Source organism: Lasioglossum baleicum, chromosome 3 (genome assembly GCF_051020765.1).
Source record: "Lasioglossum baleicum chromosome 3, iyLasBale1, whole genome shotgun sequence".
Classification (NCBI taxonomy): domain Eukaryota; kingdom Metazoa; phylum Arthropoda; class Insecta; order Hymenoptera; family Halictidae; genus Lasioglossum; species Lasioglossum baleicum.
The window spans coordinates 3,199,052-3,723,287 of NC_134931.1; the positions used below are offsets into that span (position 1 = coordinate 3,199,052).

Genomic DNA, 524,236 nt, shown 5'->3' on the forward strand with positions numbered 1-524,236 from the left:
GCGAGAACAAAACCGGAAAGAAGCGCTAAGTGGAATTGAGAAAAGGAGGTTAAATCTCGGGTAAGAAAGCGTCACGAACGATCTCGTCGTGCGGCGAAACGCAGCACGTTCGTTGTTGGGTAACGAAAGTGCAACGGCGCGAACAGGAGTGAAGAGAAGCGAGGAGAAGACGAAAGCGAATAGAGGAGAGGGAGAAAGAGGGCGAGAAAGGGCGAAGGGGAGAAAAGTGCAGCGGTGCAGCTGTGCACGGCGCACACTCACGCACCGCGCGTCTGGGTCCCCCTACCTTCTAACCTTTACGGTGCTCCTCTACGATGTTCCGAGACGGAGTACCGGCTGGTATATATCGTGCCGTCTTTGTCGCCGGCCACCGCACACACTTTCGTATTTATTGGTCGAAGAAGGGGAGGGAAGGCCACGGACGTACCTCGCGGGCCAGTGCGTTCCGAGATTTCGAGGTGAGAGGACACCTAGCAGCCTTTTTCCACCTTCGAGGACCCTTGATCACTGTTCGCAACGAGTCCGTGTTCGATCCATCAGGGTAGTGCTTCCTCGTTCAAATCCGAAATCGTTTCTTTTTTTTTCTCTCTCTCTCTCTCTTTCCGAGGCTGTCGTAATTCGTGAATCAGCGATTCGTCGCGAGAAAGCAGCGGGACTCATCGCTCAGCGCCGCGCAACCAAGAGCCCTCGGCATGGCTTCGACGATCAAGGTGAGTGACGAACGTGCAACAGGTAGATGTAGATACACACGCACGCCCTGTACACGTGCGCCGGCTGATTTAAAGTTTCGGAGTATCCGGCGGGGAGGCACGCCTCGCCCCACGTTTCTGTGCCTGTCGGGAGCAATTCGACGATTCGCTGCGGAGCGGAGAGCGGGCTCTTACCTCCCCTTCTCTGGGGGATGAATACCGTGCAGCCCCTAGCTCTTCTGGTTTCGTTGGCTCCGTTGCCTCTGTACAGGACCGGCAAATTCGATATCGTGACCGATCGCGGCTCTCTCCTTCTACACTTTGAATATTTAGGAGGCAAGCCAGAGAATCGACGGTCCCTCGGGCACGTACCTGTAGCTTTTCTCCGGAACAGAATATACGCGCCACGAATCGCGATCGTCGCTCGTTCGTGCGTCCTCCGCCGCGCCGTCTCCTGATCTGCGCGGATCGTTCCCCGAGCGAAAATTAGCCCCTTGTCGCGCGGTCTCTTTCGCAGTCTCGATAGAGCTGCCTTCTCATTACCAGTTCCTGAAAAAACAATCCCTAAGAAACATCTGCGAAACTATTAACGAAATAAACGACGAAGCTGTCGTCTCCTCTGATTAGGAACCCACATTAATTAAAACTGTAGGTCCCGTTTAAATCGGCGTTACCGATATCGGAAGAGGGACAGTGAGCAAATGGATTTGTAACACTGAGGGGATCAAATATTATTTAAAAATCAAGTGAAACTTACAAAGAAGTGAAACTTCTTGCTTATTGGGTGTAGATAGAGATAAATGATTAGTATGCGTATTATTAGTGCAACGGTTCTTTCGTGATGAATGCGAAATTGTCATAAATAAATTATTATTAGTATGCATATTATATTAGTGCAAAGGTTCTTTCGTGATGAATGAGAAATTGTCATAAATAAATTATTATTAGTATGCATATTATTAGTGCAAAGGTTCTTTCGTGATGAATGAGAAATTGTCATAAATAAATTATTATTAGTATGCATATTATATTAGTGCAAAGGTTCTTTCGTGCTGAATGCGAAATTGTCATAAATAAAATTATTAACATGCATATTATTAGTGCAACGGTTCTTTCGTGGTGAATGCGAAATTGTCATAACAAAAAAAACCACGCGCGGCAAAAGTAAAACTTCTTGCAGTCTAGTAATGTTTAGAAGTAAATTAAGATTGGAAATGGTAAATAATCCTAATGAAGCGACGACAAGATCAGGAACAACTCTTGATGCAGTATTTGCAAGACATTTAGACAAAATTGAATCAAGAATATTTATATCATATTTTAGCTATCACAAGCCAATTGTTTCAATGATAGAATCATAGAAAATTATCGAACATAGAAAAAAATAATGAACGATCAAAATTTGCGACGCAAAGAAGGAGAGCGTATGGGAAATTCTATGAACTATGTCTTTTTCTTTCCCATACGCTCTCCTTCTTTGCGTCGCAAATTGATCCTTCATTATTTTTTTCTATGTTCTATAATTTTCTATGATTCTATCATTGAAACAATTAGCTTGTGATAGGCAAAATATGATATAAATATTCTTCATTCAACTTTGTCTAAATGTCTTGCACATACTGCATCAAGAGTTGTTCCTGATCTTGTTGGCGCTTCATTCGGATTATTTACCATTTCCAATCTTAATTTACTTCTAAACATTACTAGACTGCAAGAAGTTTTACTTTTGCCGCGCGTGGTTTTCCACGCGTATGTTTTTTTACTTACCTGACACCTGTCAACATTTTTCAGATTAGTTTGGAACAAGAGGTTGGATAATTGTTTATAAATCTTTCAGTCGGAACAAAATCTGACGAGAAAGTGCATGTGAAAGTAGCTGGAGGTTGATTCTATGTTATCCAATTGCAAATATTCACAAATTAACTCTGGTTAATTAGTTATTAACAATTGTTGCGCGGGCAGATTGTTTCGGAAGTTCCCATAATGCATAAAACAAGGAGGGTCGAACTGTGCGACAAGGACAGACATACGTAATGTACCACTTCTCCAAAATTTGTTAATAACTAACAATTTAAGCATCAAACCTGCATAAAACTGAAATGGGAATGTAGCCAAGGCTTCATTCTACATTCTGCAATCTTAAAAGTTCACCAATGAAGTCTTTAAAGTTAGTAAATTAATTATGAAAATGTTACTTGTCAAACTATTCGAGGTTATTCGCGAAATTTTGTCACTTCCGTAACGCTAGAAAATTGTAGCCACTCAGCAAAGAAGTTTCACTTCAAAAAACGTCTTAAATGAAAAATGTTCGCTATTATTCTAAGATCGTCGGTTGTCCAAGCGGTTAAGGAGTTGGACTACCAAGCGATAGACCGGGGTTCTCGAATCCTGTCGGGGTAAGAAAGTTAGTTTTTTCCTCCGTTAAAAATTTTCATCACACTCGACTTCCGTAACGCTAGAAAATTGTAGCCCCTTAGCAAAGAAGTTTCACTATAAAAAAAAGCAACGAAAGTGTCCATAGATTCTTTTCGTAGTCATCGAGACCTACTAGAACTTGTACAGTACTGTACGATCAGTTGGTTGCCGGCTGCATAAAGAATTGTTGAAACGAGTGAAAAAATTGCCACGCAAGACAAACGAATGTATTCGGAGTTGTCTCTCTGGTCTGCTTGTTCGTTCTTTAAAATTAGTCCCTTGTCACACGATCTCTTTTACAGTCTCAATAGAGCTGCGTTTCTCATTGCCAGTTCCCTAAAAGACATCTGCGAAATCATTAACGAAGTAAACGCTAGGCTTCGAAGGTGTCCACAGATTTTGTTCGAAGTCATCATTGCGAGACAGACTCAAAGATGTACGAGAATCGTTGAAACGAGCGAAAAACTAACCGCGCAAGAAAAAATAATGGATTGAAGTCGTCTCTCTGGTGTGCTTGTTCGTTCCGCGCGAAACTAGCCCCTCGTTGCACGATCTCTTATTACCACTACCCTAAAGAACATCTGCGAAGCCATTAACGAAATAAACGCTATCAGCGAAAGTGTCAGATTTCGTACAAAAGTACAAACTCATCGTCGCGAGGCAGACTCGAAGTTTACTCCTGCTGCGCGGTAGAATCGGTGAAACCAGCGAAAAACTTGCCGCGCAAGACAAACGAATGGATCCGGGATCGGGACGAAACAACTTTCGCTGGTACCGCGCAACTTCGTCTCGAGGCGACTACAGATAATTCTGTATCTTCGGGAGCAAGCAAGTTATTCAACTTCGGGCTATCCCAACGATAGGATAACTTGATAATCGAATCGCGTTCAGCGCACGAGAATATGGAAAGCGATACGGAATTTGGCGAACATTACGGCGCTAAACTAGCTGCACGCGAACTACTACACCGCGGAGATTCTCGCGCTCGACGTGGCACGCTCGAGCGCAAGACTTTAGAAGCTTTTTTTCCGAAGCTGTGCGGAGTTACGTTCGAATTCGATTGAACAGAGCTGCTCGTCCGAGAATCGTTTTCCTCCATAGAGTCGTAAAACATCGCCGGCGCCGTCTAGCTGCCGCTGTTGCCAATTCTAAAACACTTTCTCCACTCGTTTCGTCACAGCGCAGAAAATATTTCTATCGCGTGATCTCGGGTTCACGGAGAATTTTCCCGAACGTTCATCGAGAAATTCTAGAAACCTGTTATCGAAGGATTTATTGCAACATCGTGATTCACTTGTCTTCGATTTCTGAAGGACTGTCGAGCGACTATCGTTTATAATTAGCTGAGAACCGTGTAATTACGTCGACGGCACTTCGCAGGCACGGCGAACTGTTTCTTGCGAATCGTCTCGAGAGTGCAATAAAAACGGAATGTCGCGACGATAGGTTTGTAGACCGTGACGATTCACCGTTCGAATGGAGAGACGGAAAACAGGAGAGATGGGAAACGGGAGCGAGCAGTGTAAGCGCTCTCGACGAAGATCTTCGAGGCGCGGAGTTTCATAGGATCGTCGAGTTTCTTTTCGCGTTCGCCGCGATTCGTCGAGCTGGGCTCACCGGTTGAATTCTTCCAGGTATTAAGCCACCAATAAACGTCGAGAGGCAACGAATCTCGCAGTCGTTTCATTGCGACGAAGATATCGGCTCGCGGGATCGTCGACGCTCGAACGAGTATCGGATCTAGCTAGGTAGACGTCGCGCGTCAACGAAATTGCGTGCATTCGCGATGGATCGATCAATTCGCTGCCGCCCGCCGATTTTCTTGTCGGTCGACCGCGAGAACGAGTTATTAAATTCCGGCACGTAACTCGGGTTCCACTCGAACGATCGAGACAAAACCTTTATCGAGGGCGTCGCAACGTCATAACTCGTGCGTGCCGCGGCCGAGCGCTTACGTTACGACTGCTCCCGAGGAATAACAAACCGATTTCCTCGGCGTTCTCCCGCTTGTTTCCGATCAGACGGCCTTCGCGACGCGAAATCGACGCGACGTATCGAATACCATGACGGTTCTCGATGACCGGCAACCGGATTGCTCAACGTTTTACCAAAGACGAAGACCGGTAGCCTAATCAGATGAGGGGACCCAGCACGAATTGAGGGGAAAAAGTCACCCTATCCCAGTACCGGACACATGTACGTCAGAGGAATATATAACTCGTAACTTGTCCCAGATTTTAGAATTATTTATTTATTCTTTTATTTATTTATTACGAACGGACCGAGGTCCATTTATACACAAATGTTTACATAGAACAAAGACTTAACATAAATTACTAAGAAAGGACATGCATAAAAAAAAAACTTTTGGTATAAAGGTACTGATATTATACATATTTTCGAGTTTCAACAGTTCTGCTCTCAGATGAACAGACACGTACCTTTACGATAGAAACAAATCGGCGACGACAGTAATCGTTGTGTAAGGAAGCGATCGAATTGGAAATGAGGAGAAATAAAACCAGCTGAACCGGAACGTCCATTCAGACTGGACCGATGACCGCGGAGAGAGAGAGAGAGAGAGAGAGAGGGAGAGAGAGGGTGAACGGTTAATGCGAGTCGTCGGGGTGTCCGGTTAGCTCTGATCGCGAATAATTCGCGGCCGCGACGCGAAGCGAAGCGAACCGACGGGAGCCTCGTTAATACCGAGCGACGCGATGATCGTTGGTATTTGCGTTGGGTCTCTTCGCGCGTTAAATCGTAATCCATACGCCGCGCGTTGTCGATATCGACCGTGAATCACCGAGCTGTGTAATTATTGTCCATCGGTTGCGAGTCGATAACTAGACGATTGTAAATTAATTTAATAACTACGAACAACACGGCGCGGCGCGGCGCGGCCGGCCCGTTGCTCGGCCAGTACACGAACAATAAATTATTGTTTATCGAGCCGTTGTGTGCGTGTCCGTGTTCGTATCTGTTCTCTATGTAGTTAGCGCAAGCGCAAGCGAAAACGGAACGCGCGCGGCCGCTGCGGACAATAACTATAACGGAATATTATGGGTGGAAGCGGTGCGAGTTTTCCGTCTCTCGGTGTCCCGTTTAACCGGTGAATTATCATTCATAGACTGTGACGATAATCAACGGGACTGTAGGAAGGACTCGCTCACTCGTTGGCGAGAGCGGGTACGAACGGGAGCACACGGTCGACAGGAACCGTCAGCGTCTCGCTCGGACGTAATAACCCGGCGAACGTTACGGCTACAGTCGTTCGCAGTCAACGTGACGGCAATAAAATCTATATCATGGCCATTTGCCATTTAGACCGGCCAATAATTCTTATAATCCACGCCGGCTCGCGGAAGTAAGCGGTTTGCGTCCGCGTGAGCTCGAGCCCGAGCCCGGACCGAGCCCGCATCCCAATCCACAAATCATCCCGGCAACGCGAGCCTACAGGCCCTCGGTGATTTACCGAACCGTACCAATTATTAGCATCCCACGGGGCGAATCGAAACTCGTAGCCTCGCATCTGACGAGTCCGGGGACACGACATAGGGGTCGCGAATCTTCGTTTTCGAACAGATCTCATCGAATCTATCTGCTCCTCCGTTTGTTCTCGTGGAATTAATTGAAATCCCAGCAGTGGTCGATATATACAACACAATTTATACTTTTCAACGGGAGCCACACTTTTTGGAGTAATGTTTCGGATTTTGTTCAAATTTGAGTATGTTGTAGTCTTTAGTGACCTCTGTCGCCGATGTCTTCGGTTATAAATAAAGAATAATCATCAATTTTCAAATGTCCATAAAGGAGACATTGTCCAAAGAGGATTTTGTTCTTTATGGAGATGAGTTTGTAGGAGCTTATAGTGAAAACATAAGAGTATCCCCTGAAAATGTTGTCATTTGAAAAAAATGTTTTTTTCACCATTTATTTCGCACGCGTTTGAAACAAATGCAGCGTTTTCATAGCAGGGAACTTTTTAAAAAAATTTGAACAAAAATGAGGATATAATCCCAAATGTCCCTTTTACGGATCTGTTTTTAAAAAGATGGACATTTGAAGGTTGACGAAACTAAAATAATTTGATGAGAACGCTGCACCGTGATTGTATACAACCTCTGACGGTCGAGCACATACGGGATGAAATTTACACTAAAATTAAAAATAAAATTTATATTTGTTTACTTGTTACTTATTTAGTACTTTTCCAGATATAATTTAAATTACCGTTATCATTGCTTATAAATTTCTTTGTACTTCCTAACATCTATTCTTGATATTATGAATATATCATAACGTTATAAATTGAAATCCCGTACAGTGTCCGATTTCGCATGGAACGACCCATCCGTAACTTGGTGCGAAGGTTGTACTCGAATCGTTCGAAGCAATTGTAATAATTCGCTGAAAAACCACAGAGGCAGATGGTTTTAAATATGGATTGCAGATCGTCATTGGCATCGACGGAATTTCGTTTGGTCGCGACAAAGATTAGCCGACCCGCTTTTCGATATTCACGAGTTTTCCTAGCAATTTTGGCGCGCGGGGTTTGCTGGCCGAATGGCGAGGAAGAGGGAGGCAGTAGAGCGACGCGGGGGTTGACGGGAAAAATCGAAACAGCGCGCAGAGGAGCCGCGTGTCCTGGATCGCGACGCGAGTAATTTAAAAACGAGCACGATCGTTAGAGGCGGCACCCCCGGTGGAATCGAGAGGTGCGACGCGACCCGACGAAAATAAAATTGAACTTTACAGTATCGGTCACGGCGAGTCGTCGTGTCAAAGGAACGAGTAAAAAAAAGAAGAGTGGAGAGAGATGGCACCGTGTGCGCAAACGGCCCCCGGACGTTTCGCGAAAGTATGTTCATCCGTCAAGCGGCGTCGATTTAATTGGAACTATTTCCTGTGCAGCGACACCTTCCCTCGCCTCGCAGACGGGTTTCATACATTTTTTTACAGCGACGAAACTCGCAATTGCGCCGAACCAGTCAAGACCGAGAGAAAAAAAGCCTCGGGAACAAGCACCGACGCACTACGAACAGACTAATCCACCATCGGCTACGGGCTATGTAAACGCTGCTCTGCGATCCAGCTCCTCCGGCAACTCCAGCTTTCGGAAAGGCAGCTCCGTGAAACAATATTTCGTCTCTCCGATCCGTCGAATCCGTCGATCTAGTTTGCGTTGCGACGTAATCCTCGGGGATAGGGTCAAGTTCAATATGCACCTTCCGTATCAATTTCAATGGACCAGCCTCGTTCCACCGGTCTCCGGGCTCGTACGTTTTTCCATCGATTGGTCCCGCAGTAATTTGAACGCACGCGAAGACGCAGCGGGAAACACAAGTGAAAATGACGCGACAGAAATATGGATACGGATAGAAAGAATTATTCGTCGTGTCAGATGGAAAACGAAAGGTTTCGTGACTGGCGATAGAGAATGACGGCAGACGGACTGTTAAACTAGCGAACTTGTTCGAAGTACAGTAAAGTCGCGATCTAGCTCTTTGAGGACCTCCACGATCACTGTCCCTTCGCCTACCCCTTCCACTGGGGATATCTCCGCGAGGGACCAAGAAGTATTTACATGCTGTCCTTTTCTACGTTCGGCATCCTTTGTACTTTCGGCGCGGTCGACGCAGTCATAAAGAAATAGTTTCCCTGCACGATCTCTGTCCCTGCTCGGAACAGGCGATGGGAGCTAGATTGCAACTTTACTGTATGTAGTTCATTCGCTTCGCGTCGAGCCTCGAACATAATCGGTGAACACGTTCGAACCCAGCTGCAAAGTAGGTACATACTTGTATCGACCTCCAAGTAGTAAACGTAGTCCATTACCATGACAACAGAAAGGACCGCGAGCGGAACACGTTCTCTTCTCCGGTCTGTTTGATGTTTCTCCATGGTGCGGTACGGTGGTTTGTTTGCGGCTGCGGAGCCTACCGGAAACACCATGTGGCAGTTTTATTCGCGTTGATATTATTCGGAGGAACCGGTCCGGGAGTCGCGGCCCGAGTAATTTAAAAGACGACTCTCGTTAGTCGACGCGTGGCGGTTGGCGGATAGCGGATGGCGGCAGGAGGCAGGAGGCAGAAGGTAGGCGGAATGTGCGCGCGTAAACTGGTATGCGTACAACTGCAACGAAACACGGAAGCGTGTCGAAGCGGCACACCGGGCCAAGAGGGGCAAACAAACGGAGGTCGTAGGTACGCGCATACCGCCGTTACTCACCGTGGTTGTTGCTTGTTTAGCTATGTTAGCTTTGGCGTGCTTTGCTGGTGCCGCGTTTAGCCAGTATCTGCCGTCCGCTCGCTCGTTCACCGACGCTATTCGCTCTATCCGCTTTATCCGCTCTATTCGCTCTATATTCCCTAGCCAACCCACCGCGTCCCCTTTCATCGCGCGCGTCCTTCGATCTTAAACCATGGACGAGCTTCGATACGCCTCTTCCACGACAGTGGTCGTCAAACTTCAGAATCAGATATCAGTTTGTCGGCTGAAATTCCCGCGGAAAGATGTTTCTTTGTGTGGTAATTTTTTAATCGAGCTGCTGCTGTGTGGCCGCATCCATCTCTAGCTCTCTTAGACCCACAGTCGGTGTACAAAGTATTGGTACACCTTTTAGAAGCGAATAACCTCTTCAAGATTGGTCCCAACAGTTTGAGCTTCTTGAGATGTTAGAAGAAAATTGTTATCGGTGGCAATTGTGAAGGAGAAAGTAAAGATCACGATTTTTGAACTTTTTATGCATGTAAGTAGAATGTTTCGTCGAAATCGATCAAGGTAGTTATGAAGTACTGGATATGGGAATAAGTTTCCACCCCTTTTTGTTGAAAAGAAGAGTATAAACAATTCCCATAGCGTGAAAACGTTTTCCAACAGTAGATCGATCGACGTAGACATAGACCTTTCAAAAACATGTACTTACTACGTTCCATCAAATACGCGATCGGTACTCAAGTACAACGACATCTCCAAAAGGGCGGAAACTTATTTCCATACCCAATAATTGATTGAAATAGGAAGAATTGTAAGAATCTGCGATTTAAGTGAATCGCAAACCCTATAAATTCAAAGATTTTTACACCTTATAATGCCCATAGCTTTTTTATGCATCAACCGATTTCAATGAAACTTTGTACATGTGTAGATTTACAAAACACACGTTTTAAATTTTCATTATAGGCACAGATAAAAAGTTTAAGAATCTAAACTATATTTTGAATAATGGAATAGCAATTTGTAGTGGCGACTCTGAGTTACCACTCGAGTGCTAAGGGTTAACTTAACTTTCAATGCGTTTTTGACGATCTAAAACTCGCCCCAACGCAAATTCTTTTAATTTTAATTTTTTTTTGTGAAATCTAAATATTACCTCACTGGAAATCACTTTTATGAAATAAATACATTTTTTTCTAACAAATTTTGACCGCCAATCGCTAGGTTCGTTTGTCAGTTTCAGAACTGACCCGTATTAAACGAGTTAAGGCACATTGACGCGACCTTTTCCTCGAATCTTTTCGCGAACGTTGACTTTGCCTCAGGTTCAGCGAAAGCAGCACGGTTTGAAGACCACTGTTCTGCGACAACGTCCTCGAACCCTTCACCTGTCCCTTCGTTATATTCGAAACTTCGGACGGCGCGCGTGCACCGGTATCGATCAATACGCAAGGTAAACAGACGCGCGCGACCAATCTCCTTTGTAAGACGCGACGTGATTTTGATCGGACCGGTTCTGGAAATTCTGATGCAGGCAGTCGTGGTTGTTCGCCGAACGTATCCGAAACCGAGTGTCCTAGCGGCGGGAACCGAGCGACGTCGATAAATCCCGGGATTTCAATTTATAACGTTCCCCCGTGTACCGGATAAGCATTGTTGACTCTCGTTGACCCCACGAATTTGGTTAATTGCTTTATGCCCTGACTCTCGTTCTACGAAAGACTGTTTCGCGCTCTACCATCCTCGTAGCACAGGCGCGCGTCCTCCCACTGCTCCATTTACCGAAAGCAGATACATTTAGGTACTTAACTCCTCCCTGAACAATGTTTCAGTTGCTGTTTGTCACGTGCAGTCTCCTCGTCTGCATGGTCGCGGCAGATTCGGACGAAGGACAGACTGGGAGATCGCGGGTCTCCGACGAGCAGCTCAACATGGCTCTCAGCGACCAGCGTTATCTCAGGAGACAGCTGAAATGCGCCTTGGGAGAGGCGCCCTGCGATCCCGTTGGAAGACGACTCAAAAGTATGCGAGCCTCTCATCCGCGCCATTAACCTTTCTCTCTCTCTGTGTTTGGGGTGAAAATTCACCCCAGTCTGATGAGAACGAAGATTTGAAAATGAACTTTCGTTGGAACTGAACAAATTTCGTTGAAATAAAACCCTTGTGTAGCCAACCGGGTATCCGGGTATTACTGCATTTCCTTCAACAACCCCTAGTAGCACAAAATATTGTATAAACATTTTTTTCAGATATTAGAATAACATTTTTTAAGGCACACTTTTTAATATGAAAAAAATATTAGATGAGATATTATATACGGATACAGGAAACATGAAATAAATGTTAAAAAAAAATGCAAACTAAATATTCATCAAATATGAGAGAAATATTTAAATATGTAAAGTAAATATTCAGAAAATATACAATCAATATCTGAAATAATTAAATAATATTCTTATAATGTAAAATATCAAATAAGTGACACGCACAACATATATTTACAGTAAATTCAAAGTAAGTATTTTACGTTTAATATTCAATAAAGATTTATTCTGCATTTGAAACCAATATTATATTCATAATATGAAATGCGTATTAAATATTATGGAACAAATATTTTTTTTATGATAAGTATAGAATATTTCTTGAAAATTAGGGAAAAAATATTCTGTATATTAAATAAATATTCATTTTATATTGAGAAGGAAATATTTTTCTCATAATATAAAATAAATATTACCTGTACATTAGGAAAAAATATTCTATTCCCATTATTAAATAGACCTTCATTGTGTATTTGGAGAAAAATCTTTTTCTCGTAACATGAAATACATATTTACTGTATATTTGAAAAAAATATTTGTGTACTTAATGTAAAATAAATAGTGTACGTATATTTGAATATTAAAAACAGATTGGATCTCTTTTTAATACCACATAAATGTCTATACAATATTTTGTGCTACTAGGGACTTGTTAATGTTCCTCTAGAAATATTACAAAGTTTCTCTGAATGTCCATCCTTTGCTTCCTCCGAGGAGTGTCAAAATGATTTGTTCCTGATTTGTTCTTTTCGAAATACTAAAATTATAAATGTGTTCTCCTGAGAAATTTTTTAATGAACTTCGCTATTGAAGTATTTAAACAAAGCTGGTACGAAATCTAAATCAATGCTATATTGCCATTATTAACCCCTTGCCGTATTTTAACAAATATGAATGTTGTGTCTTTCCTTTTAGATGAAATAAAATTTGATGTACCATACAAAATATACAGGCTGTCTAAAAATTCCTTCATCATCCTGAAATCTGAGGTTCCTGAGATCATCTGAAGCAACATTTTCCTTTGCAAAAATGGCGTCCGCGGCTTTGTTAAGAAGTTATTAACGAAAAACACGGCGTCAGGTCCCGCTTAGCGCGGCGTCGCCGTTGACGCAGCCAGAATTAATCCGCTGTAGCCGTGCTCTGATTGGTCCATGTTTTTCGTTAATAACTCCTAAAGAAAGCTGCCGACGACATTTTTGCAAAGGAAAATGTCGATTCAAATGATCCCTCCCATTTCGGGATGTTGAAGGAATTTTGAGACACCCTGTATAAATTTTGTTTACTCTTCTACAGGATAAAGACGTTCTAATCACTGCAACTGTAAAGAAAATGGTACGGCAAGGGGTAAAAGGCAATGCGTGGCAATTGCGTTTAGTAAAAAGCAATAAAATTTCAGAAATACTTACGCAGACTTTCTTCTTTTATTTTGCTCGAAAAATGTATGGGGTCCAATTACCCTCCTGTACACGGTTAACATTAGAATAGCAGTACACAGAGAGAAGGTTAACTCGTCTGCGTCGCGTAACTCAGCGTAGTTTTCGTGAACGTTACCCTTGAATGGCATCCGTGATACCAGCGAACAGCAGACTTCTTATCGCGACGCGATCGACCAGCGATCTATGCGCCTGTCTCTTCTCTTCAAGGGTCGCATTTTGTTCAAATTTGAATATGTTGTAGTCTTTAGAGACTTATGAACAAATCCCAAAAGATTTCTCTATATCTTAAAAATTGTTGACAGACGTGTCGAAAAAAGTGTCATTCGTTTTTCATTTAACTATAAAACTAGGACTAACAAACCGATGGAAACGAGGTTTCACGAGCTTATAGTGAAAACACAGGAGTGTCAACAAAAAATATTGTCACCAGAAAAAACTGCTTTTTTACGATTTATTTTGCAATTTTTTTGAAAATTGTTAATTTCACGGACGTGTTAGAACCAACAAACCGATGAAAATGAATTTTTAGCATCTAACACTGAAAAAGTAAGGGTATCCACGGAAAATGTTGCCATTTGAAAAAAAAGCTTTTTTCACCATTTATTTTGCAATTTTTTTGAAAATTGTTAATTTCGCAGACGTGTTAGAACCAACAAACCGATGAAAATAAATTTTTAGCATCTCGCACTGAAAAATCAGTGTATCCACTAAAAACGTTGTCATTTGAGAAAAAGTTTTTTCACCATATATTTTGCAATTGTTTTAAACGAATGCAATGTTTCCATGGCAGGGAACTTTTAAAAAATTTGAGCAAAAATTAAGATATATCCCCAAGTGTCCCCAGCGTCGATCTATCACTGTGAGTCGCGCGGAGCATTTCAGCATAACGCGACTATCTAACAGAGACGAATCCGCGCAAAGCCGCGTTCCCGCCCACCGGTATCGATCGTCTTCTCGTTTCCATCCGAAGGGATATCCGATGGCAAAAATTTCGGGGAGGAAGCGCAATTACCTTGAAAACATAACGCCTGCTCCGGGAACACCGGGAAGAACCGACGCGCGACTGTAGGAATTGCTATTCTACCCGATTCGGAAGATAAACCGACCTTCGCCGGAGTTAACCCCATTTCGCGGGGGTAGAACTCCTCGCACCGGCGATCGTAACCGGCGAGTCATCGAATTGCTTAGATCGGATTTATATCCGTATTTCGAGGGCTCGCCGAAGAGAAGACTTTGTCGATAAATTTCTATAAAGTTACACCCACACCACCGAGCCGCGGCGCGGCGCACAGTGTGATATTTCGATCATTCAGGGGAATTGAATTCTTGATGATGTTTCTTTTTCTTATCATGTATTTTGTTCAAACTAATTTCTTTAACATGATTTTCACTGTATTGCCGGATATACGTATTTTAACTCTTGCATAAATGTCTTACATAAATATACAGGGTGAACCACATTTACAGAATGTGTTCGTATTTGTTCAGTGCATTTCTCTACATGTATTTTATATGTAGTATAAATAACAGTATCTACAATGTATTTCTATCACTTACCACCGTTAACCATCTTCACTCCATGGGCATTACTCAAAAACTTGGAACTTGGATGCCACTCTGTCGAGCAGATGTCGAAAATGAATTCTTCTGCCTCCTGGAACTTCCATTGATAAGCCTGAAAATTAGATAGGTTTGTAGAGTAAAAAAAAATATATAAAAAAAGACTTTAAAAATCACGCTTATATTAAAATTCATTAAAAAGGAGAAAATAATTTTTTTAGGCATTACTGACTATAAATAAAAGCGTGGAGCGCTAAACTATATTGACGTAATCTTCGTGGGCGCTCCACTCTTTTATTTGTAGTCACTAATGTCTAAAAAAATTATTTTATCCTTTTTAGTGCATTTTGATATAAACTTTTTAGCCTTTTTTAAATGGAACGCAAGATATAGTAATACTGTTATGAAATAGTAAGATATAGAAACGCAGATATGTGGAAATACGCGAGATAGAATGCGGGGATGACTCCGAGAGACGACGTCTCCTGATGGAGTCCGAAATTGTCCGATATGTGTAGTAGAGTAGGGAGCGCTGGCGCGCGGAGTGGGGATCGCTGAACGCGATCCGAATATTTTTTCTCCTAGACGCACAGTTTTTCTTTGAATTTGTTTTTTAATATTGCATTGTCATCCAGTTCTGAGCTATGTTTAAAGTTTCAAGTCTCTAGCTCATCGGGAATTGATTTAAAATTCGATAACAAGATTTGACACATACAACAACGACAACTTGGCAAGGTAATATGAGCGTGGTAAAAAAACTTGCGAATGCATACATATACATATATACTATACCTAACAAAACACAAAATTGCGGGAAAAAAATAAGATACAAAAAACGCGGGAATTTATTACACAACCTAATATCATGACATAAAAAATTGCAAATAGAACAAAATAAAAAAATCGCTTCTCTAAACTTTTTAACAAAAAATCTGCTATAATATAACAGAGTAAACTCTACGGATCATGATTCGTGGTTCACCCTGTATGTAAAGTTAATTAAAACGAAATACATGTAGAGAAATGCGCTGGACGAATACTAACATATTTTGAAAATGAAAGAGAACTCTCACGATTCCAATTACGCTGATGGAACTTTCTTTTCATTCTTTTCTAATTACATAAAATCACAACTTCGACATTCATTGAAGAATGTGATTCATACGTATAGTGAAATTTTACTAAATTTTATATACAGGAATTTGTAGATGTTTAAATCAACATTATGTGTTATCCAGGCTTGGCGCCGTTGGTACTGAGAGGCTCCTGCCCGCAGTGTAGCCCCGAGGAGACGCGACAGATCAAGAAAGTCCTATCGCACATCCAACGGACCTACCCGAAGGAATGGAACAAGATAGTGCAGCAGTACGCCGGAGTCTCCTAACGCGGGACCACGAGAACCGAGATGGCGGCCGATGGATATCTTTTCTATCCGGAGATCGACGATATAGCCTAATTGTTACGAGCGTGCCAAAGCTTTTCGCCGCGGGAACGCCGGTGACACTCGATGGAGGATTCACCGAATTTTTATTCAGCCCCTTGGTCTCGTAACCTTCTCTCTGTGTAGAGCTGTGTAGAGCAGAGTGAACGGAGAAAGTCTGCATCATAAGTATGAAATTTTATCGATTTTTGCTAAACGCAATTGGCACACATTGCTTTTTAATAATGACAAAATTCAATTTATTTAGATCTCGTACCAGCTTCTTTTAAATATGTACTTCGATAGCGAAGTTCACTAAAAAGATTTCTCGGAAAAACGTATTTACAATTTTAATATTTATGAAAGAACAAATCGGGAGAACAAGTCATTTTTACCCTTTCGGTAGTTCTGGTATTAAAAGATAAGTATAAAATACTTAAACAATTTGGAATATATATCAGATAGAGAGCATTCCTAGACAATTTTTCAAAATTTTCCATTCGTCGACCTTTTTATTGCATCCCATAAGCAGACAGAAGTATGTATGTACTTGAATGGAGAAGTTCACTAAAAGAATCTCTTGGAGAGACGTATTTATAATTTCTCGAAAAGAACAAATCAGGAACAAGTCATTTTGACTAATCCGGTAGTTCCAGTGTTAAAAAAACAAGTATAATACTTGAGAAATTTGAAACATATCACGGACAGCATAGCTAGAAAATTTTCAGAAATATTCCATTCATCAACGTTTTTACTTCTGTTTTCATCAGTCTGGGATACATCGGCACCCCATACACAGAGAGGAGGTTAAACTCAAAAAAATTCTCGTTATTCACTGACCAGTCCCAAACGACAATGGATTTCGTCGAGCAGACGATCGACGAACGAATGTAAATTTGATTCGGTGATATCGGAAACGTCGTCAGCCGATAGAGAATTAGCGAAATCTTGAAACAGCTCCATTCCATGCTCGTCGAATGATCGTTAGTCGAACAGTCCGATACGATAGTCCACTTACGGGACAAATCGACTGTGAATTCTCCGTAGAAGCGTAATTTCGATGGGTAGGTGCGATTTTGTCGATGAAAATTCGGTGCTCGAGAGCGTACCTACTCTCTCTCTCTCTCTGTATCGGTAAATCCGCCATCGATGACACCGACGCCGGACGCTCGAGCTCGGTGTTTGTTAACCGTAAACATAGTATTTCACACGTTGCTTCGCAGACACAATGATGTTATATTTACAATAAAGTATGTTTTCCTATAGAGAGAAGAGAGCAGCTTTACTCGGCGAACCGTGGAGCGGCTCGGTTGTTCGCTCGATTTAAGCCTTCCGTTATAGGCAGCGCGCGCGCGGGGGTGGTTCGCTCGCTCGGCGCGGAGGCGGCGGCGGCAGCGGCGGAGAGTATCGCGATTTTTATTCCCGGAACGAGAGGAGGCACGGAGCCGTGAGTCGTGCAGCCGTGAGCCGTGAGCCGTGGAGCCGTGAGCCATGAGCCGTGAGCGGTGTATAAAAATGAAAGGAAGCCGGGGAATAAGCAACGGGGAACGATCGTCTGCGACTCTCTGACGTCAGAAGCGGGGACAGTAATAATGGTGGATGCAAGTAGTGGGAAAGTAATAAGCCGGATTCGTATTTTATATTTTATTCCCCGCGACTCGACCGGCTTCAATTTCGCTGCATTACAATAGACAGAGCCTTATTCCTCGAAACTATACGGCGGAACTTTATATCGGCGTCGTTTTATAACGTCTCAACTCTCGAAACGCTCACCGTATCAACGATCATATTCATCGATACCTATCCAGGTGCAGTACAGAGTACAGAGTACATACCCAGCTACTTCGCTGCTGTTCTGCCGTGGCAGACCGACGCGAAGCGGCGACCGTTTAACGACGCGTACACAGTTTCGCTTTCTAGCTATTCCACCGGTTACGGGAACCGTTGCGCAACGATTGCACCATGCATCCTTCGATATCGCGCCGCGTGTACAGCATACGGCAGACGGTATTAGATTCATTCGAATGCTACCTTCTCACGCCGTTCCACGATCGATAACTTGCGAGACTCGAATGCTTCCACGAAAATTCTCTGACCCATTTCATCTCCCGCTTTCCCTAGGCCCGATCCGTCGCGGAGACTGCCGCATGCCGGGACACGTGCGAATCGAACCATAAGTCGCGCATTCGATATCTGTTTCGTTGAGAAACCTCCTTTGAAGAGCACTCACTTCCGACAATTGCGTGACGGATCGTAGACTCTGCTGAATCCGTTGGAACTGACACTAAATCTTTTTGTTTTCGTTTGCAAGATACGTTCTTAACTTTATTTTATGACCATTTTCGCATGACATGTTCCAAGTTACGTGTCCATCTGAAAGCAAAAATATCGCGAGTCGCTCTCGAGAGTCAAATTCGTCAGTGTACACGGTATTGAGAGTGTTAGCCGCACGAAAAACTCTCGCAGAACGAACAGCTAGTTGAAACTTGCAAATGAACGCGTTCAATTTTTCCCTCGGCGAGCAACTATCCTATACGCACTAGATCGGGTCGAAAAAACATTTTGTTTTTCAAAAGTTGTGGTGTGACGGCCTAATGACAAGATCAAAATCCTAAAGTTGTGCGATGACGCCTTCAGGTTGTGCATCGAGACCAAAATTTGTAAATTTAGGGAAAATATCGACACTTTTAATATTCGGTTACAGACTGCGTAAGGGCAACCAAAAACTATGATTAAACATATACAGGGTCATCCGTTTTTAAACGGCCAAACGTTAACCAGCTGTAGAGGACCCCAAATGGAACAACTTTTACCCCTATCACTTTTTTTGTTTCGGCCTTGATTTCCAGATAACTGCAAAAAAACCATCATTTTTTGAGTTTACATAAAATTAAATATCTCAGAACTCCAATGATGAATCTTGATGGTTTTTCCTCTGTTTAGTTTAAAATAAGTAGGGGCATCTTTTTTATTGAATAAACTTTTTTGTATGACCTTCGGATCATGGTTTTTTTGGCGTGGGGCACACCGCCACTTTCCAACTTATTTCCTTCAGGCTCCACGGTGTGCCCACGCCAAAAAAACAATGATCCGAAGGTCATACAAAAAAGTTTATTCAATAAAAAAGATGCCCCTACTTATTTTAAACTAAACAAAGGAAAAACCATCAAGATTCATCATTGGAGTTCTGAGATATTTAATTTAGACGAATTACTCAACAAAAATCCGACCCAGACGCAGGAAGAATTGGCAGAAAGATTGGGAGTCGCCAGACAAGATTTTATTACATTTTATGTACGTAAAATGTGAATTTGGAAAAGAAGGGGAAAGAACTTATTTGCGCACCTAATATAAGTTAACTCTCACAGATGGACACACGTACCTTGAACATATCTGCAACTTGTTTCGCCTAGAATCCTAGAATAATGAGACGGATAAGCGTCGTTATCGATCGGTTAAGCTTTCTTTATTCCAATTTGTCGGTCGTTACCTTTTGCGCTGGTTTTATTAGATAATAATTATTGCCGGCAGCGAGAAGACGCGTTCCGGGTTATTTATCGCGATGAAACGAGACGACGCGACGCGACGTTGCGCCGCGCCGGCGAACCGTAGCAGGAAATTCGTGTTTAAGAATGCAGCGGGGATGCGGTGGATTTTAAATTGTTAATATCTTGTAAAGTACGCGATATTACAGACTTGACGAGAACTAGAACCTGCCAAAGGCTCATTAAAAAGTCAGTGTAACACTCGGGGAAGAGCTCCACCCGTGAGAGACGCGTACACCGAACCGGTATGTTCGCGTTCTCCCAATTAAGCCAGCTACAAACTCCAACGATGCGCGAGTAGTAACGCTTTCCCACAGAGAATATTCCTAACGCTCGAGAGCCCCGGTTAGAATGAACCGTTAAAGGCCGAAGCTTACGATCGTCGAAGCGTATCCCCTGTTTATCGCATATATTTCACCACCTTTATCGAGAATGAACGACAATCAACAAGTTGCTAATTGTTTCGGGCATAATTAACGGTGTATCCGGGGGCCGGCCAATTTACACAAGCCCATACCAGCCGCCATAATATCGACGGCACGCCTCACCTCGTCTCGCCTCTCGCTTCGCATCCCGTCCCGTTTCCCGTAATGCAAATTCTTCCTCTGGCGTTTTCACCTTTATGCCGTCGGAGCGTATATTTAATTTCGTCCCGCTGTCGATATTCCGAATCGGAATCAATTACGCGCATTCCGACGAGATTGAATTTCCATAGAAAACACCGAACGGCGACGCAGCGTGGCGTCCCAATTTCTGTCGCGACACCCCGGGGGACTCGGTCGCGTTCTCGATCGTCACGGTGATCGAGCTTCGCATTTTTCCCTTTGGATTCTTACGGCTCGGTACAGACTATCGGCCCGGTCAAATATGTATAAATGATCGTGCATAGTGTAGCGGACATGGTGGAGAGAGGCAGTTTTCGGACGAGGAAATTCCATCTTTCGCGCTGCCTTACGACATTGTCAATTTTAGAAAACTTTTGGTGGCTCGTTAGTAAAAATAGAAATAAATGATAGAGGAAGAAATCATGTGTCATGATACGTTCTATATTCCTGTGACCTTACTTTTTATGTGGAGGCACCCATGCACCTGCCAGGTGGAATTGCACTTTATTCATTAATGTAACCCTTTTATTATCCTACGTATGAAGGTATTAACCCAAGACCATCGGAATGGTAATACTTCACGAAATGTTTAACATTTTGATACATATTATCCGACATTTGCACGAAATTTATGTAGTTTCAAAATTCCGGAAACGGAGCTTTGGCTAGTACCACATTCCCTGGCTACTTCTCGTGTGTACTGGTTTTGCGACTTCTCTATTCGGTTTCAAATAATTATTTAAATAAACAAGAATTTTTAATATACCACGTTTTTAAAACGGACTAAAAAGTATAAAATAATTTTTCCCAGCCCCATACAAATTCCTAACAGCATACAGATAGTCCTGAAAATTTGTGATTGTGAATTTTGAATAGCTATGAAAATACTTGTAAGATTTAAAACGAAAAACGTGGGGCGCAAGATAAAAGTAAGGAGTGTAGAAGAGAGTAGCTGCCGTTGAGAAAACTTGCACAACAGTTCATATCATTTGCAGTGCAATGAAATTGTTAGTGACTTAGGTGAACTATTCATGTATCAATTATCTATTGCATGCGCCCCACGTTTTTCGTTTTAAATCTTACACTAGTATTTTCATAGCTATTCAAAATTCATAATCACAAATTTTCAGGACTGTCTGTATGAGGTTAGGAATCTGTGCGCGGGGCTAGGAAAAATTATTTGATACTTTTCAGTCCGCCTTAAAAACGTGGTATATATTAAAAGTTTTTTAAAAACACTTTAACAGTGTCGAAATACTATTTCGACCACACCAAAATTATTAATGAGCAAAATAAATTTTTACTTAACTCCTGTAGATTACAATTGATGTATAAAAATGTTATTTTATTTTGCATAAAGATCCGCAGTCTAGTGGTGATATGCTTCATCTGCAGCAACTGCATTTGTATTACAATGCCCGTGTATCTCCTAGTGCAGGGGTCGGCAACCTGCGGCTCGCGAGCCACATGCGGCTCTTTGGATGTGAAGCGGCGGCTCTTTAGTTCCATACGCAAATATTATTTATTTTATAAAAAAAAACATTTAAAAATCGTTCTGAACTGATTAACGAGGATTAGGCACCGATTCTATCTCTCAGCCACTTGTACTCGCTTTTCACCGCACCCCTCCCGGGCCCTCCCCCGTGACACGCGTCGTCACTGTCGTCAGTCCGTTGGAAGCTCTCGAATGACGCCGTCGTCGGATGTTTCTATGTAGGTTTTAATTCGCTTTCGACGCAAGAGACAATTTGGCGTCTTCACCAGTGCTTTGGCTGTGACGTATAGTTTGTTGTTTCAAGTAAAAGAGTTAGAAGCGAATTATCTTCTCAAAGTTATGTATGTACATATACATACAATATACATATATATTATCTAATTTGTTGTGAAAAACACTACTTATATATGAATAAACAGATATTTTTTCTTATGAATAAATAGATTAGTTTTTTTTTTATCCAAAAAACATTATTTATGCGAGTACTATTTATTGTTGGCAAGAAAAAATTTTGTGGCTCTTTAAAAACTTTGAAATTTTGTAAATTGTAATTTTTTACTCTTCCGACTCAAAAGATTGCCGACCCCTGTCCTAGTGCATATCGTCGGTGTACATCGACAGTACCCAAATTAAAAGATGAGGGGGACGAAACTGTCTGGCCGATTCAACGAATCGTCAGGGATGCTCGCACCTTGCTGCACCGTGTTCGATGTCTTGGCTCGAGGCAACCGGTAGCTGAGCGAATGGAAGGTCCGCATGGTTCAGGATGAGCTGGCAACCCAGAAGAGCCCGAGGCAGGCACGCCGCGTCGCCTGGTACTCGTGGCCGTGTCCCGTTGGGCCGTTAGCGAAAATAAAGGAGCAAACTACTCCGACGAGCGGCCGAGTCGAATAAAGTGCACCGTATTATCGCGTTGCAATCGATCCGGCTACCTACTTTCTTGGCTAAATGGATTATGCGAGAACGCAACGACGACGCTTCTCGGCCGTTCGAGCTGTTGCGCGCTTTCGGCACAGCTCGACACGGCTCGGCGTGGCACGACATCAGGCGAGAAAGCGAGAAAACGAGAAAGCGAGTAAAACGAGAAAGCTAGAAACGGCCATGTGGCGTATCCATCATATTCGTACGTATCGTTGCGTAAAATTGCATTCGCTGCTCGGTCCCGCCCTCGGCGAACGGGGGTAGCGGTCTTATTCAGCGGCAGGCAAGTAAAGTCGACTGCGGAACGAACGACGGATTCGTCGAGCGACGTGTATACATAATAAAGTTCTCTGTGCATGCCGCTCGCAGAGCAAACATTGATCCACGAAACTCTTCGATGCGATTCAATATTTGCGTTTCTACGACGAAAGTGTATCATCGCGCGTCGATCAACGAGAACAAACGCTCCACGCCGGAGCGTTTGTGCAACAAGGAGACACGTCCGTCCGAAGCGGAGGCAGAACGATCTACAGCTTCATCGGCAACGAAGAATATCGCGCGATGACTCTGTGCGCGGGACACCCGTTTCTCTCTGGTCGAAGCGTTTCGGCCTCGCACCGCCCGGCCAGACCCACGCAAAGTGAAACGTCCCGTATCCCGTTGCGCGTCGAGCGTTGCCGACCCGCGATCGTCCAATTAAGAGATCACGCGTCAACTCGCCTTTCTCTCTCGTTCGACCTCGACGTCGACGCTTATGGAAATAACTTTCTACTTTCGTCGTGACGATTCTCCTGCTACGCTCGACACGCTGAAAAACTTAGGGAAAACGCTTCTTAACTCTAACTTAGGATATCGCAATTTCAACCAATCGACATATTAAAAAGATTTAAAGACATCAGCGCATTGGTTTCAGCTTAATCAGATAATTAAGGGGAGAAAGAGATTTTTATTTTGCTCCTGTGTCTTGCAATCGATCAGTTTTATTATTCTATATATAAAAGTACTAACCCAAGATTATCGACATGTCAGTACTTTACGAGATATTTGTGTGAGAAACGTATAGTAGGGTAAAGTGCCCAAATGTTCCTTTTTGATAAAAGATGTACTAAAGCTCTCGGCGCACTGGTTCGAACTAATTTTAGATCAAAGCAATTTGGCAAATTGAATTAAATTTTCGACGTTCCGATCTATGTTTCGATCATTTTCAAGAAGAAAAATAACTGCGTCTTTGAATTATTAAACAGAAAAACTAGTGTTATTACCGTCACTAAATTAAACATTGAATGTCAAAATTGTGTACTTTATTACTCACTTGCTTAATGAAATTATTTTAACTAATTTGAAACCACGGATCAACTAACAACGAATCAGATCATCAATCGCCACATAACCAATCGATATTTGGCGATTATTTCAAACCGTGAAAAGTCAAATCACAACTTTTAACTGCTTGTATACCAAGATGTCATGGTAATATTAAATTAACATCAATATTGACCAATTTGTGAAAAATCTTTGTTTGTTGCACACGATTACATTTAGGTGTTATTGTAAGTGGTAAAGCCACAGGATAATAAAGTTGTTTGGAAAAAATTCATCGTCAAACATTACTGGTTCAGTGATGTTGCGTAGTATTCATGTATCTTAGGTGTTTCATACCTAAGATTTACAATTTTGACATTCAATGTTTAATTTAGTGACGGTAGTAACACTAGTTTTTCTGTTGAATAATTCACAGACGCAGTTATTAGTTTTCTTGAAAATGATCTAAACATAGATCGAAACGTCGAAAATTTAATTTAATTTGCAAAATTGCTTTGATGTAAAATTAGATCGAACCAGTGCGCCGAGAGCATTAGTACAAAGTGCCCAAATATGGTATAGTCACCTATTATGACACTACCTTATATCTTGTAAATGAGAAGTCGAAATCCGAGTTGGGCATTAATCGATTAAAATTTTAATCATGATTGATTGATTAATGTATACGATTAAAAAAAGAAATCGTCGAACAATCGGCGATTGATTCAATCGATTGATGAATTTAATCGTCAATCGTTGATTAAATGAAGAAATCGTCGAAAAATCGGCGATTGATTTAATCGTCAATCGTTGATTAAAAAAAGGAATTGTCGAAAAAAAACATAAAAGCACGTAAACAGAATTTGTATTATGGACCAAATGACAATACACCTAAACTTAGTTTACATTTTTTTCAGTATTCATACAGTTCTGATTACGTATTTCATTTCGAAATTTCAGCAGTTAATCATTAATCAATTATCCGATTGACGATTAATAATCGTTAATCGCAATTAACGATTAATAAGTATTTAATCGTTAACCACAATTTTTTAACGACTAAACGAGGAGATTAATTGTTAATTGCGATTAACGATTGAAGTAGAAATTTAGTCGTCAATCGTTGATTAAATTTTTGCCCAACTCTGGTTGAAATCTAGTGAGAAAATCCTCAAACAATAGTTTACCATGTTTACTCAACAGTGTGCAGTGCAATCGCAGTATTCTATAGATTTTAGTATCGATCCTCCGCCAGTTGTGTCTCCACGTGATGAATATTTTTGTGGTTAGATTTTCGATGGTATCTTTTCCGAGAAAGGTAAGTGATTTTGAAATGTTTGAACATATCTGTAGTTTCAGTTTATTTATATTAACGTTTGCCAACTTCATTTTGTCTTTGTCAGTGGCTAGTATTATCAGTCCACGTGGAGTTTCCAATATGGCACTACCAAGGGTTCGCTAATATGGGTATAGCTATTGACATTCTTGATATGGGTACCGAATATGGCACTAGGTGTTATATTAGGAATTCAAGGTGTACCGTATTAGGACCCCCTTTCGCTAGAACCTGCAAAAAACACCACAAAAAAAAACATTTTTCCCAAGCTGTATTAATTTTGGAACAAACCTGACCCCAGAATCTTATAGAGAGGAAATGCATTTACAACTAGTAATTTTCTGATCGAAAAAGAGCATTCTAAAATAATCAAAAAATGACGTGAACAAAAAGTGGTTCATATTTGGGCACTTTACCCTATACTATTGGGTTGGAAAGAAAGTAATTTCGGTATTTTAAGGTGAAATAAAACCGAATTTCTTTATTCAGGCGATGAACTTTTGATCAATGAAATATTTTCTTATTTATTCTTTTTGGCAGAAGATCATCGAACAAAAGGGACAATATCGTATTCATAAAGTTCATTGTTTGAATTAAGAAATTAGGTTCTATTTCACCTTAAAGTACCGAAATTACTTTCTTGCCAATCATAATGCAATGTTAATTGTCCAACAAGCCAACAAAATATTCACATCGGAAACGGCATCATGGAAGTCTCGTCGTAGGATTGCGCGTTAAAAACGCGCGTGCATTAATTGAACGCGTACAGTAGCTAAAACGAGTACGATTATTTTCATCGAGGTATCGGGGGACGAGCGTGGATGGGCGTATAAATGAAAACGCGAGCGCCGGCATCGCGCGCCTGTGTTTCCATAATAAAGCGATGGAAGGTCGGCCAACGAGAGAATTTTACAAGTGCGTTTCAGGGCATTAGAGAATATTTGCACGCTGGTCGTAAGCGTTCGCATTTTCGGAATAACGATAAACCGAGGTCGGTACACACGCGGTATACGGGAGTCGGGGGGTAGCCGCGCGATCGTTGGATCGCGACCCTTCCCCGGTCCCACGGTTCGTTATAGTTATAGGATCGAGGTACAACGATCCCGATGTCCGCCTCTTCTCGTTCTCTCGAGCGGGATCCACCGCGGTACCGTTAAGGCTCCGTTCACAGTGGCTCCGATATCGGCCAATTCGGCCAACGTCCAACGTTGTGTCTCTTTTTCGCGCGCTCGAAAAGAGAGACAGATGCGCTTCGCGGATCTCATCAATTCTAACGACTAATAATGCAAAAATTAAATATCCACATAATCGGAAAATTTTTGTTTTACCTGCGTTCCAGGTAGCAGAGTTGGGCATTAACACTAGAACTACCAGACCAGTAAAAATGGCTGGTTATACAATTTCATTTTAAAATTCCAACTTCATGTTAGATTTTTTTCCTGTAATGATGTAATGACTTTTACAGCGATAACTGAAGGAGTAATATAATGAATTTGATTTTTGTTTAATTTATTCAGAATCAAAATAATTTTGTATCATGGCTACTTATGGTTGTCTGTACTTTACGTACTGGTGCTTCTCTTACAAGGGAAGAACCCCAAGTGTCCGACTTCGGTTTTGATAACACTGTCCAACAAGTTTCAACTTTTTTTTATGTTCCACAATTACTGTTGGGTGGTTCATATAGAGTTTTTTGCGCTGATTCCGAATCTGTCCTTGATTTTTCCCCTAGACGCACAGTTTTTGAGAAACTTGATTTTGAAAAAAAAACATATTTTTCAACTTTAAACAAATATTGTGGTGTTATTATAAAAGATATTGAATTGTTCTTTACAGCAAACAATTCTGTAGATTTTCCCGAATACAGTGATATCCAATATTAATACATTATGATTGTTTAAACATGTTCAAACAATCAATAAAGTCGGAGAGGACACCACTTTTGCATCAGTACGTAGTTCTTGAGACTTAATTTGACACATGAAAATGTGAAAACATGAAACATTTTGAACATGAAAATGATTTTTTTTCTAGCAAAAATATCTGTTAATGTCAAAATTGTTTCGCGGACCCCCGGCAAAGGCTACGCGGACCACAGTTTAGGAATCACTGGTCTAGAAGTAAATGAAGGATTAAACATCGTGGTATTTAAAAAGATGAACTGCTGGATCGGCTGCCCGGATAGTCGTGTCTCGTTTACGAAAGCATGGAAGCGATCCTTGAAACGTCGCACGCGAACATCGATACGACGTTGATCGGGGCCACGCTTAGAGGATCGAAGACAGGTTGGAATCGCGAGGCGTATTTAAATTCCGCGTCAGTAAACGTCGCGCGTCGCGCGTTGCGGTGCGATACGGCGCGATATCGAAGAATATTCATTGCTCGAGTATCGAGCGACCGACTATCGCGAGTCAAAGTAGTATTCATCTGGTAATCGGTGTCGGTGTCAGTCACGCAATGCATACGGAAACCTCTTATCGAGATTCCACCAAATCCCATTAGCAAAGAACGACCTCGACCGCGTCGCTAATGGAATCGGAATCGGAATCGGAATCGGGATAGGAAACGGAATCGCGCTTGGAAGCTCGATGGGAAACAACGGCACCGTATTGGCCGGCCGAGATCGAAAACGAGCCGACCGGTCCTAAAGGCAGTTACCCAGAAGCAAGTGTAAGTCGAAGCCTACTTTGACCACCGCAACGGTAAAACCTGTAAGACGCACAGTGATCCAGACCGACGCTATAACTGTTCATGAGCTAAAAAATCAAAATATTCATATCGAGTTTTAACAAATGGTTGGCATGTGTTGTCTTATAAAAATCGCATCATAGAATTTATACAGATTTTCTGTGATTTTTATTATAATATGTGCCTGGAGACAAAAATGTCTATAATCATTTCCAGTGAAAGCATCATTATAATTTAAATAATTGTGCCGTTTATTTTGAAAGGGCCTATAAGGCCATTTTACATAGCAGACTGAACATACATCAGTTTCAAGTCCAACTTTGCAAAAACTAGGACGGACTTACCCCAATCCACCTTAATAAAATCTTGAATTTGGAAAAAAAGGGGGAAGAACTTATTTGCACTTCTAATATCTATGTTGAGAACGCGCCGGGTATTAAACATTATGGTCCATAATTTACTAGAAAGAAAATACTTAGTGAATTAAAGAAAATGGACAAGGGATAAAGTTGAAAGTTGCGTGCTGTAATCAAGCCGCTGCCATTGTTACAATGCATTTTTGATTCCATAATGTCATAGCTGACGTTAAGACGAGTTCAACGACCTACTATATTACTATATTACGACCTTGAACTTCTAAATAACGCTAAAATAGTTTTAACCAACTTTTCGGTTGAAATATCCCACTGTGCGCCGATTAAAAGTACACGGTCCAACAAGGATCGGGGTTTCGGCAGAGACGAAATCGCGTCCGAGCAGCTCCGAGTCAAGACGAGAGGAAAAAGAGAAGTCCGGAGCGAAAACAGAGAACGGGATTAAAGGATACGACTAAAGGCTAACGAGGCTCGAATACACGAGGCATCTCGGCGCATTCAATACGCTTCCGGCAACTCTTGCCGCTCACAATGCTTGAATACAGGCGCACGACTCGCGAATGACCCGAGCTTATCCCCCGATACACACACGGCTACGCTCACGCCACTCGCCCCCGCATTTTGTCGCAGGTACGAACACGAACGAGCAACGTCACTCCTCTACAGGATGCCTAACAAAGACCGCCTCTCTTAAAAGTCTGCGGAGAGAGTCTTTAACTCCGACGAGGTACGAAGCGCGGCGAACCACGGGAAAAGAAAACAACGAGTACTCAACTATTTACCGGATAACATCTAGGCCCTCGCGTTCCAGCTCAATTTGCCAGCAGCCCAGCGCCCGCCCGTCGCTCCTGTAAACAGAAACTCCTCCCCAAAGACCTTTCGGTCGACTTTTAATTCGTTGAACGGGGCGAATTCATTAGAATTCGTAAACGGATGAAAAATACGCCGCGGGTCGGAAGAACTCTCTTTCTTCCCTTAATCGTTTTAATAAATAGGAAACGATATATCGATTTCGAATTTCGTTAACCCGTCGACTCAAAAAGCGACGGATTCCATCAAAAAGTCAACTTCGCTTTCGAGACATTGTCGTTTGAAAGACGCGTTTGAATTAAACATAGGACATCGGTTAAATTGCATTATTATTACCACGCTTATATTAGCTTGTCGTGTCGTTGTATGCGTCAAATATTGTAATCGAATTTTAAACCACTTCCCGATGAGCTAGAGACTTGAAACTTTAAACATAGCCCAGAACTGGGTGACAATGCAATATTAAAAAACAAATTTTTTAAAAAAACTATGCGTTTAGGAGATATAAACTATTAAAAGTTTAACCATTACACCTTCCCGCGCGACGCACGGTAGTCCCTCATCGCGGCCAGCGATCCCCACTCCACGCGCCAGCGCTTACCTACTCCACTATGTGTTCCCACTTCGACTCATCCCCACTCCACTGGCCCACTTCGCATCGTAGGACCTCAGTTTACTTACTGAGTTGGTTAGGATCAGATCGGGGTGGAGGGCGACAAGGACCGGCGATTCTGCTCGGCAAGCGGCTCGCGGTCGTCACTACAAACCAATATGGCGGCGCCCTTACCTGTCAAAAACACTGAAATAGCTCCTGAACTATTGATCCTACAGAATGGAAACTTCGATTTGCAGCCGCCATGACACAATATTTTTCCTTTTACAAAAGATGGTTGAAGTGGTAATTAAAATCGATTACAAGAGATGTGAAGACTAGAAAGTAGAAAATAAAAAAATATGTAAAAAACTTTTTAAAAACCACGCTTATATTAAAGTGCACTAAAAAGGAGAAAATAATTTTCTTAGACATTAGCGACAATAAATAAAAGCGTGAAGCGCTAAACTATATTGACGCAATCTTCGTGGGAACGAAGATTGTTCCAGAGAACTATCCACCAATAATTTTTTTTAGACATTAGCGACAATAAATAAAAGCGTGGAGCGCCCACGAAGATTGCGTCAATATAGTTTAGAGCTCCACGCTTTTATTTATTGTCGCTAATGTCTAAAAAAATTATTTTCTCCTTTTTAGTGCACTTTAATATAAGCGTGGTTTTTAAAAAGTTTTTTTTATATATTTTTTTTTTCTTGACCCTTCCGAATTTGTTTCACACTTTTTCTGAAAGGACCAGATCGCAAAATTTTTAGGCTCGGGTAGCAAAAAAAAAAGAAACAGGTTCCACATCTTTTTTTAGGAATCGATATTTTTACATAATCTTTTTTTATGTTACTTAATTTCATTTATTTTTAACCCTTTGCACTGAGAGCTATTTCAACTCGACAATTAAACATTTCTTCCGATCTAGAATTTTCGCATTCCCTATGATTTTTCAAATTGTATGGATACGAAATTAATATAATACCTCATACAATACCTAAATGTTTAGTAATTGAATAGATACTGACACATTTAAGAGTTAAAAATCTTTGAGCACCGTGCGAAGAAACAAGTGAAATTTTACGACATCTGACAATTGACGAAATCTATGGAGAAAGTGTTGCATTCAGGACAGTTTCTCCGCGAAGACGATTCTGTCTGTTCGTGGTTGGATCGTTCCACTGGATTCTCATCTCGGTTCGGAGAGCGTAGATCCATCTTTGAGTCGACCTGTATAACCAGCACTGTTTATGTGGCTCCTTACGACACGTGGCATCAAGATTTTAGCATTATTTGCAAGTTCAAGGGTATAACAATGTACACTCAGTAGAATAAGTCTCCGTACACCCCTTAAACCAGAATAACTTTTTTATAATTACAAGAAATGTGACCTGATGTTTTGTAAGCAATTGGAAGCATTGGTTTACTGAATAATGTGAAAGAAAATATTTTCTAAAAATTACAATTTACAAGGTTGCATGCAAAAATAATAAAAGGCACTCTTTGAAACATTTTTATTTGGACCCTTAATAAAAATTTAAAATATATGTATTGTAGATCTACAGTAGTTACACACCTGCTGAAAATTTCATCGAAATCGATTGACACATGCACGAGCTACAAGCGGTTAAAAATGGTGAAAATACGACTTTTGATCAGTTTCTGCTTAAAATCCACGCGCTTGACGTTCTTTCCTGCGTTAACCGATTTCGATGAAATTTTCAGCATGTGTATAACTAACATAGATCTACAAAACATATATTTTAAATTTTCATTAGGGACCCAAATAAAAAAGTTTCAAAAAATTCTTTTTTTTTTATTTCTGCTTGTAACCTGATCAATTATAAATTTGTGGAAAATCTTTTTTGCACATCATCTAGTAAACCAATGCTTCTAATTGCTTACAAATAATCAGATCGGTTGGTACAATTATAAAAAAGTTATTCTGGTTTAAAGGATGTACGGAGACTTATTTTACTGAGTGTAGAGGTCGTCGAACTCGTTTTGACATCAGCTACAATATCCTGAAGTCCCAATTATATTAATCTTTAAAAATTACAGGTAATCTTGATTTTTTATAGACTACATAATACATAAATCCTATACTGTAAAGTTGAATGAATGCATAAACTCAATTTTTTTGAAATCGTGACATGCAGCGTTTTTTCTTACACCTGATAATTGACAAAGTCTATGGAGAAAGTGTTGCATTTAGAACAATTTCTCCGTGAAGACGATTCTGTCTGTTCGTGGTTGGATCGTTCCACTGGATCCTTGTCTCGGTTCGGAGAGCGTCGATCCATCTTTGAGTCGACCTGTATAACCAGCACCGATCATGTGGCTCGTTTCGACACGTGGCGAGGGTACTGCGCGACAGAAGCAAAGGGAATTGCGAGCGGCAGAGGAACTGTGGTAGGTAGAGAGACGAAGAGGAAGAGGAAGAGAAAGAGAGAGAGAGAGAGAGTGAGGGAGAGAGCGGACGGAGGGGTCACAGAGAAAGGAAGACAGAGGCGGCACGGAACGAGGGCCCGGCTCGAAAAGGCTTAATGAAAGTTGCCTGTTGCTCGTACAAATCGTCGTGTCAACGGAGAAAATCTCCATTCCCAGCTCTTTGGCCCGACCCATAGCAAACGAGTGGCCTTTCACGCGATAGCCGCTCGTAACGTCCGATCAATTCCGTTCCGTACTACTCGGCTCTCCCTCTAGGCCGGTTCGATCCTAATTAAGGTAAAGCCTCCGGTAATCGACCTCGTAGCTGACCATTTCTCAGGGAAACGGAAAAATGATGCTTTTAGACTTAATAATCTTTCGAAAAAGGCGCGATAGATACATATAGTTCCTCATATTACTGAAGATATCAAGCAAACATAAATTAAATTTTATAATCTTGTAATCGAATTTTAAATCACTTCCGGATGAGCTAGAGACTTGAAACTTTAAACACAGCTCAGAATTGGATGACAATGCAATATTAAAAAACAAATTTAAAAAAAAACTGTGCGTCCAGGAGAAAAAGTAAATTAAGATTGGAAATGGTAAATAATCCTAATGAAGCGACGACAAGATCAGGAACAACTCTTGATGCAGTATTTGCAAGACATTTAGACAAAATTGAATCAAGAATATTTATATCATATTTTAGCTATCACAAGCCAATTGTTTCAATGATAGAATCATAGAAAATCATAAAACATAGAAAAAAATAATGAACGATCAATTTGCGACGCAAAGAAGGAGAGCATATGAGGATGAGACATAGTTCATAGCATTTGGACAATTAGAATGTTGCGAACGAACCTGATGTGTAATCAGGGAGTCGCTAGGATTGTTAGTGGGCTTCGTAACTAGTATAATTTAATTGATACAATCCAAGCGGTAAGATTGTATGTATCGTGTGGGAACGTTCAATTACTATATTATGATTTTGGAACAATAATAGTGGGTCAAGTGATAAGCACGAATTTACCAATAAACACAAATATATTCTGATAATAAGTGAATATGTTACAATTGTGTAATTGTCGCGATTGAATAAGATGGTATGCAAGAAAGTATTATTACCTATGTTTACGCACCGGCAATGCGGGGTCTCGGAGCAACTTTACGAATGCCGAATAGATTTTAAACCGAACTCGAGGAATCTATATAGTTGACTTTGATACGAAGGGGAACTTTAGCCCGATCTCACTAACAAGTTCACTCTACGAGAGGCAGCACGACGTGACACGATTCGTGTATACGAAAGTACTAGCCCCCGAGAGTAGAATCTAAGGGTTTATGTACCCCTACAATGAATGCTCTGTTCATAATCTAATCGCATTTAGGGCTTAGGGCCAGACTCTCGTTTTTTGTCACTTCCAATTAAATCGGGCCAGAGCTCGGTCTTCGTTAAAAGGTTCAACTATGATATGAAAGGTTATGTAGGACGCTTCCTGCCAGAGACGATTTTGAAGAGATTCCCGTGAGAAAGTCGAACTGAATCTGTGTCGATGGCATCGGCTGCGTTCGGAACGTAAAACGACGTAACTTCATTGTAAAAATTAGTATGCTATAGCAACGTATAGCAATTTTATTTTGGTACTACAATAAACTAGAGAATCTCTACTTTATAATAATGTAAAAATAATCGCGTGGGGCGACGTGGGGCATATACTAATTCATTGACGAAGAGGAGTAACATGGGCGTTTCTGTGGAAAAATAAGTACCGTTTTTGACACTTAATTTACAAAAATAGAGGTATGTTATCGATAATTTGGAATTACTAAAGTGAAAATACATGTTTTGAGATGCTATATATCCGCATCATATATAGGAAATTTAAATACTCCTTCGTACATTTTAACATATTTCTAGCGCGTATGACAATGTGCCCATTCATTTATAGGTTAGGCGGCCGCCTTTTAGGTGAAGTTTACACGCTCTGTAAACATACAACAAAAGAATTTTACGTTCTAATATTCAAGGGTTTTAATACATGGTTATTTTAGATAATATTGGCACAGTTAGTTGTTGTTTATTTGAAAGTTAATTTTGTCCAGCTACAAAGGCCATCCGGCACACTGTGCGTTGCGCCGAAAGCATTTAAAAATTTATTAACTTGAATCATACTGAGAAAATTTACCACACGGCCCTGGCGATGAATGCCCAACCGATTAAAGGGACAATAGCGAACACTCGTTCGAGTTTCTCCGGGTCGAATTTTTGCAAAATGGAGTCCCCAATCGAACCGCCGATATTCTTGGCTGGTTGATATTCGTTAATAGCGAGCTTCCGGGCTCGGGGAGACTTTGCGTTGCATTACCGGTAACGTGACTGCGCCTGCGGTGCAATCCGGAGCAATCCGGCGCAATCCGGTGCACCGGTCCTCCTCCAGGTCCCTGGCGAGCAAGTTTCCGCACGGAGACAGGACTTTGTGGACTTTCGGAGAACGGGAGTGTCCCTCCATAACGCGATAATTGTGTATCGCTTCTACTCTCGAGTCTGGTCCGCGCGGCCGACCATCGTTAATCCCCGACCATGGTAATCCGGGCTGCTTGACGAATCACTTTCGAGGGTCGCTCGACGCGAACCAGCGCGCATCCCGTCGATTTCGCGTGAAATCGAAAAAACGATATATTTCCGCCCTTTGTTTCTAGATTAATTCCCTTCGCGTCGGACCACTCGTTGTTCCATGCTCGTTCTTCTCTCTATATTTTTTGTTTTTGTTTGCCACGGTCCACGCGAAAAAGGAAGGAAACAGAGCGAAAGGTAAAATTTTATTTTATCGTAACAATTTGGTTCTGCATATTACTCCGTGTTTTTGCAGAGAGACACGATGCTCGAGGTTGCATTAAAGTGAACGTTAAACAATGCGAGATTTAAATACTGTACAATTACCTTTGATCATAAGGTTTTTTCGTTCTGGTGCTCCGAGCGACGGGACTTGTGTACGAGACGACCTAATATACCGTGCGTGTTACTCGACCGGAATCAACGTATGCATACGCACGCTCCAGAACCGCGTTCTAGAGAATAGGTTCTCGGTAGGCGGGGAGGGGGGGGGGGCGCCTGCGAAGCTGCTTTGAAACGGGAGAGGGAAACTGGTAATTTTTGGCGGAACGTCTGGGAATCGTAAACGATCGATTCGGTGGCGCGTGTAGTAGAGGATCGCGTCGGGGCAAACAGCTCGAATTATACCCCGAATCTCGAGATAGCGTCGGATACCCAGGAATTTGGCAGCGGTGCGGTGGATCGCGTATACATACGTGGGACGATTCAACAATGGGATTGTCGTGACGATTATTAGCTGTGAATACCGAGGACAGAGAAATTACACCGTAGGAGATCCCTCTTGTCGCGACGCTCGAAGACGCCTCGCGACGGGGCGATGGGGGGGGCGGGGGATGGTGGAGGCGTACGGGACGCCACGCTGTTCTACGCCGAGTAATATGATCCTTTCGACAGAAGCGAGGAAGGAACCTCCAACCTCCTCTGCTTCCTCCTATCTCTCGATCCTTGTAACCTCGTTACCCCCGAACTCTCGGAAGATGGGGGACGAATGTTCTCAGGCGCGACACGTCACGACTGATACGTGACGACGCGGGCGCCTCGTTCTTCCCGATAATTACACCTCAGTTAGTAATTCGCCCGAGGGCGGAAGAGGGGGTTAGTTGTACCGGCTCGATAATGTAATGTACTCGGAATAATGCACACGCGTTTCCCGAGACACCCGGTTGTGCTACCCGCTATACTCTCTACCCTCTACCCATCTCAGGTGTATTCGACCAGGCTTCCGCGTTATCTACGCCCGTTGTAATTACATTTTGACATTTCGGAGACTACGGTAATGGTATAATCTAATACGGTATAATGTTATCAGGCGGCAGACTCGACGCGACGCGCCGCGAGCAGCGAGCAGCGCGTGGCGCCAATCTTATCGAGGGAAAGCGACGACAACGGTGGTCGGTTTTTCACCTAGAGCTAGAAATTCTGCGGTGCTCGTCGACGAATTAAGAGCTTCGTCCGTTGTGACGCAACATCCGGCGCGGCGTGCGGTCAAACCAGTGCCGCCAGATCGAGGAAATCGAGGGGAATACGGTTTACCACCTCTCTGATGAACAGATTAATACGTGACCAATCTACGGTCTTACAATAGGGGATGTTGGAGTATGCTCATGGTGCTGGAATGGGATAGTGGAAGGGGAAACGGAGGAGAGGAAACATCGACCAGTTTTGGTCGATTCTGGCGGCACTGGGTCAAACGGACGTAAACTGGGTTCTTGTTAGAGTTCGACGAGACGCGACACACCGCGAGCACCGAGCACCAATCTTATCTCACTTATTTTTAATGAAATTTTACCAATATATTCGCGACATTTTTCTGATTCAAATGACATCAAACAAGATACAATTTGGCCCATGTTCACTGTACAGGGTGTATAAAAAGTAATGGTCATCCGTTCTAGGGGTGAATCTACGCCTCTGGGTCGGTGGACATTTGTAAGAGAAACTTCCACCAAAATTGCATATGACAAAGAAAATTATTGTTAACATTTTTTTTACATCAATCCATTCATCAATACCACTCATTCAGGAGAGAAAAAGTTTGAAAGAAGCCACGTGTCGCAAACAAAGAGTTATTGAGATATAAGTTGTTCAAGGTTTTGGCTTAGCAGACTAATGAACAGTGCAATGTTTCTTATCAGGATATTAAGTCCCTTCTTGATCAATTATTTCTTTTTAAACGCGACGCATAACATTACATAAGTAGTATATAGTTTTATATGCGGTTATATTATACATGTACAGGGTATCTCAGACCACCCGTACCACCCATTTATAATCTAGAAAATAGGTTATTGCTGCCGCTTGAACACGGTCAAACGAACGTGAACTGTGTTCCTGGACTTGGCCGCGCTAACGTACCCTTCGGTGTCCAGGAATCCCAGGACAGAGACCGAGGAATTCTTCGCGGAGAAGTTTCCTCTCGCCTCGTCTCGACTGAACGTACGGGACGAAACGGAACGATAGGACCAGTTTCCTATTTCTGGAGCCAGAACGAACCCAGACACAGTGTTCAAACTTTCAGCAGCCGATCGGAGGTGTAAGAACCTTGCAACTTTCAAACCGTGTTCAAGATATACACACGGTCTTCCTCGTGCACCGGATTCAGGGCCGTGTCGTGCCGTGATACAGAGAGGTGGCCGCATCAGGCGGCGCCGTAAATTACAATTCGAACCATTCAATAATTGAAAATGTTTACGCAACGCTTTTCTATATTGGCCTATATTATTCCGACGTTGATGTACACGATTTATCATTAATCTTATATTTTTATATCACCATCGAAGGTTATTTTAAAGGAAGAACATTTAAGGACGGCATTTCGAAGACTCGCATCGTACTGAGATAAACTAATTCTATTAAAAGTTGAACGACTTCGACGAGAGAGCGAAATTTGATCCTTGAGGAAAGGAAGTAGAAAATCCAAGTTCACTACTTTCCTTTGACGCAGCGCTAATAATCTTGGTGTACGGTAGTTTGTGGGCTGTTGAGCGGCTGGGAGAAACCTTGGTACATCCGAAAAGTTACAGCTGGCGAGGAGACAGTCCGCATATCGACCACGGGATCGGCATCTCGACGTTGCGAGATCGAAAATCGAGCTCCGGAAAATATCTGTCGGTAGATAGCGGGTGCCGGGGGACACCGAGAAAGACGTTCAGGGTCCGTTCGATGGAACGCGTAATGTATGCCGGATAATGCTCGCCCCTTTGCCGCTCCTTGGCGGTAGCGAATCGTGGTGAGGCGAGACGAGGCAGGGCAAGGAGTCTCATCTTGGTCACCCGCTCGCTCTCCTCTCCATCCATTGAGCCCTCTGCCAATCGGTCCTGCGTCCTCCGTCCTTCGGTCTCCGGCCACGGCACTCCGCCCTCTCGCTCCTGTTCGGGTGGTTCCCGGTCGGTCGGCAGTCGCGCATTAATGCGAGCCGAGGACATGCAACGAAGGCTCGACGTAGGCTACCCGAGGATGCTTCTTGCAAGAATAAGAGAACAGGATCGCTGGGGATGTCCCGGGATTCTGTCCTCTATCGATCTCTCGCGTACATAGACACTAACTTGTGCCCTCCGCAAGCCGTGCTATGTATCTGCTGTATACATATACCGATCTCTCCGTCTCTATTCGTTGGCTCGTCTTCCATCTCATTCGCGCCCCTCGTGCTCCCTGTCTCTTTCCCTCCCGGTATCTTTTCTCCTTTGCCTCTCCCGATCGTCCCTTCTCTTTCTTTTCACTTCCCCGTTCTGTTCGCGATTGTCCGTCGCTGTTTATCCTCCCTTCTCTCCCTCTCTCTCCGGAGCCCATGGCATCCCTGTCCGTCCGGCTGCCACCATATCTCCTTCTCTCTCTATCCTCTTCGCCACAGGTTCGATATCTCGCTCTCTCGCGAGAGCCGGATTCCTGGCGTGAATGCACACGTAAACGCGCCCACACATCGCGCGCACGCTCTCCTCCGCGCTCCGCGCTGCGCACCGATTCGGCTCCTCTCCTGTCTCTCTGTCCGTTTGTGCCCAAAGATCGAGAGGGATGACCCGGACCGAGCGCGTACAACCGCGCTCGCTATCAAAGAATGTATACAGACAAAAAGACAGCACATCGTCTATTTTTTCTCATTCGGTACAATAAAGTGATGAAAATGAATATTACCACGTTTTTATTAGCTCGCTTTCTTGTCTGTCTGTTTGTTTTAATAAGTGAATGTCTTTTGACATGCCTGTACTGTGCGGAACACGAGAGAAAACTAGCGGGAAGCGAGCGGGGGAAAAACCTGACCATTCAGATTGTCTTTGCGTTCCTCTTTCCCCGTTCCCCTTCCGCTAGTTCTCTCTCGTGCTCTGGACAGTATGTATAATGTACTTTGCCCTCTCGCAAGGTAAGGTCTAATAACATATAAATGGGGGGTAAGGTGGGGTCTCTTACAAGGGAAGGACCCCAAGTATCCGACTTCGATTTTGATAATTTTTTGTGAGACGATGGTATATGGATCCCTAATTATGTATGCAAAATATTAGGTGTTGTTACTCAATAGTTTTAAAGATATCAACGATTAAAGTTAATGGAACTTTTAAAACTACAGCTTGAATCATGGTATGTCAACAAGGTATGAAACTTTAATTGTTTATATCTTCAAAACTATTGAGTAACTACACCTAATATTTTGCATGCATAATTAGGGATCCGTATACCATCATCTCACAAAAAATTATCAAAATCGAAGTCGGACACTTTCCTTGTTAGACTCGACGAATGAATTTCATAAGTAGTCTCGTTTTGAATAAATTTCGGATAAAGAATAACACAGGATAAAAAGTAAACAAACAGATTTAATTTTATTCATATGAAAATTCTTTTCAGAAATCCGAAGCTGGGGTCTCTGAGACCCCACATTACCTTGCGAAGGTTGATATCATCGACAATATTTACTATAACAGAATTCTAGGAATTTATTATTCTAGGATTTATGCTTCTTAAGGGGCCCCTAGACAATCAATAATATTGTCAATACGCCTATCAATAATATTGACGAGGCGCATTGAAAGGGCATATTGACCGTTTAGGTTCAAACGCATTGTCAGTTAATTAATTCATTGTTAATTCGGAAGCTTCAATATTATTGCCAACCTACATTTTTTGACAACAGAGTTGGGCGAAAAAAGAAAGCGAGCTAATAAAAACGTGGTAATTTAATCAACGATTGACGACTAAATTTCTACTTCAATCGTTAATCGCAATCTCCTCGTTTAGTCGTTAAAAAATTGTGGTTAACGATTAAATACTTATTAATCGTTCATTGCGGTTAACGATTAAATTTCTACTTTAGTCGTTAATTGCGATTAACGATTATTAATCGCCAATCGGATAATTGATTAATGATTAACTGCTGAAATTTCGAAATGAAATACGTAATCAGAACTGTATGAATACTGAAATTAATATAATATATAAAACATGAACTCTGTTTACGTGCTTTTATGTTTGAAGTTATTATTCCTGGAAAGCTACGACCATGTTTTTGTTGAAATACATTATTATTTCTGTCAATTCTCCATCCGCTCTCTGTTCCCTCTCTTTGTCTCTCTCCCCCTCCTTACTACAATTTATTGATAGACCGTGAGGCGATTAACTTCAACAATTGATTAAATCATCCGATTTTTCGATGATTCCTTTTTTTAATCAACGATTCACGATTAAATCGATCGATTGAATCAATCGCCGATTTTTCGACGATTTCTTCATTTAATCAACGATTGACGATTAACTTCATCAATCCATTGAATCAATCGTCGATTTTTCGACGATTTCCTTTTTTTAATCGTACACATTAATCAATCAATCATGATTAAAATTTTAATCGATTAATGCCCAACTCTGTTGTCAACCTACATTGACAATATTATTGATCGTCTAGGGACCCCTTTAGTTGCGTAGAAGTTACTGGAGAGCAAACGTTCATTGCAGAACGTAATTGATGAAGTGGATAGTAGCTTCTTTCGTGCACTAAAGGACGTACATAAACGACATAGTACCGGCTGGAATGTCTCTGTGTTTACCGCGTCTATGGAGGAATACGACACACATCCTGGCGCGGCTTGCCGGTCCGTCTGCTTTCGAGGGACGGTCGTCGTTATCGAATAATCAACGGCCGCGAAAAACGACGTCCGCTAACGGTCGTGACGTTCCCGAGTTCCCACGCTTCCGTTCCCTTTACTTTCTCGCGAGCCGCGTGCCGCGAACGGCATGCGTTCGGCCAGTTTTTCGCGATCGAACGGCAAACTTGTCGAAGCAGCGTTATTTCGAATTTCGAACGGAAATATTCGGTAATTGGTGGCGAACGGCACGAGCTAATCCTTCCGTTGTGTTTCGTTTCGGGGGGGGGGGGGGGAGGAGGAGGTCCGCCAGCCCTCGGGGAAACGACGACCCCGTTCAACTTTTTATCGCGCTTCCGCGTAACTAAATTTCTCGCAAATTTATTTCACCGCTCGCTTCGCTTTTTCTCCCCCTCTCCCCTTCGGCACGAATCGGAAAAAGAGGACAAGCATCGCGCCCTGTGGGTATGGTTGTCCGACGCGAAGGGAATTAATCCCGGAACACGGGCTCTCGAAGCACACGTATTCGTTCCCGCCTTTAATTATACGTATTAGTTTCGTAAAAGTCTATAGATAATTCGCGACGGTAATCTAATTTCGACCAGCGCTCCAGTTGGACCCGATCGACGACTCATAGTCGATAACGCAGCAGGTACTTTCTTCTCGGAGAAACGCGGAGCGGCGTACAGTGGGACCTTTCGTCCAACTCGGAGACAAAATCAAAGAACTTTTGATAGAAATGAGGTAGAGCGATGAAATTTTTTAAAAATTAAAGCTGAAACTTGGCAGAATATGGGAAAAATAGGGGGATTATGGTACAAACGTTTTATAACCTTGAGAAAATTAGTTAAACACTCACAATTTCAAGAAAATTTCAGTTTTTTCAATACCACGTGCGGAAAATTTTTTTTTTAACATGTTACACCTCATTTCCTGTGGATTTTTTTCACGCTGATTTCAAATCTGGTCTTAAAATTTTTCTACGACCTCAGGATTTTGCAAAATCGATTTCTTGAATATCCTGTCAATATCACTAACGTGATATTAACGGTATTAACGACTAAAGTAGAAATATAATCGTTAAACGCAATTAACGATTAATAAGTGTTTAATTGTTAATTGCGATTAACGATTGAATTCTGAAATATAGTCGTCCATCGTTGATTAAATTTTTGCCGAACTCTGGTGTAAGGGCTAGGCCCTGGGTCAGAGTTGTACAGAATTACAATTGAATTACTCCACAATTATAATTACAAAGTAATTGAATTAAATTGTAATTCAATTATGTTGTAATTTATAATTGAGATCTCCAGTCAATTAAATTTCAATGTAATTCGTAATTGCAATGGAGTACAATTATAAAATATATTGTAATTCAATTATATTGCAATTTATAATTCAGATCTTCATTTAATTAAATTACAATGTAATTCGTAATTGCAATGGAGCACAATTATAAAATACATTGTAATTGAATTAAATAGTAATTCAATTATGTTGTAATTTATAATTGAGATCTCCAGTCAATTAAATTGCAATGTAATTCGTAATTGCAATGAAACCTATTTTCAAAATTTCATCAAATTCTGAGAATGGACGTAAACGGAAACACAGCCCATGAAATACTGTTCTCGAAATAATTGTGAATATTTCGAGATGAAATAATTGTTCTCGGCTCGGGTATATCGGTGTGAACACCACACATTGACTCGACAACCGCGTCTCTCTCTTTCCAATACGCTTTTCTTCGTTGCGTTCGAAACTTTCATCGTCGATTACACCACTAAATACAGTTGAAATTATATCGTGTTTGGTAACATTTTGCATTAGAAAAATGCCACGAACATGTTGGCGAAAGTTCCATAAAATAATAATGAAAATTAAAGAAGATTAAATATTGGTGTTACATTGTGAAAAAAAATGATGTCACTGCGGGAATACTGTCCGTGCAGAACACGGCTGTTCGACAGTAAACCCGCGGTTACTGTATATGAAAGAAAAATATAAAAATATATCGCAAGTTCTTCCGAGTTCTGGGCTATAATTTGGAGAGCTGTATTTTTATTATATTATATTTCAATTATATTATATTTCAATTATGTTGTATTTCAAGTATATTGTATTTCAATTACACATTGTATTTCAATTACATTGTGTTTCAATTATATTGTATTTCAATTATACTGTAATTCAATTATAAATTGCATTTCAATTATATTGTATTTCAATTACAAATTTGATTAAAATACTTAGTAATTGAATTACGTTGTATTTGAATTATATGTATAGTAATTCATTTACGACGTAATTGAATTACTATTAATTGAAATACAATGTAATTCAATTACGTAATTGAAGTACAGTGTAATTGAATTAGCACAACTCTGCCCTGGGTGGTGGGGTTTTGGCGGGTATGGGTAGGGATATAAGTCCCGTTCCTCCAATTTCCATGTAAGGGTAGCCGAGCCCCACACTACCCCTCGATCTTCATCTTAAGGGGGTGTGCGTAACAGCATTTCCCCACCGCCCTGTAACAAAAAAGAAAGGTACTCTCCTTCTAGGAGACACGCAGAGCGACGTTTCGAGTTGGCTGATGCTCCAAATCGAGCTACGCCCCCCCCCCCCGGTACGAATCAATAATTTCCGATATTCATTACAAAATGAACGGCAGATATTGATATCCAGATGTTTGTTCCACTCAGCAACAAACTCGTAACGGCCGGCAATTTTAGACCGTTGGGAACAACTCGCCGATGGTTCTAGACGTGCAAAAAAGCGGAACAAACCTTTCATTCGACCGGATAATACATAACAAAGTTCTCTTTCCAATTTTATACGCTCTCGAAGTTTCTTCCACGCGCGCGGGAAACAGAAAACAGAAAGCACAGAACGCGTAAAGCAGAAAGCAAACGAAATGTTAATATTGCTGTCCCCGATGGAGGCGGCGCGGCGGGTGGAGCGAAGGGGTGGAGCGAAAACGAATCGTCCTCGTCCGTCGGAGCTAATATAAGATGGTCGGAATTAAAAGTTGAAGAAATCGAGTAAAAGGTTAATAAACGGCGGGGCGTTGAAGGACAGCGGGTGGAGTAAATACGATGGCGGAGGGATGATAAAGGCACCACTTAATGATATTTGCTTTTGCGTTACAGTTTGTTACGGACTATTGCCGGGGCAGTCCGCTTAAATGCCGTTGAATGGTCGTCGGAAGAAAGTCGCGAGTCGTACGGCACGGCGGCCTTTGCAATTACCACCGCGAAGAAAAAGAAAACTGAAAGAGGCGAGCCAGTTAAGGCCTGCCGAGGGCAATCTCGGCCATTTACAAAATTGTTTGAGCGAGTCTCCGGGCCCCCTTTCGTCTCGGCTCGGCTCGACTCGACTCGAACGGAAGCGTAGATGTCGCGCGCGCTTGGGCCTCGCCGCGCGAACCTACGACAATTCGAGGGCCGTGAATTTCCATTTTGTCTGCTCGCTTGGTCGTTACGAGCCCGCCTCGCTCCACGGGCTCTCCGCGCCGGCACAATTACACCGATTGGAGCGCATAAAAATGCATGAAGTCACCGTGGAATTCCTTGAAATTTCGCGGCGCAACGACGTTTCGGAGGATTCCAGCTCGCAGGGAAACCCGCCGCGCCGCGCGCCGGTTCTAAGCAACTGCGAACGTACCGGGCATTTCGGGTAGTCGATGGAATGGTTCTTTCCCTCGGCCGAGAAGAGATTCGATCGCATCGGGGCGAAACGTTCCCCCCCGATCTATCGTTTGCCTTCTCGTATACGACCGTCGACCGTCTCGGGACCGTCTTACATATGGAACGGCCAGGCCTCGTTACAACGTTATCGCGACTCGGCCGTTTGATTCCCATACGCGCCAGAAATAATGTAGTTTTCCTCGTAACATGGATTCCCGTCTCGGGTTACGACGCCCGCCAAACATACTGTTTCAACTGCCGCTAAGATCGACGGGTATTTCCGCTCGGCTCCCGTAGGCGATGCAGCGTAAATTTATTTATTTATTCGTCGAATAAACTGGCAAAAACCTTCTGGAACGAAAGCGTCCCGCGGTGCTCCGGATCCCGGGACACACTGACATTTTTATGGAACCCTTACACCGTGAAGGATATTAGCATGAATCTTGCGTCGGTCTATTCGATTATTATAACACACTTTGTATCATTCGATTATACACTCTACAGCTTCCGGATTGAATGCCGCTGCTTTCTTCGCGCGTCGCGTCGCTTTAATCTTGCATCGGATATTTTAGGTATTTTAAAATCATTTCCGTTGGATGAATAATATTCGAATGTGCAGGGTGAACCCCGAATCGTGATCAGCAGAGACTACTCTGCTGTTTTCACCAGATATAACATGGTTTCACGAAAGCTTTCACGTGATTAGAGAAAATTTTTTGTCAAATCTTGTTTTTCATGATTCTCGAAAGTCACCTACTGTGTTTTGCAAATACATGTATAATTTTTCAGAGAATTTCAAGACGAATTTGGTAAGTATCATAAGTTATGATTCATAACATAGAAAAATTGCTTTTTTTATTTTTTCACAAACAGCTCTCTCGAAACCATGCTATATCCGATAAAAACATTTTCGAATGGACTACTAAATCGGATATAGCTTGGTTTCAGGTGACTTCTCACGTGATTATAGCACATTTTGTGTAAAAAAAATAAGGGACACTTTTTCTTTTTTCTTTATGTAATGATACTTACCGAATTCGTCTTGAAATCCTCTAACCAATCCTGTGTTTGCAAAAAATAAAATAAAAGAGATATTATGATAACATCGTTTTTTTTGAAAATGAGATGTCCCGTTCATTGTAGTGATAGGGTTAGGAACGTATCTTCAAAGTTTGGCGTTAATCGATTCAAATTTTAATCAAGATTGATTGATTAATGGTACGATTAAAAAAGTAATCATTGAAAAATGAACGATTGATTCAATCGATTAGAAAGAAAGTTAATCGCCAATCATTGATTAAAAGAAGAAATCATCGAAAAATCGGAGACTGATTTCATCAATTGTTGAAGTTAATCGCCACACGGTCTATCCATAAATTGTAATAAGGAGGGAGATAGACACAGAGAGCGGAGATGGAGAATTGCCAGAAATATATCTCAACAAAAACTCGGATTACATTTTTTTTCAGTATTCATACAGTTTTGATTCCTTATTTCATTTCGAAGTTTCAGCAGTCAATCATTAATCAATTATCCGATTTACGATTACAATTGAAAGGAATGTAATCAATGATGAATGTAATCATTAATCGCAATTAACGAGTAAAGTAGAAATTTAACCGTTAGTCCCAGTTAACGATTAATAAGTATTTAATCGTTAACCGCAGTTAACGACTAAACTATGAGATTAATTGTTAATTGCGATTAACGATTGAAGTAGAAATTTATTCGTCAATCGTTGATTAAATTTTTGCCCAACTCTGCGTATCTTTGGGCTCGCAACGAAAATGAAAAGATTTCGGATGATCGGGCCAGCAGGGTCGACGGTTCGTCACGCAACCGGCAACACGCAATGCGGCGCAACCACCGGAAGCGAGTGCTCTTTCGACGTGGACACTTTCGCGTTTCTCGACACGTAATAACAGAGTTATCGCGACTTAACGTCCGCCGGTGAATGGAGTTAACTGTATTAGTCTTTCAATAAGCAGCTTCGGTTTCTCGGGAAAGTTCCGACTCGCAATTGCCAGCCGGTAGGCAACTTTATCGCGTGTACCTCGGGTACCGGTGTACCGGTGTGTGGCAATCGTGCTCTTTCTCTCTCTCTCTCTCTCTCTCTCTCTCTCTCTCTCTCTCTCCGAGCACAATCTATGAAATTCACACGCGCCCGCCGAAAGCTCCGTAGATTAACATTGCCTTCAGTTGCGAACCGAGCGAACGGCTACGTCGACGCCAGCCCCGATGTCGTCGTAGTCGTAGCCGACAAGGTCGACGACGCCCCGTGCAATGACTTGGCAAGTATAACTCGGAAATGTCGCGGCAAAGGACTGGAGAGAATGTACGGGAATGTTGGAGGTGTCATCCGGGAATGGTCGTGTCACCGTAGGAAATGGGAAATCGGAACATTCAGACGACGACGTAACGTAATCCCGTCATCTTTTCGCGAAGCGATCGCGCCACGATTTTTTAATATAGTACCGTCGTCGAGTTTCATCGGCTGGCATTTCCGAACACTCACAACCGGGGATTAAAGGTTCCTACCTAGCTCGCGCTTTATTTCTACTTATTTTATACAGGATGAACTCCGAATCGTGATCAGTAGACTGCGCATCTTTATACACAAATAAAAAATGTTTGCATTGATTGCAAGACACAGGAGCCAAATAAAAAATGTTTATTTAGCTTAATATTATTGTTAAGCTGAAAATAACACACTGATGTCTTTAAATCTTTTTAATATATCCACTGCTTTAAATTGTACGTACTCATTTTTCTCATAAATGCATAAAATCCGCAGTCTAGTAATTAGTGATCGTGATTATTCTGTTATATGCAGTCCGATCGAAAATGTTTTTATCTTTTTTTTTTTGTCAACTCTCCTTTTCTCATGATTTTACAAGGTCACTTTGAATTTTTTCCAAATACACCTATGTATAATTATTTTACGCCTGTCTGTTAGAATTTTTAAGATGCAGCAGGGTTTGAATTAGGAATACAGTCAAACCTGTTTTTTTGCGGTAGATAGGCACTGCCGAAAACAACCGCACAAAAAATATTCACAAACTTCATAAATAGCTATAACAAATAATTTTTCACAACATATTGAATAAAATTTTTTTTATTCACTTAGAAAATTATTCACTTAGAGACTCACTTAGAAAAAATGTCATAGCTTTAAGAAATAGCGAGAAAATGTTTCTAAACAAAGTAAACAATTAAATCACACATGGAAACACTTTTAAAAATTTTCATTTCTCATTCTAAACATGGAGAAATTTTCAAAATGTACATACATACAGGGTGTCCTGCTGAAATGAGATCAGCAAGATATCTCGGAAGACGTTGTCGTTATCAAAAATGTGTTCCTACAAAAGTTGTTTGGTATGACGAGCTACATTACGTGGTATTAATTGTCTTCTTGTGGGAGGAGTGGTGGAGGACATTTCAAGGTCACCTTGATTTTCTTAAATGGAATGTCCTATTTTTTATACCATAGATAAACAGTTGGCTATTTATGGCTTGTGTTTACATTCTATCCCTAAAAAGTGTACCTGAACTGCAGACAGAGTGGGGCATTAATCTATTAAAATTTTAATCAAGAGTGATTGATCAATGTGTACGATTAAAAAAGGTAATCATTGAAAAATCGACGATTGATTCAATCAATTGACGAAGTTGTCATTGATTAAAAGAAGAAATCATCGAAAAATCGGAGACCGATTCAATCAATTGATGAAGTTAATCATCGAAAAAAAACATAAAAGCACGTAAACAGAGTTTCTACTATAGACCAAATGATAATACACCTAAATTTGTCAGTTCATATTTTTCTCTAGTATTCATATAGTTTTGATTCCGTATTTCATGTCGAAATTTCAGCAGTTAATCATTAATCGATTATCCGATTGACGATTACAATTGAAAGGAATGTAATCGTTAATCGCAATTAACGACTAAAGTAGACATTTAACCGTTCTTCCCAATCAACGATTATTAAGTATTTAATCGTTAACCGCAATTAACGACTAGGAGATTAATTGTTAATTGCGATTAACGATTGAAGTAGAAATTTGTTTGTCGATCGGTGATCAAATTTTTGCCCAACTCCGACTGCACGAAACATTGATTTCCTTTCCAATAGGTTCAGTCGACGATATTCTTTAAACAGTTCTGTTCCACTGGTTTAATCAATTTAAAGTCATGTTCACACCTGCCACTTCAGTCACGCATTCCACCACGTACAGAGATTAATATTTATAGCGCCGTGTTCGAGCGAAATAAATTTTATTAGGATTTCATGATAAATTAGGAATGATATTAAAATTAAGTTCGAAGCATGATACCGCAGTAATCGGTGCAGTTACCGTGCCTATCGCTCTCGTCTCGAATTTTGCCCAGCGGTGCGCCGCGCCGTTGCGTTGCACTGTGCGGAATGGATCGGGGCGCTCGGAGGGTGAGCGGGAAAGTCGGCTCGGGGGGGGGGGGGGAGAGAGCCGGGCGACTTTAATATATGTGATTGAAATTTTTAATTAACAACGCACGAGCATTGTTGAACGGCGAGGTGAAACCATCCGCCGCCGTTGCGAAGGATTTCTCGTCGCGATTGAGAGCGTCTCGCGCAGCGGGGAAACAAACGTTCGTGTCTCTCGTGCGTCGTGTCTCGGCGTCCCGCCGGACCTCGTCGAGGGAGTTCGCGGAAATATTTCTCTTTCCGTTGGTGGCTGTCGTATGCAAAGAAATTCGCGTGTACCAATAACCTTGATAGATATCGGGGAAAAAGCGGAATGGATGGCTGGCTGGTTCGTTGGCTCGTTCGCTGTCTGGTTTCCTGGCTGGCTGGTTGGCTGGCTGGTAGCTGTAGACTGCTAGCTGGCTGACTGGCTGACTGGCTGGCGAGCAGCTGCCGGCTGACTGGTGCTAAGAGCTCCTCGAAACAGACCGGGGGGTTATGGGTCTCCGAATATTAATCCAGTACCCGTTGGAATGCATTATTCTCTTTTTGCCGGCGATGCGGTGTTGTGCGTTATTTTTATTTTGATTTTTAATAAACATGACCGCCAGAGATTTGCTCGCGAGCTATGATGCGGAGAGACATTTTCTTGATTAAAACCATCGATCTCTCGCCGGGATTACGGACACGTACTTCCGGAAATGAACGCATGCCTACCAACATCGACACCGACGCCAACGGACGGAACTCGAGATTCCGCGCCAGGCGGAACGCTTTCGGGCTGTGCTCTACCGAACGCGCCTCTTACCGTTTACACGTATTTACATTAATTAGCAACGTCTATCGATTCGCCTATAACGGGAACGTCACGCGACGACGTTGCCTCGCCTTGATTCGCGTCGCGACGAATCTGGGAAACGGTTCCCAGACAGGACTTCCTCTTCTTCGAAAGCGAAGCAACGTGTTCGGCAACGAGCTTTCGCCGTTAATCTCGCCGGGAACACGTTCGAGAAGCACTTAATCGCGATACAAGACTGAGCGGAGGCGTTCCTGGTTGTATCGAATCAACGGGTACGAGAACACCGCGATAATTCGAACTACTAGATTCAAAGAATTTCAAAGGAAAAGACAACTCGGAAGAGCAGGACGCCGCACAGTGGGCCAGATCGCCGCGCTAGCTGTTCACGCCTATTTCACCATTATTTCAAAATATAAAGACCACATTAAATAGGTCGTTGGATTCGTCTTGGCGTCAGCTATAACATTATTGAATAAAAAATACATAGCTATAAATAAATATTGAAGGTGACCACAATTTTTTATTTAAAAAAAGAAATTATTCAAATTTTGTGTATTGAGATTTGTAGAAGACTGTGAGTACTGATTACTTTTTGTAGGAAACATTTTTTTGTCATACCACCGAAAATGTCTGAAAACTCGTGTGAGTAATGAATAATATTTGAAAACTGGCTGTTCACCATTATTTCAAAACATAAAGATCACATTAAATATATCGTTGGATTCGTCTTGGCGTCAGCTATAATATTATTGAATAAAAAATATATAGTTATAAATAAATAATCAAAGGTGAACACAATTTTTTATTAAAAAAAATTTTGTTTTGAAATTTTTTGTACTGAGATTTGTGAAAGACTGTGCACTGATTACTTTTTGTAGGAAACATTTGTTTGTCACACCACCGGAAATGTGTGAAAAATCGTGTGAATAATAAATAATAATTGGAAACTGGCTATTCAGGCATTCAAACAAGAGTAATCCATAATTTTTGAATGAATGGAGTTTATTACATTTAATGAAATAACAAAAATGTGTTATTACTGTCTTATATTTAAAGAATTACAAAAATTCAAACAAAATTAAGTATTATATTTTACAAAGTTACTGCCTATATTCAGTTGATCATACGGATTTTCCGTTTATAACTCTATTTATCTATGAATAAACAAAAATCTATACTATAATTCCTCTTAAAGGTAAAATACAGGTCTTCAATATGGAAAAACTGCTGTGATGCTATACTACGATGCTGTTACTATAGTCTCTGAAATACAAATGATTCAACTAAGCTAGCAAGAAGTTCGAATGTTTACCAATGGCCGTATAATAAAAAAAAATGCATAAGATAGGTCTGGGTTAGGTCTTTAGACTCCTAAGAGCCGCTGAGTGGTCGTCATTTTAATCGTGCATTTTAATATAAAAGCGTGGTTTTCAAAACGTTCTTTTTACATATTTTATTTTCTACTTTTATTGGCATCGGAAGTAAGTGTGTATACAAAATTTTATCTTGAATTAAAATTCGATTACAAGATTTTACGCATACAACACCAACACGTCAAGTTAATACAAGCGTGGTAAAAAAGGGATAAGATTTTTTGTTTGACGCTTCGTTTTCGAGAAAATCGAGCTTGAAAATGCAGTGAATACGCGTGCTATTGCATAGGAACCGTCTGACGCGTCTGACCATAATCAACCAATTCTACTTTGTGAAATATACTGAAGCACGCGAACCTGGCGGAACTTTAAACTCGAGTTTCTCGTAAACGAAGCGTGAAACAAAAAAATGTTATTCCTTTTGTTCGACTTATTTTTACATGTAGTATCACCCCCTGCTCGGTTGTACCCCCGGTCCGGCCACACCCTGTATATACATATACATTAGTAAACCTTTGGGCCTAGCAGACTAAGACTTTGAATTTTTGAACTTTGAATTTTTGAAAAGAATCTATTTTCTAGATTATAAATGGGTGGTAGGGGTGGTCTGAGACACCCTGTATATGTATAATATAACCGCATATAAAAATATATACTACTTATATATGTAATGTTATGCGTTGCGTTTAAAAAGAAATAATTGATCAAGAAGAGATTTAATATCCTGATAAGAAACACTGCACTGTACATTATACCATTATAATGACGTAATTTTATTTGTTTTTCAATATTTAACTATGTTCCACCAATCCGACCATCTTGAAACTTTTTCATACGTTAGATAAGCAACAGAACATTGTTCTTGAATTTTTTGGAAGTGGTCACTCGAAGGGTTGCTTGCAATTCTCACCCCTAAAAAATTAAATGATTTTTTTCTACCCTTAATAATTTGATCACGATGGTGAAAAAAATGTATGATATGAAGGAGGTAAGTTCGAGTATTTTCGTTTTTTTTATTATCCGAATATCTTAATTAACAACCGAGAAAAAAAATGATACAGTTAAGGGTATTTACCCTCATATCATCCTTATACGAAGGGTTAGCGACTTAAAATTTTAGGGGGTTATCTTTCAACCTAAAACCATTGTTTTCCACATAATATCAATAAAAATTGTGGGTGGGGTCGTTGGACCAATCTTAGTCTCCTAGGCCCTTTAGCGAAGTGCCGAATTTTGGTCATTTGTCCGCACTGTGCGCCGGTGAGGACAAATTGTGCGTGTCCGCTGGACTTCCGGGAACGTTGGCGACCATATCGCAATTAGACTGAACGATTGGACGATAGCGAGGAGGGCATTCTTCGGAATGAAGAGAACGTCGCGTCGAGACGAGACTGGCCATTACGAGCGGAATTAACGGGAGATTGTATCGCGAGACCGAATGAAAGAGTTTAATTGCTCGCATTACGCGCGGATCGTCCGGCTAGCTCGTAAGAAGCGGCGCGCCGTGCCGGGAACAAAGCTTGTGGGTCGCTAAGCTTGGAACGACCGAGCGAGACGTTCAAATGACAAAGGGTGTATCGTTTTCTTTGATATTTTTCAACGACTGCGGCCCGGGCCGAGTCGGACCGAATCGACTCGCCCGCGCTCAGCGGTTGAAACGCCCTCGCACACGGTGTCCGGTTTAATATTAATGCTGGCGAAATTGAAATACTAATTAGTATTCCGAAACGGCCGGCGCTCTCCGGCACGATACCGTGTCGGTGTCGTCGGTCTCTTAAAACGAGACGACGGGAAACGAAACCGGCGAGGATCGGTTTCGTGTCTGGAGAAACACCCGACTCCCGCGCTCGTGCTCGCGGGAAATTACTCGTAAAATGGCTGGTGGGAAACGCGAAGAAACGTCCCCGTACGTTTTACGGCTTTCCGCGATTCATCCGGCGACGTTCGTAAACGTAAACACGTTGGATCGGTCTTTTATCGGGCTCAGTTTAATCTCGGAGTCGATCGAGCGGATGCGTGCACAATTTCTATGCTTCTATCTGCCTGTCCCACAACAGCGTGCCGGCGATATTTCTGTAAATATTCATATATTTGTAAAAAAATTTGATACGAGTCGAATCTATGCATCAAATATTGACACGTTGCATGCGGCTATATTTCGCTGCGGACTATAACAATAAGTAACACGACAAACTAAACTTCTAGAAAGAAACAGTGCAGACCGTTGCCTAGCAACACAAACACCATACAGATTTACAATGTCCATCGTATTTATACGATACCAGCTCTCCAGCACAAATCAGAGTTGGTTATTAATCGATTCAAATTTTAATCAAGATTGATTGATTAATGTGTACGATTAAAAAGGTAATCATTGAAAAATAGACGATCGGTTCAATCATTTGTTGAAGTTAACCGTCAATCGTTGATTAAAAAAAAGAAATCATCGAAAAATCGGAGACTGATATTTAATCAATTAATGAAGTTAATCGCCACACGGTCTATCCATAAATTGTAATAATGAGGGAGACAGAGAGCGGAGATGGAGAATTGACAGAAATATTTATATCTCTACAAAAACTCAGTTTACATATTTTTCAGTATGCATACAGTTTTGATTCCGTATTTCATTTCGAAATTTCAGCAGTTAATCATTAATCAATCATCCGATTGACGATTACAATTGAAAAGAATGTAATCGTTAACCGCAATTAACGACTAAAGTAGGAGTTTAATTGTTAATTGCGATTAACGATTGAAGTAGAAATTTATTCGTCAATCGTTGATTAAATTTTTCCCCAACCCTGGCACAAATCTACTGAATACGTACTTTTACGTGACCCCCGCTCCAGTGGCAGACTGCAAAATACGTTAAAGTACGTTTCCCTCATGCAATGTGTTAATATGTATACACTCTTACTTTCGTTAGTAAGGGCTCCACCATTAGCACTTATAGATTGGCACTTGCCCTTCATTATGGACCACATATTTTCAATTGGATTTGCATCAGGGGATTGGGATGGCCAAGGTAATACGGTGATGGCGTTTTCCGCTTTTCATTTCGTACCAAATTGATGGTTTCGCGTACGCTGCACTCATTTCGGAAAGCTCTGTTCTTTTCACTGTCAGAAACGAAACTGACAAATATTCAGCCAAGGCGTATTAAAGATATCTGCGTTTGTTTACATTATCTTTATCTATTCCTCATTGGGTGACAGGTTTCGAAGATATTGCCAACACACTCTTGTAGGACAAACTGTACGTAGTTATTTCTACGCAGTCGCGTTATCCGATCTCGAGTCCCACCGACAATTTTTGTCAACGGTTTTCCATGTTTTACATTTACATGCCCGCTGCTTTCAACGCTTCGCTCCGCACCACGTTTTTGGCTGCACTAAATTCTTTCGCGCTGGATTCCTGCCGCCGCATGCTAATTTATTGCTTTCGCTGCGAGCGGTACCACGTTCGTTGGATTTTTCCTCGTAATCGTGTTACCGTCGGCATCGCTCGTCTCGCGACGTTGAATTCGTCGGAATCAAAGCTCTCGACGCAAGCATCACGTCTACGACGTCCCGTCATCGAGTGGTTTGTTTGGATAGCCCAGGGCTCGGCGAACTACGGCCCGCGGGCCAAATCCGCGGTCGCGAGGTTAGTCAACAGAGATTACGTAAAATACGAAAATTAATAAAATAGAAAACATCATGTAAAAATGTCACCTCTTAATGGGTCCCATGGAAATCACTGACACAAATTTCCCCGACAACATTTCACCGACTCCAGATTTTACCGACAATAGCTTTAGCCGACAACTCCTTTAACCGACAACGAATTTGATTGACAACGATTTTGACCGACAACGAGTTTGATCCACAACAACTTAAGACGACCACAGTATGTATTATCATACAGTATTATCATACAATATTATCATACTATGTCTCAAATCGTTGTGGATCAAATTCGTTGTCGGTCAAAATCGTTGTCGATTAAAATCGTTGTCGATCAAATTCGCTGTCGGTTAAAGGCATTGTCGGCCAAAGCTATTGTCGGTAAAATCTGGAGTCGTTGAAATGTTGTCGGGGAAATTTGTGTCAATGATTTCAAACCATGTTTCAAGTGCTACGGAGCAAGAAAAGACTGATTAACAAGCCCTGCTATAAAATGCTTCTTATTGCATTAAATTATATTGTTCAGTTTTATAGTTATCCATTTTTAAACAAACAAGTACTTTTATGCTGAAATATGAAAGGGGATACAGCGATATTAAAACAATGTTTAAAAATGCTTTCGAAATTCGAACCTTGTTTCAAGTGCTGCGGGGCAAGAAAAGAATGATTATGAAGCCTGCTACAAAATGCTTTTTATTGCATTAAATGTATTGTTAGTTTTATAGTTACCCATACGGTACGGAGTTACCCCAGCGTGATAGTACGCAACTGCCCCGTGTAGTAATATTTACGGGGCAAGATCATCTTACTTAGATCATTTAAACCTACATCAATATTTGTTGTACTTACCTAAAATAACAACACAGAATATATTAATAACTTGTAAACTATTGCACGTTCAGGGTAACCTCAAAGTTGCACGTGTAAATACCTCGCACGTGACTGTTTGGCATTGGTTGATTTAAGCGAGGAAAACACCTTTATTCTTGGTCGACATCTATGTCGAATAGTTTATACTAATTTCTACTACATTTTGTAACGCGACGATGAACGAGACAACCCCAGGGGCGCCAATCCGCCTCGGCACTACCCTGAGATTAAGAAAAAAATCGCGCCGCGACCGAATGTTCTAGAAGGCCGCATGTTCGAGAAACTTCTAAAATCCCTAACAACGCCCAAACAAGGGTTAGCAACGACTAGTATAAATACCGGTAGACGATCGCGGAGAAATCACTTTTGCTGCGCCTGTGGGAGAGGACGAGGTAAGACCACGGCCGCCCATAGGTTAGGGAGAGTACGAAGCAATGCTATCGGACGCCCGGCAGCTCAGGAGAGGACAGGGGTTGCACCTGGACGCCTCTCTGGATAAATGGGAGAGGACGGCCATGAAGGCCGGCCGCCCGCCGAGAGGAAAGAACAGGGCAGCTTCCTGGCCGCCTGAAAGTAGGTTCACCAGGTTACTCTGTACGTCTTGGAGAGGACGGCCATGAAGGCCGGCCGCCGAACTTATTGAGGACACCGGGTGAATCCGAGTCGTCGTCGTTTTCCCAATAGGAGAGTACGGTTGAAATAAACCGGACGCCTGTTTGGGAAAATCTTTTATTAGTAAAATTATTTTAATCTTTCGTTGCTAACCTTCTTCAAAGGTTGATTGTAAATTTTACGAAAACTTTCGATGTATGAAACTAATTGGAAAATATATTCTTTGTTCAGAGAGAAATCCCAATTCCTATTCCTTGCGATACGAGAGAGAGAACCTGTTCCTACCATTATGTCGGATCCTACAATTTTAATAAATACAAGCTAGAGAAATTTCGTTCATATTATAATAAAAATAACCAATAATTGCCGCGTATAGACGGACTTACCCACTCCACCTTACCTAAATGTTTAGTAACTGATTAGATACCGTCATATTTCATCATGTAAACAATATTTTGAATAATGGCTCAGCAATTTTTAGTGGCGCCTCAGTGTCGCCATTCGAGTGCTAAGGATTAATATAAAAGATATAACTGCACTTTTTATTAGGAGGAACAGCAAAAGCGGCTGACCGAGAGCTACTATAAACGACTCGACGGCGAGTCCTGTCCAGACGCATTGTCCTTCGTCAGCGTCGTCGATGCGCCCGCGGACAACTCGTAGACGTTCGAGTTCCAACGAGAGGAGACGAGTACTCGAGACAAGGACACTTTCCCTGCTCGACTTTCTCGGGAAGGAAACAACGATCCTGCGGCGCGGCAATTGACCTCGAGGTCACTCGAGACAGCGTCCTGTAAACAGTCTCCCGCGTACAATCAATCGTCCTCCGAAATGTCCAACCGATAAAAGTATTGGGTTGGCAAGAAAGTACATACATATGTATTAGGTCATTCCATGAGTTCGTGTCGTTTTTCAAACGGTTGCATATGTTAATTTTGTAAACATACCGTTAAGTTTGGTTTAGGTACTTTCAGAACATCTGACATCTCCTCAACTGATAAACTTCGTGATTTCTGTACAAAGTCTCGAAGTTGCAATACAACCCCTTTAAGGTGTACAATTTCAAATTTTGATAATTATTCCCTCGAGTGTTTGTTATGGTGGACCTATGTACCAAATTTCAAGCTTGTAGGTCAAGTACCCAAAAGGTTTTTGATTATCTGTCAGTCAGTCAGTCAGTGACAAATTTAGCGATTTTTGAGGTCCTATATCTCGGAACCTACTAATGTCGGAAGATTAATGTTTTGTCAATATTGAGACATGATAGCATTTAACAAGTGTACGAAATTACATCTCTCCATCTGCCTCCAGTGCCGAGTTACAAGCCTCTAAAAAACGGCTAAGTTGTTTCGTGTAAAAGTAGGTTTTGCAAGAACTTGGCTGGTGCACTGCCGTGCACCCAGATAAATATTACCTGTACGTTAGGAAAAAATATATTTGGAGAAAAATATTTTTCTCGTAACATGAAATACATATTTACAGTATATTTGAAAAAAAATGTTTGTTACTTAATGTAAAATAAATATTGTACGTATATTTGAATATTAAAAACAGATTGGATCTCTTTTTAATACCATATGAATGTCTGTACAATATTTTGTGCAACTAGGGATGGTTCTCCATCGGATTTGTACGCAGCGGGAACAGAACGATCACGCGTTCTAAACGCACCATTATGGAACTAAGTTTGCGTAGACAACGAACGTGCACGGAAATGCATACGAAACACGGGAGGCACGCAAACATTTTATGTTTGGATTAGACTGGTATAAAGGTCGAAACTTTTCTCCAAAGGTAATGCAATCTTCCGGAGAAGTTTCGGAGTACGTATCGAGAGAGATCGACGGGCGTAGTTCTCCTCACGAGGACGGGGACACGCTCGTTTAACGACCGCCCGATAAATGGAGACACGGGGGTGGTTCGCGGAACACGCTGCGGACCGACTTGTTCGCACAGTGGACAGCGTAACACGTGTGGTGGCAAAGATAAGCCGGCGAAAATACGCGGAGTCACGTATTTTATGAAATATACGCGAGCGTTTCCCTTGGTGCGAACCGGGGACAAGCGCTGCTCGATTCCGGCTCGATTCGGGCTCGACTCTGCTCGACTCGACTCGACTCGACACAACACGGTGCGCCGCGCACAGTGGGTGAGAAGTTTCAACGGCATTAGCGCGTCCGGCGGGCGATAAACGAATTTTCCAGAGAGATACACCGAAGGAACGGCTGAACGGTCCTTGACTCGAAAGGACGCGCCGCCGTGCAAGGGTCGGAACACCTGCGGCCCGTGCGATAACCTTCGCTTATTCAGGGACGCGAGGGCCGAGGGGCGCGTCTTCACATTTCGGAGCGACGCACAGTCATATTTAACCAGTTAACTCCTTGCCGCACCATTTTCTTTACAGTTACAGCGATTAAAACGTCTTTTTTTACGCCATACAAATAATATAAAATCTCCTCAATAAGAGAAGTTAAGGACTTGGGAATTCGTTTCTCCTCTACCTTGGACTTTTCCACAACCATGTTTATAACATTGTAAACTCCGCTTCATGATTACTTGGTTTCATACTTCGTTCTTCCACTGATTTTCATTCAATCCACACACTTAGATTACTATACATTACCCTTGTCCGTCCCCTGTTAGAATATGCTTCAATTATATGGTCTCCGAAAAGCTTTAATTACGAAATCATGCTTGAGAGAGTGTAGCATAAGGGAGTAGACTCGTTTCCAGAATTGCAAGGGTGCGGGATTCGCCTTCTCCTTTCTCGATAATAAACACGGGGTTTTCCAGTAGTAAAAAACACTAGATGAAAGATCGATCTAGGGCGTTATCTCCCACAAAAGTCCTATTTTTCCGTTTACGAGGCGTAATTTGCATTATTCGGAAACATACAGCTGCGCACGTAGCTATTTTTATAGCTGCATGCTGCCGAATAATGCAAATTACACCTCGCAAACGAAGAAATAAATTTTTAAAAAATACCACGTTTTTAAAACGCGCGCGGACTAAAAAGTAACAAATAATTTAAATAAAAATAAATTTTTTTAAAAATATAATGAGAAGACGAATCCCACACCCTTGCAATCCTGGAAAAAGGAGTCTACCTCTTAGAGTTTCTCAGGTTTTGTTCATACAAGATAAATAAACTTATATGTCAATCTTTGATCATGATTACTCTACAATATTAAACACAATCAACCTGAAAACATTGTCTGCTCGAAGAATAGTATCCGACCAGAGCTTTATTTTCAATTTGATTAATAATAATATTGATTGTTCCACTCTCCTTGTGCAAATCAATTTCTTTTTACCTGAACGTGTTTTGAAATCTAGAGCAGGATTTCAAACACTTAAATCCAAATCCACATATGGATTAATAAATCCTATAAATCGCATTATTCCAACTCTGACACACTATATAATAGTATTGATTTTTTTAATGGATCGTGACACACATTCAAAAGAAAATTACGCACGATTATTTTGTACATGTCCGCTCTTAGTTAAATTACGTTAATTCTTTTTGTTATTCTATTGGACACATTTGTGTAAAAGGACTTCGGTTCGTTTATAATAAATATAAATTTTCTTCTCTCCTCTACGATATTTTTGGGAATAACGATGTTTCGATCACTGTAACTGCACAGAAAATGGTACGGCAAGGGGCTTCACACTGCATTGCCGGAAAATACGTATTTTAACTCTTGCATATTACTATTTGAAAGGGTATTTTATTTAAAAGATATTAGAGGAAGTAGAAAAGACAGTCTTCCATAAATATTAGATGATTGCATAAGTTCGCGCCCGGTTTGAAAATAAAACTCAATGATCAAATTTTAAAGAATACAGCATCACTAATCATTATTAATTTTTTATTTTCTTACACTCCGCCGTGCAGTGCAGTTTGCGACATCTATGAAAATCGGCACGAACTTATGCAATCAACTGATATATTTAAAGTTTATCAAAATGAAATACATGTAGAGAAATTTATTGAACGAATACTAACACATTCTGACAACAAAAGAGAACTCTCACAATCTGAATCACATTGATGCAACTTTCTTTTCATTTCTGACTACATGAAAGCGCAACTTCGATATTCAATGAAGAATGAAATTCATACTCGCTCATACATATAGTGAAATTTTACTGTACATTGCTAAACAATGAAAAGTGTTCTTGTTACACCCTCAAACTTCCATACAATGCTAAAATCTTCATGAACTACTAGATCGGCCGTCCGGAGCACTGTGCGACGCGGACGAGGCGAGATATTACTTTGCGTAAATACCGATCCCAACAAAAACATCCTGCAAATAGGAGCCAAGTTCCTATGGCCGTAAAAAGTTGTGAGATCAAACAAAATACGGCCAAGTTCGGGATGTTTTTGTTGGGATTTCATCAATTTTTGTTGAAATTTCATCAATTATCAAGTAGGTGTTACTCTTATCCCTGATTCATTAAATCCTAAACATTTTTTATCTTTAAGGTGGACATTAAGTAAATTAATAAATGCATCTTCGTTTTACTACCTATTTATACCTTTTTCGTAATGTTTTTTTTTTCAATACAACCCCTTTAAGATGTAAAATTTCAAACTTTGATAATTATTCCTTTGAGTGTTTGCTATGGTGGAGCTATGTACCAACTTTCAAGCTTGTAGGTCAATGAGAAGTACCCAAAAGGTTTTGATTAACTGTCAGTCAGTCAGTCAGTGACAAATTTAGCGATTTTTGAGGTCCTATATCTCGGAACCTACTAATGTCGGAAGATTAATGTTTTGTCAATATTGAGACATGATAGCATTTAACAAGTGTACGAAATTACATCCCTCCATCTGCCTCCAGTGCCGAGTTACAAACCTCTAAAAAACGGCTAAGTTGTTTCGTGTAAAAGTAGGTTTTGCAAGAACTTGGCTGGTGCACTACCGTGCACCTAGATCAAGGTTGCTAGTCTCGCAGAGGGTTTCAGCGGAACGCGCCAGCGAACAGGCGCGTTACTGCTCGAACAATTAAGCTGTCGGGTTACGTTAGAGCGTGTTCCCCGGGAAACGCGTGCAACGGGAATCGTCTCCGAAGAACGGCTCTCGTTCTCCAGTCGGAGGTGCGCGAGATACCGGAGAGAAAAAACTTGCATCTTTATCGGACATTATTAGCTATTTTATAGTGGCGGGGGTAACGATGAAGTGGCACTAAACTTCGCAGAAATCCCGCGCGACGTAAAACGATATTTATTACACCACAAACAGCCCGCCGCGACTAAGTTTTTAACTAGCTCTATACTTTGCAGTATATACGCTATTACTTTATCGGCGGCGGTCGAACATTTCTATCGACCATTATTTCCCCGGCCTCGCGACTCCGATTCCGACTCCGCTACTCCGATATAATTCGAACTCGAATATAATGCAGCTTCCAATATATTGTCGACGATTAGGGTATTAAGCGCCGAGGCTTTTGTGACGGGTCAGCGATCCGGCTCGTTTGTACGACGTTCAGAATGAAAGTGGAACGAGAAGGAAAAAGCAGAGCTGAAAACGCGCGCGGCCAAGAAACGGATCGAGAGCTCATTGTCTCGGTCACGAAATCAAACGATCACCGACGAATGGCTCGCGGCTCCCGCGAATTCCGATTTACAAATCTCGCCGTGCAATCGCGGGAGCGACTCTTCGATGAAAATTGAGAAACTTACTTTCTTATCAATACTCGAAGACCTTGCAGACGCAATTACACCAACGCACAGTGGCCCGTTTGGCAGGAAAAGTCTGAAAAAATTGTTTCAGCGTTATTTATGGAATCAAGTCATAGTATATAGTAGATCGTTAAATTCGTAACATGCATTTGAATATTTAAAAAATCAAAATGGTCTTTACTTTCTGTTGAGAAAAAGTTTTCGCGAAATTTTATATATAAAAGTTTGTAAATGTTTCAGTACTGCTCAACTTTTGATGGAAACATTTTTCCTCGGATTATCGGAAACCATTGAAAAATCGTGATAATGGAGTGCTTTCACCGAAAAGCTGGAGAAAATTATTTTTGCATACAAACTGTGTTGAAATAATGTAATCAATTATTTTAATATTGAACATGTACATCTCATGAAAATTTTTAATAAGCAAATATTAATTTTCATCAGGAAACGCGCTTCATCGCGATGGTATCCGCGAAACTATGGATAAAAGTAGCAACTTCTTCTTTTTAACATTAAAGTTAGATAAATTCTCGACATCTTGCATAACAAAATTGTCTGGGACGCACCGTGAGCATAACTAAACTCTTCGAAATGTATGAAAGTTTATTATTTTTTCAAGGTAACAAGAAAGTTCACTATAACTGAAGTTTACCATAACTAAACTGAATAGCCAATTTTGAACTTAGCCTTTCGACATCGTTATTTCTCACTGATTCTACAAGAGCATATTCTTAGCTATAATTTACTGACAGATAATTATGAACTCTCGAGTTTTGTGCGTCGTTGATCGTTCTAATCTGTAAGCAGTACGAATCGAGCAAGAAACGCACTCGGCCAATAGCGTGCCTGAAACACAGCGCTTACTTTTTGCAAACATTCCCATCGACGATTCGTAAACGCGATACCGTGCCGCGGGCAACAACTGGCAGTTTTCGGCTGGGCTCTACTCGTGTCTAAAACGAATGGCGCGGGGGCGTTTGCGTAAATTCTCTGTGACGCATTGTGCCGAAACATAATTCGGTTTCACCGAAATCCAAAACGAGCGTTACATCTCCGAAATCCGAGTGCTGCCGATGGAACGCGCGTCATTCTGCTAATTGTGTAGCTATAACGGCAACGGTAAATTATTTAATTGTCGTGGAATCCCGTTTTACCAATTGCGTTTCGACCCGGCCGGGTTTCGGCGATTCCTATTTCATTTTTTCCTTTGTATGCGCGTATATCGCGCGAGTATCGTTGACCGGTCGAACCAGGACACACGAATCGCGTCGCTCGGACTGACTCGACCAACGAACCCATGGGGCACGAACCAACACCATAGACAATGCACTCCGGTATGGTATCCTCGTGCTCTTGTTTCCTCGTGTTCGGCCCTCGGCTCTCGACTATCCTCTGTGGCTATTTAACTTTTTTACGATACACCGAGAACGCTGGTCCCGACCACCGGCGACCATGCGAAACTTCCCAGCGATCGCCTATTGTTTATCATTATACGTCCACGCTTGTAAATAGGCCGTATTGGTAAATGCAAGGCTGCGCCCTCTCCCTCTCCCCCCCCCCCCTCTCTCTCTCTCACTCTCTCTCGCTCGGTTCTGCGAACGGAAACGGGAAAGCAAACCCCTCTTCTGATTAACCCGACGAGTATCCACGGAAAACGAGTTAACTCGTCGTTCCTACCCAAATTCCCCTAAATCTCATCTTACACCTCCTCTTCCAAATCGACAACTCTACTACGCAGATTGTCGGAGACATCCGCAACTCCGATACGTAATACGATGCCTCTTCCTCGACGCTATTGTCTCCGTTTAGCAGCTTTTCCGTGTCGAACGTGATAGTAATTGTGTATAACAGCTCGATTCGTTCGGTAGAATGCGGTAGAATTTTTATCGTAATGCGAGAGGGTCGAACATAAACATATTTTATGGAATAACACGTCGATTTGAAGGAAATTTATGCAGGATATACACTACGCACCAGCCAAAACTTCGGAATCACGGCGTAAATTCAGAGAAACAGGATGTTTAGAAGAAAAACTGAATGCTTTTAGAGCAACCAAGGAAGATTAATTTGCCAACAAAATTACGAGTAGTATGTTTTACATTTTGGATTTTTTATTTTTTTTTTTTTGCTATCAAGGAATGCGTACTTTTCTTGAAATTACTCTTTCATTACAAAACCGCCTTTCTTTTTATTGACAGCCTGACAAACTCGGGGCATAAAAAAGTTGTAAAACTTTATGTTGTCATTTATGAAACAAGTCCATACAGTTCTCGCCCCTATGCGGTCGGAAAATGTTACATATTTATCAATCATTGTTAAATGACAAAAACGAAATAAATAAAAAACACGTGTGTCCTATTTTAGTCCATAGATTACGTACATACAAAAAGTTACACAAAAGATGAATTTTTAAAACACAAATGAAAGAAAAATCATTATCGTAGACCCTCTACTTCCCGAGATATTAACAGAAATAGGGTTTTCATCCCCTTCAACAGGAATGTCGGCAGCTAAAAAATATGTGATGAATATTTTTTTTAACAAACTGTATAAATTGCATTAAAATCGGCGTGTTACACTTGGGTAATGTCCCTCGTAAATGTGATTAGTAGACAGCGGATTTCATGAGTTTATGACAAAAAATGAGTACGAGTGTAATTTAAACGCATTAAAAACATACAAAATACTTTTATATCCTTCCCAACCTATTGGACATATAACGAAAGAAGATAAATGTCTTTGTCACATCGGTTTGTTGCAGTTGTGGTGAAAAATGTTTATTTTGCATGTGTAATAATGAGAAAGAGATCACGTTACAATTCAGATGGAATATTTTTGCATAACGATCCGCTGTCTAACAATTAGGAGGAGATCATGTTGCAATTCAGGTGGAAAATTTTTATTTTGCATAAAGATCCGCCGTCTAATGATTATAAAGAGATCATGTTGCAATCCAAGTGGAAAATTTTTATTTTGCATAGAGATCCGCCGTCTGATGATTACAAAGAGATCATGGCGCGAATAATAACGGTATCGTGACAATTGTCACACGAACGTCGACCGTATCGAATCTCGTCGAAACGATTCCGGTTCTCCTCTTCCTCGAACAGCAAAGTTGCAACGAGGTAAAACCGCTTGTTCCTACAAACGGCGCAAACGTGGGCATAATTTCTCGCGATGCTTCGCTGCACGCGAGTTCTCATTTTCTTATCTATTTAATTGACCGCGAGTTTCACCGCGTTTCACCATCGCAATCGACGCGTCGCTTCGCGTCGTATCGCATCGGTGTAAACTGCAGCATGGTCGCGTAAACCGCGACAGAATCTTTCGGTCGGCGGGACTTTGTTCGACGCGACGAGCGCCCGCATAGGCGGCCGATCGAAAAATCATCCGGCCGACACAGATTAAAACACAATGTTCTCGATTCGATATTGCCGATTGGCCTGGCAACGATCGATCCCCCCGCGATACGTCGCGTCGCTGTGCTGCCAATTAAATGAAACTCGTTCGATTAGCCGGTTCCTATGGGTTTTCGCCGATCGTCCAGCGAGAAGACTCGAATCGCAGCCTGGATAATTTCAACGAGGAGTTACCGTATCCCATAGCGCGGAGCTCGTGACTCTAAATGCAATATGTTTCCTCGATAAACGGTGAAAGTTAACGTTGCTGGAACACCGGCGAAAAAGTTTCCTCGGCAGTGTTCCTAACGGTTATTCGCGCGTATTTTTTCATCGCTAACCCTCGGCCGCCATCGATCCCGTCGATTCGTCGTGGGAAATTCGAGAACGGCCGTTCCATGCGGTTAAACGAAAACCTTGCTCCGAGATGGAAAAACACGAGCGCAAATTAGCTGAGAATTTTCATTTTCCGAAATGTAACTCGGAAAATATTGGTCCGCCGACGGTGATGTTTCGCTCGCTTCGAACGTATTTAAATATTCAAGACACCGTTGCATTCTACAAAGTCTATAGAATCTACTACGGTCGACGAACGCGCGTTCAAACTTCAACATCGTGATCAGTGCTCGAAAATGAAATTTCTCGTAAACAGAGGAGAACGGTTTTCAAATTCGTGCTCTCGGCGCAGAGAGATTTAGGAAAATTAGCTGTTACGGGAACGTAAAGTAGACGCGGGCCGGAAGAAAGGTATCGCGACATAATCTGTGAAGCGGTTCCTACCACAAGCTCGACAACACCGAGGGAATTTTTCACGGCTGGAACGACGGGACGCGGACGAGAGGACCAGGACGAGGATGCGAGGGCGCGTCGGGGTTCCCGCGGCCACCGCGCCTTCTAAACCTTTTTCATTTATCTTCGCTCGGCGCAGCTTAAGCAGCAATTTTCCACCGCTCTTTGCATCTGCTTGTTTCAGCCGCTCCGAGCAATCCCCTTAATGTATATACTTTTTCTCACTGTCATAATTGAGGAGCCGTCCGAAGCTAGACCACTTCCAAGGAGTGTTCTTCCCTCATAAATTTTCGACTTAGGTTCCGCGAGCTACGTTTCTTCGCGCCTCGTTTCGCGGCAAATGCTCGTCAAGTGGCTGCCGCGAGGAACTCCCGAGGATCCGATCCGCCTCTCTGCTTTTGCTCCCCGATATACCCCAGTAGCATTTATGGTTGGCATTTTTTCTTTTTTTTTTTATTACAGATAAACTCATAAGAGATTTATTTTAACACATAATTGTCCGTCAAATCTGGAGTCGGTGAAATGTTGTCGGCGAAAACCGTGTCGGAGAAATCTGTGTCGGTGATTTCCATGGTACCCAATGCTACTAGGGTCGCTACAATATTTCTGGACGTATAGAAGATATCTCAAATATTCGCTAAATTAGTCGTATATAGATTTGTCCTTCGGATTCGTCTGTATTTGATCGGTAGCTGGCCACCCGGTAAATCGATCAACGTTTTCATAAAACTCGTCCCTCCTGGGAGTAAGCGGACAGTTTAATGCGAGAATGTTGGACGATAGAAATGTAATGCGATTACGAAGAGATAGTGCGAGCGAAAAGCTACCGATTGTCGAGCAACAGGAAACAATGTCGCCAATTTGTTCGAGGGGAGGAAAAGTTGGAAGAAAATATTCAAATATAGTAGACCCGAGAGGGATCGCGCCACCTCTCGAGCGATCCAAGGGTTAACGACGTTCCGAGTGGCTGGATGCGCAGCCCTGTCGATCCTCTTTGCCCCGATTCTCGCAGGCGAACATCGACTTCCGGTAGGAATCGTGGGGCGGGACCGAAAGCGAGCGTTCGCCCCCGATACATGGAAAAATGTCGATGGCCGTGATTGCGAGAACGTTGCTTTCCGCGCGATTCTCGAAACGCTCGGGTGTTTGCTTTCGCGTGAAACATTCGATGATTCGCAAATATGACGGAACAGTTTTCCGCATCGCGTATCGAAAACGTCGAGAACTTTGAAAACGTGCCGCCATCATTCCACTGGGCCGCGCCGATGCGTCACAATAAAAACGCTCGGTACCGATTATATTATTATTCCGTCGATGTTTGTTCAGCATTAACCGCCTATATAGAAAACAAATGTTATTCCACTACGACAACGAACGACCAAACGTAACGAGAAGTCGATTTCTGGCCGAGATGCGGTGCATCGTACAAATTTCCGTCGGAAAATTGCGCGGCTCGTCTCGAGAGCGGTATCATTCGTAACTGAGCTCGTTGCGTTCTTTCCAAAAGTGGTTTCAACTTTCCGGGAGGAACCGGAAGGGGACGCGACACGGGCGCGAACGATATCGTCGATCGTTTCGAACCAGAAACTTCATCTCCCATCGAATTCCATGGTTGGCTCGCGACGACTAGGACAACGTCGGATTCCTCGACCGTGTCGTCTCGATCGTAAACTGTCAATTTTACCATCACGTTTTCCATAATCCGTCAGTCTTCTCGAGGCAATCGCGTCACTTGCCAAGCCCGCAAAATTCCGCGTTTCGTTCAGCTACTCCTTCAATAGGAGATTTGCAATTTGTACCAGCAGCGCAACGTCCAAGTTGCATCCAGTTTACAAATAGGCAGATCTCCGGTTAAGGGGTTAGACTCTCGCGTTTCCAGGATTGCGAGGGTGCGGGATGCGCCTTTTCATTCCTCGATAAAGTATGCGATGGGGTATTTCAGTAGTCAAAAGCGCTAGATACAGTCACCCTAAAAAGTCCTATTTTTACGTTTACGAGACGTAATTTGCATTAATGGGCAGCGTGTAGCTGTCGCAGCTTTATGAAAATAGCTGCATGCGCAGCTGTATGCTTCCGAATAATGCAAATTACGCTGCCGAACAAATTACGGCTCGTAAACGTTAAAAATAGGACTTTTGGCTGCTCTTTACTTTACCAGACTCAAAATTTCTGCCTTTCTCCTGTAAATTATGATGTATTTGGTATGTAATCCAGTAGATTTGTACCCGGGGCGGCTGCAGGTCGAAGTTTCGATCCTGTAGGATCAATGGTTCAGGAGCTATGCTTCCTTAAAGTGGAGCAATCTTCAGTGTTTTTGCCAGGTAAGGGCGCCGCCATATTGCTAGTGACGGTCGCGCGCCGCTTACAGTTAGTGGGATTAGGTTGAGGGGGGTGGAGGAGGGCAAGGACCGGCGGTTCTGCTTGGTAAGCGGCTCGCGGTCGTCACTAGAAACCAATATGGCAGCGCCCTTCCTTGCCTGTCAAAAACACTGCAGATGGCTCAACTTTAAGCAAGCATAGCTCCTGAATCATTGATCCTACAGGATCGAAACTTCGATCTGCAGCGGCCCCGGGTACAAATCTACTGGATTACATACCAAATACATCATAATTTATAGGGGAAAGCCACAAATTTTGAGTCCGGTAAAGTAAGGTTTACCCGGTCTTTTATCTAGCAGTTTTGACTACTGAAGAACCCCATCTTTGCATCATCGAAAAATGAGAAGGCGCATCCCGCGATTGCAATCCTGGAAACGCGAGTCTACCTCCTTAAACCGGAGTCAAAAAGTAATTCACGATCGATTGACACCATTGATAACGCTGCAAGTATAATTGCAAACAGGCGATGCTACGCTTCTCTATTCGAAACGGTTCATTGTATTTGGTGATCTCGCCATCGAAACGGTGCATCTGCCCACTTAATTATTCGAAAAGAGCATACGGGAATACGTTTCGGAAGGAAGACATCTTGTACGAACATCGACGTCAGCTTTTTGATAAAAACAGCCCGTCCAGATCAGCATGGACTATATTACTGTTCTGGAACCCCTTGCATCGACGAATCATTATCACCACTTTCCTTCTTCCACGAATTGAATCCGTACTTCCGCGAACATAATTGTTTTCGCAGGCATCTGACCGGGCAGAGAAGCGTCTAAACAACCGGACCGAGAATCTCGATCAGTTCTGAACGAACGACAACGAGGAGCGAAGAAGCGTCACGGCGCCGCTACGATACCTCTCGAGGCTTTATTTTCTCGCGGATCATGGTCCTGGTGCACTCTCGCGTTCCGCTCGGCGCGGCGCGGCGCCCGGGCCTCGGCGACGATCCGCATGCATCAAAGCTACATAATAAATTGAATATTATATGCAGCGACGGGGTGTAGCGAGGGGGTTGGAGGGGACGCGAGGAAACGCGAAGGAACCGAGAAGGAGAAAGGGAAAGAGAAAGGGGGAGGTGAGCAAGGTGAAAGAGGAGAGAAAAGAGGAAAGAGGAGAGAGGAGAGAGGAAAGAAGAAGGGACACAGGAGGTCCTGGACCTGCGCCATGCGAGGCGAGCGTCCCGTCACGGAGCGTTCCGACGCTCGACTCGCTCGACGGCTAGCTCGACGCCGTCAGTACACGCGTCTCGACGCCCGGGGATGCGTCCGGTGCCGGAACTCTAGCGGGACGCTCGTCGTACCGATTTCGATCGCCGACTCGTTCAAGACCGAGAGTGTGCCGCGCCGGGAAAAGTCGGGAACCAAAACAGGACACAGTACCACGTATGACGCGCCGTGTGCATTCGCGACTATAATGCTACACTTTCCTCACGAGGTAATGTCCCCGCTCGATGGGATCGTGCGTAGGGGAGAACCGAACCGATCGATCCGCGATCGAACCGTGCGTCGATCCGTGGAATCGCGAGTTTCGCTGGTTTTCCAAAGGATTTCGCGGTGTTCGACCGCATTCTCTCTCTCTCTCTTTCTCTCTCATTCTCTCTCTCTCTCTCCCTAGCCATCCGATTTTACGGCGGGACGATATATCAACGCGATATTTTCCAGCGGAATTCCCTGCCGAATTCCAAGTGAATTATAAGGGTACCGGGTTCCGAAGGCTCGGAGCGCTCCGCAGGCTCCAAAGGCTCCCGGAGATTCAGCGATAACAGTCTGAAAATCCGACGGCCGATAATCCACGTTGGCCAATTGAATTTTCGATATTCGTGGAATTATTGCCGAAAGGGTGGCCCTCACCCTCGCGACAACGAATTCTCCCCGACCTCCTGGACACCCGTTGGTCCTGCTCTCGCCGCGATTCAACAGCGAACGGCGATCTCGCATTTTCTCGGTTCTTTCGGAACCAAGCAAAAAAGGGACAAGGGACACTGGAATACGAGGGACGGATCCGTTCGTATATGACGCGTTTTTACCGAGACGGCCGTGGCTAATGGCCTCGCCGGTGACTTTGATAAATCCATCCCTCGAAGGTGATTCATTATGCGAACCTGTTCCTCCGTGCGTATGAATTTTAATACCGGAACGCTGCGCTGCCCGATTCGGACCGTCGTCGGTGGCGTTCGCACGCGCGCTTCGCTTGGAAATGGAACGCAACGGCCCGAGCGATCAAGAATCGCGTTTAACGCTACGACTACACCAGTCCGGACGAAACAACTTGTATCTCGGATTATCTTCTGCCGTCTGTTTGTTGAGTTCGAAAGCAATGTTCGTGAGAAACGATGAAATTCAGTTATTCGGGGGATCGTTCGCGCAGGGAGTCGAGGGACGCGTCAGAACTCTTGGAATTTTGATAAGACGTTGCAAACTGTCGTAGCGACGGTGCCTCGGCGCTTGTACCGTTAAACATTAGCAGGCAACGTTGGCACCCTCCGCGAATAAGATTAATCGGTCCCGGGGCGGCGTTACCACGATCCGGAGGGAAAAAGAAGCGAAAACTTATCGTCCGGGAATATTCGAAAGTAGAAACCTTCCTCGAGATTCCCAGCGGCAGATAACTAATTCCCCTGCGAACCTCCGAAGACACTGTCGACGATTATCTTTGAAGTTAAAGAGGGCCAGCAATGTAATCCCCCCGGCGTAACGTTTGTAATCGTCCGGCTCTCGAGCCGGCAAAGTTGTTTCGCAAAAACGGACGCTGGCTTTCGAGCCGGCGTCGTAGATAATTAATCTGTTTCCCCGGAGGATGGCCGGGTTATTTGCATAGGTACGCGTATGCAAATGGTAACCGTCCGCCTTCGTTCCGACTCCCACTGAAAATTATTCTTCGGGTCCGGTGATCGCGTTCACCGAATCTTCCGATGGGACTTTCTACCCTTCCGGTTGGAAAGAGACGCCGCGGCCGGCTAGTTTGTAGCGTTTCAACGTGGTGCGGGGAAACTCGCGCACGCTTCGAAATTAATTTCGAACGTGGAACGAGCTTTTCGTCCGCGGAAAACCGAATATTTACCCCTGGTTACCAAAACCTGATGCAACGTTAATATCTCGCGTAATCACCGCCGTTTATCGCGGTCCATCGCGGTAGTACGTTTTGGTACGATTTGAATAACTTTTCGGAGAAACGATCTCCGATTTCCTACATTGCCGAGGAATTATAGAAAATTGGAAACACGCTATCGTTCCGTCCGGCGCGGCATGGGGCCATGGGTCATGGGATGGCAGTGTAATCGGTTGGGCGCAAGGGAAAACAAAAGGGAGAAATGGATCGCGATACACGGAAACGAGAAACAAATGTTTCGACCGGCCGAGAAATTTCGCGAGACTCGAACGGGATCGATCGGAATCGGGAAAGAGAAGCGAAACGATCGGGGGGAGGGGGCGACTGTTTTGTTCTCGATGATAACAGCCACTGGCTGTACCGCGAATGCTGCGAGTCTGCGAACGCCGCGATGCGAGATCCTGGTTGCTGCCAGTAATTAATGCCTGGCGCGCGGCGCGGTTCTCGGACCGGAGAACGTCCGGGGAGGTCCGGAAAAATTACGGGTTTGCATTTCCCTTGATTATCCGGAGGCTTCTCGGGAAACGGTATCAGTCGTTAAAATTCCCTGGCTCGCCGAGATTTAAGCCGCGCTTAACGCCGTCTCAGCGTAACGAGGGCAAAACGAGAAATTGCGAATTTTTTTTCGGGGATTAGTAAATCATCGGGCAAGGGACGAGGGACCGCTCGCGATCCACGAAAGTCCTCCACCGACTCAAGAATCGAGATCAACTTATTTCCAGTACAACGACGAACGACCGGCGCGACGGCGGCGCAACCAGCGAGTTCTCTCTCTACTCGCTCTCTATTCTCTTCCCCCTTCTCTCTTCTTCACCCTCGTCTTGTTACCGTCCGTAGACCAGGCTTTTAAATCGGTCATAACGTTTGCGCGATTCTTTCCCGAAGAGACAATGTTTGCGAGCAAACAGTTGATCGCGGCAAACACGCGGAAAAGGGTCGGAAATGGAATCTCGGTTCCCTCTCGGCCGGATCCTTCCATTACCAATCTGGCTCCCGTGGAACAGCCGAACGACGAGTACGAAAATCTGATTTCCTCGTGTCGATTCGCGGCCCGCAACCGACTAATCGACGAACCAGCATAAACATGCCGCACCGTACCATCCGCGGTGTGTAAATACGTGTACCACGCATATTCAAAGACCGGAGTCTTCGTTTACGCGCCCGAAAATCGCTATCTGTTCGCTCAGTTCACAACAATTTTTTGGGACACGAATACTGGTAGATAACAACTTTGGAAAAAATTAATCGACTTTTATAATGTAACCGTACAGAGACCATTTATTTTGACGACGAATCCGGCACGAGAATCAAAATTCATTATAAAAAGCTCTTAACATTCAATTACTCGCACTCCTCTTTCTACGTAACTGGCTACATGTGGAACTATACATCACTCCACGTATATACATTTTTATTCAATGTAATAACTATATTTTAACTCTTATGCCAATAACCAGGCACCCGGGTACACACTTCAAATTTCTGTTTGATACTATTTAACATTTGTGTTGACAAATAGCACAATCATTGTAGGCTTTCATGTTCTTGGACGGTCAGAGAATTAATTTACATTTGCAGCATGAACATCTATTTTTATTTGAACATTTTGGTTATGGACATATGAACTAATGCAAAATAAATATTTGCTAGTGTGGTCGACACCATTGTTCATGCTCGAAACTCTAAATTTCAAGTTTTGAGACTGTAACAACTGTAATGCGAGTAATTAAACGTTAAGCTGCATTTATGCGGAACGCTTTTCACTGCTTTCGTGAACTTTAAAACGTTTGTCGCTCGATCGATCTAATTCCTTTCAGCTTCGTATTCGTGTACGATAACACCCAAGTGCCACCCGAGTTTATTCGCAATTATAAGCGATCGAACGATCAAGCTTTACGAGATTGACCGACCCGATAGTAGACATCGTCACTCGTCCGGTGTGTCGCCATTCAATCGAGACACGTGGGTCCCGTCATACCGCAAAGGGTCGAGCTCGTTTCTCGCGTCATTACATTATCTTCCCGCTTCGTCGGTTGACGAAGCTACGTCGAAAGAATTTTAATCATCCCGTTTCGATTCCGATTTTCCGGGTCCACCGTCTCGCGTCGCAGTACTACGGATCCAGATATTTCTTCCCGTTCGATTTCGTTCCGGTGGCCGTCTTTCAGCGTTGAGAAAAGAGGATCCCTCGGCTCTGCTCTCGTTCGACGGTACCATCGATCACGCACCGCCGAGATAAGACAAGGAGCTTATAATCCGAGATCTCTCGCCGACGGAAATGAAAGAGATTTCACGGGTATGCGGGTGTTGATATGCGCGTGGACGCGTCAACCGATCGCGAGCAAACGGAAACAAGGAAGAGACGACCGATAATTTTGGTACCGGCAGTGGAAAATCGACGCTCGAACCGGATGTTCCAAAAATGATCCATTTCCTTGAATGCGGTGACTCTTGAGGACATTTCGAGTAACTTTTTCCTTTGCAAAAATGCTCTCCGCGGCTTTGTTAACATTAACCGTACCACGTTAGTCAAATGACCCGTTTCATATTTTTTATTTTCCAATTATTGACATTATAAAGATGTGTGTGTGTGTGTGTTTCCGTTAGAAATTATTACATCAATTTATTTATTCAAGCACACATTCTCATCAAAATTGTGAGAAATCGAAAGAAGTTTAGTCTTGTGATTTGTACAAAACAATTTTTGTACTCGGTACAGTTGGTGTTAAGGAGTTATTAACGAAATACACGGGCTAATCGGAGCGCGGCTACAATGGACGGATTCCAGCTTGGCCAATGCCAGCGCTACTCTCACAAGGGTAGGACCCCAAGTGCCAGACTTCGATTTTGATCATTTTTTGTGAGACGATGGTACATATATGGATCCCTAATGAAGTCTGCAAAATATTAGGTGTAGTTACTCAATAGTTTTAAAGATATAAACAATTAATACTCAAGTTTTCGAAGTTCCATTAGCCGTGTACGCAGGTTGCGTGAAAGTGCAATTGTTTATATCTCTAAAACTATTGAGTAACTCACCAAAGATTCTCACAAAAGATTATCAAAATTGAAGTCGGACAATTGGGGTCTTTCCCTTGTCAGCGGGATCTGTCACCGAACCAGAACTCGTCCGGTGTGGCTGCGCTCTAATAGGTCCGTGTTTTTAGCTAACAACTCCTTAACAAAGCCGTGGGGAACATTTCCGCAAAGAAAAAATTACTTCAAATGGGGTAGAACATGTATGGAACACCTGTATACGAAATTATTATATCGATTCGTTTATCGCGCGGGTCTTATCGAGTTTACGGGAAACCTGAAGGCCTAAAAGCCGGGGATATAATCTCGCTTAAACTCATCGTGTCGAGTGATTCATGAAACGAACGCACCTGCGGAGCTTCCGCGATCAGCGAGCACGTTAGCGATACTCGATCTTTCCATTATCTCTCCGGTGGAAGTGCGTTTCGAAGGAGCGACGCGGTTCGCGCGATTCTCGCGAGGAAGAGAAAGAGACGACGGGAGGACAAGGAGAAGGGACAAAGAGAGCCGAGGGACTTTCATTTGGTCCTGTCGTAAATAAGAAGGAACAGTTGGTGCGCGTTGCACGCGTGCGAGTGCGCGGCCTCGCGTCCGGCGCCGCTAAATTCCCTCTCCTGCGGAAATCTCTGCTGCTAAATGGCCGAGATAGTTATTTACGAGGGACGGCGTAAAGGATAATTGTCCCGCGTCTCCTTGGACAGCGTAGTTGTCGGAGCTGCGGCCGGTCTGAGAAGGGAACGAGGAGAGGAGGGGGTCGGTACGATAAGTCCCGATACCAGTTCCCCATTCTGGTAGCCCGTAGCCCCGATCTGGCAGCGTGGGCGGCGGGCACGTACATTACGCGAAATTGCGCGAACTTGGAGCCGGTCGGTTGACAAACGTATCGATTCAGAACGGGCAGGAACGGGACGAAAGAAATAATAAAAAAGACGAGCGACTGGTGCGGGGGAACGGGTGCAGAGAAGAAACAACCAGAAAAGAGAGTTCGGTGAACGAGAGGGGTAGGGGCGGGTGTATGGGTTCGGTTTAAACCAGCGGGAAGAGAGGATAGGAGGATGGGGGAGATGGCGTGTGCCGGAGGGAGAGGAACAGCCGGAGAAAGGGGGAGTCGTTATTATTGTTCAGTTATTTCTTTTTCTTCCACTTTCAGAATGAGGGTGGCACGGCTATTACTGTGCTACGTACTTCTCGAAGACTACAGTACCAATCTCGGCGGGGCTGCAATTACCAGCGACGCCGTGCGCCAGGACGCCTCTGCGACGAATCCCACGCTGAGAGGTACATATATCTACCATCTACGAGTCTATACACATATATGTATACATATCTATATATGTATATGTATATCTGTACGCCTATGCTTATGTTATGTCCGTGCCAACGTGGATATTCACCTATATGGTATATGTATATGTCCGCGAACACACGCGTACGTGTATCGCGAAACGCATTGTTCCCCTTCGAAAACGCGTGCAAGAGGAATGCAGCCGCGAGCTGAACGGTTTCAACGTTTTCAGCTCGCGACGTCTTGCGGACGTGCCACGTCGATCGCGGAACACGTTGCTAGTTGCTGGTTTGCCGCTCTCGGCAGACCGGGCTTCTCGAAACCCGTCGAATTCGAGCGGCGATTTTAAAGAGTCCTATTGTAATTCAAGCAGCAAGGAACGACGGTGAACTCGATATCACGTGGCAATATTAAAGGCTTTTATTTCGAGCACAGATACACTAATTGACGCAGTTACTCGGGCAACGATTCAGACCTCGCTGAACGGCTGAAAGCGCGACAGTCGGAGAAGAAACGTTAGACATGCGCGGATGTTTACCTGATCCGCGTAGTATCGTTGTGTGTTCACACGACAGGAAGGAGCGCGGACCATAATTTGCCTGTTTCAACAAGTTCCTTATTACTAGACAGCGGATCTTTATGCAAAATATAAATTTTCCTGCTGGTATGCAACAAACTGGAGTGAAATAGAAATTTATTTCCTGTCTTAATTAATAGATTGAAAATAACGTAACAGCTTTTACTGTTTTAAATTACACGTACTCATTTTTGTCATTAATGCATAAAATCCGCTGTCTAGTTATTACTCATTTTTAACCGACTTCGAAAAAGGAGGAGCTTACTCAATTCGATCTGTATATGCCTTTTTTTCGCTTTTTTTTCTATGTATATTCACCGACTACGCCGAGATGGATGGACCAATCGGAACGAAATGTTTTGCATCTTGTAGAGTATGTCCCCGGCGTGGTCCCGTGAAAACAAATTTTGCATTTTTTAATAAGACCGAAAAACCATGCTACGGTGTTCTAAAAATTCAGCTCGTTCCGCTAAAAAGTGTAAAATATAAAAATTTTATAAAGAAAATTAAACCGACTTTGAAGAAACGTACTAAAAAATGCACTAAAAAGTATGAAATAATTTCTATTCAATTGATGTGAATACACGCGATCTTAAATAGAATACAATCTTCTCGGAGGCGGCGCAAAATTGAAAATTTTCCAAATGACAGATGTTAACTTGGAAATCAGTAGGTGGGAAGAGAAGATACATTAAGTAGTAATTTCCAGTGTCGAAAATTTTCAACTTTGCGCTGCCACCGAAAAGATTGTATTATATTTACGTTCGTGTGTATTCACATAAATTAAATGGAAATTATTTCATACTTTTTAGTGCATTTTGTTAGTGCGTTTTTTCGAAGTCAGTTGAATTTTTTAAAATAAAATTTTACTTCTCACGGATGCGAGTGTGTCGTGTTGCACACACGCGAATTCGAAGCATATATTGCACCGAGGAGTGCAGAGAAGTATGTATACAGTGACGAACAAGAGCACGGCTAATCTATCGAGTATTTTACGCACAGTGCGTTACAGACGTAACAATTGGCTCGAAGGAGAGTATGTATCTCTAACTCAAACGGTAAATTGTTGTAACAGCTCGGTAGCGATAAGACGTTGAGCATGAAACGAGGATCGTTGATCGCGTTAACGGGGCATCATTGTGTCGCGTTCTCGGCTAAGATGTCGTCTAGATCCATTACGACTATGCCGTGTGTAATCGCGAACCGCTTGCGGTAGCCCGTTATCCGATCTCGGACTGTTGCATTCTCCGGCTAATGAGTAATCAACGGAACGTCGCGTTGCGCGGCTAAACGACGAGGAATGGCTGGCGGCAAGCAACGAGCAGCCTCACCGATTTTGCGCGGTTCGCCGCAATCGACGCCCAATGGATGTCGAACTCCACTCCTAGACTTTCTTGTCGCGCCGAATTCTCGAGGAACGACCGTCCAATGAATTTCGTTTTGTGTGCTAGGCTGTCGTACACGGAGAACACCTTTCCAACCCGGCGAAACTTTAGATTAAACCCGGTCACGTTGCGCGAGATCGCGCTCCCGCGTTCGAGATTCACGATCGAACCAGGACCGGCAATTACCGGCGAGTGCCGAGCGAATCGGTTCCCTGAGCAAATGAAGCGGCGTCGCGCGGTACAAGTGACTCCCATTAATATTAGGACGCTCTTAAAAAACCGATAACTTTTTTATTAGGTCGGCAACTAATTTCGCGACCTCCACATTTTCTCAAACAAAGTCATTTATGAATATTCCTTTATGTCGATCGTAGATAGTGCAATGAAACAATTTCGATCAAATTTCGAGAAAACTAATTAACACCATGCCGGTAGACGTGAACTGAAACCATGTGGCCGTTAAGGAAGAACCAAACGTCAGAACAAAGGAACGACGCATATCGAACGATAGCCAATCAGAACACAGAGATCGATGAGTTCTCAAATCAATATTTGGCGACAATTATGAATCATACCGGTCCACCAGAGCCACTTCACATGTGCTTATTATTATTATTATTATTTCTTATGCACGGACCGAGGTCCATTTACAATAGAATAAAGACTTACAATAGAATAAAGACTTAACATAAATTACTAAGAAAGGACATGCATAAAAGAAAAAAAAACTATTGGTATAAAGGTACTGATATTATGAGTTAATCCTGCGTAATTTTTTTTTTTTGAAGGTTTGTAACGACCCATTAAAATAGTCAATACTATTATATAGAGTGTTGGAATTCGCAATAATTCGATTTATAGGATTTGTTAATCCATATGTGGATTTGCATTTACGTGTTTGAAAACCTGCTTGAGATCTCAAAGCACGTTCAGGTGCGTAAAAATTGATTTGCATAAGGAGAGAGGTACAATCTATATGGTTATTAATTAAATTAAAAATAAAGCTCTGGTCTTATATACCATGTAGATGTTATGGTAAATTAATAATTGACATTCAAAATATTTGAACCAAAAATTACATACAATTACTCTTGTATGTGAGAACACTAGCTGCTTAATTCATGGGTGAAAAAAAATAATGCAACTTGTTATGTGGAATCCGTTAAAACATAAAATAGGCCTTATCAAAGGTCTAATTGATCGTGCCATCCTTCTTGCAAATCCAGAATTTAGATCTGATAATTTGTTGCTCATTAGAAATGTACTTCAACGCAATGGATACCCCGTTAATCTTATTTTGTAGTAATCTAGGTTTGTAGATCTGTGTGAATTATATGCATTGTGAAAGTTTCATCGAAATCGATTCATGCGGGAAAAAACGACCGACATTAAAAGGTGTAAGAATCCTTAGATTGATTGGAGTTAGAGGCCGAAAATCGTGAAAAACTGCAACTTTTTGCCATCTTTAAACTTTTGTAGCTCATTGCAACGTCGGCCAATTTTTATGCAATTTTCAGAATATCTTTAATTGATACGGATCTACGAAACGTGTTCTCTCACTTTTCCATATATCCCCACGTAAAAAAGTTGCGAAAACACAACTTTCAGTATTTTCTCTGCAAATTCTTTCACAACTTGCAATTTCTTTCAAAAATGTTTGTCATGTCGTGACAACAATATTTAAAAAAGTTATCGTCGTTTCTCATACTTTCACTTTCGAGATACTGCTGTTTAAAGTTTCGATGCGCATGAATTGAACATACGACGTCGATTCAACTCTGCATTATTTTTCTGAGCATTCGGAATTTGTTTGCACAACTTGTTCATGGTAAACACGTAAATCCTAAAAGCCCAATTAATGCATAAACAACAAACATGCATAATGAATAAACATTTTCCTTGCATCCACAGATGAATATCCGGTTGAAACGTATACGCGAGTGATTATTCCACATCACGAGTGATTATTCATTAAATAATTACCATTGCCATGTGCCTGCTTAGTACCTTAACAGTCTTCTGGAGCATTTTCTCCGACAGGACATAACGGGGAAACAAATCGACGCAGGTCTCGCAGTTCCCAGCAGAAGCGTCGAGAAAAAGCTGCGAAATAAGGAACCGGGACAAAGTGGTTACCGGAGTAACATTCTCTCTCTCTTTCTCTCGCGTTCTGTCTGGCTGTGTCCCGCGTCTCAACGGCCGTGAATCCGAAAGCCGTCTCTGAAATAGTGCTAAGGCGGAGCGTCTTTATCGGCGAACTTTTCCCGTGAACATTGTCGGGAGGAAGCCGCGTTTACACCGATCCTCGGGAATCTCGCAGAGATCGGAGTTCCCTGGAGCGAGACGGCGCGGCGCGTGGAGGAACAAATGTTCGATACGATGTATCAAGAAATAAAGGAACAACACCCCCGAGACAAATTGCTGCGACGGTGGCAGCAGCGCTTTCGCGTCGAATCCTAGTGAAAGCTTCTCTCTTTCTCTTTGTCTCTTTCCTTGTGGTGTTCTTTCGCTCTCTTTCTCTCCGGGAGGAATGTTTTCGGTCGATCGACTCTGGTTCTCGCGGACGATCGCGCGAGACGAGCCTGTTTATCGGCCGGATTATATTCATGGACGGTAACGTTTTTTTTTTCCGCGGTAAAAATCGCGGCATGCTCCGCGGGCTGAATAAACGACGGCATGCGAACGTACAGGTGGTCAGATAGGTAGGCATACAAGCAAGCAGAAGCATGCGGAGGCCGAGGAAAATGCGACGCGATGTAATCGATGCCGTCGCTGATGAAAACTACGATCGGGTTACTCGAGCGAGCAATGTCCGCGCGAAGTCGCCGCGGTAATTAAACTCTTTGTCAGGATCGGGCCGGTATGGCGCGGCGACACCAGTACGGGAAACCGATGCGGCAAATAAAAGAGGCGAACAAAATAGAAGGAAAATCTAGGCTAGCCGGCTGGTCAACGAAGCATGGTGCAAAAATGATCGCGAGCGCGCCCGCGCATCCTGCTACGCGGAATACGCTCTCTCCTATATTCTCCTCGCTGGTACGCGGGTCAACGGGTCCAACGGGTCGTGCGGGTCGAACGGGTCGTGACCAGCCGGGCAACAGAGTCCGTCGGATTTCGGCATTTAGCCGAGATTAGTTATCATCGACGCGCACGCGAGCCGAACCCGCGGCATCGTTTGCACGCGCGTTCATTGTCGTCGTCGTTCTCGCGGGCTGGTTTAAAATGCGATTCTATCCGGGCGTGATTATTTCCGTTGTTATTTTTTCGGAACATTCATCCATTTATTTATTACTCTCAACGTTATTGCTGAAAGAGCTAGCTTCAAATCCGTGAGTCGATTTCCTCAACACAGGTTTAGTACTCGATGTGAGGAAGACTTGTTGTCTCGTTGGAAGCTCGTGACTAACTCTTGACTTTTCAAAAAATCTCTCGGGAAAAGGTGTAGGCAGAAAAGCGAAAATCCCAAAGATGTGCGAAAGATATATATAAAGAATTTTTTAAAAACCACGCTTATATTAAAATGCACTGGAAAGGAGAAAATAATATTTTTCCTGGTTCTCCATTAGTTCAAAATTTCTTCCGTTACAAAATTAGTGGCGGAACAGATAGAAAAATTTAATGTTTTAAATAAAATCATGACATTAGTGACTATAAAAATGAAAGCGCTAAACTATATGTATATTGACGTAATCTTCGTGGGTGCTACACGCTTTTATTTTTATAGTCACTAATGTCATGATTTTATTTAAAGTCTAATTTATCTTTTCCGACACTAATTTTATAACAGAAGAAATTTTGAACTCAAAATTTTGGGGAAAAATATAATTTATTTAACTATCATAGGTTCGGTATTTTATGGAGAACCAGGAAAAAAATGATTTTCCCCTTTTCAGTGTATTTTAACACTTTACCTACCGAAAGCCTATTAATAGGATTTTTAATAATTGTGCTGTGCCGAAAGAAAACATATAGAAATTTTCTTTTACATTACAATCTTAAATGAAAGTATATTAGATAACGTTATTGAGGGTGACTTGTTAGTTCACAATGGAAATTGATGTCACTGTTGAAGGTTCCATTGAGAAGTATTTAGCCATGAACCATAGATTTTTCAAAATTATGCAATAATCACCGGTCGGTAATGTGTTAATATAAGCGTGGTTCTTAAAAAGTTTTTTAAATATATTCTTTATGCGTATGGCCAGTTTACGTACTTCAGAGGACAACGAGCGCAAAAGTTTAAATTCGATGCTGAGAAAAAAATTACTGAAAACCTCCCAGATGGTCGACCGTACCATAAAGTCATTCCAAGGGTGCTTGCCATAACACTTGGTATTACACCAGCTGGTAGACCATGTGAAAACGCTTAAACGTGTTCGGTTAAGATCAAAGACCTGTAACTCGAGTTATTATTTAACCGCCGTTTCTTCGACCCGTCGAAATGAAATCGAAACCGAAGCTGCTACTAATTAGATTTAATTAGCCGTGACGATTAAGCGGTCGAAACCGAGAGCCGGGCTGATTTGATATGCGCGGCGGCTACGATACAAATGGAAAGCAGAGCACGAGGCAAACTCGTCGGAACCTAGGGGTGGGTGAACTACAGCTTAACTCTTCGCGCAGCAGTTTTCTTTACCGTGTATATACTGTTCTAGAAGGAACAAAATTATTACATCTACTCTATTACAATAACTTCTGATCGACGTAAAGTGTTGTTCGATGGTTCCATGACTCGCGGTAGGTACAATACAAATGGAAAAGAGAGAATGAAGCAAACTCGTCAGAATCTGAGAGGTGGGTGGACCACGGCTTCATTCATTAGAATTTCTTTGCCGCGTAAACAGTATTCCAGAGGAAACAAAATTATTACATCTACTCTATTATAATAACTTCTGACCGACGTAAAGTGTTGTTCGATGGTTGCATGCCTTGCGACTCGTGGCAGCTAGCTGATCGCCGGACCCATTGACGCGCGAAACCTTTCGCGTCGAAAGTTTCGGAAAACTGAGGGCAAGTTTGTCTCAAAGAGAGAGAGTAGGTTGGGTAGGTCGAAGGGTGGCGAACGAATGGCAGAAAGGAGGGACCACTCGCGTCGAAGCTCGAGCGTCCCGGAAGTTGAAGTGGCTCCACTCCGGCTCCACTCGGCTCGCTCCGCCCCGGCTCGCGTCTTCGGCCGTCTTTCTGGGCCCGAGCCGGCTACTTCGCCAACTTTTTCCTTTGAGGATGGAAGATATTAATTAAACTGTCACAGACACGATATCGGGGGAACTTTATTTCGCCACTTGCAAGTTTACCACTCGAGCGCAGCGCGGTGCGCTCGTGCGCTTGCGGTTTTCTCGAAAACTCGATCGCCTCATCGGACCTCGCTTGCCACCGATCTTATCTCGTAAGCATACCGACGCGTCGTCGTCGTCGACGACGTCGACGTCGACTTGGTTATGAATGCGAAGCGACCCCAGGAGACCGGCGTGCGACGCGTGACTAACGCGTTCCTCGTTTCTCCGGATCGGACGTCCCCGCCCGACCGCTCCGGAATGAATCTTCTGAAAACTGAACCACTATATCAGGATCTCGAGCCCCCAGCGTCGAAAGTCCCTCTCCGAGAACGACCCTGGGAATCGGAAGTTTCGCGAGAATGTGGAAGAGTGGACGGCACTTGCAACTTTGCTTCTCCACCTCCGACAGCCTTTTTCATCGTCGACAAACTCGTGACGAATGATTCGTTCGTTAACGGTGGTGGCGAGCGGGCCCACAGACCGGATTCGCTTTTATCATATAAATTAACAATTGCGCGTTCCCAAGGATTTTAACCGACATCTGTCTTCGTCGAATAAACTCGCGCAACGGCGCAAAGTAATGGATCTCGTGTCAAAATCGAAGAACTTTTGATAGAAATGAGATAGAGCGATAATTTTTTCAGATTAAAGCTGGAATATTGCAGAATATGGAAAAAATAGAAAGATGTGGTAGTAGACAAATTTTACGATCGGATTTGACATCAGCGTGATAAAATCTACGGGAAATAATGTATGAGCATGTCAAGGAAAAAATCTAACCAAAACATAGTACATATTGGATAAATTACAATTCTCTTGCAGCAGATTTTCAAAGTTGAAAAACGTTTCTACCATAACCTCTATTTATTTTCCCAGATTCTGCAATATTCCAGCTTTAATTTAAATAAAAATCATAGCTCCATCTCATTTCTATCAAAAGTTCTGACTGATTTTGTAATATGATGCTCGGTTTAACACTTTATCTACCGGGAGCCAATTAATACGCTTCTCACTAATTGTGCTGTACCAAATGGAAGCTTAAAAATCTTCTTTGACACAATTATCTCAAACGAAATGATTAGATGACGTTATTCAGGGGAGTTGCTGGTTCATGATTGAAGTTTCTGTTGCCGTCGATGGTTCTATTAATAAATCCTCCGCCACGTGACTTCCAAAAGTCATGGAACGATCGCCTGTTGCTAATGTGTTAACAAGTTCGGTAGAACAGAAGAAAATCGCAAACAGCCGAAGCAACGTGACCCGCGCTGTTGGTTGATAATAGTACGATCAAGTCAGAAGCGTGAATGGGGTCTTCTCGAGCCTCCGGTGGTTCCAGAATGGAGTAGCAGCTTCGGCGAGTCATCGTGGCGGCATTTATTATCGGTATTGATAGAGGCGATACGCGCGAGCAAATTAAACCGGTTGTGACGTGTCTTAGGCTATCGAGCCTCGGATAAAAGAGGGCGAGTCCTCTCGCGAGGGCTTTCTCCGGTCTCCGGCTGGCAAACGGAAACGTGCCGCTCCGTGGAAAAGATAAATTGTCCGAGATTAACCGATTAAGGAAGCTCGCCGTTGATCCATCGAAACGGCGAGAAAACGGTGTCTCCGGCGATTTCACGGCTACGCGCGGCGACTATCATTTATAACGACTTCCCGGCTCTGCTGACTCGTCGCGGTTTTATTAACTCTTCCAGGCTCGACCGTTAACCGGAGCCAGATATTGCGCGTTCCCCGCTATCCCGACCTACGGTGGCACCGTTATTCCTTATTTTTCCCTTGGCCCGAGATCGATTATCCGTGAAAGTATCGCAACCACCTGTCCGTCTACCTGTCAACGTGTAGACTGGATCAAAAGGCCGCTTTACAAATCGCACGAGAAGCATCGACCTACCCAGCTCCGTCCACGTCGAGAGCTGCGAAGCCCGCTCCCGGCGCTTTATGTCGCGTCGAGAGATCGCGTTCGAGATTTTTAAATCGCCTTGCGTCGAATTACCGGATCGATGTCGTTTAACCCTTGTGTAGCCAATCGAAATGTGTAGATTATTTTAAACCTTTTGTATTTGACATATTTGCACACATTCTCATTATTACCACGCTTATATTAACTTGCCGTCTTGTTGTATGCGTCAAATCTTGTAATCGAAAATTTTAAACCTCTTCTCATACGCCAATCTTGCTGAAATTTTGTATACACACTTGATTCCGATGACAACAAAAGTAGAAAATAAAATATATGAAAATACTGTTTAAAAACCACGCTTATATTAAAATGCACTGAAAAGGAGAAAATAATTTTTTTCCTGGTTCGCCATAAAATACCGAGTCCAGTTAAATGATTAATAATATTTTGTCCCAAAAATTTTAAGCAATTAGTTCAAAATTTCTTCTGTTATAAAATTAGTGTCGGAATAGATAGAAAAATTCAATATTTTAAATAGAATCGTGACATTAGTGACTATAAAAATAAAATAGATAGAAAAATTCAATATTTCAAGCAGAATCGTGACATTAGTGACTATAAAAATAAAAGCGTGGAGCGCTAAACTATATTGACGTAAACTATGTGGGCGCTCCACGCTTTTATTTATAGGCATCAATGTCATGATTTTATTTAAATTTATATCACACTTTTCTATCTATTCCGACACTAATTTTATAACAGAAGAAATTTTGAACTAATTGCTTAAAATTTTGGGGAAAAATATAATTAATCATTTAACTGGGTTCAGTATGTTATGGAGAATCAGGGAAAAAATTATTTTCTCCTTTCTAGTGCATTTTAGTATAAGCGCGGTTTTTAAAAGGTTTTGTTTATATATTTCTTTAAGACTATAAATTAATATACAAGGTGAACCACGAATCGTGACCAGTAGAGAATAACTCTGTTATTAGTAGTCTGATTGAAAATGTTCTTATCACATTAGGATGGTTTGAAAAGTGCTTTCACGTGATTACAGCAAATTTTTTGTGAAAAGGATAAAAAAGCAATTTTTGCCTTGAAGTGGCCCTGAAATCCTCTAACAGATAGGTGTAAAAAAATTATAGGTGTATTTGCCAAAAATTGATGGTGACCTTAAAAAACAATGGAAAAAAAGAGTTGACAAAAGATTTGCTATAATCACTTGAAAGCTATCTTGAAACCATGCTACACCTGCTAAAAGCATTTTCGATCGGACTGCTAATAACACAGTAATCTCTGCTGGTCACGATTCGTGGTTCACCCTATACATTCCCGCGATTGTTGTGAGAACCTCGAGGGTATCGAGTCTCAGGAAACGAAATGGTACTACGTTTTCTTACTTGAGCCGAACAAAGATTTCTTGGGTAAGTTTTCCAAGTGTAAACGACGATCCTGGGTAAAGAACGGTGCTAAGCTGGAAATTGTTGTATTGTACTAATGCTATTCCATACCTGAGAATGATACGTCGAGTATCATAAAACTCCAATTTAACCCTCATCCGTCCCTCGTGTCAATTTGACACAGTTTTCCTGAAATAAGTTATACTGTTTCGTAGATAGATTTGTAGGTAAATTTGTCCGAAACTTGGTGACTTATTTTTTTAACACTCATCCGTCCCTCATTTCACGAACTGAATCTGTCCCTCGGTGTCAAATTGACACAATGATAAAAAAATCAATAGAATAACAAGCTAAACAGTTACTTTTCGATGTTTTTTTTTTATTCAACTTGATGGGTTAACATTTACATCTTAGGTTTTTCCGTATATAATGTTTCGCATTAAACACCCTAATACCTTAATTTCCTTGTAGCGCGATCGACCGCCCAAGGGGGAATCCCCTAATAATGGGGATAAAAAAGTCACATCACATCGGCATATCCGAAAGTCACATCAATCGCGGGAACACTGTATTTTTAGAGGGACATTAACAAATTGATGAAAGAAATGCAGTAAATGAGTACCCGGGTATCTGGTTGGTTACACAACGGTTAACACGAAATGAACACAAAAGTAGCTATTCAAAAATCATGGAATATCCAAGTGGATTTTACCAAATTTTTCAGGATAACCATGCTTGCACAGAGAGCGATGGATTTATTTTAATTTGTGAACTAATCACCCACGCGATTTGCTCGAGCAACGTGGGATTGGGTTGCGTTTGTTGCCAATGCCTGGTCCGAGGGAATTGCAAGGGCGGGATAGGAGCAGGTGGGCGTTACAAGGGAGTGGGTGAGAGAGGAGGAAGAGGAGGTTCGCGTTAATTAGCAGCGAGTAACGCAGACGTACGTAGAGGTACGTGACCACGCGTGTAAGGTATGCGGGCTGGAACGCGATATTTCCGATCCCGTGCTCACGTACCCGGTTGTAATCACCTTGCGCCTTAAGGACACGCGCCACTGCGGCCATACGTGCGCGGCAACGTATTAAAGGACGAAGGAGGCGCGTGAGCGGAATTATGCGACCCGCGATGCGTATACCGAGGACAGAGGTGTCAACGGTGTGTCAGCGCCTCTTGTCCTCGTCCTCGACCTCGCCCAAGAGGAAACTTTTAAATGGAATTTCGCGTTCGGGCTCTTGCGTTCTAGCGACTCCGGTGATCTTACATGGCCGCGCCGGATAAAATAGTTTCGGAAGTTCGTCCAACGGGGTTCGAGAGTCTCGACAGACGCGATACCCTTTGTTATGCCATAACTCGCGATCGGGATGTTCAAGGTCCTTTGTTCCTTGTTCGCGATATCCAAACGCGCCTTGACAACTTCACGTCAAAGAGCTGCTCGAGACGAGACGTTGTACGTTTGACGCTCGTCTGCCGACGCAAATAATTTCATATACATATAACGAGGGATGGGATGGGTAGACGCGGTTCGAGCTATCCGCGTTAGATAGCAATCAGGTGAACATCGCGGCAAAATCAAACCAATGTAATTTAAATGTCTAATATGCAGTCGCATTTTTTAATACACAGTCGAATCATTTATATTTAAACATTTGCGCTCGTTGTCTCTGAAGTACGTAAACTGGCCATACGGTTAAAATGTTTAATCATACTGTTTGGTTGCCCTTACGGAATTTACAAGGGTGTCTCAGCTGAAGGAGGCCACCTAAATATCTCCTTTATTTTTAATGGCACAAGAAAAATATTTATGGCATAATTTAAATTGCATCGAACGTGGAATATCGTAGAAGAACAATTTTTTGGTCCGGTTATTTTTTCGTAGTTTCTTCAAGGTCATCGTTATTTTTTATCGGGAAAACTTATATTTTTTTTATTCCATCTCTTGTTAATGACTTAAGCATATTCAAATGTATTTTCTCAGCCGCTATAAGATGGGATAAAAAAGAATAAGTTTCCCTACAAAAAAATATAACGATGACCTTGAGAAAACTATGAAAAAATAACCGGACAAAAGAAATTGTTCTTCTGTGATATTCCTCCTTCGATACCGTTTAAATTGTGCCATTAAAAATAAAGGAGATATTTAGGTGGCCTCCTTCGTACACTTCGATTTTGAAATTGTTAAAAATGGTGGTAGTTTCCCTAAATTTTCCAATTTTGGTGTCGATGCGCGATCTGAAGGCATCATCGCACAGCGCTGGGATTTGATTGATCCTGTCGTTAGGGCGACGAACCGCAACCGTTCCTGTGTGGGGCGTTTTCGATTTCGAAAGAAATGTTTTCTCGATGCGGTCTACTGTATCGGTGACCAGAGATTAGCACCGCTCTCCTCTACGCTACGCTCACCTCGCCGCTCCACTACATTCTCGTACTTAGATCGCGACAGCCTTTGCCAGTTCTCGAGCGCTCCCTCGATTCCCTTGATCCCCTCTAGTCGGCTAATTGCGGATTACAGCTCGACGGTGTTATTTTTCGAAACGGACGGGTCCTCGGAAAATTGAAAATTCAGTGTCGACTGGGCTCGGCTCGCCGTTGACTCGACGTTGGCGTGCCACGTGGAATATACAGATATTAGACTTTCGGATGAGCGCGCCCGACTACGCTTTCTACCGCTCCTGCTGCGCCCATCCGGCCGACACCGTTTTCGTTCTATTCGAAACGATTCAGCGGCTCGGAACGCGCTAATATTTCCCTGGCTCCGATCCCCGCTATAACTAATCCCGGATTTCAATCTGTTGAAGCCGCCTGCCACCTACCGCCTCTGCCGTCTGCCGTCTGCCGCGAGGACAACAGCCAGAGCGAACGCTCGATCTCGTTCTCCCTCTAGCTCTCGTTCTCGCGTCCTCCCAAAGAAAAGCATTTAGTTGCAAATTCCTGGAGCCGACTTTAATAAACTTTTTTCTTTTCCCCGTATAAAGAGAGACCCGCTAGCTACGCCGCGTCGTATCAAGGGACGAGGAAGCGTGAGGCGAATCGCGAGCGCATGCCGTGCACCTTCCTCCACTTTGCTCTCGTTCGCGCGCGTGAGCAGCTTTCCAGTATGCATACAGGGTGCTCTTGAAATATGCTAGCGGTCCTCTGCTCGTCGAAAGCAAAACTTTTGCGGCTTGGATCCGGCGTCGTATACACGACGCGGTCGATGCTACACGTTCCTTTCCTTTTTTTTTTTGTGCTTTCTTTTCCTTCCCGCGAAAACTCCTAAAAGAATCTCCTCGTCCTCTTTCTTCTTGTTCCACCAGCATCAAGAGCAATCGAATCTTGACCCCTTCCGTCCGTTAAACGATAACACGACGTCTCACGGGCACGCGTCTTTCGCGCGTAATCGAACTATCGGCGTACATACGTTCGTATACGTTCGAACGTACGCGGTCAAATGGGAAATCGCGTATAGAGAATCCCATCTCGAACCTTATTCGATACGGTCTCGGAAGAACCGATGGGGTTCGCTGTCGTTTTGATAGCACGGACCGTTTGGCATTCGGTCCACGTAACTATCGGTTGTCTCGCGAACGACGACTTCGCGCGTTCCAGAATGGATTTCTGTCGCGGATGGAGAACACACGCTTCGGGCACACCCTGTACGCGGCGTCACACAGTGTTCCGAAACGTCGAAAACCTCGCCAAGCATTAGAAATACTAGAAGAACACTAAAAACCTTTTTGCAAATACCGTGTACATACTACGTTTTTCGGGGTTGCCGATCACGCATTTAATGTTATATTAACATTTTAATCCGCCGTTCTGAAGAATATAAATGTTTTTCTATTTATGAGCTATTGTTTAAACATCAATGTTTCAAATAAATAGTCATACGTAAAGGAAAGTTTATAGTCTTGTGATAGTAAGGTGTACACAATAAAGAGGTGTTCAAATATAATATTATATGAATATCAACACAAATGATAAATACCTTCCTTAATACGTTTATTTGTATTGTGTTGGCAAGAAAGTAATTTCGGTATTTTAAGGTGCAATTAAACCCATCTTTTACCATCTTTCTGGTAGCTTCACAATTCTGCAATCATAAAACTTCTGTCCCTTATCGGCTAAGAACTGATCCAAGTGCGATTTCAGGTCATCATCATTAGTGACAGTTTATTGCTTGAATAAAAAAATTGGGTTTTAGGGTAAACTGTACAATGATTGACACCCTAAGCCAAAATCGTAATAAAAATCTTTCTAACTTTTTTTGGAATGTTTAAACGTGTTATTATAAGCTAATAGAGATCTTTCAGCAAAATCAGACAGTGTTACGAGTCATAAATCTTTTATTATAAAATATATTCAGTGAATAACAATCGTAAGACAAATGGCACTGTAAGAAGTAAACGTTAAACAGGCTATTTGTTTTATAATTAAACATATACGCACTGATTACATCTGTAATACAGTCCGACATTAAGTTATGAAGCGATAAAGTATACTTACTCGTAACGAAAATTTTAATAAAACACTATTTACACTGCACTGTGCTCATCCATCGGTGTTACCGCATGTACCAGCGTTGCTAACAGTCATATGTGGAACTCTGTTATGAAAACTTACAACGTTGCTTTGAAATATAAATAAGAAGCAATATAAAATGATTTTCTATACCAGGAATTCTTAATATTTGCCGTTTAAATCAAAAGTGCCAATAACTACTGCAGTGCCAACAATAGTACAGTTTACCCTATTTCATTTTAAAATACCGAAATTACTTTCTTGCCAGCCCAATATTATATTTCGTCCAGAAAATCAGAATTTTACCATTACTACATACATGATAAAACTTCAGATGGCATTCGTTCCTTAGATATTTTAGGATGAATATGACTCTGAGAAATACGCATCCGAATGTACACACCATCATCCTGTGAAATATGTCCTCATTCGTTTTATCCGTGAGCTCTTCCGACTGTAGTTTGTTCTATATTTTTTAAATAATTTGTGTGACGCTTCCAGCACTTCTTCTGAATTAGCACCAATCGGTAAAATGTAGTTTGAACTGCTGATGGTCCATGCATCAAAATCTTGGACTGATGGTCCATGCATCAAGTTGAACAATTGACGCGTTTCGAACGACTCGACGTTCAGTCACAAAGATTCATAGGTTGCATTGAATAAAATATAGCGGTGTTTTATTAAAACCATTAAAAACTTATATAAAATTGCATGAGATCCCTTATTTATTACGTTGAAGTTTCCTTTTCGATAGCAACATAGAATCCTCAATTGAAATATACTATTTTAATATTATTTGAGGGGGTAATATTATTTATAGAAATTTTATATATAATCCAATATTGTTTTAAAATAGTATTAAAAATTATTATGAAATTTTATATAATTAATATTATTTGAGGGGGTAATATTATTTATAGAAATTTTATATAGAATCCAATATTGTTTTAAAATAGCATTAAATTATTATGAAATTTTATATAATTAATATTATTTGCGGGGGTAATATTATTTATAGAAATTTTATATATAATCCAATATTGTTTTAAAATAGTATTAAAAATGATTATGAAATTTTATATAGTTAATATTATTTGGGGGGGTAGTATTATTTATAGACCTGCTATCATGCCATCACCGAATCGAGTGGCAGCTTCGAAGAAGTCGAATCTCGGCGAGTGATCGCGCGACATTTGCAACGACGACTTCGCGCGCGTTCCAGAATGGATTTGCGTCGTGAAGATCACAGTTTCTCCGGACACACCCTGTACGCGGCGTCATGTGCGTCGTTGTCGTCGCATGTCCTCGACGCGCCACGACCAAGTAGTTATGCAGTCGGGGAACCTCCGCGTTCCGCATGTGCGATCTTACTAATTTCCGGGATCGAAACCTGTCCCAGTAGGTGGGTGGTAGCTCGAGGAGGGTCGAGGCGAGGCGAGTCGCCGTGGGATCCGGGGACACGGCCGCGAATTCGATTAATTAAAGTTCGAATTCACGCCGGTTCTGGGTTCGTGGAAATGGAATTATCGTGGTGGCAGCGGTGACAGTGGTGGCGGCGACTCTGCTCCGTAGCATCGACGTTTCCGCGGGTCCTACGAGGCTACGGGGTTCGCGCCCCGCCATCACGGGACAACGAGCTCACGGGTTCGCAGGGTGGCGGAGGTGATCCGAGAGGGAAAGGGGACAGCTGGGCGCCGCGACGGTAAGCGACGCGAGCTGTAACAGCTTGCGACTTTAAACGCGACGGACCGCCGCGCCGCACCGCTCCGGAGAGATGCGACCGAGAGTCGGGGTTATACAGGGTGTCACCTGTAACGCGACGCACGATTTTTCATCCACTTTGCAGCCATCTGACAAAAAAAATTACAACAAGAGGTGCAGGGTATGAAAAATTTGGGAAACAGTTTGTTTTCATGGCGAAATCGAGGTCACCTTGGGTATAACAAATAGGACCACATATTTTTTCTTTTTCTCATGATATTTACATGATATTTATACTAACATATTACTCGATTTACAGCAGAGGAAATGTGAAATTCTCAGCGTTTCGTAATCCTCTTCGCTATCAAATAATGTTTACACTGTCTCAAAGTCGACCACGACGAGAAGCTAAATATTTCACATTTCCGCTACTGTAAATCGAGTAATATGTTGGTAAAAATATCATGTGTGTTTCGAATTCGTCTCGATGTCCTCTAAGTATGGGAAAAAGAAAAAAATGATGAAGTGACCTCGCGATTTCACCACGAAAACAAACTGTATTCGAAATTTTTTTTGTAAACTTTTTCTTGTCAGATGACTGCAAGTGGTTGAAAAATCGTTCGTCGCGTTACTGGCAACACCCTGTACATTTACGGCTGGTCCAGGTTTCGTCCTGCTCCGCCTCGCTTTGCGAAGAAAAGTTTCGACAGAGATTCGAGCCGTGAGAATTTAAAGTTCCACGAATCTGGGTAGGAACGAGGGACTTTACCTTCGACTTGGAACGCCACGTTTCGATAATCCGCTTTGGTATCGTCCCCGTTCGACCCGTGGAAACCGCGCGGCGAGCGACGAACTGCATCCGTCGAACTGCTTTCCGCGAGCGTTTATCGTCCCGCAGAATCGCCCCCGCCAGGATTAATCAAATAGTTATTCGGTCCGCGCGCGGCTTTCGTCGCGGTCCCCCTTTTTTAGCGGCGCGCGGCGTGATGAATGCACCACCCTTCGAAATTATACGTACGCTGTCGTCGGACGAGTATTCCAAAAAATATTAAGCCTGTGACCTCGACTGTCTTCCGTAAGAGGACGTCGTAAATCTAACCACCGCACAGTGGGCCCAAACGCCAATCTAGCTGATAAAAAGTCGTATTTTCAATCACATACTATTACTTACTTTTTTGTTTGTCTCCATTCTTAAATCCCTGTAGATCTTTAAATTATATTCTGTTTTGCTCTGAAGATTTTTTATATAGGGTAATATTTACGCAAAAGTCTATAGTCGGTCAGAACGGTCAGTTGCGAATTAAATGCGAATATTTTGCCTTTCATGGGTTTTGTAGAAGAAAGTACGTACTTTCATTCTGTAATTACAGAATTTGCAGAAGTTAATGAATTTTCCAAATACCCGTGTTCAAAGGTAGACAAGTTTTTACTTCATGCATTTCAGTTTTTCGAATGTAAGTAACCAAATTTACGCGTATTCGTCGAATTTCCTGTTTGATTTCGTAATGTAGACTCTGTTCTTTAATTCTTGTAAAAATCAGCTGCCAGAATTTGCCAGAAATTGTTTAATGTAACTTTAAAGTTTGTGAACAGTTTGCGATCACTCATAAAGAGGGTTTAAGATTTTTGTGGTTCATGGTACTGACTGAGAGGAGTATAAAATGTTTAATCAATGTAGGTCATAAAATTAATACTTTTAGTGTAAAACGGAATTTTATGTTTTCTTGGGACAGCACATAAACGAATAACTATTAGGTTTAGGACATACGAAGGTCAACACTTTTATACTCAGAATTTGATACTCTATCGATCTATGGTATAAAAAAAGGACATTCTGTTTAAAAAAATCAAGGTGACCTTGAAATCTCCTCTATGCCTCCACCCACGCAGAAAATGTTTGTGCCACAACATATCCCCCTCTGAACCGTGCAAATTTTGTTCATAACATTTTTCCGTACTATTATAAATAACGGAGATTATTCTTTGTGTAATAACTATTTTTTTTTTTTTAATATTTCAATTGTAAATGATGACACTATTTGGTAGTGTACATAAAATAGACGAATAACGTTAAAATATTGATTATAATCCGCAGTATTGAAATATTGAAACATAGCTACAAACTTTACAATGTGATACGCTCCTCTTTATGGACAAATTTTGCATTCAAACCATCCGTTTCAGTAAAAACGGCACACAGTACAAAAAGTAGAAATCTCAAGCTTTAAAATGGTTGTTTTTTCATCAAATTTGGATAAATTTTAGCAAAGTTACAGCAGTTTCAATATTGAGCGAATTTTGAATTAGCTGTGGCCGCTGAAATCGGGCAAATACCCCACTGTGCGTCGTCTCGCCAACTTACTTTGGCTTCGATAAAAATCCGTCGACAGTAACAACCGTGATCGAGAACACACGGGTTCGGTCGAGAGTTGTCCTTTGACGATGCCGCGCATCTTCAAAATTCCCTCGTCGAGGCAAGAGACGACAACACGACGACGCTCGCACGCGACTATCGCTGCTCGCGGACAACTTTTTACAAGAGACGATTTGTTAGCCGACCTCGAGGCTCGGATGGATAATGCTTGAAGGGTAGCTGGAGGAACGGTCCCTTTTTTCGAGGACTGAACTCGTTATCGGAGTTGGGTAACCAGGTGCATGTACTATACATATATACTTGAGTACATATACATACCATTTATATATATACATATATATATACGTATGTATATGTATGTACAGTACATATATATGTATGTATAAATGTATATATATATATATGTATAAATGTATATATATATATATGTACAGTGCCTAGCAAAGTGAAATGGAGGCCGAGGGTGGGCGAAGCGGAATGGGGATTTAGCATACGAATGCCCGATTGTGTTTGTGGGCTGGTACGCCGGCCTGATTTACATAGTTATTATGATATTATGCAGACGCAAAAAGATTTTTATCATCGTAGCTGTCTTTGTCGTGAAGAGAAAGAGGAGTCTGTACAACTTGTATGACACGCGCCCTCTTTTTATCCCGCGACACCGTCGAACAACCGAGTTGTTCCGATCTCCCCGACCCGCTACAATCGCTTCGAGGAAATTAGGCGACAGTTTAGACGTTCGGCGAATACTTTAACGAGCATAGACGAACGCTCGTTCGAATTTCAATGTTTCGGAGCGAGGGCCGAACGAGCATTCGTACAATTCCAACAACGTAACTTGCGATAAAAATCACTTCGACCGCACCGTTATTCGGTCGAATGCTTCCCGCCAGAGACAGTGGAAACACTCGAGCGGCGACTAAGAAAAATTTCGAAAAGGAGACAAAAGCGAGCCGAAAAAGGCTGAGAAACGATGCTTTAGCCGACCCTCGAGATGTCGACGTCGCGGGAGAAAGTCTCGCCCTTTGTCTCGATTTTCCGACGTTTCTCAGGAGATTCGTCTGTCGAATCTTCGAGGTCGCGAGCGTTCGAGAGGACTCTCCGTTTCGGAATCAGGACGGAGCACGCGCGGCCGCTTAACGTCGCCGCAGATTAAACCGTCGCGAAGAGATACGTCGACGAAGACGTCTCTTTGTTCCTCGTGTATCCGTGCTCGCAAATTCACGTCGCGTTGTTTTAGTTTCCGTAACGTGTAACCATACGGATTTGGTCGAGGCGGACGAGGTCGAGGCGAGAGAGCGAACCGCGCGCGACAGCAGCCAACTAAAATTTCAAAGCGGTCCGGAAATTAGGTTCACCTTTAATATCGATGTTAATTTCAGACTTCGCGCGCGGGCTCGTCCTCTGGCCAGAATGTACTTTCGTTGCGCCGTGAATTTATTTGCGCATCTTCTTAACCGCCGCGACCGCACTTTTTTCTCGCGTTTCGGGCGGCAGCGGTTGCAATCTGCTGCACTCCGCGTCGCGTCGCGCCGCGCCACACCGGTGTAACGTTTCATTTAATCTTTTACCCCTCGCGAATGGTCGTCCGGAAATTACGCGCGGTCCGCTGCCTCGAATATTTCAAACGAATTGGAACTCGAAAGAATTTCAATGATTCGCGGACCAGACTGATCGACGATCGTTGCGCTTCGCCGTTCCTCGCTCAAGATTTCATTTCCGACGCGCGACGCGAACTCTCCCTCGTGAAACGCGTGCCAACGACTCCAGCCGATTAACAATATAATGGTACGAGTCCATCTGAGAGCAAAACTATCGCGAGTTACTGTCAAGAGTCAGATTCGTCAGTGTACACCGTATTCAGAGGTGTGAACCACACGAAAAAATCTCGGAGAACGAACAGTAAGCTGAAACTGGCAAATGGACAAGTTCAATTTTTCCCACGGTGAGCAACTATCAACTATTCGAACGCCATTCTTCGATTTGTATTAAGAAATTAATTAACCAAAGTATTATTGTATATATTAATGTTTAATATAAAGTATATGTAATATATATGTCTATATTTTTCAATTATAGTTTGTTTTCCAAAAAGAGATTTATTTTAATTTAAATCTGAGTAACATTTTTGGTGACTATGATTAAAAAGACGATTGTCTCGTTAAGTAAAATTTATTTCTTTATTAAATATACAGGGTGAACCACTCAAAAAGAAATTGCAAAGAAAAATAAAACCATTTAAATTGCTTTTTTGATTCTTTTTTTTGTTATGATACTTACCGAATTCTTCTTGAAATTCACTAACAGATAGGCGTAAAAAATTATAGGTGTATTTGCAAAAAACTGAAGGTTACCCTGAAAAATCATGAAAAAAAGGTCGACAAAAATTTGCTATAATCACGTGAAAGTCTCTCTTGAAACCATGCCATAATCTTATAAAAACATTTTCGATCGGACTGCTAATAACAGAGTAATCTCTATTGATCATGATTCGTGGTTCACCCTGTATATTGTTAAATATATGTGGAAATTAGACTCCAGGTATAGTATTGTTTTTACAATATGCTCATAATTTAGATCTAACCGCAAGCACTATCCACTGTTGAGTCCAGCATTTTCTCTTTTTGGAATATTTCTTTTTTCTTATTAATTACACGTCGCATCCATTCTGTTCAAGAGAATAATTAAAAATAAACTAAAATTTTCATCTATACTACAACAGACTGGAGTGAAATAGAAATTGATTTTCTTTCTTTCTTTTTCTTATTAAGTACGTAGCAACAATTGCAGCAAACTTTGGCGCATCAATTCTGTTCAAGAGAATAATTAAAAATAAACTAAAATTTTCATCTGTACTGCAACAAACTGGAGTGAAATAGAAATTGATTTTCTTTCTTAATATGTTTAATAGATTGACCATTACAGAAGAGTATCTTCAAATTCGTCTAATGTTTTTACTGTTTTAAATGAGACCAACTCATTTTCGTTAAAAATGCATAAAATCCACTGTCCCGAGAGTTGACTCTCACGTCGATCTCCGAGAGGAAAAAATGTTTGAAGTACTCTCAGATGGACACGCAAGCTGAGAGTACTCTCGAGAGCAACTATCGACAGGAACTCTCAGATGGATACGTAGCCTAACGTTTCTCCCTTCTCGGGAAACAGTGAAACAAAAAGGCAGAGATCGCGAAATTCACTTTCCGAGCTAATTTACGGTGGTCCCGCATCGCCGCGATTATCGATCGTCGTTAGAACATTTTTGCAGAAACGCCGAAGTTTCCGGCGGTCCTCGAAACCTCGCCGAGTTTCCGCGAGTCGAAACGTAATAAGATATAAGTAACGACCGGTATTTCGCCGGGAAATCGTTACGTATGCGATGATGCCGTTTCTCACTTTCCGGAACGTCGTAAACCTTCGTCGTTTTACCGGTATTCCCGCGGCGAATCCAATTTATTTGCGAAAACTACACACCGTCGACTTCGGATCGTGGGTAACGCGCGCGAGCGAGCGAGCGAGCGGTATTATAAGTTTCGAACGATGGAAACAAGGAAAATACTTTCGCTGGAATCTTTCGATTCAGTTCGGTTCGGCTCGCTTCGCGGAGAAACGCGAATCCGCTCTTTCAATGCGACTCGTTACTTCGCGATCGAAAACCTTCGTACCTGCGTTCGCCACGGATTCCATCGCGAAAGACGTTGCGCTGTTTCTCCCAGTAACGATGCATTCGAATCTTCCGGGATCACCGGGCCCTTTGTTCTGATTTCTATTATACTTTTACCTGTCTTAGACTCCGGTCTCCCGTCGAACCAAAGTTCGTCCTTCGTGTACTACTTTCACGAAACGTCTCGCGTTTCTGAAACGTTTCGCGAATGTCTTGTCCGTAAGTACTTGAACACTGTACATCTTCTATAATCACGAGCGCTTTGTCGTGTACAATCTCCTAGGAGAAAAGGAATATTTACGTATTGCAATGTTTTCACCGGGTGCTGGCACGCCCGTGCAAGAGTGTGGTGGCACACAGACACATCGCTAGATCCGCATATACGTATATGAAATTACAAGGTTTTTTATACACAAAACGACGCTTCAACATCGCAATCAGGAGTTCAAAAGCGGTCAATTGTGATTCCTAAAAGTCAAATCTATGTCTGCCCGGGGCCCAAAATGCATATCTTTACGTTATCGAGGAATGATTTGCAACATTCGGTAGATACTGCCTGTCACGAGGCATCCGAAGCAAGCATGATATCACAAGATTGCCGCCACTGACAGATTTTCGTAAATATTGAGAGATTTATCGTTTGAATCGAAAAAATCGCCAGGACATGTACAAAGGCGGTGGTGTGTATTTTTAGTTGATTAATTAATTATTTAAACACGGAAAATGGGTTGGAAGAAAACAGCACATCGAGGTTTCGAAATTACCATTGTCTCATTTCAAAACTGCACGCTACAAATGTTACAATAGAATACGGCTGATAATGCAGGTCGATATTACATTGTCCATTGATAATACAGTGTCCATCGTCCATGCAAACACAAAATTTATTGAACAAAAACGCTGGTACGCGAAGCGGCTATCTTCTGACGTCATGCTTGCTTCGGATGCCTCGTGACAGGCCAACACCAGTGGTGTTGGACAGGCAATATCTTCCGAATATTATAAATTACTCTAATAACGTATAACGTCGTATAACGTACGACCTACATTATCAGCCGTATTCTATTGGAACATTTGTAACGTGCAGTTTAGGAAAGAGACGGTGCTACTAGTGCAAAATTTCAGAACCTCGTAATTAAATAATTAATTAATCAACTACAAATACACACCACCGCCTTTGTACATGTCCTGGCTATGTCGATGCAGAGAGATATTTTCGATTCGAAGGATAAATCTCTCAATATTTACGAAAATCTGTCAGTGGCGGCCATCGTGTAATATCATTCTTGCTTCGGATGCCTCGTGACAGGCAGTATCTGCCGAATGTTACAAATATTCCTCGATAACGTAAAAATATGCATTTTGGGCTCTGGACAGACACAGATTGGACTTTTAGGAATCACAATTGACCGCCGCTTCTGAACTCCTCATTGGGATGTTGAGCGTCAGTTTGTGTTGAAAAAAAACCTTGTAACGTCATATACGTATATGCGGATCTAGCGATGTGTGCGTGTACCACCATACTCTTACAAAGGCGCGCCGGCACCCTTAATATCGACGAATGTTCGCCCCGTCCGATACCAACAAGTGAGGAGCGTCCTCAGCAGCGTTTCTTCTATTGTTGTGTAAAAGAGGGTCGGTTCGCGGGCTTCGCGTTTTCTGTCGCGTCCTCGCTCGCGTTTGCCTTTTCCGGCAGCACATTAGTAGCTTCAGAGAAGCTCTACGGAACGATCGCCAATTTTGAGTCGGATTTTTCGATCGAAGGATATATTTCTACATTCGAAAAGGGTGTATTCCTCGAGAAGAGTGTATTCCTCGAGAAGAGTGTATTCCTACGTTCTGCTGTCCGAAAGGGAAACGCGCTCACAACCAGACGTAGAATCTTATTTCAGTTTAACAGAAGTGACTAACGGAGGCGTCTAAATGTCTCTTTAGTTTTGTTTGAAATCTTCATCGCGCTCCTCCGTTATCGGACCCTGGATTTATGCGTTTAGGAGACTCGAGTTCTTTTACGCACGCTTTTACCGTAAAAGGAAACAGCGTCTTATCGTTGCTCCTTTCGCTACAGCGATCGCGTCGAGGAATTTTTCCGCCGTGACATTCCCATGTAAAAAAGACAGACTTTCTTCAACAGAAGTAAACAATTCTGAGGAAAATGGCGAGAACCGTTTCTACGCGTAATACGATGAAACGTCAAGGGAGCACGGGATTTAGGGTGAGCAAGGATTAAGCCTAACCCGTTCTGTCGGCGCGTGCGACGTGGTTCAAACGTTCCGGAAGCGATCGAGTTTCGAACAAAGGAGCGATCGAGCGCAACGGCGCGCCGCGCTGGACCGTTAATGAATTTAATAAGCGTCGTAAACGCGTTGGAACAGCCGCGAACGGGCTCGGACGAGTGTTTAAACGTTTAAACGCGGTCCGCGGCGTTCTTTTTGCGAGACCGATGCGGCATTTATTAATCGTAATGGTCAGATAATTGCGCCTTGCGTAGCTGCGGTAATATCTCTTATTATTCCTTGGCTCGTGTCGACCCATTTCCCGGCACCCAGTGACGCATATAACGGTAAGCGGAGTAAGCGGCCGTGTGGGGCCCCAAGATACCATAGGACCCGAATTTCGCGATTTGCTTCCCTTCGCGCGCCGGTTCCGAGCAGAGAGAGAGATCGTGTAGGGACACCATTTTTTTATGACTGCGTCGACCGCGCCGAAAGTACAAAGGATGCCGAACGTAGAAAAGGACAGCATATAAACACGTCTCTTTCTTTCCCATACGCTGTCCTTCCTTGCGCCCGAAACTTTCATTGTCAACTAAACAACTAAATACAGTTGAAATTGTACAATGTTTAGTGCCATTTTAATCAGAAAAATGCCACAAATAAGTTGGTGAAAGTCCCATAAAAAAATAATGAAAAACAAAGAAGTTTTGTAATTGGATTAGCGGTGGTTCACACCGATATACCCGACCCATCAGATTACGCGACATGTTTACGAGCGGCGTTGTGGCCCCTCAGTGGAATAGGTAATCGCGACTTTACTGATTTTATTTACAAAAAGATAAAACAACTTTTTCAATTTTCAATTGTGAATCATTCTGTATTGTGAATATTTCTTGCAACTTTTATTTCTAACTTGAGTTTGAGGGCTCCAAAAATTTTACCGCTTGTGCCTCCACTTGACTTGAGCCGCCACTGCCAGGGCACCCTTGTCGCAACTCGCACCGCGAATCGCACGCGTCACCTACCACCTTTCGCGAGTATCAACGCGCGTTGAATATTATCTGTCGCACGGGCACACATTGGCACACCGCATTTAGACACGCGGCTATAATACGCATGCGTGTAGCATGTACGTGCATACGGTATACAGCAGCGGTGGTTGGGGTGAAATTAAATTAATCGAATTTCACGGTGAATTGCGATAAAAGTATCGTTAGGAATACGCGCGCGATCCATTCGACCGATACGCGATTAATTAAAACGGCAGCGGTGTGTGCGAGACTGCTCGCACCTCTCTGTCTCTCAGTCTGTCCGTGAATATAATTCGCAAATCTTTTATTCGAGCGGAACGCGCCGAGTACCGTCGGGCCGGGCCGGGCCGGACCGAGCCGGACGGAGTCGAGCCGCGTCGCTCGCCCTTTCGTTGGCTTTCGGTCGACGTAACTTCCGCGAACGGTAATATCGTTCCTTTAATAAATGAATGGAACCGGCCGGGGCGAGCGGAGTCTTTTTGTTTTGCCCTTCCCGGCCCCAGCTCCGACTTCAGCTCCGAACTCCGGCCCCGGCCATGACTCCAACACTGACACGCTAATTCGCAGATTTGCTCGTCAAATATGCCAGAGGATTTAATAAATGCACCGTCCCGCAAAACTTTCCCGATGAAACTTAAATATCTCGGAAACGCGGCGAGCTCCGGAAGTCGGGCGCCGTTCGAGCGCGGAGCGGAGAATCGCGGACGCGGATCGAAATTTCTCTGTTCGGCGTTGTTTCTTTCGCGAATTAATGCGCTCGTCGGGAGAAAAATTTGCTGATCGTTGCGCGAAAAAGGAACGGTGAAACGTTTGCGCTTTCGAGACGGAGCGAGCAACGGCAGAAGAAGGATGAAGGATGATGAGGAAGGTGGAGGAGGAGGAGGAAGAAGAAGAAGAAGAAGAAGTTTCCTACCCTCGAAAGTCAGGCTTCCTTCTGTGCTCCCTCTTATCTCGAAAGTTCTCTCTCTGTTCTATCGTAATAACATGGAACTTTGTTAAACTCTCGTTTGAGGAAAATCTCTCAGTTGCCGTGGCTCTTCAACGTTAATAGTCGACGGCGGCTCGGGCTACCGTTGCCGAGTTAATGCGATACACAGAGACGTACAGTTTTCCATTATCGTTCGAATTACATAGTCGAGGGGCAGCCGTATTGTCGCTCGCGTTAACAAGAACTTCCGATACTCGATCGCCGCGCCATTTAATTCCGCGTCAGAAAGGGTTTCCGAGGCGGGCTCGTAGCAGATAAAGCTAGAGAGAGGAGCGGGCCGGGCCGGGCCGGCCGAAACGAAAAGATTCTTTCGCGGTTCGTCGGAGCGGTTCCTCTTCCCGCGGAACGGAACGAAAGGAATTTCGCGATATCGAACGATATTGCGAAGGAGCTCGCGGCGGGTATTTACCGGCATCGACGAGGCAACGCGCTACGCAAACGGCCCGACGCGACGCGAGGAAAGCGGCTTCGTTTCACGAGGAAGAAAAATGTCGGGTCCCGATCTTCTCGCGGAAGAGTTCCTCATATTTTCGTTCCACCGCGCCGGTACCGGCCATTTCTCAGGCTGTCTCCTCACCGGGGAACGATTACGGTGTATGTATCTTCCCCGGGGAAGCGAGCTTGCGAATGCTCTCGGCTCGGCTCGACTTGCTTCGGCCGGGCTCGGCTCCCGATACGCCGCCGGTGAGGCCGGGCGCGAAATAACATAGTAATTTGTCGAAGGTGCGGCTCGCGAAACGTATCGCCGCTTCCTGATATGTATTTTTATGAAACGTGCCAGCAGAACGAGCAGCCACATCTGCCCCGGCTCCACGATTCTTTATTCACGTTAGCCGACGTGCCGACGTCCTCGACGCGTAAAAATCTTCTTTCTCTAGCCGCGCGTCGCTCCGCCACCAATTGCCATCCGATCCTGTCCGTAAGATCTCCGAGAAATACGACGAGCGATATCTCACCCGTTCCTCCGCGATCCCATGCGATTCGAGTCCGTTCGATCTTTTCGGAAGTTTTCTGCTCTTGCCAGTTTTGGACCGTTCCCCGTCGTTTTTGCGAAGTAAACAGATATCGTTTGTCGGAGAACAGATGTACATGGTGCGAGGACCGTTCGATCAAACGGATCGAGCATCTACCGTCCTAGCGAAAATGAACGAAAAATATTAGTCTCTCAATTTCGTAATTTCCAACGTTCAGATAAACGTCGTTCCTCCAGATTCTAGAAAGACGGAAGAAATCGATTATCCTAGTCGCGGGAAAATTTCAAGACCGCAAACACATTAAATCACGCGTTCTTCTATTTCTGTAGCGTCGCGTTCCGAAGCGTCACCGGGGGGGAATTTGAAAATTTACGAGAGTGCGAAGCAAACCGTTCTGGAAATATTATAAATGATGTCTCGGTTCGAACCAGTCTTTATCTACGATTATTTAAAAAAAACATAAAAATAGCCGCGTGCACGCGGTCGTCCGTATTATCGCTGAAAGCGAACAGTTCGTGCTCGTTTTATTGCGCGTTGCGTTTACGGATGCTGCTTAAGCGCGCTTCGTCATTCCCGAGAGGGTAATAACATCGAGGAAACCGTCGCGGAAAATATTTTCCCGAGAGACCGGGAAGAAGGAGCCCGTTCCCGCAGAATCCGGATCCTCTGCTCCTAATCGTCGTTCTTCGAATCGTATCCGAATCGTCCGCTCGAGGAGAAGCGGCGGACTAACCTGTACACCAGGCGGAGATTGAATTATTTTTCTCTTGGAATAATTTCGCCGTAAAATAAAAGGCGACGTTGGCGTTGCTCGCGCGATGTAGGCGCACCCAGACCTCTGCCTCCGCCTCCTCCTCCACCCCCGAATCCGAATCCGAGGGAAACGAAACGATCCGGTGCACCTCTTGCCCCGCTCGGCGTCGTTTCCACCGGTCCCTGCTCGTTTTCCGGGTTCCTCCGGATCCTCTTTTCTCCCTTTTCCACCCCTTTCCTCTCCGGTTCTCTGGTTCTCGGCCGTTGGTTGTTCGCAGGGGCACTCGTCCCCGACACGAGTCGACACGAGGGAGGCGAGACGACGCCTGCACACCGGCTTCCTCTCCGCGTTTCCTTATATTACATTCCAGATCCACGGGGCCGCGAGCTGAAAATGCCTTCCCTCTCCTGTTTCTGTCAGTGAATATCTTATCATAATAGCGCGGCGACGACGCTGTTTTCTCAAGGCGCAGGGGGACCACCGGGCCCCGAACCTCTCGTCCGCGTCCACGTTCTCCCATAACCTCTGCCCTCCCAACTCTTTGAACCCTTCCTCCAAACCCTTCGTCCGTGCACGAATAACAAATCCCTTCACCCCTACGCGCCAACTGTTCGCGCTCTTTCCAGTTCTTTCGTGCTCCCGTTCGCGCTCGAGAAGCGTTCTCGAGACCCCGAAAGAGATTGAGAGAATCAGAGAGTGAGATACCCTGGTGCATCGGCACTCGTCGACAGCTGCAAGCTCGGTTTTTTCCGTTCGCTGCACAGAACCGATCGGATGCAACGTTTTCCGGTCGCGTCCCCGTGTGCCCACGGATCGTGCCGTTTCCACGCTCCGTTTCGAAACTTTCACTGGATAGACACGGCCGATGTCGACGCCGATACCGATACACCGCGCCATGTGGTCCACCTCCGATACCGTCGACTTCATTTTCACCAGCCCCGTCTAGCCGATTCGTTCCGTTATGATATCGAAGATCATCTCTTTTTCCCTACTCGTAGCATAGTACTCGCTTCCTTTCTTTCTCTCTCGATTCTGCCGTGAAATATTCCAACTTCCGCCGTACGTTTCGCAGAAAAGTTCGCTCCTGCGGAAGTTGCGCGCGGAACTCCCGGACTAAAGGGAACACTTTGGAATTTGCGCGATCGCCTTGACCAAGTTTACCGTATTTTTTCGAGAGTTAACTGCGCCCTACCGCACCACCGACATCCCTGTCCACGCGCACGGCGAACTATCGTTGCTCGAGCACAGACCGCGGCTAACACTCTGTAAAAACTTTCTCGATCCACATGCAATTTTTCCACGGTGTAAAGCTGCCATACTTCGAACGAGAAGCTAATCGAAAATAGCCGCGCGTTCACGCGATTATGCAACAGACGTGACCGAGTATCCAAAGTCTGGAAACGACGGCACGAGCGAGTCCTCGATCCGTTTCGCAGCGTCTTCTCTCCGGAGGTCCGCTACGAAATCGAAGCTATGCCTCACCGTCGATCGTTCGACGCAAAGGCACACGCGAAAGCCAACAAGCTGTTAATCGGTGTCATTGCGCCGTCACGTACGCTTTAACGAGGGCAACGAATCACGCGTATCGAATCCGCGCCCGTTGTAAGCGATGTGAAATATTTTCCGCGTGTCCGGAAAAATATAGGGTGCCGCCACGCTTCCACGATTTTCCCATATTTCGTTCATAAATCTGCGGTGTGCACGGTGGACGGGTTCGATTTAAATTCTCGAAAGAAGGAACTTCCGGTGATCGGCCCTCTTTCCTTGAAAACAACCGAGGCGAGGATCGAGTAACCGCCGCGCCAGTTCGACAACCAAACTCCGCACCTTTCCATAATTTTTCAATCTCCCAGCCCAATTTATAAACTGGAAAAACATGGAGCAGAGACTTCGCGGCTCCGTTAATCGAGCAGCGGTCTTCGAGAACTCGACCAAGTTTCTCGTCGACCGTTGGCATCGACGAACAGCAAAAATTGAAAGATCTTCGCTATTTGAACTTATACAATCTCTCTGCTTTCGCGAAATTTAAAGGGACATTTGTTGCTAGGTCCGTACGACGTCATCGTCTCCCTGCCCATCCGGATCATAAATTTGAAGTTGAAAAATATGAAAGAATACTTTATATCCATTTTGTTATAAGAATATTAATCCTGTATTATAAAATGTTACCGTACCTCACCGTTCCTCCAGCGGTTTAGGCGATATACCCGTAAAGGTCGTTATAGTGAGCAAAAAACGCATGCGAATCTTCAACCCCGACAGATCGACAACACGTGCGACGGACCAATCGAAGCGACGAGCGGACTATCATTATAAATCGTCATTGACGACCGAAAACAATGCCAAAAGGAATTTCTTTGACAGTTTCCCCACTTCTCAACCTAAAATCCTTCCGACACATCGCCGTTCAATTAACAAACGCAACATTTCCCCACCTAAATCCACCCTTAACCATTCACGAAAAACCGAGGTGACAACCGCAGTACTATTTTGACCGTGGTCGGAGTAGCTTCTTCCCCTTCGCTGTCACGGTTTTGGATAATTTGTTGTTTTGTGCTCCACACTTATTGAGACGTATTCGCGCAAATGGCAGTGTCCTGTTGATCCGACGGAGGAACAGAATATTCTGAAAAATTTGTATGTACCTATACTTGACTTTAGTATTCTATAACCCAGGATTAATATTCTTATTAATACCTTACGGTTCAAAAGATACAGCCTTTTAAAGGTAGGGCAGACAGACGGACGGACAGATAGCGTGAGCTTAGTAATAACGAACAGACTAACGAACAGACAGACAAGAAAGCGAGTTAGTATTGCATTGTCACCCAGTTCTGAGCGGGTCCCATGGAAATCACCGACACAGATTTCTCCGACACGGTTTTCGCCGATAACGTTTCTCCGACTCCAGATTTGTCCGACAATAGCTTTGGCCGACAACGCCTTTAACCAACAACGAATTCGATCCACAACAACTTAAGACGACCACAGTATGCATTATCATACAGTATTATCATACAGTATTATCATACAATATTATCATATTGTGTTTCAAGTCGTTGTGGATCAAATTCGTTGTCGGCCAAAGCTATTGTCGGACAAATCTGGAGTCGGAGAAATGTTGTCGGCGAAAACCGTGTCGGAGAAATCTGTGTCGGTGATTTCCATGGGACACGTTCTGAGCTATGTTTAAAATTTCAAGTCTCTAGCTCATCGGGAAGTTAGTTTAAAATCAGTTGCAAAATTTGTACCGAACAGACAAAAAGACCGACAAGAAAGCGAGCTAATAAAAACGTGGCAATAAAAAGGAAATATTACAAAAAGAGATAATGCTGCAGTGAGACTAAACTATGGATGGTGCATGCGGTCGGATCTAACTAATGAGTAGACTGCGGATCTTTATGCGAAATAAAAAATTTTCATGTCGATTCCAAGACACAGGAGCTAAATAATAATATCCTTCTTGTTTTAATTATTTTATTAAGCTGAAACTAATACGATGATGTTTTTGAATTTTTTTAATATGTCCACTGCTTTAAATTCTATGCACCAGTTTTTGTTATAAATGCATAAAATCCGCAGTCTACTAATGAGTATATTGTACAAACAATACTGTTCTTGGAGTATAATTTGTGTTGACATATTATTCTGCGTCGAACCATAATTTCCCGCCCATTGTTCGATTTATGTGTACGTATAAATATATGTATATAATGCCAGAGAAAACTAACCAGTAGCTCTCGTGTATAGACGATAGTTGCTCACCGAGGGAAAAACTGAACGTGTCCATTTGCGAGTTTCAACTTACTGTTCCCTCTAGGAGAGTTTTTCGTACTGCTCTCCGCAAGCACTCTCAGTATCGTGTACACTAACGAATTTGACTCTCGAGAGTGACTCTCGATAGTTTTACTCTGAGATGGACACGTAAGTACTGTCCAGACAAAGAGTGTAAACTAGCGGAACGGGAACGGGGAAAGAAGCCCGACCATTCAGATAGCCTTTGCGTTCCTCTAGCCCCGTTCCCGTCTTTCTCTGAACAGTACCTGGCGCGCCTTGAGTTCGCGACTACGAACACCGTGGTCACGGGTTCGAATCCCGTCGACACCTCTGGAAATATATTTCCAATGCAGTCTTCTCATTGGAAAAAGATTTCCATGTGATGTCTAAAACTGTGGTGCCCAAGGTGATTCGGAACCCACCTTAATAAACTGTAGGTCCCGTCGTTTAACGACCATAAGCAGGTTGATGCGAAACAAATACAGGGCGTCCCAAAATTCCTTCAACAGCCGGAAATGGGAGCTTCCTCAGATCATTTGAAGCAACATTTTCCTTTGGAAAAATGTTATCCGCGGCTTTGTTTAGGAGTTATTAATGAAAAATACGGACCAATCAGAGCGCGACCTAGACGTGAGTTGGCACACTCGGCCAATCGACAGTTGGCGCGCCGGGCAGACTGTGCCAACTCGCGTTTAGGTCGCGCTCTGATTGGTCCGTATTTTTCATTAATAACTCCTAAACAAAGCCGCGGATAACATTCTTCCAAAGGAAAATGTTGCTTCACATGATCTGAGGAAGCTCCCATTTCCGGCTGTTGAAGGAATTTTGGGACACCCTGTATAATAAACGAACACGTACCTGCCGACTCAGGCTGTAAGTAGGAAAGCAGTGACCAAGATGACGGTTGTTTTTGCAGATGTACCGAGCTTCGTGAAGCCGATCGGTAATGTGACCGCGGCCATCGGGAAAGAGGCCATTCTACCCTGCACGATTCGGAATCCTGGGAACTACAAGGTAAGGGATTTAAATGTTCGCGCTGTAGAAGCGTGGCGCCGTTAATTACACGATGCCGCCATCGCGTCGCGCCGGTGAAACGTTAATTATGCGATGCCGGCCGCGTACAAACGAGTTCACGGATTCACGGGTACGTGGGTCCGCTGAGCTCGCCGAGGCACGCCGATAAGGAGGATTTGAGATTTCGCGATTCGGTAATCTCGCGGAAATAAATGGGTCGCGCGGTTGCTCGGGGCAGATGTCGCGCCCGTTGTCCCGCTGTCTTTTTGCACGCGTTTCTTCCGCCTCTGTTTCCATTTCGAGAGAAGAAGAGGAAGGAGGCTCGCCGTGGCGCGACCCTCTCCGAGTCGACACCAACGACGACGGGGCTAACTTTCCAACAGTTTTCCATGGCCCGAAAGGCCATCGTATTCATTCACCGGGTGGAAATAAACCGAAACTTTGTCCGTCTGCCGAGGACTCCGTCGGACACGAGAAAGCTTCTCGGAAGTTCGCGACGGAAACACAATTCATTAAGCTTCGCGCGCCGGGTAACGAGACGAAATTAAATGCCATTCTGCCGCGAGTGATTAACTCGTTGCGTGGCGAACAAACGTCGCGCGTGTATTTGTTTACCGGCTGGTTTTCCCCTCCGCGACGGGGAGAGGGAACTTCCGATTCCGAGAGAATTAACCCCGACGCGACGAGGACGAGACGCTGTATTTAGTCTTCACCTAAGTTTTACCATCCTCGAGATGCAAATTCTCTCGCAGAAATTACTCCGAATAATTCGGCTAGATCCATTTACACCTGCTACACACATTCGTTTTTCTAACGTGCGGCAACGGAATCACGGTTTAGTTGAAAGGCGTCCGCTTGCGTTTGTTTAACGTGCGACGATCGCGATTTTCACTGCGTTTTCTACTACTTATCGAAGATGGAGGTGTACCAAAAAAGCGTAGAAAATAAATACTATCCTTGCAAACAAAAAAGACGGTATTGGGTGTATCCTTTTATCTATCCGAGATTTACACGCGAGGTAGATTTGTTACATCCTCTGCAGATTTAAGAGAAAATCTGGAAAATTTCTTTAATTATTAACTTCCCGATTTTATAGGGAAGTTATTGTAATGACCCCGAAAATCGATTTTTTAGCAGATCTTCACGTTTCATGGTCATTGCAGTCATTTTACTTACTACTTGCGAAGCTCGCGAAGCGAGCGAGCAACAACACCCCTCTAGTTTTCGAATTAGTGTTCACTCGTTTGATGAGCTGTTAGAAAGAATAACAGAGAGAATCGCATCACAAGATAAATGGATGAGACATCGACTGATATGCGATAATGTACTGACGATCGCATATCCGATTGCGTCGACCGTGCGTTTCTTTGGGGAACTGCGGTAAATATTGAACGTAACATGGACGTGCGGCGCCGCAACTGCGGCACAAACAAATGTGCAGCACCTAATTGAGTCCATAGTATTTCAGACCGCAATTCCGGTACCGCACGGTCGCCGCACGTTAGAAACACTGACGTGTGTAGCGAACCTTTCGCGTTTTAGCTTGTTCGACGGGGTCAACATCTTTACCGTTCACTCTCTCGAGAAAACGTCGCGACGTAGAACCTTCTATGTGCGAAGAACCGAAATTAGGGTACGCGAGATTCCCCTTCGGCGGTTAAACGACGATGCTGAGTGCCGACCGAGCAGAACTGTTGTCGGGTGTGACGGATGAACGCATCGGGTCATCCGGCTATAGTGGAAAGTTGGGAAGGCAAGCAACCCGTTGTGTACCGTCGAGAGTTACTCTCGAGAATAAGGGAATTGCATCCGGAGGATCTGTGTTCTATACCGACGCCGTTTGCCACAGACTCTTAAAAGAGCGACGACGTTTGTGGTCTTACGATTCTAAGATTTCGAACTCGTATTCTCCCGAGGCATCAGCTTATGCTGCTGGCATATCGGCGACGTTCCGTCGGTGATTAACAGGACAGAGGGTCTCGACGTCGACTTTGGCAACTCCGTGGCTGTTTTGGTTCGTCCCGTTCGTTCTCATCCCCCCGCCCTCGCCCTCGCTCTCCCATCGAGCATCGATGAACCGGAGTATTTTCGGGTATGGAGTTGCTGCCAGGCCGATCGGGGGTGTGGGGGCCAGAATAGAGAAGTACACCGGAGAGCGGAGAGAGCGCCCGTGGGGGCGGCCGAATCGGCGAACGGCGGACTGAGCCGGTACGGAGACGAGCGGAGACGAGCGGAGAGAAACGGAGAGACGACGACGACGGGGCGACGGGTGTGAGTTGGCCGGAGTGGTGTTTCCCCGGGGTAAGCACGAGCATATACTTGCCCGGGGCTTATTCAGACAAATCGGTGATTGCTGCGGAGGCGAGCGAAAGGGTAGCTCGCCACACCACCGCCGACGCCGAGAGCCGACGCCGAGAGAGAGCCGGGAGCCGCGCACGGCGGCCGCTGCCTTGCTGGAGGAACGAAGACAGGGCTTTTAGCCCGAAATCCGTGATGGAGATGGAGGCGAAAAGAGGACGAGAAAGATGGACGGATATAGATAGTATGAAAGTGTAGACGGGATGAGAACACCGGGGCGCGGGGAGCGGCAAGTTTTCCGAGAGAACGAGAGAGAGAGATTGGGGTGGGGAGAGGAAGGGGTTGGGAGAGTGGAAGGAGGTGGGGACGGACCGAGATCGTCGAGGTTAGAGCGAAGAAGCGCAGGCAGGGGGGAAGGAGAGCGAAGAATGATTGTTTCCATGATTACAATGGAACGGAAGAGGAAGAGGGATGGAGGCCGGCCCAGGAAAAGGGTATGGGGAGCAATCTCTTAGCGCTAACGTAGATTCGTGGCCCAGGGTCTCTCGAAATATTACACTGGAGGGGCACCGGCGTACCCACCAGGGAATTTCGTAACTCCGCGGATAATGTGTGTCAGCCGTCGAACCTGTCTCACGGTCTCCCAGAGAAATCTCGCGGTTCGTTTTCCGGCGTAAGGAACGAGACGTGTCCCGGGTACTAGCGGACCTCCGAGAGTCTCTCGCCTCGACATCACTGGCGCACATTCTTCTCGCGGATAGAATTTACGTAGCCGTCGAGGTAAGACCCCCGGGTAGACCAACCACCATGGAGGCTAGTTTGAATTTCACGCGCGTCTCCCGTGTTCTCCCGCTTGTTTCCGAGCCCGGAACCCTTCCGGCAGGGTGGATAGACGTCGCGTCGCACGAAACGTACAATCTTCCTCGGAAACAACCTCGCCCGGCACGGCGGAACGCTTCGGATATCCCGGGTAATCGTACGCTGTCCGAAATTATGCAAAATACAGGGATCCCGGATATCCGATCCGGATTCGGAAGCTTTTTATCGGATAAGGGGGTTCGTTCCCGCGGGATGCCCCCGGCCATTATCCTCGAACAGGATCGAACGAGTCGTTATCTTTGTCGTCGAGATTACGACTCTGCAGGCGACGTAATAATTTCCGTCCTTGTTCCGCGCGGGACAAACAGTCCGTCTCCAGTGACAAACTACTTAAGACATTATCGATTGTCCCCGGCGCGGCGCGCGGCGGCTAACGAAAGAATTCAAACGCGCCCGTCCGTCGTTCTTCTCTTGTACAGATCACAGACGACACGATCTGTCGTACGACGAAGTACGCCAAGTTGCACAGATAGTTCGAAAGACCAGTCGTATTCACTTGTGACCACAAACGAGCGCACAGTTGTACAGTATTGCAGTACGTTTCCGCGATAGAACCGCGAGTATCAAAAACGACAGCAGCCGCACTTGTGGTAATACTACTTCAAGAGAACGAAGAATGTACAGATGGTTACGTAAACGGCATATAGAATTATTGTCGCGAGGTTGCCCTTGTAGCGGAATTTCCATGGGCCCTACACCCTCAACATGCCTTCTGCGTCTTCAGGTAACGGGTCCTTTTTACATTAATGGGGTCCCGTACCATCGGCTTGGGCCTTTAGAAATTCGGGGTTTTATGACTCTTTGCGAGGGCTATTGAGACTGTCGCTAATAAACCTAATGGCAACCCTAGCAGATGTCTTAATGACTCTACCTGACTGTTTCCTCAAAAATAGCTTCTATTGTCGCGTGAGTCCTAAAACCTCTCCAGCATTTGCACCGCACATGTTAATTTTGCTGTGTGCAGCTGGCCGCTACAATACTAATACTTGTTAATAACTGTCGACAAACGGTTAAACCTGTCGTATGTCCAACCACATCGTACGACAGTTCTTCAGCATAACGTACTGACGTACATACGTTTTAATTGTCTTTCAGACGGTTGGAACAACTTAATTTGTACGATTTGTTGTACGATAAACTGCATCGTCTGTGAACCGTTTTAGAGTGCGATTATACCGGACGCGATTCTCCGGATGTCACGATCGTTTTTGCGACGACGTGTTCGTTTGGCGGCCCGACCGTATTCGAACGCAACCGGACGCAATTACAAATCGCATTAAAACAATCGAATCGTCGTAGTCGAGACAATAGGACAGGACGCAAAAGGACGATCGAGCGTTTAAGACGATCGGTCTTCGAGCAGAGTTGAACGGGAGCTCCGAATGGGGGACGGCTGGGAGCGATGTCGGCCGTGTATCGTCCTTGTGTCCCGTCGAGTGTTTCCGCGAGCTTAAATGGTGGCCCGCGTCGACCACGCGCATACAGTATACAGTATACAGTATACGGCATACAGCATGCAACGTACAGCCAACAGACCAGCAGTAATTGCTTTTAGTCGAGAGGCCGAGCCGCAGCCGGTGATGTGTCGTCGCCGCCGCAGGAATCAGCCCAACGAAAGGTTCAATTTAACGTCGTATCGCGCGCCCTTTGCCCTGCGGCCACTCCCGCATCTCCTACGCGTTATCTATAACGCTGCACTTGCTAATTAATCCGAAGCGACTGTCGTGCGCTACCCTCCCTGCGTCCCCTATGTCCACCTATCCACCCGTATGCCTTTAGTTAGTCGATCACGAGGATCACGACGACGATGACGATGACGTGGGCTCTCACGTTCGTCTTTCGACGAAATCGGTACATCTCTGTTTTCCAGCTAATCGCGGATCGAATCGAGCGACCTAGCTCTGTCGAGAATAAATCGTTGTCGTACATCCTCTAGAGGATCGACCGTTATCGACTGTTTCGATACAAAGTACCGCATAACGATGCATCGCGAAAGGAGGAGAGGAACTTGTTAAAAATATGCGATCGAGCGGACGAGCCCGTGTCCATCTTTGGTACGGTCGAGACACGGGTCATAGAGTTTGTCGAGGAAACCTGATATCTTTATTTCTAGGAAGGTGGTCGGTTGTTTATTTTTATAGCTTGTAAGGAGAAACGCCGCGTGTCAGAATTTCAAAAAAAGCTTCGGAGTATGGGATTTTACGTATTTACCAGGAAAAAGTCCTGTGTGAAGAATTGGTGATCAAAATATTGCACGTGGCACGTCTTTCCGGTGCTAGTGGTTAAACGGCAATATCCCGAAAGTAAAAGTATGTGACATACGGCGTCCCTCCTTACAACCACACATTTCTGCCCAGCTACGTAGATCGAGGACGAGAACGTAGCAATATTTCCTAATTGAAAAGAGGTTAGAACGAAGGAACGCAAAATGGAAAATCTTGGAGGAAGGAGTAGGGGGTGTAACGAGGAATCGGTGCTATTTCGGAATGGCATCGTGACCGTAGCCGCGGAACGGGTTAAAGGCCAAATGGCACGGGCTCGTTTCATCGAAGGGTGGAGCGGTCACGGTTCCGGGACGGCAGTTTCGTAGAATGGATTCGCGTGAATACAAATCTGCGGTTATCGAATATTATTCCCTCGGCTGTGGCGGCGTGTGTCCGTGTGTCCCCGCGTTAGGGGCGCGGTTAAAAGCTCCACGGCGCGAAAAATAATATAAAATAACGGCGCGATTCAGTGTGATTCGGCGCGGTGCGACGCGGAACATCGCGTCGCACCTCGGCGAATATATGTAAATGTGTTCCAACCAGCGTTCAATCGTACGTCGACGCGTACACGTCGCATCCGGTCGCGACGAAACTCGTTCCGTTCCGTCGAGTCGAACCGAAACGACTTTAATTTCTAATTGGCCGATTGTTTGAACATCGGTTATCTGCCGGATCGATACCGCGCCGGATCGTGGAAAAATCGGCTCGCGACTACGTTTAATATCCTGCGACAACAAACATTTGTCGGACCGGCAGACGTTTGCTTACACGCGCGCGTGCCCGTGCAAAACAAATTGCGCTCGCGAAACGATCCCGACGAAATCTGTTTTTTTGGCCCGGCTCATAGCCACCGGGTCCCGATTCAGTATATTTACGGGAAATGTTTTGAACGTCCTACAGGCTCGCCTGCAATTCATTCGGATTTCCTCGAAACGAATGTCGCGTTTCGCAACGTACATTTGAATGTTCGAGCAAGGAAAAGGATATTTTTGAGCAGCTTTTATCGGTTCTCCGGTCGACCGCGCTATCTGCTCTTCCAGCTTCTATCGCGGATTCGCTCGAGCCTCGAGGCGACCAGCCGAATCGGAACTTTGCTCGCGACGAATTCGCGTCTCCTTTACCCCCGTTCCAGCGACCCGTAAGCGGCTCGTTTCTCGAGGCCGGATCGACTTCGATACTTGGACGATACTTTTCCGCGACGATTAATTCCATCGCGGCGCGTTTCAAGTTTCCAGTGGATTTTCTCGGTAGACTTGCCGCCGAGCTCCGACTAAATAAACTTTCGAAATTTTCCCGGCGGGTTTTGCCGTTGTTGCCGCGCAAAAAGCGGAAACCGCTGGCAGCCTTGCCTCAGCTTTGCCTCAGCCTCGCCTCAGCCATACCGCTATCGAAGTACCAGATAGCTACCGAAAACTTTGCTCTCGAGACCGGTCTTTTTTCCCCGACGAGCCCCGCTCTTCCACGCATCCGTGGCTTCGGGTATTCCTTGAGAGCGGGACGGAATAACAAATCGACGAAATTACGATAGATAGAAACTCGGGTGTAACGCGCTCTCTCCGAAGCGATTCCCTCCGCGGCGCACCAGCGAACAGGATCCGATAACGCCGGAAAACTCTGGAGACTCCGCGTGCTGACTCGGTTCAAAGACCTCGGCGACATGTTTCGAGAACTTTTCACTCGTGAAAGATATCGCAACGAAATTTCAACTAACGATTTTCTAAAAATAATAACTCGCCAAAATCTGGAGCAGAATCTACTCAGTGCGAATAACTATGCTTCTCACATAAATCTTAACTGTTACCTGTTATTTCTTTTCATGTTATATACAGGGTGGGGCGTTGTAAATAGGTCACCTGAATAACTCGTTTGCTTTTTAAGATAGAAGCAAATACTTCCGACCAATATTACTTGGTATCGGGGCGCTCATAATCTGATGTTACTAATTTTTTTATAGGTGGAAACGTCAAAGACATACGAAGAGTAACTCTGTTTTTTAAATAAAAATTATGAGCGACTCGGTACCAAGTAAGTTTGGTCTGTTACATTTTCTTCTATCTTCAATAACAAGCGAGTTATATAAGTTACTTGTTTACTACGCCCCACCCTGTATATTCTGCGGATCTTTATGCATTCATGACTTCTGAAAATGTTCAAAAAATGCTATTAAGGTGGAACGGGGTAAGTGCGCCCTAATTTTTGCAAAGTTGGGCTTTGAACTGATGTACATATTTTCAGTCTGGTATGTAAACACTTAACGCTCTTGGTACCAAACTCTTGCCACAGTTATTACTGATGAATTAGTATTATGTAGGATTCTAATTTTGCTTGAAAATTATCATTTTGCTAGGATATTGTACAAAGTGTCTCTGAGAGTTAAAAATGCTTTCAAAAGAATTATTAATAATCCTGCTATAAAATGCTTCTTATGGCATTAAATTATATTGTTTAGTTTTATAGTTATCCATTTTTAAACAAACGAGTACTCTCATGCTGAAATATGAAAGGGGATACAGTGATATTAAAACAAAGTTTAAAAATGCTTTCAAACCTTGTTTCAAGTGCTACGGGGCAAGAAAATAATGATTATCAAGCCTGTTACAAAATGCTTTTTATTGCATTAAATATATTGTTTAGTATTATAGTTACCCATACAGACTACGGACTTACCCCACCGTGATAGTACGCACTTGCCCCGTGTAGTAATATTTACGGGGCAAGATCATCTTAAGTGTTTTTCTCAAATAAATTTTTAAAAATACAATAAAAACGGTTTATTTAATGTAAACCTACATCAGTATTTGTTGTACTTACCTAAAATAACAACACAAAATATATTAATAACTTGTAAACTATTGCACGTTCAGGGTAACCTCAAAGTTGTACGTGTACCGCGCACGTGACTGTTTGGCATTGGTTGATTTAAGCGAGGAAAACACCTTTATTCTTGGGCGACACCTATTTGTATGTCGAATAGTTCATACTAACTTATACTACATTAATAAATACAGGCTAGAGAAATTTCGCGCGTTCATATTATAATAAAAATAACCAATTACCGGACTTGCCCCGTTGACGCACTTACCCCACTCCACCTTATATGAAATTCCACAGAATTACGATTTTGATTTATCTCAGATCTACAAAGGCTACTACCACTGAAAATGAAATCTCATTTGTTTCCACTTTCTATAAATTTGCCTACAAAAATAGAAAATTGCATAAACATCTGCAGTCAAGTAATATAATATAAAATAATATGCTTTTCACGACCACACTCGAGCTATCTAAACATTATTCGCATTGACGGGTCAAGCGGTTCGGACGTATATAAAATTGCAAATTGTTGTTATAAAGGCGATTCGATCTTGGAGAAGTTTTCTTTGATCCGGTGGGAAAGAAAATTTCGGGGAGTTTTTTTCCCGTGGGTTTCCCGAAGGAACGAAATGCGGAGCACTGTGCATAGCGGGCGCAGGAAATCGGAACCAGTGTGCTGCTTCAAAGCGATTCCCCCGTGCTCATCGCTTTGACTCCGACTCCGACTTCGTCTGTAAAAGACGTCTGGCGAAAGTCGAAGATTTATGGCTTCTGAAACTCCATCGGACATGTTTAGACGGAGTTTGCCGTCGCACGAATTCATTAAGAGATTCGAACGCTTCTCTTTGTATCGGCGCGTCGTCGTCGTCACTGTCGTAGCCGTTGTCGTTGCAGTTGACGTCGTCGGCGAAAGGTTGCGTAACATTTCACCTGAAATAAACGAGCGGGACGACGACGCGACATTGGAAAACGCGTCGAGATCGTAAATCGATAACCAGCTGTATACAACCTGTGCTCGTCGCGTGTCGGCAGTATAAATTGGACGAGTTCGAGAGAGATCCGAGAGATCCTCGCCTCGATATTTCCCGTTCGCTTGATTTTTCCTCGGGAAGACCGAGCGAAGGTGGAAAACGAAAGGGAAATAAAAATGTATACGTATAGGTGGGCGGATAGTATACATAAAAGCGAAAGGTCGAAGGTGGCCGTTTCGACGGGACGATAGTAATCGAAATCGTACTGATACCCTTATTTATAGCCGGTCGAATTTCTCCGTTCCGCTATAGGTTTCTGCATAAAAATCTCATGAAACCGGACAAATGCGAAACAACGATCGACCTCCTCGCCGAAGGAAAGGAGGTTTTATCGGCGTCGGAACGAGCCTGGAAAAAAGAACGTCGATACGGGACAAGCGTCGACAAGCATCGACGACGTGTCCGTAACAAAAAAAAGAATAGGAAAAACGGGAAATGAACGTCGACTTCTTGTTCGTTTTTACGGGCGAGAGATTACCCGGTATAACCGACGGTAATTCATCTTCGGAGCTAACGACTCAAGTTTCCAGGAAACATACGAAACGCCCGGGCCCGTTCGATCATCGGACACTCGTGGAGAGGCGTCGCGATAGGAACGATGCGCGGAAAATAAATTAGCGCGTGAAGCCGCTCTCCTCTCGCCTCTCCTCGTCTCTCCTTGTCTCTGCTCGTCGTGTCTCGTCGGCGTTGTCGCGTTAACAGGGCGTTTCTAATGACATAGCGTGACGACGAGCCGGGATCGTTCGCCCGTTCAATTTCCGTGACGAAACAAGGAACGAGGATTTCGATGACGGTCAATCTTCGGCCAGATTGACGCGACGGGACGCGACGGCGCGATTCGCAGTTAGCAGTTCGCGGGTTATATCGAACGAATGATGGGGGAGACGCTGCTCGGAATTTGTACGACTGGCACGGTTCGTTCTCGACACTCAACACTCGGCACTTCAGCACACCTCCTTCAGGAACGAGTCCCCTGGAGCACGCGGAAAGTTTAATTGCCGTCGTGACGCGACGCGGGGAGCAGTGCCCGTCGTTCTTTTATTCGATTCCAGTTTCCGCGCGATCGAGAAACGATCCTCTCGGTTCCTTTTCATCCCCGAACTACGGGAATCTCTCGCCCCGGCGCGGCGCGGCGGTTTGTATATCCGCTCGAGCGGTTCTCGAGTGTTTCTCTCCGCCGCAAACGCGTGGATTCCTCGCCGGAAAAAAATGGCACGAGTAGTCTTTCGAACGCTTAGTAAATTATTCGTTGTTATATCTCGATAATCATTTCTGAAATTCTGAGTTTCTTCGTCCCCTCGGAAAGAAACGAAGTTTATTCTAATGTTAAATCGCGCTTCACCACGTTCTTTCACGGGAAACGTCACTCCACATTTTTTAAAGGTTGATCCCGCTTCAAGAAAGCCGGTATAAAGGGGGAAAGAAGGGATTTCGCTCGCTCGGAAAGGTGCGGCGTGTGCTGTAAAAGCTGGCGCGACCACGTCCGAGATCTATCCGCTCTTTCCGCTTCTTCCGCTTGTTCCGACGGTCCTCGGATAAACTGTAGGAAAATCGGTCGGAGTTGCTACGAAACAGCGATAAGAAACCGAGGAAGGAAAGTCCGGCGAAGAAGCGGACATACGACGAAAGCGACGGAGACGGCGTCGGTGGCCAACTGGAAACGGGAGCTTTCCCGTTTCCCGTTCCCCGTAGTCACGTTCCACTGATTTTTACTCGAGTTACAGAACGCGAATATAAAATGTCCGGCTGCGGTTCGTTGTTTTTATCACGGCCGATGAACGGAGCCCTTCCCGTATCTCGTATTCCCGAGGGAATCTTTCTGGTCGAGCTACGTTCTTTTCAATTTTCTGCTCTGGCATTCTCGTGCAGCTCGTCTCGAAATTTTCCAAAGGGTAGCCCACGGCGTCGTGAGCTCGCGGAACGGTTAACTCCGATTTTAAAGGCATAGGTGGAGTCAGGGGAACGGAGAGAATGGGGGAGGACAGAGAGGAGAACGTACCGCGCGGAAAATAGAGACGCTTTAAATTCGCGTGTGTTAGCACAACAATGGGTCAAAGGAGTTTCGCACAGCGCGAAATTCCATCTCACGGCGGAGAACGCGCCGACGTCGACGTCGCGTCGACGCGCCAACTTTTGATCAACGACGACAACGCGCCGCGCCACGCTCGGACCGAGTTACGAGAATTCCCGCAAATTGGATTTCCTAGTCGCGAGGAGACTGCGACTAGGAGAACTCGCGCGGAAAGGGAAACCGGCGCGAAAGATTGCCCGCTTTGTCGATCCGAGCGGACGCGACAAGCGACTCGACGAGGCGCGCGTTTGTGTTTCTTCCCAAAAGGGAAACACGCACGCCTGTCTCGCCTGTCGACGCCCCTCCGCAAAAACTAGCGAATTGAAACGATTTCGGAGGATACTTGTGCGATTACGTTCTAGTTTTCGCGGTTCCTTTGGCGGGCCGCGCTCGTTTGCTCGTCGACGCGTTGAAACGCGTTTCTCCGCTCGTGCTCGCGTTCGTTTTCGTTCTCGCTCTCCGGCTCAGGCTCGGGCTCGACCCGAGGCAAGAGGCGAGAGGCACGGGATCGCGGTTCTCGTTTTTTGTTTTCGAGCGCGAGAAAACAATTCTCTAGATTCCTTTAATTATTTCGTTCCACGTCGCTGGCGAACCGGCTCCCCGTACAGTTTCGAGCGCAACGGGAAATGCTTGCCGAGATCACGCACCGGAAACCAAACAAAGGGGGCCCGCCGGGCCGGCTACGAAAACCGAGTCGAGCTCGAATAAAAATTCACTCGGCCAAAGCTTCGATCCCGCCCGTCGACGCCGCGCCGGCTGCGCGCGGTTTCGTTTGATCGAGCGACACTCGTTTCCCTCGCGGGAAGCCCGTTTTCTCGACGCGATACTATAACTTTCCATAACCCGTAACAATTACCATAAAGTATGCTACCGTTGCATCGAAAATAAGATCGTGCTTGAAACTTCAGCTACAAACGCAACCGTAGATTCGAATGCGTATTTACGTCGTCTCGCGCGAATGGTCCTTCCGCTTTTGTGTATTCAAAACCGCGTAAAAATCACTGACAAGTTGTGGTGGCGTACAAGATCACTAACCGTAAAGCTCACTGCCCTCCTCATTTTTCATGGCGATTGAATTAGTTCTCTTTTTAAATACATCAATTGAGTAGCTTGAAATTAGCTAGAAATTTACTTCGTTTAATGATCAAAATAAAAGATATCCAATTATCTTTTCCGTATGTTATTTCAGTATTTTAAAAAATACAATATCAATACTAATTTAAAAATCACCGTAATTGGGAGCGAACGTGATCGACTCACGAGTGGTCCAAAACTAACAATTCACGCCATCCCTACCGAGAAGCTAATTCGATTTTCGATCGATATCATCTCGAACGCATTCTCTAGCTTGCAGCTGGACGTCCGACCAATTATTCGAGGAAAACTGAGATCTAGTACAAGCGACAGGGTTAGAGCAGCCGATCGGGAAATCCAAAGTTTCTATTCAGCCGAAACTTTTAAGCTCCAAACGTATAGGATTTCTCGATGGATCGTCGTTTTAAGCCGACAGAGGACAAACGAAAAATCGTCGCCTTTGGGTCTCGCAACTTCCAATCGCGTCGTTTACCCCACAAAGGTGAAAACGATCCGACAGGGTTACGCGTTCGACTCGGTTTGACTTTTTGAAAAGTTGCGAAGTAGACTTTCCAAGCCATTCGGTTGTTACGGGGACCCGCGATAACAGAACTGGTTCGAGAGACGATTCCACGTAGAACCGAGAACAGTGATCGACGCTGTTGCGTTTCCGCTTTCGGGTGTTCCATCAAGTCGCGCGTTGCTTCGTTTCGTCTCGTCTCGCGGGCTGTTTAATCAAGTCCGCGAGACGCGCCGCGCCGCACCGTTTCATTCTAACCTCGTCCCGCTATTACGCGTGTCACACTCGGATTAGAACATCGAGATAATTGCCAGGAACGCGGAGGAACGTGAGCGCGCGCGTTGCATCGCGCCACGTACCGGCTCTGCACAGCGGAGCGTGTGTAACGAGGGTGCGTCGGATTCCGTTGGTTTCCACCGGAGAATGCAGGTCGGCGAGGGGACAAATGGGTGGACGGCAGGGCCGGACAATTTAACACTATGGGACGGATGGTCCCGTATGGACCGGTGTGTCGGTATTCGTCGACCGACGCCGATTCTTCAAATTTAATGTACGAATGCAGTGATACCTACTCTCCGTGGCTCACAAAAAGTCTCCGGTTAGGAATTCCAAAGGGACGCGGCTGCGAACCGTCCGATTGGGTCATTCCACATGCACTTTCGGTTCTAGCCGAATTATCAGCTAAAGTGTGTGACGTCAAAGGGACCTCGAGGGACTACTTGTGAGGCACGGAGAGTATATGATACATACATACACTGCAAGTATATTTAGTTAATTGAATTACTATCACCTTAGGGAGACCGTAAGTCAAAGTGTGACTGACTCGAAAATTCGAGTGCTGGAATCGATCGGCTTGCGTCGGTGAACGAATTCTTTGAAAACGATAGCATTGTAGCCGGAACCATTTTGTTTCCTGTTTTCTATGATGGTCGGTTCTAGCTGCGAACGGCACGCTGTCCCCGAAGCCCGTTAACCTTCTCTCTGTGCACTGCTATTCTAATGTTAAACGTGTACACAGATGTAATCGAAACCTGTACATTTTTCGAGCAAAATATAAAGAAAAATTATGAAAATTATTAATATATCACAGGTAGCATTCCTAGAAAATCTTTGGAAATTTTCCATTCGTGAACTTGTCATTTCACCCGATCCACAGAGAGAAGGTTAAGGGGGTAGACTCGTTTTTTCCAGGATTGCAAGGGTGCGGGATGCGCCTTCTAGTTTCTCGATAATGCGCTGAACCGACTGGCTTTTTCGATAGTCAAAAGCGCCAGATAAAAGATCAATCTAGGCCGCGATCGCCCTCAAAAGTTCTATTTTTACGTTTACGAGGCGTAATTTGCATTATTCGGCAGCATGTGGCTGTCGCAGCTTTATGAGAATGCTACATGCACAGCTTTATGCTCATGCAAATTGCGCCTCGTAAACGTAAAAATAGTACTTTTGAGGGCGATTGCGGCTTAAATTGATCTTTTATCTAGCGCTTTTGACTACTTAAAACCCCCATTTCTGCAATCCCGGAAACGAGTCTACCCCCTTATGAGATTGGTCTGCAGAGAAGTAAACATGGGATGGTTTTCTGTTTGGTGTCTCAGGTGGGATGGCTCCGGATGGAGGATCAGACGATATTGTCGATGGGTCAGCAAAAGGTGACCCACTCGCCCCGGTTCCAAGTCATGCTGGAGAGCGCGAAGACGAAGAATCAGAGCCAATCGAGGGACGAGGAGGAGGCCACTTCGCGGCTGCAGATTCGCCAGCTCCGGGAAGCTGACCGAGGCTGCTACATGTGCCAACTGAATACGAAGCCCATGTTGAGCCAGCTGGGATGCGTCGATGTCCTAGGTATGCCTAATTGCGCGTTATCCCGCATTCCGTGGCGGTTGGATAGGTACGTGGCCGCGTGCGTTTGCGGTAGCTCCCAGAGACGTCGCGCACGCACCTGGCACAAGGCACGCGGCGCAAGGCACGCGGTATACATATACGGTACGCGATAGAACGCACGAAGCACGCGATACGTGGCACACGCACCGTTTCCTCGCGGAATTAGCCTCGCCACGAGAAGGGGGTGGAAAATACGCGTGCCTCGCAGCCAGGATGCGTTTCAATGGAAACGCCGCGCCACCCAGGACCGGCCAATGCAGCTTGTAGACTGCATACACACATGTACGTAGACGCGTAGCTCGTATACAGGGTGAGTCGCCTAACGCTGCGAGCTGAAATATTCTCGAAGCTGTTGGCCGTGCCGAAAAAACTTTGCTGTTCGACATAACTAGCATTTCTGCGGCCGTGTTCAGAGAATGTTCAAAGATCATGTCTATTTGCATTTTAACATGGGATCCTAAACGCCGCAAAGCTGCATTTGTAATGCACAAGGGACCATAAAAATTAGCTTAAAAAGCTTTTTAGCGTTTTGGAACACTGTGCGACGCACGGCCTGCGCGTTTGACCCGCGTTAAGGCAACTTAACTCGCACTTTTCGATATAATTAACAGTTTCGAGAAGATTTCAGCCTCGTGTCTCGGATGGCTCGACTGGCGCACTGTGTATAACGTTACATTGCCGGGTCGGGTCGTCTTTTATACGTTCCGCTGCGTTGTGTATCCCTTTCGCCTCGATCCTCGATCCCCGATCCTCGGTACATTATGCGCGCACGCTCTCGCGACCCTCTCTGTACCTGTACTCAGCATCCCGCACCCGACTCTGATACAAGCGCGTGCAACCGCGTGCCCGCGATTCATTGTACGGCGTGCGGCGCGCGAGACGGGGTGCGGACACCAGGGGCGGAAGGGAATTCATTGAGAGCGTTGCGCCTACAGTCTGCAGTCTGCAGCCTACCCTACAACCTACAGCCTGCCGCCTACCATTGCCTGCCTGCATCCGACTCGAAAGACCGATCGGACCGAATGGAATGAAATTCCTTTGTGGGGTTACGCGGGGAAGGTCTCGTTTCTTCCTTTCTGCGCCGACCCCGACCCCGACCACGACCACGACCAGAACCAGGACCACGACCCCGACTCCGATCCCGATACCGAGCCTCCCTCGCCGTTCCACTGTACGGAATATTTGTCCAAGTTGAACCCGTGTAATTGAAATGGCCTCGCAGCGTCGGCGCTCGTTCAAAAGAAGCGAGATTTCATCCCAAAAATGTGTTCCTTTCCCCGATAACACGGGCTTGGTAAACGCTGTTTAATTTTCCACGAGAGCGAAACGTTTTAACCTGATTTCGGCTCCTCGTCCAAACCCAGCCCAATTTCCATAGCGGCTTCAACGCCGTGCCGACCGTTGGATCTCCTATCTACTGTGTTATACCCTCGTGGCCCGCGAGGTCGTGAGCGTTCTTTACGCGGCTCCATAAATTCCGTCGCGACCGTGTAAATACGCGTTTAACGACGCGCATTCGACAAGAACGAGACGCCTCGAAACTTCAAATTTAATCCGAAAATTCCGACGGTTTTTGGACGCGGAATGCGTCCCGCGCTTCTCCAATTTGCACTCGACGCTTTCTTCCGACGCGACGCGAGATCCTTCGAACGGTGCATGCCGAATGCGCAAATCCCCGAGACGTCGCATTGTCGAATGCCGAGAGATAGGCTAACAGCGATTACGCAACGTTCCATAGTCGAGCCGTCGTTTCCCCGTAATTTTTCCTGAGGATTTTGATTAGAGATCCCTATTTCACGTGTATATAAGTGAATACGGATCCGTTCGGCACTTTCGAGTCCGACAACTTATGCGCTATTGTTTTCCGATCCGAAACCGCGATCTCTAATTTTGATATCGTGGAATAAATAGCTGTCCCGCTGCGAATAGCAAAATTACTTGAAATTTCATTTTTGTCTTCCTTTTCCGAATCTCCCGATTCGATGCTCGATCGTATAAAGTGTGAAGTATGAAATATCGTGGACTAACCGCTGAAACGGACCGAACCGGGTTGTTGGTTTCAGTTCCGCCGGATATACTGAGCTCTGGGACGTCGGAGAGCGAGGTCTCCGTTCAGGAAAGCGAGAATGCGACCCTCTCGTGCAATGCTTCTGGAAGACCGCCACCTCGTGTGCAATGGCGCCGTGAGAAAAGTGGTTCCATACTTATGAGGGGTCCTCACGATTCGCTGATACTGGGTAAGATATTACACTTTTATCTCGGCTCGAGAACTCTCGCGTTTCGTCGCGTCGGTCCGCGTCGGTCCTCCTCGATGACAAACAACGTTCGATTCTTTTCTTTTTATTAATTCTCGACGTCGCCGCTCCTCCTCGAACAGCCATGCCGAGTGGTATAGCCGTTGCAGTGGTTTCCTTCTAGATGACAGAAAGCTTTCTAAACCTTTTTCTTCGGCTGGTCGCGTTGTAATCTGTAATGGCCCAAGACTGGCAACCGTTCGATGCGCTTACACATTAGGGTGGCTCTTAGTTACTCTTGTCAGAATTTCTTTTACGGCATCCCACAGAGTTGCTCAAAATCATTTAACAAAATTTCTGTGCAAAGTAAATAATTTAATAAACGTTGAATGATATCGGCGCTACGGTTCGATCGTTAAATACAAAAAAATATAAATTTTTAACTAAGCAGTTTTGCTATTTTTCAAAAAAATCGACGTTTCGGTCCTTGATTTGGACCGTTTTCAAGATTGAATTGAATTGCGTCTGTAAGAAAATAAAGTAATTTCCATATAATAACATACAATTTTCAACGGATAATGACTATTAAATGTTTAAATGTCAGGGAAAATATCTTTTTCAATAATATTTTACTCACTTGCTTAGGTGTGATTAAATATATTATTATGAGAGTCGTGAGACTCGTGAAACACATGTGTTCAACATGTCTGTTTTTACTATACTGATCGTTTCAACAGAGATCTAGGTTATGTAGATCGATACAACGGCGGTAAATTCAAACAATCATAATGTGTCTTTATTCTCACACCGATTGAAAATACCATTATGGTAAATCACGATTTATTGACATTCAATTTTTACTGAATTCAATTATTCATACATTACTGTATGTGTTATATATTTAATTTGGTTGACAATCAAGAGAAGTAAAGGAAAGTATATTTTTGTATTGGAAAGGAAAGTTAACAAGAATACGATCGATATAAACAATTTTTTATAAATAATTTAATGCTCATAAAAGCGTTTATATTGTATATGTTAGACAAAACCTATTGTAGATCTGGACAGACTACGAATTTTATGTCCTATTACTTTTTTTCGTAAAACGAACGGTTTTGGTTTCGTTATCTTTTAAGGTGGAGTGGGGTAAGTGCGCAAGAGTTTTTGCAAAGTTGGACTTTAAACTGATGTATTTTCAGTCTGGTATGTATAAACTTAACGCTCTTGGTATCAAACTCTTGCCAGAGTTATTACTGATGAATTAGTATTATTTAGGATCCTAATTTTGCTTGAAAATTATCTTGCCCCGAAAATGGGGCAAGAGCGTCTCTGAGAGTTAAAAATGCTTTCGAACCTTGTTTCAAGTGTGCTACGGGGCAAGAAAATAATGATTATCAAGCCTGTTACAAAATGCTTTTTATTGCATTAAATGTATTGTTTAGTTTTATATTTACCCATACAGTACGCACTTACCCCACCGTGATAGTACGCACTTGCCCCGTGTAGTAATATTTACGGGGCAAGATCATCTTAATGTTTTTCTCAAATAAATTTTTAAAACTGCAATAAAAAAGGGTTTATTTAATGTAAACCTACATCAATATTTGTTGTACTTACCTAAAATAACAACACAGAATATATCAATAACTTGTAAACTATTGCACGTTCAGGGTAACCTCAAAGTTGTACGAGTACATACCTGGCACGTGACTGTTTGGCATTGGTTGATTTAAGCGAGGAAAACACCTTTATTCTTGGGCGACATCTATGTCGAATAGTTCATACTAACTTATACTACATCAATAAATACGAGCTAGAGAAATATCGTTTATATTATAATAAAAATAATCAATTAACGCACTTGCCCCGTAGACGCACTCACCCCACTCCACCTTATAAATAAGCATCAGCGAAGAATGTGATTTCTTTTTAACTTGCGGAACTTATTTCTTTTAATTGCAGATTATTTTGTCTTAAAAATGTTTGGGTTCCACTTATTCAAGGGTGGCAGTCTTATAAAGAAAACTGCGTCTAGAAAAATCCTCTAAAATAAAACGTTAAATAAAAATAAGCAAATCTGTGGGAACTTTAAAAGTCGAAAATACGAGCCACCCAAAATCGAACAAGACCCAGCGATTGTCATTAAGAAGCACAAGCTCGAAAAGAGTGACAATTTTGCTGGCAGAATGTCGGTTGCCTAATTCCGTTTCAATTTTTTTTGGATAACGCGGCGCGATCGACGAGCCGTCGAGACGGGATTACCGCGATCGGGTGGTAATTAAAATTCGAATCGAAGACACGTCGCGTAGCGTCGCGCTAGGTTCGAGCAGTTTCGAGAACTAATTATCCAAGGTGTCTGCGCGAGACGATTCGCCATCAGGATCCGCTTAGCGGGACACGAAGACGTCGTAAATTCGCGAATACCGATCGAAAGCAATTACGGGCCGGAACATGTCCCATCGAATAGAGATTAGTTTGTCCGCGATGACTTTCAATATCTTTCGGTGGTCTCCGTGTGTGCTCTTTTGCGTGTGCTCCGACGGCATTCAAGCGTTTCCGCTGGAGACCGCGGACGCGGATGCACTTTTCGCGCGAGTGCCCGGCAAATATTGTTAATCGGTCAAAATATTCATCGATATTTTCGACGCGGTCGACGCTGTAACAAAAGTGTCCGCCGCCGAATAATGAATCTTCCATTTTCGCTGGATCACATTAGACCGTGCGAGCAGCCGACGCGTTTTATCCCAATCGCGGAACGAGCCGATGATTTATGTCGCTCGATCAGTCGCTGTTAATGCAATTCATCGCGTTCCATCGATCGCTGAAACGTCGCGGCCACGCGTGTACACTTGAACGATAATGCCGTGCATCGACTGGGACAGAACGGGACAGGATGGGACGAGACCGGACGGGACGGGACGGAACAGGACGTCTACGCATTCGCGTTAACTCCGCCGCAATGCTGGCTTGGAGTTTTCCGTCGAGTTTGCGTTCTATTAATTGTTCGTTGGACGCGAAATCCTCTTAACACGTTCGCCGCGGCACAACTAAGCAAAATTGTCCGGGTAACCACACGAAATATTTCATCCGATTTCGTTTAACATTCAATTGTCGTAGTCTGGGATTCTGTCGATCAAAGTCGAAACTCGAAACGAACTTTCCAACGAACGAACGGTTTTTACGAAACATGCTGCATCTCTCGGTCGGGGAATGTGGGAGATTTAGGATCGCCCCAAAAGCGGACATCGCGGCTCGGTAACCAGGTTGTTCGAACGCGAACCACCTATTTTCCTGTAATTCGGTGTACGCGTAAACGTCGGCACGCTGGCGCGAGGCCAGCGATATGTATACGAGTACGAGAGCTTTCAACAAGATATTCATACGATGCGCGATTTTCTAGTGGACAGCCAGTATGGCGAGAAGTTGGAATTAACCAGGGTAGACAGGAGGCAAATGGGGGCTTATCTTTGCATAGCCAGTAACGAAGTGCCTCCGGGAGTCAGCAAGAGGGTCTACCTAAAAGTTAATTGTGAGTACCTTTGAACAACCGATATTGCTACTTTACACTTTAACGATCAACGGATCCGCAAAACTTAAATAGCTGGTCCGCCGCGCAATTAAACGTTGCCCGACCTCGCCGGCCGCGTCTGTTTATCAATTATTTATTTCCTCGAGGCATCAATGAAAATGCACGCCCACGAACCCGTCTAAGTCAGAGTCAAAAACTTTGCGGCCGCGAAACAACCACGATCGAATTCCTCGGTCGAAGCTGCTAGGCTCGCTGCATTGTTTCATTAACGTTCAATCTTGTTTTCTTTCTCATTCGCGATCCGTTCTTGCCATCTTCGTAGATTCTTATTGAATACAAATTTCCAGAAATGTACGTTCTTTTCCGCTAGCATAACTTTAAATGATTTGATCTCCGTTTAACAGAAAAGAATAACGTATGTACAGACGTGTAACATATGTACAGGGTGTTTCATAATTATATGTCGTGACCGCTATAGATACCTGAGAAAATATACATCGAATTTTTTTCATTTGTCTCCTCCTTTCCGAGAAATTCCAGTTTGAAAATTCGGCGAACACGCGTGTGCTATCGAATAGGAATTGTATGACGCGTCTGTTCATGGCCGACTCATTCTACTTCTCAAGAACGCCAGGCACACGAACTTGACGGATTGTTAGTCAATTTTCTCGAAAACGACATGTCAAATGGAAAAATTTATTGCATATTTTCGACTTATTTTCCCATGTAGAATCATCCCCTCCACGTTTATACAATTTTAAGGCACCCTGTAGACATAGGGAATGAAATAGTTGGCGAATCTTTAAAGTTGTTTTTTAAAAGAAAACGGTTGAATTGGATTCAACAATTTTGACATTGGGATTCAATGTTAAGGTCAATTTTGCAGTCCATTTTTGTAACAAAACACACGCTGTAGTGGTCACAACAAATATGGTAATCTTGAAACACTCTGTACTGTACATGCATTGGGTTGGAACCAAAGCTAAAATTCAGATACTTATTCATAGATCTATTCAATTTAAAATTTGAAGCACTTTTGGGCTTCGAGATATTCTGATCTAAATAATTCCAGAACGTTGCGATCACAATGCTATATCGGTATGTTATATTTATAAAATTTAATGAATTTATTTAATCTCCAAGTTCTCAATAAATCGGAAGTATGTAGTTCCTTAATTTGGTAAGTTTGATGACGTTTGGAGCACTTTTAATTGAATAAATTAATCAATTTTTCAATAACATATTTTCCATTCTGTTCTATATTACTTTTTGCCATTTTCGAGGTAACTTCTCGTATTATTGAATAAACATATCCATATTATCCAAAAACATATGAATAAATACCTTAGATTCTTAATTTGAAAACGCTCGTTTATCCCGTTATTTCGGAATCGTAACGTTTCAGTCATGCCCAGTGCGAAGGTGCCCAACCAGCTGTTGGGTTCTCCCCTGGACACGAACGTCTCGCTGATCTGCTCGATCGAGGCTTATCCAAAGACGATTAACTTGTGGACTAGGAAGGATAAACTTATCACGAATGGGTGCGTACCTACGCGTTGATAAATCGAATCAAATCGTTTCGGTCTCCCGGCCCACCGCGTTGTCTGTTTTCGTGGGAGACTGTCGTATGTCGTTATCGGATGCGAGGACCGAGTCGAATCGATTCGATTCCATCTTAAACGGGCCAAAGTAGATATTCCATCCGCTAAAGCTAACCGATCTGTCAACGCAGCGGCAGATACGAGATCAGCGAACGGACACACCCGGACGAGGAGTGGAAGACAACGATCGAGCTGAAGATAAAGAGGTTGGAGAAAACGGATTTGGGAGAGTACACGTGTTCTGCGTCCTCGAGCATGGGGAGGGCCGAGGCTACGATTACGGTGTCCGGTGAGTCGTCGAAATCGGAGATTACTATAGGCGTAGGGCGTTGGGCGTAACACGAAGCCGATCGTGTTCGACCAGTTGAACGGTTCCAGAGTCTCCCTAGTTTGTCGAGGGATATTGCAATGTCTCACATTTTTTGTGTTATTAGGTTGTTGCAAATGAAATGGCCGTTTTGAATCTTTAACATAAACTTTTATTTTACAAGCTTTATTCATATTCCATTAATTGAAATCATTTCCATCGGCATCTATGCACTTCTTCCATCGTGATACAAGTGCCTTGTAGCGGCCAGCTGCACACAGTAAAATTAACATGTGCGGTGCAAATGCTGGAGAGGTTTTAGAACTCACACGACAATAGAAGCTATTTTTGAGGAAACTGTCAGATAGAGTCATTAAGACATCTGCTAGGGTTGCCATTAGGTTTATTAGCGACAGTCTCAATAGCCCTCGCAAAGAGTCATAAAACCCCGAATTTCTAAAGGCCCAAGCCGATGGTACGGGACCCCATTAATGTAAAAAGGACCCGTTACCTGAAGACGCAGAAGGCATGTTGAGGGTGTAGGGCCCATGGAAATTCCGCTACAAGGGCAAACTCGCGACACGTCACTCTCGCGAATTTCCCACTCCTTAGAGAAGTATTCACGAGAGTGGGGGTGCAAAGTAGCCCCACCTATCGGAGTCAAAAATATATTTTGTTTCATTTTCGCGTTCGCAGAAATGTCAGGAGACTTCAGTCTTAGGCGAACCAGCGAAGCGAACAGTTCTTTCTAATAAACAGATATTTCGTCTAAATACAAACTCTCCTTCAATTGAACATAAACACCTTCCTACAGCCTCAATGCCTTTCTGGTAGAAATCTAATAAACGTGAGGCTTCTTTGAATATTTTTCCATTCAAAAAGCCATCTAGGTGCTTGAAAAAATGTTAACCAGTAGGTGACAGGTCAGGCGAATAATGAGGGTAAGAAAGAACTTCACATTTCAACTCTGCTAATATTTTTACTGTTTCTTTCGCAATATGTGGCCGAGCATTATCGTGAAGCAATAATACACCACGTCTATTGACTAATGCCGACTGTTGAACACGCAGTGTTTTTCGTCCATTATATCAATTTCCTGACAGTATTTATCAGCATTTATGGTTTACATGAATCCCTTTCAACTATCTGTTTTAAATCTAAATCTTTAATAGCTGCTGGCTTATGACCACGAGGCTCATTTTCCAGATTTGTATCTCCGGGACGAAATTTTTCGAACCAACGCCTTATGGTCCGATCACTTGCTACATCTTCACCGAAAGCGGCATTTATATTTTTCGCTGCTTCAGACGCAGTATATCCAAGTTTGAACTCGTACAAATAAATTATACGAATTCCCTTTTTTCCATGGTGAACGAAAATCGATTTTGAATCATGTATACTATACAATATCAATAATCTTATACACGCAAATTCATGTACGAGATATGTACTTTTCAAATTGTACAGCTTCAACCCCATTTGTCGTGGAAAGACTAAACTACAAAGGTGGGAAGTTTCAAATGTGAAAAACGGTCATTTCACTTGCAACAACCTAATAGATCTACGAAAGGATATTATCGGTCTATGTACGGGGACATGTCCAAAATCTTGCTAAAGAATTCGCCTTATTGCTATGTATATGTTACGGGTAATGTGTCTAACATGTGACAATGTTAAAATCTGAGAGGAGAATCTCTAATCGACAAGTTTATCGCTATTACAGATGGACATAAAAAAATGTCAAGTATGGATTTAACACACTGCCCAACGAACCGTGGATATCATATAAAATGTCCGGGCAATTTGTAAAATACCTGCCCATTATTCACATTGCCCTTCACATTCTATAGAATGTCCACCTTAAACACATTTCCCGTAATATATACACCTGAAATCTGAATCGACATTCCGAAGAAATACACTCCTCAAAAGAATTAAGGGATCACTTCTGCGAGAACCCGAAAAACTGCTCCCACTTTACGTGATCGTAACTCCGTCAAAAATTGCTGTATCGATATCGTTAAACAATGTATTGAAAGCCTGAAACCTCTAGTTTCAGATGCTCTGTTTCAAATTGTTGCCATGTTGGTTTTTTATAAAGTTATACCGAGACGAGAGAAGACAACATTGACGGTTAACAAAAATTTTGTGCAACTTTGGAACATCACACGGGGAGAAACAAATTTTTTTGATAAATCGCGTTAATATCATTTGGAAGGGCTATCTTTCCTGTGTAAAATGTGTGGTTGTTGATTATTGTGCGATCTTTTTTATTCGAGTTATTCAACATTGAAGGAAATGTTGGCTTTTTAACTTTAACTGGCTCCAGAAAGCGAAAAAATTATCGTAGAATCTTATGCAAAAAAGCAATAGAAAGAGCGTTTCTTTCTCTTCAAGGTACTTCGTTTGTTTTTTCAATTTCATTAACATTTCGATATACCAGGTGTTTCTGAAAACATGCTTAAAAAATGCACAATTTCCATTTTTCCTTTGACTCGCAGTATCTCGGCGAGAAATGATCGTAATATAATGGGCCGAACGTCAGACTGAAGCAGAGATTCTGCCAATTCGATTGAGTACCCCATGAGAATTGCTGCGACAATTTTTTACCTATGGCAGCTGTGTTTGAAGTTAGTGCTTCGCAGAAATTAGCGCGCCACGTACAGCGGCTGCCTGACATCTCTGAATACGCTACCGCCGCGCCGCACAGTGGAAAAGGACCAAACTCGATTCAAAATCAAAGAACTTTCGATAGAAGTGAGGTGGAGCGATGAAATTTTTTTTAAATTAAAGTTGTAACTTTGCAGAATATGGGAAAAATAGGGAGATTATGGTACGAACGTTTTTTAATGTTGATAAAATTCGTTAAACATGTAGTATTTCAAGAAATGAGGTTTCTCCAGTACCACGCGCGGAAAAAATTATTTTTTAACATGCTATATATCATTTCCCGTAGATTTTTTCACGCTGATTTCAAATCTGGTCTCAAAATTTGTCTACGACCTCAGGATTTTGCAAAATCGATTTCTCCCCCGTGTGATGTTCCAAAGTCGCAAAAAATTTTTGTTAACCGTCAATGTTGTCTTCATCTCGCTAGAACTTTGTAAAAAACCAACATAGCAACAATTTGAAACAGAACATCTGAAACTAGAGGTTTCAGGCTTTCAAACCATTGTTTAACGATATTTCTGACGGAGTTATGATCACGTAAAGTGGGAGCAATTATTCGGATTCGCAGAAGTGATCCCTTAATTCTTTTGAGGAGTGTATATTGGGGGACGGTTTCGAGAAAATTGGAAGACCAAACGTGAAATATACATGTTATTTGACTTTCGGCATAAAACGAGTACATAGAACTAAAAATAATGTTGTAGCACTGTTCCCGATTGTTTTGCAGAGATCGAGCGAGTGACGCCACCCACACGGGCCACCTCGGCCAATTGGAAGAAGTCGAACAAGGGGAAGTCGAAGTTTCTCCAGGCAACCACGAACAACCGGGGTTTCCACCAGATGAGCACGCCGGCGATGCAGAAGAGCACCGCGAGGATAGTCTACAAGTACCATAGTACGACGACGACGACGCCGGATCCCCGTGCCCCGTTCATCAAAGACGAGACGATGTTCAAGAGCCGCGACAAGCCGAACGCGACCTCCAAGAGCCGCGCGATCCTCGCGAGACCGTTGATCGACGCTCGGATCTACGCGATCTGCACCGTGCTCTATCTGAGCCTGCGATAAGAGAACCAGTCGCGGCGTAACGAAACGACGCGCACTCTTCGAGGACCGAGGATCCCCGACTTTGCGAGGGTATTTCGCATTCGGGGCAATCGGATCGAATCGAATCGAATTTGAGATTCGAACGCGAGGAACACACCGCGCAACACCGTCTTCCGGCGCGGCGCGCGGCGGCGGCGGCGGCGTTCCCGAACAAACGATCAGGAGGAGGAATCGCAAACTCGGAAGTTTTAATTGAACTCACCGAGAGCAAGTTTCTTATTGCGTTCCGAAGACGATGACGAAGCGCGCGCGAGCTCACTCGACGACGCTCGATGCTTGTCGCTCGTCGCAGCGACGACGACAACGACGACGACGACGATACACCGAGTATAATCGATCTCTCGTCACGGACCAGCGCCGTCACGAAAACTGTTGGAAAATTTTAAGAGATAAACGCTTACGAAGGTATTTTTTATGAGCCTTTTATCCGTTTCTGAACGCGGAGGAGAGAAGAGACAGACAGGGGGGGAAGGGGAGTAGTTCGTGAGCGGAAAGCACCGTGTTCTTCGGTTGGACTGAATGTCGCAACGTTGCCGAATATTTTTTTAACGACGAACGTGGGGAAAGGAGTGAGCAGGCCGGGATATCTTCAATTGAAAACTCTGATTTCTCGTTTGTGGGGTTACTAGATGTTACGATGTGATTTTTATAATGTTAGCGTCGAAAGCCTTACCACATGCAGGGTGTCTATCTCAAGTGGGCCACCAGTGTCATTCACGAGAGAAAACCGTTCGGAAAGATGGAAACATGGGAAAACAGGAAATATTATACCGGAATACCACGAACATTACGGAGAGTCGAGGATAACCGAAGAAAAGGAAATACCAGAACGAAAATATTAACCGTGAACCGATTACTCGCGCGTTTTCAAATTATTTCAGCAATGGCAGTGGCGATCCAGTTCAAATGAACATCCGTTAATATGTATGTATATCGTTACGCCGTTACGTGATAATTATTGTCAACGATTAATTAAGTATTCTACCGTTTCCCGTAAGATTCGCGCCGTGCCGCGAATCGATCCATCTCGAGGTGGGTAACTCGTATAATTCCGCTATAATATCTTCAAGTTATGTTGTCCGGACATTTACAATTTTTGGCGAGTCTACTCGTTGCGTATCGATACCGATTCGACGAAACAATGTGTGCGTCTCGTTTTTCTATTTAAAACGCTCTGATCGACCTATAATATTGTATGTACCGATCTTGATTTTACCTTGAATCCCAATTTTATGAAACGAGTATGTACCAGGCCCTCGCCTAAAGCTTCATCGAAATACTTTGTAATGTTTCTCTGATGTACTATACATATGTAATAGAATTCCTGCTAAACACGAATTGCCCCCCTCGAGCAAACTATTCGATTACACTCGAACACGCAGACAAATAATTAGCATACTAATTTGTACGTAAGGAATAATAAGATATGTTTGTTCAACGGTACGATGAAGCAAGGGAACCGAGATCGTAATCGTAATCGTAATCGTACTCGTAATCGTAATCGTAATCGGGATCAGGTTCGAGATATCAGGATCGTAAATGGCAACACGATGAATGTAAACGAATCATATCTAAGTCAGATTCATATCCGTAGGGCATATAGTAACGTACTGTATATTTTAGGAAGATACTAGACCCTACTTTCGTTATTTTCTGTATTTTTTTAATTACCCGTAGGCGAATAACGTACCTCAATATGCCAATGATTGAAACGAGACCACGATGTAAACGTAACCGACGTGGTTGACTGCGAGGAATCCGCCAACAGTTCGAGTAGTTCGAGCGAACGAAGCGTACATACACTTGTTTTTGTATCGCGGGATCCTTATCGTTATCGAACGCGCGGAACATTACAATTTACCTGAAATAAACGATCATTTTCTAGTTTCAAATCTACGACTCGTGTGTACTTTAATTCGTTCGCGATATTGATTTGCGATACACGAACGAACGAATACCGCGCAACGATCGTTCGCATTCGCAGCGATACCATGTATCTAATATACTTGTACACCCGGCTATAGTTTGCTTTTAAGGACTCGACAATAAGTGTTCCTAAATAGATCGCGGTTTCTAATGATTTCTCCTTTTTAAATGTTCCTCGCAAAACACCGCAAACCATATCTCGCTCTGTAATTCGAATCGGTGTGCGAAATGGTGCTGGTAGGAAAGCTTCGCGATCCTAACGTATCGAAACAGATTTTTAAACGAAGGAGAACCGAAGCTTTCCGCCGATATTATGCGATTCTCATAAATGTCTTCTATTACAGAGAAGTATAGGTTTTAGTCGCAGTGCGTGGTATATTGTCTTCGGAATAGTAGCATATCCGCGAGGTAAACGAACGAATCGCATATGTTGAATATACCTATTTAACAGATACCGTATATCATGAAACACTGCTCAATATAACGACTCTACAATAACTATATTAATTAAAAGAATGTTGTTGTTTATAGAAGAAAAATATATTATGGAAATACGAAGAGAAAATGTGCTCAAATTGGATAATTATATAGCTTTGGAGAAAAGGACGTGTTGACAAATAAAATGTACCATGCAACCAGCACAGATATTCGTTTCTGTTTACCTTCTTTACGTATTAACAAGCTCGCTAGCATTTGTTCGCAGACAATAATCTTTTTCCTATGATTTCATTGGTTTCAAACGTGTCGTGCTTACTTTTTGCAACTATAAAACATGGATAGATGGTATCAGTGTTTTTATTGTTCTCGAAACTCACCATCGTTACAACGATGACCAAATAACAATGAACAATCGGAGACTCACTTTTCACAAGTCCATACAGCACTCTGACATCTCACGACCAAAAGAGAATGCTAAACGCCATTAGAACGCAACAAACAGCCACGTATGGACTTTTCCTTTCGCCGATCCTAGCACACTTCCAAAACGTACCCTGTATACTGACAAATAAGTATTATTCGTATCTTAATCTTTCTTCGGTTCGCTATTTACAAATTCTGAAAAACTCACCCAACTCTTTTCATCCGATTATCCATGAAACTCGGTGCGAGTGCTTTGACATAAGTGCAGGTACATATCAGTAACAGGAATACTGACAGCAGACTCTGAAAATTAAACAGGGCAGACTACGCGCCACCCAAAATATACGTTTAGGATGATTTTATTCGGTAAACAATTAGGTTATGTTTACAATCAGCGCTCGTTTTTGATTGCGGGCCATTTCATTCGAATTGCAACTTAGAAATGATTAAAGTCGTGATCTTACCATTACGATTCAAAGACAATGAACGCAAAAGCTTTGGAAAATGCTTCGGATAATCGAGTCACATGTAAATGTCAGCAAATTTGACGTACGTCGCAGCAGAAATCAACCGGTTCCACAGGCGAGTATGCAACAGGCGAAAAAGTTCGAAAAGGAACTAGCATTTCCATGTACCCTAGATGCGAAACTCCGGTCTTTTTCTGGAATCAATTTCATGCGTACTCAAGTGGTACTCAAGTCGGTACCAGGCTTGCCATATTCCGCGCGTGCCAGGCCCCTTACCGCTGCGCCCCTCGCCGCGCTACTACGCTGAGCTCGCCCCACTCTTCCCACTACACTGACACGTACCGCGTGGAGCAAGCTAAGTTAACGGTACGCGTCAGTGTTAGTGGGAAGAGTGGGGCGGGCTCAGCGTAGTAGCGTGGCGAGGTGGGGCCTGGTACCGCGCGGAATATGGCAAGCCTGGTCGGTACATCGTGAACATAGCCTCGAAAGTTCTCTGGTCGCCGCCAGATGGAATACTAGCATCCTCACAGTTTTCATGTACGTGTGTGAATGAGATTGTGTGTAGTAGCGTGTCCATGTAGTCCGTGCTAAGGTATATGTACGGTACATACTTTAGCACAGGCTATATACATGGACATGCTGCTACACACAATCTCATTCACACACGTACATGAAAACTGTGAGGATGCCCGATATGCCATCTAGCGACGCACTAACCTCTATCTATCACACTTTTCTGAAGGAAGTCTGAAGTACTTAGTCTGAACACCTCTATAATACACCTGAATACACCGTGGGCTCAACCAATACCGACGCCACGCTCAGCGGAACCTGTCGCCAATTTTTTAGCTAAATAAAAGTGTGGCAAAATTAAATGTCACTGGGTAAATTCCGATCAATGCCGTCGTAACAGTTCTACTTTTTTTGAATAACTACTATCAACTACTATGTATATGGCAGAGAGGATTCCCCTCTGTATATAGTTACTTTTTAACTAATAATTAGTTAATTACTTTTTCAAAGATAACTTTGATACAAAGATACAAAGATAAGTTGTATATAAATAGTTGTTCTGCGGGGTTGAAGCTAAAGACAGAAAAGGAGTCGACCTCTAAAACGTCCTTCAGCCATCTTGGTAGGCAAACCTAGTGCTGCCATCTATGCCATATCGCGATAAATTTTAAAGTTACGCGTTTATTTATATTACATTTTATGTCTGTAAATTTTAGACTGACTCTGCCTCTAATGCGTTAAATTGTTTTATAAATGTTATAATAAATGATACAAAATGTAATGTATCGGATTAATAAAAACAAAATATTTTTAGTTGCCAGAAAATAAAATTAATTTATTGTAATATTGCCTTTCGGTTATAATATCTGATTTAATTTTACAAATATAATGTACTCTTAAATTAATATAATACTCTATGATACACTTAATTAAATTTATTCTGTGATTGTATAGTGGTGGTTGATTATTACTGTGTCCTACAATATTTAAAAATAAATTATGAAAATTTAAATGGCGCATGATGAACAGTTGATTATGCTCATCGGCGTTGTCGGGGAATAGTGTAAAATGGGTAAATTATACAATAATAATCACCAAGAGTGTTGCGAATCAGTTTTATTGCATGACTGGGTTCCAGCATAAAATACACCCGTTTCGATGTTGTTGGATGTGAAAAATATGTCTGTAAACATTGTGCGTTTGAAAAATTACACCCAAGTGCTCTTACCATGCTAATATCATTTGCAGCACCATCACATGTTAAACACAGTCACGCCAGTTTCATGCAGTAATCTTAAACCTTGCTATACCATCTATAGCATCTATTAGTAAGTAAATACCCCACTGGTATTTGCCATGCTCTATCTAACAATAAGCCAACTATATAGCAAAAATACCAAAGCTTTTTTCACAAGATTTTCTGTATTACAAGCAAATGTATTCCCAACATCTACTACTCCACAAAATTTGCTTGCATCAAATTCAATTTGTTGACGTATGGCCATTTCATCCATAATCGAAGTCACAAACAAATTACCCTGTATAGTATTTTTGTACTCTGTAATATGTCTAATGGCTTCGCTATTGAACCCAGGTTCCTCGTTAATTGATTTGTACCACTTGTACAAATCTTTTGATGTGGCAAACACAAATTGAATTTTTCTCGTACATACGAATACGCACATGGAGAGTATTAGTGTAGTGTTAAAGCGAATAATCTTAATTCAGGTGAATAAAGACGCTTAACAGGGGATTAGAGGATTCCTTTTCCATGCGTTCAAAAAGTTGTGAATTAAAGGATGATGCCTAACCCAGACCTTCCAGTGCTTCTACATGTTCACCTTGTAATAAATTTTTTTTCTCCAAATCTTGCAATTTTGTTTTCAAATTTTCAATTTTTTTGATACATCTTTTCTGTTGTTGTTTAAGTAATTTTACCTCATTCTGATGTACTCTTTGCATTCTCGCTATCTGCTTCCGCAATTCTGTTTTCGTCGGAGAATGGAATATCCTCTCTGGAGATATACAAGTAAACTTATCAATAGACGACATTTTTACTTGGACTGATTCGTCTTTCGTTTTTAACAATGTCTGTAACTGCAATAAAATAAGATACATTTTGGTATATTAGAATCATGCATATCAATTGAGATTTCATATGTGTATACTACACAACAGAGACTTACATATTCATTTTTTGATGGAGACACAACTCTCTGTATTTTCTCTAATGGTACGTCAGAGAAAACATTGATAGAACGCTTTTGGGCTGGACTTGATGCAACAAATACATCTGAATTGCTGGGTTCTTCTTTTAATGCCGAATATAACTACAAATAATAATATTTCTGTAAGATGATTGTACTGTTAAAGATGAAGTATTATGCAATGTGGAAATATATTTTTGTCAGGGACGGTTTTAAACAAGTATAAATGAAATGAGATTGTTAATCTCCTTGCAAAAGTAAGTAATACAATTGAAATAAAAATACCGTATAAACCGAAAAAAAATTATTTTTATCAGAACTGAACCGAAATGAAACGAAAACTTTTTTTACAGCTACAGAAACATACAGCAGGAAATGAACTCGCTTCATTCGAAGATTCCATGAATTCGTCTTTGGTTGTTTTCCTTGTATCTTCTAATACTTGTATCTATAATTATAAATAACCAATTTTAAAACATTTTACAAGACATAATATGGCACCCACGATAAAACATTATTTACATACGTTAGGTATAGCATTTGGTCTTAACCTTGTACATGCCATGGAGGTTCTATCAAAATCCTCGCTCCTAAAATGGTCCGAACATACCACACACTCTTTAGGTAAAGTTGACTCATTTAAGCCTAAACTCTTAAGCCATAATTGGCGACTTATGCCATTTTTTGGGAGCCTAAGAAATAAATTAAGTATAAAAATGTAAAAGTAATATAAGTAAAAAGTTTTATGTGGAACCCTTTCTTCTCCTTCGTGCTTACCTATGAAAAGTAATTTTTGTTATTTTTTCCTTCATCTCCTGCGTACAATTCTTCTTAAAAGTTCTATTTACACAGTTTTTGACAACACACGTGGGCATTTTTACCACTGACGTCACTTTGTATTTTTATAACAATTTTATGCTTCAAATACAGCGCGCCGGGCGCCGGAGCGCTACGAAGTGAACTACGAAGACAGAGAAGCAGATATGTCAAGATATGTTTCTCGCAGGAAAGACACTGACAGAGAATATGAAACAGCTTGGTTTTTCGATCACGCGATCGGGTTGCATTTAGCGAAGAAGCAATATTTTTTGATGCTCGTTGTGTTGAAATATTCTCTGCATTATTGCGGGGTCCCGTACAGAGCCCTTTTTTGCCATTTGGCTCTTGGAACTTTATAAACAACAAAAGTGTACGTTTTTATAGAACAAATTTTTTTCTGTAGACTTTTTCTAAATGCTCTTTGTGTTGAAATAGTCTGTATTATTGCGGGTTAGCGTACAGAGCCCTTTTTTGGATAATAAAGTATATGAAATACACGACTTTGACCTAATCGTTACGTTTTATATTCAAATTTCCCTCTCACCCAACTGTCTATTGGCCGACTGTGCCAACCATGATGGATGATCTACTGATGATCTACTCATGATGACCATGACAGCACCGCACCATGACAGTAACTGACAGTGCTGACAGTAACAGACAGTAACCGTAACCAGTGACAGAGAGGAAATTCTCTGGTAATGCGTGGGTAATGCATTCCAATGTTTTCAAACGAGTACAACTAAAATTTTATAAATTAGTATGTCAACAAGAAATTTTTTTTATCCAAGCATACGTTGAGGATGGATTTTAAGTTTTAGGAATTTTATCAGTCAACGCGAAAGTTGATCTGTAGAAGTTTATCAAAGTTTATTTACAATGTGCAAAAGAAAAATATAGAGAATTGGGTTTGATAAAAGCACATGACAAGGAAATAATGTCAGTATCAATGGTAAATGATACAGAAAACAAGGGACGAGAAGATCCTATTAGATGTATATTCTTTTCAGAATTTCATCATATCGCAGGTCCAAAAATTACTTGTCAGGTTAGCAATTTTACTATAACTACACTAATAAGTGATTTTAGTGAATATGTGCGCAATAGAATAGAATAGAATGTCTTTTTTTCAGGTGCCAGATAACTTTATTTCAAAGGACATTTTTGATAATGTCAGTGTCTATATTATACCAAAGGCACAATTGCAACGTAGTACAATTACTGTGTAAGTATTGCTTTTAATTTAGAGCATTGATTTATTTATTCATAAAGTTAATGGAAGTTCCCATGTCTTTATTTCAGAACATTGAAAGACTACAAGATTTTAGGGTTTCCTGTGAAAATTGATGATAATAAATATGCTCGAAATGCTTTCTATTTTAACTTATGCTTCGTATGCGATGCAGGAGCTCGTACAGTACACTATGAACCTGTTGTTAAAAAGATGTCTGATTTTTTGGTAAGTATTTGCTTATAAGGATAATACAAAAATTGCCATTGCTTGCTGTTAGCTGGATTTACAAAGCAATGCTTATTTAAATTTTACAATTTACTTTTATGGTAGTAGCTGCAACTGTTTGATCAAAAAACTGCATCATTTAATGTACTATAAGTACTTTTATTTGGCACTGTATATTATTCTAATTCAACACATTGGGTGTTGAAAGATGAAAAAATGGGGCACCCTATTAATTTGCTAATTTTTATCTAGTAGATAACATAACTGAAAAATTTCTTGTACAAACGCTGTATTACCATTTTTGTTTATTTGGTTCAGTTGGTAAAACTAAGTTGATAAAGCTAACTTCAAGACAAAATGATAGAATATGTGTTCAAAAAATTGAATGTTCAAAAAGAGTTTACCAGTTTCATTTAATATTCAATACTTTGTAGAAGATATTTGTATAATTTTTTAATTGTTGGCCTGCATTGACTAGCTGGAAGGTAGCTGGAAAGTTATTATTAGTTGTGTGATGACGCTCACACGTTTATTACTAAACTAATTGAATCTGGTTCTATTTTACAACATGCCTCTTATCTGGATACCGTTCTATTAAAATTAAATATATATAAGAGTATTATTTTCATTTTATTTCATGGATAATATCGTTTTCGTGCGATACAATCAACTTGTTACTAGAAAGATAGTGGAAAGTAAATACTTGAAAATATTTTACATATTCTCCAGAAAGAGCAATGGGAGCTTTTGCATATAGCTAATATTATAATTGTTTTAGCTTACATAATAATTTTAATTTTTTAGATGGCTCTCGAAATAGAAAATTGTTTTTTGTCAGCATCCGATGATAAAACAAGATTAGCAGAAATGCTTCAACAGGTAATGCAGGATCTGAATATGCACAAGATGTGTACACTAACAGGTAAGAAATACTTGAAACCAATACTTTTACTCGGATATATAAAAAATATGAAGTATACTATTTTATTAGAGGGGACAATGACGTCCCACTTGAAAGTCATAAAGTTAGCACCTGAGCCGAAACCAGTTCTTGATCATCAGGTACCAATATTCTTGGAAGGCCGTGAAGCATTTCAGAGTGATCAGTGGGATTTGACTACGCAACAAGTGTTGCCTTATATCGATGGATTTAATCATGTTGCACGAATAGCAGCAGAAGCAGATGTGGAAAACAATCTCGTCAAGAGCTGTGTGCAGAACCTTGTGTAAATATTTGTACATAAGCATTTACTTCACATAAGTTTCTTATTTTAATCTTCATCCGTCCCTCGTGTCAATTTGACACATTTTTCATGTAAAGAATGTTATTCTACCATTTGTAGAACAATTGATCTAAAATCTTGTTACCTTTATTCTTTTAACATGAAATACATGTATTTAGTATTGTTAATAGCAAAGTATGCAACAGAAAATGTGACATTTGTTACAAAAAGGCCCCTGGTGTGTCAATCTGACACACATAATTTTCACGTTATTTCAAGTCCTTTGACGGCTAGTTTATTGTTTTGTTATTTGTTACACGGCAATTATGCATTCACTGTAAAATCCCTTCAGAATGCAGCTAGACATGTATAGCTTTGGATATCAAAGTTGGATATCAAAAGTTGGCGTGAACTTGAAGAAGAGATGAAGACATTACGTATTCTTTCTGTTTTTCTCTTCGTCGCGAGACGAAGCTAAGAACGATAAGATCGAAACAAAGCGAAGTCGAACACGTGCGGATGAAATTGAGAAATGCGAGCAACATGTTGTGTAAATATTGATTACTTTATTCTCATTAAAATAATTAGCAAAGTTAATTATTTATCATTTCATTTCATTTGATGTTTTACCATTGTGCCAATTGGACACACGAGGGACACATTAAGTTGCGAAAATAAGGGATGGATGAAGGTTAAATAAATGTTACGTTTCTTTCAGGTATTACGGTGTGGTAACATTGATTCCAATATTCCAGTACAGTAATGTTTATGCAGCAACATCTAAATTAAAAGAGTTGGCAGAGAATACTAGATTACAGGAACGATGCATAGCATATGCCTCAAAATTTCGTAAGCTTTATATTTGTAATGTAAAGATCTACAAAGGCAAGAAAATATATTTTATAAAGCCAGGATTCTTGTGCTTCTTACAGCCAGACAGCCCGCGTACCTCAGAGACATATACAGAATGTATGCAAGTATGACCCATGGTAGTAGCATGAGGGACTTGTGTCAAAGGCTTAATCCTCAGAATCTGAGAATCAATGAAAGAAGGCTGGTACAATTTGGTCTCATCGAAGGTCTCATTCGTAGAGTGTATAAGGTTCACTTCTTAACTTTTTTATATAAAGAAGTATCAGCATACATATTTATTTTCATTTAAATTGATCCAACTTCATTTTTGTGATTTCAGTATCCAATATGTCTGCCAGGATCTCCTTGTAATGACGAAATGAAAAACAATCCTGTATACAAATACTTCACGGGAACGTATAGCCTGGACGAAATTTGTTGTAGTACGGGTCAGTCAGCAGCGCAGATTGAAGACATTGTTGAACGCGACCCGAATGTTGTCATGTTATGGAAGTAACATAAAATGGCAGTAGCGTATGATAACTTTACAAGCAGAGATACATACATAAATATACGTGTCTTTCAATGGATATTTTCAATCATTCGTTTCACTTCGTTTATATACATGTCAGGTACTTTGTTCCTCCTCATCTCATTGCATTTTTTCTCTATTGCCTCCTGCAACTTTTTCTTACGTATTTCAGCCTCCGTGCGAATCGCCAGACCTTCCTCGAACATTTTTTGCCGAGCTTCGATGCGTTCCCTTTCTTTCTCGTTTACCTGACAAGAAAAGATCATCGGGTACAACGTTATGTAATTCTATTTTCAAATGCCATTTTAATTTGTTACCTGTTTCAGTATTTCACTCCTGTGAATTAAAGATTGCCGCTGCTTTTTCTCAAGTTCTCTCTGCTCTCGACAGAATGCTTCTTTTTGAACGTGTACAATTTTTTCAAATTCACGTCGCTCTCGTTCAATCTCAATCGCCTGCATTATTCGTTTATTATTTATTTGTTTCTCCCTTTCATCTATTAGACTCTTCTGCGCTTGAGCTCGCCTGAGAGCCTCTTCCTTCTCTTTTTGTCTCCATTCTCGTTCCACCTCTTCTTGAATCCGAGCAACGGTTAGTTCGTCTATTCGTGCCTAGAAATAAATAAATAAATGATTCAATTTCGACATTCAAGTTTCTTTCCGTTTTCAAAAGAACATACTTGTGTGTCCTGATCCCGTAACGTCTGAGACGCTACTTTCGCTTTCTCTTGCTCCATTCTCATTTTTTCTTCTTTCCGTTCTTTAGCTAGTCTTGCCTCTCTTTCTTCTTTGTCTCTTTGGTACTCTTGAATCCTACAAATAAACGTATTGGATTGCTAACCTGTATTTAAAATAACGAAACACATACCTAACATCAATGATTTTATTTTCCTGTTCCTCCATAGCTTTTAGATGTCTTAATTGTTTATTCCCCTCTGCGATTTCCTGTCGAGTTCGAGCGAATTCGGCCTCCTTGTTCTGCAGCTTCGAAATCTCTGCCTGTTGCCAAGCAATATTACTTAAATTGATTAGTCGACTTTCTTCCTGTTTCCTTGAAAACTCCAGAAGTCTTTGTTCCTCGTTCTCACGTATTTGATCCTTCAAGCTGCTGGCGAACTCTAATTTTTTCGCTGCCATCTCTTGCTCCTTCTTAAGCTCTTCTTTAATCGCCCATCGTCTTTCGTTCTCCACCATGTCATTCAAACGCTTTTCTTCTTCTTCCAACTCAATTTCAATCAGCTTCCTCTCCGCTAACTATATGTCGGATAGAGGCAACGCGTTAAATTCGTCTTACGTTTACATCTCTAGTTCTTATCTGAAGCTGTTTATTCACCTGCGCATCGCGTATGGCACGGCATTTAGTTTCCAAAATGATCCTATTGCACTTCTGTATTTCTTCTTCCTGTTCCAGTCTCATGTTTTGCGCTCTCTCGAGCACGTATTTAGTCCTTTTTCTGGCTTCCTCCTCGATCTCGGCTAACTCTGCGGTTTTCTCTCGAGGCCTCTCCATATCTAATTTACGAAATTCCTCTTTTCTCTCCATGCTCTCCTTTATAAGCCTCTCTCTTTCCTCTGCCATAGTTTTGAGGTCTACTGCGCGCTCTTCTTTCGTCATAGAGTCACTGCATGTCCGAAACATTTCGTATTCCTCCTTTGTCAAGACCTTTGCGGAAAGCGGTTTCTTTTTTGTTTTCACTTTTCCCATCTCGTACTTGACTCTTCCTTTAGTCGACTGAAATATGTAAAGGATAACAATCCGAAGTATTCATTGTTATTACTTTTCATTGCGCGCTTAAACGTAGTCGTTAATAACTACAACAAAGTCTAGTAGTACAAATAAGTGTAGCAAAATCAAATTTATTGCTGCATCATACATAAGTAATATTTAAACTTTTATTACGGTTATCATTTGTTTCTGAACAGTTAAAGTGCATGCTCAATTGAAGTTATTGTATATTTCTCTTTTATTTAGAGAATGATGTACTCTTTATACGTCCACTCTGATCATTCTAGATTCTAGAATTTATATAGTTGCATATCAGAGAATAAAAGAGCAGATGCATGTTGGAATTGTAGATTAATACACTGATTGTTGATTTTATATTTTTGTTAGACATAATAAAATAAAATTCTAAAAAACAACAGTTATATTACAGCTTAACATTTATTTTATATTATTTTTACTTAATGAAATCATTATAATAGAATGGGAATTAATCATCTAATATTAATTCAGCTAATTTTTTGTAAAAATATCAAAACTGATTAGTAAAAAGCCTCTTCTCTATTAATTTATAACAAAATGTGAAAATAATTTTTCCTTTGTTTCCATTTTTTTTCACAAGTTATCAGCCATTATTTATTTTTGTATTATGTTCTTTGTGCAAGTATAACACTGTATGTATGGTTTCTACAAATTCTAGATTCGAATTTAAGAGGCATATCGATTGTGTACTAATTAATTGAATAAAGATCATTACATATAAGTGCATAAATTAACATAGACGTTCCTAATACGATAATAGTGAAAACAAGTAATATTCTACCTCTTTCCCATTGCCAGGGACGGAATAACTATGTTCACAATTGCAAGGGATTTTTGGCTGGATTTTACAGGACTTGAGTTTTGCATTCTTCTGGTTCTTCGAGAACGATGTTCTGCAAATTGTAGTCATTTTCGACACGACCTCGTCCACTGTATGTACCAGTACCATATGCAATAAAACTATCTTGTACAACAAATGTATAGAGATAGTGTGGAAACGGTTCGCACTAAACCGTAAATTTGACACACTTATAGCATAACGAATTTGTTCATAATTCGTCGTAGTAAATGATTGAATTTATGTTCAAGTACACTTATCCCGACAAAGTATATTTTCGCATGAAAATTCGCAGTTTATTTATAAGTGAACAAGGGTTGGATTCACTCGCGGAAAGGAGTATCCGGTAACTGAGAGACGTGCTAAATGTTTTGAAACGCTAAACGTCGATCGTTTCGTTTGTTTGTTCGATAGCACACTGAGATACATTCCGATTACTCCGAACAGATTTTTTCTTACAAAAAAATACTTTAATTGTAGTAAACCCGCGCTCGAAACTATATAGAGCTGGGTAAAATAGTATTTCAAATAAACCTATATCTATTTGAAAGTATATATGCATGCAACTTTAAAGATAAAATCGTTTATTTGATGCAACCAATTTTAACCTACCGGAATAAGTAGGCGTCACAAGGTTGCCAAAACGGAGTACATACAATGAGGTGGAATAAACAAAATATATGATATTATGACAACTGCACCAATAAATAAATAGTAAGATAAGATAATTTATATACCGGGTGAACCACGGATCGTGATCAGAAGAGATTAGAGATTATTCTGTTATTAGCAGTCCGATCGAAAATGTTTTTATCAGCTTTCGCATGGTTTCAAGAGAGCTTTAACGTGATTACAAAAAATTTGTCGTCAACTCTTTTTTTAATGTTTTTTCAAGGTCACCTTGAATTTTTTGCAAATGAACATAATTTTTTTACGCCTATCTGTTAGAGGATTTCAAGGCGAATTCGGAAACGTATCATAACATTAAAAAAATTGCAAAAAAGATTGCAAAAATTGCTTTTTTAATTTTTTTTTACAAAAAATTTGCTATAATCACGTGAAAATTCTTTTGATCGGACAGCTAATAACATGTAGAGTAATCTCTACTGATCACGATTCGTGGTTCACCCTGTATATTATAGAAAATTATATATATTATTAGCGAAAGCTAGTGTACAGAAATTTTGTCGACCTCACGAGAGACCCCCAGTACACCGGGTTGAAATGTGAGAACATACCCTGAAGAAAGAGAATCCATTTTTCGCACAGCTACTGCTCTAACTCGAGCGTCCGTTGCTACACAAAATTGAAAAAATGTTTTCAATGTTATACAACGTGTTTGATTTTAAAATAATCCCACAACAATGAGTGGATGGGGTGATTCACCCCTTCTGTCGATGGTTACGTATCGTCGCCAAGTTTCCCTACGACGCGACGTTGGCTTTCTTTAGGTGGGAAAACGCACATGTGACCGCGCGTCACTTGTCTGATGACAATAAGTATTTATTTCCGTTTCCAGAAAAATATATTCGCATATACGAAATATATTGCGAAATATTCCAACACTCCAAGTTGAAATTGCATTTTACCTGTGAAAATAAAAATGAAATAATCGAGTCGTTCCCCTTTCCAAAGATTTTATTTCATTGCATTGCATGCTTATATTTTCTGTAAATATAATGCAGCCTTCACCGACTAGTAATTATTATATTAGTCGTAAATTGTGAATCTGTGTAGAACTGCCGGGATCTGTGGGATCAGAAATCTTTAAGAAAAATTATACGAGGTAATCGAAGAACTTCATTTTTGATTGAAGTCGTTCAATCGAGGTCGTTTTATTTTAGTCGTTAATAAAAAAAAAGTACTTGTATATCGTTATCAGTAAATTCGCTTATCCGCATATTGTCCTTCCAACAATTCGTGGAACAAAATTCTGAATGTGTGAGCGTGTATTCAATAATACAAAATTCTAAGATACACAACAATTATGGACGATGGATTATGAAACTAGAGGCTTCTAGTTTTAAAATGAGTCCAAATTTATTGTCTTACGATCATTTTTTTTTACGAAATTATCTCAGTTGAAATATAGGCGATTTTTAGAGAATCTGGTATTTAGTGTTCAAATATAATACTTTTTGGATCCACTGTATGTGTATAGTCCAAAACAAAACCAATCAATATCACTAAGCGAACTTTAGCGAACACCGCTGTTTTTTGTCGTGCGGCAAAAAAAAAATTGTAAAGACGGCTCGCGTGTTCATGAACTCGAAGAACCCAAGCCCTTTTCTACTATAAAAATCACTATACATAGTAAGTAGACTGAGGACTTTATGTGTTTATTGCAAAAATGAAACAAGAATGACTTCTTCCTCTTTCGTTTCTTTATAGCTTTTTTTAAAGAAAAACACAGGTTAATAATGACGCAAACACCCTGTATATTTGTGTAATTATCTTGGAAATGATCTTAAAATCAAAGGAATGACGTGGTGTGATCTCCAGATGGAGTTAAATATTTTAAAGAGGTTTTTATTCCATTTATAATTCAGTACAAAAGAATCAAGGAGACCATGATTTTCTCAGAATTTTTCGACCTATAATTTATCTACTATAGGACCTATAATAATAAGTTTACGCAAAAGACTTTCTACTTTATTGACGTTTATTTTGAATATTTCCGTTATTTGTAATAATACTTTCCTCCTGTATCGTGAATCGATAGAATATCAAATTCTGCGTACATACATATGTGTTTGCGTATATGTATACATATACGGGATGAGTCCGAAGAAACAGAACACCTAAATATCTCCGTTATTTCCCGCTGTACAAAAAAACTTCTTGAGACAAAGTTACACTGTTTGAAGGGCCACATGTAACGGTGTAAGGGAAAAAATTTTTACAAGATCATCGATATTTTTTTAAATGGAATGAGGTATTTTTTAATACATCAATCGATGCAGCTGGACATTCGTTATAAAAAAGTACTAATCTATGTATGTCGAAAAGTTATTAGTTCACGAGATATTTCGATTTAAATAATTCTAAAACACCGATTACTGTTGTACTAATTGTAAGCCGTTAGCGTCTACTTACTTGTGTAACGTTTTAGTACGACAGTAATGGTGTTTTGGAGTTATTTAAATCGAAATATCTCGTGATATTTTTATAACGAATGTCCAGCTGCATCGATTGATGCATTAAAAAATACCTCATTCCATTTAAAAAAATATCGATGAACTTGAAATCTTGTACAAATTTTTTCCTTTACACCGTTACATGTGGCCCTTCAAACAGTGTAACTTTGTCCAAAGAAGTTACTTGTACAACGAAAAGTAACGGAGACGTGTTCTGTTTCTTCGGACTCACCCTGTATATATGTCTTCGCGTATATCCTAAACCTGATTGAAATAATTTTCAGTAGGTACGGCGACCTTGAAATCTCTAAAACGTCTTCTTTTCCATATAAAAAAAATGATTACATACATCACAATATTTCCCCCTCTTACCATGCAAGTTTTGTATACATGTACCATGTTTCATATACATATTATTACAAATAACGAAAATATTCAAGGTGATCAAAGTTATATTGGTCTATCCTGTATATAATATTCATATCTTTTTACTTACTTTGGCAGTTTCTAATATGTATTCTTCTGTAATGTTTGTGTGAAATATTTACAATACTTACAGTCAGTGTAAAAAGTATTCGTTCATACTTTAAAACTGAATAACTTTTATAAGTGAATAACAAAGTAATCTTTTTTAACGATTGCTGTTTGTCGCAGTTACGAAGAAAGAACTAAATGTCACGATTTTTAAGTTTTCATCTAAAAACCTACAACGTCATTTTGGGAGTCAGCTATTTGGTGCGACGAATAAAAATTGCAACCTCGATTAAACGAAACAAGGAATTATCTTTAAAGAGAGAAAAATAAAACATTTTGACGAAAACTGATAACGCACACAGTCAAATGGGGTGGTGGCACCATAATGACAGGATGTGGGAAATTTAGCAGATGTTGGAGGATGGTTGAAGGATGATGACTGCAATATAAAGTATATAGAATAGTTATACAAAGAAGGGTCCGTTTCTAAAATATTAAAAACGGCATAAGTCCAGTTAGGTCATTTCGAAAATTGTTACTTTCATGCGAGAGAATAACTATACCGTTGATTTCATTCGTTTATGACGAATAAACGAGAAGTTGTAATTTTAAGTAAAAACATTATCAGAATTTACAAATACTATTATAGAAAATTTTCTATTTCATTCCAGTTTGTTGCAATTCAGGTACAACACTTTTATTTTTTTTTTGTTTAATTAATTATAGTTATACAAATTATAACGAAACTGCGAATTTGATGTATTTATAATAAAAGTGGATAGATCAAACAGTAAATGAAAATAGTAAAATGTTTAAACGTATTAATTATAGTTGACGGAAAAATACTTCGCACGAGGTGAACAATGTATATAAGTGGATACGTATATACATGGCAGTTTTTTCATAACACAGACTTGATTCTGTTATGGTGTCTTATGGTGTTGTCGCGGAGTGTACTTGCGGTAAAAAAAAGTGGTGAACGCGACAGCGATACCGGGGAAAAGAAGCGTTCGTTGTTCTCTTTGTCTACCTAGTAAACATTTCATTCACGAGCTGCGCCGCTGCGCCAAACGAGTGCGTCCTAGTCAGCCAATTGCGAAGGGTTTCCGAAATAAGAAGTTTTCCTGAAGAGGGATGGAACAAGTGCAATCGTACGCGACACGCGAGAATCCTCGGTTGTCGACTTCACTTTTCGTGCGATACAGCTCCGATTCACTTTCTAACATATGTACGCGTTCCTTTCTATAGTCATCAAATATTTTACAGTCGTTATTACTTACTGCCTACTAAATTCCCGCGCAGTGTTTTTACTTTGTTTTCTTTCAAGTACACGTTGTTTAATGCGATGGTGGTGTTGTAAGTTAATATTTCTCCGTTTGGTTTAACTGCACATCTCTCAAGGGATTTATCGTCGTTAAACAAAATACAGTAGAACCTTGATTATTCGAAATAAACAGTTAGACATGACTGTTCGAATATTAGAACAGTCAGCATGAGATTAGCAGCAGGAGCATGTTTTGGTGAACTGAAGACTTTAGACACCGGACGTTCGGATAGTGGGGATCCTACTGTGTACTTGTGATATAATTTTAGCATTGCGTAAAATCCCATATTACTGTGTTTCATAGTATGTAGTGTTTTATGCAATGATTACTTGTTTTGGCTCGCGCCATTTTTGCATTAAACGGCTATATGTTCATACAATGTTTCCAAGCTAAACGCTAGTTTCTCAAAGTGCGTTTACCCGTTCAAGTGAAGTGACCTATATGCGAAAAATGCGGGATACGTTGTTTGCGGTGAAGTTTTTTCGTTTCGAGAAACGGAAAGACGAGAAAGTTGAGAAATGGCCGGCGAGTGAATTGTGCATGGAAAACGCGAATGTGTATTCCAATCGAAACAATTTTCCATCGATCTGTTCTTCCCCCTTCGGTTTTCTTCTCGGTACGCCTTCTCTACGCTTCGTGTACTTCTAGTCGCCCCCTCAAACTTCTCCGCGCTATTATATGCAATATAATACCTACAATCGTCTCGAAAATATTTGTTTTGGAATGGACGAATCACGGACTATTTTCACGGTCGTCGAGACAGGCGCTGGACGACGTTCTTTTTTGAATGTACGTTTACTTGTAACGGATAACTGAGCTCGTCGGGAAGAGAGAAGAAATGAAAATGAAAGAACGCAGTCCTTCCCAATCGAGTGACCCTTCGAGAAAGGACAAAGGGAACGTGAGGAAGAGCAGAGCTGCCACGAAATTATTCGCGTCGAGCAACTGGCCGAAGGTGATGATATCCCGTGATGATAGAGTCTCCGATAGGACGGAAGTATTCACCGAAATTACCCCTTCCTCGAGTAGACAGCAAGCGAACGACGACGAAGAGGAAGATGAAGAGGGTGACTGCGATGTAGAACTCCTTTGTTGCGACGATAAAGGTATTTCTTGATTTAGATAATATGATCAATAATATTTTAATCACACACACACTTGCATATTTACGTTCGACATTCTGTGTTCTTTAACAAAACCAAATTGTTTAAACTCAAACGGTATTATAATTCATACGCATAGAATTTATAATGGAACTGCGGATTTAATATTTTTACAGTCGGTGTACAAAGTATTCATACATTCTTTAACCTCCACTCTGTGTGCATATATTGTAAACTACATATTGGGTTGGAACGAACGCGTTTGTAGCGTTTTTAAATTAAAATTCAAAGATAAAATTAAGATATTTATTCATAGAGGTTTAGTCAATAACATATTTTCCATTCTGATGTATTACTTACTTTTTGTCATTCTTAAGGTACGTCATCGCATTATTGAAAAAACCTATGAATAAATATCTTGATTTTATCTTTGAAGTTTCATTTAAAAACGCTACAAACTTTAGTTCCAGCTCAATACATGTAACAGGTTCATCGGTAATTAGTGATACAATCGAGAGGGTGGTGATTCTACATAAAAAAAAAAAATAAGTCTAATGAGAAATGTGTAATAAAATTTTTTCACACGAGGCTTTATTTTCGAAGAGATCGAGTTTTAGAATTCGACGAACTCGCGTGGTATTGAATCGTCTGACGTGTCTGTTCATATCTTACAGTTTATCTACTTACTTGTTACAAATGCTAAGCACGCGAACTTGACGGATTTTCAAAGTCAATTTTCTTGTTCAACAAAGCTTCCTTGAGAGTGAGAGCGAGAATATTAATTTTGAGAGCGGGTAGTGTAAGGTAAGAATAGTAAATTAATTCAGCGAGAGAAGAACTTGAAATAAAGTAGATGTTGGGCACAGAGTGTGTTCAGGACAAAGAGGACAATACAGAGAAAAGAAACGGTCACATGGATTAATGGATGCATACATTTAAAGGCAGCAAGTACAACTGACGCGTAAACATAAACAGAATGTGCGAGGCACGTTGAGCGACGTGTTCGAGCAACGATCGTTCGCGAGTCAGATAGCGAAATCTCTGCGAGACGCGCGAGCGAGAACAATTGTTCTACATTTTCGATTTACTTTTGTATGTAGGACGTAGGATCATCTTCTTTTCAGTTGTATCACCAGTTACCGATCACTCTATATGGCGGGCTGAGAATTGTAATGGTGTGTAAGCCACATATTTACATGGTATTTTGAGTAAAATAATGTTTTGTGTTTGTTGTTATAAAAAACTGCTTATAAACTAAAAGAATTAAGAAGAAAAGAAAACTATAAGAATTAAGAATAAGTATGTGAAATTTAAGGCACGAGACAGAATTTTATACAATCTACAAGTTTTATACATACTCGAAACATTTTAATTAGTAAGAGTAACGAACGGGCTAACTTCACAATAAATAACAGTATGAATAAAAAACGAAGTATGACAGTTATAGTTTATGCAAAGAAGAAAAAAAGTATCTCTAGATCGGTTATTACTAGACTCTGGATGTTTATGCAAAATAAAAAGTTTGTGCATCGATTGTAAGACGCAGGAGCTAAATATAAATTTATATTGTCCATTAATAATTTTAATGTGGTGAGAACAATATGCATATTAATACTCTTAAAGTTTTTTAATATTTTCACTGTTTTAAATTGCACTCGCTCATTTTTGTTATAAATGCATAAAATCCGGAGCCTGGTTATTGGTTATTACTAAATCTTACATAGGTTTATATGAGAAACGGGACTTCTAGCACCACTCAACCCCTTCGAAAGAGGAGGTTAGTTGAGTTAAAAAAAGGTGATTACTAGATAGCGGCGGACAGTTTATTTTGGGGCCCTAGGCTAACAGCACTGTTTGAGGACCTATCCAATTAACCCAAATTGTGATTCGAGTATCAACAATATTTTTAAGTTCTTAAGTTTTTATTTTTTTGATCGCGATGGAGGCCGTAGGCTGCAGTCCATAAAGCCATGCCTAGATTCGCCGCTAGTCGTAGAACCGGGGTTAGAAACAGTCAGAAAGCAACGTGGACACTTACGGGGTGCCATAAATCATCTGTTGGATTATCAACAAGTTACAAAAATGAATCGACGATCTCAGAGTCGTATTCTTAAACAGAGATTACGAAGTATCGATGGAACGTTCTCAGAAGTATACTTTCTTACAAGTGCCGAACTGTGGGGGGGCTAACCTAAACAGTTTGGAGATACGAAAGGACTCTGGTTTCCTTTCTGGGGGTCCCAAAGATTCTTTCCTTCTTAAAAGTCAGTCGAAGCTAAGACATCTCATGGTAAAGAGCTTCCTTCCGCGCCGTGAAATAAAGGCTAACTTTTACTTTAAAAGTACCAGTGTTCATTCATTTATACCCATATCCAATATCAACCCTTCCCGGATACTTATTCATCGAGAACGAAGGACTGTTCTGCGGCTCCGCTGCAGAGCACAGGGTACAGGGATTCTAGCTCGATACCTAACCCTTACCCAAACCCGATTAACCAAGGAAACTCACTGTAACCCGCTGTAACTCACGTAATTCCGGTAACCGGTCACTAAGTGCCTAACTGTAATCCGGTAACAGCGGGTTATGATCGGAAAGTTTTAAAACAGGGATCGTAACCGTAACCCGAACTGATTTCGGTTCTTTGTAACCGTTTGTAACAACAATTGTAATCCATAAAACTCTGTAACCTACACTCATTCTAAGAGCGGGTTTTGATTACGAGGCTTGACTTTAAACATCGTCATTTACTACGGATGTACCGGAGCTCTTGTTCGAGTTATACGATATTGTTAATGAACCCATATTAACAGACGCGCTTTAGCATTTATACTAACAAAATTTTAATAATTGTTCATTTCATCTTCCACTTGATCAAATAATTCGTTCTCTCCAAAATTCTATTTATTTCATGTACTAAAGAACAATTTTTCTTCTTCGGATTCCTTCCGGAGAATCGAATGTCACTCGTTTAAGTTTAAACTACTGATGAGATATTGGATGGTATTTTCGCGTATGTGCGATGATTTTAGCGTCGGTAAACTGGATCATCCCGCACAATTTCACAAAATTTGTTATAATTTGATTTTGAGAAATGAATGTATAGTATGTATATGCCAATCAAATATTAATATTAGGTGAAGTAAAAAGTTCTGAGCGTTTTTACTTCACCTAATAATAATATTTTACCAGAAATTCCCATTACTTCCAAGAATATACATCTAGATCATCACTGGTTTGAACTTGAAATACTTCTTGGATCCACTGTATGTATACATGTCTAAATGAAGTAAATCAAATTATATTTTGAAGAGGAGCAGGGAATCTGCCTGATCACCAGTTCCAGCGAGATTCAAGAAAATCCAGGGATCAAAGAAGCTACAGGCGCGAAGGAAAATGGGTTGAAGACGATCGATGAACTGGTGAAAGAGAAAGAGAACGATCGATCGGTGGCAGAAACTGTGATCACGAAATTTACCAATGAAGAAAAGTCAATTGTCGTCGATCTAACGACCGACGAGAAAAATATAATGAAGCAGACAATTCTGAAGCGTTTCAGCGACGTGAAGTCGCTAGTCATGATCAACGAAGAGGAAAGAGGAACCAAGAATAGCACCACGAGCATTGCGATAAGTAACTAATTAATTTTACAACCGATCAGTCGACGTATCCCGTGTACTTAGATTTTAGATTGTCACATACTTTATTGTATAATAATATGGTGGCTTTTATTTTCGATTTTTGAATTTTTTTCACGGCACTCCTCAGGATTGTTCCATGCTTAGGATTGTACCAAATAATTAAAAAAAATTTGTGCGAAATTTGAGTCAAACATTAAAATAATTAATTAAATGCTCATAAAATCGTTTTTCGCGAATATCTTCTAAACTATTTACCGCATCGAAAAATATAGTAGACGAAATCTGTAGATTTGGAGAGGCTGCGTCTTTTATGTCGTATTTTTTTGTCAAACAAACGGTTATACTGTTATATTGTTCAAATAATATAATAAATAATTTCACCTCGCGTAGAGGTTATTGAAGTAACTAAATTAATTAATAAACTTAGGTGCTAATTTTTGTAGTTTAATGATTAAAGTTTAGCTGCATTCGTTTTTAAAATTGTTTTTAGTACACGAATTAAACAGAATTTTGGAGAGTACGAATTATTTGATCAAATGGGAGATGAAATGAAACATTATTTCTCAAATAATTGATTTCGTAATGCCCAAGTCTGTGAAGAAGTACAGTAGCGGACAAAAGCTTAAGACCGCTCTAAAGAAGACGATAACTTTTTAAATATTGTACTATACGATTTGAACTTTTTTGGGAAGCTAGAGCAATTAGTTTACCAAAGGATGTGAAAAGAAATTTTTTCAAAAATTTATTTTCGGCAATAAATCGTGAAAATCTGCAATTTTTACCATCTTTAAACGTTTGTAGCTCATTGCAACATCGACCGATTTTGACGAAATTTCCAGAATATGATTAATTGACACAGATCTACAGAACGTATTTTTTAAATTTTCAATACAGGCCCACAAAAAAAAGTTAAAAATTCAACTTTTAGTATTTTTTCAACAATTCCGATCAGTTGCAATTTTTGAAAAAATTTCTTTTCACATCATTTAGTAAACTAATTGCTCTAGCTTCCGAAAAAAGTTCAAATCGTGTAGTACAATATTAAAAAAGTTATCGTCTTCTTCAGTGCGGTCTTAAACTTTTGTCCGCTACTGTATGTCTTAGATAGAGGAAAGTAGTTTTAGTGTCGAAAAATAAAAAATGTCACCCGAAGGTGACGTGAAGGTCGACATATCGCACATCATTAAATTTCTTTTATTTATGTGCTATAAGACTGTTGTAATGAAAATATATAGTTCCATTTAAGGAAACTACAATGACCTTGAAATCTCGGGAAAAGTGATCTTGAGAAAATCTTTTTGCCTATCACCGTATTTTCCCCTTCGAATACTCCTTCCCTCCGACCTTTTTCCTATCATAAAAGATAAACGAGATATTTAAGATTGTGTCAAGTTGAGTTAAAAATACCCTGTATAATAAAGTGCTTAATAATCTGTATTGTACCAGTACGCTAATTGTCTAACTGAAATTAACACGAAGAACAATGTGCCAACATTTTTTTGATCTACTGTACGTTCTCTGAAAATTGCTTTATGTGCTGAACACGTTCATAGTGGCGATATTGATTCAAATAATAAATGGCCGTATGTAAGAAAATTAAACTGGTGGAGACTGAATTATTCGTAAAACAGAATAACATATGTACATACAATGTATGGATCAATCATAAGTGTCTTAGCTATTTTCTTATTCTTATTTCAAAGATAGCTTTCGAAAAGTTCCCTAACGTAAAAGTACTCTAACGCGTCTAAAATAAATTAAACCATTTTGAAACTGTTCTTCATTTTAACTAACACTTACTTTTAGATATTAGACATCAAAATATGATATATTTTGTGTCTATGTGTATTTTAAAACGTAGAGTATGATACAAAAAAATGAGATTATTTCGTAGGGTATATAATGTAAATTCCTAATTTAAATATATCATTAGAAATGAACCTTTTAATAAAAAAGAATTCAAATGTCAAATTCAGTAAAGTTTCTATGTAATAATTTTTTAAAATTCGAAGTAAAATATGAAAGTTGCATGGAAATCGATTAGAATATTAAATTGCTTATGAATGTGTTTTTCATTCATTACATACACGTTCATATAGTCGATTAACACTAAGGCTTACGGGATTCGTCAAAATGACGGGTTCTAATATTTTTAATTTACCATTATTGAAATTGTAAAGATGCATCTATAAGAAGTTATTCAACCAATTTATTTCCTCTTGGGCATAGATTATAGATTATTAAAAATTGGCTAAAAATTCGAATACAAATATTCTTGCTATTTTTATAAACCAATGCAAATTAGTCACTTTTAGTGCTCTATAAGTCTTTTATTAAGCGACTTCCTGCTAATCTGTACTACGATCAATCTATTTAAATAGGAGCGTTTTTATGAGTCACTGTATGTTAGTCTGCGTAGTTTTGCAAGAAATGCAGTCATACTTCGCACAAATAACAGTATGCCACATTTTCCCACAAAAATCGATATCGGGCTGCCTACCTTTAACAGTACACAGTCGACGCTGTCAATATCGTCCACTGAATTTTGTATCGTTTACCACGTATGTACCACGCAATAATTAAAGTACGAGTTACGTTACTTATAAGTTGTTAGAAATAATTAAACGAGACTACACCGTTTTCGAGCAAGTATTTATTGACGTTTGATTCTTGTTTATCTGATCGTTGTTATAATAGCCGCGTTGGAGACTTCGTAGTATATATTGCTATTGCATAATTATTTCACGGTCATCGAAGTTTTTTTTAAATGGGACAACAATTTTTCTCATTACAACAATCTTACAACTCATAAAAATACAAATTCAACGATGTGCGACATGTGGACCTCCACGTGACTTTCAAGGTCTTGGTGCCATAAGAAAATTCAAATGTTGAAAATAAGAGCCACCCTCTAGTTCACAGGGTTTCCTAGTACATATTAGACACAACCCGTGGAGAAGGTGATTCTACATGAGAAAATAAGTCGAAAATGCAGAATGAATATTTTTCGTTTGAGGCTTCGTTTCCGAGAGAAAACTTCTCTTTAGTTTTCCAGCCGTTACATTGTGCAAAACTGACTTGCATAGTGATATGTTTGCGAAAGTAAAATTGCTCTATCACGCAACGTTTTCGAAAAACATTTGTTTCTGTAAAAATGCATGATTTTCATTAAAAAAAGTGAAGTGTTACGCGAAAACTGAACATGCGAGACTGAGTCAAAAGATAGTGGGGACTCTCCTCTATTATATCCATATATGTAGTCAATTATATTTTTTTGTACTTTCTAATAGTTGTAAATGCTTGTTGATGTTTGAAGAAGAGCTGACCCGGGTACTTTATACGCTCTATTTTCGTGTTTATGTGAAAAATCCTTTGTTTGACCCTTTGTTGAACCAAACCCAAAAGGTATTTGGTTCAAAAATTCAAAAAGTAGGCCATACCACCCTACGGACTGTCCATTTCCTGCGCAAAATACATAACTAATTGCACTATTGACAAATGCACCAATAAATAAATAGCAAGATTATAAAGAAAGAGACAAGAAAAAATTTTTTAAGAAAAGGGGAACAAAAAAAAGAACGAAATTTAAAATTGAAAGAAAAAGAACTCAAAAACCATAAAAATAAAAAAGAATTATTAATCGTAAGAGGGATTTGAACACGTAACCTCTACCACCCTTGCTGCCATAGCAAAATGAAGTATGACACAATGAATTTTCTAGATATCATGAAATTAAATTTTACTTATTTTGATAAATAATGAGTATTGTCAAAAACGCTCTTACTTGGGTCACATTATGCTTGTTATAGATTCGCCAGAAAAATTTTAATAATATCGACGAACCACCACTGTCACGTCTCCTTGTTTTTGCATTTTGAGGCCACTTTCTTGGGATTAGTTTCGATCTCCCAACCGTGTGTACTAAATTCCTCGAAAATAACGGATTTTTTCGCCGGCTACTTATATTTTACAACTTAATTAATATAATGGATAGTAGAAGGGACATTGGTCTTTTTCCAAGCCTGCTGGTGAATAGCGGTCAATCGGTCGGTACAATTACCTGTGTTAAAATCGCCCGGCCACTATTCTATTCCGGGTAATCAGCCCATATTTATATTTCTTGTACGAGTCGTCGGTACTAATCTAAGTATCCTTTCAAGGTAATGTAATTCATCGATGTCTTTGTTTATAAGTTATCAAGAAATTTATAAACAAAGTCATCGGTGATTGGAATTATCTGGAGAAAGTACTAAATAAGTAACAAATAAACAATTTTAAATATTGTTTTAAGACAATAAAATATAAACAGTTAGTTAAAAAATTATTACAGAAAATATATATTTACTACGATAATTATCAGTAGATAGGATTAATTTGTTATTGAATTTTAGTGCAAGTTTCATCCCGATATCTCTCTTATGGTTCAAAAGTTCTAGTAATTAGTAAAATGTCAAGTTTCTCGATCCAGCCCACGTGCACCCATGTGAGCCGCATGGACGCGCCATATTTATAAGGATGTCTTATAAGCGTCTTGAATCTCCGCGACCGTAGAAACGCTAAAAGGAAGAACGGACGTGACTTAGACAGAAAACAGGCCTGAGAAAACCATTGAAAACAGCCGATCTGAACTAAACGGGGGAAAGGACCTAATAGACACCATAAATCGAACGAAAAGCATGAATAGGAATAGGCCCTAACAACGGTCACGGCATGAACACCATGTGCGGAACAAGCCGTCCAGAGAAGGGCCGGAAGTACACCCATAAAATTAAGAGGCAACGAAAAAGTGCGACACACTTGAAAAATGCATAAAATCGACAACTCCGACTAGGCTAAAAAGTCAAGAGCAATAAACCACCGAACAGGCACAACGAACCCCAGGAAAAAATTGCAAATTAGGCACTTCTAAAAGTCGCTACGAGAACTGGTCATTCGGTAAATCCATTTCTCCCATGCTAAACCCCATAAAATTTGCACCAAACGTAAAAAGCAAAAACTATTAGACCTTAGAACAACGCGATAGAACCCGAGAAACAACAAAGCAGGGCATGTATTTGATCAATGGGTCATTAAACAATCAAATGGACGTACAAATAAAAATCTACAACGTATAGCAACATTGGCATTTTGTTCGTTGTTTGATTGTAAATTTAAATGTAAGAACAAAAAGATTTTATTTTATAACTAAGTTAGGCTATAACAATAGCCAACGGCCATATCACGTTGCAGAAAACTCAATAAACAATGTAGCATAAACTGCTCTGAGCTATCTCTTCCGCTCACTTCATTCTCATATCCCCTTTCCATTTGTAAATAATATCATCACTATCTCATTTTACTGCATCATAATCACATACTTCGTATATGTCCCGCGTCCAGTGTCGAACCTCTGCGATGAACTAAGGCGTCTCTTGAGAGAATTGTTTACATTATACGTACTTATGTATTTACATGAAATGTTTATGCTATGGTGCCGATAAGCTTTCGACCAGCTCGATTCATTGCCTGGAGCTGCAGCCAACAAAACTGTTCGAACTGCATCATCGAAGTATGCAGAGAAATTTAGAATTTCTACTTATTAAAAGTTACTGGTTTTATTTATTTATTTTGTTATATGTATATACTTATACATATATAGAAGTGTGTGTGTGTTTCAAGTTACAAGTTTCATGGTTCTTTCTTACACCATTACTTTGTATCATATTTGTATACAATTCATTCAAAATTCATACAATTCATTCATACAAAAAGATGTTCAAACAAATGTTGCATGGTTTCTCTAGGGGGACATACAGTGCTGTAATCTGTTTTTTGTTAATTTGATTTTTATCTAGGTATGAAGATCACCTTCAGTTTGTTTTAAATAGAATGTCCAATATGTTTTCTCTAACTAGGATGAAGCACAAAATTCTGGCTAAAATGTATTGACCTTCATATATCCTAAATTTGTCTTAACAGTAAAGTCTAAACATTTATTTCGAGAGATCAGTATCGTGACCAATCTGAACAACTTAAACCTACATTACTGTTAAGGTCATGTCAATGTCATAGTATACTACGCTGTTGAACTCGTCTTGACATAAGCAATAATATTACGTACCTACAGTGGCTCACGAAAGTATTCGAACGCCCTTTAAAACAGAATAACTTTTTTATAATTGTAACAAACGACCTGATTTTTTATAATCAATTAGAAGCACTGGTTTATGAAATGATATGCAAAAAAGATTTTCCAAAAAATTATAATTTACGAAGTTCCACGCAAAAATAAAAAAGGCATTTTTGAAACTTTTTTATTAGGGTCCTTAATGAAAATTTAAAATATATGTTTTGTAGATCTATGTTAGTTATACACATGTTGAAAATTTCATCGAAATCGGTTGTCGCAGGAAAAAACGACACGCATTGAAAGATGTACGATTTTGTGGATTTTAAGCAGAAACTGATAAATAATCGTGTAAAACTACGATTTTCAACATTTTTAATCGCTTGTAGCTCGTGCGAGTGTTAATCGATTTTGACGAAATTTTCAGCGTGTGTATAACTAACATAGATCTACACACAAAACATATATTTTAAATTTTCTTCAAGGGCCCTAATAAAAAACTTAAAAAGAAAGACTTTTATTTTTGCATGTAACTTTGTAAATTACAATTTTTTGGAAAATCTTTTTTGCATATGATTTCATAAACCAGTGCTTCTAATTGATTATAAGAAATCAGGTCGTTTGTTACAATTATAAAAAAGTTATTCTGTTTTAAAGGGCGTTCGAATACTTTCGTGAGCCACTGTATGTACTAAAACATATGCAGAGCCATTTAAAATAAATAAAGGTGATGTTCATTTCCTTCGAATTTTTTCTGTTGCATTTTGTAGCCGACCAAAAACTAATTAATTCTGTTCTAAACGTTTTTTTATCTGGCTATCGAAGGTATTCAATAAATCGTCGCTACAGTTACGTGGCACACCCTGTATACATCGATATAAAGTCGACCCACCGAATAAAAATACGCGAAAAATTATAAAACGAAAATTATCAAATAAAGCGCGCACAGGAATCGCAAGCAGCTGAGGGAATAATAAAACATAAAGATTAGGGTAGAAACCGTTTTAAACAGAATTATGACCCCCCATAAAACGAGCGCACCCCAAATAAAACAGGCACTGAAGGGGAGAGGAGAGGGCGTGAAAGACGAAAGAAGTGACCCTGACCATGTCTTTATCTCCCTCTCTCGGGAGAGGGAGTATACAAGCCTAAGGCCTAAGCAAATCGGCGTAGGACCAGACCACCAGTTGCTTAGAGTCCGCCAAGTCTACAACACCGCTCGGTCTCGCCGACTCCGAGCACTATCCCTTACAATAGTGCCGCGTCGAACCAACACAGTCCGCGCTTCTCGATCAGAGTTCTATCGCGCCGCAAGTGCTTACAAAATTATAGACGATTTATCGCGTTAGTGACAAAAAGTTTTCGCAACGATCCCACGTAGAAACGAAGTGCCGAGTAAGGTAGGTGTGCTCCACAGCATCCTAAGTGAAGGCATTAGCCACACGATAGGCCACACAATCGGGGAAAATAAAGAGAATACAGGGTGTCACCTAAGACAAGCCACCTGAATAACTTCTACATTTTTTTAAATAGGAAGAAATGTTTCAGACAAAACTTGTTTGGTTTCGAGGGGCTCATTACTTGGTGCACGTAACTTTCTTCTGGTGGAGGTGTTTAGGAGATTTGAAGGTCAACCTAGTTTCTTTAAATGCAACCGCATACTGCTGAACTCCTACGTTTGTCGTCCTTCGCGAGATAATTTCAACGATATAGTCATTGAAGATCATTCAAGGTCGTTTGAGCCCTTGCCTTTTACAGATACAGTGATTAGAACGTCTTTATGCACAAAAATGTCGTAGAAGGGAAAAGAAAATGTACATATATTTTTTTTGTATGGCTACATGTTGGTTTTTGGGAAGCAAGGTAATAAAGAAAACAGGCAGATATCTTTTAAACGATATTTATGTAGATGCTCTCTCTTCAGAAGTTAGATTTAGACTGAAGATGGTCCGGAGCTTGCCGGTACATTTATACCAAAAACGTGAGTCATTGTCGTCATGCGGATTCAAAGGGCCGCCGCTCTATCTTTGTTTATAAACCTAAGATATCGCAGAGATTAATGTAATACGACCGGCAGAGTTGGTCCCTGGAATGTTCAAAACAATGGTTCTCTGAACAGTATTCATTTCTGTATCATGACGTCACATATCGACACCCGAAGATATGGTTCCTCGAATGTATATGTATACAATAGTTCTAGGAACAGATAAATGACGTCATATATCAATACTACATTTATTTTAATGCATAAATATTGATTACGAACGAATCGAATTTTATTTCATCTAAAATGAAACGTGTAACATTCATATTTGGTAGACTTTGTTAAAAATCTTCATCACGAGTCTGGCTCGTCAAAGTACGGCAACGGGTTAAGGTCAGAAATGTAAAAAACGATGGAAAATATAAATTCACCGTGAATGCTTACGTAATGGGATATTCTCAGCTTTATTAATGAAATGACAAAGGGTTGCTTGCAATCCCCATCTCTGAAAAAAATAAATGTTTTTATACCCTTATTCAGGTGGTTTGTCTCGGATGATTCATCCTGTGTACATAGAGTCGGTAACAATCTTAAACAGGGACCCTAACTGTTATAACTAAATAGACTGCGGATCTCTATGCAAAATAAAAATTTTTCGTGTCGATTCCAAGACACAGAAGCTAAATAATAATATCTTTCTTGTTTTAATTATTTTATTAAGCTGAAACTAATACGATGATGCTTTTAAATTTTTTTAAATATGTCCACTGCTTTAAATTCTATGCACCAGTTTTTGTTATAAATGCATAAAATCCGCAGTCTAGTTATAATCAAAAAGAAAAGTCATGGACTAACAAGTATTTCATCGACTAAAATCGTATTGGTTATAAATAAGGTAGACTGTGGATCTTCATGCATTTATAGCAAAATTGAGAAGATGAAATTGAAAATTCTTAAAAAATTCAAGATGTCAATATATGATTTCACCTCTGTTAAAATCATTAAGGGAAGAAATAACATTCGGTTTGGTTTCTATTTCTTGCAATCGATGCAGACAATTTTTATTTTGCATAAAGATCCGCAGTCTAATTATAAGTAACCGAAAATTTTTTCTCGTGTTGGTAAATGTTAAGGTCGAGGGAAATTCATTTCGATCGCTCGTAACAGTCATTGATACGAGAAATTTATTTCTATCGCTCATAACAGTTATTGATGAAGGAAATTTGTAACAGTTATTATTAAATAGTACAACTTATTAGTTGAGATAATCGAGATTCTACTGTAACGTACAATAATTTTCAAGGACTTTACAAGGATTTTCAAGGATCTTCCGCAAGATTTTTCTGAAGAGTTTAGGGAGGGTATTACGCATGTCGAACATGCTTGCTATAAACGCTTACGGAAAAGTCGGGATGGTCAGGCGAAACACAGATTCCGAGAGGGTCCGCTGTAGACTGCACAAATTATGGCAATCACATGTTTCAGTTTGCACCCAACAAGAGGTCGAAGAGGTAGAAATGTTGGGTCCGAGTGGCATTGTACTTCTTCAGAAACTTTCTAAAAGAAGGACAGACGATGTTTTTGAACAGTTACCCATCGACTGCGTGTCAAGCTGCAGGATAACCGAAACATGTGATTGCCATAAATTGTAGTCTACATACAACGGTCCTTCTCGTGTCCTGTTTTTCGTCTGACCGCCCGTCGTTTTCCTAAGCGTGTTACAGCGTGCATTTTCCATATGCATAATACCCTCTTTAAACTTTCAGAAAAATCTTGCGGAAGATCAGCGGAAGAAGGACAGGGTCCTTCGAAATTATTGTATTGGGATTAGATCAAAATGATTCAGTATCTTCAGAAAATTTCGACCGCGCAGATAAAGTAAAAGTAGTCGGGATCGTTGACGTGACCGCACATCCTTTAGGTCTTACGTTGTTGTATACCTACTATCCAACACCAGCTGTGCAGGTTGTTGACCTAACCGTACATCCCTTACCTGCAGTCACCTGCGCAGCCTGTCTCCCAATCGCCCAGTGACACACATTTTGAAACAGCAAGTGCATTTACGGCTGCTCGAGCGAGTTTTAATTCAATCAATTTCTGCTTCTTCTCTTGTTCACGACTTTAGTTAAACCATTAGCATATGTAAATTTAATAATTAATTTAGTCACTTCAATAACTTCTTCTTGAGGTGAAATTATTTATTATTTCGTTTGAACAATGGAATTGAAAAATAAAAAATTATTTGATCTAAACGCCAAATGAAAGTCAATTTTTCATGTTATTTGTAAAATAGAAATAATACAGTATTTCAAATAATTCTTTATTTCAAATGATCATTTTTTACCTTGTTCCGAATAAAATTAGCTCGTCCCTGCTCACTTGCTCGCATGTTCGTTGAATTTTCAAACTCGATTTTCACGAAAACAAAGCCATATACGAAAAAATTGTATTCTACACTTTCGTCGTATTTTTTATTTAGAATCACCTCCTTTTCAAGTGTACCGCAACGCTAAATCTATACGACTCGAAGATCAGAACATTAGTGTACGAAATCTGAACGAAAGTATAAGCCTGCTATTATTTCGCTGACCTTTTTCCTCCATGTTTCCTTGATTTATAGACAAACCTGTAATAAGCGCGAACTTTTGAACTAATTATCGCGATAAATAGCATAGTAACGTGGAAGATTATTTTTATTTAGACAGCGCACGTAGAATAGACACAGACACAGCAATTTTGCACTTCGTCCGGATAGTTGACTCTTCAGTATCGTAGCCTCACAGTTCATAGTGTACAGTATAGAGCAACTATTGTGCTTAAGAATTTGTTTAAAACATTATTTATTTTTATTCGTTCGTATTTTTGTATATGAGCCCAAATTAACTGTATAGTACCAACAATTTTTGTATAATTTATTGTTTCCTAAGTTGATAATTTAAATTGTTTCCATTTGTTTGGCCGCGAAGGGGGCCCTTTGATTGAACGGGGCTCTGGGCTGCAGTCCAAAAACCCCTTCCTAGATCCGCCGCTGAGTTCGTAAAGTTTTTAAATAAAAATTTAAAGATAAAATTGAGATATTTATTTATAGATTTATCCAATAACATGTTTTCCATTCCGTTTTACCATTTATGAGGTAATTTATCATGTTATTGAATAAACCTATGAATAAATATCTTGATTTTATCTTTGAATTTTATAATAACTTAAAATCCACCCTACAAACTTTCGTTCCAATTCTATACAGTCTATTCGACTACAGGTGGGACAATATTTAAGGGGTGGTACCTAACGACAGCACGTGTACTGTCCAGAGCACGAGAGAAAACTAGCGGGAGGGGAACGGGGCAAGAAGAACGCAAAGACAATCCGAATGGTCGGGCTTTTTTCCCCGTTCCCTTCAAGCTGGTTTTTTCTCGTGCTTCGCAAAGTACGTGCGCCATCTTTTTGTCCGGGATTTAGTACATGTTGCCGTTTAATGATTCATTTTAGAGCCTCAAATTATGATAGCAGACAGCTCAAGCAAAGCACTCAGCGCCGGAAGCTTGGCAACCGCTCTGCGGGACCGTGGACCGTACCTGATCCCGGTGCAGCCGAATCATTCTTTGCCGATTCGTCCTGCTCCATTGCCAACGCGAACGTTTCGCAAAAACGGCCCGCCCCTATTGGTTCTGTCGAAGCCTGCCACCCTGGACGTTATCGAAGTGGAGTCGGCAAAATCGGGCAGCGCAACATCTGAGGAGTCGATTTGCAAACAGAAGGATGCGAGCATCGAGACACCGTTGAGAGGCGCCTCGGCTCCCAAGGTCGTCACGCAGATTTCGAATGCGTCAAATTTCCGCGGGACGAAGAAGAGAAGTAACGACGACTGCAAGCAGGAGAAAGATTGCGCCAAGGAAAACAAGAGAAGAAAAAAATCGCACGAGGCGGATTCGAGCCAGGGCAGGGAGAATGACTTGAAGAGCTCCCTCAAAGATTTTCTGAGTAAGTTTTGCGGCTCGACCGATAACAACGGCCCGCGAGATCAGTGCACCGACACGTGTACAGGCGTAGTTTCAACTACCGATAGCAAGAACAAATGCTGTGACAAACTGGTAGTTCCTCCGTTGAGATTGAAGAAAGTTGTTCGTACGGGTAAGCGTTATCGTTTGGCAGTATGTAGTGGGTATCAACGTATCAACCGATTAAAATTTTTAACTTGATCGATTCTTGATCAGTGCTCGGTTAATTAATCGTCAAGCTTCGTCATTGATTTTACCGATCGATGGGTTCATTAAAAGTTTTAATCGTTGATGAATGGTCGTTCGTTACAATGTTAATCGTTTGTTTAAAATGTTAATTTGAAATTCCATTTTGATCTGTGCTTCAAGCTATTTACACACGTCAGAATCGTTTTTATCACACTTGTTGTAATTTTATGTTCGAATTCAAATATAAAAAATATTGTTCTTTTTCGTGATGTACTCAGTTCCATTAAAAGATATGACAACGACCTTGATTTTTTTTGTTGAAAATCGATTTTTTTTTTATTTAAAAAATTTCAATCTTGTCGGTTAAATACTGATTAACTTTGGTACGAAACACTTTTCTGTCCGACCACCCGTAGGGGCTGAAAAATCGTGGGGACTAATTTGCGCCGCACCCTGTATAATTTATAAAAATACTTTTCAATTTCAAAGACAGAGTAATAGTAGAACAATGTTGTTTACAACTCAGCTTTAACAGTAATAGTAGTACATTCTCATTTGCATATTAATGTTCTGTAGACTTTTCTGAATAAGCTGATATAGTTTAATATCACGTTATTAGTTTTAGGGGATATATTTAATCAATGGTTAAAGCGAGAAAAGCATGTAAAGTGTATCAATTGCCAAGGATATTTTTCAATTTATGTACTTTAAAAATTAAATGTGCAAGTTTAGTTTTCTGTGGCTGTTCACATTTACTGTTTCTATTTTTTTGGATATGGATGTGTGCACGTCAATTGTAATTTTGTATAATGTACCCAACATTTTCAATAATGGCTATAATAGACTTCTAATTATGTATAGAAACGGACAAAAGAAAGTTTAAGATGTAATACATACATACGATACCACAATTTTTACAAACTGAAATTTTATTTTAAAGTAACAATTCTATAAATATCATCATCTTACAAAAGAATGAAAACTAACTAAGACGACGAAACAAATGAAAAACTGGGTTGACAAAAGTTAGTTTAATTCCACGGTTTTGTGATTACAACTTTTTTTATGTTCAAACATTTTGTTAGTTTTAATACTTTGTGGGACCACCGTTGCTGTTTATTATGTCTTGTAGTATCCTATTTGTTTTATTACTTTCCAAAATAATTATTTGTTAGTACTGTTGTATTTTGTAGTTTGTTAGTAATTCTTTGACACAAGAATGAAGAGAAATATCGACAAATGTGTGCAAAATATATTTCTTGACACTAAACATTTTGTGATGCCATCAGCAACACTAATTGTTCAAACGAAACTCTGGAGGAAAGAAATATTTATTCTCAGACGAGAAATTTGTAAATGTGTGAATTATTTTTACTTTGATTTCTTCTATTGGTTTCCTGTATCCTAATCTAAATATTGGGTTGGCAAGCAAGTAATTTTGGTATTTTGAGGTGAAATGAAACCAAATTTTTTTATTCAAGCAATCAACTTTCGTCCATTCGAATGCAATCGAACAAAAAGTGGGGTTTTATTTCACCCTTAAAATACTGAAATTACTTTCTTGCCACCCCAATAGAAATATGTATGTAGCAGCGCCGCACTAGTGGTTATATCGCCCCGAACAAAAAGACAAATTGCCGCCCCTTAAGAATATATATTTTTTAAATAAAGGTATTTTTTATCTTCAATAAAAATCAAATCATTTTATTTAAATTTTAACACTTTACCTACCAGAAGCCTATTAATAGGCTTTGAAATAGTTGTGCTGTACCAAAAGAAAGCATAGAAATTTTCTTTTACATTGCAATCTTAAATGAAATTGTTAGATGACGTTATTGAGGATGACTAGTTAGTTCACAACGAAAATTGCTGTTGCTAGTGAAGGTTCCATTAAAAAATGTTTAGCCATGTAACATAGATTTTTCAAAATTATGCATTAATCACCGGTCGGTAATGTGTTAATAAAAGCATTTATTTTAATAAAAGCAAATGTTCTATTAATTGGGTATTTAACAAATCAATGTTTTTCTCACAGTTACAGCCAAAATGGCGCCCCTAAATTTTCGCGCCCCGTACAAATGTCCGGGTTGCCCCCCCCCCCCCCCCCCTAGAGCGGGCCCTGTATGTAGTATTGCTACTGTATGCAGTTATGAATGTCATCACAGCGCGGCTGTATAGGGTTAACCTTGCTTTTATCCACGTGTCGTATAGCGTTGCGGGCTTGCATTACATTAGATCAGACGAATCTAAGTACTATATCATTAAACTTTTTTTCTTCTGGCCACTGTAAAATGTTACTTTCGATCTTCTGCTATTAAACCGTTTCTTTCTTATATTTTATAGAGACAGAAAGTTGCGATGATTCCCTCGTCGCACCAGAAACCAACCACGAATCGAACTACCAGATCATCAAGGACAATACAAGGACAGGCAAGAATAACTTGCTTCACGAAAAGGAGACGAATTCGGCACCTCTGAGTAACAACAACTGCAAAGTGGTGTATCGCCGCAATAGACTAAAGCAGAAGATCCGTGAATTAAGAACCAAGAAGGAGAATCTGGCGATATTGTTGGCTGTCGATCCTTACTCGCAGCAAAACACTAGACTGAAACAAGTAATGAATCGGTACGATAAACAGATCGAGAATCTGTCTAAATTGTACGTCAAACTATCCACGGCATGTCCATCTCCGGATAAAGACGAGGACCCTGAATATTCATCGAAAGCCGAATACCTTTCCGCTGGCTCGAATAAAAACAAGAATGAATCTGTGGAAAATAAACCTCCAATGTCGACGTCTCCCGAACCTCCGGAACTGTCTCCGCGATCTTCTACTACTTACGAGAATATACCACCCGAAGAGGTCAGGAACAGTCCTCCCATCTTGCCCAGAGTTTGCTTGGCCATTACATCGACTCAGGACGGAAAGTTCGAGATCTCCGAGAGTAAAATTTGGCCCGTGACCCAGGAATTAATGGATCAGACAGTCTCTGCAGATTCTATCGGAGATATTCCTGTAAAAACGACGCCGACTGACTCGGAAGAATGTAGGCAAATAACGGAGAACAGTTTAAACATAGAAGCGGATGATTTTCAGCTAGACGAAAAATATTTGAACCATTCCGACAACAACATAGTTCAACTCTTCGAAGATAGTCATCCGGAAAAGAAGGATGAAGAGAAGCATGAGGTGGACGAAGATGAGCTCTCTCCAGGCCGATTGGTCATCCACGAAGAGGAGAAAATAAATTCCATTCACTTTCCTGATTCTGGACCAGTTATCAGCTCGGTGATAAGCGTACCCGAAGTGGCTGCTACCGTTTCCGCTGGTGACATATTTAAGTCTACCAGTAGCAAGCAAGTTTTGCAAACCAATTGTTACGAACCTAGTCAGAAAGAGAGACGCGCAAAAGTTAGCGAAGTTAACCAGAACGTGCAACAGGTACGAACATTGAAATATCTCTTTTCGAATGTAAATTATACGTCTGAATATTAATTTTTTTTTTTCTTAAACAGGTCACCTCAAGCTCCAATCAATCAATCCAAATACAGTTCATAAAGGCTCCTCCGAGACAGGAAACTATCATGTAAGAGAGAAAATTGATAGGTCCTTTTTTTAATTAGGAACTTTTCTAGATTTTCAATTTCGAATAACCCTGATTTTTCGTTTCGATGTCTCTATTCATCATATCTCTAATGAACATACAGTGGCTCACGAAAGTATTCGAACGCACATTAAAACAGAATAACTTTTTTATAATTGTAACAAACGACCTGATTTTTTATAATCAATTAGAAATACTGGTTTATGAAATCATATGCAAAAATGATTCTCCAAAAAATTATAATTTACAAAGTTACATGCAAAAATAAAAAACGCATTTTTTAAACTTTTTTATTAGGGCCCTTAAAGAAATTTAAAATATGGGTTTTGTAGATCTATTTTAGTTATACACATGCTGAAAAAAATCGGTTGACGCAGGAAAAAAACGACACGCATCGAAAGATGTACGATTTTGTGGATTTTAAGCAGAAACTGATCAAAAATCGTGTAAAACTAGGATTTTCAACATTTTTAATCGCTTGCAGCTCGTGTGTATGTTAACCGATTCTGACGAAATTTTCAGTATGTGTATAACTAAGATAGATCTTCTGTTGGTTTTTGGGAAGCAAGGTAATTTTGTAATAAAGAAAACAGGCAGATATCTTTTTAAACGATATTTATGTAGATGCTCTCTCTTCAGAAGTTAGGTTTAGACTGATGATGGTCTGGAGCTTGCCGGTACATGTTATACCAAAACGTGAGGCATTGTCGTCATGCGGATTCAAAGGGCCGCCGCTCTATCTCTGTTTGTAAACCTAAGATATCGCAGAGTTTAATGTAATAGAACCGGCAGAGATGGTGCCTGGAATGTTTAAAACAATGGTTCTCGGAACAGTATTCATTTCTGTATCATGACGTCACATATCGACACCCGAAGATATGGTTCCCCGAATGTATATGTATACAATAGTTCTAGGAACAGATAAACGACGTCATATATCAATATCTTCAAAACATATATTTTAAATTTTCTTTAAGGGCCCTAATAAAAAAGTTAAAAAAATGACTTTTTTATTTTTGCATGTAACTTTGTAAATTATAATTTTTTGGAAGATTTTTTTTGCATATGATTTCATAAACCAGTGCTTCTAATTGATTATAAAAAATCAGGTCGTTTGTTACAATTATAAAAAAGTTATTCTGTTTTAAAAGCAATTCTTTAAAAAGCAATCAAAATTACATGAGTTGTATACTGTTTATAGAGCATGTTTTAAAAAGAATGTGTTGACTGTTGCCATGATTCCAGTCCTAGATAAAAACAAACAATGAGGACATATCTATATGTTATTTGGTATATGTATACATATATTATTTACAAAATTTTATTGATCGCGTCGCCCTAAATTGTGACACCTGGTGAATAAATGATATGTGCAACATTTCAGCTCGATCGGACATTGTTATTATTATATTACATTGTAATTACTAATTACATAGTACTTACATAGTACATCATAAATATATATATATATATTTCTATATCGTTGAATGTCTTTCCATGCTCTATAACTACATGCAAATGAAATACAAGGTCATGATAAAGAAAAAATTCGAAAGTTTGAAATTTCGAAAATTGGATTTAAAAAGAAAAATTTTTTCTTTAGCATTATATTTACTTATATGTATAATTAATATTTTTTATGCGATTAATAGACTACAACAAAAGTGCAAGAAAGAAAAGCCGTCCGGTGATGCTGCTCAAGAAAACATCAACAATTACACCATTACTGAACAATTTCCAACGCTTGGTAACTGGGTAGCTCGAATGTCTAAGAATGTGGGTACTCTTCCGCTTAATGGACCAATTGAAAATCCTCCCCGTGTAAGAATACTTTTAATACTTGGTAAAATTTTAATTTGTTTCTTATATATTTTTATAACCGATAGGAATTTTACAGGTATCTATATCGAAAATCCAGAAGACAGTTGCTCCTAATGTATCTAGTGATATGAACACGAACGTTCAGTATGGTGCTGAGCCGTGGCAGTACTATCATCACCAACAACAGCGGCAGCAACAGTTGATGCAACATGTTGCATCTGTGGCGCTTACACAACCAGTTCCAATGGTTCCACCACCACTATATCGACCTGCCATGTATCCACCTATATCAATGAATCAATATTACCCAAACACCTATCCTGTAAGTAGAAAAAAGCTGTACATAATTATGAACAGTTTAGTGTTACGTTATACACTATGTCAATATAGCTGAAAGTTCGAATTTCGAATCGCACATTGTGAAACAGATTAATATCGTCAGTAATTTCTTGAACTTCTAGATGGATCCCTACAACAGTGCGCCTCTCAACTATCATCCAGCAATGTGTTCTTATGGTCCCTATCCATATGATCCTCGACTACATCCACCATCGTTGCCAGGGTATCATTTCCCCATGCAAGAAGGCCTTCGACCAATGCAACAGCCAGATAAACGTTACCCTCCTCTACCAGAACCTGTACTGAAGTATTCGTCACCTACAACAAACAATCTACAACAATCATCTGCTTTACCTCCTGATCGCCTTCGAGGGAACATGAACGCTAATATGAACGGAAATATGACCGGGAACAGGAACGCTAATATCAACGGAAATATGACCGGGAACATGAACGCTAATATGAACGGAAATATTACCGGGAACATGAACACTAATATGAACGGAAATATGACCGGGAACATGATCGGGAACATGACCGGGAACATGACCGGGAACATGACCGGGAACATGACCGGGAACATGAACGGGAACATGAACGGGAACATGAACGCGAACACGAACGGGAACGTCAATCGAAACATCAATCGAAACGTCAATGGGAACATCAATGGGAACATCAATGGGAACATGACCGGGAACATGACCAGGAACACGACCGGAAACACGACCGGAAACACGACCGGGAACGCGATCGGAAACATGACAGGAAACATGAACGGGAACATGAACGGGAACATGAACGGGAACATGAACGGGAACATGACCGGGAACATGACCGGGAACGTGAACGGGAACGTGAACGGGAACATCAACGGAAACAATGTTGGTGTACAAGGTCTACCATCGCTTTATTTACCACCTACATCGTTGCCTTCATCGCAACAAGCTCTATCTGGACCAATTCTGCCTGGATATGCCCAAACCAATCAACTCTCCCGGAACAGAATGATTCCTGACGTAGTAGCGGCGGCAGCTGCTGCCGCAATTGTTGCAGCAGCTTCCATAGGTAAGCAAAGTGACCTAGCGTGCAATGTAAGAAAGACTGACTTGTCAAACTCAACGATGACAAACGTTGTACATTCAGACACGCCGTGTGCTGGAAGCTCCAGTAAAACAGAGGTTTTAAATGTGAATAATCAATTTACACACGATTCCGCCTTTTCCGAGAATATTCATCAGAATAGTACAAAGTATCACCGGATGCAAAATTATTTGTTTGATCGATTGAATCTTCTCACCAGAACCAACGACTTTATGCAACCAGGTTCTACCAGCGATAATCGGTTGCAACTGACAGCTATTAAATCTTCCACAACACGAAGAATTTTACCTGGTCAAATGACTAAGCCTAGTGTTGAACACGAATTTAGAAACTGCGAGACACCGCACTTGGGCAAGGTGAATCGTAGCCCTAACAGCTTACATAATTTAGTTTGCTCCAATTGCGGGACCTTGGGACCTAAATTCAAGTGTCTTGGTTGCGAAATGGTTTTTTATTGCGACGGACGATGCCAACAAAAACACTGGGGCCTTCATGTACAGCTGTGCCCGAAAAAAATGCCAAAATTGAAGAAACTTTCTTGAGAGTGTGCAATATCTCATTTAAATTCGCTCAATTTCGACGATTCGTTTTGGCAAGTGTTACGCCCACAGTTTCTTCATACGGGTACACAAAAATTACTCGAGTAATCGGAAGAAGTCTCCTGGCAGAAAGGAATGCGGCGGCAAGCTGTCCGATTGGGTCATTCCACTGGCACTTTCTGTTCTAGCCGAATATTAGCTAAAGTATGTGACGTCACGGCCTAACCATTGGCCGCAAGCGAAGACCCCTTTGCCCCTGTGCCGCGCCGTCTCGAGGACTTCTTGCGAGCCACGGGGAGGACTGGGGTGTCTCATGAGATATCCGGGCCCCGGGTATTTTTGCTCTACCCGGGTGTTTAATGGGTACTTGGGTAAAGAGATTAGCTGCTCTAATTGCAAATGTCTATTACACTGTTTAACATCAATTTGACATTTTGATAAGCAGTAGGCTAAGGTCAGAGTGGCTCCGAAGTCCGACGTATCGGACTCTTTTCGGACCGAATCGTCCGACATTGGAGCCCACTCCGACCATAGCCATAGACCAGAGGTCGGCAAGGAATGCTCGTTTCGGTCGATTCTCGACGACTATACCCCCTTTCCCGGCCGCGCGTCTCGCTCCCCGTGACGGTTCTAGTTCTTCCGCGACACCCGTATCAATAGGTTACCACATTACCAAGTAGGCTTATTCCACTATATCGCATGATAATTTTGGAAAATAAACATAGAAAATAAATTCGGAAGATAAAGTTGGAAAACAGATCTTAAGTAACAGATTGAACAGATAATTTAACAGATCTTGACCGTCACGGAGAGTGAGACGCATGGCCGGGAAAAGGGGGCGTGACCCTTGAAAATCGGTCGAAACGAGCACTTTTCGCCGACGTCTGCTAAACGACTAGTATACAATACACTGTGGAGCATAACTGCAGCACCACTAAAGTTTTCAAGAATTTTAAGCATTTATAAAGGGTGTTTCAGGTTCTTCTGGACAATATTTATCAGATAAATTGTTATAACATACACACTATAAGTGTTCCTCTACCAAAATTACGTTTGCAAAATATGCACCGGTAGTGGGATATTGGACCATTGTAGAGACGACAGATTAAGACTTGTCTCCCCACTCTATCTTCCTCTTCTACGACACTATTCCTCCACGGCCCGATCACGTGACGCGCTTCGTCTTTGTCGTGCGTATGTCACATTGTCGCGTGACTAATCTGGTACTGGTAGAGAGAGGGTAACTCTTCCCCTCAATTCGAGTCAGTTCCCCCGGTTTTATAATAGAAATGATTGTAGAGTGTAGTAGAGTGAGAGACAAATATTAATCTGACGACTATGTATCGAATATTGGACGGTTTTCTCGCGCACGCGCGTTCAGTGCAATAATGTATCTATTTATACTGCGGAGAAAGTAGGAGGGGGTATTATTAGGACGAGACTACGCGCGAGACAAGCGTCGAATTTTTGGTAAATTATTATTAATATTTGAATGACAATAAATGAAGCAACATTAAACGAAGAACATTGATTTTAATGCCAGCTCACACTTTTATTAATGTCTACTTACACGATCTCAATTTCTATTCATGTTTTCACGAGTGTATTCTAGTCTGATCGTTTTGTGGCGTTCTAGAAAAGTGTAGGTGCAGACATCAATTTCTGTCTTTTAATGTTGGGATTCCGTTTAAAAATGCGTTGAACCGTCCAAAAGGAAACATACAGCTCGCGCACTTCTTTACAATTTCTTGACATCTGTTTAATGTATTACTCGCAATTTTTACAACTTACCTTCTGGCAGGAATAGTTCCTTTGGTCCTGCTATCTTATTTTTCCCATGCTTATAATTAGTAAACTTGAATACAACCCTATGGGAACTGTCGAGGTTCAGTCCGATTTCGCGAATTCCCACCTTGTGTTCCTAAATGCTAAAGTTGCCCTTTCTTCTTTTCTTCTAAGGTAACTATCGCGTGGTATTATACAGGGTGAGGCACCTAAGATTTACACCAAAAATATCTCCGTTGTTTACAGTAATACAAGAAAACGTTTAATTCATTTTTGAACATTTTAAATTGTTTAATTAATTTGACTTTGTCATCGTCTTTTTTTTTAATGGAACGGCGTATTTTGAGGTTAGTGATACATTACAGCTAATGAAAAAACAAATTCAACCAGGGATAATATGTTGACTTTCAAATGACCTCCGAAGGTGTTATTGTTCAGAAAACAATTGCCTCACTGAACCGAACATTTGCTGCCTGAAACATTTTCTTGTGTTATTAGTAGACAGCTGATCTTTATGCAAAATAAAATTTTTCTACGTGAATTTCAACAATCTGGAGTGAAATAGAAATTTGTTTTCTCTCGTAATATGTTTAATCGGTTAAAAATAACATAACAGTATTTTTAAATTGTTTTAATATTTTCACTGTTTTAAATTACACCTACTCAGTTTTGCCATAAATGCATAAAATCCGCTGTCTAGTTATTAGAAACAACGGAGGTATTTTCGGTGCAAGTCTTAGGTGTCTCGCCCTGTATAAATTGAATAGCAAAGATACTTGTTCAGCAAACATCCCCCATGAAAATTCGTGAAGTTTGTTAAAAATACTGCAGTGTATTATACATATAAAGCTATTAGTAAAAATTCATAAACTTAAGGATGAATAGATCCATCCATGTCTACGATTACTTTTGTGAGCGTTTGTATATGCTGTTTTTTATCATTGGAGTAGGCTACACAACAATTTTATATGGTAATGCAAGTTAAATTCAAATCGACTGTATCGAATTGAAGGATTTGGCACGCAATGTACCTGGATTTGAAAACTTTAATCACGACGTATTACAAACTGGTTGTAAATAGATAAGAACAACATTATTTATGATAATATCTGCGACTTGAAAGCGATTCATTTATTTTTTCATATGATAAATGTTTATTTCCGATCTGTCTCTGCGATACTTAGAATAGTTTGTTTAGTATGATTATTTGATAAATTATTTATCGAAGCAATATTAATATCTGACTGAGAACGATTATATTATTTTGTGATGTCATAAATATTTATGTCCGATCATTTTCTGCGATACTTAGAAACGTTTATCTAGTATGATCATCTGATAAATTATTTACCGAAGTAAGTTTGTCTGTTTGTTATTGCGGAAATAATGTAATCTATTATATCGGAAAATCAATGTCCACCCGTAATTCTGTTGGACATTTAAAGTAGAAACATTTTGATACTGCCACGTGTATATGTTATGATGTAAGATGTTAGGGTGCACTAGGGTGCAGATAATTTTTATACGAAATAATTATACTTAACGTTAACGTTTGGAAGTCGTACGTGTTGATCTCAACAGTAAACATATCTTAATGCAAATGACAATGAAAATATTCGTGTTTTTTTTATATATGTATTTATTGATGTCTGTGTAATTTAGACGTATAATACACAAACGCGAGAGAAGTCAAAGATGTCCGTTGTATCATGAGCGAACATCAAGAAATATACGGTATTATTGTGTTTGCTAGGATTGGAAGCATACTGCAAACAATTGTAGAGATGGGCTGTAGCCCAGGGCCCCCTTCGCGATAAAAAAAAAATAAATAAAAACGATTTGAAGTAAGAACTTAAGAAAAAATAAATTATACAGAAATTTGTTGTGCTTCAGTTAATTTGGGTTGATTGGATAGACCTCCAAACAGTGTTAGCCCCGGGTCCCAAAATGAACGGTCCGCCGCTATCTGCCTTCTTGTTCGCTCATTCAGTCGAAACGCACCAAACTACAATCATGTGATAATCTGTGCCTCATTTACGCTAGCTTATTTGTAGTCTTATACTTCAATGTTTATCGAAAGAGTGCTGTATATATTTTTATACAACTCAAACAACGTGATATATTGTATATTTCATAATGGGCTGTTGTATATCCTTTATACCATGTAACGATGTTACATATTGTTTAGTAAAGCACAAAGTTGACTTTGTATTTATCGTTGTATGTGTCATTGATATTACCATCTGTCACCCGAGAAAATGATAATTGGTTTACTCCTTTGTAAATATGTTTATTACATTGGACATTTCCGCTCTCCATTACCTTCTTCTGATTTATTTTTTCATACAGCGTTGCTCTCAGTCCTTGGCATTCCTAACAGGTGCCATGCGTGGTCCAAATGGGGATGGCCGAGCGCACGCCTGAGTTAGGCTTTCCTAACAGGTGCCATCGTATATACAGGGTAATTTGTTTATATCTTTAAACTGAAATATCTCATGACGCACTGAACTTTTCGCTCAAACTTTCTTGTAAATATATCTTCGTTGTAAATATGTCAAGTAATTAATTATTGCCGTAACTTCACATTGCTCGTATTTTTTGACTCCGACACAGCCTTCTGCTGTGCCGAACCTTGCTCGTATGTATATGTATATCTTTTTTATCATGAATTGTTACAGATACATCTCGTCGGTGCCAGAGAGAATATGAGATCGAGAACAATAGAGAAAAATTAATCAAGTGGCCAAGTGGCAAATTACCATTATCTGTTGATATTATTCAGACAATTTTTATTTTTCAGAAAGATCCGCATTATTGATTATAGTTATCGATACATTATTTCTCGTACAACATTATTACAGCAAGTATAAAAATCAATTCATAAAATGTATGTTACACATTATTGGTTTCATCAATTATTTATTATTAGTGGCTGAAGCACTGGACGTGGCACACTAGAAGTCTGACGGTGTGCCGAGTTTCTCCAAGTTAGTGAACATTCGTGTTATAAATGTTTAGAATGTAATATACATGAGTTTTGTACATGTACAGGGTGTATAAAAAGTAATGGTCATCCGTCCCGTCGTTGACTTGTACTAATGAATTTCGAATACCTCCTTCGACATCATTTTCTCCTAATACTTTATCAATATTTGCGAGATTTTCGCAAATTCTCGCCAATTTTCGATCGTCAGACTTGTTGTTGACTTGTACTACTGAATTTCGAATACCTCCTACGACATCATGTTCTCCTAATACAAATTCAATTATCGAGATTTTCGGAAACTCGCCAATTTGCGGCCGTCTGACTTGTCGTTGAGTTGCACTACTGAATTTTGAATACGTCCTTCGATGTTATGTTCTCCTAATACAAATTCAATTGTCGACATTTTCGACCGTCTGACTTGTCGGTGAGTTGTACTACTGAATTTCGAATACCTCCTTCGGCATTATGTTCTCCTAATACAAAGTTCGATTTTTCGAAAATTTTCCGATAACCTCGAAAATTGAGTTTTGTATTAGGAGAACATGATGCCGAAGGAGGTATTCGAAATTTAGTAGTACAACTTATTAGGAGAATATGACATCGAAGAAGGTATTCAAAATTCAGTAGTACAACTCAACGACAAGTCAGACGGTCGAAAATGGGCGAAAAATTTCGAATGTATCGAAAATTTAATTTGTATTAGGAGAACATGACATCGAAGGAGGTATTCGAAATTCAGTAGTACAACTCAACGTCAAGTCAGACGTTCGAAAGTTTTCGAAAATCTCGAAAAGTGACTTGTATTAGGAGAATATCAAAGAAGGTGGCCGAAAATTTATAGAAAACGAATATTCTGCTAATGCAAAACTTAATTTTTGTCCAATTTGAAAAAAGTTTCTCCATTCAAATTTTCGAAGTTATTAAGGTTGGCGCACACTAGACCGCACCGCTCTGCACCGCGACTGCACGCCGACCGCCCGCTTCCGCAGTTTTGACTTTCTTCTATTAGTTTGAATGGGAGTGCGCACACCTAACAGCAACGTCACAGCGCCAGCACGCCTCCGTACCGCTACGAAGTTAGGTGTGCGCACTTCCATTGAAACTAAATAGAAGAAAGTCAAAACAGCGGAAGCGGGCGGTCGGCGTGCAGTCGCAGTGCGGAGCGGTGCTGTCTAGTGTGCGCCAACCTTTAATCTATCTCTACTATCAAGTATTCATGTGCAGGATGAGGGAAAAAAGAACACATTAACTGTAGTAACTGATATTCTTTATTTTTCACCAACAATATTACAATATTAGACGTGCATTGTGGTGAGATAAGAAGAAGGTCCTTGCAGGAACGGCAGTGACGTAGAAACCAATACTCAACCGATTGGATCAGAGTCCAATTCTGTCCAATGGGGACAATGGGGACGTCAAACGTAAACATTGGGACTAAGGGAGGGCAGAGAGAAAATGCCTAGGAGCTGCCGGGCAGATGGAAGGAGCTCGGTCCTGGATTCTGCCTGCGTCGCACTAACACAGACGAGGTATACTCGTCGGTGGCACTAATATTAGTGCGACCTGCCCTGTCTAACTGTATAAATGTCTGTCACAACGAAATAGTAGAACCACAGGATCTAAGAAACAGCACGGGCCCGATGGTTTTTCTTAGATCAATTAAGGCTTGACTGTATTTAGATGTTCGCATTGATCTGAAATCCTTTCTTAAAGAACATTATTGCAGGCATTATTTGGCTACTAATAAGTAAAAATTTGTGGAAAGTATTAAAAGGGCGGAACAAGATATTTTGTAAAAATTTCTTTATTTCTTAATGATCATGTATGTATAAAACTACCCTCTAATAGCGTTTAAATAGCCATCTGTCTGTATCGGGAATATGAAATGTTCTTGTGATTACACTCGCGCAACCTGTCTTTCTATCGATCAATCGACTTCACGATCGAGTACTTATAAAAATAACAATTTCGTAGATCACCCGTCTCTTAGAAAACAATCTAATGTAACAATCGTACAGACACTTACAGAACAGTATTTTCGGGGAGATAAATTAAGCTATTCCGCCATGATCTACGATGTATTCACGGATCCACAGTTTCTATTAATAATCGTTTCGATGTAAAACTTAAAAAAATTTTTTTCAAATCTCGGTTCAAAACACTTGAAAACTAACACCGAGTCATTACACATTGCCCATCGTTATTGAATTCACTACTTCAACTGGAATTCTTTTATCATTATTATTATAGTTTATGAATTTTCATAGCTGAAGCTATTTTGATGAGCTACATCAATAATATCTTGGCTGAGCTCTCCAATTATTATGGAGGGGTTTCCTAATACAAGGAAAACATTGTGGAGATAAATTCTAGGCACAAATACTTGGAAAATGTCTGTCCATTTTCAAAGGGAATAGTTAAAGTAATCACTTTTTTTTCAATATGGTCTCTGTACCTGATACAAGCAATGTATGTATTTTATAATCTTCGCGAAATCTACAGATAAACAGTAAACCAATAACCGATTGTGTTCATAACAGCAAACTGTTGTTGAAATACGAAAAACCTTATTACACCTTCACCTAACCACTTATGTTTATATAAACATATAGTTATGCGAGTTGTTCTTCTTATTTTTGTGTCCAGAATTCACCATCGCACCACCTCCGCATATTAGAAAAGAGCCTGTATTAGAAAATTACACCGATTTCACAGTTGATCGTCCAAATATTGTCATGATTAGCAAACAAATATCGATAAATGATTTCCTCTGTTATACGATCGATTACCTTATTCTATCAAACGGAAGACAGTTTATGCTGATCGAGTTACAAATAGTTTATAAATATTATTTGTCTCCTTAATCGAATTGTAAATTAATTACGTTTTAACAAGATGTATAATTAATATTTTTATAAATTTATTTCGTGCTCTCCCGTTTAAAACGATACTACGTATTATTCACAGTCTCGCACATTCGATCTTCCCCAATTTTTCTTTACCCATACTCTTTATACGCTCGTCGCAACAAAATATTATTCTGTATTTCTTGTTTATTTACAGTATTATTCACTTCGCGTTTCCCTCAGTTTTAATCGGTGCCGTTCCATTCTTCTTTCACGTCGTTGATCAATATGCGGTTAGCCATATGAAAAGCTGTATCAGAAACTAATTCACGGCACCAATTAAAAATGAAGATTGAAGCTCGCCCTTAGAATCCTTTCTGTTGTAAATACTGGCTAGATCTTGTCTCCGTCGCTATTTCAGTTGTGAGTCGCTGTCGTTCAATTTTCATTTAACCCATTCAACTTTTTGTCGCTAGTGATAAAAGTAAGAATCGATCGGCTTGATCTAACTTTAACAGATACATTGATATGTGTATACAGTAAGTCCTCGACTTACGCGGCTAATAATTAATTCAGTCGAATAATGCCTGAGTGCCATCGTTGAAAGTTTATCAATATATGATCTGCTTCGAAAAATTCAAATAAACCAGCCACGTTTATGGAAAATTGATCTGCGGATCTTTATGCAAAATAAAAATTGTCTGCATCGATTGCAAGAAATAGAAATTAAATTGAATGTTGTTTCTTTCCTTAAGAGGAGAAATCATATGTCGACATCTTCAATTTTTTAAATTTTCCGACAATTTTATATCTCATCTACTCAATTTTGCTGTGAATGCATAAAGATCCATAAAGCTCCCCGTTCTGGCAAAAACGAATTTCACAGTTCGGAATTGGTTTTCTGATTCGAGGAGTTACTGATACCCTCAATAATAGATCAACACGTTCCCTGCCACTCATTCTTTTAAAAGCTTATATTCTATTTTCAATGACTCATTCGATACAATACACTTTTCCCATAAAGTTAGAAAAATAATAAATTTAATAAAATGTAAAATCGGTTTGATTTTATCGCGTGATAGCAGACGTGTTTCCAGCTTGAGTGAACTGGGAAGCGAGAAAAGATTTAATCGATTGAATGGGTTAATTGAACGTAATTGTTATGCAAGTGTTCGAAATATTGTCTGTGGGTCAGATTTGCGAGGATCGCTGTCTATTAATTCAGATTGGTCAGTTTCCACCGAGTCATTGAAAAGTTTCAATTGAAACCCTATTCCTCAACGAAAGATAACACTGTCACGAATAGTCGAAGCTTTATCGAAGACTCGACAACCGCTCGTAAAGGTCCTCGTCGATAATTAATCTTAATCAGACTGTCGATCGTTAACTCTATATAAAATATTTACAATATTTCTATTTATCATTTCTTATCCATTTTATTTAGACCTCTTTGCTTCTCTACGTTCCATCACAAATTTGATAAAAAGAGTTGCTTTTTTTATTCTTTGTGAAAGGATTAAAATACTAAATTTTATTGAAGGCACAAATGTTTCAGTTTCTCATTTCGTTTTTCCTAATGCTCGGCTAATTGCCGTGCTAGTAATACTTCTATCGACAGAAGAATTTCACCACAGATCGTTCGTACAAAAATTTCCCTTTCGCCTCCTGCTCGGTATAATAGTATTATTCGCTAGAATGCGGATCTTTATGCAAAATAAACATTGTCTGCATCGGTTACAAGAAATGGGAGGTAAAAAGAATTATTTCCCTTGATTATTTTAGAAGCTTGTAAATAATATACCAGTACTATTATACTCTTCCGATGTTGCGTCTAATTTTTCTATCACCTAATTCATTCCAATCATAAATGCATAACATCCGCAGTATAATTATGACAATCTTTGTCTCGTACCTGAAGATGATTACAATGGCAGTATCAAAACAAAATTCTTCTCGGGGATTCTCGCAGGCTACAAGTTGAAATAAGCTCAATTATCGAAGCTACCTTTCTAACTGAACGTCTCGCATGAATTCTGTTCGTGTCTTACACTCTCTTTCTCAACGTTTGCTCCGTATTTCTTCGACTTTTAAAACTGCTGTTTCTTGGACACGAGAATAGAAACTGGATTTGACGCGAACAGAACTTTAAAAATATTCAAGTTTGCACAGGGTGTTCCACTACACGCAATCAACAAGAAAGTTCCGTATGAAAAAAACAACAATTGAAGTAAAATTTATTTAGGAAAGCAACGAATTCTATTTTACCACCAAATCCCTTTAATTTGATGAACACCCCAGCACACAATGAAACGAATGGAATTTTGATACGAAGAAACCTGATAGAAATACGGGAAGACAATTCTATAGACTGCGAATTTTAGACACAAGATAGTAAAAGCTTCAGAAGACTTTAGTTTTCAATTTGCTAAAACCGTCAAGAGAAGAAATAAAGCTACTGAATTCTTGTCTCTTGCAACTGACGAAGAGGATTGGTATACTGCATAAAGATCCCCAGTCGACAGATCATGTACCGCGTGTTGTAACGTTTTCACCAACGAGCCGAAAGAGACTTGATCATTGCTTTAACAAGAAGAACGATGCGTTGATACGACGGTCTCATTGAAGTACCAATGACGAAGGTGAGTATTCTTATTTCTAAACGGGAGACTCCAGCTCCTTTCTACCAATGATTATTCGAATGGCTTCTACACATTCAATCTCGAATTCAGAAATTGCACCATTACAGAGGCAACAGGTGTTTCGCGCCTGTGTGCCGTCTTAAGCATTTAACAAAATAAAGAAGATCGTCGATCACCGGTTTCAACATTTCAATTTCAACATGACAAAGAATAAACGATCTTAGTCTCCGAACGACAGAGTAATTGTATTAGGTTGGCACAAAAATAATTGCAGTCTGTGCGTTCTAGTTCTGAAATTTTAAAGCTATAACATTTTTCAATTTAATCGCCAATTTCAGCTAATCCTCCGGATGCTTATAATCTTTATTTCATCATCATCAATTGCAGGACGTTAACGAACCTCTTCATCTTCGATACTTGTATCTCAGTCACGCAATTTTTCAAACCAGTGTTGAGCTATATGCTTATTAACCCCTTGCCTTACAATATCGTGTCAGACTCGTGATGAAGAGTCTGAACAGAGTCTAATAAATATGTATGCTATTCATTTCCTTTAATGTACAGCTATTGGGGAACATATAAGCGTACAATCGATATAAAGTTTCTCCTTTTTTAGGAAATTAAGAATTACAAAAAAAGTTTTACATCGTAAGGCAAGGAGTTAATAGTCCCCTAACCGAACTTGTATCCTAATCTGAACTCCCGTAATAATTTGTCGATCTTCAGTTACGACAAAAGGCAGAACGCAAAGATGGAGCTATTAACTTTTCATTGATGTACTAAAGCAATTGGATAAAACGTCGCTTCAGAAAAATCGCTGAAGTTTAAACAGACGAGAGAATCGCAATTATTTGTGCACCAATCTAATACAATTTTACAACAAACAATTATCGTCTCGACAGAAATTACATATCCGATAGTGTCTCCCCGATCGGCGCTCGATTCGAAAAAATCAATGTTCCAGAAGATAAAATTTATTTACAAAAAAAAAACAGGAAACCGTAGCGAGTGTTCCCGTGCGATTCAAAACAACAGACAACGCGCCCGTTGCCGTCAACGTCAACGAAAAATCTTCCATTCGTCGTTGGAGCAGCGTTAGAACATTATTTACGGAGAATAAAAAAAAAGAGAGAGAGAGACAGAGATGTATTTGCGTGATAGATAAAAAAAATCGTAATGTCCCGTGAACAATACGGTAGGCTACACGTTAATAACTAGTAATTATTACATGATTAACTGCACTATAAGTAAACAATTGGTCGACTCATGTTTTTAAGTACACTTCATTACCGGGATACAAGACATCGTTCCGTGTCTCATTCTTAAGTAAGCGCAGAACAATACAAAATACTGGTTGTTTTATCATTAGAATAATCGTTAAGGGTAAAACTCTGTTATTCGTCGTTCATTGGTCGAGCCCGACCGAACCTATCTAATAAAATTTAGCATTTTTATGCCATGTGATACCTCTCGACTTTCTCTCGCACTCTCACTCAGTTCGCATTCATTCTCTCTTTTGCTCGAGTTCTCTCTTTTTCGCACTCATTCCCTCCCTACCTCTCTGTCAATCCGCCAATCTCTGTACATTGCTACTATCGTAAAATTAAATGCTCTGTATCTCTCCTTCGATTATACTTTCAGTCTCTTTTGCACAGGTATATATGTGCATGTTGGACATTTCGAGCATACCATAGGCCGCTTCGAAATTCGTGTTTCGTTGGTGGAGCCGCGTAGCGCGACGACCACACGTGGAAGCATTTTAATTAAAAAAAAAATATATATTTATATATATATATATATAATTATTATAATAATAAAGAACGAAATAAAAGAAAAAACATCGTTCCTCGTTCTCGCTTGACGCGTCAAGCAGTTCGCCTTTCTAATTAGTTCTATAAGAATGTAGTCCCTTCACCCACCACTAATGTATCATGGACTGTAAGGTTTATGGATTGTTTTTTTCTAATTCTGTCCGTTTCTTGGTTATCTAACGTATCCGATTCCCTAAGCTTATGGCCCCTATAAGCGTGGAATCTGAAAAGGAAAACCAAATTTAAAGTTTTAGTAACAAAATAATTCGATCAAATTCTTTTGATGAATACCAGGTCATTTTGGCACAACACAGTCATGTTGAACCGGTGAAGTTTAATTAGTACACTGCGGATCTTTATGCAAAATAAAAATTGTCTGCATCGATTGCAAGAAATAGAAATTAAATTGAATGTTATTTCTTCCCTTCATGATTATAATAGTGGAGAAATGATATATTAATATCTTATATAATTTTTTAAATTTTCCAGCAATTTTGAATTTCGTCTACTCAATTTTGCTACACATGCATACAGATCCGCAGTTCCTACTAATTACGGAATCGGTTCTTAACGCCCCAACTGTTAAAGTGTTAATAACTTACGGCTATGGTGAAGATTCAATGATCTCCTCTCAACAATTCCATCAACAAGTTGAACGAGCTGCCTTCTCCTTCCGCACGTTTCGCGCTTAACAATTCCTTCCCTGCCTGACACGTCCTTTGTAAGTCTGGAATTCTCAGCAACAATTCGCCGAACTTAGCAGGCATCTCAGGGTACCTTGCTATAGTGTACTGTTGCAACGCCTGAAGAGCCTTCTCCTGAGACGCCCTCACTTTCTCTGGTTCCTTTAATTCACTCGTGTCGGAGGTTAATAGCACTATCACCTAATGGACAGTAATGCACACCATTTATTCAATTAATAGCACTAGTTGCATATTTATTGATGGAATCTGAAAAGATTGGATCTGCAACGAATGCTGTGCTTACTGGTTAGAATATAAAGTACCTCTCTCAATGATTCATTGCGTCATTAGACTTGCATCGTTAGCTCTTACCACCTGTTATAGAACAATGCTAGTACAGTATTCTCTCCGTAACTGTAAAAAACATCTCCCCAACCCTAATCCTAACAAAAACTAAGAAATTTAATTCTTGAATTTAAAAGTCTAAGCTGTAACGAGTCCTCTTTCAATCGCTATCCTGCTCTACGTTTGGCACACTACAAAAAATTACCTCCTCTAGAACTGTCGCTCGGCAGACTCTAATATACGACAGTTACGGAAAGAATATTGTAACAACAGAAACTATTGAGGGGTACAACGATCGAACATTAACGACAGAGCTACAGGGTGTCCCAAAATTCCTTCAACAGCCGGAAATGGGAGGTTCCTGAGATCATTTGTAGAAACATTTTCCTTTGCTTAAATGTTATCCACGGCTTTGTTTAGAAGTTATTAACGAAAAACACTGACCAATCAGAGCGCGACCTAGACGCGAGTTGGCACAGTCGGCTCGGCGCGCCAACTGTCTATTGGCCAACAGTGTTTTTCGTTAATAACTCCTAAACAAAGCCGCGGATAACATTTTTGCAAAGGAAAATGTTGCTTCAAATGATCTCAGGAACCTCCCATTTCCGGCTGTTGAAGGAATTTTGGGACACCCTGTATATTATCTCAAGATATGTGTCCGTTGCCTCGTAATTCAATCTTTTCATCGTCCATCGATGTGCAAATTGTTCGCGGTAAATTGGACCAACATTTTTCTCTTGTTTCTGACCTTGTATGACCTTGGAAGTGATTGCGTTACATATGAGTGAATTCGTCTTCACCCGCGCTGTTATATGACGTAAAAAAACATATAGCATTCCATTTAAAAAACTGAAGGCCACCTTCGTGTCTCTGAGGATACTGTAAGTTCTTCCTTTTCCATTGTTTGGAAATACTTACAGTTCACGTGAACAACACTGATCCAATTTACCGCGCACCACTCTGCATGCATTCATTTATCAACTACCTTCATCGCAACGTATTCGTACTGATCCACTCTGAGTCTTCTCAGATTATTGGTAAATGCGAGCATCCTCTCGATACAGGTCGCCAAGCCGAGTTGCCTCGCTTGTTCCAATGTAATCGACTTGCCGAGAGACACTCTAATTTCACCGGGCGTGCTCATGCTGCGAAAGCAGCACGAGAAGAGCAGCAGCTCGCACCAGGAGTTGATCAACAGGCAAATCTGGTCGTCGATCGAGATGTTCTTGAACAACGGCAGACTTTTACACCACTTCACTATCTTGTAGAGTCGGTGGTCCGCGATATTGCAAAGATTCGAGAGGAAATCGGGATGCTGAGTCGGATTGCCGTTCGTGTTGTTCCCTAACTGAGAATTACTGTTGACAGGTGGTGCCCGTTGGTCGTTGCCGACACTAGAAATATTGGGACACGATCTGCCATCTCTTCTGTTATTTAAATTCCCATTCCCCGCGGTCCCATTCGAAGAGCACTCTACTCCTGACCCAGCATCGTTCCCCGTTCCAGATCCCACACCTCCTAACAGCATAGCATCGTTGTTTCTGGAAACACTCCCACCACCACCTGGCTGTACACCAGACATTCGATCGTTGTCGTTGTAGTGCCACAAGTGCTCCACGTCCATGATATCCTGCAGAAGCTGCGGCACTACTTGCATCTTATGCGAATGATTTGAATGATGCCTAACAGAATAATGATGTTCGCTACCAGCTGGAGCCGGACTACAGTTCCCGCCAGCACCTAGTTTGTCGCCGGTCATGCCGCCGGCAGGACTACCAACCAAATTCGCTGGCAGAGTGTAGGTACATTGATAAGTGCTTCTTCCCCCTCTCGTTCGATCCTCTCTAATTGCTTCGAGTTTCATACCTGTGGAAATCAATGCGTGTCAATAACATCTTTACGAGCTCTTCGTTGGAACTACAAGCCTGTTACGTGCTTACAAGGTGTTACTCTTTAACGATATATCTTTCAACACTAAAGCTCATTCAGTACTAAATTCAATATGTTACAGTTATCATTCAACACTCAACTCACCACTAAAGCTCTTCAGTCACTAAAGCTATTCAGTATTGTATTCAATACGAAAGCAATCATCCACCTTGCAAGCATCAAACAGGTTTTTGCTGTATTTCAAGTAATATTTGATGGACTCAGAAGATTATAATCAGTGTAAGTCAAATCTTTTCATATCCATTTGTTCGAACCATAGCAATTTAGTTTTACTTTTTCTGTACTTAATTGGATTATTAGCGGTTCACGCCGATATTCTCGACCCGGTATCGGATTACGCGCAATGTTTTCACTGCTGTGTACTTGTACAGGGTGACAAGAAATAACGGAGTTAATCATTTCTTATTATAATTCTGTCAAATTGACGAATTTTGAAAAACCAAATAATAACGACCACAACATGGACCTTTAGTATTCATATATTTAAGAAGTTTCGAAATGTGGCCACCCCCTTTGCGCCGATACAGAGGCTCAAACGTGTCTTGAAATTTTCGGCAATGGGTCGCAGCTCTTCTGGCGTCATTCGGTCTCACTCCTGGTACAGAGATTTTTTCAATGACTCCAAATTTTTATGGGGCCGAGCACAGGCCCTGGCCTCCAAAATCAATCACACGCTGTAGTCTATCGGGTTGAGATTTGGTGAGTACGGCGGCCATTCCACAGATGTGATGAAACCTGGAAAATGGGCTTTGCACCACTCCTGAGTCGTTTTCGCCCTGTGGGCCGGCGCGGAATCCTGCTGTAACGTCCACTCCGGATCGCCGAGGTGCTGTTGGGCCTACAGAAGTACGACGGCTTCGAGAATGTCCCGTCGATACACTTCTTGGTTGATTTTGACTCCTTGATCCACGAAAACCGTAGCAAATCCCATTTTCCAGGTTTCATCACATCTGCGGAATGGCCGCCGTACTCACCGGATCTCAACTCTATAAACTCCAGCGTTTGCTCAATTTTGGAGGCCCGAGCCTGTACTCAGCCCCATAAAAGTTTCGAGTCGCTGAAAAAATCTCTGCGCCGGGTGTGGGACCGAATGTCGCCAGAAGAGCTGCGGCCCATAGCCGAAAATTTCAAAACACGTTGGAGCCTCTGAATCGGCTCACAAAGGGTGGCCACACTTTGAAACTTCTTAAATATATAAATATATGAATACTAAAGGTCTATGTTATGGTTGTTATCATTTCGTTTTTCAAAATTCGTCGATTTGACAGAATTATAATAACAAATGTTTAACTCCGTTATTTCTTGTCACCCTGTATAGCTTGGATCGGAAAGCTCCGTCGCGCTTAGTAGCCTATTGGACAAAGCCACCAAGTTGCGCCACCAGCATCGCGAAAACATGAACAATTAACGACATTGACGTTCAAAGTACCACCACGTTTATTGTAAAATAAATAAAAGCACGCTCAGCGTTGCATCGACAGCGGGAATGAACGCCTGGTGTACCACCAGTTACCGATTCATAAAAGCTCTTCAATTCGGTGGCGCCACCAATGGCCTAGTCTAATAGCGGCCTTAGATCGCGGGATTACTGTACATTCTAAAAGACTTCATTGTTTTAGTTTCCATGCTCGGGGACGTGCACTGATTGGCTTCTGAGTCCACTATTTATTCCAACATACCCATATTGAGACATTTGTCGAACCGACATGCCGGACACTTTTTCCTGGTGGCGACGGTGACCGGACAACCGGCGCCCCTAAGGCACACATAATTCTTCCGGTTCTGGACGGTGCGTTTAAAGAATCCCTTGCATGACTCGCAGGAGAATATCCCATAGTGGAAGCCGCTGATCTTGTCTCCGCATATTGGACAGGGACTATTGATCAACTGCTGTCTGGTAGAGATACCAGATGGAGCCGAGGGTATTCGACAGTCTTCCTGGTCGTCTCCGGTGGGATGTGCTTCGGGAGAAAGCTCGGAACCGGGCACGGATGAGGAATAGTGATGGGGAACACTGGACGAAGCCGTGGCCGGCAAGTGGAGCGGACTTCCTTGAGCAACCTGGTGTTGATGATGCTGCGGATGCCTCGGTTGTTGGACGGGAGAATGCGTAGGTGGACTGAGAGAGCCGTAGCTGTAGCAGCTGCTCGAGGCGTCCGAGTTGTTTCTCGAGAGCGAATGCGACAGCGACAACGATAACGAGGAAGTCGAGTTGTTGAAGCTGTGTCGGGAGAGGGACAGCGACGAAGACGGGACTGGACTTCCTGCGCCTAGGGCAGAGTGCCGGGCTGCGTGCGGACTCTGTGTCGGCGAGCTGAACACACTGTACGCGGAGTGAATCGCGGAATCTGGTGACGGCACCTGAGCAATACCATAACGTCGGGATTTGTACGTACAATTTTGAATTGCAAACGAGTAAATGTAAGCGAATCTGTTCGGTTTACTCGCAATACCTGAGATCTCGTGTGGCTATGTTTGGTCAAGTGATGTCTGGGGTTCAACACAGGACTGTGGTTCGGGGTGGAGCTGTTGTAACCGCCGAGCAGTTTCCCCACAAGAAGAGGCAAATCGCTTTGCTGTGTCTGCTCGATGTTCTCTATGTTCCGCTGCTGTTGCTGCTGCTGTTGCTGTTGCATCTGCTGACCATGGCTCAGAGATATCCCTGCGTCGTGGAAGGAGCCTAACGTGAACCCCGGACTGGATCGGAAGTCTGGCTCCGGTTTTATGGGGAACTTTTGCTCCATGGGCCCGGGACTCGAACCGCAAACCTGAACACCTTCCATCGATGTTTCCTCGTGCGTGTCCTGCAGAGAAATCAACACTTTACTCTCCGGTTCTAGTTCAGCAAATTGTGTCTTATTCGTAACCTCAGATTACAACACATTCACGGAAAAACGAGAGATTACATTTTCAGTATAGCAACAAAGAAATAGATTAATTTTCACCCGAGGAGGGTATCAGGGCTAACCCTTCGCGGACTTAGCTAGTCCGCATTTGTTTGACTATTTTCCGGCAGCACCGTAGTCTGACTGCATAATTCTAACAAATAAAATCTTTCTACTCATTCTACTTATATACGTATCCCAGAAATGTGATTCTCGGAATCATCAACACCGATTAAAAATAAGCAAAAACTCCGTGTCGAGTCGAGTTCAGCACAAGACTAGCTGAAACGAAGTGTGATTTTAACTCCTTGCCGTACCTTTTAACTCGCACGAATTCACAAATGTTCGCGAAACGAGCTGGAGCGGCGCACTATGGTCCAAACAGACGAAATCTGTGTCAAAATCAAAGAACTTTCGAGAGAAATGAGATAGAGCGATGAAATTTTTTTTAAAATAAAAGCTGAAACTTTGCAGAATATGGGATAATTATGGAGATTGTGGTACGAACGTTTTTTAACCTTGAAAGAATTCGTTAAACTTGCACAATTTCAAGAAAATTGTGGTTTTTCCAATGCCACGCGCGGAAAAAATTTTTTTTTAACGTGCGACACATCATTTCCCGTAGATTTTTCCACACTGATTTCAAATCTGGTTTAAAAATTTGTCTAGGACCTTAGGATTTTGCAAGAAATCGATGTTTGTGAACACAACTTATGAAATCATTTTTTCGTTGAAATGATTTGGTAACCCATTAGTTTGAAGGAATATTGTATTCTCATATATAAAACACATTAAAAATAATCATAATGAAGTATTTCAACGTTTACTTAAAATCAGCGTGAAAAAATCTACGGGAAATGATGTGTCGCATGTTTAAAAAAAATTTTTTCCGCGCGTGGTATTGGAAAAACCACAATTTTCTTGAAATTGTGCAAGTTTAACTTATTCTTTCAAGGTTAAAAAACGTTCGTACCACAATCTCCATAATTATCCTATATTCTGCAAAGTTTCAGCTTTCATTAAAAAAAAATTTCATCGCTCTATCTCATTTCTATCGAAAGTTCTTTGATATTGACACAGATTTCGTCGGTTTGACCCATAGTGCGGCGGAGTCGTGTTGTCGAAACTTGAAACAAATAGCAAACTTTTGAATACGAGTCAGACTTGCAATATTTATGTTTGACATGATATTACGACTACGAGCCTGACTCGCAATGTTCAGGTTTGGCCCGAAATTCTCATCACGGGTCAGACTCGTCAAAGTACGGCAAGGGATTAAGTCAGAATCGACATGGGACCGGAAAGGGTTGAACAGTAGTCGAGTGAGCAATATTTACCTGATTCGTGATGGTATTGGAAGACATTTCTTGATCGGATAATTCACCTTCCCACGACATGGGTCTCTCAGGCTGCTGTTGCGAGACATCGTTTCCATCGTAACAGCCATTCCCGTCTTCGACATCACCGTCGCCGATTTTCTCACCGTTCCCGGACACATCCCGTTTCTTCTTTGTACGTAAATTGACGCCTCGGAAATCAATCTTGCTTATTTCACCGTCGCTATCCTCGGCATCATTTTCGACGGCGTTCTGACCGAGGACACCGACTCCAATCCCGATGCCTATACTATGGGTGCCTGTGCTTGTCCCAATTCCTGTCGTGGATACCACGTTCGCGTTCCCGCATCCAAGAACAGACCCGCAGCTCGAAACTACCGACACTGTCACGCCGTTCTGGCCGGTGAGGTACTTGCAGATACCTTTCCCTGAAATAACAGTGAATATTCTTACACCTGTACACGATCGACACGAGTTTTTTTTTTACGAAAAACCAAAATTTCCGTTGCTTTTTGAAAGACATCTCGTATTTCCACTTATATAAAGAGAATACTCGACAATCACACCGATTGACATTGAAATAAACTGTATATAAAAGTAAAATTGTGTACCCGAATAATAAATTGGCGGAAAGACCGATTGGCAGAAAAACTGAAGTCGTTTGGACCATGTATAAATAAACTAACGGGCGGGCAAGAAAGTAATTTCAGTATTTTAAGCAATGAACTTTAATGAATAAGATATTTTCCCTTTTGTTCGATGATCTCCTGCCAAAACGAAAAAACAAGAAAATATTTTATCGATTATAGTTCATCGCTTGAATTAAGAAATTCGGTTTTATTTCACCGTAAAATACCGAAATTACTTTCTCGCCAAGCCAACATTCATATTTGAAGTGTGTGTAATCAATTATGAGATCGACTCTAACTTCTCATTAAATTATGGAGCTGTGCTCGAGTCAGCTCCTGTAAGGAAAACGCGGCTGCTCTTTACTTTACCGGACTCAAAATTTGTGCCTTTCTCCTATAAATTATGATGTATTTGGTATGTAATCCAGTAGATTTGTACCCGGGGCGGCTGCAGATCGAAGTTTCGGTCCCGTAGGATCAATGGTTCAGGAGTTATGCTTGCTTAAAGTTGAGCAATCTGCAGTGTTTTTGACAGGTAGGGGCGCCGCCATATTGGTTTGTAGTGACGGTCGCGCGCCGCTTACCGAGCAGAATAATTAATTAGTTGGTTGGTGATTAGGTCGGGGGTACGCGGTCGTCACTAAAACCAATATGGCGGCGCCGGTACCTGTCGAAAACACTGCAGATTGCTCAACTTTAAGCAAGCATAACTTCTGAACCATTGATCCTACAAGTTCGAAACTTCGATCTGCAGCCGCCCCGGGTACAAATCTACTGGATTACATACCAAATACATCATAATTTATAAGAGAAAGGCACAAATTTTGAGTCCGGTAAAGTATAGTTTACTCGAAAAAGCTGTTACGCGAGAATTTAACAATGTACCGGAGATTGTGCAAATGATAGTGAGCGTACCATCGTGTAAGTCTTGATTCGGAGGTACATTGATCGTCGTAACAGAGACGTTCTTGCCCGTCTCGGAGGTGCGGGCCGCGGTGATGGTGCACGAGTGTCCGCCGGGAGTCGAGGAACAACAGCTGGACGAGGGGGTAGCCGAAGTGGTAGTTGCCAGGGAGGAGGTAGAGGCGGTGCAGGACGCAGAGACGGAGGCGGAGCTGTCTGAAGCAGTCGAGCCAGCGGACGAGGAAGCGGACGCGGCGGAGTTAGTCTTCCAAGACTGCGAGGTAGGCCACCAGCCAGGACCTGGTCCTGGACCCGGCCCTGGGCCCTCACTGGGCCCGTTTTGCTCCGACATCCTCAGCTGGTTACCCTGCAGTACGCTCGTGACGCGACTCGGACCCTCTGGACGATTGCAAAACTCTGCGGCATCCTGAGTGGAATCTATCCGCGGTTGCAGTAATTCGCCTCTGTTAACTCTCCGCCAACTCCCGTCAACGCTCCCTCCTAGTCATTCGTCTTTGGTCCTCACAGGACGCTGTCACGTCTGCAATCAGATCATCAAAATATGTTATATTAATAGAAGCCAAATAAAAACTTTAGGGTAGAGTGCTCAACTATGAACCACTTTTTGTAGATGTCATTTTTCGATTATTTGTTTGTTATTAAAAAGTTTTTTTTATATATTTTTTTTCGATTAAAATGATACAGGATGGATCGTATTTAATTGTTTAATCTACGATTTAGTGGAACCTCGAATATTCGAACTAGTAGACGCGGTGCAAATTGTATCCCAACAACAACATCCTGTAAACAGGAGCCAAGTTCCTATGGCCGTAAAAAGTTGTGAGATCAAACAATATACGGCCAAGTTCGTTTGTTTAGAAATACCTCTTGCAATACTGAAAAAAGCGTTTGTAAAAATTAGCTTAAACGAACGCTATTTAATTTTTAATGAATTACATGGAGTGCTAAATTATTTAAACTTGGCCGTTACTTTTTAAACCAATGGCCCTGTTTACAGGATGTTTTTGTTGGGATTTCATCAATTTTTGTTGAAATTTCGTCAATTATCAAGTAGGTATCAAAGATTAACACTGTGCCGGCGAATTAGAACCCAACTTTACCTAGATTTTTTTTTGTTATAATTTTAGTGACATTTTCTACCTTATCGTAATCTACCAGTTTGAGCTTTTTGCCACTACCTCGAATGGCGCTATACGGACGTTTGAAGAGAGCAGATGTTTCTTTCCGGAATTTACACGAGTCCTTATGGGGAAAGCGGCATATTTCATTTTCTCCATACATAACCTATTTCGTAATGTTTTTTTTTTAATACAACCCCTTTAAGGTGTAAAATTTCAAACTTTAATAATTATTCCTTTGAGTGTTTGTTATGGTGGACCTAGGTACCAAATTTCAAGCTTGTAGGTCAATGGGAAGTACCCAAAAGGTTTTGATGATCTGTCAGTCAGTCAGTCAGTGACAAATTTAGCGATTTTTGAGGTCCTATATCTCGGAACCTACTAATGTTGAAAGATTAATGTTTTGTCAATATTGAGATCGTGTTTGGATTCGTTTCAATCAGAAACATTACAAATACATACATTAGTAAATAATTAAAACTAAAAAAAATTTTGCCATCCTACTTCCACCAAAGGTTAACTGTAGAATATCTCGATAATTATTACTGGACTGTGGATTTTATACATTTATGACGAAAATGAATTGTAATTTAAAATAGCAATGATATTAGAAAAAAAAACATACTATTACATTATTCTCAACCGACTAAAAATAATAGGGAAGAAAATAAATTTCTATTTCACTCCAGTTCGGTGCAATTCAGCTAAGAAACGTTTGCATAAAGATCAGCAGTCTAATTATTACTTTTTCAGCCCACACGTCTTAAGGATGTTCTGGAGGTACAATGGGAGACAAAAGTACAAGAAATTCGAAATCCATCAATATGTATATTGGCAATGAAAGCCATTCACGAGTATATTTTTGTTTTTGAGTGTGTTTTTTTCTTTTTTGGAGTTTCTAGTTGCGTTCTTTCAAGGTTTAAATAGGGTTTGAAGTGGAATTTTATGAATTCTCCATAAGAAAACGTGTTAAAATGTGCAAACTTTAAGTTGCTATAATTCTTAAGCGGTGCAGTGAATCGTACCCAAACTTTGGTGATTGCATTAATTTAGTAAGTATTATATCTTGTCAAATTTTCAAAAATTTTGTTGTTTTTCTCTATACCTCCAGAACATCCTTAATACATTTTTACTCGGCATTCGCAGTTTTCCAGAAAACTGCACGCCGTTTGTACGCAAGTCAATGACTGCCACAGATGGCAACGACTATGCAGTTGTATACATAATACGTGGTCTGACTAATATTTAACCGACCCTCGTAGCTTTAGCAATGTTCAGAGTCCGATATCGTTTCTCGAAAGGAAACGTGCTAACGCGTCCGCAAGTCTGCACGCGTCCAAGTTCCGCTGGTGTGCGTCGATGGTGTCCCGCAAGGTCGGTCTACTTCCGGTCCCCCGGAAACGGTGATCGATCTTCCTGTAGAGAGGCGAAGATTCTCACGCGTTTTGTTTACAACCGGTCCGGGCAAAGCATAGGTAGGAAACGGTACCGAACTAGCACGCGTCCAAGCGTCGTCGTTCTAACTGGATAGGTTAATGGCATTGATTGCATTTAGAGAACGACGTAGCTGGGACGCGTTCAGACATGTGCTACTAGAGGCGATGGGTTCTACTAACGGGAACGGTGCTCAGGTGGAGCCACGTTAGAAATCAGTGGAAACCTTTATGCGAACAAATCGGTCGAGGAGCCGCGACAGGCAGGACTGTTACGAGTAGCCATAATTATAGGAAGATCGAGCGTGGCGCGGCTGTGCTGGTGGCTCTGTTCTCGTCGAGGTTTGTAGAGGCCGCGACGACGGTGGCTATAACTACGGCTGCGACGCCGACGGTAAGGTCAAGGCCCTCTGCAACCGCCCTACCCAACTCCCGTGTACCTTCGTGGTCACGTGACGCGACTCAAGGTCTTTTCTCCCTACCCTAACCGAGCGGCCACGCCACGGCAAGGCAAGCCACGGTACGCCGAGCCACGCCACGCCACGCCACGCCATGCCACGCCATGCATCTCGGCCGCGAGGCAAACGTGTATTGCTCTTTTTCGTCTGTTCGGGTCGAGCCGAGAAGAGCGAAAGACTTCCTGAATCATTTTCGTGTACGAATTTCTCCCGTGTGATTCATTGCCGGCCGTTAGGGATACGTCGGAATGAATCACACGCGGCGAATAGTAGTCAAGGGTCAACGACCAACCACGCGTTCTCGGATCTTTGAAGACGACGCCGCGCCGCGCTGGGGACGAGCGGTTACGTGACGATGATTAGACGAATTTGAAATTTTCAATGAAAATCAGGAACGGCTGAATGGAGGCCGCCCAACTGAAACGAGTTCGCCGCGAAAAGAACTCGCTGATACCGCAGTGTGCTCTACTGGCCAATAGCGTGGGAAGCTCATCGATATCTTGCGCTCTGGCATTCCGCTCTCGTTGCAAGACGTGTGAATCCACGTCGGAGGAGAGAGAGAGAGAGACGGACGGTTCTGTTAAGTGCGGAAGGGTAGTCACGTGACAGAACTAGCAAACAACTAGAATCTAACTAGATTTTGGGTCGAAACATGGGTACGCGGCCCGCGGCTTTTTAACCGACTTCGAAAAAGGAGGAGATTACTCAATTCGATCTGTATGTGCCTTTTTTCGCTTTCTCTTTCTATGTACAGGGTCATCCGTTTTTAAACGGCCAAACGCTAACCAGCTGTAGAGGACCCCAAATGGAACAACTTTTACCGCTATCACTTTTTTTGTTTCGGCCTTGATTTCCAGATAATTGCAAAAAACCTTCATTTTTTTGAGTTTACATAAAATTAAATATCTCAGGACTCCAATGATGAATCTTGATGATTTTTCCTTTGTTTAGTTTAAGTTTAGTTTTAGTTCGTGTGTATTCACATAAATTAAATGGAAATTATTTTATACTTTTTAGTGCGTTTTTTCGAAGTCGGTTTAATTTTTTTTATAAAAGTCTTTTATTTATCAGTCAAGAGGTTCTATTTGTGACAGAAAAATACATTGGATTCTGCGGGTATTTTTCTCTACTTTGTACACTCATATTATTAGATACAAACATAATCTCGTTGAATCATTTGTCGAGCGAGCTGCGCCGAACCATCCTCTTTAGAATGAGCCCTCATCCAGCTAAAAATCTGCTCAAATATGGCCAAAAAGCCGCGGGCCGCAAACCCATGTTTGCGACCAAAAATCTAGTTAGATTCTAGTTGTTTGCTAGTTTTCGTCACGTGACTGCTCTCTTCCGCCTTAATTCGGTCGTATCATCGATACACCGTGGGGATTTTTTACGCCTCTCCCTGCTCGATCGGAATCCGATGACGCGCGCTCCGGACATGCGAGTCGCGTCTTTCGAAATTAGTCCGGATCCCCGAGTATTTTCAGCGAAGATCCCGGATCCCCCTCGACCGTTACGACGGATTTTCTAGCGGACTGTCGCGCGATGCTACTATGGCTCCATGCCTTGATAGAAGGTGTAGGCATGGCAGGTGACGCGGAAGAGGGATCGATGACCTTAGAGTACACGCCGGCTCTATTTTGAGCGGGTCGTCGTCTACAGGGTGACCCAGGGATCACGGACCGACTCATAGTGCTCGAAACAATGCTCAAAAGTTCAGCTTTCGAAGTATGAAATCGAAACTAATTTTTGTCGTAAAACATTAGCAATATCATGTACACTCCCGTCCACAAATCATCGGACACTTCCTTATCTTGAACAAAATGGTAATTAAAGAATATGTTCAAGCTTCCAGCTTGATTTTATTGTTTTATTTTGATTAGATGTAGCGATTATACGATAATATTTGAATGCAAAATTATATGTATACACATACTATTCGAATAAATGTTGGAAAAAAGAGATTGAGGGAAAATAATTTCCCCACTTGAATTAAAAAAAAAAAAAATTAAACCGACTTCGAAAAAACGCACTAAAAAGTATAAAATAATTTCAATTTAATTTATGTGAATACACACGAACTTAAATACAATACAATCTTTTCGGAGGCGGCGCAAAATTGAAAATTTTCGACACTGGAAATCAGCAACATCTGTCATTTGGAAAATTTTTAATTTTTGCGCCGCCTCCGAAAAGATTGTATTGTATTTAAGTTCGTGTGTATTCACATAAATTAAATTGAAATTATTTTATACTTTTTAGTGCGTTTTTTCGAAGTCGGTTTAATTTTTTTTATTTCACACTTTTTTCACACTTTTTATCTCTGTCAGCCGTCACATTCCAAATCGTAATTTATAAATATCTGAAAGCCGCAATCGATAATCGACGTCGCGTCGTTACTGTTCCTAATATCTAACATTCAGCGGAGTTCACAACGGTATCACCACCCTACATTTTCGCAAATAAAATCGTAATTAATAAAAAAATGTAAATTTGTTTTGCACGGGACCATCCCGGGAACATACTCTACGAGATGCAAAAGGTTTCGTTCCGATTGGTCCATCCATCTCGGCGTAATCGGTGAACATGCATAGAAAAAAAAGCGGAAAAAAGGCACGTACAGATCGAATTGAGTAACCTCCTCCTTTTTCGAAGTCGGTTAAAAATTAGAAGATATAAGAATGATAATTGAAATGTACAAAAACTAGGATATTTTGGTCAGATTTGATTTGTATGTTCTCTACAGTAGACTTTAACCCCTATCCCTACAATAAATACGTATGTTATTAATTTCGTTTAAGCCGACATGAAATTCTATTTCGGTTTTGTTAATGTATAGTTATCGGAGAACATGTAGGCATACAATATAGATACAAATTTGCTCCTTTTTTAGGAAATTACGAACTACGAAAAAAGTTCTAATCACTGAAACCGTAAAATAAAATAATAAGACAGTGTCCCCAAGACAGTCTGTATACTCAATAACAAGTTCGATGTTCATTAACACAACATTCTTGAAAAGTCGAGTCTACGTTGACAAACTACAAATAATTGATTACTTAAAGATCAACATGTCGAAAAGGTTATTGCAGTCACAGTGCACATTTAAATAATGTTCCAATTGTAGTAGATCATATTCTGAATTTTAAAAAAAACAGCTTGTAGAAATTCCAAATTATAACAAAAGCGTATACGATCTACAAATTAATTAATTTCGTGTGTCTCGTTAATGAAAAATACTAGAAAGTCGATATCTTTTATTGAAAAGAAAAAGAAACCATCCCCCCCGGAAAGACCATTATGCAACTGGTGTTCGGTAAAGTGTTAATTATCGAATGAAACGCGGCTCATGGAAAGAGCCGCGTATCGGGCATAGCGAGAGAGGTTGTTTCGATCCGCAACGGTTGCACACACTTTCTAAAGCTATAGGTACATATTACCGAAGGATAGAGCGTAACGGACAGACGTTTGACTTTACTGTAAAGCACGGCCGAACGACGCGACGCGACGGGTTGACCGTACTTCGCGCACCACGGAACGGTATCTCGAACTCAGAAGTGCAATTCAGTGTAATTCGCCAAAGAGAAGTCGCTAGACGGTGGTCACGCGAGCAGCTCTCTTTTTATCGCATTGATTACTGTTTTATCAGCTGCGGATAGCCTCATTACTCCCTTGTTTTTCCTGCCAGATCGAGAACAAAATCGTCGAGTCGCGTGACGTGAGAAAAGTTGTAAGTCGTCTTACGCAATCGATGCGGTGGACAAACAGTATTATCTCCGTAACTGTCGCAAAGGTCTCTACGTAGTTGTCAACATTTTATCCCCGCCACACAGTGAGACCTTTCGTCCAAATCGGAGACAAAATCAAAGAACTTGCGATAGAAATGAGGTAGAGCGATGAAATTTTTCTAAAATTAAAGCTGAAACTTGGCAGAATATGGGAAAAATAGGGAGATTATGGCACGAACGTTTTTTAACCTTGAGAAAATTCGGTAAACATGTAGAATTTCAAGAAGTCGATTTTGCAATATCCGGAGGTCGTAGAAAAATTTTGAGACCAGATTTGAAATCAGCGTGAAAAAATCTACAGGAAATAAGGTGTAGCATGTTAAAAAAAAAATTTTCCGCACGTGGTATTTAAAAAACTGCAATTTTCTTGAAATTGTGAAAGTTTAATGAATTTTCTCAAGGTTATAAAACGTTCGTACAATAATCTCCCTATTTTTCCCATATTCTGCAAAGTTTCAGCTTTAATTTTAAAAAAATTTCATCGCTCTACCTCATTTCTATCGAAAGTTCTTTGATTTTGTCTCCGATTTGGACGAAAGGTCCCACTGTGCGCCACTGGGGCATCCCCCTTGGCAGAGTTGGGCAAAATGTAATTTCAATTACAGTTACAATTACTTGCCAATTACTGTAATTTGGAATTGCAGAAATACAATTACAATTACATGTAATTGTAATTGGAATTGCAATTACTTGACGAATCACTGTAATTGTAATTGTGGTCCGCAATTACAATTACTGGTTGTGCGAAAGTAATTGCAATTCCAATTCCAATTACATGTAATTGTAACTGTAATTGTTAGTAGCAGTTACAAGACTTACAAGTAATTGCAGCTACCAGCCACAATTACTTGTAACTGCTACTAACAATTACAGTTACAATTACATGTCATTGGAATTGGAATTGCAGAAATACAATTACAATTACATGTAATTGTAATTGAAGATGTAATTAATTACTCATGTAATTAATTCCTGCCCAACTCTGCCCCTTGGAACCAGTCTCGCGGTAAACTCGCTCGAGGACCGAGCCACTGAGGGACAGAGTGGGCACCTTGGTTACTATTGGCGAAACAAAATCCTTGTGACAGAGGCTAAAAAGCAGACCAATACTAAACTCGGCTCCTCCGAGTTTACCCGAATAGCGTTTCATCTCGGAGCGTGACGGATCAAGCTCATTCATTGCCAAGCAAATGTGTACGCGGAGCGTCTAAAGAAGTTTCCACTTCAAAAAAAATCTATATAGAATTTTAGATTGATCGAACAACCATAATCCGTACCTCGTCGAAATTGAACATTTTTTATTTTTGGAACTTGATTATATTGCCATGGTAGCATATCAATAATGATATACGAGAATAGTTCAAATTAAAAAATATATAAAAAAAACTTTTTAAAACCACGCTTATATTAAAATGCACTAAAAAGAAGAAAATAATTTTTTTAGGCATTAGTGACAATAAATAAAAGCATGAAGCGCTAAACTATATTGCCGTAATCTTCGTGGGCGCTCCACGCTTTTATTTATAGTCACTAATGCCTAAAAAAATTAATATCTTCTTTTTAGTGCATTTTAATATAAGCGTGGTTTAAAAAGTTTTTTTATATATTTTATTTTCTACTTTTTAGTCTTTTTTAGATGGAACGTACGATATAGTAATACTGGTATGAAATAGTAAGATATACATAGAAACGCAAGATATGGAAATACGCGAGATAGAATGAGGGGATGACTCCGAGAGACCGACGTCTCTTGATGGAGTACGAAATTGTCCGAAATGGAACTGAATGAACGGAACACCACACTGACTGAGTTCCTTCGGTGCGAAGTGAGTCAGTGGAGTGGGGATGAGTTGGAGTGGAAACGCGTAGTGGAGTAGGGAGCGCTGGCGCGCGGAGTGGGGATCGTTGAACGCGATGAAATACTACCGAGTGTCGCGCGACGAGGTGTGACGAGGAGTTAGTATTCAAAGTTTTTTTATGCCGAATGCAGTTTTTTTAAAAATTTGTTTTTTAATATTGCATTATCATCCAGTTCTGAGCTATGTTTAAAGTTTCAAGTCTCTAACTCATCGGGAAGTGGTTTAAAATTCGATTACAAGATTTGACGCATAGAACAACAACGACAACGACAACTCGGCAAACTAATATAAGCGTGATAAAAAGGAAACATTATCTGATGCTGCTATAATTTAACAGAAACATTATGGTAATGACTAGGGAAATATGTATGATTTATTCTACTATAAAAATGTAATAGTTGGACAATCTGTAATAATTGGACAAAATTCTAACAGAAAGGAGTGCGTGAACAAAGATAACAGAAAAATCTCTAACTACTAAACTATTGTACTAACACTCTATCTCAACTATTCTTTATTGTGTTCAAAATAAATATTAAAAATTCATTTATATCTTTCTTATGCCTCAGCACGTTACCACCATTTATTTCGCTGTTTATTTTCACTGTTACAATGTTTTATCAGTGATCCACGATTGTGAAAATATTTCATTCCACTTCCGTAAAATGCTGAATTACAGGATGATACAGTTTGTTAAACCATGCGAAACTTTCTTCTACAAGTTTCTTCCATCACCGTTAACAACCGAGCTACAATTCGGCTTATTACTATCATAGGTTATCCTTGTAAAAGAGAATCGGAAATATGACAGCGACTAAGGCAGGGTCCGCTACGTAACCTTGCCGATGCGATGAGAGGAAACGGTAAACCAGAAACGAAACGATTCCTTTTCCTCAAGTATCAAATTAAATGAACCGTCGCGGCGGGTATGGTAGTTTCTATGTCGAGATATTATCATAATTACGAGAGTAGAAACTGGCAGGCTGTATCGAAGAATTTTCAAGTCCGATAACGGTAAATAATGGCAAGTCCGCTGTTCTTCTAGTTTTGACGTGATACACGTCTAGTGCCGGTCATTTGCTTACGTACAAATCATATTTTCAATACCGAACGACTTATAGTTTGCTGAGAAGCTTGCAAAAATGTCTAAATTATATACATATGTATTTTCATAAAATTTGTACCTTCTGTTCTAAAGTCTCAGTAATGCTTCTGCGGACTAATGTCCTGTTTCAAAAATGATTTTACAGGAAATCGTGGCCAGTTATGTTTATGTGAGTACATAATAAACAAGGTATTGCTATCACATGCAGAGAGATGCATTGGAAATCGAACTTATCAAAACGACATCAACCTAAAACATAACGCACATGTCGTTAAATCATTTTGTATCTCACCAAAATAGTAATTGTTCCATATGGCCAGCACGAGCTCCACACCTCAACTCCATTGAGATGTGGATCGATGTGAAAAAATTTTGTTAATATTTCGAACTGGTGCAAAATCGAGTCAAGAAAAAAATACTGTAAATAGAGAGTTAACATTTTTAAGCTTCGATGCTTCGAATTTCGGAGCATAGATTTCAGAAATTTCGAAGTTGATGAGTAGACTATGGATTTTCAAGCCATATAAAAATTGTCTTCGTCACTTGCAAGACACAGAAGCCATATAAAACTTTCTTTCTATTTTCAACAATTTTAATAAATCGAGAATAGCATATGGGCGTTCTTAAATTGTCTTAATGTTTTTTACCACGCTTAGAATGAGGAGATGACTCCGAGAGACCGACGTCTCTTGATGGAGTCCGAAATTGTCCGAAATGGAACTGAATGAACGGAACACCACACTGACTGAGCTCCTTCGGTGCGAAATGGGCCAGTGGAGTGGGGATGAGTCGGAGTGGGAACGCGTAGTGGAGTAGGGAGCGCTGGCGCGCGGAGTGGGGATCGCTGAACGCGATGACGTACTACCGAATGTCGCGCGACGAGGTGTGACGGTCAATATTAAAATTTTTTTTCTCCTGAACGTACAGTTATTTTTTTAATTTGATTTTTTTTTAAGATTGCATTGTCATCCAGTTCTCAGCTATGTTTAAAGTTGCAAGTCTCTAGCTCATCAGGAAGTGGTTTAAAGTTCGATTACAAGATTTGACGCATACAACAACAACAACGACAACGACAACTCGGTAAGCTAATATATAAGCGTGGTAATAAAAAATAGAATTGGTTCAATTTTGCTCCACACTGTTGTGGCCGTCACTGTGTACTGTATCTGCACGAAATATGTCGGGTTCAACGTGGAATCTTTCGTTCTCTGTTTCACCAGGAGGATGGAGGCGCAGAGTTTTCCTTTCACCCGGGCCAGCGAGTTCGAGCGTACCGAAACTCGCGTTCGTTTAATATCCGTGAAACGCGTAACACGGCTCTCGGATGATTCTTCTATGCATGTATAACATAACCATAACTGATCGAACGTAACGATCGCGCGGCGGTTTTCCATCCGGTCGATTTTCACGATGAGAATGTTCACTCGGACGGTTAGTATACGACCGAGCGATTCGAAGAATGGGAACGACATCTAGACGAAGTAGGCGACCGGGCGAGCATTTATTAATGATTACGTAAAAATGTTGGAGAATGTTGATTTTTCATCGGCCGAACACGACAGCTTGCAAGAGGCAGCCCCGTACGTACGTGCTGATCTTGGATACTCAGCGGTCTGGTCTGGTCTGGGTGTCAATTAAAATTATTATAGCCGGTCGAGGGGCATTTTTGAGCAGCAGAAGAAAACCGGTTCAGTTCTCTGGACCGGCTGCAACAGCCAGTTACCGTCTCGTATACACACCGCCGCATTTTGTTTTCGCCTGCCTCAACGCGATCGCAATGGATTGGCTTGCCAGTCGAATAAAAGTAACATTCGCGATCGAGAAACAGTCAATCGATAGCACGGCTGCTGCTGTTCCTTTTAGCGCGTCAAACCAACTCGAACGTTGCTCGCGCCGATCTCGCATTGATCTTGAGGATAAACTGGCCGAGAGACCTAACGTGATCATGCATGCGATCAGGAATCGGTCGAAAAACGATTAAATTATATCGTTCGAGCTGCTATCAATAATACCTGACACCACGCGTCTTAATCGACCGTCGTCGATCTCTTCGGCTCGATGCCCGCGCAGAATGAGCGGCATGTTGTGCCAGTGCTTCGAAACTGTTATGATTACACTGCACGGATCTTCCTGCAAAATAAAATGTTAAGGGAGGGGGTGTAAAACAAAAATTTATTTCATCACTTAACGGGGGATTCTGGTGTTAAGGTGGTGTGGGGTAAGTCCGTCTACGGGGCAAGTCCGTTAATTGGTTATTTTTATTATAATATGAACGTATTTATTAATGTAGCGTAAGTTAGTATGAACTATTCGACATAGATGTCGCCCAAGAATAAAGGTGTTTTCCTCGCTTAAATCAACCAATGCCAAGTTATTAATATATTCTGTGTTGTTATTTTAGGCAGTACAACAAATATTGATGTAGGTTTACATTAAATAAACCGTTTTTATTGTATTTTTGTAAAATTTATTGAGAAAAACACTCAGACGATCTTGCCCCGTAAATATTACTACACGGGGCAAGTCCGTACTATCACGGTGGGGTAAGTCCGTACTGTATGGGTAACTATAAAACTAAACAATATATTGGATGCAATAAAAAGCATTTTGTAGCAGTCACAGTCAGAATATCGTCACAGAAGGTAAAGTGGGGACACAAGTTTCAATCTGGTGACACTGGATATCTCAACACTTCTAGCGACGCTCTATGCGTTGTCCACTGAGGCGAGGCAGTAAACGTAAACACAGCTGCTCAAGTGCGACATAGTCGATGTTACCCTTCTCAGGTAGTGCTACTTTGGTACTCTTCTCATTCTAGTTCACAAGATAAGGATGTGTGTCTTTAAAATATGACGTTACAAATGCAGCATATGTAATTTGTTGGTTTAAAGTGGAAAGCAATAATGAGCGAGGGTATATTAATCATAGAATCTATTATGCAAATGTTTCTGATGAGCGTGCGAGGCTTAACGTCTCAACTTTAGTTTTATCATGCAGGGTGAGTCTTCTAACGTCACTATCTCAAATAACTCGTAAGTTATTTGTTGTACAAAAACAATGTTCAAACAATGTTGTATGGTTCCTAGGGGGATATACAGTGCTGCAATCTGATTTTTGTCACTTCGATTTTTTATCAAGATATGAAGGTCACACCTTCAGTTTTTTTTAAATAGAATGCCCAATATTTTTACTCGAACTTGGATGAAGCACAAAATTCTACGTAAAAAAGTATTGACCTTCGTGATATATTACGAGATATTATCGAAATCATTTTCCATATGTACTTATTCAAATTGAGGGATATCAGTTCAAGCACCTACTGGGTTTTTCTAGGTAACAGCTATTATACATATGGGAAATTATATCGATAATATGTCGTTAACTATTAGATTTATGATACACGGAGGTCAATACTTTTTTACGTAGAATTTTGTGCTTCATCCGAGTTCGAGTAAAAATATTGGGCATTCTATTTAAAAAAAAACTGAAGGTGACCTTCATATATTGATAAAAAATCGAAGTAACAAAAATCAGATTGCAGCACCGTATATCCCTCTAGGTACCATACAACATTTGTTTGAACATTGTTTTTGTACAACAAATAACTTACGAGTTATTTGAGATCGTCACGTTACAAGACTCACCCTGTATAAATTGCTTTGATTTTACCCAATTTTTGGCGGTCGCTGAGTGGGCGATCAATGTATTGTTAGAAGAGAAATAATATTTCCTATGACCGTACCGGATGAACTTTGGGCTTCTGGATTGCATACGTGAGCAAGAAGGGGAAATAGGCGGATCTGACACCGCCCATTATTCTAAAGAGATCGCATTAAGTTTTCAACCATGGTGGATGCCTTTCCAATGTCCTCAGAAGATTTTTTTGACGTAGCATAGAAGTTGCCGCTGCAGCTGAATGATCGTGAATATTCATAGAATATACCTAGCTTCGCGGTCTACCTACATCTAAACGCTCCTGTATCTCACTAATTCCACGTATTGTTAGCTCCTTCGAGAAACCTCGAATAGGTTCGGCGATATACAGGGTGTCTCAGCTGAAGGAGGCCACCTAAACATCTCCTTTATTTTTAATGGCACAGAAAATATCCATGGCATGATTTAGGTGAGTCCCCTTGCCTCTCACAAATCGTGAGGTGGGGGTGGGGGGTCAAGTATGGTGTTATTGAATAGCATTTTAAAAATATCACATACGTCTACTTTTATTTTTCTGATCTGATGTGTATTTCTTAAGATATCCCCAATTTTCAACGATTTTTTTACCCATTTTGATTTTTGTCGATTACAACGCCATCTGTGAACCAAAATGCAAAAACTCGTAGGTCAAATTGGGTTACTTTTTCCACCCTATATATAGTCGAGTTCTCCAGCCGGGCTGCTGCCAAGGTTTGCTGAATTTCTCATTAATACGTTATGTAAAGTTTGATGTAGGAACTTTCTAACTTATTGCTAGTTTTAATTACGCGAGTACTTTCTAGGTAGTCGAACATAAGAGGTACATACTTTTTTGTGAAGAGATTTGGCCTTATACTAGTTATGAATACATTATAATTACTGGGTCCATCGTGCCTTTTTCTTATATTTTTTCTATTTCTATTGCCAATGATAAGTATTTTCTAGTTTTTCTTTTACCATTCAAAACTGCAATGTAGATCTTAGTGTTAACTGTATGTATCTTGCATTTTTGGTAAACATTTTAAACATTTTAATTTTAAATTACTTTACAAACTCTGAACTGTATGTTAAAAATCTAAAAAAATTATTTTTGTTTATTTAAAGTGATAAAATTTAAAATAGAAAAACATGCTGTCCAGGCATAGGGCACTTTACCTTAACACTTACCTTCGCGAGATTGTTCACCGCGGCTTTGTTAAGGAGTTATCAACGGAAAGTACGGACCAATCAGAACGTAGCTACAGCTAACGGATTCCGGTTCGTCCAATGCCAACGCCAGTCTCAGCGCGCGCCGCTGTAGCCGCGCTTCGATTGGTCTGCAATTTTCCTATAATAAGTCCTTAACAAAGCCGTGGAGAACAATTTCACAAAGGAAAAGGTTACTTCAAATAACCTCAGGAAGCCTTTTAAGGAAGTGGAACATTTTGGTACACCCTGTATATTATCTCTTCGTACTATATTGTCAACGATGATTCGTATCTTTCTGTGGTATGTATGTTCTATTGTTTCCTGGATTACGCCATTCATCCTGAATTGTTTGTTGTACGGTGTACAATCCGTTATTACGTACAGTAAATCCTCGATTTACGTTTTGTGGGACACTGTATGTAGTTGTTAATATTATGTGTGCACTATTTTTTGCAATTCAAAGCAAAGGCGGTCTTTCAAAAATTTTCGTTACTATCATCTAGTTCAGGGATCGGCAAACTACGGCCCGCCGCCTGCTTTTAATCAGGCCCGCGAGGTTAATGGACACGAAAAAATAAATCAAATTACGTAAATTAAAAAACATTATGTAAAAGTATCACTTCCTAATAAAGAAATTTTGAACCTGGTTTTTTTCGTTGCTCTATGAGTAGAATTAGCTAGCCATGTAAATATCTTCGAGCTTGCTACCGGCCCCCTAGCCTAAAAATTTTACGTTCTGGCCCTTTCAAAAAGAATTTTGCTAACCCCTGATCTAGTTAACTAATCCATCTGGTTTCGCAGAGAAACTGAAGTCGTTAGGTGTTTTTATAAAAAAGGTATTCTGTTGTAAAGTGTGTGCCATCATTCATGAGACTTACTTATGAGCTCATAAATGCGTCGAGAGTGTGTACAACTGTACAGGAACGAACACAGTTAGATCGTGGTCATTTGTATTGCGATGCTTGCCGCAAAACAATTAAAGTGATTAATCTGAAGCGGTTGCGCCGATGGTCCTTCGGAACAGAAAAACTAATCGGACTTCGCGTGCGTATAGAGGATATCGTCATGGTAATAGAACGTTGCGAATGTTCATGGAAAAGAATCTATGCGCGTTCGCGCGGACTCACTTGCATACGATTCTGTACCGGCTCTAGCAGAAATATTTCATGGGTACATTCTAACATATCGCTGGAAAATCGCTTAATTCAAGGCTCCGATCCGGAATACGGGGGCGAGTTGTTCTAAAGGCCTTTGTGTAGAAAATCGGGCTAAATAATCTGAGGTATGTCTAATGAATGTTCCAATAATAGAACAGTTATTGCACAATAAGTCGTGTCGCATGTAGCTGTCGATTGAACTGTTTCCATGTATTCGGAAAATGGAAAATTTAGACATTGGTTCGGATAAACGAGATTCAACTGAATCGTCCATTGAACAAGTAAATGTGCTCCGAATTGTGTCGTGTTTAGCCTCATTTTAATTGGAAAAAAAGTTATAACAATCAATTCAATGATAAATCAGTCTTTAATTTTAAACTAAAAATAACAGTAAAATTGTTTTTGAATAATTTTGTTCCAATATACGTGTAAGATTGTTGCACTAAAAGATTATTTTCTAAAAATAGTAATCTAAGTTGATTATAAATTATATATTTTTAAAAATAATAATCTGAGTTAACTATAATTCATATATTAATTTAAATAAGAATTTAGATTCAAAAATTTATACAGTGGTCCACAAAAGTGTTCGTACATCCTTTTTTTAAAAGATAAGTATAACGTAAAAAAGCATAAGAATACCTTTTTTATAATTGGTACCAAACGACTTGATGTTCTGCAAGCAATTAGAAGCATTGGTTTACTACATGATGTACAAAAGAATTTTCCAAAAATTATAATTTACAAGGTTACATGCAAAAATAAAAAAGGTATTTTCTAAAACTTTTCTATTTGGGCCCTTATAATGAAAATTTAAAATATATGTTTTGTAAATCTATGCTAGTTATACACATACTGAAAATTTCATCGAAATCGGTTGACGCAGGAAAAAACGACACACATCGAAAGATGTACGATTCTGTGGATTTTAAGCAGAAACTGATCAAAAGTCGTGAAAAACTACGATTTTTACCATTTTTAACCGCTTGTAGCTCGTGTGTGTATGTTTACTGATTTCGATGAAATTTTCAGTATGTGTATACCCAACATAGATCTACAAAACATATATTTTAAATTTTCATTAAGGGCCCCCAAATAAAAAAGTTTTAAAAGATGCCTTTTTTATTTTTGCATGTAACCTTGTAAATTATAATTTTTGCAAAATTTTCTTTTGCACATCATTTAGTACCATTATGAAAAAGTTTTTCTGTTTTAAATGTGTGTGTGTGTGTATGTCTGCCGTACGAACACTTTTGTGGAACACTGTATATTTATACAGGGTCATCCGTTTTTAAATGGCCAAACGTTAACCAGCTGTAGAGGATCCCCAATGGAACAACTTTTACCCCTATCACTTTTTTTGTTTCGGCCTTGATTTCCAGATAATTGCAACAAACCATCATTTTTTGAGTTTACATAAAATTAAATATCTCAGGACTCCAATGATGAATCTTGATGGTTTTTCCTTTGTTTAGTTTAAAATAAGTAGGGGCATCTTTTTTATTAAATAAACTTTTTTGTATTACCTTCGGATCATGGTTTTTTTGGCGTGGGGCACACCGCCACTATCCAACTTATTTCTTTCCGGCTCCACGGTGTGCCCCACGCCAAAAAAACCATGATCCGAAGGTAATACAAAAAAGTTTATTTAATAAAAAAGATGCCCCTACTTATTTTAAACTAAATAAAGGAAAAGCCATCAAGATTCATCATTGGAGTCCTGAGATATTTAATTTTATATAAACTCAAAAAATGATGGTTTTTTGCAAATTTTCTGGAAATCAAGGCCGAAACAAAAAAAGTGATAGGGGTAAAAGTTGTTCCATTTGGGGTCCTCTACAGCTGGTTAACGTTTGGCCGTTTAAAAACGGATGACCCTGTATATGTACATATATTTATTTATTGCCGACTCTAGAAATTATAATTGGCACGTCCTTTCCACCCTTAATAGAAAAGATACAAAAGAAAAATAGAAGATCGCAGTTTCATCAACGGCTGTAACACATTTTTAAAATACCGAGTTGGAACCTTGAGACGATGCAATGATAATACTGAACGAAGGAAAATGACGAAACGCAGGAAACTTTACCCTATCGCGTGTAAAGAAAAAAATTCTGATAAGCCACAGAGAAGGAAGGAGAGAAGCTGTATATACACACACGCATTTCACCGTAGACAAGTCAGATCGTTATAAAAATACTTTCGTGGCGAGAACTCCGGACTAGGTAATAGTGAAAGCAAAGATTCCACACCATTTGACTTAACCGCGCAAAGCCAGTTCGACGTATAAGGTGATTCAAAAAACTAAGTGTCCCACCTACATTACTTGTAAATTGTTTGGTGTATATGAAAAAAATGGTTGAAACGAAAGTCGTATGGTTTCAGGGCCAGCATACAACGTAATAATTTGTATTGAATAAAAAGCTGTAAGGGTGTATGCAATGAAAAATCTAATAATTACTAAAGTATTCTCTATAAATGATTCTTAATGCAAGCGATGCTGAAAATCAGCTCAATTACAATTAATACATTTGCACATATTCGACAGATAAACGTAAGTGATAGACTTACAAATTTTTCAGAATCTTCTGTTCCTAAATGTTGCCCGTCTTTGGAAGCCAATTTTTGAAGCACAAAATATCACGCTTCTATATACACAATCACTAAACATTGCACAACACACTTTCCGAAATCGTGACAGCGAACGAGAAGAAGTTACTCCGACCACGAGCAAAATAGTTCTGCAATCTAAATGCGACTTACGCGCGAAAACTCTCCCCTCCTGTCATGCAATGTATTCGATCACTGATCGATTGAATAAAAAATAATCGTTTCCAAGAAGATATTGATTTTTCGAGAATCACCTTTGTTCTGTCGCGTACTACTTCATATTATTATTGGTGCGGGCACAAAGGCTAAAGATATCTACTATAGATATCTATACAATAGTTTCTTATGAAATCAGTTTTATAATTTATAAAAAAACTTTTTAAAAACCACACTTATATTAAAATGCACTAAAATGCAGAAAATAATTTTTTTAGACATTAGTGACTATAAATAAAAGTGTGGAGCGCTAAACTATATTGACGTAATCTTCGTGGGCGCTCCACGCTTTTATTTATAGTGCCTAATATCTAAAAAAAAATTATTTTCTCCTTTTTAGTGCATTTTAATATAAGCGTGGTTTCTAAAAAGTTTTTTTCATATATTTTTTTATTTTATAGAATGAGGGGGGATGACTTCGAGAGACGACGTGGAGTCCGAAATTGTCCGAAATGGAACTGAATGAACGGTACACCACTGACTGAGCTCCTTCGGTGCGAAATGGGTCAGTGGAATGGGGATGAGCCGGAGTGGCAACGCGTAGTGAAGTAGGGAGCGCTGGCGCGCGGAGTGGGGATCGCTGAACGCGATAACATACTACCGAGCGTCGCGCGGCGAGGTGTGACGGTTAATATTAACATTTTTTCTCGTAAACGCACAGTTTCTTTTCTTAAATATGTTTTTTAATATTGCTTGTCATCCAGTTCTGAGGTATGTTTAAAGTCTCAAGTCTCTAGCTCATCGGAAAGTGGTTTCAAATTCGATTACATGATTTTACGCATACAACAACAACAACGTCAACGACAACTCGGCGAGCTAATATAAGCGTGGTAATAAAAGTGGTAATAAAAGCGTGGTAAAAAAAGCTTTTGTTAAGGGGAAGGCTAAACCGAGGGCGAACCCCAGTAAACACCCACCCCCGGGACGTTCTATGGACCGCCCCTTTACTAAGCAGTTGGTGCCCGAGCCTATGAAGAACCAAGGGCCTCCACTTTTCGCATTGCCCTTAGGTCTTCGTCCCTCGAGGCCCACAACCACGCCTGTTCTTGTCTTTCAAGTAACAAAAGTCCTGGAACCGGTCATTTTGACCGATGTTGGTAGGTTTAGTGTTAAATTAGTTTATACAGGGTGACAAGAAATAACGGAGTTGTACATTTCTTATTATAATTCTGTCAAATCGACGAATTTTGAAAAAGCAAATGATAATGATTCGAAGTGGCCACCCTTTGTGAGCCGATACAGAGGCTCAAACGTGTCTTGAAATTTTCGGCAATGGGCCGCAGCTCTTCTGGCGTCATTCGGTCCCACACCCGGCGCAGAGATTTTTTCAGCGACTCGATACTTTTATGGGGCTGAGCACAGGCCCTGGCCTCCAAAATTGACCAAACGTTGGAGTTCATAGAGTTGAGATCCGGTGAGTACGGCGGCCATTCCGCAGATGTGATTGAACCTGGAAAATGGGATTTGCCTACGGTTTTCGTGGATCAAGGGGTCAAAATCAACCAAGAAGTGTATCGACGGGACATTCTCGAAACCGTCGTACTTCTGTGGGCCCAACAGCACCTCGGCGATCCGGAATGGACGTCACAGCAGGATTCCGCGCCGGCCCACAGGGCGAAAACGACTCGGGAGTGGTGCAAAGCCCATTTTCCAGGTTTCATCACATCTCTGGAATGGCCGCCGTACTCACCGAATCTCAACCCGATGGATTACAGCGTGTGGTCGATTTTGGAGGTCAGGGCCTGTGCTCGGCCCCATCAAAATTTGGAGTCATTGAAAAAATCTCTGTACCAGGAATGGGACCGAATCACGCCAGAAGAGCTGCGGCCCATTGCCGAAAATTTCAAGACACGTTTGTGCCTCTGTATCGGCGCAAAGGGGGTGGCCACATTTCGAAACTTCTTAAATATATGAATACTAAAGGTCCATGTTACGGTTGTTATTATTTGTTTTTTTTCAAAATTCGTCGATTTGACAGAATTATATCATAATAAGAAATGTTCAAGTCCGTTATTTCTTGTCACCCTGTATATACATATCTCGATAACTATTTGTTCGCGACCTGTGGCTTCTTTCAAACTTTTTCTCTTCTCGATGAGTAGTGGGTGTTGAAATAAAAGCAAACTTTAACCAGAATATTTTTTGGTATAAACAATTTTGCGAAAAGTTTCTTTTACAAATGTCCACCGATCCAGAGGTGTAGATTCACCCTTACGACGGATGACCATTTCTTTTTATACACATTTCTCGATAAATGTCCCAAAAGTCAGAACTATCCTATCGTCACTATCGCGGGATATATCCCGTGAGGGGCCCTGAAGCTCTAGAGGCCTCAGTCGCCGAAAAGTGTAACATAATGGAAGTGACGCCAAATATGATACAATTCCGATAATATTTGCTTGTGTAATGAACGATGAAAGTTTCGGACGCAAGGAAGAACAGCGTATGGGAAAGCCTTTGAAATGTGCCGGCGCGCTGCAACTCTCCGTGACTCTTCCTTTCTCGTACACTGCCCTTCTTCATAATTTATTAATATTGAAGATACTTTTATATTTCTACTCCCTGTGGTTTTGAAAACTTCTACGCTTCGATTTCGCTGAAATTCTGGAAACATGATAAAAAGCTAAATGCAAAATTTGCAAGAAGAATTTTTGGTCTGGGTTAGCTTCAGGTTTTTATAATTTTAGATCAGTCGAATCGCCAAAAATCCTTGTAAACATCGTTCTCAGAGAAAATGAGACTATCCTCAAAATTTTGTTGTAAGTAAACAATCAATTTCTTTATTTATCATTACTGTTTCTTATTTGTCCGATGTTCCTAGAAAATTCATTGCCGTTTTAATATGAAATTGCAGTTTGTTAAAGTTTCTTTTGTCCGCCATTGTATCTAAATAAATAATGTAGTCCGCGCGTTTACCACGCGAAAAATTAATTGTGCCTGCGTGGATGCAACCCGTGGATCAAGAATTCATGTTGTAACCAGACACGGTAAATTCAGATAGAAGTCGAGCTTCGGAAAGTCGACGGAGAGATAGAAAGGAGAAAAGAAGAAGATCGGCATTGAGTAGTAACGAACGATCGAGGAACGGCCGGGCAGCATACGTCGAGAAAGGTTCATCAATATTCATAAGTCGCACTAGGCCTATCCGCGTCTCAAGGATTCAAGGAGTTTCCAGCAAGCACTCATTCTCTCCCCGTGCCTCTCTCTCTCTTTCCCCCTCTCGTCCTTTTTCCTCTTTTTTCATCCAGGGTGTGGGACTGCATATAACACGGTCAGAGACATTCGCGCGACTCGCAATTCTCCGCGTAATGTGCACATGTGCTCACCTAGTTATTTACGTTGCATTCTACATGCACATTGTCATATCGCGTTAGCGTTTTCCTTTTACCGGCTATTCGACGCGAGCTGCACCGATGCAACATTGCATTCGACCAACTTATCCTATCGGATTTGATTTAAGGCTGCTAGTGAAATATGACATTCCACGGACAATACACCGTTCGTTCTCATTATATAAGTACTGCCAACTACATCTTGCTGCATCGACGTGCAATATTCCCGAACGGTTTCATTTGATTTATTTATTAGACACAAATATTCACAGGGTTCGACGCATTTCACTTGAAGCAAAATAACAAATATTCATTTCAAATACTTTGGTATTTTTATTTGATAAATTCGCATGGAAAAAGCATTCTTATTTTCTGTTTGATTCAAGTAAATTTTTATTTCAAAAATACTTCACTCAAATAAAATAACAAATATTTTTATTTGATAAATCCACATGGAAAAAGCATTCTCATTTTCTGTTTGATTCGAGTAAATTTTTTTTTCAAAAATACTTCACTCAAACAAAATAACAAATATTATTATTTGATAAATCCACATGGAAAAAGCATTCTAATTTCCTGTTTGATTCAAGTAAATTTTCATTTCAAAAATACTTTACTCAAATAAAATAACAAATATTTTTATTTGATAAATCCACATGGAGAAGGCATCCTTATTTTCTGTTTGATTCGAGTAAATTTTTATTTCAACACTCAAATAAAATAACAAATATTTTTATTTGTTAAATCCACATGGAAAAAGCATCCTTATGTTCTGTTTGATTCGAGTAAATTTTTATTTAAAAAATACTTCACTCAAACAAAGTAACAAATATTTTATATCAAATGTTAAAATTAAATTAGTATTATTGAAGTTCCTCTGCCTTCTGTAACGTTAAAAATATCTCGGAACACAGAAGAGACATAGAAAGCTGAAATTCGGTACACAGACAGCCGGTAGCCGAAAAGGGTGCACGAATATGTGTTTATCCTGGAAATCCTTCAGGATCATTAAATTAGTAAAGACTGCTGGCGTAAATCAATATTACGAGTTACAATATCGTGTGAGTGTGACGTGGTACGTCCATCATCGTCCAAACGCGAACAACACGCGTGAGGGACAAATGTTATTGATTTATTATTCACTACAAGATAATAAATCTTTGTTGTTCAATGTTTATCAAACATGATATGCGTGACACGTTGTATAAAAATCTGTGTATTTCAGACACAGTTGACGATGCTGACCTAATAGAATTAGAGAGTATCGATTTTATACGAAAAAGTATTTGATCAAATAAAAAATGAAATTAACGTATGTAAATTATTAACGTATTCATAACTGCTTCTTTTCTTGATTTTAAATTGTTCACGTGGTCGTGATCATTATTATTACCCTATTCCTACACAAATAACGAAACAATCTAGATAAAGGTTATTTGTCTGTTCAAAAAAGCTAACACGATAAGATATAATGTTTTATGGTTTTTCAAATGTAATTAGTTTGGGTAACGCGCAACGTTTCGGTTCGCAGTAACGCGTGTCGAGCTCGGCTGTTTGAAAGTTCGCGCCAATTTCGGTACGCGGTCTGCACACTTGAGGAACGTTTGTTCGTTCCTGTACGTAGTCGGAGACGGAGAGCGTGTTTGCATTGCATGTACGTGCGATCGGGCTCGTGCATGCACGTGTAATGTATACATTCTGCGGTCGTGATAAGATCGAGAAGAAGCTTGCGCAATCTCGAGTAGCGATTACCACGAGAGGCAGTGTCGCGGACAGACGGACAGACCCGTCGCCGCCACTGCCAACGGCTTTTACTTGCGTGTTGCTCCCAGTCCCAGCTCCCAGCGCGCTAACAAGGGGAGTGCCAAGGTGTGGAGATCGCTTTTCGAATGACACTAGGTACATACAACTTTTGCTATGCATCTAATGTTACAAAACCTCTCGTGCCGCTCGTCAGAACAGCTTTTCGTTTTTGAGAAATTCCTCTCGAAAGTACCGCATGTTCCTAGTCACCCGGTTACAAGACAGACGACAGCAGAAAGTGATTGTAACTCTGTGGTGACAACGTGTACTACTACGATGCTGCAGCCTCGGCATTCGAATCATATACAGCTGGCTTTTTCTTCTTTTCGATGTGTACCTTTAGCGCAACTTCGATCGTTAAACTTTACATTTATGAAATTTTATTTGTATTTGCATTTATGTAAACATGACTTTCAATTCTGTTTAAGGTTTTCATCACGAGTATAAGTTTCATTGGTAATTCTTTCATTATAAGTAGACAGTATACGCGATATTATCAATGACATCAAATTTTATCAACAAGTGACCAAGATTGAGTAACCGTAATCACGTATTAACGATAATAACGCTATTATCCTTCGCAGTAACCTCTGGCTCAGCTAAGATATTGTTAGAGAATAACTACATACTGCGAATATACTAGAGTGACACAGGTTGTGTTGTACAAAGCATTAAAAAATAGAGGTTAGAATTACATCCAGAAGAGTACATATTCTGAAACGGCTTCAGAGCCGCAATAAAGTCTCGTAGGCTCGTTTAAAAAGTGGATTTTGCCGAGATATCGACCAATAAGATAAATGGAAAACTGTAGGCGGTAAACGCCGGCTGTTATCACTCGAAGGTAACTAAAATTCTAGTCTGACGAATCACCGACTCATTTAAACGTTAATCAGTTCGCTGCAGTGTCATATCGGGAATGAGTATCAGGCTTCAATGTCGCGTTAATCGCGTTATTACTAGTTGTGTACACATATACATATACCGCTATAGGCTAACGCCCCATCCATTCGATCCCGTTTCCTTTTTTCTGTAACAGTCAGCCTCGAGCGAGCGATTTTCTCGCGCGCCTCCACCTCTTCAATCTATTTTTCTCCCTCTCCGTTACCCGCGCTTTTTATTTCTCTTTCTCGAGCCAACGTCTACCTCCTCTCCCTCTCGCCATCATCGCTCTATCTCTCTCTACTTCTCTATCACTCGCGCTCTGTCTCGAGTGGTTTTCGCGCTTTCTTTCCTCGATTATAAAACGGTTACGCTGGAAGCGTCGGTGTGTCGCGCTCACAACGGATTTAACCGACATGCCTCCCAGGTGGAATACGTCGCGGAGAGACTCGCTCGATTTGAAGTTCCTTGATCGAAGATAACGCGTCTACGAGCTAGATTCCACGTTCGACCTTCGATTTGATAACGCAAGGATAACGCTCCGACGAGAATGCACTTATCGCCCGTGGCGATTGAGTCGGGGCGGCGGCTGGAAATTTGCGCGAACGTCAGTTAAAAGATTGTATTGTCCAGGGTTTCGCTATGTACAGCCACAGTGAAAATTGTACATAACGTATATCGACGGGTATTTTAAAACTGAACCTACCACTGCCGGTTAAAATGACCGGTTTACAATTTTTTATTTTACCATTATTGAGATAATAAAAATTATTTCGTTAGAAATGATTGTATAGATATTTTTAGTAGAGCACGTATTGCAATAGGAGCCGCACAAAGTTTAAATAAGATTAATCTTGTCATTTTTATAAGGGAACATGTACCGGTCACTTTTAAGGTTCGCTTAGGTTTAGCGCGAACGTAGTTTAGTAAGGGGAAAAAGATTTTGATGAAAATTGAATTACCAGCTCCTTGTTAAACTTTTCGAAGAATGTCATTTTCACGGATGAAAGCAAAATAAATACGCCTGCATCTGATGGGAAAACTAAAATGATCAGAAAAATGAGTAAAGTCAATGCCACGACGATTACAAGTTATAAATAAGAAAGATACCCCACCAAATGTTAAAACCGATTTTGTCAATGTTATTACGTAATTATGCGTTATTTCGTATCTCGCGAGGTCAGTCTCGGTCATATTTCCGTAATAGAAACTAATTCCTTTAGTTTCTGGTTCAACTGTACTTCTGTACAAACCGAAAATGTATTGAACCAGAAGTTGAAATATCCGTCGATACACGCTGTGCAATTTTCACTGCGACTGGCTGTAAAATGGTCTGTTAAAATGGCTTCTTCTCGAGAAGAATGAACCAATGACGAGGATAGGTCAGGAATTATTCTAATTATAAAAATGGAAGTACATATTCGGATAAACTACGGCGAGAAAGGTTCAGGAACACATACAAGTACAATAGCCTGTTGTGGATCGGCAATGATCCCAGCTCCCCCTTTGGTCTGACTTTCAAGCATTCCACCACCTGACGGTTAATTCGTAAGAGTATAAAATCGTCGCAAGCTCTGCGGTGTAGAAGAGTGAAGAACAGAGGGAGAGGAAGGTAGGCCAGGGCGGTGGTTGTTTGACCGAGACGATAACTCGTCTTCGTGACTTAACGGGTTCACTTGGAACGCGAAACGTCCATATGCAGCGGCCGCGTCGCGCCGCGCCGGATAGAAGAGAAAGAAGTCGGTGCTGTGCGCGCGGGATCGAAGAAAATCTCCGGCCGCAAGAATCTCGCGTTGAGGAGCACTGATCTGCAGTGTGTATCGTGTATTAGTCTGGACATGGTGGGGATGGTGGTGAAGGGTGCCGGAGGAGGCCGCGGAGGGGCTCAAGGCCGGTCACGCTGTCAAGCAAGAAAGCCTGCGCGCCGAAATATCAACATGACTGTCCAACTCGGTTAGCCTCCGCTTGCTGCTCCGATTACCTCTTCACGTTCTTGAACGCGTGCGTCTATCTCCCGTCTGTCCCGCGTCTACGTCGAAATTTGTAGAATCATGAGAAACACTCCCGGAAAACGAATTCTTTATGCGCTGGGATCACAGTAAAGTGGATGGTCGAACGATTTAGAAAGAACGGAAAGCTACGGGTGGGAGAAATGTAGAGAGAGAGAGAGAGAGAGAGAGAGAGAGAGAGAGAGAGAGAGAGAGAGAGAGAAGATATAGTAAAGTTTCGGACAGGTGGTAAAGGCGCAGAGGGTGACAGCTGATATAGTCTGCGACTCTGGTTATCGGGGAAGGTTACGAAACTCGTTACCACGAGAAAGGCTGCGACTCGGTCTCGCAGGACAGAAGCGGAATACTCGGGTGGGTGTGTGAGAGATCGTGCGTGAGCGAGTACCTACGCGGCCGGGAACGGGAGATCGAGAAAGAGAAAGAAAAAAAAACGAAGAAGAAGAAGAAGAAGAAGGATACGCTGAGACAAAAGGGAGAGAAGACGCCGAAAGCGGAGAAAGATTCGGGCCGATCGCGGATCCAGCGAGTTCACCGAACGCCGCGAAATTCTTGGACGGGTCTGGTTTATCGCGGCATTAGGGACCCAGTCCCGCTGATAAAGCAGAGAACGGTTTTCTATCGGCGAGAAATTCGTTCAGTGAAAAACGAGTAAAAAAACCGAACGACGGAGACGGCGATCGAGAGAGAGAAGCGGTCGATGAAGAGAGAAAGAGAGAGGGAGAGAAAGAGAGAGAGAAAAAGAAGGGTGAAAGGATGAAAGGAATGGAATGGAATGGAATGGAAAGGAAAGGGGACGGACGAGGAAAAGGAGGAGCGAGCGCGTCGAGGGGTCATCGGGAAACATAACCTCTGAACGCTCGATGTTCGACTGCCTCGAGAGACACACAGACGTTTTTCGACGTTCGCCTCGTTTCCGCTTTCATGCTTCCGCGTGTAGCCTTACCTTATGCTCGCCGTTCGTGAAGCGATGGCCCGCGGGTCTCGACACTTATCCGATCGTTTCGCGTTTGAGCGCAGCGTCCGAGACACGACGACACTCTTGACAGTTTTCCACGATGATGTGTGTCGGCGATAGTTTTTTCATTGGTACACGAAGCCCAGCCGGACAACCCGGATAGATCACAACACTACCGACACTGAATACGCGACACTTCGGCAGGCTCGTGATCGGGCGTCTTCGGACGAAGTAACAGGCACCCGAAAGAGCATGGCACACCTTCGCGTCACGTTACAACGAGTTACAACAAGCCACGGGCAGCTACAGGCACGGGCTACCTCGGACTCTCTGTCTCCGTCTCCGTCTCCGTCTCCGTCTCCGCTGTTGACTGGTGGCTACCTCACACCACAACCTCGTCTCGTACCTGTGTCTCTCTTTCTCTCTTTTTCTCTTTCTACGCTCGTGCATGGAGCCACTGCCGATAGTACAGTGCATCGCCACCAGATGGTCCATCCTGTCGCGCCTCTACACTGTCTCTACCTCTACATATACATATGTATACTACATCGCCACTCGAAAGATTCGCGCACCCTTCGCTATTTAAAAACGCCTCTTTTCTAGACCTTTCGTCATTTTTCTCCTGACCCATCACCAGGGACGTTTCTATAAAATACCTAGAATTGATTCAACAATTTTCATATCATAAATTAACCTTTAGAAGGCCGGACTGACCACTAGAATGGCCAGGGATAAACTTGGGAATTTCGCGTAACGTGTCGGCTCTATTAGGGCTACCCATAAGTAATACCGTTTCTTGATGTTTATATGTATATATAAAATTTTATTTCAATTAACATTTAGTATAGATTCATTAATTACAGATATATTTCACAATAAGCACACTATTAACTTAATGTTCATAAATCCGATTAGTACGTAACCTATGAATAATGTAGCAATCTTTAATTAATCAGTATAAAGACGACATTACTTATGCATATAAATTTTTCATCTGGTGAATTCAAGTTTTCCATGAAAAAATGCTTTTCATACGCCAATACTTGAGATAAACTAAAAAAGACACAGATTTATATCCGATTCTATTTGTTAAATTAAAAATGGCCAAGAGTTCATAAAAAAAGAATGCATCAATCAATTTTTTTCGCGTCTGCAGTGTTAATATCACGTTCTGTTTCTACGCGAATATTTTATTGCCAATTAAGAATGGATTTCTATAATATATGTATTATGTATGAATCTCTTTCTACTAAGAAAAGCTTTCATATTTTTACCTCCTACTAAAGTCGTAATTCATTATACTACACTTGACATAATATTCGCTATTATTTATATTGAACTAGGATGGGAATGTTGTACCATTTTTTGTACGGTTAGGTATATATCGATATTTTTCCATTAAAACATTTAGGAGATGTTCAGATCAATTCACAATTTAGCTGTAGCAACTTGCAGCTGTAACCGTGAGACAACTTTTTCTTTCAGGAAGTAATTTTGTAATAAGCGGAAGTAAGTTGTCCAACGAGTTCAGAGAAGATGGTGTGATGGAACCAATAATAATTTAATAACAATTTCAATGCTACTTTTGTTCAAATTACGTTCTTCTGTAATTTCAAGCCTTTGTTCATTTAAAATTCGTAACTCCCGTTAACGTTAATTGTTTAGCTATTCGCTTCCAAAGGTTTCTCCATACGACATTAATTGTTTAAGATCACATTCGAAATCAACTAGCAAGTTATACCAGAATTAGATTGTACGACCGCAGAAACCCCTAATATCGTTTCGTTAGTAATGACAGTGTCGCCAGACGAGGGGAGGGAGCACGTCTTGAGGGGAAAAGTTACCCTCTCTCTGGCAGTACCGGACACATGCATGACAAAGACGAAACGCGTCACGTGATCGGGCCGCGGCGGAGTGTGGGGGAATAGCGTCGCAGAAGGGGAAGGTAGAGTGGAAACACAAGACTTGATCTGGCGACACTGAGTATTCATAATGTATAACTAACAGCGGATAGAGCTTTATGCTAATTCGCGTTTCACCAGAGCACTCCGGTAAACAGCGGAACTAGGGAAAAATATATATTCTGGACCAACTATATCCGTATGCTAACAATAAAGTAGAAACGTCGTTGATGCTTGAAAATGTACTTCCTTGTATTTCACAAATTTGTGGGTATTACAAGCACAGAAATCTTTACAGTCTACATGTGGTGTTACTATTATATGTTGATGCTTGAAAAGTCGAATTTTCCTTAAAGGGTTATATACCTTGGAAAAGTTTAAAAGTAAGAGAAATTCAATAGTTTTTTTCAGATATAAAATCACGTTTCTCTAAAAAATTAATATACAGGGTGACCCAAAAATACTGCACTTCCTTGGAAGGGATGGTTCCCAAAAGTAGGAACATGTTTGTTTTTAACCCTCAAGTGAACTATTTAACCAATGCGACCCCACAAATACATGCTAATAATTCTTTAATATGTGACTATTAATAATATAACTATTTGTGGATATTTAAGTTTACAATTATTAAATGTAAATATAAATAGAATTTGATTAAATCATTTATATAAAGTACATTTTTTGAAGGTCCACTTAAGGGTTAGGTGTCCGAAGGGGAGGATGGATGATGTTTTTCATTAGCTACAGCTACACACGAATGGAACGGTACTAAATTTTAAGGTTGTTCGTTTTCGATATTAATGAACTTCTCAGGGAAATAGACAGTGAAAGAAATAAGAGTAAAACGTTCACGTGGCAAGGCTTGGTTCATAGTAGCATAAGTCAGGTAAACGTAAATCATCATGGTTCAATGCTCGAGGCTGACCGGGGTCGCCAAAGCATTTTGCTTCAGCTCCGCTTGACAGCGATTGGCATTTATAATTCCCGGCAATGTAGCAAAAAAGTCGCGGAATGCGTTTGATTCGAACCCGTTTGAACGCGTTTCAGGAAACGTGAGTTAGTCCTTTCCACCGTGACGATCATATCGATTAGATCGTTCTTGCCGAGTGACTCGCGAACTATTGCGATTGCATTTTTTTTAAGTGGGCGCCGCGCCGCGGTCGTGGGAAATCGACGAAAATAACGATCAACATTAACGCATTCCGTTTCTTTCGGTTAATCATGAACGTTTCCGAACGAAACGTAGCTCCTAAGAAAGACAAAACTCGTCGGAAAAAAAATAATTAAAAGAAGTACAGTAAAGTCTTGACCTAAGCCGGTTCCTCGGGTCCGTGCTCCGACATAGATCGTGTAGGACTACTATTTTTTTATGACTTCACCGATTGTTTCTTAGATCTTGTGGTTCTACTATTTGTTTGTGACCTCGCCGACCACGCCGTCGATTAAACCACTAAATACAGTGCAAATTATATTGTATTTAACGTCACTTTAATCAGAAAAATGCCATAAATAATTTCGCGAAAGTGCCATAAAAAATAATGAATAATAAGGAAGTTTTGAAATTCGATTAGTAGTGGTTTACACCGATATACCCGACCCCGTATCGGATTACGCGGCATGTTTACACTTTACACTGCTCGGCGACCGAGGCAGCACGAGCTTCTTCGTCCTCCGCGGAGCATGCCCCCCCCCCGGAGGAGGGGTAGGCGATTTGATTAAGATCGTACAGATCCGTCCGACTTATTGTTAGATCAAGACTTTACTGTACACTGCATTACACGGAGCTCGAAAGAATCGTTTGCACTTTTGAAATTCACCGTTTCGCAATGGCGGCGAACAGGCATTTCCGTCGGAATGTTCCTCCTTTATTTCCAGCAGACACACGAATACAGAAACGGAACAATGCGTAACGTGTGACGGTAACTCGGTGAATGGTCGAACGACGGACGCGTTCAACAGCAGAAACGTGAACATTGATTGGCGTACATTTTATTAATCACTTTTTATATGTACATGTGGACATATTGTGTGTATGTACGTACGTAAGGCGGTTGTCAGAGTAATGTAAATAGACGACACCACTATAGTCACAATCCTTTTAAAAATAACATGCGCGACACAGCCGGGGGCGGACGAAGTCTTGAAAAAGTGAATGGACTCGTTCTTCCCCGTTACTTTCTATCAACGTTTGAACCGTTTAATAATAATTATTCGAAAATTTCATAAACCTTGTGTTACCGTCTCCACCAGCTGGCTCTCCGAGGACCGTTAATTAGATTAACGGTCGCCAATGGGCAGACAGTCTTTCCACTTTAGCGGCAAGGGCATTTCTCGCGCGTACGGTTACACCTATAGCAAAACGCGTCGCAACGGCAGTAAATCTAACTACAATAAGCGCATAGTATCGCCGAGCAGCCGATGCACCGTGTGGTTGGCCGCCGCTCCGCCGCGCCGATCCATCTCTATCCTCTTGCCGATCCTACCGAGGCACAAGCATCAGGTACCTGCAATCTGTCGCAATATTTCGAACCGATTCAAAAAAACTCGTCCGTGACGGACGACCTATTTTCTCAACGGGGAATGCGGTGGCATTAGGTTCGTCGGTGTCGGGGTCGGGCTGCTGCTACAGGATCGACTTAGCGCCCTGTGAGGCTCCACAGTGAGGAATGTCCTGTCGCTGGTTGGGGGTGCAGAAGTGATTTCCGGTTCTATGGGGCTGGGACATCGCCTCTGGGTGCAGATCGACAGGTTGCTCCTGGACAGCGTTTGCAATGGTATCTGGTAGATCCTTATCGGCTTCCAATCGTTCTGGCTATCTGCGAAAGGTGAGCACAATCACATCTTTTCGTCGGCCTCGACGCGAGTACATTTTCATCACGGAACTCGGCTATCGACATTTCCTTCGCTGACTTACGGTTACGGACAAAAGTTTAAGACGATCAATCGCAATTTCAATATTTCGCGTGTTGTAAAAATACTAATAACTAGACGGTGAATTTTTAGCACTTATAGCAACAATTAGTAGTCGCAACATTTGACGAAAAACTCTCGGGTCGGAACGAATAATCCGGATAATCAGGTTCTACTGTATATTAAAAAATAATCAACAATTTTCTACTTTGCGGTTGAAGCATTTTTTCAGAGGTGCATACTCTTTCGAAACAATGCACGCAAAATCTCGGACGTCTGCAACAAATGCGACACAATTAACCGTTGCGAAACTTGCGATAATCGTCTGTTGAACTTTATCAGCCGAAACGTTCATTTCTGCGTGCACTTGTCCAACAAAGAAAAGGAATCGACTGGCGAATCGACTCCGAAGGAGGCGCGACTACGTTTACGAAATCGGCGAAGGCTTGCGAAAGACGAAGCCGATAGCTTTGAGGAATCCTGTTGCGTTTCATCCCGAGCGTTGCGTGCATTGCGAAACCGCGCGAATTACAGAAATAGTAGGAAAATTATGATTTCTCCCAGACGAGCGTACATACTTTGCGAGTTAGATCGAGAGGACGAAGATTGCGCGAAAGGAGGCGGACTAGAAACCGGTTCTTCTTTGTCCGAAGGCTTCGCGTCCAGCCGAATTCTTTCGCACTTCCTCGGCAGAAACTCCGGAGCCGTCGTCGCGAAGAAGATGTCTTGCTTCGATGTGATTAAATTCAGATTCGGCATGGCCATCGTGTGCACCAGATTCCCGTTGATGATCAGCCGAATCTCCATGGTGTCCTTGGTGAATGCGATCACATAGGGGAAGGCACAGGCTGAAAATAGTTCTTTATTTACAAGTGTCCCCGAGAGCCGGGAAATCGTGTCGAATAGACGCACGACCGTCTCTAGTACAGATCGGAACATGGTAAATTTGGCGACGCTGTCTCAGTACGATTTGAAGTCATTTGTGTATATGTAGTAGCTTGATTGAAACAGCTGATCAGACTGATGTTCTGTCTGCATGCGGCGTTGCCACATCACATGTTCCGGCCTATAACGGCTATACTTTACCTATAGCGGCTGGCACGGAATTCCAATTGAAATCGAACTCTGATGGCGCGGTGTTCTCTTCGACCAATTTTTGGAAATGACATGTGTCTACGAGTACGAAGATTCTATTAAAAACCATACCACGGAGATAATTTCCGATGTGTACGTACTATTGTAGCAGAGTATTAATTCCGGTTCTTCGTCCTCGCAGAGATCCAAGGCTGCGACCAAGTGCGGCTTCGACGTTCCGTCGATGTGAAGAATCCTGGTGCTTCCGGACGCAGAGATCAGTTCGAAGTGGTGCCGAACTCCGCAACAGAGGGTCCATTCGTTGGCAGAGTCTGTGCTCTCGATCATCGTGACTAGCGATGGTGTTTCGCTCGCATTGAACTCTTTCAATACCGTGAAACCGTCCACGGTGTCCGTGTCCGATGTGGAACACCATGCTGTCCAAGCTGCGCTGTGTTTCCATTGAAGCACCGTCAGACGTCGGCCAACTGCCACGCACTAAAAGCAATTGCATCATAAGCAAATGAAACAAAGGAGAATGAAGAATTAGAGATTTGAGACTTCCGGGTGTAAGTATAGCTTAGAAACGGGCGGGTAGAGTGGGAGACAAGTTTTAATCTAACGACACTGCAAGGAAGAACTATAAAAGGACACGGCTTACACCAAGGTCGTCTCTGTACAGGCCGGAACATGTGATGTGGCAACACCGCATACAGACAGAACATCAGTCCGATCAAGCTACTGCATATGCGCAGTAGCATACAATATGTAGAGAACGACTTCAAATCGCTTTAAATCAGACTGAGACAGCGTTGCCAAATGTACCATGTTCCGATAACTCGAGAGCCTCAGCAATAAAAGCTGTAAGAACGAAGAAGTTGAGCGGAAAGAATACCATGCGCAGATGAGATCCACCAGGCATGGTGGTGGTGTACAGATGACAGCCTCTTGATCGTGGTAGCCTTCTGTCTTTAATGTGGGACCGTCCCCTAACAGCCAAGGGACGCACTCGAATGCGTCCACGTGGACGAACTGACGGCTTAAATTTCGCCGTGGCTCGCGAGAAATTGTCCCAATCATTGTCTTCGCTTTCGTCAGCGTCGTCGTCAACGTCGTCTCCGTCGCCGTTATCCTCGCAGTCCTGATCATCCTCCCGCTCGTTCAACACCTCTCCGGATCTGTTAGCTGTGGTGCCGTTTTCGAATTCTCTCAAACGAAACACGTAGACGTTGCTCTCTTTTCCTTTGTCTCCCGTCCGGAATAGTAGTATTCCATGTTGTTCTACTACGTCTAGTTGTTTAATTTGTACGGACTCGTCGAAGATCATTCTGTGGGACAGGCAGTCTGAAATATCAAGCGGATATTTATCGTTCGCTCGGGGTACGCCGACGAACAAAGGTATACCGAGTTACACCGAATTTGATGTTTGAAGCTAATGTAAATCCAAACCAAAACACTTCGTGTAAAGGTTGACCAAGTTCCCCGGCCCATCCACTTCAGTGATATGAAGGATGGACCAAGTTCCTCCCGCCTATCAAAGTTGTGATATGATGGATGGACCAAGTTCCTCTTGCCTATAAGGGCTGTGATATCGGGAAAGACCAATTCCCAGAGGCCAATGATTGTTGCACTTACCTAATTCAAACGTTACAACCTAGGGAACTTGGCGTCTGCGCTGGCACTACTATTTTGACTTGCATGAGAAAAATTTATATCCGGATACGGCGCAGAAGGAGACGATTCTGCAGGAGACGAAGCAACGGTAGATTTTAAAAAATTCATAAGATTTTTGCTTGAGCACTTGGGAATCCGGATATAAATTTTTCTCATGCAAGTCAAAATACTAGTGCAAATAACTCGACAGCTTAGAGGTGGCGGGAGGGGAACTTGGTTCGCGCGCGTTGATAATGAAACAGAGTGTTTACATCAACGGAACCCTGATAGAATTCGGTAAGCACGATCATGGTCTTTGTACGTTAAGTTATGCTTTTTAAAGAATAACTTCTCAGTAGGTCAATATATTATACAATTGAATTCGTCTTTTTATTAGCTATAATGTTCCATTAAAAAAGAAACGGAATAGACATCTTCAATAAACCATTGAACCAATCATTTTCTGCCCGAAACATTTTCTTGTATTACTAAAAGCAATGGAGATATTTTCGGTGTAAGTGTTAGATGCCTCACACCCTGTATAACCGTTTCAAATAGTTATTTTCAGAGCCGTTTCAACCCCTGGTACGAATGCTTTCGTGGGTCGGTGTACGGAAGATAGTAAGAATGATGAGGGGACATTACCTTCTATTAAAAAGGTACCACTCTCCGTAGCAAGAATGACTTTACTGTCCAGCCAAACGTCCCCGCAGACGACCTCGTGAGGAAAGTCCGGATAGATGCATCTCGGCTCCCAAGGTCTGGGCTTCAATGGGCCAGCAGTGGCCAGCGAAGTGGGTGCTAGTCCTCGCACGATAGCTTCCAGCTTCAAGGCCTGGCCGACGCGTACCACCTCGACAGCACGCGTCTCCTCGCGACGTCGACCTGGAGCCTCCACCACATCCGACAAAGCTCGTCGGTTTAACATGCTCTGCGAAAATGCAACGGGTGTTCGTTCCAGGAGGGAGAGGGGATACAGCCAATGCGCGGTTCATCTTCAAGCTTATCGAAATTTTGCAATTCGCGTTGGTAAATCCATGCCGGAAGCATTCTCGAAGGAAGACGATACTACGTTCGAACTCTACGTTTGCAGTCCAAGTTGTTTTCTGGTCAAACTTACGTTGCTCTTGCCGTCCTGCGTGTGCTCTTGGTACATGTCCCTGAGGAGCGCGTCCAGGGTCCTCTCTCGCTTCCGCGAGAACGTGGGCGTGTTGAAGGTGGCCTTCTCGCCGTTGATCAGCTTGACGAGCAAGAACTCCCGTAGGGTGAACGGGTCCTCGAAGACAGGCGGACAGGGCAGGCTGGGTCCGAATAAAGGGACGCTCTCATCGCAATAGATGGCCACGCGCCATCCTTTGTTGTTCCCCTCGGTGGATACGACGGCGAACACGTCTGCGTCAAAAGATCCGGTTCAATCTCCGGCGGCCGTCGCGTTGCATCGCGTCGTCGCGTCGGTCCACAAGGGTAAACGACTTACGCGTAAATTGGCTCCTGATGCAATTTGGGTTGAACGTGTCTATAACGTCGGGGTCGTCTGTGTAAATAATATTCACGATATCATTACCGATGTGCCGCTTCCTCTCCAGTTGCTGCGGGTTGTCCTTTGAGTATGGTAGCATCGTACTGACATGGTACATCACTTCGTGGCCAGCGTACACCGTGTAGTAACTTTCCTTACCGGTCATGTCGCCTGAAATTTCGTGTCGCGTGTCAGTCAAAATAGGTCAAGTCGAGTTAACTATTTGACGACCATGTCAACCAATCTCTGGACCTGAATAACTTGAAGACCTTGTTATATGTTATCAAGGTCAGCATTCTGAACAACTTTTTCTGACCACTGAACAATGATTGCAAACATCTACGGACACGCGATACAGCGAATTTTCTGAGAGGGGGTGCAAAGAGGTCCTCCGACTTAAAGGTCAAACGCGGTCATTGGGAAAAGGTAAAGTTCGCTACAGTCATTTAAACAGTTTACTGCGAACATTTTAAAAATTGAGGTAGCGGTGGTAACATGTAAGGGACAAGTTGTTCAGAATGATGACCTTGATAACATATTTCAAGGTCATAAGATCCCCTATCACTCACCGTCTGAGTTTAATCTCATTGAACTCGTGTTCAATTATACATAGAGAATATAAGATTGATAGTAGTTCTAGTCAAATCTTATGAAATATCTTACCGGCAGGTAAGAAATATTTCCATGAAAATAAAATAAGAAGATGAACGGTTGTGCGGCATTTTAGACAGATATTCCGTTATAGATCGTGAAGTCCTCGCTTTAAGGAATGTTCGATAATGGCGGTGGCAAAATTGTCAAAGCAAAAAATACGGTAATATAGAAAATGGCCGGCACCTTTCACGTCCAAGCCACCTCTGTATTTGTCCCAGTTCTTCAACCATATTCTCTCGCCCATGATCTCCAGGAAGTTCTCGAACTCCGGGCTACTCTGCTCTGTAAACGAGACACCGTGTAGAATGGTAACAGCTGACCTATTTAATCGTTGAAGTTTCACCACTAATCAATTTACCATTAGACAGCATCTCGTCGTCGGTGGTTTGCCCCTTTTTCGCATATATCACACCGAACTTGAAGTTCACCGAGCCCTCCTGCTCCTCCAGCAAGAGCAGGTCCTGCGGCGCGAAACTTAGTTGTATACTTGTCCGATCGGGTTATAGGTCTGGGTATGGGCATCACTAGAGGGCAAGGAAACTCACCTTCTGTATCTCCGGCGAGAAAACTTCGCGCGGTACTTTATCGAGCTTCTCCAGTCCGAAGAAGTTGCTGAAATTTCAATCAGATCCGAATAAAATTCGCGTTAGATTGTCCCTTATCTACAGGGTGTTTCCTTAATCTTGCGCTTCTTAATAACTTCGTTAGTTTTGCCGACATAAAAAAAATTGACGACCTTCATTACGGTAGTACTAATAACATTTACCTGAGAATTTGCCTGATCGTTATCGTTTTGTTCGAAGAGTATGGCAGCGATATTTTCTGGGCGCCCTAAATATTTCATTTCTTTCGTTACTAAAGTCTGTACGTTGTTTCTCGTAATGTTTCTTTCACTGTATAATGAGCTACTTACGGTTTTCCTCCACAAAATGACCCTGTAGTGAGGGACACTTTGATCGCTAACTTCGCTTGTCACGACTGACAAAAACAAAGGATTTCTTTCCTGATCAGCAGCAACGTAATTCTGATGCACTGAGGATAAATGCACAAAGAGATTAGCAATTGTTTTTATCTTACTTTATTAAGGAAACTTAATTAGTTTTATATGATTGAAGAATTACAGTAAAGTCTTGATCTAAGAAAACGGGAACCGTAGGATCTAAGAAAAACGAATATCCCTTCGAGCAGTGAAGTGTCAGAGCAGTGTAAAGTGTAAACATGCCGCCAAAACTTCTTTGTTTTCCGTTATTTTTTTATGAGGCTCTCGTCAACTTATTATACAGGGTGTCTCAGCTGAAGGAGGCCACCTAAACATCTCCTTTATTTTTAATGGTACAAAAAAGATATTTATGGCATAATTTAAATGGTATCGAAGCAGGAATATCATAGAAGAACAATTTCTTTTGTCCGGTTATCTTTTCATAGTTCTTTCAAGGTCATCGTTATTTTTTTTTTTATCGGGAGAACTTATTTGTTTTTATTTCATCTTATAGCGGCTGGAAAAATACATTTGAATATAAGTCGTTAACAAGATGGAATAAAAAAAATAAGTTTTCCGGATAAAAGAATAACGATGACCTCGAAAAAACTATGAAAAAATAACCGGACAAATAAAAATTGTTCTTCTATGATATTCCTCCTTCGATACCATTTAAATTATGCCATAAATATCTTTTTTGTGCCATTAAAAATAAAGGAGATATTTAGGTGGCCTCCTTCAGCTGAGACACCCTGTATTATATAATGACACTAAACACTGTCGCGACACCTTGGAAGCATAGTGGATTCGAAGAAGATATAACGAATAAAACAATCTCGCTATCGAACGGGATACTTATCGAAAATTCTTAAAATCACAGGTAGACACTTTACTTACATTTTCCGAGGAAGTACTTGAAATACCAGCGCGTTTGGTACTCGGGATTTTCCAATATCGGTGTGCTGGGCGAGCCGAACATCTGCATAATGATAATGATAACGATCGGGTTTTATCGACAACGAAATTGGGGGACAGGAAAAGTGAGACGGGTTTCAGGAAACTGGCAAAATATTCTTGTCTAATCGACTCGTTGTTAAGTCATTACTCAAGAAAAATGGAATTTGTGAAAATTAAAATATCAGGTGATATTGATTTATGCCGCATTTTTTTCGAAAAATCAAGCACTGTGCGACGCGACTATATCAAATTGTACCACGTCATTCAGAAAGTTCTTAGCCTGACACATAGATGATATTGTTAGCAGCAAAAACATATCGTTGCTGGAAACATTCGTCCTTGATGTGAACATACCATACATTCCAAATTGATCTGTCAAATAGCTTGCTGCAGGCAGCTGATTAAGGTAGACGTGTTTGCTTTGGTTAGAATAATGGGAAACTTGAAAAATCGTGCAGTCATTGAATATTTATATGAAAAAGGATTAAGCGCAAAGGAAATTTTTGATGATATGGTGAATGTGTTAGGGTACAGTGCTTCTTCATATGCAGTGGTAAAAAAATGGGTTGCTCTATTTAAACATGGTCGTACAGACATTAATGATGATCCACGTTCAGGACGTCCAAGAACTGCAACCACTTCAGAAATGATTGATCATGTTCACGATTTGGTTTTGGAAGATCGCCGACTAACTGTGGTTGATCTAGCTGAGGCCACAGGCATCCCAACTGGATCAGTTCATGAGATCTTAGCTAATGAATTAGGTATGAGAAAGCTATTGACAAGATGGGTGCCGCATTCGTTAAATTCGGATCAAAAACGCATTCGCGTGAAATGTTCTCAACAACATTTGGATCGTCTGCGAACAAATAAAACTGACTTTGTGCGTCGATTTCTAACCATGGATCAAACTTGGGTTTACCACTATAATCCTACATTGCGACAACAAATCGCAGAGTTGACTGAGCCTGGTTGTTCAGCTCCAAAGCAGCCAAAGTGGTCAAAATCGACAAAGAATGTCATGGCATCCGTTTTTTGGGAAGCAAAAGGATTTTGTTAATTGATTACCTTCAAATCAGGAAAACAATAACACGAGAGTATTACTGAAACCTTTTGGATCAACTGGATGCACAAATTCGGGAGAAAAGACTTGGCTTAACGGAGAAAAAAGTCATTTTTCGCCAGGACAATGCACCGGCTCACAAAGATGTTCTTGCAATGGCCAAATTGAAGGAGTTACGCTATGAATTGTTGCAGCATCCACCATATTCACCAGACCTGGCCCCTCTAACTTCCATTTGCTCCCAAACCTCAAAAAAGTCCTATGTGGCAGGCGTTTTTCGTCAAATGAAGAAGTTATAACAGCCGTAGATGAGGATTTTATGTCTCGAGGAAAATCATTTCAGAGATGGGGTAAATGAATTAGAAAATCGCTGGAAAAAATGTATCGAGCTTAAGGGAGAATATACTGAAGAATAAATGTATTTTGACTCATTAGTTCGTGTCATTTCATTGTTAGGCTACGAACTTTCTGAATGACCTAGTGCATAGTGTCGAAAGTGTGAACTGTATTCCTCCAAAGAGTCCGTAGGAAAGATGGCTGACGGAAGGATGGACGACACGCAAAGAGACATAATTACGCTGTTCTTACTTCTTCTTTCTCGCCGGGAGAATCGCCGTTCTCGACCCGAAATCTTCTACCATTGTCGGAGCCGTCTTGCTCGATCTGCGGCAGCTAAAAGGCGATTTCAAAGGGCTACATTAGCAACTGTGAGAACCGTGTCTGGTACAAGAGCGCCGTGTTCCAGTTTCGGAGTAGCTCCGTTACGCGTCGAGAGCCGGAAAAACGAACGGCGCACCGCGACCCGTTTTCCCCGTTCTTCTGTAATTAACTTTTATTGTGCCGCAGCCTGTCGCCCTTTTTATTCGACCGCTACAATTTGTTCAAACTTTGCTACTCGCGAACGCCAGCAATCCTGTATCTCGTACTGCTCAAATTGCTATCGCCACCGGTAAAACTAACCTTGTCAAGGAAATAGTACGACGTGATAAATACAGTAATAAGTCCCGATATATAAGAAAAACATACGGATCGAAGTGTCAACTATATCGTGCACAAACACTATACCTTGATCTCTTATCGCTGGCGTCGAACGTAGACAAGGATAGCGAGTAAACAGTGACTTTGAAGTACCATTTAAAAAAATAAAGGTGCCCTTAACAACACTAAAAAAGAAAATTTTCAAACTTTTTTTATTGCATGTATAGCCAATCGAATATTCATCGAATTCTGTTTAAAATATTTTTTTGTCAGATTATCGCAAGCACTTAATTGAAAAATCATGAAAAGTGTTACGTGGGACACCCTGTATATTGGGTTGAGACGAAAGTTTGTAGCCTTTCTTAAATTAAAATTCAAAGATAAAATTAATACTTATTCATTTTATTCAGTAACATAGTTTCCATTCTGTTCTATCACATGTCGCCATTTTTGACGCAACGTGTGTCATGTTATTGGATAAATCTGTGGATAAAAATATCTTAATTGTATCCTCGAATTTTAATTTATCAATGGCTATACAAACTTTCGTTCCAATCCAATAACTTCATATGTAATCTAGTCTTTTCAAGTGGTAGTGAGGATTATGTCATACAATATGATTTTATACGCACAACAGGTTCTTCCATAACTTTTATCAAGATTACTATCCTTGAGACACAGTGATGCGAAAGAACGTCTTTAAAAAAATAATTTGGAAAAGAATATTCAAAGCAGATGGATAAAAAATAATATTTCGTTGTGTCAATGTGTGACACAATGCACTATTTGTGCTGTGAAATGTGCTAATCTTTTGACTGCAGGCAGCACGTATGCAATGTGCATGTCTAAAGTTTCGACACTATCTGCAGTAACATACATGTGTACCTTGGAGATTTTCTCTGTAGTATACATATAGTGACCTTGAATGTTAGAGAGTGGTATTTTAGGTAGCATTACAAAATATTCTTGCAATGATTTGTATATCAAAACATTTTAATGAATTATCATTGAAGAAAGTGTCATAAAAATGCAATAAATCTTTTACTGGAGCAATACAAAAATGGACTGCTATACAGCTTCTTGTTATAATTTGGTTGTGAAAGTGACTAAAATTATTCAAGTATTGTGATATGTATATTTATTAATTCACGTATTTCGAGGTTGTTATCAATGAAATCAGAGTTTAAAAATAGTTGACATACACCAACGCATCACTTTTGCATTTTTGCGGCGTAGTTTGTGAAAAAATCATGCATTCTACGTGTAGAGCGTAGATGTCTACATATTGAACGGTATAATCATTGCTGATTACGCGTCGAACCAGGCGAACGATGGCGATTGTAATGGCAATTTACAGAATTAGATATTGCATTACGAATTCGTGCTAAATAAAAGTCTTTTTGTGAGAATGCAAAAATACTGCGTTTACAACATACAGGGTATTTCACCTAACTTGACCATCCTAAATATCTCGTTTATTTTTGGAGCCCGGAAACATGTCGGAGGCAAAAATTTTCTTAAGGTCACTCGATTGGAAATTTCAAGGTCATCGAACATTTTTTAAACGCGACTACATATTTTCATTACAACAGTCTCATAGCTTATAAAAAAAAAACAAATTCAACGATGTGCAATATGTTGACCTTCACGTGATCAGTCACTCATCTTTAAGCACCCATAACTTTCGAACCAGTGAATTCCTCGCATTAAAACTTGGTTTTTCGGCATTTTTTCATCAAAATCTACAGAATTATATAAAAAAAGTTGAAAATTTTTGGCCCCTTAAATTGATGTTAGCCGAACAGTTAGACTTGTACAGTAAATCGTGTTGGGTATGGGTGATTTTAAATTGAAGTGTTTACATGTGACACCATTGCATCGGTTGGAATAATCACGGTTCTTCAGAATCGTCAATTAAACAAGCAAATATGCTCCGAATTGTGTCATGTTTGGTCTCATTTTAATCAGAAAAGTGTGACAAATATGCCGGTATAAGTGGATGGATTGGTGTTGTCTTACTGATATGTCTAATTCTGAATTTTACAGGATTCATTTTTCGCAAATATTGTGCACGTCACCAGCGCCCGCTCTAGCGGTTACGTCGCACAGTGGGACCTTTCGTCCAAATCGGAGACAAAATCAAAGAACTTTCGATAGAAATGAGGTAGAGCGATGAAATTTTTTAAAAATTAAAGTTGAAACTTTGCAGAATATGGGAAAAATAGGGAGATTATGGTACGAACGTTTTTTGACCTTGAGAAAATTCGTTAAACATGTAGAATTTCAAGAAATTGATTTTGCAATATTCTGAGGTCGTAGACAAATTTTGAGACCAGATTTGAAATCAGCGTGAAAAAATCTACGGGAAATGAAGTACAGCATGTTCAAAAAAAATTTTTTCTGCGCGTGGTATCGGAAAAACCACAATTTTCTCGAAATTGTGCAAGTTTAACGAATTTAAACAACGAAAGTTTAACAACGTTAAAAAACGTTCTTACCATAATCTCCCTATTTTTCTCATATTCTGCAATGTTTCAGCTTTAATTTAAAAAAAATGTCATCGCTCTACCTCATTTCTATCGAAAGTTCTTTGATTTTGTCTCCGATTTGGACGAAAGGTCCCACTGTGCGTCGCCCCGGACAAAAAGACAAATTGTCGCCCCTGAAGAATATACATATATATTTTTTGAATAAAGATACATATTTTTTATTTTCAATAAAGATGAAATCATTTTATCTAAATTTTAATAAAACAATGTATTTAGAAAGAAACATATAACATGACATAACATTGATATAATCAAACAGTACAAAACGGTAGAAATTAATTAAGAAATATCTGTACCTAGCCACAAATTGATAACCATATAATTTTTTACATTTTTAAATGCTATTAAAAATGTGTATTATTGCACAAACAATTAAAATGCCATTATCTTGAAAATAAAACAAGGTAACACCAACTATACGCTAAAATTAGAAAAACTTTCTTTTCTTACTTTCAGTTCTGTTAACTTTTTTATTACATCTTTTAAATTTACTTGATCAGCAATTTCATGGTCAATTGCCAAAATGGCCGAACAATTATGATGATTTTGTGTAGTAGTCGAACGTAAAAAGTTCTTAATTCATTTTACGCTGCGCACTGTAAATTGTTAGCTAACGAAAAAATCGGTATGTGAAATTTTCTATTAATTGGGTATTCAACACATCAATATTTTTCTCACACTTACAGCCAAAATGGCGGGTTGCCCGCCCCTAGAGCGGACCCTGACGTCACATACAATATCGAAACTGTATGAACTTTCGCGACAATTCAATATTTCATTTTCGGAGCCACTCCAAATTTTTCTAGATATTTCTCAAATGCTCTCACCATTTCCACGCTGCCATAGTACCGTCTGGAGAGGACACCTCGCCTGGCAATCGCATCCGTGGTGGACCTGAAACATGTCAAAAATCCGTAGATTGGTTACGGATCTACTACCAAATTTCGCACTGCGTCCCATATCACCGAAGGTAAAGAAAAGGAAATACACAGCCCTTCTTTCCAGAATCCTCGGACATTTCTTGCCCGTTCCGCCACCGGGGTATCTAGGTTAATGAGGCCAGTCTGCCAGGTATGACCCTGGATCGCGTCAATTAACCCGTTGCTTAGCTAAATTCAAGTGATGCTCGATCGAAACTGATAATAGTCGTGGGTTTCGAGTACTCTATTCTTACATCGTTCTTACTTTATATAAATTTGCTGGAAGACTTTCTTAACTTCGCCACATCGATGGTTGCAGGAACCGTAAGGTAGCTTGGCAGAAGATCCTCAGATATCTTTTTAAATTTCGTAATAAGTTTAATCCGTATGTCTATATCTTTTCAAATTTCGTAAAAAGTTTAATCCGTATATGTATATCTTTTTAAATTTCGTAATAAGCTTAATCCGTATATGTATATCTTTTTAAATTTCGTAATAAGTTTAATCCGTATATGTATATCTATCAATAAAACGTACTTCACTATGAAATGGACGAAAACTGAATGTTAACACATTGATATTATAATTCGTCGTCATATCAATTCTTGTATACCACCCCACTGCACTGGAGGCTATGTTTCTCCTCTGGGACCAAAAATTTTCCACAATTTCAAATAGAGTCCTGTAGATTTTGACGAGAAAACTCCAGAAATGCAAGTCTTAAAGCGCGGAGTCCACCCGTTCGAAAGTTATACGCCTGTAAAGTTAAGCAATTTCAAGGGTTTTTGAGAGATAAGAGCATTTGTTTAGTAGCGCATACTTTTGGTATAGAATTTTAATTAAAGATTGGTATTGATATATCGAAAATTAAGGAAAGTGTTGTCGAAAACCAAATTAGATCTTCTTAGTTGTTGGAAAGGTTCCTGATATTCTAATTTTAATATGCAACGCATCAAGCTCATGGAGCATACTGTCACCTGGGGGATTCTTGATTCGTGCAATAATCTGTGCTTGCGACTTTAATTAATTGCGAGTTTTTGTGAATGTAACTCGGGCGTTCGAATTACCGTTGTAGAATTGCTGTTCTTATGTGTTTGTACAGCCACCTAGCGAATAAGCTCAGTAAATAGCAATATGGTGGCGCCCTTACCTGTAACAAACGCTTGAAATCGCTCAACTTTATACGCGTATAGCTTTTGAACGAGTGAACTCCGCGCTTTAAAACTTGCATTTTTCGAGTTCTCTCGTCAAAATCTACAGGGTTGTATAAAAAGAAATGCAAAAGTTTTGGTCCCAGAAGGAAAGGCTCAACCTAAACTACAATGGCGGACAGAAGAAATTTTAAAATTGGAGTTCCTGCATATTGTTTTGTAAATGTTGATAACATACACCTAATTTGGAGCTTCTTTGTTAGACTATACGACATCAAACTTCTTTTATATGCAGCGGACAAAAATCAGTTCAAGATCTTTTGCATTGTAATAATACTAACAACTATATACAAGTATACCCTGTTGTTATTAAAGACTTATGTTTGTGGATGAAGTTCGATGCTTTAGCGGGAATCACACAAAAATTATTTTTATACCAAACATTTTTGTACACCCTGTACATTTCTTTGGAACCATATTTCCTTTCGCATAAGGTGAAAGAAAACATGATCGGCAATTTATAAAATTAGCAGTATTTCATCCGAGGCGATATGTGTCGTGGAAAGTCCTTTTACGATTACACTGAGAACCTCGGGAATTTCGAAGGAAAACGAGAACACCGATGACAAACACGTGAGAAACGGGACAATTTATTTGGCCAGTGGTGGAAGCACAGGTTGTGATTTATAAGAGAATCTCATAGAATTTTTCATTTGATAATGCACTCTGTTCGTCTGGCAATTTGTAACTTGATTGCCAAGCTTAGGTAGTCTAGGACAGTTCGAGGTACAAAACGAAGAGCTTGGCCACGAAATATGGGGTCAGCTGAAAACAGTTACATCGTAAACGGGGATTTATGAAATTCTTTTCGGGTTATAGTCAACGGATAGGTATCCTTTTTCAAAGAAACGCTAGGAATTCCTGTGCTTTATGTTTTATATTACAGCATCTTATAACTATCTGGACCTGAATTGAAATTCTTAGAAAGCGTGAATGTTGTTGGATTTTCTGGGTAATTTATTTCAACATCTTTGCCGATGATGAGGCTGACATCAAATGATCAATGTATTGTACCCTTATACTTATGTATATACGTAGATCACGTAGAATCCGTAAATTCAGGAAGTTATGCCTAATTCAACCCTATTTTTTTCGTGCTACTTCTCGCATTAAAAGGGGTGAAATCAGCCCTCGAAAAAATTTCAATATTTTCTTTTGTGTGTTGATGATATTAAAAAAAGAAAGTCGATACGAATGTTGCATGGTATTATTGTATGTACCAAACTGTGTGAAAAAAATTTTGAGTAAACTTTACTTTACCGGACTCAAAATTTGTGCTTTTCTCCTATAAATTATGATGTATTTGGTATGTAATCCAGTAGATTTTCACCCGAGGCGGCTGCAGATCGAAGTTTCGATCCTGTAGGATCAATGGTTCAGGAGGTATGTTTGCTTAAAGTTGAACAATCTGCAGTGTTTTTGACAAGTAAGGGCGCCGCCATATTGGTTTGTAGTGACGACCGCGAGCCGCTTACTGAGCTGGTTGGTGATTAGGTCGAAGGGCGGGGGGCAGGGACCGGCGCACAGTGGGGTAAAGTGACCTAACTCGATTAAAAAAGAAATAACTTTCGATAGAAATGTGGTAGAGTGATGAATTTTTCAGTCCGGTAAAGTAAAGAGCAGCCAAAATGTTTTAAAATGCATATTTTCATTCTTTTTGAGAAATAGATTTTGAAAAAAATTTTTTTACGCTGGTTAGTAGACACAATAATGCACAATATCACCCCTTTCAAGGAAGTACAACATTTTTGGAACAACCTGTCTCGTAGTATTGTCGCGGAGTGTATAAGAATGTTTCTCGATCCGAACTATGTTGATCCGCGACTAAAATGAAAGAAAATTCGAGATGCTAGTAACATACACGTGATGACTGGCTCGTCGCTGGAGATATCTGAGCTGCGTGGAGGGCAGCGCTGATACGCAGACGGATCTGGATCTATTTCGTCGGATCATCTCGGGAGGGGGAGGTGCCGCTTCCTCTTCGCTGTCGCTTTCCGTCATCGAACCGCTCTCTTTTCTTCTTTTGCTTCGTTTGCGTTTTTCCAGAGAGGCCGACGTCGATGAGGTCGAGGTCGCCGACAAGGGGACCGGTGACACGCTTGTAGACGAGCCACTCGTCAACGAAACTCCGCGCAACCGGGAGACTAGCTTTATGTCCAAGCACAACATCTTCCCGGAGACGCTGTCACGAGGATGTTTCCTGCGACCCCTGTCGCTCGCTAATACTTCAACCCTTCCGTCACGGCCGAGACTGACCGAGAAACGATTATTCAAACTGAAGTGCGGAGTAAGGCAACCTTTCTTTCGTTGTGACAGGAGTTGACGAACACGGATCGCGATCGCTTACATACGAAGCGCCGCGCTTCGTAACAGGCTTGGGTATTACCGAAATAAATTATTTAAAAAATAATCGTTAACGTGATATAGTATCCTATTTGACTACATGCTATTTAAAATAATCATGTGGTAGTTCCAGGGACCAAAAATAATAGTTATTCTACAATTTTCTACGATAAAAATCATTAATGAAAAGTTGATTATTATTGAAATTTAAGTTAATGTACACAAATATAAAGAAAAAAATTCGAAGAACAAAATGATTAAAAAATCTCGATACTTTTTGGTTACAAATAACAGTTATTAGTGTCCAAAAAATTGTATCTTCCTCGATAACTGTTATCTATGAAGAAAAACTGTTTTGATTGGTTAAAGCAGTTATCGATGAGCGCAAATTTATTTCGATTACTTATAACAGTTATAACAGTTATCGATGATCGAATTTCTTTTCACTTGTTCATAATAATTAATTATTGATGAGAAAATTCATTTTGATTGCTTATTTATTGAGTTGTCTACTCTTTTTCGGATGGAGCAAGCCTGTGAAATTCATTGAGAAGATTTCGTACCACAAGACGAATCAACAGACCAAAATTCTGTTTGTTTGTCACATTAAATTTTGATTGTAGCAATTAGCTTCACGAATAAAAAATTGATGAAATAATTGATTGTCTATTTGAAAGTTGTACTATTTAATAATGACTATTACAAATTTCCTTCAAATAACTTCGAATAACTGTTATGAGCGATCGAAATAAACTCTTATCGATAATTGTTATGAACGATCGAAATAAATTTCTTTCATCGACAACTGTTATGAGAAACAAACTACTTCCATCGTTGACTGTTATGAGCGGTCGCAATAAATTTCTCTCATCGATAACTGTTACGAGTGATCGAAATGAATTTCTCTCAACGATAACATTTACCAACAAGAGAAAAAATGTTCGGTTACTTATACTCCTTATTTGTAACCGATACGATTTTAGTCGATGAAATACTTGTTATTCTATGACTTTTTTCTTTTTGGTTATAACAGTTATGGTCCCTGGTTAATTCATTTGAACAGTCAAATTATTTTTTCAACTATTCCACTGCTTGTTTATTTAATTTATGGTCTACAAATTTGGTCGCCACGATTTGTTAAACACTTTCGATAGTCCAAAAGTGATTCGAACAAAAGTTAGTCAGTGTTCAATGGTCTACAAATCGTACCAATGAGAGTTTGAAAAAAGTTTCATTGGAATGAAAAGTCAAGGTCACCTTGACAAAACGATTTCAATGATCTGACCTACTATACTATGACCTTGAATTAATGTAGTACGCAAAAAAGCTACTAATGTAGAATGCAAATTACTTTTGTTGACAGTTTTTGAACTAAAACCGAGAAGGAAATATATTAATCGTCACAACATATGTATGTATATCTCAGTGAAATCGATGAGATGATCCGTATTCTATTTAATTAGCACGTTACACATTCTATCGTCCTTGTTGTTTTGAAGCTGTGACCGATTATATAAATATTAATTGTTAATTATAACAAGATTGTTACTGTTTCGATTTGTTATTAATCAATAATGTCTATTTTTAACCATATCTTTGTTCCTATTCATTATTCGCTGCGACCCTACGTTCTTGAAAACAGATAATACAGTTTTATTATATTAGAGTATAATTACTTTTCATATTTTTTTAAATATTTGCTTATTGTAATACTGGAAGTATTGAACAATGAACTACGATTTCCAATGTTGTATTAGCAACAATTTACATTAATGATGAAATGTATTATAAAATCTATATTAAACGATACGAGTTCGGCAACTCTCTTCTTCACATCACGATGCACATGAAATTGCTGATCATAAAAGACATCAACATTTCCTTTATTTATAGTAACCATATAAAAAAGTGAAGAGCAGTGGTATACAGTGTCGCCAGATTAAGACTTGTCTCCCACTCTACCCTTCCCCTTCTGCGACGCTATTCCCCTACGTTTCTGTCACGGCCCGGTCACGTGACGCGTTTCGTCTCTGTCGTGCATGCGTCACAATGTCACGTGACAAATTCGGTAATGGTAGAGAGTGGGTAATGTATTCCCCTCAATTCGAATCAATTCCCCTGATCTGGCGACTCTGGTGGTGTAAGCCAAAGTAACATTATTACTTGCTGACTGAATTAAAATACATTGTGTTGAACTTTTTGCATAGAATGGTAATTTATGTGCTTAAAAATATATTAAATCTGAAGTAACTTTGAAAATGATAGTTAATGACTTTGCAGTTGTCATGTAACAAAAAACTTAATTTAGGAGAACACATTTAAACATTTACAATAAAGCAATGAAATTTGGTTTATAGACGTTTTATAAAATTGTTTATAAACGTAGTTCTGGAGATACTGAGGAAAAAGTCAGGATTTATTTTACTAGATTTCTTCCATAATTCTTTGAATTTCTAAAAACAGTATGTACGTCATAGAAATGTTTAAAAACATCAGCCAGATGCAACCAAGGACCGTCCATCGGTCATTTTATCTGCTGATAGCAACCGGGCGAATCAGAACGAATGATGGAACAACTAGAACAGGCTATTAAATGCCCACGTAAATGGAAAATTTATTACTGTTGTTTCGCAGATATATCGTTAGCAGTAAAATTGTTATTTCCGTTTCAATTCATATTTATATCTTTTTGGTAAAATATTTGTGGTAATACTGTGCTCGTTTCGGCCCAGCCAATATGACCTCTCAACCGAGCGATATTCAATTTCCGTTTATACGTGCATTCTGATAAACGATTTTTTCGGAACAGAAGATTGGTGGATAATACTTGTTTAGGGTAATAAAAATAATTTCCATGATTTTAGTTCCTACAATTCTATATGTATTGTTAGAAAGCAGAGATGGACAATATTTGACGAAATAGATATTTAAAATACTATTTAATATTTCAGATTTTATCTAGCTTAAAGAAAATAGTAATTTAAATATATACAATTTCAAAAATAAAATATGTTTATTTTGACAAACCGAACCACAAAATCAAATCTTTTCATTTCAAGAATCTCAATCGTGAAATGAAATATTTCCATTTCAATAATCTGCAACACAAAATAAGATATTTTATTTTAATAATTTGACGTAAAGCAAACTACCTACTTTAAACGATGTAATATATGTATGTAATGAAATACTAGTTTAGAAACTTATTACACGAAACAAAATATTCTGTTTTCAAAGTTGTACGCATACTTTAAAATAAATAAGATAGTATTTACTATTTAGGATGCTTAATTTTCGGAACGATTACTGAACGTAAATTGCTAGTCGATGTCTGTTCCCGATCAAATGTTACAGCCCTTGAACGAATACGTAAAATACACATCTCCCACCCCCCACCAAATCACTTGTCCTTGAGGTCTTGAAAAGAAGATTTTGCGCGAAATCGATTTCTCGATAAGGCTACCAATATTCAGAAGAAAATCCGGCTTGGGTAATTTCATCGGTATTTTACATAATTCTTTGCACGAATGTCTACGGTCTATTAATAATACTACACTTGAACAATGGCTAGACAGTGATAGCCTCCAGTTCAACATCAAAATAGATTCGAAAGTGCCGAATGTATATTGGCAACCTTTAGGAAAGTGTCGCGAGGGAGTTAAAAGGTGTCAAGAGGCAATGCTTCAGTCACAAATAAGAGTCCTAAAAATAAACGAAGAGAAAAGGCCAATTTCAATGCGATTTCATTGGTTCAAACGACGTCACAAAATCAATACAAAAGATTCTATCAAGTTCTGTTTTGTGAAGTTTTATAAAGTTCTCTTCCGGACACTAAAATATATTTGTTAAATATTTTGGCTTTATCTGGCAATTATTTCGTAATTATTATTTGACTTGTTTTTTAGTTAATCTAGTGTTAAGCAAAGATTTTGAGGAGCAAACATTTCATCCTGAAAGTCTTACGTCCTAAAATGACGTCTTTAAGACCATAAACAGTGAGGTTTTTATATGTATAGCCATAATCTAGCAGTAAGTATTAGCATTGGTATTATTTGTTTGAGTTATAGTATTTTTGCTTCAATTCCAATTTCAATTCCAATTCAAATTCAAATTTCAATTCCAATTTCAATTTCAATTTCAATTCCAATTTCAATTACAATTTCAATTACGATTTCAATTCCAATTTCAATTTTTATTGTGAATTTAATTGTAATTGTAATTTTACTTTTTATTATTTTTATTGTGATTTTAATTGCAATTGTTATTTTCATTACATTTTTTATGTCACCTCCACATGCGTTCTTTTGATAAAGCCATTGGGTTGGCAAGAAAGTCATTTCAGTATTTTAAGGTGAAATGGAGCCTAATTTTTTGTATCCAAGCAATGAATTTTAATGAATAAGGTATTCTCCCTTTTGTTCGATGATCTTTTGCCAAAAAGAATAAATATATATTTATTGATTAAAGTTCGTTGCTTGAATAAAGAAATTCGGTGTTGTTTCACCGTAAAATACCAAGATTAGCATAAACAGCGTTTATGGAAATTTGCTGGTTAAAATAACATCTTTCTATAAGTGTACACGTCTATAAACCAATATTATTAATCTTGGTAACACAATAGGTGAAATTAATTGAAAAATAATATTGTTAACATCGGCGTCATTTATTGATTCGCTTAAAACTCTCGAATTTAGAACGGCAGTTTCATGTGCACCAATTAATTGTCTAGGAGGGAAATGAAAATGACAGATTACCGATTGATTAATTACACGCCGGCCATTTATAATCGTTTCCTGCGCATATAAAAAGTATTTAATGAACAGCGGCTATAGTCGGCGGTGTCCACGGTGTGCTCAACGTAGGAGAATTATAGTCGGCATCAGTAACGAAAGGGATAAGCACGCGAGGAAGTTTCTTTTGGACGAATTTGGAACGCCGCTGACATCGCGACCGGCCACTCGACACGGAGAGTCGCGGATGTTTGCTCGTGCAATATGATGATCCTCGAGGATACTATTTCTCGACATCGCATCGCTTGTCTGCCGGGTGGATTTCAGAACAGTCATGTTAATTATCTCGCCGTTGACTAACTACGGAGTGCCTTCTTCCCATTTCATTTGACAGGATTTCATTACCAAATTTTTTAGTACACGAGCGACGAAAAATGTCAAACCACTTACACTAATTATCGTTACTGAATTGGCCGCAGTTGGTCAGAAACTGGTCTGTTTTAGGACACTTTTCATGATCACATAAGTTACATTACAGGGTGAGTCAACTAAGTATGCCACAGGCTAAACTTCACTTTACGGGACCAAAAATTTTAAACTCTTTTTAGAATACAATCCTGCAGATTTTCACGAGAAAATGCAGAAAATCCAAGTTTTAATATGTTAGACATTTTCAGGTTTCAGAATTGATCACTACTATTTTCTTCACGATTCTGTGTAATCAAATAAACTAATTCTTCCAACACCTTCTTAATTTTAAAATTTAAAAAAGCTACTCCACTGTAAAAGGTGTCCGAATATTGATGACAGCCATTGTACATATTTTTGCTGTCACATGAAAGCGCGTATATGAAGGCGAATATGAATACATGTATCCATGCACTACTATCCAATGTTGATTAAGGTCAGTCAAGGTAATAAATGAAAGAAATATTTCACGTTATTATACAACGCATGGGCGAACTCATTTTGATACCCGCGTTTATATGACATAGTCGTAGGGGCGAATCTACACCTCTGCATCGGTGAACATTTGTAAAGGAGACTTGCCGCAAAATTGTTAATAAGAAAGAAACTTGTTGGCAAAGTTTGTTTTTACATCAATACCTTCTACTCATCGAGAAGAGAAAAAGTTCATAAGCTGTTAAAGTTCTTGCAAAATTTGATTGCGTGCAGTTATATGTACGCGTATAGACTGGACTGCGGATCTTTATGAAAAATAAAAAATGTCTAGATTAATTGCAAGACACAGGAGTGAAATAAAAATTTCTTTCTTCTTTGAATTATCTGATTAATCTGGAACCAATACGCTGATGTACTTAAATCTTTTCAATATGTCCACTGCTTTAAATTGTGCTTACCCATTTTTACCATAAATGCGTAAATGCGTCAAACACGTGGTCCGCGGGCCGCATGCGGCCCGTCGACGACCACTCCGCGGCCCGACCAAACTTTGAAACTGTTGTTGACAATTTACAACTGGAATTAATCGAAATGCAGTGTGATTCCGTGTTGAAACTAAAATATATATGTACGATGGGATTCCAGATTTCTACAATTATTTATCTGTCGATCTATTTCCCAATATGTTATGTGCAATTGGGCGTATTTCAGCTATATGCGACCCACTATTCTCAACTTCAAAAAAAATATATAAAAAAAAACTTTTTAAAAACCACGCTTATATTAAAATGCACTAAAAAGGAGAAAATACATTTATTAGACATTAGTGACTATAAATAAAAGCGTGGAGCGCTAAACTATATTGACGTAATGTTCATTATATTTTATACACCCTACAGAAAATATGTAGAATTTCATTTAAACAATTGAAGGTCCCCTATGTTCCCCGAAAAAATATTTCAAATATAAGAAATTTAAAAATACCACTATGATTACTATAAAAAGACGGTAAAGCTGGCAAAAAAAGACTGTTCTCAACAATTCTCTATTTTCAATATTTCATTTAAAATGTAATTCCGAAGGCTGTTCCTTAATTAGTAATAATTTCAAAGAATTTTTTTTATCATTTATATTAGAAATAGCTAACTACACGTATAGTGCTTATCCAAGTGAGAAACCTGAATATTATAAAATACAATGCATATTTAAATTGGCAATTTAAAAAGGTCGTGTCACACTCGACATGGGAATTCGTGTGAATAAAATTGATGTCGAGTCATACTTGAGATAGGAATACACAGGGCTAATTTTCTCATTCTGTATGTACCTCACCAATATAAATATATCTATTTTTGTATTAATATTTTAATATAAAATAATATTATACTATTATAAATAGTATATATAATGTTATAATGATAAACGATTTGTTCGTTTGATCGAATTCTGTTGACAAAGGTTTATAATATACTCCCAATTCCTAGATATACAGGGTGACTCGTTTAACTGTACCACCTTTTACTCATAAACATTTTACTAGGTAATCGAGGGTGTTTTGTAAGCAATGTAATATGGTGTCTGAAATTTTTTAAAATTATTTTTTAGAAATCAAGGTGACATTCAATTTTTTAAATGGAATTCTATATTTTTTTTTGTATCATATGAAAGCGTGTGCTAAAACGAATTCATTCAAAGATCTATATGATACATACTGAAAACACTTGTAAAAGGAATCAAGTCCAAATATCCCATTAATACAATTGCGACAATTTTCTCTTTTTAAAATTCCATTTACCGATTGTTATAATATTTGCTAATTGTTATGGAAACTGTTATGTGTGTGATTTTTATTTATCACGCAATATAAAAAATATATGTACTGTTTTATTTTATGACTGCGTTTGGCAAAAATTTTGGTAAAATTCTAAGTGTTCCGTGATTCTGAAAAGGTTAAGAACCACTGACCTACAGAATAACCTGATGAATATTTTAGGTATCCGAAAGTCCGAAAAGATTTGGCCACTTTTTAACATTCTCCTCTCGGTGGAACGGTTAAACTACTCACCCTGTACTATCCCAGAAAATGTGGTTCTCTGCACACAATTTCAGTGCAGGGAACTATTCGCATGTAGTGATCAATGGGCAGAAAATTTGAATGGAGAGACGAGCCCCGTTTTCTACGTATCATATAATTTCTCCCCGTCCTTCGATGATGATAAGAAGGGACGCCAGGCATAAAAGAACGCGATTCTGCCTGTGTTTGAACTGCCACCGCTAGCTACCCTCCACGATTTCTATGTATCTCCTCCTTACTCCCGCAAACCACTCGTGGCTTTCCTTTCAGCGGCGTTCTCAATACTGCTTTTTGTCTGTGCGGAACAAGTTAAAGAGAAGAAAAAATACAATGCTCTTTGTTTCCCGCGGCTCCGCACAAATCGGCAATGTCGCGAAAAAATGTGGCGAAATCCCGACTTTTCCATTAATTTCCGAGTAATTGTTTTAATCAGACGCACTGATAATTGAACCCATTCGATAAATTCATTTCAATGGGAAAAGAAACGACTGACCATGTTTTAATGACTATTGATCGACAGCTATTGAAGAAGGGAATGAAAGATAGAAACGCTTTATTAATTCTTAAGGGTCATTTGAAGATTATTTGTAATAGAAGTCATTTTATTACATACGGAACTTTGCAGAAAGTTACTCGTTCAACCAATTGACCAGGATTTTAGGGCTACCTTTTAGAGCTATTTTAGGTACTTATACATAAGTACAGTAGTGTTCTATCCAACTTTATGTAAATTCAAAACATTTTCCTGATAAAGGTAACTTCAACTATACTGCAATTAACTCTTTGCACTTGACTTTCCTCTCCACCAAAATTTACATACAGTAAGACCTCGATTAACCGGCTTGATCGGGAGACAAACAGCCTCGATAAATTAAGGTCCGATTGATAATCGAGACTCGAGGGACATAATTAAAATGTACATTATATTCCAAAATAAATTCTTTATTTTTTAAAATTCATTTCCCTTCATAATATAATCATTAGAATGCGGATCTTACGCAGTTATGGTTTATAAAAAGTTTTAAAAAATGCTGGAGTATCAAATTGGACAGGATTTAGTATGATTTTTATTTATTTTGGATCTACAATGCTATTGCCAATGAAAATAGGATTTGATTTGGTGCTACTATCTTAAAATTTGTCTACAAAAATGGAAAATTGCGTAAACATCCGCAGTTGAATAATCATATTTAAACGCATATTTGTTTATAATCGGGATCCGGTTAATCGAGTTCCCACTGTGCTATAATTCAAAACAATTCCTACATTGTATTTAATAAATTGCTAAACGTTCAGGTATGGTACGAGTAAACATATATTTGATTTCATATAAACAAAATGGAAAAGATCATATACAGGGTGGGTCACCACATATTACCAGTTCGATTTAAATGATCGTCACATTGAACCTTTTATATTTCCTTAAAAAAAATGTTTTTTCGAATAAGTAGGTTAACACTTTCTTGTAATGAATATTAAGATGCATTAAGCGGTGCATTAAAAAATATAGGTTTCTATTTTAAATAGTTAATGACCTTCATATGTCCTCTACGCGTCCAACTACAAAAAATAATAGTCGTGTAGATCGAAGTGGTAATATGGGTGACCCACCCCGTGTAACGATGTCCAAATTCTGTATTCAAAATGGCTTCCGATGCAAAGGGTTGAATACATCATTTTACAAAATGAGATCTTTCACTTGGTGTAATAAAGAGTTAACTCTAGTGATAATTATGGATGTACTTTTTATAGACACCACATTATTTTTCTCATCATTATGAACCTATATTTCTTTGTATCATTAAAATATTAATCGTTTTTAAATAAAAATTCAAAGACAAAATCAAGGTATTTGTTCATAGATTTATTAAAAAAAATCCAGCCATTTTTGAGGTAATTGAATAATCACGTTATTCAATAAACCTATGAATAAATATCTTAATTATATTTTTGAATTTTAATTTAAACACGTTCCGATCTTTCGTTCCAACCCACTACGTAGTAATGGACATACTAAAATATTATTGTTATAATAAAATACTATTTTCTATCTACTTTGGCACCAAAATTTAAATTTTACATTTATTGAATCATTATAAAAGCAATAGATTTCACGTGCACAGGCACAAAAGTTTCCTCGCACCCTTTAAAACGATGCAACTTTCTTAAATTAAAAGTGGACCAAATCACTTATTTAATGTATTTTAAAAATTTCCATTGCAAGCTCGGATAATAAAGTTGTCAAATAAATATTTACCACTTGTTTTCGCAATTCCTCTCAATTACAACCCACTTTCAAAACAGTTACATCATTTCAAAGGGTACACGAAGACTTTTGTGATTACATAGCTGTAAAGTCAAAGTTTATCAACACTGAATAGAATCACATTAATTTTGTAATTGCTCCAAGTCACTCGAAAGTTGGGCTAACTTCTTACTCCGTCAATTGTTCGAACAAAAGCAAGCGTGAATAAAAGAACGACACACAAGAAGAGTGAACTTTTGATCAGCGTAGCCCAGAAAGATTTTGTTTTGTGTGCGACCGCTAGTCCGCTTATTATTCCCGACTGCGCTATCCATTAATTAGCGTCGACGTTCAAACAATTTTCCTGATCACGCATTAATGGTTGTTGGTCATAAATCCCGGGAAAATTCGAATGTGTGCCATGGTTCCCCTTCCCTGTCTATCGGACGCTGAGGTTCACGCTAATGCCGTGGAGAACATTGGTATCGAACTGTTTTCGTCGACGTGTGAATTGGAAGAACGCACTCCTTCGTTAATCGCACTAACGAGCTACTCTAAACAGTTTCAGCTAATGCCTCTAACACAAAGATTTACAAAGCTTACTTGCAAAAGCTGCGCTCAATTTCGAAAATAAAATGAATGCATCCTCTTACAACGTTTACGGTCACCGAGCGAGATCCAGCGAAACGATATGTACACCGAGGAAGCACTCGTATTCTTACAGACAGGGATTAAGTGTCCATCGTCGATCAACGATTCCAAGCTTCCGCGCAGATAGATAGAGAGACGCAGTGTCCTACCACCTTGGTACTTTGAACTGTTCGGTATCACGACTGCGACGGATGGTCAAACTTTTTTTAGTTGAAGAGCGGAAACAACAACAATAACAACAACAACAACAACAAACCAGTGAAAAGAAAAAGAAGAAACTGAGAGAGCGTACGAGGAAAAACGTAGAAGTGACACACAGTTTGGTGTTACACGTGTTCGATGCTGGGAATCGACAGAATGGATCGATCGACTAACAAGGGAAGAGAGCGACCAGAGAGGAACGGACGATGGGTTTGCCTCGGGTCTGCAACCCCTACTGACGGAGGCAGGACACGACCCTTTTCGAACGAGGACGCAGCGAGTCACGGTGAGAGAGCAAGTACTCGTAGTAACACGGCGCGGCGACTCGACGACTGGCGCCGCGTCGTCGAGCTCATTGGCTCTCTTTCCCGCCCCTCTCTCCGCTGTCGACTCGTGTTTCTCTCTCTCTCTCTCGTGCTTTCTGTCTTACCGCAATTTCACCTCCCTAAAGCTACGTGCACACTGGGCCACGTGTCCTGCCACCGCGACTGCAACTACTACTGCAACTCCTCTTCTCCGTGCACTCCGGAAAGATAACACGCTATGCAAATACAGTAATGTTGCGGTAGACGTGAAAGAGGTGCACTAAATGTTTGTGTATAATTTATCCCCACTATTTCAGGACGTAGGGTAATCTTCCCAGTAGTCAGCCGCAGTGGCGCGCTCAAGATTTAAACTGGGGGGGGGGGGGCGAGTTGAAATAAAATACGAAACAAAAATATCTGTTAGCGGTTGCCAGGGCTGTTCCACAATTTTACTAGTGAAACATTTTCTGCTCCAAGCGCGGGCATCCGGCCTTTGCTACTTCTGCTACATATTACGCTCAGTGTTGCCAGACTGAGAAAATCGAGGGGAATTAAGTACCCCCTCTCTGATGACCAATCCAGTCTACGGCACGTGGTCTACGGTCTTAGTGGGGGACGTTGGAGTGTGCGCATGGTGCTGGAATGGGATAGTGGAAGGGGAAAAGGAGGAGTGGAAATGAAGCCACTTTCTACCTCATTTGGCGACACTGATTACGCTTCATCCGGCCCTGCCCTCCGAGGAAAAACGTAGAATTTGGATCTTGGATCTTGGTTTGTGTTCGGGGCCCCCTTTTGCTTTGGGGCCCCGGGCATTTGCCCAAGTTGCCCATACAGTAACACGCCACTGCCAATCTATAATACATATTACTTACATATGGACATGATGTTGAGTTTTACATGTAACATATCCAAAAATCATCGAAATCGGAGAGGAAGCAACTGTTCTACAGTTTGACCAATTTTATAGTGTTCTATTTCCTTTTTTCTTGGGGGGGGGGGCGAGGCCCCAGGCCCGCCTGGGTGCGCCACTGGCCAGCCATCTTAGGACATTTCGAAGGGTTCTAATATTTTGAATTTGTGATTATTGAGATCGCAACGGTGTATCCATGAGGAATTGCTCAACACATTTATTTCTTTGGGTATACACAGTGGCGGACCGTTAATTTTTGGCCCTGGGCTAACACGGTTTGCGAACTACCCAATTAAATTTTGGTATAATTTATTTCTTCTTAAGTTTTTGATCGCGAAGGGGACCCCCTGGGCTGCAGCCCATGTCTATACATACAATACATCCGCCGCTGACTATAGTCTTTCAGAATTTTAATTATTTCTTATATTATTTCGAACTACGATCCATCTTCTATGATACAGAGCTACGCTCTTCGTATCTTTTTAGATTTTTCGTTGTTGCTATTATTAAGGCGTCTAGGTTTATGTTATTACATGCAGTTGTTATGCGATTCCGAAGTTCTTCAACACTGTTAATTGTTGTGTCGTATACAACGCGAAAATAATTTTACATTAAAATTACGTTTGCACAAAGTTCAAAGGTCATTTCGAGGTCATAATATAAACCTACTTGTTCCACCAAATAATGTGTCAAACAAAAGTTGTTAAACATCAACCGGTACATACAATGTAATAATTAGTTTTCTTCTATTTTAATTTGCTATTGAGATACGAAGGTGACCTTGAATTTTTGTTTCATAATGTGTGATATTTGAATATGCGATGCGAAACAGTATCGAATTCTGAGTAAAAAGTTACTAAGATATACGGAGTCAAAAACTAATATTTATCGAGGTACTCTTTGATTAAACTTTGGTGGAAGTAGAATAACAAAACTTTTTTGTTTTTAATTTTTTTTTTATCGAACTTTCGCCAACTTATTTTTGGCGTTCTTCTGATTACAACGAGTCCAAACATGATACAATTTGCATCACGTTTACTTGTTTAATCTACGATTTAGTAAAGCCTCCACCCGAACACTCGCGTTCCACAGACTAGTTCCATAGATAATCGAGGTTGTACTTAGTATATCATGAATTAAACAAGTCAGTATGATTCAAACAGTATCGTGTTGGGTATCATTTGAATCGGAAAAGCGTTGCGAACATGTTAGTGAAAGTTTCATAAAAAAATTATTAAAAACAAATAAGCTATCACTGAATTTATCCGAATATGCTCCGAGTATTCACCGAAGAATATCTCAGGAACCATTACTTTTTCTCACCTCAATACTTTTTTACTCAGCATTCAATGCTCTCTCGAATCGCATATTTAAATATCATACATTATAATACAAAAACTCAAAGTTGCCTTTACATATCAACAAACTATCAAGACATCAAAAACTAATGATCACATTGCTTGTTTGATATAATAATCACATGTCTTGTTTGATATAAAGGTGTTTTTGTTTGAAATTCGTTGTTATGTAACGAGTAGGTTACGCGCTGTCACAAAGAACTAGTAGAACCTCAGGATCTAAGAAACAGCACGGACCAGAGGGTTTTTCTTAGATGAAGGCTCTATTGTACGTACTTATTGTCCCTTAGAATGCGATAATATTACTCCATTTTTAGAAATGAACAACAGCTGGTCACAGATAGCTGTCATTTTTCATTTATCTATTTAACGAGAGACGTGCTAGTGTTACCGAATAGTGGAATTATGGGATAATGTTTAACTAGATAAAGAAATGTAGAACAGACATATATATCATTTCGATTGGAAACGTCGGAATAACAATTTAAAATTGCAAACAATAGAAAGCAAATGTTTGTGCAAACTTTTCTGCTGTGTAAACTAGAATAAAAACATCTAAAGATATTTTAATAAAACTAGGTTAATTACAGTTGTTTCAAGAGGGCCGTTATCTCGTGACCATACAATAACGAAACGAATTTCCCACTCAACTAATACACGCGGGGATAATTCCCCGAAGCGTAGATGTAATGTTACGCTTTATCTAACTGTATTGAAAACAATATCAAGCCCATTAGTACACTCACGTGCAAAGCTAATGCACTAAATATTAATTGAAAAATTGTTGGTATTTAATATGTTGTAACATCGTGACCAAATTATACAATAACCACTCTCATTTTAAAGCACGATTTAAGTACGATTTAAGCTGTGATTAATTGGAGATGTACAATTCAGATGAAGATGTACAATAGTTATAATAATTAAAATATCATAGACGAAAAAGTGCACCTTTAATTTTGGACGCCGGTGTAGTATAATTATGGTGATCATACTTTTTCGAATGAAACAGGGACAATAAAGAAAGCTTTTATATCAGAGAAAAAAAAGAAACATTTTATAAAACAATATTCTATGATACTAAATCTTAAAATAAAAATACTGAAACGGAAAGAAGAAAAATATGATCTTCCTGACGTAACAAAACCCGAATATACATACATATACAACATAGATAAATATAATTCGAGATTTTCAATTAAAATACTGTTTCGCTTGTATTTTTAGTACTCATTTCCAGAATTGCCCGACTAAAGGAGTGCTGTACCATTTTCAACCTTTTAGCCGGATGAGGTTGTTTACCAAAGTGGTTTCAAAATTCCTCAAAAAAATCATCGAGAACTCCGCTCACGAATACTGTACCGAACTCGGTGACCTCACTTGGCAGCGAATTAGAAAGGGTATGACACACAGCCCTTTGTCACAAATGAAAACTTTCCACTGTGGATGTTGTATTGTTGGAGTCAACATGTGTTTTAGAAGCAAACTTGGTTCATATACAATATCACTTATTTACTTGCTATTTAATATTTACTTACTCTAGTTACAGAGATTAATAGCGTCTTCACTATCTCAATAAAATTAAAATCTTCTATTTTGATTTTTCTAATTTGATTGAAAGATTTTAACACTACATTTCCGATCCTACATTTCGATATTTAAACGTTTATAACTTCGTAAAAAAGGATCGTGCAATAATATACTTGGACTCGTTTTAAAATTTGAAATTTCCGCAATTAATTGTTCACTATCTCCTCAGACATTTTTTCTCAAGAATACTATTCATTGAAGTGTCTCCAAAAACAGTGGAAAATATTTTTCTGACTGAACTTACTACTGTACCCCTGGCAGAAAATATTCGATCAAAATCATGGATGTGATTGTTGAAGGAATTATTTGACCGTATGTTATATGGTACGAGAGTTAATGATATTTTCGAAAAACATTAATACAACAATGGATCCCTTTGGCTTTTTACCCAAATGTAAAATGATGAAGCGTCTACCCCTGTGTGAAAATGATAAAGAAATTAAGATCAGATGATTAAATCATTCCTTCAATTAGTGTTTAATTTTCTCATTCTGTAAATTGTGAGAAAACAGACATATTCATTTTTATATTAATATTAGATGATTGCATAAGTTCGTGTCCGATTTGAAAATAAAATTCAATGGTTAAATTTTAAAGAATACAACTTTATTACTCAATTATACGTACAGTCACCAATTGTAGAAAAAACCATTTTTTAATTTTAATTTAACCAATCTTTAACCAAATTTAACCATTTAATTTTATTTTCAAATCGGGCACGAACTTATACAATCATCTAATATTTTCATTATACAGGATGTCCGAAAAATGTACTTCCTTGAAAGGGGCGAATCCTAAGGTCATTTGAAGTAACTTTTTCCTTTGCGAAACTGTTCTCCGCAGCTTTATTCAGTTTCACGAAGCAGGAAATAGATAACGTTATCGACGACGTAGTAAATATGGATAAGAATCGTGAGACTATTGCAAAACAAATTGCACAATATTTGGTGCGGCGTGTACTCTAGTGTGTACATACCTTTAGTTAGATTCGTCCGGTGTCTCTTTCTAACTAGGCCACCGAGCTGGCGTTGATCTTCTTTTTCCAATCCTTTTCGGATTCTGCGTTTTAGGAGTGTTGTCCTCCCCATCCCCCTATTTTTGCTGCTCCTCCCTCGAGTCCCTTCCACTTGATTCTTTTAATTTGTTCCTTCGTGGACACGAAGACCCCTATAGGGATCCTCGTTCGTTCGAATTGAAACTAACCTCCGTTACGAAGTCTCCTATGTTTTTCTCTATTTCTGTTTGTAGGGATTAACCGCGTTTTTCGGCGATGCGACTCGACTGCTGGCGCTTTTCGAGTTCTTCAGTTCGATGTCCCCGTTTTGTTTACCGTATCGATTGCTCATTCCCGGTATTCGGTTGCTCTATTTACTGCCCTTTTAATCCTCGTTCAGCCACCCTCTCTATTGTACAATACGCTGTTTGATCACCTCTTTCATCAATTGCCATCGGAAATGCCTTTCTTCGAGATGTAAAGGAAGTTCTTTAGTACTCCTTGGAGGGATACTTTAGTCCATTGTTTCTCTCTCTCTCTCTCTCTCTCTCTCTCTCTCTCTCTCTCTCTCTCTCTCACTCTCTCTATATTTACAGAATAGGTACAGCATGATAACTTTGGAAAACTTTCAGTTTGTATTGTTAATCAATGGAACAACTCGAGCAATATTATCTCTAAACCCATTGTAGGTAATTTACTTACTGACTTACCGACACTCTTGAGCTTTCCTCGGCTGGCAATATGATCTATTAAACCATAGACTAACAGCAGTACAGACGTTGCATCTTATGGGCTTTTCTGTCAAGGCCTCGGGAGACTCCAAAAGCTCTCGTGTCATTTCGGTATCGTGCCCATTGTAACCGACAGTTCGCGGATTTAGGCTTATTTGCAAGGCCATCGAGCAACAGCCTTTCGAGAGATCGTGTCACTGAAATAGTTTTGTGTTTTCTTACACTCTCTAGGATATATTGTGTGGCTGGAGTAAGAAACAGAAGGCCACTGAGGAGATTCTTGTCGGTAAGAAGGCGAATGAAGGCGTGAAATGCGCGTGTATGCGAGTTACACAGATAAGTTTTGGGAGGTCACGTCACGATGTCCCGTAAAGCTGGCAGCGGTGGCTGTGTCCCCTCTCTCTTTCTCTTCCGGGTAATTTAAGAATGAAATTTATTATGACATAATAAAAACGATTCTCAGAGCACCTCACGCGGTTTCTTGTATTTTTGAATCGCGATGGTAGCGCTGCCCATAGACAACACACAAATCCCGAACCTTTTTTAAAATTATTTTCATGAAGCAATTTATTCAGGGTGTACTGTTTTTTCAGAATTTAATAAAGACGTCGACTCTCTCTCTCTTTCTTCACTTATTCCTCGGTTTGTACAGTTTGTAGCTGTACCGCGTGGCTAATCTCAAATGTTTTTGCGTGCCCGCCATGTTTGTATGTAATAACGGTCGCACGCCGCTTATCGAGCGGTGCCGCTAGGTGGCACCACAAGCACCAGCATTTCTATCTATCAGATTTCCTCTCTGTATCTATCAAACATGCATTTTGAATCACTGACCGCTTAGGATTGTGAAGCGTAGATTTCTGGCATTTTCTCGCCAAAATCTACAGGAATGCATAAGAAAGAGGCAACAATCTCTGGTTTCCGGAGGTAAAAAGTTTAACCTTATTTAATTTTCATTGATTCCAATTTATTCTCGAATCGTGTTGCCTTCTCGCGATAATTTACTCTTGTGTCGTGACGACCAGTACTATTTCAATTCGTTTCGTTGTATAGACGTCAAGTTAATTTAATTTAATTTAATTTAATCCTCTATTCAAATTGAATTGTGTATTTACTATTAATTCTTATTTAGTTTCTGACTTTTTGTCAATTGTAAGTAATGAGTTGGTTTTTTTCTGTTACAGATTCCGTGGGAAAAGAATCTATCGTTTGAAAGAGCATCTTGGTAGCAAGATCGATGCTTTCGAGAATCGAATCGTGACATAGCATCATGGCGGACATTCTTGAAGCAAGAAAAAGCCGCGAGCGTGAGTACTAATTATCTTTAAAATTAAACTGTGTTATTGAACATCTTTTCTCAAATCGTTAATGAACAATCAATAAATATTAACTTAAATTATTTATTTTGTATTAATTCGGATTTACAACTCTGTCGTGATGATCAGTTGTATTTGAATTCATGTCGTTTGATAGAAATCAAGGTTATTTATTTTCCGTTGTAAATTTATTTCGATTTTCTTTTCAAATTGAATTATTTATTTATTGTTCATTCGGATTTAGTCTCTCAATTGTGTTGGACAATTAACACAAATGCATTTGTATTTTCTGTTACAGATTCGATCCAAAGACGGTATTGCTACCCGAGATCGAAATTTTTGGATTATCGAAATCAAGACGCAAACATCTTCTTTTCAAACTCTATTAACGAAAAATTAATAAATATTTAACTTGAATTGTTTGTAACCGTAGTAAAAGCCCATAGTGAAATGTGTAATGGTACTCGTTCTGTTCTGTGCATGCGTACCGGATTTATTTTTTATTGCATTTCAAAATGAAACCAACAACGGAGTTCCGCTATTCTTGGATATTGTCTTATTTTCAATTATTTTTGCCTCACCCCATGGAATATATATGTTTCTTATGTTCATTTGTCGTTTCTCCCGAAAGCACTTAGGCGCAAATAACATAGAATTCTAACATTTGCTTGTTATAAACAAAGTTTCAATAGTCTATTGGCAAGGCAAATATTAAAATAAATATAAAAATGAGAATTTTGTTTAAAACGATAGTTTTAAGAACGAATTAGACGGTTTAGAAATAAAAGTGAGAGAGAGACCTATATTTATAACAAAAATGAGTAGATGCAATTTAAAACAGTGAACAGATTAAATAACTTTAAGAGTATGGTTATATTGTTTTCACTTTATTAAAATTATTAACGAAAAATGTAAATTGATGTATATAGCTCCTGTGCGTTGCAATTGATGCACAAATTTTTTGTTTATCATAAAAATCAGGTGTATACTAATAAACAATAGAAGATGGGTTCACTTGATTTCTGTTGCACGATAAAACGCACATAACAAATACATTTAAAGAAATAATTCACTTAACACAGGAGATATCACAGTAAGAGAGGTGACAGGAAAATTTGTTGCCACCTCTTTCTCTATCATATTCTCCTAGTAGAAAGCAGAAAATTTTCGAGAATCTCGAAAATCGAATTTTGTATTATGAGTATATTCAGTAGTGCAACTCAACCACAAGTCGGACGTCCGAAAATATTTCGAAAATTCAGTAGTACAACCCAACGACAAGTGAGATATCTGAAAATTTTTGTTTCTCTTAGTTTCGCTATTTTTGCGATTCCAAATCAATAGTGTAACTCAATGCCATGTCAGAAGGGCGTAAATTTTTGCGGAAATCAGTAGTATAACTCAACGACAAGCCGGACGTTCGTGAAAAATGGGTGGTTTAATAAATATTGCAGCAGGCTTACACAAAAGCTGAATTGCTATTTAACAACATGCCTGTGGAAGCTTTGTTATGCATCGGTAAGGTCGATATTCACGTCGCACATACGGTCCTGTAGATGCGGGCCATCGAGATGACGTAATTCTCGATATGTTCGCGGGACAAAGTAATCGGAAACGGTCTAGTTCTCCCCTGTTTTTTCCTCTGCAATAGTGTATTATACGGCGTGTTCAGAAAAAAAGAATGGAACTATAAAAATAGAATTTACCTAGCCCAGTAAAGAACGTTTAGAAAACGATATGAAGTTTAGAAAACACTAGTCTTCTTGCTCCTAAACATCAGTAACAAAATACTGATTAATTATGTTCACAAACTGATATCCGTTTCTCCTGAAAATCACTGAGCCAGTACTTTGGTTTTGATTTGCAATAGAGCCACGTGATATCTAACTTAGCACAAAAGATTTGGATAAAATATCTAACAATAACTATAAATCTAGTGGATATATATTCAAAAAGTTAGTGCGTCATGTCAAATCTCGTAGAGTTATAAAATATATTTGACCTTCGCCATTTGCATATCTAAACACAACCGTACTTTTTAATACAATTGCAGGTGAATTTTAAGGACGAAGAACACTGAATTATTTATTTATTTTTCTTTAACGTGTGGAGTTCGCTTACTGTTTTAAAAACGTGGGAGGAAGTTATAACTAACAAAGGAGAACATTTTGGATGAAATACAATCTCACATTCTTTGAAAATATCCTTGGCATTCGAAAAATCCCTGAAAACCAACCGGAACACCTTACTAGGCGTTTCAAGATAACATCCTGAAGATAACATACAATAATACAGTAGTAGGACCTCGATTAACCGGCTTGATCGGGAGACAAACAGCCCGGATAAATTAAGGCCCGATGGATAATCGAGACCCGAGGAAATAATTAAAATGTACATTATATTCCAAAATAAATTCTTTATTTTTGAAAATTTATTTCCCTTCATAATACAATTCATATTTAAACGTGTATGTGTTTATAGTCGGGATGCAGTTAATCGAGGTCCTACTGTATTTTAGATGTAATGAAAGGTGCACAGGCATTTTGGTTTCACATACGTGTTTGCGCGGATCATTTTAGCATGTTTGCCATTATCGCTGAGAGCCCTATGCCATCCATTAGGGAATATGTTTTAGTTTGTCCTGAACATGTCCATACATACATATGTATAGCTACTTGTAAGCGCGGTATACCTCACGGCAAACCGCAAGCTCCGAGTGTAATGTTTTCGTAATGTCTAGGTAGTAAAATAATTGTTTTTAGATCTTCGAAGACTATTATTACGTGGTGCAATCTGTTATTATGGGATGTTAGAAGAGAATGCCCCATGATTTAACCTCTGTCCACTCTTCTTGGTGAAAATTCAAATACAGTGACTCGCATAATTGATTACACACACACACACACACACACACACTTCAAATTAGAATAACTTTTTTACAAATGGCCCAAAAGAAAAAGTTACATTTTAATGTAGATGTTGATAATATGAAATCTGTATTTATTTTAAAAAAAAGTATAGTGAGAATATTATTATATTAAATATAAAATATTGACTTGTGAAAAGATTTTGTGTCACGGTTTTGTCGTTTCTTACAACAACTTTGCAACAACTTTGCACCGTTTCTCCAAATGTTTACGAAATAATGCGTAAATATGCTTTTATACCTCGCGTTTATATTGCTATGCATCATTTTTAATTATCCCGTGACGTGACTTGTGGGCACTAGATACTTTGTTATCTTGAAACACTGCATCCTATAATATCTACGGTCTAAGGATATAAGATATAATAGTTTATAATTTGAATCTTGTCAATCGCAACAATCAACTGATCTCCGCAGCTGTGCACGCGCGACTGGAATGGGGTAAAATTTTGAATGTTAAGGACATAGCAACTGTCCGACATTAGGTGCCATCCGGCGTTAGGGGAATTCCGACTAACAAAGATTTCAATGGAAATTGTGAAAATGTGAAGCTTACGATGCGATGTGTGTCAAACTTTTGTGGAAGGTTGTACGTTCTTTGTCTCCTCATTTTTATCTAGCAGTGCTGCGATAGGAGATCCTTTAGCTGTCTGCGTGAGCAAATGCTACCCGTCTGGCTGTTTTATTGTGTTCAGCGTAGCCCAATACACCGCTGAACACAATAATTGTTCACCGCATTCCTGTTTCCCGAGAGATGCTCCGAAAAACAGCGTTCTCATCAGAGCAATGCCGTGGCACAGATTCTGTGGCGCAACGAGAAACCAAAAAATTAATTTACTATTCCTTAGAGATGAAAAGCTTTGTTATATCATTTTAATTATTGTTTACGACAGATATACCGAACCAAACGTATGTTTTATACAGTTTAGTTTAATCTTCGTACCCTCCATGGATGAAAATTTCCACTTTCCTCTTCCTCGGTACTCTATAATGTTTCATTTCCCTCTGATTGTGTTTGCTTAGCACAGTGGTCGACAAGTTTTGCCCGTTTCGGCCGTTTTTCCAGGGCTACACCCCCTGTTTTCGGCCGCCGCGCGTCTCGCTCCCCGTGACGATCCTGCTTCTCGAGACAGCTCAGGCACGTACCGTATGAACTGCGCGTGGCGCATTAGGGCGACACCCGTATCCATAAGTTTCGACATTACCGAGGAGAAGTGTATTGTAAAAGTGCACTTGCATTTTTCTAAAACACAACGTACATTCTTTCCGTCAGTTTTTACTTCCGGCGCTTTGTCTCGCAGTCATCCTCGAATTTGATGCTATTCTCAATGTTGCATGTTTTTCACGGGCAGTTAAACTTTGTGGACGCCCAGAATTCTTCTTTTTCCCGTAATTTTCAGAATTTTTTAACAAGCTCATAACTTTTCGGCATCTATTTACAATCTTTGATATTTGTGTAATTTAATCTTGTTCTTTCTTTAAGTTCAATATCGTATGTACTTCACACACACTTAGTTTTTTCCACGACCCATTCTTAACGCTTTGGTATGTTGTTCTATTAAATAAGCACGAAAGAAGCTAGTACAATTTTATCAATTACGTTTTGCAATGAATGTTTGCTCTTCAGTAACTTCTGGACAACTGACAAATGTAAAACTGCTATTTATGCTAGCCTTTTGTCCCGCTTGTGTGCCCCAATATTTACGTTTCTATTTCGAAAATTCTATTGGAGTAAATATGGTGGATGATATTCAGTACATTGTACGTACAGGCATGTCGGAATATGTTGACATATTAAAATATTCATTTTCTTTAGTTCAGCAATGAGGAAAAATGATGTGTTATCTTTTTGTCCTGGAGTGTATAACAAAATTCTGTAGCTCCATCTCTGGCAAGCTTTTGAATTCAGGTGTTCCATATCAACTGCAATTACCCTACGCCCTATCCTTCTTAAAATTGCATCGATTAAAATGAGCATTTTTGCGCAGCTAAATCGACGGATCATGTTGAAACGCGACCGACCCTTGGCCACACCTTCAAGGCGGACTTCCACGATATATTCGAGAGCTGATTGTTATTCCTCTCGCGTCCCTTTTCTCCCCATTTCTTCGGTCGGCCGTGTCCCGTTCGCCTCGGTTTCTCTGCCCAGAGGCCGAGAGATGCGGCAACGGTCGACTTCCACTTGGTCGAGCGTGATCGAAATTGATCCACGCGGTACAAAAGGGACGCTGCCGGCCGAGACTACCAACAGCCCCGATAGCAAAAGAGTTAATTATAAAGAGGCGAACGTCAAAATCCGATACGTCGTCGTCGTCGTCGACGACTACGATGGTGATATCGGCGCGGCGACATGGCGGCGAGCAACGAAGCCTTATGCGTTCGCTCGATCGCGAATAGTCACCGATTATCGGAAAAAGATCGATGCAGCGCCCCGGGATAACGCCACGAGACGCTCGATTTCCTATTAAAATAGGAACTGATCGGTCCCCGCGTCTATTGTCCGGCGGATTACATCGCAAATCGAGCCTGTCCCGAGTGCTAACAGATTTTTCCATTCCGGATGGGCTTGATACCTGGACTGATCCCATTCGATCTTCGCTTCTTTTTGCCATGGGTCGGTAAATGTAGTAGGGGAGGTTGGGGTAAGACGACGATATTAGGCAAAAATACGCACACAACTATGTTATTTATTACATGAGGTGAATAATAATATAATTAGACTGCGGATTTTATGCATTCATAATAAAAATGGCTACGCACAATTTAAAGCAGTGGTCATATTAAAAAGATATAAGGATATCGGTGTATTAGTTTCAGTTCAAGAACATGATTAAATAATGAAAAAATTTTTTATTTGGCACCTGTGCCTTTGCAAATAACGCAAACTTTTTTATTTTGCATAATGATTCGCAATCAAATAATAATATACAGTGACTCCCACTAATATATTCGGATACTCTTAAAAACACCATAACTTTTTTAATATTGGACTATCCGATTTGAACTCTTTTGGGAAGCTAGTGCAATTAGTTTACTACAGGACGTGAAAAGAAATTTTTTCAAAAATTGCATTTGGTTGGGATTGTAGAGAAAACTAGAGGGTTATTGTTGCTCGCTCGCTTCGCTCGCTCGCGAGTAGGGTTGTTTTTGCTCGCAGGTAGGACTGCTCTTGCGAGAGGGTTAGTGGTACGCATGGCTAGTAGGGCCTGCAGCTATTAATGTTTTTTATTTGGTGTGTGACTCTCCACGAGCCACACAAAGAACTTCCCGATTCGTTAGTTGCAGTATATTATTATCATTATGTTTAGTACGTTTTAATAAGATTATACGTTTTCAGGGAAATTCAATAGTTTTCTACTTATCAAAATGTTTGCTATATGGCGTCGCATTAAACGAACATCGTAGGCTCGTTGCTCGCTTGGTTCCTTGTTATAGCATACTAATGTTGCAAAATAAATTGTCTTAATTAGTTTTTCGCAAACGATACAGCTCCTCATTATCCGGGTTTGCAGTATTGATCTTGGTTTTCTTCGATACTGTTAATTTAAATTGTCCCAAAATATATAATATAAACCGCTCAATTTTGAAACTCTGCTCAGTGCTACATACAACATTTGTAAAGTTCGTTTTTCTGATGTTTTAAAATTCAAACATACTTTTCTCGTATGTTTGTTCCTGACTTTTATGAATCGTAATCGCTTCAGCAGGAACCACTGGAAATTGACTACGTGTGATTTGATATTTTTCCTCACTCGACATATTTACTTGATTCGATATTTTTATTATTGGTGTTAAATTTTGATGAATATTTGCATTTTTCATATAATCACGATAACGAGTTCTTACTTTCACTCGTACTCTGGGCAATTGAAAATCTAACCACAATATAGACGGAATTTTAGTATTTTCTTGAAAAGTAATAAATTTTAATATTCCGCATGCTCCATTAACTAATCCGTCTTCAACATCAATGTTATTAATTAATTAATTTATCTTGGTTTCTAATGTTGTTAATATAATAAATAATAAAGTAATTATAAAAATAATAAAGTATTAGATTTTTTCATTTACTTAAGAAAAATCTCAAGTGTCCGGTGCTAGGGAAACCTACCCTACATACAGTAATTACTAGACTGCGGATCTTCGTGCAGAATACAAATTCTCAGCATCCGTTACAAGTAACAAGAGCCACTTAAGAGTTTGTTTAATTCTTTTAACCCTTAGCACTCGAGTGTTGGCTCTGAGGCACCACCATCATTATCCGAAATATTTTGTACTTTATTCAATTTGTTTAGATGAAATAAATTACTAAAACATTGGAGTATTGTACGAGTAAATTAAATGGTAATATTGTAGGTCACAAAAAATGTTTCAAATTGCGGCTACTCATTTTGTCATAAATGCATAAAATCCGCAGTCCAGTAATTACGAAAGAACTGAGAGCGGAAATATTTTGTCGAATCGGTGTAGATTTATTAGGTAATCGTGGAAGCTTTCACGCAATTCAATCATTCACTTTGAAGTAACGTAACTCTGTTGGAATTCAACATCTGCGCCAGAGATCCTAACCGTAACCCGTATTAGATTCTCTGCAACCCACATCACCGAGGTTTCCACCCACTAGCACTAGGCGATGCAGAGAAACCCGATCCACCTGGTAAGGGTGGATTATAAACACGAAGTTGTAGCGATTTGTAGTCACAAGCGATGCAGGAATCAATCCTTTCAAACGGTTACACAGCATAATTTAAGGAGTTAATTTAACCTTTACATGTAAAGGTTACATGCTCCATTATGCATAGGAGCAGGGCTGCAGGAAGGAAAACTTGCGCCTGGGGCCAAAATTACAATTCGCGGCCTCCTGCCAAAAAAAGATACAAATATTTTATCAGATATCTACTAGTCATAAAAAACTTAAAAAAAGAAACACAAGTAAGGTTAACTATCACCAACAATGAAAATTAAAAATGATGATAACAAATATCGGAGTTATCAGCGCCCCTTTCGTCCGCACACCCTTACTGCGTCCCTGCATAGGAGTTACACAATAAACACGGAAAATGTTAAAAACGTTGCAAGTTAGTGGGTTGGGGTTTGGAACAACCACGTGTTTGTCTTTGAATTTAATAAATATTAGATGATTGCATAAGTTCGTGCCCGGTTTGAAAATAAAATTCAATAGTTAATTTTTAAAGAATACAACTCTATTAATCAATTATACATATAGTCACCATTCCTTTCTAATTGTAGAAAATTTAACCATTTACTAATTTTAATTTAACCAATCATGAACCAAATTTTAATTTAACCAATCTTTAAAATGTAGCCATTGAATTTTATTTTCAAATCGGACACGAACTTATGCAATCATCTGATATACATATACAAGGTGTACCCGTTAAGTTTTGTCACCATTTGTAGGGCATTTTCAGTGGTGCAATTAAAAAATGTTTCAGACAAAATTTTATCAGTACTGGGTGGTCTACATATGCGCACATTCTTAAGTCTCAAAAAATGCTTTTTATGTATAAATGCGAAGGTCACCTTGACTTATTGTTAGTTGATTAGTTGAAATAATATATTATTTTAAATATTTTATTATTTTTATATTGCACATAACATAAAAAATTAATTTCCATTTCTCGTTTAAATCAAATAAATTCATTTCAAGTAATATTTTATATTGTTATTTTATATATTTATATTATTGGAGAGTATGAATTCTTTTCTTTTTTATAAAATGAAATAAATCATTTATATTTTGATAATGCCCAAGCCTGTGCTACAAGCGTTATACAAACATTAACTGTCATATAGTAAAGTACACAGGTGTGCGTGTATTACTTGTATGTATTCGCAAAATTGAAATTTAAATACCTCTCGAACTAATTGTTCTTTACATACATACAGTGACGAGACATGGGTTTACATATGTATATTGTGGAGAAACTAGTGGGGCACTCTTATTGGCGGGAAGGTACCGGAAGAGTGTCATGTACGCTACGAATTTTTGGTAGGTTATTATTAATATTTGATTGTCATACGCAAACTATACATTCATTTTTCGCAATCAAATCATAACAAATTTTGCGAAATTAAGCGAGGTGGTCAAGGTACCCTATTTTACCCAAACTTTTCACTTTACTGACGCTAAAATCGTCGTGCATGCGCAAAAAACTGTCCCGTATCTCATCAGTACATACATAAGCTAATCATTTTTCTGAGGAGTGTCCTGCTGTATCGATCGGGGTAAAATAAATTATACCACTCGAAAAGATACAGTCGACCTATTAGGAACACCTGATTAGAAACAAATTAATCTAAGTGCTACGTACGTTATAAATATCTTTCGAATAACAGATATTTATGAATATAATTGGATATTACTAGACTGCGGATCTTTATAGATTTATGGCTTATGAAAATTAAATAAAAATGCTAGAATGTAAAATTCCTCTGAACCTAAGATCTATGAAAGCTACGACCACTAAAAACAAGGTTATATTTGTTTCAGCTTCCTCAAAATTTGCCTAGAAAAATTAAAAATTGCATAAACATCCGCAGTCTGGATATTACATCGAATTTATTGTAGTCTATAAATTCTCCATTTAACACCAATGCACTTGTTAAACTGTTACAAACAATTGAAATAGCATGGCGACCGATTCGTGGACCATCGTGTGCATTTGCCGATGCTGATGCCATTAAAAGATTGTTACTATTATTGCTGAATCTATTTAAAATTTTCGTGCGAAAATATTTTCAATTTTAACCGATAATAGTTGCATCATGTATAGCCTCTAATGTACTGTAACCTGGTCATTACGCTCTGTAGAGCACATTGGAAGCGTTAGCTCATGGCTACTATGGGTTACTATGGGTTACAATCGCCTTTCGCAGGGAACCCTTGTTGTTATGATTTGGGTTAGGCGGTGGTAAGCATCGGGCTGTATTCAAAATACTGTCTTATATATTTCATACACGTTCATCATCATAATGCGACTGTGTGTATTCCCACCGAATAGGAATGTCGATCTCCGGGGTGATAAAACCTGATACCCGTTCTAAAATGTTGTTGGAACTTATTAGGATTATTCGGTGAGGCGACATGGTTACAGCAAGCTGTTTTCATCCATTATAAAATTTCAAATTGATAAAGTTAAAGATATTTTTTTTATTGATAAGCTACAAGTATACTTTTTCAAATTTCATTCTTAGTTTATTTATTTCTTGATGTTTTATACTGAAAAAGCTTATTTAAAAAAAAAACTGCAACAGCAAATGGCTTATGGACGGGACATTTACTTTAGTCTCATTTCTATTATTTTACTCGAATAAGCTCATATATTTTCATTTATCTGCATAAAAGTTTTAAGATTCAGGTCAGGTTCGCGTTAGGACTATAAAGAAGATGTAGTCAAGTTTCCGTCCATCCTTTATTCGTTGACATGCCAGGAAAGCAACGCGAGACTGTTCGTTTATTCTCATCCAGCGAACAATGTGATAACTATAATTCAGCTTTTTCTGTTACATTGAAATATTAGATTTGCAGCAGCACCTCTTTCGAGTAGATTTGCGCTTTGTGTACGCGCGATTCCTCGTCTTTAATTAGGTAAATCATACTCCAACGATTTATTGCCTTCCTTAAATAGTTTATATCATTTCGTGCCATCCTCCCATTAATAGCACTTCCTTCGTAAATAACTACGAATACGCCCTGTCCTGTTTTTTGCATTATTCATTTCACATTCAAAAAGCACGGAAGGGCGGCTACTGAATGAAAAACAATTTCCAGTTCGTCAATAAAAGAATGAAAGACCAACGAAATGTACCAACCAATTCATAATATTATTACACTAATTGCGTTTGAATGTCGGGGTTAGACGTGGGTGATGCTGTTATTTGTTCGGATTGAAGAATTATTTTTTCTACTAATGTAATTTGTGAATAAAAATTGTGTTTAAAATATTGTCTTAATTACCAGACTGCGGATGTGTATGCATTTATAAAGAATTTAGCTGGGTGAAATATAAAACAGTAATAGATGAATAAAATTTAAAAATATTATAAAATAATGTCGTTTTTAATGCAACAAAATTATTAGGGAAGAAATCAATTTTTATTTTACCCCTGCTTCCCACAGTCAAGGCAGAACATTTTTATTTTGCATGAAGATCTGCAGTCTATTCATTACACACAATAAGAATAATAGAATTGGTCGTTTATTTTTTGGATGTCAACCCCAAGCAAATTACAACTGTGACCTACAATTTTTTGAGAAAATACGAATTTAATAACTCCAGTGCTCCAAATCTCTCGACAATTTTAGATGAGCGTAATCCTAAGTGCTCGTACTGGTAAAGAAAGTATTATTTCGCAAACATTTCACAGCACTCCAAATGAAATCTACTAAATATGAATGTTATAAATTTCTGAAATGGAGAAAAGAATTTCATTTTTTTATAATCAATATTTAAGCATTAAAGTAAATATATAGACTTACGGTAGATATAAAAAATTTCTTCCCTCTTATTTGAAACTATTATAAAGAAAAGAGTTACAATTATTTATTATAGTCCCCACTCTACCTTCCCCTTCTACGACACAACCCAGCACGTGACGTGTTTCACAATGTCACGGGACTAATCCAGTTCCTGTCGGAGAGAGGGTAACTTTTTCCCTTCGATTCGTGCTCCCTCCCCTCGTCTACTTTTGCTCACCACTAGTTTCATTACTTGTTCCATTGCTTTAAATAATCCTATCCCCTTTTGTCGTCTTCCCGCTTCCATTATTTTCTAAGATGTAGATATTTATAAAAAATTAATCATTGAAATTGTTGTAGAACATTAGTTGCAAAAATGATTTCTTTCCTGAATCATATTGATAAATTCAAATGCTGAAAACATTCTTTCTAATTTGCATTCGTCCACTTATTTTCATCGTGAACGCATAATAGACACTTGAAACGTTCGACTTATAGCCGGGGTAATAGTCACGCTAAACATAGGAGAGTTCCAGCGAATAAAACTGACGACGAGTCACACTCGAAACACGAGTGCAAAGAATTAAGTCGCAGAATCTCGTGTAAAACGAAAAATCGATAGTTTTGTCCGTAAAAAGAGCGTTTTTCTCCTTGAACTGTTTGTTTGACTGACCGTCGCGGGTCCATTTCCCGGTAGCAGACGCAACAGTCGTTTGTAGTCGATCGCGTCGAACTTCCCGAAGTTCTGATCAATTAGATCGGTTAATTGATTGTTCCGTAGCTGGCGGAAAGTTCCAGCCACTATTATAGAACGCGGGTGGAAGTTGCGAATCGGCTGCACACGAACGGTGAATACGTCACGCGAAGTGTTACCTGTTGCGGCGAGGCAATCAGGGAAATGGCGCGCGTACGTCCGATACGTTTGGATTCGCGAAGGAAATGGTGTGCGATTGGACTCACCGTGCGGTCCATGGCAGGACTTTGGAGCCCTCCAAGCTGATGCTCCTCAGCTCGTATTTGGACCGGTGCCGAAGAGGCGAGCCGGGCGCAGTCGGGGTGTGGAGAACGCTCCTCATGCTCTTCGAGCTGATCCCAGCGAGCGCGTGCCTCCTGCCGGAAGTGCCTTCTCTGGTCGACTGGTTCGCGGATCTTCTCAGCGAAGTCATCTTGAAACGTAAAAAACTGTTCTTTCTTCTCGAGCGGCTCTTACATCGTTTCAACGGTTCAAGCAGTCTCTCGAGTAGTTAGGGTGTTTCAAGCCCGGGGACAATTCGGAACCACTCGCACGCTCGACTGTTCCCGTGAAAACATGCTGCGCAGCGCAGAGAGCTGTACGAAGAGGATCAAAATCGATTCGAGTTTCTCAAAAGATCGGCCGGCTCTCGGATATTAGAGAACGTCGGAGATCGCGCGATCGACGGACGAGGAGATGTTGCTATTCACTGATCGAACTGTACCCGTCGAGGATCCACGAAACTCCACCGCCATTTCTCGGTTCAAACCGCAGCGGCGACCGATGGTTGTCGGTACCCGGTCGCCTGTTCAGTTCTCGAGGTTTTTGTCGTTGTTCGGCGGACAGACAACTGAACCCGTCGGATGAACCGGCAACCATAAATGACTGCGCCACCCTTCAACCCCACCATCCAGCGTTGTTCGCCACCACACTGGTCGCGAGCGTCGTACACTGGCAACCCCACCATCCTCTGTTCCACCGATCCTCTGATCATCGGACTTTCTCCCCGGCCGATACCCCCTTTTCAACTACGTGCTTCGATGATTCGGGGATCGATCCAACCGCGATCCGAGCCCGACCGCTTCCAACGTGAGCCGCCGCAACGCTCCGACCTGCTCCGTTCAATTAAGCGAGACAGAACGTCCTTTTGTGCATTCTTCCGTTACTTACGGAGCTGTGAAAATTATTAGACTCGAACTATAAAAAGACTAACGACGAGACGCTCGTTCCACGGGGAACAAATACTTGCGAAGGGTATTCTCCTTTGAAGAACATGAAAACGTCGAATCTCTTTTATTAACGCGTTCGCTGCCAACGTTGCGCTCTAATTGTAAGCTCTACACGATCCCACATTGTAAACATAGGGTAAATGTACCTATTACTGCGGGTGTACTCTCCGTGCCTCACAAGAAGAATTCTAGCAGGAATTCGAAAGGAATGCGACGGCAAGCCGTTCCATTGGGTCATTCCACTGACACTTTCGGTTCTGACCGAATTATTGGCTACAGTGTGTGACGTCACGGTCTAACTATTGGCTGCGAGCGAGGACAGTACGTTTTACTGCGGCTTTTCCCCAATGTGATTAAAATACGTAAAAATAAATGTTTTGTCCTGAATAAAGTACGATTCAATCAGATTGTATTCTCGTTGGCGACGCAAACAAAATTGTCGATCATTCTCATATTTGTATGATTTCAGGATTTGAAAAAATATTCTTCATGAAAGGTATAAGCTTTCTTCATAGTAAAACCTAACCCAGACCATTTTTCTACTATTATGATCACCAAAGGACTTTTGTTCACATGATTGTACATTCTTTATATTGCTTTAAATTACATGAAAATATTTGCCTTATTCATTCTTGAAGGTTAAACAAATTTATTTGAAATTGTAACAAAACGGAATCTTTGAAAATATAACAATTTGTGTATTATAAAAGTTTGAAAAGTGCCAGCATTCGAAAATAAGAAATGTGTTTCGTTTCGAATTCATTTATTTCTCAAATTTTAATTCAAATTATTTTTGAAATCTTGTGAAGATAAATATTGCGTTTAGAGGGAAGACAGCTCAGATGGCCTTGACCTTGACATATATTGTCAAGGTCACCCTTCTGAGTAACCCTAAGAGGTTTCAGCCGTGTCGCACGTTTGTTATTAAAAACTGATTTCAGACTAAATGCAATTTTTCCAAAATGTCCATCACACATTATCTAGTGAACTAATCCATCCAGCTTCACCTGAATTCGATCTAACGTGTGTGCCATCAATTATATCTGTATGTACCGACAAATTGCAATGCAGTAGCATTCATATATTTTCGCTGATAATTTTTTATCAAAAAACGAGCAATGGCTAAAACCTTCAAAAGGTCACTCAGAAGGGCGATCTCGAAAACATATGTCAAGGTCAAGGTCATTCGAGCTGCCTCCCCTGAACGTAATATTTACCGGAGTGAATGCAATATACAAAAAATGACGGAGATTATTTTGGAGAGTAGAATGCATTTTAGTCGCTTGTAAATAATTAATCACCAAATTCACGAAGAAGGGCCACGAATTAATTTGTGCATCTAATACCGAATCTCCTCGAATTAATTTAACCTTGCGTAATCTGTAACAGATGTTCCATAGCAAACAAATTACGACGGAAAGTATATTTTAATAGATGTCGTTTCAATCGAAGGTTTTTGAAAACGACACAGATATATCGAGAGCGTAGACGAAAATGGAGAAGCGACTTGCATTTATTGTACCTTCTTGTATCCACGTTCGAAACCAAGTGAACGTTCGATTCAATGTCAAATACGTTCCAAATGGTGTCATACACAATGTGCTGGTACAAACATTCCAACAAACATGTTTATACGAAATAAACTGTTTCCTTTTAACGTCTCACGCCACTCACTATTATGTGTCAACTTTGCCACTGATGGGATACTCGAGACATTTTTACACAATTTATGAAACAACATTTTTTAACACTTTAGTGAACTATGGGGTCGATGCGGCCCGCTTAAATTTATACTAATTATTATTTAATGTGTTAATATTACATATTACAATTAATAATACATATATTAGGTTGTAAAGAAAGAAATGCAGGATTTAAACCTATGTTTTTAAAGTGTTATGACTCACATAAAAAACAATTTTATTAAAAACAATAATATGAAAATTAATTTTATAGAAAATTCAATATTGTTTGATAGTAATATTAAATTATTATGAGAATTGATTTTAATATTATTGAGGAGAATAGTATTAGAATTAATTTTACAGAGAATTTAATGTTATTTAAAAACCTAAAGCTGTGCATTCGTTGACACTCCCTTCGCCCCATACTTCGTTGATATTCCTAGCCGCTCGAGCGGCACTTCTGCCTAGTTTGGACGCATAGAAAAAAATAATGTAAAAATCGCGTTTTGACATCCTGAAATAAAAGGGAAATAATATAATAAAAATTTGAATAAAATTGAATATCAAAAGCATAATTAAATAGAGCGTAGAACAAGCTTTAAAATGACATATGTATAACTCATTAAATTAAGGTAAATTGGTATAAAATTGCAATTAAAACGAAGAAACAAAAATCCTACATTTCTTTCTTTACAACCTAATAACTATATTTGTGGATTTATTTTACTATCTCACTATGTTTCTACTAACCATTTCGATACAGATTTATATGAAATATAAAAAATGTGAACTTGTAGAAAAGGGCTCCCTCAGATTTCAATGACCTTGAAATATGTTGTCAAGATCACCCTTCCGAACAATATTTCCCTTTACTGAATTATTTTCACAAGTCAGACTCGTGATGGAGGTTTTTAACAAAGTCTAACAAATATGAATGTTTCGCGTTTCATTTTGGATGAAATAAAATTTGATTCGTTTCTAATCAATATTTAAGCATTTAATTAAATGTGGCTATACCAAAAATATAAATTTTCTCTCCCCTTCTACGACATTTCTGTGCATAAAGACGTTTTAATCACTGTAACTGTAAAGAAAATGGTACGGCAAGGGGTTAATAGGAACATTGCATTTTTAAAGTAGATTTTGAAAGTCACTTAAGAGTCGTACACATTGTTTGTTTAATTTAGAAAAGTTCACGTTTGTTTTTGCCGAAGAATAGAACGTGTAATGTGAATATTCGAAAAGACCATTCAAATATTATTTAGTGTTATTTATACAACTTCTTTCCAGAAATGTATCAACCTTCTCCAGTTTCCACTCGTTTATTTGTCAATTGTGACAAATGGTATTGCTATTTGGTCGTTCATTTGGGCAGTCAGGGATTCCAACCGTAACGCGTATCAGATTTATTTCGCGGTAACTCAGTGTATTATAACCCGTGTGGCCCAGCTGAACGATTACCAGGTGATGCGGAGAAACCCAATACACAACTGATAAGAGCAGGTTATAAATGCAAAGGTACAGTAATCCGTAATCACTAGCGTCCCAGAAACCAGCATTTACAGACGATTACACAGAGTCACAGGGCGGATTAATTTCCTGGAGGAAGGATTTTACGTATATTATTTAAGGACATAATCTGTAATAAACATAAAGACGTTCCACTAATTAATCTGCTTACGAGTATATCGAGTGTCTCACTTAAATATGACCCCCAGAATATCTTCTTTAATTCTGAGATGTCTCGATCTCCTTACAAACGAAATTGTTTTACATTTGACATGGACACTGTCACGCATGCTTGAGTAAAAACTATCTTGTAAAATCCATTTCAAATATAATAATTTATTATTTGAATATTCAAGATAGCATTCTAATTTTGAAGAAATTATTGCACTATAATATTGAATAAATACATATGTGTTCGATATTGTGTAAAAAGTGATGACGAATTTGTTCATTGTACTGTTCTACTTTTAATGGCCTATTATTGTTTTCAGAGAGGGTTCTTTGAAGCATGAAAAAACATTTCTGACGTTGTCAAGATGGTGCAATATCATAAAAGATTTTCTACGCTTGACCAGACCTTGAATATTCCCGTTATTTGTAATAATATGAAAAAATGGTATATACAAAACTTGTGTGGTATAGAGAGGGAAATATTGTGATGCAAAAATTTTTGTGCATACAGTTGAGAGATTTTCGGAAATTTCTTTGGTTTGTATCGTGAGTCAATAGAGATGTAATCGAAATAATTTCCCATACAAACTTATCAGTATTCAAGAGAGAGATGAGAGACAATAAAATAAAATTATTAATTTATTTTGATTAGTTTGTAGACTAAATACTACAATACATACCATTTAGGTAAGTATCGAAAATCACTGTCCAACACCAAATTTGTTCCACAATTACTGTTGGGTGGTTCTTGTAGAGTTTTTTTCGCTGATTCCGAATCTGTCCTTAATTTTTCTAGAGGCACAGTTTTTTGAAACATGACTTTGAAAGAAAACATATTTTTCAACATTAAACAAACATTACACAAACATTACTTAATTTTAATTAATTTTACAAACATTAAACAAACATTTGTTTAAACATGTTTACACAATCAATAAAGGCGGAGAGACACGACTTTTGCACCAATTTTTGAGGATATTTTTCAATTTATCTCAAAAAATAAGGGTCCAGCGGAAAATCGAACTATACCACGCGGTAGAGCAGACTTTCATATTGAGAAACCACCATTTCAAGTTTGCACGGTCGACGTTTTTTTTCGAATCGGAAAGCAAAATATCTTCGCCCGACACGAGTTGCCGCCAGTTCAATACGTTTCAATATGTTTGCACAATTCATTATGTATTATAATAACATTACAATATTTGTTTAAAGTTGGAAAATACGTTTTTTTTAAAAGTCATGTTTCTCAAAAACTGTGCGTGTAGGAGAAAAATTAAGGGCAGATTCGGAATCAGCGTGAGAAACTCTATAAGATCCACCCAACAGTATATTGGAAACATAAAAAAAGTTGAAATTTGTTGGACAGTGAAATTATTTCGATACTACTTTGTTAACAATTAGGTTTAGGATATATGAAGGTCAATTTTTAATTAGAATATAATATCTATCGACTCACGGAAGAAACGATAGGTCGATCTATTTAAAGAAATCGAGGTGACCTTGAAATCCCCGAAACACATTCACCCATGTTAAAAATATTCTCATCACAATATTTCCCCCATTATACCATACCAGTTTTGTATACATCATTTTTTCATATGTATTACAAACAATGGGAATATTCAAGGTGGCCATCGTTATTGAACCAGCCTGTATATGTAGAATATCCTTATCAAAATTTAGATATTGGTTAGAATTAATTAAATGCAGAACTACATTTGTGGAATGTCAATAGATTCAAATTGCGAATACCTCGATAGGCGTGGTATTTTTAATTATCTCCTCGTTGCAGTAGAAAGTGAATTCTTTATCTACTCGAGCTCTCTTAACAGATTTTTTAATGATTGCGCTTATATTAATAAAAAAAAACGACTATCAGCCTAGAAATAATCCCACGATGAAAAGAAATTATTAGACCACGTAACTCGAGATAAGTTCTTGGTTTTCCACGGAAGTTGTTATCGTGGTTGAGAAATCGATGAACACTGGGTTCACCGAGCATTAAAAGTGACTATTGTACATTACTTTACGAAAACAACAAGAACGCTTCTATCCAAGTTTTTAGTCATTTCTTAAATTATATATTCCCAAAGAAATTTGTTGCATAATTCTTATGTTGCCACAAGCTAATTGTTTACATCGTATCGTATCACATAAAAAAATTTGATATTATTTGTTGTAAGTTCATTTCAGAGAGAATATGAGAGCGCTCAAGCCCGAGGTTTTTCTGCCTTCACTTTTGTCAATATGGACAGAGATCATACTCACTTTTAGCATGCTAAATAGGTAGTTCATATCCATTTTGAGCACACATGCTAAAGAGATAGATCATACCCACTTTGAGCATGGTGCAGAACCTATACCCATCTTTAACATACTAAATATGGGTATACACTGCCCGAAATTACCATAAAGCCACCTGATTTTTCGGTGAAATCTTATAATTGCGTCATAGTAATGAGAAGCTGATGCACGATAGAATTTTACGGTTAATAAAAGAAACCACTTACACGATTACATTCATAGATATATTATTTATTTATAGAAAAACGTAGTTATTTTTGTCCATTTAAAACGCCTTGTTGTTGGAGATGGTCTCAATACCATCTACAGAAGAAATTGAGACTGACAATTTCATTTTTCAGCATGATAACGCCTCAATTCATGCATCAAGACAAACAAAGTAGTGGTTAGACAACAAAAATACGAGGATATTGACATGGCCAGCTTGTTCGCCAGATTTAAACCCAATTGAGAATCTTTGGGGAATACTTGCAAGAAAAGTATATGGCAATTGTAAACAGTACAACTCTGTTTCCGAGTTACGGGTTGCGGTGAACGAAGCGTGGACATCCATCGAAGCAGAAACTCTTCGTACTTTGATGTAATCAATGCCTAATCGAATTTTCGACGTTATTCGAAGAAATGGCAGTTATACTAAGTATCAGTTTGTAAATATAGAAGAAATTTTCGATAATCTTGATGTTATCCACTTAATAAACGTGTGGCTTTATGGAAATTTCGCAGTTCGTTTTTTGTTGAACTATATAACTTTACGTTTTTCTGTGAAGTAAGTAATACATATGTCTATGAATGTAATCATGTAAATGGTTTCTTTTATTAACCCTAAAATGCTATCGTGCATCAGCTTCACATTACTATGACATAATTATGAGATTTATAGTAATTTCGGGCAGTGTAGGTTCTACGCCATGGTAAAAATGGGTATGATCTATCTCTGTCTACACTGAAAAAAGTGGAGGCAGAGAAACCTCGAGCGTGAGCGCTCTCATATGCTCTCTGTTCATACCACTCTGGCGTCGTCTGGTCGAAAACTTATTGCCAGGGGTAGTGCAAGTTCGAATAGAATTTCTGTAGAGAAAGAAGGTAACAATTTATTTGGATTTCTGCTGAGAACAGATCTCCGCGCGCGGATCCGGCTGCAGCTTCATTGATCCCCGAACAGCTGTAGTTTCCGACGCGGCGTTGAGTGAAATGAAAAGTAAATTGCTATCGAAAGAACGATTCGAAGCGGAAAAGAGTTGGCTTGCGCTTGACGGGAAACGTATCGCGTTCTCCGACGGGTAATTTAATTTGAAGGAAAGCTTCTTCCGCGTAAGTCGATTTGAACGTGTCGTCTGACTGTCTTTCGCCGGGCGTTTTGTTTTTCTAATTCACGTTTCATAATTGACGAGAGGAAACGGACGATGAGCCGGTGTACACGTTATGAGGAAAGATCGTTTATTCGCAACGCGTACCTCGTTACACGGTCCGTCACAGTTTCGAGATCGCACGGTAACGGCGGTGCCGTCAAAGAGCGAACTTCCCATCGAACGAATTCCATTGACCACGTGCGTTCTACACGACGCGCAAACTCGTTAATTCACCGGAGACTGGTAGCGCAGTTTTATCGTTCTTCTGCCGACGACGACGACGTATTTCCTCCATTCGCCGAGCCAGTGTCCGTGAAAAATTTGTCAGCGTGAAATATGCGAGCGATTAACCGCGTCTCCTTCCTCTCCCGTTCTCTCCGCGGGGGCTCTTTACTTTCTTTTACTTATCACTGGCAATGGCATTCGATTTAATTGTCGGCCGGTATCCGGTATCGAAAGTGGTCTCGAACTTGTCGAACTCTTATAGTTACTTCGGCGACTGACACTTTGATCTCCAAAATGCGATCGGGTTTTCGGACTTTGTTCTGTCGGCGTGAGGGTCGCCTGTAGTTTCAGGGGGATTTCTCGTGACGACTTCGAATGGACACGGTGGATCGCTCGAGACGGTGGAAGCGACGCGAACGAGCATCGTGTCGTCCGTTGAAGACTGCTCGATTCAGGGCCAAGATTATTCCGCGAAGGGCGAAAGCGCCGCGTGCATCGGGAAACGCATGCGTCGCTCTCCGTCGAGAGAAACGCGGCGATATCGAGAGGACTTGTTTTTCGAAAAACAACGCGACCGTTCGCGTTAGGGAGGCGTGTCCTTTTTCTGCGAGGATCGATCACGGAAACTCCTCTCGCCGCGAGGTGATCAACGTTATATCACCTCCTCTCGCGGCGATCGCAGCCTTGCCGATCCATTCGTCCTTAACGCTAAACCTACCAAGCGCAGAACATACAGGGTATCTTGAATTAAATCTTGAATTATACGATAGATTTTATGAAAACATTGAGTTTAGATGGTTTCGAGGAATCCATCTCATATCGTACTGTTTTTCTGGGTGGAGGGGTTTCGGAGATTTCAAGGTTATCTTCATTATTTTATGGAATGACCTACTTTTTGTATCGGAAGTCAATACGGTATTAAATTCCGAGTAAAAATGTATTGAACTTCAGATGTCCTGAAATTGAGTAGGTTGGGGAAAAATTTTCTTCGTATTTTAATGGAGAAATGAATCAAGCTTTTTTCATATTTTAAATGAAGTTTATTAAATCGAGTATGTGCTGTTCTATCGACCACCTTTTGCCACTTTTGAGGTAAAACCATAATCCCGTCACTGTAGAACTCCTGTGAGGAAAACTGTGACACGTGATTTTCGCAGGCCTCTTTTGAAGTCAACTTCACACCATTAAGAGAGTCCTGTAGAGACCGAAACAAATGGTAGCCTGATGGTGTAATATCAGGACTATACGGTGGATGCATCAAAACTTGCCAGCCCAGTTCTCTTAATTTTTGACGGGTCACCAAAGATGTGTGGGGTCTGGCATTTTTTCTGGCATTTTCGTGATGGAATACGACGCCTCTCCTGTTTATCAATTCTAGTCGCTTTCTCTCTCGATTGTTTGACGTAATCTTTCCAGTTGTTGACTGTAGAGGTTAGAATCAATCGTTTGACCGGATGGCAGCAGCTCGTAGTGAATGATTCCTTTATGACCCCACCAAATGCACAGCATCACCTTTCTCGATGTCAACCCTGCCTTTGCCACGGTTTGCGGAGTTTCGCCTCACTTCGACCACGATCTTTTCCGTACATTATTATCGTACGTGATCCATTTTTTATCGCCTGCAATGAGCCGTTTCAAAAAAGGTTCGATTTTGTTTCGTGTTAGCAACGACCCGCAAATTGAAATTCGATGCATTAAATTTTTCAAGGTTAACTCGTGAGGCACCCAAACATCGAGCTGTTTTTTGTATCCAGCCTTCTTTAAACGATTTAGAACTGTTTTGTGCTCGATGTTTAGTTCCTTGCCGATGTCCCGACTGCTAATGTGCCGGTCTTGCTCAACTGTTTGCATGATCTCATCGACTTTTTCAGTGACGGGTCGACCAGAATGAGGTGTATCTTCGTCATAAAAATTTCCAGATTGAAAACGCTTGAACCAACTTTGTGCCACACGTACTGATACTGTATCACGTCCAGAAACATCACAAATTTTTTTAGCAGCTTGGGTCGCATTCTTCCCTTTTTTTGTAATAAAATTTCAAAATGTATCGAATTTCTACTTTGTTTTCGCTCATTTTCAAAACATAATAACTTTTGACTAGGTAAACGAATATCACAATTTCTTGTTTGTGATTGCTCTCTGATATGTCACCTTTCAAACGCACTCAAGTAATGCCAGATCCGATTAATATTAACGGAGTTATGACATGGTAACTCCATCTGTCGCGAGAATATGAAGAAACTTTTTGCCCAAACAATATTATCGAAATAATTTTCCATATGTACATATCATATTCCAGTTCAGGAATATTAGTTCAAGCACCTACTAGCTTCCAGGTACATTTATTTCAATAATTATGACATGGAAAGCCGGCCATTTTACCGGGATAGGTTTAGTGTTAAACGGAGACACAAAGGAATAAAATACTTCCGATATTTGTGTATATTTTTACACTATTTCTAGAGCGTGTATACTTGTGTAAAAAAGCATCGATCAGTAGGACTCACAGGGAATAAGTTAGAGAAGAAGAAAATTTAAACATGTGTGTACCTGACTTTGGCCACGTTACGAAATGTTTAATCTGCAAAGGTAAAGACACCATGCGTATCCTTGATAAATGTATAAGTGTATAAAATCCGCAGTCGAGTAATACCATTATATGACTTATATTTATTAAAGAAGATAGAAAATTAATAAAATTAGACCGTGAGAAAAGAAACAAAGTGCTTGTCAAATGTATACCATATCGAAACTGAAAGGTGAACATTATTCAGTGGTGCAAACATGAATGTGATAAACAGTAGTTGTGAAACGATCATGGATTTATTTAAAGGTCTAGAAAATTATGGAGAAAGAAGAGTTCTGCGACTAACACGAGACAAGAGACAGCGAGACAAATTGCACACAGTATTGACATAGACACTAATTCGAAGAACATGGGACGCGTTTGTGGCAAGTGCAAGCACTAGGAAGAAAGTTGCCGAGAAATTTGTGGTCAAAGGAACAACGAAATTAATCGTTTTCAATCTGCAGAGAAACATGTACTTATGAAGCAAGGATGATGAAGAGAAAAAGTTCATTTTACAACTTGTCAGATGAACCTGATAATCTCAATTATTGTTATCATGATTTGAGACATGGTGACATAATGATTTGGCCACACTTCACCTTGGCTACCTAGAAAGTTTTAACTATTTTTCATAGAATCTCGTAGATTTTAACGAGAAAATTCCGAAAGTCCAAGTTCTAATCTTATGAATTCATTGGTTACAATATTATGGGTGTTTAAAGTTGAGTAATTTTAAGTGTTTTTGATTCAACGTCGCGCGTTGTTTAACGAGTGGAGCCGCTAGGTGGCACCGCAAGCACACATGTGATGTCGATAACGTAGATTTATGTATAATTAATAATCTTTATATACAACAATTTTTTATTTTTTATATTCCTGTCTCTTTTATCGCTGGACGCTCCACCATTCTGTAATTTTATGTAATCAAACAAATGTGAAAATAATGCTAAAATGTAGTTTCATCTTCTCTAAAGAAATCTTTTTCTTCTACAGTATCTTTAATAAATAAATAAATAATAAATGTTAGATTTGCTGCATTTTATTAAGCTTGCAGGGTTGAATATCCCCGTAAGTTCGTGCTAGTAGGTCAGGAGACTATCTCGCAGAACTACGATGATGCTTAACGACTATGCAATTTAAACTTAAATGTTTCCATATGCTAAACAAATTTAACCGAGCTAAGATGTACGGAAGAAGTCTTTGAAAACAGGTTTCCAGATGTTCCCACTGATAACGAAGAAAGTGAAAGTGACACGTATTTAGATCTACCGACGCATAAATTGCGGAACATTGTGCAAACGCGTTTACTGATAACTCGAAGGAAATGCAAGTTGCAGGAGAACACTTTCCTCAATTGAAATTGAGGAAAAATGAAATGGAACTATATAAAATTCAACTATTTTGGCATCTACACTTATTGTTAGGCGTGAAACTTCCGTTAGAAACGTTTCGCAGTATCTGCCATATTCGTTCAGATATTTGCCGGCGACATTGGAATTGGACAGCCCCGTATATGCGGGATCTTTAATTTAAAACTTTCCGCGCGATCGTTAAAGAAATCCCCGGTTGTTTAAAGGAGAAGGTCTTGAAACCGGGATTAATCTGCGCGGATGGCATTGCGTCTGAAGTTTGAAATAGAGTATCTTCTGCTCGACAGACCCTGCATCAAAAGTGAACGAGTTCCGAGTGGTTCCCGGCATTTCAGTCGAAACATGATCGCCATGGGACTTGGCCCTTCCCAGGGTATTCTTTTCCGAAGTTGCGTTAGTTGTTGCTCCGGAACTCTGATAGGCGGTGTTGCAAGCTTTTATAATTGAGATATGTGTAAAATATCGAACACTTCTGTTGAATACATCAATCAGTTGACGAATACCTTGGCCTGTTGTGTTTAATCATACAATGATCACTAAATTGTCGTTCAAAAATCGTCCATGTTCAAAGTGTTGTAACTTCATGAAAAAACGTCGTAGAATGTTCGTCCTAATCTCATTTTAAATCTTCAACCTTCTACTTTCGAACTACATTATTCGTTTTACGCCCTCACCTGCCAAAAACGCTTAAAATCATTCAACTTCAAACGCCCATAACTTTTGAACCAGTGAATTCCTAACATTGAAACTTGGATTTCCGGCATTTTCTGATCAAAATCTGCAAAACTATATAAAAAAGTCAAAAATTTGTGGTCCCGTAAGGTGAAGGTTATCCCGTTTCTCAATTAGTTAAATTATTAAATAAAATAGTCACATCAAAATGTAACTTTCATTTCGAGATATGTTATTTATGATATTTCAAGAGAAAAAGTTAATTAACCCTTTCATTCATCATAATTAACTTCTCATATTTTGCGTGTATCTGCTACACCAATTAATCAGTTGGGTGTTTAACTTCGCCATTAATCAAACGGACTTCGTTAAAAAATAATGTTGGAATGCTTGTTAAGTAGGCGTCGGTAAATAAAGCTTGAACCTGTCTCTTACGTAAGCTAACACTACACGTTGCACTACACGTATAACGAACGAACGCTTTTAAGAACTACCTAAAAGAAAATAATCGGCTATGAATTGCGCAATATCTTGCGCAATCCATTCGTACTAATAATATTGGAGAAGCTCGGATCTTTGCGAAACTAGAATAAAATAAAAACGTGTCTCGAAACAAAACCAAAGTGATGTATTATGGGAATAGTACATATGTATAGAAAATATACAATCACTTTTGCCCAAAACAAAGTTAAAATAATTTACAAAATACGAAATAAATTATTTTCGTATATAAGCAGTAGTGTGTTAATAAATTTTAAGGGTTTTTAGAATTTACATAGTTTTATTATCAATTCATTCCTATTTTACACTTACTGATGCAGATTATTTCTGAATCGTCGATAAAATACTTAATCATTTAACAGAACTCACTAAAGGAAACGACGATGTTTTTTAATCAAGAAGTAGGTCACTGTCGAGGTATTTATCTTTTTAACTTATATAACCAGTCATTTGAAGCAACTTTTTCCTTTGCTAAAATGTTCTTTGCGGCTTCGTTAAGGAGTTATTAACGAAAAACACGGGCCAATCACAGCGCCGGTACAGCAGACGGATTCCGGCTCCACCAATGCCAATGCCAGGCTTAGCGTGACCGGTCGTCGAGCCGGAATCCGTCCTCTGTAACCGCGCTCTGATTGGTCTGTGGTTTTTCGTTAATAACTCCATAACCAAGCCGCGGAGCACATTTTCGCAAACGAAAAAGTTACTTCAAATTACCTAAGGAATCACCCCTTTCAAGGAAATGCAACATTGTTGAGACACTCTGTAGAGACAGAGACATCTATACCAAAAAAGAAGGGGCATTCGGTGGAGATTAATAAAGTTTTCATTTGAGTAGAATCGTAACGAAGTTTGTCAACTTTATGACAAAGCAGAATAAAGAAGTGTCACTCTTTAATGTAATTTTAATGTTGATAGACTGTGGGAAAGATATGTATTAATAGCACTTTGTGACCTAGAAAATGTGAATAGAATAAAGGTTATAATCAAGCAATTTTATTAGAAGATTTTCATAAAACAATCGTTTTATCGGATGTTCTTTTCTATAAATCGTTTATTATAGCCGTGAGCTTTCGTCAACATTCGCAGTCTAGGTACTCGAAAGGTCGCCTTTTTCTCCTACACTTCTTAACAAAAAGGTAGCACATCTTACATTCTTTAAAGTTTTCTAGTATAATCTCGTAAAAATTAATGTCTCATACCATTAATAGTCTTGGTCAAATCTAATAAACCCAATAATCACTTCGACAAAATTCTACCAACGCAAATGTAAGTTTTGTAGCACGTAAACGAGACAAAATGGTAGCACAAGCAAAACATCCACGCTTTTCAGTTGTACACGAGCTACTGAGCACGGCGGCGGACCGTTAATTTTGGTTAATTTTTCTGTGTAATTCTCACATCCTGTGAAATTTTATAGCTAAAAAACAAACCGCGTGTCCCAACCATTACGACCGTCCCTCACTAAAATATTGTTAACATTTTTAATTTCCATACGCGTGTGCTATAATTTCGCCCCGCTAGATTTCGGCAAAAATGTTATTTTTGAAAGTGGATGAAAATCGTGTAAATCTCGATGCGTGCTATCTTATTGTCCCGGAGTGTACACCGAGATTCGGTAAGGCCGATAGCGGAGAACAAATTTAATATACCGAAAACGATCAGTTTCTCGATCCGGTTATATCAAGTGTTTGTTCCCTCCTTTTCGAGAGTTCTGTCGATCGCTCCAATTCCCGTCGGCAGTCCAGAAAAACACGTATCACAAACGCAAACGCTCAGCGACTTGTGAATGGCAGTGTACACGCTGCCTGCCGGTCGATACATATCTACTTCGAACGAACGCACACCGTACGTGTGGGATGCATTTAACACTGAGAAGATTAAGTACGTCTTGAAGAAGGAAGTCCTAGCTATTGTTTGAAGCGTATAACCCAGCACCGTATGTTTCGTTACCTACTTAAACAGACTACTATCGCAGCGGTACCACCGACCGAATATTTAACACTTTCGCTAACTCGATCCCCGTTATTCCCATTGTCTTCCGGTTCGAACGATAACAGAGCACAATTCCGTTCCCCGTGCAAACGCGAATTAAACTTCTATTACGTACAACGCTCAAGGAGAATACATTGTCCTCGAAGACATTTCGCTGGGCCGCGGATGTTCCATGCAATTTTCAGCTTCAGGAAAATAACAACTCCCCGGAGCTCGATGTCACCACGAAAATTACGATCTTTCGAAAGAATTTCAACATATCCCTTCATCGTCGTCCTAAAGCCCTGCTTCGTGTCCTGTCTTCCCGAAGAATTTTAATATATTCCGGTATAAAACTCGTCATTTTATCGCGCCATAACTGCATGGAACGTTCGCGGTCCGCTTATAGCGAATGCGTTAAACATCGCTTGAAAACAGGAAAAGTGTCCCGGTGGTGTTCTAACGATCGTGGAGATCTTTGGAACGCGGCGTCTGATCGATCGTTAGCTAAGCAGAATTTGTTGCGCGGTTAATCAGAAACTTACCCTTACTTGCCTCGAGTTAATGTCTTTATTATGGTTAATTCGAAACGCCAGAATCTACAGTCCCACTCGATATCCCCTAGCCGAGATCGCTCGCGCTTCATTCGACTCTGTTCTACTTCGAGTGGCAGGTGGAGAGAATGGCGTCGTTCCTCGCCGCGTGCGCCGTCCGATTATTAACATGATCATCGGTTAGTCTGTTCAAAGCATTCTGGTGTCCGGCCGATCTCTAAGCAAACCGGGGACAGTGAACGCGGCGGAATCGTAGCGCGATTCATTCGAGAACATTCACCAGGTCTTCCGACCTGGCGATAAAATAGGCAGTGAACGTTGCAGAAAACCGGATCCTCCCGGATCAGTGTTGCGCTCGAGTTTTGCTCGAGACTGAACCGGACGTCCCTTAATGTGCCTTCATCGATAATCGAGAAAAAAAAATCGATATCAACATCGTTACTTCTTCGAGTCTCCCGTCTTTTCCACCGTCGCGTCGCGTCGTGAATCCCCGGTAATGACGGGAGTCGTTTCAAGTATTCGAGCGTCACTCCAGGAAGAGGACTCCGTTGTACTGTGGGTCGGGGTCGTGAAACATCGTGGGGAATGGACATTCTTGTAAAAACATTGATCGGAAGCTTTGCCGTGGTCGCGGCAAGGACAAAGCAAGATCATCTATAGGACGGAATCGAGGATAATGTCGTGCGAGACCCGCTCAGATCTGCATCTCGGGCTCGGAATCATCGTGGAACCAGTTCGAGGTCCTCTGGCTCTCGGTGACGCGCACGCTGCTCAGCTCCCTCTCCATGTACCGACTCGATCTGGTCGCGGAAGGTCCCAGACCCTGTCTGCGATCGTCCAAAGAGGCAAGAACATCGAGGTGGTCGTTTCTTCGTACGACCCTGGGCGTGGTCTCGACGGAGCTGGTGCCTTCCTCCGCGTCCTCTGCGGCCCACGGAGGAAGATCCATCATCCCCGAAGGGATTCCCCAGTGTTCGGTGAACTCCGAACCGCTTCTGGCTAAGCTCGGCTGGCTGAGGGACCTGACCAGCGAGTCCGCGCCTTCGAACGAGCTCAAACTCGTCAGGTCGTCTCGGTCTACTCTGACGAAGTCTCGCACCGTCATCTCGGACATCGACCTGACATCCGCTTCGCTGCTAGCTGCGGCACCCCTGTGGCTCGAGCCTAGTCTACGCAGGCGATTCGGCTGACCCATCGTGGACGTGGAGTGCGACACCTGGATCCGATGGCCTTGGGTTCGGGCGGAGCTGCCACCATCGCTCTCGTACTCGTACAAAGTCGGCAAGGACGATCTTCTGGATCTGGTGTCCCATTCGGACGACTTGGACCTCTTGTATCTGTGATTCTTTCCGAGATTCGACGAAGACGTGGACCCGGCCTGGTTCGACGGAGGGCCGAGGATTCGGATGATCACGTCCCATTTCGCTGGGTGGAATAAGTTCGTGTATCTCGCGTCTTTGCGGATCAGCTCGTAGTCCTCTTTAACCACGGCTTCCGTCAGCAGAGTTCTCAGGGTGCTATCGGTGGTAATAATCTCCCGCCATCTTATACGTTCTTCCTCGGTGAATTCCGCGGCGTATCGAGGATCTAGAACGCGGGACAATCTGGTGAGCCAGTCCGCGTCCGCCTCGTCGATGGATCGGCGAGCGGATAGCGGCGGTCTGCAGGGTATCTCGGCCCGAGCCGTGTACGTCGGCTCGATATTAATGTCGGGCTCCTCGTCTATCGGTGCGTCGCCCTGATGAACTCCGATGGGTTCGTTCGTGATGGTTAGGTTCGACGTAGAACTAACGTCGGAGAAGTTCTCCCACTCGGGCGGTGGCGGCGGGAGATTCTCTGTCGGATAGTTCCTGATAGTCACGTCCCACTTGGGGTCCGGCGGGGGTTGCGGTCTCGATTTGTACTCGGTAACCTGGCGACGGTGACGCTCCACATCTTCGATCGTTTTCTTCTCCGTCACCGTTTTCAGGAACACGTCGTCGACTTCGTGCGTGGTGATCTCCGGACGTCTCGGGGCCATCACCTGCGGTTCTACCAGCGGTTCCGTCACCTCCTCGCGGAACAGCCGATGTTCTCGATGTTGGATAGCTGTGTGCGTCGCGGTGGTCGTTGGAACGATGGGTGGCGGAGGCGGAGGTGTCGGCGCCAGGATGCTGGCCACTCTGTACTTGGCGTGGGTGTGATCAGTCACTTCCGTGAGTGAACGGGTCTCGGTCAGTTCCGTGTTCAGTGAAGTCAGGGATCTGGGTCGGCGGATTTCGTGGTGTTGAAGCGGTGGCTGTTCGTGCCCGGCGGGGGACGGGATTCGTTCCTCGATCAAACTGGTGCTGGTGGTCGTCTCTCTTTCCGCCTGTTTCCTCAGGATCCTCGAGTAGACAGGTGGCGTTTGCTGTCGGGAGATCGTCGAAGGCGAGGCTCCACCTCCAGGAGGCCCGTGGAGTTCAGGGACGTAGGAGAAGGTCGTCATTCTAGCCGGCGGGCTTTCGAGGCTGCGAGTCAGGCTGGATTCTTCCTTTTCTAGGATCGTAGTCAAGTTCCTTTCCAGCGTGACGCTTGCCACGTCAGATTCGGATGGCAGTGGGCTAGGCGGAGGAGGCGGGGCTCTCTTCACTCTCATTTGCACGTCGAATTTCGGTTCGATCGGTACCGCAACCATGTGTCGAGCGATGCTGCTCCTTGAAGCGTTCGCAGCCGTCATGGAAGTCGTTTCCACTTCGGCAGTGACCGTCTCCGAGTACAAGGAACTGCCGGTGCGCATCTCTTGCCGTTGGTGGGTTTCGTGATGAACGAATGCCTTGTTGTCGTACGAGCCTGCCGAGGACACCGGCAGCGAAGGTTCTTCGTCAACCTGAAAATCGAGAGTAGATAATTTTTTTTAACACCTTTTTGACACCTCTGATTGATACCTAAAAGAACTGCGATTTATACATTCTTTAACCATTTCTAACACATATAGCAACCTTAATCGATTTCGATGACATTTTCCGGATGTATACCTGTTTTAGGTTGCCTTAAAAGATCCGCAGTCTACTAACGATTGATTAATATAATTGAATCTTCTTAATTTTCAATATATGCTCACAATCAGATAAAACGTCGTTAAAAAGCTACTACGCTTGTTTTCCGCGCGCGACATCTAGCAAACTAATACCCCTAATTCCTTAAAAAAGCACAAGTCGTTTGATTAACATTTAAAAACATTATTCTATTGTAAAGAGTATTCGAATGTTAATAAGAGACACTACACGCCCGAACAAATAAAATTCAGTACTTTCCCACGAAAACATCTTTAGAAAACATTTGAATTGATTGTTCAAGATTGATTTAATCTTCTCTTGAACATAATGTGAAACATTTAAAATTGTAACAAAACCAGCATTACATTGGAAATATTCTACCGAGCACCAATTAGTGGAAATTTAGAGGATCATACATCATAGTTGAATAAAATGTGATTATACGTATTCTCATTTATTCTTCATGGCTCCATCATAATTTATTCCCCGTGTCTAATTAACACGACGGTAAAAAAATCCGCTTGATGGAAAGACAAATAATTAATTTCATGAAAGAGTAATTTTCCAGAGCGCAGTTAGCTCGATTTTCCAGACGTTTCGGAGGATCTGGCAAAAATATGTTTCCAGCAAAGATTGATCAGTTCCCGCTTTTCTACAAATGCAAAAAACTTCTACGAAAAATGGAGGTCAACTCGATTTTTTAAATGTTAAACGAATGTCAAAACGAATTCAACTACGTATACAGGAGATGTTCGACTACAGGTGGAAGCAAATTAAAGGGATGGCTCTCCATGACAATACAAGACGAAAATGAAGAATGAAAAAATTTTATCATAATTGTTGAAGCGAACGGTTGAGTTTCGACCGATATATGGTATCTTTTGCACTTTTCGTCTTTGTGATGAGTAGAATAAGACGCAACAAAAAAGATTCCTTGAAATTAAGATTTCTATGAAAGTACAATTCAATTTAGACCAGCATGGAACTCAGTCTTATTAATTCAATTTTCTAAAATTCTTTATACATAGCAAGTAGGTGTCTTAAGGGTTCATTTTATAAACAGTGTTCCTTTCCGTGTTAAATACCAATGATATTAATTCAGTATATATTTTCAGACGCATTTCTCTTGAAAATGATCCAAATCCGGATCGAAACGTTGAGAGGTTAATTTTTGCAAATTTGCTTTGTCTTTACTTTTGATCGAAACTGTGCGCTGTGAACATATTTATTCTTATCAAATATTTACGATCGTGAAACAACAAATTAATGTACGTTAAGGGGTTAATATTAAGACTATCGAGTACAGGAAGCAAGGTTTCCAAGATGTTTTACAAAAATTGCAAGGCCCCAGGCGATATGAATACAAATGAATCGGTTTGACCAACAATTTTCTATAAACACATCTTGACTGTTTTAATACTCGTAAAAGAAGAATTTGAAATGAGTCTGTTTGAGATCGGACTGGTAGTTCTGGTGTTCGAGGAATGAAAATGAGGGGGATACACTGTCGATGAACTTACCTCGGAGCTTTCGCTGGGATAATCGCTAGGCAACGAATGATCGATCATCAAATTTGCGTCGCTTCCGGTAGTAGATGGCGGCGCGTGCAGAAGCGCGTGTGCCCGAGGAATCTTCAATCCCTCGAACATCGTGATGTTACTCAGAGAGGACGCGGAAAGTTTCGTTATCTCAGAACCTGAACCGCTTCCGAACGGATGACGGTGGATCACGCGAACGTTTCTGCGCTTCAGGCACATGTACGAGCAGCCTAGACCCATCAGGAGCAGCGATAGAAACAGAATCGCGCAAATGATCAGCAGAATTTGGAATCCTTTCAGCGGAGGCTCGGGCAATGGAGAGGCAGTCGCTGTGGCTATACTGTTGGCAAACGATAAAAGAATTTAAAAATCGCTCGACTGCTTAAACATAGAAGGTGAGAAAAGATCTTCCGGTTCAGAACGTTGAAAAAAATCGATTTTTCTTAAAACACGCGTCATTACAAATATGTCTGCAAAAGAATTTGTTTAAATTCGTAAGAACAACGTTGTATGAAGGACGTAGGTCTCATGGTATACAGGGTGTCTCAAAAATGATGTACTTCCTTAAAAGGGGTGATTCTTTTGTGAAAATGTTCTCCGCGGCTTTGTTAATGAGTTATTCAAGAAATATCGATATATTTCTATGTATTTGACTATGTCATATATGCGAAGAAAAAGCCTAAATGCCGTCATGTCAAAGAATGTTAAATCTTGATTAAAGCAGACAAAAAAGATCGATTCTTTTAAGGTTGGTGAACCGGGCTCTCACTTTCATAAAATATGATCGTATACGTCAAAAAGATTCTCATGTCCAATCCTGCTTTTATCGTTTCTATGTATGCGAAACTCCTCAAGGCGATGCATTCTGTGCACAAGGTTCAGGAAGGGAGGTTACAAGGTGAATTACTTACATGCTCTCAGGTGGTTTGGGTGGCGCGGGCGCCACAGGTGGCGGATACCTGCAGACTATTGTAATAACTTCGTCGCCGTCCATTTCGAGGCCGGGATGAAAGCGGACCACGACATTGTTGGTGAACACGCGTTGAGGATCCTGCCTCGTGCCGCATCCTGGAACATTGAATCTTTCAAGTTTGCACACCATCGTGTTACATATGTACAACTGAACGACCTTCGTTCTTGAAATATTTGTTCGAACTATCGATTCTCCGAGCTATTGGATTGCCCGCAAAGCTTTCAATCTCTTTCGAGCATCGATCGAAATTTTATTTGGTATCGTTGCGATGAAATTGTATTCGCCACAAAAAGTCCTATCGCATATATTTTAATCGTAAAAATTTCATTTCCATATTTTCGAAATTCTAGTCGATCAAAAATTGTTATTTTCAAGAACGTTTTCTCATCTGTTCTCATTGGACGTCACGCTACGAAAACATTTTTTAAAAGTTCTACGACCATATTTTCAAGCTCATATTTCAATCAACATGAATGCTTTCTGTAAGCCAATAACTCGTTATTTTGCGAACGAGTAGCACAACAAAATAGCCGAGTAAATTATCAAAAGTTAGTCATGCGGGAAACAAGTCGCCCGGTTATTTTTGTAGCTACCTACAATATTGGTGGCATCGTTGCTGGGCGTGCCATATATAAACTACGGATGGGGTGGAAAAAAAACAAGAAGAACTTTTTTCTAAATTGTGTCAAAGTGTCGTGAGCCCACGCTGAATGTTATTTCTCGCGTGGGTTTAGAGTCGCCGGATGAGGGGAGGGAGCACGAATTTAAGGGGAAAAGTTACCATCTCTCCGCCAGTACCGGATTAGTCACGTGACGCGTGGGGAATAGCTTCGTAGAAGGGGAAGATAGAGTGGGGACACAAGTCTTGATCTGGCGACCCTGCGTGGGCTTCGGGGTTCGGTTAAGATCGTAAAAGCCGAGGGAACCGAGGATGGATCGGCAGACGATGCTGTGAATCTGGAAGGAGATCGCCGCGCACCTTTTAGAGGTAGTTCCAACTTGGCGCTGGTTGATCCGCGGCCTTTGAATTTGCACGCGCTGTTGCGATCGAAGTCGGCGTAGGCGAGTCCGTAAAACGGTTCCTCGAACTGCAACTCGACTTGCATGCTACCCTGGCTGCAATTCAGGTACGCCTTGGTGCGATTTAGAAATATCATCGACGAGATGTCATCCAGTTTGGTTACCTTGCCGTTCAGAATCGTGCTCGGGGGCAGACCGGGCTGGTACTCGATGCTGTTACCTTGCGAGGCGTAGTTGCTCTGCGACAGCACCAGAGGAAGTGCTGTGCAGAGCACTGTCAGTAACCTTGCCAGCATCTGCAAACAAAACAAGAGATCAGAGACCCGATGTTTCATCGTTATACCGTTAGTACTATGTATATGTAGACTTCGCGATAATATCAAAGACTAGAGATACTACAAGAGGCGACACTTGGAAAGAAAACTACTTTTTGGAAAGAGACATCCATATAATATAATATCATCTTTCATTCAAGCCCTCGAATGTTACAAAACTCCCACTGGAACACGTTCTAAAATCGTCTCGAGGACGTCCTGTCTGATCTGGTTCGGATAGTCGAGGCTCCACTCTATCGTGGATTAGGCAAACAATTATAGTACGAACTGCATCGTGTGAGATATCATTTTAACCGGAAAAGAGCCGCCTATGTGCCAGGGGAAGTTTCATAAATAAACAATCAAAAATAAGAAAGTTACGAACAGAATTCTGCGTTGAGAAAACTAAGTTTGAGACACAAATTGATCCGAATTGATTCTAATCGAATTCGTTCGCTAGTGTACAGAGCCGCAATTTAGGGGCTGACATTTCTCGACAGCGTAATGTAGCAAACTTTATCGAATTCGCAAGTAAATAAACGCTAACGTCTTAGTACGACAGTAATGGTGTTTTAGAGTTTTTTAAATTGAAATATCTCCTGTGAACTACTAACTTTCGACGTACACAGGTTAATACTTTTTTATAACGAATGTCCAGCTGCATCGACTGATGTATTAGAAATAAAAAATTGTATTAGAAAAAAAAAAATGTATTAGAAAATACCTCATTCCTTTTAAAAAAATGAAGGTGACCTTCATATCTCCAAAAAAATTACATAAAAACAAAAATATTTTTGGTATCGTATGAGCCCCCCATTTTATCATTCAACTTTGTCCTTCAGGTATTCGACGTATCTTCAAAAACAACAAAGATATTCAAGATGGTCAAGTTAGCTGGGACACCCTGTATATTTTCAAAATCGATTTTCTCGATAACGAAGCGTCAAATGAAAAAATGTTATTCGTTCTTCCAAAGTGGGTCAGCTAACATATTCACTTGAAATATGTTCGCAATAATAAAAGAATATGTATACGAAAAAAATATTTGCTTCGGTAGGACATTTATGGGATAGAGATTTTTTCTTATTACTATATTTTCTAATACTTTCTGATCATTGTCGTTTTTTTTTTGTAATGGAGTGACGTATTTTTTTCGATTGGGGTAGCGTTATAACTAATAAAACGACCAAATCAATCATTTATAAGATGTTGACCTTCAAATGAACTTCGGAGAAGTTATTATTCAAAAAGCATAATAAAATGTATGAAGACGATGTTCATGCTTACCGTACTCTGATAAGATTCGATTGATGTGAACACTGAATTATCATCGAGGGACATCTCGTGTTTACAAACTGTCCTATTACCGAACACTTTAAAGAATGTGTTTAAGATGGCGGCCGTTGGAATTCATACATGCTTGTAACTTGTTTCGCAAAGAAGATCGCACGCTATCCATTATCCTCGCGGTGACATTCCTACATTCTGTCATTATATGTTGACACAAATTGTACGGAACTTACTACATAGAATACAGCGGACACGAACATCATCTTTGTACCTTAAGTTACGTATTCTTGTAACGATAACTAGACTGCGAATTTACGACGAAAAATTGGACTCAGATTTAAGGAGGGATTTAATATTTTTTAATATCTACTGCCATTCTCATCGTTAGAAATACAATATTAAAAAATGTTCTAATGCTCTGTCATACTATTTACATATAATTTTCACATAGAGCTACATAGCTTATTATTTGTTAAAAAGTCAAAAAAGAATCCATCATTTTGTTACAATTTCTCGAAAATAGCACAAGGTTTTGCTCCATATTATATATACATATATTGCTTTAGACGCAGTATGTCCAAGTTTTTCACTCGTACAAGTAAATTATACGAATTTCCTTTTTTTTCCATGGTGAACGAAAATCGATTTTGACTCGATTTTGACGCAAATTCATATACGAGATATGTACTTTTCAAATTGTACAACTTCAACCCAATCTGTCGTGCAAAAACTAAACTACTTACAAAGGCGGGAAGTTTCAAATGTGAAAAACGGTCATTTCAATTGCAACAACCTAATAAATGGGACTGAAAAATGTCTTTTTTTACAGTATCTTTATATGCGAAAGAAAAAGTTAGATTTACTCCATCCTTTTAGGCACAGCGGGGTTACATGCCCCCTTAATTGTAGTTGAGCACTGACACGACATTAATAGTTACATTAATAGTTACACAGATATTCGGTCTCTTAAAATGGGACAAGCTAATGCTAATAGTGCGCGGGCGGAGGTTCCCCCCTCCCTGTAGACGCTTTGTTCTCCGCCATTTTTCAGCGTACGATAATCTGAACGCGGTTTTTCGTTTCCATATCGGAATTGACGTGCAAGATAGGAACGCAACCGGACCTAGAGCAATAACTGGAACGCTGGGGACCATTCTCCTCCAGCGTGATATCTCCCTTCGAGGCGTAAGCAGCCGTGGCGAATTGCAAAGTCCAATGTCGGGTCGGATTGTTACGTCCGCGGGTGGAATTCTAAGTCGACATTCACCGTTCACGGTTTCGAGCTACGCCAAGCCGAGCCGCTGCCAACAATCTTTGTCACTCTCGTTGCTGCGCCAGCGTTTCACAGGAAAAGAATGAAACGGTATCACTGAACCGATAGATTCGTAAACTGCACCAACAATGGACGCTAGTTAGATTACAAAATTGGTGTAGTAATCGCGTATTTGCGTGGCGCGAGCAGCGGCCGATCGTTTTTTGCGGGATTCTGTGTTTTGAAATAGAGGATTGCCGGTCGCGTTTTTCCTGCAATGGCGTAGGCACGGGCTTCATGGACTGCAGCCCAGACCCTCTGCGCGGTCAAAGAAATAAAAACAATTTAAATTATAAACTTGAGAAAAAATAAATTATACAAAGTGAACGGAAAAATCGAAGAAACGGATTAAAAATTCGTTCTCGTTTATCATGCAAGAGATAATTTGCATTTGTAAATTATCATATGAAAATATGAAGTCACTTTAACATCTGCAGCTCAGTTGCCAGATATGAGCACTCATCAGCGGCGGATCTAGCTTTATGGGCTGCAGCCCAGGACCCTCCTCGTGGTAAAAAAAAAATTTTAACCAAAAACTTGAGTTGAAATAAATTATACAAAAATTTCTGGTGCTCAAGTTAATTTGGGTTAATCGGATAGGTCTCCGAATAGTATTAGCCCAGGGCCCCAAAATTAACGGTCTGTCGCTGTTTTCTTGCATCCTGTGCAAGGATCGATTGGTAAGAATTCGATTTGCATACGAATCTAACTGCGTTAGACTTCGAGCTTCCGCTATTTTTGTTTCGGACTGCTTCTGTGCTTCAACTGCGAAGCTATGTAAATAAAGTGAGCCAGAAAAATCTCGGGAGACTAAACGTGTCTGGAGTTTCTTGAGATACCGGTAGAATTAGGTTAATAGATGGCGTGTAAACAAATTTTTCAGAAGATTGCAACTGGCTAATATTGCGAAGAGAAGAATGAAGTTCATCTTTCATAACTCTTTTTATCTGTGTCTATAATTATAATTTCAAAAATGAACACGAATGACGGTCATTAAAAGATGTAAAAATGCGGTACTGTAAAAGGTAATAGGCACCTTTTATTCATGGGTTAACACTATACAGGGTGTCCCAAAATTCGTGAAAATCCCGAAAGGGGGTGGTTCCTGAGACCATTTCAAGCGACATTTTCCTTTGCAAAAATGTTATCCGCGGCTTTGTTTAGGAGTTATTAACGAAAAACACGGACCAATCAGAGCGCGATCTAGACGCGAGTTGCCACAGTCTGCCCGGCGCGCCAACTGTCTATTGGCCGACTGTGGTAACTCGCGTCTAGGTCGCGCTCTGATTGGTCCATGTTTTTCGTTAATAACTCCTAAACAAAGCCGCGGATAACAGTTTTGTAAAGGAAAATGTCGCTTGAAATGGTCTCAGGAACCACCCCCTTTCGGGATTTTCACGAATTTTGGGACACCCTGTATACGGGGTGATTTATATAAGCTGACCGATTGAGTTTTCTTCGAAATGGACAGACACACGAAAAAATCGATTGAACGAAAAATATCGTGTTCTAGGTGGAGGGGCCTATAATTTTGACTTTATAGTCTGATAGTCTCTTGTGTGACGAATTCGTTAACCACGGCTCAAGGTCAGTCAAGGTCATGTTAGGTCACACGGATAAGAAATTATTTCAACTACAATGCTTAAGCGAAATGACGTAGTTGTTAATGCGTTGTTACATTAAATACTCAAAATTATTGCTCCCCGCTTGTCTGCAATTTTTACTGCCTCATCCTGTATATACTTTTCTAGTTTGGATGAATTAACAGATCTTCCTGGTGAATGCGTAACCGTGTGATTCACTGTGATCGTCATCCAATCTAAATTCGTGTGATCACATGCAGTCACCATTTCCTGTATGCGACTCGATCATCCTATCGACGAAATCCTTATGCATGAATAGACTGCAAATCTTTTCATCTCTACAAATAAGCAACAATGCAGGCATCGACAGAATTGGATAGACTTCTACTTTATTTTTGAATACAAGAGTTGATGGAGAAAATAAAATATGATTCGATAAAAAAGTTCGCACATTATATACAAATCTAATTTTTATGAATATTCACGATTTATACGTGTGTCTACATTGATAGAAGTTGTATAAACAAGTTGTGATAATTAAAAGAAATGTAAATATTGGATACTAGAGAAGGCTTGCACGATTGAACACTAATTTTTACTTCGACTAACAATAAGTACGCCAATAACAGATTGCTATGCTTTTTTGAATCTTAATAGTTATATCTCAAGCCCATACTTTTTGAAGTTTCAAGGTCATATTTTTGAAGTGTCATCTTAGTTTTTCCCAACTGAAAAGTGAACTATCAAAAAACTAATTGTTACACTGTATGCCTCGCTTGATACCAAACAAGTTTCGTTTGAACATTCTTTTCATAGAACAAATAGTTTTCGAGTAAATCTGTGTGGCACAACTTACTAACTGACTAACACTGTATATTTTAAATGAGTGTATCAAATGACAGCATGATCAGGGGAAAATACAATATTTGATAGTATCTAGGTACACATAAAAATCATAAAATATGTAAATTTTCACCCGAGAAGCGTGTGAAGATTAACGAGAGAGAACTTCTGGTACCTGTATACGAGAAATAGAATAAAGAAGTTCGGTTGCAACATTTAAATGAAAAATCGTCTTTGTTGACAGCCTGTACATCAGGAGCAATGATTTTCCGAAAGAGTACCGTAGGATCTGCGTGGTTGAAGAATCGTTGAAGGATCGAATATCTTCTTCCGTATCGCGTTCCAGCAGAGGTCAGACGACATTTTATTGCCATACTCTGTTACTCTACCGTATATTGTAAACTACCGTAACTCTATCAGGTGAATATCAATCTGATAGTAACTTTTGTTCAGAAGCATACTGACAACATAGAAACATCACTGAAATTTTTTTACGTTCTTTGAGATCTGAAATAATTGTTTATACCTCCTAACGCAGAAAAAGAAAAACTAAATGTACGATTATTATTTGTTTCTCACTCATTTGAAATGAAGTGGGTTAACTTGTTGTCCGTTGTATGCTGTCGAGGTTATCTGCTCTGACATGAAACTAATTTTAAGGAGAAGACTCCTTTTTCCAGGATTGCAACGGTGCGGGATTCGCGTTCTCATTTCTCGAGAATAGAAAAATGGGGGTTTCAAGCAGTCAAAAACGCTGGATAAAAGATCGATCTAGGGCGCTATCGCCCTCAAAAGTCCTATTTTTTCGTTTACGAGGCGTAATTTGCATTATTCGGAAGCATGCAACTATGAAAACAGCTACATACTAGCGAATAATCACTGTGTATCTGCCAGAGTTGGGCAACAATTTTATTCAAATAAAAATTTTGAATAAAGTGTGTTTAAAATCCACTTGGAAAAGCCCCACTTTATTAGAAATTTTTATTTAAATAAAATTTTATGCCCAACTCTGGTACCTGTCCATGGTTAAAATTGTATACTATCTTCTACTAAAACAAAACGGGTTATCTCATTTGAAAGGACATGACGTACAAATATTATACAATGTTGACGTCTAGATGTCACGTTTGGATGACCCATTACCCTCACATGTCTCGTTTATTTTCTCGTAATTTCGCAAAAGAAAAAAAGCAAAAATTCCAACTTCGATAACAAACGTGTCATGAAATAACTCAACTTATTATTCTATCTAGTACTCGTTTATCGCTAATCATTAGGCGTCGTGAAAAAAATTCTTGCGCGTTCTACGGTATCCTGATACTTCCTGGCCTATCCGAAACCTTCTGCCGTTTGCGTATTACGCGATCCAGGACCGCGAAGGAAAGTTCTGGCACGCTTCGATGCACTCGCACCGTTAGATGCCGCTAGAAGGTAATGTTCCCTTTATACTTTATACAGAATACTGAGCCAGTAACGAGCCAGCGTGCACGTTTCAGTTGTTCGCTTCTCCCTTCTCCAGTTTCAATCCCACGCGACAAAACTTTCTTCACGAGACGTGTCACCGGGGGTCATTAATTCTAATCTCTCCACGTTGTCATCCAAAACATTCCTCTGTCCAGTTTTCTTACAGTCTACAGACTTTTCAAGAGTAACGTGAAAAAAACATAACTTATTGGTCAAAATAAGCACTGTTATAAATATATATATATAAGAATGTAAACAAACAGGACCCAGTAAAATTGTCATTCTTTTTTTAATACTCTTCATAAGATGGAAGAAATAAGGTGCATTATGAAATGATGAGTGTAAACTAGCTTTAGTTGTTCATAAGTCGTCCTGAGCATAACCGAGAAATTAAGAATTCAACTGATGACTCGAAAAGGTTGACTGCAAAACCTACGATCTCTCTTTCGAAAATGGATGTCGCTTTCTGAATTCATTTAAATTATTTCTTTCGACTTACGTTTATTGCTAGAGGTGCTCAGATGATTCAAATCTGTTCCCCTTGTCCGTCGATCCTCGCTATAACACTTGCATGCCGATTATCTGTAAATAAAAAACGAAGTGTTAACTACTTCATAGAAGTTAAATCCAATGTATTTCTCAGTCGCAAATTGTCAGTAGCACTTGAATTGCACGTATATCTTTTGTGAAATTGTTTAACCATGTTCCATCCATGTGATTTTTGTTTTTTCTAAAGGTGGTCACTGAAAGTGTTGTTTACGATAACCACCCCAGACACAAATTATTTCGTTGCAACCCTTAATAACTGATTTAAAATTTTGAGGAAATCCCGAACAAAGCTGGTTTGTAGCTTCATTTTCGCTTTTATGTCGACTAAATATCTCAAGTGATAATTGAGACAATAAATGTTTCTAGGCTTTTCACCCCCTTATTACCCTAACTGAAGAGGTAGAGATCTGAAATTTTGTAAGATAGTGTTCTAGGCAAAGACTATTGTTTAGCAGACTAAAAAATTAAAATTGTAATGGAGCCTTCTACTCTCCGTTTTCGGTTTTAACGTGTTTAGTGTCGAAAAATACTGAGCCCTTATGATACTGAAGAGGAATCCTTAAACTAGAATTAGATATCGATTCTAATATTGGAATAAGTTCGTAATATTCTAATATAATAATAAAGTAGAATAAAGATTATGTATCATAATTAGACTGCGGATCGTTATGCATTTATGAAGAAATCAATTGAGTGAAATATAAAACAGTAATGGATTAGTAAAATTCAAGACTATATTGTAGTGTTGTTTTTAACGTAACAAAGTCATTAAGGGATGAAATCAGTTTTCATTTAATTCCTGCTTTCTCCACGATCGACGCAGAATAGTTTTATTTTGCATAAAGATACGCAGTCTAATCATAATATAAGACCTCTATAAATTACAGTAGAATAATAATTTATCGCACGTTTGGCAATAAAAGGGTTACTATGTCTTTGCGATCGCTTCCGTAATACGTTGGGATCTATCTCGTAAATAAATCAATTGGTACAAGTAAAAACCGGCATGATTAGTATCGGAATGAATTCTATGTAATAATAGACTTTGCTTCTGGCTTCTTTAATTATTATCTAGTACTCATATGTATATACACGAATCGCAGGATGATTTAGCGAGATGAGGAATGACGCTGCATCGACCTCGGCCGTTTCCGGTCTCGTTGCGCGCGCGCGCGCTCTCTTGTAAAAGACCTCGACCGATTCTTTCGGTTCGACGATGACAGCGAATCGTTCGAGAGTAAAAGGAAGTTTCCTAGTACTTCCAGTCAGAGAATATTATCGCCTTATATATATTTTTATACATTACAAAAATCTTCGACAACTCGTAAAATATAAATTATAGTAAAATGCAGTATATCTTTCGTTATTTTTTATCTGTAGGCACTGTAACTACTGGAAATAACGTTTTCCCTAGGTCCACCTTTTTAACACATTTCTACGTAAATGGAAATAGGTATAAGCATTCCTAATCTATGTATATAAAAATATAATCATTCAAATTCCCAATATAATATAAAAATACAGTAATATTTTTATAAGAAGAGTGTATCAGTAAATTTGATAAATATCATCACATTTCACAAGTTCAGAAATGCATAAACTAATTAAATGGTCTAATTAAATGATATTCTTCAACATTATACTTATGTTTGCATGAAATAATCAACAGGTTAAAGCCAATATACAAGAATAAAGTGGTGTAAAATTACTGCGGGTATATTTTAAAGCCAATTAATTATAAATAGTTATTATTACCAACAGAAACCTCTTGTTCGATAGAATAGAAATTCAGGATAAGATCATGATAAAGCCATTGCATTTGATATTTGAGTAGGGAATTTTTGTACTAAGTTTATGTTGGTATAAATACTAAAATCTAGGTTGATATGAATACTAAACTCTGCACATATGACATATGTAGGAGTAGATGTATGACTAATTGTGTAAGCCAAAGAAAGCGAGTAGGAGCGATTACTGTAATAGAAATATTAAGAGAGAGTTACCGTAATGAAAATAAAATAAAAGTACTCAAGTTAACTTTTTAGTATCGTTCGATAAGTTCTAATTAAAATAATATATCTAATGATATTACGAGCTCCATTAATACAAGTTAGAAGACGATTTAACCATTTAAATACTTGAACGGAAATAATGGATTTTCCTGTGACTTTTACTCTCTCCCACGTTATATCTGCTTAACATAACATTACAGTCATTACTAGATATCTAGTGAAGAATAGATAAAAAGAATTGTTTCGCACATGCGATATACAGGGTGGTTTAGTTAAGCTTGCCAACTGTGTTACATATGTATAAACTATTTGGCATGTGAAAAAATGGTTGGAATAAAAGTTGTATGGTTTACAGTGTGGAGGCATGAAGGTCACCTTGAGTTTCCTTATTTTGAGTATTTTATTAAAATCATTTATAGAGAAGATCTCGATTTTTTAATATTATTGAGAGGAGTATTATTGAATTATTATTAAAATAATTGTATAGAAAATTTAATATTATTGAGAGGGATAATATTGAATTATTATGAAAATAATGGATTTTATAAAAAATTTAATATTATTGAGAGGAGCAGTATTGAATTATTATTAAAATAATTTTATAGAAAATTTAATATTATTGAGGAGTAATATCGAATTATTGTGAAAATTTAATATTAAAATTACAAGATTAAAATTTTCCATTCACAAAAAAGAAACTCAAGGTGACTTTTACGTCTCGATAAAAATCAAAACGGAACAAAATTAGTTATTACATTGTATACTACGTTTGAAATCGTACAACTTTCGTTTTAACTATTTTTTCATTCGCCAAATAGTTTACAAGTAATTTAGGAGACACACTTACATGAATCACCCTGTATTAGAGAAGGAATGTTGCTCGGAGGTCCCCGCTAAAATGGAATGGGAAAAGGAGGTAAAGTGAAATTCGTGTAGAAACTAAGAATAAAAGTTTCAGTGGAACCGTCTCACACTTTTGCGATTCTTAAAATGTCAGCGGCGGCTGTTCCGTTTTTGGAGCTTCCAAGGCTTCGACGGAACTGTCGACGCACTTTCGAATAAATCGACCGGGCTATCAAATTACTCCCACTCTCTCATGCCCTCTTCTTTCTGCTTACTTTCGAATTATCTCTTACATAATAAACCAACGAATTTTAATAAGGTTCTTCGATTTTTCTGCGGAGAAAGAAGCAACGATGAGGACCTGCGGCGAACCGTACATTTTGTGGCCCTGGGTTAACATCGTTTGGAGGATCTACCCAATTAACCTGAATTAAATCAAGTATAAAAAATTTTTGTATAATTTATTTTTTCTTATGTTTTTCATTTGAATTGTTTTTATTCTTTGACCGTAAAGGGGGACCTGGGCTTCAACCCATAGAGCCAAATTTCAGAATGCACATTTTATGAAGTTTAATCAAGAAATACTAATTATAAAATCTACAGATTTATTGTAATATGATTTGAAGGTGCAAAGCTAATCTTTTTCTCAACTCCTATCTTTCAATCCTCCCTCCCCTTTTATTAATGCGAGGGTTCAAGATAATGACCCTGACAACATATTGCACCCCGGCAAGAATAGTGACATAACTAAAAAATACAGTATTCTCACAATAACGATTTTAAGAAAATTACAAAAATTTCCATCGACATAGTACAGACGGCTTTAATTTTTCAGAAAAGTATTTTTTGGGATTAATTCGACTAGGCTCTATAAAATGATATTATTGTCTAGCTCAAAAAGAACTTCCAACTTTAGAATAGTTATGTTTTGAGTTGTGTTATTGATCTTGCCGGAGTGCGATTATTTCAAGTCCATAGAGATCGGCGAGAGATCACTAATATCAACAATTGCCAAATTGGTATCAAACTGGAATTCGCGCATATTGCACTTGATTCCACCGGTGCACAGTGGTCTATTTAGCCATAAAAAGTGGAAAAACTATTCTAGCGTTATTTATAGGCTCAAGGTTATAATATTATATATCGTTGGATTCGTCTTAAGATCAGCTACAACATTATGAAATCCAAAATACATTTTAGCATTTAAAAAATCAAATTCACCTGAATTTTTTGTAAAAAGAAATTTGTTTCCAACTTTCATATATTGAAATTTGTAGACATCTGATCTAATCAGACCAAAATGAGCATCCAGACTCACGCAGAACTATAACAAAATCGTCTATAAAGTTTTGTGATCGTAAAAAACTCACAGAATTATTGGTAATGTTCAAATATTAATAACTATACTAATTTAGATGATAAGTGCTCTGTACACCTACCTAAAAAACTTTTGTAATACAAGAATTTACACAATTTTCCTTAAAACACTTGAACATCGTCAATGAACGGACGCTGTTTTAGAGACTGTTTAAGAAAAGCGCGCCTTAAAATTTCTTGACTTTCGATGAAGTTTACTACCTCACGGGAGTGCAAATAGAAAAAAGAGAATTGAAAAATTTTACGACATACGAAAAAATTTAGAAATCGACTTTTTTCTAGTTTTTCAGGCCAAATAGACCACTGTGCGGTGGTGCGATAGAAATAATGTAGCCATTACAGTGGTAGACTAAACGGTTTCGAAGAAAGCCGTCGATTGTCTTGTCAATCACGTTCCTCGCCAGCCGAATCAGCCTAACTCGTCAATCGTACAAGTATAATTCGTGTAGGTGCCGGGTACGTGTTTGTAATTGGCGATTCGTTGTGGAATGTCGCGTTTGCGAATAGGCTCCCACACGATTGTTCCTCCTTGGTGCCGGAGGAGGTCGATGCATCTCGGCCTTGGTACGAATACCGCCGATGGATATCACGATTCTAATCATCGGACTTCATCGAATAAACTGCCGTGGTAAACAATACAAGGACCTGTTTGATAGTCCTATTGAAAAAGTTTCAAGTGGATTCTACACCGCTAGAACGACAACCCGTTAACTGGGCTAGCCTCTGTTTCGTTAAACTTTCGTGCAAAATGTATAACGCTAAATTAACCCAGAGTCGCCAGATAAGGGGTGGAAACACGAATTAAGGAGAGAGAGAACAAATTACCCTCTCTCTGTCAGAACCAAACAGAGATGAAACGCGTCACGTGACCAGCCCGCGGGAAAACTGTGGGGAATAGCGCCGTTGAAGGGAAAACAGAGTGGAGACTCAAGACTGTCTGACAACTCTGATTTAACCCACCAAAGGTTGCACGCATATTCCATTGCATTCTTTCTCTGTTCATATTCTTGGTCTTTCTTAGATGTTCATGGATTATTTTAATTTATTCCAAAAGACCAAAGATGCCATTCATTATTTAATAGACACATTGCTGATAAAATTGCTGTTAGTACAGTAAATCTTCTATAGACGCGACAGCCTCGGGGGATTTGGTCGCATCTATCGTATAGGGTAGCTATTTTTTATCTCCAAAGGCCGAGCCGAACGTAGAGAAGGACAGCGCGTGTGAAGAGAAACTCTCTGTCTCTTTCTTTTCTATACTCTATCCTTCCTTACGCCCGAAACGTTCATCGTCAATTAAACCACTAAATACAGTTGAAATTATATCGTGTTTGGTATTATTTTGCATTAGAAAAATGCCACGAATATGTTGGTGAAAGTTCCATAAAAAAATTATGGAAAATAAAGAAGATTAAATATTGGTGTTACATTGTGATGACGCACGGGCGTTTGAACTATGCCGGCGACTGCGATTATCCGATACTGCGATATACCGAGTCGAGATCAGATTACTAATGGGGGGTGGGGGGTAATTCTTGGTCGCATCTATCGTATAGAAATTGTTGCGTCTATAGAGGATTTACTGTATTAAACATTTTACTCCAATGTGTAAAATGGCATACGAGACGTCTTTGTATGTACGCTTAGGGGTTGAAGAAACTAGAGTCATTTATTTACAGCAAGAAACAAATTACTATTATGACTAATATTTAATATTTGGACGTTGATGATTGGCGACCAATTTGAGCCATGCAATTGACAATGAAAAGGAATTGTATTCCGTCACAAAAGAGTGTTTATACTTCGTTTAATGACAGTGTCCTTCTATTTCGCGTGTCGATATTAACTGATAGCTGATTCTCGCTGATTCTAATGCGTCCAATTCGAATCCAGAGTTCTTTTTTCTCCGTCTACCATAGTTTTGAAAAAACAGAAATTTCCAAATCTGTTATATTTTTGTGTCTCATTTTGCATTCCCTGAGCAAATATCTGGAAAAATATTAATGATATGAAGAAATGTTTTAAGTTATCTATTCAACACTGAAAATACCTATGTGACCTTGAAAATACCTATAAAGGTCAACTTTGGAATATAATATTGAAACTCTTTTGCAGCTGATTTAGATAATTAAGAAAATAAATAAATATCTATGGAGCTTGTATGTCTAGAGTGCAGACAATTTTTATTGTGCACAAAACTCCGCACTCCAGTTATGACCAGTCTAAGGCATTAGATCAGACAAAAAGTAGTGTAAGAATTTTCATATGAAACAAATGGTTTCCGACGGAGGATTTCGCTTTTCCTAACATATGTAACAAAATAAAAATTTGACAAAAATGTGTTTCTTAAATAATTTCAGTGAGTCGAAAATAATGTAACAGAGTATTCTCAAATGCTTCTAATGTGTTTACAGTTTCGTTTCTCACTCGTCCATATTGGCCGTAACTGCGTGGAATCCGCAGTCTAATTTGGAATAATCTTCTGTTCATGAAAAAAGACCGGGAACGACCTTCTACGAGAAAATCTAGCATATGGTCGAATGTGATAATGGAATCGCAAGGGTTAAGTATTGAAATCGCAAGGTAAAGATAAGAGAGGAGATAGAGCTCGAGAAAATATCGGCCCGATGGAAAAAGGAACGTGGCGAGCGTAACAAGAGTGACGTTAACACCCGGCCTGCTTGAAAGTCTAGGAGACAGGCTTCGAGCCTTTAAAGTCGAACCAGTATCCGAAGGAGACAACGTTGTCTCGTTGCGCAAAAGACTCGACTTTCACTGGGCACGCACACGCGAAACGCGGCCTGTGCATGCGCTGATGCCCTTGCACGAGCAACGCTCGGCAAACTGTTTAACAAGTTTCGATTTTCAACAAGATAGCCGCTGTATTTCACTGAGAAAACAATTTTTCGAATTCTCATCATTTTTACTCTGCACTTCACTGAACAAGTTCGCTATCAGCGTCACGTAGGCTACAGATTGTTAACACATTAATTTACCGGCGATTATTCCATAATTTTTGGATGTCTATAACCCATTGCTGACAAGCTTTTATAGATCTTTCAACAGAAACTTCAATCGGAAACCCACATCCTGAATAACGTAATACAATCATTTCGTTTGGAATTATTTGCGTGAAAGTAGATTTTTAGATCTTCTTTTTGATTTTATAGATCTACTTTCGGCAGATGAAGTGTTCATATATGGAACACACATTTTCAACTATTTGCCAATGTGGGTCCGTAAACAAGAAGAAACACTGTTCAAAGGTTAACACTAAGTACATGTATTTTGGTTAAACATTATGCGCATCGATCGATAATATCGATTCGTGCGGTCACGCCAGAGAGATAGTTGCAGAAACGTGGTTTTTGTTTACTTATTTCCAGAAATATAATTTCAGTACTTTTAACATGTGTATTATGTATTTTGTACTACTGCAAAATAAAATTTGTATACATCAATTGCAATCTACGGGAGCTAAGTAAAATTGTATTTTGCTCATTAATAATTTTGGTATGGTCAAAATAGTGTAACGACACTGTTAAACTCTTTGAATCTTTTTGTTGTTTCAAATTACACCTACTCATTTTTGTCATAAATGCATACAATCCGCAGTCTGGTTATAACACTTTATTATGAACAATTTCTAAAGTAAGCGATCACTTCTTGAAAAAGATATAACTAACATTTTGCGCACATGGTAGCTACCTTTACTAGAGTATCACGCAAGTGACATACCGATACTGTTGTGTGTGGCATGCTGTTCGCGTTCTGGATCACCAGTTACCAACCGGAAATACTGTAATTGATTAGTTGTACAATTAAAAATACACGCGTACTAGTTCACTTTAAAAAGTCGTCGTTAAAATTTGCAATATATAAAAATATTTGTCTTACTAAGAAAAATCACTAGAAAACTTGAATAATCTTATAAATTCTGGGAAATATAGATCTATTTATCGATTTCAATGACCTTGGAGCTGTCATCCGTAGTTATTTTCGTAGCACCTTTCACTTTTTTTATCGACAAAACTTCTCCTGTTTTATAAACTGATTTATTAAGTGAAATAGAGGATATAAAACGCAGTTTATAATTTTAATCAAATGCAACTTGTCAATAGTTTAACAAGATATACGAAATTATTGAAATTTCGATATTGGAATGGTAACTTACATCCGTGAATGTAAAATGTCTTTCCTGATTCAACACTGTTATACTCACGGAAGGATCATATGAGCGTTATTTGAAAGTGATACGAGTCTACTTTCTCTTCTCCCAAGATGTTGAATATTTCGCATTGTACCATATTTAAAACGTGTCTGTTATATATTGAGAAGATTATTCAATCGATTCAAGTTCGTAGACACTGCTCAGCATGTTTGCAAGCATTTCGCCTGCTAAACTGTTTCCTTTAACCAAAGGGTATGGATACAACAAGAGGCGACACTTATAGAAAAGAATCGACCTTTTAGAGAGAGATAACCCATACAACCAATTTGAAGGTCTGTTCGATAAGTATATATTATATTTTATAATATATTTATATATAAATACGATATACAGTGGACCACAAATAACTTTTTTATAATTGTACCAACCGACCTGATGTTTTGCAAGCAATTAGAAACATTGGTTTACTAAATAATGTGCAAAAGGAAAATTATGCAAAAATTATAATTTACAAGGTTACATGCAAAAATAAGAAAGGCATTTTTTAAAACATTTTTATTTGGGCTCTTAGTGAAAATTTAAAATACATATATGTTTTGTGATGAAATTTTCAGTATGTGTATAACTATAACATAGATCTACGAAACATATACTTTAAATTTCCATTCAGGGCCCAAATAAAAAAGTTTTAAAAAATGCCATTTAATTTTTGCATGTAACCTTGTAAATTACAATTTTTGTTTAGTAGACCAATGCTTCTAATTGCTTACAAAACATCAGGTCGCGTTTGGTACAATTATAAAAAAGTTATTCTGTTTTAAAAGGCGTACGAACACTTTTTTGGGCCACTGTTCAAACGAACGCTCCGAAATAATTAACATTGCTATGGTTTGTATCAGTATCAACCACACTACCCACAGTATATGGCAGAGTAGGGCAATAATCAATTAATATTTAAAAATGACTAAGTAATCAAAAAGTTTTGGCTAATGGCTATTTTGCTAGTATTGGTCATTTTTAAAATTAGTTGATTGTTGCCCTAGTCTGGTATATGGGAAATTTTAATCGGCCATAAACAAAGATGTTCAATCCAGATCTTCGCCGTACTTTCAGCCCCACTCTACCCTACACAATCGAGAACCGGTTGGCTACTATTCTTATTTGTATGAAGGGAATAACGCAATCGTGCAAACCGCGGAATCCGCAGATCGCTTTGGGCAATGTTCCCAATGTTCCTCGCGAACGGTACCTCTTGCTCAAAACACGTACCATTTGTCGGTCATGGTTTTGGTTCGCGTGTTTCGAGCATGTTCGCAACGGACGCTGGCTATGTTATGGGCTTTTGCCACGCGAAGAGAACGCTCGTGATCAAAAGAGGAACGTTTGCGTTTACGTTTGCGTTTCCGAATTTTGCGTGACCTCACGGAAGAGACCGCGTGAAACCGTCGGCCACGGAGTTCCGAGGCCTGGGACCGTTAAGTTCAAGCCTGTCACGCCCTGTTGCGTGCAGTCGCGCAGAACTTTTCAAACTTTTATTATTTATTTATTTATTCGGAATGGTAGCATCGGCAATGCAGCCATTAGCAGCCGCGCACCTGAACTGAACAGTTTACATACACATGTACAGTTAGGATCCGTCGCTTTCTACAGTGTTGTGCGCATTAACACACATTTCCGACTATTTTTAAAAATCTTTTGCTTATGTTTTTGAACAAATTGCGATTTCACTTTTCTACGTTATCGTTCATGGATTGTTTTAACATATTGCACACCAGCCCGCGCTTAATGCAGAGCTCTATTGTAGGTACCTATACAGTTAGAAGCAAAACTGATCACACACACTGTAAATCAGAATAACTTTTTATGAATGGACCAAACGACTTCAATTTCTCTGTATGGCTAGATGAATTACATAGTTTAATAAATGACGTCTAAAAAATATGTTGCAAAAAATGCATTTGGTCTTGGAATTGTGAAAAACAATAGTAAAAATTGATTTTTACGTCTTTTTTAGCTGGGCCAATAACGAAAATTTACAAGATACGTTTGGTCAACTCGTATAAATTATATACGCTCCGAAAATTTCATTGAAATTGGTTAATTGGTTTACGTGTTATAAACGATCAAAAGTGGTAAAAAGGCCGAAAATCTTGAAAAATTGCAATTTTTACCACTTTTGATCGTTTATAACTCGTAAACCGATTAACCAATTTCAATGAAATTTGCAGAACGTGTATAATTTATACGAGCTGACCAAATACATCTTTTAAATTTTCTTTATTGGCCCAGCTAAGAAAGTTATAAAAATCGATTTTTACTATTCTTTTTCACAATTCCGACCAAATACATTTTTTGCAACATATTTGTTGGACGCCATTTACTAAACTATTTCCTCTAGCCTTCAGAGAAATTGAAGTCCTTTGATCCATTCCTAAAAAAGGTATTCTGATTTAACGTGTGTGTGATTTTGTTCCTAATTGTACACTAAACTTTGCTTTTTGCCAGAATTCTTTTGGAGCGAAATTATTATTACTATTCGAGGCTAGTGGGTCCTCGAAAATTATGTCATTGATATCTCGTTTGATTTAGGTACCTGCAGATCTGGGACATATGAACGTCAATACGTTCTTACGCAGAATTTGATACTCTATCAACTTACGATACAAAAGGTTGATCACTCCATTAAAAGAAATTAATACACTTATATAAAAATGTTCACATCACAATATTTCTCTCCTTACTTCATGCAACTTTTGTATACACAGTAGGACCTCGATTAACCGGATCCCGATTATAAACAAATATGCGTTTAAATGTGATTATATTATGAAGGGAAATAAATTTTCAAAAATAAAGAATTTATTTTAGAATTTAATGTACATTTTAATTATTTCCCTCGGGTCTCAAGGGTGTCCATCGGACCTTAATTTATACGGGCTGTTTATCTCCCGAACAAGCCGGTTAATCGAGGTTCTAGTGTATGTATACTTCTTTTCATGTTATTCCGAGCAACGGAGATATTCAAGGCGGACAAAGTTATTCCCTCCCCCTGTATAATAATGAAAACATTCAGCATTTCCCTATCTGTTTCTTTATTTTCTCTAACTGTCGGATATACAGGTGGATCAAACGAAGCCCACGGTAGAAAGAACCTAGTGCTCTTAGGTGAGTGCCCGCTGCTCGTTTCAGGAAATATCGAAACGCGGCTTTTCAAAACGACTACCTGTCAGAATAATTGCGATACCGAAACGGCAATGAAACGGTAATTCTACGCACCGTAACGAACGGCTGCAGCAGATGCAAAGAATCCTAGGCGATAGAGGTACAGTTGCGTACAAAAGAAAATTTTAGATGTAATACTTACATTTTCAATATCACGGTTTTTGCAAACTGAGATTTTATTTAAAAGCAGCAATGAGAATATTTCTTAAATATCATCATCTTACAGATGAATGAAGACAAAAAAACTACAACAAAATGGATAGAAAATGATCTTCTCTTTAATTAAAAATTCTGAAAAAAATCTAAGGGTTTTTTCAAAATTTTTAGCTTCCAAACCGACTTTTAATTGATGAATGGATTTCTTCTAGATGTTACTGAGATATACTAATACGGTTCATATTTTTACAGTTTTAGCATTTCGTTATGGTTGTTAACATACAGTTTTTTCAGATTTTTCAAAATGGCGGCTACATAGTTACAAAGAAACAGAAACTGGTAATTTTCAATTCTCTGTGTCGTTTGATGATAAGATTGTTCTGCATTGAATTGTACAGTTTTTTTTATTGACCGCACTGATTATTTACAAAATTGTATTGTATTCAGCATGAAACAAATTGCACATCGTACCGCCGATACTCAGGTGGACAATTGAATGTCATCAACTTATAACGTCACACTGCGGACGATAAATTGCATAAGAATGGCATTTCACACGCAGCGAGCTAATACTGTCGCGATGTTAGCAGAACCTTTCTCCGAGACGTATGATAACAGGCTGTCGTTCATAAAAAAAAAAGAATGGGACTCGTTATCTTAGCTGTGCCAGACACGAGGCCGGAAATGTAGGCAAAAACTGTACGACGAATATTATACGATTTAGTTTGCTATTACGCGGCTGAACGGAAACTGACTACATACTTCTCTGCAGCACGCATAGCAATCAATAGGAACGACACAGTGAGAAGATTTCACAATACTCGATAACGTTCCATTCTTCTTTGCTTGAACTTTTCAAATGGATTTTTCTTAAAAAAATTTTTTTATTTATTTTTTAAATTGTACCAACCTCACAGAGGCCATTAGCAACTACTGGTCTATACATGAGTGGTCGGTTTTTAGAATTGGTTAATTAGTTTTGTATTTTGAACGGATTATTATGATCTTGTACAGGGATTATTATGATCTTGTACAGGCAAAATAAAAAGTTTGTTCATCAATTGCAAGACACAAGAGCTAAATATAAAATATATTTCACTTAAAGTCTTCGAATATTTTCACTGTTTTCAATTGCATCTGCTCATTTTTGCCGTAAATGCATAACATCCGGAATCAAATGATAAGTTTGTATGCCGAATATCAACCCCAAAATTTTTCATATATGCAACTCCATTTATTTTCACAGCACTTTTGTTGAACACGTCTCCCAAATTAACTGGCTCCTTTCATTTTGTTTGAAGTCGTTATAGTTCAATTCTCTTTTCTGTCTCCTGAAAACATCAGTCACTTTTCACTAATTATAAACGCAAGTGAAGTAAGGTAGAATGCCGATAAAATCATTGGAAAGCGACCAACGATTTTTCAGGTATGCATGCTCCTCCGATAAGAAGGTGCCAAACTTTTGTAAAAACGGTGAGAAGACATGTAGACAATCTTTTTAGAAAGTCTCACATGTAGAAAGTGTTATCTCTCGTTCCTAACGGAAAAAGGAATTGTTTGCAACTTTGAAAGTACTTATTTAGCAGCACGTGTTTATTAATACTTTCCTCCTCCATTCGGCGGGTACTATCCAGTTTCAAGATCTAAATTCTCATTTAATCGCCCAGCTAAGTTCAATGAGCTCCATAACACAGCAAGATTTCGCGTTTCTTATTGTTAGAATTTCCAAACTGAAAGGTTCCGAACAAACTGGAAGTTTTTTGCAACCCGTGCAAAGTTTGCCAAAACCTTGTAACAACATCCCTACTTTCACATATGTATAATGCTACTTTAATCGTTCTCTATGCTAAAAATAATAATGTGATTTGGCTTATGCGAATATATGAATTTTTGCCTAGATTCGGAAATTCATGTTTATTGTGGTATATTCGCATAAGCCAAATCAGATAATTATTTTTCAAATCTTTGGTCGCTTCCCAATTATATTATTGGCATTTTATATCTTTGCCTTATTTACTTACTACGTTACTAATAATTAGTGAAAAGTGACTAATGTTTTTAGGAGGCAGAAATGGACATGTTGTGGTTTTTATTTATAATTGGAAAATATTAATGAACCATAGCGACGCATTAAAAGAAAAATGCATAAACACACAGCATTATTACAACAATTTAAATTGAAATGGACGAAGTTGTGTATATTTTAAAAATTGAAGAACGCTATGAATCATTTTCAGTTGTTATTGAACTCCGCGATTGCTGTTTCGACAGATAACGCGCTAGGTGTAAACATAACAGTGGTTACATATAATTATGATAATGTATTCGCGATGACTCCTTCAATTATAGAATATAAATTGGAGAAACTTATGGTGCTCACGTACGACCGTCATAGATAAATAAGTATGTACATACCTGTAATAAGGGTTCTAAATTATGGAGTCATTATGGAGTAGGATTCAAGATGTGGGCTGACCAAACTTGGTAAACTTGTTGATGTGCTACCTCCTCTCCGATTTTAATGCGCTTTAGATATGTTGTCAAGCTCATCGTTCTTAACAACATTTCCTTTTCAAGTTTTTGAAGGTGGTTTTTAGTTTACGAGATATTCGCAAAAAGCTTGACTTGTAAATCTATGGGGTCGATGCGCCATCTACCCTCCGATTTCAATGACCTTGACATACGTTGTAAAATTTTAATCAAGATTGATTGATTAATGTGTACGATTAAAAAAGGTAATCATTAAAAAATCGACGATTGATTCAATCGATTGATGAAGTTAATCGTCAATCGTTGATTAAAGAAAGAAATCATTGAAAAAAAAGCACGTAAACAGAGTTCGTATTATAGACCAAATGACAATACACCTAAACTCAATTTACGTTTTTTTGCAGTATTCATATAGTTTTGATTCCGTATTTCATTTCGAAATTTCAGCAGTTAATTATTGATCAATTATCCGATTGACGATTACAATTGAGAGGAATGTAATCGTCAATCGCAATTAACGACTAAAGTAGAAATTCAACCGTTATTCCCAAGTTAACGATCAATAAGTATTTAATTTATTTAGAAATTTTTTTTTATTCGTCAATCGTTGATTACATTTTTGCCCAACTCTGTTATCTACCCTCCGAGTTCAATGACCTTGACATATGTGGTCTGACATATTCTGAACAATATTTCCCTGTAAAGTTTTTGGCAGTCGGCTTCAGTTTACGAGATACAGCAAATCCTCTATAGTCGCAAAAAGGTCGTACACGATGAATGCAAAAAAATATCCCCTCCACTGTAGTAATCTGATCTGGGCTCGGGTATGTCGGTGTGAACCACTACTATTGCGACGCGGAGGTATACCGTCACATAAAAATTTAAACCATTTCTACATGACTCTGTAGCAGCGACTGAATTAACCGAAGAATATTAAAAGAACGACTGCAGTCAATTGCGAAATGTAGAGAAACACGTTTACAGTTTCGTCCGAGGCCGCATCGATCAGAAAAAGAAGCGAAGAACTGTGGCATCCAGTGGCGACGAAAAAATTCATTTGAATAGCCCGACGACTGGAATTACTATGTATTTCCATGACTTACGAAGTGAGAAAGGCTCGGTGCAAGTGGACGCCATGATAGAAACGACATACATTTTTTCTAAAGTCGAGTGAACACTGCGAAGTGTATGAAAATGAATAGATGAACGCTTAGATACAGGAAAGGATTTACGCACGGTAAGCAATGTTCTGCGTAATAACGACGAGATACATACCGCAAAATCAGTGGAACGACTAAAAACTACGAAAAATGTGAAAGTTTACGACTTGCGCCCACTCACTCATCATCTAAATATCATTGAAAATGTGCGGGTCGAACTGTCTCTTACTATGTGTATGCGGGTGGAACATAATTCGATAATATATATCTTCTTTAAATTTGACAATGTAAACACTTTTTTATGTATAATTTGAATGGTATCAAGTGGTCAGTATCCCGCAGGAGTTGTTTTCTTTAATGTTGTTTTATCTCGCAGTTTTCAAGTTCATCGATGTTTGTTTTTAATAACTATATATACTTTCGCGTTGCAGCGCATAGCTCATTGAAAATGTACTGTGACATGCCTTTCAAATGACCTTGAACTCCGACGGTGAAGATCAAACTTAAATAAATATCTGCAAATTTGTAGAAAGTGTTTTTCGTAGCACAAAGAACATATCGAGATGGATTGATCACGAAATTTTCAATGACTCACTTTTATTCACTGTATCTTTGTATTATACAAGATTGATTACTTTTCGTCCCTAAAAATTCAGTGGCTTACTGGATTTTCTTTGTTGACCATCGAAGTCAAGATTTCGTACAATCCGATGTACAAAGCATTTGCATACAAAACCAAGAAAACATATAAACTAATTCGTCTCGATAAAATAAAATAAAGATGAAGTCTCAGAAGTTGCGGCTTCATTTACAAGTTGTTAATGAACACCTGCATGCGAAGTATGTATGCTTGTCCCCATTTTTCGCGCGTTACGTTCCCGTTTGCGTTCCCATTGGCGGCAAATAGGCATGATTCAAAACGATTTTGAATCGTTCATGCCTGAAAAGGCTAGGATCGTTTATATCCATTAGATAGGGAGTTTAGGACATTTTAACTGAACTTACTTTTTCCCACCCAGTTTTCCACTCGTGTCATTGTTTTAAGTAAACTATTAGTTCTCTATCCATTTTTGTAGCTTTTCCTGGTTTCATTCTTTTGTAAAATGAGGATATGTATAAAATATTCATTATCACATTTCAGTTTGTAAAAATTACATCTGAAACTTTTCTTTGTCTGCCACCGTATTTGTGTACTACGCATTATGAAGAATGATGAATAATTTTCATATATGCCATCATTTAATAGCGACATTTCGCAAAGACATTATTATATCTTGCGTAGGCATCTCTTAAGAGTGACATTCCACATTGTGCCTTGCGTACTCTTTTGTTGCGAGATAGACCAAGATTGAACTCCCTTAACATTAAAAGAAAGATTTACAAGTTTTTCAGAGTGAAACATTCTAAACAAAAATGCATTGCACGTAGAGTCGGACTCTTTAGAAAAATGATGTCATTCATCCATTAAAATAAGTTATAAAAGGAAAATGTTAATGTGAGCGTAGACCTTGAAGAAATTCTTGCAACATATATTTAGCAATGTAGCTTATACTGTTTTCCTTAAGCAAAAATACTGTTACTCTCCATTCAGGAATAACAACATCTAGCATTCTCACTGAGAATGTTATTTCGAACTACGATAAGAAGACTAAGCATCGGGTAATGAGCTCCGGGGAACAACGCAACTTTCACGTACAACAATCTTGCACGCAGAGTTCAAAACCGCATTCTTAAATACTCGCATCCAATCGCAACAGTGGGGACTATTACCGTAATTACAGACAGGTTGCGAAGAGTAGTGAAATGAATCGTTTTTCTTTTCGATTCCGCCCGACCTAATCGAGCAACATCCCAGCAAGCAATTTGCTTTTGATTTGCTATGAAAACTATGACTTTGCCACAAAACTTGTCGACAAATTCCGACCCAATTGTTTCCGCATTAGGCTCGGTTTGCAGACGCAACTCCACGCCAAATCTATGCCAACAGTGTTCACTATAAAACAGTGAAAAGATTAGAAGACTTTCAGAGTATGAACATATATATATATTATTGTCAATACATTAAAATTATTAGAGAAAAATATCACAATAACAAAAAATCAATACTACTTCCCATTTCAAAAATGTTGGGGGGCCCCTACCCCCTCCAAAAAAGTTACCCCCCAAAAAAATTGAATACATACTAAAATATTGACCCCCATTAACCCTTTATTTGATTCTGAGAAAAGATCTGGCAATACTTTCGTTGGAACACCCTGTATATATATTCTTATTAAAAACTGATACGATATCATTACAACAAAGAGACATCTACTCTATTCCGTCGCGTCGCTTGAGTTTCCACCGCATGAGTTTGAGTAGAATAATTATTTGGCCAGCTTCTGTATTCAAATAATATAGTACTCGATTAACGCTCAACACTGGCCCACGGCAAGCCCTTGAATGCTCGAGCATAGTTCAAGAAAGTCAGAGGCGGAATATCGATGCCCGTTCCGAGAAGCGTCGCTATTGGACGCGCAGCCTCTGTTTCCATCTCTAGCTGCCGCTAGAATCGTGCAAGGCGAACAGGCGAGTGCACAGTATCTACAGGCGAGCGTGCCTTGTACCAATGACGTCATCCCCGGCGGATCCAAGATGGCGTTCGCGTGTTCGCCAGGCAAAATCGGCTGGGAGCCGCGAGCAGGACCGGTTTTCGACAGGGGGCGGGACCCGGAGTCGGAGCCGGGTCGTTTATCCGCGCGGTTTCGTCGTTTTGCGGCCGAAATGTAGAAGCTGCGAAACACCAGGGACCTCCCTGCGTGTCGTGTTCCGTATAATAGCCAGACACGCAGGGATTATTTGCCGAGCGGATCGCGAACCGATCCCAGAGCAAGTCCAGCAGCTTTCGATTCCTCTATGCGTGGTTCCTCCGCGTCCGTTCAGTGAAAGTAATTAACGGCCGCAATTAACCGGCCGATCGTTGACTCTCCTACGCGCTCCCACGAAATCTCCCCGTCCCGACTAATCGACCGACACCACCAATGGAGCCTCAAGTCCCCTCTCCGTGAAAAAAAGAATCAGACAAAGAGAAAAATTCGAGACCAAAACGGGTGTCGAATAGCTGAGTGCGGGGGCGAGCGAGATAGAGATTGAGTCCCGTGGAATTCAGCATAGAGTATTTATTCAAACCGAGTGGGTGTAACCCCGGAATGTCGTCATCCGAGAGGATCGTCGATGATTTTACAGTGACCCGACTTGGTGAATACCTTATACACGGCGACCATTGTTCGCTAATGCTCTATTCTCGAGTTACTGTCACCGGTTTCGATTCCCATCGGAAGGACGTGTACTCGCTGGGACCAGCAGGACCAGGCGAATCCGAGCGGATTCGAGAAGATGGTTCAGCGTTTGCGACGCAACGCGGGCGTATCGCACAGGTAGTTACTCCTACCTTGTCAGGCCAGAGGTTGGTCGCAGGCAACGAGGAGCGAGGACGCGCGGGTTTCGTTCTCGGCACTCGGCGCGGCGGTTAGGTCACGCTCCCGGTCGCAGAGAGTTGCACGCGCAGGTAAATATCGTCCGACGCGATCGCGCGGCCGCGACTGAACTCACTTTCCAGTGTCGGCGTTTTACCTGCGACAGGAGAGACCTCTCAACGGGCCGAGCGTTCGCTCGCTCGCTCGTTCGGTTCGGTTCGGTTCGGTTAGGTTCCCTCTCTTTCCGAGCCGAACACTGACAAACCGTGCCCGTGTCGGTATCCGTATTGGTGTCCGTGTCCGTGTCCGTATCCACTTCGCCTTCTTATGGCTATCCTTCCTACCTACCCAACCACCCACCTATTTACGCCTGCGAAACCGAGTGCGTGTGCGAGCGCGAGTGCGTACACGCTCTCGGTACAACTCGGCGGCCTTACGTCGCGACGTGATCAGGGCCCTCCAGCAACGTACCTTCCGATCCCCTATATGATGCTGCTCCTTTTCAGCTGCTGCTCAGAGACTCCACGCACACAAACACCGGCTACGGATGGAACGATTTGTTGGCCCCAAGCCAGATGCACTACCGTTCATAATTAAGGGAACTCTTCTTGCAATTAGTGCCGCACGCCCAAGGTTTCGACAAATTAAATAAGAAGTTTATACTGCCATAGAGTCTTCATTAGTGTCACTCGGAAGATACCGCGGGTATACTGGGTGTCCTCGCGGTGCTTCAATTTGAGACTATTCAGTACCTCTTATCGGCTCCCCGGACCAATTTGATGCAGTTTTCATTGAAATTGGGTAAGCAGTGTGTTCGTACATCGTTTCATTGAACTTGTGAACGACGAGAGTGGTCGCATTCTAACACTTCAAGGATGTGGATCAGTTTTAGTGTATCTTTCGATGAACCGGGTGTCTCTGCACGCCTGCACAAAAATATTTGACGAAATGAGTCGAACGTTCGTTAACCCTTTGCAGTCCGAGCTATTTTAACTTGAAAATTGAACACTTGTATATGATTTTTTTTTCATTTTATGGATATGAAATTGATAAATGTATAGTGATTGATTAGATACCAACACATATTTAACAATGTAAACAATATTGTGGATAATGGTGCAGCAATTTTTGGTGGTGACTCCGAGTCAACCCCCGACTGCTAAGGGTTTATTATTATTATTTATTATACGTACGGGTGAACCACGAAAGGTTATCAGGCTCGATACCTTCCAAGCCTGAATTCTCCTCGCAAACGAAATTTAGGTTTGGCTTTCATCTCGGAGGCGAAGGTCATTTGAAGGTCATGCCACAATACATTTTCTTATGAGCTACGCGATGCAACACGAAAATATACGTAGTTATTTAAACAAACGCATCGATGACCTTGAAAACTACCAGAAAAAATAACATTTAAGACTCTGGCAGTTTCCTTGCGAAGTATGAGATAAAGTATGAGAGTATGAAGTAGAGTATGAGATAAAGTTTGACAAATTCGACTTGATCTCAACGTGCTCTGAAAACTTCAATATGAAATCAGTAATTTTATGCTTCCGGATGTCTCGAAACATCGATATTGCAGCCGAAAATTCATGGATTTTTTCGTAATTTTTTGTTGAGTAGAACAGAAGAAATAGAGTAGACCTATTAAACCGTGCTCACCCCGTATCTACCCCTGTGGTGGGGGTACAGACTTGAAACTTGTCACATAGTGTTTTCTTTGGGAGCCCTATATCGAATGGCGTGAGCAAAAATCAATTTTGTTTTTGGGTCCGGTTCCTTCTTTGTCACACCTCGTATATTAAACTTCGTTTTTAATATCGTTCAATAAAAAAAAACAGACTCTTTTATTTTTTGCAGGCTTCCGAAGTCAAATGTTCCGTAGTATTAAGATTTATCCTACAGGTATGGTAGACTCTATGGAATCATTATACGATCGTTGAGCGATCAATCAGTCTCCCGTGTCTTTCCAGCTCATAGTGGAACCAAACGACCGTGCTCCGTCTCGCTCTTCACTTGAAATGTCTCGGTCTCGCTCATTGTCGTGGCACTCTGTATCTGGTTTTGCATACAGCCGTAAATGGCGAGCAGAAGACCTTGAAACGCCCACGCCCAAACGTTTCCCCTCTTTCTCTCTCCGGCAACTTTCATTCTCCTCTCCGTTCCCGAAAAACTCAGCAGGGAAATTTTATACTCTCGATCTGAATTTTCGACCGGAGACGGAACGAAGTATTAGACTGTGTAAATGTAAGTATTCGCGTTTATGAGTCACCAGGAAAATCCACTCGGGTGCAGTACCTAGTACAGTTGCCCGCGAAAGTATTCGAACGCTGACGTACACTGCGATGCACGACTACAGCGCCACCTAAATTTCTAAGATTTTTCAACTGTGAAAGAATAATTCAAGAAAATCAAGCGCATGATATGAGAAAGCATAGTAAATGACGAACTCGAAGTATAAAGAATATTGAAGTTGTCTGTGTATACTGGGTGTTCAGTAAAACAGTATCAATATTTTAAAAAAAGAATGGAAGGGGAAGAACTTACAGAATATTTTACTAATTATGACCGATATCAATTTTTTATATTTACATTATTTTTCGAGAAATGCAGGTGACATTCGTCATATCCCAGATAGCACACCACGTCTTAAAGACGTCCATTTTACGTGTATTTTAGGCCTGAAAGTCTTACGTCCTAAAAAGACGTCTTTAAGTTAAAGGATGAAGGAAATGTAATACGTCAGATTTGTATTTTCCTCAGTAAATTGTATTTAAAACCGTGGATCCAAACTCCAATTGCTGCGGAAGCTCCAAGACAAGACCATGAGTTATTTAAAAATCTATACGCGTATAGTTTCATAAATGACCAAGTGAGTCTCGTAGCACTACGGAAATTTTGTAATCATTTGTAATCATATCTAACACCCAGAACTGTAGCGCTAATCTTTTTTCACGCTGTAAAAAAAAGTACGACTTGTACTTTTAACATTTAACGTAAAACAACCCCTGTTGGTGTTGATACCAGGTGGTAGGGTAAACTGCCCAAATATGGTATTATATCTTGTAAAGGAGAAGTCGCACTCTCTAGTGAGAAAATCCTCAAACAATAGTTTACCATGTTTACTCAACAGTGAGCAGTGCATTCGCACCGTTCTATAGATTTTAGTATCGAATTTCTGCCAGTTGTGTGTGTCTCCGCGTGTTTAATATTTTTGTGGTTAGATTTTCGATAGTATCTTTTTCGACGAAGGTAAGTGATTTTGAAATGTTTGAACATATCTGTAGTTCCAGTTTATTTACATTAATGTTTCCCAACTGTTGGTTTGGGCTGAAATTTATTTTCTCTTTGTCAGTAGCTAGTATTATCAGTCCACGTGGAGTTCCCAATATGGCACTACCGAGGGTTCCCTAATATGGGTATAGCTATATATATTATATTGACATTCTTGGTGTGGGTGCCGAATATGGCACTAGGTGTCATATTGGGGACTCAAGGTGTACCATATTAAGAACCCCTTTCGCTGGAACCTGCAAATGACACATCACAAAAAAAAATATTTTTCCCAAGCTGTATTAATTTTTGAACAAACATGACCCCGGAATCTTATAGGGAGGAAATGCATCTACAACTAGTAATTGTTTGGTCGAGAAAGAGCATTAAAATAATCACAAAATGACATCAACAAAAAGTGGTTCATATTTGGGCACTTTACCCTACCATTTCAATTACACATACAAAATGTTTTACACTCGAGTGAGACACCCTGTATAGATTCTAAGAAGATATGTTCCCCATAAAGCAATATGCTGAGATCGCGTATAAAAAATGCGCATAAATCAAGAGATTGTTTATCGCGTAAATAAAGTGCTGCATATCGAGGAACGGGGGTATTAAAATGTTGGAAAGCTAAAAAAGGACAGTCGGTGCTAAACGGACCAGTTTAATCGTTTAGTATCGTCAATGAATCTCCTGCTGCACGTATTGCTGTGCAAACCGGTACGATTTGAAATATTAAGTCTTGTTTCATCCACGAAGACCATGTTGACCAATCTTCCTCTCGCGTGCATTCACTTATTCAGCGTTTGCATAACTTTTTAGGTTACCGGTTCTGAAATGATAGACCCCGTAAAAAAACACGTTTCAGGCATTCGCGATCAAGGAATATCGCGAACTGCTATACTGCCGTATTGCAAACTTTATCCACTTACGGTACGAGGTACATAAAGCTTAGTTTATCAAAAGGTTTAATGGGATTTTAGTGTCAGTTTTCATAAACTGGTTCCAGTTTTTGCCAAGCGATGAAGAACAATTTACATTGCATCGCAAATAACGTAAATGTCTTAATTGTCTCTCGGAGTGTATGAACTGTAGACAGTTTTTTAAGTCAATTAATTAAATGAACTGACTATAGAAGAAGGAAGCTCCATTGAATTTTGTATTTAAAGTTTCATTTATTAAAATTCACCGAATCTGTGAGCCTTCAGTTAGGCTGAAATAATCAGTTTTTACTAAAATACGTTTGTGGCATTTATGGCTTCCGAAAATTTTCAAAAAATGCTGTAATATAAAATTCCATAAAATTTAGTACGATTTTTATTGAGCTACAAAAAGTCTACTCTATCACTGAAAATCAGATTTTATTTGTTTCCACTTTCTCTTAAAATGTGCCTGCAAAAATTGATAATTGCATAGACATCCGCAGTCGTAATTTTGTTATTCCAACGAATGCGAACATAACATTTTGGGTAATTCTTTTTGAGGTTCTATACTTAATTTTAAAAGATACGGTTACAAAGATCGATTTTTTTTACCCTTCTACACGAGACTGACCCCTGAAATTGCGATCGCGGATTCGTTTTAGAGCAAGCGGAGAATGGAAAGACGGAACATAATTATCATAACGAGATCCCGTGCGCGGGGATGTTGCTGGAACGTAAGTGACACGAAGAAATAGCCGGACGAGCGGCGTGGACAGTGAAAGGATATAAGGGACCCTTTAAATGCCAATGGTCTCGGTTACGCAGAAAGAACGCGTTCGCCACCGCCTCCTTTTCCGACACGAAGTTTCGCGTTTCGCGAGCCGTGGACCAACGAGGACCGGTTGGTCCTCCTCGCGTTTCCGAATATGGCCAACCACACACCATCGCACCCCGTTCCTCCTCCCTATCGCGAAGAAGATACATATAGCCACTTGCACGCACTCGAAATATTCTCTCACACTACCATAGTGGTGGGACCAAGAACGCGTCGCACCAAGGCACTGTCGAAATCTCATAATGGTGTACAGCCGCCTCGAAAAATAAGTCGACCGCTCTGTCGTAACATACACTGCTCTGATTATATTTATAAAACTCAATTCCCGTATTATTGATTCAATAATTTACAGAAATCACTGATCATGTCTGCACATGTTTCTGATAAGAGATAGTACATACCAACTTTGATATGTAAATCAGTGGACTGCGGATCTTTAGGCAAAATGAAAATTTTCTACCTGAATTGCCACAAACTACTGGAATATTCCCGATATACTAGAATATATTAGAATATAACAGAATACATACTACTAGAATATATTAGATGATTGCATAAGTTCATGCCCGATTTGAAAATAAAATTCAATGGTTAAATTTTCAAGAATACAGCTTTATTAATCAATTATGTATATAGTTACCATTCTTTTCTAATTGTAGAAAATTTAACCATTTTTTAATTTTAATTTAACCAATCATTAACCGAATATTTAACCAGTCTTTAAAGTTTAAGCATTGCATTTTATTTTCAAATCGGGCACGAACTTATGCAACCATCTGATAATAGAATATACTGGAATATTCGTAAAAGATAAAAATATTACTCCGTTTTTTTTATTTGCATCTATACGGTGTTTTATTAGGAGTGGGAATTCGTTGCATTATAATAGAAAACGATTAAGAATAAATGACGTTTATTATATCCATGTGGTCCAGTGAATTAAACTAAAATGTTGGTATTGAACATAAGATTTCTGAGGAAATGTAAATTTCACCAACTCTTTCTGAACCCATGTATATGTATATATCACTTGTATTGACATTATAGCCAATCGGGTGCTCGTGTACCCATTTACTGTATTTCTTTCAACAATTTTGTAATGTTTCTCTAAAAATACAAAACTGCTCCGAATGTCCATTATTTATTTACTACTATCTCGATTCGTAGTCTGAAGATTTGTACACCCTGTATATCGAACTTGGTCCCATCACGGTCTCTGTACATATACGGGAAGTTGAATGATCAAACATCCACATAGAATCACCTATAATATATAGAACTATATATTTATTAAATTACTTTTTAAATAAAAATACATTTATTTCAAGAGTCCGGTAAAAGTTACACGCGGGTTCGTTTGCGTTGGCACAGTCTTTGTGTAAGAAGATACATTGGTTCTCGCTGCGAGCTCGCCGAATTGGCAGTGCCAATGTAACGCGTGCCCCGCGAGAAAATGGTCAATTCGCGAAACGGAGAATGTTCCGATTCCTTCAGAGAACACTACGGATTTAGGCAGCCATTTCTTTTTACAGAGAACGTTCCGATTCAATCGGAGAACACTACGGATTTGGGCAGCCATTCGCCTCGCTCCAGTGTCGCCAGATGAGGGGAGGGAGCACGAATTGAGGGGAAAAAGTTACCCTCTCTTTCGGTACCGGATTGGTCACGTGACATTCTGACACATGCGCGACAGAGACGAAACGCGTCACGTGCATGGATATAGGAATATAGGGATGGAGCATGTCGTTGCGGGGTGGAAGTCATTTTCAGGAGGGGACGAGGTAGAAGCATGGAACCATGGGTAGAAGTTGCATCTTTTTCATTGGCTGTGTCCGGCGCAAGCGCAGTACGTCATTATGCATGCGTTACATCATGTATATAATATAGGGATGGAGGGTGAGTTAGCATTATGGGCAAGGGGGGTTATTTTTCGATAACGGCCATATAACGGCAAATAGAACGAGGGATTAAAGAAAACTAAAATTATAGAATATAGAAAGGAAATTAAAACGTGTAACACGAATTAAGGAACATACTAATTTTACATAAAAAATTTCTTATTTATATTTTAAAATTATTATTTTTAGTAAATGAATAGGTGTTATATATTTAATAACTAATAGGGATATCATAAATGTAATTTTTTCTTATAGTATAATTAAAAATAGGGCACAATAAGTTTTTACACATAATAGGTTTATATATATATATATATGTACAGTAGCGGACCGCTCTAAAGAAGACGATAGCTTTTTTAATACAGTACTATACGATTTGAACTGTTTTGGGAAGCTAGAGCAATTAGTTTACAAAAGGATGTGAAAAGAAATTTTTTCATTATTTCTCCTCGATTTCCTCGATTTCTCAGTTCTGACTGCTGGGCTGCACTAAAAGGTTATGTAACTGTATGTAACCATTATGTAACGCATGCATAATGACGTACTGCGCTTGCGCCGGACACAGCCAATGAAAAAGACGCAACTTCTACCCATAGATCCATGCGCTTCTACCTCGTCCCCTCCGGAAAAGGAAAAACTCCCCTTGCCCAAAATGCTAGCTCATGCTCCATCCCTATATTTCTATATCCATGGTCACGTGACCGAGCCGCGGCGGAAGCGCGAGGGCATAGCGTCGTAGAAGGGGAAGGTAGAGTGGGGACACATGTCTTGATCTGGCGACACTGCCTCGCTCGCACCGAAATCGTTCACTTCGCCGAATAGTATTTCTTGTTTTTCTTTTGTTCCTTTTACAGAGAATTGTCCATTCGAAGAGCTACGCGAAGCCTGTCAAGGCTTGAACTACACGGACGAATAAATGCGCGATACAAATCGATTGTTTGTCTTTTACGCGAGTAACGATTAACGTTCGCCGAAGTTCCTTCCAGCGGGCTATCGAAATGCGGCGAAGCATAAAAAGGAAAAACACACGCTTCGAGTAGTAAGTAAAATGCGATCCGTCCCGTTCCGGAACTCGTTTCCTCGAATCTTCGTCTTCGACATTCCTCCGCGTTCCTGTCGGCTTCTGCCGGGACGCCAGCTATCCTCGCTACGGGAATCCTTTCAGTTTTCATGACTTTCCGAGGCAATCTGTAACAAGAGCGTTACTTTACGATGTAACTCATTTCTGCGACAACCTGTAGACGGTTTGTTTGTTGTTAGATTCCTAGCCTATGTGAAATGTAACGCTACAACATCGAACATTTAAAATGTTGATTTCAAATAAATGGAGCAGTTTTCATAACCGTAAGCGATTTATATAAGAGCAACGTCGACGGCTGGAATTGCTCTGCGAAGCTGGGAAAACGTATCGGGAGATATCTGGGGATTTATAGATATAGCGGTACAATCGTTTGCTGTCAAGCTATACGACATATTCAGAGGTAACACGGGAACTATGGACGGCGTTCTTCAAAAAATGAGACCGCAAGAGACACCAAAACCGATCAGAAAATACGTCGATCATTTCAAGCAAATGGATTTAAGATCATCGTTGTCAGCACATCGCGATGGAAGGACAAGTGTCGAAATTGTTCGGCGTCGATTAAATGAGAATTTAGCTTAAACAGACACAAGGTTTCAAAGTTCGCCTACCACTCGATAAAATTTATTACGCAAAGATTGTTACTACTGTAGCTTGTTATATCGGGTTGGCAAGAAAGTGATTTCGGTATTTTAAGGGTGAAATAAAAACCCAATTTTTTTTTGTTTCTCTTCACAATTCCGCGCTCATAAAACCTCTGGTCCTTATCGTCAAAAAATTGAACCAAGTGCGATTTCAGGTCATCGTCATTAGCGATAGTTCATTGCTTGAATAAAAAAATTGGGTTTTATTTCTCCTCAAAATACTGAAATTATTAGGTGTCCAAATAAGTTCCTACCCCCTTTTTTTCTACGGTCATAACTTCTGACTGAATTCGAACTAGGGTAAACTGTACTATTGCTGGCACTGCAGTAGTTATTGACACTTTTGATTTAAACGACAAATATTAAGAATTCCTGGTATAGAAAATCATTTTATATTGCTTCTTATTTATATTTCAAAGCAACGTTGTAAGTTTTCGTAACAAAGTTCTACATATGACTGTTAGCAACGCTGGTACATCCAGTAAGACCGACGGATGACCACAGTGCAGTGTAGATAATGTTTTATTAAAATTTTCGGACTGTACTACAGGTGTAATAAGTGCGTATATGTTTAATTATAAAACAAATAGAGGCACGGGTTCCCGTCATTCATTCGATCAATCTAAATTTTTGCATAGATTATGTTTTATTGTTAGATCCAGAATTAGTGTCCCGAAAAAATTCGAGGGTCGGAAGATAAGGTCCGCGCTAGTGTAGAGGCGCGTTTGGAAACTGCGTACATATGTAAGGATGAATTTCGAGTGCAAAGCCTTTATGGAAAACCATTATGGAAGTGCACGCGCTATCAGAGTCTAAAGCGATCGTAGGCTCGAGCGCTATGGGAGTGAAAACGGTATCGCTGGAAAATCTTAGCGTTCGGAGCTGATGGTTCGCAGGTTGCGTCGCTTTCGAGATAAGGTTGTTATTTCAAACCGATATTGAACAAGGGGGGAAGGCTCTCTAGCGCGGTTGTTAAACCGCTCGAAATAGGATAACGCGTAAATGTCAAACGCTAGTTGCCAGGAAATTTATGTCCAGTGCAGTGGACGGTGCGGTGCGGTACGATGCCGAGTATCGAAGACACGTTACATATCGAACTGCATAAGTCAGCCTGGGAATTTCTATTGGTGCGGTGGATGGACGGGAAACGGAGAGAGAGAGAGAGAGACGCTTTAAATAGGCGGGACGGATGTGCAGGAGGTTTCGAAAGACATCACTTACTTCGATCAGGCCTCCTGAAGCTCTCCCTTGATCCCGGGCACGCTGTGATGATGCCTGGACGCAAGCTTGTTCGCCAGCTCGTGCATCACGTCCCTGTATATCACCGTGTCCAAATTCTCCCCGAGCATGTATAAGAGAAACCAGTCGCCCACTTTGCTCCGTCGGACGATCGTCTCGATGGCTTCTCGTCGGACCAGGCGGAACCGTAATCGCAGAAGGTACACCCTCGTTCGCGGCGAGAATATAATTAAGATCTGTGAACCAAGAATCGAGAATCATCACTGTTTCTACTTTCGCAACGTTTATTACGGCCACAAGAGGCCCCGAGCTGTTCTGTTGCTCGAGCCAATACACCGTACCAATACACCGCTACGAGGATCGCAGCGGGGGTCAAACAGAAGCGCATCTGCGTTTCGATAACCCACAATTCTGAAAGGGTTACTTTGAAACCGTGTACTCCGGTTGGATCCAGCGTTTATACAAGACGTAAGATCCGTTCAGAAATACGAACAAAGCCGCGAAAGATAGAAATTATAATTATTCTAGCTAAAAAACATCTACATGTTTGTATTACTTCTCCACGTACAGTGGCCGACAAAGGAAAGTTTAAAATTGATATTTTTATACCGGGTAAAACTGTACCGATCACTGATTTTAATATTACTCCTAATTTATACAGGGTGTCTCAAAATTCCTTCAACCTCCTGCAAATGGGAGGTTCCTGGGATCATTTGAAGCAACATTTTCCTTTGCAAAAATGTCGTCCGCGGCTTTGTTAAGTAGTTATCAACGAAAAACTTTTTAACAAAAAATGAAACCGACTTCGAAAAAACGCACTAAAAAGTATAAAATAATTTCCATTTAATTTATGTGAATACACACGAACTTAAATACAATACAATTTCTTCGGAGGCGGCGCAAATATATTATTTAAATATAAATATATTAGTATTTAGAAGAATTTAAGGATTTTCGTAATTTCCACAGTGTCGAAAATTTTCAATTTTGCGCCGCCTCCGAAAAGATTGTATTGTATTTAAGTTCGTGTGTATTCACATAAATTAAATGGAAATTATTTTATACTTTTTAGTGCGTTTTTCGAAATCGGTTTAATTTTTTTTTGAACAGTTTGTTTTATTTCACACTTTTTTTTATCTCTGTCAGCCGTCACATTCCAAATCGTAATTTATAAATATCTGAAAGCCGCAATCGATAACGGTAACGACGTCGCGTCGTTACTGTTCCTAATATCTAACATTCAGCGGAGTTCACAACGGTATCACCACCCTACATTTTCGCAAATAAAATCGTATAATTAATAAAAAAATGTAAAATTTTTTTGCACGGGGCCATCCCGGGAACATACTCTACAAGATGCAAAAGGTTTCGTTCCGATTGGTCCATCCATGTCGGCGTAATCGGTGAACATATATAGAAAAAAAGCGAAAAAAAGGCACATATAGATCGAATTGAGTAACCTCCTCCTTTTTTGAAGTCGGTTAAAAACACGGACCATTCAGAGCGCGACCTAGACGGGTGTTGGCACAGTCGGACAGTTGGCGCGCAACTTCAAATGATTCAAATGATTTCAGGAACCTCCCATTTCCGGATATTGAAGGAATTTTGGGACATCCTCTATTATTATACACATAAGTATTTGTGTAAGCATAAATATCTGAAACTTCTTCTAGTTGAAGATATTTAGCTGAATCTCTCAGTAAACACTGTATAAATATGAAATAATAAGATGTACTCTTCAAGATGTAAGAATGTAAGAATTCTCTAAAAAATAATATCTAAAATGTCTATCTAAAAAATATTGTTGAGACAAGTCATTTTTTACCAAATGAACTGCTAGATCGGCTGCCTGGACCACTGTGGGTCAGCGAGGTCATAAAGAAATAGTAGAACCATACAATCTAAGAAGCAGCACGGACACGAGGGTTTTTCTTAGACCAAGGCTTTGCTATATGTAACTGTTTAATCGAACGCTTAAATAAAAATGAGACTATCTCACACATTTTGTTTCCATTGCAGCAGTAGTTCACATCACTTACCCTGTACAAAACCGTCATGAAGCTAAGGAAGCCGAGAAAGAGGAACCAAAACCACAGGAAAACGTATATTTTCTCGTTGACTACGTTCAAAGGCAATATGCAGACAGCGTCGTGTCGCTCCACCTCGCCGCTGACGCCGAATTTGTGAAAGGTACACTTGGTCATCCGTGGAAACACGTAGATCATCGGATCGACTCGATCCTCTTGATCCGACTCCAGGAATCTGAGCACGTCGATACCAAACGTCAGAAAGGCACCGTCGAAGAAGCGGTTCATCAGGAACATTTGACCTGCGCATATTCAAATTCCAATTTGTCAGTTTCATCGTTGTTACAACAGCTGATCATTGTTTCCTAACCAATGATTACCGGTGGAACTACCGTGTCCACATTGTTCTCATTCAGCTAGTTCTATGAGAGCAAACCTGACAAAGTGTTAATGTATCCGGTCGTTAACGACGTCCTTGCGTTTCTAACTTTAACGCATATCCGTCTTCATGACTAAAATTAGTCGTTTCACCGCCGACATTAGCCATATTAGTCATTTCAGCTTTGCAGTAAATAAATACACTCTAGTTTCACTTTACGTTCGGCCCGACTACAACTTATCGACATCACCGCACGACAGCGCACGACGACGCTGAGAAAATACATACCAACATGGCGGCGCCCTTCCCGCTCAAAGACGCTCGAAATCGCTTAACGCTTAAACACCCATAACTTTTGAACCAGCGAATTCGGAACATTAAAACGGAGATTTTCGGCATTTTCTGGTCAAAGTCTACAGGATTGTATAAAAGAAGCTAAATATTCATGGTTCCCTAAAGTGAAGTTTCAAATAAAATTAATTAGAATAGCCCCAATTCAGTAGGTGATATATGAAAGAACAGGAAGGCGAACTGAGAAAAAAATGCTGGTCTGATTTTGCACAATGATATTGTGACCCCTTCGGTGAATGGGAAATGAATAATTGAAAATGGTGGAAGTTATATAACTAATTGGATGCGCCAACGTCAAAGTGTCGAGAAGAAATGCCCTTAAAAGTATGTTTACGACGAATTCATGAATAAAGATTAAAATGGACCGAATCATTGCCAATTGTGCAGTTGCCAAAAATGTGTACTACCCAAGGGTTAAGGAGCATTCAACTTTGCGGGGACAGTGAAGAAAATACTACAGTTGATAAACTATATACAGGGTGTGTCACTTACCAGTACTACGCATAAATTAGATATTTGTAGTATAAAAAAATATTTCGAACGAGATTTGTTTCATATTAAATGGAGCGTAAAATGTGATCATTGGTGATCAGCATTTAATTAATTATTATAATGTTTAAGTTATTCGATCGCGCTCAAACTTTGCACGGATTAATAAGAGCCACTCTAGTGTACACTTGGCTTCTGATCATACCAACTAGCCTGTCATCTCGATCTGCAGGACGGACGCAAGCGAATTTACAAATCGGAACATTTCGTGGTTGACAGCGATAGAATAGATAGAGCAAACTAAGCATTACATAATAGTGACGAGTAGCCGCGTGGATTAGCTGTCCTCGTAAGCAGCCGGTGGCCAGCTGTATGCTTGCCAAATTTTATTGTGAATCATTCATTCATTCGCCATTAGCCTAATCTACGACCCCGTGTACGCGCGACGAGATCAGCGCTCGTATTCGTGGACTTCACAAGGGAAGCAGGGAATCGACGACTATTCCGGATAAATGGGTGAAAGGTGCCGATCGGTGATTTCGGGGAAAAATATATGTAGAATAACGAAAGCAAACGCGGCATTTAATGTCCGTCGGACAGACAAGAAATATAGATTCGTTAAAAGTAACAAAACAAATAACGGAAGAAGGTAAACATATCGACGTGGCGAGATTCGTAGGAAATGGTAAAACCACGCAAATGAGAAAGCCGGACGAGCGAACGGAAATACACACCCGCTGCTCGCGCTCGTTTCCTATGGTATACGAATAGCACGGTTTGTGTTTTAGTACGGTTGAGGGAAAGCGACAAAAATGCGTTTTTAACCGATTTCGTTGGAAGCTGTGTACAGCTAGTGGGAGAAAAAAGTATATGGTGAACTTGTTAATGTGCTATTCCAGTCCTCTCCGATTCCAATGACCTTGAAATATCCTGTCAAGGTCGCCATTTCGAAGAACATTTTCCTGTAAAGATTTAGGCGGTCGGCTTTAGTTTGCGAGCTATTCGCAAAAAACTTTACTGGTAAATCCGTGGGTCTTCTTGATGGATTACCCTTGGTTCGCCAACGCTGTTTTCATCGACACGACAAATCGTGTCGGTCAAAACCGACAGTAGCTTTCGTCGACACTATGTTTTCATCGATACGGTCAAAACGTTACGAGACTCACCCGGTATATCACATTGTAGTTAATAAGTAATTTTAAAACCGTTTAATCGATTAACCGATTAACCGAATAATTCAATTTTCCGAGCCACCTCGGTCCCAATTCATTCGGATAATTCTGTGGTTGTTCGGAAGAACGCCCGCATGTCTCACACACTTTCACTTTTGAGATATAGCCATTTAAAATTTTGATCACTAATACCTCGACATAGGACATAGGACATTGGTTAAATTGTACTATTTTTTCGAGCCTTTCGAATTTGTTTTCATGACTTTTTTCTGGTAAATACTCAAATCAAGTCAATTATATACTACGAAGCTCAATGAATGCATAAACTGAAATTTTTTGAAATTATGACATGCGCCGTTTTTCCGTCTGACCACAGAATTGACGCCTACTGTATTTTATCAATGGTTCTGGAGATAGTGTATGATCATCCTTATCATGAAACGCAATAAAATAAATCCACGATTTACACGGATTATCTGTTCCGCGCGGAGTTTTTACTTTTTACACGGATATACATACATGTACAACATGTAATCATTTATCATGGAGGAGGAAAACAGGGAACCGCGTAAAATGAGATCGCGTAAATTGAAACCGAGGATAAAAAATCCGTGTAAAACGAGAGATTAATTTACCAGGTAAAAGGATACCTCGCGCGAATAAAGTGCCGCGTAAATCGAGGAACGCGCGTACTACCAGTAAGTTTAATATTTAGAACGAACTTTTACTTTGCCGTATTATAATTTTGTTCATAACGGAAAAAAGGACAAGCATGATCAGATATAACGCTTCTCATGGCGCTTTAACCATTTGATTATTTTACATGAAAACACTTAAAACATGGTTTCCATTCATAAAAATGACGTAAATGTGCGAAACAAAGAAAAAAAGTTTGTGTCCCAAACGACGGGCATTGAAAAGATGTAAGAATTCTTAGAATTACTGCAGTTAGAGGCCGAAAATCGTGAAATTTTTACCATCTTTAAACGTTTCTAGCTCATTACTACGTCAACCGATTTTGACGAAATTTTCAGAATATGTTTAATTGATACAGATTTACGAAACGCGTTTTCCAAATTTTCCATATAAGCCCACATAAAATAGTTGAAAAATACAAATTTTAATATTTTCTCTGCAATTCCGACAACTTGCAGTTTTTTCAAAAAATTTTATCACGTTGTGTAGCAGACCAATCGTTCTAACTTCTCCAAAAATTTCAAGTCGTATATTCCAATATTAAAAAAGTTATGGTGTTTTTAAGAGTGTCCGAATATTAGTGGGAGTCACTGTATCTAAAAAGGTACCGCAGTCTACATATAATGATTTATATATAAATATATCGTACCACTCACCGACCACATTCACCAGGGCGAGAACTTCGCAGAGGTAGTACCTGTAAGCCCACCAGTTGTGAAAGCGAAGATTCTCCCATAGATAGTCGAGCAACATCTTTTTCTTCTGCTTCTTCTCGGCCTCGGAACAGAGGGCGATGTCGAGGTCCATCATCAGGGCGTGAATCTTGCCACCCTCCCAGCCTTTCCAGAGCCATCGGGGTGTGTAAAAGAGCATCGCCTGGAACAGAAATCGGAAGAAGATGTCAGCTAGCTGTATCGGAACACGTGCGATCAATTATTAAATCCGCTCGCAGGAAAAGGGTATGCAACCCAATAAGTCTAATAAAATGGAGTAAATCTAACATTCTTTTTTGCACATAAAGATACTGTAAAACAACATTCTTTTCAGGGAACATTAACAAACATTTTAGCTTCGTTTTCATATGTTTTTATTACATAAAATTACAAAATAGTGGAGGATCAGCAAAACCTTGATAGCTTGCACAACTACAAAAATTGTTGTATCAACTTAAAAAAAATAGATTATCTTCGATGTAGCATTGTAGCGTATTATATATTCAGAGTGCATTATTGGTCGGGAATTATACGACAATAAAAGTGCCGTACAATAATTAGGGAAAAGGTTTCTATTTAACGAAAAAAAAATGAAGATCACTTCAATTGTTTTTAGCTACATCGTGGTCCCTTTACGGACCTGTTTTGAAAAAAGCGGACACTTTAAAATCGACGAAATTAAAATTATTTCAAATGAACGTTGCACCGCGATAAACAGCCTCCGACACAGTGGTCTGGATCGAGAAATTTGGTAATGTTTAACTATAACTCTTGAACCATAAGAGATACCAAGATGCAATTTGCTTTAAAATTCACGAGAAAGTTATTCATATCTACTGATATAATTACTGTAATGAATATATATTTTTTGTAATAATTTTAACACTAATTGTTTAAATTTTATTGTCTTAAAATAATTTGTAATTCAACTAATTTTTGAAATGCATTCCACCAATCACTGCTTTGAAATGCACAGCGCGAAGCGCCCCAATAAGGAATTGTTCGGACCGCAACCTTCGCACGGTTAATAATAAACCTAATGATAATAAACCTGTAGACACCGCATAAGACGGCTGACAGGAAGTGTTGATGACGGACGAAAGACTTTGCGAGAGAACCGTGAACGTGAAAAGTGTTAATTAGGGTGTACCCGGACAAGGGGGTCAAAAGTGTCCCTAAACCAAATTGAATCTGCAACAGGCCATTCGATAGCTTATCCAAAGGCAATACTTTGTATCAATTTTAAACTCCATATGTCGACGGGGGGGGGGTGGTAATGGGGTGATGAAGAAAATCAGGCTTTTCCGTAACTTCTCTTAATCTCTTTAATTGAAAATTCGGAAAAAATCAGGCATATTTTAACTATTGGAATGCACATTTATGAATTCTTCTAAACCTACCACCGCTTCATTTCATAATTATTGAAATCATGAAGTTGCTTACGAGGAAAATGATTCGATAAAACGCTGTATCCAAGCACATATTGTTGTAAAAATTGCAGAACATCTAAATAAATAGAGCCTCGTCATTTTTTCAAACTAAAACATGTTAATCGCTTTTACTGCTCGGTAGGTTTAGTGTTAAAGAATAAAAACAATTTTTGAAATGCCGATTTCTTGTAGAAGTTATGATATACTACGTTTATATTTTTACAGTTTATCATCTCGTTATGGTTGTTAACATATAATTTTTTCAGACTTTTCGAAGTGGGGGCACATAGTTGAAATTGAAAGCATTAGAAACCAGTCATTTTCGAGCGCCTTCCTCCTTTGATCTCGTTATCGGGCTGTGTACCCTTTATTAAGCATTTACGAGGTCTAATTAAAGGAGCGCACCGTTCGCGAATCCGTCCAACGGATCAACGCGCGCGTTGCGTTGGCACGCGTGTAAAAATGTCGGATCGGTTGTGCATTTCGTTGGAAGCGATAAAATCACACTAAACGGCAGTATTGTTTCAAGCTGGCACGGTGGATTGATTAATCGTTGTTGATTTAGCGGCAATTCATTTCGGTAACGAGTTTACGTTGTCCCGTAGGCGCCTAAATGTATCACCACCGGAATTCTGTTACAAGAGCCGTTAAACTTCGCGATGTTGGTCTTAAAACGCTCGCGTATTCCTCGTGTAAACGGGAACATACGGAACGAACACGAATGAAATATCGTTGCTTTAATTAAAGAAACCCGTAGAGCCTCTAGACAGCGTTTCTCCCATTCGACCGAAGCCGAAGGGTCCGCGCATGTTGCGATTTTTCGATATACAGGGTGTCCCGAAAATGTTCTGCTTCCCTAAAAGGGTTGATTCCTCGAGTCATTTGAAGTAACCTTTTCCTTTGCAAGAATATTCCCCGTGGCTTTGTTAAGGAGTTATTAACGAAAAACACGTACCAATCAGAGCACGGCTACAGCGGACGGATTCGGGCTCGGCCAATGCCAACGCTCTGGGTGAGGCTCAGCGAAACTTGCCGCTAAGCTGGAATCCGTCCGATGTAACCGCGCTTTGATTGGTCCTTGTTTTTCACTAATAACTCCTCAACAATTATGTTTATGCTTGAGTCCAAATAAGAAGGTACTTGTTCTGCGCATGTTGTTGCGCGTCAGCCATAAAATTCATGGCGTTAGCCAATGATCGCGTGGTCGGCGGAGTACGAGTAGGGGTATTAGCCAATGAACGAGTTCCGTTAGAGTCATATGCGCAGTAGAGTCTTAAATTCGTCGGCTAGTAAGTACCTTCTTATTTGGAACCAAGTATATACGTTCTTTGAGATTTGTAACACTAGAATTACCGAGCACTAAACGCAATTGCGGCATACATTCCCTAATAATAGTGACAGAGTCGTATTTATTTAGATTTCGTACCTGTTTTCTTTAAATATGTAGTTCAATAGAGAAGTTCACTAAAAAAATTTCTGAGAAAGACATATCTATAATTTTCATATTACCAAAAAAAAGAACAAATCAGGAGCGGGTCATTTTGACCCCCCTTGGTAGATCTAGTGTTAAAGTATGTTTAAGAGTTTAAGACTTTAACTTTTTTTATTATATTATTTACAATATTATATTATTTTAAAGTCTTTGTAAGTCCATTAAACTTTCAGGTTTAAATTTAAGTTCCACATTTTATAAATATTTCACTAGTCTATGTTGTAATTTTTTAAACTTTCTGTTATTTATGTATACGGGGTGTCCCAAAATTCGTGAAAATCCCAAAAGGGGGTGGTTCCTGGGACCGTTTCAAGCGATATTTTCCTTTGCAAAAATGTTATCCGCGGCTTTGTTTAGGAATTATTAACGAAAAACACGGACCAATCAGAGCGCGATCTAGACGCGAGTTGCCATAGTCGGCCCGGCGCGCCAACTGTCTATTGGCCGACTGTGGCAACTCGCGTCTAGATCGCGCTCTGATTGGTACGTGTTTTTCGTTAATAACTCCTCAACAAAGCCGCGGATAACATTTTTGCAAAGGAAAATATCGCTTGAAATGGTCTCAGGAACCACCCCCTTTCGGGATTTTCACGAATTTCGGGACACCCTGTATATATATATATATAATACATATATATATATATAATACATAATATAATAATCGTCAAAAATGTAATGGACAATTTATACTACAAAAACTGCCAACGGCCATTTCACGTTGCAGAAAACCGATTCTCGTAACAAATCTCTACCAAAGACTGAAGAGGGGGTTTTTCAATAAAAACTTTTTTCCCCCACGCGCCATTCCATTACCCATTAAGTACCCTATATTACTTATATTAACCTAGTCGTTAAATAGTTCCTATTCATACAACCACCGTTCAAAGAAATGTATAACTTAGAGATTCGCATGCGAACGAACGAATTAGTTATCAACGCAATATAGTGTGGTAGTTTTTTTTTATTATGTTTGTTGACACCTATTATTATTATGACTGTGAAACTTTATTCAATAAACATCTTTAAAAAGAAAAACCGATTCTCGTCCGATCATCGAAGTTAAACAGCGTTGAGCGTGGTCAGTACATACTCGGATGGGTGACCGCCTGGGAACGCCACGTGCTGTGTTGGCTCTCTTTTTTTTTCTATTTCTATCCACTATTTTTAAAAAAGTGCCCTTATAAGTATTACGAAATTTTTTACATTCCGGAGCGTTTATTCTAGTAATCAAAATAAAAGTCTCTACGATCGATATTGTTTATTCGCAACCAAAACAATCCTCCCGTCATAGATAATGACTAAACAAAAAACAATTCTCGTCAGCGATAATAGTTATTCGCCATGATCTTTCAGGCACTTCCGGTAGTCAGATAAAAAAATGTTAGGAACAAAATGAATTAGTTTTCAGTCAGCTACAAAGTGCAATAGAAAAAGATTAAAAAAAGAACTTTGTTCATAAAAAATGAAGGACATCTTCATTGTAGTGCCATTTTAAAAAATGAAGGTGACCTTCATTTTTTATGAACAATTTTCTTTTTTGTCTTTTTTCCCATCATTTTTTTTATCTGGCTACTGGAAGTGTCCGAAAAATCATGGGCAAAAATAAATCATGTGTGCCATTTTTTTGACGCGGAGTGTATTAACCCCATTTGACTTTCGTTACCCCGAAATCCCTGTACGCGAAGGTGCGTAGTTCGGGGACCCTTCACGCGATTCGAGAGTACCGTGAATTGTCGCGACTCGCGAACAGGGTCGAACGCCGACGTCCACGCGAGTCCAACAAAAAGGGAAAATCCATGGATGAAAATAGAACGAGCTATACTTTAACCGTGCTCGCGTGCCAGCTCGGCGCATCATTCCGCATGGAGCCACGCGGCAAGTGGATAAAATTGGCTAAACAAGAGGAAAACCCGATGGAGCGTCTTTGAACGAACGACAGACCGCTCTTTTTCCCTCCCCTTTCACCGATGCGTCCCCCCATTCGCGGATCCACTTAACGGAAACGATCGGGAAAGGATTTTTTTTTCTTTAGCGTATTACTGCTAGGGCGAAGCCGACCGAAGGTCCCCCGACAACCTTGGCTTATGAGTATGCTTATAATCTAGTCACGATTGATCGATAACCAGGAAGCGACGAATATGCTTTTCTTCCGAAGAAGAAGGTTATTAATATAAATTCTTTGAGCTGTGGTAGAACGGCCAACGGGGAGGACCGTCGATTAAAATTGGAATGGTTAGTGATTTGAAAATGGAAGCCTTTTCGAGACAGTTTTCACTTTAAACTGAACGTAGGCATTCGTTACGCTACGCTATAGTATTATTCGTTGCAAATATAAAACAAGAACAACACAACGAACAGAAAGTTAAGTAGGTCCGGGCCGCTGCTGTTCCCGCGCGCGTTACCACGTGCATAGTTTGTTTACGTCTAGTGTGACCAGGGTTGCCAACTTTTTCTCAAGACCATTGCGGGACATATTTCCCATAACTGAATGTATAATATACATTGTGCACACATGTATAATAATTTCATATTATTCTCCACTAAGTGTGGATTTATAGTAGAGCAGCGAGGTGAGCTGTGCGGCGAAAAAAAAAGAAAAACCATGAAAATACATATGTACTTTTTCATTAGTATGTGTCGAAATGCTGTCACGAATGTTGGTTTCTTTTCACCGCGCCGCTATCATCGATGCTCGCAGCTCCATTATAAATCCACCCTAAGAAACCACTTAACATAATATATACCTAGTTAAAAAAATAATAATACAGTTTTCTAATAAATTTTAACTATTATACAAGGCTGATCGTCCTCTCATGTACGTAGCAATAACAATAAATCTAAAATCTAATAATAATAGTCCAGCTTTCTCTGAAATTGCGAGGCAGTTTGACCAGGTTTGACATGCAACCGGAATTCTGGGCAGCAATTTCAGTTCCAGGACAATCCCGGGGCTAATCCGGGACGGTTGGCAACCCTGCTAGTGACTCGCTTCGTCGAACGGACTATAGTGGATCTACGAATGATCATATAAAACGAACGACTCGATCGTACTTGTAGCAGCAGAAAGAAGATGACCCACTGATAATACTTGTGCTGTTTGATCAATGGATGGGGCGTGTGGCCGTGCAGTCCGGCGCCCTTGCTGTTCGATACTCCCGGATAAGGAACTGCCTGGCCGAGGCTCTTGTTGAACGCGTGCACCATGCTGTAGGTGGTGTGAAGCCAGCAGAACGTCTCCAAGACGACCTTGTCGACAGAACCGGCGGCCTCGCAATGAATAGGCGAGCCAGAAATGCTTTTGCAAGCCAACGTGACACAGCCACCGAGAAGTAGCGCCACCGTGGCGCGATAATGTAGTCGGAAGACAGTCGCATCCTCGGATAGCCTTTGTACCTTGAACAGGGACCGAAGGGAGCCGAACACATCGATCATCTTCAGCATCAGGGGCATCTTTGATGGTTTTCGGCGAACGAGCCTCTCCGAACGCGCGAGGTTTTCCCCTCCTCCACCTCGATCTTGTTAAGCAGATCCGTTTCCGCGAATGATCGCGGGCCACGCGTGAAAAATCTCCGCTCTCGTAAATGGTGGAAGCTTCGTTACGTGCATGTTGCTCGTGTTTCCGTTTCGTTCTCCGAGTTCGAGCTGGAAATCGAATCATCGGTGCACCGGTCGCCGTTCATTTCCTTCTGTCCCATTTCCTCGACCGGCTCTCATAGAACTTCCTAACGCTTTATCTGCGGGCACTGTGCATATAAGCTGATTAACCCCTCGCCTTAAGCGGGTATTCACATTTAGGGTCGTTAATTTTAACACTAGAACTACCGAGGTTAAGACGAAGCTAGTTCTACCAAAACCAGTCCAAATGACTGGTCTTTAAAAAATATGTAATAATAGAATAGTTTCATATGTTACAAATAGAGCATGAGGCCGAATATGTCTTTGAAAATATTATGTAGACTCTCATGGAAATACGACATTTTTGTCGTACCCTGTATAGGGTAAATGTGTACACATCATAGATGTCAGGAAAATGCATATTAAAGATTGTTACGAAAAACCGATCTGACATTGATAGATCAACGAAAGAAAGATCGGAAACGGAAATGGAAGGGAAAGGAAATGATAAAACTGTTCGTTTCAAATGAATGATCTTTATTGTATAAAAATCAATTATAATCAATGAATTTTATTGTTTGTTTATTAATTTAGTGTCACTTTTGCTAATTTCTCTTCTTCCCGCTTTTGTTCAGCTCGCAAGATCGGAGCAGCATTTTCAATTAGCATTTTCATGATTTTCATGATTTTCGTGATATATTATACATATTGTATGTATACATATGACTGAGATAAAAAATGTTCAAACGAATGTACGTACATGGGATGAAAGCCGTGTCGAACAAAAAGATCAAAATGAAATCAATTTAAATTAGGAACTTAAGGAAAAACAAATTCTACAAAAATTTTTGGTACTTGAGTTAATTTGGACAGGCCTTCAAACAGTGTTAGCCCGGGGCCCCAAAATTAACGGACCCCACTGCAGCTAATAGTTTACGACATTTTGGACATTCACTACGTTACTTGCCGACATTCTGAGATTTAGTCAAATGTATTAAGTCAGTGAATAATACACAATGTATAAATACTCCATCCAGTTGTCATCTTTCACTTTCACTGTGGACGATTCATCTGCGACGTGCATCCAAAGTGAAACAGTGTACATCGTGTCAAAAAAGTACCGAGACATTGACACAGATCGACAAAACGTATTTTTTTTTTTAATTTTAAATATAGGCCCACATAAAAAAGTTGAAAATGCAACTTTTAGTGTTTTTTCAACAATCCCGATGAATTGCAATTTTTGAAAAAATTTCTTTGCACATCCTGTAGTAAACTAATTGCTCTAGCTTCCCAAAAAAGGTCAAATCGTATAGTACAATATTAAAATAGTTATCGTCTTTCTGAGAGCGTCCTTAAACTTTTGTCCACTACTCTATATCCAAAGAAATGTTGAATAATTTCTCATGGATCGGTCCCGTGGACCTAGTGTTAATACACCTATTGGGTTGGAAAGAAACATAGCGTTTTCAAATTAAGAATCAAAGATAAAAGGTATTTATTCATATGTTAATTCAATAACATGAGAAGTTACCTCGGAAATGGCAAAAAGTAATAGAACAGAATGGAAAATATGTTACTGAATAAATCTATAAATTTTAGCTTTCAATTTTAATTTACAACGCTACGAAGTATCGTTGCAACCCAATGTTGTTTGGCGTACTTATTTTTACAATGCATAATGATCCCCCCTTGCTATTGACAATGTAAAGTACGGTAAAATTCGGAAGATATGTACCTGTCGAATTATATGCCCGTCATTGTTATCGATAAAGTTAATTAGTATATTCCCGGATGTTAGATGAAGCTTGTACCAACGGTTACAAAATGCTGTGAACGATCAGCAATGGTGTGAACCGAAGGAACGGAATACGCGTGGCGTCGATTATTAAATTTGGAAGCACAGAGCACTCGTAAGCCCGCAGATAATGCGTTACTTCACATTGGTGATTATTTCCTCGAGACGTAGGCGAGTCATTGCTCTTCTGTTCATCTCACACATTCGAACGCTGGTAAAACTTCGACGTTCACAGACAATGGCGAAGAAGACGAGAAAGAGAATGAAGACACTGTTTCTTGATTGTCAAATAAAACGAGTACAAGAGTACGAGTACGGGAGGACGGATCGAGTATTCGGGCACGGTGACAGACACACGTGGGGCGCGAAAGCAAGCCGTCAGAAGACTGGCCGAACTTGAGAGGCATCCCTTGGCCTCGATGCTGAACACATAACTTATATGATCTTCTAGTATCTTTCTCCTGCCGTTGGTAGAACTTCGAACCCTTTTAAACGAGATGCCCAACTCTCTTGGCTTACGCAAAAAAATGTACATATACATAATTATATTGGAAAGGTATAGTTGCCGGTTACATTTTCGCTGCAGAAAGTATAATGACAGCGGTTAATGGATAAAAAGTTACAACCAGTTTTCTGAAGACAGTATTTTCGGCAAACAAAAAATTTGCCCTATAAGTTGGGGCATCCCAAAAACTCTGAAATCAAAACGCCTTATATGCAATGTTTATTGAGTATTTATTTCTTAGATCATGATTTGTTGCAAGAATTCACTTCAAAAACATTTGTACACGCAATGACAACCGGCTTAGTCGTCTGATTCGCTTGCACAATGTTTGCATGTGAAATACAGGGTGACAAGAAATAATGGAGTTAAACATTTCTTTTTATAATTCTGTCAAATCAACGAATTTTGAAAAACCAAATGATAACAACCATAACATATACAGCATTCATCAACTTTAGCATTCATATATTTAAGAAGTTTCGAAGTGGCCACCCTTTGAGCCGATTCAGAGGCTCAAACGTGTTTTGAAATTTTCGGCTATGGGCCGCAGCTTTTCTGGCGTCATTCGGTCCCACACCCGGTGCAGAGATTTTTTCAGCGACTCGAAACTTTTATGGGGCTGAGCACAGGCCCTGGCCTCCAAAATCGACCAAACGCTGGAGTTCATAGATTGAGATCCGGTGAGTACGGCGGCCATTCCGCAGATGTGATGAAACCTGGAAAATGGGATTTGCTACGGTTTTCGTGGATCAAGGAGTCAAAATCAACCAAGAAGTGTATCGACGGGACATTCTCGAAGCCGTCGTACTTCTGTGGGCCCAACAGCATCTCGGCGATCCGGAATGGACGTTACAGCAGGATTCCGCGCCGGCCCACAGGGCGAAAACGACTCAGGAGTGGTGCAAAGTCCATTTTCCAGGTTTCATCACATCTGTGGAATGGCCGCCGTACTCACCGAATCTCAACCCGATGGACTACAGCGTGTGGTCGATTTTGGTGGCCAGGGCCTGTGCTCGGCCCCATAAAAATTTGGAGTCATTGAAAAAATCTCTGTACCAGGAGTGGGACCGAATCACGCCAGAAGAGCTGCGGCCCATTGCCGAAAATTTCAAGACACGTTTGAGCCTCTGTATCGGCGCAAAGGGTGGCCATTTCGAAACTTCTTAAACATATGAATACTAAAGGTCCATGTTATGATTGTTATTATTTGGTTTTTCAAAATTCGTCAATTTGACAGAATTATAATAAGAAATGTGATTAACTCCGTTATTTCTTGTCACCCTGTAACTTGCAGGCATATTAGCGCATATAAAAGCACAGCTCTCTTGCAAGTGTTGCATTCAATGGAATTCGAGCGACTTAACTTGTTTGGCATGTTCTTCATACAGACAATACAAAAATCTATATCTTCTGAAGTAGATGAATCCGAAGAATCAGATGAAAATGATAATTCCCGCTGTTTTCAAGTAAACTATTAGAAAACACAACAATGCCAATAAGATATTAAAAACATTATCGAAATCTTTGTTTATAAAAAATGTTTCCAATAATACACATTAGTGTTTTCTCATTGTCAGAGAACAGTATCTCATAAGTATGCATACGTTGAAGAATCTATTATTTTCAAATTTCGCGAAATAAAACCAAAAAATATGTACGCTGGACGTTTCTTTTCTTAAATAATGTTTCCAAAAATTATTCATTTTTACAATGCAGTCCCCATAAAAACAGAAAATCACATTAACCTCAATTATGTAGGTTCCGAGGATATTTTTTATTATATATCTGCTAGTCTATTTTAGTTTTCAACTTTGACATAGTGATTATATTTAATAGCGTTTCCACGGTCGGATTTCTCTTCATGCAAACGCTGCCATACCCATATTTCCTACTTTGCAGCAGACCATATTTTCCCTTATACATAACTAGACAACGGACTCTACGTTTTTGTAATAAAAATGAGTACATAAAGTCCAAAACAACCAAAAACATCTAAAAAATTATAAATACATCTTGCCAGGATTATTCATTGCGGACCGCAATTACAATTACAGTAATTGTGAATGGAGTAATAGCAATTACTTAACACGAATACAATAATTGTAATTGAGTCTAACAATTACTTCAGTGTAATTGTTCTTTTAAACCGCAAATCTTTATGTTTTGGACCATTTAACCGTTTTCTTATTGTAATTATAATCCACTTTTGCACATGTAATTGAAGATGTAATTAAATACTCAAGTAATTAATTACTGCCCAACTCTGGAGCACAGCAAGTTTTTAAAAAGGATTCCGCTGTTTAATTGAATAGTTCTGAGAATATGTGTTATTGCGGATTACCAAATACTTTAAATCAATCATTGTAGAATACAATTTCTACATAAAGATATTGCTTGTCATTAAATCTTATAATTATACTGGATGCTTCTTTCTTTTGCACAGTAGTGTACATATACGAAATATCCACCCATTTATTCCACACACACTGCACAAATCTATCAGAAACAGCTATTTTCTACCTAATGTATGCTGCACTACCTGCACGGTCGTTACTGCAACTGATGATATCGATGACGCCAGACATGAAAAAGTGAAAAGATGCACGTATTGTGGTATCGAGTGTAATAATAACTCTTGATTAGTAAGGATTGGCCAGCAGCCAGAGCGGCACTCGGTGTCGTGAAACGGGGGAAAGAAAAAGAGATACCAAGAACGATCCAGAGCAAAAAGAAGAGGAATCCATTCGGGTCATTGTCACTCTATAGTTAGATCAAGAGTTTGCACCGTGCCGAATTAATGTTTGACTAACACTGGAGGTAATTGAATTATTTGGAGAACCAATTGGATTTGTTCCATCCTTTCATAATTGGGAGAGACTCCATTCATTCATCATCAAGTTACTTAATCGGTCTATTCCGAATCTAGCACCTATATTTACCCTCTGCTATCCTAGTAAATACGATAGAAATTAATTGGCCTGTCATCTTAATTCTTAGCGATTGATTATTTGCCCTTAATAGTTGATCTATGTAAACGTGTTAATCTATATTTTAAGATTTATTTGAACAGGACCTTTCGGACAGTTTCATGACAGCCATGGCTGGATTTATTAAAATTCTTATGCATAAATTATTTTTTACATTATAGGTGCACAAATTTATTCGTGGCTGTTGCAATTAATTGCAACTTTACTTTGCATTCAAATCAATTGGATTTGAAAATAACAGCTTAGAAAGTACACGTGTATTTGGGACATAGAACCCAAATTTCAATTCGGTCCCTGTTGCCCTCTCGTCAGAACTTTGATAACTTTACACACATCTAATTTTGGAAGAACAACTGGAAGACGAACACGACACAAAGATATCACTTCTCGCCTAGCATAATTGAAGCGGCAGGTGCAAGGAAGATCCGAGTGCGCAGAACAGATTCTGAGAAAACAACATCCGGAGAATAGAAGTTAGAGTTAGTGGTTTATTCTATTCAGCCGGGATTCTGGATCAGGCTTGTTCAGACGAACACAGACTTTTTATCTTATCAAACAGGCTTTATTAAAAGATACTCGCGGTGCTTTTTGGTTAGAATTTTAGAATAGAGAGCCGAAGTGGTAGTAACAATACATAGAAGTAGCAGTTTATAACATTTTTATAAACGAAAGAATCTGCAGTTTTACTTCTTTCCTGAATGTAATCATTTATCACGCAGAAGCATTTAGTTTGTTTGTTTTTAAAGTTGCTTAGCATGGCACTAATCTGTTACACATAATTAGACTGCGGATGTTTATGGAATTTTCAATTTTTGTAGACGCATTTTCAGAAAGTGGAATAAAATTGAATCTTATTTTCCGTGGTGGGTTTTAGATCTGAAAATTTTCTGAAAATTTTTAGAAGCCATAATTACATAAAGATCCGCAGTCTAGTTATAATAAATAAGAAAATTGCAGTAACAATAATACAGTTATAACGGGAATATTATAGTGCATTTGAAGAAATTGATGATACTTATAGAAATGGTAATAATAAAAATATAGAATATGATAATTTCTCTATTTCGAATCAATCTCCGTTCAATAGCAGATTCATATTTACTGATATCACCAAATTCTACCAAATATGTATTGCCCTTTCCCATAAACAATTATTTTTCGATTTTTTCGTTCAAATTGATCAGTTAACATTTACATCTTGGATTTTTCGGTTATGTGTTTCGCATTCAGAAAATAAAAGTCACGAAGTTCCGGGGAAGTTTAACTTATAACGAACAGTATAACATATTTCGGGAAAACTGTGTCAAACTGACACCAGGTACGGACGAGGGTTAACACCGCAACGAACTTTCGTTTCGACCCAATGTTTGAAACGTTCCTGGCTTTGCCCCGCACATGCTTGAAAAGATCGTCAATAAGAGAAAGAAAGTGTGTCCGTTGCGATTGTTAGCAGCGAGCATGTAACGATGCGTCTGCTTGAAACGACGGGTTGAAAGGTGAGGGTGGAGGATCGTCTTTGACCGAGCGTCAAGGCGAACACGACAGCGACCCTCGGCGACGAAGTAACAGTTACGGGTTTAAGGAGTTAATATGCTTAGGGTTTCCTTCTTGGCAATGAACTAGATATAAGCTTCTGTAAGCAGCGAGTAAATTCCTCGAGCGTAGCCGCAACTAGTTCGTTCGTTATCCGGCTTTTCTCATTGCCAAATCTATCTATAATGCATATGCTCCGATAGGCAACTTTATTGACCGACCAAACCAACGCTACGAGTCCTTGACGCTTTATTAAGTCACCACTTCCGTCCGACTATTTTGTATTTCTTACCTTCCCTCGAGGGAACTTGGTATCATTTCCCAGCAACCCTTTCACCTCTTTGTAGGAAACCTACCTTTGCATACCTCTTTGTAGAAAAATCTCTGTGACATGCTTCGATCGTACTTTATTCTAACGTTATTCCTAATTTATCATGACACAATAATATATACAGGGTGTCTCAAAATGACCTGACATTTTAAATTGGGCTCCATTTTTTTTTTTTTGGCGAACATAGAATAGTATCTTTAGAATACCAATTTCTAATTGGCGAATGTACGGCACTGCGCATGGTCTGCTGGCTGCAGTTCTTGTGTCAATTGGATCTTGTAAGCATGCAAATGCAGATCTTTCGTCAAAATTCGCAGCTCAGAGCATCTTGAAATCTTCAATTGCTGAGCACGATGGTGAATCGAGGTGGAAGGATTTTCGTCAACACTCGCACTCACTGCGGCTATGTTTTCATTCGACCGACCGGTACGAGGAGGCCACTGCTTTTCGCGGTCAGAATTGAACCACCATCATCAAATTTTGTGATTAAATGCGCTACAGTGTTGCGTGATGGTGCGTTATGATGGCCAAAAGACGTGCGGACTTTTCGAACTGTCTCTGAAAAATTTTCACCATTTTTTTAGTGAATTTTCACAATTTCTATGCGTTGCTCGATCGTGTAATTCTCCATGACTAAACCTCAATACTTTCTGATGACAGTTGTCAAAGATTAGTACTCTATGTTCGCTACAAAAAAATGCCGCGCACTTTAAAATATCAGGTCATTTTGAGACACCATATACAAGCATTTTATGGAAGAATGATGTGTTTTGAATACAAAAAAAATTTCTGGTCCTCAAAACCTAACCCGACATAAGGAAATATTAAAAAATAAAATCGATAACATTTGTACGTTTTTGCTGCGGATGAAAAAGAGCCATGTACTAATTACTGCGGATTAGTATACTCTAATTACTAATCTAATCACAAATGACTAATCTCCTGGAATGGAAACTCGGAGTTTTAGCATTTTCTCGGCCAAATCCACTGGATTACATAGGGGAAAGGCAAAAATGTCTAGTTACGCAAGGAATAGAGCAGCCAAATGGATTTTTCCACCCCAAATTTGACGGCTATTTTCGTCTCCTTAATATAAATGTCGGTATAAAAAAAATACGAATACAAATATTTAATTAAAATCGGCGTGTTACGATCGGGTAACTTCCCTTGTAAGTGGTGTCAAGCGGACGACTTCAAAAGAAGAAAAGAGGATTACCTTATTTCGGAACAAACACCGTCGCCTTATATCGGAGAGAAACTGCGTTTGCAATATCCCATCATACTGTCTTTGACCTCACCTTCGTAATAAAGCCTGGCAACCTGGCTCATCATGTAGTGTGTAGTTTTCTATTTGAAAAGCCGTGAGTTCATGGACATTCTGAACGATTTAACAGAGGAGTACCCTTAGCAATCTCCATAAGGAGCTACCGTATGAAGCAAGAAAATTTCTTAGAAATTACCTGAATGAACAGCATGAAGCAGACCCATTGATAGTACCTGTACTCCTTCCTTTCGCTGTCTGGATGGGACTTGGAGTTGTCCATACCGGGAAATGGTACCTCGATACCTTCCCGCTTCAGGTACGCAGCGCTAATCGTATACGTGCTGTGTATCCAGCAATAGGTGTTCAGCACGTCCTCCGGCAGATCCTTGCTGTGGATGCAATCGATCGGGTTGCCGACGTATTGTCGGGTGGTGACGATCAACGAGAACGCGATCAATAGGATCACAGTCAGGCTGTAATGCAACCGGAAGACGGCGGTGTCGATGTGTATGTGGGAAATCTTGATCAGGCTTTTCAGGCCTCGGAATATGTCGAGCATCTTGGATCAAGGCAACGACGCCCAGGAGGTTCAGGTATCAGTGGATCTCGACGACTCCAGGATCGTCCGTCCGATCCTTTCAATCCTCTTTCTTCCTTGACTTAACCACGACTACCCTTTCGACGCCCTCTGCGACGTACTCGAAAAACCTCTCGAAAAACTCTCGTCCACGAACAGTTTCGACACGATTGCTGTCTTGAACGGTGCCTCTGCAGCCCGTTTCCGATTAATCGATGGATCCTTCAAGAAGGCCGACAGTCGCGCCTACTTCCAAAGAATTTGCGAGACGATCTCGGCGACGTAGGATCCTTTGAACCGGTCGGATCCTGTGTACCGTCGCTAATCTTCGTTTATGCATTCTTCCTCCCTCAGAGCATCGCGAATACCCCTAGCCGCTTCCTGCCGTTCGTTCGTTCGAGCTTCTGCGTTTGACAGGCTGGACGTCCGAACGATAGTCTTGCAGGAAATACTTGCTCGCATCTGCGCGTCCAATTCACTCATGTTTCACAACAACAATCCTTCCAAGCGCGGACACTCTATCCACTTTTCGAGTCGCAACATGCACGACGCACTGACATCCTCCGCAGTTTCTGTGATCACCATCAAAATGTGTATTAAGACCGCCGGATACCGTATGGATCATTAATTGCTTGTTGGTCGAAGAGTTCGAAGGCGTGACGGAGATTCTGAACCACAGACAGGGTTACCGGTTCTAATCTTTAATGAAAGTTTCGTAAATACTGTACGTCAGGGGACGGCTACGCGAGGATCGCGGGTGTATAAAGATTATCTGTCACGAACACCATAGCGGGATTCTGCGACCTCTGGATCGGTGAAGATCTGTTAAAAAAATGTACCACATGATTGACCTTGACCCTTTTTTAAGTCATTTACAAGCATCGTGTCCGATCGGAGGCATTGATACGGATTTTAGAGAAAGCATTCACAATTTAGAAGTATAAAATATTACTTTATGGAGTTAAAACTGTGTTGGGAAATGAAAAGGGGCTTATCGAAGAATGAAAAACAACAAAATAACGTAAGCTTCTATTTATTATAACAGAGAACCGGGAAAATAAACAAAATGTTACACGGAAAAAAGATTTACACTGTCCAACACTCTTCTAGAGTTTTTTGCGCTGATTCCGAATCTGCCCTTAATTTTTCCCCTAGACGCACAGTCTTTGAGAAACTTGATTTTGAAAAAAAAAACATATTTTTCAACTGTAAACTAATATTGTGATGTTATTATAAAAAATATTGGATTGTTTCTCGTTTCTTTGTTACAATAAATGGAAGGTTATGTTATTTTGTTGTTTTTCCATTCTTCAATAAGCCCCTTTTCATTTCCCATCAGTTTTAACTCCATAAAGTGATATTTTATACTTCTAAATTGTGAATGTTTTCTCTAAAATCCGTATCAATGTCTCCGATCGGAAACATTCTGCCACGGATTGTACTCATCGGGAGGAACAAAAGTCTCACAGGAACGACATGAGACCCACACTTCCTTTGAGACTTTTGTTCCTTGCGATAAGTAGTATACAATGCACTAAAAAATTGGACCTTGAAATTCAAGTCCAAGGTGAATTTTGAGTTCCATTTTGAGAATAGATTTTCACAAATCTCCAGATCTTTTGTGGACAGATCTCCACAGATCTCCAGATCTTTTGTAGACAGAATGACCAGCTTCTAATTAAAATATCTTTAGCTTCCTAGACCGGAGCCTTCCCTGAAACGGTTAAGGATATACAGTGGCATACAAAAGTTCCCGGCCAGATGGTTTTTGCGATTTCTCTTCCATAACGTATAACATATCACGTGAAAGGATACTACAATAAACATCAACACTATTTCTGTTTCTTGTGTGTTTATTTGCAGAATATGCAAATTAACGTGTTCAAAAGTTCCTGACCAATTTCGATTATAAATCTGTAAAAGGTCAGTAAGTGTTAACATTCAAATAGCATTACGTAGTATTATTACTTCATTCGGTAACCAATCGCTGAACTATAAACGTGGGTGGAAAGACATCTGACGAAGTACACAAAACTGTGAGTAAATGGTCATTATAAGCGGAAGGTCGTCTCGTGAAAGTTCTTGAACATTGTGTATCGCGAAAAGAACAATCAACGATATAATCAATAGATATCATGCAGGTGATGGTGTGAAATATCGCCCGCGAAGTGGAAGGCCCCGAAAGACCACTAAAAGAATTGGTGGAATTATAAAAGGGAAATCAATTGCGGACCCAAAGAAGACAGCTAGCCATATTACAGCAGAACTACAACAGGAAAACGTTGCTAACATTAGTCAATGTACGGTATCAAGAAGATTGCATGATGTAGGACTACTTGGCAGAGTTAGTGTTAAAAACCCGCTAATCAATAAGAAAAATAAAATAGCCTGATTAAAGTTTGCCAAGAAATATTGTGATTGGACTGTTGAAAATTGGAAAGCTGTTCTTTTTTCGAACGAATCTAAGTTTAATCTGTTCGGCAGCGATGGAAGACAATATGTACGACATCCAGTTGGCACAAGAAATGATAATATCAGGTACCAAACACCAACTGTTAAACATGGTGAAGGAAGCATTATGGTATGGGGAGCATTTTCCGCTCAAGGAGTTAATCCTCTTATGAAAATTAAGGGTACCATGAATGGTGTCATGTATAGAGAAATTTTAGAAACTCGTATGCTACCATACGCTGAAAGAAAAATGCCAGAAAATTGTTTCTCTCAGCATGATAACGACCCCAAAGATGCATCGAAAATAGTAGAAACGTTGTTGTCTGCAAATAAAGTACAGGTTTTAGACTGGCCTTCTCAATCTGCGGAGCATCTGTGGGGAGAGATGAAACGTCGAATGAAAAATCATAGCAGTTCTAATAAGATAGAATTTTTTGAAAATTTAATAGAAGAATGGAATAAAATATCATACGACTACATTACTCGGTTAATTGAATCCATGCCTCGTCGCTGTGCTGCTGTTACTGCTGCAAAGGACATGGCCACAAAATATTAATTATAATATGTTAAATAATATACCGCAAAAATGTTACACAATCAAAAACAAACATCATCTTTTTGTTAAACATATACTGGCCGGGAACTTTTGAACACGTTAATATACTTATTCTGCAAATGAATACATAAGAAAAATAAATAGCATCGATTCTTTTTGTAGTATCCTTTCACGTAATATGCCCTTGTACATGATACTAATCAAATTTTCTTAACGCTTTTCTTTTGCAAGAAAAATTGCAAAAACCATCTGGCCGGGAACTTTTGCACGCCACTGTAAGTCCGAAAATGACAATATTAACCAGACTCCGCTGTATTTCTAATCAAACTGGCGCGTGCCACAATGCCATGGTAGTACCCGGGTGATTAAAAGAGAAAACACATATAAATCCACCGAAATCCCGATGAAATGGATAGAAGGTGCGTGTTCACGCTCCTATGGTTTCATTTAATACGCGTGCCACTCTATTTTAATATTAACGCGTAACAGCGTGGTTTGTTACGAACGGGACCAAACGAAGAACCGATGCTTGCTCGGAAATGCACGCGATGACACGAGACGGAAATACTTTCTGGGTCTCTACGTTTCGAAATATATGATCCATCCAGGTTGCTTGGATTTTAAAATGAAAACGAAGGGACAAGAAAACCGCAGCGAGGAAGCTGGAACTCTACACAGTGGCTCACGAAAGTATTCGAACGTTTGCTGTTAGAACTTCGAACAAATACTTTAACTATTTATACAGCCTGTGGCGGGACGGGTCGTATAATCGAGCAGGGGCTGATACTACATGTAAAAATAAGTCGAAAAAAAGGGATAACATCTTTAAGGATGTTGTGGAGGTACAATGGGAGACAAAAGTACAAGACATTCGAAATCCATCAATACATATATTGGCAATGAAAGCCATTCATGAGTATATTTTTGTTTTTGGAGTTTCTAGTTGCATTTTTTCAAGGTTTAAATAGAGTTTGAAGTGGAATTTTATGAATTCTTCATAAGAAGACGTGTTAAAATGTGCAAACTTTAAGTTGCTATAATTCTTAAACGGTGCAGTGAATCGAACCCAAACTTTGGTAATTGCATTAATTTAGGAAGAATTATACAGCAAGGAGCAAAACTGAACCAATAAACCACAAGTTTTGTATAAATCATTATTTATTGCTAGGAATATAGAAGAATAACCAAAAATCAACATTATAATTATTTTTATCATAGTTACAAGTAACTTAAGAAATTTTTTTCAATAATAATTAATGTCTCCTCGTTTAGCAATGACAACAAAAATAGATTGACTCGGTTTTGAACCGGTCCCTACAAGAAATGTTTACGTGGAATGTTCTAGTAGTATGTTTACATCTAGCACTTTGGTATGTTTAAAAACTATTAGTCTACGTCTTAACACTCAGTTCTTCGCAATCAGTCCAACGGAAAAGCACGCAAGTGAAGTAAGAATAAATATGAAGTCAATTGCTCCAAATTGTGTAAAAAAAGTCATTTCTCTTTTGAACGACGGCTTGTCAACGCGTAAGACGGCGAAAACTTGCAGTGTTAGTCAATCGACAGTGCAGAGAATCAGAAAAAAATACTGTAAAAGTATATAATTAAATGTTGAAGGAAGACCAAAAGTATGATCACCGCAGGATGAACGAAGGATTATACGGTTTGTCAGATCTGGTGAATCTTCAAGTTCCATTATGGCTGCACAATTATTAAAAGAAGATACGAATATACAAATAAGTCAGTGAACAGCACGAAGAACACTCAAAGGAGCTGAGTTTAAAAGCATTAAGAAAAAAAAGAAGCCAATGTTATCGAAAAAAAATATTAAACGTCGTTTGGAATTTGCTACAAAATATCAAAACTCGACAACTACTGACTGGGAATTGGTCATTTGGTCAGACGAGACCAAAATTAACAGAATTTGTTCGGATGGCATGTCTTGGCGCTGGATTCGTAAAAATGAAAGGCTTAAACCACGACATGTGAAACAAACGTTAAAGCATGTAGGCGGATCCCTAATGTTCTGGGGGTACCTAACAGCATTTGGTGTTGGATCACTGCACCGAACTAATGGCATCATGAATCAGTACATGTACAAGGATATTCTACAAGATCATCTCATAGATGCTGTTGAAAATATACCTTTCGAAGAAAAAAAATGTAATTTTCATGCATGACCGAGACCCTAAGCACACTGCTAAAAGTGTAAAAAATTGGCTCAGTACTAAAAAATGTTCTGTTCTGGATTGGCCTGCACAGAGCCCCGACCTCAACCCCATAGAGAATCTATGGGGTTTACTAAAAAGACGACTTCGGGATTCATATGACTCCCAACCAACTTCAATCACGGATTTGTATGACAGAATTCAAGAACAGTGAGAACAATTATCTCCGGATCATTGCAAAAAATGAGTAGAAAGTATGCCAAAGCGAATTAGTACAGTTTTACAAGCACAAGGGTTGCGGACGAAATATTAAAAATTAATAATATATTAAATATCGCCAAGTATTGGACGTGGTGCAAAACCGAGTCAATCTATTTTTGTTGTCATTGCTAAACGAGGAGACATTCATTATTGAAAAAAATTTCTTTAGTTACTTCTAATTATGATAAAAATAATTATAATGTTGATTTTTGGTTAATCTTCTATATTCCTAGCAATAAATAATGATTTATACAAAACTTGTAGTTATTGGTTCAGTTTTGCTCCTTACTGTATCTTGTCAAATTTTCAATTGTTGCGTTTTTATATACCTCCAGAACATCCTCAAAGATCCGTCGGGTTCGCGTGCTTCACTATACACAGGAAGTAGAATCGGTTGGTCATGATCAGAAGTCAGACGATTCCAGTGTGGCCAGATTGATATTGAAACCAACATCTTTTCCCCCTCCAGGCTCTCCACCTTATCCCCTTCCACTATCCTATTCCACCGTTCAGTCCCTACCGCGCACGCGCAACTTGTCTTCCATTCGCCTCACTCTGCCTCACTCTATTCTCGTCGCGCAACGTGTCACATATTACTCTGGTCATGAGAGAGGGGGTACTTGTATTCCCCCCGATTCCTTTTCGATTACCCCTATCTGGACACACTGGACGATTCCTATGCGACAGCACGTGTATTCGCTGCATTTTCAAACTCGACACTATAAAGTGTTATATTTTTTCGTTTATTTAAGGAAAATCTAGAATGTCCATCACTAGTCGAACACCCCCTTCATGTTTTCAAAAAATGTATAATAATAAATGAATTTATAAGGTCCCAGCTCTGAAGCATTTATAACAAATTCTCATATTACTTCAAAGGTAAATTGTTTAAATTGTATATATAATTTCGTCGGAACATTTTAACGTGATTCGACAATACCGATCATTTTCTGCAAATACAGTCGAGCCGGGGCGAAGCCATGTTACAATTGAATAGACCATGAATTATTGAGAATGAAAAATGAGCAGAAAAGCATGTTTAATCTCGACTTGTCAATTAACCTACACCGAAAGAAATATTCAGCCTCGCTTAAAGCTTAATATAAAACACACGAACGCTAACTGGGCTGCTTCCAGCAGGCTTCTTCGATGAGATCTTGGCTACACTCTACAAATATTAGTACATGACTACTACAAATAGAGAAAACTCTCCTGAAATCGAAACAGAGAATTTGTAACTCAACTTTTCGTATATTAGATAGCCCGCAATATTTTCATTCAAATGTAATTCGATTTATTTAAGACATGCACTACACTGTGCGAAAGACAGAAGCAAGCATTTTTCTATAGTTCAGAATATAGTAAACTGAAATACAAAATTTTATATTAATCGATCATTCACATTTTTCTGTACTGTTGTTTAGAAACCGTATATTTTATCATCGAGAAGAAAACATAAAAGCACGTAAACAGAGTTTCAGTAGTATTCAGTATAGTGTTGATTCCGTATTTCATTTCAAAAGGCAGTTAATCATTAATCAATTGACAAAATCCGATTGACGACTACAATTGAAAGGAATGTAATCGTTAATCGCAATTAACGACTAAAGTAGAAATTTAACTGTTATTCGCAATTAACGATTAATAAGCATTTAATCGTTAACCGCAATTTTTTAACGACTAAACCAGGAGATTAATTGCTAATTGCGATTAACGATTGAAGTAGAAAATTCGTCAATCGTTGATGAAATTTTTGCCCAACTCTGGTTTAGTTTTAGCGTTTATTATTTATTCTTTTTGCCACAAATGCATAAAGTCCACAGTCTAGTAATGACAAGTCGACCTCGGCGAATATTTTCGTTGTTACACGCGAAAGAAGTTTCTTGGAACGCGTCTCTTTGTGTTGTACGTATGTCGAGCTTTTCACCGATTTCCGGAGAAATTACGAGTAAGCAGAAAATGTCGGCTGTGTGTGCCGGTAATCGTGAGATTATTTGTCCCTCTATTCTTAGATAATCGCGCTTTGTGTTACAAATAGTATCCGGGGTGTTATTATCGTCACCGTCCCCGTATGACAAGCGTTGCACTCGCAGAAAGGGATCGGTTGTAGATTGCCGGACGAGTCCGCCGGTGTTTTGTCTTCGGCAAAAGCAAAAACGAGAAACCCGTGGGTGTATCCGATAGTTTATGTGACATCTGCTGTTGCCGGACCTGAGAAACACGTTTATATAGGTGACAAATCTTTCAGATCGCTCGCCGCCGACACGTTTGTCCTTTCATCTCCCATTTCCCACCTACCAACAGTTCTTCGACAATCTTTTTCCTGAGTAATGCGTCAATTCATAGTAGTTAGTGTTTAGGTTCCGAAGCACCGTGTAGCAGGAAGCCTGACAGTTAGCCAGAAGTCAAACTAGGATATTTTTGGGTCTACGAGAAAGTGTCTATGGTCCACACATCAGAGATTATACAGTTGGGAGCAAAACTGATCACACACACTGTAAATCAGAATAACTTTTTTATGAATGGACCAAACTACTTCAATTTCTCTGTAAGGCTAGATGAATTAGTTTAGTAAATGGCGTCTAAAAAATATGTTGAAAAAGTGCTTTCGGTCGGAATTGTGAAAAACAATAGTAAAGATTGATTTTTACAAGTTTTTTAGCTGGGCCAATAACGAAAATTTAAAAGATGTGTATGGTGAACTTGTATAAATTATATACATGTATGCTCCGAAAATTTCATTGAAATTGGTTAATTGGTTTGAGAGTTATAAACGATCAAAAGTGGTAAAATCTTGAAAATCTTGAAAAATTGCAATTTTTACCACTTTTGATCGTTTATTACTCGTAAACCAAGTAATTTCAATGAAATTTTCGGAGCCTATATAATTTATACAAGTTGACCAAACACATCTTTCAAATTTTCGTTATTGTTTACGAAATAAATCTACTATTGTTTTCCACAATTCCGAACAAATGCATTTTTTCACCACACTGAGAAAAAAATCCTGTCGAAAAAAAAAAAAAATATATGTTGATTCAATAAGATGTACTATTGAATAGTGCCAATATCATATGAACTTATTTTAATATTTAATACTATTGAATTTCAATAGCAAAACTCATTTCCGCCAATCATATAAGCGAATAGCTTGACCATCAATGTTTTCAAAAAAATAAGATATGGCCTCAAACCAATTCCAGTATAAATCAATACATTTCTCAAATTTTTTTAACAACATATCTGATTGAAGGAAAAAAAGAAATATTACGAATAATAATGTACGGTATTGAATCGAATAATATTTTCAATCATTTCATGATAGACAATTCAAATACATCACGATTTGCTTCTAAATTTCATACTATTGAAAAAGAATACATTGATATTCATCGAAGTAAAAAAATTACAATAACACGCGTGTTATTGAAGTAACTACTTTTTTTTCTCAGTGCATAAGTCGTTTGGTCCATTCATAAAAAAAATATTCTGATTTAATGCGTGTGTGATCAGTTTTTCTCTTAACTGTAGTTCGTTTCTTTTCGAAAAAAGGGATCAGGGTATATCGATGGTCACAATAGCCGTCTATCATTCTTTGACCTCCATGGTATCAGAGTTCGACAGTAATTGATCATCTTGTAATTATTACTTTCTCTTTTATTTTTAGAACCTCCATGCAGGTTTATTTCTGCTTACAGGGGAGTTTGTGTATCTGCATACAGGGTGTTTGCGGTAAATTGAACTAGCGTTTTTCTTGTAAACAGTAATTGTTACAAGAAAAATGAAGGAATAAGAACTCACACTACATCTTACTGACAACACGATAACCTACGGCAATTTTCTGTATTCACATCATTTTTCGAGAAACGGAAGTGACTTTCAGGTTTTTTACCTTAAAGGAACCAGTTTTCGATCATTTTCGAGAGCTTTACGCTGAAGTATTGGCTTTGAACGTAATAAAACCCTAAATAACAGACTTTTTCCTGCTAATAGATAAATTTATGCTTAAACTTTCGATCTACATATTTCTTTTATTTCTGACCTTGGAAGTCAACGTGTTACATATGAGTGAATTCATCTTGACCCGACCCACGCATTCACGTTACATTAAAAACACATATAGCATTCCATTGTCAAAAATGTCAAACATCCAATTTCCTATCCTAGGAGATTTAGTGGTTCAAAAGTTACAAGTGTTTAAAGTTGAGCGATTTACAGTGTTTTTTACAGGAAAGAGTGCCGGAATGTTGGTATGTAGTGAATGACCCTAACCGCTTACTGAGCGGAGCCTCTAGATAGCAGCACCTACACAGACCACCCCACAGACACTTCATTTCACAAAAAAGAGACATTGGCGACCAAAATCATATAATTTAACATCATTAGAGTTTTCTATACGGATTTGTGAAAAGTAAAATCTACTTTAATGATCCAGAGACGGTTGACGTACTGAAGACAATATCACGGCCGCCATTAATGGAAAACAATTGCAGTTATGTGAAAACATAATGGGAAATTGCGATTAATGAAAAATAACCCAGATAGCACAAAGACGTCTTTAAGACATCTGCAGTTAGACATTCAGACGTGGAATTGACATAAAAAGTGTAATAAAAGTAACAATTGCAATAAAAATCACAATAAAATTAATAAAAATTGAAATTGAAGTTGAAATTGAAGTTGAAATTGAAGTTGAAATTTAAATTTAAATTTGAAGCAAAAACACTAACTCGAACAACTAATACCAATGCTAATATGTACTGTTAGATTATGGGTATATAAAAACCACACTGTTTTATGGTCTTAAAGACGTCTTTTTATGACGTAGGACTTTGTACGTTAAATTATAGAAGTAAGATAAGTGTCAAACAATTTGTGTTTTTTCGCTCAATACAATTTATCTCAATTTATCTCAATATAATTTTAATCATTCAATAGAATGTAATTTAAACAATTATTTGATCATTATTATAAAGGTATAAACACATTATTTAATATACTAATTTACCACTACATGGTTAATAATGATATTAAATGAAATTAAAATTTTCATGTTTCTTTACTAAAAATTTAATAATTAACAAGCGCGTCGTCTATTAGTTACTTGAAACGATTTATTTCGATAAATAGCTGGTTCGTCTATCATTCTTTAAAAATTCAGCAATTATGTCGTTAAGTTTAGTACGGCAGTTACTGTTTTCCTTCAACATCTCGGGCTATTTTCACCGATCGAATGCCGGAAAGATATTAATAAGAATCGCTATTAGAGTACACCAGTAGTGTTAAGCGGTAGACATTATTAGAACGCAGGCGAGGGAAAGATCGACGGATTCGTTAACAGTATTAATCAGTTTGTGCGTTGCATCGATGCAGTTTTGTAACCCGAGAGTTTGTTAGTAATTCACCACGTGTAGTATTCAACCACGTGGTCCTTCGAATAATAAAAAAAAACGTATAGTTCTTCGAAAAACACTCATCTCTTATTAGTTTTGTAGAGTATTTTATAAAATATTAAATTGTGAATTTACGTTTAACAAAATTATAGATAATATATTATCCGTCACATAAATGTAGTTTTTGTACTCTAACTGTAACTCTAACAATTTGTATAATAATTGCAAGTATATATATTTTATGACTTACAAAGTTAACTTTAAATATGAAATTAATTTTTCTGACATACATATTACTAAAGAATATTTAAAAATATAATATAATATATTTATAATATTTATATTATAATAAATTTATACATTTATAAATTGATAAAATTAGATAAAACAATTCATTCTTAGATGAAAATATAATTATACCAAATCTTTATTATTTTTTGCGGAGTATTGAACTCCCTAAATTTCTTTTCATTCCCACTGTACTTATAGGCATTGCGACACAGTTATTATCTTCCTTTTCAAATAGTGTAAAAGGCATTATAATAAACAATGAACTAGACTTCTGTTTAGCGACAATATAATTCTTTCACTTGATTATATTATAATATTCATATTGATACAAACTGCGTTGTAATCACGTTAACAGCAAAAAAATTTTTGATGTTCTATTTATTTAGTTTTACGTTTTGCAAATGTTCAAAATTGAATAACTAAACAATTGTAATGCTAGATTCAATTGTAATTAATTTGTATGATCAATAGTGTTGCTTATGAATAGCCATAGATTGAGCTATTTACATTCGACGCATGCTGCGACGCTAAAAGACCTCAGACATCGAGTGTTCGGATAATCGAGGGTGCTACTGTGGTCATGAATTTACGAATTTTTGACCGATCAAAGTGGCGGCAGTTCTTACAGTTCCGGCGTGAATAAAATAGTGAAAAATAGTGCCGCAATTTTACCTTAGAACAAATGAGTGACATTCACTTGTGTTCGATTTCGTGTGTAATCTGCAGTTTGGCACGACATTATAAGAGAAAATAAATGAATTAGCAACGGGTCTGGAGCGATGCAGCCTTCGGTACTCCGTGGGCAACGAAGAGTGTCAGAAGAATATAATGAAGCGGTACCGAGAATAGGTCGTACGAGCGGTTTTCGGGAATAGAGGCCTCTTGTTTCGTTAAAATGTTCTATGAATCGCCGGCGAGAGAAGTGTTTAGTTTTGCGAGAAGAGGTTCATCTCTCCGATGAACGAACACACGCGCGTCTTCGATCCAAGAATCGGAGGAAGAAGTTAGGGTTTCATGCGAGTGCACGAGCCGGACCGGAGAAAAATGGAACGGTTCGGCTTAGCTTCTAAATATTCCTCGCGTCAGTCAACGAACTCCTTTCGCGATGCACATCAAGATATCCACCCGTCGCTCTCTCTCTCTCTCTCTCTCTCTCTTCTCTCTTATTCTGTCCGGCACCCTCTATCTCCGTCCGCGTTTCTTTCCTCCGAATTTGTTTCTCAGGAAAATACTGAGTCCATTCTTCACGTTCGAAATCACTGGGGCTCGTGTACCCTGTCACGCGGGTCGTGACCACAAGGCAATTTGCACGAGGATCGAGCCATGGAATCTAAAAGGAACTTTTGCGATACGGGAATTTGGCTGAACGCAGAAATTTTGTACGGTTGGAAGAGGAGCCGCCGCCTGTCGACGCTGGCCGGACCGCACGCGCAGCTTCCACACGCCACGAAGAAGCAGAAGCGGAAGGCAGCAGCACGTTAGAACACGACACGACGCGGCACGACACGGCTCGACACGGCTCGACTCAAACTCGACTCGGCTCGACTGCTCGTGTTTGCTAGCCAGGGCATAGCACCTCCCGTAGGAGCCGCGAGCGAGGAGTCAACCCGCTCCAGGAATAGAAACACCAAACCCGAAATGTTCGAGCGTAGAAGCGCAACATTAAAACGCACCGCGTCGCGAGGGCCGAGACTCGCCGCGCCGCACGAACCCGCGAGAACTCGACCGCCGCCGCCACTGTGGGTTGAAACACGAAAAACGCGGACAAAAGTCATTTTTCTGACTAAACGAAACATGTAAAATTGTATTATTAACTTGTCAGTAGATAAGTGGGGCATCATTTTCTACATTTCATTTTCCAAATTTCCGTATCTATATCCTACAATTAAATGCTGAAGTTCAATAAAAATTCATGAGCTTATCTTCTCCTGAATTTTTTAGAATATCGTCTCATTTAGTACGTTATAACTTAATACACGTATGAGTAAAGATGTTTTGCATGTACTTAGCCGAAAGCGTGTTTCAAGACGAAAATAATAAGCATGGATTTGATATGCTTTTGTTGTATATAGCACCTATAAACATTGATGAAACAAAGAAATGAAACAATAAAATTTATACAACGTTATTGGTAGATATGTGTACAATAAAACTAAAAAGGTTTCACCTGCAGACAGCAGCAGATGTGTATACTGTCTCACAAAAACGATGACGCGCGAGGTGAATGCGCGGTTGCGCCGCACAGTGGGTAAAACCGATGAATTCTGTGTCAATTTTTTTTAAATGAAAGCTGAAACTTTGCATAATATGGGATAATTATGAAAATTGTGGTACGAACGTTTTTTAACATTGAGAAAATTCGTTAAACTTGCACAATTTCAAGAAAATTGTGGTTTTTCCAATTCTATGCACGGAAAAAATTTTTTCTTATCATGCTATATATCATTTCCAGTAGATTTCTTCACGCTGATTTCAAATCTGGTATCAAAATTTGTCTACGACCTCAGAATTTTGCAACAAATTGAATTTTTTGTGAACACAACTTATGAAATCATTTTTTCGTTTAAATGACTTGGTAACCCACTAGTTTGAAGGCATATTGTATTCTCATATATAAAACACATTAAAAATAATCATAATGAAGTATTTGAACGTTTACTTAACGTATATCTATAACATACAGTAGCGGACAAAAATTTAAGACCGCTCTAAAGAAAACGATACCTTTTTTAATATTGTACTATACGATTTGACAATAAAAAAAAATCATAGGCCGAGTCCCTCCGTGAACCCTCTATTTATATAAATCCGTTACTATCCGCGAACGTGAAATCACATACACATACATACACATCGGTGAAGAAGACAACAGTGAAGAGGATGACTACGGGATATGGTCCGGCGATTAACATAAAGTAAATTATACTATAATTTATACTATAAATAGCTTAAAAATATACCATTATTAATAATAAAACAATTAATAACATGTACGTCCCAATTCGAGAAAACCGTTTCTAAAAAACCTTACATAACTTTTATAGGTTTGGAATTAAATAAAATCTGATTGTTAATTTGAATTCAGCACCTCAAAATCTATAAAACGATACCATTTTTATTAATTTAAACTTAGAAATAGCTTCAGAAATGATTTTTGTCCGCGTTTTTCGCGTTTCAACCCACTGTACGCCGCCGCAATTTGCCCGAAAACGCTGAAGAAATTCAAACGAAAAGCTTACAATTTGTGGAACGACATCATATCAAGAGGATAGTCTGCTTCGAACACCTTCAAACAGTCAAATTTTCGATATTTTCGTCAACACATTATCGTCTACCGACGATTGTTCCGTAATTGTCCATGGCTCATGACTGAGGATTTTTAAATAGATCCTTCAACAGCAGCAGAAGCTTGAATAATAAACCAGCAACTCGTCCTCATTGACGCAATCTAATTATTTCGGATTATTGCGTAAACGAAGACTTTTAAGGTTCTATTTGATACAATACGATTATTAAAAGGTATGTTAATAGGTTCCGGCAGATGAAATTAAGTACACCGTGGTGCATAACTGCAGCGCCACTAACACTCGAGAGTTTTGAACGTTTACATCATGATTTCCAACTCTTAATAATACAGTATTCGCTCCGTAACTGTCGAAGAGATGTCCACCGTAACCGTGAAAATTGTATCCCCACCACTGGCGGATCCCCTTGGAACCAGTCAAGACGCTCTACGATCGGGCCAACGAGGGGTCAATCGTATCGGTGAGACTAACGCTAATGCAATCTAAGCAAAAGATTGCAACTTTTATAATTCTTTATATTTTTTATAATATTTTTCATTCTTCCACAAAATTCTTACACATTACTTTATGATAAATTGGGAATAACACATTACCTACCGGTGATTATTCCATAATTGTTGGAAGTGTGGTTCATGGCTGAGGATTTTTTAAAAGAATCCTTCAATAGCAACAGGAATTGTAATCATTAACCAACAATTCGCCCTCAATAAGAAAATCCAATAATTTCCTTCGGGATTATTGTGTAAATGAAGATTTTTAAGCCTCCATTTGGTGTAGGACAATTATTGAAAAGCCTATTAATAGGCTACCGGTAGATAAAGTGTTAAAAAAAAAGTACAAACGAAGCATGATACCGCAGTAATCGGTATAGTTAATTCAATGTATGTATTTGTTTGTAATGAAAGAAATCCAGAATTTTTGTTCCTTTGCTTTAATTGCAATTTTATACCAATAAATATTTACCTTAATTTAATAAGTTATATGTCATTTTAAAGCTTGTTTTACGCTCTATTTAATTATGCTTTTAATATTTAATTTTATCCAAATTTTTATCAAATTATTTTGCTTTTATTTCAGGATGTCAATACGCGAGATTTCCGCATTATTTTTTTCTATGAGTTCAAACTAGGCCGAAGTGGCGCTCAAGCGGCTAGGAATATCAACGAAGTATGGGGCGAAGGAAGTGTCAACAAATGCACAGTTTTATATTTTTAAATAATATTAAACTCTCTATAAAATTGTGTAATACTATTCCCCTCAATAATATTAAAATCAATTCTCATAATAACTTAATGTCACGATTAAACAATATTAAATTTTCTATAAAATTAATTTTCATATTATTGTTTTTATTAAAACAATTTTAATAAAATTGTTCTTTATTGTGAGTTATAGCACTTTAAAAACATCATTTTAAATCCTGCATTTCTATCTTTAGAACCTAATAGTAGTAGCTGCAGTTTTTCGCGAACATCTCAGAAACTAAGGTTGAGCGACGGGTCGATGAATACGAAAAAGTTGTTCAGAATGTCGAGTTCTACGATATATTTAAATTTTATTGAAATCAGTGAGTTGTAACCTTTGATGCACAATTACCCAAGATATTATCTATCCTTCGAACTATTTTGAAAAAGAAAACTATACCAAATTTCCCCGGGGACCGGAAATGTGTCGAGCGATACGGTGTTATTACCCATCGCCTATGTCAAACATTTATTTCAGTAATTTCCAGTGTGTTTTACAATATTGTGTCTTCAAGTGTAGACGACACGGCTGAAAATAAATATGCTCGAGCGTCGACGGAGCACGTGCCATGAAATCACTTTATGGCTTAAGTCGGGTAAAACACGACGCCGAAGGGAGCAATTAAAAATTGAAAACAGGGCGACGACGCGACGCTCAAGCTGCAGCCATCCCGCGTGCCGTGGTATTTTAATATTTCCACGGGTCAGGCATATTCTCTGAGAAAATAATCTGTACGCTTCCACAAACAGCTTTTTATGCTCTATAATCGCGCTAAAGAGTACGCACAATTATGGTCGAATTAATGGGACGAAAAATATGGAGAATCTAAAACTTTATACCCGCTCACCAACGACCATCTTTTAAAATCTTTCACCTGATTTCAACTTTCTCTTTCTATTTGAAACAACTGCATGATGTATTCTTTGAGATAATACAGAAAACGAACTTGGCAACATTTTGAATTTATTTCTCTTTTTACTGGTGTTATTATTAAGTTGTAAGTATATTTTGATACTTTTCAATCCTTATAATCTCCTTATTGTTCCAAATTATACTCACCCATTGTTTCCATGAATGCATAAAATCCGCAGTCTACACAGGGTGTTCCAAAAATGTTGCACTTCCTTTCAGGTCATCTCGAGTAATTTTTCCTTTACGGAAATGTTCTCCGCGGCTTCGTTAAATGACCTTAGGAATCGCCCCTTTCAAGGAACTCCAACATTTTTGTGAATAACAATTTTCTCAATAATTAAGAATTGAACTAAAAAAAACCTCTTGTACTTCATATTCAAAAGAATATTTGTTTGTTTCCCCGTATGTCCAATAGTTATACTGAAAAAAAATTCTTAAAAATCACTCGTTTTCACATGCATGTGCTTCAAGAAAGTGCAGACACAGAAAAATCAATTTTTCCAAGGTTCCAGACCAGAAGACCCCCGTAAGGTTAATTTAGACGGAGACCACGTGGCCAGAATGATCTACGAGGAAATCTCTAGTGGCACCAGTGGTCCACGTGCTAACTGCTTACATTCGAACGAACGAAGGAGGAAATCTCGCTCCCTCGGCGTGCATTCTCAAATAAATGGGCCAAAGTTTCCTCACGACGATACAATAAATATTAAGGTTAAATTCTACTAGAACGCCGGTTGTTCGAAAACGGTGCGCGTCTGTTTTCGAACTATATTAAGATCAATTACTTCGATATAAAGGGAATGTTAAAGTGTTGCTATGAAACTGGAAGATCATTGATCGACGTCCGTGTTAAGTTCGAGAAACTCTTGGACCACTACTCCGCGAATTAAGTTGACGATTTACCGGAATTTATGCGCCACAGTGTTGCGAGATGGTGCGTTATGAGGACCAAAAGACGTGCGGACTTTTCGAACCGTCTCTGAAAAATTTTCACCATTTTTTTTAGTGAATTTTCAGAATTTCTATGCGTTGCTCGATCGTGTAATTCTCCATGACTAAACCTCAATACTTCCTGATGCCAATTGTCAAAGATTAGTACTCTATGTTCGCCACAAAAAAAATGGCGAATAATTTAAAATGTCAGGTCATTTTGATACACCCTACACTTCGATGTTGAAAGGAACTGAATCTTTCACAAGTAGTACTCGAATCTTGGAAATCAGAACTGCATAGTAGCTTCTAAGCACTTTCTTGATTAAATTCGTAACTATATTTGCGATAGATTGTGAAATTATACGTAGTTATACATGTTGAATTAAATTATGCAGTAGAGGACAATATAACTGATTTTAAAGGTAAAAAACACTAATGATTAGAAAAATCAGAAAATTTCCGGTACGATATTCATAAAAGTTTCGAATCTGTTCGACCAAGATTCGAATATACTTGCAAGTATTATTTCCGTTTAACAAAGTACTTGTAAAAGGTTCGAAACTGTTTGGCATAGGTTCGAGTATACTTAGGACTACTATTTCTGTTTCTCGAAACACTTTTAGAGAGTTCGAATTCAATCAATCAAAAAGTTCGAACCTGTTAGCGAGGTACTTGATTCCATCCCTAATACTTGGCAGTTTGGGTTACCAGGGTTCTCAGTTGTGCATTACAGAGCTTAGAAAGTGCGTTGAGTGAACGAGGTTCGTCGAATTTGAGTTTCTTATAATCTTAATTCAAAATCATTGCGAATTATAGTAAGCGACTGTCGTAAAGGTTAAGACACGTTCCGCCTTTTACCTCAAAAATTAAATAGGGTGAGAATTACACAACAAAATGTACACCGTTGTAAAGGTATAGTTGGCAGCTACATTTTTGCTGCAGAAAGTATAATGGTAACGTTAACGGATAAAAAATTATAGCAAATTTTCTGAAGACAATGTTTTCGGCGACAAAAAAAGTTTCTCATATAAGTTTGGACATTTCAAAAACTCTGAAAAGTAAGTGTTGAAATTAAGTTAAAACGCCTTATATTCCATGTCAATTGAGTGTTTATTTTTTAGAGATCATTTGATATAAAAAAACATTGTTCACTCAATAATAACCGGTTTAATCTATTATTATGAGCGTATTTCAAGTGCACAGTTCTCTTTTAATGTCTTGAGGCTTTGGGAACACTTGAGACGTCAACCATACTTTGTTTGATACTTTTATATAAATTTTCGACACGTCAATTTATTCTACAACTTTCGTCCAAAATATTTCTCCGCATCTTTTCCATTTTTCCATGTATTTGGAAAAACAGAAATAGTACAATCTAAACTTGTCTTCTTTGGTTTCCAACATGTCTTTTATTTGATCACCTACTTTCCTACCACCTTTTATGTGGTAATGTCACTGTAGCAGTTACATACCATTTTTATCATTCAAAGAGCTTCTTTGTTCTCAAAGTCCTTTCCGATATTAAATATTTCAACTATCCGAATAGGTAATTACGTAACAGCGCAACGAGAAATTTACTGCTCAAAGAAATCCATTTATTCTTATATGATTTTTAATGTATTAGGTTGGCAACTAAGTCCGCGACCTCCACATTTTCTCAAACACTCATTTCTATATGTATTTTGTAAGCACGAGTATTTTATATCAAATTAATCGCAAAATTCAGAGCTTCCCAATGATATACAGTTCCGGAGAAATGGTCACTGAATGAGGTTATAATGATACAATAAAAGAATTACGAAACAAAAGGTCGCGAATTTAGTTGCCAATCTAATAGTAATCAAGATAGCTGGGACACCCTGTATATTGTATTATGGTAAAAGCCGCTAAAAGTCTGACGAAATATATTCTGATTATGTTTATAAAACAATCGAAAATAGCCACTTTTAGTGCTCCGTAAACCTAGTGTTAAGTCAATTTACCGAATAGCCCAATGGACCTATAATTATTCTCACTACTCCAGTAGTCGACAGTGGAAACATTGTCGCTGCAGTCCGTTCACAAAGACAAGAACTGTACGGCTACTGTGAATACACTGCACGGGAGTTTACGGGAAGAGCCAGTGGGACGCAAAAGAAATCGGCCACAACAATATTATCTTGGTTTAAATTCTGCCGCCCCTGTGACAAATGCAGCTCGCGTGAAAGCGCGTTCAAAGACCGTGCATATCGTGAAAAAGAAAATAATCAGTTTTGCCTTGTACTCGGTCCAAACGGTTAGAAACACCTACACGTCAATCAGCTCACTTCCCGTTTCCTCGACTCCTTAAACACAAATCAATCATATCCACACTACCGAGTTCTATTTGTGTGCTTTCCTCGGGAACACGTGTTTCATTAGTAAAACGTGTTGATTCCTGTGCCATGCCGCGCCGCGCCGCGCCGGTCCGTCGACAAGATAGGAAGCATCTCCTTCCATCAGAACCGTGTAGTTTTTATTCCTAACCGGGATAATGTCTATTGACTTCCTCTCAGGCTCCTGTATTCGATCTCACTGTATAGTGAATATCATAAATATGTACAATGCTCAATAACGTAGGCCCAGAGTCGCCAGATTAAGACTTATGTCCCCACTCTACCTTCTACGACGCTACTCCCCCACGTTAACTCTCTGTCGCGTATACATCCGGTAAGGAAATACAGTAAATCCTCATTTGCTGTCCGGGGTCGCCTGTGCGAACCCTGTCCAGTGTCTACTTACTTCACTGCCGGCCAACGCCGCGCCGCGCCGCACAGTGGTGCCGAACGCGAATCTAGCTGGACAAAATTATTCTAGCATTATTTTAAGACTTAAAGCCGTAGTTAAGTAGGTCTTTGGATTCGTCTTGACATCAGCTACAACAATATGTAACAACAAATACTTAGTGGCGTTTAAAAAATTAACATGATCATACTTTTTTTTATTAAAACAAAGAATTTGGTGAAATTTTTTTATTGGGATTTAAAGATGACTGAGTATCGATTAACTTTTGTTGGCAATATTTTCTTGCCAGATTATCCGAAATGTTGAAAACATCGTGGTGACAATTGGGCATTTGCACCGAAAAGCTTCCGAACCGAACCTTTTCATTGATTTCGCTGGTCAAAATTATTTACAATGTTTAATGATCCCGCAACGTTTTCAAATCACATGTAATATCATTTTGTAATTGTGTTCAAGTATTTTAAAAACATCATTTCATCTCAAGTGTTTACGTTTCTGTTGACAGGACGTTGACAGGAGGACAATTATGATATACCTTCACCTATACGCATGAATTCGTTATTTTGTCAGCTACAACATTACGTTAACGAAAATATATCATTCCATTTAAAAAAACATCGATAACCTTGAAATCTCATAAAAATGACCTTGATATTTTTTTTTCCCTTACACCGTTATATGTGGCCCTTCACATAGTATAACTTTGTCCTACGAAGTTTTTTTGTACAACGAAAAGTAACGGAGATATTTAGGTGTCCTGCTTTATCGAATTCACCCTGTATACTTTTATTTGGAAATTCATTTTTTTTTTTAGAAATTTAGTCACACCACAGTAACTTTTCTGCAGACTAAGATACGTGCAGCGGCCCCACCCACAATTTTATTGATATTGTGCGGAAAACAATGGTTTTAGGTTGAAAGATAACCCCCTAAAATTTTAAGTCGCTAACCCTTCGTATAAGGATGATATGAGGGTAAATACCCTTAACTGTATCATTTTTTTTCTCGGTCGTTAATTAAGATATTCGGATAAAAAAAATACGAAAATACTCGAACTTACCTCCTTCATATCATACATTTTTTTCACCGTTGTGATCAAATTATTAAGGGTGGAAAAAAATCATTTAATTTTTTAGGGGTGAGAATTGCAAGCAACCCTTCGAGGGAAATTTTTGGGTCACCCTTCAGTTTATAAATCTGCACTCACTTGTAATATCAAGACGTAGACAACCCACTGGTAATATTTTACGCTCCTAGTCGTCTCATGGGCAGTGATTGAATCATTTTTTCGCCGATTATACCAATCGTATTGATGGTGTCCAAAGGACGGCGCAATACCAGCTGCTGCGACGTTGCTTCCGGGTATTCCTAACATCGCTCCGGTCACAAAATAAGTGCTGTGTATCCAACAATATGCGTTGAAAGCCTCAACGGGTATGTCTCTGTGCGAATAGAAGGCTGAAGTCGCAGGAGGTTTTGCATAAAGGTGAACACACATTTTACTTGAATCATTTCAACTTCATGTTGGCATAAACTCTTTGCGAATGACAATTTTATTCATGTTGGATGTCAATATTCTAATATCCTCTGAAAGTGCAATAATGTCACGATATATTAAGTAATTATAAAAGTTTGGGTTATGTTCCCGAACATATTAAATATAAACGATTGTTTTGTGATCTCGTGGAGCAAACATATTAATTTGTGACATTTTTCTGGTTGAAATGACACCAAACGCGACACAATTTGGATCATATTTACCTGTTTAATTCACTGTACACATAAACACAAAGTTGTAGTGCTAGATCAAATCTTTACTGGTTTGAACACGGTGCAAAGTAATGATATGTCGTGACTGTCATAGCGTGATTCTACAGTTCTACTCTTCAGTTTTTCTCTTTATATTTTCGATGGTTAAACTTCACCTTACGGGACTAAAAATTTTGGATTTTTTGAAAATATAATCCTGTAGATTTCGACTAGAAAATGTCATAAAGTCAAGTTTTAATGTTAGGAATTCACCGGTTCAAAAGTTATACATGTTTAAAGTATTTTATAGCGATTCTAAGCGTTTTTGATAGGCAAGGGCGCACGTTGGTATGTACTCAGACATCGTCCAATGAGCTGAGCCGTCAGGAGGTTGGTCAGGGTTAGGTTCGTTGGTTCGACATATCAATTTTAAAGTTTCTTTTGTCCGCCACTGTAAATATGATTACCACAACACCTTTCGTTCGCAAAGAGTTTATCTTTAAGAATACCTCGTGTGGACACATTCTATTGGATTTCCCACGATCTGCTTGCTGCTGATAATCATGGAAAACGTTAATAACAATACGGTTGTCAACGCGTGCAGCCTGAAGGTGATACCGTCGTCTTTTACTCTGGGCACCTGAGAGACCACGGTTATTTCTATTCTCCTCTGTTTTGCGATATATGTACTTTGTTCGTACCTTTCGTGCTTTGCGTGCGAATTAAACTGGGTTCTCGTTAATCGCTTGCGAGAGTGTTTACTTAAAGGAATTTTTACTGAAAACCAAATAACAGTGGCGCACAATGGTCGGAAAGCGCTAAAACGTGGCCAGAATGGCATAAATGCACAAATATCCGGAGTCTAATTATCACCGCCGAGGTGTTAAGCTATCGAAGTTAATGACGATCAACCACCGTCTCTTTTTTTGCAACTAACGAGAATCCAGGTTTAAACGTTGTTCGGTGAGTCAATCGGTAGAAGAACACTTACGCGCAGCAGATAATAAAGCCCTGTGGCGATATCGATCATCTTCAATTCGTTCGTTTTCTTGTTCCGAAGAATCCCATTGAACGACGGAACCAATACACCGTTTACATAATATCCTGCGGTGGTGTCTACGATTGACGTATACTTCATACTCGAACGATTAAGACCGTGCCGATCTCAACGTGAACAAGCACCGATTTCTTCCAGGATTTGTCATTTCTAATCTTGGTGGACCGTCGACGCACTGATTCACGGCATGACCCAATTGACAATGAGAAAAAAAGACCGTGTATAACACTCGAAGATCTTCTCAGTCGTACCATCGACACCTGAAGCACAAGTTCTAGTCGAAAACTGACTGAAAACGCATCCGCGAAGCGAAACAGTCACCGATTGCCAAAACACGATCGCCACGACTGTTACTTTTCTCTGATCTCTTTTAGTTCCGTCCAATTTTATTTTTGTAGTTTTTACCCTTGTCTCTCCTCCCGCATCTTTTCTCTCTTTCTCAACTCTCTCTCTCTCTCTCTCTCTCTTTCTCTCTCTGTCTCCCTTTCTGTTCCTCTAACTGTCTCGCTGCTTCTATAAACCGCTCCCCCCGAATCTACGTCGGCGTTGATGCGAACACACGATTCCATCTACCGGCTTGTCTAGAGATGGCCTCAACACGCTTTTGATTTGTCCGTCTTATGTTCTCTTCAAGCTCTTCAAATTGGCATGACAAGATCACTCGCGAACGGTACTCCATGGTACTTTCACACACTCGCGACGGATGACGCATACAGAGGCGGACAAAAAAAGTTTAAACTTGATATTTCCGTATATGAGTGATAGTAACGGAACAGCAAACCAACCAAAGAAATCATAGGAAATAAATTCACAAACATTTGCAAGTTTCTCATCCGAGAATGATATTTTCGTTCCTCCAGAACGCCGCTCTTTAACCATTAGGGTTGCTAATAAAAAACTAGTAAGGGATAGAGATGGGCTCACAGTGATTTTTCGTGATTGCTTCTGATTGGTGGAGAGCATAGGAACATAATTGTTCTTGGAGACTCTATGTAATAAAAAATAAAATGAATAAAAAATGAAAACAAGAAGAATAACGAATAAATTAATAATTAGTAATAACTAATGACTTTGAATTGTAAAAGAAAGTTCGGTTTAAAATTTTTTCGAACTTTAAACCTTGCGAAATGTTTTATATGAGTTATAACTAAATCGTTGAAATGATAACATACGTATTTGTACTTACCTTCGAACGTATTTATGTTACAACCGAATACCATTATTGTATTCAGTTAGTTCACTTTTATCCGTTTCATACGTATAAATTGATAATAAAATTCGTATCGGTTATTATTATATTATAAAAATACTTTTGTCACAAGAAGACCACGCGACAAGCCTTCCTATGTAAAAAAAAAGTCAGTTTGTCAATCTGTCGCGACACTGTCGCTCAGAAATCGTGAGAATAGTACAATTTTTTGAGAACAATGTTTAGAACAATCTCGTCCGTTGATCGCTAAATTCCCGCCTACGTTCTGTCGACAGTTGCCGCGTCATCGGGACCGGAGGGCATTTCAGGAAGGTCTGTCATCGAAATAAATGTGTCATCCGATCGCTACATTTAGTTTTATCACTCTAGTAATAATGTAAAAGACATCGAATTCTCCGTCTTGTTCGTCGTTTCTAGCGACGATCCTCTGTTTCAACGGTTGTCTGCAAAGAAATAAATTAGTGACTCCATGTTCAGACGTCATCATCAATCCTGGATGTCCTATGAAAGGGTTCGTTGAACCCACAAATTTCTTGCACCTCCAACTAGTACTCGGATTTATTTTTAAGCGTGCCGTTATTTAGATTGGCGCAAAAATAATTACAGTTTCGAAGCATAAACTTCATATTTAGAACGGTATTTACGCTTTAGCATCAAACACATTTGATGTGTATAAATAAAAGTGTAGCCATGGTGTTTCAGAATGAGTTTGAACAGGGAATATCTGGACAGACAGAATTTATTTTTTTGGATTAGGGTTTTGGGTACAGGAGGTGAGATGGATAAAAGCGTTCGGACGCTTAAGTTTCAATGCGCAAACATTTTCTCAAAATTCACACGTGTACTCTAGCTAGGTTTCGCGGTACATACTCTAAACAGGCGTCCAGGAATTATCCTGTACTCTCCTGTATCGAACTCGGGCGTCCAGGAGATGTTTCTGTCCTCTCTCGTTCGACAGGCGTCCACGTATTATCGCCGTACTCTCCTGTCGGGGCTGCTATTCGCTAACCAAGAGCGGCCGTGGTCCTTACCTCGTCCTCTCTTCATTCTGTACCGAGCAGATATTTCAGACGATGTTGGTTTCAATATTAAAAGCAAAACTCAAGGACAAAGAATAACTAGAAATATATTATTGAAGCATAATTTTTTAGGAAAATCAACAATATTTCAAATTTTATATAAAGACACCCCAATTTGTAATTTCAAAACATTTCATAAACGAGAATTATTACCTTTCACTATTTTATACATAAATGTTCCAAGAATCGCGATCTGTGAGAACAGAAATATGTTGAAAAGACTTTACTGTAAAAAATTAGATGGCAAGGTGGTCAAGGGTCAAGGTTACATCTTGTCCACATCGTTGGCAAAAGGAATTATTATAAACATTAATTAGCTAGAATTAATAAATGTATCATTATGTTGAATAAATCAATGCGTGCGGATGTTCATGGTTTAAAAGTTATTCTCGATCTCGAGTTTTATTGTCTATTTTCACGAAAAAATTAGATGGCAAGGTGGTCAAGGGAGTGCTCGTTAACATCATTAACAAAAGGAATTGTTATAAACATTAAACAGCCAGAAATAATAAATTTATCTGTGAATTGTATTGAATAAATTAATGCGTGCGAATGTTCATGGTTTAAAAGTTATTCCATATCTCGAATACTATTAGTCACTTTGACTAAAAAATTAGGTGGTCAGATAGCCAAGGGATTGCTTGTGGACATCGCTGTAAAATAGAATTGTTATAAACATTAACCAGCTGGAAATAATAAATTTATCAATAATTGTCACGGCGATCGACATCGATCGATATTCGGCGGAGTGGGGGGCGCCGCTCGAGCTCGGCAGATCGGCGAGAGCTCACCGGCGGTCAGTCAGTGGGGGCGTGGGAAGCGGGGTGAGCGGACGTGCTGCGGGACCAGGAGCGCCAGGAGAACCGGAGGGACCAGAGGCGGACCAGAGGTGGACTAGAGGTCATCTACAGTTACCCTGGCCTACCTTCAACTGTCAATTCAAGGAACAACGGTAAGTTTGATTACTAATATTTTTCAAAACTGCTTTTGTCTTTTTAAATTCGTCCTTCATACTTTTGAAATTTTTATCGAGACTTTCAATGAAGACTATTGAGTCTTCTTCAAATTTATCAATTTTATTCTTTATAAAAATTAAATTTTGAGCGTCCCACTCGTATGCAGGATTATAATTGCTCTTGTGAGCTGCTTCGTTGGTGGTTTTCGCACTCGTGTGCGGAGTTATAGTTATTCTCTTAAGATAAGAGTACTTGTCCACGTCGTTGGCAAAAGGAATTATTATAAACATTAATTATGTGGCTAGAATTAATAAATGTCTCATGGCATTATCTTCTATATAATAAAAATCAATTTCGAATAAATTAATGCGTGCGAATGTTCATGGTTTAAAAGTTATTCTATATTTCGAGTTTTATTGTCTATTTTTACGAAAAATTTAGATGGCAAGGTGGTCAAGGGAGTGCTCGTTAACATCGTTAGAAAAAGGAATTGTTATAAACATTAAACAGCCAGATATAATAAATTTATCTGTGAATTGTATCGAATAAATTAATGCGTGCGAATGTTATGGTTTAAAAGTTATTACGTATCACGAAAACTATTAGCCACTTTGACTAAAAAATTAGGTGGTCAGATAGCCAAGGGATTGCTTGTGGACATCGCTGTCAAATAGAATTGTTATAAACATTAACCAGCTGGAAATAATAAATTTTTCAATAATTGTCACGGCGATCGACATCGATCGATATTCGGCGGAGTGGGGGGCGCCGCTCGAGCTCGGCAGATCGGCGAGAGCTCACCGGCGGTCAGTCAGTGGGGGCGTGGGAAGCGGGGTGAGCGGACGTGCTGCGGGACCAGGAGCGCCAGGAGAACCGGAGGGACCAGAGGCGGACCACAGGTGGACTAGAGGTCATCTACAGTTACCCTGGCCTACCTTCAACTGTCAATTCAAGGAACAACGGTAAGTTTGATTACTAATATTTTTCAAAACTGCTTTTGTCTTTTTAAACTCGCCTTTCATACTTTTGAAATTTTTATCGAGACATTCAATGAAGACTATTGAGTCTTCTTCAAATTTATCAATTTTATTCTTTATAAAAATTACATTTTGAGCGTCCCACTCGTATGCAGGATTATAATTGCTCTTGTGAGCTGCTTCGTTGGTGGTTTTCGCACTCGTGTGCGGAGTTATAGTTATTCTCTTAAGATAAGAGTACTTGTCCACGTCGTTGGCAAAAGGAATTATTATAAACATTAATTATGTGGCTAGAATTAATAAATGTCTCATGGCATTATCTTCTATATAATAAAAATCAATTTCGAATAAATTAATGCGTGCGAATGTTCATGGTTTAAAAGTTATTCTATATTTCGAGTTTTATTGTCTATTTTTACGAAAAATTTAGATGGCAAGGTGGTCAAGGGAGTGCTCGTTAACATCGTTAGAAAAAGGAATTGTTATAAACATTAAACAGCCAGATATAATAAATTTATCTGTGAATTGTATCGAATAAATTAATGCGTGCGAATGTTATGGTTTAAAAGTTATTACGTATCACGAAAACTATTAGCCACTTTGACTAAAAAATTAGGTGGTCAGATAGCCAAGGGATTGCTTGTGGACATCGCTGTCAAATAGAATTGTTATAAACATTAACCAGCTGGAAATAATAAATTTTTCAATAATTGTCACGGCGATCGACATCGATCGATATTCGGCGGAGTGGGGGGCGCCGCTCGAGCTCGGCAGATCGGCGAGAGCTCACCGGCGGTCAGTCAGTGGGGGCGTGGGAAGCGGGGTGAGCGGACGTGCTGCGGGACCAGGAGCGCCAGGAGAACCGGAGGGACCAGAGGCGGACCAGAGGTGGACTAGAGGTCATCTACAGTTACCCTGGCCTACCTTCAACTGTCAATTCAAGGAACAACGGTAAGTTTGATTACTAATATTTTTCAAAACTTCTTTTGTCTTTTTAAATTCGTCCTTCATACTTTTGAAATTTTTATCGAGACTTTCAATGAAGACTATTGAGTCTTCTTCAAATTTATCAATTTTATTCTTTATAAAAATTAAATTTTGAGCGTCCCACTCGTATGCAGGATTATAATTGGTCTCATGAGCTGGTTCTTTGGTTGTATTCGCGCTCATGTGCATGGTTAGGTTTGCGCTTATGTGCGGGTTTATATTTGCTCTCGTGAGCTGGTTACATTCGCATTCGTGTGCGTGATTTAAATCCGTATTCAACTGCATTGTTTCTAAATACGATTAGTCTGTTTCAGCTAGATTACAACAGCCCGCTGCTAACAAAGACGACACACCAAATGAAGAGGACACATTAACGAAGAGGAAGAAGACTACAGTGTATTTTGAAGTTAGTTATATACGATCTATATATTAAGATTGTATATCATCGTTGTAAATATGTCGTGTTTCACAAGTCCCTCTTCCTACAAATTTTCTCATCTTGTTTGAAATTGGCATTCCTCCGATCGGAGGTCCCCCAGGGGCTCACTCACGGCCGCATCCGTGAGTGAGTACGGGGAGTCGCGTCCCCGGGGCACCCGAATCGCCTATAGGCCGCACCCGTGTGCGGGGTTAGTTTGGCTCTCGTGAGCTGGTGTTAGGTTGGCTCTCGTGAGCTGGTTACATTCGCATTCGTGTGCGTGATTTAATTCCGTATTCAAAATTGGCATTCCTCCGATCGGAGGTCCCCCAGGGGCTCACTCACGGATGGGGCCGTGAGTGAGTACGGGGTGTAGCGTCCCCGGGGCACCCGAATCGCCTATAGGCCGCACCCGTGTGCGGGGTTAGTTTGGCTCTCGTGAGCTGGTATTAGGTTGGCTCTCGTGAGCTGGTTAGATTTGCACTCGTGTGCGGGGTTAGTTTGGCTCTCGTGAGCTGGTGTTAGGTTGGCTCTCGTGAGCTGGTATTAGGTTGGCTCTCGTGAGCTGGTTAGATTTGCACTCGTGTGCAGGGTTATGTATTGTTATGTCTAACTATATTATTAGTCTGTTTCAGCTAGAATACACCAAGAAGAAGACATACCAAGAAGAGGACACACCAAGAAGAGGACACACCAAGAAGAGGACACACCAAGAAGAGGACGTACCACGAAGTTGTAGTTTTATTCGCCGAGGGAGATCCCCCAGGGGCTCACTCACGGATGGGGCCGTGAGTGAGTACGGGGTGTAGCGTCCCCGGGGCACCCGAATCGCCTATAGGCCGCACCCGTGTGCGGGGTTAGTTTGGCTCTCGTGAGCTGGTGTTAGTTTGGCTCTCGTGAGCTGGTGTTAGGTTGGCTCTCGTGAGCTGGTATTAGGTTGGCTCTCGTGAGCTGGTTAGATTTGCACTCGTGTGCGGGGTTTGTTTGGCTCTCGTGAGCTGGTATTAGGTTGGCTCTCGTGAGCTGGTATTAGGTTGGCTCTCGTGAGCTGGTTAGATTTGCACTCGTGTGCGGGGTTTGTTTGGCTCTCGTGAGCTGGTATTAGGTTGGCTCTCGTGAGCTGGTATTAGGTTGGCTCTCGTGAGCTGGTTAGATTCGCACTCGTGTGCGGGGTTTGTTTGGTTCTCGTGAACTGGTCTTAGGTTTGCTCTCGTGTGCTGGGTTACGTATTGTTATGTCTAACTATTATTAGTCTGTTTCAGCTAGAATACACCATGAAGAGGTTACACCGAGAAGAGGACACACCGAGAAGAGGACACACCAAGAAGAGGACACACCAAGAAGAGGACACACCAAGAAGAGGACGTACCACGAAGGTGTAGTTTTATTCGCCGAGGGAGATCCCCCAGGGGCTCACTCACGGCCGCATCCGTGAGTGAGTACGGGGAGTCGCGTCCCCGGGGTACCCGAATCGCCGATAGGCCGCACCCGAGTAAGTCGAGTAATTATTGTCTTAAATTCACGTTACTCGTTTTCTTGATTCCGACACAGCCTTCTGTTGTGTCGGACCTTGCTTGTATGTACCAGACCGATTGGAGCCGGTATTCGGCGTCGATACATTGAGAGGGGTGGTTCATGGAGACCTGTTTACTCGTATTGCCATTCTCTCTGTTCGTAATCCTACCCACGTTACCTCAATGCAGTGCGTTGCCTGGTGGCAGGTAGTTGGCAGAGAAATTCTCTGTTCGTCATCCTACCCACGTCATCTCAATGCAGTGCGTTGCCTGGTGGCAGGTAGTTGGCAGAGAGATGGTGTTACGTTTGAACACTTCTCACTGTCCATTCCTCTTGGTGAGGACACGTCAGGTATCGGCTCTGACCGGAGCTGCACTGCAAGCATTGTACGCGTCGCGTCACCTTCGAACTAGAGCCTTCTGCTCTGGTTCGCTCTTATTTTTCACTTTGAAAGAATCAGAGCCTTCTGCCTGATTCGCCTTTGAACCCCCGTGGATCGGAGACTTCTTCTCCGATTCACACCTTTTGCTCCGCGATAATTGCTCGACTTGCGTGCGTAATTTAGTATAATTCCATCGACTTGCGTGCGTTAGTTATTAAGATTGTATATCGTCGTTCTAAATATGTCGAGTAATTATTGCCGTAACGTCACTTTACTCGACTCGTATTTTTGACTCCGACACAGCCTTCTGCTGTGTCGGACCTTGCTTGTATGTACCAGACCGGTTGGAGCCGGTAGTCGGCGTCGATACATTGAGAGGGGTGGTTCATGGAGACCTGTTCACTCGTATTGCCATTCTCTCTGTTCGTAATCCTACCCACGTCATCTCAACGCATTGTGTTGCCTGGTGGCAGGTAGTTGGCAGAGAAATTCTCTGTTCGTCATCCTACCCACGTCATCTCAATGCAGTGCGTTGCCTGGTGGCAGGTAGTTGGCAGAGAGATGGTGTTACGTTTGAACACTTCTCACTGTCCATTCCTCTTGGTGAGGACACGTCAGGTATCGGCTCTGACCGGAGCTGCACTGCAAGCATTGTACGCGCCGCGTCACCTTCGAACTAGAGCCTTCTGCTCTGGTTCGCTCTTATTTTTCACTTTGAAAGAATCAGAGCCTTCTGCCTGATTTGCCTTTAATCCCCCGTGGATCGGAGACTTCTTCTCCGATTCACACCTTTTGCTCCGCGATAATTGCTCGACTTGCGTGCGTAATTTAGTATAATTCCATCGACTTGCGTGCGTTAGTTATTAAGATTGTATATCGTCGTTCTAAATATGTCGAGTAATTATTGCCGTAACGTCACTTTACTCGACTCGTTTTCTTGATTCCGACACAGCCTTCTGCTGTGTCGGACCTTGCTTGTATGTACCAGACCGATTGGAGCCGGTATTCGGCGTCGATACATTGAGAGGGGTGGTTCATTGAGACCTGTTCACTCGTATTGCCATTCTCTCTGTTCGTAATCCTACCCACGTTACCTCAATGTTTTGCGTTGCCTGGTGGCAGGTAGTTGGCAGAGAAATTCTCTGTTCGTCATCCTACCCACGTCATCTCAATGCATTGCGTTGCCTGGTGGCAGGTAGTTGGCAGAGAGATGGTGTTACGTTTGAACACTTCTCACTGTCCATTCCTCTTGGTGAGGACACGTCAGGTATTGGCTCTGACCGGAGCTGCACTGCAAGCATTGTACGCGCCGCGTCACCTTCGAACCAGAGCCTTCTGCTCTGGTTCGCTCTTATTTTTTACTTTGAAAGAATCAGAGCCTTCTGCCTGATTTGCCTTTAATTCCCCGTGGATCGGAGACTTCTTCTCCGATTCACACCTTTTGCTCCGCGATAATTACTCGACATACATACTTGCGTAATTTAGTATAAGTCCGTTGTTGTAAGAAAGGGAGGCAGAAGGAATATTGCATTCGTTCTGACTCCCTTTCGGGTCTCTCGTGCAGCAACCTCCTCGTGGTGAGACCTGGGCAATCGGTATTAACCTCTATTTGTAAGAACTTTTAGTGTCTTATGAATAAAGGATAATATCGAGCTAATAGCTGCACATTTAATAAATATGTTGATTTTTCAATAAATTCTATTCCTATACGTATTGTCTTTCACAACATTTTGCAATTTTACCTTCCTTCAGATCAAAATATATGTATTATCCAAGCTGATTTGCCCCGGGCGTGAACAATGTCATATATCGTCTGGTTCTATTTAAGTAAAGAGACGGGATAGTATTTCGTCGGTGATAGTATTATAAGGCAATTACAGAATGGGTAAATACTATATCATTCTTCTTCTACTTGACGAGTATCTCGTCGTTGGTAGAACTTTTAGCGATGTGGTATTTCAGTTCACTGTAAGTTTCACGTTATCCCCGCGCCCGTCGCGCCCGTTTACTGTCCCGCTGAATAACAGGGGCTGGCAGTCTTTAATAGTATCTCGTCGGTGCCGCCGCGATGCGGTCTACTGTGCGCCTACCTTTATATCTCGTCGGTGTTTCGGTGTTCTCTTACGCCCTCTAGGATATATTCTGGTTCCAGCCAGACAAACAGAAGGCCATCGACGGCATTTTGTCGGTGAAGAAGACTCACTGAGAATGCGAATTATCACGAAATCTTGTCGGTGACTGTGCCACCTCTCGTCGGTGCTGTGCTATTCAGCGACATAGGCAAGAGGGCACGGGAATAACGTGGAACTTACAGTGATCTGAAATACCACATCGCTACCCAAGTAGCCACGTACGTCCCTAAAACGTACGTTTCAGGTCCAGTTCACGTCCAAACGTCCTACGTCCATTCTGCGTACGTTTTAGGGACGTACGTGGCTACTTATATATAAGTTCCACCACCGACCAGAATAGTATCTCGTCGGTGTGTCGTCTATTCCTATATCTCGTCTGTGATAGCACTGACGAGAGGTGATAGTATCTCGTCGCCGACGAGTGCTTGGTATCCATAGAAATCTGTAGTACCGTCACCTTAAAATACCAGTGATTTTAGCGTCCTCTACGCTTTGAGTACGGTCACCGACGAGATACTATTAAAGACTGCCAGCCCCTGTGCTATTCAGCGAGCCCGGTAACCGGGCCACCGACGAGATACTATTAAAGACTGCCAGCCCCTGTGTTATTCCGCGGGACCAGTAAGTGGGCGCGAGTGGGCGCGGGGATAACGTGAAAGTTACAGTGATCTGATATACCACATCGCTAAAAATTCGAAATAGTGCCACAATAATGCCAAAACATCGTCTGAAATATGGCGGAGAATGTAACATTTAATAATAATCGATATAGTTTCGTGATAATTCGCATTCTCGCCGATGCATCGCGACGAGAATCTCCTCAGTGGTCTTCTTCACCGACAAAATGCCGTCGTTGGCCTTCTGTTTCTCTGGATGGAGCCAGAATATATCCTAGAGGGCGTAAGAAACACCGAAAAATTCGGGCTCGCCAACTCCCATAAGGCTGGCAGTCTTTAATAGTACCTCGTCGGTGGTACGGTGCATTCGAGAACTAGATCCAGTGCGACTCGGGTTCGACTGGTCAAACTTTTACAAAATATAAAATGACTGTTCGTTAACTTGAAAAATGGTCAGAATAGGTATAAGGCTCAAGCGCTCGTTCGATGGATGTCGGAGAAATAATTTTCCGATGCTTTTCCGTAGAAATTTAAATTGCATCATATCCAATCGATTTTGAAGTATATTCTCAGGGAAATTTTCGAACCTTTGAGGGCACGAATGAAAGCTGGAAGATTTCACTTCTTGACAGGTTCACGTAGATTTGAAGAAAAATTCCAAATCATGTAGGAAAATTCATAAATCCCAATACACAGTTCCTGGCAAAGCAACCGGATTTTACGAGATCACTTCAAATCGATTTTCAAGTGTATTCCCGTGGAAATTGTCGAACTTTTGAAGGCTCAAATGAAAACTGAGGGATCCCATTGGATGAGGAATTCATTTAGATTCAAAGATAATTTTAAAATTATGTCGAAAGATCGTTAGATTCTAATCCATTAGTCGGAGAAAAACAATAAACAATATTCCTGTCTGATATAAATCGTATACTTCAATTTTAATAAAAAGTAGAGCCACTATTATGTGCCCGTAATTATAAAAGTGGTCTAAGTCAAAATTTAAAAAAATGAGTTTATCAGTTATTCCATATCACATTATTCTACACTAAATTCATTCAATGTAATTTTTACGATATTGTCAAAAATGAACCGTTAGATCCAGGTTTTGTACTTCAAATTCACCGTTCTGCAATTTAATTTCAACCTTTTACAAATAAAGTATTTTTAAGTAAGTTTTTAAATTTTATTTATTGCAAAGACGTACATCAAATACTTATTTAAGAGTAATTACTAGACTGCGGATCTTTACGCATTTATAGTAATATTGAGTAGATGAAATTCAAAAAATTGTTGAAATATTAAAAAAATTAAAGATGTCAATATATGATTTCTCCTCTATTAAAATCATTAATGGAAGAAATAACATTCAATTTGGTTTCCATTTCGCTGCAATATCGATGCAGACAATTTTTATTTTGCATGAAGATCCGCAGTCTAGTAATTATATCAATTCATTTAATTTATAATGTATGAAAATACTGTGCGTATACTGTAGATACACCTTTTAAAAACGAATGACTTTTTCAAAATTGGTCACAACAGCTGGAGTTTTTTTTAGACCTTAGAAGGATTAGTTTACTATAGCTAATGTGTAAATAATTCTTTTAAAACTTTTGGTCGCAATAACGAAGGAAAAAGTAAGGGTCACAATTTAAAAATTTTTGATCTATTTGTATTTCGATCACATTGTATTTCGATTACACTCGTGTTTACAATGTACTTCAAATACCGTGTGTATAAAATACAATGTAATTCAATTACAATGTATTTAAATTAGCACAACTCTGTCCAAATCTATAGTTATTGCGTATTGTGTATTATTAGGAGATTATTCTGTTCTGGAACTCTGAAAGCAACTGTCCTTATTAACCCTTCGACAGCGGAACCGGGGTCTATTCTGACCCACAGTATCAAGGTGGATTAAATTGAACGAATCAAACGTTACATTGTGATTATTAGAAAGGCTAATGGTCTCACAAGAAGTATCTTCAAAAATGTGCACAACGCTACGAATGGTGTTAAGCAACATCAACTTCATGGTTGAAGACAAGAAGGACCGCTGTCCGAGGGCTAAAAGACTTTTTATTTAATAATTTAATAAGAGAGAAGGATTCGAGGTGAAATCAATTTCCAATAAAGATCTGTAAAGGTTATTCCCACTACACCCTGTGTTACAGAGTTTCTCCCGACTTCCGTTTTCACAGTTCGTAGAACGCGTTCGAAGAAATTGTTCAAATATTCTGGACAAAGTGTGCCGTTCTTTTAATCATCTTCGACGGGTGTACATTGGTAAAATTCAAATCGTAAACTTCGACTGCGGATTTTATGCATTTATGATAAAAATGGGTGGATTTAATTGGAAACAGTAAAAACATTAATGTATGTTATTTTCAATTTCTTGAAATTATTAAAGATGGAATGAAATTCTTGTACGGTTTCTGTGTATTGTATCATAATTAACGAAGAAAATTTTTATATTTCATAAAGATCCGCAGTCTAGTTATCATGTACATTCCCGCCCATAAATCATCAGACACTTACTTATGTTCAATAGAATGGTAAATAATTATAATTAAAGAATACAAGCTTCCAGCTTGATTTGATTGTTTTATTTTGATTAGATGCAGCTATTATACGATAATATTTCAGTGCAAAATTAAATATGTATATGTACATATACTATTTGAGTAAATGTTGGAAAAAAGAGCTCTAGAAGCGAAATTGGAGAACAATTACCCCACTTAAATTTGAAAAATTAGAAAATATATGAATTATAATGAAAATTGAGAAAATATGGGATATTTTGATCAGATTTGATTTACATGTTCTCTACATTCGAGAAAATTAGTAAATACCATTTTCATCTCATAATATAGGTCCTTTAATAATAACAAAAAATCGTCTGTATCCAAATTTGGATAAGTGTTCGGTGACTTATGGACGGCAGTGCAATTAGCTTCCGCAAAAAATGCAAACAACAAACGTCGTTCGAAACGCCCATATTATTCCGTTTGTTATTATTATTCCATTTGAACTTTTCTCTGTTTCGTCACCGTCGGATAGTGTAATGAAAAAGCTCTGTTTTCGCAACGAATTACAGCACAGCTGCGGAGATAATTCGATTAATTGTAGCGCTCGAGGGTGTTCTAAATTAGAAGGCAACAGAGATAATATTCTGGTTCGTTCCTTTCTTAGGCGATCGAGCAATTATTAAAAAGCGAGAGCATTCATTGAAGCATGCCGGTTCATCAAACGTCGATAGAAGATTCCTTTCAGCGGCCAAGAGATTCTAATTAAAAGAAAAATACGTACAAGGGAGAGTTACAAATCACATCCCCTCGCTGGGATCGTAGAAATCTATTTAAAGTCAAACTCGGGACGTCAACTACCAATTTTTAATCAACCCGCTGTAATTCGATTTCTACGGTTCTGAAAGGGATGTAGGTACGGGTAAACAGTAGACCCAGCGTGTAATTAAAAATCTGACGAATTCGTGTTGCGAATACGGTCTGCGCAATTCTTTTTTCTCTTCAATTCAATATTACAATTACAATTTTAAGATCATAATTATGAAAGTGGTCTGAGTGATATTATGTATTTCTTCTTTCGAGATATTTCTAGGAAAAGGATATTAACACTAAATGAATTCCATATAATGTTGAAATAACAAGCACTATAGGTTTTGCACTCCAAATTCACTCGCGTTCAACAAACCTTTTGCAAATCAAATTCAAACTTTTGTAAACCAATTTCACCCAATAAGAATATCTAAATTTAATTAAGGTGAAGTGGGGTAAGTCCGTCTACGGGGCAAGTCCGTTAATTGGTTATTATTATTATAATATCAACGAAATTTCTCTAGCTTGTATTTATTAATGTAGTATAAGTTACTATGAACTATTCGACATAGCTGTCGCCCAAGAATAAAGGTGTTTTCCTCGCTTAAATCAACCAATGCCAAACAGTCACGTGCGAGGTACACGTACAACTTTGAGGTTACCCTGAACGTGAAATAATTTACAAGTTATTAATATATTCTGTGTTGTTATTTCAGGTAAATTAAAGGCAATAAAAAGAATTTTGTAGCAGGCTTGATAATCATTCTTTCCTTGCCCCGTAGCACTTGAAACAAGATTCGAAAGCATTTTTAAGCAAGTGCATCCTAGTTCACACTTTGTACAATATCCTATCAGAATGATAATTTTCAAGCAAAATTAAAATCCTACACAATACTAATTCATCATTAATAACCGTGGCAAGAGTTTGATACCAAGGACGTTAAGTTTTTACACACCAGACTGGAAATACATCAGTTTAAAGTCCAACTTTGCAAAAGCTAGGGCGGACTTACCCCACTACATCTTATTTATTTATTTAGATTAAATTATAGATTTATTTAGACACACGTTAAACGGTGTCATTCCTGCGAGGGGAACATAAGATTCAATACTCAAGTCGCTTCAATAAATACATACATATGTACTTCCATTTAAAAAGTTTATTAATCAGAAAGTGGCTATAATGAATATACATGTATACCGTACACTGCACACCGACTGTATGTACATTGCGGGGTCGGTGCCCAAGATGTTTGCCTAACTGCGAACAGAACTGCCTACGAAACGCGCGTTTCCCTGCGTAACAGGTGCCCAAAGCGTGGGCCGCTTATACTCTTATCGGCGCCATTAGCATGCTAATGTCGAGTTTGAACGCGGAAATGTGACGCTCTTTCGAATAGATGCGAGCATAAATATACCGGTCGCATTAACACCTCGATGCCAGCGTTCGAAGCTTTCTCATTTCAAACTCTGACGAACAAATTCGCTTTAGGTCAAAACGAAATTCGGAATGCAGTCGATTAACTCTTTGAGGACGAGTGCCGTCATATTGGCGACATTACGTCGCTTCTTCAAGTTACAAACTGTTATGAGACCGGGGGCCACCGGGGGAGATGTGTAATTACAATGGGTGTACAAAGTATTCGTACACTTTTTAAAAACGAATAACTTTTTCAAAATTCGATCCAACAGCTCGAGTTCTTTTTTCAGACATTAGAAGGATTAGTTTACTAGCTAATGTGTAAATAATTCTTTTTAATTGTTATTGGTCGCGATTGCGAAGAAAACAATACAGGTCACCATTTTTTAATTTTTTATCTGCGCCTGTAATGAAAATTTAAAAACATATATATTTTAAATCTAAGTAAATGTATACATGTACAAAGTTCCATCGAAATCGATCCAGATTGTTATCAATAATTGATTGAAAATTGCAAATCTTGTAAGAATCAATAAATTGAAAGATTTTTACATCTTACAACGCTCATAGCTTTTTCATGCGTCAACCAAAATACATGTTTTAAATTTTCATTACGGGCACCAGAGATAAAAAATTAAAAAATTCTGACCTTTATTGTCTCCTTCGCAATTGCGACCAATAAATAAAAAAGAAAGTAAGTAAATTAAAAAAAAAACTATTAAAGCTTCAAGCGTCTCCAAAAAAACTCAAGCTGTTAGGTCCAATTTTGAAAAAGTTATTCGTTTTTAAAAGGTATACAAATACAATACTTCCACTCTCATGTCGATATCACACACTAGATGTCTAATAAATTAGAAGTTTATGCAAATTCTTATCTTTACTGTTTGCAAGAAACATTTTGTAATTAGAATTTCATCTCCCACAGTGTAACGATTTTATTATGCGGTAGAAAGTTATTGGAATCCTGTTGAAATTTCATTGCACCGTGCACATTCAATGATTTACATCGTGCAAATTAGCCTACATAATAAATAATAATTGCGACGTTGTTTCAAAATAGTTTATATGTCACGCGTTGATCCTACAATCTAATGTAAATTAGGTTAAGCCACATCTAAATATGATTCAGCTTCCAGTTTCACTTTAATCAACGCATTACGTTCCATTGTGTTAATAATGCTACAAAATACCGAATATATTGCATTAATAGCCATTATGTGAATAACATCTATACAAGGTTTCATGCTGGAATATTGAATATCGTAATTAACCGGGAAACAATGATTTTCTTTTCGTGATGTAAATTCGTTTACCTGGAAACACCATTGGACGATTTACAAAAACGAGATACAAACACAATACACTGTTTCGATCATTTGAATAAACGAAATATTACGTCGTACGGAAAGTAATTTCGTTTCTCGTGTAGCCTGCGGATCTGTATGCAAAATAAAAATGTACAATAAAAATACAATACAATAAAAATCGAATTCACCCCTTAACGACTTCGTTACATTAAAAAAGCGAAAAAAAAGGCACATACAGATCGAATTGAGTAACCTCCTCCTTTTTCGAAGTCGGTTAAAAATACATAACATTACAGCATTCTGAAATTTTTCTGATCTTTTGCTGTTCTGAGTTTCACCCAACCAATTTGCTTGGAACTGATCATAAAACAAAATGTCTTGAAACTTATTGTAAATGGTCAAAAATTGGCGTTCACTTTTCCTTTGAGAAAACGAAACGACTTTCTGAACAATCTAATACAATAAATGTAAATACATATGTATAATGCAATACAATAATCATAAAGACAGGGGTGAATACAAAATTATTTAAATAAAAGTCGAGTAAAGGGTACTTTTGTATTCGAACCTTCGAATAACGAATACAAATTTTGTATCTTTTATTCGTTATTCGAAATTTGTATTTAAATAGTTTAAATTTTAAATACAAATTTTGCCCAACTCCTGTCACAGGAGCTACAATCTGTGCAATTTTCCATTTGTTCATAGTAATTCGATCAACCACTATAGTTATTACTAAACTGCAGAATGCATTTATAGAAAAATTGAGTAGATGAAACTCAAAATTGTTGGACAATTTATTCAATTGAAGCCGTCAATTACCCGTATACCCTTACTCCGCCGCGGTAATTAGCACCGCGTCACGCTGCTACCTACGCCTCCTTCTTTAGCTACTGATAAAACAATAAACGACATATAATCCAGTGGTATTGTTTAAAATACTATATACGTTTATACTAAATGCTTATATTTCGATAAAACAAGCCAGAATTCCTCCACACGCCAGGTGCAAGACTATCTTCCATTATGCATAATTATTGTTAAATGGCAAAAAAAGAAAATCCTGAAACGTGTATCCCCTATTTTGGATCAAAGATCACACACTCAAGTTTACATTAAAATGAACTAAGAATAAATAAGAGAAACTGCAAAAAAAATCAAATTTCTAATATATTGTTTAAACAAAAAACTTTTGTTAAGATTTTCTTTCGCGACTACATTTCCCATTGAAAAACACACAATTTAAAAAAAAATGCATATTTTTCGACCTCTGGTTTCCGAGATATCTCGAAAAATATGGTTATGACCCACAACTTTGAGGGCTGTTTTCACCCCTTCAAAGTGGATGGTTGCCGATAAAAAAAAACACGTGTCAAATATTTTTCAAAGAACTATAAGCTCCCATAAGTTTCATCAAAATCGGATTTTCGCATCTGAATATGTTCCCTTGTGAGTATTAATTTGTAAATATAGAAGAAATTTTCGATAATCTTGATGTTATCTACTTAAAAAACGTGTGGCTTTATGGAAATTTCGCAGTTCGTTTTTTGTTGAACTATATAACTTTACGTTTTTCTGTAAATAAATAATATATCTATGAATGTAATCGTGTAAATGGTTTCTTTTATTAATTCCAAAATGCTATCGTGCATCAGATTCTCATTACTATGACATAATTATAAGATTTGACCAGAAAATCAGGTGGCTATATGGTAATTTCGGGCAGTGTGTGTATTGTATGTTGCAGTAAATGTACAGTACACGTACAAAACATTGCGTAAGACTACCGTACGCTCACTGCCACGGAAGATATAGAGATACACAGTAATTTTAAACAATTTTCTCATCGCGTTGTATGGGAGTCTACTGTATAAGAATATTCGACTCGATTTACGTTACAGGGCGAATTAATTGATCAAGCGATCAATCGACGAAAACTCCCGTAACGCGAGCTGCTATTTGAAAAAAAAATCAACGGGAACGCGTGACACATTCTGTCATCGGCAATGCCAAAGAACAAATTTTCCCGTTTCGCCTCGAATTCGAACGAGGCAAATGATTGATCCCTTTTGTTACGGGGTTCTCTCTCGATAAAGTTGAACGGAAGAGTGCAAATAAAACATCCGGCGAGCACCGGCGCGGCGGCGCGGCGCTCCTGTCCTACTCCGGCTGTGCACGGCTAGTTAATTAATTCCAGTTTGAGATTTCGTGAAACACGCGGTCTTCGATTCAGCTTTATTTGTCCACGTGATCACGATCTTAGTTAGTCGTGCACCGGATCAAAACAATCCGGTCATGGCATGCATACATCATGCGCGTCGAATTGCCTATTCCCGCTCGAACAATTTCGGGTGATTCGATTATAGCCATCGCGCGAATTCCGGAGATCCTCTCGGTGGGTTAGGTGCTCTGCATTGGACTCTGCTTTTTCCTATCGTGTTCTATCGATCTTCTGGTCCTCGTAACACGAGTTGCCAAAAGACGCATATTACGCATTGTAAGCTTGTCGCATGTCAACTGAAAAAAAACTGTTCCGAGGCTAAGGAGATGATAGGTGAAGCATTGGGAGAAGATGCTGTATGTATCAGCACCATCGAGAAGTGGTTTCAAAGATTCCGGAGTGGAAATTTCGACCTCGAAGGTGACGAAAGAGCAGGAGCGCCGAAGAAATGACCTTGATCATCGAAAATTTAAGCTTTACCTTCCGATCAAGGTCAAGGTCATGTTATTATACATATCTCAATGTATTTTTCTATCAGTTACCCGATGCAATAATAAAAAAAATGTAGTTATGTATCAAAAGACATCGATGACCTTGATAACTCCGAAAAAAATGAACTTCGGAAAAAAATATTCGTGCCAGATATTTGATCCATTGACAGCATGCACATTACGTAACAAATATTTTTTGCATCACAATAACCTGAAGAGATGTTTAGGTGTCCTTATTTAAACGGACCTCCCTGTATATCTACAAGTATGAAATGATAACAGTTCGTATAGATCGCTGGATTTAAGGAAGAGTAGGACGTTCCTGATGCTGTCTTCCTTTAGATTCGACTTGAGGTCATTTTTAATACACAATCTGGATCGTTCCAAAGAAAATCTGGAACATTCGAGTAAGTATATGGTGGAAGAAATACCGCAGTAAAACGTACACCCATAGTAATAGGTACATGTACCTTATACGCGCACACGCTGAACCAATACGAGGTCCATGGTACACCGTATCAGACAAGCAAGCAGAAAGGATAATGGCTGCCGTAACCGAGCCTGAAGTGCCAAAAAAATGAGGGAACGCGTATCCTAGATGAACAACCATGGAACTGAATTGATCGACGGTTGTTCGAGGGTGTTCAAGCACCCTGTAAACAGAAATTGCGATCTCGGCGCTTGCTTACCTCGATGACTCCTTCCCACAATCTTCGCCCCGGTTTATCAAGCGCGATCGACGCGCGGATTCGTTAGCTCAACTGCTTCATGAATGATACTCGTTGGTTTATCGGATGATTGCCTGTACGGCCGTCGACTTCGTCTCTTCATCTCGGCGACCGATTATTATTCATCATTAGACTGCGGATTTTATACATTTACTAGCGTTTGCCCGCGGCTTTGCTCGCATAGAAAACCGTTTAATGCCCTCGGAAATTGATATTGTTTCTCCATATAAAACCTTTTAACCCCCCATTCACCCCTATAGAGTTTTAACTTTATGTCATGCCGCAATCTTAGATTTCAAAACCCCTTTTCACCCCCTTAGGGGATCAATTTTTTAAAATGCCGAAACAGGTGTTTGATTAATTATATCAAAGAGCGTTAAGACCAAGTATGAAGTAAATCCGACCACGAACAAAATATTCCTCATACAAACGTTGCAACCCCTTTTCACCCCCTTGGGGGGTTCAATTTTTTTAAATGCCGAAACAGGTATTTGATTAATTATATCAAAGAGTGTTAAGACCAAGTATGAAGTAAATCCGACCACGAACAAAATATTCCTCATACAAACGTTGCAACCCCTTTTCACCCCCTTGGGGGTTGAATTCCGAAATATCCTTTCTTATCCCTTGTATAGATCATAAAGGAAACCTCTGTGCAAAATTTCAGCTTTCTAGGTCCAACGGTTTAGCCTGGGCGTTGATAGGTGAGTGAGTCAGGACTTCGTTTTTATATATATAGATAGATAACAAAAATAGATGGATGGAATTTCAAACAGGAAAAACATTGAAACGATTTAAGGACATCCATATGTTATTTTCAATTTATTACAATTGTTAAAGATAGGAAGACATTTTTATATGGTTCCTGTATCTTGTAAGTGACGAAGAAAATTTTCATCTTGCATAAACATCCGCAGTCTATTCATCATTAAACGTAATCATGACGACAGACTCATTCACACAGCGCGTGAAACTCTTTCGTAAATTCTGTTGGATATATATATTATTAGAACGATTCGCGCTTTCACGGTGCGTCGAACTTGAAAGAACAATAACGGGAATTCGTGTGGGCATCACGGAGGCGGATGCTTTTCCTCGTTCGATACGTATTAACATACTTCAGAAAATTATACAGAAAGTTCCAGGGTGAACGGTTCTATTGTGAAATTGGGGAAGTTGTGAATTACGCAGCACTTAAACGGTCACACCTAGTTATCTATCTGGAATTATCACTTCGAGGATTTTTCTCGCAAACGTTTAATGGATCTCTTTTCGAAACGAGTATTTTTCATTAACTTTTCTGAAGCGCAATCTTAAACAAGAATAAATATTGTCTACATATTCTAAACCATTTTTACATTTCAAGCTTGGCGAGTCGGAAGAGCATTTTCCTACAAACTCGAAATATTTAAGTTTACGTGAATGCTGTGAAACTAAGTGGAACATGTGCATAAATAAAAATCTCCTACATTAGGGCAGCTCTCCTATGCTTCATTACGTTGTTTCACGAACGAGAATCTTGACTCTTTCCGCTGACAAAATAGATACTCGAGCTTTCGCATCATGTTATTGCAGAGAACCGAGGAAAGTAGAATCGCGAACGAGAGTTGCCTGACGCTGTAGAAAAGCCCGCGGTAGCGTATTTTTCCTGCTGTTTTCGATCTTCATTTGCGCAGCGTAATATCCTACATAAATAATGTTAGAATATTTCCGTCTACTGTGTGTGTGTGTGTGTGTGTGTGTGCAACCTAAACCTGTTAAGTGAAATTTAAATCGACATATGTAGTACGACATATTTTTCGAAATAAAAAGTTTCCAAGTCTATTGTAGGAAACAAGAGATAAATGAAAATGTATTACTTCTTCTGAACATTTTAACCTGTTACGTATATCTGACTTCGTAGTCTCTTAGGCGATTTCAAGACAACTTCAATTAATTATTATACCCTGACCTTCGATTGACCTTGACTAAGAAATTGCTATTAAAATGCCACTATTCAAGGAAATTTAAATTTTTATAAAATTGATAAAAAGGAAACGGTTTCGTATAATTGATACTGCAAAGTGTAACCAGTAGACTGCGGATCTGTATGCATTTCTGAAGAAATTGGTAGGGTGAACTATAAAACGTGAGAAGATTCTAAAAATTCAAGTAACAAAGTCGATAAGGGATGAAATCAATATTTATGTTATTCCTCCTTCCCACAATTAATGCAAAAAATTTTTATCGTTACATTTACATATAAATTCAAATTCAACTTTCAATCTCATTATATTTAAATCTAAATTCAAATTCAACTTTGAGTCATTATATTTAAATCTAGATTCAAATTTAACTTTGAATCATTATATGTATATTTAATCTAAATTCAAATTCAACTTTGAATCATTATATTTTAATCTAAATTCAAATTCAACTTTCAATCTCATTATATTTAAATCTAAATTCAAATTCAACTTTGAGTCATTATATTTAAATCTAGATTCAAATTTAACTTTGAATCATTATATGTATATTTAATCTAAATTCAAATTCAACTTTGAATCATTATATTTTAATCTAAATTCAAATTCAACTTTCAATCATTATATTTAAATCTAAATTCAAATTCCTTGACTAAGAAGTTACTATTAAAAAGCCACTATTCTTGATTTAATTAAATTAAAAGATTTAAAAAATCCAAAAATGTTGTGATGTTGCTTGTAATGTAACAAAGTCGTTAAGAGATGATATCAATTTTTACGTTATCCTGCTTCCCACAATCAGCGTGATACGAATAGATTAATGCAGACAATTTTTGTTCCACATAAAAATCGTCAGTTTAATTGTTGGTGTTCGCGATGTTGTCGGTGCCATCGCTACTCGCCATCACTGCGACCGTCCAGATCCAGATCTGTCGACTAATTCCCAGTGGAGTAACTGTTCGACTGGGCGGACACGGGATCGTCCGATCATATTGTTGAATGAATCCTGACAAGAGAAGAATTTTCCTCGAGATGCCGTAAAAGAAATCCCGATCCCTCGCGAGCCACTCGGCTACACGTTGCGTTAAAGGCCAACGATAATGGCTGTTCAGCAATTAAGAAAATGGGGAGTAACGATTTCATTCCGGTGTTACAGCACCTGAAAATGTGGTTACTTTTAAAGCGCTATTAAATGGCACGACGGAATGGCCTCTTTGCAAATTATTAGCGAGCCTTTTCTGGTCGATTACGGTATATTCCTGACAAATATCGACGTAAGATTATGACCTGTTCACAGTATCAATTTTTCTTTTATTTTTAATCATTCCAATCTTAGCGATGGTACGTTCGATATTGAAAATTATAGTTAGAGCGCCACTTTTATGCATCTACAGATGGAAAAAAAAAGTAAAAACATTTTCAAAGAATTTGAAAATGTTGATTATTGTTTTCGACATAAATTTATTAAGAAGATAAATAAATGTCTTTTTGCACGTCTATTTAAATACACGTGAAATAGTATTCGTGTACCCGTTGTACTTAAAATGACACGCATTAGAAAGTACACGTATGTAAATACACTCAATACACGTTTAAAACCACGATCTTTAGTGTAAAGTTCCATGTAACCAGTTATGTAGAAATCGGAGTGCGAGCAACTGAAGGATAATTGGTTAGGTTTGTTCGGGTAATGTTATAAATGAAACGAAATGTGAGGATACTATTAACTAACATGTGTGTAAGTGTAGTGTGTACATTGATGTTGGTCCTATCGCTAGTTACGAGTGCTATTAGCAACGTCACTCGGAATAGCGCCGCCACAACGACGAAGTCAGACTTCGATGACGAGCTTTAATTGCTTTAGGATGGAATTTCTCGACGAACTAGCGAATGGAGGTCCGGACGATACAGCGGTATTAAATGGATTTTATCGTCTCGTCACTGGATTAATGTCGAATTAGCGTGCCTATCGACCAACAGCCTCGTAGCTCAACGAATTAAACGCCGCGCCGGCTTCAATCTGTTTACTTAATAGACTAACTAACGGCAAACAAGCATTCTTCGATAGTGCACTCTACTTTTCTCAGCAATTTTAACTACTCCACTTTCCTTGAACAATGACTATAAAATTGTCGTTTCCACTTCTTTATTAATGTACTCTGAATTTTTCTTAATTGTGCTGTAGCAAATGGAAGCCTATAAATCTTCTTTCATATTGATAAACTTATATTCTATGAGCATTAAGAAGAATTATGAAATATTTATTAGCATTTTTCTGTGAAGTATCAACAATTTTTTAATTGGAAGTTCGAGATTGATACTGGAGAATTGTTATTAAGTTTTGTATAAAGGATTACAATCATCGAGGAAATTAAAAGTAATGAAAATTGTTTAATGCTGCTTGAGACTTCGTAAAAAAATAATAGTTCTTGAAAAATAGAGGAGCTGACCATATTTTACTTTTAGCTACACTTCGCTTCAGTCTCTTCTAAGTCTTCATTAGTCTCAAATGGATGGTTTAAAAGATGTTCCTCTGATTTTGAAGGGAAGTGGAAGTCGCATGGGAACGTGCCTCGGTTATTGTTAAGGTGGGATTTCCTAGGCAGTTCTCATAGCTCCCAATATTTTCATAAATCTGAGACACTGAAGCGACTAATGCATAAGGCGACTCTAACTGTAACTGTACTTTCTCGGTGGATACACGTAGTAGAGATGTCAAGCAACAAGTGATCGCTTGCGGCGCGGCGCTTCGCCACTGCTAACCAATGCTAACGATAAATACAGGGTGACAAGAAATAACGGAGTTAGTCATTTCTTATTATAATTCTGTCAAATTGACGAATTTTGAAAAACCAAATAATAACAACCATAACATAGACATAAATAGAAATAAAGATTTGCGACATCAATTGCAAAAAGCGAAACCTAAATTGAAACTTCTTCCTTTGTTAATCATTCTAATACGTTGAGAACAGCATGAAAAATGTGCCCCAATTGAAAACATCACTTTTCATTTACTAGCATAGCGGAGGCCGAAACAATTAAAGTGTAGATGTAAACGGAATTAAACGCTAAATATTTAGCTGAACAGACTAAATGATTGCAGTACATGCCGTTAGCAAAGGAAATGTAAAAAATGTGTCCTGTAAATGTATTTTTAGCTTGTACATAAAGCGTAGTCGTTCAGGAATCTGCATATTTAAAGCGCAATGTCCGGAATTCGTCGCGAATCTTATTTATGCGCTCCATTACATCTCGCTCCCTTTTATATTGTCACAATTTTACTATAATAATTTACACTTTCCCGAATATGTACTTCTAAATCCGAATTAGCAAAATTGTAACTTCTACATTCTAAATTGATATTTTTTATCAATCTACAACAAACATGAAAATGGCTAATTTTTCGTTTATCAGGCATTTTTATCGAATCATATTTACATTCATAGATTTTCATAAAATGTTTCAATCAATTTTCGTTTTTTAATCCATTCAATTTTTTAATAAAATGCTGGTGTACGACATTAAGTAAATATTAAATCATATTTACATTCATAGATTTTCATAAAATGTTTCAGTGAATTTTCAATGTTTTAATCAATTCAATTATTTAATAAAATGCTGCTATACGACATTAAGTAAGTATTGAATCATATTTACATTCATAGATTTTAATAAAATGTTTCAATCAAGTTTCAATGTTTTAATCAATTCAATTATTTAATAAAATTCTGGTGTACCTACATTAAGTAAGTATTGAATCGTATTTACATTCATAGATTTTCATAAAATGTTTCAATCAATTTTCAATGTTTTAATCAATTCAATTATTTAAAAAAATGCTGATATACGACGTAAAGTAAGTACTGTTAGACTTTAATCGAATTAATAATTACACCAGCATTTTCAGCGTTCCACAGTAGGTGTTGGGTGTCACCGCGATTAACTTCATTACCGAAAGATTCATTCCCGCGTATATGGTTGTGTTCTCATATGAACCGGTGCCATACTGCAGAATGCAAATAGTTAAATTACAAATTCATCATGCATAACGTGATCCAGAATCTGCGTACTACTGAAATTCGAGATAGGACTATTATCGAAATGCCAACAACATGTCGCAATGAAAGCGTTCCGATAATCAAAGAATAAATCGTGACCTTTTTGCGGATTCGCAAAATATTCGTAAAGGAGAATTCATACGGAACAACGATTTTCCGAAGACGTCTGAACTGAGTTCGAACTGAAATTCGAGGGAAAAGAAAACGTATGCAATCTACTAGGTTGTTCGGGAAGTCGTTTCGTTCTCTCAAGGGAAAATGAAGGCCAATTTTTTACCATCTACAATAAGTTTTATGACATGTTGTTCCATGATCTGTTCTAAGTCAATTGGTTGCGTGAAACGTAGAACAGTAAAAGGTTATAGAAATTTCAGAATACTGTAATGTTATGTATTTTTAATGTAACGAAGACGTTAAGGGGTGAATTCAATTTTTATTTTATTCCCGCTTCCCACAATAAATGCAGAACAATTTTATTTTGCATAAAGATCCGCAGGCTACACAAGAAACGAAGTTACTTTCCGAACGACCTAATAATTTAAGAATACTAACTTGGCGAACTTGACGCAACGCACAGTGGGGTATTTGGCCCGAAAAAGTGGAAAAAATTCGATTTCTAAATTTTTGCGTATGGCATAAAATTTTTGTTGTTCGTTGTAGTTAAAGGTCTGAAGAATAAGGCTGCAATATTATTTTTTCTATTTGTACACCCGTGAAGCAGTAAACTTCATCGAAAGTCAAGAGATTTTAAGGCGCGCTTGGCGTTCTTAAACAGTCTCTAAGACAGCGTCTGTTCATTAGCGATTTTCAAGTGTTTGAAGGAAAATTCTGTTAATTCTTGTATTACATAAGTTGTTCAGGTAGGTATACAGAGCACTTTCGCATAGATTTTATTTTGTGTTATCATCTAAATTAGTATAGTTATTAATATTTGAATATTACCAATCATTCTGTAAGCTTTTTAAAAATTACAAAACTTTATTGACAATTTTGTTATAGTATATAGCGAAATTCAGTGCTCTTTTTGGTGTCATTACATTCGGTAAAGATTCGTGATTATAAGCCAACAAAGTTTAAATCCGAATATGTCCGAATTCAAATTTTATAGCCTATTTAGTATTAAGCGTTTAACAGCGTTTCGCGTACGCCTGCATGTTCGGCTACGCTTGGCCTCAAATGAAGAAGAAATATTATCCGAGGAAGAAATTTCTGATGTGTTTTCGGATGAAAATTGATGGTAATAATTTTAAAATGTTCTTATAATATATATACCGGGTGAGTCATTCAAAGTTAAACAGACGTATATCTTCGAAATTAAGCATTTTGGTTAAAAAATGTTTCAGACAAAAGTTGGTTTCGAGGGGGCCATAAAATGGTGTCATTGATTTGACCTTGGATAATCGTTTGAAAATCACCCGAGGGTCATCTTCAATTTCTTAAATAGAAAACCCTATTTTTTATTGCATATTCTTATAGCTTGTTTTCAGAGCTTTCCAAAAAGCTATAATAAAATATTTTTCAACTTTTCAAGTTATAATAGTGCAAATATTCCACTATCGCCTCGCTTTTTCAGGGGTTCCCAATAATCTGAGCAAAAAATGTTTCGAACAAAAGAGGAACAGTATTCAGTCGTCTACAAATTTCAATATATAAAAGTTAAAAAAAATTTTCTTTTTCAAAAAATTGAGGTAAATTTGATTTTTTAAATACTAAAATGTACTTTGGATTTCATAATGTTGTAGTAATGTTCATCTTAAAACGAATCCAACGGTATATAATATTATAACCTCGAGTCTATAAATAACGCTAAAATAGTTTTTTCCACTTTTTCAGGCCAAATACCCCACTGTGCAACGTTTACAAAATTCCATTGGCGAACACTGTGTCCAGTAACTGTGCAGCTAATCGAACTACCTGCAATGTGACAGGTTATTGTGCTTTGAAAGCTCGATTTTTTAGTTAATTGGAAACAACAATCAAAAATCTTTTAATAAACCCTTTGACTACAGTTGCAAGATCGACACGTCATTGTAAACTTTCAATCGAACATTTTTCAATAGACCCGTCCACAGCAGTTTCATTTTCTGAAATAAAGCACTGTATTAAGTGTTGAAATATGCGTAATTTTGTGCGCTACGTATATTCAAGTGTATACGTTAAAAGAAGCGCATTCGCGCGCAGCTCCGCGTAGTAAGGAGATATTCCTTCTTGCACTAATTGTAAGAAGACAATATGGCGTATACATATAGCGTGTCGGAAATGAGTTGGCATTGTGCGTGGTCCAAAGCTGTTGTAAAGCATATCCATATACAGGGTGTCCCAAAATTCGTGAAAATCCCGAAAGGGGGTGGTTCCTTAGACCATTTCAAGCAACATTTTCCTTTGCAAAAATGTTATCCGCGGCTTTGTTTAGGAGTTATTAACGAAAAACACGGACCAATCAGAGCGCGATCTAGACATGAGTTGCCACAGTCGGCCAATAGACAGTTGGCGCGCAGGGCCGACTTTGCCAACTCGCGTCTAGGTCGCGCTCTGATTGGTCCGTGTTTTTCGTTAATAACTCCTAAACAAAGCCGCGGATAACATTTTTGCAAAGGAAAATGTTGCTTGAAATGGTCTCAGGAACCACCCCCTTTCGGGATTTTCACGAATTTTGGGACACCCTGTATATATTGTGTTAATCAAGAAGCGTATATAATAAATATTATATTATTATTGTTGTCAGAGTGATTGGAAGTGATCATGAACATTTATTTCGGCGATCCCGATCCACAATTCTCAACATTAAGATCTTCTTAAATTCAATCGAATAAAAAATTGTAGTCACGTGATTTGAACAGCATGGAAATTAACTAAAACTCGTAGCCTGTTGCAATGATATAACAGGAATGTGTACCTTTTCAAATCTTACCTATTTATAGACACAAATAGTAGTCAGCAAAATTAGTATCTGTAGTCACGAGCGAATTATCATAAACAAGCAGCGTGAATACCCAGCTATAACGAAACGGTGCAATTATGTCATGTTTTAGGAAAAAGTCATGCCGTATTTGTGAAGATTACAATATTACAAACACGCGTTTCCATATATCTGCATAGTGGGAGTCAAGCGGGAAAACGACAGAGTCGAAAACAGATGACGAATCGATGTTCTTAAATCGAGAGCTACACCTGGTTGAATTATTCCAAGAAACATAATGGCAAAATGAGCCCGATGCGCGGATGGCATAGTGATTGGAAATAGAAGCGGTACGAATGGAAATGTGGAACAGTAAATATATTTCATTGAGATTAGTTATGGTTATTGAATGAAGTTCGTGGAACGAACGCCGAAGTTCGACGAACGAGAATCAAATCATGAGAATGAAATTTTATTTGATACGCGAAGAATATCGAAATTTGTGCAACTTACTGAACGTCCCAGCGGGCTTTTCACAACGGAGTTTGTTGAAAGGAAAAAGTCGGAGTCGCACGAGTTGTACGAGTTGAATATATTCGAATGTGTTTGAACTTTGATATATTGAAATGCGTTTAAGATTGTAAAGCAGTCCATCGTTTAATTTCAGTTATTTCGTATAGATATATTTATTTCTGATGATTTCGTTTCTCAAAATGATGTAAAAATGCTATGTAGGTCGTGATAACTGATACTGTGTACATTTCAAAATGCAATCAATATGAAAAGTATAAATATTTGACGTAAACGTGCACAGCGGTCTGATTTATTAAAATATGGTCCGATTTTTATCTTGACATTGACGTTCAAAATTTCAGAAATTTCTAATCGAAACACACCTTTCTCATCCTCCTTTTATGTGGAAACAATATCAGCAGTATTAGCATAGACTGTCATAAAACCGTAGTAAATTTATAAAATATAGCTGTCATAAAACATAGATCGTCTATTTTTCGATTTGCTTGCCATATTGATAGAAACGAACGAGTAAAGCGTGTAAAGTATTTCATGAGCAATTGCTTTTTTATCTGTAATGTGCTATATTTACATATTTATCTCGAGGAACATTCTTTATTTAGTCTTTATCTTATAGTCTTTGAAAAATTAATTGTGCAAAGTGTGTGGTGGTTCTGAATCGAAATTGATAAAAAAAATCCGTTTGTGGCGATCCAATTGTGGTTCATTATATATAATCGTAGTCTGCGAGAAATATAAATAATCGAACAATGTCTGCGGTTCGCAATTTATTGTTAATCTATCCGTAAGTTTTCAAATTTTTGCCAATTAAAATGGTTCAAACCTGAGAAAATAATAGGTACGTCGAAAATAGTTAAATATATTATTAATTTACTCATAAGTCACACTAAAAGGCGTGCGAAAATTTAAGAAAATTACTTCACACTACCCTCCCTACGTTATTAACTATTTTCTAAGCGTGCGAGTCATTACAGCGCTAATATTTATTTTTAACTTCATATTAACTTTAGTTCATATTAACTGAACTTGATATAATCATATATACTTCATTATTAATTGTAAAGTATTATACTATTATCAATAAATAAGTAGCTAAAAGTACTTCATAAGTAGGCTGCGGATCTTTATGGAAAATAAAAATATTCTGCATCGATTGTGGGAAGCAGTAGTTGAATAAAAATTCATTTTACCCCTTAAAAATGGTCTTTTCACATTGGAAACAACGTGACAATATTTTTAGATTTTGTATATTTTACCCGATTAATTTCTTCATAAATACATAACAATCCGCAGACTGTTCATAAACAGTTGCAAGCCAAAATTTCCTTTCATTTCAAAAGTACTATGGGGTCTGAAACATCCTGACTCGCTAATGGAGAATTTTGATTGGTAATCAACTACCCCAGTAACAAAATAGCCATTTTCATTCGTTTGCCAGTTTTATAGGTACCTCTGGAGTTCAGAATTTCTTTTCAGCAAACAAACAGCCGCAATCAACTACATTAACACAAAAGTGAGGTTTCTAATATTTTGTTTACAACCAATATAGCTAACTCGATATACCATGTCTCACAAATTGAAACTTGTTTTCTCAGCAAACAGACCGACGACGCTGTCTACTACATTAGAGCGAGTGCCGCCAATATCATTACGTTTGTAATACGTGAAAGTATCGATAAGTAAATATCAATAAGCAAATATTTCTAATACTTTGGAAATCCTAATTTGCAAACAGTTGAATCTGCTCGATCCCTAGCCGTAACATTTTCTTTACAGTTGCAGTGATTAAACCGTCTCAATCCCGAAAAGAGTCGTGTAAGGGAAAAGAAAATTTGTATTTCTTGTATGGCTACTTTTATTTCAATGCTTCAATATTGATTGCAAACGAATGAAATTTGATTTCATCTAAATAGAATCGCGTAACATTCATATTTGCTAGACTTTGTTTAAATCTTCATCAGGAGTCTGACTCGCTAAAATACGGCAAGGGGTTAACAAGTGTCAGAGGATCCAAGTCGCTATAAGCCGAGAACTTCCTTGCACGTAAAGGAACAGTCAAATCGATTATTTTTACAAGTTTAAAGATACTCTTGCTGACAAATCAAGGATTGAAGGGACACTGCATTATCATTTGTTCAACAAATCTCAGGAGGTCCTGCAAGTCTTTCTGCACGAGTTAGCAACCCTTCTTGTAAAGAAGCACTGAAATCAATGTTGTTTGCAATCAATACAGTGAAATTATTATTCGTTGAACATGTTCGAAGATAGTCCAATTCAGAAGTCGAGGAATATTCTGTTATCCTTCCCAGAAGGATCTTTAGAATTTTCGAGAATTCTTTAGAATTCAAGGAGGATTAAAAAGATGGAATTCACTACATTTTCATTTGTTTGGCTAACTTCGCAGACATTTTACTGTGGGTTCAAAAATGGTAAAGAAATTTGATACTATTAATCACTTTCTGGCAAAGCTAGAACGAAATAAATTTCATTTATTTATGTAAAAGAATAATAAGCTAAGCTGATTTGACGTCAGTGTGTCAAAGAAGGGAATGTTATAACGCCTCGCCAGTTTTATCTTAAAAAATCCTGAAAATAATATTCGTTTACGAGGCAGTACGACATATTTTTCGTGGTTATTTTCGAGAGATCGAGGTAAATCTTTATGGGATATAAAAAGTTTCCAAGTGAATTGTAGGAAACAGGAGAAATAAATGAAAATGTATTTCTCCTTTTAAACATTTTAACCTGTTACGTATATCTGAGTGCGTAGGCGATTTCAAGACGAATTCAAAATGAACTGTTATCAAATACTATAACCTTCTTGAATTGACCGTAACTAAGAAATTGCTATTAAAAAGGCACTATTCTGTAATTTTTTCAAAGAAATTTGATACTTCACGAGATCGATAAAAAGAAAACGATTTCGTATACATAATTGTAAAGTGTAATTAGCTTGATAATGGATTAACCCCTTGCAGTTACAGTGACTACAACTTTAGTGTTTATCCCCAAAAATGTCGTAGAAGAGAAAACAAAATTTATATATTTTGTGTGGCTACCTTTATTTTAATGTTTAAATATTGATCACAAGCGAATCAAATTTTATTTCATTAAAAAAGAAACGCGTAACATTCATATTTGTTCTACTTTATTTAAAATCTTCATCACGAGTGTGACTCGTAAAAATACGGCAGGGAGCTAATTAATGCTTACACATTTTACTATTTCATGAGAAATTAGAAATACACTCCGCGACAAAAAGATAGCACATCAATATTTTTCTTCATTTGGTGCATTAAACTGAAGAAAATGAATATTTTAATATGTCAACATATTCTGACACGGCTGTACGTACAATGTACTGAATATCATTCACGATATTTACTTCAATGATATTCGAAATGAAAACGTAAATATTGGGGCCCACAAGCGGGATAAAATGATAGCACAAATAGCAGTTTTACGTTTGTCAGTTGTGCAGAAGTTACTGAAGAGAGCAAACATTCATTGCAAAACGTAATTGATAATGTGGGTACTAGCTTCTTTCGTGCTTATTTAATAAAACAACTAAGTGTATGTGAACTACATATGATATTGAAGTTAAAGGAAGAACAAGATTGAATTACACAAATATAAAAAATTGTAAATAGATGCCGGAAAGTTATTATGAGCTTGTTAAAAAATCCTGAAAATTACGGGAAAAAGAAGAGTTCTGGGCGCCCACAAAGTTTGACTGCCCGTGAAAAATATGCAACATTGAGAACAGCATCAAATTCGAGGATGACTGCGAGACAAATCGCCGAAAGTATTGGCGTAAACACTAACGAAAAGAATGTACGTTGTGTTTTACAAAAACGCAAGCACTTAGCGCGAAGCGAATTGCAGACAAAACCTTGATTAAAGGAGCATAAAGCTTACAATTTGCCGAAAAGCATATAAATATGAGGACACAGCGGCGAAGAGTAATATTTACTGACGAAAAAAGATTTAATTTGGATGGTCCAGACGACGTAGGCTATTACTATCGTAATTTGAATGGAGAACAGCAATTTTTAAGCCGTCGCGTCGCCAAATGGGAGGCGGCTGTGTGATAGTTTGGGCCGATATTGGATATTGGGGTAAAACAGAAATCAAAAAATTTATAAAAGGACGAATGAATATTGATCGGTATATTGAAATGATAAATGGACAACTAAACACTTGTGCTGTAAGAATTGCTGCAAATAAACACATTTTACAACAAGATAATGTCGCAGTCCACGCGGCGAAAGCGGTCAAGAAATACTTTTCTTCAAAAATGATTCGTGTTTTGGAGTAGCGAGCAAGATCTCCAACCTCAACATTATTGAAAATTGTCGGGGACATCTTGCCAGAGCTGTGTACCAAAATGGCAGACAATTGCAAAATATTAACGATTGAAAATAGTGCATTTTGGACGAATGGGAGAATATTAACCAAAACAGCATTAAAAAATTGTATAAATATTTACCAAACCGAATGATTAAAGTCGTTGGCTGTAAAGGAGGTCCTACGAAATATTGAGCATTGATTTTTATCGATTAATTCCGTTATATTTCAAGTTTCTCGTTAAGTGTGCTATCATTTTGTACCTCTGTATTTCGTTTAATGAAGCTTCGTTTCATTTCATTCATATATAATATGTCAAGAAAGACACGCTAAAAATATGCGTATAAAAAAAACTGGAATTTCTAATGTTTAATAAACAGAAATTACATTAATTTCGAAGTGTGCTATCTGTTCGTCCCGGAGTGTAATAGTAAAATAAAGTGCGATCGAAGTAATCGGTACAGTTACCCTATCGATAGGCTAAATTGGCATTTTGTTGAGAAGCTGGAAGATACGGGAGCTCAGTAGCCGAGGGTTAAAGAGGGAAATCGGCTGGTGGAGCTCTGCGAGCTCCTCGGCGGTAAGCCGCGTCGAGCGGCGTCGAGGCGAGTCGGCACGGCCGGCTATAAAAGCCCTCTTGCACCGAGCCGTCGACGTCACACGTCGTTAGTACTCTGCACGGTGAGGAACTCCCGGCGTACCACCTGTTATCCCAGGACGATACTGCTCGGTTATCATCCGCAAACACGATATCGTGATCGACGAATTCTTTAATCCAACACCGCGAGCCATCCGCATCTACGAACGAACCGGAAGTTGCATTGTTACGTCCGAGACTCGACAAGGGGAAGTTCGTCTCCGATTCACCAGGACCGCTGCGGGTTCCCCGCACCTTATTTTACTTATCCCGCCGATTCAAGAATTTTTTCTGTGACGAAGACTGTTCGACGTCTACGCTATCAACCTCGACAACTTGCCTACTCAAAAGGTAGGTGATCCGCCGACGTTTATTGTCGTTTTTCTACGTCCCCGTGGCTCGCAGGGGAGACCGAGTAATAAATGGTGTTAGGCTTTCGGATTCCGTCATTCTTGACAGGCACAAATTTCTTTTTTTTTTTGGTTTATAGCTGATTTTACATTGTTCAACGACTGTCAAGCATCCACTGGATTACGGATTTTCTCGCGTTTTCGATGATTCCGCACGTGTGAGCAAATTTATGCTCGCTGGCAGCGCAGCGGTTTGATCTATTGAAGCGTGTTAATGTTGTTAAACTTTGTACAGCGAAGTTCGGTTGTTTCATTCGCTCTGTGTAACAGTGATTTCGTGGCCGAGCATTCTTTCGGTCGGCCGCTGTGTCCCTCGATAACGAACGTTTTTTTATCCAGTATCCAATATCTAATGTTGATACTATGCCCAACTCGGAAAGTCAAAAGTACAAAGAAAAATGATGAATGAAGTGCTTCAGTTCTTGATTCACTTATTACTAGACAGCGGATCTTTATGCAAAATAAAAATGTTCTACGTGAATTACAACGAACTGGAGTGAAATAGAAATTTCTTTTCTTTCTTAGCATGTTTAACTGGTTGAAAATAGAATAACGGTGTTTTTAAATTCTTCGAATGGTTTTACTGTTTTAAATTTCATCTATCCATTTTTCCTATAAATGCATAAAATCCGCTGTCTACTTACCACTGATCAATCGTTATATTCAGTAACACGCTTAGTTATCATAATAGTATATTCGTTCTTCAAATATTAGAAAGACGCTGATCGTTTAGAGTAAACATTTCCGAAATTCTTGATTTCGCGACAATATTTTTCGTACCTCGGGAAGTACGGTCAAAGTAGAAGGTTCGGTTTACTAATTAAACAGGATCGTGAGCAATGTTTTTCGTTCGTCTAACTGAAACACAATCGCAACAGGAATAAGTGGGTCAATCGTAGAGACAATGAATTCTTTTTGTTGAGTATTTTCAGTATTTTCAGCTCGTTGCACAGATACGCTTTATGTTTGAGGTTCGACAAAACCGGAAAAACGGAAGAACAATAAACATAAATGAATACTGGACAGCAATATTCGTGTGTTTCGGTGAACCAGAAGGTTTACATAGAGCACAGTTTTATATAATCGGCGAATGGGTGTCGTTAACCTTACGGGATTTTTTAATTTTTCAACTGTCCATTTTGTTCGATCCTTATTCTCCATGTTTGCTAAACGGCGTCATACTCTTGTCGGCAATAGCAAAACTGCTAGAAACTTCCGTTTCTTGGATAGTTGTAAATTGAATTACATTTGAGACATACAAAAGTGCATTAAAAACTATAACAAAATTGTTGAACATACACTTTTAATTTCATCTTGATGCTGTAAACTATAAAACACGGTATGAATCAACACTGTCGCGATACTTGTCGGAACAAATGGCGACAGCGTTAATTAAACGAAGTGTTTAGAAGATTTGATTAGAAGATATTTCTGTAGTTCTACAGTTTTTGGAATAACGGGAGGGAGAGCAGACATTTCACCATCTGTTGCGGATAGCAGCGACGAGATTAGGCGATCGGGCCACCCGTATGATTTACCTCTAGGTTTCCTTGGCCGGTCAAGGTGGTTCAAGTCGACGAGATGTACAAATGATTACGAATTTACGAATGATTCCTGCCGCCCGCGGGTTTGTCGTTTACGAGTGGAGTGGCGCGAGAATCATGTGGCATTTGAGTGCATGTAATTAGTGTATACTGTGAACTTCGTGCGTTTACGATGTTAGGACGCTACTCACGAAAGCCTGATTTTACGACCCCCTAACTCCGTGTCTAACTCGAGATCATCGCTGAAGACGGTTGTAGAATCGCTAGCAAACTCTTAATAAAAGATTTAAGATTCTTCAGGAAGATATTAAAGGTCAGGGGCTAACTTTAACTATATGAAAAGGATGATTTTGTGAAATTTTCATTAATTAGTACATTAAAATTGCAAATACATAAGCTTGAATAATGCTATGAATTCAAAATAATAGAATTATATGAAGTGTTGATTCTAAAGTTGAACCTAATAATGAAAGGAGTAAATGTCCTGCTAATATATTTGCTGACAATCGAATAGCAAGAGTTCATGGGCGAATAAAGTTTCTAATAGATTCAATTGAAATTATAAAAATGATTAATAATCCAGGTGTATTTATCGAAAGTAAATGAACGAATATTTTATTTGTGTTAATTAATCATCCATACAATATAAATCTAATTCATAAAGATAAAGATAACAAAAGATTCTACAGAAGGTTGTGTAGACTTCTTAGAATTAGCTAAGAAAATTATTGGCAGTGTTTGAAAAGCAATGAAAACCGAAACTGTTAGAAAAATATTGAAATATTCCGAAACTATTTATTTTCTGGTTGACTTGGAACGATTGTTGAACATTATCGAGTGAAATGTACATCACTGTGACGTATACAAAACAATTTTAGTCCGAATAGGATTAACGATGATTGTAATAACGTTTTCCCGAATACGCAAAGCCACGATCGATAGTTCACGCGAATCAACTAGAGACAATTCGCCCAAAGGATTCGGAACCTTGAAATTTCACGTTGATCTGTATTTCTGTGTCGAATTGTGAAATTAATCTTGCAAACGAACTTCTCAAGCTCTCTTATTCCGCAGAGGAACGGTAATAAAAGACGTCTTCGAACACGCGAATTGAATCTTACGAAATGATCGCTTCCCGTTGCCGTTTCGTACATATAATATTAATTGCGTCAACGTTGTCACGTTTCGTTCGCAAGAGCACGGGATGTTTAAACTTATCTAATCTAATAAAACCGTTCATCTTCGAGCGACTTCGAATGCCGCTGAAGTAGACGCAAAAGTATACATTAGAATGTAACGATACATAGCAAGTTTTAATCTGCCGTACAGACTTCTGCTAAATTAAGTAGCTTCCATTTCAGTTTTACTTTTTTGAAAAATTTATTCTGCACGACTAAGATGTTTCCATCTCAATTTTCACTTTAAGAGGTTTATTTATTTCACGAAAGTAAGAAATCGTGCTATCTCGTTTTTACTTTTACGAATTTATTTATTCGTGGAAAACGCGCGAGATACTGCTACTTCCGTTTTGCTTTGACGAATTTATTTGGTTACTTTCACGAATTCATTTGTTTGATTTGAAAGCGAGCAGTTTCTATTTCGTTTCTACTTTTACGAATGAAATGATTTGGAAATTTATTTATTATTATTAGACTGCGGATTTTATGCACTTATAACAAAAAAAGAAAGAATTTTTGAAAACATCATCGTATTAGTTTCAGCTTAATAAAATAATTAAAACAAGAAAGATATTGTTTTGCTTCTGTGTCTTGGAATCGACACGAAAATTTTTTATTTTGCATAAAGATCCGCAGTCTAATTATTATTATATAATAGTTTTATAATAATTTGACGTTCCATTTAGCGCAAAAATAAGATTTATTTGCAATACAGCGACTGATACTAACAGTTGGATTGCGAATGTTCATGCAATTTTTAATTTTTGCAGGCAAACCAAGAGAAAGTGGGAGCAAATAAAATCTTATTATTAATTTCTGCGGAATTTTCTATATTCTCGCATTTTTAGAAACCATAAATGCATAAAAGATCCTCAGTCTAATAGTATAGAGATGCAAATTTGTACGTTCGTTCGCGGCTCTGGTAAACTTTGCCCTTTGAGCAGCCAACAATAATTCACGCGAAATGTGCGAAAAAAGTGGAAGGTATAATTGATTCGGCCATTGGGGCCGTAGACGTTTGCGATACTTTACGACTGTAGAAAAAAAGATCGAGGTATTTATACGATACGTAAAGCCAGTGAGCTTCATTCATCACTTCTATCGAGGGTTTCCGTTAAATAAATAGCGAGGGAACGTGACACAGTGGAAAACGTTTTCTCGGAGGATCGCTAATCACTTTCGGTAATTCACCGTTATTTCCGGTCCCCATTCAACAGTGACTCATTCCTACAATTTTACGTTTCGTCGGAGGAAGCTACGTTACACGCGTCACACGCGTGTCCCCCGGATTATTTGATTTTCCCGTTTTAGTATCTTACTTCAGCAGTCTTATACCTGCTAATTAACGCGAGAGGTTAACGATCAGCGGCGTCGCACTGAGTCGGGTCTCTTCGCGTGATATCGCGTTGCGTGCTCGAAAGAAAGAAATCTTGCTGCACCGTGAATAATAAATTCAGCCGACTTAGGCTCGTCGTACGAACTCGCTCGCTTTTACAACGGATTCTAATTTCGGGAAAGGCGGCGACGATTTCCCAGATTGCCAATTATAAGATTGGACTCTCCGCTCGCGATGCACGTCGATTACCTTTTTTCTTCTCTTTCAAATAAATAATCGATGTCACACGGTGTTCTGTATACCAGAGTTGGGCATTAATCGATATTAACATTTTAATCATGATTGATTAATTAATGGGTACGATTAAAAAAAGAAATCGTCGAAAAATCGACGATTGATTCAATCGATTGATGAAGTTAATCGTCAATCGTTGATTAAAAGAAGAAATCATCGGAAAATGAACGATTGGATCAATCGATTGATGAAGTTAATCGTCAATCGTTGATTAAAAAAAGAGATCATCGAAAAAAAACATAAAACCACGTAAACAGAGTTTATATTATAGACCAAACAACAATACACCTAAACTCGGTTTACATTTTTGTCAGTATTCATATACAGGGTGTACCGGGTTTTAATGGACAAACTTGGGGAGCATATCCTACAAGTGGAAATAAGAAACAAATGTTATGTATTTGAAATTTGCTCATAAACGCTTTATTACAAAGCTATAAACAAATAAAGTTAGAATTGATCACACGGTGTGGATTTTACTTTACTGAACATTGAAAGGTCGAACGTGTTTATCGGATTATTTCAAAATGTCGTCCTTGGGCGCAAATACAAGCTTGACATCGATTTTTTTTTTTTGAGAAAAAAAGAAAAAAAATGAAAAAACAAAATAAAAAGATAAACACGCTCGACCTTTCAATGTTCAACAAAGTAAAATCTGCCATTACAATTGAAAGAAATGTAATCGTTAACCGCAATTAACGATTAATAAATATTTAATCGTTAACCGCAATTTTAACGACTAAACTAGGAGATTAATTGTCAATTGCGATTAACGATTGAAGTAGACATTTAGTCGTCAATCGTTGATTAAATTTTTTCTCAACTCTGCTGTATACCTACCTACCCTCTGGAGATATACGATTTTACCAAAAGTTCACAGGTACAACTCCGTTCGTAAATATTAGACAACCTTTTAACAAGCTCCCACGATGCTTCGAGTTCATTCCATGCCACGAACTTCACAAGAGTGTCCCGATTATTTAAAAATTTATAGCAATTTGTTAGAAACCCGAGCAGACGAAATATGAAACGATGAAATTTAGACGGAACGTTTATATTTTCCATAAAAATCGGCAGTCTAATTTACCACGAAAGATCTTTGTTTGTCCGACGTCGCATTAGCAACAAACGAGACTCATCTTCCGCGGAGTTACGCCGAGTTCAAAGTTGTGCTACTTCAATTGCATTGCAATTGAATTACATTGTATTTCAATTATATAGTAACTCAACTACGTCGTAACTGAATTACGTAACTTAAACCTTTCAATTAATTCAATTACTAAGTGTTTTAATCACATGTGTAAAGGGAATACAATATAATTAAAATATAATATAATTAAAATACAGCTCTCCAAATTATGACCCAGAACTTTGAAGAAGTGCGATATATTTTTATGTTTTTCTCTCATGTACTTATTTGCTGTCTATGCGGCGTAATTTCTATCCCTCCCTTGTAATTTAATTACAAAGTATATTACAATTGTACTCCAATTGCAATTACGAATTACATTGTAATCTAATTGCAAAGTATTTTACAATTGTACTCCAATTGCAATTACGAATTATATTGTAATTTAATTGAATAAAGATCTGAACTATAAATTACAATGTAATTCAATTACTGCGTAATTATAATTCCTGGAGTAATTCACAATTGTAATTCTGCAAAACTCTGGACCAAAATAACAAGTTACATTGTAATTGAATTGAACGAAGCGACGGAGTTTCGAATTACGAAATAATTGAATGTAATATAATTGAATTACACTGTAATTGGAATTCGTGAAGTGATTCAATTGTAATTCAACACAATCCTCCGACCTGAAGCTGAAATGAAATATAATAAAATGTTAAATAAAATGAATTCGTATAAGACACACGGGAGAATCGGGCTATAAAAGAAAGGTCCGTGTAAAATGTTGGCTTAAACTATCCCCGTTTTATTCGCGCGAGGGTTCTAACCGTATGAATGTTTTATGCGAGCTGGAACGTCGGGCAAAGTGTTGAGCGTGCTTGTTAGCTGTCAACAAACATCGACAGCACTTTTAGAATTTTATTCTTAATATAAAACGTAATTCTTTGAAAGAAGGCTCGTCTTGTGGATGGCACGGTGTTAAATCTGAATAAAAACTAACGTGGCCAGTACAGCCAGATCTAAAATATAATTCCATTTGAAAGAATTCTTCAACGTTGTTGGAGACAAGTTAAAATGTTATGCGGCATCTGCTTCGGCGAAGTTTCTCCGAAAAAGCGACGCTATTAAAAGATCCGCGATCTAATAATAATGGAGTGATATAATCCACGGGCTTTAAATCAAGTTTAGAGCACTGTTTGCCGACGGATTCAAACAAGATCATTACATTCCGAGTTATCGTGGTTGCTCGCGGTATTGCATGAAGATGTGACACCGGGGTGATAGCGTGCAATCGAACACAACGATGATTCAGTAAAACAAACAGCACCGATCACGCGAGTCACGTTTATCGTAAATAGATCTTTCCTTCTCCTCTCGGCGATTGGATCGAGGCCCAATGGGACCCGTGGACCACAGCCCATGTAACCCTTATGGCTTCCCATATACCATACGCCGAAGAATATTGGATCGTTCTCGACTACGCTGGAAAATCTGTACCGCGGCCGTACGTTCCGATTTGAAGTCGGCGGCTTCTATCGTCGATATCCTTTTTTTTATGTGGGCGATTTTGATTATTTCCCGTCGCATTCAAATGTCATTTGAAACATCGATAGAACAGAACTGACCGACAAAAGTGGTCGTCTCTCTGGAAACGTGATAAAACGACGCCGAACTGCTTGTTATTCCTGAACGGTGCACTTCAACATTTTGTTCTACTCTTTTGGAGTTTCGGTCTTGTTGTTCGTCGAAATAACACCACGATTTATTTTCACTTTGACTGACTTACGCTCGAGTAACTTCTCCACGGTTGGTGTCCTTTTTATTTTACACGGAAGTGTCCAGAGTTGCGCGGAATTACAATTGATTCACTTCACGAATGATAAGTACAAAGCGATTCAATTATATTGTATTCGATTATTTGGTAATTCGAAATTCAGTCGCTTCGTTCAGTTAAATAACAATGTAATTCGATTTTACAATTGAAATACAATTACAAAGTACAGTGTAATTATGAATTATACAGTAATTCATAAATTCATATTGTACGGCCAAAAATAAACTTGTCTGTTACGTTAGTTTCAGAAATGAAATATAAATTGTAAAAAGGCATAGGACAAAATTACTACAGAAAAGAAAGTAACACTATTTTAATAGAGAAGACCTAAAAAAAAACATCTTCATGTGGCACTAATCACTAGACAGCGGATCTTTATGCTAAATAAAAACGTTCTACCTAAATTATAACAAACTGGAGTGAAACAGAAAATTTCTTTGGTTAATATGGTTAATCGGTTGAAAATAAAGAACAGAGTTTTTAAATGCTTCGAATGTTTTTACTGTTTCAAATTACACCTACGCATTTTTGTTATAAATAGATAAAAAATCCGCTATCTACTAATCACTTATGCGGTCATATTCGCCGATGGCAATTGTCAGCAAGTTTTAAATGAATTTCAGTGAACACTCTTTGTTCAAACATCTTGTCACTAAGATTGCTGCATTTTCGAAGGTTGATCATCGTCACATAAGAAAACATCCTCGTAAACATTAATAATATATAATATAAAATTAATTAATAAAATAAGATAAAAATGAAAGATGTTTTTCGCATTAAGCGAGTAATGTACGCGTTGAGTAATATTCGCGTAATTAGCAAATAAATTCAGTGAGAGGTTCGAATTATGTACTACAATTACGATGTAATTGAAAAACTGTAGTTAGAATATATTTTGTATAATTGAAGTAGAATATAGAAAATAATAAATAAATAAATGCAGAACTATAGAAAATAGTTCATAATTACACGGTACATTGTAATTGTGTTTCAAGTTTCAATTGTAAAATCGAATTGCATTGTAATTTAATTGAATAAGAGACCGGAATTACAAATTACATTTTAATTTAATTGAATGAAGCGAATGAATTTTGAATCACGAAATAATTCAATACAATGTAATTGAATTACTCTGTAATATTATAATTCATGAAGTAATTCAATTGTAATTCAACACAACTCTGTCCTACAATCAGCGTTGGGCAAATTTTAATTAAATAATAAATAATTAAATAATAACTAACCGTGTGGTTTTAATTGCAAATAATAACTGAACTTTTTATTTAAATAAAAATAACTTAAATAATTCCAAATGTGATCTATTTATTATTTATTATTTGAATTGAGGTGGAAATCAAACAAATAGTTTTTGGTCTTCTCTTGTTTCTTGTATTTTGTATATACAATGAACACGTGCGCGTTTTTTGTCTGCTATAGTAACCTTTTCAGGTATACCGCCACTGGTCGAGGGCATAGCTGCCTATAAAAAAATACAATTTAATTTATTATTTGTCAATACAAGTAATAATTGAAATTGTATTTGTAAATAACAATTAACTTAATTATTTTAAATAATTCATTTAGACTTGCTCAAATAATAAATAATTATTTTTGCTTTTTATTTGAATATCCAAGTAACAAATACCTTGTTATTTAAATTTTTATTTAAATAAATTTATTTATTGCCCAACACTGCCCACAATGGACAATGACAATAACAATGGAAACGTTTTGTGCGGATACGGAGCAGATTTCGATGTTTCATTATGCGCTCTGTGTCCGCCCTAGACGGAAAAAGTTGAAGGAAACGCGTTAAAGGATTTCTTTGTTGCTTGTCACTAGAGCTTACGATTCCTCGTAGGGTACACGGGACTTATGAGGATCTTAATACGTCATGAGGAAGAAGTTATTCGCTGCTGTTTGAAAAGTTGGCTAAATCCCCCGTATCTTCGGGCATATAAATCGAATATTGTTTGATCGGACCCTCCCGAACGACACATCTGGTTTGTTTCTCTTAATACCGTATTGATCGCTGTCACGTACACGCGATCTTCCTTTAACGTTTATTTATGTATTTCTCCGATCAGTTAGATTGCTTTGTATTTCTTGGACTTCTAATTGCGTGCAATCGCAATTATCTTTTATGTAGTTTCTGAACCGTTATAATTAGTTATCTAATGGCCTTATTACACTCGAGGACTTTGTACTTACATTTATAGAATTTTTGATCTTTCGAAACTTGCAATGGAAGAATGATCGAATCTCTTATCCTCTTTCGTGGAGTTAAAAAGTTATGTATTTTTTTGTTATTCGTAAAAATCTACATCTTGCTGTAGTTCGCTTTTAAAAATCTGTATCCATGCTGAATGAAATAAAGGAATTAGAAGCTCCTATGTAACAAATTATTTTCACGGGAACTTTTACTCGTAAAAATTCGTATAAAGATAGCTACGCTGAGAATATAAGTCGCACGATTTCGACGTAGAAACATAAACAAGCTTGTCAGTGATTAAACGAATTCCTTCCTGTCCTCGGTAAATTCATTAATGTAAAACGATAGTGTAGAAGTTAACTCTGTTAGCGGCCCATCAAAGTTATTCACTCGGCCAATATGAAATATGATTAACGGTCTACTGCTTCAAACGTAACTAGTACCTCGTTGAGGTCCACAAAGGGCACCGGACAAGTTTTGTAAGAAACGAACCATTGAAATGTTAATTAAGGACAAGTTCTTTTACTTGTTCAATGAAAATGATTGAAATCATTATTTTAGACGGACAATGTTTCTGTGTATTTCGAATCGAAAAAATGTCACTTTTTTGTTTGTAATTAGAAGCAAATGAAACTGGCCGTTTAATTAATACGATCCGCGGCGGGACTAGTTATTTCCGACTTAACCGGATAAGAAAAAACGACTGGTCGACAGCGGCGGCGGGTAATTCAAATACGACACCGAATTCCAAGAGCCCCCCGGCAAGTAGCCAACAACTGCTGTAAGTCGAAATGTAATCGGAGGCTTGATTCTTATTTCCCGTCAAGTTTGCTTCGCGTCTGTCTGTAACTGGAGGATTCTTCAAGCTCTCTGTGATAAAGACCTCGGGAAACTCGGCTTTTCCTTGAACAGAATGCCCGCTGAAGACGATATATCTCTTGAAACAGGTTACCAAACAATTCTCCGTTTCGTACGAATCGGTATCCTCTTTTCAGCGAATCTGACTCGAAGTTTTCCTCGTGTAAACTCGTTATACAGAGCACAGGAGTCCTGGCCCAGGACTTCGCTTGTGACCATAATTATGAAAGTGGTCTAAGCGAAAATTGAAAAATCAAATTCAATTGAATATTATAGAAGACAGCTTTTTTCATCTTTTCTACGCTCCGCCGTGCAGTACAGTTCGCGACATCCATGAAAATCCGGCACGAACTTACGCAATCATCTGATATTTAGCTGAACAGACATTTTTTTTACAGTATCTGTACAACTTTGAAAATAAAATATTTTATTTGATGCAGTCATTTTTGGAAATGAAATATTTTGTTTGATGCAGTAATTTTTGAAAATAAAATATTTTGTTTGATGCAGTAATTTTTGAAAATAAAATATTTTATTTGATGCAGTAATTTTTGAAAATAGTATTTGTAAATAGTATTTTATTTTAAGAATATTGAAAATATTTGGACTTTGTCTTTATTTTCAATTTCAATTTTAAATATTATTGCTCAAAATAATGGTTCGCATTCAATAGATATTGCGAACCTTTGAAACTTCATTTACTATCGAGTTTAAAATCTCGATTTCGTGATTTATTCGATTTTTCTGAACACGCAAGCGACTATTATAATTGCTACTGTTAGCCATCCAAAATGGAAATCACGATGGATTCCGAAAGACTTAAATGAAGAAAAATGTCCACCTCTCTCTCTCTCTCTCTCTCTCTCTCTCTCTCTCTCTCTCTCTCTCTCTCTCTCTCTCTCTCTCTCTCTCTCTCTCTGCACACTAGGCCTTTCTAATTCCCGCGTTTGCCCGAAACCGACCAACGAATTTGCAAAAAATCCTGATCGTTAGACGAAGGAGGAAGCGTAGGACGAGGGGATTAGAGAGAGTCCATTGGATGGCTCGCAAGGATTTAATGAGACGGTTGTCGGGGAAAGTGGGCGAAAGTTGGAAGAGCCCAGCGTTAATCCAATTTCTTTCGGATCCGAATCGGGAACCCGTCGAAACTTTAGTGAGCGTTACACGCCTGCCGATCGATTTTCCATCGGTGGAGAACGGTTCTCGAGATCTCTCGCCCTTGTGCAGAAGTATCGGCGATTGTTCCGCGCGTCGACAATGGTGCCGTTGACGGCTCGCTTTAACAAAATTATCGCGATCCCGCCTAGTCGTGAACGAGGATTAACTTCGGCTCGGTAATGTTGCGGGTCACCGAGCTCTCGAAATTTCCCGACGCACGGGATTTTCCCGCGGATCCCAACCCGATCTCCCCGGACCCGTGAAAACTATACGAGTACACGCTCATAAATAAATCATGAATCGGGAGATTATTACAGGCCAGAGGCCGCTGCTCCGTTTCAAGAACGAGGAACTCCTCTCGTTGCGCCGCCGTCAATGTTTTCCTCCAGCCTGTTGCTGCTCCGCTCGGGACTTCGCCATTCCTACGGGACTCGCTTTATGTAGCAATTTCCCAAGGTCTACGTGGTGTCAGAGGAACGATCGTCGCAACCCCGAACCATGATTTATTGAAAGTCGTCGCGCGTTTCTCGGAATTCGTTCTCAGAAATTTCCCTTCATCTTTCCCCGGGTTGTCTTTCGCTCGTGAATTATTTATTCCGGGGAAGACGTGGGCGAGGGACTGACAAATGAAAATGTGTAAATGAAAATGATTTTTTGAGGACGCACAGTGGGGAAACGGCCGATTTAGGAGGGTACAATTCAAAAAACCAAAGGTGGAGTAGGCATTTAACCCTTTGCACTCGGAGCTATATTTTAAATCAAAAATTAAACGTTTCTTCCGATCTACAATAATTCCATTTTTAATAATTTGATACTTGAATGTAGTAATTGATAGTAACATATACAGTGTTGGGCAAATTTGACTTTCAATAATAAATAATTAAATAATAACTAAACTTGTGGTTTTAATTACAAATAACAACTAAACTTTTTATTTAAATAGAAGTAATTTAAATAATTCCAAAAGTGATCTATTTATTATACCTTATTTGCAAATAAAAGATTATTTATTATTTGGATTGAGGTGGAAATCAAATAAATAATTTTTGGTCTTCTCTTATTTCTTGTATCTTGTGTATTAATGTACACGTGCGCGTTTCTTAATTGTCAACACAAATAATAATTGAAATTTTATTTGTAAATAACAATTAACTTAATTATTTTAAATATTTCATTTAGAGACTTGCTGAAATAATAAATAATTATTTTTGCTTTTTATTTGAATATCCAAATAACAAATAACTTATTTAAATTTTTATTTAAATAATTATTTATTGTCCAACACTACCAGCATATTTAATCACGTAAACAATATTGGTAATAATAGTACAGAAATTTTTTGTGGTGTCGTGGAGTACGTGGGACGTAGAGGTTTTAAGAAATTCATTTCTCAAGTGTGCAAAAACAGAGGGTTGGAGAGTTACATGATCGAAATTGATCGTTTAAGTATACGGTATCTATATTTAACTTTATATTTACTAATTTGTCGTGTTAATTAATTTTTATCCGTTGTATCTCGCATTTACTAATATTTGTACGATTTGAGATACATTCACTAATATGTCAGTCGGCCATTTTTCGTGCGCAATAACGTAGTATGAATCCGTTCTACCGCGACGCTATTTGCCAAAAACCCCAGCAGTCCATTGAATTATTTCAGTCAATTGAAAAAATAACTCTTCGTTTTCGTCAAATCGTTTCCCCGTTTTTCTATTTGAACTCGGTGAAAGAAAGGCAAAACACGGTTTGCAAACCGTCATGCGCGCGAATAGCATGACCGACGCGTGGATGATTCCATATCCAGAAAAGAATTGAAAGCGTAGAATAGAAATTTCGCGCGGAAATTCATTTTGAAGACAGAGTCTCGCGAAAATATTTGTAAAACGAATGTTTACCTAACTTCCACCGGCCGGACATTAAATAAATACCCCTGTAAGAAAACATTGTATCGGCCCACGGATTTTAATCTTTTTGCTTTCGAAAGGAATGCGTAAATACTGGGAAATCACAGTGACCGTTCACAGATGTAGAAATGTGCAAACATTATTGGATTGGCAAATAAGTTCGTTCGGTTTTTTAGAGTGGAATAAATCACAAAAACCGAACACAAACTTATTTGCAAACCCAATACTACAGCACGTAAAAGTTCGTACAATACAGGGTGTCGCAAAAATGTTGTACTTTCTTGCCAGCGATGATTCCTGAGGTCATTTCGAGTAACTTTTGTCCTCTGCTTAAATCTTCTCCGAAACTTCATTGAGGAGTTATTACCGAAAAACGTGTACCAATCAGAGGTGCTGAGTGTAGGTTTGCCATTGGCCAAGTCGGAATTCGTCTGTTGCAGCCGCGCTCTGATTGGTCCGCGTTTTTCTTGAATAACTCCTTAACGAAGCCGCGGAGCAGAGTTGAGTAAAAAAATCAACGATTGACGAATAAATTTCTATTTCAATCGTTAATCGCAATTAACAATTAAGCTACTAGTTTAGTCGTTAAAATTGCGGTTAACGATTAAATACTTATTAATCATTAATTGGGAATAACGGTTAAATTTCTACTTTAGTCGTTAATTGGGATTAACGATTACGTTCATCGTCGACTAAACCACTAAATACAGTTGAAATTATATCGTGTTTGGTCTTTTTTTAATTAGAAAAATGCCACGAATATATTGATGAAAGTTTCATAAAAAAATAAGTAATAATAAAAAAGATTAAATATTGGCGTTACATTTTGAGGACACACGGGCCTGTGAACTGTGACGACGACTGCGACTCTCCGCGTCGCATTAGTAGTGGTTCACACCGATATACGAGATCAGATTACTAAAGTGGAGGGGATATTTTTCTGCGTTTATCTGCTACAGCTTTTATGCGTTTATAGAGGATTTACTGTATATGAATACAGAAAAAAATTTGTAAACTGAGTTTAGGTGTATTGTTTACGTGCTTTTTTTTCGATGATTCCTTTTTTTAATCAACGATTGGCGATTAACTTCATCAACCGATTGAATCAGTCTTCGATTTTTCGATGATTCCCTTTGCAAACCGTCGCTCTCCCTCTTTGTTGACACAGACATATTTTCCATCTTCTTCAGTGGCACTGTAAAATCGACTGGAGCCGCGCACAGAACCGCAGAGCTTTAATGAGAATGAATCAACAGGCGGCCGGGACAGATAGGGTCGTAAAAACAGAATGAAGAGAATCCTACAACTGTCGCTCCGACAAATATCACATAATAACTGCACTTTCTCACTCCATTGGCTTGGGGAAACAAACGACGAGAAAAATTAAACCACCGGGTGGAGGACACTGGGAAACTAACTTCGCCGCATTCGACTTTCATTTGACTTTCATCGAAATTTACATTTAGAGCACACTCATTAAAAGTGATTTTTCGAAATTAGTCGTTCGTACCGTGTCCCAGAATTCGTCGAATGTATCAGGTAGTACGATACATTAAAGGAAATATACATATAATATAAAGTATGTGTGTACAAGTAAAATATAAAGACTTTCTCATACATAAAAATAAATGACAAATGTTTCATAGATATCATGCACATATTTGTCACATATGTAAATAGAGACCTTAAAAACGTTTGTCATTTATTTCTATGAGTGAAAAACTTTTCTAATCGTTTCTTCGTGAAAGCTTTTATGGAACTCGGCATATTCGCGACATTTCTGTGACTAAAATGGCATGGATCATATTTACTTGTTTAATCCACGATGCTTGTGTTTTCCTGATTAGTTCTGATCGAGGTTCTACGGAATCGTGGATTAAACGGTTAAATCCGCTCGAAATGGTATCGTGTTTGGTATCGTTTTAACCAGAGAAACGTCACGAATACGTTGGTAAAAGTTTCATCGAGGAATGATTATAAATTAAAAAAAATTGTTGTCATATTGGCCTGGTATTGTCTTGGTAATACGCTGACGTCTATTTGCTCGCTGCCCTCTTGTACGTCGACGGCAGAGATAAGAGATCAAATAATGGTGTCTGTGCACGATGTAAGCGACATTTCGATCCCGTGATTTTCGCACGTATCGGCACACATTACGGTGATCCGAAATTGGATGTAACAAATAGAGCGCGAGTCGATTAGAGAGAGGTTGTATAGTTTGCGTTACTGTCAGCGGACAGATGCTGGCGAGAAACGTTGTCAAACCGCCAAGTTATTATCCGTAATAATCGAATAGATTAGCCGCGTTACGATCGACTAAACTGGTTTCTCTTGATAGACCGACGATTAATCTCGCGCGAAACGACTACGACGCGTCAGTGTCGCTGAATTTATCATTGGCATAAATCATACGAGCAACCCTCGCTTTTTTTTCTCGCGTAGATGGCCGAAGAAATTGAATGGAGGCGGTCGATAAAAATGCGTAAAATTAGAAGCAATTACGCGACCGCTGATTGAACGCATCGCATTATCGCGGTGGCCGGCGCCGAAGTGCTGAAATCGTTATCGCGAGTTCATTGTGGAAACATCGTCGCGGCCACCGATACATTGGAATGTTCAATAATAGTTGCACGTTATCGCGGCCTTGCCGGATCACCATTTCCTGCAACCGCATTACACTCTCTCGTTCAGTTCTCGTTGAAAATTTCCCATTCACCGGCCCATTTACATTTTTCCTGTATGCCTCAACCTCAACCTTAACCTACTCCTCCTCCGACTACATTACCGCTACTTCCGGTTAGTGCCGTATCAGTGCTCGTTTACTAATTTCCACTTCTTCTGTCGTTATCGCGACTATCGTACTTACTTTCTACTCTGCTCTTTTTATCATTCGCAATTTCGACTAATGGAAAATATTCTCGAACAGCGTTCCGTGGCGAAGAAGGTCGTTTAATTGTTATCAATGTCTTCGTAAATTGAACGAATGATAAATTCGTATAATTTACGAAGCCTAACCCTTAGCACTCGAGTGGTGTGACTCGGAGTCACCACTAAAAATTGCTATACCATTATTCACAATATTGTTCACATTATTAAATATGTTGGGATCTAACCAATTACTAAACATTTAGGTATTGTACGAGGTATCAGGATAAAGTGCCCAAATATGGTATCGTCCCCTACTATGGTACTATCTTATTGTATCTTGTAAAGGAGATATCGTACTCTAGTGAGAAAATCCTCAAACGATAGTTTTCCAAGTTTACTCAACAGTGCGCATTACGTTCGCACCATTCTATAGAGTTTAGTATCGATCCTCCGCCAGCTGTATCTCCACGTGTTGAATATTTTTGTGGTTAGATTTTCGATGGTATCTTTTTCGTGGAAGGGAAGTGAGTTTGAATTGTTTGAACATATCTGTAGTTTCAGTTTATTTATATTAATGTTTGCCAACTGGTCGTTTGGGATGAAATTCATTTTCTCTTGGTCAGTAGCTAGTATTATCAGTCCACGTGGAATTCCCAATATGGCACTACCACCGGTTCCCTAATATGGGTATAGCTATTGACATTCTTGGTGTGGGTGCCGAATATGGCACCAGGTGTCATATTATAGGGATTCAAGGTGTACCATATTAAGAACCCCTTTCGCTGGAAACTGCAAATGACACAGCACGAAAAAAAAATATTTTTCACACAAGCTATATTAATTTTTTAACAAACTTAACCCTAGAATCTTGTAGGGATGCAATGCTTCTCGAACTGGTAATTTTTTGGTCGAAAGAGAGCATTCTAAATTAATCAAAAGGTGGTTCATATTTGGGCACATTACCCTATATCAATTTCATATCCAAAAAATGAAAAAAATCATATACAATGAGATTATAGGTCGGAAGAAATTCCATATACGAAAAGAGCAATACCGATCCCTTATACTGATCACTATATGTATAGACTGCGGATTTTTATACATTTATGAGGGAATTGCCTGGATGAAATATAGAACAGCAAAGAATTAGCAAAATTTAAGAATATTGCAATGTTGTTTTTAATGCGATAAAGTCGTTAAGGAATTAAATCAATTTTTAGAGAAGAACATGTTTATTTTGCATAAAGATCCGCAGTCTACTGATCACTTTTAAAGAGTCTTCTAATTTGTTCTATTAGCATACTTCTTTTAACGTTCTCTCTTTCTCCAGTATCCTGGATATTCTAGGACCAAGCAGGTCTTATCAGTTTCCTTCAGATCTTCATTTCTCAGGTATCTCATTAGGTCAACCGCCGCAATCTCCCTATATTATCTGTCAAGCCTCGAGACCGTAATCCCCAGCTGCCCTTTCCTGTATCTGTTTGTCCCTCTCCTCTAGTTCCGTCTGTTCCTCCTCTTCTCGCCAGCAAATCGTCGGTCGATTCCCTCCAACGTTTTAGTTTCTCCTCGAACCGAGTAGCCCTTCTGTCATCCATTGTCCCCATCTTGTTCGTCATTCCTTCCACCCTCGTCGCATACCCCAGCCGCCTCCTTCAATCTAAACCCATTGTCCATCTCAAAAATCGCTCTTACACGCTTGTCAACTCCTTCCTCCTCTTCACTGCTACACCCACGCTTCGTACATCACGTTCTTCCAATTCCATTAGTGTTTCCCTGTTTCCAAAGGTGCACCGTATTTCGCTCTCGGCACATCCGCACATTGCTTTTGCTTCGGACTATGTACTACGCGAATTAGAATTCGTCCAGGGTCCGCTTTGACTCTTAAGGGAGTAGACTCCTTTTTCCAGGATGAAATCAGTGGACGCAGGAAAAGACGACACGCATCGAAAGATGTACGATTCTGTGGATTTTAAGTAGAAAGCGATCAAAAGTCGTATTTTCACCGTTTTAGCTCGTGTGTATGTTAATCGATTTCAATGAAATTTTCAGCAGGTGTGTAACTGCTGTAGATTTACAAAACATATATTTTAAATTTTAATTAATGGCTCAAATAAAAAAGTTTTAAAAAATGCCTTTTTTATTTTTGTATGCAACCTTGTAAATTGTAATTTTTAGAAAATATTTTTTGCACATCATTCAGTAAACCAATGCTTCTAATTGCTTACAAAACATCAGGTCATTTGATATAATTACAATATAAAAAAGTTATTCTGTTTTAAAGGGTGTACGGGGACTTATTTTACTGACGTGTAACTAGATTCGGTATTTTACGGAGAGCCAGGACAAAAATGATTTGCTCCTTTTCAGTGCATTTTAATATAAGCGTGGTTCTTAAAAAGTTTTGTTTCCGTTTACGAGACGTAATTTACATTATTTGGCAGCATGTAGCTATGACAATAGTTAGTACTTCCGAATAATGCAATTTACGCTGCCGAATAATGTAAATTGCGTCTCGTAAACGAAAAAATAGGACTTTTGTTGGCGATAGCGCCCTAGATCGATCTTTTATCTAGCGTTTTTGACCACTGAAAACCCCCATTTTTGTATTATCGAGAAATGAGAACGCGAATCCCGCACCCTTACAATCCTGGAAACGAGTCTACCGCCTTAACGTATCATTTCCACATTCGATTTCGAAGTATCTTAAACCTTGTCCGTCCCTCGTGTCAATTTGACACAGTTTTCCCGAGATAAATCATAATGTTCCGTTATTTGTAGGTAAATTCACAAATTACATGTAAAATACATTAGAACCAAGTGTAAACCATCTGTAAACCATATGTGGTATGGTAAATAACAATAATAATAATAACTATCATCGCTACCGAGCAGAATACCTGTTTTTTCGAGAGTGCTATATTCTAATGCGAGCCTCGTGACTTTGAATCTTATACGGGTCACGATGCGTACACGCAATTTTCTTCCCCATACGATACGGGTTTCTGTATTCGTCCATTTTCCCGTTATTTCTCATGAAAGTTTGCCTGTTATAATGGCGGACGGTTCTTACGGCTTTGGCTGAGGTATTTTATCAGGAGAATGTAACTTTGGAGATGAGAGTGTAAAAAGAATTATGAACGTCCGTGGAAGTTTGTTCATTGCTGCAGTTTTATTGCTTGAAAGACTGTAAAGAACATTTTCTCGAGTACCGAGGGTCATGCAGGTGGCGTAGTTTTCTTGTATGTATTATAATTATGCAAGAGTACCGTTCGAACACTTTTTTTACGTTTTTGCTGGGAAATTGTTCAGTACTGACGGATAAACAATTCAATAAATATTTCGTAAAGGTGGTACATTATAAATAAGCAACGGATCTTTATGCGAAATAAACATTTTCTATGCGAATTGCAACACCTGTAGTGAAATAGAAGTTTGCATTCTTTCTTAATATGTCTCCTCTAATAGGTTGAAAATAATACAACAGTATTTTTAAATTCTTCTAATATTCTCACATTGTTTTTAATCACACCCACTCATTTTTGACATAAATGCATAAAATCCGTTGTCTAATGATAAATTTACTAACTCGTTGTGCATTTCAATGAGTATATTTAATTTTCAAATATTACCAAATATGAAGTACACACATGGATGTGAATTTTGCAGCATCGAAAACGTAGCAGGGTAATAAAATTTAATGCAAATAGAATAGAATAACTTTTTTATAATTGTACCAAACGACCTGACCTTTTATCATCAATTAGAAGCATTGGTTTATGAAATCATAGGCAAAACAATTTTCCAAAAATTATAATTTACAAGGTTACGTGCAAAAATAGAAAAGGCATTTTTTAAAACCTTTTTATTTGGGCTCTTAATAAAAATTTAAAATATATGCTTTGTAGATCTATGTTAGTTATACACATACTGAAAATTTCATCGAAATCGATTAAGATACACACAAGCGGTTAAAAATGGCGAAAATCGTAGTTTTTCACGACTTTTGATCAGTTTCTGATTAAAATCCACAGAATCGTACATCTTTCGATGCGTGTTATTTTTTCCTGCGTCCACCGATTTCGATGAAATTTCCAGCATGTGTATAACTAACATAGATCTACAAAATATATATTTTAAATTTTCATTAAGGGCCCAAATAAAAAAGTTTTAAAAAATGCCTTTTTTATTTTTGAATGTAACCATGCAAATTATAATTTTTGGAAAATCTTTTTTGCATATCATTTCGTAAATCAATGCTTCTAATTGCTTACAAAACATCAGCTCGTTTGGTACAATTATAAAACAGTTGTTCTGTTTTAAACGGTGTACGAACACTTTTGCCCATATCAGCCCAAATAGATTCGATTTGATAACCAATAATAATAATAATAATAATAATAAATGAAAAAGAGCTTAAGCATCGCTGTCCACGAAACTGCAACAGCATCGAATGACTCTTCAAAGCACGCAGCCTTCGACGCGATGCGACGCTCCAGGCACGCGTAAGACAAGGCGTCGTGCGGCGACATTTTTAAAAGAAAGTGATAAGATAATGCTCGGAGGAACGAAATGTCAACGGTTGCTCTCTCTGATCGCGCAATAAAACTTCGTACTTGCGCTACATATAATGTTTCGCAGAACGGAATGGCTGGAAGTCCTCGAGGAGAGGAACATTTCGATCGTTTCTTGTGTGCAGGGGAAATTCCAACAGGCCCGAAGGCGTTTCAATCGGCTCACGGAGGCTTGCATGGTAATCGACCAAGCTTAAATTGCCGGCAATCGTTAAACGGGCTCTTAGCTGCCGATAAGATTGCACGTGAATCATTATCTCGGTGATGCAGCACTTCTCGCTGGTCTAGGATTGCCGCGGAAGTAAAATTTATAGCGGAAGAGAGAGAGAGAGAGAGAGAAAGAGAGGATCCGCATCTTTTTCTTCTTTCTTCCTCGCTGGACTCGAGCGAATTAATCGCAGCTTCTCCGGCATTGTGAAATTAATCGCGAACCTTGACCCTCGACAGTGAGACCTTGTCGTGCGCGAAGTATATTCATGCTTTTTCCTTTTCGGTGCGGAGTCGTCTCGTAAAGCACGGCTCGCTTTTGTCCTTCGCGACGCGAACGAATGGGATCGCGGTAGGCCGTGATGGAAAATGGCTGACATAATTTCTCGCAGCCCTCCGGCATTTCTTGCAGATGCTGTTTCGCGAGATCAACAAACGGTGACGATTATCCGACGACGCTACCCCTTGTCTTATTTGTTATTATTATTTATTTGCAGTTCATAACTATTATGAGCGATCGAAATAAACTCCCATCGGTAACTGTTATGAGCGATCGAAATAAATGTCTCCCATCGGTAACTGTTATGAGCCATAGAAATAAATTTCTCTCATCGTTTTTCCTCGTCGATAACAGTTATCGAGGATGATCCAATTTTCTGGACACTAATAACTGTTATTTGTAGCCAAAAGATTTTTTAATCATTTTGTTCTTTGAATTTTTTATTTCTGTTTTCTGTACATTAGCCTAAATCTCAATAATAATTTTTATTAATGATTTTTATCGTAGAAAATTTTAGAATAACTGTTATTTTTGGTCCCTGGTTCTAATATATTTGACACGTAATTTGTAAAAAGGCCTATAGTTAACATTGGACATTAGGAAGAGAGACAATAGGGTAAATGTACACTCGACTTGAGGTAAATTTCAATAGAGAATCTGAACGGTTCCAAAGAAAATCTGAGACATTCGAGTAACTGTAAGAGAAAATGTATTCGTTTATGTCGTTGACTGTTTCTTAAGGTTTCCAGGTCGGGAGGTATGTCGAGGACGAAAGGGTAGACAGGTGAGACAGGGCACTATCGATTTCCGGGCCGTTCCTCGATACACGAGGAAAAATTGATTACACGGCCGGTGGAATTTCGAAACCGGTGCAGCAGCGTATGCACGTGATGCGAAAGCATGCGGGTCATGTAAGAGCGACAATTTCGAAAGCATTTCTTTGATGCACGTGCGACAAGCGCGATGCGAAACGGGAAAAAGGCTGATGAGCACGTTCCCGTCGTCAATTATAGAGCCGGCGAGACCGCGTTATTCCACGGAATCAGATAACGCTAATGGAAACTGAAGGTCCGGGGAAACGGTGTTTTTGCCCCCCTGTTTCAGCCCTCTACACGGCTAAGCAGCCACGGGAAACAAGCGGATCGATGTAATTCAATGATGAAATATTAGATCCGCAGTACCCCGTCGGAAGAGCCTCAGTTCGAACCACGGATCGAAATGAAGTCTTTCCGTAGTGCGTATTTGCTGAATTTTTCAACGGAATTTTCATTTGGAAAACATTTTTCCTATGATAGACTGCAGTGGCTGATCAAATTGTTTCAAATCAAATTGAAAATTCAACTACTCTTCTAATGGTAAAATGTTGCACCATGAATCGAAATAAAGTTACCATCTGTCGAACACGAACGGAAATGCAATTTAAAAAATATATCTAAGTTCGTCGAGCGTCTCTTCTCGCATGTGCCAAGGATTTAGAATATTCTAGAACAGCTTTGCGCACAGCATTCCTACCATGAAATTCCTAAAACTCTTGCGGTACCCTAAGAAATCTTTGGACGCTCCTCATTCTTCGTCTTCAAACGACATACCCCCGCTGAAAGCGTATTTTCTATTTATTTTCGTAACACACTGCGGAAAAAGCATACCGAGATCGTTTGTCTGCTGAGCGCACCCTAAATGCTTCTCATTCCTCAATTCTTCGATTTCAGTTCACTGGTGAAGTCTTTTAGGTGCTGGGAAAGAAGGTACTAAATATTCTTCATTCTTCAATGAATCGTCTTCATCGAATATGCACTAGCTGTTGAGCTTTTCCTTTATTATTCTGATCGCTTTCGGAAGTTTCCATCTTCTGATGTACGCGGTGTATAAGTTGGGATAAAGATTGTATAATCTATACCTTTATTAAAATGCAATTAAGCTCGTCTTCGATGCGCAAAGGATTCTCCCGCGGGCATATAATCTTTGAAATAGGATTACAAATTTTTCGACCGTCGCGCGTCGGGGGTGACGCGAAATGAGGGTGCGTCGAATGAATTTTCATAAGTCTGGCAATTTGCATCGAATACAAGCCAACCGCGAGGGACGAAGTGGTGGTTTAAACTCTCTCAGGAGGATTGCCACTGTTTTCAATTAACTTTGTTCTACTGCCACCGAAATTTCCGTCATTCTTATTTTTCAATTGAAGAAGTAACCGTGTAGACTCTCTCAGGAGAACTGCCACCGATATATTTCCGTCATTCTTATCTTTCAATTATTTTCTTCAACACCTATGTATACTTCACTCCTTAGGGAACGTCCACAGTGGATTCGTTTCGGCCGACGTCCGACGTTGTGTCTCTTCTCCGCACGCTTGAAAAAAGAGACAGATGCGTCGAACATCGGCCAAATCGGACGAAAACGGGTGCACTGTGCGCGTTCCCTTAGAAATAATTGCACGAAAAATTCTAGAATAATCGATTTTTCACAAGAGGGAATTCTAATAGAAGTGACGCGTCTAAAAGCAGGCTGCATGCGGTTACAGCTGCGCGGAAGTTTCGCAGTTTTTCGTTACGCCCACTTTATGACGTAGGAATGCGAGCAAATAATTGAATCGCGTTGTAATCGTATAGTCGCGGTCGAGACAGGTGCACCAGTTATCCTTTAACACGTTCAATGCGGGTCAGTTCTGGAACTGACTTAAGAACAACTTTACCACGCGAGTCCGTTCTGTAACTGACAAACGGATCTAGCGATTTGCGCTCAAAATTTTTGAGAAAAAATGTACTTAAGGTGGAGTGGGGTAAGTGCACACTAGTTTTTGCAAAGTTGGACTTTAAACTGATGTATTTTCAGTCTGGTATGTAAAAACTTAACGCTCTTGGTATCAAACTCTTGCCACAATTACACTGTCCCACACCCAATTTGTTTTCAATATACTGTTGGGTCCTTCCTATACAGTTCTTTGCGCTGATTCCGAATCTGTCCTTAATTTTTCTCCTATACGCACAGTTATTGAAAAACATGGCTTTGAAAAAAAAAACATATTTTTCAACTTTAACCAAATATTATGATGTTATTATAAAAGATATTGTTCTTTACAGAATTGTTCTTTACAGCAAAAGATTCTGTAGACTTTCCCGAATACAGTGATATCCAATATTAATACATTATGATTGTTTAAACATGTTTAAACAATGATTAAAGACGGAGAGACACCACTTTTGCAGCAATTTTTGAAGATATTTTTCAATTTATCTCAAAAAATTAGGTTCCAGCGGAAAATCGAACTATACCACGCGATAGAGCAGACTTTCATCTTGAGAAACCACCCTTTCAAGTTTGCATGGTCGACGTTTTTTTCGAACCAGAAAGCAAAATATCTTCGCCCGACATAAGTTGTCACCAGTGGCGCTCACCACCAGAACGGTCGTTCGCCGCTCCGTATTTCATCGCTGCGCCGTATCCCGTCCGAGCGCCACTGGCGGAAACTCATGTCGGGCGAAGATATTTTGCTTTCTGGTTCGAAAAAAACGTCGATGTCGCAAACTTCAAACGGGGGTTTTTCAAGATAAAAGTCTGCTCTATCGCGTGGTATAGTTCGATTTTCCGCTGGACCCTAATTTTTTGAGATAAATTGAAAAATATCCTCAAAAATTGGTGCAAAAGTGGTGTCTCTCCGTCTTTAATCATTGTTTAAACATATTTAAACAATAATGTATTAATATTGGATGTCACTGTATTCGGGAAAGTCTACAGAATCTGTTGCTGTAAAGAACAATTCAATATCTTTTATAATAATATCACAATATTTGTTTAAAGTTGAAAAATATGTTTTTTTTCAAAGCCATGTTTTTCAAAAACTGTGCGTATAGGAGAAAAATTATGGACAGATTCGGAATCAGCGCAAAAAACTCTATAAGAAGGACCCAACACTATATTGAAATCATAAAAAAAGTTGAAATTTGTTGGACAGTGTTATTACTGATGAATTAGTATTATGTAGGATTTCTAATTTTGCTGGAAAATTATCATTTTGATAGGATATTGCACAAAGTGTCAACTACAACGCACTTGCCCCGAAAATGGGGCAAGTGCGTCTCTGAGAGTTAAATGCTCGCAAGTTCGCATTTCGATTTCCTATTTTGCTCAGGAAATTCTTTCCCCGATTCGTGGAATCGCTTTTACGAACTAAATTCTTTTCGCAAATGTTTATTTCAGCGAATGGAGTTGACGAATGGCTGTGTACAAGAATTTATATAACTTCGAAAACACGATCATTGTGAAATCGGGTATTGCGGTCAACCGATCGCGTATGGATTATGGATAAGTTAATCGGGACTCCGTAGTACAGTATTTGCATTCGGAATTAATCATTGTTATTGCGTTAGCCGGTAGTTTCACAGGAATAGAGTATCTGTCCGGCTCTCGAAACGCGTATCACACGATAAAGTTCAATTTGGACGCCAATAATCCGTGACTCGGCCTGTCGTTTTCACTTGCACCCCGGTCGACCGTTGCATACCGGAACATCGACGCGCAATCACCCATTGCGGTTACCTGGTCCCAAAGTACAAGCTGCGAACACTGTTTCGATGCGTGCGTGAATTCCCTTCCCACACATACTCCTTTCCCGCGGAATGTAATGAAAATTTTCAAAATTGCCCTAGCCCACACGTGAAGTACCCACCCTTACAGTTTGGGGGACCGTAAAAACGTTTACAGTCTAACAATAAGACCCCGTTCATACACAGATGTGGATTAATACGAAGACGCTAATGTAAATAACCTCTGCACAGTTTGCATCCACACGCGGTTTCCGCCGTGTCTGAACGGCTTCTAAGGGTTAAGCGTCCGCAGTCGGGACCGAACACGGACACTTAAGCAAGGGAAAGGTGGCTTCTGCAAATTCAACTGAAGGGAGAACAGGTGATATGTGATGAGGTCTCGTTTGTTTGGAATTGGGGGATAGCACTGTGTAAAAGAGTGAACGCTCGAGTATGCGCCACTGTATCAAAATTTACGTAATCTAGCCCTTTGCACTCGGAGCTATTTTAACTGCAAAATTAAACTTTCTTTCCGATCTAGAATATTTCCATTCCTTGTGATTTTTTTAACATTTTGTAGATATGAAATTGGTATAGTACCTCATACAATAACTAAATGTTTAATAATTGATTAGATACCGATATATTTAATAGTGTAAACAATATTTTGAATAATGGTACAGCAATTTTTAGTGGTGCCTCAGAGAGGACAACCGAGTGCAAAGTGCTAGATATGGGTAGGTAATGATATTTGGTCCCCTCAGGGTTTCAAATCCATTTACCACTCTCCCCCTCTTCCACTCTCACTATCGCCTAATTTCAGCGGGACCTAATACTTGTTATTACGGTGGTTTCCGAACCACCTTTTTGCCAACGCAGTTTAAACCTTCTAGTCCAGTCAATGAATGCTCATAAGAGGGGTGTAAAGGGAAATGGAAGGAACACAATTTTTAACATTGGGACTTTGTTTGGACTAGTTAGGAGGTAAACATACTAAAAGTCCCCACTCCTAGGAGTTACGTATCACGACTGTTAAAGCTGGAAATACAATTTATATTTACACTCTGCTCCTCGCGATCCGTGGAAAACATTTTTGCATAAAGAACCCGCAGCAGGCTAATAAATAATTTCGGGCATCTCGGTGGGACCGGGTCCGGTGAAACAGCTTCCGACAGGCGCGGTATTAGCAAGGTCCGCGCATGATACACAAAGTGAGACAATTATCGAGGATAACGTAGCTGGATAGGAAAGAGTAATCCGCCGCCCCCGCCCTGTTTGGAAATCCAGCTGGGTTATCAGGTTAGCTGCGCATGCAGCACACGGAAGACGAAAAATTCCCGACGAACCGAGGTAGAATGTAGATCATGTTGGAAGCTGCAACGTAGTCGGAAAATGAGCGCGTTTCAAGCGCGGACGAACAACATTTACAGGCGTGACTAAACCGAGTTTGCCGGGGAACAGGGTGACGCGATAAATCAAGCTTCCAAATTGTGTTTTACATGCAGTATCGTAATTTCGCCCATTTTTCCCCCGGTGCCGACGCGAACACTCTATTCATTTGAATTTCAATGAGAAGGTAAATAACGAAGACGAGCAGGCGAAACGATCGTGCGAGAGACGAGAGAGGCGGGGAGAAAAATAAAGGAAAAAATATAGGCGAAAGATGCGAAAACTGTTTAATGTCCCGTAGTGTCGCGAACAGTAACCGGGGTCGTTTCTCTCGGTAAATTAAATTCAGTCACGTGCGAGGGCGAGCCCACCGTAAGCCACTACTCCGAAATGAAATCGCGAGATTGCGTGTTCGCGGCCTGAAGATTATGAATGGCAGCTTTTCGGCGCGACGTGCGACCTATACACGAGTCAATGTGGCCCTTCGGCTGACAGAACGTGGGATTGCGTTGTCTATAGTAATTAGTAGTTTTATGAAACATCACGTACCAGCCAATTTTAGTGCTCGGTAGCTTTGATTGGTGGCACAATTCTTTGTCCATCTCTGCTTGCAAAGAAGCCACACTATGCACTGGAAACCGGCTTTATCTCGCCAAAAATGTTTCAGCGTTATTTCCAAGTTAACCCTCTGCACTCAGAGCAATTTTAATTTGAAAATTAAACGGTTTATCCGACCTAGAATATGATTTTTGAAATTTTATGGATACGAAATTGGTATAATACCTCGTGCAATACCTAAATGTTTAGTAATTGATTAGATACCGACATATTTGATGATGTAAACAATATTTTGAATAATGAGTTAAAGGTTATAGTTGAATTCCCCATTTTTTAGAATAAAAATTGTTGTATATTGACATTTGTAGAAAAGTTACTGATCAACTTTTGTTGGAAACATTTCTGGGGTAGACCATAGAAAATCTCTGAAAAATCGTGTTAATTGCGCCACTTTAGACTACACATCCCTAATTAACGAATTTGCTGAAGTTCAAGTTAGAAGGGTGAAACTATGTAGATTGTTGTACTTGATGGTTGATATTGTTATCTTAAAGTGGTTCATAGTCTCAAAATAAAACTAGTATTCTTACATTTTGTGCTGTTTTTTTTTCTTTTTGTATCGCAGTCGGAGGTTATTTTAAAGAAAAAAAACATTTAAAACTCACATCATACCGAGAAAATCTACCGTACGGCTACGTCTGCTTGAATCGGATTTCATCGGGATTTGTACAAAACAACAAGTAAGGATTAATTTGCAGTTTAATTAAAGAGCTAATTTACGAATGTCGCTCTGTCATTTAGTGTCCCATTACGTAATCTATCATTTAGTCTTTGTTATGAGCGACTCCTTGGATTCGTGTAATATTTTTAAACGAATTTAAAATAAGACTTGTACAACAAGTAAATGTACAGTTCAATAGTGGTCCAAATATTCCATATAAAAAAATAACAGTTTTTCAATTTTGAAATTCATTAATTCTAGAAATCCAGATTTTTGCATCGTATGAAATAAAGGACCGTGTGAAACGTATAAAATTATATAAAAATGGAAAATACCAAAATACGGTTTTTATGTACTGACACCGCAATTTATTTTTGCATGATCCGATATTTCGGTCGCTCGTAACTGTTATCAGTGAGGGAAGTTTATTTTAGCCGCATGTGTAACTATTATCATTCAGAGATATTTTATTTCGATCGCATGTAATAGTCATCAATACCACGAAAACATTTCGATTGCATTCGATTAAACATTTCAGTGTCGTAATTTGTATTTTATTGATAAACATATACAGTTTCAATCGAATGGAAAAGAACCAAACAATAATGGCGATCAGTAACGCTTAATTAGAATCATTTTTCGTGGAGAAATTAAGTGAAAATGAATTAATGAGTACATAAGAATACAGAGTTGTGAATTTGACAGAGAGTGTCAATGGCGCAACTGGATTGGAGGACAGCAAGACGAGCCTTTAAATGTCACCAAGTAAAAGAATGTTACGGAGGAAAAAAAAGATAATGAGCGCGCGTACAACATTGGGTACCAAACGGTACAATATTGTGCCATTATTTGCCAGCGCGAACGTCTACGACTCGTTCGCTCGTTAACGAGGCAACATTTGAATAAGTTGACCGTTTTTCTGAACAGTGCACTACATTGAGCAATCTCCTTCATCTTTTTCTGATTTGCATTTCTAGACGTTCGCACATTTTCGTTCAAAGCGTTGTTTCACGACATTTTTATATCCGTACCGCAACTTTATCATTAATTCGCCGATTTTTCGCGAATTCCCATTTGGCGAAAATATAAAAGTTCAGGTAACAGTTTTTCTTCTGAACCAGGAACTTTCTTATCTGTAAAAAATTCCACTAAGAAAATTAATTTGTATTGTTACATACTTTTCTGTACATTTAACTGTTTCCACGAAATGTTCAACAATGGTCCAGCAATAAATTTAATTGTAATTACAACGTTAAATCCGTTGCAGCTGCAAGAGAAGCGTCACGAGATATAAATTTCAACAAAATGCACTTTTCATTGGGAAATGTTTATACCAGAAACAATTTTGGTTTTTGCAATCGATACTCGTGTTCCAAACACAGCCCAATTGATTAATTTTTCAAATTTTAATAACCACATCTCGACAAACGCGTCTGCAATATCTACAGGGTTATCCAAAATAGACTATAGGAAGCTTTTTTTACATAAAAAACATACTGTTTTTATAATTTTATTGGTTTTTTATTTAATTATCAGGTATTATCTATGACAATTATATGTGAAATACGATATCTGTCAAATGACCACCACGACCACGTTTACAGACATCAACTCGAACATCAAAATTTTCGATGACATTTTGGCATATTTGCTCATTTAATTCACCAATTTCATTTCTAATGTTGTTCTTCGGGTCAGAATTGTTGCTGGTTTGTTGGCATAAACTTTACTTTCCAAATAACCCTAAAGAAAGTCCAATGGAGTCAAATCACACGAACGAGTGGCCAATTCACATCACCATTCCTTGAAAATTAATCAACCATTGGATTTCGTTCGCAATAAAGTGATGTTTCCACGCGTTGTGTGTGGCGTAGCTCCGTCTTGTTGAAAATAAGCATTATAACGTGCACCATTCACTGTAACTGCATCTTCATTCTCGTTTTCGAAGAAGAATGGACCGATTACGCCTTTCGACCAAAAACCACACCAAACAGTAATTTTTTTATTGGATGAAGTGATTTTTCTTGAATGGCTCTTAGATTTTCATCTGCCTATATGCGACAATTTTGCTTATTGACGTGTCCATCCAATTTGAAATGGGCTTCATCGCTGAAGATGATGTTGTGTGAAAACAATGCATCAATAGAACGATGTTCTAACAACCATCAGCGAAATTTCTGCATTGCAAATGGTCACGTTCTTTCAATTCTTGTGTTAATTGAATTTTGTACGCATGCAAATGCAGATCTTCATGCAAAATTCGCCACAAATAGCCATAAGAAATGCTCAATTCTTGAGAACGACGTGCAATTGATGATGATGGGTCATTAGCAACACTTTCACGAACAGCAGCAATGTTTTCATTCGAACGAGCTGTTTTTGGTCTGTCAGACTTTCGTTTATCGCGAACAGATCCAGATTCATCAAATTTTTTAACCAAATTTCGAGTTATTTGCTCTGATGGACGATTATGTATGCCGATAAAATCACGTAATTTACGATGGGTATTTTTTATTGAACACTGATTTGCCAAATAAATTTTAATAACTTTAACACGCTCTTCAATCGTATACGGCTCCATTGTTAAAATTGTCTATTATTGTAGGTTAGAAATACAAGAAAGTACAGCGAATCTTTTTCCTTGTTCCTCTAATATTTTTACTGGTTCAAATTGCACGTACTCATTTTTGTCATAAACGCATAAAACCGGCTGTCTAGTAAATCATTAGGACAATGTGAATTTACTAATTTTGACCTTGTCAACGGGTGAGGCTCCTCCGCGTTATTATTTCGGAAATGACGATCGCGCGAACGCGTGACGACGCATTTCATTATTGCAACCAAAGCGAATTGGGTCTGCTAGCAACACGTTGAATGCATTTGGATTTTATTTGATTACGTAGATGCGTTTGATGGTAATTAATTACAGGGTCCTTGCGCTAAAACAATTACCACTCGCAGCAACGCGCGATTCCGTCTTATTACGAATGCAACGATCACGATGCAATTAGTAAATAGTGATTTGAATGTGCGATATCGTGGACGCGTGATCGTATAATTGCGTGCAAATGCGCTGTCAACAATCCCGCCCACCGTTGACAAACAATTGCAGTTTGCCAAGGATCAAATACATCAGAACTGACATTTTCAGACTTACAGAGTTTCTTTGATCTCTATTCAGCTTTATTTTATGCGAGAGCTTTAGTTTGGCTTTACAAGGCTTTATTTCAACGAAGAATTTTACGCAGAGAAAAAATTTTTTTTTTTTTTGAAAAAAAAGACCAAGAAACGGTTTGAAAATTCTGTATGCGCGTGCTTTGTGCAATCGTAAATGTACAAAGAGTTGTTTGAAAAGACGGAACAATTACTGGCACAGAAGAACCATGTTCTATTCTTTGGGGTCCGATGTGTACAGACTTTTTAAACAATGTTTCACTACTGTACGAACAGTGTGTGGCATTTAATAAAGTTGCAAGAGTGTAGGATTACGCTTGTTTATGGTTCCTGTCATCCGTTTTGTGCAACATTTTAGTTCTCATTTACGTGGAAAGCTGGTCTGGAATTCGTTGTTGACCCACTTCGTGCTGATAATTAAACAGGGCCATTGAAAATGCTGGATTCATTGTCAATTGCAACGATCTAGTAGCTGCCAGATTAGAAGATTTGTCAAAAGTTTTCATTCGAGAAAAGAACAAGCTCCGTAATTATTCCACTTCCGCGGAATAACGCTAATGGACAGCTGTTTCTTTCCGTTAAGACGTTCAATTAAGAGCGAGAGTCGAGAGGACACGATTACTCCTCGGATAGGAGGACAGTAATTTAAATTAAAAAAAAAAAGAATCCCGCCTTTAATCTATCGTTTTAAGTAAGACGGACCGTTGCAACGGACGATGTTACGCCCGCTCCCGTAGAAGTTAATAAGAGCATCCGGAAGAACGTATATTTTCCCGGAGCGCCGACGATTAAACGTTACGTCGACAGCACCGTTGACGGGCACGGCAAAAAAAGACGGGACCGGCTAAATTAATTTTCATTTAGCAACCGAGACTGCGTTTTGCGTACGGAAATTAAATATTTGTCGGAAACTCTACCGGGAAACGGACCTCGTTTCGAGCGAGATACAGGAACAGACGCCGTAACGGTTATCAAATTTGCAATGGGACCAAAGTCAATTCGCAGTTATTCAACTTTTATCACGAATGTTCTAGAACGGTCGGAAATACAATATTATCACAGAATTTTCTCTTGTGATCTTTTTTACACATTCATTCGATTAATGGAGCCATTTATGTAGACTGACATGTTTGAGACGAGTTTATATTGGCATAATCAATTTTTGTACAATTTACAAAATTCAATTTTGTATAATTATCAATTATTTCACACGACATTATTTGATCTATTAGGTGTGCAAATAAGTTCTTATACAAATAAGAGACGGTTAAAATAGAGTTAAAACTACGTAATGAGCCACAGCGGATACTTGAAAAATGCTGCACCACTTCCGCCGAGAATGTGAAAATGGCGGGCTATCGAGCTGGACGCAGCAAAAAGAGTTATTGTGCAAACGAATCGCAATTGCGGTGATGGAGGGCAATAACTTGAAAGGTTCTAATGCGAAACCGCTGTAGCACAGCGTTTACGGTGAGAAGACGCGAACGTAAGGAAAGATGCCGGAACAAATTTGTTTGATGGCGGAGGACAGCGACCGAAATGCTGCCATAAATTTGCCGGCCGGCCATTTCGGCTCGGTTTGTATTTTAATTTATCCAGCCACCGCGCTGTCGGTCTTATTACGCCGTTCTCCCTTATCTTTATCGCCATTTTGCTGACAGCAGAGCCCTTAACGACTCGAAATGGACGTTTGCTCTTTCTTTTCCGGTCTCCTAACGCGAGCATTCTCTGTGTGCAGACACATCAGCGCCCGGGGATGACTCGCATAGGAAGTGAGCGCAGACGACGAATCATTTCGCGTCGTTGGCTCTGTTTGTCGAAATCATTGAATATTAGCGGAGAATCCGGAGCTCGAGGGATCAAGAAGATGAAGCCGAAAAGTCCCCTTTCTCCTTATATCCGACGCTCTATCACGCTTCATCACGTTTGCCCCTTTCCTCATACTCTCATTACGTGCGACCTTGTTCAAATACCTCGGGCATGCGAATATTTTCATTCCCCACGTTGCGCACTGGTCCGAAAACGTGATTTTCCTGGCTAAAGGAAAAGTGTCATTGAAACTTTGTAAAAGTTGGTAATCAAATGTGTTTGAAGTCACTGATGACTAGACAGCGGATCTTTATGCAATATAAACATTTTCTACCTGACAAACTCGAGTCTAATGGAAATTTATTTTCATTCATCAAACATATTAATGTTTAACAGCTTGAAAATAGTATAATAGTATAATAGTATAATTACTATCTTTAGTTACACCTACTCACTTTTACTAATAAATATAATAGTTTCACTTCGAATACCCAGAATTTTGTCTTCAGAACGCCACCCTCGATTACACAATTGTCTGAAATCGAGAATATTTTGGATTTTGAATGTTTCAAGTATTGTTACTTTTTAGCAAAGAAAGTTCTTCATAATGTTGAACTTCGAAAATTGACTTTTGCCTAGTAAAATGGCGTTCGCGGACCACTGTGCGTTGCTGGTCTACTCGTTGCTCGTTTCTCTGGTCTTCGGGCTTTTAATGCTTCACAGACTTTTCTCTTGCTGGTGCTGCATCTTTGATTTGAACAGCGATCTTATTACTAGACAGCGTATCTTTATGCAAAATAAAAATTGTCTGCATCGATTGCAAGAAATAGAAACTGAATTGAATGTTATTTCTTCTTTTAATGATTTTAATAGAGGATAAATCGTATATTGATATCTTCAATTTTTTAAATTTTTCAACAATTTCGGATTTCATCTACTCAATTTTAAATAAATGCATAAAGATTCGCAGTCTAATCATTACAATTATCGTTACAACCGGGATTGTACTACCGTCGAAAGCGTCGCGTCGTCTCGCTCGAATCGTTGTTTCAAGGTACCTCGCGACTCGATTATTATAAGTGTGAGTAAACTGAACTTGGTCATTGTTCCAATAATTATTTATTACTGGACTGGCCAGAAATGGCCATTGGTCAAATGATTATTTATTACTAGACTGCGGATCTTTATGCGAAATAAAAATGTTTTGCATTGATTGTGGGAAGCAGGAATAGCATGAACATTGATTTCATCCATTAATGATTTTGTTACGTTAAAAGCAACATTACAACGTTCTTGAATTTTTTAAATCTTTTAGTGTTTTACATCTCACCCAACCAATTTCTTCATAAATGCATAAAGATCTGCGTCTATTTATTAGCTTTTGCCTTGTATCACAATATCAAGTGAGATTTGTGATGCAGGTTTACCACACAATAGATTGAATCTGGTTGTTATTCGTTTGGTTTACAATTGGAATAAAATTCTACATATTTTTAATAAAATCAGAATAACAGATTTCGTTAGTAACCATTAGACTGCGGATCTTTATGCGTTTATAACAAAATTGAGTAGTTGAAATTCAAAATTGTCGAAAAATTTTAAAAATTGAAAACGTCAACTTACGATTTCTCCTCTATTAAAATCATTAAGGGAAGAAATAACATTCAATTTGGTTTCTACATTTTGCAATCAATGCAGACAATTCTGATTTTGCACGAAGATCCGCAGTCTACTTATTACAATTTACATCGATAATTTCAATTACAATTGAAATTGATAAATTTTGGCAATTTGTTTGATTAATTACTGAATATTAGGAAGGGTCTCGTATTTTATTAAAACTACACCCGATCGCAATATGCTCGTTAAATGAGATCCCGATGAAACAGGTCGCGCTATCAATTTGTTCGTAGAGGCTTGTCGCAATTAATTTTTCCCGATTTTTATTATTCCCTTTACGCATTCATCGATCCCGAACGAGACGAGAGTATTAATTAATTCGGACGCAGAAATTAACCTGTCCTCCTTCGCGGTACATCGATATTCACTCGATGAAACGTTTTCGAAGATAATTAATTGAAGGGAGCCTTAATATCCGGTCGTTTAATACAGAGATTGAATACGATCGAGCAAATAATACGGGAAAGAATGCTCGGAGACTATTCCGCGAATGAAGAAGAATGACAGTCTCGTTAAATTCAAGAATTCCCGTTTCTTTGAACACAACAGAGCGTACGTGAGATACATGTCGCAATTGTTCCGACGACGCGAAAATGGTTCTCCGCGGGCTCGGACGTCTGACAATATATGCACTCGTACTACTTGCGACGATGGAATTTCAACTCGCGTTATTTATGTCTGCGTAAATACATACACCGTACCATCAAGGATATGATACATTGTACAAGCATATTATCTTTTTGTCGCAGTGTATTTAAACCAACGCCGAGGATTGTAGACAATGGTACAAATATTCATCGCGCGAACATCTGAAACGTCTGTACAGATGATCAATGGATCTTCGCCTACCGTCTCTTGAATTTGTTCAACATTAAAACCTGAAGTGAAGTTACACCTTCGATGCTAATCTCACGTGGTTTATTCGTTTAATTTATGATTAATTTGATTCGTATTAATTCGATAATAAATGTGACCATTGCCTGGGAAGAAGAAGAACCAGCTGTCGCGCATTATTAATTACGAAAAGTGAATGTGATAAGTGGCCTTTTAACAGGAAATATCGCAACATGCTTTAACAAGATTTAGCGTGAATTAAATTCCTGCGGCTCGTTTGATCTTTGCAGCATATTCCATGAGCGATCGATCAATGAACATAACGACGTTACCGTTAATAGTGGCCGTTTTTATACCTCCTTCGAGAGTGTAAAAACTCCGCTATTTATATTATTTAAATCACAGACGCCCGGCCTGCCGGTTTTAATTTCTACGGTGAATTCTATACACTGCTCGAAATTACCATAAAGCCAGCTGATTTTTTGGTGAAATCTTATAATTATGTCATAGTAACGAGAAGCTGACGCACGACAGCATTTTAGGATTAATAAAAGAAACCATTTACATGATTACATTTATAAATATATTATTTATTTACAAAAAAAAATGGTATTAAGGCCATCTCCAACAGCTCCGTATATATTGTTTGGATTTATATTATTCCGTTGGTGTTTTTTTATTGACTCTGAATGCAGCCCAAATCATTAATGAGCCACCACCGAAGTTACGACTCATTGCAACGTTACTTTCTTTTCTTAAATCGTGTCAGTAGTATTTGTAACCATCTGGCCCATCCAAGTTAAACTGTCATCGGAGAAAATGATATTTTCCCATTCTTGTGTCCAGGACGTATGCCTTTGTGCAAATTCGAGACGAGCTCGTTTGTGTCGTTCTTTGAGTGCTGGATTTTGCAGCATTTTTGTCTGGACATCCATCGAAGCAGAAACTCTTCGTACTGTGATTCCATCAATGCCTAATCGAATTTTCGACGTTATTCGAAGAAATGGTAATTATACTCGGCGCCTGCTCTAGCGGTTACGTCGCCCCGGACAAAAAGACACATTGCCGCCCCTTAAGAATATATATATATTTTAAATAAAGGTACATATATTTTTTATTTTCAATAATAATGAAGTCATTTTATTCAAATTTTAATAAAAGCAAATTTTCTAATAGTTGGGCATTTAACACATCAATATTTTGCTCACACTTACAGCCAAAATGGCGCCCCCAAACTTTGGCGCCCCGGACAAATGTTATACTAAGTATTCATTTGTAAATATAGAAGAAATTTCGATAATCTTGATGTTATCTACTTAAAAAACGTGTGGCTTTATGGAAGTTTCGCAGTTTGTTTCTGGTTAAACTATATAACTTTACGTTTTTCTGTAAATAAATAATATATCTATGAAAATGTAATCATGTAAATGGTTTCTTTTATTAATCCCAAAATGCTGTCGTGCATCAGCTTCTCATAACTATGACATAATTATAAGATTTCATCAAAAAATCAGGTGGCTTTATGGTAATGTCGGCCAGTGTATTACATGAATCTGAACGCGCATCGATTGCAATCATTACACAGTGTAATCATTAGACTGCATATTTTATACGTTTACTCGAATATTATAAACCAGTAAACCACATGAATGAATTTATAAAACATGGAACGAAATTTAACGAAATCCCTTGATGGATGGTATAAATTCCCTTATTACCACTTTTTGCGAAACAAAACATGAATTCGTGATTTGCATAAACGCATGCTGAATACTAATAAGAAGACAGTGGCATTTATGCATCTACGGCAATTTTCGAAACGTATAATACTCGACGGAGTTTACAATTCTACTGAAAATTAAGATAACTTTTGCATCATTGTCGCGATAAATAATAGACCGTAACGGAAACGACATTGTTGTAAATTAGTTCGCCAAGGTCCGAGCTTGCATAAAAATTAGCAGTGAATTAATAAATATTACTTGGCAAGCCACTCGAGAGTAATAATAAACTTTGTTTCGTATTAAAACTCGATGAAACAGACAAGGAAACTAAAAACTCGGATGAACCTGGTTTATAGGATACTAAATCAATTGTAACCAAACCTGGGAAAGACACAATACTCGAATTGTACTGTGAAATGTATATTCTTGTTGGAACAATGGTACAATCAACCTAAACAGAACTAAAGAATGAAGTCTGAATTTTGGGCGGAAATAGGCAAATGAAATCCGGAGGCGTTCGATCGACGATCGATCAATCAGTATCACGGAATTATTCATATTAACAATTACCATTTTTATGCGTTCGTCGGGGCTATCGGACAGACTGTGTAGTTTATTAAGGCGCGATGATGCTTCAATCACAACGTCGACGTGGAGTGACTACGAAATGGGATTTTCCTCGGCAGAAGATTACGGTAAAAATAAGAGTGCGAATTAATAGGGTAGGATCCGTCGCCGCGAAGGCATTTTAATTTCATCTTGCAAATTCTGCGAACGTTTTTTTCTCAAACGCCCACGAGATTTATTGATTCAAGAATGTTTGATTAGCGCGAGTCCCTCTACATATATCACTGGATTATGCACGAGGTAAGATCCTGTCCTAAATTTTTTAAATTGGATGGAAATTGCAGAAAATATTTTGAGAATCGTATCTCAGGAAATTTGTCACGAGGTCCGAATAAGATGATTTTTCTTCCTTGGAGCTATGTGCAAATCGAATAAGGATAAAAGAGTTCCTCGCTCTAGGACATTTCTAAATAAACGTTTCTAGAACCCTAAACGTCCCGATGCCCGTCTCTCGCAATACGGAAAGTTCGAGGAGAGTATTTTGCAAAGAAATTGCAAGAACTTTGGCGATAACTGCGAAGAAGTTTAGAGTGTGCTGGCTTGTGGCAAGTGTCAAGTGTCGTGGTAGGAAAGGGCTGGATCTCGAATAGTACTCCACAACACTTTATTAAAGTCTGTATCTCACCGGGCGGTTAGGTCTTCGATCGTACTCTATTAATTACGCTAGTAAGTACGAAAACAGATCCTGCAGCGGCGCGCGACGACCGCAAATTTCTCTGGAAGTGTCCGCCGGTAATGCGTGCGCGAGGAAAAGTCAATGTTTGATGGATCATGCCACATTTAATAAAGCGAAGCAAGTGGAAGTTCGGTTTGCTTTAAAGTTAACGCGAAAACGAACGATTCAGGTCAGTCCTGAGGCTTGTGTAACTTATCGTCGTGATCAGGCAAGCAATCAACGGTGAAGCAACTCTCGCGTGTGCCCACGCCGCGAAATATCGTTGCAATATTGCGTGAGATATCGCACGGGAAACGTAAAAACATCGCGTAAGAACCTTTTTCAGAAGAAACAACCGCTCTTTTTTTATCTTCACCGCGGTAAAACAGAAATAAAACGCCCGCGAGAAGCTTTCCGGCCGCGATAAACTAAGTTCGAAGGATGGGACTGCCAAAGCTTCGCTATTAACGCAAGAATCGTTCAAGTTGGAAGAACGTTTTACTGAATTTATTCTCTTCCGCTCTTTTCATACATAATTAATAACAAAAATTAGTAAAATACAGCAATGAGAACATATAAGAACTTTTGTTATATTCAACAAGAAATCATTTAGATTTCGAGTCACATTGAGGAGCTAAAAACGCTCAGAGTGTATTATCAGAACAATATTTGAATATACAGTAGAGTTCCATATAACGCGATGAAAAAATTGTTAGAAATTACGAATACATACAGTGCCGTACAAAAGTTCCCGGCCAGATGATTTTTGCGATTTTCTTCCATAAGAAAAGCGTTAAGAAATTTTTATTACACGACTACATTACTCGGTTAATTGAATCCATACCTCGTCGCTGTGCTGCTGTTATTGCTGCAAAGGACATGCCTACAAAATATTAATTATAATATGTTAAATAATCTACCGCAAAATTGTTACACAATCAAAAACAAACATAATTTTTTTGTTAAACATATACTGGCTGGGAACTTTTGAACACGTTAATTTGCTTATTCTACAAATAAATACATAAGATAAATAATAGCATTGATTCTTTTTGTAGTATCCTTTCAGGTAATATGGCCTTATACATGATACTAATCAAAATCTCTTAACGCTTTTCTTTTAGAAGAAAAATCGCAAAAACCATCTGGCCGGGAAGTCTTTTTAAATAAGTTTCTGGTCGCGTTATACGGGAGTCTACTGTGCTCGAGGTCAAATCGTCGAAACTGCACGCAACGTGTTAATAAGGGGCGTCTCTGCAATTTCTTTCAACTATTTTTCCCAAGACACTACTAAATGCAAATTCCGAATGAAAATGAACGAAGAGCCGCAAGCCGAGGAACATATATGAACTTATAAATATTTGCAGAATTGCGTTAACGAAAACGAATGCGTGGTCGGTATGAATACATACATAATACATTACAAACAGAAGTTCCGACAGTCTTAAGAGGAAAATTTCGCGGTTTTCTGCGGCCCGTGTGCAGACTCGCGTTCGCGATAGATGAAAGAAAATCCTACACATCAGACGTGGCTAATAATGTCAACCTATGTGGTGTCGTTGTAAAGCGGAGGTCTCAATCTTCAAGTTTATGGTATTTTCGAAAAAATATTTCAATTACATGTAATTTTTCAAAGATAAAATATCATCAATTTAGCACTCGATTGTTAATACAAAGGAATTTTGCAGAAAATTTCTAATCTAGGTGGGAAAAAATCATACTTCACTTCATGCGTTTATGACAAAAACGAGTAGGTGCAATTTGAAACAGTAGAAATACGAGAACAATTTAACAATACTGTTATATTCTTTTTAACTTATTAAACATATTAAGAAAGAAAATAAATTTCTACTTCACTCCAGTTTGTTGCAATTCGGGTAAAAATATCTTTATTTAGCTTCATTTCCATGCAAATGATATGTACAAACGTTTGATTCAACATAAAGATAAATACAAACAAACAAAGAAGAATACATGAAAGTTATATCTATTTACTGACATGATTTTTTCCACCTAAAATGGCCATTCGGTACACTGTGCGTCGTCGTCGTCGTCGCGAGGATTTTTTTTCAAAGTTTGGTACGGTGCTCTCGTTTTGAGGATTCGCCTTAACTCGTCCGCGGAGCTAAGACCTTAATTACGAGGCCGGTGACGGCAGCGAGAGTGGCCGGGAAAAAGGTTGGGGAATAGGAGAAAATATTCCACGAGGCAACAGGCGTGAAATTATTCGCGGACGTTCGCGAACAGGAAGGGAGGAAAAGTACTCGAGACACTCCGTTCCCTGCGAATTTCCGCCTTTCGGAGAAAACTTCTATCGGTTGCCTGATCGATCTTAACAAAGGAATGTAAAGAGGTATTCTTCAGACCTTTGCGAGCTCGCGTAAATCGATGTAACTACTTTGCGGCAGTTTGTAATGAACCTGGAACCTCTGCAATCTCGAGGGGATGTCGGATTGGTGTGCTTCGGCGCTTCGGCCAAAGAATGGAAGAAAGAGAACTGTCTCGTGACTGGAACAAGCTCTTTACTTCAGAATAAATGGTTTATTAGAATTGCATGTATTCGATTGACTTTTCTAACTTTTACGACTACTAAAAATAATAATGTCCCTGTTTGATTCGATGGGACAAATCTCAGATGCATTTAGATCGGTTTAGTCGATCAAAAAAATATTTCGAATGCCATTAGAGACTTATCTCCTTGAGAGAACAGCTTATTGTTTAGGACCAAGGACGCTATCAATAAATCGATATACTCCGATTAATCCTTTCCGCCGTTCGACACCACGCTTCCGGTGGTTCAAGGCATATTCCATGGGTTGCAACCGCCATGTTGATGGGTTTGCTGTTCCGCACATACGCGTTACACTCCTAAACGTAATGAAATGATAATTATAAGAGAAGCGAAAGCTTGCGGCGGGTTTAGAAAAATCGGTGGTACCTGTCCAATTAAAATGCAATGTGCAAATGCTTGCACGTCGGATGATCCTTATGGAAAAAATTAGGGTTTCGATAATCAGTCGAAGTTAGCTCTGGTAATGCCGGGAAATAGCCGGAGATTTGCCGCAACTGCAATTTCCAGCCGCCATGAAAAATTTCCTGATACGCGTACGGTTGCAATTTGCATACAGAGTGAATATTTCATCGCTTCCGCCATTTTTTTTCTGTTAGGCAGATGCCGATGAATGTAGATTCGTCGCGAGTTCGCGTCGCATTCTTTAATAAACACGCCCACAGCATGAAAATATAAATAGCGCAAAAGATTGTTATTTGATCTTAATAAGCTGGGAATAATATAAAACAGATCTGGCATTCTTTGACTGTTTTGACTGATTTCTATAATGAAATCCGTAGACTATGGACTGTGCAATGGAACCTGCAATTCTAAAGAATAAAATGCACGAAGTTATTCCACATGAAATGTCGAAACGTGAAATTCTAATTGCAAACTTATTAACCTTTTCCAATGTTTTATGCTTTCATAGCATTCTCTGAAGCTGACATGCAATTTCTGCCAAAGAAATCTGCACGCTGCGGAAGTCGAAGCGCAATAATGGTGCAATTAATATTTAACTGACCTAAATACCCTGTGTCATAATTTTCCTCCTGTTTTTGGTTGTGGATTTTATGCACATGTAATCAAAATTTTATTGCAATTGTTAAAAATTAGCGTATGTCTTGCAATTAAGACAATTTTTACATAAAAATCCGCAGTCTAATGATCAAATTTATTTCTATATACGGTGGGTGTGTATGTAGAAAACAAGACCTTGTGAAAAAATAACATTCGCGAAGCATTCACCTTGTGATACAATTTGTATTGCATTAAAAACATTTGTTATCCCATAAAAAATAAAGGAGATATTCATAGGTGGACCACACTTACATATATGTTTCACTAATGAATTCTGTTTAATAATCGAAAGCTATCGATCAGAATTCCTTGAGCTTCGCACCGTCGCGTCGCGTCGAGATGTATTGGCACTATCGATTCCTAATTACTACGAACGCCAGTCGAATCTTCATTTGCAACTGATGGTGGTGTTATCTTGCTGAAAAAACCGGCCGTAAAACGTGAAACGGTATTAGCGTTATCTGACCCGAATTTACATTTATAGGATTGCAGGATTCGTCGAAAATACCGATTCTCGCAATTCTGTGCACTCCTACGGTTTGGTAGCTATTGTTGCAGCCGCTAATGAAACTCAATCGGCTGTTGACCGAAAAAGAACGCGAAATAGTGTTAGCAACAAAGGACTATTTCGCGATCGTAAATTGAACAGTTATGAGAATTATATTTATAAGATAAACACTTCAGTGAATTATTATACAATTTCTCGGTGACACGGAGTCGAATAGATACGTAGCATAAGCCTATCCGCGGCTTCGAATAATCATTTACCGTGGTGAAGCGCGATGTTATTCTTGGAACAGTAAGAGTATCGACATTATCAATAGAGTTATGATCCTTTAACAGTACAATGAAAACGATAGTGTTGTTGGTTTCAGTCAGAAGACAAGAACAAAGCGCGATTCAATGACAGGGCTAATGCGTAGGCTAAAGTGAGATGGGGAACTCGCGAAGTCCTCTCTAACGTTATCGTTTTCATGCACGCAGTGATTCCTGAATGAAACGAAGTTGACGGGAATTACAACGTCCCAAGAAACTTTAAATAAATTAACACCAAACGTTGAACTGCCAACATCATGTTGTGTAACTCTCGGGATTTTTAAATTGCGTAAAAACAATTAAATTCATTTCGCGCACGCTGTTGCTCTATACTCGGAGAATTTATAACTTTATGACAACCTTGCATATTGTACAAGAGCATAATTCAATGGAATATCGTAATTATGAAGGCTATTGTTGACGTAAATGCTGCCAACTAGACTGCAGAATGTTATGGGATATAAAAATAATCAGAATTGACTGCGTAGATATTTATTTCTATTGTTCGACATCGCTAGAAATTTTTCGGAAAATTCGGAGTAGAATTTCAACGACCTTCTGTTGAAAATTTGTCCATGCTCCGTCGGCAACGTGTAATCCACGCGGCTCGACTATTAATTAAAAATCTCTGTCGATGCTCGTCGATTACAAGGCAGCGATCGAAACGGCTGACAATGGCAGAATCGCAAGAGCTAGGTCTGTTTCCAACAGGTATATAGCGAAGGTAGAACCAGCGTGTAATTGGAAAGCGGGTACCTTAAATTACCGAACACAAATTACCCTCTTGGTGTTAATGAACTCGATGACGATGACGATGACGTGCTTCGCGGCTTCAACGATGATCGTTGACGTCCACATCAGCACATTGAACCAGATTCATTCACTATCGAACTTGGCCCCGTTTTTATTGCACGTGCTCGACGTTCTTCTTCGCCTAAATATAGACATATCAATTGAAACAGAGCAATTCGCCTGATAGCCGGTCGCCTGATCTGTCTGGCTCTGTTCGCGCATTCCTCACGGTCGAAAACGAATCTCGAAGGAAAATATCGAAGCATCGTGTAATAATCCCTTGTCCGTAATATTATCTTTATCCCGAAAAATGTCGTAGAAGAGAAAAGAAAATTTGTATTTTCTGTATGGCTACATTTATTTCAGTGCTTAAACATTGATTACGAACGAATCGAATTTTATTTCATTTAAAAAGAAAGCCGTAACACTAGTTAGACTGCAAAATACGGCAAGGGGTTAAAATATACAAGGCGATTGATTACAATGGAAAAATTTATCTGTTTCTGGGTTAAAGTTGGTTGTCGAAATTCCATTCAATGTTTCATGTAAAATTAATTTAAGTATCATTAATTTACCACTTGATTGTTAATATAAAAGAATTTTTAAGCAAATTGAAGTTCCGGGTGCTACAGTGGACGTCGGAGGGTGCTTACTTTTTTACCATTCTGAGTAAATATAACTTGCACGTTTCGAATACAGATAAGATCATTTTGTTTCCTCCGATTAAAGCAGAAAGAATGTTTCCACCAGTATCGCATTACCGTGTCTGTATTCGTCAGAAGTTGATCGAATCAGCTTATCCACGGTAGAAAAAAAAGGAACGATAAAGACGCTGAAAGCGAAAGGAAGAATAGTGGTGCAGAAGTATCGTATAGCGGGAAGAGGTTAATGGCACTTCCATCAGAGGGGAGTACCAAAAGAACAGCCACCCTCAGACCGGATGTTAACAGTGCAAACAAACACGTTTCGAAATGGCTTTCTGAACTGAAATCTAGATAGCAAGGAATCGGTAAAATCACCGTGAAATAGAAAGGAAAATCCTCTTTCGCTCATTTTTCCAGCTGTTCAAAGAATTCTCAAACGAGAGGACTCGTGTTTCTTTTGTAGCTTTCCCAGAATATCGTTAGCCTACATTTCGCGGAATCCTCCGAGCGAGAAAATTCATGTTTCTCTGTAGCTTTTCCAGAAAATCATTAGCACACCTGTGCATTAGTTATATCCACATCTGTTTGACAGTTCAATAGTTCAACTGGTATATGTATAGAGAAAAGATTTGATTGACATTCTGTGTATTCTCTGTTCCAGATAACTTTACCCGAGAAAATGGTTTTCATCAAGATTCTGATGTCCTTCTTCCTGATTACTATGACACAGAGTCAACCATTGTCATATAACACTTACGACGAAAGGGAACTATCCCGGGAAAGATCGCCATTCTTGCTGCTAATCAATCATCGGATCCCGGAGTTGGAGGTATGTTGAGAAAGTCGAAATCCAAAATCCAATCGCTTCTTGTTTTAGCGGAATTACTTCAGTGATTTTTCAAAATCACCAACTCTGTCTTTCACAAAAATAAAATCATACATGTGACCATAATTATGAAAGTGGTCTAAGTATATACCGGGTGTTTCATAATTCATGGTATAAGCTAGGTCAGGTCGATTCTATGGCTGGAAATAAGACGAAAATCAAGAATAACGTTCAAAATTAGGTTTACTAGTAAACAAGCCCTGACATTGTACAATGTACAATAGGGTGGACCTTAGCTATACCTGGTGAAATTTTTTTTGAAAATTGTGCCATTGGGTAAGAAACTAATTCCTGCAAAAGATGAAGTTGATCGGATAAGGGGAAGACGTGCCACATTAACGTTGAAGTGGCGAAAAACATGAAATTTTATAGGAATGGGAATATTTGAAGAAAAGACTTTTGATTATGGCTAAACGTTCTTCTTGTTTAGTCATTTTTATTGACAATATCGTAAAAATCACATTGAATTAACACTAAACCTACCACCACCGGTCAAAATGACCGGTTCCTGATTTTTTATTTTACAATTATTGAAATAATAAAAATGATTTCATAAGGAATAGTTGTGTACAGGGTGTCCCAAAATTCCTTCAACATCCGGAAATGGGAGGTTCCTGAGATCATTTGAAGCAACATTTTTGCAGAGGAAAATTTTGCTTCAAATGATCTCAGGAACCTCTCATTTCCGGATGTTGAAGGAATTTTGAGACACCCTGCGTATACCTTTAGTAGAGCGCGTATTACAATAGGGCCGCACAAAGTCTAAATAAAATCAATCTTGTCATTTTTATAAGGGAATATGTACCAGTTATTTTGAAGGATCGGTAGGTTCAGTGTTAATATAGTTTCAAATAATGTCGATCATGTCAAGTAACTGATAAACTTCTTTTCAATTTCCACTTAGTCCACTTTCATAATTATAGGCACACATATCAAAGATAAATAAGTACAGCTCCGATAAATCGTATCGTTTACTCTAGCATTTTGCACAGTGTTGCAATGATTAGAATCGTTTCGAACACATTGTAGACGGCTAACAATACATAGATCATCCGTTCTGAACCGGTAACGAACGACTGGCTAAAATCCTTGTGTGTGGCCTCTAAGAATAATGGATACGCGACGAATAATACCATTACATCGTGTCCCTGCGTTTGTCGGAACACCGTGTGTCCATCAACTATTGACTTGTGTCGTGGATACACACCTTCGTGGATAGAATTGAATTCAGAATGCGAATCGAGAACGAGTCAGTGTACATCTCGCCGAAGTGGTATATGTATAGGGAATCAAACGTTTCCGCGTGATCTGGCTTCCGGTTTATTTACCGGCAGTGACGTTGTGAATGCACGCGTTACAACATCGGTTCATCATGCGATACATATATTTACACGCGCTGGTTATGGATTGAGAAGCATATTTTTCTGAAATACATTTAGAATCATTTACGTAAGCAGCTGAGGTTAAAAATTGTTCGTTCGGAAGTCGATATGGCTTCCATGGCCGTTCGACGTCGATGTAACATCAGTTTAAAATTGTCCAAATCGAATTGGCATATCGAAAATATGGTAACTTGTGGAAACGTCACTACCTCACGGATTTCGAGGAAATTTCATAATCTAACATCTTCGAAACAGCTGGACGTAAAAAGCTGTGGTTTGAGCCATTAGGCGCAGCGTTTCTTCGGGAAGATTTTAGGACATTCCGCATTCGACGAAGTCCATTCGTTCAAAAGTTGTGACGTCATTAGTGACCAGAGACGACTTTTTCGCCGTCTTTTGGGCACGTTTTTGCTTATAACTTTTGACTGGTAGCACCAATATTCAATTTGAGGTACTCATTGGATTCAGCTCACCGAGTTCTTTCAAATGGCCACTGATCCAATTCTGTATCTTGCATAGTTTAGGAGTTATAACACAAAAAGTGTGCGTTTTTCTTAAGCTTTTTGGTTTACCGACTTTTTAAACAGCTGTAGCTTTTCAACGGTAAGTTTTAGGAAAAATCTGAGACCACCTTGGCGATTGGAAATTTAATTCTCTACAACTTTCATATTTGACACTTTTTTCTCCGACGCGATCTAATGGGTCATGCGAAAAACGATATAAACTCGAAAATGTTGATAGTTTTGCTTTAAGGTATTTTCGGCCGTAACTTTTGAACTGTTTGTCGGAAATAAGTTTTGAGAAAACAGGCTTACTTAGCGTGCGAGAGTCTACAAAATGAGTCAACAGTTTTACAGAAGTTAGAAGCAAAAATATGGTCAAAACAGTAAAATATGGTCGAAATGGTATGAATATAATAAAATCGCGTCTGCCTGTCTGTTTGTGACGGCATCAACTCAGAACTCGTACCTTGTGACAGATAAAAACATGCTTTTTTATGAAAAACAGTGCCATCCGTTGGACGTAACAGCAACACACGCTATACTAAATAGTTTACGATTCCATTTCAATTTAACCAGACTGAGCTACAGCAACGCGTGGGTACAGCTAGTATGCTATAAATCTCGACATTCTCAACAACTCTTTTGCATTGAATCCACAGTATACATATATGTATACTAATAAATACGAATAACAGAAAAATCAGAATCTCGTCGAAATATACATATAGCTGAACTTTGGCATAATGGAAAGATCTTTCTCGTTGGGTTCGTGAACAATGGCGTCGAATGAGAAATGATAATTGGAGCGCCGGTGCAGCATAGATTTCTGATGATTTTAATCACTCCGGACCAATGTCTGTGTTCATTCTCAGTCGGAAATAATGTGTGAAAATGAGCGACAACTAGCCGATTTAAGACCTCATTACCATTCCTCGAGATGTACCATTCTTCTGGTCTCTCGTCTCCACGCGTTAATTAAAACGCTCTCAGAAGAGCAGCCACTATTACCTGGTAGGTAGGAACCTACTTCCGGGAAACCGCTGTTAATTAACGTTCATAGGCAATACGCGTTTCAGTGGACTTCGCCAGAAACATATAACGCGCGCAATCATTCTGGAAATTCGATATCTACATTACTAATGAATACGTTATCGGTAAACAGCGGATCTCTGTGCAAAATAAATGCATTGGGTGTACAAAATATTCGTGGACCTTTTAGAAACGAATAATTTTTTCAAAATTCGACCCGACAGCTTGAGTTTTTTTGAAACGTTAGAAGGATTAGTTTACTAGCTAATGAGTAAATAACTTTTTTTTCATTCTTATTGGTCAAAAGTTATTCGTTTTTAAAAGGTGTACGAATACTTTGTACACCCACTGTATGTTCGACTTAATTTGCAGCGAACTAGAGTGAAATGGAAATTAATTTTCTTTCTCAATTACTAATTTCAGTTACGCCTACTCACATTTTTGTCGTAAATGCATAAAAGTTGTCCCTTTTGTTGCGCTTATGGTGTTTACTTACTTCGTACTGCTGATATGTTTACACAAACACGCGCAATCGACTCGAAACAATTACACCTGACTCTATTGGGAGAATAAATTAGAACCGATGATTTCTAGCTGACCGAACCCACTCGCCAACTTCTCAAAATATTTAAAAATCTCCTCTGTGCAACAAGGAACGTGAATTACGGGCGGCAAACTGGTACGAACATGAAAGCACGGTTTTACGCAATGTATTCCCAGACCTGAGATACGTGGACCTCTTCGCGAAATGAGCCGCAGGGCCTTTTGCTCATGTTCTTACGCGTGTGTGCGTACCTCCGGAAGTGGCAATAAAATGAGGGAAATATCGCGCAAGGATGGCGGCGCGTTGCACATATGAGGATCGTTGCAGTTCCTTTTCTTTTTTCCGGTTCTCTCGTCGCGCCGCGAGCTCATGCATTCCATCCCCGGTAACAATAATCCATAAGTCGTTGCCTTCCATTTTCCTTTTCTTTTTACGGCGACTTAATCGCCACTGATTAAATCGATGCTTTAATTTTCTCGCGTTGACACCGTCCGCTGCAGTCGATTTCCGTTATTAACGGGAGAGAAAGCGCATTGCGCGTGATCCGCGTGGATTTTAAATATTCGCGCGATCGAGGGAATTATTAACATAATCGTTTTCGTCGACCGTGCCGCCGTCGAATCGCGTTTTTCATTGTCCGCAATATTATTTATCTTCGTTATCGCGGTAACGTCGGACGTAGGGGAAAAGTTTCGCCCGGGCGAATCGAAGAATAATACGCTCCGGTTATGAGAAAAGAATTATTCCTCGTTTCGCGAACGAGCCCTAAATATTATCGACGGAAATGAGGGTGAACGTGCACCGGAACGACCCTCGTTTTTCCTTTATTCTCTGTATACATAGGATGTTGCCTGTTTCACTCTTAGCCAGCGTCGAAAAAATTAACTGCCGCATAAAAGGTGTTACGGGGTCGTCGCAGTAATACTTTCGTTGTTAGATCTGCCGGAGTCGATCCATTAACCGAATGAACCGAGTTCACGACACCCTTGGAAGGCTGAATAAATAAATTGAAATTTAATCTCGGAAAATAACGATCGAAATAAAGATATAACGACACGAATTGTCTCGCTGTCGCGCGAGACAGGCGAGTCGACCTTGCCGCAACCTTCGGGTCTCCCGCGATCCAATCACGTTGTCATTCTTATTTTTGACCATAGTGCGATATCATTTTCTAGAGGTATTAGGTCGTTCGGAATTGTTATTACTAGACTGCGGAAGTTTGTGCAATTTGCGACCTAATGTAACGACCTCTAATATTATTACAGAATGAAATGTTCGACTCGAGTAACGATCCTGGATCAACGGTGGTCCGTACCAAGCGGATTGGATCTCTTTCAATCGTGAACAACCTGGACGTGCTTCGTCAAAGAGTGCTTCTCGAATTGGCTCGGCGCAAAGCGATGCAAGATCAACAGCAGGTCGATGCTAATCGTCGCCTGTTGGACGTGATTGGCAAGAGATCGCTACCCCTGTTCACCGGAGGCATGAACAAACCCATCTCGAGAACGAGGAACGGGATCGACTTTACGATTGATCAAGAGGAAAAGATACATGACCGAAGTATGGCGCCGGAAAAACTTCCAGGAAGACTAGATGACTGGCTCCAGGTAAACGATGCCGCTTTTCGAGAGAGACACGACGACCAGACACGAAGGGTAATTATTTCTGCGTGAAAATATATTATAAGTCGAGACAATTGTTTATCGCTATGGTTAGGTGAAATGTTTCGACAAAATGACGAACTGTATTCTGCACTCTCGACTTATCAATGATCATCCTACAGTTCAACCCAAGTAGCCACGTACGTCCCTAAAACGTACGCAGAATGGACGTAGGACGTTTGGACGTGAACCGTACGTTTTAGGGACATATGTGGCTACTTGGGAGTAGATTGAACTGTAGGATGGTAATCGACCGCATGTGGATACTGAAGAAACCTCTATTTATTGTTTTCAGGTGCAGGCGAACGAATTGCGTGTACTCTAAGCGTCTTCTCAAAAAATACAATGGAATCACAATCAACAGTCGCTATTACGGTTTTTTAACTAACAACACGATTAACATATAGTTTGTGTATTATTCGTAACATTCCTCATGGTTTACCATAGATCCCCGTATGTTTTCTGGCATACAAGAATCATAATTTGAAAACCGTTTCATCCGCTACCCTGCTACCTGCAAATTACTCGCGTACCGAGCACGAAGCGATGTGTGCCAATAGTTAACTCTTTGAACTCGAAGAAATTTTAATTCGAAAATGAAGACATTTCTTTCAACTCGGATCATTTTTATATTCTATGTAATCTTTTTTACATTGTGCACAACAACCTGTTTTCAACAAACAGTTGAGCTTTTTACAATTCATAGAATACAGATGAGTTTAATAATATTAAAATATTTTGAATAAATGTGTGTGGTATGGCAATTTTTACTGGCGCCTCAAGAGTCACCGTTCGAGTGCAAAGGGTTAATAGCTCGGGATATTTAAGAAAATTGTAAAAATGTTCCAGTATTCCTTTATCAGTTTCCTCCACTTAGCTATAGATTAATTTTACGATGCCCGGAAAAGGAAAAATAATAGAAACGACACACGAAGGAGTCTAAGTATTTTATTTATTTTCTATTTTTTCCTTTTCGATCACGTGGAATCCTGAAACAGAACAGTATTATGTGTTGTGATCTTTTCCAAGTCCGTCTAATCAATCAATCACCACCACCACCACCTTCCCCCACCCCTCGCATAAGACACATCCGATGTACAATTTTTCATGTAATTTATTGTAAATGTTACTTCATGTTAACGTTAAGTTTCGGAAGCATAACGATGGCGATACCGCAAGGTATTTTATCGTAATTATTTCATTTTAACGGTGACACACATTCCAAACCAATCCGCCGTGGCATGAAATATTATAGTAATAGGAAATTGTACTTACTTGCTGTACGATAACTGTTTTTTAGATACTTATGTATTTACTTGAATGTTTTAATGTTTGTTTGTGATAAGGGTTAAATGTTGTATGTAAAAGGAAGAATTATACACCTAACGCAATGTCATTGTTATTTTAGCATTCTAATCTTCAGTTTTGGCTCGGGGACATTTCTCTCGTACGAACGATAAGTGTATTTGGAAATAAATGTTTCAAAGATATATGTATATTTGCCGAAGCGTCTTTTACGTAAACTGTAAACGATTCTTTTCGTGAATGTTATTTCGAGTTTATGACGACTACATTCCTTCGCATCTAAATACAGTATCCTCAGAAAGACACGGGACGATGGAATTGACTGTGTTCCAGTCAGACGATATACCAAAGAAATACTGTATTATGTGGAAATCGATGATTCCTTTTTTACGTGTTACTAATGAATATGTACACTATGTTTAGAACGCTTGTCCCCTTAACAATTACACATATACACATATTATATCCGCGTACTGCATCGAAGCGTAAATTGTTTTCTAATTGTTCGGATTTTAGTCCTAAGTATTTTTATGCAGTGTTAAAAATACGAAACAGATAAATAAATCACTGAATCAAATGATTATTTGATAGAACATCTTCTTCTCTTCGGTTAATATCTTTTGTTTATCTGTTGATCCGCGAACGAAATATACATATGTTCATTTGCAAATGATTTCACATCGACAACGTGTTAGAACTATAACGATGTAGCAATGAAACACAGTTAACGCTTCTGATGTTTACGGTGATGTTAGAAAATAGATATAACTATGTATTATCATTATTTACATGTTATATAACATAACTTGTTAAAAACTGTATATGCATTATGCATTCTAAAAGTACTGTGCATAAAGTAGATATAAGTTATTTATTTCAAGAAATTATATAATATTATTTATTTTCGATTTTTCTTTTTTTTTATTCTGACGATATAAATTGCACAAAAAGTAGATCAAATGAAATAAACTTCATTTAAGACTAGCGTGTTGCGCGTTCATTCACCTCTCTCTCTCTCTCTTTCTTTCCCTCTCTCTTTCTCCCCAACAAAATGTGATAGAAATACATAATGCCATTTCTTACTGTTCTTTAAAAAATTTTATTCTTTTTTTTATCCATTATCGATGTTTATATAATACTTAGTATTAATTATCATTACAATTACAACATATATCTCATTCACTTCGAGCGAATGGAGATCGTACTTTACTTTTCTCTGGAAATATAATGTCTGTCGAACCGTTTCGCTGTACAAAGTGCCACAATTGGAAATACGGTAATTATATACATTAGCGACTCCTCATGACCTTGAAATATGCTGCCAAGGCCATCATTCTGAACAACTTCTCCGCTCGGCCTTAATTTTTAAATATTCGCAAATGCAGACAGGATGACTATAGCGAACTCCGCGTTCTCCCAACGGCCGAACTCGTCAAGAAATCTAACCCAGACTTAATCGATATTCATTTAAAAGCTGTACAAACCTAACTCTCCGTGGGGTAACAATCTAGAAACGAAGTTCCTTGCCGACTTTCGCGAATTTCAAATATGCTATCGCTAAAATATATAATTACCGAAAATACTAATGTACAATACTTTTCCCCTGAACACTTTCAACAAAATCTCGGGAAAAGAATGAAAGAAAAGTTATATGTTCTTATTTTCCGTTCCAATTGAAATTTCTTTCCGATACGTAATCTACTATTGACACATTTCAGTCCTACATATAAATAATTAATACTCTTTCGAAATATAGTCAATAAGGACAAACAGTTCAGGCGACTGTGTAACGTGGCTAGTATTTTAAAAAGTAAAAAGTGGAACTGTAATAAAAGAAAACGTACGGAAGGTAACTTAGAACCGTAAGAAGTCCGTGAAATGAAGTATAGTCTTTTATATGGTTGCAATCACAGTTTACGAAGGTCAAGAACAAACACGCTGCCATCGGATGCCGAAGCACCAACTTTATCGCCTCGACTGTTCCAACAGACTTCAAATATTCCTCCGGTGCCTCTATAACTGTGTACCAACTGACCACTCTGGGAAATTTAATAAAAAGTATATATAATACTGCGTAATCGCGAAGCGAACAAGGAGCGGAACCTCCTAGTATAGTAAAAAGAAAATGTAACAGTCTTACCTGAGTGGACCAAATATGAACACATTTGTCGAAACTCCCGCTAGCAAGAAATTTGCCATCTGGACTGAATGCCACGCTGTAAACTGGCTCCGTGTGCTTCGTAAGTGTGTGTATACATGCTCCTCTCTCTACGTCCCATAACCTTACTGTCGAATCGAATGATGCGCTAGCTAAAGTTAAATTCATATTTGGATTATGTGTTCCAGGTCCAGTCGGTGACCACTTAATCGTATATATTTCTTTGCTATGAGCCTGGAGATCGTGCACCCACGTATCCTGTTTCATGGACCAAATTTTGAGACTCATATCGTCCGAACAACTAGCTAACAAATTGCCTTGAGGGTCCCATTTAATAGCATTAACTTCATTCTGTAATTCATTCGGTAAATGATAACGAGTATAGTCAAAAAACAAATACTTTTGCCAATTATTTGTATGTACTCACCGTGTGACCTTGGAAGCTCTTGATCGGCTTGTCTACATTAAGTTTGCACACGTGGATACATTGATCTGTAGAACAACTAGCGAACGATGTATTTGTTTGCCAATCAACGTCTAAAGCAGGTGCGCAATGGAAACTAAACTGTTGGGTACACTGTCCGCTTTCCGCATCCCATATGATTGTTGTTTTATCCACGCCGGCGCTCAATATATAATTTCCACGTTTGTTCCACTTCAACGCGAAAATTGGACCTTTGTGCTGACCTAAAGTTGAAGCTAATCTACCATCTGTTTTCCAAATTCTTGCATAGCCATCGTAACTTCCCGTTGCTAATAAGGTACCATCGCACTGAAAGAAAAAGGGCAATAAGTGTGTTTGCCGTTATCTACAAATAATTATTCAGGTTCTCGCACACCTCTGATAAATAGAGATTTTTAAACGTAAAACATACCTTCCAATCTAAGGAAGTAACATCTTTATTACTCGGTACTTCGGTGCCACCTTTCTGTATGCAGTGGCGAAGGACAAGTTGATTCGGTGCTTGAGAATTATCAGACATATCCCAAATACGAGCTGTGCTGTCTCCGGAACCAGATGCCAAAAGATCAGTTGTGGGATTCCATGCGCATATGAAAACTTCTGATTCGTGACCACGTAATTTTGTAGCTTTACTTTCTGGAATTTCAACTGCACTGGCATTACTCCCTCCACCTGAACCTTGTTGTTGCTCGTCCACTTCCATTTCTGTTCTATCCCCTCCTCTCTCATTTGTGCCTACACCTTCATTAGAGGTAACAACTGTAAATTGATGAATATATATTAAATTCGATACACTCTTTTCTTTCTAACACTTTCATGACTAATGTTACGTATACGCGACCGGCAGCAACGTTACGATAATAATCTGTAAATATGAAACACTCCACCATGAAAGTGTTATAACAAAATAAAACAATATTGTTCGCTCCTATTTTACGAATATGTCACACCTTTACTATTGAGCTGTATTTTGCTATACCATTATTTTCTCAAAGTAATAAAATATATTTTTAGACTAGTTTTTAGACATTAGTTATTAGACAAACATTAGATTTTTAGACATCTACTTGAATGCATATGGCAGAACAAAATATAGCTCAAGAACAAATCCGTAAACTAAAGCAGTCCTTTGATTTACCTGATCTAGAAAGGAGGTCCATAAAATTTGAATACTTTTATAAACCAGGGTGTGCCAGGATCACAAAATAATTGCTAACAAAAAATCTAAAATTACCTTCTTCTCCATTCGTATCTTGCACTTCCGTTTTCACCTGTTGTTTCTGCTGATTGATTTGATTCTGCCTTGACGCAACAACATCTGGCATAACAGCATCGATGAGGGATAAAGATTCCACCATCCTTTGCTCCGTTCCATCTTCGCCTATTGATATCTCTGCTTCCGTGTACTGCAACCCTTTCTGAAGAATGGACAAGAGCGCTGCTGGCGGTACTAACGCTCCATTTATGTTACTTTGCGATATATGCGATTCTATTCCGAATGTGTACGCAGAATGTTGAAACCCTATTAAAAGAACATAAGCAAAATCAAACCAATGTAACGAAATGCAACTGTATACAGTGGAGCGGTGATAAGAGTATAACGCTCTACTATATTTCTGTACTAACAGTGCTTGCCAATGCGGAGCAGAATTTTAAGACCTAAATCATGTTATACAGCAATACCCAGAGTATGAGAACGAACGTAATACATTAGAGACAAAGCTTCTCAAAGGCAAGTACTGTCTTTCCTTCTGTATTACAGTGTTTTATTGATAAATGTCCCAAGTGTCTAGCCTATAATTGTCCCACAACTATCCCCACTACCGTGGAGTATACCCTGTCAGGGGCTCTGAAGCTCAAGGGCCTCGGTTGCCGAGTAGTGTAAACATAACTAATCCAATAACAAAACTTTTTTCTTTTTCATTATTTTTCTATGGAACTTTCACCAACATATTCGTGGTATTCTTCTAATGAAAATGTTACCAAATATGATATAATTTGTGTGTAACGAACAATGAAAGTTCCTCTTTCTTTCCCATTAACTTCCATCGGTCATTACATGAGTAAATATCATTGGAATTATATCATATTTGGTATCATTTTCATTAAAAAAATACCACGAATATGTTGGTGCAAGTGCCATAGAAAAATAATTAGGAAGAAAGAGGTTTTGTTATTGGATTAGTTATGTTTACACTTCTCAGTGACCGAGGCTCTCGAGCTTCGCTGTTCTTTTCTATGTTCAGCAAAAGTCAAAGAATAGTATCCCTGGCTGGTAATTGACCCTCAGACACATGCTTTGGATAATTATTGATAGAACACTGTAGTTCCTTCTTATGTAAACCTGACATAGAAGGCCTGAAAATAATTTATAATTTTCTCAAATAATGTTCCATAAGAATTTAGAAACAATGTAACACCTACATGTCACAATATTATACTGCTAAATAAACCTCTTAGTTTAAACCTTAGCACAGAGTCGCCACTAAAAATTGCAATACCATTATTCAAAATATAGTTTAGATTATGAAATACGTTGGTATCTAATCAGTTAGTAAACATTTAAGTATTGGAGGAGGTGTTACATCAATTTCATATCTGCAAAATGAAAAAATTTATTCTAGGTCAGAAGAAATGTTTAATTTTCGAGTTAAAATAGCTCCAACTGCAAAGAGTTCAAGCAATAACGAATGATAATGATAATGAAAAAATTTCGAACGTTATTGATATTTATACGAATTGTCTAAGAGAGGTTAGGAAATGTTTCAGAGAACGTACCGGACTCTTGTAGATATCGGTAAACCAAGAAATTGACTTCATCGCTAGAGAAGCTCATTGTTCTTATCCTTTAAAACACTAGCACAACATATTTATGCGGAGTTGCGCCGAAAAATCGTGTTGATCCACGTCGGACGCTGAGATTCCGGAGGTTTGCCGCGTCGAGTCGAGGTCGAGGCCGCTATACACCAATACACCGCTATAGCAAAAGAACACACAGACTCAGACCCATTATTACACACATAGGAGACTATGATTGGGCATGAAACCACAAACAAACGGTGTGTTCGGAAACGGTATACCTTCGAACAGCCAACGTAACTCCGTCCTGTTTCAAAACCGAGAAAAGAAAAAGGATGTACCGACGACACTAACTCGCGTAGTGTTTTCAGACGTATTTATTATGTAAACAATATTACACTTGTGCAACAATATAATAATGACCTAGCATTGACAGTACGAAATCATACACGATACCTCACCAAAACAGAACGTGAGCAATGTCACCAAGACCATTCAGGGATTATTTCGATAAGTATAACCATAAAGTAACTTGTATTATTTACAATTTATAGAAATATGTCAATGCGTCTGCGACCTTTAACTCTGCTCACAAGGAATTTATTGCTTCAAAAAGGTTTGTATCGCAACCGCCAGTAGATTTCGATTTCACAGTTTGATTAGGTCGTGTATTGTTAAAGTGGAGTACATAGTAGGGTTAGTTTTTATTAAAACGAAATATAAAATAGAAATATGCATACGTTTATTTATTATATGAACGGTGTGCATCGAAATTTGGAATTTGATTTTACGCGGGCATCTTTTACTATTTATTTTCTAAAATCGTCTATTTATCTTATCACTGCTTCAGTGATATGTAAGTATACTTACATAGCCTATAGGCTGCGCGGATCTTTATGCAAAATAAAAAATGTTTGTTCAATTCAATTATCTTATTATTAAACTGAAACTAATACACGTACTGATGTCCTTAATTTTAATATATGACCACTGTTTTAAATTATGCGTGGCTATTTTTATCATAAATGCATAAAATCCGCAGAAGTATTCAAAATTTTTTAAATATATGTTACAATACTATTTCATCGTAGATGCTCTCATACTAATAAAAAGTACGGTGTAATTTTGGATATAATTTGTTGTTCATTTTCGTTGAATAGCACGTTAATAATAATTATATGTTATATACTGAACTTCCAAGCTTTAACCAGAGTACATAGTATATTGTATTACTCCATGAGATAAATAGATATTTATGTTTTATATACGAATACAACAAAAATCATGGCAAACAGTAAAGTAGAATATAATACATGCGTATATATATCAAACATAATTTATACACTTTCTTCCGCCGTTAATTAAAATGTTCTAGACAACTAGATCTTATAATTAGTAAAACCTGGTTTGAAATTTGTTTCTAGCACACGTGTATATATATATATAATAAATATTATCCACTATAAACTTTTCCACAGTTTATCTGCATCTTTCGACAAGTACAGTTTCACAATTGTCTTATGACGCAATATGTACATTATATCTGTACTTATAATACGAAATTCACTGATAACAAAAATGACTGTCGAAAATTGTCGCTTATATATTAGCAAACACTTAATCAACGAAAGCTAACACTTGAAATACCAGCGTTATATTGAACAATATATTTGAATCAAGATTGTTCGTAAAACGTAGTCGCATGTTACCTATATATATTACTGTATAGTGCAGAAGCCACGTGTCATCGTAATAGCGTAATTATCAAATCTGAACGCCGGAGGACCTGATTGGTTAGACCAAGGTCACGAAATCTGATCGTCCATGTATCAAAGGAACAAGCCGTGAGCCGTGTGTGCCGCTTTGAGTTCTCTCTGGTTCTCTCCGCCGTATAGTTGCATAGTTGTGCATAGTTGCGAGGAAAGCGCGGCAAGACGGATCGTGTTGTTTTTTTGTTACCGGGATCACTGTTCGATTCCACATTCTGTTTAACTTGTTTTTAAGGAACGATTAGAAGAATGACTGTGGAGATTGATAAGGAGGAATTAAAGAAACGTTTGACGCCGTTACAGTGGCATGTAACGCAAGAAAAGGGCACCGAAAGGTACGTCAGACGTGAATTGAATATTCTTATTGCGGAGTAACGCGTGTGTCAGATTATCATCTTATACTTTAGAAGTCGCACGAGACTGATGCAGGTTTTCGTTTCGCGAGACAGCACTTCGAACAACTTGAAAATTCTGTGCACGCATTGCGTACGTTCCCATACGTCATACGTATACGCCGCTTCGTGCGTTGTTTATAAGAATTTTCAACACCGGAATTGTCAATTTTTCGTTTAAATGCACGGTCAAAGTATTAGTAATAATTTAATTTTGCAATTTCTAGTCGCGTATGCATACGCGAGTCAAGTATTAATTTTGATCAGCTGGTCGAATTCACCGATCCTTCATGAACTTTTCGGATGTTTCTTTAACAGTAGCTCAACAGAAGATCATCGTAATTCTAATCGTCTACTTTCCAGAAAATTCAAATATTTATGATCCAATTTTCCAAAAATATCAATACGGTGGAAACTGGTTTACTTTTAGATGACGTGCGACCAAAATAGATTTTTCAAGAGCATGTGTCGGCTTGACTTTGCGTCATGACCGAGCAGTGTAAAAATAAAACATGGGTGTTCATAATTAACTTCCTGCCTGTGCATGCTTGTCCACGCCGCTAACCAGTTTTCTTTCCCTTTTTAGGCCCTACAGTGGTTGCTACAACAAATTTTACGAAAGAGGCACGTACACTTGCATAATTTGCGATCAAGAATTGTTTTCCTCCGATACAAAATATGATAGCGGCTGCGGTTGGCCTGCGTTCAACGAAGTATTGGAGCAGGGACGAGTGAAGTTAACCAAAGACACAACGCATGGTAAGTGGATTCATGAATCTTACTTTTACCGATAAATATTTTTTAGAATTATGCTCGGTTTCTTAGTACAATAACAATATTTATTACATATATATAATATTACACTCATTAAAAGTATCTGCTTAAATGGTAGATAAATAAACTCTATGGCGCAAACGTCTGTTTACATATGATAGTATCCGATATTGTTCGTAAGGATTATTGGAGTTTTATTTATTTACCATACTTCAACATTCTTCATTATTTTTCGTACATTCATACTTTCACAAATACCTATCCTAAACTTTTAGTTCTGCCGTTCCCAAGCCTTCCATAACTCACACTTCGTTATATTTTGTTTATTCTTTGTTATATTTTCTATACAGCGCGAACATGTATGGTTCAATTAATATTGTTTCTCTATTATTCAAATATTTCATTATAGTATACTTCAGAGATGCACGAAAATTTGTATAATAGATTTATGTCTTTCTCGTAACATATTTACAAAGAATTGAGAAATCTTTGTTACTATTTTATGGCAATTATATTAGTATATAAAGAAGGTAATATTCCTCCTTCTCCTATACCTTGCATGCTAATGCTTAGAGTGTGATTGTGTTAGACTTACATCATCTATTGTGTGAAACTATTGTATGAAACTAAGATCATAGGTGTATAGTGAAACATAATTTTTTGTTCTATTTCTGTATGAGAGAAAGGGAAATTAACATATCTTGCTATTTCATCGAATTATAGTTAACATGTAGCTTTTGCTTTTACATAATGATTTTAATAGACATGCCACTATTATAACTTCAAGCTTACAGTATACGATTGATCTATTACGTCTAACATAGTATCTCAATTCGTTTTTCTAAAATATGTATACATATTTCTGTAGTCTTTGACACTCTCTCGACACTACTATTTGTGTCTTTTCTTTTATTTCGTTTATATTGTCGTTTATGTTGACAAATGCAAAGCATTATGGTTATATGAAATGCAGTACCATGTAGATTACAATGATTATAATTCGAAATGTCCTAGTAATTTTTCAAGAATTTGATAAAACTTTTAATTCAGTTGTACAGTATCGACATAATTAAATATGGAATCGATATTTGGAGAGATCTTCAATGGATGAATAAAGCAAGAAACAAGATTCTGGGTATTGATTATGCGTAGATTGTGTAGTTATTTCTTATTTTGCTGGTTATTTAAAGAACACAATACGATACAAGCTTCTTGTTATATTTGAACCTTTTATTTTTACAATTAAACCATTTAGAGCAGAGGTTTGAATATTCGTTGCTTAATATTCGTTACTCTACCTACTGCTTTGATTAATATCGATTCATTTTGTTTGGTGCTGCTATTACTGGAAAGCATTTAAAGTGCACAAAAGAAAGGTGTTGGTCTGTGTTTAATCACACTCTATTATTCTATTTCCTTTGTCTTCCTATTGCTCCGCTACCACCACTTCACTCTCACCATTGACACACAAAAACTGCGTCGACAATTGACGCACAGTTGGTGGAAATCTACTACTGCTGATCGCAAACCCAGATATGGTGCGGACTGAAGTAACCTGTTCGAAGTGCGGCTCACATTTGGGGCATGTGTTTAACGATGGTCCGAAACCCACGAGGAAGCGATTTTGCATCAACTCTGCATCAATAAACTTCCATTCGGCAGGAGAGGAGAAGAAGACACCGTCATAAGACTAGCGCAAAAGGAACTTTAACTAAGGTTTTAGGAAAAGAATGATGAAGTCCAACTTGTACTGAGAAAAAGTTTATATTTCTTAACGAATACCGACTGCATGATATTTTCAATTAGATTTTGCTACTACCTTTTGAAAATTTCGTTACTTTTTAAAATGAAAATATGTAAACATCGTACATAGCAAAACGTATTTTTACTTACGTTAAATATTATGAGCAATACTTTCATGTATATTGAATATTTATTACGAGCAGCTTCTCCGTCTATACTGTATGAATGCTAAATTCGTCTCGAATTATATTAGAAGCATAGATTCCATACGAGAATATAAATACGTGTATTTATGCATAATGCAGTGATAAATAATGTCATATTAATTTTTGCAATACTAATCTAATCGTAAGATAGCCTTGAATCTGTAAATACACACTAAATGAATAAGATACTACATTTAGAGTGTGTAAAATATAAGATCTGATAAACTAATGTAAAACGTATAAGAAATAATTCGCAAAAGCATTCAGTTATTTTTTTATATTACATGTAACGGGCATAATATGTAAATAACAATAACTATTTATTTGTCTGAGGAAACATTGAAAGTGCATTGTAAACTTTGTTGTCTTGTTTATTAACTGTACGTTATTTAAATGGAAAATATTTACTTTCTGTACCGAGCTCGCATAAGAAGGGAAGAATCACATTGGAACAACAATTCTTTTGTTATAAAATGTTTCCTTATATTGTAACGTTTCAAAACAAACTAAAAGGTGTTACAGTACAATATATATGCAAATTCTAGGCATTATTTTTACAATAATTCATTATCCATTTCCTGCTTTCCTTCGTTTTTTTTTTTTAAATTCGACACTGTTTAAGTTAAATATTAGCTTTTCCTGAGAAACCAGATTCTCTACCAAATTCTCTTGCGATAACAAATGCCAATTTCATAGAAATATATAGGTACACCGTTTAAAACATTTTCGGTAAAAACTCGAAAGCTGAAAACTTTAATAATAAAATATGTAAATAATATAACGGCTTCGTCGGTAGGCCTGATTTCTTGTTCTATATTGAGATCTCAAAGCATTTTCAAAAACATCATATAAAAAAAAGAAGAAAGTTACAAAAACATGCGAGTACACGTGCTCGTAACTCGATTTGCATATAGGAACCTATTTCGTATAGTTCTAAACCGACCAGAAGTAAGTTTCTTACGGAGATACATAAATGCACTTGGAACGATAACCGAGACGTAAGGACCGAGAACATTTATCCTTGTCCACATTTTTATCCGAGTCTTGTTTGCAACAATTGATATTATTGCGATTTGTGTGTACTAACAATAAAATAATAACAATGATTCTAAATTGGTGAATGGCGCTCAGTTTTATTATGATAAGGCATACTGATACAACTTTTTGTACTTGGGTTCATTCAACAAACAACGAATCTCACTCAGAATGTTCACATGCCTAATCGTAAACCTGCTATAAGTCTTACGTGGTATTTAAAAATATGGACAAGTAAACTTTGCACCCCGGTTCGGCTCGATTTACAAATAAAAATAAATCTTATATAGATAGCTGCTTCAGCTGAAATATGCTTAATCACCGCCGCAGTAATACAATTACATAAAATGGACGTTTCTTTTTTTTTTCCTTCTACAGATATTTGTGAAAATGCAGGACCTCGTTCAGTTATGTCCGTTCGTGTTAACGTCAATTTCGACCCTGGATCGCACGCATTTCTTTTCTGTTTGTATTTTTTACACAAAACGCATTCCTTCGTTAATACTAGACGTGCACAGTTACTTTGTCTCTCCTATACAGCCAAACATTGCTTACAGTTCCCGAATAGTTTAGAACGCATGCTGAAATGGCGGGAGCTGATTCTCGAATATCGAGACAAATCTAACAGGACTATAAATCGTAATCCTTGATTTGTTATAGGTAAACATAATTACCCTTCAGCATGTGATTCTAATTTCGGGCGTAAGCGCGCGTTGCAAAACTGAGCTGCTTCGTCTGTCACAAGTATAATTAGACATTATTCAATTATTATAAAAAGAAAAACTAATCAGGCTTTTTAATGATAGTATTACGAAAACAATAAACTCAGTAAATGATGAATACATTATTGCATATACAACTCTTTTATTATTAAATGATGTATGCTTTCCTTGCGCTTGTTCTTTCTCTTTTCCTCATTGTTTTATATGCAATATATCATTAACTTCCTTGATATCTATTATATTCTCACATTTCGTCCATTAGCGGTACTTTACAGTAATGTTCTACACGTAATGATGATGAAAAGAATTAAAAAATGACAAGTCTGAAAAAGTCTGTGTTCCTTAAACTAAAACGTCCAAGGCTTCCGCTTCAGCAATTAATATATGTTTATGGTATAATACAATTAGGAAAGACATTAATTATTAGGTTTAGTGTAGTACAACCATATAGAAATCTTGTTCCGTACAATCGTTAACGTAAATTCATGTATATCTTTCGTTATTTTCTCGGTTGATTTACGTGTACGTCTGTGTCTGTTCGTATTTCTTTTCTTTTTTTTTAAACAAAATATTAAATTATCCTGTTGATGATTCAAGATTACAAGGAATCTAGCGCGAGTTTTTTCACGTCTCTAAACATGACAAGACAGGCACTTTATAATGTCACAAAATGCTCCTATATCTGAATCTTGTTTTAAAATTTCGTCACTTATCCGTTCGTTTCTTACAAGACACGTTGAAGACATTTTTTTATTTTTCTTTCTTTTTCTTACGACCTGTATTGGAGAACACACGTGTTAACAGGACACCCGTCCATGGATAGAAAGATGTTTTAATAACTAATATATTTTAGTAACAAGGTCAATGTCTCAACATGTCTCATGAGCGATGCAAATGAGAAAAGTACTTATGTTTTATCTTACAATTACAAGAAAATGAAGTAACATTAAATAAGATTCGCGTATGTTGAATTCATCGTGAACTTCTTTTCCCTATACGGTAAAATCAATTCTTCTTGAAATTATATACACGTAAATGTAATGCACGGATTACAATGTCCAAATCGTAAAAAGTATCCATTAAAGATCATTAACTTAATACAACGTAAACGAAGTTCGCTAACATTCATCTCGACAAGAACGTGATCTCTTGAGAACGTTTAAAACAAGTTAGGCTATCGCTTATTATACCTACACGTCATACTGACAGACCAAAGACTGAAAACATATTGCTCTGTTCTCCGTAACTTCGTTCAAAAAATATAAGTCTGACACGAAGACCAATTTTTTCTTTTTTCTTTCTTCCTACGATTTCTTGTTAAACCATAATAATGTATTAGAATAGGTCCTATGTACTTGTTCACATTTCTTTATGGTATTATCTAATAAGGTTTTTCGCTATAAATAATGTATGTTTGTAGCTAACTCTGATCTTCAATTTTTTTTTAGAGTCAGTAATACTAGTTTTTTTTCTTTATATTTTTAGAAAATAACTGACAGTCACTTGGAAGTCCTCGACGGCAGTTCGATATTGGTACAAGAGCTCCTCCTCAGGCAACAACCTATTCGTACAATTCTTACTTTTTCCCCTTTGAGATTATTTTAATAAGACATGGCGAGCTCATCGTCACCAATAAAAACTCGTCGAGGAGTGCAAGATTTCTGCCGTCAGATCGTTCACAGTTCTGATTTAACTTTGTTTCTCCTCGCAACATGCGAGAATCGAGCAATTTAAAAACTTTGAAACCATTTCTCGATACTTCTTAAGGTATCGGATAAGTTCTATCTATCTATGACCTATATATATAAATATGTATATATCTAATATGCATGTATATCTATATATATACATATTTATATATTTATATATATGTTTATATATATTTATATATGTTTATTCAATATTTATAATATATTATTGAATTATTGTGCCGTTCCGTTTTGGGAGGATGATTCTTTTTTTACTCGCAAACTTAATTTTTCTGGTCGCACTGCATGGCCAGAAATGCCAACAAGAATTCTGCCGCTAATGGCCTTTCGCAGCTTCCTTCGCTGCCATTATTAAAGGTGTTAAGGAAGCAAGCGGCCTTGCTAGTTTCAGAAAAGGATGCTGCAATTTACCAGAAAACACACCTCTTAATCAATTTTATTTCGTCTACTACAGGTTTCGCACTCCAAATTCACCCTGTTGCAAATCAATTTCAACCATTTACAAATAACGTATTTTGTGAGTTTTTGTAAAAAAAAAAATGAAATCAGATGTAAATTAATTGTTAAGAAATTCAAAATTTTATTCAAATTTAAAAGTAATTACCAATTCGTTAACTTCGTAACGCATGAAAACGGTGTGTATATATGTAATATACGATATGTATATTCATTGTAGCCATTTTCTGATTAATAAGTTTTGAAAATGAAAGTACATATTGAGTATTGAGTCTTAATTGATCTGCAAAAGGGTGAATTTCGAGTGCAAAACCTATAACTAGAGGTATGCGAGAACCCGAAAATGTCGGCCGAACGGGACGAGAATTTTATTCGGGATCGAAACGGATTCTCGAATATATCGGGATACCCGAGCATATTCCGGTTCGCGATAAGGTTCTCGTACACCTCGTGTATTAACCTAAGGGGGTATTCTGGTCTAGAAATTCGGAAAGGAACCATTATGTTTCATTTCCTTCAAGGACGTGAGTCTTAACCAGGTTCCTAATATTTTAATTCTGTGATAAAAGAAAGGTTCGAAATTTAGCCTGAATACTGTGTTTTAGACTAGAATAACCCTTTAATCCCGACACAGTATCCACGCAGTACAATTATACTAATATATCATATGTGTGTATTACACTGGAATTACCTTGAGTAATTCTGAAGCTGCCGATCGTTTTTCCACTTCAACCTCTAAACATTGATCTAAGAAATCTTGAAAAATTGCCGATAATTTATCCTTCTCTTTAATTTCGGGTTTACCATTGGTTGCAATCAAATACAATGCTCTCAAAGGATTCTCGTTCAAGTATGGTGGCTCTCCTTCTATCATTTCAATAGCCATTATACCCAATGACCAAATGTCCACCTAGGAATTCGAAATCATTGATCAGTAATGCGACGAATTTAACGTTTCTTTCCCGTTTGCGAAATATATCTACCTTTGGACCATACTGTTTTCTTGTAACTACTTCCGGTGCCATCCAATATGGTGTACCAACCATGGTAGTTCGTTTACTTTGTTCCGGTGAAATTTGTGCACAAAACCCAAAATCTGTTAGTTTCACCCCGCCGTCTAACCCAAGCAGGATATTGTCAGATTTAATATCTCTGTGTATAACTTGATTACAATGCAGGAACTCCAAAGCTTGCAGGACCTCTCTACACACAGCTGCTATTTGACCCTCATCCATACAAGTCTCAGTCACAACATCAGTCAAACTGCCGCCAGGCAAATATTCCATAACTACCCATAATTCTTCTCCTACAAGGTAACTATCCAAGTAATTTACAACGTTCGGGTGTTTGTTCTCCCGCATAACCAATATCTCGTTTATTATCAACTCTTTCTTCGGCTGCTGTGAAAGATTCATTTGTTTTATTGCAACTTCCATCCCGGTCGATGTTTCGATTGCCGTATACACTGTTCCCGAAGCACTGAAAAATAGATAAAAAAAGAATGTTGACGCATTTCAAGATAATTCTCTGTGTACAAACTAGAATATACCAGCATGTACCACAATACACAAGAATATACCAGAATATACTAGAATACGCAAGAATATAATAGAATATATCAGAATATATCGGAATATACGAGAATGTTACAACTTACCCTTGACCTATTTTTTCCATTTTCGTGTACTTTCTATTAGGATCGCCTACGCTCACAATTGTTCTCAGTTTCTCTAATATCTCATCATCCGACATTTTTTTCTTTCTAGCTTTATCGCTTTGCGTCGGTCTCGTTTGATCAGTCGTTGTCGATGTAGGAGTTGCTTGATTCTTGTTTCTATCCAATGGCGATTGGTGTGGTTGTTGTGGTGTTCCATTTCGTTGAGGTGAACCTAACGTTGTGTTTATCGGCGGCGGTGGTTCTTCTTCTATGGGCTTTGTATACTGTCGCAAGAAGTTGTATTGCTGTACTTATCCGCGAAAGTACACAAAACAAACAATACAATCTTTCGCGTGGACGAAGACGTCGTTACTTACAATTGATTTTGTACGTTCCGGTCTAGCAGAAATTGGAGGTGGCGGAGGTTCATCTTCCTGTTCGGAACTGGTTGCACAAGCATCTGTTGGCGTACTACTGGGACTACTGCTACTTACTCTGTAAGTTTATTGTTTCTCAGCGAATATTTAATCGCACCGGTTGAAAACTGTGAAAAAGACTCACCTGCTGAGCGAATGTTGAGAATGAGAACTTCCAGAAGCCTGTGACATTGCTTGACCACGAATGCTTCCTACTCCGGTTCCAACACCTATACCCATGCTTCTGGGACTACTTGCTCTTTCAATAGGAGCTTCAAAAACAATCACATGTTTTTAATTTATACTCGCTGAATTATTGATAATTAGAGGTGTGTGAGAACCCGAAAATGCCTTCTCAACCTGCCCCGACTATCGGGTACTCGATATTTTCGGATTCCCTCACATCTCTGTTTAACCCTTTGCACTCGGAGCTATTTTAACTGGAAAATTAAACATTTCTTCCGACCTAAAATAATTTCATTTTATATGATTTTTTTCGATTTGTGGATTTGAAATTGATATAATACCTCACACATTACTTAAATGTTTAATAATTGATCAGATAGCAACATATTTAATAATGAAAATAATATTTTTAATACTGATACAGCAATTTTTAGTGGTGTCTCTGAGTCAATTCCATTCGAGTGCTAAGGGTTAAGGGGGTAGTCTTGTTTCCAGCATTTCTCGACAATGCAAAGATGGAGTTTTTCAGTAGTCAAAAGCGCTAGATAGAAGATCAATCTAGGCCACAGTCGCCCTCAAAAGTCCTATTTTTACGTTTACAAGGCATAATTTGCATTATGCGTATTGCATTTGCGAATTACGCCTCGTAAACGTAAAAGTGAGACTTTTGAGGGCGATTGTGGCCTAGATTGATCTTTTATCTAGTGCTTTTGACTCCTGAAAAAGCCCATCTTTGAATTATCGAGAAATGAGAAAGCGCATCCCGCACTCTTGAAATCCTGGAAACGAGTCAACCCTCTCAATAATGTGAATACATCCTTAAGGAAATGCTAGCTTACCAACTACTCCAACCATTTTTGTTGTTGTCATGTACTTGGAACCTTTTGTTTCTTTACTGCTACTGTCATACCAATTCAGAACATCTAATACAGCTTGCGGATTCTTCTTCTGTTCCTGTTTACTGATGTTACTAGACATAAGCAGCCTCGCCCAAGCTTCCGGCATTCCCTAGGATAAGACACAATGTTTTAGCATAATCATTTTTAATATTGTATGTACATATACATGTAAGAGTAGAAACAAGTGATACAAGATGTATTTAATCGCAAAGATGAATTCTCAAAGTTTTGGAAACTAAGAGAACATTGTGCAAATATAAAATATTTCAGAATCTAATTGATGTACGGAAGTAAGATTTTAAGCATTCAAACCAATGTGAAATTTTGTGTCGCCAGAAAGCAATAATATCGAATGCAACGTTGACTAAAGCGTTTATTAATCTACTAAAGCAGCTATGCCTGTGATCTATTATAAACTCCAAATTTTGAATGACAAAAAAGAAAAATAAAGAAATAAATAATAATGTAACTTTTTATTAACCGCAACAGAAAACAAACAGTCAAATTATGTGTAGATACAATAAAAAGATGCAGGCAAACTATTTTCTGTCGTTATTTGAAGTTACTTACTTTCAATGGCAGCTTGAAAGAAATACGTGTCTAGTTAGTTTTTCATGTGAAAAAATAATAGGTATAAGAAGCATCAGACAAATTACCAAATTACTTTTCCACAGTGTCCATACACATGTGACCAGGTGATGAAAATTTAATTTATTTTAGGTACGGAAAATCCATCAATATCTTATTTTTTCTAAGAAGAAAGTTCATTATATTAATCCTTACCAATACATTATAGGTCATTCACATAATTCTATGCAATGAATACACGATGAAAATGAGTACATGATTTATGTATATGAGATCTGATAACATTCAAACATAACATGAAACTTGAAATTAAAGTACACGCAAAATTTCATTAACTTCCAACTGTTGCAATGTATTTTACCTTCGCATTGTAAGCACGAATCAATCTTTCACTGTAGAAGCAAATCGTTTTAATTCTAAATGTCGATCGAACAGTATTCGTCTTGCAAATGTTTGCAGCTTTAAGTAGAGTAATTTATCAAACCAGTAATGTATTGAAATGAAATAAAGTTATTTTTACAGAATATTCATTTGGATACTCCGTACCATTGTATAGTAGCAAAGCAGGAAGCGAGTGCATTTTGAACAATAGTAACGAATCGCGAACAACAAAAAAACTTACCGTAAATTCACCAGTGACTGCATCAAATCCAACATGCACCGTGTGTTCAAAGTTGGTGGGGTAACTGATGTTGGGCTTGTCCTTGTTTTCTTTTACCTTCATTTTGCTTTTCAATGTTTTTTTCTTACGTTCGTCAGAATCAGGTTCTTTTGGCAATGGACGCATATCCACTGGTAAATTAGGTGCAGAATCACTCCTGAAACATTTCATATATCTTTCAGTACACATGCTATAAAGTATTTATATCCTAAATAACAATTAGAGAGTAACATTCATAGTTCCATATAAATTAAGATAATTACTTTTACCTAATATGAAAAACAGAATTGTGAATAATATCTTATTCTTGATAAACACAGTAGCATATACGATTAAACAATACGCAGCTTGTATTAAAACACAAAACCAATATTTAATACAAGTTATTTACACGCAAGTACCACATCTTATATTTTGCTTGTAAGGTGCAGAAGTGCAACTGTATGGAAAGAGTTGAAAAGATGGTCTCCCACAACAGAATGTCATTGCATCTGAACTGTAGGATTTTATTTTTAGCGACTACTAAATTAGTGCCTGTTCCTCTATTTTAAGGGGACGCAGATCTGTGCATATCGCGAAGAAAATAATAAGAGCTCACGGTATAATAAACTGATATTGGCTATCAGCATATGCAAAACAGGAATGGGTACGTTAGTCAGATTATATTTATACCGTACGATGCACAGTTACAAATGGTAAGTAATTGATCTATTCTTCGAGGATTCTTCTTATTGACATAAATGTAATCTATACCATACGTATGTGTGAAACAGAGATTTATAAATGAAATATTACCTGTTCGAAGTAAGTCGCACAGGAGGTGCGGGGGGTTTATCTTCTTCATCTGACATTTTGTCTCTGCTCCTGTCCCTTTGTTGCCAGTCTATCCTATGTTGCTGCGTTTCTCTATTCTTCTACTCTGAGGTCTCCGTCGTTCAGCTGCCTCCTGCCACGGTTGTTGTTTGGACGTTTCGCAAAATTCCAAAAAAGAGACTAAGGTTTGCAATCGCAGTGTGTACGGAATCGTTTCTGTTGACAAGACCGCCAACAAGTTCTCTGCGACAGGCCTAACGTCCTAAGAGCCATTCACCCCTACTGCCAAGTAAGGAGGCTGACCGTTCTCTTTCCTTTTTTTTTTCTTCCGAATTTCGTGGATACTGGCTGACTGATGTTTCTGATACCGGCTCTGTATCACGAGCACGGGCAGAAGGACTTCGGGCGACCGGTGAACGACATGAAACGGTAGCAAGGGACAAAGCCCCTCCTCCACGAGTGACAGTTTTGCAAAGCTAATCGACGTCGCTCGTTTATGGGTTTTGTTGAATTGCGCGAGTACTCGCTCTGGCGTCCTCGATCGGGTCAATGTCGTGGGGTTACAGGGTGTACTCGAAAACGGGGGATAGACGAACGCCTCGGAAAGCGTGATTCATGCACGGGTGCAGACACCGCGCCGCATCCACGGATCCCTACCTCTTTTCCTCGCTCCCCGACCTTCCGTGTCAATCTCCCTTAGAGAGAGAGAGTGTCGCGATTTCTCTTTCGTTCTCCCGCGGCTCTCGTTTCACTCCTCCCTTTTTCTGTCCTCTCGCACTCGCGAAAGAAAAAATACGATTATATATCGTATATATACATACATATATATATAGGTATATATGTATGTGTATGTATATATATATATATATTTATATATGTGTATATGGCGCCGCTTTATCCACACGTCCGTGATGTGCCGCGTTCGGGCACGGCGGAGGCGGAACCACGCGGCGCTCCAAGTTTTATCAATGGCACCTCATCTCGTATATATGTAGAATCGACGCCCGATGTCGACGAATCACTCCCTGTACTTCTCCACGACTTTTCGAGGCTGATAAGAAGTCTGAATCACCGCCGCCGCCGCGGTCCTCTGCCACTGTACAGTGCTTCCACTGAAACACCGTTCACTACCCCCCTATTCTTCGTCTTTTCCTTTCTCTCTTTCACACACTTTTTTCACTGGACTATAGGCGCTCTTTCTTTCCCTCCCACGTACACTATCTTTCGCCTCGCATACTTGCAAGGTCTAATCATTAGTGCGTGCACATACATTTATATCTTCACCTACACCGATTGTTACCGTACTGGACACACGACACACGACCGACCATCGTCTTTCTCGCTTTCTCTTTCTCTCTTGCTCTCTGTGTGCGTGGATACATGATTTGAAAAAAAATTTTAGAATAATATAGGTTGAAGCGGTGGTAATACTGCATCCGAATCAATTACAGGTCGGCCAACATGTTGGAAATGAAAATTCCGCATACTTCATTGTGATTCCGACTGGATTCCGACCAGTCGCTTGCAGTCGCTAAAATATATATATGTATATAACAATATATAAACACTTTGACCACATCCGTCATCTGGTAGATGAAGTAATCTTGAAACCCTTGAAACACAGTATACAACAGTATATTATTTGAAACCGGGTCTATAAGTGTGTATGGTCTAAGGTTGTTTCGAAAGAAAATTCTTTACACCTGTGTTCACGTCATGAAGTGAACCCACTTCATGGTTCACATTGGTTCACAGGCTACAGATTACAGATATATAGATGCAGCTGATTGCAGCTGATAGATGCAGTCAGTGAAGCCGTGAAGCCAGAATGAGCGCCGAACGGCGCTCATGTACTCTCCTCCTACTCCTTCCACTATTCCATTCCAGCACCGTGCGCAGGCGCACACTCCATGGTCCCCATCGCGCACGTGCAACGTGTCTCCCATTCGCCCCACTCATTCCCCGTCATCAGAGAGGGGGTACATCATTCCACCGTGACTCCCCTCATCTGGCATCACTGGATAGATGATATTATATCCCCCAATGAGAGGAATGGACAAAAATTCTTTTGTATCCTCTGCGCGAGAAATATATATATATATATAGCATTGTTTTTCTTTATCGTATCTTTTCATAGCGTTGCAGTAACAAATGTAACAATACGCTTGAAGTTAGTTATTAGCAGTCTACATTTACATTGTAAACGGAGAGGGTAAATCGTAATTTTAATATCGTATATCTGTTTACTATCAGAGTAATGAACACCTACGCTCAAGTCGATCAATGTTTTTTGTACGATTAACAATTTTTTAATCGCATTTTGCACTGTTACTGCAGAACGGAAAGACTATTGTGTTTCAATTATGTACATGTCACAAAGGAACACCTACATTGGTGATTCATGAAACAATTTAGAATAACTTCGACATGAGATTATAAAAACAAAAGCTGGAAGTTGTTTAATTGTGAGACGGTGTTATATGCTATTCAATGATTTGTTACAGGCCGATCAAAATTGATCAAACGATTATAGCAAAACGACGATTGCACGAATAAATTCGTTTTATAAGTTCAAAGTTTAAACATTATCCAGTCAAGATGAAGAAGAAGGTACGTGCATAATTCTTTGAACCTTCTAGTAATTGAAGTGTCATATCATAACAAGTACGTTCTGTTTATGTAATAAATATTTATTTGTATTTCCCTAGGTTCTTTTAATGGGTAAAAGTGGCTCTGGGAAGACCAGTATGCGAAGTATTATTTTTGCAAATTACATTGCCCGTGATACACGCCGTCTTGGAGCAACAAGTGAGTAAAAGCAGCCTATTGTTTCTTTTTAAGGGGATACATTCGTTTCCATGATTGCAAGGGTGCAGGATACGCTTTCTCATTTCTCGATAATGCAAAGATGGGGCTTTTCAAAAGTCAAAAGCTCAAAAGTCCAATTTTTACATTTACATGGCATAATTTGCATTATTCGGCAGCGTGTAGCTGTCGCAGCTTTATGCTTCCATTTGGAAGCATAAATTGAATTATTCAATGCAAATTATACTTTCTAAACGTAAAAATAGGAAATTGGGGTAGACTGCGGTCTAGATTGAACTTTTATCTAACGCTTTTAACTCCTGAAAAACCCCATCTTTGCATTATTGAGAAATGAGAAGGTGCATCCCGCACCCTTGCAATCCTAGAAACGATACTATCCCCTTAAACTTGTTCTCTGACTTCATATGTACTGATGTTATTCATGTTTGTTGCAGTCGATGTAGAACACAGTCATGTACGGTTTCTTGGTAATTTGGTGCTAAACCTTTGGGACTGCGGTGGCCAGGAAGCATTTATGGAAAATTATTTTGCATCGCAACGTGATAATATATTTAGGAACGTTGAGGTTTTGATCTATGTTTTTGATGTTGAGTCAAGAGAGCTGGATAAAGATATGCATTATTATCAAAGTTGTTTAGAAGCGATATTGCAGAACAGCCCCGAAGCAAAAATATTCTGTTTAGTGCATAAAATGGATCTGCTTCAAGAAGACCAGCGTGATGTGATGTTTAGAGAGAGAGAAGAGGACTTAAGACGGCTTAGCTTACCCCTTGAATGTACTTGTTTTAGAACTAGCATATGGGATGAAACTTTATATAGGTAGATCATTATCATTGCATACTTCTAGTTCATAGTATTCTAGCGTTTCATCGAATTCATTATATTTAGGGCATGGTCTTCTATTGTCTATATGTTGATTCCCAATGTGAAAGAACTGGAACAAAGTTTGAAACAATTTACAAATATTATTGATGCTGACGAAGTCCTACTGTTTGAAAGAGCAACATTTTTGGTAATAAGTTATTGTCAGAGGCAACATCATAGAGACGTCCATAGATTTGAGAAGGTTTCAAATATAATAAAACAGTTTAAGCTAAGTTGTAGGTGAGTTTGTTAAGATATATTACTGGGTAATACATGTTCCAAGAATGCTGATGTGTCAATGTACTTATAAGATAATGTTTTCAGCAAATTGGCAGCACAATTTCAAAGTATGGAAGTTAGAAATACTAATTTCGCGGCATTTATCGATGTATTTACGTCGAATACATACGTAATGGTTATTATGTCGGACCCAGCAATTCGTAAGCATTTATAATTTATATATTATGGTATTTATAATTGTATTAGTGGTTAAAATCAATTATTTGTTATTTCAGCATCGGCGGCAACGCTAATTAATATTCGCAATGCCCGGAAACATTTTGAAAAGTTAGAGCGTGCTAGTCAAAGCTCGGCTTTGAGTAGATAGAAATCAATTCGGCCCAGGCGCTTTGTCACCCGGGTCCAAACTGGTAAGCGTTGTTGAATCTAAGAATGACTATGAATTCGAGTCACCAAGATGAGAGTACGATTGTACAAGACTTCCTTATTTATCTACCGAGATTTATTAATAAGTTTGCTAATGATTTACTACACTCAGCATGCAAGTACTGATGTGAATGTAGAGATTATTGGGAGCTGAAAAGAAGTCTCCGAAGACAGTACAAGGGCAAGGGGAATCTTTCGCTCGGCATGCTTGTCCTCATTATCAATGCTTCCACAGTCCTAGTGTTTAGGCTTTGAAGGCACACGCTACGTAGTATGTGACCGCTGAGGCAATATTTCGCTAGAGTTGAAAATACGCGAGACTCGGGGCGTGCCCTTCCCGCATTTTTTCCAAAAGACGTCATTCCAGCTCCCGATAATAACAGCAATCAATTTGAATAAAATTTGTAGTACAAGTATCTATACAACTTATATCGACAGAAGTCGATATGAAATTTGTAGCGATAATTACATGAAGGTACCAAGAGAATTACGTGCATTCAACGGTAGACGTAAAATGTAAGTCATCTAACAAAGAACTCAAAATTTTACGTTTCTTAACAACGTAGCGGTATGAATTCTTTTATATTCCTCCATCGTGGAAGAATGCTCTCTATCTTGGCTCTTAGTTAGATCATTCATGGTTCCCTGGGTGAGCAATTTTCCTGGTTCCATGTTGTATGTTTCATTTTTGTACAGCAATTACTCTGGCCTGTCTCAAAGATGTATATTTTCTTACGTTATTCACTTATAATAATATGCTAATTGTAAGGCTCATATTTAATTACAATGAAGATCGATGTATCGCCATTTCTCTCTGGATTTATGTAAATGATAGTGAAAATTATTATTATTATTATTATTATTATTAGTATAAGGAAATAAACGTTTAATTCGTATGGATTTGTAATGATAAAAGTGTTATAGTAAGATCTTGTGCTTTTAAACATGTATACTTAAGCTGTATTTTATATATGTACAAATAAAAAATGTAAAAATGCATTCGCTATACGAGAGAATAAATTCGAACAGAAAAGAAAATCTAGTGCGTTCTTGTTGGATAATATACTAATCAACAGTATGCGAATGCTTGTGCATCTGTGACTTACGAAAATTTTCAAAAAATGCTATAATATAAGATTCGATAGAATTTTACTTTTTTTAGATGATTTTTCTTTGTTTTAGATCTACAAAGGCTGTTCTCATGAAAACTAGGATTTTATATTTTATTTCATTTCACTTTCTTAAATTAGTCTATGCAGTATGCTAAGCAATAGTTTTACTATTTCTGAAGAGCATTCGAATTTTCCGCCATTCGATTGGTAATGGCGGATATATATGTGCTGTCATCACTTTTATATACACAGTGTTGACTGGTGTTGACAGAGTCTACATAGTAGTGCCTCTAAACGTAATAATGGACAGAATAATCAAAGGAATCATGAAATACAGGAAATGTCACAGGGACGGAATGGTGAAACAATTTCAACAAGTCCGAGACCATCCCGAGGTGTGTCAAAATAGTTTCGTGAAAATTTCTCGTGATAGTGCATGGACATGTGAAATCTTTTGTATGTTAGTTATCAATAGTATGTATAAAACACAATCTTGAATGATTATTTTTACAAAGTCCAATGGAAAAATATAATTTGTATTATATCTTGGAATTTATTCAAAAAATTATACACTTTTCATATTTCTAACATTTCAAAAAGAGAAGCATGTTTCTTTTGACTGTGAACTCATGGTACGACGTACGACCTTGACCACAGGATTACTGATAAAAGATACAAAAAGTTCGTGTGTACACGTGCACTTTTAAATCACTTGTAAAGAATAACATTATCTAACATCAATGAATATTAATGAAACTAAGACTTATAAATTAACAATAACTTCGTTAGTAGATAAACTGAAGTTCGCATAATTATTTCGTTTATCTTTTTCGAACAAATCAAATATTTCTGAGATCTAAAACATTTTATTCTTTTCACTTCAAGAGCTAAGTCTGTGGATTTATATATTATTTTTGTTATTCCTTTTGACATTTAGTCATATACTATTTATTTATGCGATTTACTTTTTTCGAAGTATTTATGCATTTTATATGCGTCAACAAGGTACAATTGGGTACAATGAAAGAAAAATATTTGAATCCATAATATGACTCGTGCGATGTTAATCATTACTGACGTAACTGACTTCTGTCGTTGCTCTTATCACAGCCAAAAGCAGTATTCTTTACCTGCATGGACTCCCGGATGATCCCAACTAGATTTACGGAAACGAACGTTGGGGACATGTTTGTCGGTACGACATTTCACTGAAATATCATTTGTTCGAACGTGAAGATTACTTCATCGTCTTTGTATTGCGATGCATTCAGATGCATTTCACTATCATTGCAATGAGCATTGATATTACAGGCTCATTCTAAATATTACTTTTCCAATTTAATTATAACAAGTTTTACTGAGTAATCGTGTTTTACGATAACGCAATTTTACATGTTGCGATGTACAGGCCGTTTCACAAAATGTTTTATCAATCGAAATAATCGTGAATTTTTATAATTCGATCATAGAGATTACTTAATAAATCTTTAACTCTTTGCACTCGTGTGGCGACTCGAAGAGGCCACTAATAATTCTTATATACCATTATTCAAAATATTTGTTGCATTATTCAATTTGTAATATTTTAATAAACCACTGAAACTATTTTACGAGGTACTATATCAGTTTTATATCGATAAAATTAAGAAAATCATATAAAATGGAAATATTTCAGGCCAGAAGAAAAATTTCGTTTTCGAGCTCCGAGCTCCGAGTGCAAACGGTTAATATTCTCTCAAATTTAAATATTATATTATCAAATGTTATTTTCTAGAATAAAATTGTGAAGAAATGTATAACTAGACAGTGGATTTTTATGCAAAATAAAAATGTTTTACCTGACTTTCAACAAACTGGAGTCAAATGGAATTTGATTTTCTTTCTTAATATGTTTAATAGGTTGAAAATAATATAGTAGTATATTTTAAATTCTTCTCATCTTTGTCGTAAATGCATAAAATCCGCTCTCTGATAAGAAGTAAAGGAGGAGTTTGTTGTTGTTCATTAGTTTTTGAGAAAACAATTCGTAGAGTTGTAATGAGACATCCTGTAGAATAAGCTACCGAGTAGGTAATTTCTGAGTAAACAGTAATTATGAATTTTTCTTTTTCAGTTAGAAATGCTGGTAACATTGTTCCTCACTCGCAGCATTTCGTGGACGAGCTGACCATGTGCGAACCCGCTGCTTTAGAACTTGGCTGTGTGGTAAACAGCATAAGGCACGTTATAGTTTGCGGACACAGCGATTGCAAAGCTATGAATTTATTATATGCCTTGCGGGACGAGGAATTTGCCTCCAAGGTGAGATTCGTTTGACAATTAAATTAAAAACTAGAATAAAAATACAATTGACTTTATACTGGAAGAAATTTTAGTGTTGGTTCAGAGAAGTCAATTGTTCAGTAAGAATTAAGTAAGTCCGTATTTTACTCGCTGCAATTCTAATATTTCATTTTTACAGTGTTGTCTTAAAAAAAGGTTTGGACTCGTACTGACTTTTCTAGGGACAAAATAGTCATTCAAAGTCACTCAAGGTTACCATCCTCTCCATACTACCTTATATGGCACTATCCTCCAATTATCTAATCGCTAGACTGTGGATGTTTAAGCAATTTTCAATTTTTGTAGGCAAATTAAGGCAATGGGACAAATAAAATCTGATCTTCAGTGGTAATAGCCTTTGTAGATATGAAGTAAATAAAAATCGTACTCAATTCTATTGAATTTAATATTCTAGTATTTTTTGAAAATTTTTAGAAGCCATAAATGCTTAAAGATACACAGTCTACTTATCACATTATTCTTTTGCACATCCTCGTGACTTAAACGATTAGAGAAAGAATTTCGAGCAATACTTACGAAATATTAGTAAAATATTGAGAAAATAAATAACAGCATTGGCATTTCTATGTTGTCTTTTAGGCGAACAGGAGAATATCACCGCTAAGAGCATGGCTGTGTGCACATGCGAGCAGCAGTTTAGCAAAATTTCAGCAGCTTGAAGTCTCCGGCTTCCACCAGCCAATTGTTTTTCAAGCTGAGACACCACTGAGGAAGTTTGTAGCCTACATTGACCCAGAAGATAAATTTAGCATAGAAGATAAATTGTCTCAAGTTAGTCTTACATACACATACAATTTATTTGTTCAAGTTCGTCAATCTTTATGAACTCTAATGTATACAATAAGGGAATAGAGATGTATCTCTGTATAACTTAATTAATTTTAACTGTGAAAATGTATCTCATTTCAGATAAATACTCTTCAACAACTGCAAAACGTGGCTTCCTACGGATTTTTAAAGAAACGACTGGAGAGACATGATTTGCATATCCACGCTCTGTGGTTTGATATCTACACTGGCGACATTTATTACTTCAGCAGAGGGAACAAACGATTCGTGGAAATAAACGAATTGACAGAAACGCCATTGCTCGCTGAGATTAAAAAATATTATTCATAGAATATTTTATATTCCAACGATACGTCTCGTCTAGATCAATAATCTCGAAACTCGTTGTTGTTTGAGACTGAGCAAATCGAATTCGGCGAGGCCTTGAATAATCTTTTAACGTATAATTACTGCGGGTTAGATACTCGTTAGTTCGAAGACCACATTATGTACCTGAGAGTGAAAGTAATGGATTTTCTTTCTCTTAGTCTTTTCTTTATTAAGACTAAGATTATAAACTTGCTTGCACAAAAACAGATCGATATAGTAGTGTCAGATGTATATTTATATTTATAACCAATATACTTGATGCGTATTTATTTTGAATAACGTGTAAGAAAAATATTGCATATTGTTACTTACATGATTATATTTACCTACAGTGTTCATGTTAAGCGGAGGAGATTAATTTTTCTTCGAGAAGTAGATGAAGAGTAAAACATTTTGGAAATATATAAATTATAAGAATATTTTAAGCACACACACACAAATACTACTATATTTTATGTATTGTTATATATATATTGTCCATACATTTTATCTGCATATATATTTTTAACAGTTTACATAGTCTCTTATATATACACGCAGGAAGTACCTGTACAATACATATTTACTGCTGATGGGATCACCGTCGCGTTTTCCTTCATCATTTCCTCGATTTCCTATCCAATATTAAATATACAATTTTCAGTTATGAGGAAAAGTGCTTTTGTAAAAATGTATCGGTAAAAAGAAAAATACAGAAATTTTGTTATTCTCTCGCAGAAAAATTTGCACGGACATTTGTTTCGGTGTTTTTAAATGTACTTGTTCTTTCAAAATGGAAATAAAGAAATAAGAAGCGGAGGACGTACCGTACTGACGGATGGACGGTTTCGTGGCCAGGCTAACTAGAGCATGCCACTCCCGAAAGAGAAAGCAAAACAACGAACCAAGGTGTAGAATTAGGATGATAAGTACGGTATCGGACGTTTCAGCGAATCTATTGACGCAACATACGACAGGTATTTGCACCTGCTGCAATTCTTTTATATAAAACCACCCCCCAGTAATAAAACATATCGGGGATCGTTTCAATCAAATCATTTCTTAAATTGTTCGTTCGCTTTATATATTTCAGATTCAGAGATATATTTTCTCGGATATTTAATGTACACATAATAAATTCTATTAAGAAGAACCTATATACACAATAACTTTCATTACTGGCCGTACGTAAAAAAAGGAATATTCCTTCTGCGACGCAAATCGAGAACAAAGGGGTAACATCCATAAAACATCAAATAACATTAAAAGCCTAATTGTTATTCGATTTCTCAGTATTCTAAAGGAAGACGCAAGAATGATTTATAATTGGGAGCGAACGAGACGCGGCGGTTTGTTTGCAAATTCAGAGAATTTCGATGTTAATTCAGAATTTCTCCTTTCGGATCCATAATTCAATGTCTGGGTAGTGTACGCGAGTCTTCCAACGTCTACGATCTACAAGCAAGGCTGTCGTCGCTGTGTTATGAGCTCACGCATACGGATCCCCGGATCTCGTAGATGCACACGGAAAACGGTTCAAGCAGCTCGCGCTTTTCTGTGTGTTTCGCGGTAAAAGTGAAGAGGATTCGCTTCTCTGTCTAGGCGAATCGTACAGTTGAGCCGGTTAAGCCGGTCTAAGAACTGTGACGAACACTGGCATCGTTGCCACTACCAGCCGACCACAAGATATCGAAGAGCCCGTTGCTAAATGATAGCGTATCGTGCATCCTTCAAGGATTTTTCTCAATTAACACCAAGAAACGAGCCTTCATCTGTTTTTCCCCACGAGCACAACCTTGCGCTGACTTATCCGGACTAAAAACGAAATTTTTTTTCAGGATAAAACAGTCTTACTTCAGCCGGAGTTGTGTTGAATTACGACCGAATTACTTCACGAATTATAGTTAACAAAGCAATTCAATTATATTGTATTCAATTGTTTCGTAATTCGAAATTCAGTCGCTCCATTCAATTGGATTAAAATGCAATTCGTTTTAAGAAAATATCCTCACAAAACATAAACATAAAATTGAGTTGTCCGTGAATGCGAAACGGAAGAAACACGGATAAAAATGAAAAATATTTTTCACAGCAATGTACACATTGAGTAATTTACATTATATTGTATCTCAATTACAGTGTTTATCGATTACACTCACGATTCGCGTAATTAGCAGTTAAATTAAGGGAAAGGTTCGAATTAAATTATAATTGACATTTTTCACAAAGTTAACGCGGAGAGGAATAATAATTAAAATAATACAGTCGCCTTTGGATTTCGGTGACGCTTCAGTTACCTCGAGTATGCGTCGAATTCCAAAGACGAAGTTGCGGCAAGCGTTTCCACCTTTAAATTGGATTCGGTTGCGAAATTTGGGTGCATGGCAGTCCTCGAGCCCGTTTACCTGGATGGTGGACAATGTTGTTTACAGCGGATAGTATTGACAAAGAATTTGCGTAGTTTTGTGGCCGGAGGCTGGACCGTGCATTCTGTTAGAGCAACGGGGGGTATTGGTCAGGTGAACCAGGAAGTCGAAAAGAGGAACGGGACGCTCTTTCAACAGTTTCAACCCTCTTGTTCACCGCAATTTTTCAGCGTGTCGCTTCCGCGTCCGTGTTGCCTTTTGTTCCGCAAACGGCGGAACGACGTCGACTGAAATATTGTCCGACCGTCGGTCCGAGAGTGTCCAGGAAAATTGGGAAAGGGATGCTTCCGTGATCTAATCTGACCGTGCCCTGGAAACAGGCGGATCTCGCATTGCATGCAGCTTTAATCCTTTGTACTCGAATAGTGACTCTGACGCCCCAGTCAAAATTGCCATGTCATTATTCGTAACAGTTTTTAAATGATTAAATTCTTCTGTATTCTAGAAATTGCTAGACATTCAAATGTCGTATGAGAAAACAGGTTCAATTTCATGTGAATAGTGTAAAAAAGATTATATTGAATAAAAATCTTCTGGGTTTAAAGATATGTCTTGATTTAACAATAACAAATATATTATAACAAAGGGTTAACCAAGTACAAGTGCACTGCGGATTGTATGCGTTCATGCCAGATATGTGTAGGTCATGTGCGAAACGCTGAGAATATTTGAAGAAGTTAAAAGCGTTGTTACATTTTGAAATTATTGGGAGAAGAAGCACAGCTCTATTGAACCCCTGTTGTTTCCAATTGGTGCAAACAACTATTATTTTGCGAAAAATCTAGTAAATGTCCTTCCTTCCTTTTCCCTCACTCGATCCACAGTGGAGTATTTTGCCCCAAAAGCTGAACAAAATCATTACAGCGTTATTCACAGTCTCAAGGTCGTAATATTATACAGAGTGATTCTGGGAACTGGGACAAGTTACTGCTCTTTTTAAGTAAAAATAGAAAGAAAATGATAGAGGAAGAAATCATATGTCATAATACGTTCTAACTTCGACTTTTGGCCAACTTCCACAGCCAAATACTCCGCTGTGCGATGTATAATATCGTCGACTTGATCAATTTCGTAAAATAGATCCTAGGGAATAATAAAACCAATGAGTTAGTGCTCCGAAACATTTGATCGGCAGCGTAAGCCTCCGAAAAAGGTTGGAAGTGAAGGTTGTTAATTGAATCTCGGCGTGGAGGTGGCCACTGTTGTTTTACAGGAAAACGTTCCGCCAGTTGTTTTGCCATTTCTCGATATACCGAGCGCGCTCGGTCTGGCATTTTTCTAGACGGCGATTGGATAACATTCGTTGTATGAATTTATTCGGTACGTTAATTAATTACGCGGATAAGCCGTCGTTAATTTTTCTACGGTCGACGGGCCTTCCTCGCCACGAAACCGACTCGCTCGTGTATAGGAATAAGGTTTCGGAAAAATAACCGAGCATGACGAAGTAGTAATGCCACCGAGGGGCTGTAGCGTGTTATGCTTCGACACACACCACTGACCACGCACTCTTTTTCTTCGGCCAGTCTAAAACGAAAGAAAAAAAAAGGAGATCGTGCGAAATCGTGACATCGTTACTATCTCCCGTGCATCGATCGCTGGGTCTGTCAAAACTGTTCCATTTCGAACGTCACGGATTACTTCTAATCGTTTTTTCGCGTCGATCGGTTGCAAATGGCTCATTCCGACAAGACTGGTACACCTCCGTCTTTAATTATGAAACGTGTCTTTGTTGTACCGCGTTTTAAAATACACTCCCGTCCACAAGTCATCAGATGCTTATTCAAATTTAGAAGCAGACGATTTTTTCTTATTGCAGAATCTTTGTATATTCTGAAATCAAAATGGTACTCACTAATCTTTTCGAATGTAGAGAACATGTATTTTCTAAATTTTAATTATTATTCTTACATTTTCTAATTTTTAAAATTTAACTGGAGTAATTGTATTCCAATTTGGCTTCTAGAGCTGTCCATAATCATCCCACAATTTCTCAATTTATTTTTCCCAACACATTTACTCAAATAATATATGCATATGAAGCTTGTATTCTTTAATTACCGTGATTTTGGCGAGCTATAATATTCTAATGACACTGGACAGGTCGTCCAGTAAAATGCAGGATCGAAGAATCATGTTCTGGGTTGAAGTGATTGCGTTGCACGGGCGGGCTTCGTTGTCCTAATCTTCTCATTAAGGAGAACACCGCACCGGGGGCGATTAGGCTTGCCACTCGGGCAATCCTGCGCGCACGAATTCACGGAACGGCAGAGAAAGGGCAAGACGCGAGAGGGCAAGGGAAAGAGAGAGGTTTTTCGTACAGGTTGCGCCACGATTATACAGTTAAACGTTAGGCTAACGGTCGTGCTCAGAATTTCGGGCATTTGAAGCCGACGAATAGGCACGCACACGGTGTACAAGCCCCAATCACGGGACCTACACCTTGACATTCGACAGACGGATGGAGGAAATTGTGTCAAACTCGCACCACTCGTGACTTCCTCGACCTAAATCCACTGGCCGCGTATTAGAGGAGGTTCGATTAAGGAAACGGGGAAAAGAAAAGGCTCAATCTATTCCTACACGGTCTGTATTTCTTTCCTTTTCACGCCGACTTGCGTGATTCTGCTGACAGAAAGATACAGTTTCGAAATTTACAATAATAATATACTATCAGGGGTGGTTTTAACCCTTACGGGGGATTCCCGTGCAACTAACCCAGAAAATCGTGGTTTGTCGGCCCATGAAAAAAACTGATCATTGTCGTTGAATAATTTCTTGAGAAATTCTCAGCTATGAATCATAAACGTTTAAAATCTATTGCAAGTAACCTGTTAACACGTTCGCTAATTGTTCTTAGCAACAGTCTATTAAACGCAACACATGTTCTCTTGCAAGGTACATTCTCCAAATATCATGCTTGTGTTATACAGTGTGGTCCATGTAAATGTAGCCACCTAAATATTTCCTTTTCATTTGTTATGTCATTAAGTGAACCACCCTGTATAATTCTAAACAACGATATACGCGAAATATAAAATTGTGATACCTTTGTAGGAACGACGTACAAATTGCGACAAAACTTGGGTCTGACAAGTGATAATCCGTCAACCGGATGATCCGAGGACGAACAGCTACACAGACACAATTCTAACGAGCACGAGCGATCCTAAGGAATTCGCTGTAAATGTTACGCTGTATAAAACAAATCAGAAAAGTTAGCGGATTATCGGTTGCTGCACGAGCTATCATGTAACTCGCGTTTCCGGGTTAACAGGTTAACGTTGTATTAACCGTTCAATAGCAGTGATTAGTGCCAGCTTTAATAATTACAGTTGCTTCGTAATATTGATCACTTCGAGGCAGTTAATAGTTCTCCGGGTAGCATTCGTTTAGCTACAGATTCTTGAACTCAATAGAAATGCATGTGTTAGTCCGCGCCGCAATTTATCGGCGTTTCTTGCCGCGCGAAATGAGTCAAGCCGTTTTTATCCGCTCCTATTTATGCTCATGCGAGCATCGAGGTTTGAAAAATTGTTAAGTTAATAGGTTAATGATTCGGGCTCGAGAATTCCTTGATAACGATGTCCTAATACCGAAAACTGTGTCGATATCGCGTTCAAACGACAGAATCTGCAGATAGTCGGCAAAAGAATGGCAATATACGGGGTGTATAAAAAGTAATGGTCATCCGTTCTACGGGTGAATCTACACCTCTGGATCGGTGGACATTTGTAAGAGAAACGTGCCGCAAAATTGTTTATAACAAAGAAAATAGTTAAAATTGTTTTTTACATCAACACCTTCCACTCATCCAAAAAAGAAAAAAACCGGAAGAAGCCACATGTCCCAATCAAACAGTTATTGAGATATAAGCTGTTAAAGTTCTTGCAAAATTTGATTATGTGGAGTTATACGTATAGACTAGACTGCGGATCTTTATGCAAAACAAAAAATGTCTAGATTAATTGCAAGACACAGGAGCGAAATAAAAATTTCTTTCTTTTTTGAATTACTATCTGATTAAGCTGGTACCAATACGCTGATGTCCTTAAATCTTTTTAATATGCCCACTGCTTTAAACTGTGCTTACCCATTTTTACCATAAACGCATAAAATCCGCAGTCTAGTATAGACAAAAGCCTACTACTACAGTTCACCCGGTCCGGCCGTGTCGATGAGACAGAACGTAATCGTGTGCGTGCCTCGCACACTTTCGAGATAAACGAAATTGAATGGGACACTCGTCGTTAAGCCCATAGACGTCATCGCCTCCCTGCCAATTCGGATCATAAAGAAGTTGCAAAATATGAAAGAATACCTTATATCCATTGTTATAAGAATATTGATCGCATTAAACCCTGACAGATCGACAACACGTGCGACGGACCCATCGAATCGACGAGCGGACTACCCTTATAAATTACGTCATTGATGACCGTTGACAATGCCAACAGGAATTTCTTTGACAGTTTCCGCACTTCTCAATCTAAAGTCCTTCCGACACACCCCCGTCTAATTACAAACGCAACATTTCCCACCCTTCAAGGGGGAGGGAATGTAAGGACCAAGTCTATCTTCACAATTAATCTTTATTATTGAACATTTTCGCCAACAACCGTAGTCCCGTTGAAAGCACCGGTTCTCGTTAGATCACCGAAGTTAAACAATGTGGAACGTGAACGGCACTACTTAGGATGGGTGACCGTCTGGTAAAAAACCGGAAAGTGACCCACCGGGGGTGTTTTTCACGTGTTGTTGGCAAAAGGTGGTTCGGAACCCACAATAAACAGTAGTTCCCGCTGAAAAGGCGATGGTGAGAGTGGAAAGAGGAAGAGGATGATTGGTAAATGAATTTGAAACCCTGAGGGGACCAAATAGCATGTCCTATTGAACATTTTCTTCCAAAGTATTAATGACAAATTGTACAGCTTACACAAGTTGATTAAATTTTTCATATTATATTATATTAATAACTTTCCACCCGTCCTTTGCTATTTCTATTTCGAAAATCGCTTAAATAGACTCTTTATATCCCGATGGAATTGTATGAATCGATATTTTAATATCTTGTTTCTTTATTGATTCCAAGACTCTAGCCCAGCTTCTCTCCCTCCAACGAGTAGTGAGTGAACAAACAACACTCCTTTTCATTATTATATTTGATTAGTTATTGATTTTCTTTGCTATAAACAATTTTGCGGCAAGTTTCCTTCAGGAATGTCCACCGATCCAGAGGTGTAGATTCACCCCTACGACGGATGACCATTACTTTTTATACACCCTGTACATACAAGTAAATATACTTTTTTCGGAAGTGTATAGAACGTCCTTGATGAGTCCTTGCGCGGACGTTGCAGGCCGAAGGACTTGCTCGTCGTTTCGCTTCGATTCGTGCCGAGAAAAATGATCGTGTTTGTGTAGAACGGCAATTGGCCAATTCCCGCCAGCGCAGTGTGTCGAATGTCCCCCAATGATATCGTCTATTTTTGCGCAGGACTCGTAGAACGTAACGGTGGTGTGGCCACGGCGCGGCGTAATTATAAAATGTTGCAACGACAACCACCGCCGCCGCGCCGCGCAGGTGCAACGAACTCGCCGAATGTGCCGCGCCGGCCACTCAACAGTCCAATTATTATGAAACATCATACGTTTTGCGAACGATTGCTTGACAGACGGATTCGCTCTTTCGCCGGCGCGCGGCGTTCTCGAAGAAATTCACGCAGCGAATTTTCAACTGCTTATTAGTGCGCAGACGACTAACGCATGTCAAGAAAAAATCTATCCGTACATTGTATAAACCACAATTTTTTTTTTGAAATTCTGCAAGTTTAACTCAGATTATTATCAAGGTCAAAAAACGTTCGTTACTTTATGTCTATATTGCGTTGTTTGAACAATCTTGAAGTAAAATATTGAGCATTTTCATAATCATAAAGGGGCTGAGAACATAAATTTCATTTTTTCAGGGAACATTCATCGGTTTAGCCCACCGTGCGTCGTCTGTAAATTCGGTAATTCGGGGAAGCCCGTTAATTGTTCCGGGCGTTGTTAATGCCATCAGCGTGTGGCTCCCGTGCTTTCACTCGTACACGCGTCTAACACGCGAAACCGGCATAAGAAGGTAGCGATCGGGCAGATTAACAACAGCCTTCCACAAGATTGGCACTGATTTTTTGTGTCCGGCTATATAAACGGCGGTGCAGGTAACGTCAATATACGGCGAGCATATTTTACGCGGCGGTTGTGGCGCAACGTGTGGCAGAACAACGTTATGTAAAATCCGAGCAAAAATTGCGGCCGCCTCGCCGCTCTGCGCCATGGAAAAACCGCCGTGTTCAACCGTGGTCGCTGAGAACCCCGAGGATACCTACTTGCCTACGGTACCGAGGAATTGGGCACCGACCTGGCTGATTTGTCACGATCGTTCATTCGTGCCTTCTCGAATCACCGATTCTTTTTTCTTTGAAATCGACTGGCGCAACGCTACGGTGCCAAGACTGCTCACGCATCTCGGTTTCACGCCTCCGAAGAAACAGAAGTAGGATCGGGATTACCACACGGGTGTTCCTTGTTTCCTATGTTGGCAAATGTGATCGATAAGAAGATTGCAGATCTTTAAAATAAAAATTGTCTAAGTCGATTGCGAGACACAGAAGTAGAATGAATAAAATGTTTTTCATCTTCCAATGATTTTAATGAAAGTTGAAGACAGGTTACGCACTCGCAATTCACCCTTTTGCATATCAATTTCGACCTTTTACAAATGAAGCATTTTTAAGTGAGTCTTAAGTAAAAAAATCTAAATCAAATGTAAATTTATTGTCAAGAAATTCAAAATTGTGTTTATTGCAAAGATGTGCGTCAAATACTTATTTAAAAGTAATCACTGGACAGCGGATTTTATGACAAAAAAAGAGTAGGTGTAGTTTAACACATTAAAAGCATTAGACGAATTGAAAAATATTTTTACATCAGTTTCAACCTATTCGACATTGTTTTAACATCCATACAATTTCACATCGATTGTCCGTTTGTCTTATAACGACGATGATTATGCAATTTGCTGTAGACTAATTTTAAGAAACTTGAATAAAATAAAACTTTATTATATATACAGGAGCCATAATTGCATAAAGATACGCAGTCTAGTGACAAGTTTTCTATTAAAGTGTTTGAAATGCTGTTTAACAGATTTTCAGTATCAAAATAACGAACAGATTCCAGAATGAAAATTCAAAGACGTCCATCAGCTGAAAGACAACCTTTTAAATTACCGAATAACCCACAATTGTTCTATGCCACATTAGCCTGTCGTCAGATGGTATCGAGTGTCCAAATCCTCATGACTGGTAGCGTGTATCATTCTTACAATATGGCGATCGATCAAACGCGATGAGGAGAAAGAGAGAAGGCAAAGGAAAGAGAGGAAGAGAGAACGCACACAGAGAGGGAAAGAGAGAGAAGTCCATGGCCGTGACTTCCAGCAGCCCCAATTTCTCCTTATCAAGGATCGGCCGCGGTTTTCTCCGTAGCGGACGTGTAAAAGATATGAACCGGTAGGACACGTGCGGTGCGTAGGTCTTTGGTGCGTGAGCGTGCAAGTTCAAGAACAATGGCGCTTCACGATCTGTATAATGTAGGTACGATTTTGCCAGGCGATGGTGCTGGCTTATTGTTGGTGGCAGCGACGGGCGGTAGGGGCGGTGGCGGCGGGCAGCTCTCGTGCCACTGACCCACAAACATACTTACCTATGTTATACTATGCTGCTATATACGCCGGTTCTCTGCCGTTGTCGCTATGCCTTAATGCCCGTACACACCGCTCTCTTGCTTGCTTGCTTCCTCGCGCCAGGCCGCAGACGTTTCTGTATACGTCGTCCTTGGAAGATTTACTTGCGGGCGTGATCGTGTTCCCGATCTGCCGCCTCGTGAATTTTTCATTCGGTACCTGTGCGCCACCATGAAGCTGAAAGTAACTTCTACTCGAAGGGAGCCCGGTAATTGTATGCTAAATGCACTCAGCAATGGATCTCGATCGCTTCGCGATTCGAACAAGTCCATGCCGATTAGAACCGGACGGGTCGTCGATCGATGAAAGTCGAAAAGAAAGCTGTAATCGATAAAACCATTTGCAACGAATTTGCACAAGAATCGCCGTTCAGTGTTCGTCATCTCGAAACACTGCGCATTTTAGTGTCGATTCGTATGCATCGTTAGAAGTTGCGTCTTATGCAAGCATTGAAATCACCGCAGACGAGAGATCAACGCACGTTTCCATTTTATCTATACACATTTTTCTCGGCAATTTCCTATTGGGTTGTGTGAAATGATTCTTTTAAAACGTCCATCATGATTCTCGAACTGAAATTTGGGTTAGAAGCTTGTTAAATGAGTCAGTTCTCGACGTGTCGCGCGGAGTCATGTCTTATACGGTCGTTGAAGTCTCCGCGCACATGTCCGTGCGCGTTCCGCTTCCTCGTGCCTGTTTCTTCGCGATTTCCACGTTTACGTTTGTAATCCTGTTCAGCTCTATTTGCCAGATTTATCGGTATTCGCAGATCTCAAATATTTAATTGCGAAACAAGACAAATTTACTTAGTTCACTTTCGAGTACTTATTGTAGATTCAGCATGTACTCAGTACTCTGCACTGTGACTAATTGCAAGTACCTACAAAAACAACAATTTGTAGTTGAAATATTCGCTGATATTAGAAATGTGAATGTTCCGAGTTCGTTTCGTGCTGCTTCGTGAATCTGCCAGCGGATAAGTCGTGTTTTCGCGTGACTCCGATCGCGGCCGGAATAAAACGGGCTTATTCAGCAAATTACCAGAAAAGTGGCGATGTTTAGGCAGGTATCTTGATCGTGAAACCGAGAAACGAAGAACGAGTGATTTTGACCTATCTGGTACCTCTAGTGTTAAGGCACGGATCTAGGCAGAATTAAATTGAGATCACGCGAAACTAGCGTGAAAAACAAGAGTCCATGAAGATTGCTGGTATCCGCGTAACTGTGCCCGGGAGAGACGCGGTCGCGTGTAATCCTTGTCTACGTATACGCCCGCGTTTTACTCTCCATCTCGATTGGCCCACTTGGTAAACAGGACAAAACTGGAAGAGCAAGGCTGGGTCCTGAGTCGTGGCCACTGAAGAAAGAGGAGCCCGATCCGCTCGACTTTTTTGCCAACATCACGGACCCGAGACGAGCCGAAGCTCGCGATAGAAGGAGTCAGGAAGCTACGGAACGGAAGAGGAAATCCACGATCAAATCGTGGACAGTTTGTCATCGCTCTGCTGCTGGCTCGCTCGAACCAGGCGACCCACTCTTGGTTTTTGATGGCTGTGTGTGTGTCCACCTGGAAACAATCTCTCTCTTCTGCGCGACACGTTCCGCAACTTATCTTCTTGAAAATTAATGCTTGCCTTGATTCTTGAGCTAAACGTTGCAATGGTTTCGCGTGTACTGCTTCTCAAAAATAGCTGTGCGAAAGATTCTTATCATATCATATTGAATATGTTTCTTCATCTTTTTCTTTGATTTTTAAAAACTCGGCAATAATTATACGTGAAATTATTTTAATGGTCCCGTTTTCTAGAAAAACTTTATTCCGAGGTCTACGTTTGAATTCGTTATGATTTTTCCCACCTAGATTCAGCATATGGCCCGCTGCAGCACCCGGAAGTTCAATGTTCTTAAAAATTCCTTTATATTAACAATCGAGTGCTAAATTCGTGATACTTTATCTTTGAAAAATTACTTGTAATCCAACAATTTTTTTTAAAATACCACAAACTTGAAGATCCAGACCTCCGCTTTGCAACGACACCACATAACTTGCATCATTTTTTGCCACCTAGATTGGACATTCGGTACACTGTGCGTCGGTGAAAAATAAGTATACATAACACAATTCAGGGCGTGAGCAGGGATTGAGCATCTTCAATCTAGCATCGCTGGAGAAGCAATGAAGGGCTGAGCACATAAATTTCATTTTCGTAGAACATCAAACACAGTTCGCAACCCACTGTTCGCATAAAACAAATTCGTGTGTTCGATGTCCGCCGGTTACTTCCGTTTCGTAACGCCGCTCGTTCCACTTTGCCGTTGAGATCGTAATTAATAACCACGCTCAGCCAATCGTCTCCTTCTTTTATTATGGAATTTAGGACGCTTTTTGTCGACAGTTCTTGATAAAAAGATTTTACGAGAACGAGCCGGGGGCCGGGGTTATTTTTACGATCCGAGCCGCGGAACACCGCATACCACGGATCGGGCGCTAGCATAATCCCTTCTTTTCTTCTCTCTCTCCCTCTCTCTCTCATTCACCCGTGGTGAACCCAACTGGGTCACATTTTCATCGGCAAACGGTAGGACGGAGGAGCGGACCTTTACCTAGTTACACTTTCGAGAATCGGGATGCTAGTATACTCCGGTGCTCCGGAATGGCTCGCACTCAGTGTTGCCCAAATTTCTCCCCTCCCTTCCCCTCCCCATTCCTCTATATACCCAAATCCGGAACCTCGTTTTGGTGTACAGGGGGCCCCCACGCTCCTCGGAATGTCCTCATTTTTTTCGGGGCCTTGGGGTCTCAAAGACAGCGTGACTTCCTCAACGTAATAACCGGGAACCGCGAGGCAGCCTCGCGCGAGCATTCGGCACCGGTTGGCTCTTTGAATTCTGTCGACGTATCACCGACAAAACTGTTCTTCCACCTTGTTCTACCTTGTTCCACCTTCTTTTACCTTCTACTTACCGTCTTCCTACTTAGGGCCCTTTGTCGCGACACACTGTCCGCAGCTAGGCCGAAATGAGTCCTACGCTGGCTCAAGTTGACGTTTTGATTTCGATGTGTGTCACCATGGCCGAGTACACGAAGTACAGTACGACCTCGATTAACCAAACACCTGATGCCCGACGGCCCTAGTAGCCCAACATGCTTCAAATTTAAATAGCTCTTACTTAGATAGATGTACCATTTATGGCCAGTGACATAGATTAAGTATTCTGGTGTTATAGGTTTCGCACTCCAAATTCATCCTTTCGCAAGACTAATTCGTCCTTGTGCAAATCAATTTCACTCTTTTGCAAATCAATTTGACTCATTAAGAATATTTAACACTTCGCACTCGGAGCTATTTTAACTCGAAAATTAAACATTTCTTCGACCTAGAATATTTCCATTCTCTATGATTTTTTTCAAATTTACTACAATACTTAAATGTTTAGTAATTGATTAGATACCAACATATATTTAATAATGTGAACAATATTTTGAATAATGGTACAGCAATTTTTAGTTGCGCCTCTCTCTCTCTCAGAGTTACCAGTCGAGTGCCAAGGGTTAAAATTAATTATTTATTTATTTAGATTGAATTATACAGGGTGAGTCACCTAACGTTGCCACCTCAAATATCTTTGTTGTTTTTGAAGCCTAAGTATGAAGTCTACAAATAAGGGGCTTCGAAAATTAGCGAGTGATTAGCGAGTACACTGCGAATTTTTAATATTTAATTATGCAAAATAATAATGTTCTGTGTGTGTTATATGGACTAGGAGCTACTTACAAAGTTTATACGTGATGGGTAATTATAGTCACTGAATTCCTAATGAAAGGGACTACATATCATTGTAGATGTTCAAAAAAGGGTGCTTCCATTTTAAAAAATATAGGTAACCCTGAGATATCTCCAAAAAATCACATAAAAACAAAAATATTTTGGTATCATGTGAGCCCCACTGAACCATTCAACTTTGTCCTCCAGACATTGAACGTATCTTTAAAAACAACAAAGATATTTAAGGTGGCAACGTTAGGTGACTCACCCTGCATATTTATTTAGACACACGTGTGAACGGTGATATTTACTGCAAGGGAAACATAAGACTCAATACAGCCTAACAACTAGATCACCCACTGTATCTCCCCAATTGAACATAGGGATAACTTTTTCGAGATGAGAGGCGCCTGGCATCGAGCAGGCGCGCACGTGTGTTTCAGTTTAAATACGTATATAATTTAATCTTTCTAAATAATCAATTTTTAATATATGTAATAGGTAAATTTGATTTGTAAAAGGTTGAATTCGATTTGCAAAAGGGTGAATTTCGAGAGCGAAACCCGTCTTCAACTTTCGTTAAAATCATTGAAAGATGAAAAACATTTTATTCATTCTATGTACTTGTGTGTCTCGCAATCGGTTTAAACAATTTTCATTTTAAAGACCCACGATCTTCTTATCGATCAGGCGCCTGACATCGTGCAGACGCGCGTCGATCGGCGCTCTCGCCGTGATAAACAATTACGAAACGGATTGTTAAAAAAGGAAGCAATACGCGGTGCGCATATTTATGTAACGAGCAGGGCAGTCACGGTGTACCCACGAGCGTGTAACGGCGTCGCGAGTAAGTTTCCTCGTAGGTTCGTGTAACATCCGTGTGTGCACTCGCCATGCCATGCCACCCAGAGGTGTATACCCATCTACCTGTTCCCTCGTTGCCAGGACACCTGTACACGATCACGTACGCCCGTGCTACGTGTGTGTCCCACGTGTGCGTCACACTTAACGCCTATCTCTAGCCACGAACGAATGTGGTAGGATACGTCACACTGGTTGCCGGTTCGTGTACATAGCGTGTATATACCACGAAGAAGTTTCACTCGGCTCCGATTCCGATTCCGCGGTGTCTGCTTAAGCGAGCTCGAGCAGGATCGGGCCGATGTGTGCGTGCTGGCAGCCCGCTTAATCGGAGAACGGCTTGGCAAGTCCTTGGCAAGGCCGATCGAGACATTATCCGGCCACCTTTTACACCAATTAGCAGACTTCTGGTAATTTCCTATCTCCATGTACACGCATGCACCACTCATTGCTACCTCCGCACCGTCGCGCGTCGCCACAGTGTCGGGTATTTAGCCGAAAACCCGGAAAAAATTATTCTAGCGTTGTTTGTAAGACTCGAGCACAGTAGGTCGTTGAATTCGTCTCGACGTCAGCTATAACATTATGAATAGACTGCAGATCTTTATGCAAAATAAAAATTTCTTCGCTGAATTGCACCAAACTGGAGTGAAATAGAAATTTATTTTCTTCCCTATTGTTTTTTAATAATAATATAATAATAAACAAATTCAGAGACTATACGGTTGATCGGACAGGTTCTAAATTGAATAAGTTGAATAAACAGTAAATTCATTCTGATCTACATATTTTTGCAGCTTTGGATTCAACCTGTTTCGGGACATTGGAACAGAGCAATTCAAAAAATCAAAAGAAGACGATATAGCTCGCGAGTTTTCGTAAATGGCGACCGCGTTGTAAAACCTAGCCGTAGTAAATGGACCTAAAACGGCCTGTGGGCCCGGATGTGGCCACTGAGCATCCTTTCATTGTAGTTTACGACACCCGAGAAGCTGTGCACTTAGCCAATTCGATTTTGTCCGGTGCCTGCCACGAAAAGGAACCCCGCGGACCGACATCGTAAATTTCGCCATTCGTTTTTGAGCACTCGGAAAATTTTATTGCTTGCCACAATAATTGTTTCTGCAACGTTCTCGTGAATCTTCACTTAGGGACACGAATTATTGACATAAAAAACTGAACGTTTACCGTTTATTGTGCTAGACAATTTGTATTTTGCAGTCTAGAAGTGAATTCTTTTAATATTATTGTAGTTTCATCTCCTTTATTTTTGTCGTGAATGCAGAAGATCTCAAGTTTAAATATCCCCCAAGATGGATAAAAACAAATACTTATTACAACAATGACGCACTTGCTATTATAAATTTTAAGATTTTTTATGACTTCCGCCGAAAAAATATGATATTATCCCCTGGTCAAGGTCGCGCGATGGTTATGGTCAAGATGGGGGACAGGGTGTTTGCAGTGGCGAAGAGCAAAGTGGTGACCAGTAGCCACATCGAGGGCCGCAAAACCGTTCTTCCTCGCAAAACCACCGTAAATTTTCTTTGCCGCCCTCGCGGATGGGACATCGGTGTCCCAGAGATTTCACTTTCATCGAGACCTGTCGAATTATTTACGGCCTTCTGTTCAAAGTAAACATGGCAGCCGACCCGTAGCGGAACCAAATAGATTTCTCTCAAGACAGACAAGGGATCGCACCAACTTATTTATGTGATACGGTTTGGAGAATCGAGTCCGCAACAACTCTATCGGTGATTTATGTCTTCTGGCACTAGAGAGCATTGACAATAATTGGTAGAATGCGACCCCCTTTATGCGAAGTAGCAACTTTGATGAGTAGACTGCGGATCTTTATGCAAAATAAAAGAATGTCTGCGTCGACTCAAAGACACAGAGGTTAAATAAAAATTTCTTTCTTGTTTTAATTGTTTTATTAAACTAAAACTAATACGTTGATGTTCTTAAATTTTTTAAACATGTCCACTGCTTTAAATTGTACGTATCAATTTTTGTTATAAATGCATCAAATCCGCAGTCTATTGACGAGTAAACTGGAAGAACTAGAAAACAAATGGGAAGCTTTTTCTTTCTTTAACATCTTTCCGCGCCATTTTCTTTACAGTTACAGTGATTTATCGCGAAAATGTCGTAGAAGAGAAAAGAAAGTTTACATTTTATGTATGGCTATATTTATTTAAATTTTATTTCATCTAAAAAGAAAGGGATAACATTCATATTTGTTAGACTTCGTTAATATTCGCAACTGGAAGGATCATTTCCACAAAGATTCACAGTCTAATAATCAGTATATCAGATCAGTAAATAAATGTTGATTTAATAAACTCGCATGTGAAAGTTGAACCGCAAATTTTCTCTTGATCTGAAAACGGCGGTAGGTGTAGAAGGAGGACAGACGCTATATCGAAACATTTCAGACTCTCGATTTCTGCAAAAGTAAATACTCGATACAGAGAAGAAGCAACGAATTCATTATCAACACGCGCGATCCTTGTTTAAATAGTACGAAGAATGGTTGCAGTAATTTCTGGAACGGTTTCCGCTGCATCGTGAGTATCGTGCATATTTTATTCTAGGCCGCGCGCCCGTTGAATACAATTATTTAAAATACGATTCACACTTGACGATCTTTTTTTTCTCACACAGACTGCTTTATGTATGCGAACCTACTTTCTTAGCGTCGTAAATTTTTGATATCTCTTCGGAACGATAGATGGTCCATCCTTCGCCGTTGACTTTCTTCCACGCACGAATACCGTAATTACGTGACGGTGCACATTTCTTGGAGAAAAATTCGTCGGCTACACGGAGAGTACACGAACATATCGTACAGTCGCGTGCTTAATTGATAATAAATATTTAGTTCCTATAAGCACACCCAGTTTTGCAATTAGCTGTCAACATTAACGTTCCAAAGTGACGCGTGAAGAGCAATGTATCTTCTCGAACAGTTTTATATCGTTTCTTCCAGGGACCAAAAATAACAGTTATTCTAAAATTTTCTATGATAAAAATCATCAACAAAAAGTCGATTATTACTGAAATTTAAGATAATGTACACAAAATATAAAGAAAAAAATTCGAAGAACAAAATTATTAAAAAATATCGATTTTTATACTTTTTGGTTACAAATAACAGTTATGAGTGTCCAAAAAATTGGATCCTCCTAGATAACTGTGATCGATGAAGAAAAACTGTTTCGATTGCTCAAAATAGTTATCGATGAGAGAAGTTCATTTCGATCGCCCATAACAGTTATCGATGAGAGAAGTTCGTTTCGATCACTCATAACAGTTATTAATGAGAGAAATTTATTTCGATTTGTCATAACAGTTATCGACGAGAGAAGTAACTTGGCCGTTACTTTTTGAACCAATGGCCATAAAAGGCGTTAGTCAGGTTTGAATAATTTAGCCCTCCATGTAACTCTTTAAAAATTAAATGGCGTTCTTTTAAACTAATTGTTACAAACGCATTTTTCAGTATTGCAAGAGGTATTTCTAAGCTAACGAACTTGGCCGTATTTTGTTTGATCTCACAACTTTTTACGGCCATAAAAACTTGGCTCCTGTTTACAGGATGTTTTTGTTGGGATCTTCATAAGTGCCTCAAAATCCGCAGTCTAGTAATTATAATTCGTGGAGTAATCCAATTGTGATTGAACAAACACTGCTTTCCGGGAAACCGATAGGAAGACGGATAGTTCGGGGCAGTGGACCACCCGGAAGTGTTTCTGCGTGGCCAGAGCCGAACGGTGGCAAATGGGATACCTGCGAAACGCACCGAAACTTCCTCATTGTCGGTGCAACGAACCCGAAAAGACTGCTCTTCCGGGTGCGTCCCGAAATGAGACGAGAAGAAAAAGGCCGTGGATAATCGGCCGTCGCCGACGAACGGCTGCCCCGTAAGTAGTACGAGTCTAAATATTGCGAGGCGTGATTTCTTACGGTCGGTCTCCGACTGCTGAGTTTTCGATGCACCACGACCGAAAATATTTTGCCACGCGGAATTCGTCATGCCGGTACCGGAAAGGCCCGCCGCGCCGTTTCTGTCACGAAATCGTTGCTTTCTTCTCACGCGGACAGAGTCTTCGGAATTGGAACAAATGCAGCAGGCGACTAACAGTTCTTCGATCCTTTCGTTCCCTCTTCTTCAAACGCGACTACAAATCCTACGCATTCGCCAAAGTTGTAAATTGAACTTGGCAATTTTTAATTTTTAACCAATTTTAACCTTAGCACTCGAGCGATCACTCCGAGGCGCCACTAAAAATTTGCTGTTCCATTATTCAAAATATTGTTTACATTATTAACACTAAAATTACCGAGCCTTCAAAGTAACTGGAACATGTTCCCTTACAAAAATGACAAGACTCAAGAAAGAAATCATTTTTATTATTTCAATAATTGTAAAACAAAAAATCTGGAACAGGTCATTTTGACCGGTGGTGGTAGGTTTAGTGTTAAACATGTTGGTATCTAATCAATTACTAAACATTTAACCCCTTGCCGTATTTTAACGAGTCTCCGACTCGTCATGAAGATTTTAACAAGGTCTAACAAATACGAATGTTATGCCTTTCTTTTTAGATGAAGTAAAATTTAAATAAATGTAGTCATACGAAAAATACAAAGTTTCTTTTTCTCTTCTACGACATTTTTCGGGATACAGACGTTTTAATCATTGTAATTATATCAATTTCATACACCCATGAAATTTAAAAAATCATACAGTTAAATAAAATTAATTTTTCAGTTAAAATAACTCCGAGTGCGAAGGGTTATGAGACGTGTATCAGTCAATTTTCAAGTCTTCGATCAGAATGCGTTCGAGCAGAAACGTTTTTATTTATTTATATTGTTTCAGCGAAAAGGGCGTTACTAAGCCAAGCGATTTTCAAACGAAGGAAACCTTCGGATGAGTGGATGGATGCTGATTCGTTTGTCCTCAACGTGTTTTATTGTCTCCACCTTGAAGCGCCTGTGATTTGTCGTTTAATTGCTCGGACGATTATTCGAGTCGCCTCGATTTGCTTAATTGTTTCCTGATGAGGTCCTTGTTGGGTCGTACGAGCAATGACACGAGACTGTTTTATCCTTCGACGGCTTTTTTACGGTTTACGCGCTTATTCTTGCGTTAACAGTCTTCGACTACGACGGTTTCCATTGTTCATCCGTATCTTTTATGTTTTAGAACCCTGTGGCCCGTGACGAGCTTCCTGTATTGGTTGTCGATCGCCTGCAACTGGATTTTGTGCAACATAATTTGTTACATCAATTGCAAAAAATTATCAAATAGAAACAGTTATAATTAGACTGGAGATGTTTATGCAATTTTCAATATTTATAAACAAATATGAAGAAAGCGGCATGAAATAAAATCCTATTGTTAATGGGAACATCCTTTGTAGATCCAAAACAAATAGAAATCTTACCAAGTTCTAGCATTTTCTGAAAATTTTCATAAGCCATAAATGCATAAAAATCCGCAGGTTAGTTATTATTAGACTGCGGATGTTTATGCAATTTTCAATGTTTGTAGCCGAATTTTAAGAAAGTGGAATCAAATCAAATATTGTTTTCAGTGGTATGTAGTAGCCTTTGCAGATGTTAAATAAATAAAAAATCGTACTACACTCTCTGTCGAATTGTATATTCTAACATTTTTTGAGAATTTTTAGGAGCCATAAATGCATAAAGATCCGCAGTCTAGTTATTATATTCTCGATCATCGGAACACCATGTCGTTCAATCGTGACAATCATGAAATCAGAGAATGGGGTCTCCAGCGATCGATTACTGTATTTCAGAAACACATTTACCTAATAAGTGAGTTTATTACCCCCGACGACGAAGCAAGGGGCTCCGAAAGGTCCATTTACATTAGACAGTCGTTGGGGAAAACACGAGGTCCCTCTCGCTCGGATATATCGTCGAACAAGCAGAGAAACGTTTTAAGGGCTCGTCAGGATGGTATACAACCTGAAGAGCATAAATATTTGGGTGCCGTCACGCGTGCCGTGCTCCGGACGCGTGACCATTGTAAATTTTCAAAGATTCGCAATAAATACCGTCCGTGTCTGTTGCACACATGTTTCCTTTTCGCCCGGATGGCTTCGGGCCCGCTTCGGCCACGCTTCGGGCCCGTATCCTGAAGACACCGTCCACGTGTCATTGGATGAAGCCTTGTGACCTACGTTTTTCCCGGATAATACCTGCAATTCATCTTTTCATCAATACTGACGCAGGTATAAGACGCGCGTCTCGTGACAATTGTGTATTTGTAACTCGAAAACCTTGCCACCGGAGGTAGACCTCTATTTTCATTCTAATTCTCCATAAATTATGAAATTACAGTCGAACCTTGATAACTCGAATTTCGAGGGAAGTACTACAATCACTTCGAGTTATAGAGGTTTCGACTTATCGAAGTGTTCACCTAAGAGAGAGAGGTTTACTCTACGAAAATTCGACTTACGGGGGGTTTGTAAAAGAGTTAATAATTTGCCGATTGTAATAGTCTTAAAAAAAGAAAAGCTCAATTTTTGGAGGAGTTATTTATTATTCGACTGCGGATCTTTATGCGAAATAAAAATGTTCTACATTGATTATTATTATTATTATTTATTTTTAAATGTTTATATATAAATGGTATTATGTATTTAAATGTAGCATAAACAATACATGAACATATTGACATATTACATGTTAGATCCCTTAACAATACATAATAGCATCTTTTAACTTAACTTACAACTAGTTTATATAGCTTCTACTTAGTAATGAGATTAGATTTTAATTATACACATCGCTTAATACAATCGAAGATAATTGGCAGGCCTTTAATATCTGGGCCACATAAGAAGCATTTTATACAACTCGGGAGGCAGTACTTGCAACGGAGAAGAGCTGATAGGAGTGTATCGCGTTCATTTTCATATTTTGGACATTGCCAAATTGATTGTGGGCGAAGCAGTAGTTAAATAAAAATTCATTTCAGCCCTTATATAATGGTTTTTCCACGTTGAAAACAACACGACAATATATATACTCTTAGATTTTTTATATTTTTCACTGTTTTATATTAGGTTGCCCCAAAATCGCATGTCCCCTATGAAAATAGCTACATGCCCAGTTGTATGCTTTTGAATAATGCAAATTACGCATCGTAAACGAAAAAATAGGACTTTTGAGGGAGATAGCGCCCTAGATCGATCTTTTATCTAGACATTATTTACACAACCTAATATTTCACCGAAACAATTTCTTCATAACCTGTCTGTTATAAACCAATTATAAGCCAAAATTACCTTTCATTTCAAAAATTTTACTGGGTCTGAAACAACCTGACTTGTTTGTGGGGAATTTTGACCGGCAATTAACTACCCTTGTAATAAAATAGCCATTGTCATTTGATTGTCAGGTTTATGGGTACGAGATGCGCGTTCTCATTTCTCGATAATACAAAGATATCTAGGCCCCGAACGCCCTCAAAAGTCCTATTTCTACGTTTACGAGACGTAATTTGCATTATTCGGAAGCATGTACAAGTGACCCGAATTAATATTCGGACGCACTAAAAAAGACGATAACTTTTTTCATATTGTACTATACAATTTGAACTTTTTTGGGAAGCTAGAGTAATTAGTTCACTACAGGATGTGAAAAGAAATTTTATCAAAAATTGCAATTGACCGGAACTGTAGAAAAAATACTAAAAGTTGCATTCTACAACCTTTTTATGCGGGCCGTTATTGAAAATTTGAAAAATACGTTTTGTAGATCTGTTATATTTCATCTAAAGACAATTCCTTCATAAATGCATAAAGATCTGCAATCTATTTATTATATACATATAGTAAATATAATTTACTAGGCTCTTACACATTACTAGACTGCGGATCTTCATGCGAAATAAAAATATTGTAAGAAATAAAAACTAAATTGAATGTTGTTTCTTTCCTTAATGATTTTAATACAGGAGAAATTATATATTGATACCTTCGATTGTTAAAGTCAACAATTTTGAATTTCATCTTCTCGATTTTGCTATAAATGCATAACGATCCGCAGTCAACATATTACTATGACATTAAAAAAATCTGTGATTTTACTCTGCGTTTATGAATTATCAGATTGTTGATCAATGGTATTTTCAACGGTAACCAACGCAGAGAATACATTTTCTTCGGAGAAAACATGTATCGCTGATTTGGTTTGTTTAGTTTCCACACTTTTGGAAAATAATTCGAGTTCAAAGAAGTTTCATTTCGATTTATAGAGGTTTTTAGAATAAAGTGCAGCGGAAGGGAATAAGCAAAACTTTCGTCTTACAGTTCGAGTTATCGAGGTTTGACAGTATTAAAATTCTGGATTTTAATAAATCCGTTTACTGGAAGCTTATCAATAGGATTATCATTAGTCATGCTAAAATTAATGGATTGCTCGCATTAAATACACAATGAAGTAGGCAGTCCCTACTGCCACTGTTTCCGCATACTGTGCAAAGGTGAGCCCATCCCCAGGCGTACCTAGTACCTACGGCACGAAGCTACCCAAATATTTTGACAGCATCGACTCGAGGTAGTCCAAGGACACGAGATTTACGATACCCTTCGACAAGTTCCGAGGTTACGGTTGCCTAAGGTCTTCTCCGAGGGACTAGTTCTTACTATTTGCCGATCGCAGAATTTTATTGCCACCAATAAACGCGTCCGCGCGCTGCCGTTTCCCTGACTTTTATGAAGAATCACGAGAGACGTTTTTTCGTCCTCCCTTTGCGTGAGATGCTCCTGGTATAAGTTCTCTGCGAGGAAACTGAACAAGAATATTACGTAGAAGACTTTACCTTACAATCTGGAAACTTCCAACTTACAATTAGCACTTTAAGCATAAACAAAGGTGTCGACTGCACTAGCAAATATCTATGTATTTCGCGTTGAAGTATAGTTATTTTATCGAACAAAAATTTATTTATGTTGGAGTCGTATAAAGTTCGATGCAGAGTTGGGCAAAAATTTTTATTTGAATAAAATTTTTGCTCAACTCTGGTTCCATGTAACCAGAAAATGAGGTGCGACTAACTGAAGGTTAATCAAACTGATTTCAATTTAGTCGGCCCTCTATACAAAAATATCTAACTTCTGTAATCTTGATTATTTCTACTTCGAAAAAATCACACGCGTACATCAGACATCGATATATGTATACATGTGCAAAATCCCAAAGCAGCAGGTGCGATAGTTTTCCTGTAAAAATTTCGGAATTCCCGCGAAACGGGCTTTGAAAACCAGAATCCAAGGTGCAGGTAAGAAAAATTGGAATTTTTGAAAACCGACCTCTCGAGGGGATGAGCAGTTATGAGTCGTGAAGATCGGCGAGTTCGATCTACCTCGCCTAATTTATTCCTCGGAATCAAAACGTTAATTACTATTTGCGATTGCGCTATGGGCGAGCCGCCCGGCATAACCGTCGCACTCGCTACGGATCGCGGCTATTTGCGTCATAATAATTGTTGTATAACTTTCGATTAATTAGGCATCGGACCCCGCCGTCCTCCCTCTCCTGGTGTGTGATGTATACATACACGTATGTACACGTGTATATATTTTTTTCGTTGACGCAATGCAACGAGGAACGATGGAGGAAGGGCCCCCCTTCTTCTTTCTGGCGATTCGCAGGAACGGGGCCCCACTTCGCCACCAATCGGTTACACTTTCGTTGCTGCGACTAGTGGTACCACTCGACCGCGTTCCTCGTCCGCGAGGATCGCTAACCAGATCGACCTAATTATTCCCAAGTTTATTTCAAAGTATGTGAACCGTGAGAGACTCTTCGACAGATATCCAAGATGGGCAAGGGGTTCGCGGCAGAATTGTGTTGAATTACAACTGAATTACTCCACGAATTATTATTACATACGAAGTAATTCAATTATATTGTATTCAATTATTTCAATCGCTTCATTCAATTAAATTACAATGTGATTTATTATTTATCTCTTATTATTTATTTATAAAACTAAAAGCGTGGAGCGCTAAACTATATTGACGTAATCTTCGTGAGCGCTCCACGCTGTTATTTATAGTCACTAATGTCATGATTTTATTTAAATTTATATCAAATTTTATCTATTCCGACACTAATTTTGTAACAGAAGAAATTTTGAACTAATTGCTTAAAATTTTGGGGAAAAATATTATCAATCATTTAATTGGATTCGGTATTTTATGGAGAAACAGGAAAAAATTATTTTCTCCTTTTTAGTGCATTTTAATAGAAGTGTGGTTTTTAAAAAGTTTTTTCTGCTTTTATTGTCATCGGAAGCAAGTGTGTATACAAAATTTCAGCAAGATTGGACTATGGGAAGTGGTTTAAAATTCGGTTACAAGATTTCACGCATACAACAACAACACGGCAAGTTAATATAAGCGTGGTAAAAAGAATCGCACAAAATATAAATAAATGTAATCTTGTTATTTTTATAATACTGTACCTACACATATCCAGTCACTTTTAATGGTCGGTAGATTTAGTGTTAAATTAGCACAACTCCGGCTGGTGGAGGCCCTCTCGAGCACCTGGTTCAGCTCCAATAATCGCCGAATGTTTTTCGGGAAAATTAATGGAGCATTGTCGTTCTGTCATGTCACTTTCTTTCAACGAATTTCTGTTCTACGGATTTATTAGAGTTACTCAAACTTCAACGAGGCCCCTGTGCTCCCGTAGAAAGGAAATGTGTTGAAGAAGTTCTTTTAACGTGGCGTTTAATGATGTCGAACTGACAGAACTGTTTTGCGTTTGGTTCTGTTTCGATTGAGAAAACGTGTGAACTGTAGTGTTTTAGGTTTTGTTCGATTTGGAACGATTACGAAATTGAACGGAAGAAATAGTCCGTGTGAAGTACAGTTATTTCTACTCCATTCTTCATTATTAAATTGCCTCAAAATCAGAATTATTTTACTGAATGTTTAGTAAGCAATTTCGAGAACTACCTGCAACCCATGTAGCAGAGGATTAAGTTATTCGCTAGTCAACTTTAATGCAATAAACGGACAAGGTTAAGCCCAGTTAAAATTGCGAATTTTCCGGCGGACTGGTTTGTTCGTCGGGAAGCAATAAAATCCACGCTAGGTACGGAAGAGACCTGGTCCTGGTTTGACGGCGAAAAAAAGGTCACCTAACCCTTCAACGGGAAATCCTCGGAACAGTTACCCTACAAAATCCGTGGCAGTCATGCCCGTTTCTTGTAAATGAAAAACGGGACTTTCGGGGGTGCAAAAAAGTCCAGGTTACCGCTAGTTTGCAAAATACAGTAAGGCCGATCGACACGGTCCTTGAAGAAATGGTCCCTAGTGGCGGCGAGGAGGGTCAGACTTTTTTGTCCTACATCTTTCCGAGCTAGAACCTAATCCTGTGAAAATGGCACCGTGCTACCCTTCGGCACCATTGTCTTCTTGCGAACGGCGTAACTCTTTCGGAAAATATGGTAAAATCTTTTTTCGTGGCAAATCTTTATGTTTGAACACGAGCTTCTCGATGCACTCCGAATTTTCTACCTCGTTGGTCAACTTTCAAGACGAGTTTGCTATCAGATGACTCGCATACAACTTATTCCCTTAACACTAAACATACCATTGCCGGTCAATTGACCGGTCTTACATTTTTAATTTTATAATTATTGAAATTATGACGTTGCTTACATGGAAAATGATTCGATAAATTTCTTTATCCGAGCGCATATTGCAATAAAAATTGCACGAAATCTAAATAAATAGAGCCTTGTCATTTGTATCTGCTAAAACATTTTAATCCCTTTCAGTGCTCGGTAGTTTTAGTGATAAATTAGAAGCACGTGCAATGAAAATTTTTGAAAAATTAGTAAAAACACAGTAAATGAACTTTGTAACTTTTGTTAATAGGTGTCGTTCTAATCATTATAACTTAAACGCTTCGTTAGCCAGAGTTCATTTTATTTTAGACAGTGCTTTTGAGTGTGGTGCAGTGAATCACAAGATCTAAATCATGTCATTTGGCAATGAAGGCCCACGAAGATTACGTCAATATAGTTTAGCGCTCCACGGTTTTATTTATAGTCACTAATGTCTGCAACAATATTATTTTCTCATTTTTAGTGCACTTTAATATAAGCGTGGTTTTTAAAAAGTATTTTTATATATTTTTTTTTCTTAAAATCATCTTACCAAGCTGGAACTAATACACTGATGTCCTTAAATCTTTTAAATATGTCCCCTGCTGCATATTGTACGTATTCATTTTTGTCTTAAATGTATAACATACACAGTCTAATCACATATTGTATAAATTTTAATGTATATGCTATATAAACCTTATACGGTTTAAAGCAACAAATAAATAACATAGTAAAAGTTGATTTTTCACGATTATCTGCGGTCTACATTGTTGGAAACACTTCCACGAGCAATATGTATTAACTGCAACGTGTGCAACGTACAATTTTCTAATTTCACAAGGATCATCGATTTCCTACCGTTTATTATCCGGCGTGTGGTTTCATCGCGTGGTGCAGCATTATTAATTTACTATGTTGCAGTAAAAATATATATATATCCGAGGCTAGCGTGCGTTCTTTATTAATATTTCGTGTATCAAGACGAACGCGTTCGAACGCGAAGAATCTTGGCAGCCAATGCGAGCGTGGAAAAGTGCATCGGCCGATCGCAAGAAATGGCCATGACGAACTATGCACGTGTGCTGAAAGCGTACGAGCATCCCTTTGAATCGAGTCCCTCGCATCCGCCGAGATTTGTCAAATTTACATTTCGAATTTCTGTCAAACGAGATCAAGATACCTTTCGAAAGTTTCTGTCCGATCAGAATAAAATGCGATTCAATTGCAGGCACATGCACGGCCTTGAGGAATCGGTACAATGGAACGAAATCATT

The 524,236-nt window shown here is 39.3% G+C and overlaps 17 protein-coding genes and 2 long non-coding RNA genes across 67 annotated transcripts; 10 read left to right on the forward strand and 9 right to left on the reverse strand.

The window, feature by feature from the left end:
• The first annotated feature begins 299 nt into the window (after window positions 1-299).
• Csp2 (chemosensory protein 2) lies at window positions 300-17,335 on the forward strand. Of its 2 annotated transcripts, none has more exons than XM_076420158.1 (3): window positions 300-458; window positions 11,156-11,345; window positions 15,882-17,335. In XM_076420158.1, exons 1-3 carry the CDS (start codon window positions 315-317, stop codon window positions 16,025-16,027), a joined length of 480 nt encoding a protein of 159 aa, XP_076276273.1. In that variant the 5' UTR covers window positions 300-314; the 3' UTR covers window positions 16,028-17,335. The 2 variants fall into 2 exon arrangements, with proteins under 2 accessions (XP_076276273.1, XP_076276274.1); XM_076420159.1 differs by having other exon boundaries at window positions 396-710.
• Window positions 17,336-27,453: 10,118 nt separating this feature from the next.
• Window positions 27,454-136,068, forward strand: LOC143207086 (lachesin). Of its 4 annotated transcripts, none has more exons than XM_076420150.1 (9): window positions 27,454-27,937; window positions 75,871-75,998; window positions 109,436-109,533; window positions 124,080-124,326; window positions 126,429-126,602; window positions 130,000-130,128; window positions 131,534-131,669; window positions 131,861-132,018; window positions 135,434-136,068. In XM_076420150.1, the coding sequence occupies exons 2-9, from the start codon at window positions 75,872-75,874 to the stop codon at window positions 135,772-135,774; spliced, it is 1,410 nt and encodes a 469-aa protein (XP_076276265.1). In that variant the 5' UTR covers window positions 27,454-27,937; window position 75,871; the 3' UTR covers window positions 135,775-136,068. The 4 variants fall into 4 exon arrangements, with proteins under 4 accessions (XP_076276265.1, XP_076276264.1, XP_076276266.1 ...); XM_076420149.1 differs by lacking the exon at window positions 27,454-27,937 and adding an exon at window positions 69,784-70,010; XM_076420151.1 differs by lacking the exons at window positions 27,454-27,937; window positions 75,871-75,998 and adding an exon at window positions 95,578-97,063.
• Window positions 136,069-138,516: 2,448 nt separating this feature from the next.
• Ksh (transmembrane protein 167A-like protein ksh) lies at window positions 138,517-139,254 on the reverse strand. The gene is made up of 3 exons (XM_076420160.1): window positions 139,065-139,254; window positions 138,809-138,924; window positions 138,517-138,738 (listed from the first exon to the last, which is right to left on the reverse strand). Exons 1-3 carry the CDS (start codon window positions 139,065-139,067, stop codon window positions 138,633-138,635), a joined length of 225 nt encoding a protein of 74 aa, XP_076276275.1. The 5' UTR covers window positions 139,068-139,254; the 3' UTR covers window positions 138,517-138,632.
• A 1,164-nt stretch (window positions 139,255-140,418) lies between these two features.
• Window positions 140,419-142,748, reverse strand: LOC143207089 (uncharacterized). Of its 2 annotated transcripts, XM_076420156.1 has the most exons (6): window positions 142,565-142,748; window positions 142,314-142,479; window positions 142,155-142,235; window positions 141,767-141,910; window positions 141,519-141,677; window positions 140,419-140,763 (listed from the first exon to the last, which is right to left on the reverse strand). In XM_076420156.1, exons 1-6 carry the CDS (start codon window positions 142,660-142,662, stop codon window positions 140,620-140,622), a joined length of 792 nt encoding a protein of 263 aa, XP_076276271.1. In that variant the 5' UTR covers window positions 142,663-142,748; the 3' UTR covers window positions 140,419-140,619. The 2 variants fall into 2 exon arrangements, with proteins under 2 accessions (XP_076276271.1, XP_076276272.1); XM_076420157.1 differs by having other exon boundaries at window positions 140,682-141,677; window positions 142,565-142,744.
• A 415-nt stretch (window positions 142,749-143,163) lies between these two features.
• Nprl2 (Nitrogen permease regulator-like 2) lies at window positions 143,164-146,657 on the forward strand. 3 transcript variants are annotated; one of them, XM_076420153.1, is made up of 9 exons: window positions 143,164-143,315; window positions 143,422-143,654; window positions 143,740-143,831; window positions 143,909-144,065; window positions 144,870-144,987; window positions 145,057-145,291; window positions 146,007-146,137; window positions 146,221-146,390; window positions 146,481-146,657. In XM_076420153.1, exons 2-9 carry the CDS (start codon window positions 143,544-143,546, stop codon window positions 146,655-146,657), a joined length of 1,191 nt encoding a protein of 396 aa, XP_076276268.1. In that variant the 5' UTR covers window positions 143,164-143,315; window positions 143,422-143,543. The 3 variants fall into 3 exon arrangements, with proteins under 3 accessions (XP_076276268.1, XP_076276267.1, XP_076276270.1); XM_076420155.1 differs by having other exon boundaries at window positions 143,215-143,342; XM_076420152.1 differs by having other exon boundaries at window positions 143,196-143,654.
• Window positions 146,658-146,722: 65 nt separating this feature from the next.
• On the reverse strand, window positions 146,723-148,376 carry LOC143207092 (cilia- and flagella-associated protein 45). The gene is made up of 5 exons (XM_076420161.1): window positions 148,005-148,376; window positions 147,540-147,925; window positions 147,352-147,484; window positions 146,990-147,283; window positions 146,723-146,920 (listed from the first exon to the last, which is right to left on the reverse strand). Exons 1-5 carry the CDS (start codon window positions 148,374-148,376, stop codon window positions 146,723-146,725), a joined length of 1,383 nt encoding a protein of 460 aa, XP_076276276.1.
• A 3,910-nt stretch (window positions 148,377-152,286) lies between these two features.
• Window positions 152,287-182,872, forward strand: LOC143207082 (uncharacterized). Of its 5 annotated transcripts, XM_076420134.1 has the most exons (9): window positions 152,287-155,316; window positions 158,624-158,944; window positions 170,532-171,173; window positions 173,573-174,672; window positions 174,747-174,817; window positions 176,488-176,656; window positions 176,733-176,978; window positions 177,118-178,063; window positions 178,299-178,501. In XM_076420134.1, exons 1-9 carry the CDS (start codon window positions 155,049-155,051, stop codon window positions 178,349-178,351), a joined length of 3,816 nt encoding a protein of 1,271 aa, XP_076276249.1. In that variant the 5' UTR covers window positions 152,287-155,048; the 3' UTR covers window positions 178,352-178,501. The 5 variants fall into 5 exon arrangements, with proteins under 5 accessions (XP_076276249.1, XP_076276246.1, XP_076276247.1 ...); XM_076420131.1 differs by having other exon boundaries at window positions 177,118-182,869; XM_076420132.1 differs by having other exon boundaries at window positions 170,532-171,023; window positions 177,118-182,866.
• Window positions 182,873-185,636: 2,764 nt separating this feature from the next.
• On the reverse strand, window positions 185,637-227,675 carry Hr39 (nuclear hormone receptor FTZ-F1 beta). The gene is made up of 8 exons (XM_076420147.1): window positions 227,047-227,675; window positions 199,450-199,978; window positions 197,906-198,333; window positions 196,137-196,487; window positions 195,363-196,044; window positions 192,719-193,599; window positions 191,308-191,589; window positions 185,637-190,928 (listed from the first exon to the last, which is right to left on the reverse strand). Exons 2-7 carry the CDS (start codon window positions 199,787-199,789, stop codon window positions 191,323-191,325), a joined length of 2,949 nt encoding a protein of 982 aa, XP_076276262.1. The 5' UTR covers window positions 199,790-199,978; window positions 227,047-227,675; the 3' UTR covers window positions 185,637-190,928; window positions 191,308-191,322.
• Window positions 227,676-230,932: 3,257 nt separating this feature from the next.
• On the reverse strand, window positions 230,933-286,396 carry LOC143207083 (GTPase-activating Rap/Ran-GAP domain-like protein 3). 8 transcript variants are annotated; one of them, XM_076420139.1, is made up of 19 exons: window positions 258,444-263,675; window positions 252,524-252,562; window positions 247,288-247,677; window positions 244,123-244,189; window positions 240,357-240,440; window positions 238,646-238,727; window positions 237,683-237,801; window positions 237,536-237,600; window positions 237,315-237,381; window positions 237,128-237,230; window positions 236,953-237,051; window positions 236,074-236,286; window positions 235,717-235,988; window positions 235,242-235,527; window positions 233,839-234,287; window positions 233,105-233,441; window positions 232,956-233,042; window positions 232,448-232,717; window positions 230,933-231,775 (listed from the first exon to the last, which is right to left on the reverse strand). In XM_076420139.1, the coding sequence occupies exons 3-19, from the start codon at window positions 247,593-247,595 to the stop codon at window positions 231,522-231,524; spliced, it is 3,162 nt and encodes a 1,053-aa protein (XP_076276254.1). In that variant the 5' UTR covers window positions 247,596-247,677; window positions 252,524-252,562; window positions 258,444-263,675; the 3' UTR covers window positions 230,933-231,521. The 8 variants fall into 8 exon arrangements, with proteins under 8 accessions (XP_076276254.1, XP_076276259.1, XP_076276258.1 ...); XM_076420144.1 differs by lacking the exons at window positions 247,288-247,677; window positions 252,524-252,562; window positions 258,444-263,675 and adding exons at window positions 278,143-278,511; window positions 286,268-286,396; XM_076420143.1 differs by lacking the exons at window positions 247,288-247,677; window positions 252,524-252,562; window positions 258,444-263,675 and adding exons at window positions 278,143-278,511; window positions 278,640-279,970.
• On the forward strand, window positions 265,257-267,070 carry LOC143207093 (uncharacterized). The gene is made up of 3 exons (XR_013008608.1): window positions 265,257-265,385; window positions 265,643-265,765; window positions 266,073-267,070. It is a non-coding gene; the product is annotated as an uncharacterized LOC143207093 (long non-coding RNA).
• Window positions 286,397-292,335: 5,939 nt separating the features above from the next.
• LOC143207084 (uncharacterized) lies at window positions 292,336-326,980 on the reverse strand. Of its 2 annotated transcripts, none has more exons than XM_076420145.1 (6): window positions 326,789-326,980; window positions 307,878-307,960; window positions 300,532-300,868; window positions 299,491-299,647; window positions 298,562-298,919; window positions 292,336-296,872 (listed from the first exon to the last, which is right to left on the reverse strand). In XM_076420145.1, the coding sequence occupies exons 3-6, from the start codon at window positions 300,866-300,868 to the stop codon at window positions 294,719-294,721; spliced, it is 3,006 nt and encodes a 1,001-aa protein (XP_076276260.1). In that variant the 5' UTR covers window positions 307,878-307,960; window positions 326,789-326,980; the 3' UTR covers window positions 292,336-294,718. The 2 variants fall into 2 exon arrangements, with proteins under 2 accessions (XP_076276260.1, XP_076276261.1); XM_076420146.1 differs by lacking the exon at window positions 326,789-326,980 and adding an exon at window positions 326,604-326,732.
• Window positions 316,523-325,597, forward strand: LOC143207095 (uncharacterized). Of its 4 annotated transcripts, none has more exons than XR_013008610.1 (4): window positions 316,523-316,662; window positions 319,451-319,652; window positions 320,003-323,435; window positions 323,790-325,597. It is a non-coding gene; the product is annotated as an uncharacterized LOC143207095 (long non-coding RNA). The 4 variants fall into 4 exon arrangements; XR_013008612.1 differs by having other exon boundaries at window positions 323,183-323,435; XR_013008611.1 differs by having other exon boundaries at window positions 318,920-323,435.
• Window positions 326,981-329,458: 2,478 nt separating the features above from the next.
• Shakb (Innexin family member shaking B) lies at window positions 329,459-381,538 on the reverse strand. Of its 18 annotated transcripts, none has more exons than XM_076447726.1 (7): window positions 381,087-381,538; window positions 380,605-380,735; window positions 379,554-379,788; window positions 342,480-342,699; window positions 338,749-339,038; window positions 336,692-336,945; window positions 329,460-334,933 (listed from the first exon to the last, which is right to left on the reverse strand). In XM_076447726.1, the coding sequence occupies exons 1-6, from the start codon at window positions 381,231-381,233 to the stop codon at window positions 336,697-336,699; spliced, it is 1,272 nt and encodes a 423-aa protein (XP_076303841.1). In that variant the 5' UTR covers window positions 381,234-381,538; the 3' UTR covers window positions 329,460-334,933; window positions 336,692-336,696. The 18 variants fall into 18 exon arrangements, with proteins under 18 accessions (XP_076303840.1, XP_076303841.1, XP_076303839.1 ...); XM_076447734.1 differs by lacking the exons at window positions 379,554-379,788; window positions 380,605-380,735; window positions 381,087-381,538 and adding exons at window positions 357,688-358,640; window positions 369,861-369,908; window positions 370,029-370,780 and having other exon boundaries at window positions 329,558-334,933; XM_076447732.1 differs by lacking the exons at window positions 379,554-379,788; window positions 380,605-380,735; window positions 381,087-381,538 and adding exons at window positions 357,688-358,767; window positions 369,861-369,908; window positions 370,029-370,780 and having other exon boundaries at window positions 329,558-334,933.
• A 33,835-nt stretch (window positions 381,539-415,373) lies between these two features.
• On the forward strand, window positions 415,374-469,033 carry Dh44 (corticotropin-releasing diuretic hormone 44). The gene is made up of 4 exons (XM_076421074.1): window positions 415,374-415,723; window positions 461,400-461,567; window positions 466,348-466,737; window positions 467,039-469,033. Exons 2-4 carry the CDS (start codon window positions 461,418-461,420, stop codon window positions 467,066-467,068), a joined length of 570 nt encoding a protein of 189 aa, XP_076277189.1. The 5' UTR covers window positions 415,374-415,723; window positions 461,400-461,417; the 3' UTR covers window positions 467,069-469,033.
• A 25-nt stretch (window positions 469,034-469,058) lies between these two features.
• LOC143207507 (F-box-like/WD repeat-containing protein TBL1XR1) lies at window positions 469,059-473,646 on the reverse strand. The gene is made up of 6 exons (XM_076421067.1): window positions 473,448-473,646; window positions 471,904-472,191; window positions 471,082-471,428; window positions 470,634-470,978; window positions 470,189-470,557; window positions 469,059-470,087 (listed from the first exon to the last, which is right to left on the reverse strand). The coding sequence occupies exons 1-6, from the start codon at window positions 473,503-473,505 to the stop codon at window positions 469,956-469,958; spliced, it is 1,539 nt and encodes a 512-aa protein (XP_076277182.1). The 5' UTR covers window positions 473,506-473,646; the 3' UTR covers window positions 469,059-469,955.
• A 90-nt stretch (window positions 473,647-473,736) lies between these two features.
• On the forward strand, window positions 473,737-481,582 carry Selr (methionine sulfoxide reductase SelR). 4 transcript variants are annotated; one of them, XM_076421075.1, is made up of 5 exons: window positions 473,737-473,940; window positions 474,023-474,084; window positions 475,473-475,572; window positions 476,216-476,388; window positions 477,901-481,582. In XM_076421075.1, the coding sequence occupies exons 2-5, from the start codon at window positions 474,027-474,029 to the stop codon at window positions 478,089-478,091; spliced, it is 522 nt and encodes a 173-aa protein (XP_076277190.1). In that variant the 5' UTR covers window positions 473,737-473,940; window positions 474,023-474,026; the 3' UTR covers window positions 478,092-481,582. The 4 variants fall into 4 exon arrangements, with proteins under 4 accessions (XP_076277190.1, XP_076277192.1, XP_076277191.1 ...); XM_076421077.1 differs by having other exon boundaries at window positions 473,745-473,940; window positions 477,937-481,582; XM_076421076.1 differs by lacking the exon at window positions 473,737-473,940 and having other exon boundaries at window positions 473,947-474,084.
• On the reverse strand, window positions 480,657-488,936 carry Pak (serine/threonine-protein kinase PAK 3-like protein). Of its 3 annotated transcripts, none has more exons than XM_076421065.1 (10): window positions 487,477-488,936; window positions 486,643-486,838; window positions 486,003-486,014; window positions 485,373-485,541; window positions 484,493-484,619; window positions 484,309-484,417; window positions 483,932-484,215; window positions 483,258-483,753; window positions 482,966-483,184; window positions 480,657-482,218 (listed from the first exon to the last, which is right to left on the reverse strand). In XM_076421065.1, exons 1-10 carry the CDS (start codon window positions 487,530-487,532, stop codon window positions 482,135-482,137), a joined length of 1,752 nt encoding a protein of 583 aa, XP_076277180.1. In that variant the 5' UTR covers window positions 487,533-488,936; the 3' UTR covers window positions 480,657-482,134. The 3 variants fall into 3 exon arrangements, with proteins under 3 accessions (XP_076277180.1, XP_076277179.1, XP_076277181.1); XM_076421064.1 differs by having other exon boundaries at window positions 484,309-484,426; window positions 487,477-488,931; XM_076421066.1 differs by lacking the exon at window positions 486,003-486,014 and having other exon boundaries at window positions 484,309-484,426; window positions 487,477-488,927.
• Window positions 488,937-489,536: 600 nt separating this feature from the next.
• Window positions 489,537-492,888, forward strand: Raga-b (Ras-related GTP binding A/B). The gene is made up of 7 exons (XM_076421068.1): window positions 489,537-489,706; window positions 489,999-490,104; window positions 490,203-490,302; window positions 490,755-491,139; window positions 491,209-491,424; window positions 491,509-491,624; window positions 491,700-492,888. The coding sequence occupies exons 2-7, from the start codon at window positions 490,093-490,095 to the stop codon at window positions 491,789-491,791; spliced, it is 921 nt and encodes a 306-aa protein (XP_076277183.1). The 5' UTR covers window positions 489,537-489,706; window positions 489,999-490,092; the 3' UTR covers window positions 491,792-492,888.
• Window positions 492,889-493,012: 124 nt separating this feature from the next.
• Window positions 493,013-497,040, forward strand: Cahbeta (carbonic anhydrase beta). Of its 5 annotated transcripts, none has more exons than XM_076421073.1 (5): window positions 493,013-493,357; window positions 494,073-494,157; window positions 495,076-495,263; window positions 495,424-495,496; window positions 495,885-496,025. In XM_076421073.1, the coding sequence occupies exons 1-4, from the start codon at window positions 493,265-493,267 to the stop codon at window positions 495,475-495,477; spliced, it is 420 nt and encodes a 139-aa protein (XP_076277188.1). In that variant the 5' UTR covers window positions 493,013-493,264; the 3' UTR covers window positions 495,478-495,496; window positions 495,885-496,025. The 5 variants fall into 5 exon arrangements, with proteins under 5 accessions (XP_076277188.1, XP_076277185.1, XP_076277184.1 ...); XM_076421069.1 differs by lacking the exon at window positions 495,424-495,496 and adding an exon at window positions 496,215-497,040 and having other exon boundaries at window positions 493,173-493,357; window positions 495,885-496,076; XM_076421071.1 differs by lacking the exons at window positions 493,013-493,357; window positions 495,424-495,496 and adding exons at window positions 493,412-493,436; window positions 496,215-497,040 and having other exon boundaries at window positions 495,885-496,076.
• Window positions 497,041-524,236: the final 27,196 nt, after the last annotated feature.

What these genes read in the sequence shown, in the direction of transcription:
- Csp2 (XM_076420158.1), top strand. Translation starts at nt 315, where the DNA reads ATGTTCCGAGACGGAGTACCGGCTGGTATATATCGTGCCGTCTTTGTC. An exon ending in GTGCGTTCCGAGATTTCGAG is followed by an intron (nt 459 to 11,155) that starts GTGAGAGGACAC and finishes ACAATGTTTCAG; the next exon opens with TTGCTGTTTGTCACGTGCAG. An exon ending in CGTTGGAAGACGACTCAAAA is followed by an intron (nt 11,346 to 15,881) that starts GTATGCGAGCCT and finishes TGTGTTATCCAG; the next exon opens with GCTTGGCGCCGTTGGTACTG.
- LOC143207086 (XM_076420148.1), top strand. Translation starts at nt 98,656, where the DNA reads ATGGAAACAAGGAAAATACTTTCGCTGGAATCTTTCGATTCAGTTCGG. An exon ending in GTTTCGCGAATGTCTTGTCC is followed by an intron (nt 98,999 to 109,435) that starts GTAAGTACTTGA and finishes TTGTTTTTGCAG; the next exon opens with ATGTACCGAGCTTCGTGAAG. An exon ending in GGTCTACCTAAAAGTTAATT is followed by an intron (nt 130,129 to 131,533) that starts GTGAGTACCTTT and finishes GTAACGTTTCAG; the next exon opens with TCATGCCCAGTGCGAAGGTG.
- Ksh (XM_076420160.1), bottom strand. An exon ending in AATCGGATGAAAAGAGTTGG is followed by an intron (nt 138,739 to 138,808) that starts GTGAGTTTTTCA and finishes CTTATTTGTCAG; the next exon opens with TATACAGGGTACGTTTTGGA.
- LOC143207089 (XM_076420156.1), bottom strand. Translation starts at nt 142,662, where the DNA reads ATGCCCACGTGTGTTGTCAAAAACTGTGTAAATAGAACTTTTAAGAAG. An exon ending in GACCAAATGCTATACCTAAC is followed by an intron (nt 142,236 to 142,313) that starts GTATGTAAATAA and finishes TTATAATTATAG; the next exon opens with ATACAAGTATTAGAAGATAC. An exon ending in AAGCGAGTTCATTTCCTGCT is followed by an intron (nt 141,911 to 142,154) that starts GTATGTTTCTGT and finishes TATTATTTGTAG; the next exon opens with TTATATTCGGCATTAAAAGA.
- Nprl2 (XM_076420153.1), top strand. Translation starts at nt 143,544, where the DNA reads ATGTCAGTATCAATGGTAAATGATACAGAAAACAAGGGACGAGAAGAT. An exon ending in GTCCAAAAATTACTTGTCAG is followed by an intron (nt 143,655 to 143,739) that starts GTTAGCAATTTT and finishes TCTTTTTTTCAG; the next exon opens with GTGCCAGATAACTTTATTTC. An exon ending in CAAGATGTGTACACTAACAG is followed by an intron (nt 144,988 to 145,056) that starts GTAAGAAATACT and finishes CTATTTTATTAG; the next exon opens with AGGGGACAATGACGTCCCAC.
- LOC143207092 (XM_076420161.1), bottom strand. Translation starts at nt 148,376, where the DNA reads ATGGGAAAAGTGAAAACAAAAAAGAAACCGCTTTCCGCAAAGGTCTTG. An exon ending in AATAAAATCATTGATGTTAG is followed by an intron (nt 147,485 to 147,539) that starts GTATGTGTTTCG and finishes GTTTATTTGTAG; the next exon opens with GATTCAAGAGTACCAAAGAG. An exon ending in GGAGTGAAATACTGAAACAG is followed by an intron (nt 146,921 to 146,989) that starts GTAACAAATTAA and finishes TTTTCTTGTCAG; the next exon opens with GTAAACGAGAAAGAAAGGGA.
- LOC143207082 (XM_076420131.1), top strand. Translation starts at nt 155,049, where the DNA reads ATGAAAATGAAAGAACGCAGTCCTTCCCAATCGAGTGACCCTTCGAGA. An exon ending in TTAACCAGAACGTGCAACAG is followed by an intron (nt 174,673 to 174,746) that starts GTACGAACATTG and finishes TTTCTTAAACAG; the next exon opens with GTCACCTCAAGCTCCAATCA. An exon ending in CAATTGAAAATCCTCCCCGT is followed by an intron (nt 176,657 to 176,732) that starts GTAAGAATACTT and finishes GGAATTTTACAG; the next exon opens with GTATCTATATCGAAAATCCA.
- Hr39 (XM_076420147.1), bottom strand. Translation starts at nt 199,789, where the DNA reads ATGTCGGAGCAAAACGGGCCCAGTGAGGGCCCAGGGCCGGGTCCAGGA. An exon ending in CCAATACCATCACGAATCAG is followed by an intron (nt 196,488 to 197,905) that starts GTAAATATTGCT and finishes ATTTCTCTGCAG; the next exon opens with GACACGCACGAGGAAACATC. An exon ending in CGACAAATGTCTCAATATGG is followed by an intron (nt 193,600 to 195,362) that starts GTATGTTGGAAT and finishes TGATTTCCACAG; the next exon opens with GTATGAAACTCGAAGCAATT.
- LOC143207083 (XM_076420141.1), bottom strand. Translation starts at nt 247,595, where the DNA reads ATGTTGTGCTTGGACATAAAGCTAGTCTCCCGGTTGCGCGGAGTTTCG. An exon ending in TCATTTTGTGGAGGAAAACC is followed by an intron (nt 237,601 to 237,682) that starts GTAAGTAGCTCA and finishes TGAAATATTTAG; the next exon opens with GGCGCCCAGAAAATATCGCT. An exon ending in TGGTACCTTTTTAATAGAAG is followed by an intron (nt 234,288 to 235,241) that starts GTAATGTCCCCT and finishes TTGATATTTCAG; the next exon opens with ACTGCCTGTCCCACAGAATG.
- LOC143207084 (XM_076420145.1), bottom strand. Translation starts at nt 300,868, where the DNA reads ATGCTGGCAAGGTTACTGACAGTGCTCTGCACAGCACTTCCTCTGGTG. An exon ending in GTTGGAACTACCTCTAAAAG is followed by an intron (nt 299,648 to 300,531) that starts GTGCGCGGCGAT and finishes TCAATGTTCCAG; the next exon opens with GATGCGGCACGAGGCAGGAT. An exon ending in ATCCCAGCGAAAGCTCCGAG is followed by an intron (nt 296,873 to 298,561) that starts GTAAGTTCATCG and finishes CTCGATTTTCAG; the next exon opens with GTTGACGAAGAACCTTCGCT.
- Shakb (XM_076447724.1), bottom strand. Translation starts at nt 349,116, where the DNA reads ATGATTCGATTTCCAGCTCGAACTCGGAGAACGAAACGGAAACACGAG. An exon ending in AAACAGCACAAGTATTATCA is followed by an intron (nt 342,700 to 348,537) that starts GTGGGTCATCTT and finishes TTTCTGTTCCAG; the next exon opens with GCGATGCTCTTTTACACACC. An exon ending in TCATGACGGTTTTGTACAGG is followed by an intron (nt 336,946 to 338,748) that starts GTAAGTGATGTG and finishes CTTGGTTCACAG; the next exon opens with ATCTTAATTATATTCTCGCC.
- Dh44 (XM_076421074.1), top strand. Translation starts at nt 461,418, where the DNA reads ATGGTTTTCATCAAGATTCTGATGTCCTTCTTCCTGATTACTATGACA. An exon ending in ATCGGATCCCGGAGTTGGAG is followed by an intron (nt 461,568 to 466,347) that starts GTATGTTGAGAA and finishes ATATTATTACAG; the next exon opens with AATGAAATGTTCGACTCGAG. An exon ending in ACGACGACCAGACACGAAGG is followed by an intron (nt 466,738 to 467,038) that starts GTAATTATTTCT and finishes TATTGTTTTCAG; the next exon opens with GTGCAGGCGAACGAATTGCG.
- LOC143207507 (XM_076421067.1), bottom strand. Translation starts at nt 473,505, where the DNA reads ATGAGCTTCTCTAGCGATGAAGTCAATTTCTTGGTTTACCGATATCTA. An exon ending in AGATACGAATGGAGAAGAAG is followed by an intron (nt 471,429 to 471,903) that starts GTAATTTTAGAT and finishes ATCAATTTACAG; the next exon opens with TTGTTACCTCTAATGAAGGT. An exon ending in AGAGCTTCCAAGGTCACACG is followed by an intron (nt 470,558 to 470,633) that starts GTGAGTACATAC and finishes AATGAATTACAG; the next exon opens with AATGAAGTTAATGCTATTAA.
- Selr (XM_076421075.1), top strand. Translation starts at nt 474,027, where the DNA reads ATGTCAATGCGTCTGCGACCTTTAACTCTGCTCACAAGGAATTTATTG. An exon ending in CAAGAAAAGGGCACCGAAAG is followed by an intron (nt 475,573 to 476,215) that starts GTACGTCAGACG and finishes TTCCCTTTTTAG; the next exon opens with GCCCTACAGTGGTTGCTACA. An exon ending in AACCAAAGACACAACGCATG is followed by an intron (nt 476,389 to 477,900) that starts GTAAGTGGATTC and finishes ATTGACGCACAG; the next exon opens with TTGGTGGAAATCTACTACTG.
- Pak (XM_076421064.1), bottom strand. Translation starts at nt 487,532, where the DNA reads ATGTCAGATGAAGAAGATAAACCCCCCGCACCTCCTGTGCGACTTACT. An exon ending in TCTCAACATTCGCTCAGCAG is followed by an intron (nt 484,427 to 484,492) that starts GTGAGTCTTTTT and finishes ATAAACTTACAG; the next exon opens with AGTAAGTAGCAGTAGTCCCA. An exon ending in CAGCTTCAGAATTACTCAAG is followed by an intron (nt 482,219 to 482,965) that starts GTAATTCCAGTG and finishes GGTAAATTGCAG; the next exon opens with CATCCTTTTCTGAAACTAGC.
- Raga-b (XM_076421068.1), top strand. An exon ending in TGGGATGAAACTTTATATAG is followed by an intron (nt 491,140 to 491,208) that starts GTAGATCATTAT and finishes CATTATATTTAG; the next exon opens with GGCATGGTCTTCTATTGTCT. An exon ending in TATGTCGGACCCAGCAATTC is followed by an intron (nt 491,625 to 491,699) that starts GTAAGCATTTAT and finishes TTGTTATTTCAG; the next exon opens with CATCGGCGGCAACGCTAATT.
- Cahbeta (XM_076421069.1), top strand. Translation starts at nt 493,265, where the DNA reads ATGGACAGAATAATCAAAGGAATCATGAAATACAGGAAATGTCACAGG. An exon ending in CGTTGGGGACATGTTTGTCG is followed by an intron (nt 494,158 to 495,075) that starts GTACGACATTTC and finishes TTTCTTTTTCAG; the next exon opens with TTAGAAATGCTGGTAACATT. An exon ending in ACGAGGAATTTGCCTCCAAG is followed by an intron (nt 495,264 to 495,884) that starts GTGAGATTCGTT and finishes GTTGTCTTTTAG; the next exon opens with GCGAACAGGAGAATATCACC.